This window comes from Mastigoproctus giganteus, chromosome 6 (assembly GCF_048544385.1).
Source record: "Mastigoproctus giganteus isolate SK-2022 chromosome 6, ASM4854438v1, whole genome shotgun sequence".
Taxonomy (NCBI): Eukaryota; Metazoa; Arthropoda; class Arachnida; order Uropygi; family Thelyphonidae; genus Mastigoproctus; species Mastigoproctus giganteus.
In genome coordinates, this window is record NC_143580.1 from 43,639,969 (window position 1) to 44,216,684 (window position 576,716).

General features: G+C 36.3%; 2 protein-coding genes, 1 long non-coding RNA gene, 2 other non-coding genes and 1 pseudogene across 6 annotated transcripts in view; 5 read left to right on the top strand and 1 right to left on the bottom strand.

The window, feature by feature from the left end:
* The first annotated feature begins 13,150 nt into the window (after window positions 1–13,150).
* LOC150084206 (uncharacterized) lies at window positions 13,151–38,783 on the top strand. Its single transcript, XR_016547055.1, has 3 exons — window positions 13,151–13,185; window positions 34,331–34,694; window positions 38,082–38,783. It is a non-coding gene; the product is annotated as an uncharacterized LOC150084206 (long non-coding RNA).
* A 7,143-nt stretch (window positions 38,784–45,926) lies between these two features.
* On the top strand, window positions 45,927–45,998 carry TRNAA-UGC (transfer RNA alanine (anticodon UGC)). The gene has a single exon. It is a non-coding gene; the product is annotated as a tRNA-Ala (tRNA).
* A 511-nt stretch (window positions 45,999–46,509) lies between these two features.
* Window positions 46,510–46,581, top strand: TRNAA-UGC (transfer RNA alanine (anticodon UGC)). Its single transcript has one exon. It is a non-coding gene; the product is annotated as a tRNA-Ala (tRNA).
* An 899-nt stretch (window positions 46,582–47,480) lies between these two features.
* On the bottom strand, window positions 47,481–48,237 carry LOC150084209 (uncharacterized; annotated as a pseudogene).
* Window positions 48,238–62,275: 14,038 nt separating this feature from the next.
* Window positions 62,276–369,093, top strand: MED14 (mediator complex subunit 14). Its single transcript, XM_090375928.1, has 36 exons — window positions 62,276–62,678; window positions 95,497–95,693; window positions 111,547–111,679; window positions 118,213–118,307; window positions 125,897–125,975; window positions 133,391–133,520; window positions 141,819–141,859; window positions 149,864–149,951; window positions 160,114–160,221; window positions 169,571–169,614; window positions 181,001–181,089; window positions 197,344–197,482; window positions 207,049–207,160; window positions 211,470–211,595; window positions 219,864–219,942; window positions 228,060–228,219; window positions 244,306–244,522; window positions 255,271–255,302; window positions 257,630–257,752; window positions 269,372–269,448; window positions 279,605–279,716; window positions 283,753–283,951; window positions 289,480–289,568; window positions 289,696–289,848; window positions 300,301–300,378; window positions 303,987–304,063; window positions 309,148–309,265; window positions 314,023–314,322; window positions 324,264–324,519; window positions 337,378–337,590; window positions 344,706–344,932; window positions 351,283–351,465; window positions 353,944–354,051; window positions 354,225–354,347; window positions 357,785–357,983; window positions 368,956–369,093. The coding sequence occupies exons 2-36, from the start codon at window positions 95,533–95,535 to the stop codon at window positions 369,015–369,017; spliced, it is 4,530 nt and encodes a 1,509-aa protein (XP_090232054.1). The 5' UTR covers window positions 62,276–62,678; window positions 95,497–95,532; the 3' UTR covers window positions 369,018–369,093.
* A 33,297-nt stretch (window positions 369,094–402,390) lies between these two features.
* LOC150084211 (serine/threonine-protein kinase 26-like) overlaps window positions 402,391–576,716 on the top strand; it is a 250,688-nt gene continuing 76,362 nt past the window's right edge. Inside the window, exons 1-5 of one of the 2 annotated variants that reach the window (XM_090375930.1) lie at window positions 402,391–402,467; window positions 431,824–431,942; window positions 561,929–562,153; window positions 565,688–565,853; window positions 574,447–574,604. In XM_090375930.1, coding sequence (XP_090232056.1) covers window positions 431,928–431,942; window positions 561,929–562,153; window positions 565,688–565,853; window positions 574,447–574,604 — 564 coding nt within the window. In that variant the 5' untranslated portion in view covers window positions 402,391–402,467; window positions 431,824–431,927. Of the gene's footprint in view, window positions 402,468–431,823; window positions 431,943–485,273; window positions 485,895–561,928; window positions 562,154–565,687; window positions 565,854–574,446; window positions 574,605–576,716 lie in introns of those variants that run through there. The other variant, XM_090375929.1, reaches the window with a different exon arrangement.

The window sequence follows — 576,716 nt, forward strand, 5'->3', positions numbered from 1 at the left end:
GTTACAAACCTGTACCATTCTCATTAGATATCATCAAAAGAATGGTAACTATTTTCAAACTCGCGATAGCACCGCCCTCCACATACCGTGTGGTAAAGGTATGAGTTCGAATTCCCTCGGTGTGCGAGGAATTTTTATGGGCTTTTTTCACAAGGTGACTGAGATGTCTCAGGCGAGTTGTTCGTTCAGTAAACAGGCAAATTGACCACAGAACACATGCAATTAGCAGAAAATGTCGCTGATGCGCCTAAAACCCTAAAACAACAACGTCACGTTGCAGTCGTTAAATCATGCTGCCATGGTTACTCTTCAGAAACCAGTCGTATCAGTATTCAGTGGAAAAATCCGACACCAAGGATGTCACAATCCATACGAAGTGTAGGCAAATAATGCTGACTTAACGGACTGTTGTTGATTTAGATTCTTCAGCATGGTGAGGCAGTCAACGATTAAAAGTTACTGCTGCGCATTGACACATTCACGACAAACTGTTAAGACCCAGCTGTCATGCCTTTTGACTAAGCAGCTTGCCCTTTAATTAACTAAATTTAAAAACGTTCAGATATGAATGTTTCACAATTAGGCTTTAAAAACATTGGCATAAGCTATAAATATCTCGATCATTAGCTCTTAGATGCCTGGCTTCCAAAGTTGGTATCTTAATAGGGAATTCTTTTGTAAGCGTATCCTTTGCTTCCATAACAATTTCGTTGCTCTCGGAATTTTCATGGTAGGCAGGTATGGGACAATCTACGTTATGATGGCCAGTGTCAGTTTATTAAAAAGCATAAAGCAATGTAGAAAGTAACGTTATCTAAAATTCAGGGGCAAAAGTCGCTCCCCCTGTTCTGAAACCCATATTCACATCCTTCCTGAAACATAATGTTTCCATACCTGTATACACTATTCTAGATGGTCTGACAACAGCATGAAATCAAGTTCTCAAAGTGTGGGTCGCAATAATCCACAAAATAAACTTTTCCTAGAAATTAAATTGCTGGTAGGAAGAAGACAGATACAAGAGCGGAGAGGGGCGCGTTGGACAAGTGGGGGGAATGAACAGAACGAAAAAGTTTGAGAAGACTTAACACAATAGAGTTACTGCTCTTTGAAGAACTGACAAAGATTTCGTATATTATTCATTGAATCTCTGTATATGCTGTCGTGGCAGATATTCATACCGCTGGAACTATCATATCAGATTTTCTCATTATCTCTAAATCTTTCACCCTCAATTGCCTTTAACTATTTTCAGTTTTTTGCTTCTTAGGTATTACTGTAATTAGAACTACTGTTACCCAAATGAAAGACCTTACATTCATGAGTATTAAGCCACTCTTCAGACCACATGAATATTTTTTATAGGCCTTCTCAATATCTTGAAGCTAACTATCGTCATTTCATCAAGGACAAAAACTACAGGAAATGCTTCCTCTTACAGCAGATAGAAATCCAGTAAGGGCTGTGTGAAGATAAAGTCACAATATACTGTCTCTCGAGACTCTTCACCAGAGTCATTTTGTGCAAAGAACTTTATTTGCAGAAACAGTACAGCACAGTATACCGTGAGAGGTCTGCTAGACGGACTAAACTCTATCTCTACAGGGAGATAAGTCCTTACAAGGGAATGCAATTTATATAATCAGACATAACAAGTGATCAGCTTTCCCGCACAAAAACTTATAACGAAATAGTATTAGCGTGTTAAATATAAACTAGTACAGTACAGTACATTCAATTTAACAAGGCTAAACAGTTTGTCGAATACGAATATCTGGACAGGAAAAAAAGAAATTCTATTTATTGGACATAAATAATAAGAATCGGTTTAAAAAATACATCCTATAATGGAGAACATTTTTTAAATCTTCAAATCTGGTCAACTTAATTCTGTTAATAGCAGTAGTTAAGAAAAATTTGAACCTCTTTATAACACTGCCGTGAAAGGCAATTAAATTATGGTGTCTGCGAAATCTGTTCACTTTAAATACCTGTGCAACCTATTTACTAAGGTTACGTCACTGAATGCAATTCTGAGGAGCAGAACCAGTTATGGAACTGCTTAAAGTTTAAGCGTTTTTGTGATGTAGCATTCTGCGAAATTCGGCAGAAATTTAACGAAGACGTGAAAAAATTAATTTCCATTAATTTTTTTCTTTTTTTATTTTTTGCTGCTTCTCAGAAACGCAAGGGGTCACTGCAGCAAATTTAAACGTTTCGTAACTATAAAGTTTCGTATTTCTACAATAATCTTTTTTTTTTTTTTTTAAGTTATTTCATAAAAAAAAGCCTGTGCAACGACCCTATTCATATTTAGGTATGCATGTATGTCAATTACTCACTGAAAAATTATTACAAAATTGAAAAATACGTTTAACTTGTATTTTCTGTGTTCGTTTATTAAGAAACTTTTAAAATTTGATCACTGATAAACTAGAGTAATTTCTCATTATAGCTGGAAGGCGCATTATTAGTGAATGAGTGGGCAAACTGAAACACCACTCTTGGTTTAAGTTATTCATACGTATCGTGGAAGGCTAACGTTGTTTAGAATTGTTTATTCAGAGTGGAACTCTTTTACACATGGGAACGCCTAGCTAATAAACTGCATAAAAAATAATGTTTGTACGAACGTGAATCTTCACAACAGCGTGCGTACGTAATTATTAATAAGGATGCTGTAATGTTAAAGGAACTGTAATGTTAAAATTGCATACAATCACATAATAATCAATTGAATGCAGTATTTTTATTTTCTGGGTAATGTTTGAGTTGTTGTGAAGCATCATGTTAACAGCTCCATGTTTTCGACTTTTACTCGTGTTAAAAAAAATCGATATATTTACACTATCTTACCAAACGTCATGGGGCACTGTAGTTATGAACAAAACATGTATTTATCTACAGAAATTAATAATGATCATCTTCAGTCGTAATGGCTGCTTCAATGCGTGGAAGGCTTTCTACTGATTTCTGGGTTCTCCCCGACTGTATGGTAGTTTCGCCACTTGTCACTCATTTGGAGATGTCTGGGTTCGAGTCCTGTCCTTTTATAGACTGGAGAATTTCTAAAGTCGTCTTAAATAGAGGATGTAGTTAACCGATCTTAGGCCGAGGGAGTAGGCTTTTTCCCTTGAGTTATCCCTGGTTTTGCAGCCTGCACAACATGCATATTGGTCCATGAACACACCCACACATTTGCACGATGACATTACACGATGGTGCAATATTGTCTAAGTCGCCGATGCACCTGAAAAACCAACATCAGCAAACCAAATGATTTCTGATGGAAAGCTGTTTTCATTGTGTTTTACTTTACCTTTTTTGTCAACTTTTAAAGCATTAGGGAAGTCGACTAACGAAGAGACCGTTTAGGTGTTGCTCTAATTTTGCTTCCTAATTCATTCCAAATATATTCAATCGTGTTGAAGTCGTCGCTCTGCGTTGGCCACTATTCGAACACTGTCCAGTGTTCCGAAGTTATGTTTTTCAAAGGACATGTTCGCGATACGTGCCTTGTGAAATGGAGTGTGTTGAAAGATGTAAGGGCTACTTCCATAAAATTACGACAATGTAGGCACAGAACATTGCTCAGGATATTAACATAGGACGCAATATTCATTGTTTCATGCACTACGATCAGTGAATCTAGTCCATACCACTAGAAATAACCCCAGACTATGACACGACCCTCCTCTCAAATTTACAGCTGGGATAATAAATTCGGGTAAATTCAGTCTAATTTATATCTAGCATCCCAACATGCATTTTTCTTTTCTGCCAAATGTTTCATTAGTTCTGACATCCATTTAGGTCTAAGGCTTGGTATGAAAAGCTTAGTAGCTTCTGCGAATTACTTCCCTGAATGCTTCCCATTTAGAATTTGCTGTTGATAAAATCATCAGTTATTCCCACTACACAGATTTTAAAAACTGTCTGAGACCAGTGTAGTCGCCCTTACGAAAGCAAAGGCCTACCCTTTATCCTCTACAGTAGTTATCTTTAAGTAAATACCACGTCAGCACACTGTGATCACTGCCAGCCAGTGGGTCTTTTACGTGATAATTCTTAATGCACTTTACCTGCAGATTCTTGATCTGATAATCAGAACTGCTGCAGAAAAGTCATCCAAAAAACCCACAAAAGTCTTGCTGGTGTGTGAATGACTAACCCACAAGTTCCAGTCAATATCTGGAAAGTTAAAATCTCCCATTATAAGATATTGATTTACTGGCTCACTCTGTTTCTCTGTATAGGCTTTCGTTATGCTCATCACAGTTATTTGGTCTATAACACACTCCTATTCTCATTTTCGCTTGCCCAGTGCTTATGTCATATCAGGCTGACTCAGCATTAGCATTGGCCACCCATGTCGACTGGCTGCGCTGCCTTCGATTTAATATGCATCTTAACTAAGAGCATAACCCTTCCACGCTCTTGTTCTGTCTGCCCTTTCTGTACACATTGTATTCTTCATAATCAAATTCTGCACCCCTTATGCCTGAGTAACACAATGTCTCCGATATCACTACAATATCTACATTTGATGACTCAATAAATACTTCAAATTCATCTAATTTGTTAACTATGCTCCTATCATTAGTGTGCATGCAAGTATTCATGCACCGGACTTTACTCTAAGTTATCCTAACACGGCTCAGATATGTACTTGTTCGATGATGACTGGAGCAGGGCTTGAAATTCCCGACACCTTGCTTTTCAGGATGTTGCATCTTCCGCAAGAATCACTTTCACGTCAGAAAACCTATTTCTTGATTTTAAAATTGATAGTTGAGAACCATTTCCACGTCAATATTGCTTTTCAAATCGCAAGAAATATTTTCTTAAATAAAAGTACTGTTTTTTTTTTTTTTTTTTAAATAAAAAAAAAAATCTGTAAGGGTACAGTCCTCTTCTACTGCAAGGTAAACGCAGTAGCACTGGTGATACCCTTTTCAATTCTATCTTGTCTGGGTTTGAGACTATCAGAGACCGGAGGAATTTTTAAAGACCTTTTCAATCGGGATTATATCTGATCTTAGGTGGAGGGAGTGATATTTTTCTGAGAGTTATTACAAGTTTTTTTCTTTGTCCTGCCTTTGTGTGTAGCACACTTGGTGGTGATCGCCATTCGCCCCAAACCGGATGAAAAAGAGTTCGAGTCCCATCGATGACAAAAGGAATTTTTATGGGCCCTTTTCACAACGTGTCTCAGTTAGACGGTCTTAGGCGAGGGGTGCTTGGTTTTTTCTCCACGAAATTCGGATTTTTCGTCCAGCAAAACAGAAAATCGATCTCAGAACACGCAATTTACACACATTACACACGGATATCAGACAATAGACACGGAGCAATATGATCTTAGTCGCTGATGCTCCTAAATCCTACAACAACATCACTCTGCAGAACATGAAAATCGGTCTTTGAACACACACTTGTATTGACGTAATATACGACAAACCACATGAACTGCCGCATTATGACCAACGTGATCGATGCGGAGAAGAATTCCAACAGCAACACAATATAGTTGAAATCTTGCAAATACAATTCCTTGTTGCTCTGTTAAGTGTGCTTTAATAACGTATATTGTCACTACACTTGTATACTATCACTACATTTTTTCTTTAAAATATTTCTGATTAATGAGATGTACGTTTTAAATTCTTAATTTTAATGTTACTAAGTGCAAGTTTGTTCGAACTGCAAATTCAAGGATCTACTTTACCTCCGTTGGGTGGGGAGGAGTTAATGAGTTTGAGATGCTATAGAACAGAAATAAAACTGTTTAAGGAAAATTAGATCTGGTCCGTTCATAAACAATTTTCATTCACAAACTTCTTGATAGTTTCATATCATAACCCCAGGGGCTCACATCTGGTGAATATGGGCATGGCATACCCAGGGTCCTGAGCTGGATATCATCATTCTTCTCTTTCTTGGAGGTTCCCTTCTACTTCTGACTCTTGTTCTCTCTCTCTCTGTCTCTCTCTCTTAGGGTAATTCAGAAATTTTTTTTTGGCTGGTGCAGCACAAGCCCCAGACTTCCTTGCACTATATGGCTAATAATAATAATAATATGAAACATATGTTTAATGCACACATATGTAACTGAAATAAAACGACCAAGAAGTCCGTGAATGTAAATTTATTTATTAAAAATATGAAATAATGCTACTAAGTAGCATTATTTTATTTAAAATTATATAATATTTTATATAATAAATAATTATAAATTTATAAATTATAAATATTTATATTATATAATATCATTATAAATAAAATTATAATATAAATTTATATATAAGTTTTTATAAAATATTTTATAAATTATTAATAATTTATTATATATATTATTTTTATTTTTATAAAAATTAATTGTATATAAATTTAATAAAAAATTACATAAAAATTTATAAAATTAATTTTTTTAAAAATTATATATTTTATAAATGAAAAGATCAAGAAGTAATATTACAATTTGTAATATATGTAAATTTGTTTATTAAAAATATAAAATAATGCTACGAAGTAGCCAACATCATAATTTATTTTACATTTTATTAAATCGTGTTTTGTGATGGTATGGTAATTGTTTTTATTGCAAAAAGTGTTATGTTATTTATTTGTTTATTTTGGCACATTTTTTCGTTTGTATAATGCATCAAGGAGAGAGTGAATGCTTGAATCTAGGAGATTATTATTATTATTAATATTATCACCAAGAAAGATGTGATATCCAGCTCAGGACCCTGGGTGAGCCAAGCCCATACTCACCAGATGTGAGCTCCTGGGGATATAAGTTATAACCACCGATCTCCCTTACTGAATTAGCCACTGTTGTCACTTTAATTTTCATTTAAAATTAAAATAATAATAATAATAATAATAATAAAGAAAATTGATAGTGCCTTGGAAATGCATCTGAAGCGGAAGACACGCTTCTGACTGAAATGATTGAATAGTTTTTTCCGTGTCTCTTCGTACTATTGCATTACTGTTGACGTCATCACAATAAACTTTATGACAATAACAAGTACATTACTTATCAGTTTTATATATGCTACAGTCTTCCTGCGTGTTTTAGTTAATCATGTCTGACTTTCAGTATACTGTATAGTGGAGAGTATATTCCCTGGCAGTGAGATGCTGAAACGGTGTCCGCTTTAAAATGTCCTTGATCTTTTGACTTAAAGACTTAACTGTAGTACTATCAACATTATCTCTAGTACTATCAACAACCCAACACCTGCTATTTAACCGGGTGTGAGCAATTAGATGATTTATGTGAGAATATCTGCGGCAAATACGTAATTACTGAAAAGAGACGCTAATTGTGACTGACGGGGAAATATTTTATTTATTTATTTTTTGGACGGCACGATAAACTAGTTTATTGAAAGACCAACTACAGCAGAAATTTAGTAGTTTGGAGTAGCTACTTATTGGTGACATCTAGCGGCAGTTATGTAAACCATAACTTGTAACGACCAATATAGTAAGCAATATAAGTATTTTAGGGACGATTTATAATCGGACCAGATCTAATTTTTTTTTTTTAAATATAGTTGTACTTCCGTTGAAAAGCATCTCTAGCTGATTACTCCTCCCAGCCCGAAGATAAAGTAGATAACGTAGCTTCTTGGGTTTGCAGTTTCTATCAGTAAGTGCTCACTATTTATAGCTTGCATCCCATTACCCAATAAACTATCCGTTACCATAGCTACCCCCTCAAATATCTGAATTAGTAACAGCTGGAAAGTAAGTATTCCTTCTCCTCCCTTCCCAACCCTCCACAAATGACGTGCTCTACCTCTTTACTCCGACTGTCGTATCTAAGTGACACGTTTCATAGCAAAAATATTCAAACTGAATTCTTTTACCCTAGCTATTTTCATACATGCTGGAACTGATGAGCATGTACAGTATGATATATATATATATATACAGTATATATATTTGATTGTTTTAGGGGTCCGAAACAATCTGAGACATTTCTTTTATCCTTTTAACCACCGCCGTTTCCCCAAATCTATAAAGGAAAATATAAAAATAATGTATCGACAAATATGAAAAAATACTGTTCATGATCAAGAGTACTTCTTGACCTTAATTACTGAACTGAGGCAAGTTATTTTCAGTCATCGTAATCGGATACTTCTTTCTGATAATTTTCTGAAAATGACAGCATCCAAAAATTTCTTTCATTTTTCTTGTTTTCTTTCCTATGCAGTAGCCAAAGAATCCATCATACTTTTCAAACATTGACAGATAAGGAAATGAACACTTGAAATTATAACGAATTCTTTCGCCGTGACTTTTACGCTGTATAGAAAGGCTACTTTGTATTCAGATCACGAAATAGGGACACCAGAAGCTAATGTACAGTGATACACTGGATATGTGATAATGTTGCTTACTTATCACTGAGTTGTAAAGCACTATGGGATTGAGGAGTTAAATGTGACTATTCTACGTAGACGTGGGGGGGGGAGGGAAAGCTACAGTTTCTCGCAAATTATTTGAATGTCGCGAATAAAAAAAAAAACAAATTTCCGCACATCTATCCCGCAACCCTCCTTTTTCAATTTGAGTTTATGTCCCCTTACGTTGTGCATCGTCCGAGAAAGAGTAAGGATGCCACCAGCATTTAGCCATTTAGTTTACTCAACCAATTTAAAACCTTAAACACTTCAATCTGGTCCTTTTGCAGATGTCTAGTTTTCATACGCTTGCAAAACTCAGACTTTTATTAGTAAGAGTATCCCTTTGTGTCCCAGACTAATCTTGTCGCGCTTCTCTGCGCTTTCCAATAGATCTACATTCTTCCTAAACTGAGTCTTCCAAACCTATATGTATATATAGTGCTTAAGATTCAGCTTAACCGTTGCCTTGTCTTATACAACGGTTAGGCTACATCTTCGACACGCACCCCTTTATACGAATCTACTGTGTAAAAAGCATTAAAAAAATTTAAGCTCTTTACTCCATGATGCAGTTTTAAATTATTTATTGATTCTCTGAAATATAAATTAAATAAAAGACAAAACTGTTTCCTACCAAAAGTCAAGCTTAATATTCTATAAAATTTTGCATTCTTGTCGACTTTTCGGATTCAACTTTAGGTATTCGTTATGAAATGAAGACAAAGTACAGCAGGTAACAGGTCTCCTCCAAGTTTTCTTTTATGCCGCTTTCTCTGTGTCATCACAGAAAGACTAAAGATGCCTTAAGCATTTCCATTACTCAAATCATCTCAAGTCTCAAACACTTCAATCTGTTCTCTTCACGGGTGCCTAGTTTCCGGGACTGAAATTTGCAAAACTTGAGTAAAACTGAAGCAGCGCATAAGATGATTCATCACTCCAGACAATACATTGCCACTCCTCCAATGTGCAGGTTTTGAGAACACGCAGTTACTGAGCACTGACTTTTACAATTATGGGTGCCCAGCTAGTCCATGAAAACCATCTCAATGTAGTCCTGCGTATGGTAATCACCACTCAGGAAGTACATTCATGGATCGTCTCAGTGATTTTGCTGCTGCTGTAGCGCGGGAGAAGGGAAGAGAGAAGCCCACCTGTTGACTGCACCTCGGACTCCTGCAGACTAAATCCATTCTTGGATCCGAGGCCTTTTTTTTTTTGTCTGTTAAAATACGCGGCAACCGTTTCATGATTCAGCTTCTGTATATCCTTTCGTCTTCCACCTCCTTACGATATTCTATATACAGAAGTCATCATATACAGAGGCTCTTCAGAGCCTCTGCAATTAGCTAACTACTGAATCTTACAATGTGTAGGATTAAAAAAAGATCTAGAAATACGAGGTGTCTACATAGAAATGAAACAACTTTGAAGTCTTCTAAATTTTTATTGAAGAATGCAAAAAGATGCATATTCACACAGATCATAGTCAGTATGCTCGAGTTTCATATGATATATGCGAACATAACATCTGGGTAAAACATGATACGTAATGTGATGTCTGTGATGTTAAACCATAACAGACATGCTTCAGTCGTTTTCACCACAATTAGAAGACCGCCTACCTATCCTCATATGCAGCAGGATGGGGCTTCTCCTCCTCCTCCTCCTCTTGGTCTTGTGATGTCCGCTCTTTCCTTGATGCATAGGTAGATAGACCCATGGATGGTTGAGGCTGACAGCTTGAGCATATTCAAAGCTCAGCCGGATAGTTATTTACATGACGAGGTGTGAAATAGGTGGTTTATTTATTTATTTTAATTTAATTATTATTATTTTATTTTATTTTATTTTTTTTTTTTGGCCAGCACAGCAAAAGCCCAGGGCCTTCTTAGACCATACCTCTAATGCTAATACTAAATACTATTTCATGTCGAACAAGCCACGATCTGCTTAGTATACGTAAACCCGGCTGGCGTTTCATGTTGGCCATCCAAAATTTCTCTTCAACATATTGTGGACCAGCAGTTTCCAATTTTTTTTGACTCGCGAACCCCTTTCACCATAATATTTTTTATCGAGAATCACTAAGCCTATATTCTTTGAAATATAAATTCTGAATTTTTAATATAAAATATTTTCAGCACTGCGTTTTTAGAAAAAGGGCCGAGAAAAATCGTTCTGCCCGGTGCGCAGGAATATCTCGATCTGGCACTGATATACACCTACAAATTTGTATGTAAACCTAAGCAGGTGCCATTACAGAATTTTCAGTGCGAATCCCCAGGTTGGGAACCGTTGCTGTGGACTGACAAGTCGGCATTCACACGCTATGGGTGTTTAACATGACCAGTCTGAATTTTTGGAAAATAGAGAATCTGCATACTGTCAAGAAAGCAGATTCCAGGTGCAATTCAGTGTTAATGTGTGGAACAACATTGTGGAAGACCAGCGCCACCTTTATATGGTAGTAGGGCTCCCGGAACTTCGAATCCTTTGAACTACTTTTTAATAATGTTGGTACAGGAAAAAAAAAATCTCCTTTTTCAGGCTCTTTACTATCCGGGGCTCTCGGAACGTGTTAGGTGGGCCCATGGTGTAAGACGGCACAGTGGAAGACTCATCGGACCACATAACTTGCGGTGCATTTGAATATTGAACAGTACCTTGATTTTTTTGTGGGTATCGTCGTCTACAAAACGGCAGAGATATTTCATAAGAAAAATTCCTGCTGTTTTCGTTTCGTAATGATTTTTTTTTAAATAATTGTATTCGCGATTAATTGTATTGTGTGAGATGTACGAACACAGGGAACTTTCTGTTTCCTCGAAAGATCGACGCCAAGAACTCGACTAGGGCTTGGACTTATGCCTAACGTAGAAATACCATTATTAACGTTTCGGCCAAAGTTACAAATATCTTTTGTTACCTGAACAGGCGAATCGGCTATACATTCAAAAAGCTGAGGAACCGCCAGGACAGCTGTTTCGAAGCTTACTGGCTTCTCATCAGCTGTCGGGTGGCCACTATTACCAAACATATCGAACTGTATGATTGATGTATTTTAGGTGAAAAGGCCTACGCGCTCTGGGTTCATTATGCTATTTTCTGAAAATAGTATAATGATAAAAGTATATGATAAACGTATATTAATAGCATATTGATGTACTGTATTTTGGTTAAGTGAGCAGCCAACTGGTGTATGGAAGAAGAACATACATTTAAACACATAAAAACTGTTATATGTGCAAATCACCCCCTCCCTCAGAACTGAACTCTAGCCCTGTGCAATATTTTTTTATTATTGTTTTTGTTAATGTTGTTCTTAAGTTAGCTGGTTCATTATTCCAGCGCTTGTCAGAGATGATAGAATCGCCGTCCTCCCCACACTGCGTGGAAGAGACTTGAGTTCGAGTCCCGTCGATGAAATGAAGAATTTTTATTGGTCTTTTTCGCAACGTGGCTGAGTTAGTCGGTCTCAGGCAAGGATAGCATGGTTTTTTTCCCTGGAAACTCAGATTATTCGTCCAGCAAACAGAAAATCGACCACAGAATACACGCAATTTATAGACAATATACTTGGAGGAAAATGGCGTTAATACTCCTAAAAACCGAACAACATCATTATTCCAATAAGAATGTATAACGGTGTGAGTTTCCATACTTAGAAAAAGCTTTTCTTATTCTTTAACTAATATAATTGCAGCATATCAATAAATTGGAAATTTGACCTATACGCGTGAGCTAAAAAAATAAAAAAGTAACAGCAAAAGTTAATAAATTTATTTTTTCTCTGCGAACAAGAATAAGCCGTCACTGAATAAGTTTAATATTGACTTTTGAACAGGTTTGTATTTGCATATCTGACGAATTTTTAACCATCCGTGGTTATTTGTACAAGTTGATTACATTTCCTTTTGTAAGTAATTCCTGGTACTGTTGAAACACTTCACATGACATACAAAACATCCGGAGCTTTGATAAAAACTAAAATGTGACGCATTTCCGTTTCCTTGGGCAATAATTCCACTTATTTGTCGAATAAGATGAAGATAACGTTGATTATATCCAGACTTAAGGAATGAACTCAAAGAATGAATTTAATATTTGACTTTCACTGGTACTATTTAGAAAACAGACGTCTTTGACATCTGTTTTCTGAACATTTGGTGCTGTCTCGTAAAACGGATGTATTGGTGTGTGGGCCTACGTTGTGTGCTATTGATAAAATTTATCTCAGTGTTTGACAGTCCTTTCATCCTTATCTTTAGTGTCATGTCAAGCCCCCACATATGTATTTATCAGATAACTGTGTTACGCAATTATATTAACTTACTTAAGATCCCGCTTCCAAAGATGTTTCAAAAAAGAAGCATCTTATAAACTAAACATTTTCGAAATGGGGAAGGAAGCTATGAAGTGGAAGACCATGCACCAATAATGAAAGAAGTTCTGTAATTAAAATATTAACACCATAAAATTTCACTGGATATTGGCTAAACTATTGAATAAGAATTTTAATATAATACAAAAATTATTAAATATAAATTAAAATAATTTAGACACAACGTAGGTATACAATTTTAAAAAAAAATGTAAATAAAATTATAAGGAAGAAAATAGGCAAGAAAACCATTTTTAATAGTGGCGCTGCGCTTCTGGTATTCCCATGATCCTCTTGTGTTTTTCTTTCCATTGCCATAACAATCGTTATTGAGTTTGGTAAAGCAAAGTAGCATACGCCAATGGAAGCTACCATGTTTGTATATTTTGTGTCTGTTTTATGTTATTTATATTATGTTTATTTTATTCATACAAAATGTTATAATTGTATTGTGTTTTAATGTATTTGGGCAATTTGTATTTAAAAATAGAAACAATTGTCAAATATAGATAGGCAAGAGAGCCGTTTATTAATATCAAAAGTAAGAAATTTTAAGATTCTTTTGGTTAAAATTTTATTATTGATGTATTACTTAATATAACCATTTTTAAGTTTAGCATAATCATGGGATAGATATCAGAAGGAATGAGAAATTTCTTGAAGGATGCAAAATGTTTTATGTTTATACTTAAATCGCTTAGCAAGTTTAGGCGTCCAGCATGTTTTTTTTAAATTAAGAATTAGAAACAGACTTAGAGGCCGCCGTTTTAGCAGTGTAAGCCAACTATGTGGAAAAATTGGGCGTAACCTAAATTCAATGGACATTCAATAAGACTGTCCCAAAGGAAGTAGGCTAGAAGGTCGGGCACCAAATGTAGAGTTAGGGTATTTTATATCATACTTGTTTAATAGACACATGGAAAATTAGGCAGTTTGAAACTGCTGAGTAATCGGATTTAAACTTAAGAAGTCAGAGGCAAGGCATTGGTAAAATTTGATTAAGAATATCAGAACAACGAGTAGGGCAGGATAACTGTTGTTTTAAGAGATAATATATATTAATTTGATGAATTATTTGATCAAGAAGAGTAGCTTTCGATACAGTACATGGGTTAAAGTCGCCGCTAATTATCATGGAATTCAGAACCAATAATACCAGTTGTGCGGGAATTACCTTTTTTCTCTAACATGATAAGTTTCAAAGTTTAGACAGGTGGGAATTTTCTTGAATAACGGGGAGAACATTTTACAGTATACTAAGAAAAGGGGACGTTACCTCAACGCAGGTTATAATGCAAAAAAACCGGTTGAAACTGTGTAGTCGGTTCCTACCTGCCCAGGCACTCCCCAAAATTCAGGCACTGCTCCGTCTTGGAGTCGACCTTCAGAAATTAGCTACCGACTACAAATACCGTCACATGCTCCTCGAGTGGATTCCATCTGTGGAACTAGGATAATTTCCTCCATATGACGTTTAGTCCTCATTTTTCATTATTATAATTTACATGTTTGTAACTCATAATTTCCATGTAACGGTATTTTTTTTTTTCCTGTTTGCCAATTAATTTCATTTATAATGTAAAACTCTTGGCCATGTCGCCGTGTTGAGTATTATTGTCTCTAGTACATGTCCTGTACTTATTAGCAATAAAGAATTTATTTATTTATTTATTTATTTAAAATTTGAAATAGAAATAGCCTAATCAATAATGCTTCTCTACGTTGAGAACACTTTTAATAAAGATGGTTATACCACCTTCACGTTTTCCCTTGTTGAAGAGGGATGCACTAATATCCAGCATTAGCAGGTGCAGTTGCAAACAATTGTAGAACGGTTGAAAAATTTTTCAAAAAAAGTTATCCTATGATTCAGGGAAGACAAGAACATCATATAAGTGAAAGATAGTCTGATGAGTTCGAGATCCAAGATCTTGTCTGATAATGTTTTGTATATAAATGTCGAGATTAGAGATTATTAATTGGCGGAGTAATGGTTATGTTTCTGTCTTTTCGAATATCTGATTGACATTTCTGTTCACCTAACTAAAACGGATCTGCCCTTTACCTATCCTTCAAACACCCAACTTTTCTAATCTCGCATACGCGTTCCTGAAATGGATCTTCCTTTTTCTTTATCTTTGCTTCAAATATCACAGAAAACTCTGCGAAGAGATTGAAATACTGTATTTAAACCATGGCTTTTCAACTAACGACCCACTAGAAGAGACGTCTAGGGTGAAGGGACAGAGGATCAGCATCTCCGAGTTCAGACATTGTGTAGGAGGCCCGAATCACTGTTATAAAAGTTATAAAAAGTGGAAGAGGCGGTCTAAGTGACGCTATTTATCCCGGGATTTGTGTTGCTCTCTCGACCTACCCATCAGATAATCATGAGTGGTATGGGAGAATTCCTAGAAATATGATTTTAATACTGTGTCCCGTGGATGAGTATATCTAAGTTACATGTTGTTAGCCCATTTCCCTAAAATCAGAAGTTGGGGAATCCTAATTAAACCACAGATTCTAGCCTTCCTGTAGTAGCAACATGACCTACCTTGTAAAGTGATAGGGAGCTCTATTTTATTTTAATTGTTTTTTGTTTTATTATTATTTTTTTCATCTGGGTGAAGTTTCGTTTGGTTTTTGAATTTTTTTTAAATGGCTTACACCATTTCACGTAGGAACAAGCCACGACCCACCTTGTGTCCAGGTCCTCATAAGTAGCACAGTTGGTATCGTTACCGTTCTTCCAACTCCTAGCTGGAAAAGACCTGAATTCCAATCCCGCCAATGGGCGAGGAATTTTTATGGACCTTTTTCACAAAGTGGCTGAGTTAATTGGTTTGTTTTTTTCTCCCGGAAAATCGGATTTTCGTCCAGCAAATCAATCGCATACAGTGCAATATGGCCTAAGTTGCTGATGCGCCTAAAAACCTTACAACAACAACCTTGTATCCACGTACGCCCGAGGTTGAGAACCCAATAGATTAAACTATTGACCATATTTGTTTCAAAGCTATTTTATATGACCCTGTGGTTATTACTAGGGTGACCAACTCTTGATCAACCAATTTCGAGGACCAATGAAAAAAATCGGAATTTTTTCATTGGCATCAGATTACAAAATACCTTGTAATATTAACGTACGTACATATTCCTTCTTGGTCCCTAAACTGACTGGCTGACTGCTTTTGTTTCAATTCAACCCCTTCACTCGCAAGCTATCCCCGGACCCCCGCGTTATCTATACATGCCAACGAACATGTTTCACATATACATGTATTACGATGTGGCAGCACACACACGCGCACCAATCCGAAGCTTGGATTTTGTTCGTGTCTGGGAATGAAAGACAAATAAACATCGAAGATGTAAATGGAGATTTATTTTATTTAAACTTTCTATACACATTCACGTTATACTAGTTAATGAATTTTAGTACAATCTATTATTATATTTTATATTATTTATTTTACGTTATGTGATAAATCGGGACAAATGACGTCCCGCCTAGGGTTCTTTCGGGACGCCTCTATAGACAGCCGAAAATCGGGACGTCCCGCAAAATTCGAGACGGTTGGTTACCCTAGTTATTACAATTGAGACACCATGTTAATGGTGCCTCAACTTGGGCATGTTAATTATCCTAGATTTCAATGTTTTATAGACAAAATGGAGCCGGCATTAGTTATAATATATGCAAATAGATTTTCTTCACACGTTTTATAGCTACACAGATTGAACTGATTTAACCAGAGATTAAACCGACTTAAAGATCTGGTAACGATATTCGGTATTTACCCGCTCACAAATTTTTATCTTATGGTTAACATAGCAGGAAAATTGCTATGTTATTTACTGAAATAATATTATTTTTAATATTTCTAAAATACTTTGGGAATTTTTAGAAATTATAATTATATAAATCGTTAGAATTAGTAGAAATTGTAATATATAAAATTAGTGAAGGGATAATGCAGAATAACAAATAAAGAAATAAGTAATTAGAATAACAAACAAATAAACGAATACTAATTTTCCCGATTTAAATTTGTTCACATCATTATGAATTACCAAAACCGTTGTACTAAGGCAATAGTAATGTTGATATGGGGTTCAAAACTCGAAATTGCACCTAGGACCCTCCACAACGGTTCATTAGTGACGGAACCTGTTTTAACGTCTGTAGTAAACAACTACTACTATCAGACGACCGAAAAATAAATACACTATCCGTAATGTCAAGGTGACCTGTCGCTCTTACCACAATCCTCTACGCTGAAATTTTCTATACCCTCCTGCAGCGTTTTGACAGCGACACGTTATCGTTACTGCAGATGGATGACATGCAGTCTGTGGTCTTTAGTGTGGCAACAATGCTATACAGGTAATGACCTGAAAACTTTGGCACCCACCTTCTCCTTCCACTTCCCCTATTTGAGATAGTTATTAGGGAGTTTCCGTTCCATGCACAGTTCAGCGAACCACCTCGCTCCACTGACTGAAGGATAATAAATCATTCAGGTGATATCGATAAACAGACTATCATTCCTTGAAGACCTGTACAGATGGACTTTTGATTACATATTTTATGGGGATAACATAAGTGCAGAGGGGACGACGCCCATGATTAAACAGAGAAGAAATGGCTGAAGAGTACAAGTGATAAAATAAATAAAAAGATAACATGTGCAGTTAAACATATGGGTGATCGAAAGTGAACAAATTCGTAGAAAAGGGGTGCCATTTCTCGTGTAGAAAAACAATATTTATTGGTGTTTAAAACCACTTTGTAAGAATAGTATGGTTTTACTTCCTGGTTTTTGCAACATGGTAATCCTCTTTGAAGTTTAACTTTAATTCTGAATGCGTTATCACTTTGTTAGACGTGATGGTGAATTTTTAACCTTATCATCTCACTCAGGCAATGAAGCTGCTTTGAATTTTAAAAGTGATGCCAACCGAAAATAATTGCACTAAATACACAGTCAAGAATTCTATCAGCAGCTCCAACTGTTAGACTGTTGATCCAGGTCACCCACTAGTAGACAGGACTTTGAACGAGATACGACCCTGAGTGACCTCATTTTCAATCGCAGCTACCGATCTATGTAGCAAGAGGGCTTTTTGTATGTGTTGTTGGAACTCATTCCATCTGAAATGCATAGCTTGGATGCCTGAGGGCGTGGGACAGCTCTGAAATGAGCTGTTTTAATTACTTCAGTTTCAGAGAGTGTAATTTGAATCTTTTCAATGAAATTTTAGTTATTAGCAATCTATTTACACATTATCAAAATCTTTCTCGAATATATGTTTGTTAATGATATTAGACTTGAGTTTTGCATCTACAAAGATAAATTATATATCATTCGAAAAGTTACAACCAGGAATCGATTTTGTTATATTAACCAGAAAATCACAATATTATAAACACTGTAATACTTTAAGTCGTGGTTTAATGGATAAAGAGATGCATTTCACGTGTGCTTTTATTACTTTTGCTATACATGATGAAATATTTTTTTCTAACTATTCCTTGATTCATTTGACAGAAAAACTGAACAAAGTGATATAAATAAAAAAAAAATAAAAAAACATCACCGGAAAGGCAATTTACTGGTTAAATAAACTAATCACTGAACGTTAAACTTATTTTTGACCTTTATAACCAACCTCCACGGCATTCTGAGATTCACTAGTATCACAACCAAACAAGTTGATCTCAGATCCGTCATACCATAATATACCTACAGATAAAGCAAAATGACTACTTTTTCATATTGCTCTAGACATATACTAGATGTGTAATTATACTAAAACTCTTAATATTCCTATATTATGGATTCTCAAACAGTTTTGAATATTTTAGAATTTTTAAAAATGTTCAGTACCAGATTATATCATCACAAGGTAGTGTTGCTTGGAGTAATAGTGAAGAAATTATGGAATACCAAATGTATTATATTACAGAAATTCAATAAAAAATAGAGAATATTCTAAAATCTTCTATTACATCAGGTATTTTTCAATTCTTTATTGGATTTCTGTAATATAGCACATCTGATATTCCATAATTTCTTCAATATCACTTCAAGCAACACTACCTACTGTAATACCAGAATCCCTACTAAAGGGACGGACAGTTACGCACCCGGTAAATCCGAAGTATCTCTATAATATGCTTTTTTTTTTTTTTTTTTTTTCGCTTTTGCTGTATGCTTGCTAACCTAAATTATATACCTCAAAATCTATTAGAGCAATTCGAGGGAAATTGAAATTACTCCTCTTCCTCTTTGCCTTAAATCGGCAAAAGCCTTTCCTATTCACTACATAATCATTTTTCTCTAGTAAATAAACCTATAAGAAAATTATTAGTTGGCACTCGCTTTCATTATTTTTGATTCACTGCTACCTGTCGGGCTAGCTGTTATTCTGCCAGTTTGCTGCTAAATTTAACATTAATTGCATCTATAATTTTAGAGTATTTGAATCTATAATTTTGGATATTTGCACCTAGACAACCTGACAAATAGCAAACAGAAACAGATAGCTTTAGCCAATTATTGATAGGATGTATTAAGTGGTGCTAGCCCTAGAAAACGTACAATCTAATGTATTTTTTTTATCAGTAATTAGCTTCATCATCATTTTATTATTTTTTTAATATTATTTTATTGTATTTTATGTATATATTATGTATTTAATTATAGGATATAACAATGAAGTCCAACTTAGGTTACCTTACGACTTAGGTTACTTGGCCTTATAACTCTATAGGTATACTTTTACTCTGAATACCTATATTCCATATTCTTATTAAATTTCATTTGTCATTTGATTCCCTGGATATACTGTTCAATAAATACTGCAATATAAGTTTTACAGACTTATGTAATGTTTAATCAATATCTATTATTGATGGCATTAATCTGATCTGACACTCTTTTTCTAATTCTTATTTTTCGTTATCGTACAGATCAAGGCCAACCAGTGTTGATTTGCAAGGTTTCTCCATCAGTTAAGTGAACGTAACCGGGAAATACTCATGATTCCAAGCATTTTCTTTAAAACTCCCTTTTTCCTTTTATTTTCGACACTGTTTGTGCTGAATTTAAATCAAGGCATTACGCCACCTTGGAAAATCGGATCACCAGTCAGTATCTTAAGGAACTCTGGATGTTTATATACTCAAGAGAAAACAGAAATTCGATAAGCTTTCAGATTTTTTTTTTTTAAAGGACTCTTTTTGCCTGATATAATGTTTGAAAGACTTCCTGTTAAGCCTTTCATTTATTTATGAGTGTAGTTTTAAAGTCCTCAGTCTGGATAACTGTCATAAGGAGCTTATCAGAGAAGTGTATAGATTGCCCGACTATTTATAGGCTTTTCCTATTGAAACCTCTGCAAAAACTGAAACACAAACTCTTTTCGACAACATTGGTAATCAAATAACGGGAGCGAAAACTTTTTAAATACCCATCCGTTAGGTGTTATTATAGAGTAACTTTATATCATATTATTTATTTAATTAATTATAATTAAAGATGAAAATTTATTAAATAAATAAATTGTTAACAAATGTGCTTTACATTTATAATAGACGTTTAATAAATTCATTTTAAATATATTTTTCTATATTATAAAGTAGAAAGGTATTGAGTGATCCATATTTTTGCATACTATTGTATATAAGGTGGGGGGGGGGTGAAGAAAGATTTGTATTTACCCAGGAGTAGTTGTGATAGGAAGATGAATTTTTTTTTTTTTTTTTTTGTTTCATACCTTGAAATCTTTATATCAACCACAAAATTTTGGTTTCGATCTGACAATCCTTTTTTTTTCTTCTTTTTTTTTTTCCTTTGAAGCGTTGAATGAAGTGAAGTGTCACAAGGGAATGCAGATCAGTGATTCGGTTCCTCTTTCTGCAAGGGAAAATACCCAAAACAATACATGAAGAAATGGTAGCTGTTTATGGAGCCTGCCCGGGTTACAGTATTGCTGAACTTTGGTATAAACAATTCCAATGTGAAAGAACCTCAGTGCATAATGAAAAAATCCCGGGATGCCCAGCAACTGCTGTAACAGAAAAGAGTATTGCAAAACTTGAGGAATTAATCCTGGAAGATCGCGGTATTAGCGTAAAAGAACCAGCTGCAGAACTTCAAATTAATGTAGGGTCTGTGGAGAACATCATTCATCAACAGTTGCATATGCGTAAGTGTCTGCTAGATGGGTTCTCAGACTTCTGACCCCTTACCAGAAGAAGGAAAGGGCACAATGTGCACACGAAATGTTGTCGATGTGCCAGAAAAATCAGGAAGATTTTTTTTCCATGGCTAGTCACCATGGATGAAACTTGGATCCATCACTATGATCCTGAAATTAAACAAATGTGAAAACAATGGAAGCATGCAGAATCACCACCAGGTGCTGGCAAGGTGATGCTGTCAGATTTTTTTTGGGATTAGCATGGTGTAATACTAACAGATTACCTTCAAAAGGGCTGTGCTGTGACGACGACGTATTATTCCATCTCATAAAGCTAGTGCTGCTATAAAAGAAAAACGATGGGGAAAGCTGTCAAAAAAAGTGCGCCTGCTCCATCAGGTGGGTCCAACCAGAAGCATCAGTCACCTGGACAGAATCATCTGTCCAGGTGACTGATGCTTCTGGGTAGTCAAGTGGCCAAACAGAACACACACACAAACCTACGTCATTCACATATCTGGCCCATTTGTATTGATACTGTTCTTCACATATATGAGGCGGAGATGAGCTGACGTTCAAGGAGCCGCCCTTTACAAAAACACATGTCCATGATTATGCTCCAGCGCATTTCTCGCATCCTGCAGTGAGAACACTTGTTCCCACGAATGTGTTTTGAAATATTGCCGCATCTTGCTTATTTACCCGACCCAACACCCTTGCATTTCTTCTTCTTTCCTGCCCTGGCGTCCTTTCTTCGTGGAAAATACTTTGCTGCTGATGATGAGGGATTTCTGATGTCGAGTCGTGGATTGAAGAACAGTCAGAGGACTTCTACAAAACTGATCTGCGGAAATGTGTTAAGAAGTGGCAAAAATGTATAATTTTGTCTGGTGACTATGTTGAAACAGTGTAATACATGGTTTTTGGTTCAAGCGTCTATCACAACTACTTCTGGGTGAATAAAAATCTTTGAATCGCCCCCCCAGGAAAACCAAACGTTTTCCGAAATTTTAAACGTAATAGTTTACCCATCGGTTTCATCATTTACATTTACAAAAATTCGTTATCAATCTCAAATTAGATCTACCAAATATGACGTTGTGTGAGACATTCACATTCCTGTACTGAGAAAGCCATTTATGCGCGTAAGGTTCACCCAGAGCTGACTATAACAGCTGTGCGTATCTTTATAAGCGGTTGTCTCCATTTATGTTATTTATTTTCGTACATGTTAACCTTGAAGCTTGTGGCCGTAATTGGAAATTGTGCTGTATAACTGCATCACAATAAAGATTTATTTGGTGGTGCAAATTTTGATTTCCCCCCCTGCTGTGCTCTCCCAGAGCACCTTCCTGTTTAATAAAAGGCATGATTTCACGTGGACAGAGAACAAATAATTTGCCTCCTTACAGTCGTCTTTGATCTTGGTTAAGGATATGATATTAGTTTCAGTACTAGTTCGTCAAACTTTTTTTCATTTTCAGAATTTCGTTCTTTAGATGTAACGCATGACAAGTTATTGACACATTCAAAAACTCGCTGGTTAAGTTTATATCATGCGATCGACCGAATATTAAATATTTTCGGATTATTGAAGGCATGAAAGCTGCTGAAATTTATTCTAAAACCTTTTGAATTATCATTAAATGAAGTGTATTCAATAATCCGAAAATATTTAATATTCGGTCGATATTATATTCTGGCACATAATTGGAATGAAATCTTGAAAGAATATTTTTTGAAATTCAAGAATCATTATTCAAAATTATTTAATTGGGCATACTTCAGCTTTTAGAAAAATCTATAATTGATTTAACAGATTTTGTTTTAGATGACTGATCGATTATAGACTACTGTCAATCATTGTCAAAAATTTATAGTTTTAACACACCACAATGATTGAAGTAAATGTTTAGAATGTTACCTCATCCTGTCAATGTTCATTGGTCAGATGAACGAGACCGCCTAGATGTAAAAATCGTTAATGCCATTATATTATATATGCTAACTTACATTATATTGTGTTATATTTAACACATTTAACGTGTAAAATTTTTTTTAATCAAAATATGATTAGGATAGAAAGAAATTCAATAAAATATGATTGCATAAAGCCTTTGGCCACTGATTTATATTATTGCAATACTTCTCAATTCATCATCATCATCAAGTTATCAGGTAGTGGGCCTAGCGGCCTATTACGGTCTCCAGCCATCTCTTGATTTGCCTTCCTGGAATTCTTCTAGGGATGTATCGGAGAATCTGACGAGGTATTTTGGATTTATCCATTCTTACATATGGTAGCCATTTCTGTCTGTAATGTTGGAAGTATTCTGTTAAGGGTGTCATTTATACTCTACCTTGTATGTCCTTGTTTTTTATGTGATCTAGTAACGTAAATCCTGCAGTTTTCTCATAAATATCATTTCAGCTGAAGTGATTCGTATATGAGCATTGGTTTGCCTAGTGTCTTGTATATTTTTTTTTCTGGTATGTCTTTGAATTTTTGTTGGATTAAAAACTTGATTAATAATTCTATATTGTTCTATATGCTCTGTTATAGTGTTGAATTATGTTATTTCAGGTTGTAGCCAAGATATTTAACACAATTTACTTGTTTAAGAATTGTGTTGCCAATACAAATTTTGCTTCGGACGGGTTCTTTTTCTTGAAAAGCCATGTTTTTTGTTTTTGCAGTTGATATTTCCATGTTAATTTTTTTTTTTTTTTTTTCTTTTGCCCTAAGATTTACTCTACCTGGTGTATTAACTCGTCTTCGTTATTGGAAAAGATTACTTGGTCATATTGTTCGATTATACTTCAAATAAAATACCTGGTGGTAATTGAGTAGTCAGAAATGAAGTTTTCTGAGCAATGCAAATAGGCTGCCAGGACAACTCATGGAATTTTGTCAATGATATAGAGAAATTTTGCTGGTAAGGATTTGGAGGTGATTATTTCATTGTACAAAACAATTGTCAGGCCACACTTTGAGTACTGCATTTAAGTCTGGAGGCTTCATTTTAGGAAGGATGTAGGAACGAGTACAGAGGCATCATTTGTCACTGCTAATGCTAAATATATTAAAACATTTGTGATTTTTTAAAAATATTTCCGTTTCATTTTTAGAGCACATGTTACCTAAATAGGAAGTTCTCATTGCCCTGATTTTTTTTTTTTTTTTATGTAGTTCCTCATTTTAAAGTAGTCTTAAAACTCTTTTTTCCGGTTGTAGCTGTCAGTATCTGGTCACCCTATATTATATGGATAATTTCAGTACATGAAACGCATTAATTTTTTTTATATTTACATACGATGGACAGTGTCTAAAGTAATAATTTTCATATCATGTAGCAGTGCTTGAACTTTAGGGATCATGTGATCTGACCCATCGAACTGAACTGCATTGTCATTGCCATACCTATACTGATTACAACAGTACTTGTTATCTATGGGATTTGAGAATTGCAGGACCAATGCTGCTTGTCATGTGTTCTTAAAATGCAAAAAAAAACAAACAAACATTTTTTTTGCTATCGAGTATTATTGCATTTCAGCAAATTTTCTTTTGGAATCACAAAGAGGACTTTGTATCCAAGAGACCAGTCAGATTTGCAAAAAAAATTTCGTATCTTGTAGTGTTCGTACGCTAATTACACACCATGCAAACACTAATGTAGGTCGTTTCCATTCTGGTGATGGTTTATGCTATACCTGTTGCATCATTATCATATAGGCCATATCAGCTATTGGAATATCCTAGTCATGATGACGCACTTCGTGAGTAGATGTAGAATGTATAAACTACTTTCGAATCGATTATATTGAGATTTTTGGCATTTTGCCAATATGTCTTTGCGCGTGGTCTTTAGATTTATATCAGTATAGTTTTTTATATTAAATATATTGGAAAAACTTTCTTCTACCTTATCCAGACAGATTAGTATTCAACTGTGGGTGATCTTAGGGATTCCAGATCACGGTCCAAACTTGAGAATGAAGGGAGGGGGTTGTAATAATAAATCATAATCATGTTAGTTTAATTACGTATGTGTTAGTTGGCTTAACTGGATTAGCTCTGGGTTAAATTTCTCTAATTACACCAGTGCTCTCAAAGAGGCGATGTATTTGCACTTTATGGATCTCGTGTAAAGTGGAGAGTATGAGAGGGAAGTTTGTCTTCTAATTTTTAGCTCTCTCTTGGCTAGAGCTTCAAAATAAGCCAACAGAACGCAATTTATGGCACAGAAATTTCGATCCTAAGAAATTTGTCTCCAGAAATTTTTCTGGTGGGGCGCAAAGCGGTGGCATAGCTACGAGTACAAGGGCCTCACAAAATTTTAGTGCTTTCCCCTGCCCCCAATGGATATAGTTAGACTTTGGAGCCTCAGGATCTGTTGCATTTTACCGCCCTATTATCGCCACTAATACAGAGGTATTTGTTGGAGGACAGCAGGGTATTACATTATGAAAGACAATGCTGTATATGTTTATTTAACAGTCTGGTAAAAATGGGTAAATAATGCAAAAAGCAGATTGGACGATTGTTCCGGAGCGACGATGGATCGGGATGCCTCTCAGGATTAGCGACATTCAAGAAAGCTTCTTGACTGGGGCGTTATTCCGGGGGAGGTAGCGTCGGCTCTTTCAAAAATTAACGTTCTCTAGAATGTTTTAGAGAATGTTTTATTCTCTAAAACAATGTTTTCCAAGGTGTAAGCAGTGGAGAATTCTGATCCCCTCCCTCCAGATTGCCGAATGTCCCCACGTGATCTTTAACAACTAAACCAATTCAACCGTTGGGCTATCTGACTTCTCGCACCCTTACCGCTGGCATTATTGTTTCTACTGGGTGTAAGTGACAGGAAGAGAAGGAAAAGAACATCAAAAGGAGATAATAGAAGAAAATAGAGCTAAGATGTCGCTTATAAAAAGTGTAGATAGGCCGATGTTGTTTTATTTTTTCTCGAAAACAGCTAATACCATAAGGGGGCCAATATTTGTACCCATGAACTGCGTGCATTGTATTTTAAATTTGTCTGTTTACTGGATGAAAAACAAACCCAAGTTTCGGGTAAAAAAATCACAGACATTGCCCGATACCGACTAACTCGACCACAAGGTGAAAAGTGCTCATAGAAGTTCATCCGTCTTGACGGGATACCAATCCGGGAGTTTTCTACACAGTATGGAAGGACAACGATGAAATGCACACAATACACCGATGCCTCATAGCCTTAGCTTGCATTAGCGCTAAAGCAAAAATACACCAATCAGTCTGGATAAAAATTCAGTTTTTTTCAGTAATGTCCTTTTCAGAAATTACTGAAAAACCAATTAAAGACAACCAACCTCTTCTGCGTGTATATTTATGTAATATCAACACAAAAGTGATCTAAAAGCTGTGTTAATAATTGCTTGACGCTGCGCTACACTTAAAACAGGTGTCGCTACTGTAGGAAACTTGGAAGTAGCAGAAGCTTCGTGTGGGGGGGGAACTAAATTAAAAAATCTGTTTTATATTTGTCATCTTAACATAAAAGTTAATTATTAATTAAAATTCATTTAATATTTTCATATTTTTTAATTATAGAAATATATTTAAAATATTTTAATGCTTATTTAATGATCACGAAGAAAATTATCAAGAATGCTCATTGGTCTACTTTAGGTTCGTAATGGCGGCTGGCATGACCTTTGTATTACACTCTCACTCCCTCCCTACTCATTTAAAGTCATTAGCTCAAAGTCATCGCCAAAAATAATTTAAAATAATAAAGCAGTTGAGTCTCAATTTGATTACTTTAATTGTAATTAATTTTCATTTCTCTAACTCATTAAAAAACTGATATTTTATTGGGGTGAGAAAGTTTCTGCGACTCTTCGTTGGTTAAGGAACGGCTTAGTAAATGTAAACAGAAAGTAGATAAGCTGGAATGAATGAAGGTGTTATTAAAATCATCTATAGTGTGCTAAGGGAAATACATTTGCTATTTACTGATAGAATTCCAGTATCAATCTCCTAGCAACGAATTAACGAGTGTTGTTAGTCGCTTTTATATCACAGCTAAAGTAATCAAGGTTTAGTGTAGTACCGTCCTAATACTAGAAGTGTGACATTAATGTTGCACAACTTGAGCAACCTTCAGGATTTGGTCCATAAATAAAAGATACCATTACGATACAACAGCAGATAAACTGTAATAAAATACATAATGAATTTTCGACTTGTTTGTAGATTATTATCTAATCATATTCTGTAATTAATTCATTTACGATAAAGACACTTGAAAGGAATGCGAAACAGATCGTTTAAAACATTTAACAGTCAATTTTACATTTTTATTTCTTCTATGCATTCCATCAGAAAAGGCAAACTGAACAGACATAACGCTTTATTTTCTGTAATCTAAGCTTCTGAATATTTCATCAATTTCGCTTATTTATTTTTACTTTTTTTTTTTTTTTTTTTTTTTTTCAAAATTAACTCGATTATTACGCTATAGTACATTAGAGAAACCGTTAGACAAATAGTAGAGCCTACAAGCATCTCTACTGAACAGATGCAAAACATTCTGTCAGGTGAATGAGGTATGACAAACATTTCTGCATGATGATCCTTCGCCTTTTGATACCCGATCAAAAATGTCTTAGACTCAAAACATCCAAATAACTTTTTGCTCGTTATCATGGAGATCTTGAAATTTTTTTTCGCCAGATACACAATGAATCAATTGGAAAACGAGACTGATTCTAGAAAAAATAATGATTCATGTATGAGTAAACTAACCTTGGTTTATTCAAAGTAACTTCCTCCCTCGTTCACATGTAACAATCACGAAGCAACTGGAACGCTGGAACGAGTAGTGGAAGGCCGTGACTGGTATACTGTTCAATGGTCTCGTCACAGCTCTTTGAATGGTGTCGACTTCATCAAAATAATAGCCTTTCAGTGATGCCTTGAGCTACGGGAACAAAAAGAAGTCGCACGGAGATAAGTCTGATGAATACGGGTGCGACAGTACGCAGAATTTTTTGCTAGCCAAAAACTCCCGAACAGTGAGAGCTTCGTATCTTGATGCGTTGTCGTGCAAGAGGACCCAACGGCCGTCTTCTCCATGCTGAGGTCGCACACAACGGATTCGTTGGGAAAGACACTTTGGCTATTGGGCACGAACTCTATGTGCCCCTTCAGAATCTGGCGCGAGTGTACGTGCACATTTTGCATACTGTTTAGAGCGACCCTGTTTATGCCACAATTGCTGTAAACACACGAATTCCTTTTTGTCCTGGAAAAAGCTCATTAAAGTGCGCATGCACCAGTTCTGACTTTCATTTATATGGTAAAAATCACCATATATAAAATGTTCCCTAAATGTCACGGGAAGCAGTCATACAATTTGTATTGTATTGCCTGTTATTCATAGGGCAACAGATTGTATTGTACCCTATGAATAACAGGCAATTTTCTAAGACCAGAGAGATAGTTTTATTGCCAATCCAGTTTCTCTAATAGTTTTTCTTTTCTTTCTTTTTCTTTTTTTTTTTTTTTTAATCTGAGTAACAGAACACATTCAAATGAAATGCACATTTTTCGGCTAAGTGGTCCCTCAAAACACTTGTCCTTCGGATAATTGCTAGACTGGTTAATTGTCAACCGCAATTTATATTTTCGGGATCTCAGTTGGGACTGCCTACAATCGGGTACTCCGTGAAAAGGCTGGGAAGGCTCATTCAGAAAGACAACTCTGCTGCCACTATTCGTTCTGACGCTCACTGAGCTTAATTAATTAATTACCCTAATCATAGTGATGTGCTAGGGTTGCCAAAATTCTTTACAATGCATCCCTAAATCATTGAAGCCGAAATACCAAGTGACTATTAAAACAATCTGTTAAACATCCGGTATATAAACTCGCTAGCAAATTTTTGATATTAACTGTTTGTGCAGCTTTCAAGGCTTATTAAAAGGTGTTTGTAACTCAATAAAATTATACCATTTCATGTCCAAACAGTCAGAAGTAGTAATAACCAATAATTATTTAAATATGTACTAAATTTCGAAATCGTTTTGAAAACATTCAAATACAGATGGCAGCACATTACAGCCACATAGATACTACCACTTGTTTCTTGAATATAAATATTAATTTTACAAAGTGTACACCTGAATAATACTAACATTATGTATCTTTTTCTTTTCGGTTCTAGTAAAATAACTAAAGTCACTATAGGTACTGGTTTCATCGGAACAGTATATTGTTCAAAAAGCCAGTCCCAGCACAAAACAGGCGCCTTGGCGCCTGTTTTGTGCTGGGAAAAAGCAGAATAATATGATTGATTTTTAAGAGCAATAGCAACTAAGGCCATATTGCTCCGTATATATTATCTGTAAATTGAGTGTGTTCTGTGGTCGCTTTTCTGTTTGCTGGCTGAAAAACCATGCTATCTACGACTAACTCAGCCACGTTGTGAAAAAGGTCCATAAAAATTCCTAACTTCATCGACGGGACTGGAACTTAGTCTTTTCCGCCCTATGTGGGGAGGACAGCGATTCTATCAACTGTGCTACCCACGAAGAAGCACAGTTGGTAGAATTGCTAAATAAGTAACATTAGAGTTAGTGTTAAACTTCATTGTCAATTAAATTGTACTTTTTAACTAAATACATATAATGACTTAGATTTTACAAACGTAACATAATTAAATAATACATAACTTGACACGGAAGTTATATAAACGGAACTCGTAGATAATACTTGATACTAAAAAATATATATAGCATTATAACTGTGTTGGGATACAAGTTTAGGGTTATAATTTTGTACTGAAATTTTATTGAAATTAAATCGAAATCATGACTCAGACCAGAGCAGCAAAGCAAAAGGCTCAAGCTAATGGGAGTGCTGCGGCTCAGGGGAAGAACTGAGAGGGGCAGTTGCCCTCTGAATCACAGCCTTTTAAAATGCACTGCTTGCTTGATGTTTGTGGAGCATTCGGGTACGGGACATGATATTGCCATGGGGGATGTCTTTGTGTGTGCGCGATGTAAGGAAATCAAGCGACAACTCAGCGTTGTTATGAGCCTATATGAGAGCTTGAAGGACAGGGTGGATGCCCTCGAAGGATCTAAATTGAAGGGCCCATCAAGCTCTCAGCTGCCCACATCAATGCCAGAGCTTGCACTTGGTCATCACGCAACACAGCGGCAACCCCCAAGGCAGAATGCGCTGGTCCCACAGGAACTAGTAGTTGTTGGTGACCCTATTGTCAGTGAAACGGGGAACATGGTATGTAAAAAGGATAGGTGGAACAGGACCAGGGTATGTCTGCCAGGGGCAAAGGTTGATGACGTTGTAGAGCGGATATCATTTTTTAAGGGCACAAAAGGTGATACAGTTATACACGTTGGCACTAATGATATTAAGAGTAGGAGACCGGTAGAATTACTTAACAAGTACAGGTCACTGTTGAAAAAAACCCGTGAATTAGAGTTGAATTTGAAAGTGTCTGCAACTCTGCCCAGACACGATAGGAGAGAGTATATGATGAGAGCCTTGTCGACCAATTTCGGCCCTGAAAAGATTGTGCAAGGCTCAAGGGGTAGAATTTTTTTCAGCCTGGTCTATACTTGTTAACAGAAGAGACTGCGTCTACAGGGATGGGATACTCTTAAATAGAAAGGGCGGAAGAATATTTGCTGATGCTATCGAGGCAGTGTTAGGTGGGTCGGAAAACTGCTAGCTTGGGGGGGGGCATACAAGGACTAACAGTAGCCACTGGCAGAGGTGAAACTGATTCTTGCACTGCTTCTATTGGAATGAGCAGCAGCCTGGAGAACAAGAGGCAGGATATTTCAGAAACTGCTGGGAGTCATTGCGGTACAAGTAAACACATGGGTTGTGTTAGGGTAGCTAAGAATAGGAACAGGCGCATGTATACACCAATGCTAGGAGTTTGGTAAATGAATTTGAAGTATTGCTCAAAACACCAAAGGCAGTATTGTTGGGATATCAGAGACGTGGTGTCACACAGATATAAGGAATGCAGAACTTTACAACGTCTACAGAAAGGATAGACAGGATAGGAAGGGAGGAGGGGTTATGCTATTAGTTAAGAAACACATAAAATCCAAGGCAGTGAAGCCAGTCGACATCGCTGGACAGTGCAGTGTCGAGTCAGTTTTGTGTGACAAAAGCACTGGGAGATCAAAATTGAGAGTAGGAGTGTGCTATATGCCTAATGACTCTGATGATTTTAATAAGAAACTGTACAGGGAAATTAGAGTGGGCCAGTAAATCAGAGAGTCTTATAATGGAGGATTTTAATTTCCCAGATATTGACTGGAATTTGTGGATTGGTCACTCACACACTTGCAAGGTTTTAGTAGATTTACTGGAAGATTGTTTTCTACATCAGCATGTTCGGGAGGCAACTAGAGGGAGTAATACTCTTGATCTGATTATCGGTAGTGATTCTTCATGCATTAAGAATCTGCAGATAAAGGAAGCACTAGGTGGCAGTGATCACAGTGTGCTGAAGTGGAATTTACTCAAAGAGGTAACTACCATCAGGGGTAAAGGGAAGATGGTCTGAGACAGTATTTAAATTCTATACAGTGGGACCAACTGATGATGTTATCAACAGCAAATTCAAAATGGGAAGCATTCAAAGAACTTATCTTGGAAGCTACTAGGCTTTACATATCAACTAAGAAATATTGTTCAAGGTTTTGGCCTAAATGGATGTCAGATGAACTAACATTGGCCTAAATGGATGTCAGATGAACAGATGACATATGGAAGAGAAGAAAAATGCATGGGATACATATAAATTAATGGGTGACATGGAAGCCTATGATTGATATAAGCTGGTCTGTAACCAAGTCACAAAGGAGATTAGGCTGGCAAAGGCAGATTATGAGAAATCCTTGGCAAAGGATGAAAAGAAAAAAAAGAAAAGAGTTCTTTATTTATATAAACTCTAGAAGGAAAGGGATGAATCAGATTGATCCACTTGATATCGATGGGTCAACTGTTGATGATCCTGTTCAGGTGGCTAACAAACTAAACGAGTATTTTGCATCTACATTCACACATGAGGAGTTATTCAGGAAGAGGAATGCCAGAGGTGAAGTAAACTCTGGCAGTGAGCTAGATGATTTTGTAATAACTGAGAGGAAAGTGGAGGAGAAATTGTTGAGGATCAATATAAAAAAGGCACCCGGGGTGGATGGGATCTATCCAGTTATATTAAAGGAGGCAACAAAGAAGTAAGAAAACTCTTAGCCATAATTATGAGAGCTTCTTTGGACTCAGTGGAGGTACCCATAGACTGGAGATGTGCAAATGTGACCCCAATTCACAAAGGAGGATCAAAGGCTGATACAAATAATTATAGACCTGTGAGTTTAACTTCTGTTACAGGAAACATTAATGGTGGCACTGGTTAAAGAAGCACTGCAGGATCATCTAGAGAAGACTTCAGTTATAGCTCGGACACTGCATGGTTTTGTTAAGGGAAAGTCTTGCCTGACCAATTTGATTGGATACTATGATGTAATCACAAAAGAACTGGACGCAGGGAATAACTTTGATATTATATACTTGGATCTTAGAGGGGCTTTTGATACTGTTGCGCACGGAAGACTGCAGCACAAATTGGAGCAGTGTGGCATTGGAGGCAAATTGCTGCTATGGATAAAGGGATGGTTGAGGGGGAGAAGACAGAGAGTGGTAATCAATGGACACTGCTCATCGTGGACTAATGTTAATAGTGGAGTCCCTCAGGGTTCAATGTTGGGTCCACTGTTGTTTTCTGTATTTATAAATGATATTGATGATGGTATATCAAGCTTAATGTCCAAGTTTGCAGACGATACAAAGGTTGGCAGGGTTATTAAGGACACTACTGATGCTATGCTGCTGCTACAACAGGATCTGGAAAGGTTGAGCAGATGGGCTGAGAGGTGGCAAATTAAGTTTAACATTGACACATGTAAAGTACTACATATGGGAAACAGTAACGCCAGAGCAACGTATCAACTCTGGTTCTGCACTGACAGTGGTAGAGAATGAAAAGGACCTGGGGGTAATTGTGCAGGCAGATAGGAAGTTTTCTGAGCAGTGCAGACGGTCTGCAAGAGTAGCTCATGGTGTCTTGTCAATGATATACAGTAATGTTTCTAGCAGGGATAAGAAGGTGATTATTCCCTTGTATGAGGCAATGGTGAGGCCACACCTTGAGTATTATATACAGGTCTGGAGGTCTCATTTTAAAAAGGATGAAGAGCTGCTGGAACGAGTACAGAGAAGGGCAACAAGATTAGTGAATGGAACAAAGAGTTGCTCTTACAAAGAAAGGCTTAAGTTTTGCAAATTACAGTGTCTGGAGACTAGGCACTGGCGAGGTGATCTGATAGAGGTGTATAAAGCCTTGAATGGTTTGAGTATGCTCAATGCCGATGGGATTCTTCCTCTTGCTCAGAATAATCACCTGAGAAGGCATAAATTCAAATTGAGGAAAGACAGATGTGGGATAGATATGAGGAAATTTGCCTTTAGCCAGCGGGTAGTTGGTTGGTGGAAGACTTCTATCTCTTGTTGTGGAAGATGATAACCTAAATTACGTTTAAGGCTGAGCTAGACAGGTATTTCGAACGAACAGAGGGGTGAAGTGGAAGTGGTTTTTTTTTTTTTTTTTTTTTTTTTTGACTGGTGCTGCATAAGCTTGCTTTCTTGCATCATATGCCCCTACTAATGCTAATGTTAGAGTTCTCTACTGACGAAGCTTTGCTTATTTGAGGTAGTGCAGTGCCACTAGTTGTGAAGGCATTTACAATATGCCATTTTACCTACTTCGGTGATTTTCTACGAACTAAAATTATGCTTTGCACTAACTTGTCTAGTAAATTTCCCATAGTCTGAAGCTTTCAGCTCTGAGCCCTTTACTTGTTTACTTTACTATTTTTACTTGTTCCACGAAGTTCTCTGAAGATTTTTTAATCATAAAGGTTTGTGAAATCATTTAAGTGTCAAGAAAATACCATAGAACTTCTTTAAATAAGTTCTTTATTTATTTATTTTTATTGTTTAACAAAAGATCATTATTGCTTCACAATAAACCAGAGGAGGTGTGTTGTTTCTAAAGTAGAATTTTAGAAACGACACACCGTTAAGTTCAGTTTTTTTTTTTTTTTGGATGCTGCTGCATGTTGTGTTTATGGCATTTCTCCCAGTACATTCTAATCTTCTGTCCAAAATGTGACGTCACCATCCTTGCGTCTGAAACTTCCTATTTCCGCCACGTTTAGGTTCTGTAGAAATTCGGAACAGTTTATGTCTCAACATATCCAAGAAGGCTGCGTACAAAGAATTTTCATCAACTGGCGCAGGATATTTCTTCCAGTTACGACCTAGTCCAATATTGGCATATTTTGCAGTTACTGAATGTGGCACCATCTGGTGAGACGTTGAGAATTTAAAGCCCTGAGTATTTTCTCTACATTGTACTGGAGGAAGCCTGCTTAGAAGATGAGGATAAAAGTAACATGTTTCATTTTGAGGAATGGCCAGTGTCATTACCATCACAACTAAATAAGTACAAACAACTCTCATTTTACAGTTTATGGCCTTCAAGCTTCAGGAACTGCTGCAAAATATCTGTAGACAAAAAAGGTAATAATTAATGCTTATTTCATTTATTATTTTTAAAATTTAACTTCAACGTTAAAAAGTATGTTACATTTTAAAAGCTGTTTATATAACATTTATTTATTTAATAAATTTATCCACAAATGCATCTTATATGTACAGTATGTGATATATACTGAGTGATCACTGAATTGTGACCACCTACCTAATATTTCGTAGGTCCTCCTTTTGCCCTCAGTATAGCAGCTATTTGACGTGGCATTGGTTCAACAAGACGTCGGAAGCGTTCGGGAAGTATGGCCAACCAAGCTGTGTGTAATGCGGTCAGCAATGCCGGTATGGAGGTGATTGATGTATCCAGACGCCTGATATGCCTTTCCATAGTGTCCCACAAATGCTCTATGGGATTGATATTGGGGGAGTTCGAAGGCCAATCGATATGCTGGAAGTCAGAACTGTGTTCTTCCAACCATTCCTGCACAAGTGTCCAGTATGTGACCATTCCTGCACAAGTGTCCAATGGCTCGGTGCATTGTCATCTTGGAAGACACCATTGCCATTCGGGAAACAGTGTAACATAGCGGGGTGTACACCGTCAGCAAGCAGTATGGTATGCGGCATGTTTCATTGGCAGGAACTTTGACCCTAGTGCATGTGGAACAACGTATCAGTGGTCTCCGCTATTGTCAACTGCTTGCTGACGTTAAAAAGTATCTGACAATCCCACAACCGCCTCCACCGGCCTGCAGTTTTGATACCATGCATGATGGATCAAGAGCCTCATGTTGTTGATGCCAAATCCGTACACTACCATCCACGATGTGGAGTAAATAACGTGACTCATCCGACCAGCACACCTTCTTCCAGTCTTCTAACGTCCAACTTGCATGCTCTTTGCACCAGGCCAGTCTTTTATGCCGATGAACCTTGGTTAGAAGAGGATGCCGTAGGGGTTGTCTGCTGGTATAGCCCATATGTGCGAGCGTGTGACGCATGGTCATGTCAGATATTGTTCCGGGTTGGCCCATGTTGTATTGGGTAGTCAACTGTTCAACAGTGCTGCGCCTGTTCGCCTGTACCCGGCGCTCACTTCTAACATCAACCTTTCCACCAATTCAGCTGTTTGGGAAATCGAGGCACCAGCTTGACGAGCAACCACAATCTGCTCTTTATCAAAGTCCCATAAATCCTTCCTTTTACCAGTAGGAATTTTACTACCTACTGAACCACTGAGACCTATCTATGCTACGTAGTCGATTAACTCCGCACTCTCGTACTTCACGTGGTCAGCGGGTCGCATTCAATTTTCATAGGGGTGGTCATAATTCAGTGATCACTCAGTGTATATGAAAAAAAAAAAAAAAAAAAAAAGTAATACTGATTGCCGGATTCCCATCGAGCCGATTGTATTGAAATTATTTGGGATGGTTCAGCAATCTTTTTAAAAGACACAAATGTAAAATTTTATGGAAGTCCATATATTAGTTGAAAATATCTGTTGAAATTACATGAGGACAGACGGACATGGTGAAGACAATAGGCGCTTTTCGCATATATGCTAACTCGCCTAACAAGATAATTAGCTAACCAATAAATAAAAAAGTAATTTTCACTTGACTGCACATACTTCACAACGTAACACAACTTTATGTAATACTTTACCGATTTCCTCCTGTAAATAATAAAAATTAAAATGTAACAAGCATTTTAAGGATCTGAGTTTTAATAAAATGAACAAATGGCAACACGTACATCAGATCGTAGCATGCAGTCAACATTTTTGTAATGTACTTTACTTCTTTCGCTTGGATTTTAATGACAGTTGAAATATAACACGTGTTTGACGTTTCTCATTGATTAATATACTGTAATAATGGACAAGTAATAATTCATAATTTATACAAGTTCATAAAAATATAATCTATGCGTTCAGGATCGATTCAGGATCTGTATTCAATTTCGAACGTTTACAGAGCTATGCAGCCTTTCAGTAGTGAAAAATAAATAAAATAAAATAACTAAAAAATAGTTTATTCATACTAACATGTTTATTATTATTTACTTTTTATTGTTTTTATTATTTTTTACCACTGAAAACGCCTTAACCTGTCTTTTAAAATTCAAACAGCCATAGCTCAGTAACCATTCAGAATCGAACACGTGTAAATAAACTTTTATCATTGTTTTCAGTCCTCTGAGACTGTGGGTCACAACAGCTCGTGGGATGGCAAGCAACTTTCCGTGGAACCGGGTTTTAAATTTAATTGTTTTATTTGTTTATTTCTAATAAAAAAAGTTTTATTTAAAAATGCAAAGTTTTGTTATTGTTCAATTGATATATAGGTTAAAATTCAGTTATTGAAAATAAGTGGTATATTTATTTCTTGTCCAACTCTATCTAACCCAGATGAAATCATTAGTTTAATTCATGGTGATAGTTGTGGTGGGTGGGGGTCACACAAATTAATTTATCATTTTAAGGAGACGCAATGTCTCAAAGTTTGAGAAACGCCGATGTAAACTATTGATGAGTGGTCACGTGTCAGTATATTTTCCTATTCGGGCGAGATATTACTCATTTCCTGAAAATATTTGATTGTACCTTTTAAATACCATTATATGTATTGCTTGAATTTTAGTTTAGGATATTAGCAATATTTTTGTCTAGAATGCATTACTTTATAAAACCTCTTGGCAGACTATATTTTCCGTGTAGTCTTTCCTTGATGTGTCTGCGTCCCAGACGCATTATATCATGTGATACTAATATATTGCGCAATATTATTGATCGCTCTTTGGGGTCACTTAATAGAGACATGAAAGGATGTTCGGTCATAGCACTTCGTTTTCACCTTGATCGGCGACATCTGCAGCAGTTGTTCCACACAAATAATAGTTGTGGTTTAAACAGATTTTGTTCAAGCCATGAAATACTTTATTTCGACAACGCATTCGAAAATGGAATTTTCCAGGATACTTAACAAATTCAGCAGCACTGATTTTAACAGCTTTACTTCTAAATGATGAATAATATTTACTTGAATGAATGTTATAAATGTTGAGAGTTAGAATTATGATTATGAATTTAATGTGCTTCTACACAAAGATTCTGTGATTGACTCGTCTGCGATGTTTTTGATCCAAATGGATCACAAATATCGCAAACATGATCCTGTAATGCCTGATCACAATCCTGCTGGTGCCACGATACTGTATAAGCAGAACCCAGTTCTACTGCTGAGAGGTAAAAACTGTTTTACTGATTAATATATGTTGTTTCTTTGTAACTTTGTAAATACTCTATAAATAGCTATTTTTATTGTAAATAACTGTTCTTTTCTAATTGCGTGTTAAATCCCTAGTTTCATTGGTATGGTATTGTAATAATAATAATAATAATATTACTTCCAGAAAAACACAGCAGCACTCTACCAGGCCATAAGGAAGATTGATAAGCGACATACCCCCACTCAATCTAAACGAGGAGTCCCCTCTCGTCCAAACGGAACAAACGAAACTAGAAAGAAGGGCAAAGAAGGCACGCCATGGTAGACACTACAATGACCTCCATGAAGACCACATAGATTAAAACGGCTTCCAATGCATGGCTCACGAGCGGACTCTCTTCCCAGAGACTGAAGGATTCATGCTCGCCATACAATACCAGTTAATCAACACCAGGAACTATAGAAAATAGATCGCAAAGGAGCCCGGAGTGTCAAATAATACATGCAGACGATGCACCTGCCATCAGAAACGACCAAACACATCACTGCAGGATGCAAGTTAATCACCCTGACAGACTCGTACGACCAGGTAGCCAGGCTAATACATCAGAAGCTAGCAAGGAAATACAGTTGATCAAAGAAAGTGTACTGTATTACAAGTACATACCCCAGGCCGTACTAGACACCTCAACCCACAAGCTGTACTGAGACTGCGCCATAATAACGGACAAGATAATCCCTCACAACAGACCGAACATAATCCTTGTCGACAAGAAGGAAAAGGGACTACCCATCTGACTGATATAGCAGTGAAAACACTATGTCACTATGATCGATATCTAATCAGGAAATGACCTATGCAATTATTTACCTGTTTATTTGTAGTGCGCGGAATTCTCAAGGTGGAATAAATATCACAATGTAATTATTTACCCGAAACAAAGGCCTTTTGTTTCGGGTTTCATAATGCATGAGGAATATTGTTGCATCCCAAAGAGCAGGACTAAAATATTTACAGACTATACAAATATTTAAAATATTTACAAACTATGCAAATATTTAAAATATTTACAAAATACTAAATTACTGTACTGTATTTACAAATATACAATATTCATTAATATAAAAAAAAACGTTGCAATGGAACATAAAATGATAGACAGTGAAGCACATGCACGAGGTTAGTGAACGTTATGGAGGCAGTTGTCAATAATTAATTGCATTTGTTGTGACATAATTGCTCGCCTTCTTCTCTAATTGGCTTGAATAAATATCACTAGGAGGAAAACTTTTTTTAATGTATAGAGAGATAATAAGAATAATAAGAAGCTAGTACAAAAATACCAGCTGATCAAAGAAAGTTTATCGTATTACAAGTACGAGCTTGAGGCCGTGCTAGAGACGACTGTATTGGAACCGTGCTATAGTAACGGACAAGACAATCCCGCACGTGACCCTCATCTACAAGAAGGAAATGGCTACATACCTGATCGACATACCTGATACCAGACCTGATCATACCTGACCGGTGCCAACACTAGCAACCTCCAGAAAACATACCAGGAAAAGATCAGAAAATACTCAGTCCTAAGACAGGAAGTCAAAGATATGTGACATATGGAACAAGTGATCGGAATGACCATCCCGATCACCGTGTCAACCACTGGCATGGTGCCAAAGAGCGTCCAAAAGAACCTAGAAGCAGTAGGCCTCCCAGAGAACACTTATTTGGAACTCCAGGAAATCGCGATTCTGAACACATGTAGGACAGTAAGAGAGTTCCTCGACCAACAGTAATAATAGTAACTGGACACAAACAACCATCCCATCCCCTTGGTACCAGTACCCATCAGGGGGTGGGAAAAAAATCCCATAAAGGAAGTTATTTTTTTATAATAATAATATAGTAATAATTGAAGTAATTAGTATTATTTAACAATATAGATAGTGCTTAGCCATGGAAAAGGATCACGTTTGTCCTGTCATTCTGTTGGCATCAGCGAACAACAACTAATCACAGATGGTTAGAAATGGGAGATAACTGAAGTAATGGAGAGAGATGGATTAATTGAGGTGGGCATCTGCGATTACAATTTCCGTGATAATGCAGTAAGTATGGGAAATGCTGTTAATAGTCTGGCTTTTCCAAGTTTCATAAATAAAACTATGAAAATCTTTTTGGATTTTATTGTTGACTTCATATTCGAATTTCAAATTTTGTACTTAAAATTTAACTCCTTGAATTTTCGTTAGTATCGTAAACTCGATAAGTAGTCTTCCTGTTAAGACTTTACAAATGATTTATCTTTGTCGATGCAAACTCAGTTGAAAAAAAATTAGGCGAATATCGTGAAGAACGGTTCTGATTATGCATAACAGATTTCTATAATACCTCAAAAGGCCTTCCTCAATATGCATGAATTAACTAGAACACCTTTCACTTATTTTAACTATAAAACAAGGATTAGTTAATATTATTAACGGTGCTTACCTATGACTTTTTGCCTTTTTGGAAACTCTTGAAGACACTAAACTCCTGAGGTCCTCTGAGATTTTTATGATACATAAGCCGAACAGGATGCTCGTATCACCAGAAAATTTGTAGTGTGTTCAGAATAATTTTATACGAATTTCAGTAACACAGATGAACAGAGATGGAGTGCTATTGGATGGTCGATAATTACTTTCGGGCACGCGCACTCGACAGCACGTAGTTTTCTACATAATTGAAAGAATGATATTGAGTCTGCGTGCAGGCATGGTGAACTTCTGCTTTTCATTTGATCTTTTCAACACTGAAATATGGACTTTGTATAAAATGATTGGAATGGTCTTCATGTTAAGAATATTTAGTAATGCAGAGATTTTCGTAATATTCCTTGCTTCTTATTGGCAAATTCATTAGACAATACAAAAATAAACAATAAATTGCTAAAATATAATTTTGTTTTTTTAATCAGCCAGCCTTTATGAACGTCCTATAAGGTACAATCGTTGCTGATTAGCATCGTTATTAGGGTGCAATATCTTGTTCTAGAAGGTGTTTGAAAAGTTTTAGGACTACATTCATGAAAATATCAAAATCTCAAGGAAAATAATACAGCCTTCGTAATCTGATACGTCTTTGCACGGTCATACTGCGTCTGGATAGCTCTGTGGAACCCTGTTTAACTCCCTCTTCATGGCTGGTTTGGATAATTAGTCGTTGACAATAATTAAGAGCTAACGATTGTAATATACAAATTATACAAAAATAATCTTAAGTGTTAAGTTATGATTATGTATATTTAACAATATACATAAAATCATTTTAGTGCGAGGGCATGGGAAAGGGTAAAGTCATTCGGCTAGCAAACAAATCAATAGATGAATAGAGATGAGGAAATAGCTGAAAAAATGGAAAGACGGATTAACTGAAGTAGTCATCTATGATTATATTATCTGTGATTGTTATAAGTGTAGGAAATACTGTCTGCTGTTTCCAAGTTTTATAGATAAAACATGAAAATGTCTTTGTATTCGACTGGTGACTTGATAGTTTGAAACTTAATAAAACTGTTTCTATTCGGATGACTTTACTGTGCTCTGTGGGCGGTTGGCTTGTTGTGTGCGGGCTGCTTGCTCGTTTGTATGTTGTGCAGCTGAAAATTAGAACTTTAAAACTCAAACTAAAGGAGTACCGTATTTTCTCGAATACCCCCCCCCCCCTGAATAAGCCATCCACCTCAATTTTTTTTAAGACACGAAAAAGAAAAAAACAAAACTTATGTGAATTTATTGAAGTCTTAAAATATACATAATAGATAAGTATACATACAAGTGATAAATAGTGTCACGTTCTCAAATCAAATAACGCTATCAATATCGAAACAAAGTATACCGGTGTAGTTACTCTTTTCCACTCTCCTAATGTGTCTCATGTGGTTGGAATCACTGTCCGTTAAGTAGTCGTCCTCGCTACCATCAAGCTTATTAGATATTTCACATTGATTAAACCTTTTTTCAACAACGTGGGCAAAATGCGTGTCCACGCATTTTTTATTCACAGCAAAACTGCTTAATTTCTGGCCCCTTCATTTTCCCCCATTGATGTGAACTTTTCTACCCGGTAGCTACCCATTAGCTTATATTGTTTTATCCGCGCAGTTTTAAATGGCCGATTTAGACAAACATCCAGCGATTTCAGCATCGTTGTTAGTCCTCCCTAGAAGGTTGATAACGATTACTGGACTGTGATTTAATATCACAGTCCAGTAATCGTTACTGGACTGTGATATCCCCGGTTCTTCGGTTCTCTTCCCTACCACTGCGGGGAAGGGGACCGAGGAGTCTGGGGGCAGGGTCCTCGAATTCGGCACCAAAGTCGGGGGGGGGGGGATACTCTTTTGCGGTATAGTACCTCTATGAATCGATATCTGTGAAGAAACAAGAGTGGGTCCGGTTTCTTTGACTACTTTATTGATTACGAGAACCTATATTCTATGTAATTTTTTTCTTTTTTCAGTTTTCCATTTAAAATTTTTTAATCATAAAATAATTAGAATTAATACCAAGAATTAATCCTAATAATTGGAACCTGTTGTCAATATCTGAAAGAATTAGAAAATACTGTATTTTTATTTATGAGTAACTCCAGCAATTAATGGTTTCTGTTTATTCTCCTGGACAGTTGTATGGCAAGAATGTTAGCATTTAATCATTACGACAGCCACATGCAGTGCTCAGGTAGCAATAAACCGTGTATTTTTGTACTGTGCAGTATGAACGTACGCGCTACAACATGTCTCAACTAGTCTCCGCAGAATGAGCTATATCTGTATCAAAATTTTATTTCAGAAATTTTGTGACGGATACTGTTAAGAATTGTATTTACACTAAACACATAACATTTACTGATTTCTGAAATACCCATTCATGTTTTCGTAACTAACAATATTATATCTCTAAATAATTTACTCTGAAAACATAATCTGCTTCCAAAGACATTTCGAAACTAGCCTGATGAATGATGTAGTGATTTTTACGTGGTATCACCGAAGAAAGTATCTGACACACCCAATTCTGTATTTTCTCTTGATAGAATTTCATGGTTCAAAATAGCCATGCGATGCTAAGCAACCTATCATTTTCTTCTGGAACCAGAAATATAATTATTGGATGGACTTGGCAAATTACAGGGGCGTTGGTTTAGGTCTATGTAAGCTCGCTTATTTATCCTCAAAGTAGCTTACTTTAGGCAATCAATCCTTTCTCTTCTCACATAATTAGCATGCACCTAACATTAAATATGATGTCCCATCTGAAATTACTATTCATTCAAACAACCATTAAGCAGTGACATCTGTATTAGAACTAAATATAATGGAATCTTAAGGTGTTTTTGAAGAGAGGAAGCATTTAAGTTTCTTAAACGAGAAAACAAGGATGGAGAGAACTAATGAACAGTGGAGCCTCCCTCCCAGGGTTAAAATCTCAATACTAAAATCCAGGGCTGTAGCCGTTTTAATTTGTTGATATTAAAGTCGCAATTAATGTTGCTGTAAAATACTAGTACCAGTGAACATTTTAAGTTTAAATTAACACGGAATACTCTCGACTATGTTGGGTTGTAAGACTTGCTAACTGCTTTTCCTAAATCTCTCTCTTTTGCTCTGAAGACAATGTACCCAAAATCACTTGATGTATGGGCAGCATCATAAGTTAGTATGTTGGCTAAGATGCAAGTTGTGAATTTTGTCCTCTCCTGTAAAATTCTATACTAGCATAACTTTTTTTAAATAAATAAGAATGGTACCATTATACACAGGGAGATGTTATTAATTTGTGTTATTAATGTTATTAGCCATCATTAAAGGCACTGTGGATTTTATATAATGGCCGAAGTAAATGCATGTCATTTATTTTGGCCATGCTTGTAATTTCACGAAATTTCAGAAATTCACACATCCACAACAATTTCTTCAGCAAGGTAATTATTTATTTTTTATGTATCTGTCCAGTTCTTCCTCTTTTTTTAAAATTTAATTTAATGTATCAGTTGCACCTAGATTCGTTAAACTGGTTGTTTAATTCATCACTGTACAAAGCCAGTTTTTTTATGGCCAACAAGATTTAATAACATAAAGGAAATGAACGAAATGAACTGTGTAAATGAATTCTGTTATGGTTATTTGACTCTGCACACAAAAATTTTGTAACAAATCACAGTTGAGAGAGAGAGAGAGAGAGAGAGAGAGAGAGAGAGAGAGAGAGAGAGAGAGAACAATAACTGATTTTCATAACGACACTGTTATACTGTGTGAGATTTAAGATGTTTTCCTCAGTGTTATCACACCTGTCTACAGTTTAGCAACGTGTTCTACGAAGAAGTCATAGAGAAAGCGAAGATGGAACTATAATTGAAAAACAGGTCCAGCACATCCTAGGAACAAGACGCTCCGGTCCAAGATGACTATGCTCTATTATAACAGTTAGTTTCTAAGCATTTGTGCTGCATAAGCTCTGATCTAATATTAAGTTCCACCATAGGTTGGTCTCTGAAGATTTACTTCCACGCGAAGATTACGTTAAACAGGATGTTAACATGGCAATTTAATCTTAACTTGATCTTTAATTTAATTCAGTCCATAGCATTACAATGTTAATAATCCACCGACATTGGTCAGGTATCGTAGGACTCAAGGTGATCTGCCCTTTCGTAGGCCTCCTTAATTAATTATTGTAAGTACCAATCACATAAACTTTTAATCTTACTTTCTCACTCAAGCTATATCTTATCTCGGGTGAGGCACCTTGCCTCTCCCCAAAAAATCTTTCCCCCTTTACTCTGGCTGCGAATACTCAAGGTTTCCCATTGGTTCAGCCTACACATCTGACCAAGTATAAAAATGGGTTGAATTCCATTCATCCTTAGTGGTCAGTTCCACTAAAGGCAGCTCATATCTGTTTCGATAAGTCTTTCTATTTTCGCCCTTAATATAAACCAGTTTTAGCCTTAAAGTATTGTGCCATCTCCTGTCTAACCCTTTTTTTAATCAGGCAAAGTCTCAAGCTTCTATGAATTTATTTCAGTACTGTATACCGAATTTTTATTGGTCTTCATTCAATAATCTTATTTATAAATTTTCACTGTTTATTTTATTACTGCCCTAGCCCTACCGCAGTGGTTATAATTTGATTCTTTTGCTGTTCCTACTCCGCTGTAGAGGCCTGAAGACGGGGGTTCAGGAAAACCTTGAAACGTAGCCAAACTATATTAAGTAGAGTGATGTGGTAACACTTCTTAAAACAAAGTCTCACGTGATGTGTCTTTAATTCATTTAATTTCTAACGTTTAGAAAATAAACATCGTTTGCCGTGTAGGCGAAACAGAGTTGTATTCTTTAAAATAATAAAAATATTAATAATTTATGTTTTCTAGAAGCAGTAAAAAACAATAAAAAATCCAAATGTTACTTTTGAAGCCGTTCGCGCGTGGAGGTCTTCCTACTTCTGTGCCACCAGATAACTGTAAAAGGTTTCATTCTTGAGGTAATAAGAAAGCCTAAATGTAAGATCCAAGTTACTTTCTATAGAGTTGCAAAGAATCAGTCCAAATTGAACAAAATTAATTCGTGACTAATATCTGATTTAAATCTATCAAAGCAATTGGAAGAACGTTTACAATCAAGTCTGTAAGAATGGAATTTACTAGCTTATGAGACAAGAATTTCTATTTATAAAGATTAAAAAAAAATTGTGGGTGTGCCGAGCACGCATAGCGGAAGTTAAGTGAAACTTCTTTAGAATCTTTTGAACCGTTTATACCACCTCCTTTGTACTCAATGGAGCTGGTCGCATTGCACGTATACGTGCTCTGTACGCCTTACAACGCTCACTATTAGTCTTCGGCATGTTGAATTAGATTTTTTTCGTCGAAAATTTTTAAGAAATGCTGTAGAGAATGGCGAAAGAAATATATATATATATTTTTTAAATTTTGAAATCGGACTGCTAGAAGCTGAGATATAGGGAGTGAAGATGTGGAGGGGGGGGTTTAGCTCAGTGGGAGAGCGTTCGCTTTGCATGTGAAAGGCCCCGGGTTCGATCCCCGGCACCTCCATCTGCCTTTTTTCCACTCAATTTTTACTCAGTGGAGTTGGTTTCGTTGGTCGCATTGCACTTATACGTGTTCTATACGCCTTACAACGCTCACTATAATTTTTACTTTTTTCGTAGAAATTTTTTAAGAAATGCTGTAGAGAATGGCGAAAGAAATACTTTTGTTTTTTAAAATTTTGAAATCGGACTGCTAAAAGTTGAGATATAGCGACTTAAGATATGGAGTGGGGGTGTAGCTCAGTGGTAGAGCGTTCGCTTTGCATGTGAAAGGCCCCGGCACCTCCATCTGCCTTTTTTCCACCCAATTTTTACTCAATGGAGGTGGTTTCGGTGGTCGCATTGCACTTATACGTGTTCTATACGCCTTACAATGCTCACTATAATTTTTATTTTTTTCGTAGAAATTTTTTTATGAAATACGCCAGAGAATGAAACGAGAAAAATATTTTGGTTTTTAAATTTTTAAAATCGGACTGCTAGAAGCTGAGATATAGCGACTTAAGATTTGGAGTGGGGGTGTAGCTCAGTGGTAGAGCGTTCGCTTTGCATGTGAAAGGCCCCAGGTTCGATCCCCGGCACCTCCATCTGCCTTTTTTCCACCCAATTTTTACTCAATGGAGGTGGTTTCGGTGGTCGCATTGCACTTATACGTGTTCTATACGCCTTACAATGCTCACTATAATTTTTATTTTTTTCGTAGAAATATTTTTATGAAATACGCCAGAGAATGAAACGAGAAAAATATTTTGGTTTTTAAATTTTTAAAATCGGACTGCTAGAAGCTGAGATATAGCGATTTAAATTGAAAACGGGACACACGTGCGAGTTACACCGTGGCAGCGCTGTAGGATAGAGGCGTAAGTAGGGTTGATGATGCCTAGGGCAAATAAAAAATGGCGCTCCTTGTAAACAGTTCTTTAAAATTCTGGCTTAATTCTTATATTGGTTCTCAAACTGGTTACTAAAACTGGTTATAAAATGTCTGCACGGTTGCACAGTGGTACGTCACCCTCCTCCCCACACCGGTGGAAAAGGCCCGGATTCGAATCCCATCGATGACGCGAGGAACTTTAATGGACATTTTTAATGGGCTGAGTTCGTCGGTCTCAGGCGTAGATAGCAAAGCCGCACCCACAGAAACTGGGACTTTTTCGTCCAGCAAAACAGGCAATTCGATCAGAGAACACACGCAATTTACAGACATAATATACTGTTTATGGATATATGTAAGAAATACGGGTGGCCCTAATATAATAGTTTGAGTTTTTACTCTTTATAATACGGGTTACAAAATAATAAAAATACGCTTTTATTGTTAAAAAAAAAAACGAAACTTATTAAACTAACGTATTTTGATAACTATAACCACGTACTTATTTCTCACTTTGTCAATGCCATTTCATTTTAGAAATTGCATAAACTACTAGTGCATATATAAAAAAAATGTTACTGGTATTTGGAAAAAATGATTTGGAACTTCACATTAAAAATGGATTTTTCTAACTTTAGCTGATGCAAACTGATCAATAATGTCATCAAAATTTATTTCAGTTTCCTCACGTTCAATGCCGATCAAGGCTAAAGTAGAAAGTCTCTCTTGTCCCACTGAAGCTCTCAAATATGATAAGATCAATTTTAACTTGCTAAAAGATTGCTCACAACTGGAAATTGAAATTGCAATAGTGAGCAACTCTTAAGTTTGGAAAAACATTTTCGTCTCCATACTGAACAATAAACTCCTCAGCTTTTGAAACCTGAACATTTGCGCGACTTTTCAGAAGCATCTTACAATCCAGGATTTCTTCATAAAGCTGAAAACTATCAATATCATTGCTATAAAACTGTCCAAGGTTACGACAACTTTTCTTCAAGATATTTAAGCCATGATTGCTGCTGCTTTCATTTGAGTTTAGCAATAATCCTTTAACATCTAAAATAAATCCAAATTTTGAATCCAAGTCCTTTGACTCCTAGACGGACAAATCTTCCTTCCATTTCATTGTGGAGGCGATCACTTGTTTTTTTTTTTTTCATTATTCTCGTCATTTCTTCTTTTGCAGCAAGCCCTATATCCTTGGCTTTTTCACCGGGCATTTGTTTCTTCTTTCTGGAGCATCTTTCTACTTGAATATCCCATTAATCACACAGTTTCAGCCATGCTTCAAGTGATTCGTTGTCCAATGATTCTCGATTTGCTCAAAAAATAGTCTTGAAGGGCAAACAGCATCATGGAAGTTCATGGTATGATCTTGCAGTCGTTTTTGAACACGATCAATCCGAACAAGAATTTTGTGCCAAAATCCAAGCAAAGCCAAAAAATCAAAAGTCCAAATTAAATTCAGCACCTGCTCTGCATCACCTCTTGTATCAGAAATCTCATTTTGATCATCATCATGCTTTGCAAGACTTTCGCTATAATATCAAAATATTCATGAACTGGCTTCACAGCCTCTGTTCTGTGTTAGACCACACTTGGAATACTGTGTTCAAGTATGGAGACCGCACCTAAAGAAAGACATTGTGCTTCTTGAAAGGGTCCAATGACGGGTAACTCGCCTGGTGAGATCTGCAAAAGGGCACCCATATGAGGAAAAACTTCAAATATGTGGGTTGCAGAGCATGGAAACTAGGCACCTTAGCGGAGACTTGATTGAAGTGTTTCTGGAACTAGGGGCCATAATTTGAAGTTACGTGGTGGGGGGGGGGGGAGATGTTTAGACTGGATTGGAGGAAGTTTTATTTTAGCCAGCGAGTTATAAATTACTGGAATCAGTTACCTACATGTGTGGTAAAGGCTGACAGTTTGGGGAAATTCAAAGATCAGCTGGATAGTTACCTACAGGAGGAGGGAAACACATAGGTTGTCTATTTCCTTTTCTCTTATTAATGATTTATTATTTTTTAAAATTTTCTTCTTATTATTATTTTATTTTTTTAATTAAATAATTTATTTATTTTATTATTATTATTATTATTATTATTATTAGTTTATTTATTTATTTATTTTTTGGCTAGTGCAGCATAAGCCATAGGCCTTCTTGCACCATGTAGCCATTGCTAAATTATTCCATCATGTTTAAAACTCAGATTTGACAAAAATAGTTAAATCTGACAACGAAAAGAATGAATAAAGTGACTCAATTGCGCCAAAAAAAGCCACCATCAGTACATCATGGGAGGCAGCATGCACTCCAGACTGAGAGAATGTTATCACAGTTCACAAAAATAGCTTTGCTATATTTTTAATACTCCTCTGTTGAACACCACTTTTATAATCAGCCATAACTTCAGTATTATCATAGCACTGAGACCGACAGTCTTCAAATGGCATTTTGTCTTTTTCCAGTTGTTCCAAAATCACTTTTACAAAGCTTTCAGCATCCTTTTGTTTTAATTGGATAAATCCAAGGAAAGACTCTTTTATATGAATTGTTTTCTTCTGAAAATCAATATCAACATAGCGAACTGTTTATGCCATTTGCCCTCGATGTACCTGATTGGAGTAGAATCAAACAAGATATTTGGCCTTATGGATTATCTGTAACAATTTCTGGCGAACAATAGAAGCATCAGCTGAATAAATTCATTCTGCACTAAAGAAGATAAATATGATGTTGTTCCAGGGCGCTTTTTTACATTACTGAGATGGTCTTTTATGTCAGGATCAAAGTTTGCCAACAACTTTAGTAACCCAAGGAAATTTCCCATACTGCTTTCCGCTTCCTGTCTAAGGGATTCCTGGTGGCCACGTAATGCAAGGTTCTGAGTTGCTATAAATTTTATGCAATGGAGAATTCTGTGGAGAACATCTTGCCATCTTCGTTTTTCTGTGCAATTTGAACGAAAGAAAGCTCTACGTCAATGATTCCTCTGTTCTCTAAAAGATTTCTTTACATTTCCTTTCATCGAGTGAAACAGTATCGATGATTTTTTGCATTTTCATGGGTGCTAAACCTTTCTGGTGCTTTCCAGTAATTGGACCCATTTTCAACTTTCTTTTAAACCATCTTTTATTCATTGATCGATTTTGTGTTGGAATAAAAGGCTCTTCACTATTTTGGAAATACTTCGAACCCAATCTGATCATTTCTGTCCTCAGTGCGTCTGATAAAATTACTTTCTTTGATGTCTTATCAAGCACCAAGAAGCCTACATCGTGATACTGAATCGCATCTGGTATTGACTGTGCTTTTTTTCCTGCTCTTCACTGCTTAAAAGTTTCAGTATCTTCTGGCCTCTTGAAAGACACTTCTGATTCTTGAAAGATATTTAATTCCTCTTCTGATATACTGGTGGGTTGGTCAACACTCATATCTGGTGCAGATAGTGGTGATGAAGCTTCTTGCTTTTCAAAAAATTACATCATAAAGCCACTTGACTTTTTAGCTTCTTGCATTTTCCTTTTCTTCCAGCCTTCTGCTCCACTTGGCTTCTTTTTTGGTAATATTTGTTTCATGGTAAGACTTTCTAGAATAGAAGAAAATATATATTGTGATAAGACCGTAACAGTAACACAACTATGAGCCACAAAATAAAGACATGCTGGAATCATAAATTAGGGAAATGCAAGAGCAAGGTAAGACGTCAATACAACAATACCACGACACACACAGAACTGGAATTTTTGCATTTTTTAACCATAAAAATGGCGCCCCCAAATTTTGCGCCCAGGGCACCCGCCCCATCTCCCTCACCCCAGTTACGCCACTGCTGTAGAGATACAGATTGCATCATGCGTCGCTGATACGTCATTTCATGTCGCATTTTCGTGGCGATTTTTGCCAATCCACGGACCCATATGAAAACTGCCTGGGGCGCGCCTGAAGTTTCATTTCAAAAAAATTGTCGACATTTAATGTTGTACCGGATTCCTTTGTGTGCGTGTATGCGCGCCTAGATATAAATGAACTAATGGAATAATTTGAATTCGAACACCAAGTTAACCAATGACTGCTATTCATTGATACCTTTTAAGTAAATTTAACGGCGGTTTTAAAATATAACAGAACCACAAAGCCTTCAATTCTTATAGCAAATTCTGTTAGAATGAAAGAAACTCATGAGAGTTTGACCCAAATATCAAATAGGTTTAAATACAGTGCAATTCAAAATTCCCGTAACACTAAATGATGAAGCTAATTCTCTCATATTGTTAACCATACTTAATTCTTACAAAACCACATCGGTATGCCGAACAGTGGTTGTTGAGTTACAGTTAAAACTCATACATCGGTTTGTTTCTGAAAAACCCATTATACCTTCCCTGCCTGAACATGATATTTTTTTTATTTATTTATGAAAACACCAAACGCGAAAAGGTACAGGTGCTTATAGTGGAACAATACAGGCAACACAGAGGCAGTCCCCTAGGTAGAATGCGCTGGTCCCACAGGAACTAGTTTTTTTTTTTTGGTAGTTGTTGGCGCATAGACTTCTGTGGCCATAATGCACCTCCCAAGGTTTTTGCAGTACTTTGATCCAAGCCCGGGGCGGGAATCGAACCCGCGACCTTTGGGTTGCCAGGCAGGCACTTTGCCTACCCGGCTAGCCCGGTCGGCAGGAACTAGTAGTTGTTGGTGACTCTATTGTCAGAGAAACGGGGAACATGCTTTGTAAAAAGGATAGGTGGAATAGGACCAGGGGCAAAGGTTGATGACGTTGTAGAGCGGATATCATCTTTTAAGGGCACAAAAGGTGATATAGTTGTACACGTTGGCACTAATGATATTAAGAGTAGGAGACCGGCGGAATTACTTAGCAAGTACAGGTCACTGTTGAAAAAAAGCCGTGAATTAGGGTTGAATTTGAAAGTGTCTGCAATTCTGCCCAGACACGATAGGAGGGAGTATATGATGAGAGCCTTGTCTATCAATTCGGCCCTGGAGGGATTGTACAAGGCTCAAGGGGTAGAATTTTTTTCAGCCTGGACTGTACTTGTTAACAGGAGAGATTGCTTCTACAGGGATGGGATACACTTAAATAGAAAGAGTGCAAGAATTTTTGCTGATGCTGTCGAGGCAATGTTAGGTGGGTCGGAAAACTGCTAGTTGGGGGGGATACAAGGACTAATAGATTAACAGTAGCCACTGGCAGAGGTGGAAGTGATTCTTGCACTGCTTCTATTGAAATGAGCAGAAGCCTGAAAAACAAGATGCAGGATATATCAGAGACTGCTGGGAGTCATTGCGGTACAAGTAAACACATGGGTTGTGTTAGGGTAGCTAAGAATAGAAACAGGTGCATGTATACCTGCGTGTACACCAATGCTAGGAGTTTGGTAAATAAATTTGATGAATTTGAGGTATTGCTCAAAACATCAAAGGCAGATATTGTTGGGATATCAGAGACGTGGTGTCACACAGATGTAAGTAATGCGGAACTGGAATTTGGGGAATACAATGTGTATAGAAAGGATAGACAGGACAGGAGGGGAGGAGGGGTTATGCTATTAGTTAAGAAACACATAAAGTCCAAGGAAGTGAAGCCAGTCGACATCGATGGACAGGGCAGTGTCGAGTCAGTTTGGTGTGACATAAGCATAGGGAAATCAAAATTGAGAGTAGGAGTGTGCTATAGGCCTAATGACTCTGATGAGTATAATAAGATATTGTGCAGGGAAATAGTGGGCCAGTAAATCAGAGAGTCTTATAATGGGGGATTTTAATTTCCCAGATATTGACTGGAATTTGTGGGTTGGTCACTCGCACACTAGCAAGGCTTTTGTGAATTTATTGGATGATTGTTTTCTTCATCAGCATGTTCGTGAGGCAACAAGAGGGAGCAATACTCTTGATCTGATTATCAGTAGTGATTCTTCATGCATTAAGAATCTGCAGATAAATGAACCACTAGGTGGCAGTGATCACAGTGTGTTGAAGTGGGATTTACTCAAGGAGGTAACTACCATCAGAGATAAAGGGAAGGGTTTTTGTTTTCGTAAAGGCGACTATGATGGTCTGAGACAGTATTTAAATTCTATACAGTGGGACCAACTGATGATGTTACCAACAGCAAACTCAAAATGGGAAGCATTCAAGGAACTAATCTTGGAGGCTACCAGGCTTTACATACCAACTAAGAAATATTGTTCAAGGTTTAGGCCTAAATGGTTGTCAGATGAACTAATGAGACATGTGGCAGAGAAGAAAAATGCATGGGATACATACAAATTAATGGGTGACATGGAAGCCTATGATAGATATAAGTTGGTCTGTAACCAAGTCACAAAGGAGATTAGGCAGACTACGAAAAATCCTTGGCAAAGGATGCAAAGAAAAACAGAAAAGAGTTCTTTACATATTTAAACTCAAGAAGGAAAGGGATGAATCAGATTGGTCCACTGGATATTGATGGTTCAACAGTTGAGGATCCTGCTCAGGTGGCTAACAATCTAAACGAGTATTTTGCATCTACATTCACGCATAAGGAGTTATTCAGGAAGGAGAATGATGTAGGTAAAGTAAACATTGGCAGTGAGCTGGATGATTTTGCAATAACTGAGAGGAAAGTGGAGGAGAGATTGTTGAGGATAAACATAAAAAAGGGACCTGGGGTGGATGGGATCTATCCAGTTATATTAAAGGAGGCAGCAAAGGAAGTAAGCAAACCCCTAGCCATAATTATGAGAGCTTCTTTGGACTCAGGGGAGGTGCCCATAGACTGGAGATGTGCAAATGTAACCCCAATTCACAAAGGAGGATCAAAGGCTGACACAAGTAATTATAGACCTGTTAGTTTAACTTCTGTTCCAGGTAAATTAATGGAGGCACTGGTTAAAGAAGCACTGCAGGATCATCTAGACAAGAATTCAGTTATAGCTCAGACGCAGCATGGTTTTGTTAAGGGCAGGTCTTGCCTGACCAATTTGATTGGATACTATGATGTAGTCACAAAAGAACTGGATGCAGGGAATAACTTTGATATTATATATTTGGATCTTAGAAAGGCTTTTGATACTGTTGCACATGGAAGACTGCTGCACAAATTGGAGCAGTGTGGCATTGGAGGCAAATTGCTGCTATGGATAAAGGGATGGTTGAGTGGCTGAAGACAGAGAGTGGTAATCAATGGACACTGCTCAACGTGGACTAATGTTATTAGTGGAGTTCCTCAGGGTTCAGTGTTGGGTCCGTTGTTGTTTTCGGTGTTTATGAATGATATTGATGATGGGATATCAAGTTTAATGTCCAAATTTGCAGATGATACAAAGGTTGGCAGGGTTGTTAAGGACACTACTGATTCTATGCTGCTGCAACAGGATCTGGAAAGGTTGAACAGATGGGCTGAGAGGTGGCAAATGAAGTTTAACATTGACAAATGTAAAGTACTACATATGGGAAACAGTAACCCCAGAGCAACGTATCAACTCTGCGGTACTACACTGACAGTGGTGGAGAATGAAAAGGACCTGGGGGTAATTGTGCAGGCAGATATGAAGTTCTCTGAGCAGTGCAGACGAGCTGCAAGAGTAGCCCATGGTGTCTTGTCAATGATATACAGGAATTTTTCCAGCAGGGATAAGGAGGTGATTATTCCCTTGTATAAGGCAATGGTTAGGCCACATCTTGAGTACTGTATACAGGTCTGGAGGCCTCATTTCAAGAAGGATGTAGAGCTGCTGGAACGGGTACAGAGAAGGGCAACAAGATTAGTGAATGGAACAAAGGGTTGCTCTTACGAAGAAAGGCTTCAGTTTTGCAAATTACAGAGTCTGGAGACTAGGCGCCGGCGAGGTGATCTGATAGAGGTGTATAAGGCTTTGAATGGTTTGAGCATGCTGAATGCCAATGGGATTCTTCATCTTGCTCAGAATAATCACCTCAGAGGGCATAAATTCAAATTGAGGAAGGACGGATGTCGGATAGATGTGCGGAAATTTGCCTTTGGCCAGCGGGTGGTTGGTTGGTGGAACCGACTTCTATCACTTGTTGTTGAAGTTGATAGCCTAAACAAGTTTAAAGCTCAACTGGACAGGTATTTCGAACGAACGGATGGGTGAAATGGGAGTGGTGTTTTTTTTTTTTTTTTTTTTTTTTGGCTGATGCTGAATAAGCTTGCTTTCTTGCATCATATGCCTCTACTAATGCTAATGCTAATACTTTTGTCCAATATCTTAAGTGATTGGCTGAGCGCAATTTAGAGAAAAATATCACAATGGACTAGTAACAAATCAATAGTTTCACAATTAGTAACCGATTTTCGTGAAAAGTCCTTGAATAAAAATAAGAAAATAAAGATCTTGTCGCCCTTTATAAATATATTAAAACTCGAAGATGTAGTAGTAGTAGTGGTAGGTGATGCGAGAAAGCAAGTGAATGAGCTTATGCGGCATCAGCCAAAAAAAAAATCACACCATTCCCTTGCCTGTCCAGTTCCTCCTTAAATTTATTTAACCTATCAACTTCCACAACGACAGATGGAAGTTTGTTCCAGCAATTAACCACCCTCTGGCTAAAGGCAAATTTCCGCACATCTATTCTACATCTTCTTTTCTTAATTTGAATTTATGCCCTCTTAGGTTCGTAATCTGAACAAGTGGAAGGATCCCATCAGAATTCAGCGTGCTCAACCCATTCAAGGCCTTATATATACCTCAATCAGATCACTGCGCAATCGCCTAGTCTCCAGCCACTGCAATTTGCAGAACTTAAGCCTCTCTTGGTAAGAGGATCCCTTCATTCCCCTCATCAATCTTGTTACCCTTCTCTGTACACGCTCAAGTAAATCTACATCCTTCCTAAAATGAGGCCTCCAGACCTGTACGCAGTACTCAAGGCGTGGCCTGACCATTGCCTTATACTGAGGGATAATCACCTCCTTTTCCCTGCTAGCAAAATTCCTATATATCATTGACAAAACCCCATGACCTGCCCTGGCAGCCTGTCTGCATTGCTCAGAAAACTTCATATCTGCCTGCACAATTACTCCCAGGTCTTTTTCATTTTCTACCACCTTAAGTGTAGTACCACACAGTTGGTACGTTTCTCTGGGGTTACTTCTACCCATATGCAGTACTTTGCATTTGTCAAAGTTAAACTTCAGTTGCTACTTCTTAGCCCATCTGCCCAAATTATCTAGCTCCTGCTGCAGTAGCACACTGCCATTACTGTCATTAACAACCCTGCCAACCTTCGTATCATCTGCAAACTTCGACACTAAGCCTGATATACTTTCATCAATATCATTGATAAATATACAAAACAACAGAGGACCCAACACCGAACCCTGTGGAACTCCACTAATAATATTGGTCCACGAAGAGCAGCACTCATTAATTACCACCCTCTGTCTTCTCCCACTCAACATTTCTTTTATCCATTGTAGCAGCTTACCCTTAATACCATTCTGCTCCAATTTGTACAATAGTCTTCCATGCGCAACAGTGTCAAAAGCTTTCCTGAAATACAAATATATGATATCAAAATTATTTTTGCATCCAGTTCCTTTGTAACCACATCATAATATCCTATCAAATTTGTAAGACAAGACTTTCCCTTAACAAACCCATGCTGTGTCTGAATTATTGCTGCAGTCTTGTCTGGATGATCCTGCCATGCATCTTTAACCAGTGACTCCATTATTTTACCCGGAACAGAAGTTAAACTAACTGGTCTGTAATTACTCGTGTCACCCTTCGATCCCCCTTCATCTAACAGTAGTAAGATGTTAATCTTATTACTGTTAAGCTTTTTTGCTGTCCCCCAAAGAACCACTGACAAGGCTTGCATCTAAAATGGATCTGTCTTGTTCAAGTACACAAAGCACTGTTAAAAAGTTAGCCCTCCATTGCTATCGTATTCAGGTAATGCATAAACTTAACTTGATAAATTAAAATGCTGGTTTCACGCCTTTATTGATTTGAATGGAATTGGCATTGTGGAACGAGTTTCCTTTAGTGACGAAGCTGCGTTCCTCTTGAGTGGTTACATCAACAACCAAAACAGCGGATATGGAGTAAAGAAAATGCTCATGTTTTCCATGAAATGAATCCAACGCATCCCATATCATACGCGATTCGTTGGATCCCAAAGTTTGATACCGTCTGGAAAGGTATCAAAATCCTAACAAAGGGTTCTTCTACAGTCCTGGAAAGGAACGCTGGTTGGGCAAAATTTTAATTCCTGCAGCCAGCCGAACTGCCCTTGTGGGTAGCACAGTAGGTAGAATCGTCGTCCTCCCTATGTCGCGTGGCAAAGACCCCAGTTCGAATCCCATCGATGATATGAGGAATTTTACTGGTTTTTTTTCACAACGTAGTTGAGTTAGTTGGTCTCAGGCTAGAGTAACATGGTTTTTTCTTGCTGAAACTCGGGTTTTTCATCCAAGAAACAGAAAATGGACTAAAAAAATACACAATTTACAGACAGTATACACAGAACAATATGGTCTTAGTCGCCGATGCTCCTAAAATCCTACAACAACAACTCATTGAACTTTACGATTTGTCCTGAAGAAACACCGTTACGTTCTCAAAAAATTGCGGTGCGCTGTTGGATATCGCCAAGTGATCTGATCTTTCTTTGGGAACACACTGAATTCAAATATACCAAATTTAATATACTCGTTTATTGCACTACGTGACAATGGCGAAAATTATTGTTGGTTTCATCAAGAGCAATTTGTCAAACCTCCAATGAAACATCATTCTGTGACTGGCATTGCCTCCAGAGCCATCATCATTATCATTGTTACTAACGTACACTACTTGTGCAATGCGCTACTTGAGCAATAGCTCATCCGCGCTTAAATGTTTAATCTATAATTTCATCCTTAATTGATCCTTCGTTCTTTTTTTTTTTTTTTTTCTCTTTCCCTTTCCTTTTATCCAATGAAATATTATAAAAAAAAAAAAAAAAGGCCCTCGTGGGTATCACAGTGGAAAGAATCTCCGTCCTCTTCACACCGGGTGGAAAAGACCGGAGTTCGAGTCCCGTCGATAACGGGAAGAATTTTTATGGGCTTTTTTCACAACGTGGCTGAGTTAGTCGGTCTCATGCGAGGGTAGCATGATTTTAGCTCCCGGAAATAAATGGGTTTTTTTTGTCCAGCAAACAGAAAATCGACCACAGAACACATGCAATTTACAGACAGCATATACGGAGCAATATGGCTTTGGTCGCTAATGCTCCTAAAACCCAACTACAACAAGAAAAGATGTCATCGAATATGATGAAAAGAGGCTATTTTCAGCGTTTATTATAATTTCTTATTACCATAGTTTTTTACTTACTTCATTGCTTAATCATCTCTGATGAAATTCTAAGCCAGCCTTTTTCACACTGGTGAGGGACGGCAATGACTATAACCACTGCGCTGCTAACAAAGATCTGCTTGTGAGGTAAAAAAAAACAACCCTGTCACATTAGTGCTACACTGGAAGCATCTTTGTTGGACAAAAAACCAGAGTTTCGGAAGAAAACCTTGCTGTCCTCGCCTGAGATCGATTAACTCAGCCACAAAGTAAAAAACAAAAAAAAAAAGATCATAAAAATCCCTCGCATCATTGAAGGTATTTGAACCGGGGAAATCCCAGCCAGTGTTAAGTGGTTATAATTACTCTGCTACCGCACAGACATACCGTATTTCCCCATGTATAAGACGCACCTTAATTTTGGAGCCCGAAATTTGAAAAAAAATGTATTACATAAAGTTATTGAACTCAAGTTTTATTCATCATAAAATTCATACAACTGATCACTGTCAAAACTCCCATCCATTAACTTGTCCTCATCTGTGTCTGATGACGAATCACTGTCTTCATATATTGCCTCATCCTCAGTTCCATCTATGGCATTTGAAATGCCACACTTCTTAAATGACTTGACAACGATCTCAATCTTGATATTATCCCAGGATCTTTTCACCCAGGTACAAACTTCTCCTATAGTTGGTCTGTTCACTCTTCCTGCTGGTGTCAAATTGTCTCCAGAAGACTTCATCCATTTGTTCCATTCGTCTCTCATGGCAGCTTTGAAGGGTTTGTTAATGCTGGTATCAAGTGGTTGTAGCTGGGATGTCAAGCCTCCAGGTATGACGGCAAGTTTTGTTTTTGCTCTGCAGCAATCTTCTTTGTATTTTTTGTTGTGTTCCCTGAACTGATCAAGCACCAATAGGGCAGGGCAGGTTTGCGTAAGAGCCCACCTGGTCTCCTGCTCCAAACTTTCTCAAACCAGATCTTCATCCCATCCTGATCCATCCAACCCTTGTTATTAACGTGGGCAATCACTCCTCGAGGAATGTCTTCTTTTGGCATTGTTTTGCGTTTGAAAATCAGCATAGGAGGCAGCTTGGTTCCGTCGGCACAACAAGCTAGAACAATTGTATAATGGCTCTTTTCATGTCCACTTGTCTTCGCAGTTACAGTTTTCATCCCCTTCTTATCAACAGTTCTGTTACTTGTAACATCAAATTGAAGGAAGACTTTGTCCATATTTGGTGGTTGAATGATCAAGGAATGGATTTCTATAATCAGGCAATCAAATGTTGGAAAGGCAGTGCAAAGTATGTGCTTTCTATTGCATAATGTTACATACCTCAATAAATGTCTCTTAGGCTACAATGGTCAAGTATAACTTATTTTTTGAATTACCCTCGTACTTTGAAAAGATCTTATTGTGGTTGCATGTTTAGCAGGAGCCCGGATTCAAGTAACGAAATACATAACTGGTTTCTCAAATGCTTAAACCTCACAGGATTTTAATGACTGGAAAGCAAGCAGTTCTACATCACAAAGCCGTAAATGTGGTTGAAAAAACAATACTTCAAGAACGACGCCGTCATACTCTAAGAAGGACTGTATGAAAAATTAGGACATCCAGCGTGCATGCAACAACTGAATTTAACAAAGCCCAGAACTTCCCTATTTCAATCCTATTTCTTAAATTTGCTGCATACCATGCACAAGGAATTGAAGAAATTGGGTATTGGCAGTTGCCTGCCCATTCGAAAGCCACTTGTTTCAGAAAAAAATGAAATGTCCTCTTACGGTGGTGACCAGAACGTTGTGATTAGATAGTGGAACAATGGAGGAAAATCATGTAGTCAGACGAATCACGATACATTTTGTTTTGCACTGATGGCTGGCGGAGAAGTTTGTATTTTTTTTTTTTTTTTGACCAGCGTGTATAATCACCGTCTTCTCCAAACAGGGTGGAAAATACTTGAGTTCGAATCTCGTTAATGAGGCTAGGAATTTTTATGGGCCTTTTTCATAAGTGGCTCAGTTAATCGGTCTCAGGCGAGACGTAGCACGGTTTCTTCTCCTGGAAACTGATGATTTTGTCCAGCAAAGAGCATATCGATCACAGAACGCACACAATTAACAGACATTATATGCAGTGCGATATGGTCTAAGTTTCTGATGCTCCAAAAACCCAACAATAACAACAACCTACGCAACGGTCGCCTGTTCATCTGAGAAGAGGGACATATTGATTGCGTTCTGAGCCGATGTTCTGGTTTATCCAAAGGGGTTTGATCGCATGGAGTCCGGACCTTTGGCCAACTCTTGAGTTGTGGCTTGCTTTTCCTCAAACCAGGCGTTCACATGTTCGCTAGTTGCAATAGAGTATTATCATAGAGAAATATTGAGAGTCCATTTCCATGGAACTGCCAAGGTGTGTGTGGTCGTCAATGTTCGACTCATTATTGATGGGTTTGATACTATAACCAACATTTAAACTATAATAAACAGCCAATCACCATTAGCTTCGTCCTCTTACTTTTATTCTAGGCACATTACAATGTGGTAGGTGATTCCTTTCAGACTATCGCAACTCATTGCTCCAGAGAACCGTTCCATGGCCCAAGAACGAGGGACTGGGCCACTGCAAACGACATTTGGAACTGGTTGTGATGTGGTTAGTGCACTAGTTCTGCCATGAAAACTCATGTTATGCAGCTCCCCAGTACCTTGGACACACTTACAGAGACTCTCTTAGATATCTGGTCTTTAATGTAACATTTGGCTCACCTTCACTATTTTCTTTCGGGTCGGTTATTTCTCTCCGTGATCTTTTTTTCGCTTATTTGACAGTTTATCCACACCAATATCGCTATCGTTCTTTTTGATTTTATTGTATTGACTACAGCTGATTTTCCAAGATTGAGACGTGTGTTTGGCACACTCAGTGACAAATTATTAATATAGAACCTGACAAGTAAGGCTCTTTGTTACATCTCAAGTGATTTTCAACAAATTTTGCATTTTTGTCATATTTCTACTGCTATCTGCAGATTTTGAAGCCTGTTCTTGCTTTGATTAATGATTACATTTTGTTCCACTCTTCATATCGTTAGGAGAGGGGAGTGTCCGAGTACCTTCCGTTGGGTAGTGTGGTCGACCATTCGGTGAATTTCAGAAACAGAGTACTGTCAATAACAGTATGTGGGCATGTCCTTTTAGCAGGGTGTTAATTCGTGCAGCCAGTGGTGGTAACCTTGCTTGTAAAAAATGTTTCGATTTGATCATTCTTTTAGACATGCAACAATGTTTTATCAAATTTCAGAAACTGGTTCTACCGAATTGATGCGAACAAGTTGGATGATAGCAGTTATCATCCAACTTGTTCACACTGATAAAAATATAAATGTTGCAGTATAAAAATATTTGTAGTTTGTACGTTTTAATTCCCTGTTTGTATGTTGTATGACCTGTGCGGTGCTCCTGGACACGCCTCCAGATAGAACAGTGGTTATAGTTCCATCTTTTCTACATCGCTGGAAAAGGCATTAGTTCGAATCTCGCCTAAATGAGAATTTTTAAGCACATTTTTCACACCGCGGCCGAGTTAATGAGTCACGCAAAGAGTGCATTTTTTCTCCCGGAAACTTGGCTTTTTCTTGTAGAGAGATATTGAAAACGACCAGAGGTATACGGCATTATGAATCGAAGCCCCATAGACTTAGCTGACTCGGCGTTAATCCCAAGCAAGCTAACGTGGAGAACTCATATTTAGTCGACCCTACGAACCCTACATACCCTACGAACGAAGCGATGCCATAGAAAAAATTAGAGCTTCATTCACAAGAATCTGAAAATATGGAACGTTACTGAGTGATAAGCATTGGCTCTTAATTTTTTTTTTTTGTTAGCACAGTGCCAACTTTTATACAGAATATTTGCTTTCTTTCATAAATATGAATAGAAATAATAAACTTGTCTATAAACTCACTCAAGAGGGCGATAGCGCCCATGTTGAAGACCACTCTTCAATATTCCATAGAGCTTACTAGATACGACATCTAGTGTTAATCGCAATAAGTATTAGCAAATGGTTGCGTTGTTAAGATGTGTATGATAGAGTGTGCAGAAAAATTTGGTTTTGATTTTGTAATGGTACTCTGTTTGAGATTTCTGATACTGTTTATGGATACGTAACTTAAATGTACAATAGCTTATCACATGTCGCCGTGTAAAAATATTTGTGGTTTGCGCGTTTTAATTCCCTATGTGCATGTTGCACGACGTTTGTGTGGTATCAAAGTTCATATCAATGTATAGAACAATTCAGTGGCATATGTTTTGTTTTTCCAGAAAAGAAATGCTGTAGTAGTGGCACGTTATATACAATTAATATTTATAACTTATTAACTTCGTCTGCTTTTAAATAATGAAGATAGCGTGATATCGAGCTAGACTATAATGTCTGGCATGCTTGAACAGCTGCTTGAATATACATAGGTAAGCTTTGACTTTTATTCAGCATTAATATATTTTTTAATTAATTGAGTCAAAGTTTTGGAGAAAATAGAAGAACATTTCTGTATTATTTTTTTCTATGTAGACAGGAGACTAAAAATTTCATGCATTGTTGTTGCCTAGTGATGTGATTATAGTTGCTGCCTCTTCGGGTTTAAGTACCCTGTTCGGGGTCTAGGTTTGGTGGTAATTTCTCCAGGTCGTAGAATGATAGAACAAAAATAAAATTTCGATTCCATTTTGAGGTGAATTTGATATTAGTGTATATTGTTGTATGCATTTTTAGAATATGTACAACCTACGAAGCATCATGTATGGAGTTATCATACATACCGGTTTGATTGGGACAGTACTGGTTCCATGGCCCGAAAGGCATTACATTTGTACCCATTTTGCCCTGTGCAACAATTCAGAATAATATGGTACTTACGGCATTTATATGGATTTATAAAAGTATTGCCTGTAAGCAAGGCTGGTACCAGAATTAGTTTGGTCCACTCGGTACTCAATGCTGGTATCGAGGGGGTTTTTGGGCCTATTTTAATCGTGGGGATGGGTTTAATAATAAATTCCGTTAATTAGCCATTAGTCAGGAGTCCATACAATACAGAGAGGCAACACAAAGACAAACAGGATTAAAGTTAGATAAATTTAACCATGCTGTTGCTGAGGGGAGGCCCCTTGCAGGGCCGTATTAAGGATGAAATAGACCTACGGGCATATTTAAATTCGAGGTCCCTTTAATATATGTATATGTGTGTACAGTATATGTATATTACACACTTACATATAAATACAAATACTACATAGGTTTTTATATTTATATTGTGAATAATAATTCCCTTACAAAAATGTTAACTGAGGTCAAAAATGTTTTGCTTTTTGACTTGAAAAATAAAGTAATAATAAAAACAATTTTAATAGAAACTTTTAACTTATTTGTTATATAATAAAAAGGTATAAGAATAAAATTTAAACACATATATTTAAATGTTAAGTTTAGTTTAGTTTAGTTTAAGTATGCTTTTATATTATGCATTTTCTTGGTTTACACTTAAAATGAGGCCCCCTCTTCGTGTGAGGCCTCTGAACATGGTCGGTTTGACCATAGCATTAATGCAGCCCTGAGTCCAGTTAGGATTTTATGCCCAGTCCAGGACCCAGGTGTATTGCACTATTCCAATACCCAAGGCCTTGCCTATAAGTATATTTTAAAGTGCAGTTTTGCAATTTTAATAATTTAAATAGAAGGAAAGTAAACTGATAAAAGAAGAAAAGAAAGCTGACAAATTCATTGGTACATTACCAATGAATTTGTCAGCTACTGTGTGCCACAGTGCGGGGTTCTCTCTGCTCATGCTCAATAGCCACTAGTCAATTGGCTGAGTTTCTTTAATTAATGAGAGTGAGGTTATAAATAATTTTAAAATAATTTAAATTAAATCATTATCGATTTTTGGTTTTATTCTAAAAATAAGATTTAAAGATGAACATGAAGTGTAATGTGGTATTTGTAGTAGGGAACTTTCTAATGCACATGGCAGTTGATCTGATGTTACTGATCAAGCAACTTCTGCCTACTATCAAGAGCACTTGCAACTTCATCTACTCTTCAAATATATTAATTATTTTTTCAGTTACTCATAAGGTGTAGTTTTCAGTAACGATAAACAGTTCTGCCTACCCTCCCCCCAAATAGGTTGTAAGGTAAACAAGTATCTTATGAGTAAATGATTTATACATTTGGTATACAGCTTTAGTTTTTAATATCAATAAACAGTGTTGCAAGGTGTGTTTTTTTTTTTTATTTTTAACTATTTTTGCTTTTATGGGCACTCATATTCACTATTGAAAGATGATATTCCATTTTAACATTGCTCTTTTGGATTATTACAGGAACTCTGGTCACTTTCATCATGTATCACAGCGTTTTGAGTTGCTTTGAAAATAATCATGTGCCACTCTGTTTGAGCTACTTTAAAAATAATTGTGTCACTCCGTTTATCAGCTACTGTAAAAATAATTACATACCACAATGTTCATGAGCTACTTTAAAGAAAGGCCATGAAATTGACCTATCACAGTTTTTTAAAAGTGTATCTTTATTTTATGTTATATGTGCTAGTCGTTGAATTAGTATTTTTTATTATAAAAAAAAAACACATTACATAAGTAGGTACATAAATATCAGTCAGTGAGATATCTGGCATTGGTGTTTTTCAGAAATTCTGTTATATGTAATCAATGTGTTTGTTTTCATGATATTGTCCTTGAGTTTTGCATCTTTAAAGATAAATCATATATCATTTGAAAAGTCTCAACCAGAAATAGTTTATACTAACCAGAATTTAATGAGTTAAGTTTTAAATATGTAATTAAGTAATTGTTGCATTTTTTGGGTGATTACTGATTTGTAAGTCAAGATATAAGCTCAACAGTAACAGTTTAACCAGTAGTGCAATGGATCAAAAGTGTTGTTTTCGTTTTTTTTGTTACTTTGGTATATGCGATTGAATCCAGATATAGTTTCTCCCACCAAATATTCTTTGATTCTTTTGGCAGAAAAATTGAACAAAGTAATATAAATAAAAAGCATATCATCAGGAAGGAAATTTACTGATTAAATAAACTAACCACTTATTGTTAAGCTGGAACCTTATTTTTGATCTTTATAAATAACTTCCACAATCCATTTGGATCACAAATATCATAGAATCCGGCATACCTCTGCGTAAAATAAAAAATGACTGCTTTGCATACATGCTGTCAAAGTATACCAGAAGTGTAAATTATAGTACTACTTTTTAACATTTATAATACACATTCTCAAATATCTTTTAATACAGTTGATTTTTTAAAAACATTTATTGCAAAATTAAATAATCTTTTTCATTAAGCTTTTTCACTTGGCATCAGCAAGGTCCTAAACTGGAAACTAGAAATCTGTACAAGTAAATTATTTTTCCCAAAAATCCTAAATCCTTTAATACTTTTTCCTAATAAATAACATTTAACAATTTTTTTTTTTAGTTGGAAAGTAACTTTAAAAAATGTGCACAGTATAGGCTCAATCCAAACTCAGAACACGTGATCCTACTCTGTAAGATTAACCCTCTGATTGGTATTTATGTTTGTGGCTTATATATAACTATATATAAATATGCCTGTGGTCTGTTTTCTGATGGCAATGGAGATGCATGGGAGGATAAAGGAAGGACTGGAAAGAAGAATGATAGTCATATCAAATGTGCAGTATCGGCTTTTCATTTGACAAATAAGCATTCCATGCTTAAACTAAATGCTGCTTATGAATTAATAAAGACGATAGTGTCTTTTGCTTTCACATACAAGGCACTGAAGCAGATGTGGCAGTTCTTATTGTCCCAACCTACTAATAAAACTAAAGATCCTTCACATCTCTTTAGTTTTACTGGTTGCTTTGAGTAATAAATATTGCTCTAAATAAACATCTTTTAGTCTAAACATAGCCTTCCTTAAAGCACAATCTTTATGAGGATTGACTTGTCCTGACTATTTAAGATTTATGTGCATTCATTTTATGCAAATAAAATTTATGTACAGGCTTATAGGATTTTGCCTAGTTTTACTTTAGTACAATAATTTTCTATAGGGGGAACCCCATCTTACAAATTCTCAACTATGTGGAGGTACTAGGATGATAATCCTCATGTGCTTTGAGACCTCTACTGAATTTTGAAAAGATGGCAACTGTAGGTATGAGTAGAGAATGTGTTATAAATATCCTCCAAATGTTTATTATTGAGAATTCTCATTGTTCTTTACAGACAAGGGTCAGCTCAAGTGAATGATTTTTTAAATGGTTGAACTTATGAATGGCTGACTGTTGAAAAGGGCTGTTAGGCCCAACGTAGCCAAGTGGTCAGAAGTGAGAGTGCAGTAGCATGCGCTCTTTGAGAGACTGGGGTTCAAGCCCATGACTGCTAAATACGATTAACGTTTGTATTGATAATTTATTGTAAATTGCTCTGAACTGGTGGTTGTGCTGGAGTATAAACAAGAACATTTTTTTTTTTTAATTAGGAGTGGAGCCTTTCCCCATAAGGTTTTTAGAAATTCTTCAGAATGCTTAAATATATGTTAAAATGTATCCACTCCTTTCAGAAATGCTGAATGCTTTAGTGCTGGGAAATGTTTTAGAAAAACATAAGCCTGTCTAACCCATGTGCTGTGTGGGCCCACTTCAAGATGCATCACACTGTCATTCAGGTAGCAAAATATCTGGACTCACCAGTTGGAACAAAAGCAATGGTAGAGGATTGAGTTCATCCCCAGCATCCTAATATCTTTTGGTGAAAATTGAAAAAAAAATATTTTTTGTTGTTGCATTAAACACCAGAAAATTTGTGCATTCATATTTTAACTGTACATTTAGTCCACATTCTGTGGTAAAAAAAAAAATAAAAATAAACATAGAAACTGAACCTCATTCAATCTTAGTGAGTTAAGGATTTATTCAGTTTTGAGGCTGTGGCTGTATGCTCAGTGTTGAGGGCATTCTTCCTCTTGAGGAAGAATGCCCTGCACATGTGAGGGGGCATAAATTCAAATTGAGGAAGGATGGTTGCAAGATATATGTGTGGAAATTTGCCTTCAGCCGGTGGGTGGTTGATCGTTGGAACAAATTTCTATCTGTTGTGAAAATGGGTAGTTTGAATAAATTCAGGGGAAGAATTAGTCAAATTCTTGGAGGAGATGAATGGGTGAGGTGGGTTGGTGGTTTTTTTTTTTTTTTTTTTTGGCTGATCTATAAACTTGCTTCCTTGCATATCAGTTACCACTGTTAATACTAGTGCTTATTTGATTCAGAATATAGAATACTGAATTCATTAGTGACCTTGAGTTCATTCTTGTGGCAGTATGACTAGTGCTCCTGATTGGCTTCTTTGTCTGCTTTTTTTGATATCACAGAACATCTAAGGAAGAGGAAAATAAAATTTCCTCTTCCTTCATGGATAAAATCAGTTACAATCATTCTGGTAGTAAAATTATTAATATTATTTGAGACTTCAACTTAGGTGAAGTTAATTTCTGACAGTCCTGATTTTCATAAACTGGTGTCAGTCAGCAAATATCTGGATGGCATCAAGCTGTTTCTTCCATCTGGCATTGTAAAGTCTCCATTATTGACATCTCATCTTGTACAATATTGCCCAGGCACTTTTTTTTTGTTGATAGTTCTTTGCCTAGCAAAAGACAACTTCTTGTATGTGGTGTTTTATTGCAGTGTATTATTGTTAAAATGATTATTTTTGTAAGAATATTTAACCTTTAATTGCAAAAATATACTAAGTTATTAATGCATATTTTGGTATTCTGTATATATTTAAACTCCTCTTTAGAGTGTAGCTGTATACATAAATCTGTTTTTTTTTGTTTTTTTTTATTGCCTATAAATCTCTATCCCCGTACTCCCTCTTCCTTACAAGAATGGCATCTCACTGTGCAAAAAAAAAAAATTTAACGAAGAGTATAAGCTAAATACGTTTTAAGGCTAAATACGTTTTAAAGCAGAGCACCCAGTTGATGTGGGTGGCCAGTGTAACGTTGAGTCAGTTTGGTGTGACATAAGCTCTGGGAAAACGAAAATCAGAGTAGGAATCTCTTATGGTCCAAATGACTGTGATGAGTATAATGAAAAAATACTAAGGTAAATAGAATAGGACAGTAAATCAGAATGTCTTGTAATGGAGATTTTAATTTAGTAACAAATTTTCTGGATTTTGTGGATGACTGATTCCTACAGCAGCATGTCAGAGAAGCAACAAAAGAAAGCAATACTCTTGATGTTATTAAGAATCTCCAGATAAAAAGGAATCATTTACTAGGTGGCAGTGATCATAATGTTGATGTTGGATATAGATCTGCTTAAAGATATGATGTCAAGGGTAAAGAGAACAATTTTGCTTTTGTAAAGGCTGCCACAGTGACCATAGACAGTTTTTAAATTCTTTTCAGTGTGACCAACTGGTCATATTACCAACTTATCATATTACCAACTGGAACTTTCAAATGGGAAGCATTCAGAAGTAATCACAGAAGGCACTAACTTTTTTCCACTAAGGGAGATTGAAGTTTAAACCTAAATGGACATCGGCTAAATTGCTAAGACTAGTGAAAAAAAGAAGAAAAGTGCATTGTTTGATTATAAATTAGCAGGAGACACACACTTACAATAAGTAAAACTAGTTATTTGTTATTGTTATTTGGTTTTTAGGAGCATTAGCAACTAAGGCCATATTGCTCAGGGAATATGCGGTGGTCATTTCCTGACTTTTCCGCATCCTCCATATTTGGTGGTGATGGGCTCGAACCCTGGTCTAATCAAGAAGTGTGTGCTACGCACTGCTCCTCCTTCCCACCTGGCTATGGAGGCGCCCATAAAAGTTATGATGGGTATTTGTTTGGACGTTTTTTTTTTTTTTTTTTTTGTTGGGTAAAACTAGCCTGCAGTCAAGTCACTAAGGGGGGTTAGGCAAGCTAAGGCAGATTGTGATGAAAGGTCTTTTGCTAAGAATGCAATGAAAAATATTAAAGAATTCTTTGATTATGTTAACACTAGAAGGAAAGGGATGAACGACTTTATCTCACTAGAATGGCATAATTGTTGATGATCCTGTTCAGGTTGCTGACAAACTGAATAAATATTTTGCGCCTACATTCACCTGAAAAAAGGTTTTTAAGGATTGGAATATGAGAAGTACACCAAGTTATAACTTGGATCTAAATTATTTTGTGATAACTGGGAAGAAAGTGGAAGAGAGATTGTTGAAACTAAATGTAAACAAGGCCCTTTAGCTGATGGATTCTATTCAATTATATTAAAAGAAGTAACAAAAGAAATAAGCAGGCCATTAGGCATAATTATGACTGGATCCTTAGGTCTATACTAGACGAGCGCTTGAAGCGTAGCATTGGCAATGCCTTCAAACGCCCAGTTTTACAGGAAACAGAGGGTAAAGGCATGTAATCTAGATGGGTGCTTCGAACGCCGTGTTAGACGACGTTAGCTAGCGTTGAACGCCTGCCACCATGTTGGAGACGTTGCAAGCGCAAATGCCTTGGTGTTTGTATAGCCTGAGGAGACATTCTCCCCGTGCATGGGGTGGTTGGCCTTAATTTGTTTGTTTATTTGTGAGGTGGAAATGAGGCCTCCCTTGTACAACATATCATTAAAAGACTACTCCAACAAAGAAATATTGAAATTGGAAAAGAAATGTTTCTGAATTGGGATGAACTATGTAATGATGAGAAGAATCAGAAAGCTCAGTTCTGACCTTTTATTTATTCTAAATATGAATTTATTTTGGTACTGTTTCATTAGTTAACGAAATACAAGTTTGTTCATTTGCAGAGACAGTTTATTGGTAGATTCCTCTGGTTATCTGTGTATGGAATCATGAATGTATATAATTTAAGTTAATAAAGAACCTTATTATTATTAAATAAGATCAAAACAGTAATCGGAAAACTACTGAAGAATATCCGCTGCAACAGCACAACTAATGTCAGTATGCGGGCTTTGTCTTTTTCCAAAATGAATTTTGAACCTTTCATTTCAAACATAACTTCAGCATCTTTCTTTTTTTGAAAAGTATTATGAAAGTACGCAGTAAGCCGCAAAGTAGAGTCATTGCCAGCGTGATATAGGGGGAAAAAATGCACGTAACCATTTCTTGGCATAAAAAATATGACTGAAAGATTTTGCAACGGATTGTTTTCGAAAAATGAAAAGATCGTACTTCATTTCTTCAATGTGTATTGCATCTATAAGAAATAGCTTAACGTATATATATCTTGAACTGATAGCGAAGGTATAAAGTAAAACTAGATAGCGTAATACGAAACACTGTATTTGTTAGCTTATTATAGTATTATCAATTAATAAAAAATGTTATTAATCTTATTAAATTTCATTCTTAATTAAATTGTATTTAAATGGAAATCATGACCCAGACTAGAGCTGCGAAGTAAAGATCACTGACTAGCGAGAGTGCTGTGGCTCGGGGGAGAAACGAAGGGGGCGATTCTCCAACGTATCACAGTCTCAAAAAATATGCGAAATGTGTGCCGACCTTTCTAAAACAGGACATGATCTGGCCAAGGAAGATGTCTTTGTGTGTGCTAGGTGTCTGGAGTGTCAAGAAATTAGGTGCCGACTCAGCATTCTGATGGGCGTATATGAGAGCTTGAGATGTACGGTAAATGCCCTCGAAGAAATTAATACGAGGGGTCCATCAGGCTCTCAGCTGCCCAGCTCAATGATAGAACTCATTCCTGTGCATCAGGCAACACAGAGGCAATCTCCAAGGCAGAATGCGCTGGTCCCAAAGGAACTAGTTATTGTTGGTGACTATTGTCAGGGAGATGGGGAATATACTACGGTATGTAAGAAGGATAGATGGAACCAGGGTGTGTGTGCCAGAGGCAAATGTTGATGTTGTTGTAGAGCAGATATCATCTTTTCAGGGCACAAAAGGTGATATTGTTGTACACGGAACTAATGACATTAAGAGTAAGAGATCTGCAGATTTACTCAACAAGTACAGGTCAATGTCGAAAAAAAGTCACGAGTTAGGGTTGAATGTGAAAGTGCCTGCAATTCTGCCCAGACACGATAGGAGGAAGTATATGATAGCCTTGTCAATCAATTCAGCCCTGGAGAGATTGTGCAAAGCTCAAGGGGTAGAATTTTTTTCAGCCTGGTCTGTGCTTGTTGACAGGAGAGACTCCTTCTACAGGGATGGGATACACTTAAATAGAAAGGGTGCAAGAATATTTGCTGATGCTATCGAGGCAGTGTTAGGTGGATTGGAAAACTGTTAGCATGGGGGATACACAGACTAAAAGGTTAATAGTGGCCGCAGGCAGAGGCAAAAGTGATTCTTGCACTGCTTCTATTAGAATGGGCAGCAGACTGGAAAGCAAGGTAATGGAGATTTCCAGGAGTGCTGGGAGTCAGGGGAATAAGTAAATACATGGGCTGTGTTAGGATGGCTAGTAGCAGGAAGAGGTGCATGTATACTTGCATGTACACTAATGCTAGGAGTACAGTTAATAAATTTGATGAGCTTGAAGTGCTAGTCAAGACATCAAAGGCAGATATTGTTGGGATATCAGAGATGTGGTGTCACACAGATATAGGCAGTGCACAGTTGGAATTTGAGGAGTATAATGTGTATAGGAAGGATAGACAGGATAGGAAGGGAGGAGGGGTTATGCTGTTAGTTAAGAAACATAAAATCTAAGAAAGTGCATCCAATTGATGCTGGTGGATAATGCAGTGTTGAGTCTGTTTGGTGTGAAATAAGCACTGGGAAAGGAAAAACGAGAGTAGGTGTGTGTTATAGGCCTAATGAATCTGATGAGTATAATGAGCAGTTTTGCAGAGAAATAGTGGGCCAGTAAATCAGAATGTCTTATAATGGGAGATTTTAACTTTCCAGATATTGACTGGAACTTGCGATTGGTCACTCGCACACTAACAAGACTTGTGGATTTATTGGATGACTGTTTTCTACAGCAATATGTTCGAGAAGCAACCAGAGGGAGTAATACTCTTGATCTGATTATCAGTAGTGATTCTTCATGCATTAAGAATCTGCAGATAAAGGAACCACTGGGCGACAATGATCACAATATATTGATGTGGGAATTATTTAAAAATGCAACTACCATCAAGGCTAAAGGGAAGGGCTTTTGCTTTCGTAAAGGTGGCTACAGAGGTCTCAAGACAGTTTTTAAATTCTGTACAGTGGGATCAACTGATGATTGTTACCAACAGTGAATTCTAAATGGGAAACCTTCAAGGACTTAATTTTGGAGGCTACTAGGCTTTTCATTCCAACTAAGAAATACTGTTTAAGGTTTAGGTCTAAGTATATGTCAGATGAATTAATGAGGCTAGTGGCAGAGAAGAAGAATGTATGGGATGCATATAAAGTGTCAGGCGACACAGAAGCCTATGGCAGGTATAAGTTAGTTTGTAATCAAGTTGCAAAGGAGGTTAGGCAGGCGAGGGCAGATTATGAGAAATCTCTGGCAAAGGATGCAAAGAAAAACAGCAAGCAGTTCTTTACTTATGTAAACTCTAGAAGGAAAGAGATGAATCAGATTGGGCCACTTAACATAGATGGGTTGATTATTGATGATCATGCTCAGGTAGCTGATAAACTGAATGTGTATTTTGCGTCTACATTCACACATGAGGAGTTATTCAATGAGGGGGAGTGCCAGAAGTTTATCAAACGTGGAGGAGAAATTGTTGAAGTTAAACATAAGAAAGGCACCTGGGTTGGATGGGATCTATCCAGTTATATTAAAGGAGACAGCAAAGGAAGTAAGCAGGCCCTTGGCCATAATTATGAGAGCTTCCTTGGGCTCAGGGGAGGTCCCCATCAACTGGAGGTGTGCAAATGTATCACCAATTCACAATGGAGGTTCAAAAGGTGACACAAGTAACTACAGACCTGTTTGTTTAACTTGTGTTCCAGGGAAAATAATGGAATCACTGGTTAAAGAAGCATTGCAAGATCATCTAGACAAGACTGCAGTAATAGTTAAGACACAGCATGGGTTTGTCAAAGGGAGGTCTTGTCTGACCAATTTGATTGGTTACTATGATGTGGTCACAAAGGAACTGAATGCCAAAGAAAATTTTGATATCATATACTTGGATTTCAGGAAAGCTTTTGATACTGTTGCACATGGAAGACTGCTATACAAATTGGAGAGGTGTGGCATCAAGGGTAAGCTGCTACAATGGATAAAGGGATGGTTGAGTGGGAGATGACAGAGAGTGGTAATCAATGGACACTGCTCCTCGTGGACAAATGTTATTAGTGGAGTTCCCCAAGGTATTCGGTATTGGGCCCATTGTTGTTTTGCATATTTATCAGTGATATTGATGAAGGTATATCAGGTTTAATGTCCAAGTTTGCAGATGATACAAAGGTTGGCAGGGATGTTAGCGACAGTAATAACAGTATGCTACTCCAACTGGATCTAGATAAGTTGGGAAAATGGGCTGAGAAGTGGCAGCTGAAGTTTAACATTGACAAATGCAAAGAACTGCATATGGGTAGCAATAACCGAAGAGAAATGTACCAACTGGGTGGTACTACACTCAGGGAAGTGGAAAGTGAAAAAGACCTGGGGGTAATTGTGCAGCCAAATATGAAGTTCGCTGGCCATGGAGCCTTATCAATGATATATAGGAATTTTGTTAGCAGGGACAGGGAGGTGATAATTCCGTTATACAAGGCAATGATCAGGCCACACCTAGAGTACTGTGTACAGGTCTGGAGGCCTCATTTTAGGAAGGATGTAGAGTTGCTAGAACGAGTACAAAGAAGGGCAACAAGATTGGTGAGGGGAACAAAGGGGTGCTCTTATCAAGAAAGGCTTAAGTTCTGCAAATTGCAGTGCTTGGAGAGTAGGCACCTGCGAGGTGATCTGATTGAGGTGTATAAGGCCTTGAATTAGTTGAGCAAGCTGAATGCTGATGGGATTCTTCGTCTTGCTCAGACTAAGAACCTGAGGGGGCACAGTTTCAAATTGAGGAAAGATAGTTGTAGAATAGATGTGCGGAAATTTGCCTTTAGCCAGCGGGTAGTTGATCGGTGGAACAGGCTTCCATCTTTTGTTGTGGAAGCTAATAGCCTAAATAAATTTAAGGCTGAGCTGGACAGGCATTTGGAATGAATGGAGGGATGAAATGAGAGGGTTGTTGTTTTTTTGTTTTTTTTTGGCTGATGTTACATAAGCTTGCTTTCTTACATCATATGCCTCTACTAATGCTAATGCATCTACTAACACAGAATCAAGGAAATTCATCTATTAGAAGCCACACTGGAAATGGGATAAACTGGTGTAAAACTGATAATACTGCAATGTGCATTTGATAAAAAAAAAAGGGAAAAAAAATTTTGCTTTATTGTAATTGTTTTTAGGGAACAATATGGTACAGCACGTTTTCTGGATGTATATTTGACATTTTAACAAAATTTCAAGAAAACATTTCTAAAATTCGAAAACTGGTGTCTTCTCATGAACATTCGTAAAATCAAACAATACTAGTCCTTTATTGCACAGAAAGTAATCCGATACAGTGTGGGTAGTGGAGAATATTTTCTGCTTCAAATGGATGGAAAGTACTTCTCATTATTCCATCTGGAAATAGTGTTGAGTGGTGGGAAGACAGTAACATAAGCGTTTTATTCTGAGAGGTTCTGTGCGGTAAAATCAAATAGGAAGTTACCCTTTATGTTACCAAAAGTAATTCTGTAAGACGCCAAGTCTTGCAAATACCTTAATCTCTGAATAAGAATAGTGGGTAGAATTAAAATTTTTCAAACAAAGAAAACAACATTTCAGAAATATTTCAGTTAGTGGGAGTTGCCTGTCGGTACAGCACATAAGGCATAGATGCACATATCGCTATTGATTTCTGCATCACAGTACCAAACTTTGCATTTTTCTCATTAGTTAACATTAGAAGTTCATCAAAACTCTGTATCAACATTCTGTGAAATAAAAAAAAAACTTCCCAGGAGACTTCCTGTGTGTTTCAAACATAATATAAAACTATCCTCTTTTTAACCTATTTGAATTTTCTGGATGAAGCCACCATCGTAGTTTTCTCTTTCTACTCGCAATCAACACTACTGTATATAGAAATGTGCATATGATATCGGTGTTTAGATACACCATAGATAACTCTTAAGAAACTACAAAGTAGTTGTTGGCGGCATCATTTGCTCTTTCTCATATTGTGCTCTGCCTTCACGACTAGTTGCCATGATATTGCACTACCTCGAATAAGTAACGCTTCACTGATAGAGAAGACTATTGTTACTTATTCTCAGTTGAGTACCACCACCCAGACAGCACTGTTTCATGGCTATTGGCCAATCATCAGTGGGTGGGCAGATACCCTGGTATTGCAGACATGACGACCCAGTTGTGAAGTTAATCACACAATATGAGAGATGCCAATAGGTGTAGATGTCAATATTTAAAATAAATAAATGCACAAGGCATAATACTTTAAGAGTTTGGTATCTATATATGATATCGGTGTTTAGATACACCATAGATAACTCTTAAGAAACTACAAAGTAGTTGTTGGCGGCATCATTTGCTCTTTCTCATATTGTGCTCTGCCTTCACGACGAGTTGCCATGATATGATGAGAATAAGTAACAATAGTCTTCTCTATCAGTGAAGCGTTACTTATTCGAGGTAGTGCAATATCATGGCAACTCGTCGTGAAGGCAGAGCACAATATGAGAAAGAGCAAATGATGCCGCCAACAACTACTTTGTAGTTTCTTAAGAGTTATCTATGGTGTATCTAAACACCGATATCATATATAGATACCAAACTCTTAAAGTATTATGCCTTGTGCATTTATTTATTTTAAATAGAAATGTGCAGCACATCCAACTTCCATCTTGAAACTGGGAATAGAAAAAGTGAGTCACTGATGACACAGAGTAGTAAGATACTACTCTGTGGCTGGTGATATCCAGTGAAACATTAGAAGCACTCCGTCTAGTTTGAAATGATCTGACGTTAGGGGTGCTACAAGTAGTTGGCTGTTTTGGAGGTGTTCACGATGCCAGCTGATGCTTGCACTTAAAGCACTTTTCTTGTACAGCCCTTAGACTTAGAGAATCCCTGTAGATTGGAATGTCTCTCCCCTATTCACAGAGGAGAATCAAAGAGCAAAGTGATTAATACTGAAATGTAAACTTGATTTCTGTTCCAGGGAAAATAATGGAGTCAGTGCTTAAAGAAGTATTGTGGGATCATCTTGATGTTAATGAATGCAGTTATTAGGAAATCACAGCATGGATTTGTTAAGGGGAGATTTTGTCTGAACAATTTCATTAGCTACTATGACACACTAACAAAGGAATTGGGCGGAAAAATAATTTTGACATCATATTTGGATTTCAATAAATCTTTTAACACTATTCCACATATAGAACTGCTGAACAATGGAGCAGTATGGCATTATGGGCAAATTACTGCTATGGATAAAGGAATGGTTCAGTGGGAGAAGACAGAATGGTTATTAATGGACACTGCTCTTTGTGGGCTAATGTTATTAGTGGAACACTTCAGGGTTCAATGCCGGGCCTCACTGTTTTCAATATTTATTAATGATATTGATAAAGGCATATCAAGCCTGTTGTCAGATGATACAAAAGTTGGCAGGGTGGTTAATGGCTGCAATCATGGCATACTGCTGCAACAAGATCTAGAAAAAATTAAGTTGATGGACTGAGAAATGGCAGTTGATATTTAACATTGCAAGGTGCAGCAATATGGGTAGTAGTAATCACTGAATAACATACCAATTAGATGGCACCATACTCAAGGTGATGATGGATTACAAAATAGATCTGGAAGTATTTGTAGGACAGATTTATAGTCCACTATAGTTTTCTGAGACTGCAGACATGCTACTAGGGACAGCTCATGTGGTTTTGTCAAGTGATATACAGGAACTTTGCCAGAAGGGAAAAGGTGATTATCCCATTATATAAGGGACTGCAGTGGTTGGACTGCACCTTGAGTACTGCATACGTCTGGAAGCCTCATTTTAAAAAAGATGCAGTTCTCTTAGAATGGGTGCAGAGAAGAGTATCCAGATTAATCAGGGTTAGAAAAGGGTACTGTTATCACAAAAATTTCGGTTCAGCAAATTGCAGCAAATGGAAATTAGGCACTTGTTTTAGACCTTGCAGTGGTGGCACTACACTTGTGAAGTCCATTTTTGAAAATAAGGAGCCAGTGTTAATTATTGGGGATAAAAATCTGCGATTATCTATACCTTCCTAAATATAGACACATTTTTACTGGGTATGTCTTTTGAAATTTTTTTTTTTTTTTTTTTGATAATTTTCCCAGAGTTATAGCATGATTGCACCCAGCAGGTACAATGCCACCGTAGTTTTTGCTGTTTTTCACTGGCAGTGGTGTATCTTACTAGTTATGCTATAAAATATTTCACAAATAGCCATTGCTGGCTCTGTTGATGTTTACATAAAATAATGATTTCACAACAAGTGATTTACTCTCGATGCAGTTTTTGTGCAAAAGTTTTTATAACATAACTTTCTCTTTCACTGAATGTTGGATGTTTAACCTTTTTTATTTCAGTTTCATGTTCGCTTTAGTTATTTCTATTCAGATAGCTAGATATTTATCTAATGTACACCGAAAGGACAGAATTCATGGGATACCTGGTTCCTGGGCAATGTGATGCATCACTCCTCTTGCTAGTGGACAAACCCACTGCTTGGCAGGTGTATAGGCACACTGCATTCACATAGATGGTAATTCGATGTCAGTAGGGATAAATGTTGTGAATTAACTGAGTATTTCATACTCAGTTAATTCAAAACATTTATCCCTGCTGTCCCTACTATCCCTGCTGTCCCTAATAGGGATGATAACATGTGCCCAACGCATAGATCACTCTATCGTGGAGGTGGTACAGAAATTGCACTATTCCCGTTGAGTAGTATCGAGTGTATCGGGAATACGCCATTTTCGGAATAACATCTCATCGTGGACAGCACTGTGAGTGGAGAAAGGTGGTAGATGAGCTTGAGTATGTCTTGCATTGTTTCAGCCAACCGGAGAGCTACAGTCGCATAAATCGTCACCGACTTCCGAATTCTATAATTCCTGCTCTCTCTTTTAAAGCATTCCGAACATGTGCTGCCACCAGCCAATATCCATTTACTGTCTAACTTCAAGCTCACAGAACCAACTTTTCTTCGTCCGTTTATTCATTCACCTGCCGTTTTCTGGAACAACCTTCCTTCATACATATTTCCTGAAAATTACAGTCTACAGAAGTTCAAGTCTAATGTCAACAGATAATCTTATTTTGTCTTCTCAACCTCCAACCCAAGCATGGTACTAAGTACTATAGGTTCTAATACCTCATGTTTGGGGTTTTCATAAAAATAAAATAAATAAAAAAAATTCATCAAATAATCCTATTATCTTAGGACCTCTACAAACATTCCAAGCAGTCATGGTACTTTATTGCATTCAGTATCTTGTGCATACTTTTACATTTCTTTCAAGCCAACAGCATAAATTAGAGAACCTGATGCATTTCCATTGCAACAAAACTCCTTTTAAACGTAATATAAATATACACTATTCCTTAGGATTGTGTTCATTGCTTAGTTTGCTCAGAAGACCACTAACATCTTAACACAGCAGACTATTTTGAAAACACTTGATTTTTTTCAATAGACTGTAATTTTAGTTCCTGCTTCAAGGAACTTCCACTGTTGTAACTTAGACCCAAGGCATTCTTCTTGCTCTTTAGATAAGTTTAAATCAAAAAGTAAAAGAGATGATATTACCAGATCACTTTCTTACTTATGAATACCATACTTGCATCTACCATGCATGCAAAGTAGTAAGTAGTTCATGGTGTCTTGTCAATGATATACAGGAATATTGCTAGCAGGGATAAGGAAGTAATTGTCCCCTTGTATGGGGCAATGGTCAGGCCACACCTTGAGTACTGCATACAGGTCTGGAGGCCTCATTTTAGGAAGGACGTAGAGCTGCTGGAATGAGTACAGAGTAGGGCAGCGAGATTGGTGAATGGAACAAAGGGTTGTTCTTTGAAGAAAGCAAATTGCAATGGCTGGAGACGAGGCACCTGTGATTGATTGACGTGTATAAGGCCCTGAATGGGTTGAGCATGGTGAATTCTAATGGGATTCTTCCTCTTGCTCAGATTACAAACCCGAGGGGGCATGAATTCAAATCGAGGAAAGACAATTGTAGAATAGATGTTCGGAAATTTGGGTTTAGTCAGCAGGTGGTTAATTGCTGGAACAAACTTCCATCTGTCGTTGTGGAAGTTAATAGCTTAAATAAATTTAAGGAGGAACTGAATAAACTTTTAGAGGGAATGGATGTGTGAAATTTTTTTTTTTTTTTTTTTTCTGCTGATGCTACATAAGCTTATATGCTTGCTTTCTTGCATCACATGCCTCCATTACTATTACTGCTACTACAATAACGACAGTTTTGAAACCAGAAAGCCAAAAATCTATAAAAAATTTCAAAAATGCACAACTATAAATACCGGATAAGATGTAAAGAAACAGCACAGTCAATCAAAGATCAGAGTTCTCCCCATCTACCATCTAAGCCAATCAGGGATGTGGTGGCCAGAGATAAGAGGAGAGGAACACTTAGTTCTCTTATTGGTGTACTATTGTTGGGCCACTATTCTACAGTGTCCATTTGTGAGTTTTAATTAAAGATTGTTGATTAAATTAATAAAATAAGAGCCGCCATTTGTAGTAAGAGAAGTGCAGTAAAGCCAAGTGAATGTGAAAATATTGCTAAAAAGGCATGTAGACTTCTCACAGAGAAAAAGATGGAGGTAATTCGTAGAATGGAAGATGGTCAGCCATGTCCTAGTTTGTTTAGAAGTATGGAACTGCCTCCATTGACTGTGAGTACCATAATGAAAAATGCAGTTGGAATAAAACAGTCACTGCAACATGCTGTTGATAGTAAGTGTGATGCAAGTGAGTTATAGCAGAAGTAAACTTTTAAAAAAGTGGAGAAACTGTCATTGTGGGTGGACGTAAATCAAAAAAACATTCCATTGACTCAAGCTGTTATTACTGATAAGGCAAAGTTAATTTTTAAAGATCTTAAGAAAAAAGAGGGTGTAATGAGACATTTTTAGGTAGCAAGGGGTGCTTCATGCAATTTAAATCTCAAGTGTCGCTATATGAAATTAAGCAGCAAGTGCAGATGCTGAGGCAGCTGCAGAGTTTCAAGCCATTGTAGAGGAGGGTAATTATCCTCCTGATCTCATTTTTAATGTTGAGACCTAGCTTCATTGGAATTAATAATGTCACAAACCTTCATTGTCCATGAACTGCAGTCTGCCCCTAGTTTCAAGGTTGTAAAAGACAGACTAACACTGGGTGAAAATGTCTCTGGCACTTTAAAATTAAAACTAGTGTTGGTGTACCATTGACAGACACTACATGCTCTCAAGGGCCTAAACAAAGCCATGTTGCCAGTTTACTGGAAGTGGAATAGGAGGGTTGGGTGACAAGAAATCTCCTTGGATTGGTACACAAACTATTTTTGTCCTAGTGTGCTCTGTTTGTGTCAAGAGAATGAGTTACCAGCCAAGGCTCTTCTTTTCTTGGACAATGCCCTTGGCCATCCTGCAAACCTTGCTAAAGTCTGAACATCTCTGGATGTCAATGCTGTTTATATGCCACCAAACACCACTTCAGTTTTGCAACCAATTGACCATGGGGTAATAGCAACCTTTAAAGCCTATTACTTCTGTCAAACCTTCATGGAAATGGTGAGAGTTTTGGACAGGTCAGACAAAACCATTAAAGATTATTGGCACTCATTCGACATTTTGAAGGGAATTAAGTTTGCAGACAGTGTAAAACTAGCCGAACTGAACCTGAAAATGTTTCAGTGGATCAGCCTGGATGATTTTGAGATGTGCAATTGATTGATTTTCAGAGCAGCTCAATTAGGAGGTAAAAATTTATCGATCTCAGAGCCGATTTAGAAAATAAGAGTACATAGGACTTGCAGATGAAGCTAGTGCTGCATGTATAGCTCTAAAAGTTACAAAGTATAAGCCTGATATAAAGTATCTGTCATCAGTGGTGCAGCAACTCTTTTTTATTTATAATATGAGAGGTTTATCATTTTATATTAAATTTGTTCTGTAAGTTAAAAGTTACATTTTTGTTATGAAGGATTTTATTTTAATACCTTTATTAAAGCATCTTTGATAGGTGCCTCCGTAGCCAGGTGGGCAGGAACAGCAGTGCGTTGCCCATGCTTCTTGATTAGACCGGGGTTCGAGCCTGTGGCCACCAAATACGGAGGATGCGGAAAGGTCAGGGAATGACCACTGCATATCCCTGGAGCAATATGGCCTTTAGTTGCTAATGCTCCTAAAAACCAAATAACAAACAAAGCATATTTGATATGACTTTTATTTTAATCTTTTTTTGGTTATGATTTTGCCAAGTAAAAAGTGTATGAGAAAAGTAACACTATAGTAGAATGTCGATTATTTGAACTAATTGAGACCAAGGTTGGTTCAGTTAATCAAATATTTCGGATAATCAAACATGCACGAGAATACCCAGTTTATACGAAACAAAGTGTAATTAGGCCTACAATTAAATTATTGTATGCAAGCTATTTTGAAATATGAAGTATTATAAAAATTAATTGATTTAGGAAATGGTTTGTAAATAACAAAAACGTTTTGAAGAAACAATATATATTATACTTATTTTGAACTTACTTAATTGGTTTTACATAGTTTCAACTATAAACCACACTTTTTTTTTTTTTAATATATATAAACAGAAATAAATAAACACAAGTAAATTGCACACAAATAAGAGAATAATGAATCTTTGGAAGGTTTATTTTTTAAAATATATAATCTTGAATTTTTCTTTCAACCATGCGAGATTGCCTTTTTTTTTTTGTGGCGAGTCTCTCATTCTCTTTAATAGCAGTATCTCAGTAGAACTGCATTCAGCCTGTTACTCACACCATGCCATTACAATTTCTAGCACAGTGAAGGTCTCCACGTGAGTAGTCCTTCAAACACATTAAGCAGGAGTAATATTTCAGCATAACGACCAGTGCACTAAAAGTAGATACTGTAATTTTTTGTGGAGGAAGGCAACAGTGGTTCGGATAATTTACATTCTACTGTACTTTGCAAAATTCTTAGTGACACACAAGGGTAGTTTTTTTAAAAGATTTAGCCAATTTTGGCACACACCCTTAAAAAAGGTTTGCCACCCCTATTCTAGAGCTTAAAATATAATATTATATTACTTATGTCAATTTTGAGAGGGGTCTGGAATGTAATTCATTGACTTGCATTATATAATGTTCATTTTACCCCATTTTTTTGCGGAAATTCCTTCAGACAGAACCCCGTCGTAAACGGAGGGTTACCTGTATGTGTGTGTGTGTATGTCCCTGATGAAATACCTGATCATGTATCAATAATTATTTCTGCTGATATTGATCATGCATATTTGCATTACCTATATTCGACCATTTTCTAAATATGTTCTAACCGTATCTGATGATAGCTATAACATTTTTATTTGCATTATATTATTATTTTGATGTACTAATTTTCATTTACAGTTCCCCCACTTTATATTGGCTTGGTAATTCAGCCCATAATTTTTCCTAATTTATCATAACCTCTAGGATTTTAACATTCTTTCACCTTTCATAAATCTACTATGCTTCTTTTTCTACTTTCCTCACCCTGCTAGTTGCTGGCCCTTTGTATAACTATCACATCCATTTATGCAATTTATTAATACAACTTTTTAATACCACTTATATATACACACACATACTGTGTGTATATATATATATATATATATATATATTAAAGGGCCTCAAATATAAATATGGCCAGGGGCCTCTTTCATCCATAATCTGACCCTGGTTGTATAATTTATAAGTTCTTATTGTTATAGTTACATACCTGGTTATCATTGATTTCAAGGTTCTTGCACATCTGTTGCTGCTTTGTTGCCGACCGTGCTAGCTGGGTCGGTAAAGTGCCTGCTTGGCAACCCAAAGGTCGCAGGTTCGAATCCCGCCTCGGGCTTGGATCAAAGTACTGCAAAAACCTTGGGAGGTGCATTATGGCCACAGAAGCCGATGCGCCAACAACTACCAAAAAAAAAAAAAAAGCTGCTTTGTTCTTTTGAACTAATTTTTATTCTGAGATGGCTATCCAATGTAATATTGTATTAGCAGTTCATTTGGTAAATAGATCCCCTTGTGTTCAATGGTTTTGTTAAAATTGCTTTAGAAGAATGCTCTAATGTTAGCATAAGATGCCAAAAAACATCACATGTTGATGTGTGGGAGCATCTATGGTTGCAATCTCCTGATGGTTGATTTGTTGTGGTCTCTTTTTTGGATTCTGGAATTTTTTTTTTTTAACCATTTTTCTGTTGGTTTTACCAATAGAGAGTTACTAATAGGCTTGGTTGGTTGGACTATCTAGCAGCTGGCTTGAACTCAGTTTTAAAGCTGTACCCTCAAATTGTAAGATTAGATCTTGCCACAATGTCCATCATTACCTCAAAAGAGATCAGTCATAATGCATGATAGCAGAGATGGTGGGGGGGGGGTTCCTGGAACTTTGCTCTCGAGACTAAACATGGGTTCCACTTCAAGCCTCCAATAATCCAAAGTGGTGATATTTCACTGTTTGAGGAGTCATCTACCATCTAGTATTGCCTGGTAACACAGAGGAGCGGCATCCCTCCGTGTGGTGTGGGCACCACACCTCGACCCCTGCTTATGTTGGTTTGCACATGGGTGGTCACCTCCAGTCTGCTAGGTGCCATATTTTAGGACTTGCATATGGGGCTTATACCAAGGATTACTAACAGTACAACAATTGTGAAGGTGCAAGCAGAGGATTTGGCTGTCGCAGATTGACTGGACTTTTCCAAAATTAGGTCCATTTGACTTGAGTGTCACCCAAATATCAGTTCCATCAGCATTTTAGACTTTCAAGTAGCATGCATAGCTTGGCATGTCTGAGAGAATGTCTGCAACAGCCTCAAGGACAAACTAATCTAATGGTTTATGGAGTTAGAAATGAGAGTTGTTGATTTCAATCTTTTAAATGAGCTGTTGGGATTGAAAAGTTTAGAAACTGGTGAAATGCTTTTGGTTATTCTCCCCCTGATTTCAAAGCATGAAAATGTCATCTACGTGGCAGACTTAGATGATTGGTTTGAGATTTGATTATTGAAGAGCTTGATTGTTAACTTTGACATGAAAAGATCTGCATGGATGGCTGATAGTTGTCATTTTAAGGCCTGCTTTCTGCAGGAAACAATTCACAACAGTTAACAACCAACCCTCATTTCTTGATGCCCTTCTCATCACCGAGAGGATCACAGGGTCCAACTATTGGCTCAGAATGGTTGTTAAGGAGCACATGAAGGGATTGTTCATGTATTTTGTGGTGGGGCAGAATTTGTAGTTTTGCCTCTGTGGCACTCACTTCTTAAGTTATATGACCTCAAACTTTTTTGATATTATTTTTATTCAGGTAGACAACCAATAAATGCAACATAAAGATAATAAATGAAATAATAAACATCAGTTAGAACTTCAACGTTAATGAAGTACATAAATACCTGTACCATTCTATGCAATTAAAAACATCCTGTAATGTGCAGTGCTATTCACAGAAATTGTCTGAAGTAACATCTATCAGTTTGATTGCATACTTTAACATGCAGCAGGGGAGAGAGGGAGATAGAATATATGGATGCAGCTAAAATTGTTCTGAGAGGTGATGCACAATTGGGCAACATTTTAAAACACCCCTGAACATGTTTCAAAATGCTGTCCCTGGTCAACTTCTGAACACCAGCTGTTTCATACACCCTGATGAAAAAACATCACATTTAAATTAGATGAATGCTAGCAGAACCCATTGCAAAAATTTCGCAATTGGTAGCAGAGTTCTTCTCTAGTTGTCCTAAAGAAATGTAGTCTGTGTTTTGTTGGACCCGCAACATTGCTACATACAATTGGCCGTGACTAAATACAGGGTTAGTAAGCGAAATTCCTATAAAACGTTTGCCCTTTACTTATATTTATAGCCAGCCAAATAGGAAACTGCCGTCTTTTAAATGAGAATGGCAAAGTCGAATCAGATGGAGTCAAATCTAGATGTGGTAAGGGTGCCTACCTTAGTGCATTTGGTAAAATTTTGCAGTTGGTAGCACAGTTTTTATTGCCTGATATTTTCCCAAAAATATTTGGACAAATTCATTGTCATCTGTATAAAATACTACTGAAAAGGGGAGAATATTAAAAAGTACACTAAAATCTCGCCTTTCACTTTAAAAACTCTGTCAAACTTTTATTATTAGTGTTTCGTTTATTTCATTTTCTTGCAGATGCTTCTACTGTACAGTACCTCTTCAGTATCCAGCAAATATCAGCCATGATGTTGACATTTCAACCTCCTCCTGGTACCTCATCTCCATGCGTTTAATGTCCTCTTTAAACCTCTCACCCTGTTCTTCACTTACACTTCCAAATGTGAAAGTGTAAAAATGTACTGTGACAATCATGTTGCGGCCCAACTTCTTGAAGTTTGCCAACATATTTCAATTCTGGTCTGGTAGTTCGGATTTTTATTGTTCTCTAAAAAATTCTCAACCACATACCTGAAACTAATGCATACCTGAATTTCTCTTTTAAATTTTGTTCCCTGATTAGTATGCGAATTTAAAGTTTTCTCTAGCTGTTCTAAAGAAATGTAGTGTGTTTTGTCATAAACAAGTAAGCCATTATGTTGTAAGCCGGTACACGTCAAATCCTTTGTCATTTCTTGTATCTGAGGAAACTTATACATTTTCGTTGATTTCACCATTTCAGACCGATCCTGAATACATTTGCAGAAACACAAAAAAAGCATGTATCTTCTTTGCCGCAAGGTACATTCAACACGACCAATCATAGTAGCATGGCAGCAGGCACATCTTCCTGACTGACATAATTCTAAATCCTTAAATTATTACTCACCTTAAAAAAACAAACTCGAAGTTGATAACGATAAAATGACTTCTAAACGTTTTAAACATATTAAACGTAATGAATGGCAATGAGTGTATGAGCTCGCGTGCGCAATGTGGAGACATAGTTAGCGAGCAGTGCAATGGAATCCTAATGATTAGTTCTTTCTTTTAAGATAGGCAATTTCACAGTATGTAGCAGTTTTATTATTTATTATTATTTTTTTCCTAAACAAAGGACAGGACTGTGCGAATGTGCAAATTGTTAATCATTTAAATAGTTAAAGTGAAAATTGTTAATCAGAAAAAAATGCCTTATCAACTTAGACAACTGTTTGTTTAACAGTTAACATCTTCCATCTATGAAACGAATGTTTAACTATTCTCATTTGTACTACAAAACTGGCCCATTCCTTAAAATAAAGCTATTCAGAATTTTTAAATTTTAACAACTTTGTGCACACCCAGGAAAAAATAGCTTCAATTTAATGACAACTTCCAGACCGATCAGTTAAGCCTATTGTTCACAATGACTGTTGAAAGAAAATGCCTTTCATATTAAATATATAGATGATGGCTCAATGATTGGTCTTCCATGGTTTACCTGAACTGCTGTTAATAAAATGGTATCATCCAAGTTTGAAGTCATATAACTTGGTAACAATTCTCTGACCCGACAGTTGCTTTATAGGCTCATATCAGAAATATCTATCACATGTTATTCGCAAATTTGAGATTGGTGACTTCTTTTGTCTACTTGGCTAAATATATACAAAGTTTTACTTGAGTAGTTTTGGAAGTAATTGTTTGTCCAGAGTTAAGCAAAATTGGTAAAATAGAACATAGTATATATGTGATTGTGTTAGTTTGAATTTTTTGCACTTTTAAGTTTTATGAATTTGGAAAAGGAATGACTAATAGTTTCATGCTTATTTATTTTTTATGTATATAGGGTTCAACCAACATTATTAATAAACATTTTGATTTTTTTTTGCAAATGTACACTGAAAGGACAGAGTTTATGGGATACCTGGTTCCTGGGCAACATGATGCTGTCATCCCTCTTGCTAGTGGACGAACCCACTGCTTGGCAGGTATATAGGTTCACTGCATTCACGTATATGGTAATTCAATGTCAGTATGGATAAATGTCTATTGCAGAGGTGGTACAGAATTGCACTATTCCTGTTTGACGTTATCAAGAGTGTATCGGGAATACGCCATTTCCGGAATAACATCTCATCATGGACAGCGCTGTGGCCAGAGAAAAGTGGTGGATGAACATGGCTGTCAACAGTGGCACAAATCACAGCCGACTTCAACAAGAGAGGTGCCAGAAGCACCTGCACCAAGACCATCAGGGAATTATTAGCTGCAATAGCTAATAATTCCCTGATGAATTATTATGGGAGCTGCTAACCCACCAGAGTCCCATTGCTAACACCATGACACAGGACTCTATGCCTCAACTGAGCGAAAGGACATTGGCACTGGACCTTGGATAATTGGACATGGGTCTCCTGGTTATTTCGAGTGGACAGGAGGATGTGTATCTGCTGGAAACTGCACGAAGTTATGCACCCGTAATGTCAACAAGGAAGGTGGTTCAGGCAGGTGGATGTTGGTAATGGTCTGGATGTGTTCAACTGGCACACATTGGGACCTCTGGTACATCTAGATGCATCTCTAAACGGTCCAGGTTACATATCCATCCTTGCAGATCATCTGCATCCCTTCATGGTCATTATGCACCCACAGAGCAATGGACTCTTCCAGCAGGACAGTGCGCCTCTCAACAGAGCCGTGGTGACTAGAATGTGGAGGCGCCTCCGTAGCCAGGTGGGAAGGAGCAGCAGTGCGTAGCACACGCTTCTTGATTAGACCGGGGTTCGAGCCCGTCACCACCAAATACGGAGGATGCGGAAAGGTCAGGGAATGACCACCGTATATTCCCGGAGCAATATGGCCTTAGTTGCTAATGCTCCTAAAAACCAAACAACAACAACAACAACTAGAATGTGGTTTGAAAAGCATTCTGCAGATTTTACCACCATGGAATGGCCTCACCGGATCCGCATGAACCCTGTGGAGCATCATTGTGATGCTGTGGAAAGGTCTGTTTGAGCTTTGAATCCACCACCCAGGAATGTGAAGGAATTATGGACAGTGGTGTAGCAAGCATGGATGGAAATAACTGTGGAACATTTTCATGAACTAATGGACTCAATGCCTCACCATGTGAGGCGCCTCCGTAGCCAGGTGGGAAGGAGCAGCAGTGCGTAGCACACGCTTCTTGATTAGACCGGGGTTCGAGCCCGTCACCACCAAATACGGAGGATGCGGAAAGGTCAGGGAATGACCACCGCATATCCCGGAGCAATATGGCCTTAGTTGCTAATGCTCCTAAAAACCAAAATAACAAACAAACAACAAGCCTCACCATGTGACTGCCCTTTATCTGAGCAAAAGGTGGGCCTACCCGTTACTAGGTAGTATCCCATGATTTATGTCCACTCAGTGTATAAATAAACTATTTTTTAATTAAAGTTTTTCATTAAAAATAAATAACTATATTTAATAAGTATTTTTATTTACTGCAAGCAGAATTTTAAAAAAACAAAGTTTTTTAGAAATAAAAAAGCAATAGGTGGCATCATATGTATGTATGTTTGATGCAGCACTGCTGCTGGTTAATCAAAAAATGCCTCTAGAGTTTATTTTTTTCTTAAATATTTTTATTTGGAGCCTTATTCAATAAGCTCACTTACTGTAGTAAATGAAGCTATACCTGTACCAGGGTTTGAAGGTAAATTTTACAAAGCGGAATGCTTGTTAATAAAATATCTTATCTTTAATAATGAAATATGTACATGACAGTATTGACGTGTGTGATGATCCGGAATGGTGTTCTGCTACACTCTAATCAGTCCAGAGCCCTGTAGCTTACCCACTTTTATGCCGACCGGGCTAGCCGAGTGGGTAAAGTACCTGCCTGGCAACCCAAAGGTCGCGGGTTCGATTCCCACCTCGGGCTTGGATCAAAGTACTGCAAAAACCTTGGGAGGTGCAATATGGCCACAGAAGCCGATGCGCCAACAACTACCAAATCAAATCAATCTTACCCACTTTTATAATAATCTGCAACATGTTCTCATTGTCTGATATCATCTATAATAAATGTATAAAGATTTCTGTAAGAGGTTTTCTTACACTTAGATAGCAACAAGTGAGATGTGTTGTACCTGTGACAATACAAGCCCATCACAAAATTCTGTGCATTGCTTGTGATTATAGAAAAAGATATCTTGTGCGTTATAACCACCTGAATTCTGTCTAGCCCTTGCTTATTGACTTTCTAAGAGGTCACTTGTCAAAGCTGTGTACAACCAATATGCTTATCTGAGATGCACTAGTAGACAAACCAAATTGATCAAGTACACATCAGTGTTTCATTAGTATTTGATGCAGTGAGCATAATATTTATGAAAATCTAAAATAAGCAATAGGCAAGTGCAGGATTAAAATGTGTACGGGATTATTTCATTTTTATATTCTAAGCTCGAGAAAAAGATATATTTATCATGGTTTTATTTCTTCCATAAGAATAAAATAAATAAATAGATATCAATTTATTTGTTGTGCCAGATGATTACATAATTGACTGGAGACAACATACCCATTATAGCCTTAGGCATAATGGACATGTTGCAATCTGTGTAAACCTTTCCATAATGAAAGGTTTACGTATCTCATATTCAACTGTTTGTAACCTGATGTATCTAGTATTCATGTATCTTTGTAATTTGATGTAAACCCTTCCATAATGGAAGGGTTGATGTCAAATTTATTTACATCAAGAATCAAAACAGGTTTGAAGATAGGATGACATCAACAGTGTTCTTGCAATATTGGTGGTCTACAGAGAATGGGAATATATAAATATTGAGAGGTTGATATATTTCCATTTATATAAGTTTGAGTTGAGGGATAAGGAAAGAAAATATTGAGAGAAAAGATTTGATTGAATAGATGGATTAATGATGACTTTTGTCTAGTAGTATTCCTGGGGAAATGTGTGAGCTAACCTTATCCCAAATAGAAGGGGCCTGCCATGCCTTTGAGAAAAATTTGGAAAGTGCATATAAAGGTTTAATGTGAAACAACTTCTTGAGTGGAACCCAACTTAGTTATAATTATCAGTTTTTTAGACCACAACACAGCTGTCCACCATGCAAAAGTTGAATGGTTTGAGGAACATTCCCAAGACTTCCAACATCTGCCCTGCCTGGCTAATTCTGCTAATCTGAATCCAGTTGAGAATGTCTGGGATATGTTGGAAAGCACAGTTCAGCTTTATAGTTCTAACCAACCACACTATAGCAACTTACAAATATCCTGATGTAAAAATGGTCCAATCTGGATCTAGACTCCCTCTGACACTTAGTGAAATTCCATGCGGTGATGTGTATGGGCTGTACATAATTTGGATAAAAGGTGGACCTACTATATATAGAATAAAGGTTTATAATTTTTTGTCCAAAGAGTGTAAGTGTATGTACATTTGAGGTTCATTGCATGTTTTTTTAACTGTTTATCTTTATATTCAGTTTTCTGACACACTTGTTATAGAGAAATGAAATGACTGGTGATGGTGGTGTGAATTCACTGGATGTTTTTTTTTTCATTCCTACTGGCATGATATTTGGACAGTTAACACCAAATTCATAGCATAGTGTTGGTTTATAACAGCAGTGGTTAAATGAGCTTATTATCTCTACTTTGGATGCCTTTTGGAGGATCGAGACACAGGTTAGGTACATTTCACATGTGTTGCAAATCATTTTGTGTTACCATCATTGAATGGATGCAAGTAAAGAAGGTTGCACGTTTTGCTGTTGCCATGATGTTTAGCATGCAACAGCAAAGCATTTTCAAAAATAAAATAGAATCTCTAAATGTTACTTCTGTAAATGGAGGGTTCCTCTCCACCAAATAATTGAATCTATATAACATTCCACAGAGTAGCAAAGAACCACACATAAATTGAATAAAGTGAGCTTAGTAACTTAGTATATTATTTAAATACTGTATATTAAATTAATGGAAAGATGGAACTTTTTGGATCAAGACTGCAATAATGAAAATTTCTACCTTTGTACAATTTTCTACTTTTCTATATTTAGAAAGAGAGAGAGAAAAGAAAATTTTGGCATTTTAAGGTGTAGGGCTCCCTTTCCATGTGCCTAGATATAAATGGACTGATGTAATTGGGATTAGCATATAAAGACAAAGAATGGCAGCTATTCATTGATTCATCTTAAGTAAGTTTAAAGGCAGGTCTGTTACATAATGGAAATGCCAAGCTTTAAGTACCTCTAGCCCTTTCTGTTCGAATGAAAGAAACTTATGAAAACATATCCCAAAAATTGAACTCGCCCAAATATAAGGAACAGGGCCTATCTTAGGCCTAGGCATGTGCTTAGGACCCCATACTTTGAGGGGGACTCTTAAATGTCAATGGACACAGCCAAGATCAATGATATCCATATGCGTTGTGTATTATATTCTTAATTTTTACCCTTAGAGATACAGTATATACAAATATATTTGCTTTATATTTTTATATTGACTGTAATACTAATTTTGGATTATACTGTTCATTTTTTTAATTATTAAAGTAGGTTGTAGGCCCTCCAATGTTTTGTCTAGGGCCCAAATATAGGCCCTGATAAGGAACGTTTCTGGCAGTTGTTTTAAGGTCATTACACTTTTACTTGGATTGCAAGGTGGATTTATCAGGTATTGCTGTTTCCTTTGCTTATTATACAGATAAACAATGGAAGAGCTTCATGTTTTCAATGATTGGCCAGTGCAAGAAATGTTAGTTCCTGGTTAAATTAATGCCAAATATGTTCCATTTGGGCAATCTTGTTTGGGACTTCTTCCTCTGTAACATAAAGCTGGGCTCAATGAAAATTTTTAAGATGTTTTTTGACAAAGAAAATGATGGTTTTATTTAAAGAGATGTTATTCCGTCTTTAGAAAATTAACATTTTTATTTTATATCATACAAACTGGAAGAGCTTGCCCAATAAATGGTAAATAAAATTTCTTGAATGGAATTGAGCCCCACGGGCTGATGTCATGAAAATAATTCAGTTTTTTTATTTTTTATTATGGGTTATAAATTTGGTTATATTGCTAAAGCTATTGAATTGGAATTGAGAAAACGTAACACCATTAATTTGCTGTATCTCTTTATTGGTTCAAATGCTTCCTAATTCTAATTCCATTCAGTTTATATTTTATCAGAAATTAATATACTGTAGTTTATTAACTTTAATCCTACTTAAATATTCAAATATACAGTAAGACCCCCGTATCCGCGGGGGATACGTTCCAAGACCTACCGTGGATGGCTGAAACCGCGGATATAAGCGAACACCTGCTGACCCCATATATAACGTGATTTTCTTGTACATACATACGTGTAATAAAGTTTAATTGATAAATGAAACACACAGTTAAGACATTACCAACATTAAATACGGTAATAATAAAGTACAGCAGACTCGATTAGATTAACCAAGACACTTCAAATAAAAAAAAATAATAATAAATAAATCAACCAGAAATCATAAAATTCAAGTAATAACTAGAATAGGTGGTGCCCCCAAAACCTCTCTCAGGCTTCTTGATTCCATTCAGAAGAGGGCAGTTAGGTTAATTAATGATTCATCTCTAACAGAGTCTCTCCACTCGCGTTCTCATAGACGTACTGTTTCTGCTGCATGCCTCTTCTACAGATACTTCCATGGGCACTGTTCTTCTGAGCTGGCTTCTATAATTCCCGCTCTCTCTTTCAAAACAGTCTGAACACGTGCTGCCACCAGCCAACATCCATTTACTGTCCAACTTCAAACCCACAGAACCAGCTTTTCATCTTCCTCATTTATTCATTCAACTGCCGTTTTCTGGAACAATCTTCCTTCATACGTATTTCCTGAAAATTACAAGCTACAGAAGTTCAAGTCCAATGTCAACAAATATCTTCTTTCGTCTTCTCAACCTCCAACCCAAGCACGGTACTAAGTACTATAGGTTCTAATACCTCTCGTGTTTGGGGTTCACATAAAAAAAAAAAAAAAAAAAGTATAAATAGATCTTTTGCAAGTCGCAAATAAGCGACAAGAGCCGGCGTTATAGGTCGTCATTGGGAGATTAGTGTACTATTACCTTGCAACCCCCGCTGTCTTCACACCTACCGCTCAAAACAAAAAAAAAAAAAAAACAGACACCAAATGTTTAGTTTGATTTAGTGCGTCGCGTCGATTGTTGGGTTCCGTCGCACCGCAAAAGGAAAAATTGTTTATGTCAGGGATGTACGAAATTTTTTTTTTTTTGCTTAGAAATCGCGAAAACGATGGGCAAACGCAAGAGTTGTGCTTTAAAATTAAACAAAAACTTGAAATTATTCAAAAGTTTGATAACGGTGCATCCGTTAAATCTTGGTGACTAAACCATACGCGAAATTGTAAAAAATAAAGGGAAGCTATTCGATTTAAAATCGACATCGTAAAAAATAAAGGGAAGCACCGTACTGGACACGCGAGTGGTACGTGTTAAGTGTTTACGTTTTTTTTTTCGTGGTTAACCGCGGGTAACAGAATCAGCGGATACGGGGGCCACAACTGTATACAGTAAATCCCCGCTATTCGCGGGGGTTACGTTCCTGAGAAATGCCGCGAATACTGAGTTATGGCTCCCATAGTAATAAAGAGGTTCCGTTCCAAAGTACGAAATATATAAGAAAAACTAGTCTAAAATTTTGTCTACATATGTATTATATGTACCTTCATAATATGACTATGTACATAGTGAAATGCAAGCATATGGCATCGAAATGAAAATAAGAAACAATTTAATATTAAATGTAATATTTATTAGAAATTTCAAACAAATCTTTGAAACCAGCGCTTTTGCTAGCTAAAAAACTTATCCCGCCAGTGCTATCACCAGTTTCGCTAAAGTGTTGATAAAGGTGTTTTGCCTTTTCACGAATGATGAGTGAACTTAACGGAATTTTATTTTGAGTTCGGTCTTCTATCCACAGATTTAAAGCCTTTTCCATTTTTTCTAATTTAACATCACGAGTTACAGAGCAAATTTTTGAAGCAATTAGCGCGTTTTCACCGACACTACGGCGGATTTTTTCTTCCGATTTTTTGATTGATTGTACCGTTGACTCATTGATTTTATGTTTTGCCACTGAGGAGACACTTTCACCATTAGAAATTGTCTAATAACTCAATTTTATTCGCTAATGTCATCACCTTCTTTGATCTTTTCACATTTTCCTTGTTATTCGTAGCCATATTTTTGTATGGGTTAGAAAGAACTTGTCCACAAGAAAGTCACTTTCTTCCGCTAACAAACTCGAAAAAGACTGTTTTACACTGCAAAACGGTAGATTTATCACTTTTGTAAGCATATCAATTTATAAATTGATAAATTTATTCAATTTATAAGCATACAAATTAAAAGCAAACATCGAAACCTTCATGACAAGCGCATAACACATACTGAACAAGGATTAGCGAGAAACATCCACGCTCGCGATTTTGTCACCCCTCTCCCCCCACCCACTGAGAACTGTTTTGACCGGGAAAGATAATTTTAACCACGCCCACGTTTTTTTATGGCGGAAATAGTTCACGGCGCTTTAAAATTCAAATTTTTTTAGGTTTCATTTTATATTAAATCAGCGACCGCGAATAGCGGGGGTTTACTGTATATATTTTAAATGGAATGTCATATGAAATGTGATTTAGAATTTTGCGGTTATAATGTTAATGAGATAAATAATAAAAGCAGCCCATTATGCTTCTTTCAACAATAAATATTTGCTTTCCTAAAGTTCAGGTGTCAAGATATTGATAATGCTTATTTTAAATATTAATTATATAGTTTAACATTTTCTTCAGTTAATTTGAATGGAAGGAATATGAAGTTAGAAAATATTTTTTTAAGGAAAATAAAATTGAAATTAAGATAGTTCTCTCTACTTTCCTTTTTGTAAGTAATGATTTTTTTTTTCCCTCTTCCAGCATTATTTTGATGATGCTAACAAATAAGTTGGCATTATGGTACCTAGTCCTGTTGAAGGGCCACATATTTCATTTGTAGGAATGCAGGCAGCACAAATATCATCTGCTCCTTCGGGAGGAGGGACAATATCACTAAGCAGGTTGATTGACTTCATCCTACAACGGACGTATCATGAATTAACTGTGTTAGCAGAGCTGTAAGTATATGTGGGTTTGCATATTTATATTTGCATATTTATTCAAACACTTTTGGTTTGTAATTTTTAATTTTGCATACAGAGATTAATTGTACGCGCTCTCTCTCTCTCTCTCTCTCTCTCTCTCTGCCTAAGAATTTTTGAATATATTTTTGACTGCAATACAGTATATAGTTTGGCTTATTGGATTAACACTAAAATAAAAGAAAATCTAACAAGTTCTAGTATCTGTAGTTTTCAAGTCTGCATTGTTTTTGTTATCAGTTTTTGAAAGAGTTGTGATATACTGATGAACCTTATCAAAGGATGAAAATATTTTAATATAGTATTCAGGTGTTTTGTAAATTGCTAATCAGGACCTCAGACATATGACCCAAGGCTGCTTGCAGCCTGTTGATTAGTTTTGTGCAGCCCATAGTCCCTTTTAGATTAAAAGAGAGAAGAGGGAATAAAAAGCTATTTCATGATAACATGATAAGAGACTATAGCTATGATTGTTTTTCTTGTAAGAAGGTACTATTAACTGCACATCATGCGAAAAATTAATTATAGTAGCAAATTTAATTTTACACTATAGTCTCTACCTGTAAAAGTATTGCACAAAGTTCTTTCAGGGTATTAAAAATAATACAACACAGCCATCTACTTCAAAAAAGTGAAACACTTTTGAAGCCATCTACTTCAAAAAAGTGAAAAATAATGTAAGTACACTGTTAGATGGACAAATGATTTTTTTTCATTTTATTCAAAGGAAAAAAGCCATTTACCTTCATCACATGAAAAAGTAATCTGCTTTTTCTCCCTTTTATGTTTATCAAAAAGGGAAAGCTTTTGATTATGATTTTTTTAATTTAAATTACAAGAGTTTTTCAGTGATTTCTCTAAGATGTGCACTGATTATTGTATACCTATATCAAAGCATAACACCTTACATTAAATTTTCTTAATTTGGTGATTAGGCTAATATCCCTATTTCCATTTCAAAGTGCAGCATTTGCCACACATTTTCATTTTGTGATGAATGCATTTATTTGCTGATTACAGAGTTATCCCACATCATCTGAGAACACCTTAATAATTTTCATGAAAAACATCAGGAAGAAATTGTTCATCAGTAACATATGAGGGAGGAAAAATTATCGAGCATCAGTTAACATTAACAGTAAGGAATACAAATTAGACTATTACACTACATTGTTAAAAAGTAACAATTTAATTATCACTGACAGTTTTGGAAATAGTTGCATATTTCTATCACTCGGATGAATGAAGGATATTCAGGGTTGCAACCTGTCTTTATATTGTTAATCCAGTGAGAGTGACATCACAATTCCACCTAAGAAACATTATACTGAACACTAAGAATTCAGTATAAATAAAGTGTATTTTTAGAGACACTGTAAAAAAACAAACTTAAATAATTTCCAGTATGTTTTGCATTTGTGATCAGTCTAGCTGTTATTTCTCTCTCTCTCTCTCTCTCTCTCTCTCTCTCTCTCTCTCTCTCTCTCTCTCTCTCAATCATAAAATCTCTGCAATTGTTGCAGTTTAGTTTAGTATAGTATATGCTAAGTTGCATCTAAAGTTTTAATTTTTAATCTACACTAAGCATGAAATGGAAAACCAGTGCAATCTCCAAACATGTTTTATTTGTTGGTGAAACAAATTGTTTTTATTTTATCTTCTGAATCTTCCAAATATCTGATTTGTTAGTTTTAGTGTAGGATAGGGAAATTTTCTGAATTTATTCATAAGTTATATATTAGAGAAACAGGTAGTATTTATTTTTACTGGGAAACCAAAGCTACTTATGCAGGTAGCGGTTGGGTTTTTTTTTGCTGAGCAGATATCTTTTCCATTATCTGCTCATTGGCCACCTCGATGCAACTTGCCTTTCAATTAATTGTTTTGATATGTAATTTCATGCCATGGGTTCTTCTGCTCATCCACACATACATGTGTGGCTATTCAGAGAATGTGTGCATGGCCAGCCATAATTCATTTGCCTGCATAGCAAGTAGTAGTAGTGGCATGTGATGCAAGAAAGCATGTGTATGAGCTTATGCAGCATCAGCCAAAAAAAAAAAAAAATCACACCATTCCCTCCAAATGTCTGTCCAGTTCCTAAATAAATTTATTCAACCTATCAACTTCCACAACGACAGATGGAAGTTTGTTTCAGCAATTAACCACCTGCTGGCTAAAGGCAAATTTCCGCACATCTATTCTACATCTGTCTTTTCTTAATTTGAATTTATGCCCCCTTAGGTTCGTAATCTGAACAGGTGGAAGGATCCCATCAGAATTCAGCGTGCTCAACCCATTCAAGGCCTTATATACATCAATCAGATTGCCGCGCAGGTGCCTAGTCTCCAGCCACTGCAATTTGCAGAACTTAAGCCTCTCTTGGTAAGAGGATCCCTTCATTCCCCTCACCAATCTTGTTGCCCTTCTCTGTACACGCTCAAGTAAATCTACATCCTTCCTAAAATGAGGCCTCCAGACCTGTACGCAGTACTCAAGGCGTGGCCTGACCATTGCCTTATACTGAGGGATAATCACCTCCTTTTCCCTGCTAGCAAAATTCCTATATACCATTGACAAAACCCCATGACCTGCCCTGGCAGCCTGTCTGCATTGCTCAGAAAACTTCATATCTGACTGCACAATTACTCCCAGGTCTTTTTCATTTTCTACCACCTTAAGTGTAGTACCATACAGTTGGTACATTTCTCTGGGGTTACTTCTACCCATATGCAGTACTTTGCATTTGTCAAGGTTAAACTTCAGTTGCCACTTCTCAACCCATCTGTCCAAATTTTCTAGATCCTGTTGCAGTAGCACACTGCCATTACTGTCATTAACAAACCCTGCCAACCTTTGTATCATCTGCAAACTTCGGCACTAAGCCTGATATACCTTCATCAATATCATTGATAAATATACAAAACAATAGTGGGCTCAACACCGGACCCTGTGGAACTTCGCTAATAACATTAGTCCACGAAGAGCAGCACCCATTGATTACCACCCTCTGTCTTCTCCCATGTAACCATCCTTTTATCCATTGTAGCAACTTACCCTTAATACCATTCTGCTCCAATTTGTACAATAGTCTTTCATGCGCAACAGTGTCAAAAGCTTTCCTGAAATCCAAATATATGATATCAAAATTATTTTTTGCATCCAGTTGCTTTGTAACCACATCATAATATCCTATCAAATTTGTCAGACAAGACTTTCCCTTAACAAACCCATGCTGTGTCTGAATTATTGCTGCAGTCTTGTCTAGATGATCCTGCAATGCATCTTTAACCAGTGACTCCATTATTTTACCCGGAACAGAAGTTAAACTAACTGGTCTGTAATTACTCGTGTCACTCTTCGATCCCCCTTTGTGAATTGGGGATACATTTGCACATCTCCCGTCCTTGGGAACCTCCCCTGAGTCCAAGGATTCTCTCATAATTATGGCCAAGGGTTTGCTTAGTTGCTTTGCCGCTTCCTTTAATATAACTGGATAGATCCCATCCACCCCAGATGCTTTTCTTATGTTTAACTTCAACAATTTCTCCTCCACTTTGCTCTCAATTATTACAAAATCATTAAGTAACCTGCTACAATTTCATAATCTTCTGCCATTTGCAAAACTTAATAACTCCTCATGTGTGAATGTAGATGCAAAATACTCATTCAGTTTGTTTGCTATCTGGGCAGGATCATCAACAGTCGATCCATCGATATCAAGTGGACCAATCAGATTCATCTCCTTCCTGTTAGAGTTTATATAAGTAAAGAAATCCTTGCTGTTTTTCTTACCATCTTTTGCCAAGGATTTCTTGTAATCTGCCTTCACCTGCCTAACCACCTTTGTGACCTGATTACAGACCAGCTTATATCTGCCATAGGCTTCTGAGTCACTTGATAATTTATATGCATCCGATGCATTTTTCTTCTCTGTTACGAGTCTCATTAGTTCATTTGATAACCATTTAGGCCTAAACCTTGAACAATATTTCTTAATAGGTGTATGAAACTTTTAGTAGCTTCCATGATTAATTCCTTGAATGTTTCCCACTTAGAATTTACTGTTGGTAACATCGTCGGTTTATCCCACTGTACAGAATTTAAAAACTTTCTGAGACCACTGTACTCACCTTTATGGAAGCAAAAACCCTTTCCTTTACCCCTGATGGTAATTATATCTTTAAGTAAATCCCACATCAGTACACTGTGATCACTGCCACCTAGTGGTTCCTTTATCTGAAAATTCTTAATACACGAGTGAACACTGCTGATAACCAGATTAAGAGTATTACTCTCTCTGGTTGCTCTTGAACATGCTGCTGCAGAAAACAATCATCCAATAAATCCACAAAAGTCTGACTAGTGTGTGAGTGACCAAGCCACAAGTTCCAGTCAATATCTGGGAAGTTAAAATCCCCCATTATAAGACATTCTGATTTACTGGCCCACTCTATTTCTCTGTATAATAGTTCATTGTACTCATTCGAGTCATTAGGCCTATAACACACTCCTACTCTAATTTTTGCTTTCGCAGTGCTTATGTCACACCAAACTGACTCAACAGTGCACTGTTCATCTATATCAACTGGGTGCACTTCTTTTGATTTTATGTTTTTCTTAATTAACCTCCTCCCTTTCTATCCTGTCTGTCCTTTCTGTACACATTGTACTCCCCAAATTCCAGTTCTGCATTCCTTATATCTGTGTGACACCGTCTCTGCTATCCCAACAATATCCGCCTTTGATGTCTTGACCAACATTTCAAATTCATCAAATTTATTTACTATACTTCTAGCATTGGTATACATGCTCCTATTCCTATTCCTAGTTACCCTAACACATCCCATATACCCACCTATTTCAGGATGACTGCCACCTGTCCCTGAAACCCCCAACACCCCCCTCGCTCCAGGTCGCTACTTATTCTAATAGAAGTTGTGCAAGAATCACCTTCACTTCTGCCTATGGCTACTGTTAAACTATTAGTCCTTGTATCCTCCCCCCCCCAAGCTATCAGTTTTCCGACCCACCTAACACTGCCTCGATAGCATCAGCAAATATTCTTGCACCCTTTCTATTTAAGTGTATCCCATCCCTGTAGAAGCAGTCTCTCCTGTTAACAAGTACAGACGAGGCTGAAAAAAATTCTATCCCTTGAGCCTTGCACAATCTTTCCAGGGCCGAATTGTTCGACAAGGCTCTCATCATATACTCCGTCCCATCGTGTCTGGGCAGAATTGCAGACATTTCCTGCATAAATGATACCAGAAAGCCAACCTGCAGAATTGCAAGTTGGCATTTCTGGTATTATCATTTATAAAAATTACCGAACTTTATCCAGTTTGGTTAGTGTTCAAGACCTGTAACAATGATAAAATTATAGATATGAGATTTTAGTTATGATTTTATTTATTCTTGTGTATTAATTTTTCTATAACATAAAGCCGTTGTAACAATGTTAACAGAACATGCATGCTAGAGTTTCTGTTAATTTATATAATTTAAAATTAGTAATAAAATAGTTTAAAACAATAAAATAAAAACAAATTAAAAGGAAACAATGTGCTTTTAAGACAAAAGTAGAACAATTTTTTGAGTTTAGAGAAATTAAAAGGGCCTCCAACCAAAGGACTCTTCACTTGGAAGTCCTTTGACAGTTCATTCTATAGCTTGAAGAGGGCTCAGTGTTGGGTCCATTATTGTTTTCTGTATTTATAAATGATATTGATGATGGTATATCAAGCTTAATGTCCAAGTTTGCAGATGATACAAAGGTTGGCAGGGTTGTCAAGGACACTACTGACACTATGCTGCTGCAACAGGATCTGGAAAGGTTGGGCAGATGGGCTGAGAGGTGGCAAATGAAGTTTAACATTGACAAATGTAAAGTACTACACATGGGAAAAAGCAACCCCAGAGCAACGTATCAACTCTGTGGTACTACACTGACAGTGGTAGAGAATGAAAGGGACTTGGGGGTGATTGTGCAGGCAGATATGAAGTTCTCTGAGCAGTGCAGACGGGCTGCAAGAGTAGCTCATGGAGTATTGTCAATGATATACAGGAATTTTTCCAGCAGGGATAAGGAGGTGATTATTCCATTGTATAAGGCAATGGTCAGGCCACACCTAGAGTACTGTATACAGGTCTGGAGGCCTCATTTCAAGAAGGATGTAGAGCTGCTGGAACGAGTACAGAGAAGGGCAACAAGATTAGTGAATGGAACAAAGGGGTGCTCTTACGAAGAAAGGCTTAAGTTTTGCAAATTACAGTGTCTGGAGACTAGGCACCAGCGAGGTGATCTGATAGAGGTGTATAAAGCCTTGAATGGTTTAAGCATGCTCAATGCTGATGGGATTCTTCCTCTAGCTCAGAAAAATCACCTGAGAGGGCATAAATTCAAATTGAGGAAAGACAGATGTAGGATAGACGTGCGGAAATTTGCCTTTAGCCAGCGGGTGGTTGGTTGGTGGAACAGACTGCCATCCCTTGTGGTGGAGGTTGATAGCCTTAATAAGTTTAAGGCTCAGCTGGACAGGTATTTTGAACGAACAGAGGGGTGAAGTGGAAGTGGGTTTTTTTTTTTTTGGCTGATGCTGCATAAGCTTGCTTTCTTGCATCAAATGCCTCTACTAATGCTAATGCTAAAGAAGATCAAAACGATACAAAGAACAAGAAGCTATCTTTAATTACTATAGGTTAAATGTTGCCATATACCTGCTAAGTAGTCTTGAATAATGTGCTGGAAAATATGTTCACATTAAGAGAACAGTATTTAAAAGTATTACTTTACTACAGTGTCGAACACAGAGTAAAATCTAGGGTATATCTGACTCACCTCATATAGTAGAGCTCTCATGTTTTATTCTTGCACAGTTGATGAGAGTTTCATTTATAAATTTTACTGTTTCTTGGCTGATCGAGCTAGCCAGGTGGGTAAAGTGCCTGCCTGGCAACCCAAAGGTCGCGGATTCGATTCCTGCCTCAGGCTTGGATATTACGATGGTGCCGTACTCTCTGGTTGGACCTCACTGCCACGATACACAAAGGAAGCCGGGAAAAACTGGTTCCTTCGTGTATTGCTCACATCATACGATTAAAAAAGAAAACTGTTTCTTGGGAACATATCTTGTAATTTAATATTGCGGAGCTTGTACCTGAGGGGAGTCCTGTTTGCTTGCCTTCCTTATGGTTTCTCTTCCCCGAGTAAAAGACCAGAGTGCTGATAAGTGGAGCATCCATAATGGTGTAATAAGTCTTGTGGACATGATATTTAGTTCTTTGGTAATTATTCCCTGGGTTTTTTTAGTCATGATTATCACATATAAGGTTACCCTTGAGGCTGTTGGTGGATTCCCCAGAGATCTTATTAAACTTTTTTGGTATCTGGTATTCCAAATTGAGATATTTCTTAAGGTGGGTCATGGGGCAGACAACTGAATCTAAATGACATTTTTGTCAACCAGTTTTGGTATATAATTCTTTAGGACCATGAGAATTATAGATATCAAGGATATTATAGATATACATTCTTTCACCAGCTTGACATCCCTGAGTTCAATTAGTTCTTGTAAGTGCAGAATGTTTGGAGAAGATGAGTTGCTTATTCCAGATAATTCCCAGATCTTTGTGGAACTTCACCCTTTTGATGGCTAAGCCATTTAGGGTGAAATTAAGTTAATACTTCTGGGTTTTTTTTTTTTTTTTTTAGAGATGGTTGACTGTAAAATTTGACAAGACTAGTCTGAGATGCTGGAGATATAAAGTCAGCTTGGCCAGTGGCTGACAAATGCATTGAACCTAGTAGGAATTCTCCTTGGAATTATCGGCGCCTCCGTAGCCAGGTGGGCAGGAGCAGCAGTGCGTAGCACACGCTTCTTGATTAGACCGGGGTTCGAGCCCGTGACCACCAAATACGGAGGATGTGGAAAGGTCAGGGAATGACCACTGCATATCCCCCGGAGCAATATGGCCTTAGTTGCTATTCCTCCTAAAAAAACCAAATAGCCTTGGAATTATTGGAATGGACAAACATCTTCACATCATCTGCATAGGAAATAATATTCCTGTTTGCTGCTAAGAAGGGTGTAGAGCTGCTACAAAAAGTATTGTCAAAAGAACCTTGCCTAGGGGCATTTGTTTGCTTATGAATAATTCCATGCTGTACTCTCAAGGTGTGATAGGATGGTGCTATCATTTAGCTGCTTCCCCAAAATAAGCAAGACATTTGTAGAAATTCCCTAGTGCCTCTCAAGGATGGTGATTGGTGGCTTGATTTGGATGTGATCATAAGCATGGCTCATATCTGGAAAGTTAACTCCAGCTGTTCCTTATTATTAAGGATTGCTTATATCCTGGCTAAAGTGTCCAAGTTTGTGACTGCAGACCATTGTTGCCTTATGGGATGCAGATTTGCTGGTCAGTGACTAACATATTGCTCTGTTCAGTAAAACCTCTTAATTTTTAGCAGACCACATCTGATGGAGATGGGCCTGTAGTCATTCCATTTTGATTTCCCTATCACCAGTAAAATCAAATTGCCAATTTTGCTTTGACTTTACCAGCCTTCCTTGCTTGGCCATCATGGCAGATAATTTATTCTAGTGATCTACAATACTGCCCAAAGAGATTGTTTTCTTGTTTGTGCTAATAGTGAGAATATACCTCCCTCTTTCATTTTACTGAATCTCCTTTGGGGTTTTATGCACTTAAATTAGGTCCCCTTCCCTCAAAATGGGTAGTTTGCACCTTCTGTGGAATCTTCAAATGGATGTCAATCCTTGCCAACCAATCTGGTGACCCTTTCTTTGAATCCTCTAGAGCTGTGTCTTCTGACAGAGCTATAGAGAGGTGCATCTTCCAGACCTGAATAAATGTGGCCTCACTATTGCCTTATACAAATGGACAATGATATCATTCTTATTTTTTAGTCCTGAATCATTTTAAGCTCCTCTTTCCTCATGCTCATTAGTAAATCCTGGGAGATCTTTCCCCAGGTGTGTGAAACCTTATATTTAGAAGGATTAAACTGTAGTTGCCATTTTCAGACCATATGTGCAACTAATGAGCATAATTTTGAATCAACACAGCCTGGTTCTGTTCATTAACCTCCCTTTGTCTTCATGTCAGCAAACTTTAAGACTCCCCTTCCCCTGTACTCTGTCAATATCATTAAGGAAGATTAGAAGCAGGAAGGGGGGACTACATCAATGATTTCTGAAGAATTTTAATTGTTACACAAGTCCACCTTGAAGATTTTGACTATCCTCTGCTTCCCATCTTTTATTACTATCACTTGTCTCCTATCTTTTAGCCAGCCCTTGATCCAGGGATCTTACCAGTAATCCAAATATGGTCCAGTTTATGTAACAGTAATTTGTCAGCTTTTTATGTGAAACTATATCAAAACTTTACTGAATTTAAGGTAAATAATATCAAAGTTGGTTGAAGTTGTTCTCAAATAACTGAGTTATGACTTTATTATAATAATTAACCAGATTTGTCAGTCAAAACTTCCCCTTCACAAACACAATCAGTAATCCTTTAAGGCTAACACGCCTGTTGAGATGCTTTTGTATAATATGGTAGAAATTGGAGTCCCCCCCCCTAAACTTTTCAAAAAAAATTTAATTATGCTTAATTCTGAATATCAACTAAACTTTTTTTAGGTAATGCCACATTACATGTGCATTACTGGGAGGCATGCCTACCTAGGGAGGTGCAGACTAGTGCAAAAGGAGGCAGAAAAGTTTAACAGAAATGTAATTTTCATAACATATATAAATAAAAAAATATATACATAACTTTCAGAACATAACATTAAATTTTATAACCTATTTTTTAAAGCATTTACCACCACCTATCTCACTCTAAATGTTTATCTCATGTTCGATATAAACATGAGATAAACATTTATTTGGAAAAAAAATATATTTTGCTGAAATGGATTGATGAATTATGATTGATATGATGTAATGTAATATAATATATATAATTTAGTGTGTACAATGTATGACATATATAGGTAGATTACATAGTATAGCATTAGCTGCATGGTTGAAAATATGGTTTTTGTAACTACAGTAAAGATTCATTTTTTTTTTTTTTTTTTTTTATTGGAAACCCGTTGTTTCGGAAATTGGACGACATCACTGGTTTGCAGTTTGCAAGTGCATAGTTTATAAAATGGCCACTAGAACTGCTAGTCGCAGTAACCATCAAAACAATAACCTCAAATTCAAATGTCACTCGTAGCTAAAGTGTCAACAGAAGCGTTTCAGCGGTGTGCGATTGTGTTTTTTATTGTTTTTGGTGTGATTACTTACTGATAATAATCGTTAGTAATTTAGAAGTTGTATTTTTTAAGAATATAAATTTAATCCTAATATTTTTAGACGAATGGATAAATTTTTGACTGGTTACAAGAGTAAATCCACTAATAATGAAGATACTGATGCTGATACAAGTAAAGGTAGTGGAAATACAAGCAACAGGGGACAAGGAGGTAGAACTCCCAAGACAAGAAAATAAGATTCATCCTATTTATCATTAGGATTCACAAGTGTTATTATAGATGGCTGCGGAAAACCAATGTGTTTGTTTTGTGCGAAAGTTTTGGCTTCAGATAGTATGAGACCAGGCAAATTAAAACGGCACCATAAAACTATGCATTCTGAATACGTTGGTAAGCCCATAGAATTTTTTCAAAGAAAATTAGATGAGTTTAATAAACAAAAGCAAACATTAAAAAAAATAGTTTCTGTTCCATCAAATGCACTGCTAGCATCGTACCCAGAATTGCGAAAAGTAAAAAAACCACACACGATAGGAGAAACTCTAGTTTTGCCAGTAGCTATTGATATGGTTAAAATAATGTTCGGCGAATCATATGCAAAATGGTTGCGACAAATACCGCTTGCTGATAATACAATTGGCAGAAGAATCGATGATATATCTGAAGATCAGTTAGTTTCTTGACTACATACTTCGAAATTTGCCATACAAGTAGATGAGGCAACTGATGTAGCTAAAGATGCTCATTTAATTGCATATGTTCAATATGTTGCAGAAACTAATATAATAGAAGATATATATTATTTTGCAACCCCATTCCTGGAAAGGTCACATCCAATGAAATTTTTAATATAATTGACATTTTTTTTGATGAGAACCACATAAAGTGGAATAACTGCATTGGACTCTATACTGATGGAGCACAGTCAATGTCAGGACACAAAGCAGGTCTTCAAGCATTAGTTAAAAAGAAAGCACCCGAAGTTATCTGGATGTACTGCTTCACAGAGCAGCTCTTGTGTCAAAAAATATGAGCGAGGAACTTAACATTTTTACGAAAGTTATAAACTACATAAAAAACAGTCCTTTAAAAGTTAGGTTGTTTGCAAAATGTGAAGATATGGAAACTAATTATACCTCACTTCTATACTATTGTGAAGTGTGCTGGCTATCTCGTGCAAAAGTGATTCAAAGGGTGTTTGAACTCAAAGAAGAGATTGCAATTTTTCTTGATGAAAATCATAAAGAAGAGGCAAATTTTTTTAGGAATGATAACTTTATTGCCTATTTGGTTGAAATTTTTGGAAAATTGAGTGTTTTGAATAAATCAATGCAAGACAAATGCATTCACTGATTCAAAAAGACAAAGTGAAAACATTCATAAAAAAATTGGAGCTATGGAAATCAAATTTACAAAAAAATAAGTTCGACATGTTTCCACTTTTAAATGATTTCTGTGCCAGAGTTAATATTGAAGCAAACAAAAATCTGTTTACTGAACACTTGGATGGTTTGCTAATGCACTTTTCACATTATTTCGAAGATCTTGATTTTACAAAGTTTGTGTGGATACAGAATCCATTTGTTGATGAACAAGATGATGAATTTGGATTGACAACTATTTAAAAGGAAAAATTGATAGAATTATCATGCGATACTTCATTGAAACAAAAGTTTCAGAGTGAAACCTTTGTTCAATTTTGGTTGAATCGAAGTGAAGAATATAATACTTTGCCAAGCAAAGCAATGCAAGTACTGCTGCCATTTGTAACATCATATTTATGCGAAACGTGATTTTTCTGCATTAGCTGCAATGAAATCCAAATATCGAGCCCGTTTAGTAGTAGAAAAGAGCTACGAGTAGCACTCTCCACAATGACACCTAGATTTGATAAACTTTTTGCTAATAAACAAGCACATCCATCGCATTAAAAACAAATTAATTTAAAAATGAATATATATATATATATAGTAAAACCTTGTTATTATTCTGTCAATTATGTTTTTTCATTTTTTGTATTAATACATTTTTTGCCATTTAAAAATTTGTCTGTATTATTTTATGAAGTAAGGGTGGGGAGGCACCAAGATTAGATTTTTTAAAAAGGGGGTGTAGTAACATAGTTTAGAAACCACTGACTTAACCTCTCACACCAGAATTTAGTTCTTTTTCAGTTTTTTCTCAGTGCTCTTGTAAGTGCCTGTAGATAAGTGGGACAAAACAAGGCAGAAATCTAAATAGAAAGCAATGTGTTTGCAAAGCCAGATAATTTAGTCTAAAGTGTTGGATATTTTGTTTTGATTGCTTGAAAAATTGCAAATATGGAAATAAATGAGCTATCTTTCAAATGAGTTATCCTTGGTCACTATTTTAGTTAAAAGCAAGTTAAGTTTAATTTATAATCTAGTTTATATTTAATTTATAATCTAATTTATAAATTAAATTAGTTTAATTTTCTGATGTTTAAAGGGAAGCAAAGACATTATTGTTCTCTCAATAATGTCTTTTTTGCATTTTATATGTATGAAACTTTTTGATTGGGGATCTATAAACAAAGTAAGACATAACATTGAGATTTGAACTGAAGATGAGGTGAAATTTTTTAAGTGGAGGAGAAATTTTTTAAAATAATGCCAGTGTCTGTCAATAGAATTACCAAAATAAAGAGTGTAAGACAGAGATTTTTCTCATGTTATTTCAGTTTGAATATATAGAAATAAGATTACAGTAGTGACAACATGAATTAAAACTTGTGTGTTTCAGAAACTAAATGATATTGCATGTTTTACTTAATGTTTGATTGGTTTTAGAACTTAGAACACAAGGTAAATACCAGGAATAACTGCATTAAAAATTAACAAATCAGATGATAATCTTTATTTACTTTAATCAGTGACAAAATACTTGACAAAATACAAAATACTTTAATCAGTGACAAAATACAGTGGCAAACACCTATGAACACACTGAAGAAATGATTGCAATTTAATGATAAACAAAACGAAGTGATGAGAATCAGAGTGTAAGTCAAATTTATGCTCTTTCAAGTATTTTAGTGTTTTTAATAGGTGAAAGGAATAGTGGGTGGAAGTCATTCACAGAAAAATCAAGAAATGTGATGAAATCTCTTAGTACTCCCATTGTCATAGTAAAAGAGTTGAAATAATAAAATATTACTAAAATTAAAAACACTGAAAAAATAGTGTTTTCTGAATGGAAAAAATGACTTGCACTGCTATCATATTTAAGGGTTTATTAATCTTAAATATAATAGTGGTGTAAGTCATATTTGTCATTTGTAAAACACTTTTTTCCCCGAATGTTTTTTAATTTTGATAATCTGTAATATAACTGATAGTTATTAAGTAATTTCATCATGTTTCCTGATTTTTCTGTGATGAGGTATTATCCTTTTCTAAAGAAGAAAGAAGGATAGTACATCATCATAGAAAAATCAAAAAAACATGATGAAATTTTTTAGTAACTATGATTGTTATAATAAAAGAGTTGAAATATCATAGAAAATTACTAAAATTAAAACATTGGATTGAAAAACATGCTCAACTTCTTTAAGCAATGACTCCGTTATTTTCCCTGGAACAGAAGTCAGGCTAACATGGCTATAATTACTCATGTCACCTTTGATCCCCTTTTTGAATTGGGGATACATTCACACTTCTCCAGTCCATAGGGAGCTCGCTTGAATCAAAGGATACCCTCATAATTATAACTAACGGTTTGCATATCTCTTTTACTGCCTCCCTTAATATAATTAGATAGATCCCTAAAATCCCTAAAAAAATTTCTCATATGTAAATGTTGATGTAAAATATCTATTAAGTTAATCTATCTATTAAGATGATCCTGCTCAGCAATCTGAGCTGGATCATCAATGATTAACCCATTCATGTCTGACAGACCAAGTGATTCGTCCACTTCCTTCTAGTGTTTGCATAAGTAAGGAAGTCTTCTGCTTTTGTTTGTCACCCTTTGCTAAAGATCTCATAATCTATCTTAGCTTGCCTAACCTCCTTTGTGACTTGCTTATAGACTAGTTTATATATATGCTGTAGGCATCTGTATTGCGTGATAATTTATTTGCAACCGATGTATTTTTATTTTCTATTATGAGTCTCATCAGTTCATCTAACATCCAGTTAGGTCTAAGCTTTGAACAGTATCTCTTAATTGGTATAAAATGTCTAGTAGCTTCTGTGATTACTACCATGAATGCTTCCCATTTAGAATTTGTTGGTTGTGCCATTAGTCTGTCCCACTGAATAGAAAACTGTCTGAGACCAATGTAGTCACCATTTTTGCCCTTAACTGTAGGGAAGACGTTTCAGTTTCTGATTCATCCATTTTCTATAGATAGTTCCATAGACTCTGCTCTTTGCAATTACCATCTGTTCTTCTGCCTCCTTCCAAACCACACCAAATATGTGCATCTAATCAACATCCATTCACATATTTTTTTCAAAGTAACTTTTTCTACTTCTGTACTTTTTAAAAATTTTCTTATTTCCTGAAAATTACAGTCTACATAAATTTAAATTTGACATCAACAAGCTTCTGCATTTTCAGCCCTCATCAGAGTACTAGAGTACTATATATTACAGTGCCTTTTGTGTTTTCAGTTACTATTGTTGTTGGTTGTGCCATTAGTCTGTCCCACTGAATAGAAAACTGTCTGAGACCAATGTAGTCATCACCTTTGCAAAAGCAAAAACCATTTTTGCCCTTAACTGTAGGGAAGACGTTTCAGTTTCTTATTCATCCATTTTCTATAGATAGTTCCATAGACTCTGCTCTTTGCAATTACCATCTGTTCTTCTGCCTCCTTCCAAACCACTCCAAATATGTGCATCTAATCAACATCCATTCACATATTTTTTTCAAAGTAACTTTTTCTACTTCTGTACTTTTTAAAAACTTTCTTATTTCCTGAAAATTACAGTCTACATAAATTTAAATTTGACATCAACAAGCTTCTGCATTTTCAGCCCTCATCAGAGTACTAGAGTACTGTATATTACAGTGCCTTTTGTGTTTTCAGGTACTTAAAAAAGACAAAAAAAAAAAAAAAAAAAACCTGCATTAAATCCTTTGCCTTACCCTTGGGATTCTTTTCTCAGTGAGTGTTAAACATCAATTTATGTGCAGTTTGATAATTGATACAGTCACATTTCAGTATCTCATTGCACAAAAAGAGCACATGTCACACATTTTATTATGAGAATTGTATTTCTTGTCTCTCTTGGTACTTTTAATTAATAATTCACAAATTCATGTTGATTATTTTTATTTTGTATACAAATCAAATGGTTTTATGAATAAAAAATTGTCATTTATTAATTTGTATCTTGTTAAATGTTGATATTTCATTGCATTCACAATGTGACATAAGTAGCATGAAGTAATGTCAAATTTGAAAGTGACTTAACACAGTTATGCAGGTTGAACTATGTTGCTATTTTAGATTAAACATACTTTTTGTTAAGTTTTTATTAATATTGAAATTTCTATAAACAGCTTACCTCGGAAAACAGATATGGAAAGAAAAATTGAAATTGTGCAATTTGCTAGTCGTACAAGACAGTTGTTTGTGAGATTGTTAGCTCTTGTAAAATGGGCTGCAAGTGCATCTAAGGTTGAAAAATGTGCTGTAAGTTTACTTTGTTTAATATAATTATGTGATTAATTCTTTTAAGATTAAATTTGTATGCCAAATTATTAGTGAGAAAAAGAATTCAAGTTTAATTTTTTTTTATTGTGAAATGTGATGATTGTCTACTTATTTACAGTATCACTCAAAATATTGTTTGATGCCAGTTTGAAGTTAAGTCACTAATTGTTATGTAAACATTTTACAAGAAAGAAGCTTATTTCCTTTAATAAAATATTTTGTGATTTAATTCGAGGGAGTGGACAACCTTTACTGAATGCAGTATACATCAGAAAATAAATATCATTTTACTGTTCATTGTGTAATTCTTAAAGAGGAATTCTTCAAGATCACTTTGTTAGGGACTGTAGTTAGTTGATCTGCATTGTATGGGGCTCCCTCTTTCTAAGTTATTCCTGATTTTTTAGCCTGTGAACATATTTCTCTGTAGTAGATCACACAGCATATATTACACAACAAAATAAAACAATACTGAATAATGTTTGCAGAACTTATTCACAAGAAGGCAAGTAAAGCCAGTAGGAGTATCTCACCATTTGCAAAAAACTAATTGGAGTGTGAGCCACTAGGAATATAGAGTAAAATCTCATCCCAAAATTTTTTATCAAGAAATTTGAATGGGTCATTGTTATGAGCCCTCATAAGCCCAATTGATAGATATGGGAAAAATCTATCAAGGGCTTAGTATGTTTACAAGTGTAATGAGAGAAGCCATTAATCTGGTGATGCATGTCTTTCCAGTTTCTTTTCAGATGGCAGGGGCAGCCCAACAGCAACAATATACAGCTTGCAAAAAACAGCCAAAGACTTGCCTTGGATTGTCTTTAGTAATAGTAGTAGTGGCAAATGAAGCAAGAAAGCAAGCTTATAGCATCAGCCAAAAAAAACAACTACACACTTTACCCATCCATACCCTCCAAGAATTTGTCTAGTTCTTTCTTGAATTTATTTAATCCACCCACTTCCACAACAGAAACTGATGGAAGCCTGTTCCAGCAATCAACCACCCACTGGCTGAAGGTAAACTTTTGCATATCTATCCTGCAACCATCATTCCTCAACTTGAATTTGTGCCCTGTTGTGTCTAAACAAGAGGAGGAATGCCATTAACATTTAGCTTACTCATCATTAATGATCAGTGCCCATTTAAGATTTTCTTGTATTGAAGAGACCTTGTGTGCTGTAAAATGCATTTGAGATTGGCCCACATAAGAAAATATTCAGCAGAATATTTTCTTATGTGGAAGAGAGAAGGCAAACTGCAATGTATTTTATCAGAATGCCCCTATCTGAAATGTGGATGGGATGTTGGCAGAGAAGCCACAATTTTATAAAAGATAGACTTTAGGTTTTCTAATTTTTAGATAATCTGAATAGAAGTTTTGAATTTAAATGTATGCCAAGATCCTTATACACTGACTTTTTACCCAATGATGTCTGTCAATAAATATGTGATTTTGAGATATTAATATGGAGGCCTAAAGAAACACAGCAGTTTTTATAACTTTAGAATTATTAAGATAGTAGTTGACTGCCTCACCTGATGGTCTAGAACTTTCCATATCTTTAAATCATCAACGTAGGAAATCAGAAGCATGTTTTTTTTTTTTTTTTTTTTCCAGTGACAGTAATTGGTTTCACAAATTACTGCTTTTTTAAAGAGGTTTGAAAGTTTAAAAGCTTATTAGAGACTGGAGGAATTCTTAAAGGCCTCTTAGTTGGGACTGTGGGTATCTGATCTCCTACAGAAGTGTGGTTTTTCCTGAGTTTTTCAGTCCATACCTCATGAGATTGGCCTGTGAACAAACACATTGTACAGACATACACTGTGCTGCCACTTTATTTGGTACATCTACCTAGTAGTGTTTTGAGCCTCCTTTAGCCTTCAAAACAGCCTGAATTCATCTAGACATGGATTGAACAAGATGCTGAAAATGTGCAGGAATGGAGTACCGTGCAGACACGAGTGTGTCACGCAGTTCCTTGAGATTCGATGGAGGTGTAGGCCTGCAGCGAACAGCCCTTTCCAGCTCATCCCAAAGATGTTCAATAGGATTGAGATATGTGAGATCCACTGCAGCAAAGAAAAGTCATTGTCATGTTCCTGGAACCATTTGATAGTGATTCAGGCTTTGATCACTGGCGCATTATCCTGCTGGGAGTAACCATGACTGAGGATAAACTGTCAACATGAACGGATGCACTTGTTCAGCAACGATGTTTAGGTACGATGTGGCATGCAGATGTGAATCTATGGGTATCAATGGACCCAGCGTGTGCCAAGAAAACATTCCCCACACCATAACACTGCCCCCACCACCTTGCACAGTAGTTGTCAGACATGATGGGTCCATGGATCCATGTTGTTTTTGCCAAATTCTGAGCCTTCCATCAACATGATGCACCAGGAACTTCGACTTGTCAGACAAAGCAACTGTTTTCCAATCCTCGATAGTCCAGTGCTGATGTTGCTGTGCCCACAGGAGGTGTGCTCTCTTGTTTTTCATTGATAACAAAGGTACGTGATTTGGCTGTTGTAGCCCATTCGCGACAAAGTGCGACTAGTGTTCCGTTGCGATACCTTGTTCTGCGCACCAAGGTTGTATTCTGACGTGATGTGCGACATTTTGGCCTGTCTGTTTGCTTGCACAATTCTAGCCATCCTCCTCTGACCTCTCTCATCAACAATCGATTTTCTTCCACAGGAGTGCCGTTGAGAGGATGTTTTCTGTTCATTGCACCATTCTCACCCTTGAAACTGTGGTGCATGAAAAGTTCAGGAGAACTGCCGTTTCAGAGATGCTTTGTCCAGCACGTCTTGCACCTACTACCATGCCACGTTCCAAGTCCATTAGATCACTCCTTTTCCCCATTCTTCCTACGGTTTTTACGCTTAACTGATACTAGAAAAGCTGTTCTGCTGCATTTTTATCCACAACTGTGGTCATGTGACTTGCAACATTGTGGGACAAACCATGTGTGTGCACACAGCAGGGGCGTATCTAATAAAGTGGCAGTGTATTACATATGGTGCAGAATGGCCCGAGATGTTAATGTGATGTATAAATAAAAACAACAGTAATAACCAAATTGTCTACATAGAATTATCTTACATCAAATTGACATGGCACCATTAGTCATATACAAAGTGGGCAGACTTTTCAATACAGCTGAAACCTGTTAAAATGCAATTCTGCCTATAACGCAATGCAAGCATGGCTCCTAATTTTTGTCATTTGAAACATGTTTTTAATCACAAAAGATCAGCATTTTGGATTTCTTGTGAACGCATGGCGATATTTTCAGTTTAACGCAAATCCGCGATACACATTATCCTTTGATTTTCATATATAAACAACTTGTAACTGTACTTGTTGACTTGTATTGCAGAGGTGCTTGCTGGTTGAAAACTGGACTTAAATTTCTTGAAACAGAAAAGGTAGATTCTCTTTCAATTTTACAGTTAAAATGCCTTATTGAAATTGTTAACAAGAAACAGAGATGTCATGAAACAGTTTGATACAGTTTTTTTTAAAATATGAAAGACTAAAAGTAAAGACTAAAATGTGCAATGTTTGTTCACTAATATCTGCTTAGTTGGAACAACATGCACTGCATTAAGTTTTTCTTTTTCTCCTTAATTTTCAACTGTTTGTTAATTTCAAAATACGAACATAACAGTCAATACAACCATGTAGTAAAGCAGTTTTTGTGAGTATTCATTTGTTTTTGTGACAAAAAGTGTTTATTGTGTTTATTGTGTTTTGTTATGTGAATATTTACACATGAATATGTATATTTACAAAATGAATATCGTTTTTTTTAAATACTTTATTGTACAGTGCATCAATAAAAGATTGAAACAGTGCAAAATTGCATATTATTTCTGTTATTTTTTTGTGTGATTTTTCTTAGGTGTAGTCTTTTTTTCGTGCAATTATTGCACAAAAAAAGAAACGAGCAACAGTGATAGTACATATGAAGTGTGAATGCTGAAAAATGGCTAGAATTTTCTAACATGATTCCACATATCGCAGTGTGATTCTTTGGACCCTGAACATTGCGTTATAACTGGTTTCACCTGTACTTACTTTCTGAAATATGTTTACATCAACCGACTATAGACTTCAAAAGTTGAAAAATAAAAGGAAATGCAAATGCCATTTTGTGAGTGCACATAAACCTTCCACATAAGTTAAATTATTAATTGAATTCTTGTTTTCTTTTGAAACAAAATGAATTCATGGAAAAACTTTAATTTTAAGGAGAGAAGTGCAGTTTTTGTATGCTTGTTTTCTGAATATCCAAGGAAAATATTTACAAAATATTAAATTTTATTGCAAATGGTGGACTACTTGACACAGTGTTGGTGAAATGTTCTCTTGTACATATAAAGTTAATTTTTGATAATAAAAGAATGCTTTATATGGAAGTTTGGGGATGAAGTTAAGACTTTATTTAAAGGAATTTTTATAAACATGGTTGGGACACATCTAAAAACCAGTGTGGCATTAGTTTCCATATATATTTACTCATCAGTTAATAGGTAGTGATATACTTATCATACAAGAGATACTGTAACTACATACAAAAGGTGTACAAGGTCCATGCAGAAAGTATCTGGATTATACTCGCTGTTTAAAGTTGATACAACAGATGCAACAAAGCATAATTTGTTTAGACATCTCGTCTTTACCAGCAGTAAGCTGTTCATTTGCTTGTGACATCTGTTATTGTCAGCTGATAAAGAAGACATGTTTTCGTATCTCATCGTATTGAACATGTGCATGCCCTAAATTTTGCTTTAAAATTAGGAAAAACTGCAAGTGAAACATTTGATCTTAAAATACATATGACTGCGATAAGCCATTTATAAGTTTTTTGAATGGCACAATCATTTCAAAGGGCACAGGGAAGGGAAGTCTGTTGAATGTGATACACAATCTGGATGACTCTCAACTTCAACAAATGATAAAATTATGTTTTAAGCATGAACTTTGGTATGAAATAACAGAACATTAACTGCGAAATCACTGAAGAAACTTGTATCTTCATCAGATTGGGTCATTCCGTTTTAACAAAAACATTGAAATGAATTGTGTTTCTGCATAGTTTGTGTTGTGGTATTTATTTATCTAGCATAGGAGCAGTGTGAACACTGTCAGCAAGTTGCTTCCAATTTGCTTGAACATGCAGCTAATGTTTGAGATGTTTTTGAAATGTACCCTAACTGGAGATGAAACATTGGTTTACTAAATATGAGATATCTAAACATCAGTTACACCACTGGAAGCTCCCCAGACCCAAAAATTATGGCAGGTACACAGCAAAATAAAGGAATTTTTTGACTGTGAGGGCTTTTTTCACCAGAGATAGGCTCCAGAGGGGCAAACAGTTAATAAAGAGTTCTATATTGAAGTTCTGAGATGGCTTCATAATGTAGTTATGAGAAAAAAAAAAAAGACTGTTAAAAGTGGACTCCAAAGACTGGTTCCTTCACAGTGATAATGTGCTTTTGCATTCATCACTACTTTTGCAGTATTTTGGCCAAACATGGAATCTCTCAAGTCTAGAACATTTGATTCATTAGATATGGCTCCATGTACTTTTTTTTTTTTTTTTTTTTAATTTCCTAAATTGAAAAACCATGAAAGGACATTGATCTGATGATATACAAATAGTAAAGAGTAACATGCTTGGTAAGCTTTCAGTGATTTAAAAATTGGCTCTCCAGACGTTCTTCCAAGAGTGGGTAAATATTGGGCTAACCATTGCATTACCTCAGAAGGAACTATTTCAAAGGGAATGAAGTCACCCACCCTATAAGTATGCTTATTTTCAGTATCATAGCAGTTTGATACTTTTTTGAACAGACCTTGTATTGCTATATAAAGTATCATGTGTAATTTATGAAATTAAGAATCTCTTGAGGTACTGGTGAACTAGCCACCTTCCTACTACACATAAAGCAGGGGGTCTCAATCTTTGTGATTCTGCAACCCATACAAAATGACGATGCGTAACCCCATTCCCCAATGAAATAAAATTAACGATTTAATTTGGGCTAGAGTTGGGCAAGAAATAAATGTACAACTTACTTTTAATAATTAAATTTCAGTCTATATATCAAATAAAACAGTGATAGAATCTTACAATTTTATAAAATAAAATTGTTTCATTGGAAATAAACAAATTTTAACTTTAATTTAAATTTAAAGATAACATTTAAAAAAATCTCATCTCTCCCCTCTCATCCCCTTGGGGAGATTGCAACCCAGTCTAAGAATGTCTAAAACAAAAATAAATTTAATATGGGTTATTTGGGTTGGTTAAAAATTGTTATCAAAAAGAATCTTGTAATTAGCAACTTCTTTATGACTGGTGCATAATGGTTTTGTCTGTTGTTCAGATTTGAAACACTTTTCAAAGATTTTTTTTTATTTGTGTGAAATTTTTCCCATCTTCACAAATCAGTGTTTATTCTGATATGTATTTTTTCTGCCCATATCTAGGCTATTATGGCTTTCTTGGACAAGCAATCTATGTTTTTTGTTGAAATGGCTGATGTATTAGCCATGATGTCCCGTGAAACGCTTGTTCATGCCAGGTAAGAATATTTTCATATAATGACTAATTTAGTTGTATTAGTAGTTTTCTGAGCACTTATTGAAAATTAAACATTTATTTATAAAATTAATTACTTTACAAACAGAAATATTTTCAAATGCAACATAATTTAACTGTGCATAATAATTTATACAAGGTATTAATTATTAAATATGTATGTGAAAGTAGATATGTTCTTCAGGTAGTGATTGCACAAAATTCTTAAAACAACTTTCATATCAATAAGATTTAAAAATACAATGTCTTCTCAAAGATATCATGCTTTTCAAAATAAGCTTTCTTTTCACATAATGCTATAGGTGATTTTGTCCTATATAACATTCCTCTTCGTTCTGTTTATTTTTCTTTATGATTATCTGAAAATGTCAAAAATGTTAGAAAGAAAGCTCATTTTGAAAAGCATGATGTCTTTGAGGAGACATTGTATTTTTTAATCTTATTGTTACGAAAGTTATTTCTTTGAGCTAGAAAGTAATATAAAGTTAAATCATTGAAAACATTCAGAATTTCCACTTCTAGATATGAAAAGTTTGCACATTCCACAAACAACTAGATGTATTGTGCACAATGAATTTTAGAAATGAGGCAAATGACAGAAATATCTATAACTGTGCATTAATAAATTTCTTCATGGTATTAATTATTAAATGTATATATGAAAGTAGTTATACTCATCAAGTAGTGCACACTTGTCCTTGCTTATCATATACTTGAAGAAACCTGCATTGAGCAAGAGTTGTACCAAAATTTTGTAAGATCTCCACTCAGTTCTTGTAGCACATTACCTGAATGTAAAAAATTGGTTTCTTATGAAGGAAATTTTTCTTTTTCTGTGGATGTGTCATTATATGGCTGAATGAATGACGCTAGTCTCTGCCAATTTTTTTTCTATTATTATGTATAATAAAATAAAGTAAAATAGTAAATGCTATTCTGAATTAGGTTTTACTGTTAACTGTGAGGGGACATTGTTGTTGCCTCAGTGATGATGACGAGGCTTAAGCTCTAGAAGTGAGTACTTTTTTCCACGTAGTTAACCAAAAGTAGCTAATACTTCTTTTAATCAGATAACATCACCCAGTAATTGTATCCATTAAAAATTCAAGGCACTACCGTGACTTTTTGAAATTATTTGGTTCTGCCATCAAACATCAGATAGTCTGTGTTAGTAACCTTTGAACAGTGAAATAAAGTCTTTTATTACGAATTTTAGAACAAATGCATTGAATATAAACAAGCAGCCAAGCAGTAGAAAACTTCAAAGTGAAAGCTTGGCTGCTCATTTAGATTCAGTGCATTCATTCACTGCATGACACGTTTGCTAATACAGCCTACTGATCACAGCAGTGCTTTGAATTTTTAATAGATAACTGATTCATCTACTGGGTGATATTATCAGATTAAAAGTGATATTAGTTACTTTTGGTTAATTACATGGACAGAAGTAGTCATTTCTAAAGAATCTAAGCCCAAGCACCCTCACTGGAGGATAACAGTGTCCCCAGATGGTCAACTGTAAAACCTAATGCAGAATAGTGTTATAGAACTATTTCAATTTATCAATAAACTATGTTGAAATAGTACCCCACCTGTTAATTACTTCATAAATCAGGAAGCACTTTATTTTAAAAAAGTGTAAAGAAATCACACTATTATTTAAAAAATTATTAAAAAGACAATTAATTCTTTTTTTAGTCAATTTGTCTCCCTATCTAAAAGTCCTGAAATGCTTTTACTGTTTGACAGTCCATTCCTGTTGGCAGTTTGTGAACTTTAACAATGTTTCTTTTCATGTTGGATATGGCGCCTCCGTAGCCAGGTGGGCAGGAGTGGCAGTGCGTAGCACACGCTTCTTGATTAGACCGGGGTTAGAGCCTGTGACCACCAAATACGGAGGATGTGGAAAGGTCAGGGAATGACCACCGCATATCCCCGGAGCAATATGGCCTTAGTTGCTAATGTTCCTAAAAACCAAATAACAAACATAACAAACATTTGGATATCTTTGAACTGCACCTGGGTTTTTAATTGCTGCTCAATTAAAATGAGACTGAACACAAGGAAGCAAAGCTCACTTAGCATTTGCCATCAGAAAAAAAAAAATAATAAAAAATTTACTGGCTAAGAGAGCACAGAATGGGAACAAGGAGTTTTCCACTTATGTATTTACAAAGAAGGAAAAAGTTAATCAGATCAGACCATTGTGGAATGCATATGGGAAAGTTGAATTGAACAGCTACTTCACATTATAGAATGGATAATGGAAAGTTGCATGCAGATAATCCAGCTGATGCTGCAGATGAAAGACCTTTCATGGCAGGGATAAACTGCAAATGAAGTTAAACAGTATGAAATTAGTCATATTGAAATTAGATGATTGTCTGTTAGAAAAAATTTAAAACTTAAAAGGCCAGTAAGGTTTCTGGAGTTGATGGCATATACCTAATAATTATGAAGGAGGCAGTGAGGAACATTTAGGTTAATTATGAGGACATCACTGGACTCGGGAAAAGATTTGTTGTTGTTGTTATTTGGTTTTTAGGAGCATTAGCAACTAAGGCCATATTGCTCCGGGGATATGCGGTGGTCATTCCCTGACCTTTCCACATCCTTCGTATTTGGTGGTCATGGGCTTGAACCCCGGTCTAATCAAGAAGCGTGTGCTATGCACTGCTGCTCCTGCCCACCTGGCTACTGAGGCGCCAGAAGATTTGTCTGGGTGAGGAAATGCCAATGTATTGCGAGTAACTGCAGACCATTCAGTCTGACTTCAGTGGTAGTAAAAATCACAGAGACTTTACAAATGCAATATAGGGGCATCTAGACAGAAATGATATTTTGACGAAAACAGCATGGTTTTTATAAAAGGAAAATTTTGTTTAACTGATCTAGTTATCTACTTTTGAAGTGTTACTCATGAGTTTGATATAGAAAATAATTTGAATAAAATTCATCAAAAACTTGCCCTGCTCTTAAATGCAGCTGTCTTCAATAGCCTTTTGAAATTGGTTCTTCAATAGAATCAGAAATTGCATTTGTTCTGTCTGAGGTCCAAAGCAAAAGTATTCCCTCCCACTTAAATCTTATAATTGGTAATTTGAAATGTCATACATAGTTGTCTATATTTGATGTCTATATTTTTTTATTTTTTTTAGAGCTTGTTTAAAGATTACTTGGACTCTGTAAAACAAAGTTCTAATAATACCTTGTTTAATGATTGTTTAAATATAAGATTGATATCATACCTTTATTGTAGGAAATCTTGACCCGATGCCCACATCAAACTAATCCGATTAATGTAATATAAAATCTTTAAAACCGTGATCATATCCCTATTGAAGGATTATTGAATTATATGATATTATATAAAAAACTAAACTTGTCTTCAATTCACATAGTCTGCCCGCCACCACCAAGGAAGAGCCAAGCACAGCCAATGTACATCCACTTACCCCAGACTAAACCCATTAGCATTGGTAGACCAGAAAGAGAAGACAATTGTCAAAATGTGTTAAAACTTTATTCAATTAAAACCGTATTAAAATATTCTAAGGTTGAACTTCTTAATATATGACCATGTATTTCAGTCGTAAACCGTGCTCACAAGAAGTAACGAGTTAAAAACAATATCCACTCTCTTATATTTTAAAAATAGGTGCATCACGACAAGACTTCCGTTAACCAATGTGAATCATGCTATTCACACATGTGCATGAAGGTCCACGTGTCCAAAATAGTATATGGTCTCCGTACATTTATAGAACAACAGTTTAATTTCATTTCAAGTGATGAAGCAGTTGTTTCAACTATTAACAGTTTTATGTATTCTTTCTGTGAATTAATTACTTTAGCTTCATTAAACAGAAAAATGTGGTTCTCCTGAATGGCGTGAAAGGAAAGTTCAGATGCACCTGTCCTTTTCGCCCTCACAGATGCCTTGTATTGTTGTAAACGCATCGAAAGATAATTTTGGGTAGAACCGATGTAAAAGGAATTGCACTTCTAAAGAATGTAGAACAGTTCAATGTGGTAGAACAGTTCAAATCATTCTTTCGTGTAGAACAGTTCAATGTGGTAAGCAATTGTTAACTACTGACTTATTTCTTGGTCATTCTAAATTATCTATTCTTTATTTTATTATTTGTTCGGTATAGAACATATACCATTTTGTGTAATGGGATAATTTATGATAAATCAGCTAGTAATTGGGTATTAGGAATTAGCCATTCCTCTAATTTTCTATATTATTCTATATTTCATCATTATCTTTATCTATTTAACACCATAAGGTGTCTTCTTATAGACATACCAGGATCCCTTACTTAAAGGGTTGGGTAGTTACGCTTCCGGTTAAATCCCATGTACAATTATATAAATGCTTTTTTCTTTACTTTTCATTTTTTAATATCTAATCCTAATTTTTCATACCTCAAGATCTATTAGAGTAATTTGAGGGAAATTGAGGTACTATTACTATACTTATCCTCACTTCCTTTCTCCTAATGTTAGCTATAGCCTGCTTTTGTATAAATAAAAAATAATACCACAACAGAAATTGAAAATTATAGTTGGCCTTCTTTTTTCTTATTTCCTTTTTCTATATATTCGTTTCGAAGGTATCTGTCGGGCTAAATGTTATCTTGCCTGTTTGCTACTAAATTATAACAAAATTAAGTTTAAGATTTGGACACTGATAAACAGGCAGATAGTAATCAGAAACAGATAGCTCCGTTAATTATTGGTAGGATATATTGAGAGGGTTAGCCTTGAAAAAGTCCCTTTCAATGTATCTCTACATCAATAGTTAACTACATACTCATCATTGTATTATATATTTATATTTTATTACTAATTATATGTTTATTTCCAGGGTTTGGCCTTATGGTCTACTGTAAGTTGTATATTGTTGTGTTCATATACATGTTCAGTCTCTATATAGTACTTATTGTGCTTTTACTATAATAACTATATATAAATATATATATATTGATTTTTTTTTTTTTTAGCTTTCATTTGGGCCATATGCACAGATAAATTTCTTTGCATATGACACTAACTACTATCTTAAATTTTATCCACATGCCTCTACTTATAATATTGCTTCCCAGCCAATTAAACTTTCTTTTACCAGTTCTAAAACTATTGTTACTCCTTCATTGCATTGAATTTTACTTCCAGAATAAATTAATTTATAATTGTTGTATTCTTGTTTTTATCCTCTTGGCCACCATTTAAGTTCTAAATTTTGATGGTGAAAATTCTAATGCTTTGAAAATATGCTGAATTTTGCTGAATATCAGCTTTAGGTATTTGTACTTTATAACTTATTTTATAATTGACAGTGTTCATTTATAAATTATTAATATTTTTACCTTTTCTTATTTAGATCTTTTTACATTATACTGAATGTCTTTTTCTTGTCTTAAGAGTGTGTGCGTGCATATGAGTGAGTGCGCATGTGCAGTAAACTCTGGTTATAGGATCACTGGTTATTAGAATTAGCTGCTTTATAGAATCAAATTTCAAAGAACAGATTCAAATTAGTAAAATGCACTACACCTTCATCATTTATTAGAATCACACCTTCGGTTATAAGAATCAAGTTTGAATGCCTCTGTGATATTTTTCTAAAGCACATTTCTAGAGGTCACAACCATAAAACAATAAAATCAATTTGCAGTTTTTTGTTTGTACAGTCTGTTACAAATGGTTAGTAAACTCAATCTTATTGTATTTGTGATAATATCGTTAGCTGGAATTCTGTGTGTTTTTATTTTATTATGGTGAAATGTGTTTTCCCTTCACTGAAATCTTCAATCATATAAAAAACAAATAAATTTTTAGAATGTACTCCTCATTCCTGTATCTAAACTTTTTACTCTGTATCTCACTTGCACATGTCATGTTAGTTCAGATATGTGCATGCCGTGTGCTTTGTTATTGATTGATGCTTATCTTTTTTACTGTGTTTTAAATTTTACCCACCCCTAAATGTCAGTGAACAGAAAGAGAGTGAATTTGAGTGTAAAAGATAAGTTACGAATTATGGAAACATGCAAAAAATTAAACTTAAGCAATGTATCTCAAAGGGAAGCAATAGTAAAATTAGTAGTGCACCAGTCATCTTTATCAAAATTATTAAAATCACATCACACATTAAACACTAATGTGATTAGGGAAACCAGAAAAAGGAAGTGCGAAGGGAAAGGCTAAACAGTAGATGAAGCTCTGTTGGTTTGGTTCAAACAGGCCAGCTCATTTAATGCATCAATCAATCATAGCATTCTCCTTCAAAAAGCTAATGATTTTGCTATAAAACTACACAATGTTTAAGGCGACGGACAGATGGCTGACAAGATAGAAGGAGAGGCATGATATTGTTTACAAAAAACTTCATGGAGAAAAACAGTATTCTGATGGTTATGCAGCTGACAACTGGTTGAAAATCTCTTGGTAAACTGTGTTAAGCACTTATAATCCTGAAGACATTTTTAATACAGATGAAACAGGGTTGTACTACAGGACTACCCAAGACCATTGCATGATTTTTAAAAATTCCTCTGCATCTGCAGGAAAGAAGATTACAGTTCTTTTAACATGCAATATGACAGGAACAAGTAAGATGAAGCCATTAGTTATATGCAAGACTAAATCACCTAGATGTTTTAAAGGAATAAAACAGCTGCCTGTTAAAATGCCAATAATGCCAGCGCTTGGATGACAGCTTCTTTATTTGAAGATTATCTTTGTAAATGGGATTTGCAATTGGATAAGAAAAAAAAAAAAAAAAATTTCATTGTTATGGACAACTACCCAAATCATCCAGAGTTGACTTTCAAAAATATTGAATTAGCTTTTCTACCTTCGAATACACATCACTGATTCAACCTCTCGACCAGGAAATCATAAAAACCTTTAAGACCTTTTATAGATCGGATATGAGGCAAAGAATCATCTAGTCTATAGATGATGGTTTGGGAATGTCATCTGATGTCACAAAGCAGATAACTGTTCTAGATGCACTTCATATGACAATGAGTGGCCTGGAATGAAGTTTCCAAAACCTGCATTTTCAACTGTTTCAAAAAATGTGGATTAATTATTCATGATTAATTATTCACGATGGTGAATGTACTGTTATACAATATTGAAAAATCTATACATACTTTGCAGTGATAATTTAAAACAATCTCAAATAAATGACTTTTAAATTATAACCATATTGCAAAGTATTATGTTTAATTAAAATGTATATTAATTAGGCTATGTATAAATTTATTTTTATTTTGCTAACCTGTGGATAATATTCTTCCAATTTTAACTTAACATTAAATTGGTAATAAAGTGTAAATTTGTGCTTTATCTTTATTTTTATATAGTCTGTGGATAATATTCGTTGATTTTCACTTATTAGAATCAAAATGAAATTTGCAAATGTGAACACTATAATCAGTGCTTACTGTGTGTGTGTGTACATATATATATATATATATATATATATATATATATATATATATATATACATACATACATACATACATACATACATATATTTTTTTTTCCCTTCAGATTGCCAAGCTTTCATCTTCCATGTGCAGTAGAAGTATTAACTTTAGGTACATATTCAAGGTTACCAACATGCATTAGGGTAAGCACATTTTAATTTCAATTGCTGATTATTTTTAGGGCATTCTATTTAATAAGCTACAGAAGCATAAAGGTTGGTCAAATGAGCCAAAGCATTATGACCACCATGTCTCCATAAGTGGATGCATCCCACAGCACCTAGGATTGATGTCACCCACTGAAGAAGCATATAGGGTGACAGAACAGGCGATGTTTATATGTTCATTACTATGAAATGCAATGGGGAACGGGATGGATCTGATGGAGTTTGAATGGCTGTGGTACTAGGAAGCTGGGGACCAGCATCTCAGTAAGCATTGTTAGCTGTTCAAGTGCTGCCACAGTGGAGGTGGGACCTGGTATGAAGAGGGACACGCAACCACCTAACATGCTAGGATGGGGAGATCATCCTAGCATGCTCAGTCCCTCATGTGAAGTTACTGTATAAGATTGAACAGGTTAGGATTACTGGTAAGATTCTAAGACTGGGTGGCTTCAGGACAGAAGGCAGAGGGTTGTGATTAATGGATATTCTTCAGATTGGTGTAATGTTAGGAGTTAGAACCTCAAGAATTGGTTCTTGGACCACTGTTGTTTCTTATTTTCACAAATGACATTGACGAAGGGATAGAAGGGATGATGTCAAAATTTGCAGATGCCGTAAAGATTGGCAGTCATTAATGATCAGTGCCCAGCAGCGCTCCTTCAGGATTACTTGAACAGACTTCAGAGATGGTCAGGGAAGTGGCAACTATGTTTTAATGCTGCTAAATGCAAGGTCTTACACTTGGTGGGATAGAATTAAAAACAGTGGAGAGGGAAAGGGATCTGGGAGTTACAATATAGGCAGATATGATGTTTTTTGAACATTGTAAACAGGTAGCCAGGAAAACCCATTTTGTCCCATTGATGATTTATTGAATGTTATCCTGTAGAAATAAGAGAGATCATAATCTCACAGTATAAGGCAAGTGTAAGACCACATTTGGAATACTGTGTTTAGGTATGGAGACCGCATCTGAGAAAAGACATTGAACTTCTTGAAAGGGTCCAAAGATGGGCAACTCAAATGGTGAGATCGGCAGAAGGGCGACTGTATGAGGGAAAACTCCAATTATGTGGGCTGAACTTGGCAACCAGGTACCTTAGACGTGACCTGATTGAGGTTTATAAGGTTCTGAGAGGGATTAGTAAAATGAATCAAGGTGGAATTTTTACTGTTATAAAGAATTCTGGAATTAGGGGCCATAAATTCAAATTACAGGGCTTGAGGTTTAAATTAGATTGTAGGAAATTTTCTTTTAGCCAGCGAGTCATTGATAGCTGGAACAAGTTGCCCTCATAGGTAGTTGAGGCTGACAGTTTGAATAAATTCAAAGGCCTAGTGGATACTTACCTGTGTGAGAAGGGAAGCATATGATTTGTGTTTTCTTATCTACTTGGTTGGTTTTTTTTTGCCAGTGCAGCAAGAGCCTGTGGCTTCCTTGCACTATATGGCAAATACTATTACTATCACCACTGGTTGAGAGTTGAGGTGAATGGTGGTTAGCACGTGCTGTCCAGGACAGCAGATATCATGGTTTCTCAATTAATGGCAGGCTATGACCATGCCGCACAGAAACATTTTTGAGCATACCATCCACCGGATTCTCTTTCAGATAGGCTTGTGGAGTATGCGACCTGTTCACATGCCCATTTTGACTGAAACACCTCTCTGCATGCATGAGCATTGGGAGCACTGTTCCTGGACATGAGTTGGCTGGAAATGAGTCTCCTTTTCTGATGAATCAAGGTTTCAGCTTCATCTTGCTTATGGATGGGTGCATATTTGATGGCAAGCAGGTAAACACCTGCAATCAGGCTGCATGAATGATTGGATGAAAACAGGCTGGCAGCATTGTGGTTTGGGGATGTTTTCATAGATATCACTGGGGTCCTCTCATTCCCACTGAACACACTCTCACCACCAGATCCTATTCTACCTTGACATTGTTTTGGATCATGTTTTGCCCTACATGGTGACTGTGTATCCAGATGGCACTATTGGATTCTTTCAACAAGACTGCCCCATGTCATAGGACCTACATTGTTCAGGATTGTTTGAGAATCATGTCCAAGCATTTCATGTGCTGCCCTGGCTGCCAAATTCTCCCAATATCAATCCAATTGAACATTTGTGGGATGCAGTGGAAAGCAGCAAAAGACAGCCCAACACATAATTAGGTAGGTGGTCCTAATGTTTTGGCTCATGAATGCATAGCAGATTAAAAGTTGTACTCTGTGTGTTAGAAGTAATATTAAACCATTCTCTCTCTCTCTTTTTTTTTTTTTTATGTGTGAAGCTAAATTTGATTTAATGATGTTTTTTGGTATGATGCCAAAGAAATACAATCTATTGTTTAAAATATATACATGAGAATTTCTATGTATTGTAAAATCTGGAAAATGTAAAGTGCTTGCTTTGTGTATTTTTTTTTTTTTTTTTGTGAACAACAAACACAAAAGGGATTAGAACCTATAGTACTTAGTACCGTGCTTGGGTTGGAGGTTGAGAAGACGAAAGAAGATATTTGTTGACATTGGACTTGAACTTCTGTAGATTGTAATTTTCAGGAAATACGTATGAAGGAAGGTTGTTCCAGAAAATGGCAGTTGAATGAATAAATGAGGAAGATGAAAAGTTGGTTCTGTGGGTGTGAAGTTGGACAGTAAATGGATGTTGGCTGGTGGCAGCACGTGTTCGGACTGTTTTGAAAGAGAGAGCGGGAATTATAGAAGCCAGTTCAGAAGAACAGTGCCCATGGATGTATCTGTAGAAGAGGCATGCAGCAGAAAGATTACGTCTATGAGAAAGCGAGTGGAGAGACTCTGTTAGAGATGAATCATTAATTAACCTAACTGCCCTCTTCTGAATGGAATCAAGAAGCCTGAGAGAGGTTTTGGGGGCACCACCCCAGATGTGGGAACAATATTCCATGGCAGGGCGGATTTGCGATTTATACAGAGTGAGCAGCTGTTTGGAAGAAAAGTAATGCCGAGAGCGAAAGAGAAAACCAAGTTTTTTTAGATGCAGAGGAAGCAATATTTGTAATGTGCTTGTGCCAAGAGAGATTAGAAGTCAGGGTAATCCCCCAAAAGAGATATACCATTTTGCCTAGAAATCGAAGTGTCACTAAAGATAAGCATAGGAGCAGAAGAATCCTTTTTGTGAGATATAAGACAAGACTTAGTTTTAGAAGGGTTGAAATCAACTAAGTTGTCTTTGCCCCACTGGAGAATTACCTGAAGATCGGCATTTAAGGAATTGGTAGCAGATTTTCGAGAAGTTGAAGCTGATTGAGCAGGACAAGGTTTCTCAAAATGGAAAGTGGAATGCAATGTGCTATCATCGGCAAAACTATGGATAGGATTTCCAGTCAATGGAAGAAGGTCATTAATATACAAGAGGAAAAGAGTGGGGGAAAGAACTGAACCTTGGGGGACACCGGCATTAGTGGAGAAGTTAGAAGATAGAGAGCAGAGCCATCTACCATCACCCTCAGTGAGCGATCAGAGAGAAAACTGGATAACCAATTACTAAAAACAGTTGGCAAACCATAAGATGGAAGCTTGTTTAGAAGACCTTTATGCCAAAGACGATCAAAAGCCTTTGAGATGTCAAGAGCAACTACTTGTGTTTCACCGAACCTTTCCATTGAATTAGTCCATAAATGGGTAACATAAACCAGAATATGACCAGTGGATCGACACAGACGGAATCCATACTGGCGATCGTTGATCAGACAGAAGGTTTCTAGGTAGTTTAAGAGTTGGTGGTTAATTGATTTCTCCATTACTTTAGAAAGAGTAGAAGTAATTGCAATGGGACGATAATTGGATGGGAGGGATTTATCACCCTTTTTAGGAACTGGCTGGATATGAGCAAATTTCCAAGCAGAAGGAAAAACCCCTTTGGAATAAGAAAGTGAAAAAAGGCGGCAAAGAATAGGAGTAAGTTCAGCAGCACAGGTTTTGAGAACAAGTGGAGAAATACCATCAGGACCTGATCTGACATGATCTCAGCAAACATTGACATCAGAAGTTTTGAAACAGTAATCCGACCATGGAAAAGAAGAAAAGAAGTCTCGTAGGTCATCCCATTTTGCATTCTTGTAATGCCAAACAACACGAGGTTGGGAATAGCCATGAGATAAAGGTTCCATTGGAGAAGAGACGATCACCAAGTTGTGATCTGAAGTGCCTAAAGGACCTCTCACTTTGACCGTGTACTTAGAAGGGTTGTTTGTGAGAAAAAGATCAAGCGTATTGGCTGTATGATTAGGATTGTCCGGTATTCTTGTAGGTAAATGAACCATCTGTGCTAGGTCATTAATAATTGCAAAAGCCTCAGCATCTCGTCTCGACCTGCTGGGTCGGTGTGACTAGAAAACGGAAGCCAGCTGGAGTTGTGAACATTAAAATCACCAAGGAAAATTACCTCACTGTTAGGAAAGTTGGACTGGAGAAAGTCAATTTTCAAAGAGAGGAAGTCAAAGAGCTCCAAGTGATTAGTGGAGTTGGGAGAACGGTAGAGACAACAGATGAATTTGACACAATGAGGTAGAGAGATTTTAAGCCAGAGAAGATCAAAGAGAGGAGATTCCAAATTGCCAAGTCTCTGACAGGGAATATCAGAATGGACATATGCACATGTACCACCTTTGAGGCGAAAGGGATCATACAGCGAATAATTTGGGCATCTGGGATGAGCAATAGTTGAATCAACTGATAACTGAGATTCTGTCAGAAAAAGTACATTGGGTTTGGCAGACTGCAAGTGGAAATGGACATCGTTGAGATTGGAATTGAGACCACGTATATTTGTGAAATGAATTAGGAAGTGCTTGAGAGGTTTAGATCTTTTCGCAGATAAGCTTGCTCTATTAGTTTGACAATTCATGGTGTATTCAATAATAAGAAAAAGTGAGTGGGACATCCTGTATGAAGTAATGAAATTTTTGGATATGGCATACACGTGGTAAGAATATACCCAGATCCTTGACATAACGTGGCCTCGACAATGCTCTCCGCATACACACTACATGGACTCCCTCCAGTCACTATCTGGCAGAGTGGAGGTAGCAAGATTATACACTAGCTGATCCGGAAGCCTCCTAGAGAGTTACCAATAAGTTCGGTCTTGGTGTACTAACTAGCGGCCGGCCTGCGAACACCGTTTTAGAGCTGTACCCTCGAAATGTAAGGATTTCTGTACTGTATGTAGATGTGATTTGCAGTTTCAAGTGGTAGGATGAAATGCAGTGTTATTAGATATTTGGACATCACAAGAATAATGTGTAGTGCAAATGTTTAAAAAAAAAAAAAATGGAATCAAAGTGAAGATGACAGTTTCCACTACTGTTTTTGTAAAAAAATTGATTCTGGAAAACTAACATGAAGGAAGAAAGAACAAATTGATGTACAGTTGTCCTTGGTTGAGCAACTAACAAGTGTAGAAGTAAACTTGAAATAAATTAATTATTTGAAGTTGTATTTGGCATTTTAACAATTCCTCATATTATTTCTGAGCGTGAGGGGGATATACAGCTAGGTAAAAAAAAATTATATTAGATTTAGAGAACGGAGCAGTCTACAAGTTAATCCTACAATTCATTAATAGCAGTGCTTCATGCTAAGATAAATGCATTTCCTCATCTTAAGGAAATGTACACTAATGAGCCAAAACACATTTATGACCAGTGAGTCATTATGCAAATCAAAGCAACTGCAGGTGAACTATGGTGCATGCGCAGATCAGGAAAAGGTATAAAAACACCTGATACTGAGCTTTGTTAATCAGTGTTGTTACTCTTGTTCTTCAGATGGGGAAGGCAGCAGACTTAAGTGAATTTGACAAAGGCCAAATTGTAATGGCCTGATGACTTGGTCAGAGCATATCCGAAATGGCACGGCTGGTGGGGTGCTCATGGTCAGCCGTGGTTAGTGTCTACCAAAAGTGGTCCGAGGAGGGGGAACCCATGAACTGCTGGCGAGGTGTTGGACGACCACGGCTCATTGATGCTCAGGGTGAACCAAGGCTCTCCCGGATAGTACGTGGCAAAAGAAGGGCGAATGTGGTGCAACTTGCCTATAATTGGAATGCTAGTGACAAATAATTTCACTGACAAGGAGTAATGTGTCAGAACACACAGTACATTGAACCCTGCTGAAAATTGGGCTGCTCTGAGTGCCCATGCTAACCATGGTTCACCAGTGGCAGTGCCTACAATGGGCATGCGAGCATCAAAACTGGACCTTGAGTGATTGGAAGAAGGTCATCTGGTCCGATGAATCACGTTTCCTGTTGCACCATATGGATAGCCGGGTACATGTGCATTGTTTACCTGGAGAAGTGACTTGATGCACCGTGGGACAAAAACAATCTGGTGGCAGCGGTGTCATGCTTTGGGTGATGTTCTGCTGGAATACCCTGGATGTTCTCCTCTGGTGGGCCGACTTTCAGCAGGATTATGTGCCATGCCACACCACCCAAATTTTTCGAGATTGGTTCGCAGAACATGAGGTAGACTTCCAGATATTGCCCTAGCCTCCAAATTCTGCTGACATCAATCACACGAGCATCTGTGGTTTGTGTTGGAACAGCAACTCTCATCTGCGGCGTCTCAACCATGGACCTTACAGGAGTGAAAGGATCTGTTGATTACGTGTTGGTACCAGATACCACAAGACACATTTAGAAATCTTGTAGCATCCATGCCTCGCCAGGTACGAGCTGTTTTGGCTGCACGTGGAGGACCAACATCATATTAGGTAGGTGGTCATAATGTTTTGGCACATCAGTGTATTTATCTCAGCATGAAGCAAAATGCATAATTAAGGAAATTTTATTATTTTATGAACCAAGAATGGCTTTGTTAGAATGAGCTTGCCAAAACAAATTATTACGATGAACTTAAATTGCACACAAAGACATTAAGACAGCCAGCCAGCTGCGAATTTTACTGCAGACTGATAGAAATGACACGTGACTTGGACAACCTCAGTATTAATACAGTTTCAGTTTCACCTTAGGTACTAAAAAGGGTGCCAGAAGATAACTCATTAGAACAGTTGAAAAAGATATAAATTAATTTTGTTTTACTCCGAGAAGTTTACAGGACAGTAGAAGAATATTACTATACTTTGTCACGTCACTCATTTTCAGAGGGTTGGGTTTAAACCTTTTCAAATAAGCAGAAACCTAATTGAGAGAGAGAGAGAGAGAGAGAGAGAGAGAGAGAGAGAGAGAGAGAGAGAGAGAGAGAGAGAGAGAGAGAGAGCAAGAATCACTAAATGTTCTGTTAATCTTCTCTTTTTTCTCACTCTTCTTTTCTCACTTTGTAGGATGGATATTAATTCTGATTAGTCATATTTGGTATTTTGATTTTGTACATATAGGATAAGATAGTTCCACCAGACCCTATTACTCCCTCAGAAAAGAAAGTTACTCTTCTGCGTCTTAATCAAATCATCCAGTACCGTCTAGTTTCATCTGAATTGCCTCCACAGATGAGAAGCTTAAGAATTGGTAAGTTGCATCTAGTATTTTATTATTTTTATGCTTTCTTGTGACAATAAAATTTATCCCAGATTATCTTCAAAAATATTTTTTTCTTATAATTTAATGTTTGCTACCTGTTAATTTTTTTTTCTGAAGAACTCCGATGAATGGTAAAATCGAATCCGTAAACAGTTGGGTAAAAATTAGAAAACTAAAGTTGAATAAATATGTCAGCTGAGTGGAAAACACAAGATTAAAAAAAAAAGAAAAAGGGGACTGGACAAAAAAAAGAAAAAGGGGGCTAGGAACTAGGAAGACCCAAATTTAGATGGAAGGATGCAATCAGGTTGGAAAACTGAATGAGGGCAACAAGTTGCAAGGAGAAGTGGCTCGCTTTCTTCTCCTCTTGAACACATTCATTGCATTTTAATTTTATTTTGATTGAAAATTACTCAACTCACTTAATTCACTGAAAATGAAACTTTCTTTGCTGCTGAAGTGTTGGAACAGCAAAAAACAAAACTGAGCTAAAACCTGATGGATAACTAAGTGTTAACAACGAAAGTCGCTGTATCCAATGAGTGTGTTGTGGTTACAGAACTTACTGTAATGTTCATCTGCATCACATACACAGTGTGCCAATTAAATAACGAGATTGACACTACTACAAAAAAAAAAAAAAAAATAACACTAATGTTAAGTAAGGTTATGTATTTTCAAAGTAATCACCTCCGATGTGTACACACTGTTCACATCTGTTATACAAGTTTTGAAAACACTTCTGGAACTTCTCTTCCGGTACCGCTTTCAGCTGTAGTCACTGCAGCCTGGATGTCTTCTATCGTCCTGTATCACGTGCCTTTCATGGCTGTTTTCATTTTGAGGAACAAAAGGTAATCTGCGGGAGCCAAATTTGGAGAATTGGGGGGTTTGATGACTAGAATCGATTTTTTTGCCAAAAACACCCAACTTTCTTTTCTCATTGCTTGAAACTCAATGAATGTGGTACAAAATAAGAACAAATTTTTTTCTTACCCAAATCTCTTAGAATTTCTTGTACAGATTCCTTATTGCTACCAATCATCTCAGCAAGCAACCTTGTTGAAATTGATCTGTCTTCAGTCACAATTTTTCTAACCTTTGTGACAATTCCTGTGTTTCAACAGAGATCGGTTGGCCAGGTTGGGGATCATCCTCTAATGACTCACTTCCTTTATGAAAACGAGAAACCATTCAAACAGCCTTGGTTGAGACAAACATTCATCAGCATAAACTTTTTTTTAAATCGTCAAGTTTCCGTAGCACTTTTTCCCAATTTACAATAAAATTTGATAATTGCCCTTTGCTCCATTTTATATTTTCTGATGACGTGCACAAAACTATTATTACTCTTTCCGTCATAAATCACAAACTACTGACCGCACAAGTTTCAACTTGCATTTGTTGAAAAGAGCACACTCTAGCAGATCTAATCATGTACTATTTTGGCCTCTTACATTAATACTAAATGCAGAGTGCATACAATCTCATTATTTAATTGGTGCACTGTGTATACATATGGATTTTGTAAAAAGGATTGTCACCTACTACCATATTCAAATTGAACAGTTCTGACATCCTGGTTTTTTTTTTTTTTTTTTTTTTTGTTTTTTTTCGTTAATTCTTTCTGAATTGTTTTCAGTAATTCAGAAAGAATTTTTAAAAAAATTTATACATTTAATGTTTTCATTTTCAATTTCTATGCTGGGACTTTGAGAAATTAAATTTGCTATTTGGAACTGCTTGCATGTTGAATACAGATCAATTTGTAGCTATCATAGGCTTCAGTACTTTTCATCTCTCTGTAATTGTTCCAGCCATATTTTTCTGTTCTGTTGTATTCATTCATCTCAGCACCCTCCTCCTGTTGTGTTTTCTTAATGGTGTGTATATACGTATGTAAAGCAATACCCCGCTTAGCACGGCTTCAAACGGCACGGGTTTCACTATAACACAGTTTTCAATTAAATTTAGGTTGAAAATTTACTGTGCATATTAAAACTCATTCAATAGCCTACACACGTACTCTACATATATGCTGTGTTGTCGTAGCCTAGGTATGGGTACATATATGCTGCACATATGACAGTAGTCCCTCAGGCAGTCAGTGGCAACAGTGTCCACTTTTCTTAATTCCATCCTGACGAGATGACACGATATCTTTTCATTTCACAATTTATTTTTTCCCCTCTAAATACGATCAAAAATATATCTGCATCTTGGTTAGAAATCATTGCCAACAACATGCGATATGTTTGGCAGCATGTTTTGCCCCATTTGGAAAATGATTTCATTGGTTTTGAATCGCAAGTTCAGACAATTGCTGAAGACATTGTTAAGATCGGAAAAGACTTGGGATTCGAAACTTTGGACACTGCCAATATACATGACTGCATTGACTCATGTAAATAACTTAGATGATGCAACTCTCCTTGAAATTGATAAGAAAATTGCATATGAAGAAGAGGAAAACAATTCTGAAGTGGATAACACCGAAGTGGCACCAAAAGAATTTTCAACAGAAGAATTGAAGAAAGTTTTTAGGGGCTTGACATTGCCTGCAAGGCAATTATGAATGGAGATCCAAATGTTGGATGTAGCATCCAGATAGGGCAAATTTTATAAGATGGGATTCAATGCTACAAAGACTTGTATAGCGAGAAAAAGAAGAGATGACTTCACCAAACTTCATTTTTGAAATACTCAAATAAACAAAGCTTTTTTCTGATCTCTCATGATGTTACCTTTTCATTAATAAAATTTTTGCAGTATTTTTTATTTCAAATCCACTGACTAATAATAATATTAATAAATGGCTATCAAGCGCAAATTGTTTATAGATTTATTATAATTTGTTTATAGACTGTTTCTCTGGTACGCATTCATTTAAAACATATTATAATTATACCTCAATCAGCATGGTTTCACATAACACGGAACAGTTTCGGTACCAATTATCAGTGCTATGCGGGGTATTGCTGTATATTCATTCATAATTTCTGTGACTATTGCTTTAAGGATATTCATTAATTGTAATGCATTGACCTTCCCCCTGTATCTGCCCAGTTGATAGAACCATGCAGTATCTTAAACTGATGTAATTTCATTCCATTTCTGAAATTATGTCCATGCCTTTACCTTTACCTTTAACAACTGAAACCTCTTTCTCCACCTTCTAAGGACTGCATGATCACTTCATTCTAATGATTCTTGTACTATAAGCCCTGTGATGTCATCTGGTTTATGGGTAATAATCAGGTATAAAATATTCTTACCTCTATTTTTTCTCTAAAATGCAGATTCAAATAAATAATTTAGTTTATTTTAAAATTTTTTTTTCTCCCATGGTGAGTTCCCCCTTCCACTTGCTCCAATCAATAAAGGGAAACTTGAAATCACCCATAATAAGTTATTTATACTTGCTTGCCCATTTAATCTGTTGAGGTGCTTGTCATATGCTTCACAATCTTCTAGTTGATAGCATACCCCACTCTCATTTTACCTTTGCATCCAACTACTTCATACTGCACAAATTCTTCTAGCTGACATGCATAAGTTCTGAATCTAGGAAAGCTGTAGTCATGCTCTTGCCATGTTTGATTATAAGCATGACCCCCCCCCCCTGCCTTGTCTATCCTTCCTGAAGACATTGTACATACCATAGTGAAAGTTATCCTCTGTTTTCAGGTGACACCACATTTCCATTATCCCTATTATGTTAGTGTTAATTGTTCGAATCCACTAATTTTATTGACGATGCTCCCGACATTACAGTAGACACTATTAAAAGGCTAAATCATCTTGATGCATTCTCTGTTGATCAGCGGCTGCACCTAAGCAACAATACAATACTCTACTGTACAGCATAGCACAGCAATGTCAATAAGAAGTAGAAAGCTTTAAAAAAAATGGAATTTGAAGCAGCTGTCAGTGGAAGCAAGGACAATAGTTGTTTTATGTTGTGTATTCTTTATTTGGTTGATTTGCAGTCATAATTATGCTGATAAATGCTGACAGAAATGTTATCTGTGAAATAAGAATAATTTTCCTTCCTTTAACAATTTACTGTAAAAAATTAAGTGACTCATAAAGGCTTAAAAGAAATATTTTTTTATATGCATATTGTGTATACTCATAAAATTAATGTGGAATAATTTGCTTAATATTAAGGAAATGGATGAGAAAAGGTACTTTACAGTAGTTCTGTATATTGGAAATATTACCAGAGAGATACTTTATAAAAATTTTGCACAATATAGCAGCTAAAAATAAGCAAGGTTTTTTGTTATTCAAACTGAGAAATTATGCACATTGCCTGAAGGATAAATTTGGATTGCTAGTTTTATGGTGAGTTGTATGTTGAAGCTTATGTTTTGTAATCTTATTGAGTTTTTCAAATATAATTATTTCATTTATGTGGTTGTTTTTAATGTCTCACAGAAGTGTGCAGATAAAAACAAAATATGATACAATTATAGGATAAGAATGATTTATTATTATTATTAACCATATGGTGCAAGGAAGCCTGAGGCCTATGCTGCACCAGCCAAAAAAAAAAAAAAAATTCTGAATTACCCTGTGTGAGAGAGAGAGAGAGAGAGAGAGAGAGAGAGAGAGAGAGAGAGAGAGAGAGAGAGAGAGAGAGAGAGTAAAAGATACTATTTAACTGATCCGAGAAACAAATAATCTAATTTATTTTTATCCATTCTTATTTGCAAGGTGGCACCACACTTTAGTTAAAATACCTTGGTATATCTAAGATTAGAGAAACTAATTTACTTGGAGCTTAAAAATGCAGTTGGCCAAATTTACTGAAAAAAAGACTAGCTGTGCACCATCCTCTATATTTTAAACGTATCAGAGATGAAAGTCATCTACACATCCTTATGTAGCTGCCAATTCTCCAGATTTACAACAGAAATTCTTTTTTACTCTATTCTTTTCCATTTCACTGTCATAGCATACTTGGTGACATAGTTTCTCTGTCTCTTTGTAAAAACTTAGTTTTTCTCCATCTTTTTCTTTTCACAAAAAATAAAAATAAAACTGTTAAAATTGGAATTTTTTAAAAATTTTGCAAATATCTGCTTATTAATGAATTGGCCATCAGGTGTGCTGTGGTAGTCTACATCTCTGTTATATGCAGGCATTTCATAGTTTATATAGTACACACCTAATTAACAATTTGTTTAATAAGATTCAAAAGAAATGTGACATAATTTCAGAAGACACACGCAAGGTATTCCATGTATTGTAAAACTGAAAAAAAGTAACACATTTACCTTTCTTAACTGTATGTAGATGTGATTTAACAATTTCAAGTGGCAGGAAACAATGTAATCAGACATTTGCAAAAAAACAAATATGCATAATGACAATGTGCAGTGCATAGAAAGAAATGCAAAGATAGATGTTGCATTTCATGGTGACAGCAATGGCATACATGCCGAATGCTGATTTGCATCTTTTGTCACACTTTCTCTAACTTTTGCTGATCTTGTATGCACTTTGTTTACAAATTTGTTTCCCAATAGTGACATAGCAAAAAAAAAAAAATATATGGTTGTGGAAGAACAAAAACAATAGGCATTATTAGTGAAATTTCACAGATAGAGAAAGAAGAGGTAGTGATGCCTCTGAAAAATGTGCCATTTTGATTGCTGCAACTAGCAGTAATCAAAGTGATTTCATTCTAGATCCCACTGTGGTGATCCTTTGTAATAAAATATGATCAAATCAAAAGCAGTTTGCTCTCAGTGCCTGCATTGAAAGGTAACTCTACTTGCTACAACATTGGATATCTTGAACAACCTTAAAAGCATGTGGGATTCCTTCAGAGAAATTGTCTGGTACTTGTTGTTAATTTACCTGTTATGATATGCATAAAAATTGAAGTAACAAAGGTATTAAAAAGAGGAGATTGAGCACTTGGTGGCTGTCCTTGCATCTTTTATTTTCATTTTATTAATTTGTGTGCTGAAAAGGGAACTGAATGCCTTCCTATGAAAGTAGATGAATACTTTTTGGAAATTTATTACTATCTAGAAAGAAGTGCCAAAAGGAGACATAGATTTAAACAGGTTCAACTGATGCATGCCACTGAAGTGAAAAAAAGATTTTGCAGTATGTGTGTACATACATTGGCTATCTTTGGTCAAATGTATATCTAGATCAGTAGAATAATGGCAACCTTTAATGAGTCTGTTTAAAGAAGAGGTTAGTAATGTGGGGAAAGCAGTATTAGCACCTCTCAGAGTTACCTAATTGAAATGTACAACAAGCAATCACTAGTGAATGGCATTGACTCTTGTTCACGATCCAAAAGTTTCAAAAGGCAGATTGATGAACTTAAGACAAAGAACTTCTGCATTGCAAACTTCTAGTAAAAGCAGATCTAAACAGGCCAAGGGAGCTGATAATTTTAGGCATGTTATCTTCATTTGTGCAAAAAGTCTGTTCATATTTCTTTCTTCTGACTTGAATAAAGTAATTTGCTTGTTTCTTTTAAATGTTATACCATCTGAAAAGTTGAACATTCTCTCAGCCCAGCATACCTCACTTCCTCTACTTCAGCCCAGCATACCTCACTTCCTCTACTTCAGCCTAGCATACCTCACTTCCTCTACTTCAGCCCAGTATGCCTCACTTCAATGTACTGAGGTCATTACTCCTAGATATGTTGAAGAAAGTTACATGCCATGCAAATTTACTTTATTGAGTTTTCAAACCTTCCAATTCCATTTTGTAAATTGGTTACCGTAGCAGACTAAACCAGAAGAATGATTCTGATTTAGTCAGAGGCATTTGTATTATCAAGGTTTTGGAGAGCCTAAAACAATAGAAGATTCTATTCTTTTGTTCATTGAGGAACTACTTTATGGCTGAATTGTGACTACACAGTGCACAAGTTCCCATTGAAGATGTTCTTATAAATCCTGAGGTAACACAAATTTTATCAATTGGTAGTGCATCATCTGCTACCTCCTGGGCTAAGAGACTTGAAACAAATGACACAATCCAATCTATCCTGAAACTGCCTTTACACACACACACACACACACACACACACACACACACACACACACACACACACACACACACACACACACACACACACACACACACACACAGTGCATCATTTTGAAATTCTCTGGACAAGTTTCCAGTTCTTGGTGTCATTAAAGTTAATGAAATATGTGAATCAGTAGATGTTTTGCATCATTTCTGCTGGTTTCAGTGTGATAAGACACTTATGAAAGAAAGAAAACTGATGTACAGTGGTTGTTTGTGGGGGAACTGACAAGTGCACAAGGAAGTTTGAAATATAACAAATAATCAAGTCATGCTTTGGATTTTAACAATTCCCCATAGCAGTGCTGAATGTGAGAGAATATTCAGCCATGTTAGTAAAGCAAAAACTGAGTTCAGATCCCTTCTGGTGAAGCTTTGGAAATGCCCCTGACAGACAAATATAGACAGCAGGACCATTGTCATGAACCAAAATTTGTTACCAATACTCTTGCGTACTGGTAAACAATCTTATAGTTGTATTTTAAAATATAATGCATATTTGTCAATTGAAAGTTAATTTTTAGTTTGGTGTGGATGTTAAAAAATCTCCCACTTTTTACTTTTTTTTTTTTTTTTTTTTTTGCCTATTTTGGCCAAAAAACCTGTTGTCTGCTTACAAATGCTGATCTCCAACTTAACTTTTTGAAAGTCAAAAGTTAGCAGCTATGTTTTTAAAATAGACATGCCCTGATAACAGGAGGATTAAATGTCATTGAAATTGACAAGTCATTTGTAGAGAGTAATTCATGTTTGCAAATTATGATCTATTAACCAGGTATACATGATTTATATTTACGGATAGCTATAATGAATACAGTATTAAAAATTGCCACTTTTCAATTTATTTTTATTTATAATTTGAGAGAAAAGGACCCTCCATTTTCCTTCAGAGACTTGCATTTAATTTCCTCATCTTCTATACATATTTGACTAGAAAGTGGGTGGGGTGAAAAATCCATAATGAATTTTTAAGCTACTAAAGTTGTCAAATAGAAAATTTTATGACTACCTTACGCATTGAAAAGCAGCTATTTAGAGAACTAGTTCAGGACCAAATCAAAATGGATAGATTTGGGACTAAAAATCTAGTGATCAGATTTTAGTGGGATATTTTAATTTTTGGGAATTTGTACTTGTATTTTAATAGGCTCTTGTATCTTTTTAATAAATGTATACAAGTAATGATTATTGAAAAATTTATATATTAAATTTCAGAAAACGGAAGGGTAACGTTTCATGTAGAGCATGAATTCGAAGTAAGTTCCATTTTGTGCTTTGTCCTTTAGATTTATTTATTTTTTAAAGTAAATATTACATATTATGCTTTTTTATTAATATATTATTATTATTTTTTAAATATTTACAGTTGGTACATGCCACATGCTAGATAAGAGAGGTATTTGCTCATTAGAGATAAAGTCACATACAAAATAAGCGCTTTCAGTTTAAATCTGAATCATATGTGTAATGTAACAAATCTATTGACTCAAATTATAATTTGAGTCAATAGATTTGAGTCAATATTAAAAAAAAAAACTAAACACAAACAAACTTTAAAAGACTGAAAATTGATTAACAAACTTGATTATATTTGGGGTAACCATATTGAGGAACATGAAGGGAGAATATAAGAAAATGAGGGATGATGTGCTATCTGTATCAGATAGCACATCATCCCTCATCATCTGTATCAGTTCACTAAATGGTAAATTAAATCTTATGTCTTATGTAATAAAATAATGATTTACAAAATTAAACACTATTACCGTATTTCCTCATGTATAAGACGCACCTTAATTTTGGGGCCCGAAATTAGAAAAAAAATGTATTACATAAAAAAAATTGTCAAACGATTAAATTCAAGGACCTTCTGCTTATAGCTTTCAGGTATCTTTTGGACAAGTCTGGTGCATGTACGCGTGCTTAGTCCATTCTGTTTCATGAACCTGAAGCACCAATTGTGTCCTCCTTTGAGATCAGTAACTTCTTTTTCATCAGCAATTCTTCTTGCCTCATGCTGAACCATCTTTGTGGACACAGGATTTCCAATTGCCCTTTGCTCTTCAATCCATATCTTCAACTCCCTCTCTAAATCAGGCCATTTTGCTGACTTGCCTCTCATTGCCTTCTTCTGCCGTGGCGTTTTCAGTAGGGTTTCTTCTTTCTGTAGCAAGTCTCGGATTGTTTTCTCAGTTGGAGGAGGACCAAACTTACGTTCAGCAGCACGATTTCCATTCACTTTTGCAAACTGGATCACTTTTAACTTGAATTCAGCACTATCGATGATCTATCGGACTTTTGCAAGTAGAGATAGGGACGTGATATCCCATTATATGAGGCTTATGTTAGACCACACTTGGAATACTGTGTTCAAGTATGGAGACCGCACCTAAAGAAAGACATCGAGCTTCTTGAAAGGGTGCAAAGAAGGGTAACTCGCCTGGTGAGATCAGCAAAAGGGCGTCCTTATGAAGAAAGACTTCGAATATGTGGGTTGCAGAGTTTGGAAACTAGACACCTTAGAGGAGATTTGATTGAGGTGTTTAAGGCTCTGAGAGGCATCAGTAAAATGAATGAGGACAAAATTTTCAAGATTATAAATGATGCTAGAACTAGGGAACATAAATTCAAGTTACGGGGGGGAAATGTTTAGATTGGACTGCAGGAAGTTTTATTTTAGCCAGCGAGTTATAAATTACTGGAATAAGTTGCCTTCATGGGTGGTAGAGGCCGACAGTTTGGGGAAATTCAAAGGTCATCTGGATAGTACTTTCGGGTAAGGGAAGCGCATAGGATGATAGGTTTAATTTCATTTTTATTTATTTTTTATTTTATTTTTTTTATTTATTAATTATTATTATTTAGTTATTTATTTATTTATTTTTTGTTTTTATCATTGTTTTGCTCGGATTTTTTTTTGGCTGGTGCAGCATAAGCCATAGGCTTTCTTGCACCATGCGGCCGTTACTAATACTAATACTAATACTATACGAAAATCTTTTCTGAGCCATTTCTGGGCAGAACGTGGCAAAACGTAACCTAATGTACTGGAACAAGTGCGAAACAATGAGTGCAAAGACAACAAGCCCGAAAAGGCGGGAAATGCAAGTAAAAAAATCTACAACTACTGTATAAGACGCACCCAGTTTTCAGACCCCAAATTTTTCGAAAAAGGGTGTGTCTTATACATGGGGAAATACGGTATATCATGTTAAGAAATTGATGCAAACATAAAAGGTAATGCTGAAGAGGTGCCAACTGCCACCTTCAATAAAGCAAAAATTAAAAATCAAACTACCAAACAAAATTAATAAATTAAAATATAGAGTGAATAAGCAGGAGCCTACACTCACCCAGGCAAGCATTGAGGCCCCTCAATGTGGACACCTGTACATTGTGAGGGGACCTCCCTGTGATGCTGCTGGGCATCCAGATTATCATCACTGGGATCCAACACCCACAGCCTAGGTTCCAGGCTATCGTCAGTGGAATTTGGCATGTTTCTGTGCACTGCAACCTGTGGAAATTCGAAAGGGGGATCCTGGTGGTTGAGGGGGCCCAGCTTCAACATACCACTTTGGCCCCTGTTTCAACAAGACGGGTGGTCCTGGATGGCCTGGCTAGGATCAATCGGCTAGTGGGTTTGCCTGCAAGGGTCAACGTTGTCAATGCCATGCCCCTACCCTCATGGTCTGGGTAGCCCTGGCATCCCACTCCGGAATGCATTTATTGCTTGCTGGGTAGTGGGCATCCCTTTGGGCTCCATAGTGAGTGGGGACTAGACACTGAACTAATTAAAAAAAAAAAAAAAAAACACTATGAATCCTGATAAACTCATTTCTTCACAGTCCTTATCTGAAAAATACACAGTGAAACAGAAAATGTTAATGCGGCTAAGACTTCGAACTGAAGTACCATCAGGGAATATCCCAAGATTTCTAATTATTCATTCCAACATAGAGAAACCTATTGGGAAAATGTCACCCTTTTTTATACAGAAGGGTTTAGATGGGTTAGCAGGTTCCTCTAAATCAGTTAAGAGGCTTTATTCTGGAGATATCTTAATTGAAACTGAAATTAACAGGCACTCTGGCAGCTACTCCAAGCTACATCCATTGGAGGAATGCCAGTAACCATGAAACCTCACAGAACACTTCATCTAGAGGTGTCATTTCAGAGTGGGACCTTCTCGAAGTTACTGAGGAAGAAATCTGCTCTGAATTAAAACCACAGAGAGTGATTGCGGTTAAAAGAATATCTGGACATAGAGATGGGAAACTTGTTCCCACTAGAAACACCTTGACACTCAGCCTACTCACAAGTGTACCAGTGGTGGAAAGGAGAAAAAGAAATTCAATGGCTTAAAGTAGAGCTGAACATATCATATCAGGAGGCAAGAAAAGCAGTGAAACCTATAAATATGAACAAACCTACATATGTGCAAAAAGTAACAGGGGATGTTCTGTCAGAACACAAACTGAAATGACCATCCCCCCCAAAAGAGTCATTCACTCCTTTTGCACTCCCCTCTTAAGCTCACAAAAACCTGCATATATAAAGATCAGTTAACTGCCACTCCCATATCAATACCTCCAAATGATCTGTCAGTAACAAAAGCAAGTTCCGGAAAAAAGAATAAAAAGCCTGAAGTATCTCCTAAATCGCAAGAAAATATGGATGTTGAAGAGAAGGAGGTACAAGATGATCCAGTCTTGGAACTCTTTGCAGAGGAAGAAATGGACACACAACAGCATCTGTACTTCCCCAAAACAGATAAATCCAAGACTGATAAAAGTAAGCCCTCAGCACCTGGGCAGCTGCCTGATGGACCCACAAAGCCAAAATAATGGCTAAATTCCTACAGTGGAATTGCCACGGATTCTGGCGAAATACTGACACGGGAAGTATCAGTATTTTGACACTCCCTGTGTCAGTATCAAGGCCCTCCTGCAAAAGCATGAGCCAGTTTGCGTCTGCTTGTAGGAAACATAATTGAAGGCAAATGAAAGCCCATCATTTAATAATATTACAATCATATGTAAGGATAGAATTGGGGATGGACTTGCCCACGGAGGAGTTGCAATCCTTGTGGGCAACCGGACTCCATTCCAACATGTGCCACTTTCCACTAACTTAGAAGTAGTAGCAGTTCGCCTTACGGTTGGGTTTTTATTAACAGTCTGTTCAATTTATTTGCCACCTGGGGTTGACATTTCCCAGAGAGATCTTGATGATCTCATTGTGCATCTGCTTTCCCCTATCCTAATTCTTTGAGACTTCAATGGACATAACACCCTGTAGGGGTAGTGCTAACATTAGTGGAAGAGGAAGAGTCGTAGAGCATATGCTCATGGACAATGACCTCTCTCTTCTGAATGTGGGAACTAACACCTTCTTCCACATGCCTACCTGTATGTTTTCTGCCATTGATCTTTCTATCTGATCCCCTTCTCTCCTCCCTTCATTTACCTGAGAGGTAGAAGATCACTTCCCCATGATAACCTGCTTACATAGTGGGAGACCTTGTTTTCCTTTTAGGTTACCAAGATGGAAAATTGATCAGGCTGACTGGAATGCCTTTCAACATCTGGCAAATTTTGACATCAGCAGTCAGTCAGGAGCCCATCAGTGATGCAATTACATACATCACAGAAAGTATCGTCCATGCTGCTGCACTTCTACCCAGTTTCCACCATTTCCCAAACCGTGGTGGAATTCAGAATGCACAGTGCAAAAAAAGGTGCAAAACAAAACCTGGAGGGATATTCCTACGCTATACCACCACAGCTAATCTTATAGCTTTTAAATGCACACGCACTAATGCATGTTTTACCCAATGTCAGAGTCAAAATCTGTACACTTGTGAGACAGCTAATCACCCATTTAGTATTTGTATTCAAGGTCTATTCAGAAATTTCGACATCACGGTAAACAATATTGTCCCATTACCTAGGCAATCCCTTCCACCCTGGCATGCTTGTATTCCCACCTGCGGCACCTCCGTAGCCAGGTGGGCAGGAGCAGCAGTGCGTAGCACACACTTCTTGATTAGACCGGGATTCGAGTCCATGACCACCAAATACAGAGGATGCGGAAAGGTCAGGGAATGACCACCGCATATCCCCAGAGCAATATGCTAAAAAAAAAAAAAAAATCAAACCAATTCCCACCTGCAACTTCTCTCTTACCAACTGGGGGAAGGATGGTACTCCATCTGCTGTCTACCTGCAGCTCTTCTCAACACAGCAATCTGAGCATTAACTTCTTGCCAGTCTTTACAGGTGGTTTTAAGTCAGTGGTATCTGTTGGATCTGCAGCTATCTTCCCAGATGCTACTACATCTGAGCAGATCCCTGCCGAATGCAGCATTCTCATTGCCCGAGCTGCATGCGCTTGAACTAGCCTTGGATCACATACAAACACACAACTGGCAAAAATGCATTATATATACTGATTCTCTCAGTTCACTGCAGGCTTTGTCATCAATGAGGTGCATTCTTCATCCAGTCCTGTCCCGGGTACAGCAGAGGATACATTTCCTTTCTGAATTGGAATTTGATATTCACTTCTGCTGGATCTCCAGACACATTGGGATCATGGGAAATGATTTGGCAGGCTCTGCAGCTAAATCAGTGACCTGTTCTAACTCTTGTCTGTTAGTCCACTATACAAACTACAGGCAAGTAATACAAAAGAAACTGGTTTCCCAATGGCAACACTCTTGGCATGGCCAGGCTGAAAATAAGTTATACAAAATTAAGTCTGTAATCGAACATTGGCCATCTAGTCTGCACAGGGACCGTAAAGAGGAAGTTGTTCTAGCTTGGCTCCACATAGGACACAGTCATCTGATGCATGCTTTTCTGCTGAGGGCTGGTGACTGTCTTATGTGTGAGTATTGTGACACCATTTTAACATTAAAACATGTAATTATTGACTGTCCTAAATTTTTAAATGCACAGCGTTTATGTTTTAGCACTTTTAACCATCTGATGAGCCTTATACACTTAGTCAGATTTTAACCGACAAAGACAATATGTCTGCAATTTTTAACTTTTTAAAAACTACAAATCTTTATACATGTATATAAATGTTTTTTAATAAGCATCATGCCTATTTCTTTTATCAGATTTTATTTTTATTTAAATTTACTTGCCTTTTAACCATTTTTTCATATTGATATATTGTTTATTTAACTTGTCTTATTTAAATATTGGACTTGGTGCATCATGGCCTTAGTCGCCCATGCACCATAAAAACTGAAACCAAACAAGGCATTGAGGCATGGTCTCCTGCTTAAAGAATGGTGCAGCTGGTACTAGAAACAACCAAGAATCAAATCCTGTTGTGCCAAACCCAATGGGTGAAAACAGACATCCACTTAAGAAGAAAAACGCTGACCGGGCTAGCGGGGTGGGTAAAGTGCCTGCCTGACAACCCAAAGGTCGTGGGTTCGATTCCCGCCTCGGGCTTGGATCAAAGTACTGCAAAAACCTTACGAGGTGCATTATGGCCGTAGAAGTCATCAACTACCAAAAAAAAAAAAACTTACATTTTAGTTAATGCCATTATCTGCAACTATAATAAGAAGGAAAACAAAAGGTGTTCAGAGTCACTCTTTTTTTTTTTCCCTCATTCCATGCTAATGCAGTGGGAGATGGAGATAAATGGGTGACCTTGAGCCACCTATTGTAGCGAATTTTCCATAATATTCTACAAATAGCAAAAACACCTTCCGCATAATTTGCACCATATATTTTAGGATATCCCTTCAATAATTCTGTAATCGGCATGGCAGAGAATGGAACATCTGTTACCTTTCTGGTTTTGTTTTTAGTTCTTTAGACTTTGCCTTGTATGAGAAGTGTACAATTAAAACCCTTTTAACATTTTTAAAGGCTTTTCTGGTTTTATCTTTTACTCTGTATTTGTCCTTATAAAATTTTTATATAAGTGAAAACCTATTAAAAAGTATCAAAAATGTTCAGTTAAGTTTTCTCTTATTATATTGGATTTTTTGTTTTAAGATGTCTTATTTCATAACATTAGTTTTCTTTCACAGTATTGTTTTTAAAAAAATCATATATTAAGGAAATTAGAGCATGAAAAAGGGAAGAAATATTCTGCCATTGTGTACAATGTAAGTGCATGTGTACAGAGAAGGCTAATTGTTGGGTTGTATTGGGTTAAAGGTTTTAGATGACTGCTGTATTCACAACTGTAAGCTTTTATACAAGATGAAAACTTGAAACAAAACAAGCTAAAAAGTAAATAAATAACATTTTTATTTTAGTCAAATATCATAAACAGTGATGTCCGATCTTCCTCTTGAAGAACTTTAGTATTAGAAATGGCAACCGATACAATAAAATATGTATGTATAGCATCAGCCCAAAAAAAAAAAAAAAAAAAAACTCATATCACTTGTCCATCCCTTTCAGTAGCTTGTCTAATTCTTCCTTGAATTTATTCAAACCACCTGCTTCTACAACATCATATGGAAGTTTATTCTAACAATCAACTCCTCACTGGCTGAAAGCCAATTTCAGCACATCTATCCTGCAGCCATCCTTCCTCAGTTTGAATTTATGTCCCCTTGTGTGTATTCTGAGCAAGAGGAAAGATGCCATCAGCATTGAGCTTACTCAATCCATGACCAATTTTGGTCATGTGTATTTTGCAGTCTACTTCCTATCCCATAGATAGGATGATTACAGAACTAGTGAATGGACTTTGTCTGAAGGGTGCTTAAAAAAAATTCTAATTATGATTGGCCATACCATTAAAGAGTAAAGTAAGTTTTTTTTTGTGTTTTTTAATGATATCAAGCACTGGACTTAGCTGCACAGTTTAAAGTCGCTGATTTTAAATAGAATTTAATGCTGCTGGCTTATCTTTCAGAATGACCCCCGAAGGATGCTCAGGGTTACAGCAATCCTGGGATTTTTTTCCCCTTTCCCTTTCCCAGTAAACTGTTTTTGTAGGGGCAGGGTGAAAATCACCTGTGTATGGTCACTGATTGGTTTAAAGAACATTTTAACTAGGAATCTTTAGCAGGTATTTTAGTAATTGCATATTTTTTGTAATAAGTCTATAATACATTGTGATTGCTGTCAGATGCTTAATTTCAGGAGCTCTTCTTTTTTGTTTCAAACATTGTTAGAAGCACAGTTATCTGTTTAATATTAGATTTCATATTTTTATGCTTGATATAGGCACAAAGTTTCTTGACTTGAATGTGCATTTTTAATAAAACACAGGTTTCTCTTACATTAATGGGAGATGGATCACACATTTCTTGGAGGTTATTAGATATAGACATTCTGGTAGAAGACAAAGAGACTGGAGGTATGTAACTGCATAATAATAATAATAGTTTGTACAGTTTCAGAATACATATAATGGAATTTGTACAGTAGTTTTATGTTTTATTTTGTTATATAAGGTTAAATTTCAAAACAAAATACATCCCTTTGATTTATTACTGAAAATCATTTTATTACATATCTTACATTTAAACACTTTTGGTTTTTGACTATTAGGTAATTTATATTTATTAAATGCTTGTCATGGAGAGCTGAAAAGTTACTGTACTCCTTAACCATGAAGCTACTATCTGTGTGATTACCACTGTGTGTTCCAAACATTGGTTGAATGTTCACCAGGTCCTTTGCAACACCTTGGGGTAAAACATGAAAGCTTCTTCCACAGCAACTTGTAAATTATCATTGGTGTTATACTAGTGTGCAGAAATTCATTCTCTTAATGAATTCCCACAAGGTGTATTAGGTGTGATGAAGTCAGAACTGTGTGATAGCAAACTTAGTGGTGACAGAAATACCAGTGAACTAATGACCATTAGTTAACCATCTTGCCAGTCCATTGGCCTGACAAGATGTGATTCATGTAATTATGCACAGTTAATGTGAAATGTGCTATCATGCTACACATCAGCATAGAGACTACAGAGTAGTCTCTATGCTGATCATTTGGGGTATTATAACATCTTCCCATATGTTTCAGTGTATCAGTGTTTCTGTTGCCCAGATCTCATCTATTCCGAAGGGCAGTTGAGTTGTGATCAGCAGAGTGGTGGATTGTGTTCTGTTACAAGAATATTATGTGGATTTCATTTCTGTAGTGTGTTTCATTTCAGGGACAGAGGGCTTCAATGTACGGTACGTTAATCAGAGAAAATGACCATTCTGTAGTACATAGGTAAATTGGTTTTTGACAAAGTACACCATGTGATGACAGTGTATAGCTTTATTGGTTAGCTTGTTGATGAGTTAATAAGGCTTACATTTTGTGTTGAGAAGACATGTTCACAAGAATATTTTGAGATCTTCCTACAGAAAAGGTATGTAAGATTATATGGTGATATTCTGTATAAAAAATATTCTCCCTCCCCCCTCTCTATCTCTTAAAACAAGCATGTACATAATAAACAACATAATTTTTGTTTTAAAATACAGCTCATATACATAGTTTCATAACAATAAAAATTGCTGTCACGAAACGACGTATTTTGGCAGCAAAAACAAAACTCACATACTTTCTTGCTCTTGCACATACTTTTTGTACGTGCAAGAATTTGAAAAGATTTGTCATACTTCAATGTGAATTTATTAAGAATAGTAAATTTTTTTTTAAATCTGTGCATTCAAAAATACTTTTTCTGAAGCACATTCACAGTGCGCTCTCTCTCTCTCTCTCTCTCTCTCTCTCTCTCTCTCTCTCTCTCTCTCTCTCTCTCTCTCTCTCTCTCTCTCTCTCTCTCATATTGAGCATGTACATGTAGTGATTTAAAAGATGTACAATATCTACACTGGGACAGTCGTACATTTTGTATTGTTAGCAAGCATTGTATTGTGGCTTCAGTAGTTTTGATGAAATGGATTATATGTACATGTGTCCATAATGTTAGAAGTATGTGAATTTCTTGTGATTCCATACACAGTTCATGGGGAAGCAGGATAGAAATGTAAAACTTATAAAGTTGATGTATACACTAAGTCAGTAACAATATTGCATACTGAACAGTAGGAAATTTTTGTTATAGCCCAATTCAATTTCATTATAATGATATTTGACTATAGATGTTTCAGTACTCTTTTTCAGTTAGAGAAGCTATTCACAAGTTGCAGGGTTCTCCACTTCAAATTTCACTGTAAATGTATTTAAAATTATGCATATTGAAATGCATATAAAACCCTATATTGTTAATCAGGGAATGGTAGCAACTTAAAAAAAAAAATAATAATAAATTTTGAGTAATTTGATATCAAATTAACTCTCATATGTACTGTATATCCTCTTTATCAAAATATCTACAGTATACATCTTATATTGGCCATGTACAGATTTTACTTTGGCTTTGAAAGGAAAAAAATATAAAACAGCCATCCATATAGATGGCTCTTTTTTGTTTTTCTTAATGCTATACACACAGTATGCAGTAACACACCTGCTGAGGGTAACCATTGCAATGAACAGCTATCCTTACTAAGAAATGGATCAGAGAAATCATCTTACATGGGTGAAACAGTAGGGAGGCATTTACTTTAAATAAATATAGCAAATACAGTATCATATCATTAATGTTTGCTGGGAGAATAAACTTGAATGCCTTCAAGTTCTCTGGTAAAGTTATAATCTTAATTAAGGCTGACACAGAATTGAGAATTCGAGAAATGTGGGGGAAGTTGACTGGGCTTAAATGTGGTGATGTGTTTGATCCAGAAGTCAATCTAGATCAGTGTTTCTCAACCTTTTTTTAGTTATCGCCCCCCAAAAGAGCTTTTTTCGACAGTTTTTTTCTTTTTCCTAATTGCCCCCCTTGAAATTTTAAAGAAGAAAATACTTTATACTTACTCTTTTTATTCAATGGGATCCATGAGCCTGATGCTTCTTAGCTAAAAGTTCAATGTTCGGTATGATGTTAGTAAGTTTAATTCTAATGTCTGCTCTTGAACATATATGAATTCTGTTTCTTTTCTTTGTTAATATTTTATTTACTGATGATATTTTAAGGAGTCCTTATGTGCTGTGATGTAATGACTAGATCGTAGATATAGCTTAGCTTAATTTTAAGAAAATTAAGCTAAGCTATATCTACGATCTAGCTATTTTATTTACTGTACTAAAACCACTTTCAACCATATAAGATGGAAAACAAAGAAGTACTTTGGCTATTTCAGACAACATTGTTGGATAAAGAAGTTTAGTTGTTTTTGATCCTCACAACTCGACCATTCCACCTTTTTTGAATTTATGTTTGCATTTTTTGTTACATTTTAATTCAGTGAGTTCTTGAATTTCTTCACTAGCAGATCCAAAATCACATCTAATTGGATGTAACATTCATGGTTTCACTTCAAAAGAAAATAAATCTGAAAATCTGTTTTTCATTTCACCCTTTAAAGAACACAAATGATCTGAATAATTCTTAAGATCATTCTCAGTGAGAGATTCATTGATTTCAGCTAACTCTTGCATACCATGAAATTGTTTTCTCATTAAATTGCTTTCAAATATTTCCAGTTTTTCAGTGAAAGCTTTTAATACTCGTTTGCAGTCTATCACTGTAATTAATTTCCCTTGAAGTTGAAGTGATATTTCATTAAGTTTTCAAAAGATCCAAACCATATAGTATATGTTGTTTTTGTGTTTTCTGATCTCTTTTGTCTAAATCTGTGTCTCCTTCGCTTTCTAATTATCATATCAAAAAGGTTTATAAATTTGTTAGATAGTTTCCTTTAGAAAGCCATCTGACTTCTGTATGTAAAAGAAGCCTCGCATACTATTCTTCATTATCAACACAGAATTTTCTGAAAAGGCAATCATATTTGCTATGTGACTTTATTTTATTGATGGTTTTAATAACTATATTGAGAGATTGATAAAGAACTGGACTAATTTTTTGCAACCAGATTGATGTCAGTGCACAGTGCAGTGTATTGCAAGAACTTCGGGACATACTTCCTTTAGGTAGGCTATAAAACCTTTGTCTTGCAACCATGGAGGTAGCACCATCAGTGGAACAGGATACCAAATTTTCCAATGGTACTTGTTTTTCATCAAACCATGTTTTTACAGCAGCAAAAATGGATGCTCCAGTACAGTCAGTTTCTATAGATTTTACAAACATCTCTTCTTGCAATTTACAGTCATTAAAATAACAAACTTATGTCATTAGAAGGGCCTTATTGTCAGTAACTGTGGATTCATAAATCTGAATAAAAATTCTCTTGTTTTTAATTTGTCAGTTAGCCGCTGTTGTTCAGCGTTAACTGACATCTCATCAATTAGTCTTTGAATTGAATCGTTGCTCAATGGCAATGCTTTTAAAATACTGGAAGGATTTTAATGCATCACTGTTGAAATTACAGTCTCTAATGCAGATTGTATAATAGTCTCAGCAACTGTATGAGCACTTAGTTTTTGCAATGATTTCTGCAATTTTATAAGACATGATCATTCCATCATCATTTCTTTGCGTGTTCTTCTTAAACAAGGAAGCATTAGCAAAGGCACATGATGCAAGAAAGCAAGCTTATATAGCATCAGCCAAAAAAAATACAACCCTTATTTCACCCATCCACTTACTCCAAATGTTTGTCAAATTCTACCTTGAATCTATTTAAGCTATCAACATCTACAACGACAGATGGAAGTTTGTTCCAGCAATCAACCACCCTCTGGCTAGAGGCAAACTTCCGCACATCTACCCTACAACCGTCTTTCTTCAATTTGAATTTATGCCCTCTCAGGCGATTATAGCATCAGCCGAAAAAAAAAAAAAAGTAACAGTGTTATGTTGCTCAAAATTCTGTTTTAAATTTTTAAAATATTTGATATGTTTACCAACTTAATCAGGATGTTTCCTTTTTAAGTGATCTAAAAGTCTTGATGGTTTCATAGCCTCATTTGAAAAAAAAAAACTATTGCACATAAGACACAGGCTGTCTTGAGTTGAATGGTCATTCAATAAAATGATAAGCTAGATATTCATCCAGATACTGTCAACACTTTTTCTTTCCAGCCCTTGACATGATTGATGATGGGTTGAATAACTACAAAGAATTAAATAATAAAATATAAACTATTTTTATTTTTAACTTGCATAGCCTATGTCATTCACAAAAGCACTGTGAATCAAAAATAAACAATTTCCACAAGGAAACAATAAATCAATACTAATTGTTGCTTAGAAAGTAGAAACAATGGACTGAAACATTTCCTCATCCCATCCATGCCTCATATATTGACCAATGAAACAAAAGAATAAGTAAATAAACCACACCCACCATGCCGCCACCAAGGTAGCAGCTGTAGGAAAGGTGCAAATGGCAAATAATTGCAGAGACATTACCTCTGAAAGCATTTAGGCAATTAATGCGTATGAAAAGCAAAGGTGGTTGAATTAAATCACACCCATTATCTTCCTTTTATCAAAATTTCTCACTCACTCCTAATATAATATACTGTACCTGTATGTCTCAGGGGAAAAGAAAACCTAATGAGAGAAATTAAATATTAAGGAATAAGATGTTGCTGGTAGGGTTAAACTTGAGGGCCACAAAACCATCCTAATACTCATGGTTTCTTGCCCCCCTCCCCAAAAAAAACAATTTTTGCCCCCTTGGGAGCAATATCACCCCCGTTGAGAGAATTCTTGATCTAGATTACTGAAAATGTAATTGTTTATCCTGTGTTACTACCTTGTACTTCTGAAATGCAAAATTGCTGATATAAAGTGTTTGATTTTTTAGCATTGTTTCTGGAGTTTATGAACTCCAAACAATATTGCTGTTCCTGTTCTAATAGCTTCTCTATTGGCCCTTTGCATTATCTTATATAACTAGATCTGATTCCACAAGAATTTGGATAGGTTGTCCTTTCCAATTATTTGTGATATTGCGAGTTATGAACAGTGAATTCACTTGGTGAGTAGTGTCAGGTCCAGTATGCAAGAACCATGCATCTTCCATGGAGGGAATTTTCAGCAAGTTCAGAAATTATAACAAAGTTTGTGCACATAAGAGCCTTCACATATCTAAAATTAACAGTGAGAATTTCTATGGAACAAATTTTTAACATCACAAAATTTGTTTTTAATTCAAATTGATTTGTATTCAACATAAAAAAATAATTATAATTAACTTAATTCTCTTTTTCATACCAGTATATTCTTTTCCTCTGAATTTTAATAAATATCACAATTAAACATGTTTTTAAAGGTTTCATTTTATTAATAAAAATTATATCCAGAAAAAAAACATTTAAGTATTTCAGTTTAAAAAAATTTAAGTATTCAATTTTATATCCTTTGCTGTAGTGAAGTTCCTTCATTGCATCTACCAGTTTATCAGAATTGGGTACAAAAGTACAAATGTTTAAAAGAGCATTGGTCACTTGTGTCATATACAGTCGATTCCGGTTGATTGGGACACATCGGGACTGGTGCATTTTGGCCCGATTAAGCGGCTGCCCCAATTATCCGAAGTTTCACGTAAATAGTTAAAAAATACAATGTACCCCCCCTTTACAATTAGTTCACTCTACAATCAAATCTCATTACGATGGACTTGCCATAGTAAAGTACCGTTCACTATACGATGCGTAGTAGGCGCCTGTCATTGTGATCACGTTTGTGAATTGAATTTTAATTCTATTAAACAGCGATTCTAATGAGCGAAAATAGGAGAAATATTATCCACAGGCTGTAAAAGTAAAGATAAATTAAAAAGCACAAATTTACCCTTTATTACCTTACCAATTAAAAAAATAAATGATACATGAAATTCGGAAGAATATACATGATAATCGGAATAATTAATACGTACGGTAATATGTACATACTATCTAAACTAGTTGACATTTCTGTTCACTGACATTTGTGGGTGGGGGTTAAAATTTAAAACAGTAAAAAGATAAGCAATCAATAACAAAGAACACGGCACACACACATTGCAAGTAACACAATACGCGCAAGTGGGAACGGAGTAACGAGTTACAAAGCTTTAAAAATAGGAATGAAGAGAAGATTCTGAAAATTATTTTTTTTTATATGATTGGAGATTCCATGGAAGTGTAAACACATTTTACCATAATAACCCACAGAATTCCAGCTGTCAGTATTATCGCAAATTCAATAAGATCGAGTTTACTATCCGTTTATGATAGATTGCACTAACAGAAAAGCCCAATAAACAGATCACTGCTAATTGTTTTTATGGTTGTGACCTCCAGAAATCCGACCGAACTACGTGGTACGGTCGGAGACAATCGTAGGGTAATCTCCAGTGCTGTGGTCTCCTGCCCTGATTAAACGGCATTTTGTCGCAATTAAGGGAAGTAAACCTTGGCTATTTTCTCGATTGGGTTCTGGTTTTTAAGATTTTTCCCAAATAAACGGCTGCCCCGATTAACCGGTGGCCCAAATAACCGGAATCCACTATTTATTTTAAATTATTTTAATTGAATAAGAGTGTTTCATACAGATATTTGCCTTTTTAATTAACAACACAAAACTAATGTTTCCATATTAGTGGAAACTGTTGAAAACACATTGAAATAATAATTTTGATATTTTTATTACTGGGACCTCTTTATTTATTTATTTTTTTTTTTTTCATAAAAAGTAAATGAAATATTCATGTTAGTCTTCATTAATTGAACTATAATAACAAATTTAAGCCATATCAATATTCATAAAGATTTGCAACATCTCACTTAACCAATCAGTTGCACATGACTTAAACAAAAAATATTACAAACAGAACTGCTTTATCTTTTAAATAAATTTTTGTTACACTCAAAATGAAGTACTTGTTTGAAAGAGAAAGAACATGAAAAAAAAAAAAAAAAAAACCCACACACACACATGCACGCACGCTCATTTGGACATATAAGTTAGTGCAAATGCCTCATGTCTCTATACTCAGTATATTAACTAAAGTTATTATAGTGGTATCATTTTATTACATCTCATATTGTGAATGCCTTCAGCATTCACAATATGAGATGTCTGTTCAGTTATACTTTGAATAAGTAATGCTTCCCCAATAGAGAAGACTATTGTTAGTTATTCTCAGTGGATACCACCACCCCAAACAGCCATTTCAGGACTATTTGGCCCTTCATCGGTGGGTGAGTCGGGTGGGTAGGCACCCTTATGATATAACAGCTGACAACCCAATTGTGAAATTAAATACACAGTATGAGAAATGCCAAATGGTGTTTAGTATTTTAATACTTAATAAAAATTCAGGGCAATACCTCAAACTGTGAGAAAATTTACAGATATATAAATTAATGCAAATGCACCATGTCTATACAAAGTAAATTAACCAAAGTTATTATATTGGTATCGCCTCGTTACATCTCATATTGTGAATGCCTTCACAACGAGTTTCATGTTTGGTTATACTTCAAATAAGTAATGCTTTTACAATAGAAAAGACTGTTGTTACTTATTCTCAGTGGATACCACCACCCAGGCCATTACAGGGCTATTTGACCCTTCATCAGTTTTTGGCTAGGTATCCTGATGGTATAACAACTGACAGTTGCACTAACTTATGTCTGTAAATTTTCCCATAGCCTGACACTTTGCCCTGAATTTTTATTAAGTATTACACAGTATTTAGTTATAGAAAATACAATTGTTTATGTATTTATATTTGTGGGTGTGCATTATTTTATGTGCAAATACATATAAAATAAATTTTTTTTCCAGATCAGATTATTATTTGCACTTTCATGTACAAACTGTACCATGGAAGTGCAAATAATAATGAAAGAAGAATAGAATATCATTCTATTCTCTTGTAATTTGAAGGCCATGGGATTTAAGTACACCTGGATTTAATGAGTTTGAAGTATCCATATAAGTTCAGAAGATGTCAGTATTAATTAATACAGAGAAATTTTTAGTCAGACACTCTTATTAACACTTTACAGAACTTATGAAATTCTTATTTACAATATTAATAATATTCTAGTTTTGTTGTTTTAGACAATGAATATATGATTAATGTCTTAATTTAGTCAAAATGAGAAAGATAACAATTTTGTGCTGTGGAGGAATTCCGTATTCTCACACATGACAACAAGATTGCTAAGTTTCTTTTTTTTTTTTTCCACCATAAAGGTCATACAGTTCAGTGTATATGAGTTGTACATAAAAACAAGCGCTATGTTGTTTATTATGTATAATCATATGTACCTTCTAAAGAGAGTTTATCCATGTTTTGGGATATTTTTTGCTCTTTAATGCTTATAATCCAGGAAAAGAGAGTGACATTTCTTTTTTTTTTTTTCTTTTTATTTTATTTATTTATTTTTCATTATTGCTTTCAGCAACCTTCAAAACTAAGCATAAAGTGCTCTTACTATGTGAGTCAGTAACCAATTTGATGTTACTTGTTGCTTTGGAACGTCTGAAAGTAGCACCAAATGGAAAATTGCCAAATGTATGAGGACAACTGAAAAAAAATGTTTGTTTAAAGTTGCATAAACTTGATTAATTTTTTCCTTTTATGGAAGTTATTAACCATTAGAACTGTTCAATTTGAATGCAGAGGTTGTTTATATCCTCTCCTGTGTCTTGACATTAATTATAGCCCAATGGCAGCTAGTTACTGTGTCTTTCTAATCTTTGGTGCACTATAGCCTTAGATGCTGATGCACCATAAAAATCCTAATAACCAACCAACCTTTCTAATCTAATATTAAACATAGCAAAGCCTTCTTTTTAAGTAACTCACCTCACTATTTGTTGGGTCAATTGATCATAAAAAAAATATAGATGGAAGAATTTTAACTCATGAAATGTAATTTTGTTTACAAAACTGATCTTAATCTGAAATCTATTCCAGTTGAAGTGTGCCTGTTTTTTAAAGCTAAATAAAACATTATATTAACTTAATTTGCTTAACAATTAAATTTAGAAAGTGTTATTTCTTTCCAAGCATTAATTCATTTCAATTTCTATTTATGGAAAAAGAGAGAGTGGGTTTAGTGAGTCTGTAGTTAGATAATGTAACAATCCTAATAATGAATAATAAACTGCATGATGAGAATTCATTAAATGCCAGACCACCTACAGATTTTGAAAAGATATGGAAGTTAGACAAATCAAGTTTTCTTCTCTTCCTGTCCTCACTTAACTGAATAGCATAGTCCAAAAACCCATGACTGCTCTGTAGCATACAAACTACCATTCTGTTGTTTCCTCCAGATCACAGTGTGTTAGGTTATGTCTGTAAATCTCAGATACTATTGATATTTGTGTGTGCACTTCTGACACTTTTATAGCTGCTTTTACTCTGCACACAGCTGGTCAGACATGTATCAGAGAGGCATCTGAAAACTTTTGAGAGAATAGAATTTAGATAGAATATTGAATAACTGAAATATTATATTCATAAAAATTAATAATATTGTTCAATTTCAGTTGTTTTCTGAAACCTAAAATCATTTTTTATTCTTCTGTTGTGCTTAGATGGCAAAGCTCTTGTTCACACTTTACAAGTACAATATATTCATCAGTTGATCCAGTCAAGACTGATTGACAATCCTCGCCCTCTCCATGATCTCTACAATTGTTTACGTATCCTTATATTCCAAAACATTTTTTAGAAGTACTACATAACAGAAAATAGTATTTAAAAAAAAAAGTTATGTTGCTAATAAATATAAATACCAGAGGCTCTTTTAATTGCAAGCAATAATTAAAATCTATTAATCTAATTTAAGTTTCACACTGATGTTAAACTTGTTTTTTTAAAAGAAGAATCTAAGAAATTTTTAGTTTCATGCTAATGTTAAACTTATTTTTTGAAAGTTTTGTTTCAGATGTTATTAACAGTAAAAATCCATTACATTGAACTGAACTTCATTTAATGGATTGTTATAAAAATAACAAGTGGGAAATTTATAAGACATTACATTATAATGTTAAAAAAATTTCTTTTCGTAAATTTTGTTTCCTTTTTGTGTTTAAAATGTATATTACAGGGTTTTTCTATCATTAGCTTTCATCACTTATTCTTCTGAAGAAAAAGAATTCACAAATAATTAAGAAATTCTGACTGACTTAATCTGTGAAATATTTCTTCATCTGTGTTGCAGTGGAATTTGTTTCTGATGTATAGTGTTAAAATTCATTGTTTAATAAGTCAAAAAATTTTGCTTTAAAAAAAAAAAAAAAAAAAATTCCCCCAACTTACCCAAGAATGCCATTAGTATGTTTGATGGGATATATCTTGAAATTTAACTAGATACTACAACAAATGCACTTGCAAACGGTTGCCAAAGGGAAAAAACAAGAGAAAAACAGTAAAGATCAGGAACAATACTAAAGATCAAGAACAAGATAAAATTTTGTAGTTCATCAGTGAAAAACTAAATATGGCACTATTGAAACCTTCAACAATATATATAACAAAGTAATCATTATATAAAATTAATTGTCAATGCAGTAAAAGTTCCATTGGCCGGTCCAAAAGATATCTATAAAGGTGTTGCTGATGTCATATACAGCTGTACTTAATACCACTCAACAGGATATTAAGGTTTCACAACATGTGTATTAAGAAATGGACTTTATATACTTCAGAAATGTAGAAATACATGAATAAGATAAAAAATAAAAGTAAGGAGATAAAAGAATATTTCATTTACAGATTTGCATACAATCAAATTACTAAAAACTATTCTTAGTAATGAGCTGAAGATAAGGTCAAATCCTGTGCCATATTCCTTGAAAGCTTTTTGGAGTAGTGGATAATGCACTTTGAATAGATGAGAGAACTTTGAGCTATTGGAACATGGCATAGGCCATGCTGCATCATATACACTTGCTGCCAACAAAAAGAAGTTTTTTGCAGTTAGTGTCAGCACATAATTAAATGTACAGTATGAAATGCAGTTTGTCACATCACATAGTATGGTCGCAAGTTCCTTGGTATCAGGTAAATACTGTACACTTTTCTGGGACTTAGTCAATCTGGTTATGAGAGAGAAGACGACGTAATCTTTCTGATTTTCAGGTTTTTTTGTTCGAGCATGTTTAGCAAGAACCAAAATTCAGAAAACAGGGAGATCACTTGTGTGTATGGAAAGCAACCATCTCAAAGTATACAGTGAGTGGAAGATAAAGGAGAATGCAGCTTTTAAGAAGAAGAAATGCAGCAGGAAGTCATTACTCCAAGAACAAGGCCACTAGAATTTAAAGTGAATTGCACATCAGAATAGAAGGCCCAGTGTGCAGAAAATGACTGAAAAATTTAGTTTAGGCAAATAAAGATCTATTCCAACTGCATCATGCAGCTGGAGTTGGAGAATCTGGGATTTGGTAGTCATGCGCCTGTGCGAAAGCTGTTTTTTTTTTTTTTTTTAAATTGAAAGATTTGGCTGGAGTACTACTAAGACTAGTCTGTGGAACAGCCTAGTTTTAGCATTGAAGAAAAAGATTCATTAAAGAAGTGATCTTTTTCATTAAAGAAAAAGATCATTTGGTCTAAGTCTGAATTTACACTTTTTTTTGCATCAATGGTAAGATGAAAGTATGATGTGAACCTCATGAAACCATGCATCCAGACTGTCTTATGTCTACCACCTCAAGCAGCTGCAGATGATATCATGGTATGGAGTATGTTCTGTTGGTACAGACTGGGTCTATTCATTGTTAGAAAGCTGTTTACTTCAATGAATATGAGTGTTTTTATGTTGTATTGGACCAACTTCACCCTGCAGTGCTTCATTTTCATCCAGATCATGATGGATTCTTTCAAATTGACAACACAACTATCCACCATGCAAAAATTTTTTGAGGAATATTCTCAAGATTTCTAACATCTACCCTGCCTGCCTTATTCTGCTGATCTGAATCAAATTGGGAATGTGTAATTTGTCAAAAAGGGCATTTTGGCTTTACAGTTCTCTGCCTACCACAGTACAACAGCTAACAAATATCCTGATGGAAGAATAATCAAATTTGGATTTAAATTCCCTCAGACACGTGGAATCTATGTCACAACATGTACAAGCTGTAATTTGTATAAAAGGTGGCCCTACTAGACCTTCAGTGAAGGTTTCAAGCTTTTTTTTTTTTTTTTTTTTTGCCAGTAAATTATAAAGTAATGCCAGTTGTTTAATTGCAACTCATTCTCACCACTGTGTGTGTGTGTTTATATATATACATATGAACACACACAATGGACTTCCTCTTGATTGAACTTCTCTCTGATGAAATTCTCTTTATAATAAAATTTTCTGCAGTTTTGAAGTAATTTACTTGTAATTCTACCTCCATGTAATGAAAGGATATGTTTTTAACAAAGTTTCTGGCCAGAGCCTTGTTTAATATTTTATTATCATGCAACAGTATGTTAAGTAAAAAAAAAAAAAAAAAAAGTGCATGCTACTCCATTGGATATTGTGCTTTGTTGGCACGAGTCACAATAAAACTCAGCATCTAAAATATGGCCTTCAAAATGCTGATTTATCCTAATGAAGATATAGTTCACTTTCAGTTATTGTTTCTCAACCTTTTATTATTCAGAACACCCTTATACTTGGAAAACATAACATCATAGCATCCTCACAAGTGATTAATCTTAATGGGTTTGATTTTATCATTGCAGTATACATTAGAAAAGCCAATGGAAGTTTATTAATTAAGAATCTTCTGTGTAGATGGCTGTGAATTATCACTGCTATACTATTAACCTTAGCAGAGAAAACACTCCTACAGATTGTTTTGCTCATTGTGCCAATGTTGAAAAAAACATAATGCAGTTTGATTGACAGCTACCAATCAACATGAGCAGTTGCCAAGTTTTCTCTGTTGACATCAGCTGTTTAGTGGTAGCTACTGTATGAGTGAGCTGCTGGAGTGTTCTTCAAGGTTGTTAGTCCCCTGTGTAAATTGAATCTTGTATTCAGTCCCATGGTTGATATGCCATTACTACCACATCAGCATCATCTGAAAAGGAAATGCTTGAGCATTAGCAACAAATTAAAAGTGATAGAAAAAGTTGTTTAAGTGTTCAAGAAGACAGATATTGCTGCAGAATTTGGTATTCCACAGCTGTGGATATCATCATTCTTCTTTCTTGGTGATTCCCTTCTACTCCCCCCCCCTCTCTCTCTCTCTCGCTTAGGGTAACTTGGGAATTTTTTTTTTGGCTGGTGCAGCATAAGCCTCAGGCTTCCTGCACCATATAGCTAATAATAATAATAATAATAAAGCAATTCATTAACAGTTTTAAAAAACAGAAATCTGATTCAGAACAAGCAGATGCAACTTTGCATCTATGCAGATGGTGACAGATCAGTTGTAAAATGGATTGAAATAATTTTAAATAGATTAAAATAATTGTGGACTTAAATTAGAGAAAAGCCTTTGCAGAGAGACAGTTAGAGCAACCAGGATTTCAAGCCAGTTCAAGTTAGTTACATTGATTTAAAAATAGATACGAGGTTTTTTATTGAAATCAATTTCTTGTGAAAGTGCAAGTGTTAAAGATGAAGAATGCAAAATTTGGAAAGAGAATGTCTTAATGAGTTATTGGAAGAATATTGTCTAAAAGACATATTTAATACATATGAAATTACTTATTTTTATAAATGCCTGGCCAACAAAATTTAACTCTCAAAAATGATAAATGTTTTGGGGAAAGTATAGCAAAGTACAGGGGGGGGGCAGTGTGTTGGAAACTGAGAAGTTTCCACTTTTTCTAATTATTAAGAATAAAAACCCAAGACATTTCAAAGGTATCAAATCTTTAGGACTTGATTATAATTTTAATAAAAAAGCCTGGATGACTAGTGAATTTTGAAAAGGATACAAAAACTTGACAAAGATGTAACAAAATGACAGCACAGAATTATATTAGTAGTTGATAACTGTTCTAATTTGTTAACTCATTTATTTAGTATAAGAATTAATCTGAAAAGCATAAAGCTGGTGTTTCTACCACTGAATAAACTTCAAAGCTTTAACTTATGGATCAAGGTATATTTAAGAATCTCAACTTCATTACAGATGCTCAAAAAAAAAAAAAAAAAGCAATATCAGCAGTTAGTAAGAATCATCCTTTGATGATAATGTTATGGAATTGTGTCACCAAAATAAGCAAAGCATACTCTAAGATGTAAACTACAAACAAACAGCTACTGAAAATCATTTTTAGAAATCAGAAGCTGAACTTGCTTTTGTTGAGAAACCTAAAGACGAATTTGGAGTTGACTGGGAAGAGGAAGATGACTTTCTATTATAAAAGATGGGATACATTACTAAGTAGTGGGAATGTGGAAAATGGCTTACAACTATTTGATTTTATTCATTTACTGACAGACATGCTTAACAATGTAAGAAAACTGATGATTTGGATGTAGAGGATGAAGAAAGAATTGAAACACTTTCCAAAACCATCAGTGTTTCAAGAATTTAATATTATTGTAAGTGGACTGTAGTCTTTATAAAATTTACTGGAAGATATTTTCTGCATCTTAAATAAATGGGAAACATTTTTAAAAAAGAGGATAGTTTCTGTCATACCACCTAACAAAAAAAATGAGTATATTTTATCTGTGTTCTTTACCTGTACAGTAATTTCATACATTAATTCCATAAAAAAAATATTGTAGTATAAAATGGATTGTATGTATACTAGTGTTACTTAACAGAAGTGTCACAGTTGCACCCAAGTGGGCAGCATGCAGTTACAGAAGTATGCACATTTGAATTTGCTATGGTTTTGTTTATGCTTTGGAAATGTCATATAGGATCAGCTGTTTTTAGAATAAGTGATTTACAAGAATTTACCATATTTTGTGTATCATGTGTGGACTCAGACATATAATGTGGATAACTTTTACCTTTATGCTAACACTAATCCATGATAATATACTAGCGGACCATCAACTCCTGCTTAACGTCTGGAAAAGTCACTTACAGCTGGGAGAGTTCTAAATTCCTGAGCCATTTTGACCTTCAAGAGTGGCTAGATGTCATTAGATTTAAAGATCTCAAAATGAACAACCTAACTAGCTATGCCTATCCCATGACATTTTCAATATGATAATCTTCCCCAAAGACAACAGCTTATTACAGCAACCAACTTGTTGCCAACTTCTGTAATGGCAGGATCATGTAACATCCCACAGCCTATGCTTAAGTGTTTAAAGCCCTTATGTACTACAAATCCTCCAATTTGATAAAATGAGTCGTCCTATCTGTATGGAACAGCTATTTAGTCAGATAACTTGCAAAACTGCTGTACCCAACAGAGACTAAACGTTTTCTGCCAACCTGTAATACATCATGCCTCTTTAAACTTTTTGAGGAAATACTGCTTCCCATACTGACTAATTGCCTGCTACCAAATAAGGTAGCAGGTGTGACATATTTTAAATCCATTATGCACTACCAAACCACTCCACAACCACCAACCCACTTGCAAAAACAAGTAGCATTTTGTCTGTCTTGGACTGTGGAGAGGAGCTTGGAATCACCTGCGTAGAGGTTGAGGAATTAGATGCAGTCAGATATGTGCACTCCTGAGTCTCACTATGACATTTCTGGAGACTGCCTGTCTTTCTTCTCTGCTCTCCTTTGCAATAGAATTAATCAGCTTAATGCAAACAGAAAAGCCTTTACTAGGACCATTGTTATTGAGTCCTTCTGGGTTGTTACTCATGACATTCATTGCACTACTGATTCGGAATAGCCAAAATCTAATTTTTTTACTGATTATTTAAAGATTCTCACTCCAACATGGATCTTGCCCAGACAACTACTATAAATCCAGGCTCATAAAAATTATCTTACCTCAGTTGGTTTGGCTTTTGTGTTAGCCTATTGAAATAAGAAGTTTGTCCTCTCTCTCTCTCTCTCTCTCTCTCTCTCTCTCTCTCTCTCTCTCATGTCATCCCCATCAGTTGTTGCTCTAAGCATAGGCAACCCTTTGATTCCTACTGTTACAGCTCATATGGATCTCAGAGTAACATTTGATCCAAAGCTTCAGTTCCATCAACATCACAAGTAAGTCTTAGGTGGATGGTGAAGCTGCACCTCCTATATATAAGGATCCCACAAATGTCAGAAGATACCTCAGAATCATAATAATTTCTCCACCTCTTCTCTATGCAGTGGAAATCTGGGCATCTGCAGCTCTTTCTACAATTAAGTCCTTTGTTGTTGCAGTTCTAGCTGCTCAAATAAGCCAGTTAGAAATCTTGGTCCCCACCACAGAACCAAACCACGTCACTGGTTTTTTGCCCCTGAGAATTCATCTTCCTGTTCTAATTGAGGCTAAGCAATTTATCACTGTAAAGCTCTTGACTTGAATGATCCACAAATATAGGACGTGTTGCTGAAGAGTACTCCCGTGCTGCATTGTGGAATACCCCAACATTAGCCCCCTTATTATTTCCATCTCAGATTAGTGGATAGATTCCTTCCATCCAAATGCTGTTGTTAATCAGGTGTTGATATAAATTTTAACAAATTTGCAGTTTATTTCTCCTACAAGAACACATATGACATCAATCCAATGCAGGTCAGACACTAATTTAGAATGACCTATAAGTTCTACATCTACAATGGCACTGATAATTCACAGAAGAGAAAGATCCCCTGAATCAGGAACAGTGTGATGATAGTGTATCTTTCACTACTCGAATGACTTCTGAACTAAATATTATCTTCTTGTGTGTTGACTTGATCAAAACAGTTATTGTTTGTTAAATGAAAGTTCTCCAGACTGTTTACTGAGTAATGTAAATAATGAATAATGTTATATTTTCTATCTACCTATGTAAATTCTCTAAATGTATAAATGTAGCTTTTCTTGTTTGCACCAGTACTGTACTGATTATAATATTATGGCTTGATTGTTTGGATAATGACAAGTATTATCATTATGTTATCATAATGCACATATTTTTCTCCTCTCTGACTTATGTATTGGCTCTTAGAGAGGCTAATTTGTATTGGTTAATCATATTACCCCTAGTAAGCCTCTATTTCTGTCATAATATGGCAAGCAGTCTTATAAATCAAATGTTTGAAGTTTTTATCTTATTTATACATTAACCCCTAGTATTCTCTTGATATAAACCCCTGTTCTTGTGACTGTGATGGGCATTTGCAACACATCAACTGTGTATACCCTCTTTCTGTTGCAATAAATATTCTCTCTCTCGTTTATAATGGGGAAAAGCTGTCAAAATTTCACAGGTGTCCTGTAAAATTTTATTGCCACACCTCATACAATGGGATAATCATCTCCTTATCTCTTCTGGCAGAATTCCAGTATACCATTAACATATCCCCATGGTCTGCCCTAGCAGCCTGGCTGTGCTGCTCAGAGAACATATCTGACTGCACCCCAGGTCCTTTTCATTATCCACTACCATGAGTGAGAATGGTACCACACAGTTGGTATATTATTGTGGGATGCTGTTACCCATATGCAGTTTCTTGCATTTGTCAATGTTAAACTTCCATCTTCCCAATTTCTCTAGAACTTGTTGCAGTAGCATACCCTACCAACCTTCATATCATCAACAACACATTAAGCCTGATAAGCCTTCATCAGTATCATTAATAAACAGAAAACAAAAATGGGGCATAGAAGCGAATCCTGGGGAACTCCACTAATAACAGCAGTCCTCAAAGAACCCATCGACTACTGCTCTTCTTTTTTTTTTTACTTCTATTTTAAGCTATATGCTAATGTGCTCAAAAATGAAAGTGATTGATGCTCAATCAAAAATATGAACTGTTATTCATATATTTTACTATGTGACACAGAGCAGAACGGAAATAAAAATAACAAGTTACAGTTAAAATAGGTTTAATGTCAAAATACGTACAGTAAACAGTAATACAAAAGAGCTTTCAGGCAGTATGTTGCCCTTCATCAGTTTTAACGGTTAATCTAAATGTTTAGGAATACAGAACCTCTGTGCGTACGATGGCAGCCATGTATGGTGAACTGTGTGTAGCAACACGCAGCTCTGCATCGCAGAGTAAAATATATGAATAATAATGAATCCAGAGCATGTAGGCCTTTTCAATTAAATATGAACTGTACCATAATCACTAAAAAGTTTGCATGTTCAGTCTTGCTCTGTCATACACTGAATTTGTTCATGAAATTCACTGAATCGTCATACTCACCAAATTGTCATAGCCACCAATTGTTTCAGCAAATTGTCTTGCATACTGAACACTGAACTGTTGTTTTGGTTGTTTGTTATTTAGTTTTTAGGAGCATTAGCAACTAAGGCCATATTGTTCCGGGAATATGCGGTGGTCATTTCCTGACCTTTCCGCATCCTCCGTATTTTGGTGGTCACGGGCTCGAACCCCGGTCTAATCAAGAAGCGTGTGCTAAGCACTGCTGCTCCTGCCCACCTGGCTACAGAGGTGCATTGAATTGTCACATAAAGCAAATTGCCATGCACCAAACTGTCCTACAATGAATTATCTTGCACTGAATTGATGTGGATCCAAAAAATAGCAATAGTACACTATATGCACTATATGCTCCTGGTTGAATTCTTTTGGTGATCCCATCTGAGTGAGTAGAAAATAGTTTATTTGTAGCAAAATATCTGTAGTGAAATTTTAGATCAGCTATATTTTTATACTTCATGCTTATTTAATGGTTGCTTTTTTTTATCTGAAGAAGAGGATAGTTGATGGCATGATCAGTTCATAAATAAACATAAATGAATTTATTTATTGATGAATATTCATGTATAATAAATTTTCTTCTTAAAAAAGTTTACTAGTTTTACTTTATTTTGTTGTCATTTTCAAAATTGTGTATGTATATAATTTTGAAATATAACATTTGTGTGTGTGTGTGTGTGTGTGCGTGTGCGTGCATGCGTGCGCGCGCACACACACAAGTATTGTAATGTTTCTTAACTTCATTTAGATTCGTTTTGTTTGAGTCTTCAGTTAGAAGTTTTACATTCCCAGGTAAGATATTAGAATTTATTCTCATTGTAACTGCTGCTCCAGGTGGAATAAATTTTTGAATATACAGTCCATTCTGGTTATTTGGGATACACATCGGGACTAGTGCATTTTGGTTCAATTAAGTGGCTGCCCCAATTATCCGAAGTTTCATGTAAATAGTTAAAAATACAATGTACTCTCCTTTACAATTAGTTCACTGTACAATCAAATCACGTTACAACGAACTCACCATAGTAAAGTACCGTTCACTATACGATGTGTAGTTACCGCCGGTCATTGTGATCACGTTTGTGAATTGAATTTTAATTCTATTAAACAGCGATTCTAATTAGAGAAAATAGGAGGAATATAATCTATAGGCTATAAAAGTAAAGATATATTAAGCACAAATTTACCCTTTATTACCTTACAAATTAAAAAATTAAATGATACGCGAAAATCGGAAGAATATACGTGATAATTGGAATAATTAATACGTACTGTAATATGTACATACGAACTAGTTGACATTTCTGTTCACTGACATTTGTGGGTGGGGGTTAAAATTTAAAACAGTAAAAAGATAAGCAATCAATAACAAAGAACACAGCACACACAAATTACAAGTAACATGATACGTGCAAGTGAGAACGGAGTAACAAGTTACAAAGCTTTAAAAATAGGAATGAAGAGAAGATCTAAAAATTAATTTTTTTATATGATTGAAGATTTCATGGAAGTGTAAACACACTCACCATAATAACCCACAGAATTCCAGCTGTCGCTATTATCGCAAATCCAGTAAGATCGAGTTTACTGTCTGTTTATGATAGATTTCACTAACAGAAAAGCCCAATAAACAGGTGACTGCTAATTGTTTTTATTGTTTTACGGTTAATCGACAGAATTTCAACTGAACCACGTGGTACCATCAGAAACAATCGTAGGGTAATCTCCAGTGCTGCGGTCTCCGGCCCCGATTAAATGCCATGCTGTCCCAATTAAGCAAAGTAAACCCCTGGCTATTTTCTCGCTTGGTTTCTGTTTTTTAAGATTTGCCCCAAATAAACGGCTGCCCCGATTAACCGGTGGCCCAAATAACTGGAATCCACTGTATATATATTTTTTAAATATTCAAGGTTGTGAATATAATTTTGTTGACGTGTCTACACTAATTTTATCGGCTTAAAGATGATGGTGAATGTAGTACCCAATATTTGGGTACTAAATTTGCCAAATATGTTAGAAATTTTATTCCTGTGAAATATTAGCCTAATTCATTATATCCATATTCATATTTTACTATTATATAATGCTGTGAGTGTCTAATTCTTTAAATATTAAAATTTCTTTGTAATTTTTATTACTATAGAAAGTTAGAAAAAAGTTTCATTGTAAAGAAGTTAATTTTTTATGTTATCCATAATTGAATTTGATCTTAAAGCAGAATTCCAATAAAATTCATAAACAATTTCAAAAAAAGCACATTGGGTGAAATTTATATATGAGAGATAAAGATGTAGGGGGTTTAATGATTTACATAGGCATATTCTTTTTCCACTGATGAACTTTAAATACATCAGACTTTTATTGTTAACTGCTCTCATTTTTAAATAGTCTAGCTATGCACAGCAGGCATTGATCTCACCACCCACAAACACCATTTCATTATATGTTCTTCATGAGTATATTTGATATGTCAGAACAGTGGTTTTAAAAGTGCATTACTGCAGTCAGCAAAGGGCTGGTTAACTGGTAGAGATTAGATTTATTATAAATAGCTATTGTCCTATATGAATTCATGTCAGTAGGATTATTCATGTTCTGGATTGTTTATTGTATCTCCTATGTTTGAACAATATTGATGATGGCATTACAAGTTTTGTGTGATAGTTTGCCTCTGACACTAAGGCAGGGATATTTAGTAACAATAATCAAGGCATACTGCTCTAACACAAACAAGATTCAAGTAGTTTAAAAAAATAGGCAGCTAAAGCTTGGTAAATGTAAGGTCTTGAATTTTGCTAACAGTAATGCTAATAACTTATTATCCAGAAGTAACAAAAGGTAAGGTGTAGTTACGACCTGAGCAACCTTCCTTTGCCAAGGATAGTAGATAAGTTTTCACTAATTACCATGATTTCTGTTAAGTTTTAAGATTAGGCATTGAAAAGTTGTCTTTGATAAAGAGAGGTTGGCTTAGAGGGATTCTATTGTAATTGCCTTACTATATGTATATTCTTTCTTATTGTGTAAACCATTCTGGTTTCTGATGTAGCCAGTATGTTTCTTGTGGGGAATTCTATTTTAATTTCTAATATCACTGAACATGGCATCTGAAATAATAAATTTATAATTATTTATTTATTTGTTTATTTATATGGTTATCTCTGCATGAAAGGAGACTGACCTCCCTTCATGCAGTATAGAGTAGCTATACTGCATGAAGGGAGGTCTATCCAAAGGAATGGAACTATCCATATACCAAATTTCTAATAATTTTTAAGCCATTTTTTATGTGGGTTTATGATTTATTTATTACTTATGGTATTTATTGTGCAACTTTAGTTGCAATAAAAAGAGTAGCACATACAGTGATTTTAAAAAGGTTTTATTAAACAAAATACAAGGTTATTTTAAACAAAAAACAATTTAATAAAACATTTCTAAAGTGTTTTATTAGATTGAGAGGTTAGATGATTGCATTGAAATAATTTATTTAATATATTGTTAAGTGCATTTTGAGTTTTTTTTTTTCTGTGATAGTTTGTAAATTTAATTTTTACAATATTATAAATATAATTTTTACTTTCTGTGATATTTAGTAAATTTAACAATGGTTGTGACAAGATCCACCTTGAACACTTTGCCAGAGGTATCATGACTCATACAGAAATAGCTTCTGGCAATTTCCTGACGAATCATTATTTTATCATTTGCAGAACCTATGGCATGTATTCTAAGATCGACCTAGTGGATAATCATAGCTCACCTGGTGATTCATTGTATGGAGTGTACCAATCTAAAGTTGAAATTTTATGAATGCTAGAAGAATTTGAGTCACTGAAAAAACAGGTTCTTGCCCAAGAGAATAATGTAACTGGGAGCTCGTCAGGGACTCAAGACTAGTAACCTACCAAGTGATGCACTCCCAATTCGGGCCCCACAGCAGAATAACCAAGTGCAAACTGCTCTGGTTCAGGACTTAGTTCAATTAGGAGACTCCATTGTCAGGGAAACGGGAAATATTTTTTGTAATAAAGAAAGATGGACTAGAAGCAGGGTATGTCTGCCGGGAGTAACAATTAATGATATCACCAACAGATTGTCAGATTTTAAGAGGGATAAAGAGAATATTATTATTCACGTGGGGACTAATGATATTAAGCACACACAATCTGATGATCTGTTTAACAAATATTGGACCATGCTGAAGAAATGCTGTGAGTTAGCTCAGAATGTCTGTTTGCAATTCTGCCCAGGCACAATAGGAGGGATTATATGCTTGAAAGGCTTGTGGATTAAATCAAGACTTGAAGGACTCTGCAAGGCTATTGGGGGAAATTTTTATCAGCTTGGCCCACACTAGTAGGTAGAAGGAATCTGTTTTGTAGAGACGGGATACATTTAAACAAAGGTGGTGCAAGGTTTTTGCCAGTATTATTGAGGATACCTTAAAGGTTCAGGGAAATTGCTAGTTTGAGGGGTGACAAGGGTAATATAAATATGCGTTTATCTGATAATATTGGTCAAAGTAACGCTTGCACATACTGTAACAGATCATATTAGCAAGATGTTCCTGAGGGCAGAAACATTTTAAATGACAGGGAAGCAAGCTTAAATAACTTCAAGGGGTGTGCCAGGGTAGTTAACTGTACAAGAACACCAAGTCTTAATTGTTTATACAGAAGTGTCATCAGTAAAATAAATGAATTCGAACTGCTGGTTAGGACAAGTAATGCTGACATAATATGGCTTACTGAAACATAGTGCCATCCGGTATTAGGGGATGATGAGTTTCAGTACAGTATGTACAATGATTTTGGAACGGTAGGCAAACAGAAGGGATGATGCGGTCATGCTTCTTATCAAAAGCAGCCTGAGCGCAATGAAAGCTTTCCCAGATTCAGACATTTTGTGTGGTGCCTCCATAGCCAGGTGGGAAGGAGCAGCAGCAGTGCATAGCACACGCTTCTTGATTAGACCGGGGTTCGAGCCCATCACCACCAAATATGGAGGATGCGGAAAGGTCAGGAATGACCACCGCATATTCATGGAGCAATATGGCCTTAGTTGCTAATGCTCCTAAAAACCAAATAACAACAACAACAGACATTTTGCATAATTGTATAGAATCTGCAAGGTGTGAAATAGTTGGAAGCAAAAGTATAAATGAGAGTAGGAATAATCTATAGGCCAGGTGATCATTAAGATTATGATGGCAGCCTCTACATGCAAATGAAATGGGCAAGTAAGCATAAATATCTTATTATGGGTTATTTTGATTTGCTTCTAATTGATTGGAGCAAATGTGAAGGAAACTCGACATGGGGGACAAAAATTTTAAGTCAACTAGATGATTGTTATTTGTATCAACATGTCAGGGAAAGTACTAGGGAAAAGAATATTGTAGACCTGATCATCACCCATGAACCAGATGACATAATAGGGCTGACAGTATAGGAACCAGTAGAAGGAAGTAATCACAGAGTTCTATGGTGGACAATGAAGAGAGAGAGAGAGAGAGAGAGAGAGAGGTAGCAATAGTTAAAGCCAAAGGAATGGGTTCTAATTTCAAGAAAGGAAATTACGATGGCTTAAGGTGCTACATAGCCTTTATTAACTGGGTAGATATCTCACAGAGAGCGAATACAATTGAATTATGGTATACATTTAAAACATTAATTACAGAAGCCTTGAATACGTATATACCAGTAAAAATTACTAAAGAGTTACCTCAATATTTCTTCATAGGGTTGACTTCTATGCTCAACTCTCCAGCACTGATTTTAAAAAGATTTAAAATACATAAAAAATTTCTTTAAAATTATTAAATGTGTTCACTCCTCTTAGTACATGAATGATCTAATGCCCCGGGATCATAGTTGAAAGTCCCAACCCAACCCCAGATCCATCAAACCCTCCACGAAACCTTGGGTGACTGAAGACATTATGTCAGATATTTAAAAATAGACTCTGATAAAATATATCACTTAATAAACTGCTACATAAAAAATGCGATGATGAAAATAAATTATGATGAAACAATTTCCAAAACTTTCCTTTCTTAAGGGGACCAAGCGTTTTGACTTCCATCACGTTCATAGGTCAGAATACTAATGCGCGATATGTGTGCGTTCCCCACAATATTTATGGGAGATTACTCGTTTACACGCATGCATATGCATGCGTGTAAAAGCCCATGAATCCCAAGATAAGAAATGGAGGTCTTATGTTAATTGAGTTATTTTGTATTCTCATTTCTGCAATTAGTAATTTTGTATAATTGTGTTGTATGTTTAAAACCTCAGCCTCATTGAACAGAAAAGTGTGATTCTCATTTATGGCAAGGAAAGACAGTTCTGATACCGTGGCTCGTAATGCTCTAACTGACACAACATGTTTAAGACGTGTGTCCAAAATACACCTTGTCGATCTCACATAAGAGGAATTACAATCTCCACATGAGATACTATATACTATGCCATGCATTTCTATGGGAGTAGAAGGAAGGACGGAATGATTTTTTTAGTATGGAGTGAAGTTTCTGTGTTGGTTTTGCTATTACTTTGAATTCTGCATCTTTGAGAAGGATATTAAGTTGCCTGTACCATTGTTCAATGTATGGATTTGTAATAAAATGTTTATTGTGTTTAATGTTTATTTATTGTAGTCTAATCTAATACTATTAATGGTAGTAAGAGGATATCCCCTGTTTAAAAATCTGTTTGTTAGTTCTTTGATTTCTGTATTTAATGCAGTCTGTGTAGTGTATTTATAAGCATTAGTAAACTGATTAAATATAATGGAACATTTGTAGGTAAACAGATGGTAACTTGTATGATGCAAAAACATTCCTGTATTTGTTGGTTTACAGTAGATTTTGAACTGTAATCTGTTCTCCTCTCTTGTAAATGTAAAATTTTAAAAATTAATTATTCTAGTCTGTACATTCTCATTCTCCAATGTAAATTTCAACCTTGTGTGTATGCTGTTGAAAGTCCATAAAACATTGTTAGTTGTCTGCTCATCCGTTATGAAAAGGATGTCATTTAAATACCTCCCATAAAATGTAATCCTAGATAAAAATGGTGTCAAGTATATTTGTTCAATTTTATCTAAATAAATCTTGGCGATTAGGCAGCTTTGACTTAGCCCCATAGGTAAACCAAATATTTGTCTATAGATTTTATCTTGAAAGGAGATGTACTTTGCTTGGACTAAACGAAGTACATAAAATTTATTTTTTCGGAAACTTCGTCTGATTTATACTAATTGTGTTATCATTGAAAAGGTCCAATATTGTGTCCAATGCATATTCTATGTTAATGTTAGTATATAATGATACAACATCCAATGAAGTTTGTCCCCATCTCCCATTCTACGATCCTTTAAAATTACAAATAACGTGTCATAGTATTATGCCAATATCTGACATAATGTCTTCAGTCACTCAAGGTTTCATGGAGGATTTAATGGATCCAGGGTTGGGTTGGGGCTTTCGACTATGATCCCGGGGCATGACTGATCCCGATCAGTCATGTACTAAGAGGATTGAACACATTTAATAATTTAAAAGAAATTTTTTATGTATTTTAAATCTTTTTAAAATTGGTGCTGGAGAGTTAAGCATAGAAGTCAACCTCAATAAATATTGAGTTAACTCTTTTGTAATTTTCAAATATGAATAAAACATAGGATATATTGAGTCATAGATTTATAATAATATACCATTAAAAAATACTCCATAAGGAGGATTCCAAGTTGGATGAATAATGAAGTTGCCAGATTACTTGAGCAGGAAAAATAGCATAGGAAACTTAAAGCAATAAAAAGTACTGAAGCCTATAACAGCTTCAGTACTTTTTATGGGAGTAGAAGGAAGGACGGAATGATTTTTTAGTATGGAGTGAAGTTTTGATCTGTAATAATGCTACAGAAAAGGTTAGGCTGGCAAAGGCATATTGAGAAATCGTTGGCATAGAGATCAAAGTGTGTGTAATAGGATTTCTTCACACAGATCGGACCCTTATGTTATGGATGGGTTAGATACCCCGGCTGATGTTGCAGATGAACTCAACAGTTACTTTGCATTGATATTTACAGAAGAAAAATCTACTAAAATTAAAATTGCAGTTGCTCAGAGCGAAACGGATACAGAATATAGATTGTAACAGGTTTAATAGGAAACATACATATATTGGATAGATACATAAAGCTTTCGGTTATCTAGTTAACCTTCTTCAGTTGATATGAAATGACAGTTAGAATGGAGGCGTGTACTGCCAATCTGGTACGTGAAGTATGTGGCTAATTGTTTGAGGTTGAAGCCTGTGGCTGTGATGCATGTGGACGTGGCCAGCGCTTGTCAATAGACAGGATCGTTGCTTCGGTGATAGGGTGGACTTGACAACCACTGTTCCTGTTCACTGAGGTATTGGAGCATTTGATGTTTAACGATTCCAACCAGGTGCGGCGCAGATAATGGCGGGACTTATCCACAATCACGACATCACGGTGTGGGTCAATGTCATGGTGGGTTGCCCAGACGTGCTCGGCAATAGCTGAGTGCTCCACATCCGCTAAGCGGATCACTCTTTTGTGTTCGGAAAGGCGTTTTTCGAGCCATCTCCCAGTTTCCCTGAAGTAGCAGCTAGTGCAGTCACGGCAAGAGATGCGGTAGACCAATCCGCTTTGTAGTAGGGTGGAGACAGGTGTTTTCACTCTGGAGACGAGGGATCGTAACTTCCTGCCTGGGAGTTGCATGCACTATATCCCATGTGATTTTAAGATTCTACAGACCTGTTGTGACAGGTTTGGGTAGTATGGGATAAAGGCGCTCGTGGTTCAGTCACCACCTTGGATGTTTCTGTTGGTCTCTACGTGGTCGCGTGCCTGTAGGTCACACCTGTCAAGGGTATCCCATCAATACCCTTGACAGGTGTGACCTACAGGCACGCGACCACGTAGAGACCAACAGAAACATCCAAGGTGGTGACTGAACCACGAGCGCCTTTATCCCATACTACCCAAACCTGTCACAACAGGTCTGTAGAATCTTAAAATCACATGGGATAAAGTGTATGCAACAATCCTGTCTATTGACAAGCGCTGGCCACGTCCACATGCATCACAGCCACCGGCTTCAACCTCAAACAATTAACACGTGCTTCACGTACCAGATTGGCAGTACACACCTCCATTCTAACTGTCATTTCATATCAACTGAAGAAGGTTAACTAGATAACCGAAAGCTTTATGTATCTATCCAATATATGTATGTTTCCTATTAAACCTGTTACAATTACTACTAAAATTAAAATACCTGTTACATTACTACTAAAATTAAAATTGCAGTTGCTCTGAGCAACTGCAATTTTAATTTTAGTAGTAATGAATTCGGAGCGCATAGGCCTCTTTAATCATATAGAAGAAAAATCATTTACATTAATGAGAAATTATGGGAGTGAAGTTGAAAAATATGTAATTAATGATATTGAAATTTCACATGATTATTAAATGAAAAAACTTTCAAACCTACAGGCAAGTAATTCTCCTGGGATTGGCATATACCCTGTAATTTTAAGGGAGGCGACAAGTGAGTGCATTGAACCATTAAGGCTAATTATGAGAGCATGACTGGACTCGGGGAGAAATTTCATTGGATTGAAACTGTGTTGCCAACACATAAAGGCAGTTCTAAGAGTGTAGTGGGAAATTATCAACCGGTCAGTCTAGCTTCAGTAGTAGGGAAAATCATGGTGGCAATAAACAAGGGTGGAATTGAGGATCATTTAGATAGAAATGGAATTCTGAAGGATACACAACATGGTTTTGTAAAGGGAAAAATCATGTTTAACAAATCTTGTTAGATATTTTGACAAGATCACTCATGAGCTGGATTTAGGGAATAATTTCGACATTGTTTATTTAGATTTCAGCAAAGCATTTGACTCAGTCTCACATGAATGGTTACTTTATAAACAGGAATAGGTTGGAATCACAGGGAGATTCCTTAGATGGATAAGCAGGATGGCAGCAGGCAGAGGGTTGTGATAAATGATTATTCCTCAGATTGGGTTAATGTAAGAAGTGGGGTTCCCCAATGATCGGTATTGGGATCACTATTGTTTTTGATTTCTTTAAATGATACCAATGAAGGGATAGAGGGCATGATATCTAAATTTGCAGATGATGTAAAGATTGGTGGAGTAGTTAATGATCATCACTAAGCAGAGCTTCTTCAGAGTACCCTAGATAGACTTCAGGGATGGTCAGAAAAGTGGCAGCTATGCTTTAATCCAGCAAAGTGCAAGGTGTTACACCTGGGGAACAGTAACCCCAAAATACCTTATGCACTTTGTGGAGTTGAACTAAAGTCAGTAGCAGAAGAAGGGACTTGGGAGTTATGATATGATCAGACATGAAGTTCTATGGTTATTGTAGTCAGGGATGGCAAGGAAGCCCCCAAGAGTCCTATCGATGATTTAGCGAACATTTGCTAGTAGAAATAAGGATGTCATAATCCCATTATATAAGTCTCTTGTTAGAGCAGTGGTTTTCAACCGGGATGCCACAACAGCATTCCAGGGGTGCCACGTAATTTGGGTTTAAGTTATTTAAACTTTTTTTAAAAATTTATATGTTTATTTCATTATAAAAAGGTGTACAGTATCTTTTTAATTTTGTGGTGATCTATAATTGATGTTTACTTAGTACCTCTATATAAAGAATAAAATTATTATATACTGTATATATATAATTTGTATTATGAAATGTAATTTTACAGGCAGAAAATTGAGTAGGGGTGCCATTATTAAACAAAGGTTGAAAACCACTGTGTTAGACCATACTTGGAATACTGTGTTCAAGTGTGGAGACCACACCTAACAACAAGACATCAAGCTTCTTGAAAGAGTCCAGTGACAAGTAACTCACCTGGTGAGATCAGAATAAGGATGTCCTTATGAGAAAAGTCTTTGAATATATGGGTTGCACAGCTTGGAAACTAGGCACCTTAGAGGCAACTTGATTGGGGTGTTTAAGGCTCTGAGAGGCAATAGTAAAATGAATGAGGAGGAAATTTTCACAGTTATAAATGATTCTAGAACTAGGGACCATAAATTCAAGTTACGGGGATAGATGTTTAGACCGGATTGCAGGAAGTTTTATTTTAGCCAGTGAGTTATAAATTACTGGAATAAGTTACCTACGTGGATGGTAGAAGCTGCCAGTTTGGGGAAATTCAAAGGGAGGAGGGAAAATCTATGGTTTGTCTATTTCTTTTTCTTTTATTATTATTTAATAATTTTTTATTTATTTTTGGCTGGTGCAGCATAAGCCTTAGGCTTCCTTCCACCATATTACTATTTCTAGTACTAAAACCATTTAAAAATGTACCAGTTAATATCTACTTGATAAACTTGCTTTGTTATTATTTTATTTTTTTTAATTAAACACAAAGCAATTTTTTTTTTTTTTTTGGAAGTTACCTTTCAAAAAAAAAAAAAATTTTTCACTGTTAAAGATGATTGCAGGTTTGAATACATTTGTAATTAATGATAGCATCTGAATAACAAAAGCAGTTAAAGATTATGTATATTCATGTCATCTCTTCTCATTGGATAAACTGTTTTAAAAAAAAATAAATAAAAAAATAATCCTGTTTTATTGCTGAATATTAGTTTTCTGGTGGTTAAATATTTTCCAGTTTGAGTACTGATTGAGTGTGGCATTACTCATTGGCTCACACTCAACTGCATAAACAATTATAAGACAGCTGCTATTTAGTGATGTGAAATCTCTGTCTCTCTTAAAATTACATTTTTGGTAGTGCAACTCATCTAAATTTTGAAAAATTTTTCAGTCCTATAAATCATATATCCACATACAGGTACTCTTGGGAAAAAAATTTCTGTGCATTTAATCATTAAAAAATATATAAAAATTTTTTTTCTGTCCTAACCTGCTAGTTGAAAAATATTGGCTTTGTTAAAGAGTTACAGATATTGAACTATATAAATAGTACTGCTGTTTAGAAAGAAGCATAGTAATGAGTTAATCTACTTGTAGATCTTTTAAATATTAGTACTTCTGTTTAGAAAGATAGCATAGTGATGCATGGTATGCTTGTAGCCCAATGTATTATTTTTGGTTTTTCAAATTCTTTCTTAATTCATTTATTTAGGTTCTTCAGTTATGCAGAGAAAGGTTAGGAGACTTTATTCATATTGAGGATTATGCAGCAGGAAGTCGTTTGGTAATTTCTTATTGGAGGTATTTTATATTACTGTTACATTATTATTTTTTTTTTTTTTACCCTGTAAATTATTTTATAGAAGTTTTTATCATTAACATTAAATGAATGTGTTCAGAAATAGAAACACAAAAGTCCACCAGAACTTGAGAAAATATAAAAAAACTTTCAGATAACACAGGTGGCTTTGATTTGATTATGATTGCTTTATTAATTTTTGTATGCTGAAATTTTATTTTTCATTAATATTTTAATATATTTCATTAATATGCCTTTATTTTTCTATTGCATGCAGATTTTTCATAAAATGTCATATATATATATTTTTATTTTTTCATATTTTTGAATAAAATATGCAAAAATGCTTTTGTTTTTCATTATTTCAGGGTTGCGACCACTGGTTACAAATATTTTAGCATGATTGTGAACAGAGAACTTTCCAGAATTTGTTGACAATGCCTAGTACAAGATAGTATTTGTACATAAGACTGCCAGGATGCTTAATTTTCTGTGTGCTGTTTAAGTTCATACAGAACCATCCAATTAAAACTTTATTTCTTTTCTTGAAGGGCAATATGACGACAAGATACAAAATGACGGAAAACTATTATGTTTATTGTGCATAATTTGGGATCTATATAATATCGGTGTTTAGATACACCATAGATAACTCTTAATAAACTACAAAGTAGTTGTTGTAGGCATCATTTGCTGTTTCTCATATTGTGCTCTGCCTTCACGACGAGTTGCCATGATATTGCACTACTTCAAATAAGTAACTCTTCACTAATAGAGAAGACTATTGTTACTTATTCTCAGTTGAGTACCACCATCCAGACAGCACTGTTTCACGGCTATTGGCCGATCATCAGTGGGTGGGCAGGTACCCTGGTAATGCAGACATGACGACCCAGTTGTGAAGTTAATCACACAATATGAGAGATGCCAAGAGGTGTAGATGTCAATATTTAAAATAAATAAATGCACAAGGCATAATACTTTAAGAGTTTGGTATCTATATAATATCGGTGTTTAGATACACCATAGATAACTCTTAATAAACTACAAAGTAGTTGTTGTAGGCATCATTTGCTGTTTCTCATATTGTGCTCTGCCTTCACGACGAGTTGCCATGATATTGCACTACTTCAAATAAGTAACTCTTCACTAATAGAGAAGACTATTGTTACTTATTCTCAGTTGAGTACCACCACCCAGACAGCACTGTTTCACGGCTATTGGCCGATCATCAGTGGGTGGGCAGGTACCCTGGTAATGCAGACATGACGACCCAGTTGTGAAGTTAATCACACAATATGAGAGATGCCAAGAGGTGTAGAGCCAAGAGCTGTCTTTTCTTAATTTGAATTTATGCCCCCTTAGGTTCGTAATCTGAACAAGTGGAAGGATCCCATCAGAATTCAGCGTGCTCAACCCATTCAAGGCCTTATATACCTCAATCAGATCACCGCGCAGGTGCCTAGTCTCCAGCCACTGCAATTTGCAGAACTTAAGCCTCTCTTGGTAAGAGGATCCCTTCATTCCCCTCACCAATCTTGTTGCCCTTCTCTGTACACGCTCAAGTAAATCTACATCCTTCCTAAAATGAGTCCTCCAGACCTGTACGCAGTACTCAAGGCGTGGCCAGACCATTGCCTTATACAGAGGGATAATCACCTCCTTTTCCCTGCTAGCAAAATTCCTATATATCATTGATAAAACCACTGATGATCGGCCAATAGCCGTGAAACAGTGCTGTCTGGGTGGTGGTACTCAACTGAGAATAAGTAACAATAGTCTTCTCTATTAGTGAAGAGTTACTTATTTGAAGTAGTGCAATATCATGGCAACTCGTCGTGAAGGCAGAGCACAATATGAGAAACAGCAAATGATGCCTACAACAACTACTTTGTAGTTTATTAAGAGTTATCTATGGTGTATCTAAACACCGATATTATATAGATACCAAACTCTTAAAGTATTATGCCTTGTGCATTTATTTATTTTAAATATTGACATCTACACCTCTTGGCATCTCTCATATTGTGTGATTAACTTCACAACTGGGTCGTCATGTCTGCATTACCAGGGTACCTGCCCACCCACTGATGATCGGCCAATAGCCGTGAAACAGTGCTGACTGGGTGGTGGTACTCAACTGAGAATAAGTAACAATAGTCTTCTCTATTAGTGAAGAGTTACTTATTTGAAGTAGTGCAATATCATGGCAACTCGTCGTGAAGGCAGAGCACAATATGAGAAACAGCAAATGATGCCTACAACAACTACTTTGTAGTTTATTAAGAGTTATCTATGGTGTATCTAAACACCGATATTATATAGATACCAAACTCTTAAAGTATTATGCCTTGTGCATTTATTTATTTTAAATAATTTGGGATGAAACTAGTGATCAAGATAAACCATTTTTGGATTAGACAACAAAACTATGCCATTACTGCTCTTCACAAGCACCTGGCATTGCACTTTTATAAACATTAACAAAATGTTCATGTAAGTGCAATAGTTACAATGTCTAAGATAAACCATGTACTCCACATAAAATTTGCAACATTTGTCTTGGATAATTAGGAAAATGGAGTCGGGATATGAAAAAGTTTGTTGTTTGCTGTTTCCATGGCTTTGAATTTTGCATGAACTGAAAACCTTGAAGGTGATTGCTATTTTTGTTTATCTGAAGTGCAAGTCTGTTATAGCCTTTCACTTTAGATAAACAAAATAAAAACTCAAAATAAATAGGATATTTTGTATACGAATCAACCACCAGCTGTAACATTTCACATAAAATGAACTAAATTTTTAGCACACTGTGTGCAAAATGTGGGCAGCTAATACCAGGGAAGTGAGCTTAAATAACTTTAAGGGGTGTGTCAGGGTAGTTAACTATACAAGAACACTAAGTCTTAATTGTTTGTTACAGTAATGTCAGAAGTGTCGTCAATAAAATGAGTGAATTCGAACTGCTCGTTGTGACAAGTAACGCTGACATAATAGGGCTTACGAAACCATGGTGCCACCCAGAGATAGGGGATGACGAGTTACAGTACAATATGTATAATGTATTTAGTAGGGCTTACAGTACCGGTCAAAATCTTAATACCGATATTTCGGTATTTTTAATTTATGAAACCAGGATACCGGTATTCCAAAAACAAATGTTTTTCTCAATAAATTTTGATGACAATTAGGTGCAATAAAGTAATAAAAAAAACAAGTACAGTACTGTAATTACTTGAATTCATGTTTTAATTAAACTTTTAGTGCAATAATAAATATTCTGGAAAAAATCATTAAAATACAGTTATTCTAAAAACAAAAAAAAATTCATTGTTACTGCAAAGTTTAGTTATGTAGTAGTAGTAGTGGCATGTGAGGCAAGAAAGCAAATGTATGAGCTTATGCAGCATCAGCCAAAAAAAAAAAAAAAAAAAAAAAATCACACCATTCCCTCCAAATGCCTGTCCAGTTCCTCCTTAAATTTATTCAACCTATCGACTTCCACAACGACAGATGGAAGTTTGTTCCAGCAATTAACCACCCGCTGGCTAAAGGCAAATTTCCGCACATCTATTCTACATCTGTCTTTTCTTAATTTGAATTTATGCCCCCTTAGGTTCGTAATCTGAACAAGTGGAAGGATCCCATCAGAATTCAGCGTGCTCAACCCATTCAAGGCCTTATATACCTCAATCAGATCACCGCGCAGGTGCCTAGTCTCCAGCCACTGCAATTTGCAGAACTTAAGCCTCTCTTGGTAAGAGGATCCCTTCATTCCCCTCACCAATCTTGTTGCCCTTCTCTGTACACGCTCAAGTAAATCTACATCCTTCCTAAAATGAGTCCTCCAGACCTGTACGCAGTACTCAAGGCGTGGCCAGACCATTGCCTTATACAGAGGGATAATCACCTCCTTTTCCCTGCTAGCAAAATTCCTATATATCATTGATAAAACCCCATGACCTGCCCTGGCAGTGTGGATGTTTAAGCATCCACACTACCTGTTCAAATAAAGTTTGTCTTCCATGGTTGAATTATGTTCATTTTCTGAAGGAGAAAGATGTTTATTCAGCAAAGTATAATTTTCACTATAGTATCTCTACCGAGTCTGGGAGAGAGCAAAGAGTGGGGATAAGGAATAAAGAAGAGAGAAAAGAGTGCAGTTAAGGAATTCTTCATATATAAATGCAAAGAACAGAAGGATAAATCAGATTGGACCCTTATGTAATGGATGTGGGATAGTATTAGCTACCTTAGCTGAAGTTGCAGATGAACTCAGCAGTTACTTTGCATCCATATTTACATTAAAAAAAACCCTTTGTGTCAACGAGATATTATGGAAGTGAAGTTGAAAAAAATGTAATTAATGATGTTGAAATTTCAAATGATTATTTAATGAGAACTTTGCCTATAGTCGAGTAAGGCTCCTGTAGTTGATAGCATATACCATATAATCTTAAAGGAGGCAGCAAGTGAGTGCATTGAACCATTAAGGCTAGTTATGAGAGCATCACTGGACAGGAGAGATTCTGTTGGATTGGTGTAAATTGGAACATAAAGGCAGTTCTAGGAGAGTAACGGGAAATTACCGACCGGCCAGTCTAACTTCAGTAGTTGGGGAAAATCGTGGAGGCAATGATCAAGGGTGGAATTCAGGATCATTTAGATGGAAATGGAATTCTGTAGGATACACAGCATGGTTCTGTAAAGGAAAAATCGTGTTTAACAAATCTGGTTAGCCATTTTGACAGGTCACTCGTGAGCTGGATTTAGGAAATAATTTCGACATTGTTTATTTGGATTTCAGCAAAGCATTTGACTCAGTCCCACACGAGTGGTTACTTTATAAGTTGGAGCAGGCTGGAATCCTAGGGAGATGGATAAGCAGGATGGCTTCAGGGCACCAGGCAGAGGGTTGTGATAAATGGTTATTCCTCAGATTCGGTTAATGTAAGTAGTGAGGTCCCCCAAGGATCAGTATTGGGACCACTGTTGTTTTAGATTATCTTAAATGACATCTATGAAGGGATGGAGGGCATGAGGAATTCATACTGGTGATCATTGATCAGATGGAAGGTTTCTAGATAGTCTGTAGTTGGCAGTTAATTGATTTCTCCATTACTTTCGAAAGAGTAGGAGTAATTTCAGTTGGATGGGAGGGATTTCTCACCCTTTTTAGGAACTGGCTGGATATGAACAAATTTCCAAACAGAAGGAAAAACACCTTTGGAATAAGAAAGTGAAAAAAGGTGGCAAAGAACAAGAGTAAGTTCAGGAACACAGGTTTTGAGAACAAGTGGAGTAGTACCATCAGGACCTGGAGCTTTCTTAGTATCAAGGTTCATCAAGATCCTTCTGACATCTTTTTGATGGAAGACCACAGGAGGCATTAAATGGAGTGTGTTAGGAATGGTGGGAGGTGTTTTACCAAGATCATTAATACATGAGTTGGAAGAAAAATGGGATGCTGGCAGTTCAGCTTTATCTGTGGCTGAAGTGACAACAGAACCATCTGGTTTAGACAGAGGTGGGAGCAGAGATAGTCAACAGTTACGGCCAATAGCTTTCGCAAGAGACCAGAATGTTTGGCTACCATTAGGGCAAGAAGCAAGTTTTTTACTCTTAGCCTGTTCAAAATCTAGTTTGAACTGATTAATAACTGCTTTACAATTGTTGCGAGCTTTGGTGAAGGCAGAAAATGAAACTGAAGATTTAGAAACAAGCCAATTACGATATGCAACATTCTTCTCTTGAACAGCCTTAGCACATTTATTGGAAAACCAAGGTTTAATTAAAGGACAAGATTTTAAAGTGGAGTGTGGAATAAAGGATTCCATTCCTACAAGAATAATTTCACTAGCACGATCTGACCAAACATTGACATCAGAAGTTTTGAAACAGTAATGCGACCAAAGAAAAGAAGAAAAGAAATCTTGCCGATCATCCCATTTTGTATTCTTGTAATGCCAAACAATACGAGGTTGGGAATAGCCATGAGATAAAGCTCCATTGGAGAAGAGACAATCACCAGGCTGTGATCTGAGATGCCTAAAGGACCATTCACTTCGACCATGTACTTAGAAGGGTTGTTTGTGAGAAAAAGATCAAGCATGTTGGCTGTATGGTTAGGATTGTCTGGATTCTTGTAGGTAAATGAACAATCTGTGCTAGGTTATTAGTAATTGCAAAAGCCTCAGCATCTTGACCTGCTGGGTCGGTGTGACTAGAAAATGGAAGCTAGCTGGAATTGTGAACATTAAAATCACAAGAAAAATTACCTCACCGTTAGGAAAGTTGGAGTGGAGAAAGACAAGTTGCAAAGAGAGGAAGTCAAAGAGCTCCAAGTGATTAGTGGAGTTGGGAGAACAGTAGAGATAACAAATGAATTTGACAGACTGAGGTAGAGAGATTTTAAGCCAGAGAAGTTCGAAAAGAGGAGATTCCAAATTACCAAGTCTCTGACAGTGAATATTGGAACGGACATATGCACAAGTACCACCTTTGAGGCAAAAGGAATCATATAGCAAATAATTTGGGCAACTGAGATGAGCAGTAGTTGAGTCAACCAATAACTGAGATTCTGTCAGAAAAAGGACATGTGGGTTGGCAGACTGCAAGTGGAAATGGACATCATTGAGATTAGAATTGAGACCACACATATTTGTGAAATGAACTAGGAAGTGTTTGGGAGATTTAGATCTTTTCACAGATAAGCTTACTCTATTAGTTTGACAATTCATGGTGTATTCAATAGTAAGGAAAAGTGAGGTGGGGGGACATGCTGTATGAAGTAATGAAATTTTTGGATATGGCATACACATGTTAAGAATATACCCAGATCCTTGACATAAAGTGGCCTCGACAATGCTCCCCCACATTCATACTACTCGGACTCCCTCCAGTCACTATCTGGCAGAGTAGAGTTAGCAAGATTATACACTAGCTGATCCGGAAGCCTCCTAAAGAGTTACTAATAGGTTCGGTCCAGTGTACTAACTAGTGGTCGGCCTGCAAAACCGTTTTAGAATTGTACCCTTGAAATGTAAGGAAGATTGGATCTCGCCATGATGTTCATCATAACCTCAAAAAGTCATCAGTCATACTGCATGATGGAAGAGATGGGAAGGGTTGACTGACCTTAGCTCTGGAGTCCAAACATGGGTTTCTCCACTTCTGACTCAGTCCCACATGGGTGGTTACTTTATAAGCTTGGATGGCTTTGGGGCAGGAGGCAGAGGGTTGTGATAAATGGCTATTCCTCAGATTGGGTTGATGTAAGAAGTGGGGTTCCCCAAGGATCAGTATTATGACCACTGTTGTTTTTTGATTTTCATAACTGACATTGATGAAGGGATAGAGGGTGTAATGTCTGAATTTGCAGATGATGTAAAGATTCGTAGAGTAGTTAATGATCACCGCCAAGCAGAGTTTCTTCAGAATGACCTAGTAGACTTCAGGGATGGTCAGAAAAATGAGGCTGGATTAAAGCATGGCTTTAGTCTAGCCTCATTTCAAATCTGCTCTGGTTGCAGAGCTTGGAAATTAGGCACCTTAGAAGAGACTTGATTGAGGTGTTTAAGGCTCTGGGAGGCATAAGCAAAATGAATGAGGACGAAATTTTCACGGTTATAAATTATTCTAGAACTAGAGGCCATAATTTCAAGTTACGGGAGGAGATGTTTAGACTGGATTGCAGGAAGTTTTATTTTAGCCAGCAAGTTATAAATTACTGGAATAAGTTACCTACATGGGTAGGTAACTTCCTGATTTTTTCCCCATGGGTTTTCTGCAGGTTGCCAGTGTTGGGTACCGCTATGTCAGTCAGGTAGGTAGTCTTTTCCTTCTTTGTCCACAAGTGTTATGTCCGGTCTGTTGTGTGAGGTTGTTCTATCCGTTATTATGGCACGGTCCCAGTACAGCTTGTGGATTGGGGGTCTCTAGTACTGCCTGTGGTTCATACTTGTAATATGGTACACTTTCTTTGGTCAACTGGTATTTCCTTGCTAGCTTCTGATGTATTATCTTCTGATATATCCTTGCTATCTGGTCGTGTCTATGAGTGTACTCAGTCTGGGTGATCACCTTGCACCCCGTGGTGATGTGTTGGATCGTTTCTGACGCCAGGTGGCATCGTTGACCTGTATCATCGGACACTCCAGGCTCCTTGGCGATGTATTTTCTATAATTTCTGGTGTTGATTACCTGGTCTTGGGTGGCGAGCATGAATCCTTCAGTCTCGGGGAAGAACGTCCTTCTCGTGAGCCATGCATTGGAAGCAGTTTTATCTATGTGATCTTGATGGAGATCATTGTAGTGTCTGCCCTGGAGTGTCTTCTCTGCCCATCTTTCTAGCTTCGTTTGTGCCTCCTGGTTGGGAGTGGGACTCCTCGCTTAGGTTGAGTGGCATATACCGCTTGTCTATCTTCCTTATGGCCTGGTGGAGTGCTGCTGTGTTTCTGGAAGTAATCCTTCAGGTTAATTGTTGCTGTCTTCTGTTGCCCAATGAGGTCTATCAGGCTCCTTCCTCCTTCTTCCCAGGCAATTGTCAGTCTCTCCACGGCAGATCTCGGGTGGTGTTGGTGGCTCTTGTTTATCATTGTTCTTGTCCTTCTCATGATATCCTCCAGCTCAATGTTAGTCCAATTTATGACCCCGAAGGAGTATGTTAGTACTGGGACTGCATAGGTGTTTATGGCTTTAACTGTGTTCCCTCCATTCAGCTTTGCTTTCAGCAGGTTTCTGAGCCTCTGATGTTTATTTTTCGGTCAGACAGGCTTTAATTTCCATATGCTGTAACTGCTGAGCCTGCATCATCCCCAAGTATTTGTAGGCCTCTCCCTCTGCCATGGCTTCGATCTCTTTACCAGTCTGCAGCTGGTAGTTTCGCTTCACTAATTTTCCCTATTGCAATCCGTGGGTCTTGCATTTGTCTAGACCAAATTCCATCCTAATATCATTTCTGAATTCTTCGGTGATCTGGAGTAGTTGCTGGAGGTGCTTCTCGGTTCATGCATATTGTACATGGATCCCCTGATGTCATCCATGTACATTAGGTGGGTGAAGGTGTACAGATTCTTCCTTCCTTCTTTGAGGTTATATCTGTACTTGCTACTGTTGAGAATGGTGGATAGTGGTTTAAGTGCTAGACAGAACCACAATGGGTTCAGGGCATCTCCCTGAATGATTCCTCTCCTGATGGGGATTGGCCTGGTTGTGATATTTTTGACCTTAATGGTGGTACTCCATTTTGCCATCGTTTCTCCTAGGAAGTTTGTCAGTATCAGATTGAATTTGTAGATCTTCAGCGCCTCTATTAGCCAGCTATGAGGCACGGAGTCGAAGGCCTTGCGGTAATCAATGTAGGCTGCGTACATGTTGCGACGCTTCTTGTAGGCTTGCTCCATAACCGCAGCATCCATGGTTAATTGCTCCTTACATCCTTTCTGCTGTTCGGCCATTATGTTCTGGCTGTCCAAGTGGTCTGATATCTTCCTGGTTATGCAGCTGGTCAGGATCTTGTACATCGTTGGGAGGCAAGTGAATTGGCCTATATTTTGCCGGGTTTCTTGTATCTTCGTCTTTAGGCTTCAGATATGTGATTCCTTGAGTGAGAAACTTCGGGATTGTCTCTGGGTGTCTTATCATTCGGGTGAATTGCTCTGCCAGGTGTGTGCGTGCGTGTGTGCGTGCGCAAGTGAGCTTCTTGTACCAGATGCTATGTATTCCTGGAGTTCGCCAGTTGTGAGAGTTCTTGATCGTCTGTTTTACATCATCTTCCAGAATCTCCCATCCTCTCATTTATTGTACGTTCTTGGTTTTCTTGCATTCTAGTTCTATCCAGGTGGCTTGGCTGTTATGTTTTACTTCCCTGCTCCATACGTTTCCCCAGAAATCCTCATTCGTCTTCTTCTCGGGTGGTCTGTTTCCCGTCGTCTCCGAGATTCCTGTAGAAGCCTCTTTCAACCTTATCGAAGATCCGGTTGTTTATTTTTCTCTGGGAGCTCTCTTTGTATCGGTGTAGTCTCTTGCTGAGTGCAAGGAGGTTCTGCTTCAATGTGTCCAAGTACTCTCGATTCTTTGTCTCATGTTTTCTGTGGATGCTGTGTCTTCTGAGGATGCTCTTCACTTTTTCAATTTATTTCTTACTCCTGTTGCCCCGTTGGTACTGGGTCAATTGGCCTATCTGGACTCTTAATTCTTATATCTTCTGCTGAAGTCTTCTTTCCCAAGCTGGTCGTTCCTTGTGTTTTTGGTTCTTCTGCTGCTGGTCTCTCGCTTCTCTTCCATTAATCCTCATGGCTGCTACCGCAGTACAATACACGGCTGTGTGGATGTCATCCAGGATGGCCTCCAGTGTTGCACCATTGCTGTCGAGGTAATGCGGTATTATGTGCCGATTCAGGTGGTCTGACTCTTCACAAGGTTCTATTCGGCCTCTGCTTCAGTATCACATGAGTCTTTGTAGGGTCCATTCCTTCGAATTCTGTTAGGGTCTTCTTCCACTCGTCCTCTATTCTGGATATCACAACCTTGTCTGTTTCCACTTTAGTTGCTGCGGGTTGTATTTCCTCTTGCTCTTCCTACTCTGGTTCCATATTCTTTATCTTTTGTAGTTGATCGCTCACGTCCTGCTTGATTTTTTCCAAGATTGCAGGATCTATTAGGTTCTTCGTGACGATGGCCCTTTTCTGGTCTGCTATTCGCTGCTCCATGACCCGAATATCCAGGAATCATTACAGCCACTTGGTATGTAGTCTCGCCCTGTAAGTTGTCATATTGGTCTCCAGCTTCGTTATTTCGTAGTATGCTTGCATGCTGTATGTATTCATTTCGATGCTCCACTTCATGCATTGGCGACTTCTCCCTTCCTGGGTGGTCATTAGTGCAGTTGTGCAGGAAGCACTTCCAGTTGGTGGGGCTGGATGGTCTTGCCCTTCTTATTATTATTATAATTATTATTATTGTTATTATTATTATTTTTTTGTTTTCTGGCTGCTGCAGCATAAGCCATAGGCTTTCTTGCACCATGTGGCCATTACTAATACTAAATTAAAAATAAAAACATTCTACTCATAACAGGTTTTTTTTTTTGCAAATTGCCATACCTATGGCAATTTTCAAAAAAAAAATAGTTCTTGGATGTGTATTTGATCTGGCAACAGAACTTCATGGAATATTATCCATATTGTACTCCTGTTATAAACCATCAGAAAAAGTCTTATAAAGTTCATAACTATTTTACGTTGCATACAAAGAAAGATATTATTTCAGAAAAGGAAAATTTCTCGGAAGTTTCTTTGATCTGGTAACAAAATTTCGTGGAAAATTATCTGTTTGCAAACACAATATAAAACTGTGATAAAAAAAAAAAATTCATATCAAATAGAAAAGTTTGCATCTGTATTACATGAATGCAAAAGTTAAAAAAGCATGTATGCCACTCATAAAGACTGCTTTTTTGAAATATATGTGACCTAATTAACAAAATTTCACTGAAAATTATCCACTGGCAGCTGCATTATAAACTTATGAAAATTAGAGCCAAATAGAAATCAGAAATCTTTGTACCACTTTTGTTTAGTTCAAGGAAAATAGAACTATCATAATGGATTGTTTTTTGAAAAGCATTATTATACACTCTTTGTTTACTTGATGTGCTGTAGTAACAAAATTTCAAAAAAAATTATCTACTGGTAGCTATGTTATAAAAACTGGTCAAATGGAATATTTCACATCTACCTTACAGTGCATACCAAAGTAAAATGGTGTGCGTGTGCATATTACTCATAACAAATTGTTTTTGAAAACCATATTATTATAGCATATACCATCTATGCTATAGTAGCATGAAATTAAACTTGAATGGAATTAGCATTAGCTATAGTAAAGATGTATGATGCAAGCTTATACAGTGTCATCCAAAAAAAAAAAAAAAAAAACACCTCTCACTTCCCCCATCCCATCACTTCAAAATTGCTGCACACCTATTCTACAACTGTCTTTCCTCAATTTGAATTTATGTTCCCTCAGTTGCATAATCTGGGCAGTGGGAAGAATTCCATCAGCATTGTGCTTGCTCAAACCATTCAAGGCTTTATACACCTCATTCAGATCACCTCACAGATGCTGCAACTTGCAGAACTTAATGCCTTTCTTGGTAAGAATAATCCTTTGTTCCCCTCACCAATCTTGCTGCCCTTTTTCTGTACTCATTCTAGTAGGTAAACATCTTTCCTAAAATGAGGTCTCCAGACCTGTATGCAGTACTCAAAGCATGGCATCACAACTGCATTATACAAGGGGATTATCACCTCCTTATTCCTGTGGTTACTTCTACCCATTTGCAATACTTTGCATTTGTCAATGTTAAACTTCAGTTGCCACCTCTCAGCCCATCTGCTTAACTTTTCTAGATCCTGTTGCAGAAACATACTGTCATTAACAACCCTGCCAACCTTCGTATCGTCTGCAAACATGCACATTAAGCCTGATATACCTTCATCAATATCATTGATAAATATAGAAAACAACAATGTACCCTCCGGGACTCCACTAATAACATTGGTCCACAAAGAGCAATGTCCATTAATTACCACTCTCTCTGTCTTTTCCCACTCATCCATCCCTTTATCCATAACAGCAACTTGCCCTTAATACAATCCTGCTCCACTTTGTACAGCAGCCATCTGGGTGCAATATTATCAAAAGGTCTCCTGAAATCCAAGTATATGATATCAAAATTATTTTTTGCAACCAGTTCCTTTGTGACCACATCATAATATCCAATCGAATTGGTCGGACAAGACTTCCCCTTAACACAATCGTGCTGCACCTGAATTGTAACTGTGGTCTTGTCTAGATGATCCTGCAATGCCTCTTTAACCAGTGACTCCATTATTTTCCACAGAACAGAAGTTACACAAACAGGTCTGTAATGCTCGTTTCACCCTTTGATCCCCCTTTGTGAACTGGGGATACATTTGCACATCTCCAGTCTGTGGGGACCTCCCCTGAGTCCAAGGATGCTCTCGTAATTATGGCTAAGGGTTTGATTACTTCTTTTGCTGCCTACTTTAATATAACTGGATAGATCCAATCCTCCCCAGGTGCCTTTTTTATATTTAACTTCAAAAATTTCTCCTCCACTTTGCTCTCAGTTATTACAAAATCATTTAGCTCCCTGTTAGAGTTTGATAAGCTTCTGGCCTACACCCCCCCCCTACAGAATTCCTCATGTGTGACTGTAGATGCAAAAATACTCATTTAGTTTGTCAGCTACCTGAGCAGGATCATCGATATCAAGTGGATCAATCTGATTCATCTCCTTTGTAGAATTTACATAAGTAACAAAGTAAGTTTTTGCTATTTTTCTTTGCATCTTTTCCAAAGATTTGTCATAATCTGCCTTTGCTTGCCTAACCTCCTTTGTGACTTGATTACAGACTAGTTTAGGCTAGTTTGCAGATGATACAAAAGTTGGTAGGGTTGCTAATGACAGTAAGGACAGTACACTATTGCAACAGGATCTAGAAAAGTTAAGCAGATGGGTTGAGAGGTGGGAACTGACATTTAACATTGACAAATACAAAGTACTACGTATGAGTAGCAGTATTCCCATAGTAATATATTGAGGGTGGTGAAGAAGAAAAAGATCTGGGAGTAATTGTGCAGTCAGATATGAAATTTTCTGAGCAGTGCAAAAAAGCTGCAAAAGTAGCTCTTGGGGTCTTGTCAATGATATATAGGAATTTTGCTAGCAGGAATAAGGAGGTGATAATTCCTTTGTATAATGCAGTTGTGATGCCATGCTTTGAGTACAGCATACAGGTCTGTAGGCCTCATTTTAGGAAAGATGTTTACCTACTAGAACGAGTACAGAAAAGGGCAGGAAGATTGGTGAAGGAAACAAAGGATTATTCTTACTGAGAAAGGCATAAGTTCTGCAAATTGCAGCATCTGGAGACTGGGCATCCGTGAGGTGATCTGAATGAGGTGTATAATGCCTTGAATGGTTTGAGCAAGCTCAATGCTGATGGAATTCTTTCTCTTGCCCAAATTAACCTCTGAGGCGACATAAATTCAAATTGAGGAAAGACAATTGTAGAATAGATGTGAGGAAATTTGCATTTAACCAGTAGGTGGCTGATTACTGGAACAAACTTCCATCTGTCATTGTGGAAGTTGACAGCTTAAATAAATTCAAGGCTGAACTAGACAAACTTTTGGAGTGAATGGATGGGTGAAATGGGAAAGCTTTTTTTTTTTTTTTTGTCTGATCCTATATAAGCTTGCTTTCTTGCATCATATGCTTCTAATAATGCTAATGCTAATATCTCCTGATAATTTATATGAATCCCACACATTTTTCTTCTTTGCAGCGAGTTTCAATTGTTCATCTGACATCCATTTAAGCCTAATCTTGGAACAGTATTTCTTAGTTGGTGTGAAAAGCGTAGTAGTAGCTTACAAGATTAATTCCTTGAATGCTTCCCATTTCGAATTTGCTCTTGGTAACACATCAGTTGTTCACACTGTATAGAATTTAAAAACTGTAGGAATAAATGTGTTTACCCGCTATAAAGGGGTTGAAGGAACTAATGAGCAGGGTGAAAAAAATTATTTAGACATGAAATTTTCATAAAAGTCCACCACCATTGAATTTTTAAAAATTGTGGTTTCTTTAACAGTGTACAAAAAGACTTGTAATAACATGCAAGACATAACTAACATTTTTCTCAATTCTATTTTTAAGTCTTGCATTTGAAGGGAAACTTGAGAGAGGGTTTGTTTACTCATTGCCATGCTGTGGCAGTGAGAATAATATGGGGAGCCTGGTTATTATGGAAGGCACTTTGATTGTTTGACATTATGTTAGTACCATCTTGTGATCCATGCTTCTACAATTAATGTGCTCCACTCCAGATACCATATTCCAGCAAGACAATGCCTATCCATATACCATACAAACATCTTGAGAATGTATTCTGATGAGGTTACCTGCTCCTTAAAGTCACTTTTTTTTATCTCTCATAAAATATTTCTGAGATGTGCTTGGATGTACAGTTACCTCTGTACCAAAGTCACTACCGACTATTTTCCAGTTTATCCTTTGAGGATCAAAAGAAACAAAAGGTAAGAGCACAGGAGGAAACATTGCCAGCACTAAAAAGTAAAACAGCTCTTGACAAAAAAGGATGTCTGAAGCCTTCAGTCTGTTCAGAAAAGGATGGCCATTCTTGTTGAAGATGTGACGTGTATGGAAAGGAGCAGGTTTGTTTGAGGATTGAGTGATCTTAATGCTGATAAATTGAACTGTATTAAAAGAAGCAAACTCTGTACTTCTGCCTTTGGCTTCTTAAAAATGAATAACTGGATATGATTAATACAGTATCTAAATAATAAATGTTTGTGTGCAGTACAAAGTATATGTCTGTTTTTATTGCCCTCCCATTTTAATATTGATCTGTTTTCAGTCAGTAGTTAAGCGAAACTTAAATTACGTTGGCAAATCCAAAAATTTGAGCACAGGAATTCATCTCCTTTTTATAACATATAAATATGTAAAAATATGTCTATGATTTTTGTTGTTCAATATTAATATAAATGAACTTAAAAATTAAATTATTGATTAGAGTGATTCAGTTTTGGCATTCCACCAGTATTTTTTTTATTTTTGACTATCATTGATTGTGTAACAATTTGAACACTATGGACAGACAAATCAAATCACAAGTGCATACTAACCTTCGGCATACTTTGACTCTACTCTTGTTAGTTGTTTTCATGTTTGTGAACCTAATGTATTTCAGCTTGAAAATGCATTTACTCAAAAACAATTACTTGAGTGCGTGTGCACACACTCAACTTTATGCAAAGTATCCACAGGTGCAATTAATTTGTATAGAATACTTTATTTAAAAATGTGTTTGAAATAAAAAAGTTATTCTTAGTTGTGTGCATTATGTATAAAAATAAAGAAAATTGTTACAAAGTGCACAATTTTAAACTGTTTCTTGCCCATTCCAAAAGTACTGAATGGCATTATATGTAGGCATGCTAGGTGGTATTGTTTTTGGGCATACACACCTGTAGAGAAGTTTTATTATAACTGATTTAATTTTATACTTGTATGCAACGACTTTAATGAAGTTTTTGGGTAATACATTATTTTGTTGATGATTTTAGACATTATATACAATTAAGATTAATAAAATTTTATTTCATGTTAAAATTACGTTCTTACTATGTGCTGGTAGGGACCATACAGCAAGAGATAATCAAGGCTTTCGCCTGTGTGTTCAGATGGACCCAAATGATCCTAGTAAGCCACTGCAGGTCTCTCATATACCACAGCTGAGTATCAAAGATTCATTACAAGCTGATCAAGCTATAAAAGTAAGTAATTTTAATTTTCATATGGAAAGAGCAAATTATTTCTTATTACGTTGAGTGAAGTTGTAATAATTTTACATTGTTCTAAAAATAAATTAATAAAATTACTTTTATTAAAAAATGCTATTAAAGGCACGAAGGATAGTTTTTAATTGATTTTGGCCACATTTTCAGGCCTGCCACTACCACTGTGGAAACTATCTTTTGTTTCCTAGTCATAAACATATGTAACTTTGTTCTGAAAACATATTTAACATATCCTCCCCTCCCCCAAATAGTAATAAAAAATCGGAGAATTACAGCACATGAACAATACCCAAGGTATTGTGTTATGTCTAGTCCAGTTTCCTAGAAAATGCTGATTAAGCCAGTCATTCACAACAGAAGTCCAGTGTAGTAGTGCAATGTCTAACTGGAATCAAATATGCAGTTGCAATTCCTACATTTGTAGCAATGCAAATTGTCCTAACATAATCAGATAATTAAAGTAACTAATTTTTCAGCAGAAGATAAAAAAAGACCAATGATACAATAGCCCACAGCAAAGTGTGTCCTTTGCATGGGTTTTATTAGATTTCATGATATGAAATCTAATAAAACCCAGGGAGATGTTTGAAACTCATTTGCATGTTATAGATGTTGACTTTTCCTAAAAGACAAAAATTGGCATTCATTCATGAAAAGAATGCCTTTTCATTCAAATGGTGCAACATATCCACAAGGAAGTTCTGTTTTGGTCTATCATCAGACTTTACACTTGTAAATCTGTACCTTATAAACAAGCAAACTAAACCTTATGGGCAAGGTTGTATAGAGGTGGAAGATGTTTACAACTGCTGTGACTCTGCATTAATTGATTTGCATGGTTACACTGAAAGACAGCTTGGCTAAAGACCCCACATTTATGCACATTACTAGTCTTTTGTCCACATTTACCTTTTTCATGCAGTTCACATTTGTTCTCCATAAATGTATTGTTCCACAGTCTTGATAACTTTGATAACAGCTGATATGTTTTTCACAATGGAAATTTCACTGTATCTTCATATCCATCTTATCTGTGTACCACCCAATAATCTGCATCTCACTGGATTACTGTTTGGTGGATGCCACTTAGTTAAGGAAATGAAAAAAATCCTAAATTTTAGGTGCTAACCTGTTGACTGCAACACTGGTGCATTCTGAATGCATTGGTTTTCACATTATTAATGAATAAAGGCATTACCTTCTCTCTGGAACACGCTTAATTTTTTTTTTTTTTTCCAGATATCACCATATCTGTTTGCGGAAAATAGACAAATACCTATTTATGCCAAATAACTATTTCAAATTGAGTCAAATACATATCCAAAATGTAGGACTATGCATGAAGAATCTGCTCTTCCTCCTCACAGTGGATATTTTCATTGAAGTTTTTGAGGAACAACACATGTTGGCACTCGCCCTCAAAACCCTTTTGATTAGGTGCATGAATGATATGTTTTTGACATGGTAATATGAGGAAGAGAAATTGTAAAATATTTAATTAGCATTAGCATTAGCATTAGTAGAGGCATTTGATGCAAGAAAGCAAGCTTATGCAGCATCAGCCAAAAAAAAAAAAAAAAACCCCACTTCCACTTCACCCCTCTGTTCGTTCAAAATACCTGTCCAGCTGAGCCTTAAACTTATTTAGGCTATCAACCTCCACCACAAGGGATGGAAGTCTGTTCCACCAACCAACCACCCGCTGGCTAAAGGCAAATTTCCGCACATCTATCCTACATCTGTCTTTCCTCAATTTGAATTTATGCCCTCTCAGGTGATTTTTCTGAGCTAGAGGAAGAATCCCATCAGCATTGAGCATGCTTAAACCATTCAAGGCTTTATACACCTCTATCAGATCACCTCGCTGGTGCCTAGTCTCCAGACACTGTAATTTGCAAGACTTAAGCCTTTCTTCTTAAGAGCACCCCTTTGTTCCATTCACTAATCTTGTTGCCCTTCTCTGTACTCGTTCCAGCAGCTCTACATCCTTCTTGAAATGAGGCCTCCAGACCTGTATACAGTACCCTAGGTGTGGCCTGACCATTGCCTTATACAAGGGAATAATGAGCTACTCTTGCAGCCTGTCTGCTCTGCTCAGAGAACTTCATATCTGCCTGCACAACCACCCCCAGGTCCCTTTCATTCTCTACCACTGTCAGTGTAGTACCACAGAGTTGATATGTTGCTCTGGGGGTGCTGTTTCCCATGTGCAGTACTTTACATTTGTCAATGTTAAACTTCATTTGCCACCTCTCAGCCCATCTGCTCAACCTTTCCAGATCCTGTTGCAGCAGCATAGTGTCAGTAGTGTCCTTGACAACCCTGCCAACCTTTGTACCATCTGCAAACTTGGACATTAAGCTTGATATACCATCATCAATATCATTTATAAATACAGAAAACAATAATGGACCCAACACTGAGCCCTGAGGGACTCCACTAATAACATTAGTCCACGATGAGCAGTGTCCATTGATTACCACTCTGTCTTCTCCCCCTCAACCACCCCTTTATCCATAGCAGCAGTTTGCCTCCAATGTCACACTGCTCCAATTTGTGTAGGCAGTCTTCCATGTGCAACAGTATCAAAAGCCTTTCTAAGATCCAAGTATATAATATCAAAGTTATTCCCTGCATCCAGTTCTTTTGTGACTGCATCATAGTATCCAATCAAGTTGGTCAGGCACGACTTCCCCTTAACAAAACCATGCTGTGTCTGAGCTATAACTGAAGTCTTGTCTAAATGATCCTGCAGTGCTTCTTTAACCAGTGCCTCCATTAATTTTCCTGGAACAGAAGTTAAGCTCACAGGTCTATAATTACTTGTGTCAGCCTTTGATCCTCCTTTGTGAATTGGGGTCACATTTGCACATTTCCAGTCTATGGGTACCTCCCCTAAGTCCAAGGAAGCTCTCATAATTATGGCTAAGGGTTTGCTTACTTCCTTTGCTGCCTCCTTTAATATAACTGGATAGATTCCATCCACCCCGGGTGCTTTTCTTGTGTTTATCTTCAACAGTTTCTCCTCCACTTTACTCCCAGTTATTTCAAGATTCTGTAGCTTACTGCTAGAGTTGAATACACCTCTGGCATTCCCCTTGCTGAATAACTCCTCATGTGTGAATGTCGATGCAAAATATTCATTTAGTTTGTTAGCTACCTGAGCAGGATCATCAACAGTTGACCCATCAATATCAAGTGGACCAATCTGATTCATCCCCTTCCTTCTAGAGTTTACATAAGTAAAGAACTCTTTGCTGTTTTTCTTTGCATCCCTTGCCAAGGATTTCTCGTAATCTGCCTTCGCCTGCCTAACCTCCTTTGTAACTTGGTTGCATATCAACTTGTATCTATCATAGGCTTCTGTGTCATGTGTTAATTTGTAAGTATCCCATGCATTTTTCTTCTCTGCCATAAGCCTCATTAGTTCATCTGACATCCATTTTGGCCTAAACCTTGAACAATATTTCTTAGTTGGTATGTAAAGCCTAGTAGCTTCCAAGATAAGTTCTTTGAATGCTTCCTATTTTGAATTTGCTGTTGGTAACATCATCAGTTGGTCCCACTGTATAGAATTTAAATACTGTTTCAGTCCATCGTGGTCGCCTTTACGGAAGCAATAACCTTTCCCTTTACCCCTAATGGTAGTTACCTCTTTGAGTAAATCCCACTTCAGCACACTGTGATCACTGCCACCTAGTGGTTTATTTATCTGCAGATTCTTAATGCATGAAGAATCACTGCTGATAATCAAATCAAGAGTATTACTCCCTCTAGTTGCCTCCCGAACATGCTGATGTAGAAAACAATCATCCAATAAATCCACAAAAGCCCTGCTAGTGTGTGAGTAACCAGCCCCCAAATTCCAGTCAATATCTGGGAAATTAAAATCTCCCATTATAAGATTCTCTGATTTACTGGCCCACTCTATTTCCCTGTACAGTTCCTTATTATACTCATCAGAGTCATTAGGCCTATAGCACACTCCTACTCTCAATTTTGATCTCCCAATGCTTATGTCACACCAAACTGACTCAACACTGCACTGTCCGGCGATGTCGACTGGCTTCACTTCCTTGGTTTTTATGTGTTTCTTAACTAATAGCATAACCCCTCCCCCCTTCCTATCCTTTCTGTAGACGTTGTACTCCCCAAATTGCAGTTCTGCATCCCTTATATCTGTGTGACACCACGTCTCTGATATCCCAACAATATCTGCCTTTGATGTTTTGAGCAATACCTCAAATTCATCAAATTTATTTACTAAACTCCTAGCATTGGTGTACACACAAGTATACCTGCACCTGTTTCTATTCTGAGCTACCCTAACACAACCCATGTGTTTACTTGTACCGCAATGGCTCCCAGCAGTCTCTGAAATACCACGCATCTTGTTTTTCAGGCTTCTGCTCATTCTAATAGAAGCAGTGCAAGAATCTCTTTCACCTCTGCCAGTGGCTACTGTCAATCTATTGGTCTTTGTCTCCCCCCAAGCTAGCAGTTTTCCGACCCACCTAACACTGCCTCGATAGCATCAGCAAATATTCTTACACCCTTTCTATTTAAGTGTATCCCATCCCTGTAGAAGCAATCTCTCCTGTTAACAAGTACAGTCCAGGCTGAAAAAAATTCTACTCCTTGAGCCTTGCACAATCTTTCCAGGGCCGAATTGATCGACAAGGCTCTCATCATATACTCCCTCCTATCGTGTCTGGGCAGAATTGCAGACACTTTTAAATTCAACCCTAATTCTCGGCTTTTGTTCAACAGTGACCTGTACTTGTTAAGTAATTCTGCCGGTCTCCTACTCTTAATATTATTAGTGCCAACGTGTACAACTATATCACCTTTTGTGCCCTTAAAAGATGATATTCGCTCCACAACGTCATCAACCTTTGCCCCTGGCAGACATACCCTGGTCCTGTTCCACCTATCTTTTTTACAAAGCATGTTCCCCGTTTCCCTGAAAATAGTCACCAACAACTACTAGTTCCTTTGGGACCAGCGCATTCTGCCTTGGGGGTTGTCTCTGTGTCACGTGATGCCCAAGTGCAAGCTCTGGCGTTGATGTGGGCAGCTGAGAGCTTGATGGGCCCCTCAATTTAGTTTCTTCAAGGGCATCCACCCTGTCCTTCAAGCTCTCATATAGGCCCACAAGAACGCCGAGTTGTTGCCTGATATCGATACACTCCTTGCATCGCGCACACACAAAGACATCCCCCTTGGCAGTATCATGTCCCGTACCCGATTGCTCTGCAAACATCAAGCAAACAGTGCATTTTATAAGGCTGTGAGTCAGAGGACAACTGCCCCCCTCAGTTCTGCTCCGAGCCACAGCACTTCCATTAGCTTGAGGCTTTTGCTTTGCTGCTCTGGTCTGAGTCATCATTCTATTAATTTATTAATTAATTATATTACGTTTGTAATCTAAGTCGTTATATGTATTTATTTAAACGTACAATTTAACTGCTAATGAAGTTCAACTAACGCTATCTAGTACGGTATATAACTATCGTATCACAAAGGCGGGAAAATTACAAACGGTAGCGGAGTTGAAACACGTGGAAACCTTTACCGATACTTTTATGCAATTACAAGGCCGAGTAAAGAATAAATACACCAAATTAATCAGAAAATTACGAAATAATGTTATACTACTAAATTTAAATCAAAAGTTTTAGAAAAACTATAATTTCAAATCAATAAATAAGAAAAATCCACTTAGCGGCTTTGAACACGACCGTCTCTAGTAGCCTCGGCAGCAGACCGTGTTATAATTATTATAATAATATACATAATGTCAAGTTTAAGGTAGAAATCAAAGAAGGCTGCTTACCATTATTAGATGTGAAGGTCAGCAAAGAACAGAAGGTCCCTAATCAAGGATATGGGGTGGGGAAGGTTCCAATTATGTTGGACCACCTCTCAAATATAAAAAACAGCATAATATAAACTTTTAACATGCTAGTTCATTAATATATGTGATTCAAATAAGTTATAAGATGAAATACAGAACCACTAAATTATTCATCAATAACAATTAGCACCATGCATGGGCTGAAGAAATAATAGATGGGTACAGTGAGGGGAAAAACACAATCTGGCTAATTCAAGAGCCAATAGAGAGTGACAACAAAAATTTCTTATTCCAGAAAGCAGTTACAATTCCATGAATTAAAGATATTGGAGAGAAAATGAAAAGAATATGCAATAGATGTGGTGAGGTAGTCTTTAAACTAAAATAATATAGGGGACATTCTCAAATAACTGATATTGCACACACACCCACGCATGGTGTTAAGTACTATCTGTAGGTTCTAATATATTTTGTGTTTGGGCTTTTCGTTAAAAAAAAAAAAAAAAAAAAAAAGGTATAACAAGACGTAAATAGGCAGACAACTACAATTGAAAATAAAATAATATTTAAAATACATGTAAAAAGAGAATACAAAGTTCAGACTAGCAGAATATGCATACAAATGTGAAGTAAGACTATAAAACAATTTTAAGATGGTTGGAGGAACATTAGGAAAAAATAAAAATTAAAGAGACTATGTAAGTAAGAAAATTAAGCAATAGAACACTAAATAGAAATTTAGTCAAAGATATACAAGTATTTGGGTTGACGTACAGCCTATATGTATATTATCATGCTTTACACACCCTTTTCAAAAAATAGGATTACTTAGTTCCTGCATCTAATGAAGTCATCACAATGAATAACATATATTGGAGATTCTTTATTACCATATTTAGTTATTTTGTAGACATTCAAGAAACCAGTATAAGTTCTGGAACAATATACTTTTGAATAATGTAGTTTGTTGTGGGGTACTTGTGAAATTATTTAAAGTTAATTCATAAGGGATGGAATTTGTTTAGAATGGTTATATATAGTTTGGCTTTGCTTTTTCATCTGGATACAATAATTACATTAATATAACTAAATTACTGAAATCATTGAGTTACTCTTGTAGGGGAAAAGGTGAGAAGATGGGTAACAAAAAAGAAGTAAAGTCAGTCCTCGTATAACACGCGTTTACACTACATGAATTCGATCATACATGATTTATAAATAGGGGAATGATATCTTATATAACACGAACTGAATTCGCTTATGCATGATTTGCCTTTGTGTTTACAAGAAATGGCAATCAAACGCAGAATCACCCCAACCGAACGCAACACGATAGGAATGAAGAGAAGATTCTGAAAATGTATTTGTTTTTTATATCAGTGAAGGGGAAACACATTTCACCATAATAACGTAAAAACCCACACAATTTCAGCTATCGGTATTATTGCAAATGCAATTAGATCGAGTTTACTACTAGTTTATAACAGATTCCACTAACAGAAACGCAACTGGAAATTGTTTTTATTGTTTTATGGTAGTAACCCCTAGAAATGTGCTTTAGTAAAATGTGAGGTATTAATAGTGTATCCCTGCCTTTATGGTGTTGTTTATTCGGTTGCTACACGCACGCAGCTTTGTTTGTGTGTATCAAACGTGACTCCTCATTTTGTAATTGTGCTTTATTCCCTCTATTTACTCATTGGAAATATGAGTAAAATATTTAAAAGGTATGAAAAGGAAGCGTCCTGGTGAAGACACAGCTGATTCAGAGAGAGAGAGAGAGAAAAAAAAAAAAGAAGCAATATCGATAAACAGAGACGGACTGGGTCAAAAATTCTTACCCGGGAAAATTTATAGTGGCCTCATACTATAGTTTATGGCCAAAATCACACCGGCCTCTGTCCCACTGGGGTTTCCCCGGTAAAGCTTATGGCCAGTCCGCCTCTGTCAATAGAGAAAAAATATGAAATTGTGAAACATTTTGAGCGAAATGAAAGACTATGTGATTAAATGAGGTAACGCCGAGAATTAGAAAGAATGCAGAGAAAATAAAAACAACTTTCATAGCAGGAACAACTCAGTGTAATTAAAATCCATTAGATCAAGACACAAAGAATTGGAAGAGATGGAATGGCTGTCATCTGTTTGGATAGAAAATCAAACAAAAAACAAGTTTGCTTACGATAGAAGCAAAAGCATTAGCAATATTTTATTATGTAATAGTCGTAATAAAATACGTAAGTATTTTATTACGATTATTTATTGTGTTTGGTAATGTTTTGGTTACAAATGTGTGTTCAATCTTGGGTGGTCAGCACCTAACCCTATATTTCCTATAGGGCCTGTTGTTTATATTGCACAATTTTGCATTGCACGAGGGTTTCTAGGAACACAACTATCGTGCTATGCGAGGACTGACTGTAACCTTCATTTGACCACTAACTATATTATACTTGCAAGAACTGGGAAGTTTGGATTGAGGTGCTTGTGCTTTCAGTTATTACCAGAATTTCAGAGACGGAATTGCAGTGACTAACTACAGAACAAAGGCAATTAACGGTGATGAAGGTACAGGTAATAACCTCAAGAAAGTACAGAAAATAATTACTAAAAACTGCAAATTACAGTGAAGAAAGTAAGTTAATAACTGCAAGAAATATCAGAAAATGGAAAAGGCTTATCTATTAGAATGTCTCCTGGATTGGCTTATAAAGCTTAGAAAGCTACTGAGGAAGCCAGTGGGTATGCAGATGCTCCTAAGAACAAGGGTATTGGTAAAACAGGAAGGATGTACTACTTAATGCTACCAATGTGATTAAATCAGAGATCCTTGATCAGTTACTCTAGAGTCGGATTTAATCACATTGGCTGCTTTAAGTAAGACCTTCATGTTTTGCCAATAACCTTATTCTTGGGGATCATTTGCATATCTTCCCATTGGCTGCTTCAGTAAGTAGCTTCCTATGTTTTATAAGCCCAGTATTTCTATACTCACCCCAATTCCAGTAATTTTCATTCTTCATCAGTCTGGGAGTAGTCATTTTAATAGTTAAGTCTTCTCCATTTTTCTGATGTTTTGTGAGGTTATTAATTGTATTTTCTTTACTGCAAATCGCCTTTGTTCTGTAGTTATTTACTGCATTTCTGTCCTGTAATTTTTGTAGAAATGAGAGTATCTCATTCCAGTCCAAGTTCTCACAATTATAATATAATTAGTGCTTAGATCTACGTTATTTTCTTTTTTTACGCCCACCTTCTCCACCTTTCCTCTTCACTCATAAGAATAACTCAATGATTTCAGTACTTAGTGTTAGTATTAGCTGTGTGGTGCAAGGATTCGAAGGGCTTTTTTTCCTTCATTTATATCTGCACATCGTGCCAATTAAAGAATTTATTATGGCATGATTTTTTATCAGCAAAAGAATTGGATTGCCTTTTAATGTAGTATCTATGGATGGTAAAAATTCTAGTTATTAATATCTATAAATTGTAATTGTAAACTCTCTTATCCATGCAGATGGAATTGTTAAGAATGTAACATTTTCATAATGTTAAATAATTTTTTTCACTCTGAGCTAATTTTTATATTTTAAAATTGTTTTCAATATAGTATATGTAGTACTAAAATTTTCTAATTTTGGATTATTAATGTTTGTAAATTAAGCCATTTTATTTTATTTTTCAGTCTGATTATCTGTCCATAGAAAAATTATTAGTTCATACTGTTCATATAAGGACAAAGCACAAATTAGCAGATCTGCGAGATGCTATCCTACCTCAGTTGGGCATTTCAGACAGTGAGTATATTTTCTCTCATCTAATCATTTAATTTTGCAGTTAAAGCAGTTACCATTCTTGGATGCTAAAATGAAAATGCTGTCAGAATATTTTTTGTGAATAAAAAATGCCATTTTGCATGAAAATGTGTTAATAGAAGAAGCTATTTGTGAAATATCAAACCCATCATTTTCTATATACTTTGCAGTTTCTTAAACTTATTACAATTTCGCATTACTTTATTATAAAAGTTTTTATTAGTTATTTTTATAAATGTTCACACGTTTACATACAGGCTGATTATTTATAAAAAAGCTTTGAATGCTGAGTGGCTGTATTATAACCATTGTGGTAGTAGATTTTGGAATTAGGATTGAGTACATTCATGACTGAATCCATGATGCATTCTATGAGGGGGGGTGATTATTTAATTCATGAACTGGTGCAAGATTTTGTGTTTACTGTGTGAACTTTCCATAACTGCTGCTAGAGATGCTCTCCCTGATCGCTACTGAATAGACTGTGTGCATGCCAGTACCTGTCGAGCAAGTGTTGTGTTTTTTAGCCACGTGTCACTGACGATTGTTTTGAAGCAAGTATCATGTTGGACATACAGATTGAACAGCTATATGTGATTTTTCATTGTGTCAGACTGGGCTTAAATGCATCGGAAACAGGTAAAGAGATGCATGAAGTGTGTGGTGAGTATCTTGGTAGGATGGCCTTATTTAAATAGCACAAGTCATTCAGTGAAGGCTGTGAGTCTGTTGCAGATGACCCAAGGCCTGGTTAGCCTTCCTCCTCAACAACTCCTGAGTAAGTCACAAAAGCCCAGAAAATATTGGATGAAGACAGGCAAATTACTCTTCATGAATTACCTGTTAGAATGTCCATTTCATATGGTAGTGTTCACAATAATGTGAAAGATCACTTGAAAATGTCATGAATCTGTGCCTGCTGGATTCCACACATTTTGACTCCAGAACAAAAACAGCAAAGAGTAGATAAAGAAATGCTTGATCATTTTGAAAAACAGGGTATAAATTAATAAACTTTTTAAGTTTATTAATTTATACCCTCTTTTTCAATTTAATTTTTATTAATTTATTTGAATAGTGACTTGTGATGAAATTTGGATTTTTCACTATGATCCAGAGATAAAACAACAGTCTAGTTGTTTTAGTGGAAGCTTTCTGATTCACCAAGACCTAAGAAATTTCGAGCTTCTCGTCCAGTTGATAAATAAATGGTTGTTGTGTTTTTTGACAGAAAAGGCATATTGTTATGCATTTTTGCCTTGTGGAACAAATATAAATAAGGAAGCATACTGTGAGGTTCTCAGAGTCAAACTTCACTGTGCCATTCGCGAGAAACATCAAGAACTTTCTGGTGTGAAATGGTTTCTCCATCAAGACAATGCCAGGCCCCATACGGCTAATATTATACAGCCAGTTATCACTACTATTGGTGCTGAGGTTCTGCCAATTCCCCTTATTCCTCGGATATAGCCTCATGTGATTTCTTCCTGTTTCCTTGTCTGAAGAAAGCTCTGAAAGGCAAGCGTTTTAAGTCCAACAACAATGCTTTCTGACCCACAATGGAAGCACTTCACAGCCTTTCGAAAAATTGCTTACAAGAAGCATTTAATGAATGGGTACAACGGTGATTAAAATGTGTAAAGTTCAAGGGAGAGTATTTCGAGAAAGTGAAATCCACAGAAAATTCAGATGATGACAATTAAGATAAGGTCTTGCACCAGCCTGCGAATTAAATTATCATCCCTTGTATATATGTTGAGTGATGACATTAGTATTAGTCATATGGTGCATGGAAAACCCAGGCTTTTTCTGCACTAGCCAAAAAAATAAAATAAAAATAGCCATTTGTTTCATTCCTCATATAGGTACCAATCCAGCTCACCTTTAAATTTCTCTAAGCTGCCAGCCCCCATGGAAATAACTTATTCAAGTAATTAACAATCCATTGGTTAAAAGAAAACTGCAATGTAATCTCTACCTCTTTCACCATAAATTAAATTCATATGTCCCTAGTTCTAATATCATTTATAACCATGAAAAACTCTTCATTTCACTATCCCCCTCACAGACCCCAGTTAGTTGTCCTCTAAGGTACCCAGGCGCCTCCGTAGCCAGGTGGGCAGGAGCAGCAGTGCGTACCACACGCTTCTTGATTAGACTGGGATTCGAGCCCATGACTACCAAATACAGAGGACGTGGAAAGGTCAGGGAATGACCACTGCATATCCCCGGAGCAATATGGCCTTAGTTGCTAAAGCTCCTAAAAACCAAATAACAAACAAACAACAAACATATTCAAAATCTTTATTCATATTGTTGCCTTTTGCCAATTTCATCAGGTGAAGTCCCCATTATTGAACTTTTTCTAGATGTTCATTGCCTTTTTTTTTAATGTGTGTGGTCTTTGTACTTTATTATTATTTAGACAGTAGGATTATTATGCACATGCACACACACAATTTTACATGGTTTTGTAAAGGAGAAAAGAGTGTTTTTACTTTACAAAACCATGCTCCCTGTTTCTCCGGTATGCTATTTTTTATCTGTATGAACCTGTATTGCATTCTTAACCATTGCTACCATAATTTTCCTTATGACTGAAATCAGACTGGTTGACTAGTCTGTAGTTGTCCACTTTGCCCTTAGAACCATTTTATCTGTTGTTAATATATTGCCACTTTTCCAATGTGAATAAATTTTCCTTGGGTCCACTGATATTCTCATTATTAATCTTACTTGTTTGATGGACTCTCTTACACTGCTTCTTTCATAATTAATGCTTATATGCCATTAACTTCAGAGGCCTTACCTGCTTTTAGTTACAAAAGTTTTTTCTAAAAGACAGTTCCCCCCCCCCCCATTTCAGTTTTGCTAAAGTCATATTGTGCAGGTTAACTCATATAGCTTCCCCTTGTTTTGAAGGAATGTCTGTAAAAATAAACATGAAGTATCCATTCAGTTCATCAGCTGGGTTATTTGAAAATTTTCAGAATCCATAAATTAATGGTTCAACCTGGTTTTTTTTTTTTTTTTTTTTTTTGCATTTATTACATATGAAAAAGTCCTTGTTTATATTCTTTGTTCTTTTATAGTGAGTTCCCATAATCACAATTTGTGAACCTAACTATAATTGCTTTACACTGTATAAATAAATGAAACAAGTCCCACCTTATTACCTGTGAGTTAAATTTGCTTTGCTGAGAAAATATTTTAACTTTTTAAAATCTTTTTCCCTGAAATGACTACATTCACTGGGTCCTATGCAGATGAAAAGTCCACCTCATTAGATGCTGTCCATTATTTCAGAAGCTCTCAAATCAAGGTTCGTAAATCTCAAGGGCACGCTCTACCTGATTACTATTTTAGCAATAGTATCCTCAAACCTTTTGAATTGCACAGGAGCATGCCAAGGTAGAGTCCCCAAAGATAACTCCAAAACACTGTAATCTGCTGGCATAATTTTAGGCAACTGTGAGTATCTGTTTATCGAGAAGTTCTTAGATATGATTTTGCTTCAGAAATGCTCCCATAGGCAACTATCACTTCTTCATAACATGAGTTGGTAAACTGTTGTTTGAGGACAGGAGAACATTTCCAGTAGTACTGTTCATATGAATAAACTTGTTCTCCTGAAGGAGACCTGACTTGATGTCTGGCCACCAAATAGTTTTCATTCATCAAGAAGTTCCTAGAAATGATTCCTCTGTGAAAATATTCCCATAGCACCTAACTTCTTATGAGCACTATTATAAACATCGTTTTATGAATGAAGTGTTTCATAGAACTTCATATACACAGTAAGATGTATAATGGCCCTTAATTATTTTTACTGTGGTACAAATGTTACTATCTGTTGCGGTACTAACATAGCCCGGTCAGTATACATTATGAATGTTTGATCATTGAGGGCTTACTGCTATGTATAATCCCAAAACTAACCAAATGTTAGAACAATAGCATTACTTATTTTTTGTGTTCCTTGTACATGACATCCTAAAATAGGACAATTAATTTGAACATAGAGGTTGCACTATGAAGTGCATACCGCATTCTATTAAGTTAAAAGCTTGACAGAAGTTAATCAAATGTTGATTTATATATGTAGTTTAGGAAGCTTAAGGTTCAAAAATATGTTTAACAGTCAAAATGAACTTAGTGGCTTTATTGTACTTTTAATTTTATATTGTCTTCTGTGTCTGTAAAAATGCATTAAATTAAAAACAGTTTTATCTTTTAGGTTAGTGATTATATATAAGGTAATATATATATAAAATGTGTTTACATTTTATAGGCCCAATTTCTGGATATCCAGCTATGATGCATGTTCCTGTTTTGTTACCATGTATGCAGTCAGAAGAAATGATTGTTACAGTGGACACACATACAGGATATTATCTGGCACATGTGCCACAGTTTGGTGAGAGTTATTTTATTGGCTTGTTTTAGTTGTTCATTAGTCTTTGATTTTACCAAAAGCAAATGCAAAAATGTATTCATCCTTGCCTCTTTTTTTTGGCTAGTTTTCTGTTTTTTTCCCCTTTACTTGCCTAACTGGCTTTTTTTTTTTTTTTTTTTTTTTTTGAGCTTTATATATATGTTCTTCAGTATTGAAGTATCATGTATGTTCTTCAGTATTGAAGTATCATGTATGTTCTTCAGTATTGAAGTATCATGTATGTTCTTCAGTATTGAAGTATCATGTATGTTCTTCAGTATGAAGAAAATACATGTCATTTAGGTTTACAAAATATGATTAATTATGATTGTTAAAAAGTTAGAGAATAGCAATACCAAACATTAAAAGCAAATAAATTAATATTTATATCACTTCTTAAGCAACTAAGATATTTACAATATATCATAATACAAGCACTCTCCGACTTATGTAAGGGTTGTGTTCCACGGAACTTTACATAAGTCGGAATTTCCTTAAAGGCTTATGGAGCACTTGCAACTATGTGCACTGAATTTGACCGAAGCAAAAAAGAAATTTCAACGAACATGTAAATAGAATTATGTATTCAATTTTTTTTTTTTTTTTTTTATCTCATACGTAGGTAAAATTACAAAAGTGTGCAATTTCAAAATTATAAAATTACAAAAAAAAGGAGGGGACAGGCATATAACATCAGCAAGTTTTACCTGCTGCAAGTGTGCTACTGCAACAGGATCTAGATAATTTGGGCAGATGGGCTAAGAAGTGGCAACTGAAGTTTAACCTTGACAAATGCAAAGTGCTGCATATGGGTAGAAGTAACCCCAGAGAAACGTACCAACTGTGTGGTACTACACTTAAGGTGGTAGAAAATGAAAAAGACTTGGGAGTACAGTGGTACCTTGGTTTGCGAGCATAATTCGTTCCGGAAACGTGCTCGTAATCCAAAGCACTCGTATATCAAAGCGAATTTCCCCATAAGAAATAATGGAAACCCAGATGATTTGTTCCAAAACTCAAAAATATTCATATACTGTAAAATGATTAATACAAAATACATACCTTTTTATATTTTTAATATTTAAATTTAATATACATAAAGCAATCGAATTTATTAATTATTGGGTAGGACGACTTTCACTGTCTCTAACGGAATCACTGCTATCTGTTGATTTTTTCTTTTTGTGCGACTTTAACAAGGAATCTTTCCAATGACACTTGCTTTTGCCTCCTTTTCAGGATTTCACGGAAATCAGATTCATCGCTCGCACTATTACAAAACGACGAGGCACGCTTGATACACATAAACAAAGCTGCACGCGTGTAGCCCGGTAGGCCGGAGGCCGGTGTGATTTTGGCCATAAACCGTAGTATGAGGCCACTATAAATTTTCCCGGGTAAGAATTTTTGACCCAGTCCGCCTCTGTTTATCGATATTGTTTTTTTTTTTTCCTCTCTGAATCTGCAGTGTCTTCGCCAGGATGCTTCCTTTTCACACCTTTTAATTATTTTACTCATTTTTAGGGAATAAAGCACAATTACAAAACGAGGAGGCACGCTTGATACACATAAACAAAGCTGCGCGTGTAGCAACTGAATAAACAACACCGTAAAGGCAGAGACAACTCTATTAACACCTCACATTTTACTAAAGCACATTTCTAGGGGTTACTACCATAAAACAATAAAAACAATTTCTAGTTTCTTGCGAGTGGAATCTGTTATAAACTGGTAGTAAACTCGATCTAATTGCATTTGCGATTATACCGATAGCTGGAATTGTGTTGGTTTTTACGTTATTATGGTGAAATGTGTTTCCCCTTCACTGATATAAAAAACCATAAATACATTTTCAAAATCTTCTCTTCATTCCTATCGGGTTGCGTTCGGTTGGGGTGATTCTGCGTTCGACTGCCATTTCTTGTAAACACAAAGGCGCTTCGTGCATAAGCGAATTCGGTTCGTGTTATATAAGATATCGTTCCTCTATTTATAAATCGTGTATGATCGAATTCGTGTAGTGTAAACACGTGTTATACGAGGACTGACTGTACTCGTATTGCAAGACCTCGCTCGTTTATCAAGTTAAAATTTATTAAAAATTTTTGCTCGTCTTGCAAAACACTCGCATACCAAGTTACTCGTAATCCAAGGTACCACTGTAATTGCGCAGTCAGATATGAAGTTTTCTGAGCAATGCAGACAGGCTGCCAGGGCAGGTCATGGGGTTTTGTCAATGATATATAGGAATTTTGCTAGCAGGGAAAAGGAGGTGATTATCGCTCTGTATAAGGCAATGGTCCAGCCACGCCTTGAGTACTGCATACAGGTCTGGAGGCCTCATTTTAGGAAGGATGTAGATTTACTTGAGCGTGTACAGAGAAGGGCAACAAGATTGGTGAGGGGAATGAAGGGATCCTCTTATCAAGAGAGGCTTAAGTTCTGCAAATTGCAGTGGCTGGAGACTAGGCACCTGCACGGTGATCTGATTGAGGTGTATAAGGCCTTGAATGGTTTCAGCACGCTGAATTCTAATGGGATCCTTCCACTTGTTCAGATTACGAACCTAAGGGGGCATAAATTCAAATTAAGAAAAGACAGATGTAGAATAGATGTGCGGAAATTTGCCTTTAGCCAGCGGATGGTTAATTGCTGGAACAAACTTCCATCTGTCGTTGTGGAAGTTGATAGGTTGAATGAATTTAAGGAGGAACTGGACAGGCATTTGGAGGGATTGGTGTGATTTTTTTTTTTTTTTTTTTGGCTGATGCTGCATAAGCTCATACATTTGCTTTCTTGCATCACATGCCACTACTACTACTACCTTTCGAGCATCGTTGCCAGAATCAATGTCTCCAGCTTATAAGTACTCCGCTGCAGAGGTTGAGTGCTGTGGAAATTTAGAAGGGGTTTTTTCGAGCACATCACAAAATTTCTCTGCTGCTGCAGAATCGGCACTGGCAACTTCATTGTATTGTGGAAACCAGCGCAATGCTTGAACCTATAAAACCACCTGTTGCTTGCCACGAACTTGACTTGGGGTTCGCCATACTTATCCTTAATATCTTCATAAATGCTTCTTGCTTTTGCCTGAATGGCCTTTAGACTCAGAGGCACTTGCTTCTGAATCTGATTTTTCTTCCATATTATTAATAGCTTTTCCATCTTCGATATAGCACCTGAATGCTGTTTTGTGATCACTGTTGATCACAAAATGATCAACATGCCTTGATCCTTTAATATGTTCTTTTACACGCGCACTGTCATTTAAAATAGCATTCACTGTTGAAGAAGTGCGACCCAATTCCCGTGCAATAGATGACAAACTTTGTCCTGCTTCGTACTTCATCTTCATTTCAAACTTTGTCCTGCTTCGTACTTCATTTTCATTTCAAACTCTGTCCCGCTTCATTTTCATCTTCATTTCTAAATCAATTTTGTTTCATTTCCTAGCACTGCCGTCACTTGCACTTTCCGTTGGTCACTTTCCGTTCATCATTGTAATAAGTAAATAGGAATGAAGAGAAGGTTCTGAAATTTATTTATATGATTAAAGATTTCAGTGAGGGGAACACATTTCACCATAATAAATTAAAAACCCCACACAATTCCAGTTATCGATTTTATCGCAAATGCAATAAGATCGAGTTACTACCCATTTATAATAGCTTGCACTAACACAAAAGCTCAATAATCTGGAAAGTGCAAATTGTTTTTATTGTTTTATGGTCGTGACCTCCAGAAATGTTCTTTAGAAAAATATCAACAAAAGTGTTCAGAATTGATTCTTATAATGGAACATATGATAATGATGAAAGGGTAGCGCAAGTTTGCACCGACTGGCAAAAACTTGCGTAAAGTCGAATTTATGGACTTTGTTACGTAAGGTGGGAAGTGCCTGTATATAAAATATTTCTACTAGAGGCATTATATATAGTACAGGAATTGACAGCCCTAGGCACATTTACCTGCAGGTACATGTGCTTTAGGTAGGTTTTATGTGGCACCCTAGTGATGTGGAACATATTCAAATTGTCTGCAAAAGTGACACATGAAATTTTTATAGTTGTAACAAAAAAACTACAATCACAAGAAAAAAAAGGTTGCTGACCCTTGATAGAGTATATTGAGGTATTCATTGAGTTTTATTTCATTTTTACGTTAACAAGTATGATTTTTTTTATTTACTTAAGGGCAGGAAAGTCTTAATTTGAAGTCGTTTCAGGAAAAGTGATTATATATCATCATGAAGAGTTTTACCTATACCTGGAAGTCCTTGTTTCATTAGTTTTTAACTTACTTGATCCACTTTGTTCCAGTTAGATAGGGCTTCCACAGTAACTCTCCATCTAAATCAACTGTTCGTTGCTTTATTTCTCCCAAAGACTGTTTCTGTATCACCATTTATTTTTCTCGTGTTCTCCAAATCATTCCAGAATGACCCATCCCTTTTATGCTTGCATTTTGGTTTTTATTCCATTGCTGTCTTTGTTCCCCTTTCTGGGTTTCTTAACACAATGCGTTGAATTCAGTCCATTTCCATTTTCTCCCATGACTTTTATTACTGATTTTGTCTAGTCTTTGTATCCCTACTATTCTTCTCATGCATTTGTTTATGAACACATGTAATTTGTTAGGATTTCTTTTGGTCATTATCTGTGTTTCTGATATGTACAGCAGTATTGACTTTACTGCTGTAAAGGGATAAGTATTTTTAATTTTTACCATATTCTTCGTTAATTAACATACTACATTGTGTTTTACAGAGATATTAAATAGGTTTAGTAGTGTTCATTAGCTTCTTATTTTGAATTTAAATGGCGATTTTTGGAAGTTACAACTGGTGTTGGCGCCAGTATTGTTAAACTAGTCGCCATATTGTAGGCTATAAGAAATAGCATAACATATATATATATATCATGAACTGATAGCGTAAGGTATAAAGTAAAACTAGATAGTGTAATATGAAGCACTCAATTAGGAATCTGTTAGCTTATTATATAGTATTATCAATTAATCAAAAATATTTTTAATCTTATTAAATTTCATTGTTAATTAAATTGTATTTAAATGGAAATCATGACCCAGACTAGAGCTGCGAAGCAAAGATCACAGACTAGCGAGAGTGCTGTGACTTGGGAGAAACGAAGAGGACGATTCTCCAACACATCAGTCTCAAAAAATGTACGAAATGTGAAATGTTTGCTGAACCTTCTGAAACAGAACATGATCCAGCTAAGAAGGATGTCTTTGTGTGTGCTAGATGCCTAGAGTATCAAGAAATTAGGTGTCATTTCAGCATTCTGATAGGCGTCTATGAGAGCTTGAGGTGCGGGGTAAATGCCCTCAAAGAAATTAATATGAGGGGCCCATCAAGCTCTGAGCTGCCTAGCTCAATGGCTGAGTTCATTCCTGTTCATCAGGCAACATGGAGGCAATCTCCAAGGCAGAATGCACTGGTCCCAAAGGAACTAATTATTGTTGGTGACTCTATTGTCAGGAAGGTGGGGAATATACTATGCAAGAAGGATAGGTGGAACAGGACCAGGGTATGTCTGCCAGGGACAAAGGTTGATGATGTTGTAGAGCAGATATCATCTTTTAAGGGCACAAAAGGTGATATTGTTGTACGCGTTGGCACTAATGATATTAAGAGTAGGAGACCGGCAGAATTACTTAACAAGTACAGGTCACTGTTGAAAAAAGGCCGTGAATTAGGGTTGAATTTGAAAGTGTCTCCAATTCTGCCCAGACACGATAGGAGGGAGTATATGATGAGAGCCTTGTCGATCAATTCGGCCCTGGAAAGATTGTGCAAGGCTCAAGGGGTAGAATTTTTTTCAGCCTGGTCTGTGCTTGTTGACAGGAGAGACTGCTTCTGCAGGGATGGGGTACACTTAAATAGAAAGGATGCGAGAATATTTGCCGATGCTATCGGGGCAGTGTTAGGTGGGTCGGAAAACTGCTAGCTTGGGGGAGATACACAGACTAAAAGGTTAACAGTGGTTGCAGGCAGAGGCAAAAGTGATTCTTGCACTGCTTCTATTAAAATGAGCAGCAGCCTAGAGAGCAAGTTTCTGGGGACTTCAAGAGTTGCTGGGGGTCATCATGGAACAAATAAATAACCTTAGTTACCCTGTGTTAGGGTAACTAACACAGGATATCAAAGGCAGATGTTGTTGGGATGTCAGAGACATGGTGTCATACAGATATAAGCAGTGCAGAATTGGAATTTGGGGAGTACAATGTGTATAGAAAGGACAGACAGGATAGGAAGGGAGGAGAGGTTATTCTGTTAGTTAAGAAACACATAAAATTTAAGTAAGTGCATCCAATTGATGTTAGAGGACAATGCAATGTTGAATATGTTTGGTGTGACATAAGCAGTGGGAAAGGAAAAATGAGAGTAGGTGTTTATTATAGGCTTAACGAATCTGATGAGTATAATGAGCAGTTGTGCAAAGAAATAGTGGGCTAGTAAATCAGAATGTCTTATAATGGGGGATTTTAACTTTCCAGATATCGACTGGAACTTGTGGATTGGTCACTCGCACACTAGCAAAATTTTTGTGGATTTATTGGATGACTGTTTTCTACAGCAACATGTTCGAGAGGCAACCAGCGGGAGTAATACTCTTGATCTAATTATCAGCAGTGATTATTCATGCATTAAGAATTTGCAGATAAAGGAACCACTAGGTGGCAGTGATCTCAGTGTGCTGAAGTGGGAATTACTTAAAGATGTAACTACCATCAAGGCTAAAGGAAGGGCTGCTGCTTTCGTAAAGGTGACTACGACAGTTTTTAAATTCTGTATAGTGGGATCAACTGATGTTGTTGCCAACGTTGAATTCTAAATGAGAAGCCTCCAGGGACTTAATTTTGGAGGCTACTAGGCTTTTGATTCCAACTAGTAAATACTGTTCAGGGTTTAGGCCTTAAAGGATGTCAGATGAACTAATGAGGCTCGTGGCAGAGAAGAAAAATGTATGAGATGCATATAAAGTATCAGGTGACATAGAAGCCTATGCCAAATATAAACTACTCTGTAATCAAGTCACAAAGGGAGGTTAGGCAAGTGAAGGCACATTATGAGAAATCCTTGGCAAAGGATGCAAAGAAAAACAGTAAAGAATTCTTTACTTATGTAAACTCTAGAGGGAAAGGGATGAATCAGATTGGACTGCTTAACATAGATGGGTTGACTGTTGATGATCATGCTCAGGTAGCTGATAAACTGAATGAGTATTTTGCATCTACATTTACACACAAGGAGTTATTCAATGAGGGGAGTGCCAGAAGTTTATCAAACTCTAACAGGGAGCTAAGTGATTTTGTAATAACTGAGAGCAAAGTGGAGGAGAAATTGTTGAAGTTAAACATAAAAAAAGCATCTGGGGTGGATGGGATCTATCCAGTTATATTAAAGGAGGAAGGAAAGGAAGTAAGCAAATCCTTAGCCATAATTATGAGTGCTTCCTTGGACTCAGGGGAGGTCCCCATGGACTGGAGGTGTGCAAATGTGTCACCAATTCACAAAGGGTGTTCAAAAGGTGACACAAGTAACTATAGACCTGTTAGTTTAACTTGTGTTCTGGGGAAAATAATGGAATCACTGATCTAGTGATCCTGCAATGCTTAAAGAAGCAGGAGATGTTTTCACATAAAACATCTTTTGTGCATATAGAGTACATGCTTTTTTTTTCGCCCCCTTAAATGATGCTGTACGAGCTTGCTTACTTGCATCATTTGCTAATGATAATGCTATTGCTGCTGAAGGCAAACAGGAATATTTATAACAAAAATTTTGAGCGTTCAAAGTAATTTGGTTAGGAAGTTCACTTCTTGGGCTAGGCATCATACAAAGATTATACTTGTATCATCTGTTACTTTTAAAAAGCTATTCTACTTGTTTTTTTTCTGATATAAGTTCTAAAAGCTGAATAGAGCTAAGTATGCGTATTTCCAGTTAAATTTGTCCACTTGGTCTTGATCCATATTCCATTCTCACCCCTGGCTTTCTGTCCATGTTAATTTTTCTCATTGTACAATAAAGAGTATTTATTTATTTACTTTATATATTTCAAATTTATGTTTCTCATCTCCCCCAATTAATGATATTATTTTTATCTATGTAGGCTTGCATTTTCTGAAAATATGGGGGAGGGGAAAGCTTGAATTATACCATCATTATTGGCAAATTCTAAATTTTGCAGTTTTTTTTTTAATTATAAATAACTCTATTTCTAGAACCACCAATGATGGATGATATTCAGGACTGTCTCAACAAGGATCTGAACAAATTGGAAAGTTATATCACCGAACTGAGGTATGTGTAAATATTTCCTTTTTTTTTTTTCATTTTTAATAGTACAAATTAAATACATCAAAAGAAGTATTTGATTGATTATATAAAACTACAGGCATATCCCGCTTTACGAGTTCCTAGGTTTACAAGTTTTTTTTTTTTTTTTTTTTTTTTTCAGGTATCAAGTATCAACAAAATCAAAAATATGAACATTAATTGCAAAAAAAAAAACGAATGTTAAACATTTGTAAATACCGCTTTGAAACCACGCGTGTAGCTGCACAATACAGTATACCCCGCTTTACAATATTAATCGTTCCAGAGACACCATCATATCATGACAATATCGTAATGTGAACCCAATAACACATTGTTTTTTGGTAATTAGTTCCACGACCTCGGAAGTTAATTTTTGCTATATAACTCTGAAAGTTCGTTTTTATAGTGTAAATTGTATTATTTACCAATTCAAATCATTAAAATGCACGATACTTTCATCGTTATCATATTTTCTGTTATAAGAGCTAATTTTGAACGGCTTTGTGATATTTTTCTAAAGCACATTTCTGGAGGTCACGACCATAAAACAATAAAAACAATTTGAACTTTCCGGTTTATTGGTTTTTTTCTGTTAGTGCAATCAATTATGAACGGATAAACTCAATCTCATTGCATTTGTGATAATCCTGATAACTGGAATTGTGTGGGTTTTTAAATTATTATGGTGAAATGTGTTTCCCCTTGATTGAAATCTTTAATCGTTTAAAAAACAAATGAATTTTCATAATCTTCTCTTCATTCTTTTTTTTTTTTTTTTTTTAAGGAATGAAGATTCCTCTTAAAATTAAAAAAAAAAAAAAAAAAGGAAGATTCCTTGCAAATCTTGTTATTTGCAATTTGTGCATGCCGTTAAAACATGCTTATGCATGCTATCGAAATTTATAAAGAAAAGAAATGATTATCTTCAAAACAAATGCCTCTTGAAGCATTTCTGAAGAAGATGACTCCTTGTGCAACAAACCAATGAGTGCCGAGCCAATAATGAGTGATTAACAAGTGTGCATTTAGTCCCAAAGGTCGTGGGTTCGATTCCCGCCTCGGGCTTGGATCAGTGTACTGCAAAAACCTTGGGAGGTGCATTATGGCCACAGAAGCCTATGCGCCAACAACTACAAAAAAAAAAAAAAAAAAATGTGCATTTAGTCTGATGATGATGAATAAACATTCTTTAACATTTGCAAGTTATATAAAATTTCTTTGTTATAATTTGCTTGATTTTACAGGCTGCGTTTTGATTTTCTTTGGATAAATCAATCATTCTTTAAACATAAACTAATTAGCTAACTAATTTCATTGTTGACCCCTATTTTTAACATTGTCTATGGGAAATAAATTCCTGCTTTCCGAGTTTTCACTTTATGAACATGTGGGAGGAACGAATTTACTCGTAAAGTTGGGAACTACCTGTATGTAATTAACACTAAATTTTAAAAATTAATGATGATCAAATTATATGTGGAAACAATTGGTCATGTTCTTATGACTTGTGTATGTAGTCATCAAAAATTATTGATTGAAAGCTAGCAATGAATTAGCCATTTTGCGTTTCGATATGGAAGGTTTTAGAAAAAAAGTCAGAGGCAATTCCTTATAAGTTACTGTTTCAAGGAAGATGTCTGGGAGGGGGGGAGTTCACTTGCGATTTCGTAGATTGCATTTTGAACGTTGGAAACCTGCCAAACACTTTGTGGCACTTTCCATAGATACAGATGTTAGTAGTCACAGTATCAGAATATGGAGCTCTGATCCCACTCCCACCACCCCTTCCTGACATGCATGCATGTCCACACACATAATTGTTCATTACATGTATGATAGTCCCAAGGTAATTCCAGTTACCTCTTTTTTTCTGTAAAGAAAAAAGAAGCAACTGGAATTTTCTATTTTGACATGTTGGAAATGTGGTTAATCACTCATCCTGAGGATGATTTTTATGAAGTAGACTCATGTATGGTCTATTAATCTAACTTTTAAAAGCCTCAAATGAGGCCTTCAAGTTTGTTGCAAGAAGCCTAACCAGTTCTTTACTCTTAAAGTTTGTTTCTTGCTTCATGTGCCTCACTTGGAAAGACTATACCCTTGATTTCAGTTTCCATCTGTTAATGTTAGTTTGGTTCATCGGCCAGAAAACCCATATTTGTATATCCATTTCCTCTGTCTCCTTTTTCAAATGTGAAATTATGAATTTAATCAATAACCTTTAATTTATCCTTTAACTAACGTAGTGGGCCCTGATTTAATTCCTTATTTTGTATTAAACCCTTCTGTACTAAAACACATCCGACACACTTAATTTCTTCCTCTATTCTTAAATTGCTCTAAAGGAGTACTGCAGAACCCACTGCGAAAACAGATTCTTCCATGGAATTTCCAACATAAGCATTATAGATAAATGGGTTTTCCATTGTACCAACCTTTTGAAGACTTCTTTTCTTTCTACAGAAGAATTAAAGGAATTAATTTAACCAAAATGCCCAATTGTATTTAGTGTTTTAAGATCTTGCTTCTGTCTTTGCTTTATAAATCCCTATGTACTCTGTTCCTTACTAAAGTCCTTTAGTAGTTGGAGGAATTGCCTTAGTTTTATTCTTTTGTCACTGTTAAATAGAGACTTATCCTTAGACTGTTGAGGTGCTCTTTTAAGTCTGTTTTAGTGGAAGTTCCTCAGGATGATACCCTGACTCTCGTGCTTTTCTCTACTATCATTCCTCCACTTAGTTAAAAAAAAAAAAAAAAAAAAAACCCCTCTTACTGCATATGCTGATGACCTCAAGATGTGATTGACTTCACAGAACCTTGTGAAACCCATTAATAATACCAATCCAGTTAACTTGATCCTTTCTCTTGTTAAAAATAAATTATCCAAACCTGTCCCCCCCTCTTCCTGGAAATAGTAATAATCTCAAGTATGTAACAAGCATTAAATTTTACTATCAAAATTTTATTTTAGGAGTGCAATCAGTCCTCGTATAACATGTATTTACACTACACAAATTCAATCATGCACGACTTATAAATAGGGGAACAATGTCACATATAACACAGACTGAATTTGTTTATGCATGATTTGCCTTTGCGTTTACAAGAAATGGTAGTTGATTGTGGCAAAATCACCCCAGCTGAATGCAACACTTGCTGCACTGTTTTATCAGTTGCTACATGCATGGCTTTTTTTGTGTGTATCAAGCCTGCCTCCTCATTTTTGTTCTTTTTATATTGTAATTTTGCTTTGTTCCCTAAAAATGAGTAAAATACTTGAAAAAAGTGTGTAAAGGAAGCATGCTGGCGAAAATACTGCAGATTCAGAGAGAAAATGAAAAACAATATCAATTGAGGAAAAATACACAATTGTGAAATGCATTGAGCCGAATAAAAGAACATGATAATGTGCATGTTACAGGCCTAAATGAGGCAACGCTGAGAACAATCAGAAAGAATGCTGACAAAATAAAAGCAACTTTTATAGCAGGAACAACTCAAAGTGTAAAAAAATCCATTAGATCAAGACAAAGAATTGGAAGAGATGGAACATCTGTTATGTTTGGATAGAAGATAAAAAAAAAATAATAATAAAAAAAAGAGATCAGGAACAAGTTTGCTTATGATAAAAGCAAAAGTATTAGCAATATTTGAAGACCTCAGAAATAAAGCTGAAACCCTCAAGAAGTGCCTCTCTTTACTGCCAGTAGTGGCAGGTTTAATAATTTCAGGAAACATCATGCTTACCATAATCTGAAATTATAAAGTGAAGCTGCAAGTCCAGATGAAGAAGCAGCAAAGGCATTTCTGCCGATGCTGAAAAAACTAGTTAAGGAAGAGGGGGGCCCTATACATTGGACCAAATTTTACAATTTTGATGAAACAGGACTATATCGGAAAAAATTCCATCATGAACATAGCTCAAGAGAGGAAGCACGAGCTCCAGGATTAAGGCTGCTAAGAGTAGATTGACTGTTATGTTAGGAGCAAATGCAAGTGGCAGCTTGAAACTGAAGGCTGTTGTTTGTTTATCATGCAGCCAATTTACGAGTACAGTCAGTCCTCGTATAGCATGATAGTTGTGTTCCTAGAAACCCTCGGGCAATGCAAAATCGTGCAATATCAACAACAGGCCCTATGGGAAAAATAGGGTTAGGTGCCGACCACCCAAGATTGAACACTCATTTGTAACCAAAACATTACCAAACACAATAAATAATCGTAATAAAATACGTAAGTATTTTATTACGACTGTTATGTAATAAAATATTGCTAATGCTTTTGCTTCTATCGTAAGCAGACTTGTTTTTTGTTTGATTTTCTATCCAAACAGATGACAGCCGTTCCATCTCTTCCAATTCTTTGTGTCTTAATCTAATGGATTTTAATTACACTTTGAGTTGTTCCTGCTATAAAAGTTGTTTTTATTTTCTCTGCATTCTTTGTAATTCTTGGCATTGCCTCATTTACGTCTGTAGCATGTGCAATATCACGTGGTCTTTCATTTCGCCCAAAGCATTTCACAATTTCACATCTTTTCTCTATCGACAGAGGCGGACTGGCCATAAGCCTTACCAAGGAAACCCCGGCGGCCGGTGTGATTTTGGCCATAAACCATAATATGAGGCCACTATAAATTTTCCCTGGTAAGAATTTTTGACCCAGTCCGCTCTGTTTATCGATATTGATTTCCTCTTTCTCTCTGAATCAGCAGTGTCTTCACCAGGACGCTTCCTTTTCACACCTAAGTATTTTACTCATTTTTAGGGAATAAAGCACAATTACAAAACGAGGAGGCACGCTTGATACACATAAACAAAGCTGCGTGCTTGTAGCAACCGAATAAACAACACCGTAAAGGCAGGGATACATTATTAATACCTCACATTTTACTAAAGCACACTTCTAGGGGTTACTACCATAAAACAATAAAAACAATTTCCAGTTGCGTTTCTGCTAGTGGAATCTGTTATAAACTGGTAGTAAACTCGATCTAATTGCATTTGCGATTATACCGATAGCTGGAATCGTGTTGGTTTTTACGTTATTATGGTGAAATGTGTTTCCCCTTCACTGATATAAAAAACATAAATACATTTTCAGAATCTTCTCTTCGTTCCTATCATGTTGCGGTTGGGGTGATTCTGTGTTCGACTGCCATTTCTTGTAAACACAAAGGCGAATTGTGCATAAGCGAATTCGGTTCGTGTTATATAAGATATCGTTCCCCTATTTATAAATCGTGTATGATCGAATTCGTGTAGTGTAAACATGTGTTATACGAGGACTGACTGTATTAAAAGGGATCGTGAGGTCTACCTTATGGATGTTTATTTTAGGAGTAGCAGCAGAGGATGGGTGACAGGGCAGATCTTCACTGATATTCTACTAGATGTGTTTCGAAGCTACTGCAAAAAGAAAAAAATTGGATTGTGAGGTTTTAATTGTTTTGGACAATGCATCAAATCACCCTCCAACCCTTGCTGAACTGTCATGAAACATCAAAATCCTGTTTTTATCCCCTAACACAACATCTCTTATCCAGCCCCTTGACCGAGGAATAATTGCTGATTTTAAGCACTATTATACAAGATGCTCATTTAAGATGCTGATAGCAGCAACAGAAAATAAAAATGCAACAACAGTTATGGACTTCTTAGAAGCAATTCAACATAAAGAATGCAATTGACATAATTGTGGAGGCTTGGAACGAAGTGACAAATGACTGTTTGTATGGTATTAGTTGGCCTCTTTTACCAGATTTTATTCGTGATTAAAGGTTTTGATCTTGTAATGGAGCTTCCTAAATTAAAAGCACATTGTGTTGCCCCTCACAAAGCAGGTTGACTTTGAGGAATTGGAGGAAGAAGACTGAAAAGAGTTACTTTAGTCCCATGAAGAAGAACTTTCAAGTGAAGAACTCAAACTACTTGTTGCTAAAGGGCAGGTGGAAGGTGCAGAAGAAGCCTGCAAGCCACCATAAAACAGCTTTCTACTTCAAAATTATCTTCAGTTTTGAATTCATTTGAGAAAAGTATGCAGTGGCTAGAAGATAACAGTTACAATGCAGAAAGAAGCAGAATAGCACTTCATACAATTCAATCTGCTTTGGAGCCATATAAGCAGCTGCTTTATGAAAGGAGGAAGATGGCAAAACAACAAACTAAATGTCTTTTTTGTGAAAACGCCCCAAGAAAGAGACAGAAAATGAGCAATAGCCCTGTAGTTCTGGGTGACCGCATTTCATCCAAAGCCCTCATCTGCATCTCCTCCACCTCCCAGTTCCAATAATGTTGACAACCTGCCGCTACTTCAGCCCTTTCTCATGCCCTTTCCCTCAAGCTGTCTTCATTTATTTTTAAGGTAAGAACCTAAATTTAAATGATTAAGTTATGAATTTAATATTTTTAAACTGCGTTTGGTAAGGTTTTTATTGTTTGGTAATGCTTTGTTTACAAATGTGTGTTCGATCTTGGGTGGTTGGCACCTAATCCTATATTTTTCCCATATAAGGCCTGCTATTTATATTGCATGATTTTGCATTGCATGAGGGTTTCTGGGAACACAACTATCATATTATACGAGGACTGATTGTATTGTGCTTATTACAAGATTTTAAACTGGCTATTGCAGATGGAGATTATCATGGCATTAGTCGAAACTTGGCTAATGAAATAGTACTAGTAAATTATTAGTTTAGAGCTGATAGAAATAAAAGGAGAAGAGGTACAGTCATTGTTTTACATCAGAGTATAACAAGTTTAGAAAGTAATACTTTTCAGGGTATTGAAGCCCCTATGTTTAAAAAGTAAAATTAAAAAAAAAAAAAAAAAAAAAAAAAAAGTAATAATAGTGATTTATTTTCCCCCTTTCATAACAAAATATTTTTTAATAATCTTTCTTTTTATGAAGCTATTATTATTGGAGACTTTAACTTGCCTTAACAAACTTTGTGATAATCAAGATGATCTGTGGCTTAACAATGATTCTTTAAAAATTTAATATAAACATGACAATGCATGCATTTTTGACTTATCCAACAATGTAGAATTTCAACTCATGGTCATTAGTAGCTGTGTGGTTAGAACCTAACTACTTATCTGGTTTCTCCCAAATTTCAGTATTCACCAAATTCTGTATTCTTCAATTTGCACCAAAATCTATACTTCAATTCACTATAGATTTCGGTGTAAATATACATTCTGTTAATTACCTTAGAAATGCTAATTGGACAAATATTAGAAAAGCACTTTCTGATTTAAATTAACGTAATTTCAACGTGAATTATTTCTAGAAAGGCCTTATAGTACCAACTATTTTTGTCATTAAGCTTTTAGCAAGAGCTTATATTTTTTACAGTACTCACCCCTGAATCTGTATGGTTTGAAGATGTGAATTTTAAAAAGTGAAAGTTAAGTTAAAAAGCCCCAAGGAAAAAGGAGTGTACTTCTCTTTACTTAGATTGTCATACATAATTAAAACCGAAGTGCACTCCTTTTGCTTGGGGCATTTTAAACGTTAATTTCACTTTTTAAAATTCACATCTTCGAGCGGTCAGTACCATAAAAAAATATAAGCTCTTGCTAAAAACTTAATGATTAATATAATTTTTATGCAACCAATAACAGAGGAAATAGCTAATCAATTATATGTAAATATTAATACTAATATAAATAATGAATTACCTTTTTAACAACAATCTTTCAAGCTTGTATAGCTTTCCAGTAGGATTTTTGTATAGTTAGTTTTGTCACAAAACTGAAAGCTCACAGCTGAAAAAAAATGTTCTTATTATTTTTATTTAATGTTCTCTGCTCAGCACAGTTCCTAACTGTTCAAATTTTAATTCTGATTATAAAATTACAAGACTGCACACCTAATTATGTGTATTATCTCCACAAATAAAAGAGTTAATTCTGAACCATTTTCATAAATGTAGTAATTCAATGTATTTAAAATCTGCATTTTTGATCTTTTGTATTTGGTTATGATTATTAAGGTTTTCATGTAATAACATTATTTAAGATGGAATTCATCTTGTATAATAAAACTTTTCTTTAGTAATTTTGTGTTTTGTTTTTTTTTTCATTGATTGTTAGGTTTTGGATTACTTTACGAAGATGTGAGAAAACAATTCAACATTTGCCTGCATTAGCTAGTGAACAGCTCCCTCTTATTGTGCCTTCAGAACATCCTCTATCAAAATTTAGCAAACATAAATTATTTATCAAATTATGCAAACATCAGTATTATTATGTGGTAAGTAAATTTGAATATGTCAAATGATCTAATTTTATTTACCATAGATACTTGAGTACAAGTCATCCTCTAATTTTGGCTCTCGGGAAGTCAGAAAATATATCAACCTGTGTACATGTTGATATTAGAAAATATGCTTTGAGAGCATAGTTGGTGCTACCTGATTTTTTTTTTTTATATTTCAGCGTAATGAAATGGGTGGAGTATGCAAAACTATTTTGATCCAACCCCCCCCCCCCTTTTTTTTATACAGTAAATGAATGGAATATTCAGTTGTGAATACACAATTATTTGTGGCCTCTGCAAGATTAACTACTTTCAATTTAAAGCTAACTTCATGATACTTATTTGCAACTTATTTCAGCCATACTTGCACTTTTTCTGAAAGAATTAATAAAACCGTTTTATGTAATTATCACATTCTGATTAAAACAAAGGCTCTCTGATATCAGTTTTGAATTACTGCTTAACAACAAAATGTAAGTGCTATAAAAGTTGAGAAATGCAAGGCTGTCACCTGATTCTACAACAAAATCTATTAGTATTAGTAATGGCCGCATGGTGCAAGAAAGCCTATGGCTTATGCTGCACCAGCCAAAAAAAAAAAAAAAAAAAAAACGAACAGAACAATGATTAAAAATAAATAAATAAATAAATATATAAATAATAATAATTAATAAAAGAAAAGGAAATTAAACCTATCATCCTATGCGCTTCCCTGACCTAAAGGTACTATCCAGATGACCTTTGAATTTCCCCAAACTGTCAGCCTCTACCACCCATGCAGGCAACTTATTCCAATAATTTATAACTCGCTGGGTAAAATAAAACTTCCTGCAGTCCAACCTAAACATTTCCCCCCGTAACTTGAATTTATGTCCGCTAGTTCTAGCATCATTTATAATCTTGAAAATTTCGTCCTCATTCATTTTACTGATGCCTCTCAGAGCCTTAAACACCTCAATCAAATCTCCTCTAAGGTATCTAGTTTCCAAATTCTGCAACCCACATATTCGAAGTCTTTCTTCATAAGGACACCCTTTTGCCGATCTCACCAGGTGAGTTACCCTTCTTTGCACCCTTTCAAGAAGCTCGATGTCTTTCTTTAGGTGCAGTCTCCATACTTGAACACAGTATTCCAAGTGTGGTCTAACAAAAGCCTTATATAATGGGATTATCACGTCCCTATCTCTACTTGCAAAAGTTCAATAGATCATCGATAGGATACCACGGGCCTTCCTTGCAACTTGTTTACAATGCTCAGAGAATTTCATGTCTGACCGTATCGTAACACCCAAGTCCCTTTCCTCCAGTACTGGGTTTAGTTGAACTCCACACCAAGTGAATAAGTTATTTTGGGATTACTGTTTCCCAGGTGTAATACCTTACACTTTGTTGGATTAAAGCATAGCTACCATTTTTCTGACCATTCCTGAAGTCTATCTGGGTCTCTCTGAAGCTCAGCTTGACAGTGATCATTAACTACTCTACCAATTTTAACATCATCTGCAAATTTAGACATCACGTCCTCTATCCCTTCATCAATGTCGTTTATGAAAATTAAAAACAACAGTGGTCCTAATACTGATCCTAGGGGAACTCCACTTCTTACATCAACCCAATCTGAGGAATAGCCATTTATGACAGCCCTCTGCCTCCTGCCCTGAAGCCATCCTGCTATCCATCTAAGGATTTTCCCATTGATTCCAACCTGTTCCAGCTAATAAAGCAACTGCTCATGTGAGACTGAGTCAAAAGCTTTGCTGAAATCTAAATAAACAATGCCGAAATTATTCCCTAAATCCAGCTCGTGAGTGACCCTTTCAAAATAGCGAACCAGATTTGTTAAACATGATTTTTCCTTTACAAAACCATGCTGAATATCCTTGAGAATTTCAATTCAATCCAAATGATCCTGAATTCCACAATGATCCACCCTTGATCATTGCCTCCATAATTTTCTACCACTGAAGTCAGACTGACAGGTTGATAATTTCCCACTTAGAGCCATCCTTATGTATGGGAGATACATTGGAACTTTTCCAATCCAAGGGAATCTCCCCCAGAGTCTAGTGATGCTCGCATAATTAGCCTCAATGGTTCAATGCACTCACTTGCCGCCTCCCTTAAGGTATATTCCATCAAATCCAGGAGCCTTTCTGGCCTGTAGGCTCAAGTTTTTTCATTAAATAATCTTGCGAAATTTCAGTATCATTAATTACATATTTTTCAACTTCGCTCCCACAATTTCCCATTGCCACAAAAGGTTTTTCATTTGTAAATATCGATGCAAAATATCTGTTGAGTTCATTTGCAACGGCAGCTGGATATTTAATACTATCCCCTTTGTCCTGCTCTTCTTGGCATTTATATATGTGAAGAATTCCTTACAGCCCCCCCCCCCCCCCTGCTCTGTTTGCTAGTGATTTCTCATAAACTGCCTTTGCCTGTCGAACATTTTCTGTGGCTCTATTACAGATCATCTTGTAGCTGTTATAGGCCTCAGTACTTTTTATTGCTCTGTAACCTTTCCATGCCACCTTTTTCTGCTCAAGTAATGTGGCAACTTCACTATTCATCCAACTTGGAACCCTCCTCGTGGATTATTTTTTTAATGATAAATATGCATTCAAGGCATCTGTGATTAATGTTTTAAAAGCATAGCACAGTTCAAAATGTATTCATTCTCTGTGCAATATCTACCCAGTTAATAGAGGCCATGTAGTACCTTAAGGCATCATAATTTCCTTTTCTGAAATTAAAACCCATTCTTTTGCCTTTTACTACTGCTACTTCTCTCATCATCATCCACTGTAGAACTCCGTGATCACTTCCTGCTACTGGTTCCTCTACTGTCAGCCCTGTTATGTCATCTGATTCATGGGTGATGATGAGGTCTAGGATATTCTTTTCCCTAGTACTTTCCCTGACATGTTGATACAAATAACAGTCATCTAGTTGATTTAAAAATTTTGTTCCCCATGTCTAGCTTCCTTCTCATTTACTCCAATCAATTAGAGGCAAATTGAAATCACCTATAATAAGACATTGACGCTTACTTGCCCATTCCATTTGCATGTAGAGGCTTTTGTCATAATCTTCACAATCACCTGGTCTGTAGATTACTCCTACTAGCATTATACCTTTGTTTCCAACTATCTCACACCATACAGATTCTATACTAGCATGTGAAACATCTGAATCCGGGTAAACTGTTGTCGTACTCAGGCTGCTTTTGATAAGAAGCATTACCCCACCACCCCTTCTATCTACCCTATCCTTCCTAAATACATTATACAAGCCGTACTGAAACTCATCATCCCCAATTTCCCGGTGGCACCACGTCTCTAAGCCCTATTATGTCTGCCTTACTTGTTTTAACCAGCAGTTCGAATTCGCTCATTTTATTGACGACACTTCTAACATTACTATATAAACAATTAAGACTTACTGTTCTTGTATATTTAACAACCCTAACACAACCCTTGAAGTTTTTTAGGCCCTCTTCCCTGGCATTAGCTACCCGCTCACTTGAAACGTTTCTGCCCCCAGAACATCTAGATAATATGTCCAGTTGGGGTAACAGATAAGAACTTTTGAGGTATGTGCAAGAGTTACTTTGACTAAATTGTCAAAGTAACTCTTGCACATATCTCAAGATTTTTGCATATTTAGTCACTAGATATTTGATCTAGTGACAAAAATTTGTGTATCGCACTCATTCTCAAGAATAAGATGAATTTTTCTTAGTAACATTAAAAAATTATTTTAAGCTATTAACATAAATTTCTCTCTCTCTCTCTCTCTATATATATATATATATATATATATATATATATATATATATATATATATATATATAGAAGCTTGACATGACCTATGTATAAATTGACCCATTACATTTTGATTTTTGAAAATGTCTAATTTTTCAACTTATACTCAAGTATCTGTGGTATATAAAAATTGTATGTAATTTGAATTCTGTTTTCTCATGATATGCAAAATAGAAACCACTAAATTATTTAGCAATAGGTTATCATTGCAGTACTCACCTGTCTATTGCTAAATAATTTAATGAAACATTTACAGTACTTCAAACTCTAGCTAAACTAATACAGTTGTCAATAGAAACCATTTTAATGACATAAATCTGTCACTGGTAGCACATAGAAATTTTTCAGTCTATGTACTGTTTTGTGGAATTTATCTGCCTATAAAAATGGATATGAACTTTTTATAATTATAGTGCAAATTGCCTTTTACACTTAAGTTTTGGTGGAATTATAGATCTGCTGGTTTCTGCTAAACAGATCTATAATTCCATATGTGTTTATCTGAATATTAATTTAGAATAAATTTTTAATCAATTGTATTCTTACAAGGTTGATTGTAAAGATATTTTTGGTAACTTCTTAATAAAATATCTCAACATCAGTTTGATTTTGAGATATTCTATCCATTGCTGGAACAGAACTCATTTTCTTACAGTTCCTGCATCATCTGACACCAGTTCTCTGCACCAGGATAGGCAATTGCATGTATTTCTGGGAGATAGGTTTGACTTATGAGCAGCTGTACAGCCATATTGCCTCGTTTTGAACTGTATTTTGATGGTGATTCGTCTACACTTATCTCAGTTCTGTTAACTGAGATAATTAGTCAGCTCATTTAGTGTGTTTTTGCAATTCCCTCTCACTGTCTCTTTCAGTGATTCCCATTCATATAAATAGTGGTCTACCTGGTTAAATAGTCACATTTTTGTCTTTCGTTAGCATAACATTGTTTCTGACACTTGAATTTGTCACACTTGTTCTGTTGAATTTGTCACACTTGTGACAAGGTGTGATGTAGCCGGAGTGGTTAGGAGCTGGAGTGCACTAGCATGCTCTCTTTGAGTTAACCCCGGTTCAAGCTCATGACTGTTAAATATGATTTGTAAACTCCTCTGACCTGATGGTTGTGCTGGACTATGAACAAGAACCTGTTCTTGTAAAAGGATCTAGGTCCTTTTCTTCTCTGATTCTGTTCCATCCACCTACGATTGCGTGTGCATGCTTTTGCATCTCATTTTTTACCGATACTGCCATTTACCCATCATGTGACCTCTGAAATTAACACTATTACAGTAAAATCTAAGTAATTTAGACTTATCAGTATCTTATGCTGAATAAGTAAGTATCTTTTGTATCTTTTGCTTATGCTGAATAAGTGAGCTTATTCAGCATAAGCAAAAAAAAAAAAAAAAAACCATACACTTCCTATTTCACTTGTCCATCCTCCCCTAACACTTTACCTAGTTCTTACCTGAATTTATTCAAAGTACCCACCTCTACAACACCAGTTGAGAGTGTGTTCTAACAATCAACCACCCTCTAGCTGAAGGCAAATTTCTGCACTTCCAATCTGCAACCTTTTCTCAGTCCCCCCCCCCCCGTGTGTGTGTGTGTGTGTGTGTGTGTGTGTGTGTGTGTGTGTGTGTGTGTGTGTGTGTGTGTGTGTGTGTGTGTGTGTGTAGTAGAGCAGAGTAGTCTGATAAAGAGGAAAGATTTCATCAGCATTGAGCTTACTCAATCCATTCAAAGCCTTAAACCTCTCAATCAGATTGCCTCACAGGTGCCTAGTATACAGATGCTGCAATTTTCTTTGAAAATTGCAGCATCTGGAGACTAGGCACCTGTGAGGCAATCTCATTAATAAGTACAGAATTCAACAGTGGGTCTAGCACTGAACCCTGGGGGAGTCTGCTAATAACATCAGTCCAAGAAGAGCCGTGCCCATTGATTATTTATTTAACCTGTGACTCCATTAATTTCCCTGGAACAGAATCAAGCTTACAGGTTTATGATTATTTGTGTTTCCCTTTAAAACCTTGAATTGAGGATTTGTACATCTCCAATCCATAAGGACCTCCCTTGAATGCTCTCATAATCATAATTAAAGGTTTTCTTATCTCTTTTGCTGCTTCCTTTAATATAACTGGATAAATCCCTATTATCCCAGGTGCCTTTTTTATGTTTAGCTTCAACAGTTTCTCCTTTACTTTCCTCTCAGCTATAACAAAATCATTTAGCTCCCCTCCAGAATTTGATTCACTTCTGGAATCCCTATCCTAAAAAATTTCTCATGTGGGAAAGAAAGTAGATGCAAAATATCCATTGTTTATGAGCAACCTGAGCAGGTCATCAACAGTTAATTCATTCATATTTAGTGAACCAGTGGATTCAATTCCTTCCTTCTGTTTACGTAAGTAAAGAAGTCTTTTTTTTTTGCTGAAAAGCAAAAAGAAGTTTGCTTTTTTTTTTTGCATTCTTTGCTAGAGACTTTTTGTAATCTGCCATAGCTTGTCTAACCTCCTTTGTGATTTGATTGCAGATTAAATTTATTGTAGGCATCTATATTACCTGATTATATATATGCATTCCATTTTTATTTTTTTCCACGAGTGTAATCAGTTGTTCTGACATCCATTTAGTCTGTGCCTTGAACTGTTTCTCTTAGTCGGTATAAAAAGTCTAGTAGTTTCTATGATAATATCCCTAAAAGCTTCCTATTTAGAATTTGCTGTGTGTGTAACTTCATCAGATCAATTGGTCCCACTGCATAAAATTTAAAAACTGTCTGGAATCACTGAGTCACCTCTATGAAAACAAAGCCCTTTCTCTTGCCTTTAGGAGTAGCTACATCTTTAAGTAAATCCCACATTAATACAATACAGGTAGTTCCCAGCTTTACTAGTTAATTTGTTCCTAGCACATGCTCGTAAAGTGGAAATTTATTTCCCATAGACCTAATGTTAAAAATAGGGATTATGTTCTCAACAATGAAATTAGTTAGCTAATTAGTTTGTTTAAACAATGATAAATTTATCCAAAGAAATGAAAACGTAGCCTGTAAAATCAAGCAAATTATAATAAAGAAATTATTTATGACTTACAAATGTTAAAGAATGTTTATTCTTCATCAACTAAATGCACACTCGTTGATCACTCATTATTGGCTTGGCACTCATTGGTTTGTTGCACAAGGAGTCATCTTCAGAAATTCTTCTTCTTCAAGAGGCATTTATTTCCAAGATAATCTTCTCTTTTCTTTTTAAATTTCAATAGCATGCATAAGCAATTTTTAACGGAATGCACAAATTGCAACTAACACGATTTACGCGGAGTAACAAGTGTACGAAGCTTAAAAAAAAAAGAATGAAGAGATGATTCTGAAAATTTATTTGTTTTTTATCCGACTGAACATTTCAGTAAAGGGGAAACACATTTCACCATAATAATGTAAAAAACCACACAATTCCAGCTATCAGTATTTTTGCAAATGCAATAACATGGAGTTTACTACCTGTTTATGATTGCTTGTATTAGCAGAAAAGCCTTGATCGTGACCTCCAGAAATGTGCTTTAGAAAAATATCACAAAGGCGTTCAAAATTGGTTCTTATAACAGACCATATGATAATGATAAAAGTGTAGTGCATTTTAATGATTTGAATTGGTAACTAATACAATTTACATTATAAAAAAAAAAAACAACATTTTAGAGTTATAGTGAAAATTTCAACTTCCGAGGTCATTTTTTTTCATTGCCACCTAGTGGTTCTTTTATCTGCAGATTCTTAATCCATTAAGGGTTGCTGATGATAATCAGATCAAATAACAAAAAACAATGTGTTATTGGGTTCACATTACGATATTTTCACGATACAATAGTGTCTCTGGAACAGAATAATATCGTAAAGGGGGTACATTGTATTGTATAGTTACTCGCATGGTTTTAAATGCGGTATTATGAATGCTTAACATTCATTGTTTGCATTTAATGTTCATATTTTTGATTGTGTTGATACTTGATACTTGGGGGGGGGGGAGGAAACTCGTAAAGCGGGTTTTTTTTTCATTGCCACCTAGTGGTTCTTTTATCTGCAGATTCTTAATCCATGAAAGGTTGCTGATGATAATCAGATCAAGAGTGTTGCTTTATTTTGTTGCCTCTATAACATGCTGATGTAGGAAACAGTCATCCAATAAATCCACAAAGGTCTTGCTACTAACAAACCAAGAAGGTCCACTCAATATCTGGAAAGCTAAATTCCCTCATTATAAGATATTCTGATTTATTTGTGTGTGTGTGGGGGTTCATTATACTCATCACAGTCATTTGGCCTATAACACACTGATACTCTTTTTTTTTTTTTTGTTTTCCTGGTGATTTTCCCATCACACTGAACTGTCTCCTGCCTCAACATTACACTGGTCACTACACTGAATCAATAGGAAGTTCCATTCAGCTAATTAAATGGTTTGAGAATTCATAACAAGCAAATGAGTTGGCAAAATATGCTTTGTTAATGGTGACTGCCACAATATATTTTAAATATCTTGTATCTGTTATCAGAGACAATTATGTGTAAACAGAAAACTGTAATTTCAAGCAAGGTCTGCCTTCAGGTATTGTAAGTACAACCTTACACAATCATCTTGTGGAATTTCTAGTATGTTTGTACCAAACAGTGTACTGTTGTTTCTTCAGGTGAAGATTTTCTTTTGAAACTCCCATATCCAATGATACCTGTGGCGAAGAATATCAATTTAAACTCCATAGAAAACTGCTGGCACATTATGGGACAGAAAATTGCTGCAAATAAACTGTCAAGCAGGAGTTCATTATTTTAAAATAAAATAAATGTGATAATATTACATTACATTTATATACATTTAACCCAATTTTTACAGTAATATTTTACATATTATTATTATTTTAAGGTTCATAAAAGGCTCTATCATTTTATCCAAAAGAATCTATCCAAAAGAAGCAATCCATGAGAATATGGTGGCAACATAACATGATGAGCACTCATCATTCAGTATCATTAAGAACTGTATTGAATTCAAAAGGGATCATAAAATCATCAGAAGTAAACTCAGGTTTGGATGACCCACAACTGTCAACTACAGAAAACATTCCTTTTGCTGTCCTTTGCCTTATTTTAAAAGACTGTTGGATTAAGGTAAAATATGTATCAGGGACTCCAAACATATCCAATGAATGGTTGAGGCCCAGTTATGTTGTCCCCAAATACTTGCATATGGGAAAAATTTCAGGGATGGATACCAAAATATATGAATGCAGACAAGAAGGTGTAAAGAGTGAGTTGTGCAGAGACATGGCTTACAAATTTGCCCAGAATTCAAATAAGTTTATCAGCCAATTGGATGACACTTGGATTCGTTACTACATTACAGAGACCGCACAACAGCCCATCTATTGGCATCACATAGCATCTCCTTGCCACAAGAAATTTTGGCAGAAACCATCAGTTGCAAAGGCAGTGACAACAGTTTTTTTCAATTACAGAAGAGGTATTATTGGGACAAATAATAATGTTATGAAGTCGAGGTGAGGTTAGACTACCAAGACAGTGGGTTCTATGTAAGAGGTCTAGAAAATTTGAGACAATGTTGCATCAAATGTTTAGCCCTTAGAGGTGACCACATAGTGTTTAGGTTGAAGCAGTACTGTGATTGGTTCCTACAACTCCACGATAGTTCTCTTGTGTTGAATACAGTACCCTGTAAAGGCCAGATACCATGAGTGATATGTGGTTTATGTAGTGTAGTATAGGGGTTACGTTTTTCATCTGGCCTCTTAGCCTTTGACTTGGTGTATTATAGCCTTAGATGCTAATGCACCATAAAATCCTAAAACAACCAACTAGCTTCTTAGCCTAGGAGCTTGTGGAGCATTGCTGACCTCTATTTACCAGGCCAGGTAGAAAGGAACAAGTTCTCTCTGGCTGGGCAAACCCTGGCTTTGCCTGAGCTTACAAGGGAGGGCCCTAAAGGGGAGAAGGGTTTTGAGAGTGCAAGGGTGACAGCTTAAAATGTTATGTGCAATAGATGGTGAAGAAGACACAGTAGAAAGGCTTCCACCATGAAATTGGAAGATAAAGGGACAGAGAGGAACTCCTGTGGAAGCAACCTGCCCTCCATCCTGGGGAGAGGGGGGGGGGACTGTTAAGGACAGTAAGTAAACAGCAACCTCCACTCCTACATAGTGCCATAAGTGGGAGTGGAGGTTGCTGGCCAGAACAGCTGAAGCCAGTGTTTGCAAATTCCTTGCCATGCAAACTAGGATGAGGATGGCATCAGCACAGGCAGTGTGGTGGGGGAACAACTAGTTTGGGTGAATCCCCCAACCACAGTCCTCTTTTGGGGAGTGCTATAAACTGGGCACATACATACTGGGCACTTCAGTCATACACCTATTATTAGACAAGTTCACAGGACTTTTTTTTTTTTTTTTTTTTTTTTTTTTTGTACATATATTCAGGTATGCAACAAAAATGACAAAGGCACAGCATTCATTCTTACATCTGCCTTGTTTGACAGAACTATTTTCATACTGATGGACACTGAATATGAACAGGAAGGACACACACATCCCCCCTTCTAGAACACGAGCAGTAATTTTGCCATCACACAGTTATTTATATATATACAAAGGGTACTAGGAAAGTTTTGCAGCACAGCTTTGTTTATTTAATTTTTTCAAAGTAATTTCCTCTACATTCAATACACCTCTCCGTCCTCCGAAACCAATCTTTAAACCAGTTCTGCTAAGTTTCACTAGGGAGTAAAGCACACTCGTTGTCCCAAGCCCGTAGAAGGTCCTCATCACTGGAAAACCGCCTCCCTTTTAGCTTCATTTTCACATGCGGGAACAGTGCAAAGTCGTAAGGAGCAAGGTCTGGACTGTAGGGAGGGTGCTCGAGAAGTTTCAGTCCTCTCGTGGTCAAATATTCTGTGCAGGCTTTGGCGCGGTGAGCTGCAGCATTATCGTGACGGAGGTACCAGGTGTCCATTCTTGACTTTGGCCGCAGGTTCTTCATAGATCCAATGACTTTAAGCAGGCATTGTTCAGTATACCACTTAGCTGTGACTGTCTTCTGCGTGTCCAAAACGACACGTTCCACAATTCCACTCGATTTGAAAAATACAGCTATCATTTTCTTCTTTACAGATCGGGATTTTCTGACAATTATGGGTATGTCGTCATCATCAAAGACCCAAACTTTGTTTTGAGCCTTGGTCGGCAGATCGTAATAGTACAGCCAAGTCTCGTCACCTATCACGATGTTGTTCACATACCGAGATTGTCCCTTATCAAACTTTTTTAACATCTCTCGGCACCAAGTCACATGTCGTGTCATCTGCTCTTCAGTCAGTTGATGCGGCACCCAGAGAGAACAAAGTTTCTTCACGTGCAAATGATCTTGCAGAATCGAACGAATTGCTGGTGCATTTAGGTCCAAAGTATCCTCTATCTGTTGGTAGGTCACTCGCCTGTTTTCGTCAAGCATTTTCCTCACAGCAGTAACGTTTTCCTCCGTAACTGACGTTCGTGGCCTTCCCGGCCTCTCAGAATCCTCCAGAGTGAAATTTCCCCTTTGGAATTCTCTATACCACCTGAATATCGTTGTACGATGTGGACAATCATCATCTAGTGCAAGAGTCATTTCTTCTAAGCACTGGTCTATGGTTAAACCACGCACGAAATTATACCGCAAAACTGTCCTTATCTCATTTCGTGACCACGATGCCATCGCAAGCACTTTACACTCTCACTACTAATGAATAACTGAGCCCATCGACTTGGCGCGGCGGCTACTATGCACGTATGAACATGTCTCAACATGCAGCAACAAGCAGCTTCCTGTGATTCATTGTTGCGTCATATTGCAAAACTTTCCTAGTACGCTTTGTATATATATATATATATATATTTTTTTTTTTTTTTTAAATAAATAAATATACACACATATTCAGTGTGTAACAGTAAAAACAAATAGTTATGTTCTCACACAACACATATTCACTCATTACAGTACTCTAAATATAGACAACACAATTTTTTTTTTTTTTTTTTTTTTTGCAGGTTAGGAACACCATTTACTATCACACTGGGGAGGGGTCTCACAGAGTGGAGGAGTCCTTGCCTGTGCAAAACCCCTTTCACACAAAATCAATAACTCGTGCACGGTTTCTTGTCCTGTACAAGCATATCTGGCTAGTCACAGGCACCAAGGTCTTGATCAGTAAGTCACATTCAATAATTTGTTACTGCCACATCTGGGGAGGGGTCTGTGCCATTCAAGTTCATGTTGTAGGGTCATTTACTATTGTGGTGGTGGTGCTTAGGCCATGATGCAGGATTTTCCTACCAGCTTCAAAGACTGCCTGAGAATACTCAGCGAGTGTTTTGTAATATGGCTCTTCAGTTATGAAGAGATGTTCATGATTTCTGGCCAACTGGCCGCCAATTTTAGTGATAAGCCTGTTTCTGTACTCATCATAGAAGGAGCAGTCATAAAGGATATGGCTCCAGTCCTCATCTGATCCTCATTGCAAATGCAGAATAGATGAAGGCGAAGTCATTCCAGTCAAAATAAAGGAAGAATACATTCCTGGTGCAAACCAGGGCTTGGGATCCAAGGGATAAACCTTTTGGTTTTCTCCTCCTTTCATTTCAACACGTTGACAATTGTCAACGTGTTGAAATGAAAGTCAAAATATAATGCTGATAAATAGACATTCTGTATAATCCAGTAAAGTTTTAATGATGAACGATAAATGACATGTAGCTTTCAGGGTTAAATGGATCCCTTCTTCAACAAAATTCTAATGCGATAAAGACCATAGAGACAAATTTAACAGATAGAGTTCTGCATGCAGTGATGCGTGCATGAGACTACTAGGATGCTGCTCATTTAACTACTAGGATGTTGCTCATTGTTGTTTCATGGACATGTGTGGATTTGCTGCCAGTGTTTATCCAGTTTCAAGATAGTTGCCTCTAAGATAGGGTGTAGCCATGTGTCCTTGCAGCGGTTCATCTTCTTCTTCTTCTTTACTGCTGCCGAATGGCGTTTGCGACTTCGTTTTGATATTGTTCTCTGTCTAGCGCTGCGTGTAGAATTTGTGCTGTTGTCATGTGAAGCCAGGTGTTGATGTTATCTAGCCATGCCATTTTCGGTCTGCCTGGGCGTTTCTTGCCTTCGATCTTTCCCTCCAGGATGAGTGGTAGTAGGTGATATTTTTGTTGGTTCCTAGCGATGTGACCTAGGTATTTGCATTTCCTGCTGATGATGGTTTTGAGCAGGTCCCGTTCCGTGTGCATGTCCTGCAGGACCTGTGCGTTGGTTATCTTGGCTGTCCACGGAATTTTCAGCATTCTTCGGTAGAGCCACATTTCGAAGGTCTGGAGCTTTATTGTAGTGGCTGATGTTAGAGTCCAGGTTTCTACACCGTAGAGCAGTATTGGCCAGATGTAGCATTTCAATGTGCGTAATCTATCATTGAAGTTTTCAAGGGAAGGATAATCCAAGTAGTTTCCCGTTGCTTTCTTGGATCACAATTTAGTTGAAAAGGTCGTGTGTGGACCTTTTGAAACGGGTTTCGTCTGACGTCTCCACTGAAACCTTTCCGCCATGGGAGGCCCTTCTGGGAGCATATATCTTTCGGTGCTTTAGTAGTTTAACCAATTAAACTACTAAACCTGCCGCAGCCATATAAATGGAGTAGCTCTTATTCAGTGATGAAGCTGCCTCGTGATGTCATAATTTTACGCAATTTATGCCGAATTTCTAGTCACCACTGACCAAGCAGGTGGCACTGCTGTAGTTTTATCTCCTGGAAACATCTAATGGCTGACTCGGTAAAATTACTGTGACCTTGAAAATACCAATAATGTATAACTCAGCAAAACGTGAGTATTTTTAAATACAATTTGGTATCCTAAAACAATACAATTTGGTAAGATAGGTAAATACAATTAGGTAAATACAATTTGGTAAGATAGGGTGTAGCCATGTGTCCTTGCAGCGGTTCATAGTTCTTGAATTGCACGAGATGTTAAGCGATTCTAGGCAGTGGCGAAAGTGTCGGGATTGGTCAATCACTTCGTAGTTGCACTTGGAATTAAGGTCGTGGTGGGTCGACCAGAAGTGTTCTGCAATTGCAGATTGTTCAGTCTCACCAAGGCGAATTGACGTGTGCTTTGCAAGGCGGTCTTGAAGGCGCTCTCCCCCTATGTAGCAACTGCCACAATCTTTGCAAGTTATGCGGTATATCACACCGCAGCGTAAAAGAGGGGCGATCGGAGTCTTCATGTTAGAAACAGAAAAGGCAAGCTCTACTGGGTAGTTGCACGCATTTTATGCAGTATTCCCAGAAGATTTTTGAAATCTGGCCTGACATGCCCAGATAGTAGGAAATGTAGGCGGTAGGTATATTGTCATGAGTTGATTATGGTCTTGGGTGGATCGGGAGCTCCTGTGCTTGCAATAAGCACTTGTCCCATATGTGGGTTGGATAGCCACAATTGACCAGGTCCGTTCTCACTTTGGAAATCTCGGTATGCCTAGCTTCATCTGAGCTGGAATGGCTCGAAGCACAGGAGAATACAGTGCTGTTGAGGTGGCTGGGGGTGTGGCCCGATCTGTAGTTGGTAAACTGCCCGCACCACATTGGCTTACAGTATACCGAAGTTTCCAGGTCTGGGCCCACACGTTTTACAAGGACATCTAAGAATGGAAGGGACCCATCAACTTCCAACTCTAAAGTGAACTGGATGAACACTGACAATGAATTGAGGTACTTCAATAATGTTGCTTCAGAACCACGTGGGATGACAGTGAAGATGTCATCAATGTATCTGCACTATGATGTAATAGACATTGGCAGGTTGAGGAATATCTGTTCTTCCAATTCCTCCATGGCGATGTTGGCCATGACGGAGCTAATGGGAGCACCCATGGCAGTACCGTGCACCTGCTTGTATCAGGAATCCCTGAAAGTGATGGCACTACTTGATAAGCATAGGTTGAGGGTGGTACAGAAGTCCTTAGCAGCAGATTTCAGTCATTCTCCAGAAGCCTCTCTTGGTGCAGTTTACGGCCTGTTGGACTGGAATTGATGTAAACAGGGACACTGCATCGAATGACACCATAACCTCACTGTCAGAGATTGAGAGCTCTTTAATAAGGTGAATGAACTCTCTGCTTAGTGACAGTGTGGGCAGTATTTCCCACAAAAGGTGTAAGGAGTCATGCAATATACTTAGATAATTCATATGTAGGTGCATTGCAACAGGACACAGTGGGCTGGAGAGGAATGCCTGGCTTATGAATCTTAGATAGGCCATAAAACTGAGTCAGTTGGCAGTCTGTGGCATGCAGAAGCCACCGACCCGAAGCAGAAATTTTCCCTGATTTAAACCATGCATAGTCTAGTTTGTTAACGCTTGACTCCAGACGTCCCAAGACTTTGATAGGCAGATCTGTCGTAGGTTTATAGACATTGGGGTCTTGTAGCAAGACGAGGGCTTTCTCTAGATAATCTGGCCGGTCTAATATGACGATGTGGCATCTCTTGTTTGCAGGAAGCATGACGATGGTGTTGTCTCTTCTTATGGAGGAAAGAGCAGCGTGCTATCGGTGGTTAAGGTTGGGGCGGGTGGGCCGTGTGCATTGGAGGACTGAGGCCGTTTTGAAGCAGATTTCATTAGCAGCTTCTCCAGGGAGGTTAGTAATGCTTGCTTGAGATGGCTGGTCACCATTGATTTGATTTTCCATCAGATCATTTTAGAGCATCTGAAAACCTGTAAGTGTTCCACCATTCACTGATATCTGCTGCATGTCATTAATTTTCACAGAAGAGCTGCTTTCCCCCAAGCCTTGGATAACAAAAACAAATTCACACCATAAATTGGCATGATGAAACCTGGACTGAATTGATGAAAATCAGTCCTGTGGAGCAATTAATCACACTACACTATCAATCTGATGGACATGTGTCATATTTCTAAACCTAAATGTCCACTTCATTTTTGTTTAGCATTATGAAATAAATGTGCAGCATATTTTTTTATTTTATTTACATGACAAGTTTTCTGTGCTTTTCACTTTTATAAATTTATTATCACAAGGTTCCAGATGTTATCTGTGTGGGGGTAGTTGTTTTCTTATGGGGAATGATTTAATGGACACAAAGAATATATTTAAACCTGTTGTTTTTATTTCATCTAGGTAGTACATCTGGAAGAGAAACCTGGCAGTCCTTGTGAGATAGAACAAGCATATTACTTAATGACTGTACAGCCGCAACAGTTGGAAGATGATATAATGGACCAAAAAGAAGAAACCTCCCTTGATGCAGAGCTTCCTAAGTCTTATTTAAAGGTTATCACTTTCCTTCGATTAGACACTTTTGCTATCACTCATGGACCATGCACCAAACTAGATGGTAATGATTTTAGCTTTTTTAAATAAAAATTTTAAACAATAATAATATAATGAATTTGAATTTGTCAGATAGAATTTTGATGTTGAATGGATTGACATTCAGTAGTTAAACATCAGCACAATCTTAGAGTCTGTGATAATGGTGGATGGATAAAGTTTTGAAATGTAGGGAACCTCTGAAGTTTGCCATCCTCTGAGCCCATTTCCATGTGACATGTTGGTTGAAAATGACACCTCTCTGCAGCCTCCTTTATATCACAGTGCTACCACAACACTATGCAATTTTTATTACCAACAAAAAAATTTGCTTCAAGTTTGTTTGTTTTTCTAATAGTCTATTTTGGTAACATAGTTATACACACTAGTCTAATTATGTTTCCAAAAGTATTGGGACAATAACAAATAAACATGCTTGAAGCAAATTATTGGCAATACAAATGCTGTACGGAATACAAACATTGCATTAGCACAGATGGACAAATAAAATTGAAAAAGATGAATTGTCATTTGCAATCAGCATGTCACGTGGAAATGGATTCATATGATGCCATAGGATCTGACTGATGTAAAAAATATCAGTTTCACGACATTCCAAAAACCTTTTTTCTGGAACATTGTATGCAAGCAAAGGCAGTTGGCATGAGAGAGAGAGAGAGAGAGAGAGAGAGAGAGAGAGAGAGAGAGAGAGAGAGAGAGATAATAAAGACTCTCTAAACAGTTGGTCATGTTATCCAGGAAAACCTTATTCAGAATTGACAAAGAATCAATGCAAGAGTTTCTGTGAATGAGTTGATACCTGTAACTCTTTTATTGTTTAATGCTTAGCAATGGGTGAAGTGGTATTGGGCTCTGAGAAATTCGCATCCCTTATCTGAGATATACCATGTCTCTGATACCCTAACAATTCCTGCATTTGATGTCTTGACTAGTACTTGAAATTTGTTAAATTTATTTGCTCCCTTGCCTATATTTATGTTCATGCACCTGTTCTTACTTTTATTTATCCTAACATAGCCTATGTATATACTTGTTCCATGATGACTCCCAGGGTCACCCATCCTTCTTCCAGGATCATCCACCCAAATTAAAAGGAAAAAACAGCAAATTCATTGTTTTTTCCTTTCAATTTGAGTGGAAGAAGTTACCCAAAATATACTCATACAAAGATTAGTTTTTATATATTATCCTTTGTGTATATATAACATACTTCAGAGCTGTGATCTCCAGACCTTTGGGAAAAAAGTGGGAAAGCCAAGGTAAATGTTTTATATTTACTATCATAATAGGAAGGGTGTAAACATAATACAAACAGGGTGATGAATGATGAAAACAAAAAAAGTATTATTTTGAAGAAAGAAATTAGGATCGTCCTTTCACATAAAACAATCTATTTTGGTTTTAAATTTTAAAATATGGGGCTTGGTTATGAACAGACTTTTAGTGTAGAGTTGCCAAAATGGTGAAGAGAGAGAGAGAGAGGGGGGGGGGCTGCCGCTATTATTTTAATGCATATCTCTCCAAAGTGGATATTCATCATCATCAGCAGCCTGGAAAGCAAGGCACTGGGAATTTCCAGGACTGCTGGGAGTCATAGTGGAACAAGTAAATACATGGGCTGTGTTAGGGTAACTAAGAGTAGACAACAGGTGCATGTATACCTTGCATGTACACCAATGCTAGGAGTTATAGTTAATAAATTCAATGAGCTTGAAGAATGCTAGTCAAGACATCAAAGGCAGATATTGTTGGGATATCAGAGACATGGTGTAACACAGACATAAACAGTGCAGAACTGAAATTTGGGGAGTACAATGTGTACAGAAAGGATAGACAGGACAGGAAGGGAGGAGGGGTTATGCCATTAGCTAAGGAAACGCATAAAATCTAAGGAAGTGCATCCAATTTGATGTGGGTTGACAATGCAATGTTAAGTCTGTTTGGTGTGACATAAGCACTGTTATTTGTGGTTTTTTTTTTTTTTTTGTTTTTTTTTTTAGGAGCATTAGCAACTAAGGGCCATATTGCTCCGGGGATATGCGGTGGTCATTCCCTGACCTTTCCGCATCTGTATTCGGTGGTCATGGGCTCGAACCCCGGTCTAATCAAGAAACGTGTCCTGCCCACCTGGCTACGGAGGTGCCCATAAGCACTGGGAAAGGAAAAAAATGAGAGTAGGTGTGTTTCATAGGCCTAATGAATCTGATTGAGTATAATTAGCAATTGTTCAGGGAAATAGTGGGCCAGTAAATTAGAGTGTCTTATAAGGGGTGGATTTTAATTTCCCGGATATTGACTGGAATTTTTGGGTTGGTCACTCACCACACTAGGAAGGCTTTTGGGGATTTATTGGATGATTATTTTCTACAGCAGCATGTTCGGAGGCAACTAGAGGGAGTAATACTCTTGATCTAATTATCAATAGTGGATTCTTCATGCATCAAGAATCTGCAGATAAAGGAACCACTAGTTGGCAGTGATCAGTGTGCTGAAGTGGGATTTACTCAAAGGGGTAACTACCTCAAGGATAAAGGGAAGGGTTTTTGCTTTCATAAAGGTGACTACAGTGGTCTGAGACAGTATTTAAATTCTATACGGTGGAAACCAACTGATGATGTTACCAACAGCAAATTCAAAATGCGAAGCATTCAGAGAATTAATCTTGGAAGCTACTAGGCTTTTCATACCAACAAAGAAATATTGTTCAAGGTTTAGGCCTAAATGGATGTCAGATGAACTAATTAGACATGTGACAGAGAAGAAAAATGCATGGGATACATATAAATTAATATGTGACACAGAAGCCTATGATAGATATAAGTTGATCTGTAACCAAATTACAAAGGAGGTTAAGCAGGCGAAGGCAGATTACAAGAAATATTGTGGCAAAGGATGCAAAGAAAAACATCAAAGATTTCTTTACCTATGTAAACTCTAGAAGGAAAACAATGAATCAGATTGGTCCACTGGATATTGATGGTTCAACTGTTGATAATCCTGCTCAGATGGCTAACAAACTAAATGAGATTTTGCATCTACATTCACACATGAGGAGTTATTCAGGGAGGAGAATGCCAGAGGTAAATTAAACTCTGGCAGAGAGCTAGATGATTTTGTAATAACTGAGAGGAAAGTGGAGGAGAAATTGTTGAAGATAAACATAAAAAAAGGCACCTTGGGTGGATGGGATCTATCCAGTTATATTAAAGGAGGCAGCAAAGGAAGTAAGCAAACCTTAGCCATAATCATGAAGTAAGCAAACCCTTAGCCATAATCATGACAGCTTCCTTGGACTCAGGGGAGGTAACCATGGCCTGGAGATGTGCAAATGTGCCCCAATTCACAAAGGAGGATCAAAGGGCAACACAAGTAATTATAGACCGATTAGTTTAACTTCTGTTCCCCAAGAAATTAATGGAGGCACTGGTTAAAGAAGCACTGCAGGATCATCTAGATAAGACTTCAGTTATAGCTCGGACACAGCATGGGTTTGTTAAGGGGAAGCCTTGTCTGACTAATTTGATTGGATACTGGATGTAAAGAATAACTTTGATATCATATATTTGGATCTTAGAAAAGCCTTTGATACTGTTGCGCATGGAAGAATGCTGCGTAAATTGGAGCAATGTGGCATTGGAGGCAAATTGCTGCTTTGGGAGAAGACAGAGTGGTAATCAGTGAACACTGCTCTTCATGGACTAATGTTATTAGTGGAGTCCCTCAGGGTTTAGTGTTGGGTACATTGTTGTTTTCTGTATTTATAAATGATATTGATGGTATATCAGGCTTAATGTCCAAGTTTGCAGACGATACGAAGGTTGGAAGGGTTGTTAATGACACTAATGACAGTACACTGGTGCAACAGGATCTAGAAAAGTTGAGCAGATGGGCTGCTCAGTGCTGATGGGATTCTTCCTCTTGCTCAGAATAATCACCTGAGAGGGCATAAATTCAAATTGAGGAAAGACAGTTGTAGGATAAATGTGCGGAAGTTTGCCTTTAGCCAGCGGGTGGTTGATTGGTGGAACAAACTTCCATCTGTTGTAGAAGTTGATAGCTTAAATAGAATCAAGGCAGAACTTGACAAACATTTGGAGCAAGTGGATGGGTGAAATAAGGGTTTTTTTTTTTTTTTTTTTTTTTGGCTAATGCTATATAAACTGGCTTTCTTGCATCACGTGCCTTTGCTGATGTCTGAAAGGGTGTTGCCAAACTTTGGCATTATATTGTTTTACTGTGATATCCTTTGACTACATATGCTTTTATTGTTGTAGCTGATTGATTAAAATACAGTTGTTGAGTAGTACATTAAAAAATTTATTTCTTCATGTTATTCATACTTGACAGTTGTTGAATTCTGGATGGAAATATTCTTTCTCTCTGGAAAGTGAATAACTGATTTCAGATGGCCTTTGTTAAGATTGTGTTTAGTACTGCACCCCCCCCTCTCTCTCTCTCTCTCTCTCTCTCTCTCTCTCACACACACACACACACACACACACACACACTTGTTTATATGTATCTCACTCAAAACAAAGGGAGTCATGGATCAATCATTGCATTTGGTAGCATCTTGAAGAGAAGAAACAAAAAAAAGGGGGAAGGGTTATAATTATTAAATTCTGATTTTGTTGAATTTAGAAAGAATTGCCTTAACTTTTTTCATCAAGGACAGTATCTGCAAACATCTATTTTGTATATGCTTTGACAAATAAACATTATGCCATAATTCTTATCTTTTCATATTAATGTAAGTGACATTAATTAATCATTTTGATGTGTTTATATATATATATATATATATATATATATAACACATCTAACGTATAAAAGTATATATATATATATACTTTTTTTTCCCTAACTTGAAAACTGGTCCTGGAATTCAAAAATTTTCAGTTAGCTAAAGCTTTGTCACATAATATTAAGAGTACCTAAGAGGCCACTCCCCGACTTATGTAAAGGTTGCGTTCTGCAGAACTCTATGTAAGTCAGAATTTCCCTAAATGCTTATGCAGCACTTCCAAATTTGAGTGAAGCAAGAAAGAAATGTTCAACGAACATGTAAATAGAATTATTTATTCAATATTTTTATCTCATTACAAAAGTGTACAAAATTACAAAAATTTCAAAATTATAAAATTACAAAAAGCGACGAGACATGCATAATGTCAGCAACTTTTACCTTTCAAGCATCGTTGTCAGAATTAAAATTAACTCTTCAGCTGATAAGCACGCCGCTGTGAAAGTTGAGGGCTGTGAAGATTTAGAAAGGTTTTTTTTCCCAAAACATCACAAAATTTCTCTGTAGCTGCAGAATCAGCACTGGCTACTTCACCGCATGCTTTAATGTTTTGGAAACCAGTGCGATGCTAGAACCTATTAAACTATCCGTTGCTTGCCACGAATTGGCTTGGGGTTCGCCGTACTTATCCTTAATATCTTCAAATACTTCTTGCTTTTGCCTGAATGGCCATTGGACTCAGGGGCACTTGCTTCTGAATCTGATTTTCCATTCATATTATTAATAGATTTTCTATCTTCGATATAGCACCTAAATGCTGTTTTGTGATCACCTTGATCTTAAGTGCATTGATCCTTTAACATGTTCTTTTATATGTGCACTGTCCCTTAAAATAGTATTCACTATTGAAGCAGCAAGACCTAATTCCATGCAATAGATGAAAAACTTTGTCCTGCTTCATACTTCTTAATCATTTTCATCTTCATTTCTAAATCGATTTTGTTTCGTTTCCTAGCTCTGCCCTAGCACTTGCACTTTCCATTGGTCCCTTTCCCTTCACCATTGTAATAAGTGAATAGGAAGAGAAGATTCTGAAAATTTATTTGTTTTTTATATGATTCTAGATTTCAGTGAAGAGGAACTCATCTCACCTTAATACCGTAATGTAAAAAACCCACAGAATTCTAGTTATGGGCATTATTGCAAATGCAATAAGATAGAATTTACTGCCTGTTTATAATAGATTGCACTAACAGAAAAGCCCAATAAACTGGAAGGCGCAAATTGCTTTTATTGTTTTATGGTCGTGACCTCCAAAAACGTGCTTTAGAAAAATATCACGAAGGTGTTCAAAATTGATTCTTATAACGGGAACATATGAAAACGATGAAAGGGTAGTGCAATTTCCACTATAAATATGACCTTTTAGAGAGATAAATAGATTAGTAATATAGCAAAATTTTCGACTTCCAAGGATTGGAATGAATTTTATAAAAAAAAAAAAATGTGTTATTGGGTTCACATTACGATATTTTCACGATACCTGCATTTATTCCTACAGGATACAAAATACGTTTCCACATTTTTTTTAAGTTTGCACCAGCTGGCAAAAACTTACGTAAAGTCAAATTTCCATAAGGCGAGTATTACGTAAGCCAGGGAGTGGCTGTATACTGTATATGTATACCCTATATATATATACTGTCTTATGGGCTTAGAGGGGAACAGGCATTCTGTGTGTTATGAGACAGTCTAAAACACTGATGGATCCAATAATTTTCTATTTTAGAAGATTTAAGAGAAGTCTGGTTGGCCTGCCTCCCTAAAATCCACTCATGCACACCTTCTCATTAGTAATCCCTGTTATATCGCTTTGGTGGCAACGAATGTGTAGAGTGGTTCTCTTCAAGATGCCTGGTCACTTTGAAGAGGAAAAGACCAAACCCTCCAGCACTTAATTAAATATGACAACACAATGAAACAAATGGCTTCCCAGCAGATTTCACTCTCCCTGTTATGGCGGCAAGAGGATCAGAGTGGAAGCAGAGGGTGCAAAGAATCTCTGGGTATGACCAGGATGACATGTATGAAAAATGAACTTGTCCTGATACAATGTAAGAATGCTCATCTGTGAAGATAGGATATTATAGCTAGAAAAGGAATTAGAAAATGTGAATTGGAATATCATCGGCTTGGCTGAAAAAAGAAGAAGAAATGAATCACAAGTTTATCAATTGGAAATTTCCTGTACACCAATGGAAACAGTGAAAAGAGAGAAGGTGGAATTGACTTTCTGGTCCATAAATATATTAAAAACAAAATTTTGGAATTCAAAAGTACATCAAATACATCTAAGAGGTACAAACTAAAGGTTATAATGATATGTGCACCAACATCAACCCATGATGATGAGAAGGTTGAAGAAATGTGCATGGAAATTGAGAGACTTCTAAGTGAACAGAAAACTCACTACACCATCATTATGGGGGGGACTTTAATGCTAAGGCTGGAAAGAGACAAAACAGCACAGAAATGGAAACTATAGGATATTTTGGAATTGGTGAAAAATGAAAGAGGTGAAAGACTTGTGGAATTTGCAGAATCTCAAGGAATGTCAGTAATGAACACTTTTTTCAAGAAAAAGGCGAACAGAAAGTGTACATGGAAGAACCCAAATGGATTAACACCTAATAAAAATTTAATTCATCCTCACTAACAGAAGATATATTGCGAACGATGTTACCATCCTGAACAAGGTAAATGTTGGAAGTGATCACAGAATGGTAAGATGCACACTTGAGATGTGAGAAAAGAAAGGAAAAAAACTGACTTGAGTAAATAATACGAATGTCTTTGAGATAACAGAAGAGGAGAAAAAGGAGTATATACTGGAACTTGGGAACAAGTTTGAGCTTCTGCAGACCTCGCAGGACCAAGATATCAGAAGAATACTACAACTTTCTGAAAGTGATGAAGTCCAAGAAACCTATAGGTAAAAAGAAATCCAAAGAAGCAAAAATTAGTCAAGAAACAATTCATGATGAACCGAAGATGACAAATGAAGAGAAAGATAAACACTGACAAGGACCAAATTGAGTATACTGAATTATGCAAAGTCATTAGAGATTCAGAGGATATAAGAAGATTTAACACAAGAAAAGTAGAACAAGCATTATGGGAAAACAAAGGACTTAAATCAGCAGCAACGAGCAGTAATACAGAAAGACAAATGATGCTGAATCTGAAGAATGGTGATGGTGTACTTATAAATAGCAGAGAAGGCATAATTCAAATAGCAGAAGACTACTATAAAGTATTATATAAGGAGCAAGGGAATGATGCCAGCAGTGGGGAAGATGTATCACAAATTAGTAACATGTATGACATACCTGATATCCTTCTTGATAAGGTAGAACATGTATCAAGGAAAATGAAGAATCAAAAAGCCCCAGGTGAAGATGAAGGTACTGTAGCGTTTTAAAATTAGGAGGAAGACATAACACAGAAACTGGCAAGACTCTTCACAAAATACATTAGGAAAGGCATGATGCCTAAGGAGTGGAATAATGTAATTGTAATTTTGCTGCATAAGAAAGGAGATAAATCAGAAATAGGAAATTATAGACCAATTAGCTTGTTATCCCACATCTACAAGTTGTTCACAAGGGTGACTAACAGATCAGAAAGAATACTTGATGAGAATCAACTGAAAGCAAGCTGGCTTTAGGACAGGATCCTCAACTATGGATCACCTTCACATAATATCACAGCTAATGGAAAAAGCAAATGAATATAAAATGCCATTATGCCTGGCATTTGTGGATTATGAAAAGACGTTTCACTCCATACAACATAAGGCAACGTTTCGGGCACTGGAAAGACAAGGCATAGGCATCCCATACATTATGATTTTGAAGAAAATATATGAGAATGTTACCTCTTTTATTAGACTAAAAAAAGACAGTAGCAAATTTAAAATTGAGAAAGAATTTTGACAAGGAGACAATATCTCCCAAGTTAATTACTGCTGCCCTTGAAGAAGCTTTCAGAAGATTGGACTTGTCGCAGAAAAGAGTCAATGTGAATAGAGAGTACCTAAATCATTTACGATTTGCAGAATGGAAGAGAAGCTGAAAACTACACAGTGAAGAATAGAACGAATTATATTAGGAATCAGATTGTTGGATAAGAAGAGAAACATAGATTAGGCAGCAAACTCAGGTAAAGGACATTCTTATCAAAACTGAAGAACTGAAATGGACTTGGGCAGGACACACAGCTCAAAGACATGGTGACAGATGGACTAAGAAAATAACAGAATGGTACCCCAAAGAAGCTAAAAGAAAACCTGGAAGACAACAATGGAGATGGACAGATGAAATTCAGGTATTCGTGGGCAGTAAATGAATGGCCATTGCACAAAACAGAAGGAATTGGAAAGTTGCTGGAGAGGCCTTCATCCTGCAGTGGATTAAAAATGACTGATGATTGTCACATAATTGCACTTGAACTGGCTGAATATATCTGTAAATTAAAACCCTGCACATAAAATAATTTAAAATGTATTATATAAAGTTGGTGCAGGTTATAATACAATATAAAATTATGTACAGTTGTGCCCCCTGTATCCACTGATTCAGTTACCCGCAGTTAAACATGGGGGAGAAAAAAACGAAAAAACTTAACATGCACTACTTGTGTGTGATGCTTCCCTTTATTTAGAGATTTAACAGATGCACCGTTTTCAAACTTGAATAATTTGAAAGCACAACTCTTGCGTTTGCCCATCATTTTCGCAATTTTTAAACAAAAAAAAAAAAAAAAATTTAGTTACTATAAATTCTGACATCCCTGACATAAATAGCGAAGCAAAAATTGTCCTTTTGCGGTGCGACGGAACACAACACTTGATGCAATACACTAAATCAAACTAAACGTTTGGTCTTGAAGTGTCCCAGTTAATCCAATCCCAGTAAATAAATTGAGAGTCGGCTATACTTTATTATTATTACCATATTTAATGTTGGTAATGTCTTACTGTGTGTTTAATTTATCAATTAAACTTTATTATTTATTATATGTATGTATGTACAAGAAAATCACGTTATATATGGGATCAGCAGGTGTTCACTCGCATCCTCAGTTTCGGCCATCCACGGTAAGTCTTGGAACGTATCCCCCGTGGATATGGGGTCGGGGTCTTACTGTATAGTATTGATTCAGCAACATTCTCTATAGAGAAAGGGAATATTGCTGAATGAAGCAAGGAAATTTCTTTTATCAAAATAAACATTTATAGTTGAGATAACAAAAGCACACCACATCAAAATTCGTGTCCAGTGATCTGGTGAGACACACGCTTTCCCCAAAGTTACATAGATAGCAAGGTTACACAGTTCCAGTACAAGTAACTAGCAGTATTAAAATTACAGAGGATTATAGGTCATATTGCTCGCCATAGATACTATACCACTTGCTGCTGCAGTGGAATGAATATGTGAAAAGCAGAAGAGAAAGATTAATGTCTGAAATGTTTTAAGAACCAATGTAACACTGGCAGTAAGAATTTTATCGCAATAGCAGTAACAAAGAAATTAATAAAATCTAAAGGAAAGATAAATGGATCAAAGAGAATTACACATTTCAGAAAAATTTGTTGCACGTTAGGATGAAATTCTAGCAGAATGTACACTGTCATCTTTCCAAGCAAATTTTCTCTGATACATTGAATTTAATATTCAAAAAATAATGTAAAATTTGGTAAATAAATTGAAACTCTCATTTGTGTACTTGTGCTCACACATAAAGAATGACATTTCCTGTATTTTCTTTATTCTTTTTGAATTATATATCTAAAAAAAAGTGACAACTACACTCTGTAATAATCATTCAGTGTTACACAAAAAACTGCATTTTTCGTTCTGACCCAAAAATTTAGTCTCTGTTTTTTTGAAAAGCAAAATGTCGTATAACATGTATTGAAATTTACCTGTTTTGCTTTCTTTTAGTTTGTGAACAAAACATGGGAGGCAAAAGAAAAGTAAGTGTATTGTTTCTTTAGAAACTTATAAACTAGAACAACAAAAAAATATATTTTACTAGCACTATGAATATTATTTTTAGTCTCAGCAGTTTATAAAGTCACTTATATTTAATCTTCTTCTTCTTCTTTGTCCTTCCCTTCTTCCCACGTTCATATGGGGTCGGCATCACATCTACTTTCCATCAATTATCTTTTGTTTTGGCATAGTTTTTACGACCAGATGCCCTTCCTGACGTCAACCCTCACCATTTATCCGGGCTAGGGATTTAAGCTGCCGATCTGCCAAGCCTTATGCAGCTATATAGAAGTGGTAGCTCTTATACAATGGTGATGTCGCAGTTTAATAATTTTACGCAATTTATGCTGAATTTCTAATCCCACTGAACAAGCAGGTGGCACTGCTGTAGTTCTTTTATCTCATGAAAATGGCTGACTCGGTAGAATGGCTGTGACCTTGAAAATAACAGTAATAAATAACTCAGCAACACGTGAGTATTTTTACATTTATATTTAATATTGTTCATAATTTATTTCTGATATCCTTAGTGGGATTTTAGCATTCGGTTAAACCCACTTAGAAATTCTGTTGCTTTCTCTCACACCAGTTCTGCTTATTTATCATAATTCCATTAATACTACAAAAAAAAAATACACTGTAATGAATAAAAGCTGTAACATAGCTTTGGACACTATTAGCCCTTTAAGTGCTGAGTCACTTTCTAAGCTATTACCCTAGGGATGGCCTGAGTTATTTTTTCAAAAAAGCTGACATTTTCTAAAAACGTAAAAAAAAATTCTATAAGAATAGATATTATATATGAAGCATATGTGTAAAATTTTATTAACTTCAGAAATATATATATTTTTTTTGGAAAAAATTCAGAATTACTTTATATATCTCTTGGCATCTCAGAGAAAGGATTTTAGAGACAGTACCTTATTATGCACCATGAGAAAGCAATAAAACAGTACATTAAAGTTTATTTTCACTGTCCTAATAAGTGTGAAATTTCATTTGAATTTTCACTGGTGCAAAAAGTTTAAAAGAAAGTATAGATGTAAGCATATTGAAGTAACCTATTTAAAATAATGCAATAATAATCTTCAAATAATAGTATATAAAAAGAAAAAAATACACTGCAAATAACAATAGTTAACCAAAAGAATACATCGAAATTAAATTAAAAGTAATGGTATTAATGTAGCTGGTGGAGAAATTTATTAGCTAGAAATAAAAGGTTGAAATAGAAGGCCAAAATAGATAAGAAGTCTGTTGAGAAAATGTAATGTTGAAAGATGTATGGAAAATTATTCTGTAGTTTTCTCTACATCTTATTATAAACAAATTATAGAATCAAGTTATGGTAAGAGATTATGAATATAGAAGTGCTACAGACATCTGCAAAATAATGAGGATAATGGGCAGTCACCTGCTAACAGTAGTTATTATTTGGCTGAGCTAAGAGTGTGTAAAAGACAACCTCTAAATTGACAGCCCTAGCTAATAAGAATTTTGTTAAGTAGAAAAAGGAAGGTAATTATATAAAAGAGTTATTATATGTTAAATGGTATGGAAATATCTTTAAGAACAAGGGAGGTTAAAAGATGTTGAATGTCAGAAGGAGCAAATTTTGGGGGAGATTTTTTTTAGCATGGTTAATGGAGGAATTTTTTTTTACAGGGATGGGACACTTAAATAGAACGAGTGCAAGGTTATTTGCTGATGGTATATTGGCAGTGTTAGGTGGGTCAGAAAACTGCTAGCTAGGATACCCAGATTAATAGATTAACAGCAGCTGCAAGCAAAGGTGTAAGTGATTAATGCACAGTTTCTGTTGGAACATATAGCAGCCTGGAAAATGAGGTGTTAGAGAACTTCCTGTATATAAAATAGATTTTCTGTTTATACTTCAGAATGGTTACATTGGGTCAGAGGTATAGAGAATACAAGAGCATTACCTGTTTATTTGGCCTGTGTCATTATGCCCTGCATTTTTCTGTATCATTTTGTCCTATTTTTAAAAGTAAGGTTAGGAGAAGCAGTTACTATATCTTAATAACGTATCAGTTTAAATTTTGAAAAATAACTAAAAATTATCAATTTTTCAACTGGAAACTGAATAGGAATACTTCATGGATAATTAAACTGTTAACAGTAAGTATTTATTTCTTTGATTAAAAGTTACAGGAAAAATGCATTTATTTCATATATTAGATTACTTCTCTGATTACAACAGCTGATATTTGTTTTAAATATTTATTTTAAATATTCAAAGATTTATCTTATGTTATATAATTGATTTTATATGAAATTTTATTTTTAGTTGCTTTCCCATTCTGACAGTCCTGCAAAACGAATGAAACATACAGGTTACTTCATTGCAGAACTTGCTCATGTTATGGCTATGTGTGATGAACGGATTCCATTTGCCACTCTCACACAAGAGGTAAAAAACTTGATTTTAATAGACAGTTTTTTAACTTAATAAAGATATCTCATTATGTGAGTAGTTCCCTGTTGTATCTCTTAGCTTATAAAAGCAGTTGAGTAAAAAATAATAAGTGATATGTCAGTCATTATATCAGTTTTGATTTTTAACTTAGCAGAGACTTAGTGAAACTGCATAATAGACTTGAGTTGGGAATATGTGTAAACTGAGCCTGGCTGATGCTATGAGATGCATCATGGGGAGTTTGAAAATAGATTTCATACACTGATGAGAATGAAAAGTTCTATTATGGAAATAGATTTATTCATATTACTTATGAGCATTATTGGAAGTCCAAACTATATAAAACAGATCCTTACCACCACATTACCACCACCAAATTTCATTGGTGGTCTAATACAGTCTGAATGAAACTGTTCTTTGGTCATATGTTGCACTTGGATGCATCCATCTGTTGCTTTGACTGTGATATGGTGTGATTTATTACTCCACATGTTTTGCTACTGCATCAATGTCCAGTGCTTTCATTCTCTGCTCCAAGATAGGCAGTGGCTTATAAGCAGCTGTATGACCATAGAACCCGTTCTGTCATCTATTAATTTTAATTTTTTAGGTATATTATTAACAATTGTTGGTGTTGCACTTGTCTCGCTCCTGTCAATTTTCTCTTGAGTCATCTCATAAAGAATAAGATGACTTGAGAGATTCTTTACTACCATCCTTTGCGATTTCCTGTTGCAATATGTTTCAACTGTCAGCATACTATCAAGTTATTAATAGTGGTCTACCTGGCTTGGGATGAATGACATGCAGTGTTCAGCACACACACACACCAGTATGTGACAACCCTTTCACACCTCTTGTGAAGTAATCTAGGTTATTTTCTTGTTCCATTCAGTTCTGTCTACCTGTGATCAACTGTGCATGCTTTTTATGTGCTGCTTTAACTGGTACTGCCATTCACCTGTAATGTGACATCTGGAATTAACCATTGCTTCTCAAGGATTAAACATTTGTAGGATTATGTGTATGCACATGTGTACGAATGTGTAAAAGAAATGCATATGACTTTTCTGGGTTGTATACTCTAAGCTCCTTGACCTGTATTCATTAGTTTAGGTTGAGCTATATCTTGAAAACTGAATTTTGCTGCAGTACAGACAGCTACAGTGCTGCAACAGTCTTTTTTTTTTTTTTTTTTTTTTTTTTTTCCCCGTGTTTCCTGCATATAATGTTCTATATTTCCTATAATTTTTAAATTTTGATCACTGTAATATGATGTTAATTTAGATACACTATAAAGTATTTGCCTGTTAGGTGACCTTTTTTAAACACCCATCTGACCTGTGTACATTATTTCCTGTATTTTTTATATTTTTTTGGTTTGAAATTTCCTGTAACATTAGACACTACACCCAATATTTCTGCAATGGTTTACCTTATATTTGGGAAATGAAGCTTATCAGAACTAGGCTATTGGGTGAATCTCCTTTAAAGTAGTGTCTTGCTTAACATAACTATAACTGATTCCAGTGCTCCTGCAACTTCTGGAAGCATTCCCTATAAGTTTCTTTTGAAATTGCTAATAGTTCCAATGTATTCTGAATAATTTCCTCATTTGTTATAAATCTGTTATCTTTCATAGGGGCCTTTAGCCTTGAAGAAGGGATTAAAAACATGGCTAAATCTGGTGACTATGGAAAATGGGAAACCACGGTGGCGGAATGCTTCACAAAAAATTTTTGAATGGAAAGCATTGAGTGTATATAAGCACTGTCATGATGCAAGTACTAATTCTCTGCAGCGTGATTTGCCATTTTCTCTGAAAACAGCAATGTGAGCTTCAGGGAATATGGAGAGTTTAGTGAGTGAAGTATCACTAATTAATCCAGCTGCTTCCTAATTAACAAGTATGAACAGCAGTGCTATTGTTAAAAGCAAAACTTGGACTCAGCAGTTCTGAAGGGTTATATGGTACAGCAGTGTTTCCCAACATGTGATCCACAGACCACTTTTGGTCTGTAATTTATGAAAGTGGTCTGCACTGCAGAACTTGGCAATTAACACAGCTTTTGTAAGGTAGGCAACAATCCCATTAACAATGATGGGCAATACAGGTATGCCTCTAACAACCCAACATACTACATAAGAGTTCATATCATTGTATTTTAAAAAAATAGTTATTAATACAGGGTGTCCATGTAGTCCCTGTGCACTTTAAAACTGTAATAAATTAGGTTCTATATGAGATAAAGACAATCTGTAAAAAGCATTAGAAAAGTAATTTATTTTACAAGGTCTGGTAAATAAATAATGCACTATAAGCTGTAACATTATTATTATCTGAGATATTGTAACCATAATTCACATACATAAAATCTTTCAACTTTGTGAAAATATTCAATATAAAAACCACCACACTCACTGTATTTTTTCCATGTTCTTTCCAGGTAGTGAATGCACTTTGGTAAAATCAGCAGGCTGAAGTTTACACCAATTTAATGGCAGAAATGAGTTCCATATCATCCTCAAACACCTTCAGTCTACCAAATAAAAAAAAAAAAGCCTAATTGGGTGAGGTCAGGGCTTATAGGGTTGGTGAGATATTATGTTCCATCCCAGCTTAGCTATCTTTGACAGTGTCATCTGTTCTGTGTGCAGCCTTGTGTTATCCTGATAAAACTTGATGTCCTGCCAATTCAGTTCAGACTTTTTGATTTTTCGGAGCTCGATTAAGCTTTTCCAGGGAAAATCAGTATCTTTCTTTGTTGATGGTTATTCCACTTTCCAAGAAATCAATAAAAATGATGCCATTTTCATCCCAGCAGAAAGTGACCATAAGTTTTAAATATCAATAATTTGGAAAGTTTTTTGTTTACAGGTGATATCAGGTGTGCCAATTTCATGGATTGTCATTTGGTTTCTGAGTCATAATAGAAGAACCATGTTTCACCACGTGATGATTTCTTTAAAGCACTTAGGACTGCTAGCACCAAACCTTTCCAAAAGATCTTTACTGATCTCTTTCCTCGCGGCCATTATCTCTCTCATGCGAGCAGCTTAGGCACCCACCAAGAACAGATTTTTTTGTATGTACCACAATGTGTTGATGGCGATCAAAACACGGTTAATCTTTACTATATGATTCCCCTTCCCATGGATCATTGTGAAAAATAGTTGTAGACAGGCCTAGCTCCTCCTACTTGTTGCTTTTCTTGCAGTGATTAGAAGCTCTAACCTGTTTCAGTTAGTGTGTTTATTCCATTTCTCAGGTTAATATTTTGTATATGGTACCTTCCCCTTGCTGCTGGATTAAAATTGTATAATACTTTTCCCATTTTAATCCATCAATTTGTGTATGTGGGGGAATTCACTCTAATGGAAACTAGTTTCTTTTTTGCTTTCCCCCTCTCCCATCACTGGATTAAAATTGGAAATTACTTTTCCGATTTTAATCTAGTGGCAAGGTTGAAAGGTACCAAAATTGAAAGTCTATAGATTAGGTTTGTCAGCCTGTATATCGCATTTCTGGAAATTTTACTTGTTTGAAAAATGGCATTCTCTCTGATGCAAACTAGCAGCAATTAGCAGCCTATCAAGGTAGTGGGTGGGAGGAGTAGTGTGTATGTGGGAGGGCATTGTGGAGGCCACGTTATTTCAAGGATCTGGGTATATTCTTACCATGTGTATGCCATATCCAAAAATTTCATTACTTCATACAGCATGTCCCCCCCCCCCACTTTTTATTACTATTGAATTGTCAAAAATCTGTGAAAAGGTGTAAATCTCCCAAACACTTCCTAGTTCTTTTCACAAATATATGTGATCTCATTTCTAACCTCAACGATGTCCATTTCCACTTGCAGTCTACCAAACCCCATGTATTCTTTCTGACAGAAACTCAGCTATCGGTCGATTCAACTACTGCTCATCTCAGATGCCCAAATTATTCGCTCTATGATTCCTTTTGCCTCAAAGGTGGTACTTGTGCATATGTCCGTTCCAATATTCCCTGTCAGAGACTTGGTAATTTGGAATCTCCTCTTTTCGATCTTCTCTGGCTTAAAATCTCTCTACCTCGTTGTGTCAAATTCATCTGTTGTCTCTACTGTTCTCCCAACTCCACTAATCACTTGGAGCTCTTTGACTTCCTCTCTTTGCAACTTGACTTTCTCCAATCCAACTTTCCTTACAGTGTGGTAATTTCCTTGGTGGTATTAATGTTCACAACTCCAGCTGGCTTCAATTTTCTAGTCACATCGACCCAGCTGGTCGAGTTGCTGAAGCTTTGCTATTACTAATGACCTTGCACAGATTGTTCATTTACCTACAAGAATACCGGACAATCCTAACCATACAGCCAACACGCTTGATCTTTTTCTCACAAACAACACTTTTGAGTACACGGTCAAAGTGAGTGGTCCTTTAGCACCTCAGATCATAAACTTGATGATTGTCTCTTTTCCAATGGAGCCTTTATCTCAATGCTATTCCCAACCTTGTGTTGTTTGGCATTACAAGAATGCAAAATAGGATGACTTGTGAGATTTCTTTTCTTCTTTTACTTGGTCGGATTACTGTTTCAAAACTTCTGATATCAACGTTTGCTCAGATCGTGTCAGTAAAATTATTCTTGTAGGAATGGAATCCTTTATCCCACACTCCACTTTAAAATCATGTCCTTTATCTAAACATTGGTTTTCCAATAAATGTGCTAAGGCTGTTCAGGAGAAGAATGTTGCATATTGTAATTGGCTTGTTTCCAATTCTTCAGTTTCATTTTCTTCCTACAACAAAGTTCGCAACAATTGTAAAGCAGTTATTAATTAGTCCAAACTAGATTTTGAACAGGCTAAGAGTAGAAAATTTGCTTCTTGCCCGAATTGTAAACGAGCATTCTGGTCCCTTGCCAAAGCTATTGGCTGCAACTTTTGCCCATCTCTGCTCCCACCTCTGTCAAAACCAGATGGTTCAGTTGTCACTTCAGCCAGGGATAAAGCTGACTTGCTAGCATCCCATTTTTCTTCCAACTCATGTCTTAATGATCTTTGTATAACACCTCCCACCATTCCCAACATGAGGCGCCTCCATAGCCAGGTGGGAAGGAGCAGCAGTGCATAGCACACGCTTCTTGATTAGACAGGGGTTCGAACCAGTCACCACCAAAATACAGAGGATGCGGAAAGGTCAGGGAATGACCACCGCATATTCCCGGAGCAATATGGCCTTAGTTGCTAATGTTCCTAAAAACCAAATAACTAACTAACTATTCCCAACATGCTCCGTTCAATGCCTCCTGTGGTCTTCTGTCAAAAGGATGTCAGAAGGATTTTGATGAATCTTGGTGCTAAGAAAGCTCCAGGTCCTGATGGTATTTCTCCACTTGTTGTCCAAACCTAGAAACAACCTAGAAACCTTCCGTCTGATGAACAATCACCAGTATGGATTCCAGCAGTGTTAATCCACTGGTGATAATCTGACTTATGTTACCCATTTATGGACAAATTCAATGGAGAGGAGAAGTTTGGTGAAACACAAGCAGTTGCTCTAGACGTCTCAAAGGCTTTTGATCATGTTTAGCATAAAGGTGTTCTAAACAAGCTTCCATCTTATGTTTGCCAACTGTTTTTGTAATTGGTTATTCAGTTTTCTCTCTGATCGCTCACTGAGGTTGATGGTAGATGCCCCTCCTGTCTTCTAACTTCTCCACTAATGCTGGTGTCTCCCAAGGTTCGATTCTTTCCCCACACTCTTTTCCTCTTGTATGTTAATGACCTCCTTCCATTGACTTGAAATCCTATCCATAGTTTTGCCATTGATAGCATATTGTATTCCACTTTCCATTTTGAGAAAACTTGCACTGCTCAATCAGCTTCAACTTCTCAAATATCCGCTACCAATTCCTTAAATGCCGATCTCCAGGTAATTCTCCAGTGGGGCAAGGACAACTTAGTTGATTTCAATCCTTCTAAAACTCAGTCTTTTCTTATATCTCACAAAAAGGATTCTTCTGCTCCTATGCTTATCTTTGGTGACACTACAATTTCTAGGCAAGTTGATATATCTCTTTTGCGGATTACCCTGATTTCAAATCTCTCTTGGCACAAGCACACTACAAATATTGCTTCCACTGCATCTAAAAAACTTGGTTTTCTCTTTCGCTCTCGGCGTTACTTTTCTTCCAAACAGCTGTTCACTCTGTACAAATCACAAATCCACTCTGCCATGGAATATTGTTCCCACTTCTGGGGCAGTGCACCTGAAACCTCACTCAGGTTTCTAGATTCCATTCACAAGAGGGCAGTTAGGTTAATTAATGACTCCATCTCTAACAGAGTTTCTCCACTCGCTGTCTCATAGACGTACTGTTTCTGCTGCATGCCTTTTCTACAGATACTTCCATGGGCACTGTTCTTCTGAACTGGCTTCTATAATTCCCACTTTCTCTTTCAAATCAGTCCGAACACATCCAGCCAACATCCATTTACTGTCCAACTTCAAACTCACAGAACCAATTTTTCATCTTCCTCGTTTATTCATTCAACTGCCATTTTCTGGAACAACCTTCCTTCATATGTCTTTCCTGAAAATTAGTCTACAGAAGTTCAAGTCTAATATCAACAAATATCTTCTCTCGTCTTCTCAACCCTCAACTCCGAGGATGGTACTAAGTACTATAGGTTCTAATACTCTCGTGTTTGGGGTTTTCATAAAAAAAAAAAAAAAAATCTCTATCCAGATAACAAGTATGAACAGCAGCATTTGATAATACAGTCGAATCTCGTTATTACAAAGTTCAAAGGACCAAAATTTTCACGTTTTGTAATAGCGAGGTTTGTAGTAACAAGGTACCCAAAATTGTACCAGATTTTTTTTTTGGTACATATTATATATCTAAGACTAAGACAAAATTAAATTAATAAAATAAAAACAAAAGCCTCATCTAATAATACAATAATAGGAATAACATATTTTTTAACAATTTTATTTTATGTGTAGGATAAAATAAAAAAAAGCAATTAACAGAAATGAATATATTGTACAGTATAAATTTTGATATATACAATATTTCAGTATAAGAGTAGAAAGAATTACAATCTTAATATAAAAGGAGACATACAAACCATTAACTTTTTAATAAATTAATCTAATTTAAAGAAAGAATCCAAGGTTGTTTGCACAGTTTTTGTCCTATATGCATTTTTAACTACAGCACAGACATTATCAAATGCAATAGTTGTTTCTTTATCAATGTTACTGCAGGCCAACACATTCTCTATTATGTTCGATACATCTTAGGCAACTTTTGTAGGCACCTCTCTAGCCAGGTGGGAAGGAGCAGCAGCGCATAGCACACGCTTCTTGATTAGACCGGGGTTCGAGCCCGTGAGCCACCAAATACGGAGGATACGGAAAGGTCAGGGAATGACCATCGCATATCCCTGAGCAATATGGCCTTAGTTGCTAATGCTCCTAAAAACCAAATAACAAAACAAAGCAACTTTTTTAGATGGTAGTGTGAGCTCTTCTTCACTTTCACTGTCACTGGTAACAAAAACATCATCGTTTCGTTTGGTGCTCAGCAGCTATTCTGGCGTTGACATTGCAGTAGTAGCAACTTCATCATCCACCTTCACAAACCTCTTCAAATTCGCCAACAAAATCCATATGCTGCTCCAAATTCCTCCATTCCTCGATGTTGCTATCACATTCATCTGCTGGACCATGTTTTTCAATGATATTCTCTCCAAAGCCACTCTTTCTGAAGCAGTTAATTATTACACTTGGTGCAATACTGTCCCAAGCAGTAACAAGATTATGGATAGCATCCAAGACATTCCAGTTTGGCTGCAAATTGTTTCCTCCTATGTTGCGGATCAAGTACCTTATCAGGCAGGCTCTATATGCTCTCTGAGGTTATAAATAATGCCTTAATCCAATGGTTACATTAAACTGGTAGTACTGGGGGATAAAAACAACAGCCCCATATTTGTCAACTTAAGTATCTTGGCAGAATGTGCTGTACAACGATCTAGAATCATCAAAATGTTCCTTTTTTTCTGAAGCCATTCTTCTGTCCACTTGATAACCAAGACTGAAAAATTTTGAGTTTAAGCCAAGCACTTCTATTGGCCTCATAATTACAGGGAAGTTGGTTAACTGCTTTAAAACATCTTGGCTTGAAAAACTTAGCAATCACAAGTGGGTGTAGTTTTTTACTACCATCTGAATTGTAGCATAACAGAACAGTGAGTCTTTTTTACTAAATTTTCCACCACGACAAGACTCTCCTCGAACAGCAAATTATGAAATAGACCTGTCTCGTCGAGATTAAAAATATCCTTTGCCTCATATTTTTCGAGAATGGACTGTACAGCACACAACCAGTATGCAGCCTTTTCTTTGTCGCCTAATCCAGCCTCACCACAAACATTTCACTAAACCAAGTTATTCCTGTCTTTAAATCTTTGGAGCCAGCCACTGCTGCATTTGAAGTCACTAATTCCTTGTTGCTGAGCTAAATTTATTTTCTTGCAAAATCGAACCTGATATTGGCAAAATAGATGCAAGCATTTGTTGGTACCACTCAAAAAGTTTTGTTTCAAGCTCCTCATGTTTTGCACCACAAATTCGTTTCCTGTTTCTCATCGCTGCTCCTCATGTTTTGCACCACAAATTCGTTTTCTGTTTCTCATCGCTGCTCCTCATGTTTTGCACCACAAATTCGTTTTCTGTTTCTCATCGCTGCTCCAGTGTCACGCACTTCAAGTCTTTTTCAGTTTTTCAGTATTGTTAATAAAGTAGGTAATGTATTCCTTTGCAATGTCCGTTTTGCTTCTTTCCATCCTATCAGTCTCTTATATAATTTTTAGTTTAATTTCCAGGTTTAATTCCATCAGTTTACATTTTGTCACCATAACACTGCTAGATAAGATTTAATATAAACAAATTTTAAATTAATTTAAAGACAAATTCCAAAAAAGACCATCAGCTCAGATAAAATGACACAAAAATTAGATTGCTGTATACAGTAGCAAAAGAGTTTGAACTGGGGTAACGATTGCAACTGACCTTATTCCCTTGGAGGGCAAGGGAGTGCATGTAACCAACTTAGAAAAACTTTTTATTCCTCTGTTAATTTAACAACATCATCCTTCAGAAAGATGTTTTTCAGAGTGCACTTGATGTTGTAGCTACCATAGACTGCTTTTGATTACACAAAACTAATTTCTAACAAGTCAGTGCCATCCTTAGGGAAGTAGGGAGCTGGGTGGCCAGAGGCAATAATAGGAGCGATAATTGGACAGCTCTGTCAAGATTTGTATTAAACGTACAAAATGACAATATTTATTTCTCACGGGGTGAAAAAGAACTTTGTAATACATATTAACCGAATTTTGCAATAAAATAATATATTTACATAGAAAAGCCTATCCTTTTGCGGGGGAATGGTATGCACCTCGTGCAAAATGTACTTTGTATAAAATGAGTATGTATTAACGAGATTCTATTGTAATCCAAATACTAGTTCTGCTCTACTACTAGATTTTAATGTACAGCATTTATTATTGGGTTCTTCCCAAATGGCTTAAAGTGGAATTCTAATTGACTCCTTACTTGACCTGCATCACTTACTGTCTTAAATGCTGGCTTCCACACCTGTTTACCTTCCCCTATATACCTCTGCTGTGACTGCTTAATTCACTCTCTCTCTTTCCAAGTATAGAGTAATTAGCAATGACTCGCACATGATATTCTCAGAATTAAATCATTTTTGAGCAACATTCATTTAGAATGGATTTTGGTACAACAGAATGAGTCATGATTCCTCTGAGGTCATGTAATGAAATTTTGTTTATTTTAAATTTAAATTATTACAAAAATGGTATGTCAGAAACTTCAAATAATCCTAATTTATATTTCTTAATTTCTGATATATTTTATTTTTGTCTTAAGTGAGTTGGTATACATTCTTATACAGGATGATTCACTACCAGTGCGACAAACTTGCAGGAGGTGTAGGGGACACAAAGATGAATCGGAATCACATAGCATTGCAGGGTCCGAAATGCCTTCGTCATGCGGTAGAGGACGTTGAACGGGAGGTCGCGTGAACAGCGATCCCGCTGGAAGTCAGCATTTGCGAACCGTTTCTGTTGAAGAAACCAAGTAGCAAAAGTCCTCCGGAGTGGATAATCCGCAGGCTCCAATGATTGGACGCGTTGCAGATGGTATGAACTCATTTGGTTTGTTGACAGTATCCTCCATACAGTGGATTGGGAAATACCCAATCGTTGGCCTATCGCTCGAGTACTCGTACTCGGATTGCCTTCTGCAAGACGTAGGACATTCTCCTCATTGTCTGGCGTCCTCGTCGTTCGCTCTCAATTCATGGTACCTCTCGTGAAACAACCAGTCTCACGTAACCTTCTCATCATACGATTAAAATCATATGATGAGGAGCACGCCTGTGCGGGAAACGTTCCTGGTACAAGCGCAGAGCGGCGCGCCTGTTACAGTCCGCAGCTCCATACGCAAGGTGCATGTCGGCCAGTTCAATGTTTGAATACTCGTCCATCCTACTGCCTCGGGAACCGGTTCACAAATGCTGACTTCCAGTGGGATCGCTGTTCATGCGACCTCCCATTCAACGTCCTCTACCGCATGACGAAGGCATTTCGGACCCTGCAATGCTATGTCATTCCGACTTTGTGCACCCTACACCTCCTGCAAGTTTGTCGCACTGGTAGTGAATCACCCTGTATAATTTGCAGAATATCTGAGTTAGAAGAAGCAGGGGAAAAGAACAAACAAGAACATTTCAGAAGGCATTTTTTGCTTCTAGACCTGCAGCTAGAGATAAAAAAAAAACTGAAACTCAGTTAAACTGACAGTTATAAAACCAAATGCACCATGACAGTGTTGTAAAGGCAACTAAGGGTCACCACACTCTGTTCCACCATATCTATGATCTCATTGTTTTTGATGATGTCTTTATTTATGCACAGCTTTCAAAGGTTGCTATCCTTGCATATTATGAAATTTCACCCTACCCATTCACTTAAATCTAAAATACAGTGGATGCCAACTATTTTACAAGGTATCATTCTTTTATGATTAGAGTCCCCCCCCCCCCATTCCATGTTTTTTTTTTTTTTTTTTTTTCATGGGCACAGTCAAACTACCTTGGAACACACAGGTGAGGAAGGCATTTAGAAATCACTAGACATAATTTATATAAATCCCCAGGATTAAGGACCTGGTTTCAGATTGAATACCAGCCACCATTAATGAACAACTATTCTAGCTGACTTCTTTTCCAATTTTATTAAAGTACCTGCCTAGCAACCCAATGGTCGCGGGTTCGAATCCCACCTTGGGCTTGGATCAAAAGTACTGCAAAAACCTTGGGAGGTGCATTATGGCCACAGAAGCCGATGTGCCAACAACTACCAAAAAAAAAAAAAAAAAAAAAAAAAATTATTAACTTTCATTATAATGGCCTTTTACTGTATTTATTAACATTATTCAGATGAGCTATTTAAATTATTATTATTTTTTTCTATGTTTTTAACATATTCCATAAATTTCTGTCATAAATATTTTTCTTTCAAGCTGAACAAGAAAGGAATATGTCATCAAGGAATGCAAGTTGAATCTAATGGAACAAATTATGTTGTGAAAATTGTCAAGTAAGTGTTCTTGACTTTTAAACAAAATTTCTTTTAGGTTATTTAACATATAATAAAAGATTACTAATTTGTGGGGAAATTTGGTACCTTGGACCCTGATGCTCGTCACAGACATTCTTTCACATGACAGGCTAGGGCTTGCTACCTGGGGGTCTAAAATGCTGATGTAACTGATCATTGCCGTGCAAAAGTACTTGGGTGTGGGATGCAAAAGGGGCCTCATTTATTTATGTTGAGACTGATGGTGCCCTTGATTGGGGCCCCCTAGATCAGGGGCTCTGGTGTGGCGCATCCAATGCACCCTCCATTTGCACAGCCCTGTAACTGATATTCATGTGCCACTTGTGAATCAAGTAGACCTAATTTTGGCGAAGTCCCTTCATTCTGTGACACTCATTTTCTGCTTGCACCTTCATGATGGTGGGTCTGTTAGTAACCTTGGGTATACCCACCACCCCCATTTTCAAGACCTGAAATCACTGCATCTAGCATATTCAAGGTAACAAACTGTGTGACCAACCTAAGCAGGGGTCGAAGTGTTGCATCCAATATCACACAGAGGACCCCTGGCTTAGTGCCTTATTGTAAAGTCTGGGTACCTGCATGTACTTTTGCACCTTACAATAAAGATCATATTTATTTAATACTAGGTACTAGATGAAATAGTGAAACCCACATTTATTCTCCAGCTAGTGTATAATCTCTCTGTAAAAACAGAGTGCCAAGTGAATCAGCGCTAAGCGAGTGCCATATTCCCATAAGGTAACATATGTATTTGTGAGTTGCAGTTGGTGCCATAGGATATTTCCTAATCAATAATAAATGGTAGTGAAAAGATGCACAAATGTCGTTCAAAATATTTAATATTCAAATATTTGTACATATAAAGTATTCTGCATTACATACGTATATAATTATGTGGTAACTACTTACGTATCAAAATTAAACTTAAAATTCTAATTAAAATCATGAATTTCATTGATGTAAATTGATTTAATTTAATTAATGAATTTAATCATGAAAAATGTGTCAATTTCGGGTTGAACTTTGGCTCTCTTCCAAATAAACTAAAAGTTATATTAATTTTAAAACCCCCTGCAGCGTTACTACCCAACAATAAAGTCAACCAATCTTTCGCCGCTTTGAAATCCGGCATGTTTTTTCTTCTTTCAATATGAAACTTCTTTTAGGCATTCGTTTCCACAAAAGTCCTGCTTCATCTATGTTAAAAATTTATTGAGAAGTATAACACATAATACCCATATTCAATAATTTTAACAAGTTCTTTTTTGAAAGTTTCAGCTCCTTCTGCACTTGTGGCTTCTCCCTGGATTTTAAATCTATTCAGCCAGCCCTTACTAGTTTTAAATGGTTCCACATTTTTTTTTTTTTTTTTTTGGTGAGTTTTCTTCAGATCATCATATTGGCTAATCTCTCTCTCTCTCTTTTTTTTTTTTTTTAATAATATTTAACTTAACTGAATTCTGCATTGGATATTATCTTCAATAAAATTAGTTAAAGTCTTTCCATTTCAATCCTAATAGCCAGCCTAGCCCTAGTTGCTTGCAGTGGAACAGCTATCTTCCCCGCTGCTAAAATTAATTCTTTATTTTTTTTTATAATTGTTCTTACAGTCAAACTTGCAAGTCCTAAATTATGGCACACATCCGCTTGTCTTTGACCAGAATCGATTCGCTTCAAAACGTTTAATTTGATTTTCAAATTCAGTCTTTTTCTTACATTTATAGTCTTCGTACTGCGCTCAGACGTTGCTTTTTCATTCTTATTGGCCATTATTAACTCTTCGAAAATGTAACTGCATTGGTTGCATTAATTGTGATACAATGTTCAAGTAAACTGTCCATTTCGCACGATGTCTAATACGGTTCTGAGTGATGACTAGACTTCGAATAAATGCATATAACACAAATATTACAAGCAATATACTTGATCATTTTTTAAAATGTTGATCTCGGAACTACGTAACAAGTCATTGTACTGCAATTAAATTAGCGTGCGAGAAAATTTCACTGATCGTGGGAAAATTTCTGAAGTCGGCATGGGAAACGTTTTAATTCTGTTTTGCTATTCATTTTCAAGCTACTGACTCCATCAAATGAAATGATTTCATTAAATATGCCAAAAATGCAATCTGTAAAAGAGCATTATGGTGATTTGTGATAGCGTTATAGTCAGATACGGGTTATAATATAAGAACAGCATTATAGCGAATCAGCATAAAGCAAACTGCGTTATAACGGGGACCTGCTGTATTCCTTATCAGACTTCCTAATTGGAATCACCTCTTTTTAATTACCTTTGTCTTAAAATCTCTCCATCCTATTTTGTCATATTATCTGTTAGCTCTGTCGCTCTCCCAACTCCATTAATAATTTGGAACTCCTTGACTTGCTTTCTTTGAACCTCTACTTTCTCCAGTTTAACTTTCCTAATGGTAAGGTAATTTTTTGATGATTTTAATGTTCACAACACTAGTTGGCTTTGGTTTTCTAGTTACTTATCCTTTTGCAATTAATAATGGCCTCACAGAGCATGTGTTTACATATGACAGGGTTAGTGAACCCATGGCATGCGTACACATTTTTTAGCACACAGAGGCAAACTTTGAAACAAAATCACTCCAGGAATGCGCCTTGTTTAAATATTTCCCAAACCTACAAGGATACAGCACTGATCTTGAAACTGATGACAAAACAAACCGTCAGAGCCTTCAAATGAACATTATTCAGTCTGAACATTATTCAGTCAACTCTTGAACAATTTTCTTCAAGATTTGTTAAGTTTAAAGAATTGGAAGAAACAGCAAAATTCATTAATTTTGCAGGCAGTGTAAAACTAGCTGAACTGAACCTGAAAATGTTTCAGTGGATTGACCTGGATGATTTTGAGATGCAATTGATTGATTTTCAGAGCAGCTCAGTTTGGAGGCAAAAATTTATCGACCTCAGAGCTGATTTAGAAAATATTGAAAGGAAATGATTAGTGATGGTATTAGCAAAGAAAACTGCAGAAAATGAGGTATTAAAAGTTTGGAATTCCATTCCTGGAACTTTTGTCTGTTTAAAAAATCTCGCAACAGCATTACTAACAGTTTTCTCATCAACATATTCTTGAGTCATTCTCAGTGATGAACTTTAAATCTAGTCATAGGGGTAGTCTTACAGATGAAACTAGTGCTGCATGCATAGCTCTTAAAAAGTTACAAAGTATAAACTTGATGTAAAGTATGTCATCAATAATGCAACGGAATGTTCAATATACTTACTTTCTACTTTCCTTTTCTTTAGTTTTGATGTCATATATTTATAATATATGAGAAGTTTATCAATTTATATTAAATTTGTTCTGTAAGCTAAAAGTTACATTTTTTATGAATTATTTTATTTTAATGCCTTTATTAAAACATCTTTGAAATAATGCCTTTTATTTCATTCTTTTGTTGTTGTTGCGCTTTTGTCAAGTGAAACATGTGTGTGAAAAATAATGATATATTATGCAAAATTCCAAGGGGCATTCAAAGGTAGTTTTTTAAAAGGATTTAGCCAATTTTGGCATGCACCCTTAAAAAGGTTTGCGACTCCTGACCTATGAGAATACCAGGCGCTCTTATCATAAGCCCGACACTATTGATTTATTTTCTCACAAGCAACTCTTCAGAGTACATGGTCAGCTGTAGGGATCCCATAGGCACCTAAGATCACAAATTGCTAATGGTCTCTTCTCCAGTGGAGCCCCCTCTCCCTCTCTCTCATGGTCATTCTCAGCCTCGTGTCATTTGGAATTACAAGAATGTGAAATGGAGTGATCTTGTGAGCTTTCTGTCCTTCTTCTCTTGGTTATATTACTGTTTTAAATCTTTTGATTCCACCCAGTGTTTGCTCAGATCACATCAGTGATATTATTCTTGCAGGTATGAAATCCTTTATTTTACTTTTTTCAGTGATATTATTCTTGTAGGTATGAAATCCTTTATTTTACTTTATTATAGAATTTTACTTTATTACATTCCTGTTTTCCAATAAATGTGTAAAGGCTGTTCAAGATAAGATTGTTGCATATTGCCATTGGCTTGCATTCAGATATACAGTTTTTTTCTGGCTACAATGAAGCTCACAACAGTTGTAAAACATTAATCAATCTAAACTTGATTCCAGGGTTGGGTGGATTTGCAATTTGTACAGAGTGAACAGCAGTTTGGAAGGAAAGTAACACCAAGAGCAAAGGAGAAAACCCAGTTTTTTAGATGCAGAGGAAGCAATATTTGTGATGTGCTTAAGCCAAGTGAGATTAGAAGTCAAGGTAATCTCTAATAGAGCTATGTGACCTTGTCTAGAAGTCTTAGTGTGATAAAAGAAAAGCATAGGAGCAGAAGAATCCTTTTGCAAGATATAAGACAGAACTAAGTGTTAGAAGGATTAAAGTCAACCAAATTATCTTTGCCTCACATGAATTACCTGGAGATCAGCCTTCAAGGAATTGATAGTGGATATTCAAGAAGTTGAAGCTGTTTGTGCAGGGCAAGTTTTCTCAAACTGGAAGATGTTGAATGCAATATGTTTTTATCAGCAAAACTGTGGATAGAATCTTTGGTCAATTAATATTAATATACAAGAGGAAGAGAGTGGGAGAAACTTCTGTCATCTGCAGTGAGTGGTTAGAGAGAAAACTGGATACCCAATTACAAAAACAGTTTGCAAACCATAAGATAGAAGCTTATTTAGAAGACCTTTATGCCAAACGTGATCAAAAGCTTTCAAAATGTCAAGATCAACTGCTTGAGTTTCACCAAACTTTTCCATTGAATTTGTCCATGGATGGGTAACATAAGGCCAGTGGGACAACACTGATGGAATCCTGGAAATCGTTGATCAGGTGGAATTTCTAGATATTTTAAGAGTTGGCAGTTAATTGATTTCTTGATTACTTTAGAAAGAATAGAAGTGCAATGGGATGATAATTGGATGGGAGGGATTTGCCACCAGTTTTTAGGAACTGGCTGGATATGAGCAAATTTCCAAGCAAAAGGGAAAACATCTGTGGAATAAGAAAGTGAGAAAAGGCAACACAGAACTGGAGCAAGCAGAGGAGCACATGTTTTGAGAACAAGTGGAGAAATACCATTAGGACCTGGAGCTTTTTTAGCATAAAAATAAACCTTTCTGACATCCTTTCACAGAAAGCCACAGGAAGCATGGAATGGAGTATACTGGAAATGGAAAAAAGTAATTTACCAAGATCATCAATGCACAAGTTAGAAGAAAAGTAGAATGTTAGCTGGTGAGCTTTTATCTTTTGGGTGAAGTGGCAATGGATCTATCTGGTTTTGACAGATGTGGTAATAGAGATAGGCAAAAGTTGCTACCAGTAGCTTAGGCAAGTGTCCAGAATGGTTGACTACCATTTGGACAAAAAGCAAGTTTTCTACTGTTAGCCTATTCGAAATATATTTTGGACTGATTAATAACTGCTTTATAATTGTTGCGGGCTTTTTTATAGGCAGAAAATGAGCCTGGAGATTTGGACACAAGCCAAATATGATATGCGACATTCTTCTCTTGAACAGCCTTAGCACATTTATTGGAAAACCAAAGTTTAGATAAAGGACAAGATTTTATGTGAAATGTGGAATAAAGGATTTCATCCCTACAAGAATGACACAACTAAGCAAATGCTGACATCAGGAGATTTGAAACAGTAATCCGACCAAGGAAAAGAAGAAAAGAAATCTTGCAGATCATCCCATGGAATAGCCACAAGGGAAAGGCTCCATTGGAGAAGAGATAATCACCAAGTTGTGATCTGAGGTCCCAGAGGACCACTCACCTCTTCTGTGTACGTAGAAGAGTCGTTTGTGAGAAAAAACAACCCAGATTTGGATTGTCTGATATTCAGGTAGGTAAATCAACAATCTGTGCAAAATCATTAGTACAGTTGAGCATCAGTTATCCTGAATAATTAATGTCAGACCTCTTCCGGATAGCAAAATTTTCCGGATAATTTAATGTAAGGTAAAATTAAATAAATTCTTTTATTATTATTAATGTATTAAGGTAAAAGAAAAAGAATTTAATTGGTGTGGGAAAAAAAACAAATTTATTTAATTAAAAAATAATAATAATAACTTATACATAAAAATTTGCACATTTACTTGTGTATAGAAATTTCAATATGTATTTTACTGCAAATTTTATGTGGAAAAAATTTAAATAATTATTTAAAATAATGTTCAATCGTTTTTATTTTGTTGTGACCTATTTTTTGCTGCTAAATCTCTCAAGTTCTTTAATGATATCAATTTGATTATATTGCATTCTTCCTGGTTTTCAGCCCATTTCAGTGCTGTTTCTTTTCATTGACATTTTAGAGTAAAAAAAAATAATTAAAAAATAATAAATCACACAGTTTTGGGCCGATGTTATTCTTACCGAATCTGGAGCTAAACTAAAAATAATATGAAATGAAGAGAACAAATATGTCATGGAAAATTGGGTTCACGAAAGCGAATGACTAAACCCTATTATCCATGGTTTCCGAGAAAACCGATCAGTTCTAATCCAACACTTCACCAGATATTTCGTCCCGGAGTATAAACAGAAAAAAAAAATATAATATATATATATATAAAGTAAAAAAAAAAAAAAAAAAAAAACAGACAGAAATACTCTTGTAGCATAATAAAAATTTGTCTCAAATACTATCTCAAATATTAATAAAAAAAGAATAAGAAAAATCAACCTTTCAAATTATTCCGAATAACCGACGCTCTAATGTAATTTCAAAAGCTTCAGCATGTTGATCAGTTGGGTCGTGACTAGAAAATGGAATTCAGCTGGAGTTGTGAACATTAAAATCAGAAGGGAAAATTACATCACTGTTAGGAAAATTGGATTGGAGAAAGTCAAGTTTCAGAGAGAGGAAGTCAAAGAGTTCCGAGTGATTAGTGGAGTTGGGAGAATGATAGCGGCAACAGATGAATTTGACAGAATGGGGTAGAGAGAATTTAAGCCAGAGGAGATTCCAAATTACTAGGTCTTTGAGAGGGAATATCAGAGTGGACACATGCACGAGTACTGCCTTTGAAGTGAAAGGAATAATACAGTGGATAATTCAGACATCTGAGATGAGGATTGGTTGAATCAACTGATAGCTGGGATTCTGTCAAAAAAAAGCATGTGCGTTTGGCAGACAGTAAGTGAAAACGGACATCATTGAGGTTGGAACTGAGACCACTTATTTTTGTGAAATGAATGAGGAAGTATTTGTGAGGTTTAGATCTTTTTGCAGTTTGTTCTGTTAGTTTGGCAATTCACAATGTATTCAGTAGTAAGAAAAGGTGGGGAGGACATGCTATTTGAAGTAATGAAATTTTTGGATATGGCATACACACAGCAAGAATATATCCAGCTCCTTCACATAGCATGGCCTCAGCATTTTCCTCTGCATACACACTACTCAGACTTCCTCCAGTTACTATGTGGCAGAGTAGAGGTAGTGAAATTGTACACTAGCTGATCTGGAATCCTCCTAGAGAGTTACCAAGAAGTTACGTACAGAGGACTATCTAGCAGCCAGACTGCAAATGCTGTTTTAGAGCTGTGCCCTTGAAATGTAAAATCTCGCTGTGCTGTCCATTATAACCACAAAAGACATTAATTATACTGCATGATGGAAGAGCTGGGGGGCTGCTGGAGTTTTGCTCTGGAGACTAAACATAGGTTCCACCACTTCAAGCCTACATCTAGGAAAGTGATGGTATTGCACCAGTTAATGAGAGTCATCTACAACCTTGTATTGCCTGGTAGCAGCATTCCTCTGCAATGTGTGGTCACCTCCAGTATACTATGTGCTGTATTTCAGGACTTGCACATGGGGTGTTATACCCAGGGTTACTAACAGTCCCACCATCATGAAGGTGCAAGCAGAGGATTTGGCTGTCACGGACTTTGCCAAAATTAGATCCACTTGCCTTGAATGTCACCCGAATATCAGTTCTATCAGTGTTTTAGACTTCCGGGTGACAAGCCCAGCTTGACATACTTGAGAATGTCTGTGGCAGCCTCAAGGATCGGAAATTTGCCCATACAAGGCAGTTACTAAATAGGGCAAAAAATCTCACCCTTCCATTTATCACCCTATTGCACTTACATCTACTCTTTCCCAACTAATGCAGAAAGTTGTCAACATCTAAATCTTAAATATCTCAAAATCCTCTGATCAATGATTGCTAGTGTTGATTCACCCGTGTTACATTGACTTATTACCATTCTTTGTCAGATTCAATGGAAAAGTTTTCTGAAAATCAATCATTTGGTTGCTCTTGACATTTCTAAGGCTTTTGATCATGTTTGGCATAAAGATCTTTTAAACAAGCTTCCATCATATGGATTTCCAACTGTGTTTTGCAATTAGATATGCAATTTTCTCTCTGACTGTTCACTGTGAGTAATGCTAAATTGCTTTCTGTCTTCAACTCCTCCACTAATGCTGATGTTCCCCCTAATAGTGACTATTCTCCACTGAGTGGAAATCCTATCTATAGTTTTGCTGATACAAAATAGCTACTGCTCCTGTGCTCACCTTTTATGACACTTGGATTTCTAGACAAAATCACATATCTCAACTCGAGGTTATCCTAACTTCTAATATCCTTTAGCATAAATGCATCATCCTGTGCACAAGAAAAACTGGATTTTCTTTCTTTGCTCTGAGCATTTCATCTAAACAACTACTCGCCCTTTACAGATCTCAAATCTGCACTACATGGCATATTGTTTCCACATCTGAGGTATTACCTCCACAACCTCTCTGAAGCTTTTAGACTCCATTTTCAAAAGACAGCAGCCAGGTGAATTAATGACCCATCTCTCTCTCTCTCTCTCTCTCTCTCTCTCTCTCTCTCACATAGTCATTTAGTTTCTGCTTCATGCCTTTTCTATAAATACTTCCATGAGCATTATTATTCTGAATTGGCATCTGTAATTAATCCCACTCTTCAAAAATATATTGGAATATGGGGTGTGCTAGTCCACATCCATTCACTATCCAACTCAAAATCCACAGAACCAATTTTTCCTCTTCATTTATCCATTCAAATTTTGTTCTTTGGAACAACCTTCCATCATATGTATTTCTCAAATTACAATGTACAAAAAAAAGTTTGTGAACAAGTATCTTCCGTCTTCTCAATCTTTAACCCATACATAGTTCTAATACGTTCATATTATGGGGTTTCATAAAAAAAAAAAGAAAAAAAACAATTGTAGGTTTTCTCAGTATTTTAATTTGTGTTGCCACTTGCTTACCCAGTTGGTTTTGTGCACTCAAGGCATAATCGTATTGGCTCTGTTTTCCAGTTGCACCATTAAACGATGTGCTGGGATCAAATTTTTGAGATCACAAGGGGGTCAGAAGCTCCCAGATTCACAGAAAAATATTAGCAAGACATGGAGAAAAATTATTAATCAAAGAAAGGGGTACACATGTGTATAAAGGTTTAGAAATGGTAGAACCGGAAAAAGCATTATACAGGTGTTGATTTTCAAATGATGGCAAAATCAGAAAAAGATCACAGGTGGCTTCACTGAAAATCAAAAATATTTTTTCTCAGATGGCATTAAGCTTTTGGTCCTATGTGAGAAGTCTTTAGAGAAACAGGGGGAAATTTTTGCATATTTTTGTTTTCTTGATTTAATGAAAAAAAACAAACTGCCTTTACTTTTGTGATTTTAAATGAATCCCTCAAAATATACCCTTTTAAATTAATCATATTTTCCCTAATTGGATTCATCATTGGAAACTGCATACAGAAGGAAGGTAGAATAACATTGAAAAGTGGTTCTTTCCTTTTGCATACATGTATTGGAAAGGGGGGGGAAGAAAAGTGCCATTATATTTCATATGAGCATGCCTAAAAAAACATCAAGAAAACTTAATTTTATAACATTATCGATTGAGGCCAAAGAGGGAATTTTTTATTGCAATGTATGAGGAAATTAAAACAGGGTACTTTCTCGAAACAGCAAGAAACTTTGAATAATTGCAATTGGTAATTTGATATAGTGATTGTAAGTTAAGACTTGTATTAGGATTATAATATTCAGTATTAGAAATATTAAGTTCCTTTTTGTTAAAATAGAATGCCTCACCACGATGGTTGTGATCAGGAAACTAGCTCAGCACTCCGTTCAGCACTTCTTAGCTGCACAATCCGGCTTCAAGGAAAAGGTACTCGAGCCTGGCTTGTAGAGGTAAGTTTATTTTAATTTTAGGTATAGGGAAATATGTAATGTGGTCATTTTGTTCACAAATGCTTAACATTTATGAATAAAGAGAGAACACAGAATTTTTTTACTCTTTTTTGATGATAGTGTTATATTTGATTACTTCATTAATCTATTTTCAGCCATTTGGAGGTAATTTTAATTTTTCTTTTGTCTGTTTGAAACCATTCTGGTTATTAAGGAATAACTCACAGTGCAAGATAATTTACCACAATTTCTTTATTAAAATTCAAAGGATCTCTGTTGAATAGGGTAAAAATGGCCTTCAAAGTTTGTAATATCTTACCTAATTTTTGAACATCCCATTTCAACTAGTGAACTGTTTGATTGATAGGCTGGACTTCAATGGTTAAAGAATCTAGTCCATGCTGTGAAAGTACTGGGATTAGCATACTGCCATTATGAGGAATTGATCTAATCATTATATCCAGGTTGGAATAAACAATCTTGTGCTTATCCTTTGCTTGAGAATCCAATTACATTCATATTACAAAGGTAAGTCATCATTGTGGTCCATTGGCGCCCATATATAAAAAAAAAAAAAAAAAAACAGGAAAAGTCTATTCTCGTTTATGTATGGCAAACGAGAATAGACTTTTCCGTTTTTTTTTTTTTTTTTTTTTTTTCTCTTCAACCACTGATGTTAATTCATTCAAACAAGCAGTACAAATAATATGTAGTGCCCATGCTTTATTCTGGTCATCCAGAGGACAGCCAAACTGATATATATTCAGAATATATCAATATAAGTTGATTGGCTGCCCCACACAATTACATAAATAGGAAATATAAGCAATAAATAATAATTATATTCATTGGCTGAATAGGTATGTGAGTGTTACGATTGGTCTCATCATGTTCATGTAATCGGTCTCATCCCAAAAAATAGATGATTGTGCTAGAGGAAAACTGTAAACAGATTTGGAGTCATTCAAAGATCTGTCTAGTCCACTCTTCCCCTATGTAAAATACTTGCCCTGTGCAGTTTGTCATACTGAATTTTTTAGAACAAATTTTGTTGAAACAAGATTTAAAGCATTAATAATGAGGGAAGTCATTTGAATTATTAACTATGTATTGTTTTAGAATTAGGAGATTGTTTAAATTAGCACATTACGTCAAAAACAGAGTGAAAGGATATAGAATGTTTTTACAGGTGAGCTTGGCAGGCTGTCAAAGTAACTCAGCTGCAATTCTTAAAAAATCTCTCTTATTTTCTCCTTTTCCAGTTCAGTTACTTTTATAAGCTGAAAGGTTATAAATTTTTGTGTACCATTGGGGAAAAGAAACTAATTTTTGCCTAAAACTAGTAAATAGTTTTAATTGATATTATAAAAAAGTCACAGTGCAGGAAAGTTTCTAAATGAAAACTTTGTTGCTGCATAATTTTTCACACAATTATACTTATTGTTTACATTACTGGATGTGGCTGATGGGCCATAAAAGAAATTTATTTTCAAATAAAAAGTACTTTTTTTATAGTATAAACTATTTATGGCTGGTCATGTGTATATTTTTATATGTTTTCCCCTTGTGTCACATAGGTTCTCTTCTTCACTACATGTGTTAACTTTGAGAAATCTGAATCAACATAATCTTTATATAAAAGTGCCTTTATACCATTGATGATGTAGCAAAACATAAAAAATGCAAATAACTTTATTAAAAAACAAAGAATCCTCCCTCCCATATCATGTGATCTGCATTAAATAATTATTATTGATTTGGAACAAAGAATCCATATGGCTGTTGAATGCATTCAAAATTTTGCATGTAAAAATAATTTGCACTTTTGTGTAAAGGTTATGTTGATTCAGATTTCTCAAAGTTGACACATGTAGTGAACAGAGTTTAAAACTTGCAAATGGATTTCATTGAAGTTATGTATATTTGTGAAGTGAATTTGTCAGATTGGACATTTTTCCACATGAGCAAGAGCTTGTTTTGTTAATAATGACTACGTTTAGTAGTCCTCGGTTTAACTTATTGATCGTTGAGGGGATTTTTTTAGCTACTTGTTCTATTCTATTTTAATTAAACATATATTTTATATATAAAACTTCACAAAAACATTACACTTTAAATAAAATAAATGTTTAAGTCAACTGAAGTTAATTATATGGCATTTTATTTACACCTCATATTGTGAATGCCTTCATGAGTTGCCTATTGTTACTTATTCTCAAGGGATACCACTGGACAGTGTCACCACTTCCTATTCTCAGTGACATCCACTGAGAATAAGTAACAATAGTTTTCTCTATTAGTACCTATCTATCTAATAGACAGTAGCATCTCCTTTAGTCCCTCGAACAGCCTCAAGTCACTGAGACGAGGATGGGAACCTATACAAACTGTCTCATTCCACAGTTGCCTCATATTGAACAGCAGTAAATCCTTACCATGAATAGTTCATTCCAACTGATAAATGCTAAATTGGACTCAGATCTGGCAAAAGAGAAGATTTATCCCTGTACTCCTGGAACTATTCTCAAATGATTGGTGCTTTGTGGCATGGTACATTATCTCACTGGAAGTAACTGCTAAAAAGTGGATAAACCTGATGGCCATTACTTCCATCACACTTGAAGGGATGTACGTGGTTGGCAACAGCTTTCAAGTAGGCTATGGCATTCAGGTATTGAGCAGCTGGTGTCAGGGAACATAATGTATGCCACCACTGCCAGCAGTTTGACACCTGGTATAATGGGTTACACACTATCCCTCAGTATATGACCACCTTCTGTGTATATATCTTTGTACAAGCATAATGTTGCTATCTCCAATGAGCAATTAATTCCTTGGATGATGGGAGGAATTATTCATGCAGTGATCCTGTCATGAGCATATGCATAAGAATTGTGGGTCAGCAGACTAAGCAAATTTTTTTTTTTTTTTTTTTCACTCTTCAAATGTCTAGCATCAGTGTTTGTGTCTTTTATATATGTAGCTGCTTGTTTTTAACTGACAGATGGAATCTGGTGAAGTCATCTGCTTATACATGTATAATCTGTCTTTGACTAGGTCTGATGCATTGTACATTCCAATGCAGTGGGGCCCTGCTTCTCAGCGTTCTGCTAATGCAGCGGTTTTCAATTATATCCGTGTTCATTATGTTTGCTGCTTGTTCCACTTTTTCAGCATGACACACTCAGCAGCTGAGTCCAAGAAGGGTGTCATTTTATTGTTGGTGATTCAGTCTGTTTACAGCATATGATAGTGTAAATATGTTATTAGGCTTTTATATGCATTTCCAAGTGAAAAAAAAGCCATGTTCCACTTTTCAGTGGGAGTCTGGAACCTAACCTGCCTTATGAGTGGGCCCCACTATATACACTTTTGCATACCATTGCCATCTGTCATTTGAACAGTTGTGGCTTGTCTGTTCTGCGCAGTTCTTTTTACCCTCTATTGGCCTCTCACATAAAGTTTTCTCCAACCACAGGAATGCCAGTGGAAGGATGCCTCCTGCTTGTTGGACTACTCTCAGTTCACTTTAAATACTTTTCTGCATCCAAACCCTAGCAAAGCAACAGTGTCTGTAATATTTGCACCAGAACATCTGGCCCTGTCATACTGAGTTCAGCATCATCAGGGTCACACTATGAGCAGTTTCTCTTTTGCTGAATTGCACATACACTATCCTTCAATATATGACTACATATATTTATATATAGTCTTGTATTTTGTTGTGTCTTAGGAGGATGATGATGATATTATCCTCATCAACCTTGGGTGATTATGATATACTAATAAACTGATTGGTTTATATAGCCATTGTAAACTCCATAAAATTTTATTTTATATAAACATCAATTTTGTAAATTTATAAATTTTTTTATATAAAAAAAATTTATGTAAACTCCATAAAATTTTTATTTGATTAAAAAAGTTTAATTTTGAATTTTATTTAATTTTTATATTTTATATACTCCTTAATCAACCTTAGAACGTTCTAAATCAACTTCCTTTATTTATTTACTATTTTTTCCCCCTCCTATAGTTTGTTTTCTGTAATTGTCCTCTTATCAGTCAATCAGTGAAGGAACAGGGTCCACGTAGGCCAGTATATTTTATGTATGATTTTGCTGCTGGAACAGCACGTCAGGTGGCCCAAATGGTTGATGATATGCTCCAGGATTGGATTACTATGGGACATTTGTATAGTGTTGTTCTTCGGTTTTCCGACATTCTTAAATATGGTAAGGAACTGTTGGTACCTTGTAAGTATATATATTATTTTACACAAATGATTAGAAAGTATTGCACAAATGATAAGAAAGAATAAAAAAAAAAAAATTTCTTGTTTATACTCCAGCATGACCACCAGGTCAGTGGAGTTTACAATAAATCATCAATACAAATGTTAATTGTATTTAGCAATCACGAGCTTGAACCCTGGTCCACTCAAAGAGCATGTGCTACTGCACTCATGCTCCTGACCACTTGGCTATGTCAGGCCAATATAACTATGCAGTAAGGTTTCATATTTGTATGGTTATATTTATTACAGAGCACTTGAAAAGTAAATGGTGTGTACTACTTGGGCATATTTTAGACTTGCTTAGCTGCCCTCTTTCTCCCAGTAGTTCTAAAATAATAATAGCAAAATAATTTAAAATCAGGTTAAAAGTGCCTTTTAGATCTGTATCTTGGTGAGTTAGTCTTTTTGGGCAACATAAATTGCTGTTTGGGAATTTTGTTTGTCGACATGAGACCAACTGTAGTAATCATTTTGGGCAATATTTTGTGAGCAGATAAGATAGTGGATAATTTCCACTCCATAATTTCCTTTTGACATATTCTCTTTTTTGTTTAGTATGAAGTTTTTGTTATTATCATGACAAAATTACATTTGTTGTGAAAAAATCTAATATTTTCAGGGCTTATTTCCACTGCCTTCATAACGTCCATGTTATTACTCATTCACAAGGATGTTATTCTTAAAGAATATATCATATATTCTTATTTTCTGATCATCCTATACATATAAAATCAAGCACATCTCTAGTATGGTTTGTTTACAAATTATTTCTGTACCATTATATCTATTTCTATAAAAACTGAAAAACTTGTAGAAGCCTTGTTTTGTCATATCATATGATTCAATGTCTAAGGTTAAACGATTCAGCAAAACTTCTTTATCCATATCTTACCTCTTTAATATCTGTTAACTTTAAATTAAATACATGAAGAATAAAATACAAAAAATAATAATGTTAAGACATCACCTAGCTAAGAAGTGCTTGTTCTTGCAATGATTGGCAGCTAAAAATTCTGGGAAGTGGTTTAGAATGGACATGGAAATTAAAGAGGAAGAAGAAACAGTCATAGTAAAATAGCAGTATAAGGATAGCATGGCAGAAAGAGAGTTTTATGTCGAGTTCATATTAAAAAATGTTTGTGTACTAAGAGAAATTATATCAGAACTTTGAAAATGAGGTAAAAAATCTTCAAACTTTGACCTATATGAGATACAAAAACCACTTTGATTTTGTACCTCATGTAAGTTAGTCAAGTATTGTGTTTTGGAAGCCTTACCAGGCACCACAGCCCAGACAAAGAAGGCAAAGTGGCCTTCAAAGCATCAGCTTTATCGCTTTTTATCTTAACTTGTTTACTTTACTTTGTTTTAACTTTAACCTTGTACTAAATTCCTATAATAAACTTTCTGATGTTATTATACACAGTGGCATATGTACTCACCTTTGCAAAAACAAAATTCCTTTTACCATTGACAATAGTATTTCTTTCAGTAAATCCCCACAATAAAGACATGATGAATCACTGCTAATAATCAGATTAAGACTATCATATTTTCTTGTTCCTCTTTAGCATGCTGATATAGAAAAGAGTCATCTAGTGTTGTTCTGCTACTGAGATGCCAACCCATGAGTTCTGATCAGTATCTGAAAAGTTAAAATCCCCATGATAAGGCATGCTGATTTACTGGCCCACTTTATTTATTTGTGTAGTTAGTTCATTATAGTCATCACAATCATTTGATCCATTATGTACTCTTTTAATTTTTAACCCCTCCCCCAATGTTTGTGTCACACCAGACTCATTCAGATTACGCTGTCAGCTCATATCTACTAGTTATATAGTTTTAGAATCTATATGCTTTTGAACTAAAAGCATAATTCCTCTCCTCCCCTCCCCTCCCCTCCTGCCTTTCTGTAATATCAGAATTTGATGACTTAGCCAGTAGTAGTAGTGGCATGTGATGCAAGAAAGAGAGTGTATGAGCTTATGCAACATCAGCCAAAAAAAAAATAATAATAATAAAATAAAAAAAATTTACACAACAATTCCCTCTAAATATTTGTCCAGTTCCTCCTTAAATTTATTTAACCTATCAACTCCTTAAATTTATTTAACCTATCAACTTCCAGCAATTAACCACCCGCTAGCTAAAGGCAAATTTCTGCACATCTATTCTACATCTATATTTCCTCAATTTGAATTTATGCCCCTTAGCTTCGTAATCTGAACAAGTGGAAGAATCCCATCAGAATTCAGTGCTCAACCCATTCAAGGCCTTATACACCTCAATCAGATCACTTCACAGGTGCCTAGTCTCCAACTGCTGCAAGTACATCAGGTTTATTTATTTGCTCTTAGTATTAATTAGATATGAGAAAATACAAGGCCTGATTAAAAAGTTCAGAAGGTTGCAAAAGATTAATTTTATTCAATGATAAATGTTTACATTGTTAATATTCTTCAATATACATAATCACTGCAACAAAACACTTGTTCCATTGTGCTTACCACTGATCAAAAATATTTTTGGAAGTCTTGCAAATGCTTTTTTTTTTTTTTTTTTTTTTTTTTAGGTGTAAAATTTAGCCAGTTAAATTTTTAAAATCCCTTTGTAAACACTGATCAAGCTAATTTTTTGATTTCAAAGATGGACAAGAATTCACATGCTTTAGAAAAATAAATGAAATAAATCAGTTTTTTTCAAGGTCTCACAAATATTATATTATTGCATGTTGTCTTCTTTAAGACTAAAAAAAGTGTTGGGATTCCCACTTTTTAAAATTGTGTACTAATGGCACACAATTTTAAAGCCTTAATTCTATTAATGATATAAAATCTGTCAAGGTGGTTTCTAAAATATTAATAAACTGTACAGAATGCATTTCAAAATGGAAGAAGTTTTCAATGGTTCCATCAGCAAGCTTTATGCTGGTGGAATTACTCTGCTTAACTTTTTTGCACAAAAAACCAGTTTTCATTTTCTTTTGTAATGCATAAACACAAAGCATTGTTCTGCAAACCACATGAATATCCCCCCCCCCTTTTTTTTTTCTGTGAAAAAGGGGAGAATATACTGATTGGCAATAGCATGTTGTATATTTCCATTCCAGTCTCAATGTCCAGTTTTTTCTTTCTCTATATACATGATATGGCAGTGCAAAGCTTTGGGTTGAAATTACCTGCAGTTTTACTTCTGTGCTGAAGTCACTTAGCTAATGGCATTTTGAAAGACAAGCATTGCTACTTATAACAAAAGATTCATCTTATCGAATTACGTATGTAACATAAATGAAGATAATATTTCAGTTTTCTTTTAACATTGTGAAGATTCCAGAAAGTAACATCATTTTTTGTAGTAAAAGACAAACAGTTTTTCTATAATAAGATTTTTGGCTAATCTGTTATGTAATCACTCCTTTTTAAGCAGTTCATCTTGAAATCAACTTTTCATTCCCCTCTTTTAAAAAAGAAGCTTTCTTTAACATGAAAAATTCTATGAATCACAATTTAGCCTCATCAATGGAGTTTTGCCATTTAAAAAATGTTTCAGAACAAATGGCACAACAGTGAGTGGGTAGGATGGATGGGATGGGATGAAACTTTTTTTTTTTTTTTTTTTTTTTTTGTTCATAGTCTAGTATGGCCATAATGGGTTAGAGGAGTTCAAAGATGAGAGAACACAAGAATAACACTATTTTCAACAGTCATGAAGGCTTGATTCATTGTTAACTCAAGTGTAGTGTACATTCTGACATATCCTCATGTTTGACCACTCAGCTACAACTTCCCAGCTTAGATACAGTTTGAATACAGTTTAATGTTACCATGCTGCAGAATGGACACTTGTGTTTTCCATTACTGGGTGTTTTTACATTTCAAGATCTGTTCTGACTTTCCACATCAGCTGACAACCTGATACAGTTCCAATACCTCAAAATGGACTATGTCTGTGGTATTCTACAAAAATGCATAACAAGACTTTGTGTGTGGGGGGGGGGGGTGAGTATGGCTCTAATTTTAGCATAGGAGCTGGACTTCTCTGACCTGGAGAGAGCCATTGGTTATTGCTTTCTTAACATAAAGAAGCTATTACTCATGTCTACTAGCTATAATCAATAAGACAGTTTCAGAAAAATATTGGCAGATGGTTGAACATTGGATCTGTTTTCAGCTGAAAATTTTGAGATTCAAATATCCTGTCCCTGTTGACTTTGGCGATTTAACAAGGAACTGCCTCAACAGTCTAGCACGGTAAGTTTTGAATACCTGGTTGAATCATAACATATAAGTTAGTGCTAGAGCATCATGTCTATACGTAGGCAACTACTAAGTAGTTGAGAAATAGCATTATTTAAGTATATCTCATATCGTGAATACCTTCAATATGAGTTACCATGATACTGCACTACCTCGAATAAGTAACGCTTCATCAATGGAGAAGACTACTGTTACTTATTCTCAGCAGATACCATCACCACCCAGAGACAGCACAGTTTTGGAGCTTGTTGGCTCCTCATTGGTGGGTGGGTGGGCAGGTACTGGTGTTGCAATGATGACAACCCAGTTGCGAAGTATAACTTCACAATATGAGAGATGCCTGATGGTGTACAAGTAATTAAGATTACAATACATTTAGGGCAATAGCTCTAATGGGTTAAGAAGCATTACTTATTCGAGGTGGTACCATGTCATGGTAATTCATTGTGAAGGTATTCACAATATGAGATATACTTAAATGATAACATTTCTCAAGTACTTAGTAGTGGGCTACATATAGCTCCATGATGCTCTAGCACTAACTTATATGCTAGTTAACTTCTACGTAACCTGAGGCTATTGCCCTAAATGTATTATGTAAGCTTATAATCATATAACCAACACTCGCTCTAATTCTAAAAATTCTTTTGATGTAGTTGACTTTTCAAAAATATTTTATGACCAAAATTGAAGACGAGTAATTATTTAATCCATAAACTCTGTTTGTAGTGATACGTTTTCTCATGTATATCTGTCATTTATATGACTTTCTTCTTTCATTCCAAAGAATCAAAAAAGTGTAAAAATAGGTTGGCTACACATAACAGAACCCATTATGTGTAACCAGCCTATTTATAAAACTTATTGAAGTCTGCTGCCACAAGAGACCTTGTCAATTAAGTTCATTATTCAATTACATAATTTTAATTTAAAAAATTAACATATTCAAATTCTGATTAATAACATTAATGATATTTCTCATCAAGACCTCAAATTTGGATAATTTGGTGGCTTTATAGATGCTAAACTCAAGGACAAAATTGCAGACAAATGTATATTCAAGAACAGTTTGATAGTGTATAATAGATTAAAAACCTACCTTCTGTCCATTTTATGCTAGCACTGTAAGGATTTTTTTTTTTTTTTTCATTAGTTGACTTTTTTTTTATAATTATTCCTTTTTTATTTATTTTTATTTTCTTGGCAGACCAACACTTTTACTCAACTGTTATGGATATTAAGTCTTTCACCTACAAAAAGCTTGTCTTAGGGTATGGACCAAACAAGGCTAGTACGGTAAGTCATTTAAATATTTATATATAATGAGCATAATTTGCATAGTAACTTAAAAGTTTCTGATGAAAATGATCCTTGAAAATATACTATTTAATAATTTAATAATACATATTTTCCAATTTGGTAGGTGACAATTTACTGGAGGCCTTCTGAGAAGCGGTTTCACTTAGCATTTGGAGTAGTTGGCCAGACTGCTTCAGCCAGCAATCCACACACAATTGTAGCTGCACAACTGCAGCATGAATTTAACCAACATCATTCCGTTGCAGCACTCATACAGGTATATAATTATAAATTGAAATGTTTCATATTTTTGTTTTTATTTGAAACTTTCTGAAATCCTTTGGCTTTACTAGTATATATATATATATAGTATACTGTACATATACCAAAAATAGCATTTTATAAATATCTAATCATTTATATTTTACTGAAATATCAAAAATCTATAATATATTGTATACAAGCTTCCCATTGGTACTTATTGCATTTCTAATTTGCAGTTACAATGATTTTTGTACATACTTAAACCTTCTTACATTCATCTTAGAAATATATTCAGGTGTGTGTGTGTGTGTGTGTGTGTGTGTGTGTGTGTGTGTGTGTGTGTGTGTGTGTGTGTGTGTGTGTGTGTGTGTCCCTCTTCCCCTGAAGTTCTAATCTGTATGTTTGCTATTTTTTCTTCTTTCCACATTTTAAATCTTTTTAAGTGTATCTTAAATTAAACCCTTCTTCTTTGAGGATTTGATTTTTTTTTATCAAATAACTTGTGTGTGAAACTTTGGACATTAAGTCTGATATACCTTCATCAATATTATTGATAAATATAGAAAACAACTAGCCCAACACCGAACCCTGGGGAACTACACTAATAACATCACAACTACCGGTACAAGATGTTCAGCTGCACACACAGGCACATAGCAAAGCAGTTCACCCAGACAATAGGGCACACTGACAAAATCCCAGATTCTCTAACTCAAGGAATTCTGTACTTGTGGGATTTACGACTTGGAAAAAGTTTTTGAAAAACTTCAATAAAATCTATGAAACATACTTTTGAACTTTTTTTTTTTTTTTTTTCATTTAAATCATCTGAACTCTAAAAGGATAGTGTTGTACTATGAATAGTTCATAGGTGAATTACTTGTCCACCTAGAGGGTTTCTGGGGTTTGATTTCAAGCCAACAGTTTTTCATTTTTACTGACTTCTGATGGGGTTTGAGTTAGGTTATTGAGGTGGAAATGTGAATTACAACTCTCAGATGTAATTTTTCATTTTTGATGTGAATTATATGAGTTATCATCATCATCAGCCATTTTCAATCCACTGTAGGATGAAGGCCTCTCCAGCAACTTTCCAGTTCCTTCTGTTTTATGCAATGGCCATCCATTTACTATCCACAAGCTCATGAATTTCATCTGTCCATCTCCGTTGTTGTCTTCCAGGTTTTCTTCTAGCTCCTCTTGGGTACCATTCTGTTATTTTCTTAGTCCATCTGTCATCATGTCTTCGAGCTATATGTCCTGCCCAAGACCATTTTAGTTCTTTAGTTTTGATAAGAATGTCCTTTACTTGAGTTTGCTGCCTAATCCATGTGTTTTTCTTCTTATCTAACAGTCTGATTCCCAATATAATTCTTTCCATTCTTCGCTGTGTAGTTCTCGACTTCTCTTCCATTCTTTTGGTGAGTGAGTGCCCAAGTTTCACTTCCATAAGTCATGGTGGGGGAGTATACATTGGTTCATAATTTTATTTCTGACAAATTGGGATATTGCTCGTCAGTATGTGACTATTTCCTGAATGCTATCCATCCAAAATTTATTCTTCTCTTGACTTCCAGCCATTTATCATTATTACAGCTAATTACTTGTCCCATATAAGTATATCACCCCAACTTTTCAATTACTGCTCCTTCAATTATTATATCCCTTTCTGTGGCATACTTGTTCATCATTACTTTTGTTTTAGCCATATTCATCTTTAGTCCAAAATCCTTACTAACTCTGCATAACTGATTAAGGTTTCCCTGTACTTCTTTGCGATCGTGGCTTATGACCAAAATGTCATCTGCAAATCGTAAATGGTTTAGGTACTACTCTCCATTTACATTGACTTCTTTCTGCGACCAGTCTAATCTTCTGAAAGCTTCCTCAAGGGCAGCAGTAAACAACTTCGGAGATAGTGTCTCCTTGTCGAACTCCTTTCTCAATTTTAAATTTGCTACTGTCTCTGTCTAGTCTAATAAAGGAGATAGCATTTTCATACAATGTACATGGACAATTGTACATAGAAATAGAATGGGCCATTAAATTAGAATGTGTTAAAATGGGAGATTTAAGCTTCCATGATATTGACTGGAACTTGTGGATTGGACACTCGCAAACTAGCAAGACTTTTATAGATTTATTGGATGATTGTTTTCTGCAGCAGCATGTTCGAGAGGGTAATACTCTTGATCTGGTTATCAGTAGTGATTCTTCATGCATTAAGAATCTTCAGATAAAGGAGCCACTAGGTGGCAGTGATCACAGTGTGCTGATGCGGGATTTACTCAGAGGTAACTACCATTAGAGCTAAAGGGAAGGGTTTTTGCTTTTGAAAAGGGACTACAGTGGTCACAGACAGTTTTAAATTCTGTACAGTGGGACCAACTGATGATGTTACCAACAGCAATTTCTAAGTGGAAAGCATTTAATGAATTAATCATGGAAGCTATTAGACTTTTCATACCGATTAAGAAATATCGTTCAAGTTTTAGACCTAAATTAATGTCAGATGAACTAATGAGACTCGTGGCAGAGAAGAAAAATGCATGGAATGCATATAAAATTATCAGGCAACACAGAAGCCTATGGCAGATATAAGCTAAGTCTTATATCTGCCATAGGCAGATATGGCCGATATAAGCTTAGTCTGTAATCAACACACAAAGGACATTAGGCAAGCGAAGGTAGATTACTAGAAATCTTTGGCAAAGGATGCTAAAAAAAAAAACAGCAAGGACTTCTTAAGGGAGGAAAATGCCAGGAGTTTATCAAACTGTAACAGGGAGTTAAATGATTTTGTAATAACTGAGAGCAAAGTGGAGGAGAAATTGTTGAAATTAAACATAAAAAAGGCACCTGGAGTTGATTGGATCTGTCCAGTTATATTGAAAGAGGTTGTAAATCAACTAAGCAAACCCTTAACCTAATTATGAGAGCATCCTTGGACTCAGGGGAGGTCCCCATGGACTGGAGATGTGCAAATGTATCTTCAATTCACAAAGGGAATCGAAGGGTGACATGAGTAATTACAGACCAGTTAGTTTAACTTCTGTTCCAGGTAAAATAATGGAGTCACTGGTTAAAGATGCATTGCAGGATCATCTAGACAAGACTGCAGCAATAATTCCGACACAGCATGGCTATGCTAAGGGAAAGTCTTGTCTGACAAATTTGATTGGATACTATGATGTTGGTTACAAAGGAACTAGATGCAAAAAATAATTTTGATATCATATACTTGGATTTCAGGAAAACTTTTGACACTGTTGTGCATGGAAGATTACTGTACAATTTGGAGCAGTATGGTATTAAGGGTACGTTGCTACAATGGATAAAAGGGTGGTTGAGTGGGAGAAGACAGAGTGGTAATCAATGGACGCTGCTCTTCGTGGACTAATGTTATTAGTGGAGTCCCACAGGGTTCGGTGTTGGGCCCACTGTTGTTTTGTATATTTATCAGTGATATTGATGAAGGTATATCAGGCTTAGTGTTGAAGTTTGCAGATGATACTAAGGTTGGCAGGGTTGTTAATGACACTAATGCAGTATGCTACTGCAACAGGATTTAGAAAATTTGAGCAGATGGGCTGAGAATGGGCAACTGAAATTTAACATTGACACATTGAAAGTACCGCATATGGGTAGAAGGAACCCCATCGGAACATACCAACTGTGTGGTACTACACACTTAAGGTGGTAGAAAATGAAAAAGACCTGGAGTGATTGTCCAGTCAGATATGAAGTTTTCTGAACAGTGCAGACAGGCTGGCAGAGCAGGTAACGGGGTATTGTCAATGATATACAGGAATTTTGCTAGCAGAGAAATGGAGGTGATTATCCCTTTGTATAAGGCAATGGTCAGGCCATGCCTTAAGTACTGCATACAGGCCTGAAGGCCTCATTTTAGGAAGGATGTAGAGTTGCTTAAGTGTGTACAGAGGGGGGGCAACAAGGTTGGTGAGGGGACTGATGGGGTCTTCTTACCAAGAAAGGCTTAAGTTCTGCAAATTGCAGTGGCTGGAGACTGGGCACCTGTGAAGTGATCTGATTGAGGTGTATAAGGCCTTGAATGGGTTGAGCATGCTGAATTATAATGGGATTCCTCCACTTGCTCAGATTATGAACCTGAGGGGACATAAATTCAAATTGACGAAAGACAGTTGTATAGAATAGATGTGCAGAAATTTGCCTTTTGCCTGCGGATGGTTAATTGTTGGAACAAACAAACTTCCATCTGTTGTTGCAGAAGTTGATAATTTAAATAAGTTCAAGGAGGAACTGGACAAATGTTTAGAGGGGAATGGTCGTGTGAAATTTTTTCCCCCTCTTTTGGCTGATGCTATATAAGCTCATTTTCTTGCATGCTGCTACTACTACTACTACACAATTTATTTATACAGTGAGTACATTAGCACACGCTCTTTGAGTAGATCGGGGTTCAAGCCCCTGCAGAATACGGTCGATCTGCCAACCTGCACTGGACCAGCGTGACAGATTATGGTCCATTTCCCTCAGCATGAATTGTTGAGGAGGCTTCCATCCTGCAGTGGGTTGATAATGGCTGCACTTTACCTTTTACATTAGCAAATGTTCTGTAAATTATTGATAGGACACCATTGCTCCTCCTTCCTTGCCATCTGTCTTACATGCATGCTGTCTACACTTTGACTCGGCATATTATGGCCTCAGCTGCCAGTGCACCATTAAGCTAACCAGAAATGAAATTCTACTGCTTGTAGAACTTGATTTCTTGTCAAATTCCTTTCTGTACTGTTTTTAAATCAACCGCACCAGGTGTGTGTTAGTTATTTTGAGGATTGCTCTTCCCCAAGTATAAGGTCTTGAATTTTGCTGCATTAAAACATAGCTGGCACTTTTCTGACCATCCATGTAGCCTATCCAAGTCAATGGATAGGTTTCAAGGATGTTTTTTCTACCTGAAGGGCTGCCTGGTGCTGATCATTAACCACTCTTCCAACATTTACATCATCTGCAAATTTTGGTATCATGCCCATTAACCCTTACATTTATGAAATGGATAGGAGGGCTTGATGCCATTTATGAAAATCATAAACAGTGATTCCAGAAACGATCCTTAGGGAACCTACTTCTAACATTAGACCAATTTTCAGATTGGTCTAACGTTAGAAGTGCATCTAGTAGGTGCATTGTAAAAAAGTAAATATGGTTCTTTAGCTATTTGCTTAGTTGGTAATAATTTGTGTTGTTAAAGTTGTTAAATTAAAACTTTTTTTTTTTTTTTTTTTTTAAGAATAGATTTTTAGTTGTGCCTTCCATCTCCCTTCACTTTCTATTAGCAAAAGAGAAAGAAACTTCTTTGAAACATTTGATGATGTTTAATTCCAGTAGGGCCAGATAATTTTTGACTTTATACCTAATTCTGGGCCACTCATGCATCAGTTTGCTTCTCTATCACTTCATTCAACCATTGATGCAAAATGTTTCATTCAGAATGTTGCATATACATTGGTGTTCAAAGAAAGTGCATCACCTAGGAATTTCACATTTCTAACCCTTTTTTGCAATGGTATGTTACATTAATGACCAGCATTACAAATAGAAATTAAACAAAAGATATTTATAAATAGTTAAGGCAAAGCTAAGTAATATTTGACAGGTGCTCTCAAAATATTCCAAAATGAGCATTTGCAACCTTTATACAACAGTTTTGGTAAACAAGACAATTATGGCTGAAATGTTATCAGAAGCTCTCAGTTTTCTTCAGTTTATCATTTTAATGGAAAACAAAATGAAAAGTTCACCAGGTGCAAACTAATATTTAGTTGAACCGCCTCTGGCCTTGATGACAGCAGCACACCATCGAGGCATTGACAAGATCAATTTCTGAAGATAATCAACCGATAGTTCATGGTTCCAAACCTGATGTAAGCTGAGTCACAGTCTTTACAAGAAATGCTATAAACAAGATCATGTGTTTGTTGAAAGGAAGAATTAATCGAACAATTCCTTAATAATGTACGTAATTTATTAGTGGGTCTAGCTATTACTTTCATATCCATGCCCTTACGCAAATAATTCAGTTTGTTATGCCAGTTTTCTACATATGGAACTGTAATAAAATGCTTTTTATCAATAGTTGTTTTCTGATTGTTATTAGTTCTCTTTTCCTGGGCAATCAATTTAACTTTATTAATAAAAGTGGTAGGATAATCTCTATCGAGCAATCTCCTTGTTAGTTCATTAATTTCTGCCTGTAACCCACTCTGTGTGGTGGAATATATAAAAGCATTTAAAAACTGGTTGAGCACGACCGATTTTTGTATGTATATAGCTATTGTAGTGTAATAACATATCCATAGTAGTGGGTTTCCTATAAATACTGAAATTTAGTTTTTCTCCTACCCTCTGTAATGTGAAATTAAGAAAGTTGATAGATTTAGTGTCCTCCTTCTCGATTTCTAATGTGAATTTTAGTCTAGTATGAATATTATTTAAGACTTGTAAAACAGAATTTATGGTAGTCTGATTGGTTATAATGAGAACATCATCTAAATATCTGCCGTAATATGAGATTTACAATATAAATGGATTCAGATATATATTCTCTATTTTATCCAGTTATAATTCTGCGATGAGTCCACTAATGCTAATGTACAGTGGTAAGACAAAGGACTGTCTGTATATTTTACTTTGAAATAAAATATAATTGGCAAAAACTAATTACTTGGTAAGTTCGTAAATCTTATCTTTGGGGAGCCTGGTATTATTGATATTGCTGTCATTAAGTAGGTCCCAAATAATGTCTAGTGCGTATGGATTGTTTACATTAGAGATCTACAGAGTATAATTTGGTATCTTTCTTGATTTTGTTGTCTTTTAATCTCATAAAAAGAGAGTCAATTTTTAATACAGACAACTCTCGGTTTACGAATGAGTTCCGTTCCAAGACTTTGTTTGTTATACGTTTTGTTCGTTATGTGTATCTTGCATTCGTGTACATATCATATACGTTAACAGCCATTTTAAAGTATTAAAATCATGTACTAAACATCGAATGGTCTATACTAGGGCTTACAATACCGCGATCCCGGTAATTTTTTTCCGGTATTGATACAAAAAATACCGGTTTTTTGGTACTAATTTTTTTTAAAAAAATAATTGTTATAATTTAATCACATAAAGGTTATAAAATCACCTTTATGCGATTATGACGTCGTTATCTCTTCTAGCAAATGTTCGATAAATCATCGATAAGACACCATGCAACATTGCAACCTGTCCACAATTCTTGGACAACTTCATATCTGACCATTTCGTAACTCCAAAGTTCCTCCACTATTGACTTTAGTTCAACTCCACCAAGTGTATAAGTTATTTTGGGGTTGCTGCTCTCCAGGTATAAGACCTTGCATTTTGCTGAATTAAAGCATAGCTGCCACTTTTCTGACCATCCCTGAAGTCTATCTAGGTCACTCTGAAGAAGCTCTGCTTGGCGGCAATCATTAAGTTCTCTACCGATCTTTACATCATCTGCAAGTTTAGATCTCCATCCCTTCATAGATGTCATTTAAGATAATCAAAAACATTAGTGGTCCCAATACTGATCCTTGGGGAACCCCACTTTTTACATTAACCCAATCTGAGGGATAACCATTTATCACAACCCTCTGCCTGGTGCCCTCAAGCCATTGTGCTATCCATCTAAGGATTTTCCCTATGATTCCAGCCTGCTCCGACTTATAAAGTAACCACTCATGTTTTAAATAAACTTTTATTGCAATAATAAATATTCTGAAAAAAATCACCGAATTAAATGCTTTGCTGATATCCAAATAAACAATTTCGAAATTATTCCCTAAATCCAGTTCACGCATGACCTGTAAAAATGGCTAACCAGATTTGTTAAACACGATTTTCCCTTTACAGAACCATGCTGTGTATCCTACAGAATTCCATTTCCATCTAAATGATCCTGAATTCCACCCTTGATCATTGCCTCCACGATTTTCCCCAACTACTGAAGTTAGACTGGCCGGTCGGTAATTTCCCGTTACTCTCCTAGAACCGCCTTTATGTTCCAATTTACACCAATCCAACAGAATCTCTCCTGTCCAGTGATGCTCTCATAACTAGCCTTAATGATTCAATGCACTCACTTGCCGCCTCCTTTAAGATTATATGGTATATGCTATCAACTACAGGAGCCTTACTCGACTATAGGCACGAAAGTTCTCATTAAATAATCATTTGAAATTTCAACATCATTAATTACATTTTTTTCAACTTCACTTCCATAATATCTCATTGACACAAAGGGTTTTTTTTAAATGTAAATATGCAAAGTAACTACTGAGTTCATCTGCAACTTCAGCTAAGGTAGCTAATACTATCCCACATCCATTACATAAGGGTCCAATCTGATTTATCCTTCTGTTCTTTGCATTTATATATGTGAAGAATTCCTTATCCCTACTCTTTGCTCCCTCCCAGACTTAGTAGAGATACTATAGTGAAAATTATACTTTGCTGAATAAAACGTCTTTCTCCTTCAGAAAATGATGAAGATAATTCAACCATGGAAGACCAACATGAAACAGAACACCAGTGTTTCGCAAATGCTTTCCAAAATAAAAAATTACCCAACACCAATGAGATTTTAAAAGATGAACTTGAGTCGGAAATTAATGAAATACTTTTAACTATTTTATGCTAAAAAAGTTCAAAACCTATAAAATATGGACGGAGATCGTCTACTATTATCTAGGTACAGTAGTACCAGAATAGAATCTGAAGGGGCGTTTTCTGCCACTAATCAAATATGTACCAAAATTCGATCCATTTTAAACAATAATACTATTGATTGCTTATGTTTCTTAAGAGCTCACTTTATTCGGATAGGTAGTGTTGATGCTTAAACATAACTAAACTTTGCAGTAAAAATATGTATTTTTTTGTTTTTAGAATAACTGTATTTTAATGATTTTTTTCAGAACATTTATTATTGCAATAAAAGTATATTTAAAACATGAATTCAAGTAATTACAGTACTTGTTTTTTCCTTACTTTATTGCACCTAACTGTCATCAAAATTTATTGAGAAAAACGTTTGTTTTTGGAATACCGGTATCCTGGTTTCATAAATTAAAAATACCGAAATACCGGTATTAAGATTTTGACCAGTATTGTAAGCCCTAGTCTATACAATACATTTTGTTATAATGTATGTATGCATTATGGTTTATTGTATACAGTACGTAGCATAAAATAAAATAAGAAAAGAATAAAAAAACAAGATGTCGTACTTTTTAATTTTAATTAAAAACAGAGTTACGAAATAGAAATAAATAAAATGAGTACTAATATAATATATGTACTGTACATACATATGTATTCAACATTTACTTGTCAGTATCTCCATCAGAGTTTGATATTTTCCACATAAGTGACACTAGAGGTACAGATGAGGTGGATGGAAGGGCACCTGATAATGAACAAACAGCTGGGTTTTCCACTTTTTTAAAATATGCTTTTATAGAAGATTGCATTTTTTTTTTTTTTTTTTTTTTTTTGAAATCTCACCGTAGCATGCTAGACATTCAGAAATGCCTCTTTTCACTTTTGCAATTCTTTGGATATTTTCATCTTCTTCAAAGATTGCCAACTGCTCAGAAATTGATTTAAAAGCTGGCCATTTTCTGTCTTGTAAATGTTCTTGGGAGGCTGTGCAATATCAGGTTCTTCTGCTACTTCAGAATTTAGATGCGTCTCTATTTCAGTTATTTCATCGGTTGTTAATTCCTCAAAATGCGAGTACAAAAGCTCTCTCACATCAAGATCGAGGTCCATTTTATTGTCCAGTTCAACAATTTCTTCAGTCACGGGTTCTACTGACTCCTCAGAATCACTTAAATTGTTCACAAACTGTGGACACAAGTTTTTCCACACACCACTTAAGTTTGTTTCCTTCACATCCTCCCAGGCACCAGCAATGTTTTTCGATGCATTATAAATGTTGTTTGCCTTAGTTTTATTAACCAAGAACAGTTCAGTATAATTTTCTGATAATTATTGTAATAAATACATTTTTTAAAAGTTTATTTATTTAAATCTTACAATTATGTTCACTATACGTTTGGCATTTCATTTTATAAGAAACTCTACCTATTTGCATTTTAAGAAATTTTGAATGAATTGTCACATTTTTATAGTGATTTCTTGTAAATTGAACATTCGTAAACAGAATATAAGAGATATTGAGCATATAATAGCTCTTATTACACTAAAGCATATATACCATGTATAGTAATTATTATTTTCTGGGTATTTTTTTTCCATTTTGTAAAAATGTACATGTTGTGATTATGGTATTAATTAGTTATGTATGTTGTATTGAATTATTACTTTGAATAATGCTAACTTCAATAAATGTATTTAAAAATTATTAGTGATCCTTTATTTTTGCATTTATTATTTGGTTTAGGATCTTCATGATACATATGCTCCACTTCTATCAATCAGTAAACTTCCTTCAACACCTCAGTTGGGAGTAATCAACAGTGTGAGTTATCATTCTGTTTTTTTTTAATGTTTTCTTAACATTTTACTGCTTTATTTCTTAATTTAAAATTTTTAGTAATGTGTTTATTCATTTCTGACCATAAATATATAATTACCTTCTCACTCCACCCTGAGTTTAGTACCTGTCAGAAATTTTTGAATAATGTAATATAATTTTGAATCTTAAGCTACACTTTCTTTCTAAACTTTTTGCTGCTTTAACATAAAAAAAATCTCTGTAATGTGTTTCCTGCCCATAAATATATAATTATTCTTCCACCCCACTACACCCCACTACACTTGGGGTGTAGTGGGGTGGGATACTTGTCAGAATTTTTTAAGAAACTGCTAACCTAAAATGAGCTTTCATAGCTTTATGCATATTCCCATTATTTGATTACATCTCATTTTTGAATCCCGATTGCTTATGCACATATGAATTGTTCACTCTGGAATAGGTGGAATTGGAACTTTCGGATTTCAGAACCATGTATATTTATTTTTATACAGTTTATTGACAGTTTATTTTTGTTATAATTTTTTATATCATTATTTATAAACTATTTGATTTTGATATTTCAGCATACTAAAATTTTATTGGAATAATGGAAAAAGATCTGTTTTGGAAGGAGTGTACATAGTGAAGCTGTATGTAAAACTGAAAGTATAAAAATATCTGACACTGATCCACAAGGGTTAGAACTGTATGACCATGGAAAATGGTCTCTTTCTCAAGAAATGCACTGAATAATAATTTTTATTTAAAGCATTAACACACAATTGCATATTAAAATTGAAGAGATCCTTCACATATTTAGGGACTTGTGGGCACTTTAGTAATGAAAGATACTCATGGTAATGTAGGGGAGGAGTTACATTCCTCCTCGTTAGGAGTTACGTTCCATTTCCTAAATATAGGAAAGTAATTTTTAAAGGATAGAAATGGGATGAAATAATAATTATCTTATATGCATAAAAATGTGTTCTTTAATTCAGCAGTAATTCATATTAGATATCACAAACTGCATCCCCAATTTTATCTTCAGCTTTTTTATGTAATGGATAGTTGATTTATTAACATATCCTTACATGCAGTTGAGGAATCGCTACTTCATAGTTGTGTGATCTTTATTTCAAAATACCACAGCTTTATACTGTCAGGAGGAGAACCACATTTATTACTTTTTTATTCTTTAATGTAGTTTAAGTTTTTTCCCCCAGGCAGAAAGAACATTAATAACAGTGACACAATGCAACTGCACTGAGCCCAGTGCTCTCTAAAATATGCTGTTTGCATATTTTTAATTTTGACAAAATTGCTATGCAAGAGTTCAGGTGAACTCTGCCTGGTACTTCGTATCAACAAGTCTATCTTTCGATTTCTCTACATTCCACTGCTTAGTTTTCTCAGTCTTTCCTCTTGCTAATAGTGCTATTTTATACTTCGGTCTGGCTCCCACTAGAAAATGATCAGAATCAGAACTGGCGCCCCCCGAAAAGAACGGACATTTTCAATTGCAGTAGCCCACCTCTTAGAGACCAGTGCATGATCAATCTGATTAGCCTGATTTATACCAGGGATTTTCCATGTACCTTTATGAATATTCCTTCTTGGAAACCAGGTACTCGTGACCTTAAAGTTGTTGGCAGCAGCAAATTGGGCTACTCTAAGACCATTTTTGTTTGTTTCTTCGTGGAGGCTGTCTCCCAAATAGACCTATGAAAACTTCTTCCCTGTCTAATTTAGTGTTGAAGTCACTGAAGATTATAATAGCATCATGTCTTTGAATTCTTTCACACAGCCTGGAGTTCATCATAAAATTCATCTGCATCATCATTATTTGCACCTTCAGTTGGAGCAGACACATTAATGAAGGTCACATTATGGAATTTTCCTTTCATTCTGAGGCTTCAAATTCTTCTAGACACTGGTGTGAAGGCAAGTACTGATCTGTACATTCTCTTATAAATCAGAAATCCTACACCCTGTTCTCCCTGTCTGTCATCAATTCTAGAGTAATACAATTGTAAATTTTGACTTATTAATCACACCTTTACCCTTCCATCTAACTTCTTGGAGAGCAACAATATCCATCTTAAACTTTTCAACTTCCTCTGCTATGCTGCAACAGGGTACGCATGTTCCCCCCAAATTGAGTAGTAATTTCATTTTTGTTTTAAAAGTGGGGACTGTTCATGGTGTTTTACTTTTTCAGACAAAGGGGACTTCAGTTTGTGACAAAAATAGAAACCATCTGTTTAAAACCTCTAAACAGATGGTTTCTTGGTAGATTCATGATGCTGAATGATTTAAAGTTACATATACTGCCCTACTATTAATATCTGGATACACTTCTGTAGATAGTTAGTCACATCCTATCAGAGCAGCATGTATCAGACAACTGTGCAGGCCTTTGAGGATACATTAGTGTAATGGTGAACTACAATTTATGGAGTTAACAGACTTCCAGTGTGGAATGATAATAGGGTGCCACATGAGCAATCGATCTAAGATTTCAATGGCACCGAAGAGTACTAGTTTGACAATTTTCCTTTAGCCAGCAATTCAATTTGTGAACACTACTGCATGGTAGACAAAATATGACTATTGTGACCTGTTTGCCAAAAGTTTCATTTAAAAAAAAAAAAAAAAAAAACTTCTGCACATCAGTCATATGATAAAGAACTCTGCAAAGTATGAGCTTGTACATTACCAAGGTGTCTCTCAACTTGAGCGTAACCCATTTTTGGATCAATCCTATATTCAACACCTAAAGTAGTATGCAGTTCTCTACCTATCATTTAAATATTCGAAATAACTGGAAATGGGACTCATTGGACCAGGAGACCCATATCCAAGATCAAGTGCCCACATTCTTTTGCCCAGTTGAGGCATAGAGTCCTGTGTCGTGGTGTTAGCAATGGGACTCTGGTGGGTCGGTGGCTCCCTTAATCTATTGAGGCTAATGATCACCTGATAGCCTTGGTGGAGACATTTCTGACAGCTCCCTCATTAAAGTCGGCGGTGATTTGTGGCACTGCCACTCTCCGGTTGGCTGAAACAATGCGAGACAGATGTCGACAGCCATGTTCATCCACCACCTTTTTTCACCCACAGCACTGTCCAGGATGAGATGTTATTCCGGAAAGGTGTATTCCTGATATATTCTTGATACTGTCAAATGGGGACAGCGCAATTTCTGTACCACATCCACAATAGCGTGACCTGTGTGTTGGGCACCCGCTATCATTCCTCTTTCGAAGTCAGTTTCAAAGCAGGGTGACAACGTCGCATTGCCCAGGAACCAGGTATCCCAAGAATTCTGTCCTTTCATTGTACATACTGGCACAGTGTTTTAATCTATTTGGTTATCTGAATTTCTCTTGGGTTCAATATATTATGCCTTGGATAATCAAACTGTTTAAACTCAGAAAGCAATAAAATAAATTTAGTTCTCTTGCATCACATGATTCAGAGAAATTTTTGTTCAGTTTGGCCATTTCTTAAACCTATTGAGAATAATTGTTACATGTATTTTAAGTTAAGTATACTTCACTTATTTTTACATAAATTGAAGGGTTTATATTTGTTATTCTTCAATTTTATAGCGTCCTCAGGTGCCAATACAAACCTTTGCTATTCTTCCTCAGTCATCTACGCATATACGAATTGTATATAGAACTATGTATCCTTTTGAAAATATTACTATGTATCTTATTGAAAAAATGTGAAATAACTTTATTTTTGCATTAAAACTTTTATACTAAGTTAAGCATATTTTTTTAACTGTTTAAATGTTGAAAAATGAAATATACCTGCATTTAAAAAAAATTTTTTTTTAGATAGGTTAATTGCATGTTAGTGTTGCAGTGATTCCTATTTTGTGTGTGTGACAGTAATGCCTCTTGGGGTTTTCAAGTGTCAGTATTATTTTATTTTTTTCACCTGTAATAGTTATCATTTAATATTGGAATACTGTATATAAACTAATTTGCCCATAAAAGCCATAGTTGAAAATTATGATTTCTGTTGAAACTGTTACTTCTTAATTGCTATAAGAAACCATGAGCCTTGTGTTACGATTGCTTTGTTCCAAGAGTGATTCTGCCATCATCTCTATCCTGCAGTGAAGATTTACTTTTGCAAGAAAGGAGTAATTGTTTACCTTTGCTTAGTTGAAAAGGCATTGGTGATCATCAATATTGTGAGAGGTGCACAATATGATTTCATATTGGTTACCCTAGTATTAAATTGATCTTACAGATCCATGGATCAGAATGTGATTGCTAATTCATGCAATTCTACCATATGATCACATTCACTAAATTCTTGGTGGTCACTGTAGAAGATTGGCCAGTTTAAAGGAATGTTAGAAATACCTCAATGTCAAGAATGCAATAAATAGCATTACAATAATCTGTGATGAAATCAGTTCCTACTGAAAGAATACTAATGAAGGAAGCTATGGCCTGAATGTCTTGCAGATATTCCTGGATTCCAAGAGGACACACACTTGAAAAAATGCAGAAAAGGATTGTTCAGTTTGCTGTCTTGTGATATTGATGAACTCTTGGTAGCACACGCACTGAGAAGCTCAATGTTCAAGGCCTGGTTCAATTGAGTGAATTCAAGTCCTTAGAAGAGATACCTGATGAAGAGATGGTAAAGAAGAAACTAAGATGTTAATTGGTTTATTCAAGAATGGGAGGGAAAGAGAGAGCTTTTGGTGTGCATCTTTATGCAAAGAGAGAGTGAGTCCTTCCTTGTTGCAGAAAAGAAGATTGATTTCTACCAGTTTTCTTTACTATAAGGAAGTCTTAATGAGAGGGAGAAGGCTAGGATAATGTAATCAACTGTAGATTCATTTTGGAAGGAGAATGATGGTTCTTGATTCTAAATTCCTGGTATGTAGATTAAGGATGACTCACCCTTCAAGGAGTAAATTGATATATTAAAACATGCAATTGTATATTTTAATCAGTAGAGTTATCATTAACCTGCAGTGGTGGGTCACCTGACAGATGACTCTCAAATAACATTCCTGCATTTAACTGTTAATCAATGATTGAAAATCTGAAATTTTTTTCTCCATTCCTAAATATTGGGCAAACTTTTACTGCAATAGTTTCTTAAGTGCATTTCTTACAATTTTCTTTCTGAAATTTTACAAATGAGAACCTCTTGGATGACCTGACACTGTCAGTATTTTCAACCATTTGGCTTTTTGCTTGAGTGGGGTGGTACTGGACAAGTGCTGATGCTGTGTTCATAGTTTTCAGGTTACTTGTGTTTCTTCTCCACTAGTTTAATAAACATCTGTAGCCTTGCCCTAGTTATTTTTGAAAGATTTATTATTGTTTTCATATAGTTAAGATGAGAAAACAAAACCTGATGCTCTCTGAAGATGTCAGCTACACTGTGGGAAGCAAGATGTATAGTTTCAAATTTTGTGTGCTGTGCTGTGCAGCACACCAAATATAAAATAAATTTTAAAATAAACTTGAAAAGTGAAGTAACTAATAGTTTTGAATATATACATATAATTTTTTAAAATTTATTAATATTTGCATAATAACTAGAAATGGATGCATCCGCAAAATTAATGGTCTTTCATACTGTAAAATGCAAGAGAATAAGATATGTTTATTTTGTTTTTAATTTTTTGCAATTAATCTCTCTCTCTCTCTCTAATAACAAAAGGTGTAAAGCACATATCATTGTTAATCACTGCTGCCAAGTTAACAATTGACTGAATGTGGACAAAGTTCCATGTAGATAGAAAAACACATCAGTGAATGAGCATAATGAATATCATAGAAGTCTGTAATGGAAAAAGAGAGTATAAAAAAGCAACGCAAAATGAGAGTTAATTCTGGAGTATAGGGATAACTGGAAGAATACATCAGTATCTAGAGAATTTGATAATATCAATGATAAGTATAGGTTAGTTCAATGGCATCAGTTTAAATTCCTAGCCATTTACCAAAGTACAGTCAGTTCTGCTATAATGTGCAATTTTACAATGCAAATTTGCTCCAATGCGACTGATATATTAGGGAACAATATGAGTATAACACGATTTTCGCATTGGCTCATGTGCAATTTCGTCTGCAAGTAACACCGGGTGAATGTAAAACCTGGCACCAAGCTAAACATAGCGACCTGTGCAGCAATATATACAAGTTTACAAAGCTTAAAAAATGTCAAAAATCAAATGTGTGAGAACAATATTTCCCATTTACTGTCGTTATGTTGGTCGGAGACACTGTTGTCATTCGCTGTATTCACAAAATAACACGTGATATTGTAGGTCAACTCATGTTTTCAGCAGCTCACATTTTTCTGTTCGAACATAAATTTCGCGAGACATGATAGCGTGAGCAGCGAAGCACATTTCTGGAGGTCACTACCATAAAACAAAAACAATTTGCAGTTCCCAGTTTATTGGGCTTTTCAGTTAGCAAAATCTAATTATAAACGGGTAGTAAACTCAGTCTTACTGCATTTGCGATAATACCGATAGCTGGAATTCTGTGAGTTTTTATATCATTATGGTGAAATGTGTTTCGCTTTCCATGAAATCTTCAATCATATAAAAAAAACAAAAATTTCAGAAACTTCTCTTCATTCCTATTTTTTAAGCTTTGTAAACTTGTCTCACTTATGCAATTTGTGCTTGCCATGTTCATTATTATTGATTGCTTATCTTTTTTACTGTTTTAAATTTTACTATCAAAAAAAAAAAAAAAAAAAAAAAAGTCAGTGAAAAGAAATATCAATCAAGCAAACTTCATATTTTGTCAAGGTAAAGAGCTATATTTACTGTAGTATTTATTTATTTATTTATTAGAAATTTAAGATGTTTTAACCTGTGTTAGCAATTTTATTGGGTTTCTAACTTTTTTGGTGCTTAATTACCAGACTGAACATTTTTTTGGAGTGCTCTGCTTCATCCTTATTTTTTCCATAAGCCCTGTTGTTTTTAATTTGCGAAATACCATAACACGGAGATTTTTAGGAACACATGTACCACTTTATAGCAGAATTGATTATAGTTAAATTGGCATCGTTTTAATTATATCTCATGTTGTGTATACCTTCACGAGTTGCCATGGTATTGCACTACCTCGAATAAGTAATGCTTCACCAGTGGAGACAACTAATGTTACTTATTCTCGATAGATACCACCACCCAAATGGCACCGTTTTGAAGCTTATTAGCCTTTCATCGATGGGTGGGCGCAGGTACCCTAGTGTTGTAATAGTGGCAACCCAATTATAAAGTATAACTCCACAAAATATGAGAGATGTCTGATTGTATGCAGTAGTATAGACTATAAAGTATTTTAGGGCAAGAGCCACATGCTACGTGGTAGAATGACTAACGCATAGGTTAGTGCAATAGCATCAGTAGCATTTGTAGCAATAGCATTTGTAGCCATCTACCAAAGTTGCGGTATCTGTCGAGAATAAGTAACATTAGCCTTCTCCACTGGTGGTAGTAGTAGCGGCATGTGATGCAAGAAAGCAGTGTATGAGCTTAAGCAGCATCAGCCAAAAAAAAAAAAATTCACACAACCATTCCCTCTAAATGTTTGTCCAGTTCCTCCTTGAATTTATTTAACCTATCAACTTCCACAACAACAGATGGAAGTTTGTTCCACACAATTAACCACCCGCTGGCTAAAGGAAAATTTCTGCACATCTGTCTTTCCTTAATTTGAATTTATGCCCCCTTAGGTTCGTAATCTGAACAAGTGGAGGGATCCCATCAGAATTCAGCATGCTCAACCCATTCAAGGCCTATACACCTCAATCAGATCACTTCGCAAGTGCCTAGTCTCCAGCCTTTGCAATTTGCAGACCTTAAACCTCTCTTGGTAAGAGGATCCCTTCATTCCCCTCACCAATCTTGTTGCCCTTCTCTGTACACGCTCAAGCAAATCTACATCCTTCCTAAAATGAGGCCTCCAGACCTGTACGCAGTACTCAAGGCGTGGCCTGACCATTGCCTTATACAGAGGGATAATCACCTCCTTTTCCCTGCTAGCAAAATTCCTATATATCATTGACAACACCCCATGACCTGCCCTGGCAGCCTGTCTGCATTGCTCAAAAAACTTCATATCTGACTACACAATTACTCCCAGGTCTTTTTCATTTTCTACCACCTTAAGTGTAAAAAATGAAAAGGGTTACTTATTTGATATAGTGCAATACCATGGCAACTTGTTTTGAAGGTATTCACAATATGAGATATAATTAAAACAATGCCAATTTAACTACTTTGGTAGATGGCTACGAATTAAACTGTCATTGCACTAACCTATACGTTAGTTATTGTACCACGTAGCCTGAGGCTCTTGCCCTAAAATACTTTATAGTCTATACAGTGATGTAAAGGTAATTCCTTTTTTTTTTTTCAAAAAAAAAAAAAAAAAACTGTATGGAGGAGGAGCTATTATAGCTCTTTGGATTATGCAATAAGATATACAATGTATGATAGGAGGAAATGTACAATTGATAGTAGGTTAATCTTTAGACAAAGATGCAATAGAGTTCTGATGAAGATAAGGATGGGAGAAGTTACTGCCAAATGCTTCAGCAAGCAGTCCAGCTTTAGTGTAAGTAGAAGATGGTATAAGGTTATGGTTATCAATTTATCACTAATATTTGGTAAGTAGCTATAATTTTCATAATTTTTTTTATGATTTAAATTACATAATACACATAGTCATGTCCCAAAAGAAGTAACTTAACTGTATATAGGTATTGTCTTGACGTGCAGTGTCGCCCTGAAGGATTATTAGCAATTAGAGATGGAGCATATAGTGTTTTTGACAAAGGAAAAGCAGTTGAAGAATTTACCCTTGTACAGGGTTTGAAGGTGAGTAAAAAATATCATATATAATTTTTAGTAATTCATATATTCTAAGAGTTTAGTGGTGTGGGAAATTCAATTGAAAATGTTCTAATAATTGTTTTGCTTCACGTGGAAATTTATTCACTGTAAATCAGAGAACCAAATCGGTACAGAATGTATTAATTGATTTGCTACATTCTGGATTGACTTTGAAATCCTGTCTTCAGGAAAGAAAAATATTTAGGAACTATACTTAAACTACAATTGTCATTTATTCCTCTAACAGTGATATCAGAAAAACATATGCATGTCATATATACATACACACACACACTTTGTATAACATTCAATATATCTTCTTGAAATAAAAGCAAGAATAAAACAATCTGAAATAAAATTAGTTGTAGGCTCTGTAATGTTATTCGTTATTTTTACACTGATTTAAATAATTTCTTTTTTCTGATTAAAATTGATTGTCTCAAAACCATGTTACACGCAGTGGACACAAAACATATAGTAGTGAGAGATCTGATTTTTTTTTATGGCTATACCTTCTTTAGTTCAAATGCTATCAATAATGCAGATCAAGAGTCAAAACCACCTTTTTTTTTTAGCTTTCTTTATACTTCAGTGCACCCATTCCAGATTAAAAATCAAATTACTTGCAAATATTTGGGACTATATCTTGGACTGTATACAGTGGGGGAAAAAAAAAAAAAAAACATTCATTAAGCAACTTCATCTTGCACCTACAAAATACAAATGAATTAACTCATTAAGCCCTGGCAATTTGAGATTTTATCATTCTTCTTATTTGTTGTTTCCCAGGTTGTCATTGAAAATGTCCCTTACGCTCCTCTGATTTTCTTGGTGAGCAGCATCTTTCGACTGATTCTGAATGACATGGATAATATCCTCTTTCTAGTTGTCATTAATGTGGGCAGTATGCTTGAACCTGCTAATATCATGCTTAGTTGCAGAGAAGTAGAAAATTAAGTGTGATATTATGAGTGGCATGGACAGTATGTTAATCCTTGACTAAATACACAGTGTGTTCTCAGCTAACCAAATGTATGCTAACCAAACATTAATTTCACATAGATAGTCCCAAATATTTGTAAGTACTTTGATTTTTAATGTGTATATTCTTCATCAATCCATATTTTCAAGTCTTTCTATTTCTTCCATTATGTACATGAGTGGAAATAATTGTCTGCTCAAACCCATTTTCACGTTTCATAATTTTCTCTTTATCATTCACTATTGTACTTATTGTTGAGTGAACTAATCCTCACTTGTGGCCAATAGATGCCATATGTTCACCACTTTCAGCTCTTATTCTTTTATTTTTCAACCCACCAGTTCCAGGAGCACCCTCACTTTGTTTTCTCTTTTCACTCATCTCAGCCACAAGTTAAAAAGCACATATGCAAGTTACTTTTAGGCTAAAGCTATGAAAACTGAGAATGCATAAACACAACAGCCATACTTGAGATTGCTAAAATGATATGGAATGTGAAACCAAAATCATTGGTTTAACTTTGCTTTCAAATTTATAAGGCACATTTGCTTCTAATCTCATAAATAAATAAATTTTCTGTTTATACTCCATGATGATAGCAGAGATCAGAGAAGTCTGCAATTAACTGTAACCATTTCAAGGATAATGTGTGTCAAAATAACAAGTGTGTCAAAAGTGTGAAACTACATAACTGCAGATATATGTACTTATATCAGGCAAAGGGTATCAATATGGAAGTATGTATTATCATCGGATGCATGTTAACTGGGTATAAGGTGTATTGAATCAGTTTTAAGAGGTATAGGCTGGTTAGAACTGGTTCTGAGTGGCATGGCCACTGTCCTCAGACTAGTCATGTTGCTGTAGATAATGTAAGAGTGTCTCATGAATTTACTGATAGATGGATGGAATATGTGTAGTTGACTAAGTTGCTGTTTACTGTGGAGGAATTTCTGGGAGCTTTATTGTACTGAAATTTGAATTGAAGAAACTAGAAGAAACCTGCCCCCCCCCACTCTGCTTGATATGAAACAATTCAGAGAAGCTCTGGAAGGGTTTTTCTGCTAAGTTGGCAGCTTGCAGAATAGATAACTTGTCAGTTTAAAGGATGGTGTCTTTAAAGAGCATATCCTCTTCAGATTAAATTTTTTCACAAACATTTTATAAAATGGGCTTCTTCAAATGCCCTTCAGTCATGTGAAGGATTAGTTTAAGTGGGGGGAGATTACAGCTTAGAAATCTCAGTTGCTGCTAATAATTTGGAACAAGGTTGACCAAGGCATTACATGGTTAACTATCTTTCAGATTAATAATTATGAAATAAACACTCAGTGACTAAAATGCTACATTTCATCATTCAGGCAATACTCCCTTACTGCTGCTGGAGATCACTTATTGAGACATTCTATCTCAGTTAATAGTTAATCTCTGGCACCTTTTAGCTTTGCATTTGTAAGGCCTGATGATAGTGATAAAATGTGTAGTAAGCAAACTCTTCATTTAATGGACCTCTGCTTAACGGACTTCTGAAAAAACATTCAGCATCCAACAAATCAGGCTTTCCATCTGTACAGAGCCCAGTGATGTAACTGCCTCAGTCGAATTTTATTTACAGTTAACATTTTAATTCACAGTAAAGCAAAATTAACTCACAGCAAATGAAGAGGATGGTCCTGCTTTCATTTGTTATTATACTATTAGTAATAAGATAGAAAAACTGAAATACTATGTGAAATAATATTAAGGCTATTTACAGTTATTTAAACTTATCTTTATTTCCAGAATTAGTAGAATGTTTCAGTTTATTGTTTCTGCTACCATTTATTATTACAGATGTGAAACCATTTATCTGACTCCCTGAAAACTTATGTTTTTGAAAATGATTAAATTCCAGATCTACTGAAAGTCATAATCTGAAATTGGCACACATTTGTGATTCTTCTGGTCACCACTATAGATGCTTGCCTAACACTAAACAAATACAGGGCAAAGAATGTCTTGCTCAAGGTATGAAGCAGAATGAGTGTAAGGAATATGCAAATGATTAGACCATCCCTTTCATAAATGCCTTGATTTAAAAACAAAACTTAATCTAAGGAGGGTGCTCATTAGCATGTGCATTTGACATTTGGGTGCTTTTGTGAACCTCTGATATGGTATTAGTCAGATTTTGATGAAGTCTGCATCTATTTGCAGAATTCCAAAACGGGCTACTTTGGAGTTATATTAGCAAGATTTTCCTGGTAATAACCAAGCTATTTTTCTCTAGCAAGACCCATTTGTAGTATTTTTAAGAAGCAGAAATTGTATATGAACACTGCCATAATGACATGTATGCATAAACATGGTAAAATTGCCACAAATGTGTGGCTGATCAATAGTTCATCTATCACAATGTGTCTGCCTTCATTTGTTCTCACTGGTGTGTAATAATTGTGATTGACAGCAAAGATGGTACTTACTAATTATTGACAGGGAAGGATAGTGTTTTGGCTTGTATCACTACACTACTGATTGTCAGCAACATGGAAACTCCAGAATGGCCACAAAGAGTTAGAATTGGTATCCTGTACATTTTCTTTGAAAATAAATCTTTATTGCTTTCTGAATTGAGGGCAGGTATTATCCCTCAGTGTCCATTGCATTTGGAAATGAAAAATTGTCAGAACAAAGTTTGTTTGTTTGGCTAACTGTGAACAGTCATAGAAAGCCTTTCCCACATGTTTATACAGCTATATTCATTACTTTTGCCTTTTTAATTGTATATTTAATTGCTGTTTAATATTTTAATAAGTAAAGGTATCTGAACGCAGCTGTTGAAAACTTTGTCTCCAAATGCTGATTCATAGCATTAAATTGTGCAGTTAGCCTGTGATGTACTATAGAGTATGCATACCCCAAGCTTAAAAGATAAATGATTTGATACCTGAAGTAGCTAAAATTCCTTTCATTTTGTAATGCATAAGCTTCATTTAAGATGTGCTATATTTAAAAATAAAAAAAATCTCATTTATACTCTGGCACAACTACCAGGTCAGAGAGTTTACAGTAATCATGAATATAATTTAATTGTATTTAGCAATCACGGGATTGAACCTTGTAGCAATTTTTTGAAAGAGAGAGTGTAATACAGAAATTTTCTATGCCTATGTAAGGAATCAAAATTGTGTCATTTTTATTTGTAAAGAAACTCTCTCAGTTTTCATAATTTTCAATAGGCCAAAATAACATTAGCTGCCCTATCCTTTCAAGGTTCTTACTTCATGCACTGCATTTCAGCTTATATTAAACAACATCATTACTGCTGTTTGTCAGAGAATTTGTCACTGTATATAGCCACTATCTAAAAAGGAACCAGAAAGTCCCATGTGAGATGATACATTCTTGTGATAGCAGAGTATCATCCCATATAAATCACAGTTTCTTTTGACAATATCATTAATTTAAAACTGGTCCATTACCAAAGCAACTCATGGTGAACAAATTTTATTGTGTTGAGTGTTAAGACCATTGCATTTACTGTACAGGTTGGAATTCTTCAAAAACATAAGGATGAGTAATTGCTCCTACTTTAATTTTTGAAAGGCCAAAATAGTTTAGCTATTTCATAATTTCAAAGTTTTAATTATTTTTGCTTTATTTTGTGAATTTTAAATATTGTTTTTTAGTTTCTGAATTATATTAATAATATGTAATTCAGGAACTTAAAAATATATTTTCTATCATGTAATTAAAATTATTTCTTTTAAATATGTTTCAGGCTTTCTTAAGCAAATTTGTTGATGACTCTGCTAGCCATCATCGAAGAAGATCCCAATCAGAAGATGACAATCCTCTCTCTCCTGTTACAACTTTGGAGTCATTAGATACATTTCTGACATCCAGTGGTCAGCTGAAACCAGGTTCCCCAGCACAACGGGGCAGTCAGGAAGGAGCAACTTCTTCTGGTGGAACATCAGGAGTTGGTTCTGGGGGACTTCGTTTCCATCTTCCCATGACACCACCATCAGGGTCCAATCCTCATACTCCTGCATCACCACATACTTCAGTTTTGTCCCAGGTATATTTTCACCAGCAAAGTTGGTATTTTTATTTTATTTTTTAAGTATTAGGATCAGATTTAAAACAATAGTACAACCAAGGAAAATGTGGAGTAGCAGTCATACAGATAATCTCATTTGCCATTGTTGTAATGCCAAACAACACAAGACTGAGAATGGCCAAAGTTGTAATCTGAGATACCTGGAGAACAACAGACGTGAACTGTGTATTTTGCAGAGTTGTTAGTGAGGAAGAATTCTAGAGTATTTGGATTATCTGGTATTCTGGTAAATAAATAAACGAATAAATTGTGTAAGGTTATTAGTAAAGGGCAGATTATGCAATGCAGATTTCATTTTTAAAATCATTATTTGAACAAAAATACATAACTCGGTGTATTTTTCAAACAGCATATTTCTTCTTTGATTACAAAGGGAGACAAATGATTCTCTGCAAACACCTTTAGAGGGATAGGTCAAATTTAAATATCAATGCTGATTTATACGTATATCACTACCTTCCAAAAACAAAATGAAAACTGCTGCTTTAGTTTCATTTTGACAATTTAATTTACTACTCCAAGACAGTTGCTTCTTTGGAGTGTTGAACCTGTTTGGCAAAATATTTTATCCTTTTTTTTTTTTATTGTCAAATCATATCTGAAGAAGATAGTATCCCTTCTTTTCTCTTTTAGGGTAATGGGCAAGAGGAAAGAGTGACTTTATAAAAGGTGGATGAGTAATATTTTGAGGTTTATTCAAAAGAATTGAACTCTAATTTAAAAAATTCCAGTTGAATCAAAAAATCTTAAGAAATAGCTGCTCACACAACTTCAGGTGAATAAAAATAGAATGTTTCATTATCTGTTGTCTCATATTAAGCCTGTCTTTCCTAAATCTTTGTAATCTGTGTTGAGCTCTGATTTTTAGTAACATTCCATTGAAAAAACTGTAATCTGTCTTTCTGTTCATTCTTATATTGATACTATGTTAATCAGTCAATTGTTGATAAATACATCCTCCACAAAATTTGCATAGGTTTTCTGTATAACACAACAATGTAATCAGTTTGCCAAGGCATAACTGATGATTTTGAATGGCTAGCAGTAATCTAAACTATGCAGGTAGCAAACATGATTGTAGAGAGAATTGTGTGCTGCAGGAGTGTATAAGCCTCTTCTCTTCCTCCTCCCCCCCCCTGCTAAATGATGGAATGAGCAGCATAATGCAACATTCATTTGATTAGTGACTATTGATTCTCCTAAACTTTTATGGCCTAATATTGGAGTTGTGGAAAAAGTGCTGATGATCACAACTGTTGCCACTCCATGCATGGCGAATGCAGCAAAAGCACTGGAACTGAATTCTGAATTTGATTTACATAAAAGTTGTTTAGCACATACTCTGCATTGCTGAGGAGATAAGATGTGTGAACTGTATGAATAATTTGATATTGTTTATCGAAATAATTTTCCTACAGTCTTCTGCATGCAGAAAAGAATAAAACTTTACCCTGGAATTCTTTCTAGGTCTGTCCAGATGGAGTACTTGGCTTGAAGTTACTTCATTAGCACTTTATGTAAAAGTGATAGTTTTTCATTTTGATGTATATACATCTTGAAGGAAGTATCAAATTCAAATACACAATACAACTTCTTTCAACTGTTGGTAATTTATTTTTCCTGTTTAGTCAGTATCAAAACTCTTGAGACATCATTGCTTCTTGACATGATTCTTTACTTGCTATGGTCACAATAATAACCTACAGTCAAGAATCATTGCTTCTTGACATGATTCTTTACTTGCTATGGTCACAATAATAACCTACAGTCAAGATGAATGCAGAACTAAATTTCAAGAAAAGATGTAGAAAGTCATTTCCAGCAATCCTGGAGTGGTGGTGCCAGTCAGAATTACATCAATTCATTTCTTCCTTCTGGTGTTTCCCTATTATTAGTATCATGCTTCAAAGACTGTCCAGACTGTTTACTATTTATATTGATCTTTCCCTGCTTATGTATTAATTCTATCTAGGAAACTCTAGTATTGTCAAAGTGATGAAAGGAAGCAAAGCATATACAGCATCAGCAAAATAAAAATCTACTTGATTTTCCTATTCCTAATAATCTTCTACCCACTTCCACAACACTATGTGAAGGTTTGTTCCAATAACCATTAGAACAGTTAACTCTTTGGGTGAATGGCAAATTTTTGCACTTTACTTCTGCATGTATTTATGACGCTTTGTTATTATGCTTTGAAAAAGAGTGAAGATGCCATCAGCATTTAATTTATTTGACCCTTTAAAAACTTTATCCACTTCAGTTTAGTCACCACATAATTCGTAGTTTCCAGATGCCACAATTTACACTCCCCCCCCCATCTTTCTTGGTAAGAATATCTTGCATTTCCCCCAACTAATTTTGTTCTTCTTTGCATACTTTCTAACAGTTTTATGTCCTACCTAAAATAAGGTTTCCAAACTTGTGTGTAGTATTCCAGATGTCACCAAACCATTACTTTATGCCATATGATAATCACATCTTTATCCCTGCTGACAAAGTTCTTGCATATCATTGATAGAACCCAGTGAGCTGTCTTTGCACTATCTATACTGCTCAGAGAACCTTGGACTGTAGATTCCCCCCACCCTCAATCAACTAGTCTGAGTATGGGGCTATCCAGATGCAGTACATCGCATTTTCCAGTGTTGAATCGCAATTTCTATTTTTCAGCCATTCTTGATGTAGCATACTCTGATTAATGTCATTAACCACCCTGCCACACTTCAGCAAACTAGACATCAAACTTGAAATACCTACATGAATATTATTAAGAGAAATTTGAACTCCTTTTTAAACAGTAAGGGGACCAAATTCCAAACTCTGTGATACTCACTCGTAACATTAGTCCATGAAGGGCAGTGGCTATTTATAACCACTCTTTGTCGACTAGCATGCAACCGTTCCTATATAAAGGGATTCCTTTCCATCCCACTTAACCGTCCCTTTATAAATACTCCAATTGTTTATGAGAAGACCTATACATAGTTCTTATCATGGCTGTAAAGTCAGGGGTTAATAAATGTTCTCTTTATACTTTAGCAAAACCACATTGGTCAAAGGAGTTTACAGCTGATTATTTTTGACAAGAATACAATCAACAACTGTATTTAGCAGTCACATGGGTTAAAAACGTGGACAGCTGAAATGTTTGTGTGCGCTGTCATGCATGTTGATCACTCAGCGCGCTGTAATACTCACATGTTGATCAGGCCCACTTGGCTATGTCAAGCCTTTAACCACAATAGTAACTTGTCTCTAATGCCACATTACTCCGATTTATACAACAACCATTCCTTTGGAACAATTATCAAAGGCTTTATTGAAATATAAGTATATGATGTCTAGATTATTCTTTCATTCACTTCCTTTTGGATGACCTCATAATAGCTAATCAGATTAGTCAGGTATGAACTTCCTTGAACAAATCCTTATTGTGGTTGCCTTTTAGCCCCACTCCTATCAAAAATGATCTTGAATTACTTTAACCATTGACTCCATTATTTTCCCTGGCACAGAAATCAAACTTAGAGGTCTGTTGTTGTCACACACTTAATCCTTAAACATCTTCATCTGTAGAGACTAAATCAAAGAATGTTCTCAGTATTATACCCCTTTGACTACCTCTTTTGCTTTCGTTTTTAATATAATTAGATAGATTCCATCAACCCCAGGTACTTGGTTTATTTCTGTCTGCAGCAGTTTCTCTTCCAGCTTCCTTTCGGTTATCACAAAATCATTTACTCATGTTAAATACTCTGTCAGTATTAGATGTGAATGTGAATAAACTAATTACTCAATTTGCCAGCAGCAACCTGTAAAGTATCATTAATAGTTATGCTTTTCTTCATATCAAGTGGACAAATGTGATTCATCCCTTTCTTTCTAGTAACATAAGCAAAGAATTCCTTGCTACTTTCTTTTTTTTTTTTTTTTTTTCTCTCTCTCACTGTTAGCTGAAGGCTTCTCATCTACCTTAGCATGCCTAACTCTGCTGAGTAACTTGATTACAGACTAATTTATAATTGCTTTAGCATTCTATGTTCACTGACAATTTATAATTAATACACATGTTTTTATTCTCTGCCACTATATTCATCAGTTCATCCGTTGCAAACAAATAAGCAAAAGAATAATATGCAGTGCGTGTAAGAAGAAATGTGAAAGTAGATGTAACATTTCTACAGGGATGGGATACCCTTAAATAGAAAAGGTGCAAGAATATTTGCTGATGCTATCGAGGCAGTGTCATGTGGGTCGGAAAACTGCTAGCTTGGGAGGAATTCACAGACTAAAAGGTTAAAAGTAGCCACAGGCAGAGGTGAAGGTGATTCTTGCACAACTTCTATTAGAATAAGTAGCGACCTGGTGCGAGGGTGTGCTGGGGGTTTTAAGGACTGATGGCAGTCATCGTGAAACAGGTGGGTTGAATAGGAATAGGTGCATGTATGCTTGCATGTATACCAATGCTAGAAGTATAGTAAATAAATTTGATGAATTTGAAGTGTTGGTCAAGACATCAAATACGGATATTGTTGGGATATCAGAGACGTGGTGTCACACAGCTATAGGCAGTGCAGAGTTGGAAATTGGGGAGTATAATGTGTATAGGAAGGGAGGAGGGGTTATGCTGTTAGTTAAGAAACATAAAATCTAAGGAAGTGCATCCAGTTGATGCTGGTGGACAATGCAGTGTTGAGTCTGTTTGGTGTGAAATAAGCACTGGGAAAGGAAAAATTAGAGTAGGTGTATGTTATAGGCCTAATGACTCGAATGAGTACAATGAACAATTGTACAGAGAAATAGAGTGGGCTAGTAAATCGGAATGTCTTATAATGGGGGATTTTAACTTCCCAGATATTGACTGGAACTTGTGGATTGGTCACTCACACACTAGTCAGACTTTTGTGGATTTATTGGATGATTGTTTTCTGCAGCAGCATGTTCGAGAGGCAACCAGAGAAAGTAATACTCTTGATCTGGTTATCAGCAGTGATCATTCTTGTATTAAGAATTTGCAGATAAAGGAACCACTAGGTGGCAGTGATCACAGTGTACTGATGTGGGATTTACTTAAAGATTTAATTACCATCAGGGGTAAAGGAAAGAGTTTTTGCTTCCGTAAAGGTGAGTACAGTGGTCTCAGACAGTTTTTAAATTCTGTATAGTGGAATCAACTGACGATGTGACCAACAGTAAACTCTAAGTGGGAAGCATTCAAGGAATTAATCATGGAAGCTACTAAAATTTTTATACCTATTAAGAAATATTGTTCAAGGTTTAGGCCTAAATGGTTATCAAATGAACTAATAAGACTCGTAACAGAGAAGAAAAATGCATGGGATGCATATAAATTATCAAGCGACTCAGAAGCCTGTGGCAGTTATAAGCTAGTCTGTAATCAGGTCACAAAGGAGGTTAGGCAGGCAAAGGCAGATTACAAGAAATCTTTGGCAAAGGATGCTAAGAAAAACAGCAAGGATTTCTTTATTTATATAAACTCTAAAAGGAAGGGAATGAATCTGATCGGTTCGACTGTTGATGATCCTGCTAAGATAGCAAACAAACTGAATGAGTATTTTGCATCTACATTCACACATGAGGAGTTATTAAGGTTTGAAAATGGCAGAAGGTTATCAAATTGTAGCAGGGTGCTTAATGATTTTGTAATAACTGAGAGCAAAGTGGAAGAGAAATTTTTGAAGTTAAATATAAGAAAGGCACCTGGGGTGGATGGGATCTATCCAGTTATATTAAAGGAGGCAGCAAAGCAATTAAGAAAACCCTTAGCCATAATTATGGGAGCATCCTTGGACTCAGAGGAGGTCCCCACGGACTGGAGATGTGCAAATGTATCCCCAATTCACAAAGGGGGATCGAAGGGTGACACAAGTAATTATAGACCAGTTGGTTTAACTTCTGTTCCGGGTAAAATAATGGAATCACTGGTTAAAGATGCATTGCAGGATCATCTAGACAAGACTGCAGCAATAATTCAGACACAGCATGGGTTTGTTAAGGGAAAGTCTTGTCTGAAATTTGATAGGATATTATGATGTAGTTACAAAGGAACTGGATGCAAAAAATAATTTTGATATCATATATTTGGATTTCAGGAAAGCTTTTGACACTGTTGTGCATGGAAGACTATTGTACAAATTGGAGCAGAATGGTATTAAGGGTAAGTTGCTACAATGGATAAAAGGATGGTTCAGTGGGAGAAGACAGAGGGTGGTAATCAATGGGTGGTGTTCTTCATGGACTAATGTTATTAGTGGAGTCCCACAGGGTTCAGTGTTGGGTCCACTGTTGTTTTGTATATTTATCAATGATATTGATGAAGGTATATCAACCTTAGTATTGAAGTTTGCAGATGATACAAAGGTTGGCAGGGTTGTTAATGACAGTAATGGCAGTGTGTTACTGCAACAGGATCTAGAAAATTTCGGCAGATGGGCAGATAAGTGGCAACTGAAGTTTAACCTTGACAAATGCAAAGTACTGCATATGGGTAGAAGTAACCCCAAGAGAAACATACCAACTGTGTGGTACTACACTTAAGGTGGTAGAAAATGAAAAAGACCTGGGAGTAATTGTGCAGTCAGATATGAAGTTTTCTGAGCAATGCAGACAGGCTGCCAGGGCAGGTCATGGGGTTTTGTCAATGATATATAGGAATTTTGCTAGCAGGGAAAAGGAGGTGATTGTCCCTCTGTATAAGGCAATGGTCAGCCCATGCCTTGAGTACTGCATACAAGTCTGGAGGCCTCATTTTAGGAAGGATCTAGATTTACTTGAGCGTGTACAGAGAAGGGCAAGAAGATTGGTGAGGGGAATGAAGGGATCCTCTTACCAAGAGAGGCTTACGTTCTGCAAATTGCAGTGGCTGGAGAACAGGCACCTGCACGGTGATCTGATTGAGGTGTATAAGGCCTTGAATGGGTTGAGCACGCTGAATTCTGATTGGATCCTTCCACTTGTTCAGATTACGAACCTAAAGGGGCATAAATTCAAATTAAGAAAAGACAGATGTAAAATAGATGTGCGGAAATTTGCCTTTAGCCAGCGGGTGGTTAATTGCTGGAGCAAACTTCCATCTGTCGTTGTGGAAGTTGATAGGTTAAATAAAATTAAGGAGTAACTGGACAGGCATTTGGAGGGAATGGTGTGTTTTTTTTTTTTTTTTTTTTTGGCTGATGCTGCATAAGCTCATACACTTGCTTTCTTGCATCACATGCCACTACTACTATTTCAAAATTGCTTTTTTAAAAACAAGTTTAGTTAATGTACAGTTTTGCGTATATTTGTTAGCAAATATTAATAATTGTGTGTGTGTGTGTAAACAAGCAACAAACATAATACCCTTCAACTATGCTATACAGCAGCGTTTCCCAAACCTTTTTAGTCGTGGCACACTTTTCATCTCACAACATATTTACGGAACGCTTACGAAACACAAGTGTAGCAAGAGCCAAAGAAGTGTTGTTAATATTTTATTACATATGGCACACTGTGCATCAGGAGCATCTTTATTTCCAACACATGTAAAGCCGAAATTCAAATAACCGTCATTATACTTTCGTTTTGGTCTTTTATTAGTTGGTTCCTGTTTTTTTCACTTTGGATTTCTGGGGAACAAAATGCTGCAATTGTTCTTTCTTACTTTGAAGTGTAACAATACTATGTTCATTTTCATCGACCACAGTTGCACTACTAGACGTACTTTGCTTCTCATTTTAAAGTTCCTTTTTTCAACCACCAATCCACGATCACATATTTTAATAATAATAATTCAAAATACTAATAATTATCAAAAAAATTTATACAATTAAGTGAGTTTAGTTATGATATCGGTTCGCTTCCTCCCCTCCTTCAACCCATGTACTCCAGGCTAAATTGCATACAAATGGCATACTAGATCACCACATTGCTACTTTTTTTGTAGGTCTCATTCATTACCTCTATGCAAAGCCTGCCAAAATAAAGTGTTCCACGGATCTATTCGATTATTAGTCTGTCAGTATATTAATAACTGAAAAAAATTATGTTAAATATTATAATGATACAAAAGTGGTGTATGCTACAAATATGCAACATTTATTTATTTTATTATTATTATTTTTTTTAAATTATTAATTACAATTTTTTGCCGAACACTTGTTGACATCTCACAGAAGACTAGTGTTCTGTGGAACACAGTTTGAGAAATGCTGCTATACGGTATGTGAATAGTGATATGCATGAAAAAAGAAAAGAAATAATAATTGCCAGATTTCTATTGGTCCAATTTTAATGAAATTTGGGACGGCTCAATAAATCATTCCAAATGAACCAAATATAAACTTCCATGAAAATTCATCCACTAAGAGTTGAATTAATACATGCAAATGGAATGGGTGGACAAAGAAATAATAATTGCTGAATTTCTATTGGTCTGATTTTAATGAAATTTGGAATTACCTTACATGTCTGTCTAGTAGAACTAAGTATAAATTTGAATAAAATCCATTCGCTGGGGGTGGATTTATTACATGCAGATAGACTGACGTGACAGAGAAATGATAATTGCCAGTTTTATATTGGTCCAATTTTAATGAAACTGAGATAGCTTGACAAACTTTTCTAAAATGCCAATTATAAAATTTTATAAAAATCCATCTGTTAGGAGTTGAGTTATTACGTGTGGACAGATGGATAGACATGGTGCAGACAATAGGAACATTATGCATATATGCTAATGAGCCTAATAATTCATGATTTATAACAAAAAAATAAATAAAAATGATCAGGAAGCAAACAACTGTTATATATGAAAGAAAATTATTTTGTCATCCACCATATTCCCATTAATTCCTCCATTCAGCACATGGTAAAATACATAGTATCCATAGTTTCAGCTACAGTTATATGATATATGTATAGCCTGTATAATATGCATATAAAAGAGAGAGGAAAAAAAAAAAAAAAAAGAAGAAGAAGAAATACCAATTGCTGGATTTCTATTGGTTCAGTTTTAATGAAATTTGGAAAAAATCTCAATAAATTATTCTAAACAGCCAAACATAATTTCATGAAAATCTATTCACTGAGAGTTGTTATTACATGCAGGCAGATAGACATACAAAGAAATAATGACTGCCAGATTTCTGTTGGCTTGATTTTAATAAAATTTGGGATTGCTCAAAAAATCTTTCTGCAAGAGCCAAACAAAATTTTATAAAAAATCTCATTAGAGTTGTGGAGTTATGTGCAGATGAATGGATGTGGTGAAGACACTTGGCACATTACTGTATATGTTGACACACCTGAAGGGGGCTACAAAAGTATGCTATCAGTCAGTCTCCATTTATCTTATAATTCAAACTGATATCTGTTATGCATGTAGTGTGACCATTGAGCTGTTAATACTAATTGAAAAAAAAATAATAAAAAAGCTCTATTCACAGCTGCACTATAATTTTCTAAAAATGAGTTTTCTGATAAATAAAAGTGTCCAATTAGATTAAAATTTAAAGGGAAAAAATTCTTAAAAACTTATTTTACCCCCCCCCCCAAAAAAAAAGACAACTTGCCAAATTTCTAATTGGATTCCAAATCATTATTAATTTGGAAGAAACATTTCAGATTACTAGGCTGGGAACTGTAGCAAATGATAGGTCTCTGTTATAAAAGTGTTGCAGATTCTGATATCTAAAAGTTTGCATGTATATAATGCTCCTTTCACTCATTCATTTCCTTACACATTTCTAGTGGCATAGCCCAAATTCACAATGTAAATTCAAAAATATTGATTCTAACATTATGTTACAACTTAATTATAACTTTATTTGGAATGTTTAAATAGTTTAGAAGTTTAAGTTTTAAAAATTTATTCTTCAACATTTCTTTGTAATTTATAGGGTTATGGAGCTTCTCCCAATCCATCATTTTCTTTGGCATCTCCTCCCTCACTTGGTTCTCAATCTCAGTCACATGTAAGTCCCTCTCCTTCTATGTTACCAATGCAAGCCCCATCACCAGGCAATATATTTGCTACTAATTCTCCGGTGAACCCACTTCATGCTCCATCTCCATCATTTCTTCCTGCACCTTCCCCTTCTTCATCAACTTCTCAGGTGACAATGCAGTCACCAGCAAGCTTTATGGGACAACAAGGTAAAAAATTTAATAATTTTTACATATCTTTTATATATTTGTATTTTTTTCATTTACATGCCTCAATTACAATTCTTTTGACACTTAGATAGTATACGAGGGGTATTCCATAAGCTCCAAGACTCTTTAATATAGTCTCCTTGTAAAAAACTTCAGCACTGCTGGTCCAAGTGTGTAAAGTTACAAGAATACTATATTGAAAAGTAAACTAGAACTGATTCTCCAGCTGCATAGAATGTTTTGTTTTATTCATGGGTTTGAATCCTGCCTCGGGCATGGATCAGAGTAGTACAAAAACATTGGGAGGTGTATTATGGCCACAGAAGCTGATGCGCCAACAACTAACAAAGAAAAAGAAAAAAAAAAAAAAAATGTTTTGTCAAGGCTATTAGAATATTCACCCAGCAACCATAACCATGCTGGTTGTCCTCTCTCTCTCTCTCTCTCTCTCTCTCTCTCTCTAAAGTTAAGAAACATGGAAGTTAGAAACAGTAGATCAGGTAAATATAGAGAAAGCTTAAGTAACTTAAATATTATGCAATGGTGGATGTATTACCATTCTATTGAAAGAGTTTTCAGACAGTATGCAAGCTACCTCAAGTGAGTTTTTAAAGAAATTTGAAAGTTTTAAAAGAAAAATTGGCAAACTGTATACAAAAATCTTTTTAAATATTAAATTTTTCCTCAATTTTGACTTGATAGCCAAGCATTGCAGTGAAATTGTCAAAAAAAAAAATATATATATACAAATATAAAAATGAAGTATTTTTTATATTCTTGTGTGTGTGTGTGTGTGTGTGTGTGTGTGTGTGTGTGTGTGTGTGTGTGTGTGTGTGTGTGCTATAATATCCTCCACTGATAATTGTTCTGATGAAAGTGCATCCAATTTTGTCAGTTTCCTGCATTTCTTTTTCTTTATTTCATTACTAACTTGTTTCAAAAGTTAGAACAAGTTATTAGAAGCAGTATGTGATGCAATCAGACTTCATCACTCTTAATGTAGAACAGTGATACATCATCAAATTTCTGTTAAATGGAAAGCGAATAAAACTGACTGAAATTCTCCACAGGTTAAGTGCACAGTGCAGCGATTTTATTTTATTTTTTTTATTTTGACTTTATAGCAAATAAAGGCCATGTTTTTGTTTTGTTATTTGGTTTTTAGGAGCATTAGCAACTAAGGCCATATTGCTCCGGGATATGCGGTGGTCATTCCCTGACCTTTCTGCATCCTCAGTATTTGGTGGTGACGGGCTCGAACCCCGGTCTAATCAAGAAGCGTGTGCTACGCACTGCTGCTGCTTCCCACCTGGCTACGGAGGCGCTAAAGGCCATGAGGCCACATATCAAGGAGCTGGGTATATTCTTGCCATGTGTATGCTATATCCAAAATTTTCATTACTTCAAAGGGCATGCCCCCCCCCTTCTTACTACTAAACACACCATGAATTGTCAAACAAATAGATCAAAATTTATCTGTGAAAAGATCTAAACCTCTCAAACACATCCTCATTCATTTCAAAAATATATGTGGTCTCGGTTCTAATCTCAATGATGTTCTTTTCCACTTAGAGTCTGCCAAACCCCATGTATTTTTCTGACAGAATTCCAGTTATCGATTGATTCAACCACTGCTCTTCTCAGTTGTGGGAATTATTCACTGAATGATTCCTTTTGCTTCAAAGGTGGTACTTGTGATATTACTATGTCTATCATGGGATAGACGTAGTAATTTGGAATCTCCTCTTTTCAATCTTCTCTGGCTTAAAATCTCTCTACCACATTATATCAAATTCATCTGTTGCCTCTATCATTCTCCCAACTCCACTAATCACTTGGAACTGTTTGACTTTCTCTCTTTGAAACTTTACTTTCTCCAGTCGAACTTTCCAAACAGTGAGGTAATTTTCCTTTGTGATTTTAATGTTCACAACTCAAGCTAGCTTTCATGTTCTATTCACATGGACCCAGCTGGTCGAGATACTGAGGCTTTTGCAGTTACTAATGACCTCACACAGATTGTTCATTTACCTACTAGAATACCAGGCAATCCTGACCATGCAGCCAACGTGCTTTATCTTTTACTCTAAACAACCTGTCTAAGTACACGGTTGAGGTGTATATTCCTTTAGGCACCTCAGATCAGAACTTGGTGACAGTCTCTTCTTTCATGGCCATTCTTGACCTCGAGTTGTTTGGCATTACAAGAATGCAAAATAGAATGATCTACAACATTTCTTATCTTCTTTTCCTTGGTTGCATTATTGTTTCAAATCTTCTGATGTCAATATTTGTTCAGATCATGTCAGTGAAATTATTCTTGTAGGGATGAAATCGTTTATTCAGTGCTCCACCTTAAAATCTTATCCTTTATCCAAACATTGGTTTTCCAATAAATGTGCTAAAGATGTTCAAGAGAAGAATATTGCATGTCGTAATTGGCTTGTATCCAAATCTCTGGGTTGATTTTTTGCCTACACCAGAGCTAGCAACAATTAAACCATTCCAAACTAGATTTTGAACAGGCTAACGATAGAAAACTTGCTTCTTGTCCAAATGGTAGTTGATCATTCTTGTCTCTTGCCAAAGCTATTGGCTGCAACTTTTGCCCATCTCTGTCAAAACCAGATGGTTCTATTGCCACTTTAGCCAAAGATAAAGCTGACCTGCTGGCATCCTACTTTTCTTCCAACTTGTGTATATATCTCAGTAAACCTCCTCCTACCATTTTCCAGTACACTGCATTCAATGCCTCCTGTGGTCTTCTGTCAAAAGGATGTCAGAAGGATTTTGAACAATTTTGATGCTAAGAAAGCTCCATATCCTGATGGTATGTCTCCACTTGTTCTCAAAACCTGTGCTCCTGAACTTACTCCTAGTCTGAACTTACTCCTCACCTTTTTTCACTTTCTTATTCCAATGGTGCTAAGAAACTTTGAACAACAAAGTTTCCCTTCTGCTTGTAAATTTTCTCATATCCAACCAGTCCCTAAAAAGGGTTACAAATCACTCCCATCCAATTATCATCCCATTACACTTACTTATATTCTTTCTAAAATAGAGGAGAAATCAATTAACCACCAAATTTTAAAACTATCTAGAAACCTTACCTCTGATCAACCATTGCCAGCATGGATTCCATCAGTGTTGATCCACTGGTGATATTCTGTCTTATGTTACCCCTCTATGGACAAATTCAATGCAAAAATCTGGTGAAACTCAAGCATTTGCTCTTGACATTTCAAAAGCTTTTGATTGTGTTTGGCATAAAGGTCTTCCAAATAAGCTTCCATCTTATGGTTTGCCAACCATCTTGTGTAATTGGGTATCCAGTTTTCTCTCTGACTGCTCACTGCAGGTGATGGTAGATGGCTCTCTCTTCTGACTTCACTAATGCTGGTGTTCCCCAAAGTTCAGTTCTTTCTCTCACTCTTTTCCTCTTGTATATTAATGATCTGCTTCCATTGACCGAAATCCTATCCATAGTTTTGCTGATGATAGTACATTGCATTCCACCTTCCAGTTTAAGAAACCTTGCCCTGCACAAACAGATTCATATTCTCGAATATCTGCTACCAATTCCTTAAATTCTAATTTTCTGGTAATTCTTCAGTAGGGCAAAGATAACTTACTTGATTTCAGTCCTACTAAAACTCAGTCTTGTCTTATATCTCTAAAAAGAATTCCTCTACTCCTATATTTATCTTCGATGACGGTCTCATTTCTAGGCAAAATCATATATCTCTATTGGAGTTTATCCTGACTTCTAATCTTGGCATAAGCATATTACAAATATTGCTTACTCTGCATCTAAAAAACTCTTTTTAACAATAGTAATTTGTACAGCTGTTTGGAAGTAAACAGCTGTACAAATTGCAAATACACCCTACCATGGAATATATTTTTCACATCTGGGATGGTGCCCCCAAAATCTTTTTCAGGTTCTTATATTCCATTCAAAATAGGTCAGTTGGATTAGTTAATGACGCATCTGTAACAGAATCTCTCCACTCTGTCTCATAGACGCTCTGTTTCTGCTGCATGCCTTTTCTATAGATACTTTCACGGGCACTACTCTTCAGTGAATTGGCTTCTATAATTCCCGCTCTTCCTTCCAAAGCAGTCCGAACACATACCACAACCTGTCAACATCCTTTTACTGTCCAGCTGCAAATTCGCTGAACTAACTTTTCTTCTTCCTCATTTATTCGTTCAACTTCCGTTTTCTGAAACAGCCTTCCCTCGCATGTATTTCCTAAAAATTGCAATCTACAGAAATTCAAGTTTAATGTAAACAAGTGTCTTCTCAACCTTGAACACATGCATGGTACTAAATACTATAGGTTTAATACCTCTCGTGTTTGAAACTTTCATTTAAAAAAATAAATAAAAAATTATAATGAGATTGTTGAAAAAAATCAAGATGAAATGTCAAAAAAAAAAGTTTAAAAATAATCAAATATAAACCAAAGTAGTTATTTTTTATGCCATAATAACCTCTCCATTTATATGTGTATTGTTTAATTGAGTTTCAGCAAATTATTGTTCTGAATTCTAGAGAATTTCTTAAATGTCAGCTTGTGTAAGCTTACATCAACTCAACCTTTCTGAAGGGTTGTGATACCCCATAGCAGTTTACCAAACTATCGTAAATATAGAAACTGCTACTATTACAGCTTATTTACTTACCTCCCAGGATATTAGACAATTCTAACCATACACATTTCTATGCACAAATACATATCTGCTGGCCAAAAATATATGAACCTTTTGTATTAAGACAGTCATGGACAGAAGAAATGCAAATAGATACACAAAGAAAATTGTGAGTGGAGTGATAACATGTTGCCTCGTTGAGTATAAAGACTGCACAGGCTGTTGAACTGTAGTAACCTGAAGACATCATTGGGAAAGCATGTGATATATCTGAATAAGGTCTTATGGTGTGGTGCATTATAATAATAATTAGGAAAAAGATTTTCCTAATTATTATTTTTAAATAACTTTTGTTGAATTTCTTTTGTTTTTTAAAAATAACTACTCATGCCTTTAATTTGGTAATAAATATTTTGAAAATTTGCTTTTATAGAAAAATATTTGAGAATATGTGCTGGCACACATTCTCAAATATTTAAAAGTTAATACTATAGTTCATACGTTTAATATTATTTTTAAAATATCTGTATGCAAGGCAGTACTGTAAATCTTGTCCAGTAGTATACCATGATAAGTAAATTTGTTTGGATAAAATTTTGATTGGTTTATGCAAGCACAATATGCTGTGGGGGGGGGGACATGTTGGTTGAGTTCCATTTTCAAATAAATACTGTAAGTGCACATACTGGAGAAAAAATACAAACCTTTGTATTAAAACAGTCAGAGTCAGTAAATTGCAATGGGGGTTGTAACCTCCAATAGAAATTTACCGAACTGTCATAAATATAGAAACTGCTACTGTTACAGCTTATTTACTTATTTCCCAGGATACTATACAATTCTAACCTTATGCACACACTGGCCAAAAAAATATGAACCTTTTGTATTAAGACAGTCACAGACAGAAGAAATGCAAATAGATGCAAAGAAAATTGAATGGAGTGATAACATGTTGCCCTGTTGAGTATAAAGACGGCACAGGCTGTTCAACTGCAGTAACCTGAAGACAGCATTGGGAAAACGTGTGATATACCTGACATTGAATACGGTCTTATGGTGTGGTGAATTGTGGGTAAATGTTTAGCAGGAGGCATAATTCAAGAAACAAAGCATATATAACTGGTTCTCAAAGGCATTCATCTCAAAGGTTTTAATGACTGAAAACAATTGATTCTTCCACATTACAAAGATGTAGATGTGGCAATAAAACAATACTTCAAGGGTGAAGCTGTCATACTCTAAGGAAGACTATATGAAAAAATAGGACATCCAGTGTGTGCAGCAAATAACATATGAATTCAACCAGTCTAGAACTACCCTATTTCAACATGTACCATGTGCAGGGAATTGAAGAAATTGGGTATTGACAATCAACTGCCATTCAGAAGCCACTTTTTTCAGAGAAAAACAGAAAAATTCACTTGTGCTGAGAATATCATAATTGGACAGTGGAAGAGAGGAGGAAATCATGTGGGCAGATGAAGCACAGTATACTGTTTTGCACTGTTGGTAGGCAGAGAGTGTGGTGAGAACCTCATGGAGCGATGTACCCACTTTGCATTGTTAGGACAACATAAGCATCTGGAGGCAGTATCATGGTATGGGAATTTTTTTTTTTTTTTACGAAAACCCCAAACACAAGAGGTATTAGAACTTATAGTACTTAGTACTGTGCTTGAGTTGGAGGTTGAGAAGACAAAAGAAAATATTTGTTGACATTAGACTTCAACTTCTGTAGACTAATTTTCAGGAAATACATATGAAGGAAGGTTGTTTCAGAAAACGGCAGTTGAATAAATAAACAAGAAAGATGAAAATTGGTTCAGTGAGTTTGAAGTTCGAAGTAAGTGGATGTTGGCTGGTGGCGGCACGTGTTCGGACTGTTTTGAAAGAGAGAGCGGGAATTATTGAAGCCAACTCAGAAGAACGGTCCCCATCAAAATATCTGTAGAAAAGGCATGCAGCAGAAAAAGTATGTCTATGAGACAGTGAGTGGAGAGACTTAATTAATGACTTCTCTGTTAGAGAGGAGTCGTTAATTAACCTAACTTCCCTCTTCTGAATGGAATATAGAAGCCTGAGAGAGGTTTTGGTGGCACCGCCCCAGATGTTGGAATAATATTCCATGGTGGGGCGGATTTGGGATTTGTACAGAGTGAACAGCTGTTTGGAAGAAAAGTTACGCCAAGAGCAAAAGAGAAAACCAAGTTTTTTAGATGCAGAGGAAGCAATATTTGTAATATGCTCGTGCTAAGAGAGATTAGAAGTCAGGGTAATCCCCAAAAGAGATATCATTTTGCCTAGAAATTGGAGTGTCACCAAAGATAAGCATAGGAGCAGAAGAATCCTTTTTGCAAGATATAAGACAAGACTGAGTTTTAGAAGGATTGAAATCAACTAAGTTGTCTTTGCCCCACTGGAGAATTATCTGGAGATTGGCATTTAAAGAATTGGTAGCGGATATTCGAGAAGTTGAAACTGATTGAGCAGGGCGAGGTTTCTCAAACTGGAAAGTGGAATGCAATGTGCTATCATCAGCAGAACTATGATAGGATTTCCAGTCAATGGAAGAAGTTCATTAATATATAAGAGGAAAAGAGTGGGGGAAAGAAGTGAACCTTGGCGTACACCAGCATTAGTGAAGAAGATAGAAGACAGAGAGCCATCTACCATCACCCTCAGTGAGCGATCAGAGAGAAAACTGGATAACCAGTTACAAAAGGCAGTTGGCAAACCATAAGATGGGAGCTTGTTTAGAAGACCTCTATGCCAAAAACGATCGAAAGCCTTTGAGATGTCAAGAGCAACTGCTTGTGTTTCACCGAACTTCTCCATTGAATTTGTCCATAAATGGGTAACATAAGCCAGAATATCACCAGTGGATCAACACTGACGGAATCCATACTGGTGATTGTTCATCAGACTAGGTAGTTTTAAGAGTTGACGGTTAATTGATTTCTCCATTACTTTAGAAAGAGTAGAAGTAATTGCAATGGGACGATAATTGGATGGGAGGGATATGTCACCCTTTTTAGGAACTGGCTGGATATAAGCAAATTTCCAACCAGAAGGAAAAACACTTTTGGAATAAGAAAGTAAAAAAAGGTGGCAAAGAACAGGGGTAAATTCAGGAGCACAGGTTTGGAGAACAAGTGGAGAAATACCATCAGGACCTGGAGCTTTCTTAGCATCAAGATTTGTCAAAATCCTTCTGACATCGTTTTGACAGAAGACCACAGGAGGCATTGAATTTAGCGTGCTGGGAATGGTGGGAGGTGTTTTACCAAGATCATGAATACATGGGTTGTAAGAAAAATGGGATGCTAGCAGGTCAGCTTTATCTTTGGCTGAAGTGACAACAGAACCATCTGGTTTTGACAGGTGGGAGCAGAGATGGGAAAAAGTTGTGGCCAATAGTTTTGGCAAGAGACCAGAATGCTCGGCTACTATTAGGGCAAGAAGCAAGTTTTCTACTCTTAGCCTGTTCAAAATCTAGGTTCCGTTGATACCGGTGGATGGTTGAATGCCATCCAGGCATTCTACCTTCCACCGGTATCAACTTCTGCACCCTTCAATGTTACTGTTTTATTCCAAAGGTGATGGTCACTTTATGGAAGACAATGCGACAGCATATCATTTTAGAATTTTGCCCATGTTCATCTGTATTCTCACCTCATGCAAGAAGTATTTAAAGAACATGGCACGGATATCCATCATCTTCCCTGGCCACCCACATTCACCTGATCTCCATCTTATTGAGAATGTGTGGGTAATGGTGAGAGCTATTCAGCACTGGAGTCCATTATTGCTATTCTCAGCTTTGTGTCATTTGACATTACAAGAATACAAAATGGGATGATCTGCAAGATAATACTTATAATCCATGCAAAAATGGATAAAATATTTGCGTGGATTATAATGAGAATTCCAATTTTATGTTATCTCTCTCCGTAAACTTTGTTACTATGCACAAACTGTTCTTATTAATTACAGTAAGTGAGTCAACAACTATGTTGATGTCACTTTAAAAAAGCAGAGAGCGGTAGACAGACCCCTTTGTTGTGAGTACAACTGTGGGGGAGTTTGATACAACTGCAAAATTTAATCTTGATTTTGTGAAATTAAATCTGTTTTTGCATTTGTGTGCATCCATAAGTTGCTATTTACAGAAAAAGATTAACCGTGGGAGCTTCTTGAAAGGAAAATATTAACAAGCTGTATACTAAAATAAATAATTACATAATATTGGTGTAAATACACCACAGTTTACCCATAAGTTTAACTACATAAGTAGTGTTGAGGCATCTTTAGATTTTATCTCGTATTGCAGCTACCTTCACAACGAGATACCAAGGTATTGGTACTACTTCAAATAAACAACACTTCTCTAATAGAAGAGGCTACTGTTATTTATTCTCAGTGGGCACCTAATGATGTCTTAACACTACTTATGTAGTTAAACTTATGGGTAACCTATGGTGTATTTACACCAATATTATATAGTTAATTTCAACCCATGACATATTATGCATTGTGCATTTATTCTTCTAAAATAAATAATGTATAAATGAAAAGACTTATAGGATGAATAAAATTTTTGGTATAATTCAAACTTGTGGTGCTGCTAAATACTGTATTAAAGCAAGTTCAGTTCTCACTATTTTTTGACTTGGTGACTTTTTGATGTTGTGCCCACCTGTCCATCAGTTTTGTAGCTTGGAATTTTATTTTTGCTATTCTTGCTATTTTATCAGCAAAGAAGTTTCATTTTCAGTGAATTGAGTGAGTTCAGAAATTTTCAGCTTGTGTGAATAAAAATTAATTTTATTAAATTTTAATTTATTTAAAAATGTAAAGAGTGTTCAAAAGAAAAGGTGAAAAAAGTGATTATCTTATTTTCTGTTTGTTTGCTTTTCAGTTATCAGGGTGGATGGTGTGTGTTCTACTTAATGCTTAAGAAAGTTTCCATAAAGCAAAATTCAAAATCCAGTGACATTTGCTTTCTTAAAACGTTTAAGGACAAAACCTCTACTGTTTTCCCTTTTAACTTAAAAGCTTTAAGAAGAGGTATTTCTTATAAATAACTTTGTCCGGGTATACAGTCTTGTTAAAAAACAAACTAATGTGATTGTATTTTCTTCATAGACAGTTTGTACATAAATGAAATACATAAATGACTTTAACCAAGGTGCTTGGAATCTAAAGTCATTATTATGGCACAACAGTTTAAATATTTTTAAAACTTAACTGTAGAAGATTTGGTGGCCACCTGTTTAATTCTAAAAACACATCTTTAATGTTTAATTCAGTATTTTTGACATTTTAAAACTTTAAAAAATGACATTTATTAACATGCAGTTTCTTTAAGAGCACTACTGTTAATGAAACAAACATTAGTATTAGTAGTGGAAAATTATACAAGGAAGCAGTCTTAATCAGCATTGATCTAATGCACATTACAATTTCATGGATTCTCTGTGATTCTGCACATAATTCTTGGAGAAGATGTAAAATTTAAAGGCTCCAGAAACCGTATAATAATGCTAAATGTAGCACACCAGCAAATTTTTGCTATAGCTCCATTCAGTTTATACCAAAGAGAACAAATACAGAATGGCTAACTGAATTTTAAGAACACTGCACTCTGCATTTGCAAATCTTTGGCAGTGCTGAAAATTTTTGGCACCTTTGTATAAGTGATATCGTAGTATAAAGAAAGATTCCTGTTAGTTGCTCCCTCTTTCCTCCAATATGCGAGTTATTGACAGTTCACATAATTTCCTCCATAGACATTGGCTTGAGGCTTTCCATTTTGAGATTAGCCACCGCAACATGTCATGACCAACCAGAGCATATAGGAGCCTGAAATTAGGTTCCTATTAGTGGTCCTCACCTGTTCAAGGCACTTCATTCTGATATTCAATCAAATTCTTTTTCTTTTTATATATATTTTAGATTATATTTATGTATTAATCATAAACCTTCCTAGTGCTATTTTTTTGCTTTTGCTATCTTAACATTAACTTAGTTTTTTGTTAGAATGTATTATACAGGTGACCCCTGCTTAACGCTGATAATTCGTTCCGGAAAAACAGAGCACTAAGTGAATCCAAAGTTAAGCGAGTGCCACGTTCCCATAAGGTAACATGTATATTTGTGAGTTGCGGTTGGTGCCATAGGATATTTCCTAATAAACAGTAGTGAAAAGATGCACAAATGTCGGTCAAAATATTTAATATTCAAATATTTGTACCTATAAAATATTCTCCATTACATATGTATGTAATTATGTGGTAACTACTTGCATATCAAAATTAAACTTAAAATTCCAATTAAAATCATGAATTTAATTGAATTTAATTGAAATTTAATCATGAAAAATGTGTCAGTTTTGGGTTGTACTTTGGCCCTCTTCCTGGTAAACTAAAAGGGGTTTTAATTTTAAATCCCCCACAGCATTACCACCCAACAATAAAGTCAACCAATCCTTCGCCGCTTTGAAACGTGGCATGTTTTTTTCTTCTTTCAATATGAAACTTCTTTTAGGCATTCGTTTCCAAAAAAGTTCTGCTTCATCTATGTTAAAAACTTGAGAAGTATAACACATAATACCCGTCTTCAATAATTTTAACAAGTTCTTTTTTGAAAGTTTCGGCTCCTTGATCTGCACTTGCAGCCTCTCACTGGATTTTAAATCTGTTGAATCAGCCCTTACTAGTTTTAAATAGTTCCACATTTTTTTAAATTTTTTTAGGTGAGTTTTCTTCAGATCATCATATAGGCTAATCTCTCTCACTCTTTTTTTTTTTTTTTTTTTTTTTATAATATTTAACTTAACTGAATTCTGCATTGGATATTGTCTTCAATAAAATTAGTCTCTCCATTTCAATCCTAACAGCTGTCTTTCCCGCTGCTAAAATTAATTCTTTATTTTTTATAATTGTTCTTACAGTTAAACTTGCCAGTCCTAAATTATGGTACACATCCACTTGTCATTGATCGGAATTGATTCACTTCAAAACATCTAATTTAATTTTCAAATTCAGTCTTTCTCTTACATTTATAGTCTTTGTACTGCATTCAGACGTTGCTTTTCATTCTTATCTGCCATTATTAACTCTTCAAAAATGTAACTGCTTTGATTGCGTTAATTATGATACAATGTTTGAATAAACTGTCCATTATGCACAATGTCTAATACTGTACTGAGTGCTGACCAGGCTAGCCGGGTGAGTAAAGTGCCTGCCCTGGCAACCCAAAGGTTGCGGGTTTGAATCCCGCCTCGGGCTTGGATTAGAGTAGAAAATGCAAAAAAAAACCTTCGGAGGTGCAATATGGCCGCAGAAGCTGATGCGCCAACAACTAACAAAAAAAAAAAAAAAAAAACCTGTACTGAGTGATGACTAGACTTCGGATAAATGCATATAACACAAATATTACAAGCAATATACTTGATAATTTTTTTAAAATGTTGATCTCGGAACTACATAAGTCACTGTACTGCAATTAAATTAGCGTGTGAGAAAATTTCACTGAGTGTGGGAAAATTTCTCAAGTTGGCATGGGAAACATTTTAATGCTGTTTTGCTATTCATTTTCAAGCTATCGACTCCATCAAATGAAACGATTTCGTTAAATATGCCAAAAATTCAATCTGTAAAAGAGCCTTATAGCCAGATACAGGTTATAATATAAGATCGGCATAAAGCGAATCGCGTTATAACGAGGGCTTGCTGTAATATAATATTCCTTAGTGTTCTTTTTTTAGATATCTGATAACACATACACTTGTTATAAGTTGTATAAATTATCTTATGTGTGAACTATTAGTGGAAGAATGGCTATGGAATATTTTATTGCAATCATAATGCATGCTGTATAATATTTTAGCTACTTTTGCTAGTCCCATCGTCTAGTATCAACTGTGTATGATGTTTTCCTATATGTCGAGCAGCCATTATAATGGTTGTTGTTGCGAGTTGATAAAGAATGCTGCCGACATTAAAAAGCATTATTTATAATTTCTTCTTCTTTCAACAGTTGGGAACCCTTGTTTTCTGGATGTTATAAAATGGTTTTATTCAAATTTGGTTGGTACTCATTTGAGTGTGGTGGTTCAGAAAAAATAATAGTTATCTACTAAGATTTGAACAGCAGTTTTTGTAATACAAATTACATTTTTATTTGTGTTATTTGTATTAGGTCATGGAGAAGGTGGATCTCCTTTTCCTACTCCAGGTTCTACAGGAAATTTATCAATGTCATCCCCTGCAACAGGAACATGGCCAGGCAGCCCTTCTGTACCCCGTCCATCTCCTCGTTCTCTGGGCACAGCTCAAAGCCCAGGCAGTAGTAGTCACCCTGCATTACATAGTCCTCAAGCTGGAACATCAGGGGATCATGCTAAACCACCAGGTAATATACTAAATATTACTTTAATTGGAGATTGTTCAAAATGAGATGTTACTCATTTTGTTATTGCAGAACTTTTCTGCAGTGACAAAAGCTCTATTTTGGAAAACTATACCTGTACTTTCTTGTCTACCAGAAGTTTGATATACAAGTTTTAATCAAGAGGTTCTAAGGCTATTTTTCTAAAAAAAAAAAAAAAAGTAGAGTACATCAACATTTTTTTATAAGAAGTCCCCTTAAAAATAGGCCCCCTTTCCCCACTAGTGATATACAAATGTTTAAGTGTTACTACCAGTTCTGAAAGAATCATTGGAAATCTTCATCAATGAGCCAGTAGCATTGCATTGTTAACTTGTTAGATGGTTCGAATGTCTTTTGGGAAAGAGAAAATTGTGTGGGGAAAGGTAAGATGAGTAAGGAGGGTGAGGAACTATAGAATTATTTTATTTTTATTTTATTTATTTATTATTATTTTTTTAAGTCAAAAATCCTTGAATGGGGAATGTAGTGAATACAGGAGCATTGTAATAGTGGAGAAAAACCAACCACTGTTTTTAAAAAGCTGATATCAATTTCTCCTAACAATATTATTCTTCAATCAATGAGAACCTGTATGAAAGTTCGACCATTTTGAATAAACTTATAATGAACAATAATACCCTTATTGTGTGGGGATAGGCAGTATTATTTGTCTAAGCCTCTTTTTTTTTGAATGGGGACAAACTTCTGATGTGAAAACTGTTTCAGCCTTCTAGAAACTATATCTTCTAAATGTGGTTTTCTAGAGACCCATAACCTGTGGGCTTCTCACTGCTTCTTTAGAAAGAACAGGTCAACTTTAGATCTAACAATAAAAGCAGGAAACAACTATGTATTTTTCTCTAATAATGACTGAAAGACTGATTTAAAATAATTTTATTAAAATTAAAAATACATAAAATATAAGTTAAAATTGATATAAAACTGATATAAATGAAAGCGTTAAAATACAAGCAAAAATGGATATAAAATAAAATATATAGAGAAGCTTTTGGGGCGAAGTGTCTCTTCAGCTAAACAGTGAATGGGGTGTGTGTGTGTTTTAAATAAATGAAATAATGGGAGTTGACTGGGCACGATCATGTGTCCAGTGCCGATAATGCAAAATTACGCACACATGACGAATGCCAGCGCTCATCGCACTGAAGAATGGTAGACTCTATAATGGGATATACACACACCCTTATTGCAAAATTCCTACACATTATTGATAAAATACCATGTGCTGTTCTAGCAGCCTGTCTGCACTGCTATTACTAATTTCATGTAGTAATCAAAGTTTCTTAGTAGTAAGAAACTTTGATTACTATTACCAAAATGTAGAACTACATTTCAGTTAATAATAATTGTATTGTACTCATTTTCAATATTATCCCTTACAACTGATCTAGATTTTGTTGAAGCAGCTTACCTTGGATATTATCATTTATGACTCTGATATCAAGCCTATTACAACTTCATTAATGACTTCTTCATCAGAAACAAAAAAAGAACCCAATAAAAACTTCTATGAATCATGGCTTAACAAAATGTGCAACTTGTGCAATATTTGCTGGCTTTCTGGAACAGGACATGATACAGCTAAGGGGGATCTCTCTCTCTCTCTCTCTCTCTCTCTCTCTCTCTCTCTCTCTCTCTCTCTCTCTCTCTCTCTCTCTCTCTCTCTCTCTCTGTGAGTGTGAGAGAGAGAGATCAGGGCAGAGAGTGTGAATAAATTAGGCCCCAACTCAGCATTCTAATGGGGTTTATGAGAGCTTGAAGAGTAGGGTGGGTGCCCTCGAAGGAATTAAAATGGGGGGAGGCATCGAGCTCTCATCTGCCCATCTCAATACCAGAGCTCACACTACTGCACCAGGCAATACAGCAACAATCCTCAAGGCAGAATACACTGGTCCTGCAAGAGGTAGTTATTGTTGGTGACTCTGTTGTCAGGGAAATGAGAAATATATTGTGAAAGGATAGGTGGAATAGGACCAACGACAAAAGTAGATGACATTGTAGAGCACATATCATATTTTAAGGGCATAAAAGGTGATATTGTTATACACGTAGGCATTAACGATGTTAAGAAAGAGTACGATCTCCAGGGACTTACTTAGCAAGTACAGGGAAGTGTTGGGGAAAAAGTCATGAGTTAGGATTGAATTTGAAAGCGTTTGCAATTCTGCCCAGACACAATAGGAGGAAGTACATGTTGAAGAGCCTTTTCAAACAATTTGACCCTAGAAAGGATGTACAAGATCATGAGGTAAAATTTTTCTCAGTGTGGTTTGTACTTTTTAACAGGAGAGACTGTTTTACAGGGATGAGATACACTTAAAAAGAAAGAGTACAAGAATATTTGCTGATGATATCAAGGCAGTAATAGGCAGATCGAAAAACTGCTAGCTTGGAGGGGGGGGATACACAGACTAATAGATTAACTAGAGCTGCAATCATGGGTGAAAGTGATTCTTGTACTACTTCTTTTGGAATGTGCAGCAGCCTGCGAAGCAAGGTGTTTGAAATTAAGGCCTGCTTGAGTTATCATGGAACAAGGAAATACATGGGCTGCATTAGGATAACTAAGAGTAAGAACATGTGCATGTATGCTAATGCTAGGAGCATTGAATATTAATTTGATGAATTTGAAGTACTGATTAAGTCATCAAATGCAGTTATTGTAGGGATAGTGAAGAAATGGTGTCACTCAGACATAAACAATGCCGAATTTGAATATGGGGAGTACAATATATACAAGGACAGGAGGGATGGAGAGTTGTGCTCCTAGTTAAGAAGCATATTAAATATAAGGCAGTTCATCCAGTCAGTTTATAAATTCTGTGTAGTGGGACCAACTAATTGTTACCAATAGCAAATTTATAAATGGCAAGCATTAAGGGAGCAATCATAGAAGCTACTAGACTTTCCTACCAACAAAGAAGTACTTTAAGGCATAGATGTAAATGGATGTGAGATGAACTGATGAGACTTGTGGCAGAGAAAAAAAAAAAATGCAAAGGATACATATAAAGTATTAGGCGATACAGAAGCCTATGGTAGACAAAAAGTAGTCTGTGATCAAATCACAAATGAGGTTAGCCAAGCTAAGGCAGATTATGAGAAGTCTCTGACAAAGAAAGCAGCAAAGATTTCTTTGCTTATTGAAGGGAACAAAACGGTGCTCTTACAAAGGCTGCAGATTGCAGTGTTGGGAGACTAGGCACCTGTAGAGAGATCTGATTAAGGCCTTGAGTGGATTGAACAAACTAAATTTTGATGGCATTCTTCCTCTTACTTGAGAAAACTGGACCTTATCAAGGGTACACATGAACAGACAAAGTTTTTATGGCTCCAGCTAATAGAAAAGTTTTCTTATACTACTTCTTTTGGAATGTGCAGCAGCCTGAGAAGCAAGATGTTTGAAATTTTAAGGCCTGCTCTGAGTTATCATGGAACAAGAAAATACATTGGCTGCATTAGGATAACTAATGCAGCCCATGTTATAATCTTAGTTATTAAAATTGGCATATTAATTTATTTTCGAGAGTTGCTTTATATTCATAATAATACTTTAGTTTAATTTGAACTTAGATAGAGATTTTGTAGGTTATTACTTAGTATCGGTAAGGGTATCTAATCCATGTGTTGGACAAGTTTTACAGCTCCTGCGAATGCAGAGTTTTTAATTATATTTAGCTGGTTTATTGACTTAATTGTTAGATTAAATTATCTATGGACACGAGGTAATTAATACCTCGTGTCCATAGATTTATCATTCATAACTTGCCACCATTGTTATACAATACAACGTGTACCCCGAACTAGATAGCATAAGATTTAACGGAAAACTAGATAGCGAGTATAGTAGTATCAGTTAATCAGTAAAATTTACTAATCTTATTAAATTTCATTGTCAATTAAATTGTACTTTTTTAACTAAATACATATAACTACTTAGTTTTTACAAACATAACATTATAAATTAATACATATAACTTGACAGGAGATAAAATCATATAACGTAACTCGGAGATAATATTCGATACTGAAATACATATATATAGTGTTATAACTGCATTGGGATATGTTTAGGGTTATATTTTGTATTGGAATTTTATTTGAAATTGAATAGAAATCATGACTCAGACCAGAGCAGCAAAGCAAAAGGCTAAAACTAATGGAAGTGCTGTGGCTCAGGGGAGAACTGAGGAAGGCGGTTGTCCTCTGAATCACAGCCTTTTGAAATGCACTGCTTGTTTGATGTTTGTGGAACATCAGGAACGGGACATGATATTGCCAAGGGGGATGTTTTTGTGTGTGCACGATGTAAGGAGTGGAATAGGATATCAGGCACCAATTCAGTGAAATTAGGACAGGGTGGATGCTCTCGAAGGATTTAAATTGAGGACCCATCAAGCTCTCAGCTGCCCACATCAATGCCAGAACTTGCACTTGAGCATCATGCAACACAGTGGCAAACCCCCAAGACAGAATGTGCTGGTCCCAAAGGAACTAGTTGTTGTCGGCGACTCTATTGTCAGGGAAACTGAAAACATATTGTGCAAAAAGGATAGGTGGAACAGGACCAGGGTATGTCTGCCAGGGGCAAAGGTTGATGACATTGTAGAGCAGATATCTTTTAAGGGCACAAAGGGTGATATTGTTGTATACGTTGGTACTAATGATATTAAAAGTAGGAGACCGGCAGAATTACTTAACAAGTACAGGTCAGTGTTGAAAAAAAGCCATGAGTTAGGGTTGGATTTGAAAGTGTCTGCGATTCCGTCCAGACACGATAGGAGGGAGTATATGATGAGAGCCTTGTCGATCAATTCGGCCGTGGACAGATTGTGCAAGGATCAAGGGTAGAATTTTTTTCAGCCTGGTCTGTGCTTGTTAACAGGAGAGACTACTTCTACAGGAATAGGATACAGTTAAATAGAAAGGGTGCAAGAATATTTGCTGATGCTATCAAGGCAGAGTTGGGTGGGTCGGAAACTACTAGCTTGGGGGGAATACACAGACTAATAGATTAACAGTAGCCGCTGACAGAGGTGAAAGTGATTCTTGCACTGCTTCTATTGAAATCTAATTGAGCAGCAGCATGGAAAGCAAGGCACCAGGACTGCTGAGAGTCATAGTGGAACAAGTAAATAGATGGGCTGTGTTAGGGTAACTAAGAGTAGAAACAGGTGCATGTATACTTGATGTACACCAATGCTAGTAATATAGTTAATAAATTTGATGAGCTTGAAGTGCTAGTCAAGACATTAAAAGGCAGATATTGTTGGGATATCAGAGACGTGGTGTCACACAGACATAAGTAATGCAGAATTGGAATTTGGGGAGGACAATGTGTACAGAAAGGATAAACAGAACAGGAAGGGAGGAGGGGTTATGCTGTTAGTTAAGAAACACAAAATCTAAGGAAGTGCATCCAATTGATGTTGGTGGACAATGCAATGTTGAGTCTGTTTGGTGTGACATAAGCACTGGGAAAGGAAAAATGAGAGTAGGTGTGTGTTATAGGCCTAATGAATCTAATGAGTATAATGAGCAGTTGTGCAGAGAAATAGAGTGGGCCAGTAAATCAGAGTGTCTTATAATGGGGGATTTTAATTTTCCAAAGATTGACTGGAATTTGTGGGTAGGTCACTCACACACTAGCAAGGCTTTTGTGGCTTTATTGGTTGATTGTTTTCTAGAGCAGCATGTTCGGGAGGCAACTAGAGGTAGGAATACTCTTGATCTGATTATCAGTAGTGATTCTTCATGCATTAAGAATCTGCAGATAGAGGAACCACTAGGTGGCAGTGATCTCAGTGTGCTGAAGTGGGATATACTCAAAGAGGTAACTACCATCAGGAGTAAAGGGAGAGTTTTTGCTTTTATAAAGGTGACTACAGTGGTCTGAGACAGTATTTAAATTCTATACGGTGGGACCAACTGGTGATGTTACCAACAGCAAATTCAAAATGGGAAGCATTGAAAGAAATAATCTTGGAAGCTACTAGAATTTTCATACCAACTAAGAAATATTGTTCAAGAGATATTTTGTTTCTCTCAAGAAAACATCAGCTGAAGGGTATGAAATGTGAAAAGAGGCTTATGGTGAATCTAGGTTTCCACATAGCACAGCTCGCAGATGGTTTTAAATGTTTAAAGATGGACATAATTCAATCGCAAAAATCGGCATTTCTGGAGTTCCAACCACTCCTATATCACCACAGAAACCATATAGACTGCTTCTGTGATTGTGAGAGAAAAACATATATCAGTGAGGCAACTGGCAGAGATATTGAGAATGTCAGTAGGAAGCACACACTGTTTCTCCATAACTATTTTCACATAACGTGTTTGTGCACACTGGGTTACAAGGCCACACCTGAGCAACAAGTTTGCATGGAGTTTTGTTAGGAGCTACAACAGATGGTTACTGAAGATGAAGTTCTGTACAAGGTGATAATAGCAGATGAGACATGGTTTTGTCATTTCGACCCAGAGTGTGAGCAACAAAACTCTGGAAGTCTACATCATTGGCAACACCCAAAAAAAAAAAAAAAAAAAAAATGTGGCCGCTGCAAAAAAGGTTATGGTCATCTCTCTTTTTTTCTTTTTTTTTTTTTACATTCAAGGAATGGTTCCCCAGCATATTGTACTACATCCTATGACTGTTATGGGGTCTTACCATGGAACTGTACCACACACTTTGAGGATCACATTCACTGCAAATGACCACAATATATGCAGGTGGGTGGATGCCGCATCATGACACTGCGAGATCTCATACTGTCATAAAGTACTTAGCAGCATTAACATCAGATGTGTTCCTCATCTGCCCTACAGCTGTGATCTTGAACCCTTTTTTATTATTTCCAAAATTAAAGAAGGAAAATGTTTCCATTACCATATTTGTGCTTCAGTTCTTAATTTATACTTTATATTCTTCTTTAGGTACTTTGCACTCGAAGATGTATTTCATATCTCATTTCTACATATATCTATCTCCATCAGCATTGTTAGTATATTAATACAGTTTCACCTATTCCTTTATGATATATGTGTGTGTGTGTATATATCTCTTTTTATGTCTGTAGCTTCAACATCACGAGTTCTTCCTCAGCGTTCCTGGGCAGCAGCCAGCCCAACTCTGTTGTCTCACAAAGCCTTTGATTTGTTGTGTTCTCCTAGTCCAGTGCCTGTATCCCAACCAGGAGTAACTCCACAAACTCAAGGTCCATTTCATTACTCACCACTTGAGAGATTTCTTGGATGTGTGTTTATGCGAAAAAACCTACAGAGAGTTATTCAGAATGATGATAGTGTAAGTTTTGTTTGTATTTTTTATAGTCACTAATTATTTCACATATCTTAGCATATTGTGCTTCTATATTACCATAAAACTAACATACATAAATATGTTCAATGCTTATATTAATGACATTTGGCCATTTTACACCACGATGAACTTAATGAATTAAGTTATATAAATTTCACATATTCCAGGATGCTTCTCAATCTAATAACTGACTTTTTTTAAATTAATATATACGCACACACTGGCCAAAAAAAGCAAATATTTTTATTCAGTATCAAATCAGGCCACCTTTGTTTTGAATGACAAGTGTATGGTGCAGTGTGGATTCATTAAGGTGTTTTAGTGCATTTTTGTCTAATTGTGACCATTCTTCCAGCGAAATATCACATGTGGGGCCAAGGAAGATGATGGAAATCTGTCATGTTCTTTGAACCATTTTTGCATGATGCGCTATTGCATTGTCATCCATAAAGTGGCCATAACCCTCAGAATAAAAATGTAACATTGCAGGTGTTCATCTTTCAGTAGATCTGATACAAAATTCAGGTACTCCCTGAATGACATTTGACCTTCCAGCAGTATCAACAAACCCAATCCATGCCAAAACATTCCCCATACCACGATACCTCCAGTTGCTTGGATTATCTTAACAATGTAAAGTGGGTCCATCACTTCATGAGTTTCTTGCCACACTCTCTGTCTACCATCAGTGCAAAACAAAGTGTATCATGATTCATCTGACAACTTGACTTTCTTCCTCTGTTCCACTGTCCAATCATAACATTCTCAGCACCATTGCAAGTGGAATTTTCTGTTTTTCTCTTAAAAAAGTGGCTTCCAAATAGGCAGGTGACTGCCAGTACCCAATTTTTTTCAATTCCCTGTGCATGATGCAGGTTGAAATAGGACAGTTCTAAGCTTGGTTGAATTCAAATGTTATTTGCTGCATACTGGATACCTTATTTTTCCATACAGTCCTCCTTAGAGTACAACAGCTTTGCCTTTGAAGTATTGTTTTTCTGCCACATTTATGCCTTTGAGATGTGGAAGAACCACTTGCTTTCCAGTCATTAAAAATGTTTGAGATGGATACTTTTGAGAAACCAGTTATGTCTTCTTTTCTTAATTTGGATCGTGGCTCCTTGTATTCTGGCTTATTGTAGCTGAACAGATTATTGTAGTTGAACAGCTTGCGCAGTCTTTATGCTCTACAAGACAACACATCATCACCCCACATCACAGTTTTCTTTATATATATTTGCATATCTTCTCTTTGTGATTGTCTTAATATTTTTTCATATTTTTTTTATGTTCATATTTTTTGGTGTGTGTGTTTAGGATTTTCTGGTACCCTGGAGGTAAATAAAAAAGTTGTAATGGTAGCAGTTATGACAGTTTGGTAAATATCCATGGGGGGTTACAATCCCCGTAGCAATCCCCAAGACAGCCTCTGTGACTGTCTTAATACAAAGGGTTGTGTTTTTTCTCCAGTGTGTGTACTGATAGTAGTTATTTGAGAGAGTGGAGCTCAACCAACATATCCCCCTCTCCCCAAAATATTGTGCTTGCATGAACCAATCAAAAATTTTATCCAAACAAATTGACCTATTGTGGCATGCTGCTTTACAATATTTAAAGTAATTAAAATTGCCTTTTGTGCAGATATTTTAAAAATAATATTAAATGTATGAAATATAGTACTAACTTTTAACATTTGCCAGCACACATTCAAAAATATTTTTCCATAAAAGAAAAATGGTTATTTAAAAATAATAATTAGGAAAAACTTTTATTTAAAATGCTTAAATTTAGTTTAGTCTGGTTAACAATATTTTGTGCTATACTTTGCACAGCATCGTGAGTCAGTGTTGAGTCTATGGGAGCATCCTATTTACCTAGTTCCAAATGTATTAATGCACACGGAAGCCTATTTCTGCAACAAAGGGTAGACTATTCAGACCTGTTTAATTGGATTTTTCAAATAGAAGTACATTTACAGAGGCATATATAAATTTATTTATGTATAGTGTGTATAAATTAATATATTTAAATGTCAGTGAGTTTATCGACATTAACTTTTAAATAAACGTTTTTGATAATTTGCTTGATGCGATAATTTAGCACCTTTAATGAAAACTTTGAACACTGATTTGAAGAACCAATCACCATGTTAAAAATACGCAGACGGTTGTTATGCATTGATCATTTCTATAATTTTTACTCATGCTGTATGCAAAACTTTTCTTATGATTTGGTATGTGTAAAAGTTTTACCTGATCAAATATATATGAATGTGGTATTGTTTATTCCAAAATGCTTCAGCAGATATGAAAGTTCTACTAACTATATTGTCTTGTGCAATGACACAACTGAAATAACATTGACTCACAATGCTGTCATGAAATATAGAATATGTTACTTCATAAAACCTTTTGATAGATTATTTTTGGTGCAGATTTCCTTGATGGAGGTTTGAGTCTACTTTTAATACATATTTGGCATTCAAAGCCTACTCTGAAAAAGCAGTTTGGGCCTTATAGTGAAAGATGATTTAATTTAATAACGAATGTTTTTGATTTAAAGATTTAAGAATATATGTTATAAATGTTTAGAATTAATAGTATGATTACATATTTAGTATATGTATACAATGCATTTGCAAAGTAATGATTTTACTTTGTTTGGAGGAACGTCAGATTCTGTGATGGATTTCTGTTATTTGCACTTGATAAGTTCTGTGGAGGTTGGTTATAAAGATCAAAAACATTAAGTGGATCTCTCATTTATATTAGTTCTTTCAATTTTTTGCCAAACAAGGATTAGTTGTAGGGGGGACTTGCGTCTGTATTTGATTATACATGAAACTCCTTATATCATATTCAACTCATACTCTTATTCAACTTTTAGAATCATGCATATAATGTCCTGATTAACAATGTCATTCTGGTTAATATCATCAACTCAGTTCCTGATTGAGACTTTTCACATGATATACAATTTATTTTTGCATTTTGAAGCCAAATATTATGAACAAACATGTAGTCAAGAATGGTTTTGATAATTATAATAGATTACACTTAAATGAGGCTTAACTGATATATACTTGCGATTGCAGAAAACACTATCACAATATAAAACTAAACAGTGTAAATAAAATTCAAATTGCCAACATCTTAGAAAAATTTTAACCAGGCAGTGGTCATGACCTCTATCATAACAAAAGTGGCCATGCTGCATCTGAAAAGTGCAGAGCTTTCTTTTTTTATTTGTGGAAAGAGTTTTTTTATTTATTTTATTTTATTTTTTATTCTGCTTGGATATATTGATGCTTAGCCTTTACTAATTTATTGCATTATTATATGTAACTTTTTATATTTTTAAAGAAATATATATATATTTTTACATATTTGTTTTAAAAAAAAAAACGGCTAATTCTGTGCAGAATAAAAAAGAAAACATTATAAACATGAAACTAATAATTCATTACATTTTCCAGTTTATAAAACTAAGGGTAAAAATTTTAAGCACATAGTTTATATATTTTGCGTGTTGCTGTTAGTCACTTCTATTTTTAAATTTCTCATATCATTAAACAACAAAATTTTCAAAATTATGCACTTGGACATATATCTTGGATATATCTGTTAAAAATATATTTTGTTCTTATTATTATTTTATATATGTATATGTATTTTCCCCCCTTTACGGAAATACTTATGAACTGCAGTGTAATCACTGAACAAAAATAGATGCATGAATTCTTATAATTCTGAAGTTCATGTGCTTTCAGCATTACTTAGTGAAATTTTATAGGGTTTACAAAAACTCTAAAATTTTAGTTTTATTAGGAAGAGAAAATTTTAGTCATTAACTCTGAATCATCAATTTTACACAAAGATTGTTTTGTCCTACACTTATTAGGTTTAGCATGACACTGCCATGTTAAAATAAACAAAATCTGTAAATAGAAAAAAATTCTTAAACCCATAAATTATAGAGAAGAGATGCAAATGTTATGCAATTTAAACTTAAAACCCAAGACAGTTCCAAGCAAATTTTAATATATATTTATCCTATTAAAATGTTAAAATTTTAATCATTTTGTAAATTAAGGATGAATTAAGCTTTTTATAGTTGCATCTTCAAGAAAGTGGAACGTAAGCAATCAGGAGTGCATTAATCTTATAGCGGAGGAATAGATGCAGGAAGAAATAAGAAATATAATGTAGGAGTATTCACTGGAAGATGAAACTTTACAGATAACCGAAGTAGATATTGATTATCTACTATGTTATTGTTATTTTAATCCTATTATGCATCTTGAAGTTGTTTTAAGTGAATGCTTTACTTTTACAGGGTATTGTAGGTTACTCTTGCCATGAAGTATTGTTGGTTCTATATTTCTTATAATTGGTTCTATACTTCTTATAAAGTTTGTGTTAAAAAAAAAAAAAAAAAAACCATTTAATTTCTTACTTGGATATCTGGAAGTTATTTGTTAGCAATATTACTATATGTTCCGTTTCCAACCTGTTTCCCTCCCTTCCCCAACCACCACCACCACCACCACCATAATGATTCAACCTGTAGTTACAAGATTAATCCACGTCTGTCATGCCCATGTTTTGATATCTGTAAAGGTGCAACTGCGAACATTTCCATTGTACCAAACTTAGGAAATAATGACATTTTCCTATAAAAATATAGCAAAAAAACAGATACAAATTCCTATTGCAATAATGTATAAAATGTAATGTTATTGAAAAAAAAAAAACTAATGTTAAAATGATAGTAACCTCACAATGCTACAACTAATAATACAAGATTATGGCTATTAACTAACAAGACTGTTGCAATAAAATAAATATAATGAAATATTTCTTTCTTTACAAGTTATCCTCTTTAAAATAATTGAACTTACATACACCATTCCATACATTTCTTCCAAGCACAGAAACATTTCTGGAAGTCATCTTCTGTAAGCCTTTTTAATACTTCAGTCATTTTTTTTTTCTCACTATCTTCACTGGACTGAAAATGGGTTCCCTTAAGACACCTTTCAGTTTAGGGAGGAGAAAAAAGTCAAGGGGCTAGCCTAGTAAGTAGGGTGCATGCTCATGACAGAATGCATTGTGTGCTGGAGCATTGTCTTGATGGAGCTCCTTCAGACCACCAGAACTCCTTCCACAGTTCTGGTGGTCTCTTCCTTTGAATTTCTTCAAGCAGTCTTGTCAGAACTTCAATTTGGTGGGACATATTCAGTAATATTAATTCCATTAATATCAAAGAAAACAAGAAGCATTGTTTTCATTTTTAATTTTGACTTTTTTTTGGGGGGAGGACTGTTTTGTCTTCCATCACGTTCTTTTGGTTTCTGGATCATACTAGAACAGCCAACTTTCATTGCAAGTAATTACAGTACTCAGAAAGTCCAGATCTTCAGTTTTTTTCAATACATCTTCACAAACTTGGAGTCTTTTCATTATTTGACCTTCCATCAAAATTTTTGGTGCTCTCTTGGCATGCACTTTTCTCATGCCTAAATTTTCAGTTAAAATTTGTCTAACTGTTTCTTGGTCCATATTGAGTTCTGTTGCAAACATTCTAATTTCCTAAATGATGCCCACTTCTAATCAATGCCCTTGCCTGGTCCACATTTTCATCAGTTTTCGTGGATACTGGATGATTTAGTCATTCATCATATGCCACATTTCTGTCTTCCTTCTAAAAATCTTTTATGCCCTTCAAACACAGGAGCTCTTAACATAATATCTTCCCCATAAACTTGATGTAACAACTCATAACTGTTAGTTACTGTTTTCTTTAGTTTTGTTAAAAATTTGAGGATGATTCGTTGTTTGATTCTTTTGTCTGTCATTTTTCTGGCAAACTGAAAAAATGCAAGGTAATGAAACCTGTCTCACTGCATAGTGAATGAGCATGTTGGAATATGATGTAGCAAACAACTTATTTAATAGCCACACCTCATATCATTCAAAATTAAAAAATACTCTTAATTAATATCCAAATACAAAATAACTGTACAATCCAATGATCTCTGTATTTCTGTTTAGTGTACAGCTGAAAAAAATTAATGGTCAATCACTATATAAAAACATATTGAAAAGTACCAAAATATAATTGAGCAAAAATATATTATAAACTGGGAACTTAACACCCACTCCAGTTGGTCCTTATCCTCTCCATGCAAACAATGAGGTACTGGTTTAATGTTGTGGTGACTATTATTGCAACAGAAGTCACCACCACAACACAGTACTAAACAGTGTGAATAAAATGCTTTCTACTAAATTTAATATTTTATCATTTAATTAATAATATTTAAAACATTGCAGATGATATATATGCTAGCAGAGCCTGGAGTAATGCAGTTCAAAGTGGAGAGTCTGCAGTGTAGAGTTACACTCAACACAACAACACTCCAGTCCCTCCATCTGAAGCTGACTCCTAATCCAGATTTTAAGGAACAGTGGGGTACTGAAGAGCTTCAAATACTTGAAAGGTTTTTTGACACAAAAGTGAGTTGTTTATTTTTACATATTTATATATATATATATATTTATATATACAGTAAACCCCCGCTATTCGCGGTTTCATGTATTCGCTGTCGCTGATTTAATATTAAATGAAACCTAAAAAAAATGTGAATTTTAAAGCACCGTGAACATTTCCCGCCATAAAAAAACATGGGCGTGGCTTAAATAATCTTTATTAGAAATTTGAAATTTCTAATAAATATTACATTTAACATTAAATTGTTTCTTATTTTCATTTCGATGCCATATGCTTGCATTTCACTATGTACTGTCTATGTACATAGTCATATTATGATGGTACATATAATACATACCTAGACAAAATTTTAGACTAGTTTTTCTTACATATTTCATACTGTGGAACGGAACCCCTTTATTACTATGGGAGCAATAACTCAGTATTCGCGACATTTCTCAGGAATGTAACCCCCGTGAATAGTAATAGTAGTAGTGGCATGTGATGCAAGAAAGCAAATGTATGAGCTTATGCAGCATCGGCCAAAAAAAAAAAAAAAAAAAATCACACCATTCCCTCCAAATGCCTGTCCAGTTCCTCCTTAAATTTATTCAACCTATCAACTTCCACAATGACAGATGGAAGTTTGTTCCAGCAATTAACCACCCGCTGGCTAAAGGCAAATTTCCGCACATCTAATCTACATCTGTCTTTTCTTAATTTGAATTTATGCCCCCTTAGGTTCGGGGGTTTACTGTATTTAGATATATAAATACACAGCCAGGCCTCACATAACGTGAGTTTGATTAATGCATGTTTCAGTTACTGCTATTTGAAAAAATTATTACCACTTTTCACTTTACAAGATGCAAATTTCCAGTTAACGCGATCTTTTTTTTTTATGCGATAGTTGAAAAGGTTTGAATCGTGCGTTAACCTTACGGCGTGTCAGACGGGCAATAAACAAATGTTTGCCTGCTGCCTGCCTCGGTGTGTTCCATCAACCATTGGAAGAAGACATGTTACTTGTTTGTCTCCCGCTAATAAAATCAATGCAGACTTGCATTTAACAATTCAAATTTTTAAATGAGCCAGATGAAAATGTTACCACGAAGGAGATAACGGTAAAAGAACTTGATGAAATCTTTCGTATTGCAGAGAACCTCAAACCAAAGGTTTGAGGGTCTCTGCGATATTTATTTCGCCAGGGCCCAGAGAAGATTGTCAGCTAACGGAAATTGATTGATAAAAAGAGAAAGTCTATGCTGTTCAAATATTTCCGCAACGGTCATTTCTTCATTGTGTATTTTATGTCAGAGGTTCCCAAACTTTCTTGGTTCAGGGCGCCCTTAGTAATTTTTTCACGGCGCACCCAGACCAAAAGAAATACCTAACAGTTCCGTTTAGTAGTTCGGTCCAAACAACTTAATAAGAAATGTTGAAACTGTGAACTACCTCCAGCTAGTAGTTCGCGCAGTGTCCGACAGATGTTGAGTATCGCTGTGTTTCCCTCGAACATTTAAAATATTCCGCGGCGCAGTTTGGGAACCACTGTTTTATGCAATAAACATTTAATTCCATAATTATTTTCATTATATTTTACATTGTATTCAGTTAAAAAATTATTTAAAAGGTATTTTTAAAATTCTTTATAGACATTCCAGAAGGTCAAAGACCAATTATAATTTTTCCTATTGACTATTATATTCGATTAATGCGTTTCCATTTTGTGCGATGTGCTTGTGGGACCAATTAATCATGTTAATTGAAGCCAGCCTGTATATATATATATATATATATATTTTTTTTTTTTTTTTTGTAAAGAAACTTGAAATAAATTTTCACCCAAGAGATAAATAACATTAATTTTCCACAAGAACTAAAGTTTTATTCAAAAAAATACAGTAATAACAAACATATATATGGCATGTATACGTGTATATAAGTATATGGCCTGTGGCTTTAGTTTCTTTTAATATAAGTTATGAAGTTTATTTCATATTATTTGAATTGTAGACACTGCCATGCGTTAGTGTATCGTGTACTTTCTGGCCTTCTATAATGTAGGAAAGTAGATTCTCTCCTAAAGTTATTTTAAATTTAGGTATATGTTACAGAAAGGAAAAATTCTATTATTATTATTATTATTATTATTATTTCTCCCTGATGGGGAGTTTCTATCCTGTGACAGGTACTGGTACCAAGTGCACAGGGTTTATTATTATTAATTATTATAATCAATGTATTTATGAGTAAAATATGCACAAGACACTTTTTTGACAAAAAAAAAAAAAAATGAGGAGGGAAAAAAAAAGAAGAAAAAAAAAGCAGCATTCGGGTTGGTTAACCTCTGATGATTCTGTATTTAACATACTTTTGATAAACAGTTGTATTAATTCCCAGATGTTCAATATTGATTAAATGTAATTATATTTCAAAAATAATTGTGCTGAATTTCTGAATTTTACTACATCTTTTACAAAACTATATTTTTTCTCTTTTAGGTAGTCAGTGCACCATATAAACCAAATGCCTTTTTAGCATTTGGAAGAATCTTAAATGCGCCTTTACGAATGCTAAAGGATTGCATCCATATTATGCGTTTGGAAATGGTAAAATTTATATTTATTCATTATTTAAATTTTTTTATAAATATAATATTTTAAAAATGTTTAATTGAAGATAATAGTAACCTTTACACACAAATTTTGAAGGTTTTATTTTTAGTACTTAATGCATAACATTAATTATTACTGGTAATAATTTGTTTTTGTGCATTATCTAGTTTCCTGACAGGCCGTTGAAGTGGGCTGTACATTGGTGTTTAACATTTCCTCCAGCTGCACCATCATATGCTCCTCCAGGCATGTCAGCCGTTGTGATGATAAAGAGTAAAATGTTGTTCTTCGTAAGTATCCTTAGGAATCTTGCAATCACCTTTTAAAATAATTGTAAATACCATATTTTCGAGACTGTACCTCTCCCTCCCCCAAAAACAAGTTGGCTAAAAGTGCCTAAGATCTTATGATCCAAAAGTAAGGCTAGGTGCATGAAATGAAATTTTTATTTCTAACCGCAACTAGAGACAATAGTCAAAATGTCCAAGTATTCTAAAGAAAGCTAGAAGCTCTTTTGTGTGATCATTTTTAATCACAGTAACAGATGCCACAAAAAGGACTATGGACTGTTTCTGAAGGAAATACAGCTGTAATTTCAGGAAGCATTAGCCCACTGCAGTCATTGAACATCTCAGTTACCAAACCCTTTATTATTCATGTGTGAGGAGTGAACTAAATGGATGGAGGCGCCAAATCATGACAAATCGTGGTTGGTCAAAACCATTTCCCTCTGAAGTATTTCTTGTTTCAGCTGCAATAGTTTTTCATAAGAATGTTTGTTTTTAGACATCATGAGTTTATCACATAATGTTTAATTCATTTTTTGAGTGAATTTTTAATTTTCTCTTTTTTAGTGTATCCAGTATACTAGGGTGCCCACTAGAGGATTAATGTTAGAAATAAACATAATTTTAAGAAAATTATAAATATTTAAATTTTTTTTTTTATTTTTAAACTCCCAAATATATCACCTTTCCTTATTTGTATCTTTCTATTTCTGTTTTTATTTTGTCAAATCCATTTGCTCACTAGCAAAAAAATTAACCTATTTAACAATAAAAAAAAATTCAAATGAAGTCAGTTAATAAAAATGCCTGTGATAGAATTGTTTTAAAATATTAAATACCTTTCATCTTTTTTTAAAATATTATGATTTCTAATTGCAAGTTTATATTTCCAGCACCAAAAAAAAATCCAGAAATGATTTTTTGTTCAATTTATGAAAAATTTTTAAACTGCTTGAAAGTTGCAGAGTGGATGTGGGTAGGTAAAGCACACATGAGCTTACTTCTATGAGATACTAAAAGTATTTCATCAGTATTAGACATGTGGAAAAAATGCTTCAAATTCAGGAACACTTGCAGGAAAACTACCATTATCATCACACAGGTTACCAGATCTTCTTTTGGAGGTTTTTGAAGAGGAAAGTGATCAGAAATAAGTCTCATGCCTTACTGGGTCCGAAGGATGTTTTATGTCCTTCAGACCCAGTAAGGCACGAGACTTATTTAATTGACGTGATCATGCTTAAGATTTTCCAGAATTTGGCATTGCATTTGAAAATGGATTTGAATGTTGCATTCTTTCATCACATCCTATTAATTTGATTTGTTTCACATAGTCTGTTCAATATATCCATTGCACACCCTGTATTTGGTTAACTTTGTGTAAGTTATATTAATTGTTCTTTGCTAGCCATTGATAATTTGGTGAGTCCAAATAAATTGGAAATTGGTCATATGCATACCTGATAAAGCTTAGTTTTCTTTTGATATTTATTCACATTTGTGTTATTTTTCCAGTGCATGAATGTGTTAATTTATTTTTAAATTGCCCAACGTAAAATATTGTGTGCATTAATTAGTTATTAATTTGAAAGAAAAGTTTTGGAAATGCTGTTTAGATTGTGCTGTAGTTGAACCCAAACAAGAATGGTATTAGAACCTGGTGCTAGCACACGCTTCTAGAGCATTGGTTGGCAACCTATGACCCACTGATCAGAAGGTGACCCGCCAGCATGATTTGATTGACCCACAGCTACACATTTCAATTCATTTAAAAAAAATTAAAAATCTGCAGCACAATTTCAAATTGAGCATCTTGCAAGCATAGTCATAGTATGCAGTGGCATGTTGCATTCCTAATTGTTGATATATTGATATGCGTGCATGTAATTAATGCCTGTTGTTAGTTCAGTCACCATTCTATCTTCCTATATGAGTGAGCAAATATTTTCTCAAATGAAATATGTGTTAAATCCATTACGAAGTAATCTAACAAGAGACAATTCAAAATATGTGCAGTTAAAAGTTACAAAATACCAGCCAGATTTAGTAAATTTGGCATCAAGGAAGCCATTAAAATTTCTTACACTTCATTACTAAAAATTATATTTAAAAATGTATCATTAAATAAATAAATGTCTTTAGAATAAAAGATTCATGAATAATTTTTTTTATTATTAATTACATTCTACATAATCCACATTACATACTTTTCATTACCAATTGACTCTTATGACCCATCAAAAAAATTCGAAGAGCAGGATGTGACCTTCTGTAGAAAAAGGTTGCTGACCACTGTTTTAGATCATTCTTGTCAAAGCAAAATCTGTATTAAAAATGTTTTTGATTTCAAAAAGTTGAAAGTATACACATGAATTTTTTTATGAAGTTAGAAACTTGTGTTGTGATTCTCTTAGTATAAAATATTCTAAGAGTTATGGTAATGAAATGTGGCATTTTTTATGGTTCTAATAATCGCACTGCCTCTGAGTGATTAATTGCTGATGCTTTTCTTTTTACCTAGTGTAGTACTTTTTCCAAATGTTTTCCTCAAACAGTTATCATGCATGCAGAAATATGTCTTATCTTACATGTTTGCATAATATAAAGAAGAAAAATCTGAGTACAATTTGTGTTGCAATCACAAATCTGTATGCCGTTTTTTTTTATTGTAACATGTGTCAGTATTTGATGCCAATTTTATGACTATTATTTAAATTTCTTATTGAAGCCAGAAAATTAAAGCTTTCAGTGCTGAGAGTTTCATTTTTTCCTCTAGATTTTTTTTTTTTAATTATGGAAGCATTACTGTTTGTAAAACTCTTGCAGTAATAACATGATTTCAAAATTTTCTTGTCCATTTCAAATGGCACTAAAATTGTAATTGTAGGCTTACTACAGTAAAATGGGGTGCATTAAAGTATGAAGTAAAAACAACAGGGCAACTCATGTGCACTATTAATGTGAAAGAGAAACCAGTGACCGCCTAGAGCTGCCTATTGTTTTTCTTCCTGTTATACTCAGTATCAGTGGCATTGCTTCTCTAATGTGTATTGGTTGTTTGAGATACCTCCCATAAGATGGCAGCTTTTTTGCACACCATAGAAACTTCTTGGAAATGGCTTCAATATTCCTTTGAAAATGTTGGTGTGTCCTTAATGGATATAACATATACAGGGTGTTTCAATAAAAAATCATGTAAGTTTTTTCCGCTGCCACATATATATATATCATTTTTATTATATAAATTAAGAGATAAATTAATCTTGTCTTTAAAATACCTCATAAAATAAGGCATTATACTTCAGCATAACCTATTTATAAACTTTGTTTTAATACCCAGGAGAAGAAACTATTTAATATATTTATTATTATTTATTTATTTATTAAAGTAGCATTTAAACTCCAGTGATGGTAAAAACTATCCTCATTGTTCTTAATAGCTCCAGTTAACTAGAGTGGGACTGAATGTACCTACAGGTGCTGAGCCTCAAACTGTAGTGGTTCCCATTGTGTATGATATGAATACAAACACGACATTACTTGCTGATCGAAAAGATACTGCCACTATGTCCCCCACAGATCCATTTTTCATCATTGGAAATGCATTGAAGAGGTTCGCAGATTACAATCCTCAGCTGGGTTAGTTCACTAATGTTTGTTTTTCGTGATTATTTTTTCAGCACATAGAATGTTTTACATATATATATCATTTACATACAGTGTAATCTCAAATTTGCATTCAAAAATCTGGAACTTTCTAAAAATTTTAAAAAAATAGCTGTAATTTTATGCTTTTTGTTTCAGCATCTCACAAATGCATGTAACCATAGGAACTTTGTTGTAACATCCCAAAGCAGCATGTTTCCTGATATCGGTATCAAACTTGTGCTGTTAGTTGGTTCATTAATGATCAAACTCTCTGTAGAATGTGATGCCACAGGTTATTTCAGCAGTGTGTGTGCTTGATTATGAGCTTTGCAATTATTGCTTGCCATTAGTTTCCTGAGCATCACATGCAGTTTGAATTATAGTATCAGTCATATGACATTGGAAACAGTCAATGAGAGATATATATCATAGTTATTATTAATGAATTTCACAATCATATCACAGTGTGAGGTGATTGATATCTAAGGCAGTCTCCATTGGCCATAATATAATTTACAGTTGCCACTGCTTTTTTTTTTTTTTATGACATAATCCTAATATCTAGTACTCCTATAGTGAATATGGTCCTTGTGACTGTCACAGACATTCTCTCAGATATGCCAGATAAGTGGTGCTTGCTACCTGGGAGTCTAAAACGCTGATGGAACTGATATTCAGGTGACAACCAAGTAAAGTTGACCCCAATTTCTGTGAAGTCCAGACGGTCTGTGACAGCTAAATCCTCTGCTTGCACCTTCATGATGGTGGGACTGTTAGTAATCCTGGGTATAACCCCATGTGCAAGAATACTGCGGGTGACCACCCAGGTGTGAACCAACAGAAGCAGGGGTCGAGGTGTGGCACCCACACCACATGGAGGAATGCTGCCCCTCTGTGTTACCAGGCAATACTAGGGGGTAGATGACTCTCATCAACCGGTGCAATACTACCACTTTGCTTATTGGAGGCTTGAAGTGGTGGAACCCATTGTTTAGTCTCCAGAGCTACGTTCTGATTAGCCCTCCGCCATCTCTCCCCTCATGCAGTATGATTGATGTCTTTTGAGGTTATGATGAACACCATGTGAGATCCAAACTTCCTTACATTTTGAGGGTACAGCTGTAAAACTGTGTTCGCAGGCTGGCTGCAAGTTAGTTCACCAGACCGAACCTATTGGTAACTCTTTAGGAGGCTTCCTGATCAGCTAGTGTATAATCTTGCTGCCTCTACTCTGCCAGATAGTAACTGGAAGGAGGGTGTGTGTGTGGGGGGGAAAGCATTGTCAAGGCCACGTTATGTCAAGGATCTGGGTATATTCTTACCATGTACGGCATATCCAAAAATTTCATTACTTCATACAGCATGTCTCCCCCCTCCCCCACACACACACTTTTTCTTACTATTGAATACACCATGAATTGTCAAACTAATAGAGCAAACTTTTCTGCAAAAATATCTAAGCCTCCCAAACACTTCCTAGTTCATTTCGCAAATATATGTGGTCTCATTTCTAATCTCAATGATGTCCGTTTCCACTTACCCTCTGCCAAACCCCAATGTACTTTTTCTGACAGAATCTCAGTTATCGGTTGATTCAACCACTGCTCATCTCAGTTGCCCAAATTATTTGCTGTATGATTCCTTTGAGGTGGCACAAGTACCACCTCAAAGGTGGTACTTGTGCAAATGTCTGTTCCGATATTCCCTATCAGCGACTTGGTAATTTGGAATTGCCTCTTTTCAATCTTCTCTGGCTTAAAATTTCTCTACCTCATTCTGTCAAATTCATCTGTTGTGTCTACCATTCTCCCAACTCCACTAATCACTTGGAACTCTTTGACTTCCTCTCTTTGCAACTTGACTTTCTCCAGTCCAACTTTCTTAACAGTGAGGTAATTTTTCCTGGTGATTTTAATGTTCACAACTCCAGCTGGCTTCCGTTTTCTAGTCACACAGATCCAGCTGGTCGAAATGCTGAGGCTTTTGTAATTAATAATGACCTTGCACAGGTTTTTCATTTACCTACCAGAATACCCGACAATCGTAACCATACAGCCAACATGCTTGATCTTTTTCTCAAAAAGATCAAGCGCATTTCTTCGACCGTGTACTTAGAAACGACCGTTCTAAGTACACTGTCGAAGTGAGTAGTCCTTTAGACACCTCAGATCACAACTTGGTGATTGTCTCTTCTCCAATGGAAGCTTTATCTCATGGCTATTCCCAACCTCATGTTGTTTGGCATTACAAGAATACAAAATGGGATGCCTGCGAAATTTCTTTTCTTTTTGTTGGCCGGATTACTGTTCAAAAACTTCTGATGTCAACGTTTGCTCAGATCAAGTCAGTGAAGTTATTCTTGTAGGAATGGAATCCTTTATCCACACTCCACCTTAAAATCTCGTCCATTATTCAAACATTGGTTTTCCAATAAATAGGCTGTTCAAAAGAAGAATGTTGGATATCGTGATTGGCTTGTGGCGCTTTTGTAGCCAGGTGGGAAGGAGCAGCAGTGCATAGCACACGCTTCTTAATTAGACCAGGGTTCGAGCCCGTCACCACCAAATACAGAGGATGCGGAATGGTCAGGGAATGACTACCGTATATCCTGGAGCAATATGGACTTAGTTGCTAATGCTCCTAAAAACCAAATAACAAACAAACAAAGAAGTAATTTGCTTGTTTCCAATTCTTCAGTTTCATTTTCTGCCTACACCAAGGTTCACAACAATTGTAAAGCAGTTATTAATCAGTTCAAACTAGATTTTGAACAGGCTGAGAGTAGAAAACTTGCTTCTTGCCCTAATGATTGCCGAGCATTCTGGTCTCTTGCCAAAGCTATTGCCTGCAACTTTTGCCCATCTCTGCTCCCACCTCTGTTAAAACCAGATGGTTCTATTGTCGCTTCAGCCAAGGATAAAACTGACCTGCTAGCATGTCATTTTTCTTCCAACTCATGTATTAATGATCTTAGTTAAATCCCTCCCACCATTCCCAACATGCTCCATTCAGTGTCTTCTGTAGTCTTCCGTCAAAAGGATATCAGAAGGATTTTGATGAATCTTGATGCTAAGAAAGCTCCAAGTCCTGATATTTCTCCACTTGTTCTCAAAACCTGTGCTCCTGAATTTACTCCTGTTCTTTGCTGCCTTTTTTCACTTTCTTATTCCAAAGGTGTTTTTCCTTCTGCTTGGAAATTTGCTCATATCCAGCAAGTTCCTAAAAAAGGGTGACAAATCCCTCCCATCCAATTATTGTCCCATTGCAATTACTTCTATTCTTTCTAAAGTAATGGAGAAATCAATTAACCGCCAACTACAGACTATCTAGAAACCTTCCATCTGATCAACGATCGCCAGTATGGATTCCGTCAGTGTTGATCCACTGGTGATATTTTGGATTATGTTACCCATTTATGGACAATTTGAATGGAAAAGTTCGATGAAACATAAGCAGTTGCTCTTGACAACTCAAAGGCTTTCAATCATGTTTGTCATGAAGGTCTTCTAAACAAGCTTTTATCTTATGGTTTGCCAACTGTTTTTTATAATTGGTTATCCAGTTTTCTCTCTGACCACTCACTGAGGATGGTGGTAGATGGTTCTGTCTTCTAACTTCTCCACCAATGCTGGTGTCCCACAATGTTCAGTTCTTTTCCCCACTCTTTTCCTCTTGTGTATTAATGACCTTCTTCCATTGACCAGAAATCCTATCCATAGTTTTGCTAATGATAGCACATTGCATTCCAATTTCTAGTTTGAGAAACCTCTCCCTGCTCAATCAGCTTCAACTTCTTGAATATCCCATGCCAATTCTTTGAATGCCGATCTCAAGGTAATTCTCCGGTTTGGCAATAACAACTTAGTTTATTTCAATCCTTCTAAAACTCAGTTCTGTCTTATATCTCGCAAAAAGGATTCTTCGGCTCCTATGCTTATCTTTGGTGATACACCAATTTCTGGGCAAGATGATATATCTCTTTTGGGAATTACTCTGACTTCTAATCTCTCTCTAGGCACAAGCACATCACAAATATTGCTTCCTCTGTATCTAAAAAACTGGGTTTACTCTTTCGCTATTGGTGTTACTTTTCTTCCAAACAGCTGTTCACTCTGTACAAATTGCAAATTTGCCATGGAATACTGCTCCCACATCTGGTGTGGTGCCCCCAAAACCTCTCTCAGGCTTCTAGATTCCATTCAGTAGAGGGCAGTTAGGTTAATTAATGACCCATCTCTAACAGAGTCTCTCCACTCGCTGTCCCATAGATGTACTGTTTCTGCTGCATGCCTTTTCTGCAGATACTTCCATGGGCACTGTTCTTCTGAATTGGCTTCTATAATTCCTGCTCTCTCTTTCAAAACAGTCTGAACATGTGCTGCCAACATCCATTTACTGTCCAACTTCAAACTTACTGAACAAACTTTTCATCTTCCTCGTTTATTCATTCAACTACTGTTTTCTGGAACAATCTTCCTTCATACGTATTTCATGAAAATTACAATCTACAGAAGTTCAAGTCGGATGTCAACAGATATCTCCTTTCGTCTTCTCAACCTCCAATCCAAGCACGGTACTAAGTACTGTAGATTCTAAATTCTCATGTCTGGAGTTTTCATAAAAAAATAAAAATAAATAGATAAATACAAGTATATATATATACTGATAGCGAGATATTCTGTAGTGTCTACAAAGGTCCAAAATCTTTGACCACTTTTACAAAATAATGTTTGGCTTTATTTAGTGATATTTTTATTTATTTCTCAGGAAAGTGAGGTACGCAATACACTATAATAGTCATAGCAGCAGCGTATTTCACATTTCCATCAAAACATCTTCCATCATAATTTACCAGCTCTCCTCTATAATATTAGGTTTCAAAAATATTTAGCAAGGACTTAGTCCTTATTTGCCAGATTTGAGGTTCAGTTGTACTATTAAATATTTCCATTTTAAGAATATTTCTGCTTTTGCTCTTTGTAACAAGAGAGTATATAACTTGATAATAAGCACTGCTTATCATCAAGTTATACTCTCTCTCTATGTTACAGACTCTCTCTCTATGTTACTTAATATAAAAATTTCACCTGAAAAAATGGTATGGAACTCAGGTAAGTACGAAAGCATATTTTGTTTAGTTGGTTCATTATTTCTCTATTTTTGGGGCATATCAGTCTACCCTTTGACATTAACTATTCATTGCTATAAATTTTCTCAAAAATCAAGCATTGTAATTGAAATAATTGCCCTGTAGCCTCAAATTTGATATACAGTGATGTAAAATGATTACACATTTTACTGATGAGAATGTGAATCAAAGAAAAACTATTTAGATATATTTATATACAAATAATAACAGAAATTACAGTGTGGACCATACGAATGCCTTTTTTCATTTGAAACTGAAATTAATAAAATTGAAAAAAAAATAATAATAATAATAAAATTGGAAAAAAAAAAAAAAAAAGTATGGTTGTTGATACTACCATTTGGTCTTCTCTAATGGATATTAGTATTTTGTTGGCCTGCCACAAGCTTTAATACCATTTTACACCTCTCTGGAATGAAATGTATCAGATTCTTGATATAATTATTGCTTAGTTCATGGTGCCAGACATTGAATGTCTGGCACCATGAACTTGCAATATTATCTTGATTTATAGCTTTTTTTAGCAGCAAAATTGATTCAAATTAGGACTATTTCCTGGTCATGATTTGGATTGGATATTGCAATCTTCCATGAACATCCTCACCTAAAGATAAAAAAAAGTTGATGAAACCATCGAAATATTTTTTAAATCTTTTTTTAAAAAAATCCTAACTTCAAAACAAATATCTACGAACACTTGAAAATAAAGACATACAGAATGATGATACTACCTACTCTAACCTATGGATGTGAAACCTGGCCATTCACAAAACAATCAGAGGACAGGTTACAGTCATTCAAAAATAGAATTCTAAGAATAATCTTCTGACTAAAACAAAATGAAATCACTCTAGAATGGAGAAGGCTACATAACATTGAACTAAAAGAGAAATATAGAAGTGAGAAGTATAATTCAAAATCATAAAGAAAAGAAAATTAAGATGTGCTGCACATTCTATCCATACTGGTGACTGAAGACACATCCATCAAATCCTCACAGGAATCCCAACTGGGAAAAGGAAGGCTGGCAGAATTCTGGAATTTAGCTATTAAGGTGGTCAAGAACCCTTGTGGCCGAAGCACCATGGAGTGAGTGCATAAGTAAATAAGTAAGCACTAACCTTAAGTGCAGTGTGGCAAAGCACAGAGTCATGTTGAAAAACGCAATACAAAGTTTTCGGTTGCTTGAAAGGGGGTCTCTGATGATAGGCAGAAGAGTCTCCTTTAAAACTTTTGTAGTTAAAAAAAAAAATTAACAGTACCATTTAAAAAATGTATTCTGCCCATTCCTTTGTTCATTATGTATCTTCAAACCATATGATTCAATGGAAATGTTACTGTTAATTGAACATAGTCAGGGTGATAAGCTTTAACATGTGGAAAGAGAATCAGCTCTGATGGCAAGAAATTTGCACAATAATCCCTAGAAGTACACTACAGGAGGTCACTGAGGGAAATACAGCCATAGCATAGGTTCTGATAGCAGATAAACAATTTCATTTGTAAATTTACATGTTTGCCGTAACACCTTTAGTAACTAGAAGAAATGTATTAACACCTTTAGCAAATAGAAAGAAATGTCATTTATGGAATAGACATACCAGCGTATAAAATATTCCGCATGACAAAATAATTATTGTGAATCAACTATGATCTGAACAATAGATGGGTGCAGCAACTTGTTGGAGAGAATCACTAGTGATTCTTTCCAACAAGCAAGTAACTTGCTGATGCATTTAACAGGTTTCACTTATTCAGATATTACCATCATTCATAGACAGAGAACCATCCTGATACAGGCATAAGTAAATAAGTGTTCCATCCATTTTTTCCAGATTATGAAAGAAGGAAGAATTATTTGGGGTTGGGGAGAGATAGCCTTACATTTTGAGACACTGGCAAGATCAAGCAATGTCTTGTGACATTGCTTGATCTTGCCTTTCATTGTGAAAGTGAAAAGTGCAACTATAACATAAGGTTGAGACAGTTCATTTTTACATATAAACTGAATTTCTAACATATGAACATGTGGTGGTGGGAATTCTGTCTTTATTAATAGTGTTGATGATGAGTTCAATCGATGGTAAGTCTTCATGCTACTTAGCAAGTGAGCAAGCTAGTACTTGTGGAGTGAACATGTGACACACTTCTTAATCCATTGTTATCTTTTAGTGTATTATATTCTGCAGGACTGGCCTCCATGGCCAAGTGGTCAGGAGCGGGAGTGCACTAGCACAAGCTCTTTCAGTAGACCAGGGTTCGAGCCCCTGACTGCTAAATACAGTCGATCTGTCACCCCACACTCGACCAGCATGGCAGATTATGATCCATTTCCCTCAACTTGAATTGTTGAGGAGGCTTCCATTCTGCAGTGGGTTCATAATGACTGCAGTTTACCTTTACCTGTAATCAAGTCAAAAAGGAGAATTAGGCAAGCGAAGGCAGATTACTAGAAATCTTTAGCAAAGGATTCTAAGAAAAACAGCAAGGACTTCTTTACTTATATAAACTCTAAAAGGAAGGGGGTAAATCAGATTGGTCCACTTGATATCGATGGTTCGACTGTTGATGATCCTGCTCAGATAACTGACAAACTGAATGAGTATTTTGCATCTACATTCACACAGGAATTATTAAGGGAGGAAAATGCCAGAAGTTTATCAAACTGTAACAAGTTGCTTAATGGTTTTGTAATAACTGAGAGAAGAGAAGTTAAACATAAGAAAGGCACCTGGGTTGATTGGATCTATCCAGTTATATTAAAGTAGGCAGCAAAGGAACTAAGCAAACCCTTAGCCATAATTATGAGAGCATCCTTGGATTCAGGGGAAGTATCCACAGACTGGAGATGTGCAAATGTATCCACAATTCACAAAGGGCGATCTGAGGCTGACACGAGTAATTACAGACCAGTTAGTTTAACTTCTGTTCCGGGTAAAATAATGGAGTCACTGGTTAAAGATGCATTGTAGGATCATCTAGACAAGACTGCAGCAATAATTCAGACACAGCATGGCTTTGTTAAAGGAAAGTCTTGTCTGACAAATTTGATTGGATGCTGTGATGTGGTTACAAAAGGAACTAGATGCGAAAAATAATTTTGATATCATATATTTGGATTTCAGGAAAGCTTTTGACACTGTTGTGCATAGAAGATTACTGTACAAATTGGAGCAGTATGGTATTAAGGGTACATTGGTACAATGGATAAAAGGGTGGTTGAGTGGGAAAAGACAAGAGTGGTAATCAATGGAAGCTGCTCTTTGTGGACTAATTAAAGTGGAGTCCCACAGAGTTTGGTGTTGGGCCCACTCTTGTTTTGTATATTTATCAGTGATATTGATGAAGGTATATCAAGCTTAGTGTCGAAGTTTGCAGATGATACAAAAGTTGGCAGGGTTGTTAATAACAGTAATGGCAGATGGGCTGAGAAGTGGCAACTGAAGTTTAACATTAACAAATGCAAAGTACTGCATATGGGTAGAAGTAACCCCAGAGGAATGTACCAACTGTGTGGTACTACACTTAGGGTGGTAGAAAATGAAAAAGACCTGGGAGTGATTGTCCAGTCAGATATGAATTTTTCTGAGCAGTGCAGACAGGCTGCCAGAGCAGGTCATGGAGTATTGTCAATGATATACAGGAATTTTGCTAGCAGGTAAAAGGAGGTGATTATCCCTTTGTATCAGGCAATGGTCTGGCCACGCCTTGAGTACTGCAGACAGGTCTGGAGGCCTCATTTTTGAAAGGATGTAGAGTTGCTTGTTCACATACAGAGAAGGGGAACAAAGGGGTCCTCTTACCAAGAAAGGCTTAAGTTCTGCAAATTTCAGCCACAGGTGACTTAGACACCTGCGAGGTGATCTGATTGAGGTGTATAAGGCCTTGAATGGGTTGAGCACACCGAATTATGATGGTATCCTTCCACTTGCTCAGATTATGAACCTGTGGGGGGGGGGGCATAAATTCAAATTGAGGAAAGACAGTTGTAAAATGGATGTGCAGAAATTTGCCTTTAGTCAGCCAGCAGCTGGAGCAAACTTCCATCTGTCATTGTGGAAGTCGATAGCTTAAATAAATTCAAGTAGGAACTGGACAAACCTTTAGAGGGAATGGTTGTGTGAAATTGGGGTGGTAGTTTTTTTTTTTTTTTGGCTAATGCTACATAAGCTCGAACACTTGCTTTCTTACATCACATGCCTCTATTACCACTACTACTACCTTATATTCTCCTGAAAAACCTGACTCTGTTATAGCCAGCTGTTTTAAATTGTGTTGAATTTTAACCATTGTAAACGCCTACAGGGTCGGGTCGCTCACGTGAATGGTTATTCTCTCATTTCTAACAAACTTGCTCTTTTACTGTTTTCCTCTTTGTGTTTCTTCCTGTGTGTCTTATACAGGGTCCCAGCCTTTTGCTCATGGTGTATTTGTGGAAAATCTAGTATAATGTTGACTGCTTTTCAGGGCATTTAATGCTGTAAATTTGAAATTCATTCTAGGTAGACAAGTAAAAAAAAAAAGGTGTAAATATAATAATTAATAAACACTCCACTTGAAGTGGTTAGAATAATCTATACAGATTATTCTAACCACTACATATTTCCAAAAACAAATGTTTTTGGAAAATTCATGAACTGCTCTAAGATCAAAAAATATCAAAATTCAAATTCTGAAAGATTAACAGATTTCTTAATTACCCTCTAGTTTTTTTTTTTTTTTTTTTCCCCAATCAGATATTTCCATCCTGTATTACTCTTTTGTATATAAAGTGCATAAAACAAATATGAAATTTAAAATATTTTTAGGAAGTGTTCAGAAAGCAAGGTACAAAACACTTAACAGGTAAAGATGTATTTAGTAGAACATGTTATTTCTTTTCATGATAAGAAAGCAGTAGTAGGTACAATGTGATATCAGAACAGATATAGTATCAGTGATAGCAACACGAATAGATGAAGGTTCAAAGTATCATTTGGACTGCAAATGCTACCTCATGCTGGATAAATATGTAATCCATCAAAGACCAGGAGGCTTTGCAGCCTTATTGGTATTATTGAAGTCTGGTTTGCAATTTTGCAACCTTGTATCTTACTTTATGGACATCCTTCATATATTAAAGGAAATTGCACCGGGTAAACTCTATAGTGAAAAGAATATACCTTGTCATAATTAATATTAATTTATTCTGCCCAGGAAGAACTGCACAAAATTAGGATACAAGAATTGTGTTATTAATCAAATTATTTGGAATAAAAGAAATGCGTTACTGTGTGTGCCCTCTTCATGGTGTGGGTACAGAGAAATGGGTATTTAAAATGCAGTAGTTATAGGCAGTGTTTAAGCTTGTTAAGTCTACATTAAATATTCAAGCCGTACACCTATGACTATGATCAAGGCTTTTAAGTGTTTGTCTATAAATAAACAAAAATGCTGTTCCTCTCACCACAGCAGACAAAAAAAAAAAAAAAAAAAAAGGCTCCAGTGATACTTTTCATAGCAAATTTGTGGCTGTCTCAAGAATGTCAAGGGTTTTGGATGTTGCTCTGCAGTATCCAAAACCCTTCAAAGATTGCATGTCCTGTGTAGATATCTTGTGTTAATTTTAATTCATGTGATCTCTATTCATATTAATATAACATTTTTATTTCAAATGACTCTAGCCCCAATTTTGTGCTCTTTCTTGAATGACACTGTATATTATTTCTATCTGAAAAAGTATCTTTAAAGTAGTGATTTACAGATATATTGAGATTTCACATTTTTTGCATCTTTCTGATTGGTGTTTATATATTTGTTTTATTTTATTTTCAGCCGAATGCAGCATTTACCCTGCCATTAGAGAACTGTTGACCAACCTGGTCATTCCTATTTAAAATATCATGACACTCAAACAGATCTACTTTTGTACAACTTTCTGCATATCATTTCATAAGTACATAGAATTGAAGATCATGGAACATCCTTTCATCTCTCACATTCATTTGTGAAAGATGTTCATCTGTAAAATGTGAATCTTTTTAAAAAAAAAACTTGTAATATAATGTGTTGCATATTTCTTGTAAGAGATACAATACTTCAAAAACAAGAATATTGCAAAAAATAGGATTCTGTCATAATCAACTATTTGTCGGAGGTATGGTCTTTTTTTTTTAATGAAGCGTGCCTAATATTTATTTTATGCAGTCAATATGAACACACGAGTAATACATTTTATTTCATGAAATATCTCTGTCATAAGATTTACACCTATATTCGTATGCATGTCCGCTCACACTTCACAAACTTTGTAGGAATATGTTGGTAATTTATTCTAGTCCATTTATCTGCAATTCACAAACTGTATTTCATTGTATGCAATAACAGCAATCTTAGATCATTATTTTTTTATTCTGTAGTTTTTAATAAATAAACATATCTTTATTTTTCACATTCATACTTTAATTATATTATAGGTGTTAATAAAGTGCTGTTGGGTTGGGAGCATGATTTTATTAATAACAAAATGAAATGAAAATTACTACAAATATTGAGAATTGATTGATAAAAGATCCCCCGAACATTATCTCAGCTTACCTTTCTTTGGAAGGATTCTAAGCTGTTTAAAAATAATGCATACTCTTGTGTTAAATCAATATTAAGAATTTAGGGAGGGGATCAGTTTTCAAATATCTTTAATTTTGAAAGCACTAAAATAAATAAATACTGGCTATGTCCTAATAGCATATTTTCTATTAAAACATTAACCTTTCATTTTATTGAGCCACCTGTATTTGGATTATTTTTCTGACATCTTGCCATTGAGTCTTTCAGCTTTTTAAAGCCGTTAGGAGGAATACTGTATCAGGTAGTCAGCAAAATTTCTTGTGATAGTTGAAAGATTTAGGTGTGTTGAAAATGACATTCCAGTCTATTCCATAAATGTTCATTTGGATTTCATATCATTCATATAATGTTATCACTTTTATGAAGCCCCAAACAAGCATTTGCTAATATATGGAAAAAAATGACATTTCTGTAATCAGCATTTTGGTTAATGTTATCACTTTTTTACCTTATTGTGGTTTATGCATGTGCAGTAGAAGCAGTTACATTACATCCTGATTTGTTCTTGTACTTCAACATGTTGCATGTCTAGTTACTTCTGTTGCTTCGTACAACTCGTGGAACAGACTTCCATCCCTTGTCATGGAAGTTGATAGCCTAAATAAGTTTAAGGCTCAGCTGGACAGGTATTTCGAACGAACAGGGGGGTGAAGTGGAAGTGGTTATTTATTTATTTATTTTTTTTTTTATTTATTTATTTATTTTTTTTTTATTTATTTATTTATTTATTATTTTTTTTTTTTTTTTGGTTGATGCTGCATAAGCTTGCTTTCTTGCATCAAATGCCTCTACTAATGCTAAGTCATCTGGTTATTGGTGTCGTTACTCCATGAAAGAAAGTACTGTATCTGTATTCCTATCAGTTTGACTGTTTTTGCATAGAGTTTTTATATGGATTTTCAAAAACATTGACAATTTTATTTTTATTGGTGACTTTCTCAAAGAAATAGTGAACAGTCAAATTAAAGTATTTTATACTGCTTGATTTTAATGTTTGTTCTTATCCACTCCCACTTTTTGTGTACACATTTCTGCTCTTCATTAGTAAACAGCACTAAACAACTGCATTCTTGTTTCATCAGCTATTGTTATTAATTAAGTTATGTTCCAAAGTGATCACAATAAATGACATTCACTATATTAGCACTCACAATATATAGAGAACCTTGCAGAAAATGGACTGGAGTCCACTTTACTAACTGCTGATATTGGAAGTGAACTGGATGGAAGAGAAAGTTGCAGTGACGTCGAGTGAAAGGAGTGGACTCAGTATGAATAGAGAAAGTCACATGGTCTTATGAACCTCACTTGACACATGCGTTCTGTAGCCATAATAAGTCATGATGATCACAAAAAGTTCTCCTCCCATGCTACATCCCTGAAGGATAGGGGGGGGGAAAGGAGAAGAACCATCATAAAGAATGGGTGAAATAGTAACAGCCACATAAATTGTGCTCTAAACTTTTTTCTTAAAACAAGCATTAGAACTTGAATAATTTACTACTATAGATTTTGTGTGTGAAAGGCATGATGTGAGCATAACTTTAAAGCAATAAAACACAACTCCAAGTAATAAATACAGAATTGTAGTTTACTGATTCCCGTGTATATTAAAATTACTATGAAATAAGTTCCAGATAATCATGCCCAAAATCCTATGATGTTTTGGAACCTCTGAGTTACATTATGAAGTCAGAGAAATAACTAAAATCTATTCAATTATGCACTGGAGGCAAGTGGTACATTTTTTGTTGGCATTTTCACTCTACAAAATACATTGATAGTGTTACTGAAGAATTGCATTACACGATGCTGAGTTTAAATAAAAATAGTGCCTGTTACTTTAATTATTTTTATTATTATTTTCTTAATATAAATAATTATAAATTATCTATATATAATTATATAAATGAACAATTATATTATTTATTAATATACAGCAGAATGTCACTCATCCGAACGTCCATTGTCCGAACCACCATTATCCCCCTCCCCAAATTACAGCTATTTACTTTTAGTGTGCTGGTTGTTATGCTGAAATATTACTCCTTCCTGCTGCTTAATGCATTCGTTTCTGATTATTTATTTGAAGATGTATGCAGTATAGCATAGAATAATGCTATACCTCATACATTGCAGGAGTTAAAAAGCTTTGTCTTTTCTGAAAATGACGGAGGAAGAAAGTTTTTCCAAGGTTGACGTTTACAATGCAGGTGAAACTGGTCTTAATTGGAAGTCAGTCCTTCTTAAATCACTTGCATCGCAACGCAAAATGGCTGCTCCTGGTTTCAAAGTTAACAAACAGTGTGTTTCAGTTATGGTGTGTGCAAATGCAAGTAGACAGCATGTTTTACCATTGTTGGTGAATTGGAAAATGCAAGAATCCAAGCAAGATGCTTTAAAGGTGTAACTTGTCTATCAGTACAATATAAAGTACAGAAAAATGCTTGGATGAATTCCAACATTTTTTTTGGATCGTTTAGCCAAGATTTTATTCCAAGTGTGAAGAGGCATCGAGAAAATGAAGGTAAAGCTGGTATTGTTTTGCTATATTGTCGATAATGCACCATCCCACCCTCCTCTTGAAAAACTGAATTCATTATCAGGTTTTTACTGCCAAATGTTACAGACCTGCTGCAGCCAATGGATCAAGGTGTTATAGAAAAACTAAAAAAAATGTACAAAAAACAAGGCTTGCTGCTACCAGAGGGAGATGAAGAGAGCGTGGTTGAGTTTTCAAAGAAGCTCAACATTAAGGATTGTTGTTACTTGTTAGCAGATGCCTGGAACATGTTGTCAGAGGGTCTGAAAAAGGCATGGCATAAACTTTGGGGTTCTGCCAAAGAGACGGTTACACATGTGCAAGATTTGAATGAAGACGAAGAGATTGTAATGTTATTTCAAGGGATTCCCGAGTTTTCTGAGTTTGGGCAAGTGGTGCAGAGACATGGTTAAACAACAATGCTGATGATCCTGGTTGTCATATTTTAACCAAAGAAGAAATTGCTGCATTAGGTCCAGGATGAAGAACGTGCTGACTTTTAGGGCTATACTAGACAAGCGCGGCATCGGCGATGCCCCCAACGCCCAGTTTTACAGGAAGTAGAGGGTAAAGGCATGCAAACTATACTGGCACTTTGAACGGCATGTAGGACGATGTAAGCTGGCATAAAACGCCTTCGGGGCACGTTACAAGCACGTACACTTTGGCGTTTGCATAGCCTGAGGAAACATCCTCCCCGTGCATGGGGTGGTTGGCCTTAATTGTTTGTTTATTATACTTTGGGGAAGACAAAGTTTGACACAGGAGTTTATTTGTGAGGTGGAAAGAAGGCCTCCTTTGTACAACCCTTCATTAAAAGACTCGTCCAACAAAGAAATAAAGGTAAAGTGTTGTATTGAAATTGGAAAATAAATGCTTTTGAACTGGGACAAACTATGTAATGATGAGAAGAATCAGAAAGCTCAGTTCTGAACCTTATATTTATTGTAAATATTACTTCTATTTTAGTACTGTTTCATACTTGACTTGGTGCATTATAGCCTTAGATGCTAATGCGCCATAAAACTCTAAAACAAACAAACAAACTGTTTCATTAGTTAACGAAATACAAGTTTGTTTACTTGCAGAGACAATTTATTGGTAGATTCTGGGTTATCTGTGTCCCATAATTTAATGTATTATATACATTCACAATTCCATACGAGTTGTGAATGAATATAATTTAAGTTAATAAAGAACCTTATTATTAAAATAAGATCAAAACAGTAACCAGAAAACTGCTGAAGAATATCCACTGCAACAGTACAACTAATGTCGGCATTAACAAATGAGAATCATGTGCGCTCTATCTTTCTTTTTTGAAAAGTATTGTGAAAGCAATGAAAGCATGCAGTAAGCCACAAAGTTGCCAGCGTGATACGGGGGGGGGGGGGGGAATAATAATAAAAAAATAATGCACGCAACTGTTTCTTGGCATAAAAAACATGACCAAAAGAATTGCAACGGATTGTCTTTGAAAAACGAAAAGATTGTACTTCCTTTTTTAAGTGTATTGCATCTACTAACACAAAATCGAGGAAATTCATATATTGGAAACCACACTGGAAACGGGAAAAATGGTGTAAAACTGATAACACTGCAATGCACATTTGATAAAAAAAATGTTTCCTTTATTGTAATTGTTTTTAGCGATCAATATCAGTACAGCACCTTTTCTGGATGTATATGTGATCTAACAAAATTTCAAGAAAATATTTCTATTGATAGCTGCGTTACAAACTTCGAAAACTAGTGTCTTCTCATGAACATTCGTAAAATCAAATAACACTAATCCTTTATTGTACAAAAAGTACTCCATTACAGTGTGGGTAGTGGAGAATGTTTTCTGCTTCAAATGAATGGAAAGTACCCGTCAATATTCCATCTGGAAATAATGTCAAGTGGTGGGAAAATGGGAACATAGGTATTTTATTCTGAGAAGTTCCGTACAGTAAAATCAAACAGGAAGTTACCCTTTATGTTACTGAAAAGTAATTCTGTAAGACACCAAGTCTTACAAATACCTTAATCTCCAAATAAGAATATATCGTGGAAATAAAATTTTTCAAACAAAGAAAACAACATTTCAGAAATATTTCAATTAGTGGGGGTTGTCTGTCGGTACAGCACATAAAGCATAGATGCAAACATCAGTATCAAATTTCTGCATTTTTTTCCCCCCACTAATTAACAGTAGAAGTTGATCAAAACTGTATTGACATTCTGTAAATTTAAAAAAAAAAAAAATTCTCGGGAGACTTCCTGTGTTTCAAACATAATACAGGTCAACCATCACTAATCCGGTTCCACTGCTAATTCGGACATAAATTCAAATTTCCCGAGTCGGTGCACCGACCTATCGCTACTGTTTTGGTGGCGTTAGTTGCAGCATCAGCTGTTGTCACGAACTCATCGGCACAAAAACACTGGAAAGCCATTCCCACTCGTTTTTCTGCATTTATTATTATAAGCTGCTCACATTTAGCCCCAGCCCATGGTTCCAATGCATGAAGGGCCTCTCGTGGTGGAAAGTGCAAACACCGTACGTTGTCCATAATAGATAAAGTTAAACTTCTGAAAAAACTCGACAGCAGTGTGTCTGTGATATGTTTAACTCTGCTTAACTGCAAATTCCAGCAATTTCTCTCAGTTCCTTTTATTTTAGTAATTTTCTTTTAGCCATTCCTTTTTAGATTTTTTTTTTTTTTTTTTTTTACAACACACTTGTACAAGTGTGTTGTAAAAACACTTGTACACTTGTACAACACACTTGTACAAACTTGCAGAAGAAGACAACACAGTATGATGGCTAATGCAGCGCCCTAACAAACTTGTTTTCACAAAATCTCTAACTATACTGACAAACTTATTGCGATGTTTTGAGAATTTATTTTATCATAATTAGTTTTATTCCAGCGCTCGCCGCACGTGCAGTAAACTAATCATAAATTACCTCCGTGTGTATGCCGTAAAAGTGTCACACGTACGTAGCCGACACAGCTTCTCAAGAAATAAAGTAACCAACATATGTGACCACGTTGGCCACATATATTGCGACATAAAAAAAAATACTTTTTTTTTTTTTTTTAATATTTTAAGTGAAAAAACGACAACACTGACATTACAATATTTATTTTAGAATTACTAATCAAATTATTTGCTAAATATTTTTCGGCCCCTGGGGAATTTTAAACTAGCTTGGCAGTCAACGTGTTAAAGGTAGGAGGAGGTGGTTAGATGTTGGGTAAACTGTATGTGCTAAAATAACCACCGGTTATCAGGCAAACTCACTAATCCGGCACCCCCAGGTCCCAACGCTGCCAGATTAGTGATGGTCGACCTGTATAAAACTTTTTTTTAAAATCTATTTGAATTTGCTGGATGAATCCACCATCGTTGTTTTCTCTTTCTACTCACAAGCAACACTACATAAATACGCAATACATCCAACTTGAACAACATCCATCTTGAAACTGGGAATAGAAAAAGTGAGTCACTAGTGATATCCAGTGAAATGTTAGAAGCACCCTATCTAGTTTGAAACGATCTGACATTAGGAGTGCTACAAGTAGTTTGCTGTTTTGGTGGCATTCACAAAAGTAAATGCCACCAAAGTGTCATCAAAATCACCTTGGGTGATTTTGATGACAAAGAGGAAGCTGGGAGCAGACCCACTCACATGGAGACCTTCACTGCACTAGAAATTGCAATGGCATGGTCTGAGCAACGGTCTGAATGCAGTTCTATGGAGACATTGCTATTAGAGAGGTTGAGAGACCTTGCCACGAAAAAAAATCACGCGTGGTTCACAGAAAATTTCAAAATTACTTATTTTAAAAAATAAACCTTGCCAAGATTCATTATACTCTTATTTCTGTGCAATTACTTGAGTTTGTTTATTTCTGTTTATGTAAAAAAAGTGTGATTTATAGTTGAAACCATGAAAAACAATTAGGTAAGTTCAAAATAAATATAATATGCATTGTTTCTTCAAAATATTTTGGTTATTTACAAATCATTTCCTAAATCAGTTATTTTTTATGATAGTTCATATTTCAAAATACAATATTAACCATGTGTACAGTAATTTAATTGTAGGTCTAATTACACTTTGTTTCGTATAAACTGAGTATTCTCGTGTATGTTTGATTATTCAAACTATTTGATTAACTAAACCAACCTTGGTACCAATTGGTTCAGATAATGGAAGTTCTACTATAATCAGCTCTAATGTACTACTGCATACACCCAAAGAAATTCTAGTTCACGAACTGAAGTTGCTCACTTCAACTTTTAATGTTTTCCTTGAGTTCTATGTAATAATTGATTCTATATAAACTTTACTTTAAATAACTCCACAAAAATTAACAGGAAGTAATGTGTATAGAATTAGAAAACCATAAATTGGAGGGATTGGTGGTAGCATAATCTTTCTCAAAATGTCCATAGAATTTTTTCTTTTTTTCCGTTATTTCTATAAGAAATATCTTTCAAAGTTTATTGTCTCTGTAAAGAACACTGGCCTGATAATACCTTGCACTCAATGCATGCATGCATGCACGCACAAACATACCAAACCCCCACTTGCTTACTAATTATAAAATAGTATGCATTTCTCAGATCCAGTATCTGTTATTTTGTCTGTTTGCTTATCCATTGAAATAAAAGCCATTCATCATCATCCAAAAAAAATTAAAAATTCTGGACCGATTTCTCTTCTGTGAACTGAATCATTGTGAACCATTAGAAAAATTGATCCTGGCTACAGGATCTTGTAGTGACCTACACAACTGCAACCAAACAGAACAACTGTGAAAGGCTGCAGTTCTCACTGTACTCACAGAGATGTGTACTGGACTTGCAAAGTGAATATTGCATATGAGCACCAATGTCCATTTTCTAAATTCCTTCTTGACAGAATTATGCAATGCATAATAGTGGTTGCAACACCTCTATTATGCAACACGTAATAGAACACACTGCTGTAAATGAAGTTATGCATGGCTAACACTTTGAAAATCCTGTGTGGCCTCTTATCACTAACCCATTAAGTGAAAAGGCAGATGAGCAATATGCCACTTGCTGCCAGCATATAGTCATCCCTTTGTGTGGTCCTCAAAAGACCTCCCTATGTTTAGATATATTTATTTAGAAAAAGTCACAGAAATACACTGCAGGCCACAAATACACCTTTCCATCTTTATCAGTGTTCCAAGTTAATATTAACTTGAGGATAAAAAAAGAACGGGGGAAAAAAAAAAAAAAAAAAAAAAACGGTGATACCAGTTAAACATAAGGTTGTGGCATGTAAGACTTTTATAATTTTGGTGGTCTGCCTGGAACTCTACTTTGCACCTGTCTGGTATGGAATATATAAGATTCGTTGTGCAATCATTGTCCAGATAGAAATAATGATTTCTTGCAACACTATCTTCCTTCATGGCTTAAAAGGTTTCTGCATGATTAAATCTGGATATTGTCGGTCATGATAGACTACACTGTTAATTACAAATTAATCATTAACATATGATGAACCTCGGAAGTAATAGTGCAATGATGCCTACATTGTGATGTAGCAAGGATCAGAGTGATGGAAGACAACAGTTTTCTCTTTCTTGAAAGTGGTTTCTCATAACAAACAAAAGCATCCCTTTTAAAATATTTTTGTAATAGTCACCATTAAAAATGCCATTTACAAAGGTTATTCCGCTCACTTCTTGCTTGTTATGCATCTGGAAACCATCTGGCTCATTAGCCATTTCGCCGTCAATTTAATGTATGGGGGCCGGGGAGATATAAGCTTCATGTGATCTATGCTGAACAATGTGATTCCCATCCAATCCAGTTTAGTACAGTAGTCTAATTACCACGTTTTTTAGTCCAAGTTAAGTAATTTTTCCCCCTCATGGATTTAGATAATAAGGACTTCTTATGACATTGATCTGCTTTTAGACCATTCATGACAATTCTTGGACAGTTCTTCCAATTTGTGTTTACAGCAGTATAGCCTTCTCACGTGCCTTTTAAGTCTGTGGAGTTAGCATGATGATGATCACAGTGGCTTACATATTTTAAAAGTCTGTCATGTGCTGAAGTACTAATTTGCTTCAGCCCTGTTCCCCATTTTCTTTTAACATTTCTTGTCTTAGTTATTTTAAGAATTCTTGACACACAAGACTGATGAAAGCCAACCTTTTTTGGAAATACAGGGTCATCGAAAAAGGAGTCAGTGGTTTCCCTTTTAATTATCTTCGAAAATTGATCGATTGCTGTGATCGTAGCAGCAAACAGTGCAGTGACTCCCTAAGTTTTATTTGACACCTCAACAATGAACTTGGCTGTGTGGTGTGTGCAGAATGACTCTTACATGCACCACATCAGTCAGTGTCAGTAAGATGGCTGTGCAACAGAAAGTGCCGTGTGTGTTGACGTTGCACTGTTGACAGATTTAAATTCAGCATACCACAACACACACACACACACACTGCTTTCTGTTGCACGGCCATCTTACTGACACTGACTGAGGTGGTGTGCATTGGAGCCATTCTGCACACACTCACTGCAATTTGTGCATTGCAGTGAGTGTGTGAGAGCCAAGGTCATTGTTGAGGTGTAAAATAAAACTTAATGAGTTACCACACTGTTTGCTGCTGCGATCACAGCAATTGATCAAATATTTCTGAAAATAATTAAGAGCAATCACAGACACTTTTTTTCAATGACCCTGTATGTTAACTGGAAAAGCCCTCCCTGTGAGCAATAATTACTTTTCTTTCTAATAGTTAACTGCTTGCTGAATGGAAACTAATGCCATGTGCTAGCAGATGGATGCCTTTATATACAGGATTATGCATCATGTGACATAATTTCACCTAATTTTCTATCCATAGTTTTGCTGATAGCATATTGCATTCCACCTTCCAGTTTAAGAAACTTCGTCCTGCAAAATGCAGCTTCAACTTCTCAAATATTCAATTTCTCATATCGAACATATCAATTTCTTAAATGCTGATCTCCTGGTAATTCTCCATTGGGATAACTTAATTGATTTTAATCCTAAAACTCAGTTCTGTGTTATATCTTGCAGAAAAGATACTTCTGCTCACATGCTTATCTTTGATGACACTAAAATTTCTAGATGATCACGTATCTCTGTTAGGAATTACCCTGACTTCTAATCTCTCTCTTGGCACAAGCACATTACAACTATTGCTTCCTCTGCATCTAAAAAACTGAGTTTTCTCTTTCGCTCTCCTTTTCTTCCAAACAGCTGTTCACTCTGTACAAATCGCAAATCTGCCCTACCATGAAATACTGTTCCCACATCTGGGGTGGTATCCGCAAAACCTCTCTCAGGCTTCTAAATTCCATTCAGAAGAGGGAAGTTAGCTTAATGAGACAGAGAGTGGACAGACTAACAGTCTGTCCACTCTCTGTCTCATAGACGTTCTGTTTCTGCTGCATGCCTTTTCTACAGATACTTCCATGGGCACTGGTCTTCTGAATTGGCTTCTATAATTCCCGCTCTCTCTCTTCCAAACCAATCCGAACATGTACTACAACCAGTTAGCATCCCTTTACTGTCAAACTTCAAACTCACAAAACCAATTATTCTTCTTCCTCATTTATTCCAACTTTCATTTTCTGGAAAAACCTCCCTTCATACATATTTCCTGAAAATTACAATCTACAGAAATTCAAGTCTAATATCAACAAGTATCTGCTTTTATCTTCTCAACCTTCAACTCATACATGGTACTAAGTATTATAGGTTCTAATACCTCTCGTGCTTGGGATTTACATAAAAAAAAAATAAATAAATAAAAAATTTCACCTGTACATAAAGTCACCTGTGAAATAATAAACTTTAAGGTGATGGTACAATTTTTGTAGCTACTACTGTAACTTCTATTTGGACCAGTGGTCATTGAAAAAATAAATTCCTTTCTATCCATCTAAGATCAGTAACTTACTCTGTGAACAGAAAATATCAGTCACTACAAAAAATTGACATGTGATTCTTGCTATATTTACAAAATAAAATTTTCTGGAGCATAAAATGCACCAGATTATAATATGCAAGAAATATTTTGCATATTGTGGTCTGGATTCAAATATATATTGCATATATTTGAAACAAAAGTTGACAGCTGCTTACTTACTAGACAAGACAGCATAAAATAAAGCTTTTGCCCATCATATAATGCTAATAATGCATCATTACTACTACTGTACTTGTCATTAGTGACAAGTACAGTAGTAGTAATGAAAGAGTGCATAATTTTCATTAAGAGCATTGTTGATTCCATATTTCTTGAAAAACATGAAAACTGTCTCATTTCACTAACATCTACTAATTTTTCATCCATATGCACATGTGTAAATTGTCAAATCATGATTTAGTGTCTCCATACATTTGGTCTGTTCCTTACACATGAATACTTTAGTGCATTTGTTAATTAAGATGTCCAGTGTCTGCAATTGGCTAAAGTTGCCTAGAATTACAGCTAACTTCATGTCTAATTCAGCAAGTATCCTTTCCGTTGCCTGTTACATGTGATCTGAGATGGCTGATGCTGCATAAGCTTGCTTTCTTGCATCAAATGCCTATGCTAATGCTAAGAATCCTGAACAATCCTGAAGTACTATGGTAACAATGAATGGAATGTTTTTGTTGGTTTATTGGTTCTTTAACAATTATGGTTATAGATTGATTTGCATCTAGACAGGAATGCAGTTATACTGCAGTCAGCATGGATTTGTTATGGGGTGATCTAGTCTGACCAGTCTAATTGATACTATGACACAGTAACACAGTTTTTAATGGCAATTGGCAGCTGAGGCCATCGTAGTAACAAAGAAACTAAATGCAAAAATTAATTTTGACATCATATACTAGAATTTCAGAAAAGCTTTTGATACTGTTGCACATATGAGACTGCTATACAAATGGAGCAGTGTGGCATTGAGGGCAAGTTGTTGCTATGGATAAAAGGACAGTTGAGTGTGAAAAGAGAGTGGTTATCAATGGGCACTGCTCTTTTCGGATTAATGTAATTAATGGAGTCTCCAGGGGATTTGGTGCTGAGACCATTGTCATTTTCTGTATTTATTGAATATTGAAGACATTGGGCTTAATATCTAAGTTTGCAGATTATATGAAGGTCAGCAGGGTAGAAAATCGCAATAATCAGGGTTTACTATTGCAATAAGATCTTGACAAATGCAAGGTACAGTACTTCATGTAAGTGATGATATCTTAGCTTAACATACCAGCCGTGTGGTACCACACTCAGAGTAATGGAGAGTGAAGACAAACTGGGGGTAATTGTGCAGTGAGATATGAAGTTCTCTGAGCAGTGCAGACAGGCTGCCAGAATAGTTTGTCAGTGATAGACAGGAATTTTGCCAGTGGGGAAAAGTGATTATCCCATTGTATAAGACAATGTTAAGGCCACATCTTGAATACTGCAAACAATCTTGATGTCTAAGCCTTATTTGCAGAAGGATATGAATCTATTGGAGTGTGGTCAGAGAAGAGCAGTACGATTAATGAGGGGAACAAAAGGGTGCTCTTACCTGTTAAGGCTTCAGTTCTGCAAATTGCAGCATCTTTTGCTTGCAGACTAGACACCTGTAAGGAGATCTGATTGAAGTTTAAAGCTCTGAATGGATAGTAAGCTCAATGCTCATAAAATCCTTGCTGCAACTGCACATGAGGGGACATAAATTCAAATTGAATTTATGTCCCATTGTGTAGTTCATTGCTGGAAGAAACTTCAATCTGGTGTTAGAGGTGGATAACTGGAATACATTAAAGGAAGAGCTAGATACTAATAGAGAAGGTTGGATAAATGATGTGAGTAGCATTGGCTTTTTTTTTTTTTTTTTTTTGGCTGATGCTGTATAAGCTTGCTTTCTTGGACATTTATCTCTACTAATATATCAGTTTGGTAGGAGTTGATTTATCAAGCTTATCAATGTAAGTATTTTTAGGAAATGAATGTCATTTTTTATCTTAAGATTTCAAACCATTCGTTTGTATCAGAGATGGAATTTGCTGCCGTGTGATTTGGCCTATAACCAGAAAGCTTGAATTCCATTTGGATAAAGTTTTCTACTCAACTTGCTCAATTCAAGTGTGGATTGCTTCATAACTTTTATAGCTGTTGTATGATTTAATGTAGGAATTAAAATTTGGATACAAGTGAATAAATAGCCTTATGATCTTATCTTGTACAGGTTTACCACACTCATTGGCAAATCATTTTCCAAGGTTTCAGTAGAAGAGGGTTTATGGTGGAATGTGAGATAACAGATTTTACCTCTACAAGAATAATTTTCCTCGTGATCTGAGAAATGGGTCCAGAAGAGTAATCCAACCTTGGAAATATGGAAAGTAAATCTGTTTGCAGATTAGTTTTATTGGAATTCTCTATTGTCAGGGAAACTAGTAACATTTTTTGTAATAAAGATAGGTGGACCATAACCAGGGTGTGTTTGCCAGGACCAACAATTGATGTTACCAACAGATTGTCAGATTTTAAGGGAGGGGGGGGAATAAAGAGAGTATTATTATTCATGCGGGGATTAATAATATTAGATGAACAAGACCTGACCATTTATTAGATAAAAAGAAGACAATGCTGAAAAAATACCCCAAGTTAGAAATTTTTTAGGGGGAAAATTTTTAACATTGTGAGCAGCACGTGTAGGTAGAAGGAATCTATTTTGTAGAGGTGGTATTTGTTTTAACAAAGGAGGGGCAAGGATTTTTGCCAGTATCATTGAGGATACCTAAGGGTTCAGGAAACTGCTAGTTAGGGGGAGAAGAGTAATATAGATCCATGTTTATCTCATGATATGGGTCAAAGTAATGTGCTCACCTCACAACTTGTTTTTTGCTGCAGCAGCCAATGCTGGCAAAATGTACTGAGGGTAGCAACATTTCAAATGAGTGGGAAGATAATGGTAGGGAAACATTCTTAAACAACTTCAAGCGGCATGTTAGAGCAGTAAACTATAGAAAAATACTTAGTCAGCTGTGTCTACAATAACATCAGGAGAGTATTGTCAATAAAATTAGGACAAGTAATGCTGACATTACAGGGCTAACAGAAACGTTCCACCCAGAAATTGAGGATGACAAGTTCTTCTATAGTATGTATAGTGTATTTAAGAAAAGGAGGAAAGATAGAAGAGATAGAGGTGCTGTGCTTCGTATCAAGAGTAGCCTGAGTGTGAAAAGAGCTTTTGCTCAGTCAGAAGTTGTCTGCCCACATAATCTGTGGTGCAAGGTCATTAGAAGCAGTGGTATAATGAGAGTGGGAGTAATCTACAGATTGGAAGATTATGAAGCAGATAGAACAGGCAAGCAAGCATGAATGTCTTGTTATGGGTGACTCCAATCTGCCCCTATTAATTGGAATAAGTGGGAGGGAAACTCAGCATGGGGAACAAAATTTTTAAATTAGATGATTAAAATTTTTACAAGCATAGAGAAATACTAGGTTTATCCTCATCATTACGAATCAGATGACATCACTGGCTTAAAGCACAGGACCTATTGGCATGTGATCATGCAATCTTTAACTACTGCAAAGATGTTGCGGTAGTTAAAGTTAAAGTTTTTAATTTCCGAACAGGGAACTCTGAGAGTTTAAGCACTCTATTGCATCTAATAATCTGGCAGATCAGAGGGAGGGCAAATACATTCGAATTATGGAATTTCTTAAAGCCATAATTGTGGATACCATGAATGCACAAATACCATAAGAAAATATGACAGCAGAACGATGCCGAAATGGATGAATATGGAGCTGGCTAGTATAATAGATCCGAGAAAGTGTATGGGAAAGTTAGAGAGCAATGAAAAGTTGTAGTAGAGTTTTAGGAGTATTGGTGACAGGCCATATTAAATTGCATGTGTTCTGAGGTTGATTTTCTGTTTGCTGGGTGAAACTGAGTTTCCAGGAGGAAAATTACTAAGTCAGCCATGTGAAAAAGGCCCATAAATATTTCTGTCATTGATGGGGCATGAACTCTACTTTTTTTCCATCCAGTATGGTTAGGACAGAAATCCTTCCAACTGTGCTACCCACGAGGGCAATGAAAAGTACTGAAGCCTACAAAAACTACACATTGATCTGTAACAGTACCACAAATAAGGGTGGGAAGGCAAAGGCTGAGTATGAGAAATCACTGGCTAAGAGAGTAAAGAATGGGACAAAATTTTTCATGTGTGAACAAAAAAGAAAACGAATCAGATCAGAACCTTGTGTGTACTGGGCATGGGAAAGTCTTAGCTAACCCAACATGCCGATGAATGAATAGTTTACCTTGCATCAGAATTTACTGATGAAAACCATGCTGAAAAGAGGCTGTGCAAGTGAAACTGATCAACAAGAAATCAGCGATTTCAGAATTACTAATGGAAATTAGAAAATTAGGGAAACCTTTCGAGCATGAAGGCAAATCAAGCTCATGGAGTTGATGGCTTATCAACTCATGATAATTTTGAAGGGGATGGCTCAAGCGCATAGAACCAGTGAGGTTAATTATGAGAGCATAATTGGATTCAGGAGAGATTCCTGTGGATTGGACAAGTGCCAATGTATCGCCAATTCAGAAAGGTTCTAAAAGTGAATTCAGTAAATACCAACTGGTTAGCCTGACTTTTGGTGGGGAAAGTTTGAGGCAATGAGGGACATTTTTGTATCAATATTAGCAATGGCCACATGGTGAGGAAGCCTACGACTTATGCTGCACCAGCCAAAAAAAAAAAAATAATAATAATAATTATAAGCAGAAAATTAAAATGATAATAATGATGAATAAGATTAAAAAAAATAGACAACCTATGCATTTCCCTCCCATAGGTAATTATCCAGCTAACCTTTGAATTTCCCCAAACTGTCAGTCTCCACCATCCAGGAACTGAAGACAGTTTGTGTGTAGGCACCTCCGTAGCCACGTGGGAAGGAGCAGCAGTGCGCCTCACACACTTCTTGATTAGACTCGGGTTCGAGCCCATCACCACCAAATACGGAGGATGCAGAAAGGTCAGGGAATGACCACCGCATATCCCCGAGCAATATGGCCTTAGTTGCTAATGCTCCTAAAAACCAAATAACAATAACAAGACAGGTTGTAAACCGTGTACCCACATGTTGGGCTAAAATGTCTAAGAAAGAAAGAATAGTATTTGTTTCCAGCTCAACAGTAAATTCAATGAAGAGAATTGAGATATTGAAGGAGTCAAGTTTCTGATCCCCAAAGGGACAACAGCAATGATTTCTCACTATCTCTCACCTTTCATTCAATTTACTATTGAGCTGGAAACAAATAATATTCTTCCTTTCTTAGACGTCTTAGTCCATGTGGATACACACTTTACAACCTGCCTTCGGGAAACGTACACTGTGCTGCCATTTCATTAGGTACACCTACTTACATGGATTGAACAAGATACTGAAAATGTGCAGGAATGGAGTACCATGCAGACATGCGTGTCACACAGTTCCTTGAGATTCAAAAGAGATGTGCCTGCAGCAAACAGCCCTTTCCAGCTCATCCCAAAGATGTTCAATTGGATTGAGATGTGGACTGAGCAGGCCACTGCAGCAAAGAAAAGTCATTGTCGTGTTCCTGGAACCATTCCATAGTGATTCAGGCTTTGTGCACCAGTGCATTACTTCTGCTGGAAGTTACCATTTGATTGAAGATAAACTCAACATGAACGGATGCACTTGGTCAACAACGATGTTTAGGTATATGGAATTCAGATGTGAATCTATGGGTTGATACCCAATGTGTGCCAAGAAAACATTACCCACACCATAACACTGCCCCCACCACCTTGCTCAGCAGTCGTCAGATATGACGGCTCCATGAATTCATGTTATTTTTGCCAAATTCTGAGCCATCAACATGATGCACCAGGAACTTCAACTTGTCAGACCAAGCAACTGTTTTCTAATCCTCAATTGTCCAGGGCTGGTGTTGCTCTGATCTCTTGTTCTTCATTGATAACAAAGGCACGTGAAGTGGCCATCAGCTGTTGTAGCCCATTCGCGACGAAGTGAGATTAGTGGTCCATTGCGATATTTTGTTCTGCGCACTAAGGTTGTATTCTAATGTGATGTGAGACATTGTGGCCCGTCTGTTTGCTTGCACAATTCTAGCCATCCTCTGACCTCTCTCATCAACAAGCGATTTTCTTCCACAGGAGTGCTGTTGAGAGGATGCTTTCTCTTCGTTGCACCCTTGAAACTGGTGCGTGAAAAGGTCAGGAGAACTGCTGTTTCAGAGATGCTTTGTCCAGCACGTCTTGCACCACCTACTACCATGCCACGTTCGAAGTCCGGTAGAGTACTCCTTTTCCCCATTCTTGCCAAGGTTTGTATGCTTAACTGATACTAGAAAGGTTCTGCTGCATTTATAACCAACTGTGGTCATGTGAGTTGCAACGTTATGGGACTGACCATTTGTGTGCACAGCAGGTGTGTACCTAATAAAGTGGCAGCACAATGTATATAACTTATTAAATTACTGGAATAAGGTAACTTCTTCCACTAATTTATAACTCTGCAAAAATAAAACTTCCTACAATCCAGTCTATACATCTCCCCCTGTAACTTGAAATTATGGCCCCTAGTTCTAGAATCATTTAAAAATAAATGGCATTCTGAACATGCAACATAATTTTGTTAAGGGAAAATTATGTTTAACTAACCTAGTAAACTATACATTAGAAAATTAATATATAATTAATTAATACATTAGAAAAAAGGCTTTGAGCTTCATGCTGCATATCACTATACTTTCTAGTAACAACAAACTGGTTTAAGTTAAATTTTATTTAAATAAATAAATATAAAACGTCAAATAGTAAAGCATAAAATAAAAGCATTAAAATATACAAGTAAAAATCAATAAAATAAAGTAGCATTCGGGAAAAGGAGTCCCTTCATCAACAAATTCAAATTATTATATTAGGCCACCCGTAGTTTCTTACATCTACCCATATATTTATTTGTCTGTAAATTGCGTGTGTTCTCTGGTCGGTTTGTCTGTTTGCTGGACGAAAAAACCCCAATTTCTTGGGTGGTGAAAAAACTTGCTGTCTACGCCTGAGACCGACTAACAGCCATGGAGAGGAAAAAAGCCCATTAAAGTTCCTTGCGTCATCGACAGGATGCGAACCTGGGCCTTTTCTACCTCGTGCGGGGAGGACGGTGACTATACCGCTGTGCTACACTCGCAGGCTCTTCATCGGCAGTCAGTGAATGGTGCACTGAGTATATGTACTTTAGGTAAATAACAAGCAGACTGGGCATTATCATGAATCACACACCTCCGGCAACACAGTATTACACATGTAATACTGTTTTATAGTTACTGATTTATAGTACTGTTATAGCTGAACATGTGCAGTGCTTTGAGCCATGAGTGCTAGTGGTAGTCACATGAATAGGCAATGGTTCCAATGTCATGTCAGGGGTCAAGGTCATGTTCCTCGACCCAAAAATGTTCAGTAACACGATCTTTTAACTTCCTGGCAGTCTCACCAACAATAACATCCCGCAATCGGTCACATAATGCGGTAATTAGAACTGCTCTGTAAAAAGGAGGGATAGGTGTTTCCACCCTAGAAATAATGGAATGTAATTTCCTACCAGGGAGTTGCAACACACCATATGTGGCAAGAGTAAAATTCTAGTGAGACGCTCCAATGTGCCCAGATAATAGGGGATGTAAAATAGAGATACACTCATTGTGGGGTGGATTTAATTGAGTGACAAAATCGCCAGCTTGCAACTCACACCTATCCAGAACATCGTGGGATAACCACAATTAGAAAGCTCCATTCTTACTTTAGAAATCTCCAATTGCCTATCACTAATGGAACTGGAATGTGTCCATGCGCAGATAAAAAAAAGTACGAGTAGTGCTACATAGCCGGGAGCATATGCAGATCCATAATTAGTAAATTGGCCTGCTCACATGTTTCCTGAAGACGAGGGTGGTAAAGCGTGTGCCCACCCATTAGATTAAGACGTCTAAGAAAAAGTATTTGTTTCCAGTTCAATAGTAAATTGAAGGGTGAAAGGGAATCGAGATATTGGAGTCTAGTTTCTAATCCCCGACAGACAACAGCAAAGATTTCTCAATATCTCAATTCCCTTTCACTCATTCAATTTACTATTGAGCAGGAAGCAAATAATACTCGTCCTTTCTTAGATATCTTAGTCCAACGTGTGGGTACACGCTTTACAACCTCCGTCTTCAGGAAACCTGTGCAGGCTAATTTACTAATTATGGGTCTGCATATGCTCCTGGACTATGTAGCACTGGTCGTACTTTAATTACCTGAAAATGGACGCATTCCAGTTCCATTCATGATAGGCAATTGAAGATTTATCAAGTAAGAACGGAGTGTTTTAATTGCGGAAGTCCCCCCGATATTCTGGATAGGTGTGAGTTGCAAGCTCGCGATTTTGTCATTCGATGAAATCCTCCCCACAATAATGAGTGTATCCATATTGTCTCCATCCCTTATTACCTGGGCACATTGGAGCGTCTTCCTACAATTTTACTCTCTTACCGTATGTGGTGTGTGAAACTCAAAGCGGTTCCATTTACTGCATTATGTGTCCGAATTGTGGGATATGTTATGTTGGTGAGACTGCCAGGAGATTAAAAGATTTCAGATTATGAGGTGGCTCTCCACACTGCTAACTTTAAACGTTCCAAAAAAAAAACCAAACTATTATATTAGGCCACCCGAATATTTAAATTCATATGCCGTGCTGGCATATGTTCTATGGTCGATTTGTCTGTTTTGCTGTACGAAAATCCCCAGTTTCTGTGGAGAAACCTTGCTAGCTACGCCTGAGACCGACTAACTCAGCAACGGAGTAAAAAAAGCCCCTTAAAGTTCCTCCCATAATCGACAGGATTCGAAACCAGGTATTTTCCACCCACTGTGAGGCGACTGGTGATGATACCACTGTGCTACCCAAGCAGAATGATTTTGAACGCTCCGCTGTTGCTGAACATTATTGGGTCAAGCAACATACATAACCTTCATCGCTATGCATCACTGAAACCGTTGACAATTCATGTGACGACCGCCAGTGCTCATGCACATAACTGTAACAGTACTATGAATCGTAGTAGAGGAGTGTACATGCACCCTATAATGGAGTCCGCCCTATTGCGGTGCGATGAGTGCTGTTGTTCCTTACACATACGTAATACTGCATTACCGGCACCTGTGATTAATGATCATGCCCAGTCTGCTTCTGTTATTTTACCCAATTTATAAACACTGATGAGCCTAAACATTATGACCAGCGAGTTGTTATGCAAATTGAAACAACTGCAGGTGAACTACAGCGCAAGTCGCGATACAGTAAAAAAAACACCTGATACTGAGCTCCGTTAATCAGTGTTACTCTTGTTCTTCAGATGGGAAAGGCAGTGGACTTAATCGAGTTTGACAAAGGCCAAACTGTAATGGCCATACAACTGGATCAGAGCATATCTGAAAGCTGGTGGGATGCCCACGGTCAGCCGTGGTTAGTACCTACCGAAAGTGAACCGAGGAAGGAAAACCCACGAACCTCCGGCGAGATGTTGGATGACCACAGCTCATCGATGCTCGAGGTGAGCGAAGGCTCTCCAGGATGGTACGTGGCAACAGAAGGTGGACTGGCTCAACTCGTCATTAATTGGAATGTGACTGACAGGCGTAATGTGTCACAACACAGTACATCGAACCGAGCTGAAAATGGGACTGCATAACAGCAGGCTACTCCGAGTGCCCATGCTAACCGTGGTTCACTGGCGACTGTAAGATGAAAAATCTTACACGTTTAATATTTTAGAAAAGAGAGATTTATTTAAAATAAAGATTAGGAAATGGCAATATGGGGCAGCGGAACAGTACTGGTCACAAATACTAATTAGATAATGGGTCACAGGCAAGGGGATTAAATGTAGACAAGGTAACAAGTAAAGGTTAGCGTGGGAGACTACAGGCCGAACGTGGCTATGGCTACTGGCGAGGAGGTGCGAACAATTTAGGCTAGGACAGAACAATACGAGAAGGACACAATCGGTCGGACATTCCTTTTGATCGGGGACACCTGGAGACCAGCCAGGTGGTAAATAGGGGTCAAATGCTCAAGTGACATTTTAAAATTGGCGTCCGACTGTCGGCGATCGCAGGTTTAGAAGATAGTGTAAAACAAATTCGTTAAAAGCACAAACAAAGTAGCCGCGCGCTTCAAAGGAACAGACAATCTGGGAAAATTATAATTTATTAAAATAAGAGGTTGAATTGTACATTGTAAAATTAGCTTGAGAAAAGTCGAAGGACGAATAGGGCAAAAAGAAAGTTGATAAAAAGGAGAAGATTGGTTATAGAAAAAAAAAGGGAGCACACCTGACATACTAGGGCGGTACGTGATTGAGATGACAAAAAGGAGTGAACAAGTGAGACAGGCAGAGAACCCCGAGTTGAGTATGTGGGGATGTGTGTAGAAATAAGTTAGGGGAGACGCAGTTGAAGTTTTTTTTTCGTGTTAGAAAATGTGAGAAGAGAGAACCCCGAGTTGAGTATGTGGGGGTGTGTAGAAATGAGTTAGGGGGAGACAAAGTTTAGATTCTTGGCGGCGTTTGGGAAATTGAGTTAAGACTGAGAGTTGAGTTTTTTGTCGTGTTATAAAATGTGAGTAGGAAGGAGATACCTGAGTTGAGCTATGTGTGTGGGAGCCTTCTTGTGGTGGTTGGTAAAAATGTGAGTTAGAGACAGAATGGAGTGATGTGAGTATTTGTGGAAATGGGTTAATGTTATACTAAGTTGAGTTTTCTGTCGTGTTTGATAGTTGGGTGAGATAGTTTGGACACAACACACTGAGTGAGTTTTGTGGTGGTTTTAAGGAAATTGAAATAGTCAGCGGACACAGCAGTTAAGATTTTCGTCAGTGTAAGTGAAAGAAGTTAGTAACAGTTAATAGTGGAGGATATCGTCGTTGTAGAAATTATGTGTTAGCAGCAGTTGAGTTTTTTGGGGAGTTAAGAAGATTAAGCCGGTCCGTCATTAGAAGGCAAGAGCAGTGGCCGTTTTTGAGAGTCAATCCGTCATGGATAGTGACCGTATGCTAACGAGCACTGTCCAATAATTCTTATTTTAATAAGAAGTTTGTGAAAGGTGGAGTAAAGAAGGGTAGCGCCCTGTGAAGTCTTCTTCTTGAAAGGGTTTTTTATTAGGTGGAGCGAGGGTAGCCCCTGTGAGCTCTCTTCTTGTGGATAAGATAGCCGTATAAGGCGGAAAAAGGCCTCAGGATGAAGATAGCAGTCCCCATATCGACGGAGTATGATAGTATGCAACGTGCCAGCCCAGTTCAGGTGTACAGTGAGTCCATCAGAATACCAGAATTGTGATCCTCACTAGAAAATTCGCTAGGAGTTCTAGAATGAATGCCCTGATATACGATGATGACATTTCCAACTAAGAGCGGGAGGATCCAAAACAGCGAAGCCAGACTAAGAAGAAATTAAGTAAGTGATTAACATAGTATTCTCGTTACCTTAAAGGACTTTAGGACCCTGGTAACAGATTAGTGGAGATTTGAGATACTGAGAGATATACAGGGTGTTTCAGTTAAACGTTTCAGAACTTCTAAGAGGGGTAGGGTACATCCTGACAACTCGAAATCATATAGCAATGTGGGGTCGGAAATGCTTTCCTGAAGCGGTGTTGTACACAGAAGCACCATAAAGAAAAGAGACCGTAAGTAAGAAATCGTTTTAATAATACATGAAAAGAAGCAAAAGGTACATGGATTAAAGTAAGTGTTCGAAGTTTCTTCCACGGGCTACAATTCACGCCTCACATCTCCGACGCATGGACATCCGAACATTCTGGAATACTCCAGGCGAATTTCGAATTTCTTGAACAAGAACGCCAAGTTAGTAGGATGGATGATTACACGAACGCAGAGTTAGCCGATATGCATTTGGCGTACGGGGCTGCAAATTGTAGTGGGCCAGCCGCACAGCGTTTGTACGCGGAACGATATCCGACGAGGCCTATTCCCAGTCATAATTTCTTTGCAAGGCTGCACCAGAGGTTAGCTGAGAAAGGTTCATTTGAAAGAGCTGACAGGGACAGGGTAAGAACAGCACGGACTCCAGCCGTCGAACAGAATGTGCTGCAGCATGTACAGGGGAATCCAAGAACGAGTACACGAAGTCTAGCAAACGCAGTCGGGGTTTCCCATTGCAGCGTCTGGAGGATTCTCCAAGAACAAGACATGCATCCGTTTCACGTGCAGCGTGTCCAGACGCAGCAACCGGAGGATTATGCACCTCGTATTGCTTTCGCACAGTGGTACCTTGGAAAATGTGCTACAAATCCCCTTTTTCCTGCTGAAGTGTTGTTTTCCGATGAGGCATCCTTCACAAGGGAAGGAATTTTCAACACGCATAACGACCATATCTGGGCGGTCGAGAACCCGCATGCAATACGACGTCGTGCAGCACAGATTCGATTTTCGGTCAATGTATGGGCCGGTATTATGGGAGATCACCTCATCGGACCTTACCTTACCTGTTACCGTGTCGTCTAACCGGACCTATCTACTTGATCTTTCTGCAGCAAGTATTGCCACAACTTTTGAGAGATGAACAGATTTCTGCATCGACGCAACAGACAATGTGGTTCCAACACGATGGAGCCCCTGCCCATTATAGCGGAGATGTTCGTAACTACCTGGATGTCACATTTGGTCAACAGTGGATCGGACGTGGTGGTCCCGTGCGTTGGACTGCTCGGTCACCCGACCTATCATGTCTTGATTTTTATTTCTGGGGTCATATGAAATCGCTAGTTTATGACACCCCTGTTGACAATGCTGAGGAGCTGGTTGCAAGAATCGCAGTAGCTGCCGAAGAAATTCGAAATTCGCCTGGAGTATTCCAGAATGTTCGGATGTCCATGCGTCGGAGATGTGAGGCGTGCATTGTAGCCCGTGGAAGAAACTTCGAACACTTACATTAATCCATGTACCTTTTGCTTCTTTTCATGTATTATTAAAACGATTTCTCACTTACGGTCTCTTTTCTTTATGGTGCTTCTGTGTACAACACCGCTTCAGGAAAGCATTTCCGACCCCACATTGCTATATGATTTCGAGTTGTCAAGATGTACCCTACCCCTCTTAGAAGATCTGAAACGTTTAACAGAAACACCCTGTATACATGTATAAAATTATATACATAAGGTAGAGAGAGATAAGTTAGGTAATAATAATAGAAATTTGACAGGTATAATTTTGTAATTAGAGAAAGGAAGTAAAGAAGAAGAAAAGGGTGTTAACGATAGTAGTGGCTTTGATTAATAATCAAACATATGTTATGTTATAAGCAAAGGAGAGAAAGGGGATATTTGTCATAAGTTGTTTCCTGGAAAATGTAGATATGATTAGCATTTTGGAAGGGGAGGGTAAAGTCCTAAACCAGTGTATAAGGTAAGAATTATGGAGCATGTAAGGAAATTTATGGATCAAGTGCAAGGAAGAAACTATAACAGTTTGCTATACTAATATAGTTTGTGTTGTAAAGGAAAGGATAACATTAATAGAGTATAACCAATGTACGTAATTATATATATATATAACTAATACTAAGTAGACAAAGTTGAATATTAATAGTACATGCCTCAGTTTGTTCATTTTTTTATGTAATATATATATGTAAATAAACTATGTTATATTATATATTTGTGTGTGTAGTTTGTCATCCTGGAACACCCAGCTTTTCCGAAGGGAATTATAATTAATCGAGAAGTTCCCTTGAATTTGGAATTCTTCTGTGAAGCAAGGTCAGATACGTAAGTGGGGGAATTAAGAATAAAGTGGACAAACACATAATAGGGAACAAACAAAACGAAATAAATAAATAAAAATAAGAACAATAAAAATAACTAAAAATATATAAACATTCATCTTTGTTTTCCACCCCCCCCCCACAGACAGCACCTACAATGTCCACAATGTTCATCGAAACTGGACCTTGAGTGATTGGGAGGTCATCTGGTCCAATGAATCATGTTTCCTGTTGCACCATGTGGCTCGGCGCTGTTGTTGCTATTTGTATGTCCTTATGTTTGTGAGCTCCTCAATAATTGGATTATGTTCATGATCTAGACCACCCCCCGTGAACGAATTATTGCATAACTTCCATAAATTCTTGCTGGCTCTCCGGTAAGGGCAACCTGGGAGCGGGATTGCAGGCACTCGCCAGTATTGCACTCCCTCTGGCGGGTGCGAGATTTTCGGTGGTAATAACACCGGTATAGAAGGACTGTTAACCCAGGCCCGGTGCTAGGGATGGGCACCAGGCAGCAGCTGCCCATACGTTAGCTGCACCCTGGTGGCATAATAGCCTGTCACAAACAAAACAACACACATACACTGACACTTTTCAGGCCCATTATGCAGAGTTTCTGCACCATAACAGAGCACAAAGGTGGAGATGGGCTAAGGCCTAGGAGCCACCCCGATATAAGAACACACATGCAAACACACACACAATACCTTGATTACCATTATATAGAATGGATATATATATATGATAATGTCCATAAAACTGTATATAATCTTGTATATAAATTGTTTATATCATGAGAATGTACATAAAATTGTGTGTGTGTAAATAAATGGGAAAAAAATGGAATGTTGCACCATGTGGACGGCCGGGTATGCGTGCGTCGTTTACCTGGGGAAGTGATGGTGCCTGGATGCACTGTGGGACGAACACAAGCCGGTGGTGATGGTGTCATCCTTTGGACGACGTCCTGCTGGAATACCCTAGGTCCAGTCATCCATGTGCTGGGCACTCTGATGTCTTTCACCTACCTAAATATCAGTCTGCACACGTAGCACAGTGGTATTGTCACCGTCCTTCCCACACTGAGCGGAAAATACCCGGGTTCGAATCTTGTAGATGACGCGAGGAACTTTAATGGGCTTTTTTCACTCCGTGGCTGAGTTAATGGGTCTCAGGCATAGATAGCAAAGTTTCTCCCCTGACAAATTGACCATAGAACACACACAATTAACAGACATAAGACACACACACACAGCATGGCAAATGAATTTAAATATTCAGGTGGCCTAATATAATAGTTTATCTAAACATCATTGCTGATGAGGTATACCCTTTCATGGCAACGGTCTTCCCCACTGGCGATGCCGTCTTTCAGCAGGATAATGTGCCATGCCACACTGCCCGGATTGTTCAAGACTAGTTCGCTGAACATGAGGAAGACTTCCAGGTATTGCCCTGGCCTCCAAATTCCCAGACATTAATCCCATCGAGCATCTGTGGTTTGTGTTTGATCAGCAACTCCGATCTGCCGGGTCTCAACCACAGACCTTACAGGAGTTAAAGAATCTTTTGGCTAACGTGGAGGTCCAACACCATATTAGGTAGCTGGTCATAATGTTTTGGCTCATCGGTGTATATACTCAGTACACTATTCACCAACTGCTGATGAAGGGACACCTCTCCCCGAAAGCTACTCTGTTTTATTGCCTTTGTACTTATATATTTTACACTTTTAATGAATTTATGGCTATTAACGCTTTTATATTTTATCTCTTTTAGTATTTTATGTATATATCTGTTTATTTATTTTAATAAAGTTTAACTTAAACTAGTTGGTCGGTCGTTACTAGAAAGTATATACGTAGTGATATTTTGATACATTCACTAATGATCTGGATGTAGGGAACAATTTCAAACAGTTTATTCGAATTTTAGCAAAGCATTTGACTCAGTTTGTCGTGAAAGGTTACTCTATAAGCTGGAACATGTTGGGATTACTGGCAAGAATCTCAGATGAATTGCTGAGTAGCTGCAGGACAGAAGGCAGAAGGTTGTGATAAACCGATATTCTTCAGATTGGCATAACGTCAGAAGTAGTCTCCCAAGGTTCTTGGACTACTCTCTGATTTACATAAACAACATTGACAAAGGAATACAAGGTGTGATGTCAAAATTTGCAGACGATGTAAAGATTGGAAGTGTCGTTAAAGTTCACTACAAAAACTACACATTTATCTGTAACGATACCACAAATAATGGTGGGAAGCAAAGGTTGTGTATGAGAAAGTACTAGCTAAGAGAGCAAAGAATGGGTACAACAAAAAAAATCCTCCTCTTGCAGAATGACTTCAACAGGGTTCAAGAATGTTCAGAAAAGTGGGAGCCATATCATACGGCCGCAAAATGCATGGTTTTATTTTTGGGGAATAGTATGCCGAAAATAAATTAAACACTTGTTGCGGTTGAATTACAAACCATAGAGGGAAAAAAAGATTTGGAAGTTACAATACTGCAGATATGAGGTTAGTTAAACAACGAAAACAAGCAGCCAGGAATGTCCATGTCGTCTTGTCGATGATTTATCGAATCATCCCCAAGTATTTGTATACCTCTACCTCTACCATGGCTTCGATCTCTTTACCAGTCTGCAGCTGGTAGTTTCGGTTGAATAATTTTCACTGGTGCAATCCGTGGGTCATGCATTTGTCTAGACCAAATTCCATTCTAATATCATTGATGAATTCTTTGGTGATCCGGAGTAGTTGCTGGAGTTGCTTCTCGCTTGAGCTTGATGCCATCCATGTACATCAGGTGGGTGAGGGTGTACAGGTTCTTCCTTCCTTCTTTGAGGTTATATCCATACTTGCTGCGTTTGAGCATGGTGAAGATAGCGGACAAAGTGCAGGATAGAACCACAGTGGGCTCAGGCATCTCCCTGAAAGGTTCCTCTCCTGATGGGGATTGGCTATTGGTTCTGATGTTCTCGACCTTAATGGTGGTACTCCATTTCACCATCGTTTCTCCTAGGAAGTTTGTCACTATTTGATTGAATTTGTAGATGTTCAGCGCCTCTATTAGCCAGCTATAAGGCACGGAGTCGAAGGCCTTGCGGTAATAGATGTAGGATGTATACATGTTGCAGCGCTTCTTGCAGATTTGCTCTATAACTGCGACATCTATGGTTAATTGCTCCTTGCTGCTGTTGAGCCATTATGTTCTGGCTCTCCAAGTGGTCTGGTTATGCAGCTGGTCAGGATCTTGTACATTGTTGGGAGGCAGGTAATCGGCCTGTGTTTCGCCGGATTTCTTGTATCTTCATCATTCTATAGCTACATCATCCATCTATGGAGGTGGACCTGTTTAACTTCGGCTTATGTCCAGTGGTAATTCTTGGAAATTACACCAGATGGCGCTACAATCTGCCTTAGCCGTCACTCCGAGTTTGGGGTAGGTATGTCCATTGGAGCAACTTACCTTGGGGTAGTCCATTGGAGCAACTTTCATGATTTAAAATTTCTTTTACTATTAATTTTATTTATTATTATTACTCTAATTTATTACTATTATTACACCGGCCTCCCAGCGTGTTGGAACCGCGTTCGCTTCCACCAAGGCGGGACTCGAACCCGGGTTCTTCAGGCTAGTAGTCCCGTGTCGTTGCCACTGAGCTATCGCACCCTTTATTATTATTATTATTAGCCACATAGTGCAATGAAGCCTGAGGCTTTTGCTGCACTAGCCAAAAAAAATTTCCGCGTTACCCTCAGAGAGAAGTAGAAGGGAATCACCCAGAACGAGAAGAATGACGATATCCAGCTCAGGACCCTGGGTGTGCCAAGCCCATACTCCCCGGATGTGAGCCCCTGCAGGTAATGATTACATAATTCTGCACTTTTCTTGTCGATAATGGCACAAGCACAACAAAAAACAAGTCAGGTTTTTGTTGATCTCCATGCTGACTTGGCAAGTCTGCCTGCAAACAGGTTAGATAGGGTCTAATCTGTGTCTGCCTGTAACACCAGCTACAGCAACGCGCGAGATCGAAGAATTACCTTATTGCGTGCATTATGTCGGCACATTTGTTTGTGTGTAAGAGGAAAACATATTGCTTTATATTAGATTATAGTAGGGTACTGAGTAATTAATATAATTTGTAATGTATACAGTATATCAACTTTGCATGATTAAAAAAGAAGTGGGAGTTTCTCAAACCTGCAGTCTGAATACAAGTTACCACTGCTGACCACGTTGCTTCTACTGGAGAAGTTTTAACCAGCAAGTACTTAAATAAATAAAATATTTATATTCTAAGGGAAAGACGACTTTGCAACTATAGCAATTATTACATAAGGGAACCCGAATCCAGGCTTCTCCAAAGAAGTAACAAATCATGAAACCACTATACTATCACGGCGGATTTGATCCCTTGCATCATGTTGCAAATAATAATATTAAATCACAATACTAATAACATATAAGATAAAATTCGCCTGCAGGGCCTTGCTAATTCTATAGATTAGGGGAAAAGTAGCCAATGAATTTAAGAGTTTCCAAGACATGAACCAACAGAAAATATTTCTTGCCTATAGTCAGCCCTAGCAAGTAGCCTAGTAATTATAATTATCAAAGTGTCACACCAGATGGAAAGGCCTGAGTTACAATCCAGTGACTGATGCAAGAAACATTTTATGAACTTTTTTTTTTCATGTTGTTGAATTCCTCGAACTTAGGCGAGGGTTGCATGGTTTTTCTCCTGGAAACTCAGTTTTTTTTTTTTTTTTTTGTTCAGCCAACACAAACTAACTGATGAGTACATGTAATTACAAGGCACAATACACTGACGTGTCAGGGTTTAGGTGCTTTAATGCTTAATAACGTTTAACCTAACCTAATCTGAGTCAGACTAGCTATCGAAATTGAACCCAGACATTTTCTACACAGCGTGAGAGAGGAGTCAAGTAGGGGTTGACCCAAGAAAATGGTTTGATTAAGCCGTCCCAAAGTGACTTGATGAAAACAAACAAAAAAAAAAAAAAAAGAAAAGAAAAAGAAAGAAAGAAAAATTAAGTAATTTTCTTTATATCAAAGGAGTACTGTGAATCTCAGGCCACCTACAAGAAAAATCCTGGGCTTCTGCTGATTCACATTGTCCATATGTAGCTATAAGAGTGATATCTAAAATGTTATTTACAGAGCTGTGTTTCTCTCCCACTCTGTAAGTTTGGTTTACTGCTGTGCTGAAACTCTGGTAATTATGAATTTTATCATAATTTTTTGGAGGGGAGGACAGTGGTGGTGTTGGCTATGATATGAAAACAAGTCTGTTTTGTATGTTTCTCAGTCCAGTAAAAGACATACAGGGTGTTTCAAAAATACATGGCATAACTTCAGGAATGAGTTCCTCGTATGGAGACAATAAAAATATTTTATATCAACGTAGTTCCTAAAATGCTTGGTTCCCGAGTTATTAACCGGAATGTCTTATCTCCCACAGGTGATTTCCTTCATCACAAGGTACTGACATAATCTAGTGGTTTTCCATTCCGACTATGTACTCAAATCAGGAGCAAGTAGATATACACTTTATGTACGATTTAAAGGACGGCAATGCTCTGGAGGCTCGTCGTTTGTACCACGAAAGGTTTCCAGAACGAAGATATCCAGGCAGGAAAACGTTTTGTGGTATCCATTGCCGCCTTTGTGAACATGAGACCTTTACACCTCGTGCTGCCGACAGAGGACGACCAAGGTCTACGACTTCTGAAGTAGAGGAGAAGATTTTCGACGTTATGCATGCCACTCCTGGAATCAGTACACGCAGAATAGCAATGCAACTGGCTGTTCAACTTTCGACTATTTGGAGAGTGTTGCGAGAACACCAACTGTATCCTTACCATCTGCAACGCGTACAGGCCTTGTCACCAACAGATTACACTGCGCGAGTAATGTTTTGCCAGTGGTTCTTGCAGCATTGTGGTACAACTCCTCACTTTCCTGCCTTAGTGATATTCACAGATGAAGCACAGTTCAAACAAGACAGAATCCAAAACTTTCACAATCAGCTCGTATGGGCTGAGGAAAACCCACATGCAATTTCTTCCATCACATCTTGCAACAGCGGTTCAGCCTCAACATCTGGGTGGGTGTTTTTGGTGATAAATTATTTGGACCCCCACGTACTTCCAAATAAACTCATAGGGTAAGCGTACAGAAACTTTCTGAAAAACAACATGCCTGATTTCTTGGACGACACCCCACTGATCATTCGTCAACAAGCATACTTCATGCACGATGGCGCTTCCGCACATTTCGGCCACCTAGCCCGCAATTACCTGAATCGAAGGTTTCCTGGTTGGTGGATAGGTAGAGGTGGACCAACTGCCTGGCCTCCACGCTCAACTGATTTAAACCCACTAGATTTCTTCTTGTGGGGCCATTTAAAGTCATTGGTGTATTTGACTCCGGTAGCTGATGTGGAAACTCTCCGCAATCGAATTGTGGCAGGTTGTGAGACAATACGAAACATGCCAGGAATTTGGCATCGTCTTCGCGAGTCCATGAGACGTCGATGTGAGGCCTGTATTCAGGCAGAAGGTAGACATTTTGAACAATTACTATAAGATGATGTTAGCAGTTAAATGTCATACACAGACCTTCAAAACTCGGAAACCAAGCATTTCCGGAATTATGTTGATATAAAATATTTTTATTGTCTACATATGAGGAACTCATTCCTGAAGTTATGCCGTGTATTTTTGAGACACCCTGTATACAGCAGTGTTATCCAAAATATAAGTAACGGTTTCTTCCTTTCTTATTACCTTCTAGCGAACCTCTTGCGAACCTCTCCTCCTCCCCAATTATTAAGCATTTTTCTTTTTGCAGAGGTTTATCACCACTGCAAAAAGAAACTGGACAATTCTGCGACAAATCCACATAAAATTGTCTAATTGTGAGTCTGGTTCTAAAAGAAATATTTAAAAAAATAAATAAATAATAATAAAGGAAAAACAGGCCACCATTCAATAAGGTCAGAAATTCTAAACAAATTTTGGTGACCATAAATGTGTTGTCATATTAGTTTAACTTTCCTTTTAAGTGGTCTTAATTCCTGTATTTATAATTCAATATATTTTTATTAAACTGTTATCTGTATAGTTTAATAAAAGTATATTCAACTGTTTAAAAATTCGAAACAATTCTGGGCAGTATTAGTACAGTTCTCAGTTTAATAAAAGTACATTAAGGTGGAAATACTGGGCAAAATATTTCCAATATGTGTGTGTGTGGGTGCCAGGTTTTGTTGCTATTTCTCCAGCTCATAGAATGACAGCGAAAAAATAATAATAAAATTTCGATTCCATTTTGAGATAAATATGATATTATTGTATATTACTTTATTTCTTTTATTTTCTTTATTTATGTATCTCACAAAGTATTTAATTCTTGTGTCAGCCCGCCGTAGCCAAGTAGTCAGACTCAAGGGTACATAAGTACATGTGCTTTGAGTGACCAGGGTTCAAGTCTGTGACTACTAAATACGGTGATATTTCTTGCGTTCTCAGTATATCGTGAACTCTTCTGACCGTGTGGTTTCCACCGAGTATAAACATAAATTTATTTATCCCAATTCTGAACTATAGCTTCACAAAATAAGTCCTTGTAGTAATATTTTATTCCTAATGAATAACAATTAATAAATTAATTTTTAGTTACAAATTAATATAAAAGAATGGGTATATCCCGTCGTATAATGTGTATTTTCCTAATAAGTAACCTTACTTTTTTTTTACAAAGGAAACGTATATTTATTCTCGGAAAAAATCTGTATTTCTTTCATTATCATCATTTGGAAACTTAGATTTGCCTGTCCAGCAAACAGACCAAGTATACACACTAATATAGGCAAAACATATTGATGCCTCATAGCCTTAATTACTTTGTCGCTTAGTGTATACACTAACCAACCGTACAATCTGCAATACATCTCAATACTTTTATATGAATGCGTTATCTGTTCTCAGAGATCATTCTTTAATTTTTTTTAGAATATATCTGTTTTGACATATTAAATTTCCCGCGGGAATGAAAATCTCAAAACCAGTATAATTAACCTGTGGTTAGTTTTTAGCAAGTTTGGATTCTTCCATTTATTACTGGTAAACGTGAAAGATATTGAAGCAAACTGTATTCTTCCGCAGTACACAGCGTCAGTGCAACATGGCGGTTTATAGTGTGCAGTTTGTTATGAAAATGTTAAGACGCTTCGACCAGCGCGGTAAGTTTTGGATATTTTTAGAATCAATGGGCATCATTCAGGGTGCGGAAGTGGTTTTACTGTTTTATATCAATTGGTTGCGGAATTATATAAATATGTATCAGTATGTATATATGGACGCACACTGTGTGCGTGTGAAGATGAAACAGAATAATCACTTATTTCTGGTTTCAATTTTACAAATGTTTTTCAGCGGTACTCACTGAAACTACCTTTGCACATAAATCATTCATTTTCGAGTAGCGGTTACTGTTTATTTTTACTGTTAAGTTTGCTTTTATGCATTGTTTTGTTTAACAAAACATAATAAAAAAAAATAGAAGTCGTGTCGTTTCTGCTAGCGATTATTTTAATAAAAATATATCTACTAATTAACAAGTGGTGAGTAGTTTAAGCCACCTTATTATTGCTCACAAACAGGCAACAGGTGTAAATTGGTCATTTACTTGGAATTGAAACAATGATGAAACAAAATGATGCAAAACATCTTTTGACCACAACCAGTCCAGTTGGACGGCATACCTGTTTCATCAGTGGCAAAGAGGCGCGCGCATTCGTTCTGTATCTCACAAACACACACAAGCACGCACACACGCTTGCGCTTATACTCAATGGGAAATTGTTAAAGTGTTTTTCACCGATTTTCCCATTGATCCATTATGAATTCAGTATTATGACTAGAACGTTTTTCTGTATTAGCAGACTTCGTTTTTTTCGTGCTGTTCAGTTGTGAGGAAGTTGAACATTGCCGTAAACTTTCATGAAGTGACATAAGTGTTTTAATTTAAAACATGCCATTTAATGAATAATTATGAAATATAGTCATATCTTTCAAGCTTATTTATATTCCAGGCTGTTTATAGATGTATTTTGTCATTTGGAAATATATGTAGGCCAGTGGTAAAACTAAATTTTGAGTTCCGCCTGTGTGCTTTAAAATCCATGTTAACCACCCGATCGGCCCCATGAGTCTGGAGGACCTGGTATAGACTGATATAGTCTATTGGTAGTCACGGTTAGAGGTTAACTGTAATATTGCTTATTTATTTATTATTATTATTTTTTTATTCTTACAAGAGTATGCTTGTTAGACTATGACTATGTAATGCAGAAAGTTTTTAAATACCTCAATTTTAAATATTATTTTAATAAAATATTAAAAACTGAAATTAGCAATAAGAAATATAGTAATAATGTAATACCAGCATAAAAATTTGTATAGTGATTTATTTTCTCAGTTAAAGTTGCAAAAATGTTTTAGGCCTGTATAATTGGGGGCAGGGAAAAATAGTTTTTATGTGTAATGTAGTTTAAAAAAAAAATGCAACCAATTCAGTTTTATATAGCTGAAACAGATTTGCGAGCTGGCCAAAAAAAAAAAAAAAAATATTGATTCTTTACAACATTAGTTTGATTATACATTACATACATTATTACACAGTTAATTTGATTATGCATTTCTTATTTGTTAAGGTTTAGTCTTGAATTATCTTGTCTTGCTTGTGAAATTAACTTTCGACTGCTTTAAATTATTTTAAATCATTTTACAAAAATTGAAAAACTTAATTCTTTAACTGATGGTTGCAAATAGCTATTTTTTTAACTAATTCAAGACTAAACTTTAACCTTAACAAATAAGAAACGTATAATCAAATTAATGGGTAATGATGTGTAATCTGAATTAGCAACTTTATGTAAATCATATCACCATAATTTACAGTGCTGTCTTTATAGTCTCTGAAGAAGTGATACAGGAAGTACCACAAAACATCTGAGAATAATATGTAATTCTTTAAGAAATTAAAGGCAGATTACACTCCATACAGGTTTAAGCGCTCATTATTTCACCACTTTCCAGTTCAATGTACATAGTTATTCTTGTTTATACTCCGGGATAACCACCAGGTCAGTGGAGGTTACAATAAATCATCAATATAAATGTTAATCGTATTTAGCAGTCGAGAGCTTGAACCCCGGTCCGCTCAAAGAGCGCCTGCTACTGCACTGTTGCTCCTGACCACTTGGTTACATCAGGCAGCTCATAGGTGAAGGCTTTGAGAGACCAAAGATATACTATATATGAAATTTTCATGGTTGTATTGAAAGTACACAATATATTTGATTTGAGAATAGTTGTTGAATTTTTCATAAACCATATTTTAGTTGGATTTCTGCTGGATATCTAACTATAACACTGCTATCAGCTGCATCAAAGCTATACTTTAATATACTAAAAAATAAACTTAATAAATATAGTGAACAATTTTTAGAAGAAGAACAATGTGGGTTCAGAAAAGGAAAAAGTACAATAGATGCCATTTTTTCATTACATCAAATTTTGGAGAAAAGAAGAGAATTTAACCTACTAACATTTCTTCTATTTATTTATTATGAAAAAGCATATAACAGTGTAAAATGGGAAAAACTTTGGCAGATTTTACATGAAGAATATATCTCAACCAAACTCTGGAAAGCAATACAAAGCCTATATCAAAACTCAAAAGTTTGCATAAAAATTCTAATGGCCAACTATCAGACCTAATTAACACCAATAAAGGAATCGAACAAGGATGTGGACTACCACTAAATTTATTTAATGTTTATATCAATAAAATTAAAGAATGGAAACAAACGGTTAACAACGGAATACAGTTGAATAACAGGAATTAAATCCAAGCTATGTTATATGCTGACAATCAGGTTATAATTGCAAAATTGGAAGATGAACTACAGATAGCAGTTATTGAACTGAATAAAATAGGCAAAAAATATGAGATGAAGAACACCTCAAAAACAAAATCATTGGAATTACGTGGTAAAAGCATACAGAGTCAAAATTGTTATTGATGACAAAATAATAGAAGAAATATCCAATTTCACTTATTTGGGAAATTTATTATCAAATGAATGGAAAGACATCCACATTAAACTACTAAAATATAATAAAATGAACAGAATGATTAAATGTCACTTTGTAAAACAAATGATGACAACTGAAACAAAATTACAATTACACAATGTTACTTCAAAATCAGCTCCCTTTTACAGTTGTGAGACTTGAGTAATAAATAAGAAAGATGCACAAAAACTAGAAGCAGCAGAAATGAGATTTTTAAGACTATTATTGGGCTAGACCACCAAAGAAATTCAGATATTCATGAGAAATTAAAAGTAGATAATATAGTAGATGACATAAAATGGTATCAGAAAAAAATGAATCTGTCACATAGAAAGAATGACCCAAATCACATCCCAAAATTAGCATTTAACTACATGCAAGAGAGATGTGGGCCGAGCGAAACAGCAATGGTGAGATCAAGAGCAACAATAGTACAGGTCTTAAAAGACCTAAGTTGGATCATGTTCGTGATGATGATGATTTTAATACACTTCGTACATATTTAAATGTAGTAGAACGTACACAATGTTTTATATATGGCTGCTATGGATACTATTGTTTTATTTCTGAATTGTTATTTCGTGATCTTATTGTGTTATAAATATTTAATATTAATAATATTTATTATTAATTACATAAATTTTACTTTAAATTGAATATTAATATTAAATATTGTGACTGTAGAATATATCTAGTATCAAAAAATATATATCAACCAGGCTGTACCCTTATAATGCACAGGGTTCTTTATAAGCGACCAGTGGATGACTGTAAAGAAGTGTTTAGTTTGATGGGATTTGGGTGCCACTGACTTCTGTTCTCCTCCAGGTTAGCAGTTACAAATGAACTAAATATGGCTTTCAGGATTTCTGAATAAGACTGGGCTCATTGAACAGCATACATTATATTTTGTGTTGCAAGTAAATTTTTTCTTCACTTAATACACTACCTTACCAAAATATTAGGGAATGTATCCATTTACACATGGTTCCAATTTTAGTAACAGTGGTATTCCCTTTTGGCATGGATTTGGCTAGGTGTGCTGGGTATCCTTAGTGATGTTATTCCATTCCCATTTGAAAGTGACCTTTATATCCATCTGATTTTTTTTTTTTCCTTTGGTTGTTGTGGCATATCCTAACCATAAATCTCAATTTAATTCATATTTGGCAGATGCCATGTATTGTCGAAATACTCTTTGTACTACCATTTATGCATAACTTGTGCCCTGTTAGATGTAGGATTTTCTTGGCATGGCCTGTCATTTTCTGGTACATCAGCATAATGTAATGAATCTGGTCTGAAAGAATATTCAGATACAACTTCTGGAAAAATGAGAGATGGCTGCACCAGGAAAACAAGTCCCCTACATGAGAACATCGCTGCCGCCGCCGCTGCCGCCGCCGCCGCCACCACCACCACCACCAGGCTGCAAGATACATTCATGGTCAGTTGCTTTGTATGACTTCCTCCATTTGTCCAGTTAGTGCCAAATTGTAATCTGTTTAACCGGATTATGTTTCCCATGCTTCCCTGACTGTTTCTGCCATTTCTGATATTATTTTGAATATTTTATTCCAGCCAGACATTAATATAGGAGGAGAAAATATCCACTATATTCCTGCTGTATAATCTCCTGCTGTATAATATATTCAGATATATTCCTGCTGCATAAACAACTACTGTAATATAGCTCTGCATTTGGCTGTGGAAGGAGGTTTGCAGATATTGGAACAGTGTAATTAGTAGAGTAATATGTATAATTTGGAAAGTTTTTGTCTGTCTGTTCTTAATCTCCTCAGATCTCATTGGAAACCAGAATCTGTTTTAATCAAAATTTTGACTACCATGCTAATTTATCTACCACCTCCAAGATATTGGATAATCTCTCTCTCACATATAAAAATCGAATTGTTTGAATGCAGATTTAAATAATTTGATTTTGTAAATTCATATAAATACTGTACAAAATCATAACTTATTTTGGAATATTGAAAGAGAAGAATACTGTTTTCACTTAAATCTTGCTTTATTTCTAATATTATGCAATTGAACTATTATATGGTTGATATTTGTTTATGTTATGATTACTACTGTGATACATATTCGTAATAGTGTAATGAGAGAAGTATATCATAACTTTCTGCAGTTTTTTTTATGGTTTCATTATGTAAAATAATTTTAAAACCATCTTCAGTTTTGATGGATTTTTTTTTCTATAATTTTTCACATTGAGTAGCCTCTTCATATTATAATTTTTACTAAATGAGAAACATGTACAGGAAAATAGTGCCTCCCCTTTTTGCTGAAAGAATTACATTTAAATAGACATGTTCCACAGGAAATACAGTGGTATTATAGAGGTATTGTATTAGATGTGGCAAGCACTTAAACCATTACAGTACATATGTTAACTCATATAAAATGCATGTTTTTAGGTAACTTTAAGGGAACAGTTTTAGTGTTCTATTCTAATCTTATGTTCACTTATGTATTATGCTTATTATTTCTTTCAAATTGCACAAAATCTTTAATTTAAGACCAAAATAATGGTTTTAATAATATTGTGAGCTGTGTACCCTCATGCAAAAGAATGGTAATTATATAGTAATTATTGTATATGAAAAACAAGGTTTTAATCTCAATTTATTCACATTACTGTGTATTGTGAATGCCTAAATAGCCTTATTCCCTATCTTTCTTATGGTTTGCAGCATTTATTGGAAATACCAATTAAAATATTTAGCCATGTTGTATATTTGAAGTATAATTCTAAATTTAATGGAAGTAAAATTTTTTTTTTGTTGTATTGCTATTTTCTTCATAATAATATACAGGACATTCTCTGTACAAGTGTTTTACACCTTATTTAATTCAGAAATCTTCGAGCTTAAATTATAAATTATTTCTTCAGTAATTACTAGAAAGGTTTTTTTTTAGTGATTGAATAAAATGAACTATGGATTTGTGTTTTTTTTTTTTTTTTTTTGTTTTTTTTATTTAGTTGTTGGCGCATCGGCTTCTGTGGCCATAATGCACCTCCCAAGGTTTTTGCAGTACTGTGATCCAAGCCCGAGGCGGGATTCGAACCCGCGACCTTTGGGTTGCCAGGCAGGCACTTTACCCACCCGGCTAGCCCGGTTGGCTTTATGGATCTGTTATATCAAAGAAGTTTTCAGGCTGATTATAGCTTTGGGATGTATGGTAAAACTAATATCGAACCCTTTTTTTATTATTTATATTCTTACATTATACTAAAAACATTCATCAGTGAGATTCCTCATGGCTATCACAGCAACTACAGTAGCAAAACAAACAAATGAAAAAAATATACATACAGTTTTGGACAAAATATAATGATACTTTGTGGCATTAAAGGTGGACCAAGGTCACTCACTTGGCTTCACACTCCATTCTAACACTGTGGAAGAATAGGCTTACTGTGTGACCTTGACCCACCTTTTGTTTTTATCCCTGCTATAGCTGTCTAGTGCTTAATATAAAGTAGTGTCTCCGAGATGGTGTTTGCTGATATTAAGGGGTTCACAAAAAAATTTGGTAATAGCAATTTTTCAATTTATTGGTTCTTTAGTTCTTACTATTATTTTAATATATCCTGAAATAGTTTTGAAAGGGAACAGGAACTGTTTACATTTTATAAGAAAAACAAAGTGCCATTCCCATCAAAATTTGAATTGTGCACTTAGCCTGAACAATCAACTGTTTCATCTTATATTTGAGCTTGTGGATATTATAGTCATGCAATCTACAATTATTCATTGCTCAAGCAAATAAATTTTTCTGTTTATACTCCAGGGCAACCAAATGGTTAGAGTTGTTCACAAGATATATAAGAAATAGCATAGCAAACAATGAGGAAAAAAAAGACCTATAAACTGTTCCTTACAAACTAAAGACCTACATCTACATATAAAATATAAAAAGCTTCGAGCAGAAGTCAGAAAACTAACCAGAAGAATCCGACGAGATGACTGGGATAAATTTGTTAAATCTTTAGAAAGTGATATCACGGGCCCACAGAGAAGAGGTTTTAAAATTTTTAAGAAATTACAACTAGACACAAATGATCAAATAAAAACCAACTCCATCTCCCAAGCAGAATGGAAGCAACACTATTCCAAACTATGGTATAACCCATGCACTAGGGAATTGGAAGATGAATATGTGATAACCAAAGATGAAGAAAATATAACAATGGAAGAACTAGAGTTAATATTACAAAAAACTGAAAAAGCCGAGGCATAGACATTTGAATGTAGAACTATTTAAATATGGGGACACCTTACTAAAAAACGCACTACTAAAATTATTTAACATCATATGGCATAAGCAACAGATACCCAAAGATTGGAAAACAGGAATAGTAATCAATTTACACAAAAAAGGCTCCAGAAATAACTCTAACACTACAGAATAACACTGCTGTCAACTGCTGCAAATACTCTAATTTACTAAAGAATAAACTTAATAAATACAGTGAACAATTCTTAGAAGAAGAACAATGTGGGTTCAGGAAAGGGATAAGCACAATAGATGCCATTTTCTCACTACAACAAATTGTGGAGAAAAGAAGAGAAATCAATCTACCAACATTTCTGCTTTTTTATTGATTATGAAAAAGCATATGACAATGTAAACTGGGAAAAACTTTGGCAGATTCTACGTGAAGAAAATATCCCAACCCAACTCCAGAAAGCGATCCAAAGCCTATATAAAAACTCAAAAGTCTGTATAAAATATTCTAATGGCCAACTATCAGACCCAGTTAACACCAATCAAGGAGTGAAACAAGGATGTGGACTATCACCAAATTTATTTAATATCTACATCAATAAAATTCTTAAAGAATGGAAACAAACAATTAACAACGGAATACAGTTGAACAACAGGAATAATATCCAAACTATATTATATGCTGATGATCAAGTTATAATTGCAAAATCCGAAGATGAACTACAGATAGCAGCAAATGAACTTAATAAAATAGGTAAAAAGTACAAGATTAAAATCTCCACCTCAAAAACAAAATCAATGGGATTATGTGGAAAAAACATACAAAGAGTCAAAATTGTCATTGATGATAAAATAATAGAACAAATATCTGACTTCACCTATTTGGGAAATTTAATATCAAATGAAGGGAAAGACATCCACATTAAATTACAAAAATATAATAAAATGAATGGAACGATTAAACGCCACTTCGGAAAACAAATTACGACTGCACAACATCACTTCAAAGCCAGCCCTCTTCTACAACTGTGAGACTTAGGTCCTAAATAAGAATTATGCACACAAACTAGAAGCAGCAAGACTTGACCACCAAAGAAATTTAGATATTCGCGAGAAATTAAAAGTAGATAACATCGTAAATGACATAAAATGGTATCAGGAAAAATGGATCAGCCACATAGAAAGAATGAATCCAGACCGGATCCCAAAATTAGCCTTTAACTACAAACCTACAGGCAAGAGAGATGTTGGTCAACCAAGACAATGATGGCGAGATCAAGACCATCTCCAAGAGCTACAACGGAACAGGTCTTAAAAGACCTAACCCGGACCAAGTTCATGATGATGATGATGATAATATTTTTTTATGTAATGTAATACAATAAAATATTATACAATATGTAATGTAATACAATAAAATATTATACAGTATGTAATGTAATACAATATATTACAATAATTCTATTTATAATTAAAAAGAAAGTGAATTTATAAATAAAGTAGAAAAATGGGGAAATACAGCAGGCCCCCGTTATAACGCGGTTCACTTTACGCTGATTCGCTATAACGCTGTTCTTATGTTATAACCAGTATCTGACTATAATGCTGTCACAGATCACTATAACGCTCTTTTATAGATTGAATTTTTGGCATATTTAACAAAATCATTTCATTTGATGGAGTTGATAGCTCAGAAATGAATGTCAAAACAGCATTTAAACGTTTCCCATGCCGACTTGAGAAATTTTCTCGCACACTAATTTAATTGCAGTACAGTGACTTGTTACGTAGTTCCGAGATCAACATTTTAAAAAATGATCAAGTATATTGCTTGTAATATTTGCGTTATATGCATTTATCTGAAGTCTAGTCATCACTCATTACCGTATTAGGCATCGTGTGAAACAGACAGTTTACTTGAACATTGTATCATAATTAATGCAACCAACGCAGTTACATTTTCGAAGAGTTAATAATGGCCGATAAGAATGAAAAAGCAACGTCTGAGCGCAGTACGAAGACTATAAATGTAAGAAAAAGACTGAATTTGAAAATCAAATTAAACGTTTTGAAGCAAATCGATTCTGGTCAAAGACAAGCGGATGTGTGCCATAATTTAGTGCCGGCAAGTTTAACTGTAAGAACAATTATAAAAAAATAAAGAATTAATTTTAGCAGCAGGAAAGATAGCTGTTCCACTGTAAGCAACTAGGGCTAGGCCGGCTATTAGGATTGAAATGGAAAGACGTTAACTAATTTTATTGAAGATAATATCCAATGCAGAATTCGGTTAAGTTAAATATTATTTAAAAAAAAAAGAGAGAGAGAGAAAGAGATCAGCCAATATGATTATCTGAAGAAAACTCACTTAAAAAAAAAAAAAAAGTGTGGAACCATTTAAAACTGGTAAGGGCTGGTTGAATAGATTTAAAATCCAGGGAGAAGCCGCAAATGCAGATCAAGGAGCCGAAACTTTCAAAAAAGAACTTGTAAAAATTATTGCAAAGGGGTATTATGTGTTATACTTCTCAAAAAGTTTTTAACCTAGATGAAGCAGGACTTTTGTGGAAACGAATGCCTAAAAGAAGTTTCATATTGAAAGAAGAAAAAAACATGCCAGGTTTCAAAGCGGCGAAGGATCGGTTGACTTTATTGTTGGGTGGTAACGCTGAGGGGGATTTAAAATTAATACCCTTTTAGTTTATTTGGAAGAAGGCCAAAGTTCAACCCAAAATCGACACATTTTTCATGATTAAATTCATCAATTAAATTAAATCAATTTAGATCAATTAAATTCATGATTTTAACTGGAATTTTAAATTTAATTTTGATACGTAAATAGTTACCACATTATTATATACGTATGTAATAAAGAATATTTTATATGTACAAATATTTGAATATTAAATTTTTTGACCGACATTTGTGCATCTTTTCACTACCGTTTATTATTGATCATGAAATATCCTATGGCACTGACCGCAACTCACAAATACATATGTTATCTTATGGGAATGCAGCGCTCCCTTAGCGCGGATTCACTTAGTGCTCTGTTTTTCCGGAACGAATTATCAGCGTTAAGCGGGGGTTACCTGTAGTGTAGTGCACTCCACGGACAGTAAAGTGATAAGGAGAGAGGAATAAAAGAACAGTAAAAAAAAAAAAGAGAGAGGAATAAAAGAACAGTAAAAAAAAAAGAGAGAGAGGAATAAAAGAATAAAGTTAAAAAAAGTGAGAGGTGAGAAAGTTAAAAAAAGACAGAACAAAGCTAACTAATAAAATATGCATAATAAAAATACATAATTATCTAAAAATTAATCAAATGAGGATGTTGCCACACAACTTACAAAATCAGCCTCTCATCAGGTACCAGTGGCTGTAATTGCAAACAAAATAGCAACATCATTTCTTCCATTCTGATGGAAACCACGAGCCAATGGGTAAAAAGCATAAACATAAATAAAAATCAGAATAAAATTTAGTTACCAATATAATGGAAGATGAAAATAGAAATTACTAGAATTAAAAGTGGTTTTTTAGAAATGGCTTGTGAAGTTTACAGTTGACAAATGAAGATGCAAAATTAAAACTGGAAATAATAACTGAAAATTTCTAGAAACATATAACATTTTAGCTTAATACTAATTAAAGAGATTTGAAAACATAATTAAAAGTGAGTAGCCTACAAAAACAAAAGAATGAGGGAGTTCCAAAAAGTAAGGTAACACTTTTTTTTTTCTTAATAATGGTGAAAGGGAATGAAATGTGGTGGACGGACAGACCCATTAATAATGTTCAAAAAGACCACCAGTGCAGTGTTGCGGTACTGTTGCCTCACAGCCGATCCAGTTGCAAAATGGCGGCTACCGTGCGAGTGTGGTCCAAAACTGGTGATTGTGAAGTTATTCAGTTTTTGCAAGCAAAAGGGTCTGCACCAAGTGACATTCACCGTGAACTGGTTGCTGTGTATGACAAAAAGGTGATGACAAACAAGCAAATGTGTTTTTGGTGCAATGAATTTAAAGCTGGTTGTGTTGACATTGAAGATCGACATCGGGCGGGCAGGCCTTCATCGAGCAAGACAGAAGAAACATTTCGTGCATTAAGGGCGTCGTTCATGAAAACAGGCGAGAGTGAAACTTTTTTTTTTTTTTTTATGTGAACCCCAAACACGAGAGGTATTAGAACCTATAGTACTTAGTACCGTGCTTGGGTTACTAAGGAAACCTGGTTGGGTTACTTGGGAAACTGTATGAAATTGCACAAATAGTGAATGTAAGGAAGTCGACTGTTCATGAAATTGTTTACGATATCCTTGGCTTTCGAAAGGTGTGCTGCTGCTGGGTGTCCCGACAATTGTCAGAGGAGGACAAAGCAAAACGCATGGGGATGTGTCTGGAGAATGGAGAACTTGTTGCGATACAGTGATGAAGGAGAGGATTTTCTCGATCGCATAGTCACAGCAGACGACACATGGGTTCATCACTTTACCCCGGAGAGCAAACAAGACTCCACGACCTGCAAACATCCACAATCTCCTGTGCACAAAAAATTCAAAACTGTTCCCAGTGTCTGAAAAGTCATGGCCACAGTGTTCTGTTATTGCCAAGGCGTTCTGTTGGTGGATTTCTTGCTGAAGGGAGGAACAATTAATGCACAGCTTTACTATGCAACGTTGAAAAAACTGAAAGCCAACATTTGACGCAAATGACCAGGACTCCTGACAAGCAGTATGATTGTGTTGCACGACAGTGCAATTCCACACACTGCCCACACCACTCGTGAGTGGTTGTGCCATAATCGTTGGGAAACTGTCACATCCCCCCCCCCCTACAGCCCAGACTTAACGCCTTCAGACTTCCATTTGCTCAGCCATCCGAAAAAACACCTTTCAGGAAAGCATTTCACCATGGATGAGTAAGTTCATCTGGCAGTGCAATGTTGGTTACTGCACGTGGGCATGGACTTCTTCAGTACTGGTATTGATAAAGTGATCCATCATTGGGACAAGTGCATCAATAAAACTGGAGACTTTGTGGAGAAGTAGTGCATGTTCACTTATTTCTTGGTGTGTAATTTCAACTTCTTATTATTAAACATCATCGAGAGAAAAAATATGTTACCTCACTTTTCGGAAATCCCTCGTATAAAGGGATATGGAAGCAATGATTTGAATATATAAAAATATTAGAAATATAGCAATGTAGACTAATAATTACTGAAAAAGAAATTTTGACTAATGAGATGCAAAGGCAAAGTTGTAAACAACAGCTTGAAGTAAAAACAAAATAAAATGAAATATAAAAATAAATAATAGCAGCACCTGGAAATAAATTTTTTTACCAGAATCTAGAAATTTTTAAGAGTAAATAACATGTTATGTAGACATGTTATTCTATTATTTTTCAATAGCCTAATGACAAATAAAGTAATGAGATATGAAACTTTAAGTGAGGGGGGGGGGGGAAATAACAGTGATGTTAAATATCTAGGCTATAACATGGAGTCAAAAAATATAAATGGAAATAATATCTGAAATTTTATCAGAAAATACATATAGCAATGAGAGTTAAAGCAAACAACAATATTACATATAGGGGTTTAAGGCAGAAGAATATATATATATATTACAATAAAATACATGATTATAAATGGTGGTTATAAAATAAGTTTCCCTATTCAGGAGACCCTAGTGTCAAAACAGTTAGAGTTAGCTCTGTGAAAATCGGTAGGTATGTCATTTAGGGTATGGGGAAGTGATTTGTAGAAGAAAAAAAAATTAGTTCAAATTTCTATCACGGGGGAAAAACTGTGCTGCACATATGTAAAAGTTGTCATTTATTTCAAGACATGCTGCTTATGCAAATGACATCCTATTAGATAAAAGTAGAGAGGCCAACGCCACCGTCAATAACCATTATGGGTCTTACAAAAAAGGAACATGCTCTTTTAGTAAAACTGTTTTACCAGAATAATAGTAACGCTAATGTGAATATCGGAAACTTAAAGTTTTGCATAAAGGACCTTTGACGTCAGTGGGGCTTTGAAAACTAAATAAAGAAATTTGAAGTGACTTGGGAGTTCGGTGTGATTCCAGGCAGGGGACGACCATGTATCGGAATGGAGGTAGTGAATGAAGTGGCAGTTGCAATGGCCGCCTCCAGGTCAGAATGCGAAACATTACCAGTCGGTAGTGCCAGAGGTGTGTCAAGAGACTTGAACCTTTGGTGTACTGTACTTAAAGTGCTTTGAATAATTTTACGCTGCTTCCCGTACAAGATTCACATAGTGCAAGAACTAGTCTTGTGATCAGCAACAACGAATAGACTTTGCTCTATGATTTCTGACTCATATGGAACTTGATGATACATGGGTTTGAATGATGTTGTGGTCTGATGAGGCACATTTCATTCTTCATGGGGCTGTAAATGCACAAAACTGCCGAACATTCTCGTGCATCTGCTGTGCATGAAAGACCACTACAAAGTCCATGTGTTACAGTATGATGTGGATTCACAGCAGAGTTTATAATCGGACCATTTTTCTTTGAAGTGTCTACATCTCATGGCCCAGTAAGGTGTATGGTAACTAGTGCACGGTATACTGCACTCTTCTAAGAGATCACATTATTCCTGCTCTGCAAGAAAGGCAATGCTTGCATGAACACTACGGAGACCGTAATGTTTATGCAAGATGGTACCCCTCCCCATGTCGGTCGACAAGTGAAGGAACTGCATTCAACATTCGGAAATGATTGCATAATTTCTAGAGACTTTCCGCAGTTCTGGCCAGCCCAATCAGCAGATCTCAATCCTTGTGATTTCTGGCTATAGGGATACCTGAAACAGTTTACCATGGTGGTATACAGATGCTTGTCGATTTGAAAGCAAGCATTAAACAGCATGTAGCCAGCATCCCCAATGAGATGCTGTGTGAAACTTGCATACAGCCTTCCGTTTTCAGAATGTCATCTCAAGTGAAGGAAAGCACATAGAACATATCTGTATATTTCTGAGTTCTGATATTAAAATCTAATCCTAAGTTAAGTGTTCTATTTCATGTGTACAGTGCCAATTTCTCCCCTGGTGGCAGAAATTTGAACTATTTTTTTCTTCTTCTACAAATCACTTCCCCATATCCTAAATGACATACCCACCGATTTTCACAGTGATATCTCTAATCGTTTTTATACTGGGGGGGGGAGTCTCCTGATTAGGGAAACTTATTTTATAACCACCTGGTATATACAGGGTTATTCAAATGATTCATTCGATTTCAAATTACTATATTTTTGAAGTCTACAAATACAGAGTGATTAGTGGTATATCAATCAAAAGAAAAACTGTCCTAGTTTTGTCTCTCACCTTATAAGTGCTCTATGTGACTTCCCATTATACAAGCAATGTTGAGACGATATTCAAATTCCTCCCATACTCGCTCCAGCACGTCCTTTATCACTGACTCCACAGCAGTAACAATGCAATTTTTGAGCTCATCCAGAGTTGTGGGCAATGCTAGCATGTGCACAGCATTATTAACGTACACCCAAAAGAAGAAGTTGCATGGCATAAGATCTGGTAACCTAGGGGGCCAGCTGTAGAGCACCAAGTCATGGGGTGCACTGCGACCAATCCACAGTCTGTCGTGGAGCCACAGTGTAAGTGCAGCCGTCTCTTGGTGACCTTCTAAAACAGGGGTGGGCCACATCCGGCCCCGCGACGATGCTGAATCCGTCCCCCTCGGTAAATGCATAAATATAGAAAATCCATACCTGACTACACTCGCCGTAAACGTTCGGCTTAATTCGGTTCAATTGGGAATCGCGGCCAGTACAACAGTAACCAAGTGATTCTACGCAGCGTCAAAGAGTTATTTCCTAATTATTATTGTAGCATCGATCGAACGAAGTTCCTTTGGGTTTGACTTCTTATTGAAAAAAATAATATTGGTGCGAGATATTTTATGTTTTATGCCTTTTCTAATTATTACAATTTTTAATTTAATATAATTTATAGCCCATAAAATGAGCCAATTAAAAAAAAAAAGAAAAATTGATGCCGAATGCCGCATTTTCAATGATAATTGGACATTCAGATATATTTTTTAAAAATACATTAATAATTTGGTAATTCAAGTAATATAACATTTTTTAGGTTCTGATTTTTTTTATTAAATCGTTCAATCTATTCCGGCCCGCATCATGATGCGAAAATTTCATTCGGCCCGCATCAAGATACGAAAATTTCATTCGGCCCGCTGACGAAAAAAGTTACCCACCCCTGTTCTAAAACTTGTAGATTTCCTTTTTCATTTGGTGTATGCCAAGTTAATGGCGATTTTTTTTTTTTTTTTTTTTTTTTTTTTTAATGAAAACCCCAAACATGAGAGGTATTAGAACCTATAGCACTTAGTACCAAGCTTTGGTTGGAGGTTGAGAAGACGAAAGAAGATATTTGTTGACATTTGACTTAAACTTCTGTAGACTGTAATTTTCGGGAAATATGTACGAAGGAAAGTTGTTCCAGAAAATGGCAGTTGAATGAATAAACGAGGAAGATGAAAAGTTGGTTCTGTGAGTTTGAAGTTGGACAGTAAATGGATGTTGGCTGGTGGCAGCACATGTTCAGACTGTTTTGAAAGAGAGAGTGGGAATTATAGAAGCCAAATCAGAAGAACAGTTTCCATGGAAGTATCTATAAAAAAGGCATGCAGTAGAAACAGTACATCTATGAGACAGTGAGTAGAGAGACTGTTAGAGATGAGACCTTAATTAATCTACCTGCCCTTTTTTTGAATGGAATCTAGAAGCCTGAGAGAGGTTTTGGGGGCACCGCGTCAGATGTGGGATCAATATTCCATGGTTGGGTGGATTTGTCGTATGTACAGAGTGAACAGCTGTTTGGAAGAAAAGTAATGCCAAGAGAGCGAAAGAGAAAACCAAATTTTTTCGATGCAGAGGAAGCAATATTTGTAATGTGCTTGTGCCAGGAGAGATTAGAAGTCAGGGTAATCCTTAAAGGAGATATATAATTTTGCCTAGAAATCAGAGTGTCACCAAAAATAAAAAAACATAAAATAAAAAATATAAAAATATAAAATAAAATAAAATTTAAAAAAATAATAAAAAAAAAAAAAAAAACATAAAAAAAAAAATAAATAAAAAATAAAAAAAACAGTGTGTCACCAAAATTTAGGAGGAGAAGAATCCTTTTTTGCGAGATGCAAGACAAGACTGATTAGAAGGATTGAAATCAACTAAGTTGTCTTTGCCCCACTGGAGAATTACATGGAGATCGGCATTTAAGGAATTGGTAGCGGATATTCCAGAAATTGAAGCTGATTGAGCGGGGCAAGGTTTCTCAAAATGGAAAGTGGAATGCAATGTGCTATCATTGGCAAAACTATGGATAGGATTTCCAGTCAATGGAAGAAGGTCATTAATATACAAGAGAAAAAGAGTGGGAGAGAGAGAGAACTGAACCTTGGGGTACACCAGCATTAGTGGAGAAGTTAGAAGTCAGAGAGCCATCTACCGTCACCCTCAGTGAACAATCAGAGAGAAAACTGGATAATCACTTACAAAAAACAGTTGGCAAACCATAAGATGGAAGCTTGTTTAGAAGACCTCTATGCCAAAAACGATCGAAAGCCTTTGAGATGTGAAGCGCAACTGTTTGTTGACTTCAGCAAATGATTTCTCCATTACTTTGAAAAGAGTAGAAGTAATTGCAATGGGACAATAATTGGATGTGAGAGATTTGTCACCCTTTTTAGGAACTGCCTGGATATGAGCAAATTTCCAAGTAGAAGAAAAAAACACCTTTGGAATAAGAAAGTGAAAAAAGGCGGCAATGAAAAGGAATAAGTTCAGGAGCACAGGTTTTGAAAACAAGTGGAGAAATACCATCGGGACCTGGAACTTTCTTAGCATCAAGATTCGTCTAAATCCTTCTGAAATCCTTTTGACGGAAGACCACAGGAGGCATTGAATGGAGCGTGTTTGGAAAGATGGGAGGTGTTTTACCAAGATCATTAATACATGAGTTGGAAGAAAAATGGGATGCTAGCATGTCAACTTTATTCCTGGCTGAAGTGACAACAGAACCATCTGGTTTTGACAGAGGTGGGAGCAGAGATGGGAAAAGTTGCGGCCAATAGTTTTGGCAAGAGACCAGAATGCTCAGCTACCATTAAGGCAAGAAGCAAGTTTTCTACTCTTAGCCTGTTCAAAATCTAATTTTGCAAGCTTTGGTGTAGGCAAAAAATGAAACCGAGGAATTGGAAACAAGCCAATTACGATATGCAATGTTCTTCTCTTGAACAGCCTTAGCACATTTATTGGAAAACCAAGGTTTAAATAAAGTACGAGATTTTAGAGTGGAGTGTGGAATAAGGGATTCCATTCCTACGAAAATAATTTCACTGACACGATCTGAGCAAACATTAACAATCGGAAGTTTTGAAACAGTAGTCCAACCAAGGAAAAGAAGAAAAGAAATCTCGCAGGTCATCCCATTTTGCATTCTTGTAATGCCAAACAACACGAGGTTGGGAATAGCCATGAGATAAAGGCTCCATTGGAGAAGAGACAGTCGCCAAGTTGTGATCTGAGGTACCTAAAGGACCACTCACTTTGACTGTGTACTTAGAAGGGTTGTTTGTGAGAAAAATATAGATCAAGCATGTTGGCTGTATGGTTAGGATTGTCCGGTATTCTTGTAGGTAAATGAACAATCTATGCAAGGTCATTAGAAATTGCAAAAGCCTCAGCATCTCGACCAGCTGGGTCGGTGTGACTAGAAAACGGAAGCCAGCTGGAGTTGTGAACATTAAAATCACCAAGGAAAATTACCTCACTGTTAGGAAAGTTGGACTGGAGAAAGTCAAGTTGCAAAGAGAGGAAGTCAAAGAACTCCAAGTATTTAGTGGAGTTGGGAGAACGGTAGAGACAACACATGGATTTGACAGAATGAGGTAAAGAGATTTCAAACCAGAGAATATCGAAAAGAGGAGATTCCAAATTACCAAGTCTCTGACAGGGAATATTGGAACGGACATATGCACAAGTACCACCTTTGAGGCCAAAGGAATCATACAGCAAATAATTTGGGCAACTGAGATGAGCAGTAGTTGAATCAACTGATAACTGAGATTCTGTCAGAAAAATTACATGGGATTTGGCAGACTGCAAGTGGAAATGGACATCGTTGAGATTAGAATTGAGACCACGTATATTTGTGAAATGAACTCGGAAGCGTTTGGGAGATTTAGATCTTTTTGCAGATAAGCTTACTCTATTAGAGTGACAATTCATGGTGTATTCAATAGTAAGAAAAAAGTGGGAGGACATGCTGTATGAAGTAATGAAATTTTTGGATATGGCATACAGATGGTAAGAATATACCCAGTTGCTTGACATAACATGGCCTTGGTTGATAGGTGCAAAATTATGCTCATTTGATATTGGATGAATCATTTAGAATAACCATGTATGTTGTCCCAAACAGTACCAGTAAACCATTACTGATACTGTTTGGGACTGCTTTCTAGTTTTTTGTTTTTTAGAATTAAAATAATATTTTTTTCTTATGTTTAAGTAAAAATAGTTTACTTTTGTATTTGCTTTGGATTGTTGGTTGAAAACTGGGTGGTTAGGAAGCCTGATGGAATGATCTATCACCAAATTCTCATTTTATATGTTGAAATATAAAATGAGAATTTGGTGAGTATATCATTTCAATATGATCCTAATTAAACATGAATGTAATTAAATATGAATGTAATTAAATGAAATAGTTCTATAAAATAATGCTACTCTGCATTAAGTTTTAATGTCAACCATCTGGGGAAGCTGTTGTTCCTCTAGTGATAGTGACAGCACTTTATCTTAGGCTCTTTAGAAAGGACGACAACATTTGTTCACATAGTGAACAAATGTCGTCGTCCTTCTAAAGAAACTAATATTGTTTTTAATCATACGACATCTGGCATCTGTTATCGATTAAAAACACACGGAATTGCTGTGACTGGTGTCAGAACTATTTAGTTCCATAATCATAACAGATAGCTGTCTGATGCAAACTGCAATTGCCCATATTTATCAGTTCTACAAATTGCAGCGTCTGGAAACTAGGCATCTGCAAGGAAATCTGATTAATATGTTTAAGGCCTTGAATGGATTGAGTAAGCTAAATGTTGCTGGCGTTCTTCCTATTGTTGTGACTACACGCATGAAGTCACATAAATTTAAATTGAGAAAGGATGTTGCAGGATAGATGTGTGGAAGTTTGTCTTCAGCCAGCAGGTGGTTGATTGTTGGAACAAACTTCCATCTGTTGTGGAAGTGGCTGGCTTGAATAAATCAAGGAATAACTAGACAGATTCTTATTGTTTAGTTTTATTTACTGGAAATAAAGGGCATACACAGCTGCAGTCTATTGTTTGTGGAGAAGTACTTGCAAACCGAAGTGTAAGCCATTCCTTCCATCTTGTTATGTAGAAACCTCAGGGGCTCACATCTTGTGAGTATGGGCTTGGCACACCCAGGGTCCTGAGCTGGATATCATCATTCTTCTTTTTCTTGGTGATTCCTTTCTCTCTCTCTCTCTCTCTCTCTCTCTCTCTCTCTCTCCCCACCCCCCCTCTCTCTCTCTCTCTCTCTCTCTCTCTCTCTCTCTCTCTGGTAAATTCAGAAAATTTTTTTTTTTTTTGGATAGTGCAGCATAAGCCTCAGGCTTTCTTGCACCATATGGCTAATAATAATAATAAAAATATTCTGATAGCTAATCAACTGACTTTAATATAAAAAAAAATAATATGATAGCTATTTCAGCTGATTTTAGGTTGAAAATTACATTCAATACTAAATCTCTACTGAGCTTTTAGGTTTAATTTACTGAAATGTATTTTCAACTTGTACTTTAGTAAATATTCTGACAAGTTTAATGCATGGTCACATTTGAAACTTATTTCTCTTCTGTTGAGTCAATATTTAAAACACTGTGTTCTTGAAAACAAGCTCAGAAGCTTCATTAACTTAGATGATTTTGTTTTAATTTTTTTTAAATTATGTTTCACTGACAGGCTATAATATAATTTGTGAAACAATTTAAAAAATTAAAACAAAATCATTTAAGTTAATGAAGCTTCTGAGATTGTTTTCAAGAACACAGCGTTTTAAATATTGACTCAACAGAAGAGAAATAAGTTTCAAATGTGACCATGCATTAATCTTGTCAGAATATTTACTAAAGTACAAGTTGAAAATACATTTCAGTAAATTAAACCTAAAAGCTCAGTAGAAATTTAGTATTGAATGTAATTTTCAACCTAAAATCAGCTGAAATAGCTATCATATTATTTTTTTTATATTAAAGTCAGTTGATTAGCTATCAGAATATTTTTATTATTATTATTAGCCATATGGTGCAAGAAAGCCTGAGGCTTATGCTGCACTAGCCAAAAAAAAAAAATTTTTCTGAATTTACCCCAAGAGGAGACAGAGAGAGAAAGAGAGAGAGAGAGAGAGAGGGGCGGGTGGAGAGAAAGAGGGGGAGAGAGAGAGAGAGGGGCGGGTGGAGAGAAAGAGGGGGAGAGAGAGAAAGGAATCACCAAGAAAAAGTAACCTGAAACTATAAAAAAACACATAATATGAAAACTCTTTGGAAGGTCATCTGACAGGTGACCTGCCCCTACTAATGTGGCAAAAGGTGGCAAGTCACCTGACAGGTTCTTGTGCTTAGCTATTCTATGAAAACAAAAAAAAAGAAAAAAGAAGAAGAAATGTCACTTAAGAGACAATTTCAGTAAACGTTTGTCTATACTTAGGAAGGTAGAAAAATTTTCAATCTTTAATCACTAATTAACAAATAAATTACAGTCTCGCATTATGCATGATTGTTATTTCAAGGATCACCTGTCAGACAACCTACCGCAACTGCCAGGTTAATTAATCTACTGTCATTTGCTTACGCATTCAGCATGTTATATGCTGTTATTTTTCACATAAATTTATTTTTTCCCTCTGCTGCTTAAACATATTGAAATAGTTGTACAATATGTTTTTGGTAATTTTATTGAAATATTCTTCACTTGAATGTAGAATATTATTATTTTATTTTATATTTTTCACTTGATATTGAGCACAGAGTGGTTTAATCTGGCTTATATTTATGCTTATTATTTTTTAGGATGGTTAATCACAATTTCTTTAGTTTTGTTTTAGTATCATTTAGTTCAATAATTTAATATGTTTTAATGATTTGTTTAATTTGCTAGTTGTTTAGATTCAGTCAATTGCTTGGTGTCAGCATACAAATTTCATTTTTAAGTTTATTTGTTTCTGCTATAGAAAACATTACTTTACCTGTCTTAACCTTATTACAGTTCTCGTCTTTTCTTTCACTTCATTTCTGCAGAAATGAAGTGAAAGAAAAGACACAATATTTTTATTGCATAGGTTCTGATTTTATAGCAGTTTTTAGGAACACACAGTGGTAGATGTTTACCTGATGACACTGTTAATTGGTGATGGGCATAACTGAGAGGTCACAATCAATTATTTTGATTATTCCAAATCGTTTGATTATTTTGATTGCAGAATCAAAATGATTCGGATTTTGCACAGTTATAAGTTTTATTCGTATAACCTCCAAGGAGTACAATGCCTCATACTGTGAGATCATGCCAGCCATGTACAAGTAAGTGAATAGTTGTTGCAAGCATGGCTGAAATTTTGCATGATTTCTGTTCATGGATGAGACTCAATCAATTTGATTGTATTAGCAACACAGCAATTCTCACTCTTGTGCCTGAGTAAGGGTAAAAGAAAAATCCAAGAGTAAAAATTGGCAAAATCCACATGAAGTAGCAAAATATAATATTCCACATAGATTTTTCAATAAATGTGTGGTGTATTCAGCGAATACCCACTTCACCTGCATTTTATCAAGGGATGTTTAACAGCTGTATATTACAGGAATTTTCTGGAAAATGAATTATCCTTGAATAAAAATTATCAAGAAGATGAATTGATTGGTGTGGCCAGCTTATTCACCATTAGATTTCTTCTTCTTCTAGCATTGCATAAAGCCTATGCCACATCTTAGTGGTAAGTCGGAATTAAGGCAGCAGTTTGTAAAGGCTATAAACGAGGCCGCTCTTGGTACCAGAAACAAACTGGGTTTCTTACTGTGTGGACATTCAGTATAGCAACCCCTCTCAGCTACAATGCAGTCACAAAGTGGTCATTTAAAAACTCAGTTTGTTGTGTGTAAACTTTAAGTTGACAATAATAAACTGAAGGTTAAGTTAAACTCTAGTGTACTTGTAAATGTTTAATAAAGGCGTATTCTATATTCATTGCTATGTTTCCTGTTGCACTTAACTTGATATGAAATTGACCTATAGTTTATAGGGCAGTTTTTGCTCCTATAAACCAAAGGAGTATGTATATTTGAATAATGACATAGTTAGAAAATTCTGAAAATAAATTAAAATAAATAAGAAAATAAAGCTATCATTAGAGGCAGCAAAATACACATTCCTCCACATGATGCCCATTGCATAACCGATGTTGAGTATAAAAGTAAAATCAAAATTAAAACATATGCCAGTAGTATGGCAAAACTGTTGAGCAAAAATTTAGACATAACAGTTGAATTAACATAAAGGTTAAACGGGGAGGGTAAAGTAAAGGTAATAAGACTAAGATTGTAGCTGAAAGTCTCCAAATAATTTAGAAATTCAATATAAATCCAATTAAAATAATTCCATTTAAAATATAAAGCCAATTATATCAAATTTGGCATCACCCCCCCCCCCTCCCCGTAAGGTGCCAGTTCCAAAAAACATGAAATATCACCAATAGAGACTAAACAAACTATAGAAATAAAACAAAGTAACAAAATAATAGACTGAGACCATTATGCCCCATATCGACAGAGAGCCACAAGGCCAATAATGGTCATGGGATCGCTGCATTTCAATTGCTAGACAAATCGTCGCAAAGGTGACCGGTTGAAGGACAAGACCACCCCTCCATCCTCCAATCGAACAACCAATGCAGAGGATCTATTCAAATCTATTCAAAACCCCCATTTTTGTCAGCCTTGTGTGTTTCTGAATAGTATATTTCGTGTTTTCAAATTTTTACCAACAGCCTGAAGGGGTACTCATATTTTTATATGGTATCAGGTTTGAATTACACTGGCTTTCAGTTTTCATTAGCAGCACCGATAATGATATTCATCTACTCCATAGTGTATCACTTGCATTAGGACTAATGAGATTCACATCATGAAGTTTATTAGTTTGATATACAGTCACATCATGAGTTTGATTGACATTCAGAAGATGCATTGCTTCAGGAAGTTATGGTTCACATTTAGTTCCATTATTTTAGAATTTCACTGACACTTTTCTCCAGCTTCACACAAAACTTGATGTTGATCTGTTGTTCTGTTCTTTGTTTTCTGACAGTACAAAATAAAAATATCTTTGCAGCAAAAAAAAAAAAACACTTAACTGTCATTTTGAATGAATAAGTATTAAATCACCTGTTAATGTTTAGTAATTTTTTTATTGAAAAGTCACAAGTGGAATATAAAGTAATCACAGGACTAACTTAAAACATCACATCTAACGGTGGCTTTAGGCACAATGCACAAAGAATCTATACAAAAAAAGCAGCAATTTAAAGCCAACTGGTTTGGGTTGGCGGGACTGCCAAGGTCACACTTCTGTGCTTCTCTTGCACACACTCTCCCACAGCATTAGATGTTTTTTATTTTAATTCAGTCCTACTACTTTTTTGTCACACTATGTACCTTATACAGTCATTGTTTAGAAAATTGAATTTCCTTATCCAAATCACATGCCAGTTCTCCAACTCCTTGCTCTGTCTTGTAAATAGAAAGAAATCATATGGTGTATGATTTGGAGAAAGGGGGAAAGTCGAGGCCAGTGCAGTCTAGCATTGACATAATGCAATAACCATTTCTAAATTAACCATCAGAAACCATTTCAAAAATCAATTTTTTTTAATTACATTTGCTAACTTTTTTTTTTTTCTTCTTAGAACCTCATTGTAACATGACATAAATGCAAAATGAAAATATCTTTGCAGCCAAAAACCACAATTATCATTTTGAATGAATAACTGTTAAATTACCTGTTTTATTGAAAGGTTACAAGTGGACCAATTTTTTTTTTTTTTTTTTTTGGTAGTTGTTGGCGCATCGGCTTCTGTGGCCATAGTGCACCTCCCAAGGTTTTTGCAGTACTTTGATCCAAGCCCGAGGCGGGATTCGAACCCGCGACCTTTGGGTTGCCAGGCAGGCACTTTACCCACCTGACTAGCCCGGTCGGCTTCAAGTGGACCAATACAGTTCTAACTAAAAACATATAAAGATACATTTCAAGATTCTCCTGGATTTCAGGTGTGGAAAACATTGTGATGTTACCGGTTTGTCTTTGTTTCTCCATCCCATGAATCGGTTGCATTCAGTGTTCTTTGGGTCTGATGATAAAATCCAGGAGAAACTACTGACATTAAAATATTGACTTATATTCTTTAAATATTAGTATTGTGCTGGTTACCCTGTGTACTCCTTGTAACTGTCTTAATAAAAAAATATTTAATGCCTTTCTTCAGCTTACTTTATTCATAACAAATAAATATGAAATGTCCTTTGTTTGACAAACAAGGTGGGATTTGTTTTATTATTATTATTACTACTAGCCATATAGTGCAAGGAAGCCTGAGGCTTATGCTGCACCAGCTAAAAAAAATTCCGAGTTACCCAGAGAGATAGATAGAGAGAGAGAGAAGTAGAAGGGAATCACCAAGAAAGAGAATGATGATGATATCCAGCTCAGGACCCTGGGTGTGCCAAGCCCATACTCACCAGATGTGAGCCCCCTGGGGTTATTGTAGCAGAACAGATTAAAAATTTGTGAGAGGGATAAATTTGAATGTTTCTGCTCACTTGACTGCTTCCTGGTTTCTGGATCAAATGATAAATCCATGTTTTATTACTAGTGGCTATGTGACCAAGAAATCTTTGACTTCTCTTTGCTCATGTTATGTTAGCATATCTTCATACACCTCAACACATTTCTGTTTTTGTTCATGTGTCAAATGATATAGACTACAGTAAACACAGGTTTCAGAAGTTCTGATCATTTTTAGGTATTCTATCACAGTTGCAATAATTCTCGCAATGCAATATTTTTGCTTAGTTGATGGATTGTGATTGACTTATCTTCATCTGCAATATAACCTGTTCTCATATATTTGGCTCTGGCAATGATAAAATCCTAAAGCTGTGTAAGTTACCAACTGTAGACTCTTATTATTCTTCCTTCAATGTGTGAGGTTTTGCAGTAAAGTTCCTGGACTAGTGTTGTTGCAGTCATGTTTGATGGGTTTGAAAATAAATGAAAGTGGTATATTGTAGTTCAGACTTCCAACAGATGGTGGTATAGACATTGTCTAGTAGGCTGACAGGTTGCAAGTAACAACCAGTTTCATTAGTAGTATTAATGTTCCATGTCACAATTTTGCAATGGAGAGAACAAATGAATATCAAATTTTGCTTTGAACTGGGAAAATCTGCAATAGATTTTCTCAGTTCAAAATCTGTAAACAGTTCTAAACATATAAGCTGTACCATTGTGTTTGAATGGTATAAGCAGTTCAAACATAGATGTGAGGATGTTCGTGATGATCCAAGAAGTGTGTCTGTCAACCTCTCGAAATGAGGAAAGAGTTTCAAAAGTTCAAGAAATTGTGGCAAGACATCATTGTTTGACACCCAGAATGATGACTGAGGAGTTGGATATGAATAAGGAGACAATTTGTTAAATTCTGCATGAAGATATAAGGAAATAGAAGGTGTGTGCAAAATTTGTGCCGTACAGCCTCAAAGGTGAGCAGAGGCTTTATCCAGACATGCCAAGACAATCCTTATTTCCTTGACTGCATTTTCTCTGGAGATGAGTGTTGGGTGTTTTAGTACAATTCAGAGATGAAGCATCAGAGCAGGCGGTGAACTTCAAAATCATCACCAAGGCCCAAAAATTTTAATTTATAGAAGTCCAGGATCAAGATGATGTTGATCATGTTTTTTGACAAACAGAGTGTGATTCACAAGGAGAAAGAGAGTTCCAGAGAAGTAGAGTCAATGCTGCATTCTATGTACAGGTGCTTCAAAGTCTATTTAAGTGCATCCAGGTGAGGCTGCAATTTTGAGAGAAGGGCATCTGGTTCTTATTGTATGACAATGCCATCCCAGATTTGATATTTATTTACCAGGAGTTTCAGCTGTATTTGAATGCCTAAATGATGGAAGTATGATTTTGAAAGAAGAAAGTACAAAAAAGTTTTAATTAAAAAGGTAAATTTCCAATCACTTATTCATCATTGCCAAAAGCGATTATCCAATTCTGCCTTGGCCACTTTGAAGGTAATATATTTCAGTAATCATCAGTGCACGTCCCAAAGGTAAACTTCATGAGATTTGATTTTCTGTTACACCCTAAGTTTTATATTTGTGTTCCCTGATTCTTGTCTCTCTTCTACCTAGGAATGCAATACAGTCTTTATTCATTCATTTTATTGATTTCTTTCACAACCTTATAAGTTAGGATCCAAGATGTCTAGTTGCCATACTTTGCATACCATACTTTCTAAGTCTTCATGTGGACAGAAATTATTGGACTTCATTAATCTTGTTTACTCCTCTCTGAACCATCTCTAGAAGCACTATGCCTTTTTTTTTTAGGTGTGGCTTCCTGGAGTGAATATAATATCTGAAAATGGCATCACCATTGTCTAGTAGAGAGAAACATTGACATTATTTACCCTACTTGCATGGGTTCTCTAAATCAGGTGGGCATGCTTTCCTAGCCTTAAACGTATTATAAATTTTATGTTTGTATCATAACACCCTCTTCCCCTCCCAACACACAGAAATCACAGCAAACTTTGACAATTTTGCCTGAACTCTCTCTCATCAGTTTCATTAAGGAAAGTGAGATACAGTAGTGGCTCCCACACTGATCCATGAGGAACCCCACTTGCTACACTGTTCCAATCTGAAAAGTCTCCATTTATGGAGACTTTTCAGATTGTCTCATCTTTTAGCCAGCCCCTGATCCAGCAAAGAATCTTACCAGTAATCCCAATTTGTTCAAGTTTATCAAGTAACATTTCACAAGGAACTGCATAAAAAAACTCTACTGAAGTCATGATAAATAACGTTAATAATTTCTTGCATCCAACTGTTTTATTGCTTTTTCCTAATAATTGGTATCCTATCCTATCCTTAACCACATCTGTGGTCTTAACCTCCACTAAAGCCAAACTTGCCAATTTAGTTGCCCATTACTCTTTTGTATTTCCTTTCTAAATTGGGGAGATATTGCCATTTCTCCATTCCCTGGAGGACTATACCACTCTAATGATTATCTTATTGACATTCCCAGTGGACTGATGTACTCATATGCAGCCTTTATTAGTATAACAGGATGTATGCGATCCACCATATGACTCTCCTAATCCTCTCCTTCAAAAATTAACAGTTCCCTGCATCCCTAAGGATTCAGGGCCTTCTCAAGGACATTAGTGAAAAAGATACTTGAATGAAATCAAGTGATGATACTTTTATTTCTTTAATTTTTTAATGGTCGATACTAAATAAACCTGGCTTCCTGGTGTTATTTTTCATTTATTAATACTAATCTAAACTGGCTATCAGGGCAGTGATACTTTCTTTAACATATACACTCATGGCCCATCTCCATCAGTGGACACATCCCACAGCACCTTGGTGTGATGTCACTGATCAGTGCAGCATATAGTGACATCATAGGTAGTACCTGTCAGTACGAAGCCTGTGCAATGCAAATAGGGAAGGACCTTATGCAAGACAGAATGATTTGCGGTGCTGAAGGTGGGGGGGGGTCAGCACCTCAGCAACCACAAGCATCGTTGGCTGTTCAACAGCCACTATAATGGTGTGGTGGGAATGGTCTAAAGCAGAACACAATCACCCAATGTGCTGGTACAGGGAGACCATCACTGGTTGGCAGTTGAAGTGAATGGTGATTGGCATATGCCGTCTACCATGATCCTTCAATTAATGACAGACTAACCCACCACACAGAGAAACATTTCTGAGCACACCATCCAGTATCTTGCAGATAGGCCTATGGAGTCGGCAACTTATGTGCCCATGTTGATTAACCATTATTGACACCTTCCCTGCAGTGTGCATGGGAGCTCCGTTCCTGGACATTAGATGACTGGAAAAGAGTTGCTGATCTGCTTAATTAAGGTTCCAACTCCATCATGCCAATAGTTAGGTGCATATCCGACAGCGATCAAGTGAATATCTACAACCAAACTGCACAGTTGGGCAAGAACAGGTCAGCAGCGGTGGTATTATGGTTTGGGGGATGTTTTCAGAGACATCACTGGGTCCCCTCAGCCCCATCGAACACACCCTCCCAGCAAGAGATTTTACTCTGTATGGTGACCATATATTCAGATGGCACTGGACCCTTTCAACAAGATGATGCCCCATGTCACAAGGCCTTCATTGTGTGGAAATGATTTGAGGATCATGTCCAAGCATTTAGTGCACTTTTCTGGCTGCCAAATTCCCCTGACAACAATCCCATTGAATATTTGTGGAATGCAGTATTTGTCACTAGTGTCTTGCTCTCTTGCTGAACTCTAGGATGTCCTTCTGTCCGGCTGGTCTAGGATACCTGAAAACACCTTCCATGGTGTTGTGCGGTTGATGCCACACTGGTGCAAGCGATTATCACAGTGAAAGGCAGCCCAACATGCTGTTAGGTAGTGGTCATGATGTTTTTGCTCATGAATGTACAACAGAATTCTTTTGGGAATTGCTATTTATTTGAAAGTAGTGATAACTGGACAACTTGTTAATTGAAGTTCACACTGAGTGAGAGAACTGTGATTGTGTTAAAAGTACTTTATTTGGAGACTAGAATAGAAATGTTCCTTCTGTTTTGCATATTTCTATAATACTTAATGAATTTTCTATGTTATGATTTTAATTCTTTGCTGCTGATCTTCATTCAAACTTTTAGTTTGCTTTAAAGTTATATATTATTTAAGATTAGTTTTGTTTTTATTGTCATAATTAGTTATTCTGATATTTTTATTTGCAGGCTGACTTGAGAAAATTAGATGTATCAAAAGTTAATAGTTTCAAAAAAAAAAAAGCCATATTTACAAATGAACCTTTGAAAGAACTACTTGGAAAAGTATAAATATGGCATTTAATGAGGTAAATTAATTTTAAAGAATTCAAATGGTATTGTTTCAAAAGATTTTTTATTGTTTACATGAGAGCGGTGTTCTTTTATTCTAAGTACATTTATAGAACAGAATAATAATAATACTCGTCATATTGGTACCTATGTATTAATCTGTATCTAAAAGGTTGCTCTGCTATGCCAGCATTTAATAAACCAAGGTTACAACACTCTTATTCAACAAATAATATAGATTTTTTTTTTTTTTTTTTTTTGCTTTATCTGTACAATTTGATGATTTTTATAAATTTTTAAATACTGATTTCAAAAATGACCACCAAATTGATGAGAACAGAATTTTTGAGAAATAGGAAAATTAATTTTAATAACTTTCCTCTGGTATGTCTGCAGAAAAAACTAATTGATTATAGTCATTCAGTGTGGCAGTCATTCAATTGGCTTACTAACAGGAGGGGATAAAAGAATCTCAAATGACCACAAAACCAGCAATTATCAAGGTTCCAAGGCATGTTTTTAGTTGGTACAACTTGCACTCCAAAATTAAGATGTGTTTTCACTTGCTTTTTACGCTCTTAATAAACTGGTTTGTGTTTCTATTCTTTCTTCTCTTTCTCCCCTCACCAAATTTTCTCATTCTTTATAGAAAAATATGCACATACAGCCAGTCCTTTCAAACCAGTCAGAAATAATAAAACTTCACCATAGTAATCCACTCACAAATATTTGTCATTACATTATTATACATTTGTATTATTGCCTTATTTCACTTCTTTCTAAAGTAATGGAGAAATCAATTAGTTTTGAGTGCTTGCATTATCTTATTATTATATAAAACTTTTTCTCCTTTTTGGGATACTCCCTCCCCATGACAAGTTCTGGTACCAAGCACATGGGGTGGTTGGTTGTGTCTGGTTACTATTTTTATTATTATTACCTTGGTTGAGGACCTCTCTTACTATCCTACAGGTGTTCAGGATTACTGCTTTGTGGAGTTTCATGTGTTCTCTGGGAGGCTTATTGCTGCTAGGTTCTTTTGGAGGCTTTTGTTGGCATCGTGCTGGTGGTTGATACTGTGATTGAATAGTCTTTACATGTTCCATATGCCACATATTTAACTTTCTGTCTTAAGTCGGAGTAATTTCTGATCTTTTTCTTGTATCTTTTCTAGAAATTATTATTATTATTATTATTATTATTATTATTAGCCATATGGTGCAAGGAAGCCTGAGGCTTATGCTGCACCAGGCAAGAAAAAAAAAAAAAATTTCTGAATTTACCCAGAGAGAGAGAAAGAGAGAAAAGTAGAAGGGAATCACCAAGAAAGATAAGAATGGTGATATCCAGCTACAGGACTCTGGGTGTGCCAGGCCCATACTCACCAGATGTGAGCCCCCAGGGGTAATTGCTAGTGTTGGGCACTGTTATGTCGATCGGGTAGGTTGCCATTTCCTTCTTGTTAATGAAGGTTATGTCTCTCCCCTGTAGTGTGGGATTGTCCTCTCTGTTATTATGACATATTCCCAGTGTAGTCTGCGAGTAGAGGTCTCTAGTACGGCCTGAGGCTCATACTTGTAATATGGGAAACTTTCTTTGATCAGCTGGTATTTTTGCACTAGCTTCTGATGTATTATCCTGCCACCTGGTCATGTCTGTGAGTGTACTCCATCTCCAGCACATCCTGTGGTGATGTGCTGGATTGTTTCTGCGATCAGGTGGCATCATCGACATCTGTTACTCCAGGTCCTTGGCAGTGTATTTCCTGTAGTTCCTGGTGTTGATTACCTGGTCTAGGATGGCAAGTATAATCCTGCAGTCACAGGGAAGAGCCTTCCGTTCGTGAGCCAAGCATTGGAAGTTGGCTTATCTATATAGTCTTGATGGAAGTCATTGTAGTGTCTTCCTTGCCCATCTTTCTGTCTTTGCAATTGTGGTCCCCTTTTTGAGGTTGAGTGTTGTATGCTGTTTGTCTATCTTTCTTATATCTTGGTAGGTTGATGATGTGTTTTTATGAAGTAATTCTGTGAATTCTTAATCGCCTTCTTGTCTTGTTCAGTGAAGTCAATCAATCCCCTCTCTCCATCTTTATGGGCTATGGTCAGTGTCTCGATGGCAGACTTCGGGTGGTGTTGGTGATTCTTGGTCATCATTATCCTGGTCGATCTCATAATCTCCTGCAGCTCAGTATTGGTCCAATCAGTGATCCCAGAGGTGTATGGGATCATTGATTGGACCAATAAGTGATCCCAGAGGTGTATGTTAGTACTGGGACTGCATAAATGTTTATGGCTGTGACCATGTTAGCACCATTCAGCTTTGATTTTATCAGGCTTTGCTGATGGTATTTCTCAGTCAGGTGGGCCTTGATCTTCTTGTATTCTAGTTGGTGGGCTTGCATCATCCCCAGATATTTGTATGTTTCTCCCTCTATCATGGCTTCAATCTCTTCACTTGTCTTCAGCTGGTAGTTTCGTCTGACTGGATGTCCTTGATGCAGTCCATGGGTCTTGCATTTGTCTAGACCAAATTTGATCCCGATATCAGTGCTGAACTGTTCGGTGATCCAGAGTAACTGTTGGAGTTGATTCTTGGTTGCAACATAGAGTTTGATGTCATCCATGTACATCAGGTGAGAGAGGGCTTACAGGTTCTTTCTCCCTTTTAGGTATATCCATGTGCATGCTCTTATTGAGCATGGTGGGTTGAGTGCTAGACGAACCATAGTGGGCTCAGTGCATCTCCCTGGAAGATTTTTCTTCTGATAGGATCAGTCTAGTCATGATCTTGACTTTGGTGGTGGTCTTTCATTTTGCCATGGTTGCTTCTAGGAAGTTTGTTAGTATCAGGTTGACTTTATAGATCTTCAGTGTCTATATCAGTCAGCTATGGGACACGGAGGTGAAGGTCTTGTGGAAGGAGCAATGCAAGGAGCAATGGTCAATTGCTCCTTGCATCCTTTGCTGATCTGCCTACATCCCTTCTGCTGCTTGGCCATGATGTTACTGGCTCTTCAAGTGGTTGATATCCTCTTAGTTATGCAGCTGGTCGGGACCTTGTACATTGCTGGGAGATGTGATTTGTCTGTACTTCACTGAGTTTATGGTATCTTTGTCCTTAGTCTTCAGGTCCCTAATTCTAGGTGAGTCCTTGAATTAGGGACTCTAGGATTGTGTCGGGGTGCCGTATTATCTGGGTGAACTGTTCTGCTATGTGCTTGTGTGTGCAGCTGTGTACCAGTAGTCTTGGATGTTATCTATTCCCAAGGTTTTCCAGTTGTGGGACTTCCTGATCAATTGTACTTCTTCCTCCTGAATCTCCTATCCCATCAACTCTTGTATATCCTTGGTTTTCTTCCCTTCTAGGTCTATCCAGGGGCACAGCCACTATGGCTAACTTTGCTGCTTCACAGGTTACCCTGAACTCCTCAAGAGCCTTCTGGTCAGCGGATCCATTGCCCTCCTTCTCCTGTTGTTTAATATTCCTGTAAAAGGCGCTCTGTTTTTTATATCAAATATCCGGTTGTCTGTATTCCTCTGAGCAAACTCCCTATATCGGCGAAGTCTCTTACTGAGGGCAAGGACGTTCCATGTGATAGTGTCCAGATATTCTTTGAATCTCTGTGATTATAGGTCTGATGTTTTCTGTGGATGTTATCTTTCTCGAGGATGGTCTTTACTTTTTTGATCAGCTTCTTACTTCTGTTACCACTGGTGCTGAGTCAGTTGGCCTATCTTCACTCTTAGCTCTTCTATCTTGTGCTGTAGCCTCCTTTCTCCAGCCAGGTGGCATTTTGCTTCCTGTTGATCTCTCATTTTTCTCTCTCTCTCTCTCTCTGTTCATCCTGGTGACTGGCACAGTAAATGGCTGTGCAGAGTGTATCTAGTGTTACTTTGTTGTTGTTGAAGTAATCTGGTATTATTCACCAATTGAAATGGTCTGTGATTTTCCACAGGATTCTGTTGGGTCTGCTCAGTATGGTGTGGGTTCCATGTCCTTGGAATTCTGCTAAGCCTTTCTTTCGCTCTTCTTCTATTTTGTATATTGTGACTTTGTCTCTTTCCACTTCGGCTCTGAGTTGTAGTTCTTGTACTTGATGATCCTCCTCCAGTTCTGGTTCAGTTGTGTTCATATTCCTTGTTCTTTATAGTGAGTTGCTCATATCCTGTTTGATTTTTTTTCCAAGATTGTAGGAGCTATCAGGTTCTTTGTGACGATGATTTATCTCTGGTGTGCTATTTGCTGTTCAATGATCTGAACAGTCAGTAATGGTTCAACCACTCAGTGTGTGGTTTTGTCCTGTATATTGTCACGTCAGTCTCTAGCTTTGTTACTTTGTAATATGCTCACGATGAATGTATTCATTTCAATGCTCCACTTCATGCACTGTCTTTTTCTTCCTTTCTGGGTGGTCACTAGTGCAGTTGTGCTGGAAGCACTTCCAGTTAGTTTGGCTAACTGGTTTTGCCCTTTCCTTGTGGTAGCCATATGGGTGATAGCACCACCTGCTCCAATGTCTTCTGCAGGAGACTGTCTCTGACTTTTTGATATGACCCCTCTTCCTAACTCCTGAATGTGGGTGACTTTATCCTGGCCCACACTCAGTGCAGTATGATCGGTATTTCTAGTTCTTATGTTCATTCAGCTATGTTCGTGGAGGTTGACTTGTTTAGCTTTGGCTTTTTGTATCCAGTGGTGGGTGGTAGTTATTGGGAGTAACATCACACAGTGCTACTCTTTGTCTCAGCCATCACTTTTAGCTTGGTGGAAGTAGTTCTAGCTCCTTTTTATTTTCTCTCACAAATTTGATTTGAACTGTGATATTGCTGGTCCAGTGTAGTAACCACTGGGCTAATCATGTCTCCTTTTTTATTATTACAAAAAAATTTTTCTCCTTTATGGTTTTTTTTCCCTCCCCTTGACAGATATTGCTACTAAGTGCATGGGGTGGTTGGTTGTGTCTGGTTACTATTATTATTACTGTTGTTGTCATAACAACCACCATTTTTACTTGGTAGCAATACCCATCACAGGGTGGAACCCCCCGGTCAGGGAGAAATAATAATAATTATTATTATCATTATTGTTGTTGTTGGTCAAGAAACTCTTACTATCCTACAAGTGAAATTATTCTTGCAGGAATGGAATCCTTTATCCCACACTCCACTTTAAAATCTCGTCCTTTATCTAAACCTTGGTTTTCCAATAAATGTGCTAAGGCTGTTCAAGAGAAGAATGTTGCATATCGTAATTGGCTTGTTTCTAATTCTCTAGTTTCATTTTTTGCCTACACCAAAGCTTGCAACAATTGTAAAGCAGTTATTAATCAGTCCAAACTAGAGTTTGAACAGGCTAAGAGTAGAAAACTTGCTTCTTTCCCTAATGGTAGCAGAGCATTCTGGTCTCTTGCCAAAGCTATTGGCCGCAACTTTTGCCCATCTCTGCTCCCACCTCTGTCCAAACCAGATGGTTTGGACAGAGGTGTCACTTCAGCCAAGGATAAAGCTGACCTACTAGCATCCCATTTTTCTTCCAACTCATGTATTAATGATCTTGATAAAACACCTCCCACCATTCCCAACATGCTCCATTCAATGCCTCCTGTGGTCTTCCGTCAAAAGGATGTCAGAAGGATTTTGAAGAATCTTGATGTTAAGAAAGCTCCAGGTCCCGATGGTATTTCTCCACTTGTTCTCAAAACTTGTGCTCCTGAACTTACTCCTATTTTTGCCACCTTTTTTCACTTTCTTATTCCAAAGGTGTTTTTCCTTCTGCTTGGAAATTTGCTCATATCCAGACAGTTCCTAAAAAGGGTGACAAATCCCTCCCATCCAATTATCGTCCCATTGCAATTACTTCTACTCTTTCTAAAGTAATGGAGAAATCAATTAACCTCCAACTCTTAAACCACCTAGAAACCTTCCATCTGATCAACAATTTCCAGGATTCCGTCAGTGTCGATCCACTGGTGATATTCTGGCTTATGTTACCCATTTATGGACTAATTCAATAGAAAGGTTCGGTGAAACACAAGTAGTTGCTCTTGACATCTCAAAGGCTTTCAATCATGTTTGGCATAAAGGTCTTCTAAACAAGCTTCCATCTTATGGTTTGCCAACTGTTTTTAGTAATTGGTTATCCAGTTTTCTCTCTGATCGCTCACTGAGGGTGATGGTAGATGGCTCTCTGTCTTCTAACTTCTCCACTAATTCCGGTGTCCCCCCAAGGTTCAGTTCTTTCCCCCACTCTTTTCCTCTTGTATATTAATGACCTTCTTCCATTGACTGGAAATCCTATCCATAGTTTTGCCGATGATAGCACATGCATTCCACTTTTCATTTTGAGAAACCTTGTCCTGCTCAATCAGCTTCAATTTCTCGAAAATCTGCTACCAATTCCTTAAACGCCGATCTTCAGGTAATTCTCCAGTGGGGCAAAGACAACTTAGTTGATTTCAACCCTTCTAAAACTCAGTCTTGTCTTATATCTTGCAAAAAGGATTCTTCTGCTCCTATGCTTATCTTTAGTGACACTCCGATTTCTAGGCAAAATGATATATCTCTTTTGGGAATTACCCTGACTTCTAATCTCTCTTGGCACAAACACATTACAAATATTGCTTCCTCTGCATCTAAAAAACTTGGTTTTCTCTTTCGCTCTCGGCGTTACTTTTCTTCCAAACAGCTGCTTGCTCTGTATAAATCGCAAATCCGCCCTGCCATGGAATATTGTTCCCACATCTGGGGGTGGTGCCCCCAAAGACTCTCTCAGGCTTCTTGATTCCATTCAGAAGAGGGCAGTTAGGTTAATTAATGATTCATCTTTAACAAAGTCTCTCCACTCACTGTCTCATAGACGTACTGTTTCTGCTGCATGCCTCTTCTGCAGATACTTCCATGGGCGCTGTTCTTCTGAATTGTCTTCTATAATTCCCGCTCTCTCTTTCGAAACAGTCCAAACACGTGCCGCCACCAGCCGACATCCATTTACTGTCCAACTTCAAACTCACAGAACCAACTTTTCATCTTCCTCGTTTATTCATTCAACTGCCGTTTTCTGGAACAACCATCCTTCATACTTATTTCCTGAAAATTACAGTCTACAGAAGTTCAAGTCCAGTGTCAACAAATATCTTCTTTCACCTTCTCAACCTCCACCCAAGCACGGTACTAAGTACTATAGGTTCTGATACCTCTCGTGTTTGGGGTTTACATAAAAAAAAAAAAAAAAAAAAAAGTGTTCAGGTTCGCAGCTTTCTAGAGTTACATGTAAGTGTTCTCTGGGATGTCTATTGCTGCAATGGTTCTTATGGAGGCTCTTGGCTCCATGGTTGTGGTTGACATGGTGATCGAGTTGGTCATTAGTTCCACATATCTTTGACTTCCTGTTTTAGGTCTTAGTATTTTCTGATCTTTTCCTCATATGTTTTCTGGAAGTTGCTGGTGTTGGGCACTGCTATATTGATCGTTGAAGTTGCCATTTCCTTCTTTTTAATGAGGATTATGTCTGGTCTATTGCATGGGGTCATCTTGTCTGTTATTGTGGCACAGTCCCAGTATAGTCTGTGAGTAGAGATCTCTAATATGGCCTGGTTCTCGTACTTGTAATACAGGAAACTTTCTTTGATCAGCTGGTATTTTTGCACTAGCTTCTGATGCATTATCCTGCCACCTGCAAAGATACTACATCAGGTGATCATCCTGCAGTAATGTGCTGGATTGTTTCTGGAGCCAGGTGGCATCATCGACATGTATGATCTGTTACTCCAGGGTCCTTGGCAGTGTATTTCTTGTAGTTCCTGGTGTTGATTACCTGGTCTTGAATGGCAAGCATGAATCCTTCAGTCACGGGGAAGAGCCTTCCATTTGTGAACCAAGCATTAGAAGTCAGCGGCTTATCTTAATGTAGTCTTGATGGAGGTCGTGGTGTCTGCCATGGAGTGTCTTCTTTGCTCATCTTTCTATTTTTGTTTCTTCTGTCTGTGAGAGCCTAGTCCCCTTGTTGAGGTTGAGTGTTGTATGCTGTTTGTATATCTTTCTTATGGCTTGATATGGTGCTGTGTTTTCCTGAAGTAATCCTGCAGGTTCCTTAATCGCCTTCTTGTCTTGTTCAGTGAGGTCAATAAATCTCCTCCCTCCTTTATGGGCTATGGTCAGTCTCTCAATGGCCAACTTCAGGTGGTGTTGGTGGCTCCTGTTAGTCATTATCCTGGTCGATCTCATAATCTCCTGCAGCTCGGTATTGGTCCAAACAGTGATCCCAAAGGAGTACGTTAGTACTGGGAACTGCATAAGTGTTTTTGGCTGTGACCATGTTCCCTCCATTAAGCTTTGATTTTATCAGGTTTCGCAGTCGCTGTTGGTATTTCTCAGTGGTGGACCTTGATCTCTTTGTGTTCTAACTGGTAGGCCTGCATCATTCCCAGATATTTGTATGTTTCTCCCTCTGTCATTGCTTCAATCTCTTCACTGGTCTTCAGCTGGTAGTTTCGTCCGACTGGATGTCCTTGATGCAATCCATGGGTCTTGCATTTGTTTAGACAAATTGCATCCTGATGTCAGTACTGAACTGTTCGGTATCTGGGCTAGCTGTTGGAGTTGATTCTCGGTTGCAATATAGAGTTTGATGTCATCCATGTACATCAGATGGGAGAAGGTATACAGGTTCTTCCTCCATTCTTTTAGGGTATATCCATACTTACTGTTATTGAGTATAATGGGCAGGCATCGTGGGTTCAGTGCTAGATAAAACCATAGTGGGCTCAGGGCATCTCCCTGAAAGATTCTTCTTCAGATTGGTACTGGTCTGGTTGTGATGTTCTTAACCTTGATGGTGGTCCTCAATTTTTCCATGGTTACCTCTAGGAAGTGTTATTATTATTATTTATTTTTATTATTATTAGTAGTAGCAGTAGTTGTAGTGCAAAGTGATACAAGAAAGCAAGCTTATACAGCATCAGTCAAAAAAAAATAAATAAATAATTAACCCTTCTCATTTCATCCTTTCCTTCTAACTGTTTATCTAGTTCTTCCTTGAATTTATTTAAATTACCTACCTCCACAACACAAGAAGGATGTTTGTTTCAACAATTAAAATCCCCCTGGCTGAAAGCAAATTTCCACACAATCTGACCTGAAACCATCCTTTCTCTTTAATTTATGCCTTCCGACATGTGTAGTCTGAGGAAGAATTCCATCAGAATTCAGCTTACTCAATGTATTCAAGATCTGAAAAATTTTGGTTGTAAGCCATGCACTTCTATTGGCCCATAATTGCAGGGAAGTTGACTAACTTCTTTAAAACATTTTGACTTGGAAAACTTACCAATCGCCAGTGAGCGTTTTGTATTGCCATTTGAATTGCAGCATAACAGAATAATGAGTCTGTTTACTTAATTTTCCACCGTGACAAGACTCTCCTCAAACAGCAAATGTTTTGTTTGGCAGCAAATTATAAAATAAACCTGTCTCATCAAGATTAAAAATATCCTTTGCCTTATATTTTTCAAGAATGGCCTGTACAGAACACAACAAATCTGTAGTCTTTTCCTTGTCGACTAATCCAGACTTGCCGCAAACATTTCTCGAAACCAAGTTATTCCTATCTTTAAATCTTTGGAGCCAGCCATTGCTGAGCCAGATAATTTGCCTTTTCTTGCAAAATTGGACCTGATATTGGCAAATTAGATGCATGCATTTGTTGGTACAACTCAAAACGTTTTATTTCAAGTTCCTCGTGTTTTGAACCAGGAATTTGTTTCCTGTTTTTTTATCACTGCTCCAGTGTTACACAGTTCCTCAAGTTTTTTTCGGTTTTTCAGTATTGTAGATGAAGTAGGTAAAGGGATGTATTCCTTTGCAATTGTCCATTTTGCTAAGTTCAGTTCTATCAGCCTCTTGTATAAATTTCAGTTTAATTTCCAGGCTCAATTCCATCAGTTTACGTTTTGTGACCATAAGACTACTAGATGAGATTTAATATAAACAAACTTTAAATTGATTTAAAGACACAAGTTCCAAAAAAGACATCAGCTCAGATAAAATGGCATAAAAAATAGATTACTGTATACTGTAGCAAAAGATTCTTTGAACTGGTGTAACAATTGCAACTGACCTTAATCCCATGGAGAATGAAGGAGTCTATATAAACAACTTAGAAAAAAACTGTTTTTATTCTTTTGTTAATTTAGCATGATATTTTTCAGAATGCACTTATGTTGTAGCTACTATAAACTGGTTTTGTTTACACAAGAATAATTTCTAACAAGTCGGTGCCATCCTTTGGGAAGCAGGGAACTTGGTAGCCAGAGGGGCAATAATAGCGGCAATATTTGGAGTGTTGTGCTGAAATTTGTATTAAACGTATAAAATAACAATATTTATTTCTCATGGGGTGAAAACGAACTTTGTAATACATATTGTATCATCTGCAAACTTGACATTAAGCCTGATATGAATTTATCATTATCATTAGTAAATAAAGTATTAGTAGTGGCATATGATGCAAGAAATCAAGTTTATAAAACAATAGTCTGAGGATAATTGTAGCCAGTAGCCAAAAAATAATAATAAAAATAAAAAAATTCTCACATCACCTGTCCATCCTTTCCAATCATTTTTCTATTTCTTCCTTGAATTTATTCAAACTGCCCACTTCCACAACAGCAGATTAAAGTTTGTTCCAATAAGTTCTGCAACTATCCTTCCTTTCTGTAGCCTTGTTTCAAAACTACACAAATTCAAACCAAAATCATTTAGGTTTGAATTTGTGTAGTTTCAGAAAGTGGAAGAATGCTATCAGCATTGGTCTGCTCAATCCATTCAAAACTTAAACACCTCAGCCACATCACCTTGTAGGTGCTTAGTCTCCAGGTGCAGCCATTTGCAAAACTGAAGACTTTCTTGGTAAGACTACCCTTTCATTCCCTTCACCAATATCATTGCTCTTTTCTGCACCCTTTCCAGCAGATCTACATCCTCCCTAAAATGAAGCCCCAGGCCTGTATATAGTATTCAAGATTGGCCTAACCATTGCCTTATACCAGTGGTTCCCTATCTTTTGTCACTCAAGTCACACCTGAAGTTAAAAGATGCATATTCACGGCACACCTAAATAGTAATTGCCACTGAACTCAATGGTGTTTTTCCTAATCTTGCGGCACACTTGAAAAGGGCCATGGAACATCAATTTGCCAGAACACACAGGTTGAGAAACATTGCCTTATACAATGAGATAATCGCCTCCTTATCCCTGCTAGCAAAGTTCCTGAATATCTTTGACAAAACCTATTGAGCTGTCATGGCAGCCTGTCTGCACTACTTAAGTCCATTACTGAAGTCACTTTTTGGAGAACTTCATATCTGACTGCACAATTACCCTCAGGTCTTTTTCATTTTACCCATCTCATACGATAAACTGGGATTACTGTTATCCATATGCTCCACCTTGTATTTGTCAATGTAAAACTTCAACTGCCATTTTCCAGCCCATCTGCCTAATTTTTCTAGATCTTGTAGTAGCATACTGCAATTACTGTTATTAACCACCCTGCTAACCTTTATATCCTCTGCAAATTTAGATATTAAGCTTGATATACCTTCATCAGTATCATTAATAAATATGGAAAACAGCAGTGTACTCAGCACTAAACCCTGGGGAACTACACTAAACATTATTCCATGATGAGCAATGTACCTTAATAACCACTCTGCCTTCACCCACTGAACTGTCCTTTAACCCATAGCAGTAACTTGCCCTTAATGCCACACTGCTCCGGTTTATACAGCAGTCTTGTGTGCAACAGTTTCAAAACTTTTCTGAAATCCAAGCATATAATACGAGAATTATTTTTTGCAACTACTTCCTTTGTTACTGCATCATAGTATCCAATCAGATTGGTCAGACAAGATCACCCCTTAAGAAATCTATGCTGTGACTGCATTATAATTGCATCCCTGTTTAGATGGTCTTGCATTACTTCTTTAACCAGTGACTCCATTATTTTCCTAGGAACAGACATTAAGCTAACAGGTCTATAATTACTCATGCCACTTTTTGTGATCCCCCTTTATGAATTGGGGATATATTTGCACACCTCCAGTCCATAGAGGCCTACCCTGAATCCAAAGATGCTTTCATAATTATGGCTGATGGTTTGCTTACCTCCTTTGCTGCCTCCATTAATAAATTGGATAGCTCCCATCCACCCTAACCACCGTTTTTTTGTTTAGCTTCAACAGTTTCTGTTTCACTTTCCTCTCAGTTATCACAAAATCATTTAGCTCCCTGGTAAAATTGAATAAATTTCTACAATACCATTCTCTAAAGACTTCTTTATATGTGAATGTACACTGAGTGGACAGAAATCATGGAATACCTACCTATTAACGGGCCAACCTTTCACCCAGATAAGGGCAGTCACGTGGTGAGGCATTGCGTCTACTAGTTCACGAAAGCATTCCACAGGTATTTTCCATCTATGCTTGCTGCACTGCTGTCCATAATTCCATTGGATTCTCAGGTGGAGGATCCAAAGTTCGAATGGACCTTTCCACAGCATCCCAAAGATGCTCCACAGGGTTCATGTCCGGTGAATGTGGAGGCCATTCCATGGTGGTAAAATCTGCGAAATGCTCTTCGAACCATGTTCTAGTCACCGGGGGGGGGGCCACATTGTCCTCCTGCAAGAATCCATTGTCCTGTGGGTGCACAATGACAATGAAGAGATGCAGATGGACTGCAAGGATGGACATGTAACCTGGACCATTCAGAGATGTATTGAGATGTACCAGAGGTCCTAACGTGTACCAGTTGAACACTCCCCAGATCATTACCTACTATCCATCTGCCTGAACAGTTGCTTGTTGACATGACTGGTGTATAGCTTCATGCTGTTTCCACCAGATATGCTCCCTCCCGTCCGCTTGAAATAACTGAAACAAGACTCATTAGACCAGGAGACCCATCTCCAATCATCCAAGATCTAGTGCCGATGTTCTTTCACCCAGTTGAGGTGTAGTCCTGTGTAGGGGTGTTAGTAATGGGACTCTGGTGGGTCGGCGGCTCCATATAACCTATTGCAGCTAATGATCACCTGATGGTTTTAGTGGAGATGTTTCTGGCACCTCCCTTGTTGAAGTCGGCGGTGATTTGTGCCACTGTCGCCCTCTGGTTGGCTGAAACAATGCAAGACAGATGTTGACAGCCACGTTCATCCACCATCGTTCTCCACCCACAGCGCTGTCCACGATGAGATGTTATTCCAGAAATAGCCTATTCCTGATACACTCTTGATACTGTCGAATGGGGTTAGTGCAATTTCTATACCACCTCCACAGTAGAGTGACCCATGGGCATCCACTATCATCCCTCTTTCATACTGACATCGAATTACCGTCTATGTGAATGCAGTGATGTAGTGCACCTATATACCTGCCAAGCGGTGGGTTTGTCCACTAGCAAGAGGGATGACAGTGTGCACTGCCCAGGAACCAAGTATCCCATGAATTCTGTCTTTTCAGTGTAGATGCAAAATACTTATAAATTTTTTCAGCAACCTTAGCAGGATCACCAACATTTAATCCATTGACATCAAGTAGCCCACTGTGAGTCAACTCCTCCCTTCTACTGTTAATATAAGCAAAGAAGTCTTTACTGCTTTTCTCTGCATTATTTTCCAGAGACTTTTTGTAATCTGCCTTAGCTTGCCTAACCTCATTTGTGATTTGATTGCAGACTAGTTTATGTCTACCATAGGCTTTTGTATCACCTGATACCTTACAACTCTTGCATTTTTCTTCTCTGCCACAAGTCTCAGTTCATCCCACATCCATTTATGTCAGCCTTGAATAGTATTTCTTTGTTGGTATGAAAGCCTAGTAGCATCTATGGTTACTTCCTTGAATGCTTCACATTTAAATTTGCTGTTGTAACGTCATCAGTTGATCCCATGGCATAGAATTTTAAAACTGTGAGACCACCGTAGTTATCCTTGCAAAAGCCCTTCGCTATTTTAATTAAAGGCAGTAGTTATGCCTTTAATTAAAATCCACATTAGAACACTGTGATAAGTGCCCCCCAGTGGGTTCTTTTCCTGCAGATTCATAATTCATGAAGAATCGCTTGTGCTAATCAGATGAATATTGCTCTCTCTTTTTCCCTCTCTAACATACTGCTTTATAAAACTCAGTCATCCAATAAATCCACAAATGTCATGCAAGTTTGTTTTTTTTTGTGGATGCTATATAAATAAACTTGCTTTCCTGCATCACTTGCCATTACTACTACTACTTGCCTTCTCTATATCTCTATACTGCTGTTATATGCATCATAAGCCTGTAACATACTCCTACTCTCATTTTCCCAGTACTTATGTCACACTATACATTGCACTGGCCAATCATGTTAATTCAAAGTACTGCCTTAGATTTAGCATGCTTCTTAACTAAGAACATAACTCCTTCCCCCTCCATCCTGCCCTGTTCTGTCCTTTTTGTACAGATTATACTACCCATGTTTAAACTTGTCATCCCTTATGTCTGAGTGACACCATGTTTCCAACATCCCTGCAACGTCTCCATTTGATTATTTGATCAGTAATTCAAATTCATCAAATTTATTTACAATGCTCCTAGCATTAGTTTAATGCACATGTACATGTTCCTGTTCCTGTTCTTAGTTACCCTAATAAAGTCCATGTATTTACCTATTCCACGATCACCCACAGCAGCACTCGAAATCCCCGAAACCTTGTTTTCCAGGCTGCTGCATGTTCCAATAAAAGTAATGCAAGAATCACTTTCACCTCTATCTGAGCTTTAGTTAATATATTAGTAGGTGTTAACCCCTGTGCTAGCAGTTTCCAGCCCACCTAACACTTCCTCAATAGCATCAGCAGATATCCTTGCACCCCTTCTATTCTTGTATCCCATCCCTGTAAAAACTACCTCTCCTATTAACGAGCACAAACCATGATGAGAAAAATTCTACTCCATGAGTCATGCACTTTCAAATTTAATCTTCACTTGCAACTTTTTCTCAACACTCCCCAGTACTTGTTAAATAAGTCCTCAGATCTACTCTTAATATCATTAGTGCCAACACGTGCAACAATATCACCATTCTTGCCCTTAAATGATATCTGCTCTCTGCAACTTCATCTGTATTTGCCCCTGGCAGACATACTCTGCTCCTATTCCGCTTATCCTTTTTTCAAAATATATTTCCCATTTCCCTGACAATAGTGTCACTACAGTGACATCATTTGATGACTTAATCAGTACTGCAAATTCATTGGATTTATTTACAGTGTGCCTAGCGTTAGTGTACATGCAAATGTTCTTACTTTTAGTTATTACTCTAACACAGCCTATGTATTTACTTGTTCCATGATGAACCACAGCAGGGTTCCTCATAGAACAAGACTTTAAATCCTGACACCTTGCTTTCCAGGCTGCTGCATCTTCCAATAGAAACAGTGCAAGAATCACTTTTACTTCTGCCTGCAGCTCTAGTTTATCTTTAAGTTTGTATATCTTCCCCCCAATCTAGTTTCTGACCCACCTATCGCTGCCTCGATAACATCAGTAAATATTCTTGCACCCATTCTATTTATTTTATCCCATTCCTGTAAAAACAATCTCTCCTGTTAACAAGCGCAGACCACGCTGAGAAAAATTCTACCCCATGAGCTTTGCACATTCTCTCCAGGGCTGAATTCATTGAAGGCTATCACTGTGTACTCCCTCCTATAGTGTCTGGGCACAATTTTAGACACTCAAACTCAGTCCTAATTCGCGACTTTTCTCACAACATTGCCCTTACTTGTTTATTTTGCATCTACATTCACATGAGAAACTCTTTAGGAGAGGGGATGCCAGAATTTTATCAGATTCTAATATGGAGCTAAATGACTTTATGATAACTGAAAGGAAAGTGGAAGAGAAATTATTGAAGTGGAGCATAAAAAAAAAAGGTGCCTGGAGTGGATGGAATCTATCCAATTATATTAAGGGAAGCATCAAAAGAGGTAAGTAAACCCTTAGCCATAATTATGAAAGCATCCTTGGACACAGGGGAGGTCACTTCACACTGGAGGTGTGTAAATGTATCCCCATTTCATAAAGGGGAATCAAAAGGTGATATGAGTAATTACAGATTAGAGGTGTGTAAATGTATTCCTAATTCATAAAGGGGAATCAAAAGATGACATGAGTAATTACAGAACTCTTAGCTCCACATCTGTTCCAGGGAAATTAATGGAGTCATTGGTAAAAGAAGGATCATCTGGACAGGAATACAATTATACTGCAGTCACAGCATGAATTTGTTAAGGAAAGGTGTCTAACCAATCTGAGAGGTTACTATGATGCAAGGAACTGGAAGCAAAACAGAATTTTGATATCATATACTCGGATTTCAGGAAGGCTTTTGATACTGTTGTATATAAAAGACTGCTGTACAAACTGGAGCAATGTGGCATTAAGGGCAAGTTACTGCTGTGGATAAAGGGATGGTTAAGTGGAAGAAGACAGAAAGTGATCATCAACAGGCACTGCTCTTTGTGGACTAATGTTATTAGTGGAGTCTGGTTTCGGTGCTGGACCCATTGTTGTTTTCAATATTTATTAATGATATTGACGAAGGTACATCAAGCTTAATGTCAACGTCTGCAGATGATACAAAGATTGGCTGGATGGTTAATGACAGTAATGATGGTATGCTACTGCAAACAAGTACGAGAGAAATTTAATTGATGGGCTTAGAAATGGTAGTTGAAATTTATCATTGACCAATGCAAGTTACTGCATCCCAGAGTAATTTGTCAATTCTGTGGTACTAAACTCAGTGTAGTGAAAAATGAAAAAGACCTGGGGTAATTGTACAAGGCCATGGTTAGGCTGCATTTTGAGTAATGTAAGCAGGCCTGGCTGTACTGTAGCTAGAGCTTTTACCGCCTGGGGCAGTCCCTGAGTTTGCCGCCCCTCTCAATACACATCAAAAATACTACAAAAAGTGAAAACGACATATAGGGAAATAAATTAAAACACTGTTTATTTTTGAAGTAAAACTTCAACATTCTAAAATGTTATTTCTAATCTCTCTCTCTCTCTCTCTCTTTTTTATAATATTTAACTTAACTGAATTCTGCATTGGATATTATCTTTAATAAAATTAGCAAGTTTTTCCATTTCAAACCTAATAGCTGGCCTAGCCCTAGTTGCTTGCAATGGAACAGCTATCTTTTCCGCTGCTAAAACTAATTCTTTATTTTTTTATAATTGTTCTTACAGTTAAACTTGCAAGTCCTAAATTATGTCACACATCTGCTTGTCGTTGACCGGAATCGATTCGCTTCAAAACGTCTAATTTCATTTTCAAATTCAGTCTTTTTCTTACATTTATAGTCTTCGTACTGCGCCCAAATTGCTTTTTCATTCTTATCAGCCATTATTAACTCTTCGAAAATGTAACTGCGTTGGTTGCATTAATTACGATACAAGTTTGAGTAAACTGTCCGTTATGCACGATGTCTAATACTGTTCTGAGTGATGACTAGACTTCGGATAAATGCATATAACGCAAATATTACAAGCAATATACTTGATATTTTTTTAAAATGTTGATCTCGGAACTACGTAACAAGTCACTGTATTGCATTAAATTAGCGTGCGAGAAAATTTCACTGAGCGTGGGAAAATTTCTCAAGTCTGCGTGGGAAACGTTTTAATGCTGTTTTGCTATTCATTTTCAAACTATCGACTCCATCAAATGAAACGATATGCCAAAAATACAATCTGTAAAAGAGCATTATAGTGATCTGTGACAGCGTTATAGTCAGATACGGGTTATAATATAAGAACAGCGTTATAGCGAATCAGCATAAAGCGAACTGCGATATAACGGGGACCTGCTGTATTCATAAAGAAGAGGAATCAAAGAGAGACATGAGAAATTACAGACCTGTTAGCTTTTAATTCTGTTCTAGGAAAAATAATGAAGTTACTGGTTAAAGAAGTAATGCAGGACAGTAACAAAGGAAATCAATGCCAAAAATAATTTTGACATCATATACTTAGATTTGGAAAACTTTTCATACTGTTGCACTTATAAAGACTGCTATACAAATTGGAGCAGTGTGGCATTAAGGGCAAGTTGCTGATATGGATAAAGGGATGGTTGAGTGGAAGAAGACAAAATTGTTATCAATGGGCACTTTTCTTCTTGGACTAAGGTTGTAGTGGAGTCCCCCAAGGTTCAGTGCCAGGCAAGGCATGAATATCATATCATATAATTAGTACTGTAGTGCGCGGTAATGGAATTTGCAGGGTTTTAATTGTGGTAAATAAGTAGCCCGTATGTTCTAATCACATAGGTTTTCATTTTTTTTTTTGTTTTTATCAAAGAAATTCTATTTCTAGTAAGGCAAAACTAATTTAAAACTCTACAAACATAATGATATATCATAATACATACAATGTAAACTTGATAGCATAATATGTATTATTGCATTTGAGTATCTATTAGTTTAGTGTAGTATTCTCAAATTAAATTAAATTTAAATGGAAATCATGGTTCAGACTAAAGCATCAAGGCAACAGGCTCAGAGCAGTGAGTGTGTTACAGCTCGGGAGAGAACTGAAGGGCATGATTCCTCTGCAAATCACAGCTTTACAAAATGTGCTGCTTATGCAATTTTTGTGGATCTATCTGGAACGGGACATAATACAGCTAAGGGCAATGTCTTTGTGTGTGTTCGGTGCAAAGAGTATAGAGGAAATTAGGTGTGAACTCAGCATTCTGATGGGCATTTATGAGAGCTTGAAGAATAGGGTGGATGTCCTTGAAGGAATTAAAATGCAGGACCCATCAAGCTCTCAGCTGCCCAACTCAACAGAAGAGCTTACAGCCATGCATTAGAAACACAGCAGCAATCCCCAAAGTAGAATGTGCTGGTTCCACAGGAGGTAGTTACCGTCAATAGTGTCAGTGATACTATTGTCAGGGAAATATATTTAGCAAAAATAATAGAAAGAACAGGAGCAGGGCATTTCTGTTGTATAGAGCGAATATCATTTTTTAAGGGCAATAAAAGTTGATATAGTTGTACATGTTGGCACTAATAACATTAAGAGTAGGAGATCTCAGGACTTATTTACCAAGCACAGGGAAATGTTGGGAAAAAGTTGCAAGTTAGGATTAAATTTGGAAGTCCTGCAATTCTGCCCAGACACTATAGGAAGATTTACATAAGGGCCCTGTCAATCAGTTTGGTCCTGGAGAGGCTGTGCAAGACTCGTGGGGTAGAATTTTTCTCATCGTGGTTTGTACTTGTTAATAGGAGAGAGAGTTTTTACAGGGATGGGATACACTTAAATAGAAGGTGTGCAACGTTATCTGCGGTTTCTATCGAGGCAGTGTTAAGGTGGTTTGGAAAACTGCTAGCATAAGGGGTTACACAGACTGATACATTAACTAGAGCTGCAGGCAGAGGTGAAAGTGATTCTTGCATTGATTTGAGCAGAACCATAGATAATGGTATTTGTCTCTAAGTTGAAGATAAGTCCAAGCTATAAAGCTAAAAACTGAACCTTCTGTCCTCAGTGAGGGAAACAAGATCAGTATTATTGAATTCCAGAAATGTGATTATTTGATTTTACCTGCTGCATTGAAATAACCCCCTGCAGTCTTATAGTATTGTATTCTCATTTTTTTCTCCTTCATTCTAGGGAGAGAATGCCTTCAGCATAAAGATTGGAGAATATAGATATATTATTCTGTATTAATTAATTAGTAGTTTTAATAATATTAAATAAATTATAAAATAATATGATTGCTAAATTATTATCTGCAGCATTTTATATAAATGCTACAGACTTTTATAATAATTGATTTAGATAATTAAACTTGTAAACATTTTAAAAATAAATCATAAATTCAGTTATTCTGAATATAGTCTTTCAATTCCATTCACTACCTGTGACGGCGCCTCCGTACCCAGGTGGGCAGGAGCAGCAGTGCGTAGCACACGCTTCTTGATTAGACTGGGGTTCGAGCCCGTGACCACCAAATATGGAGGATGCGGAAAGGTCAGGGAATGACCACCGCATATTCCCAGAGCAATATGGCCTTAGTTGCTAATGCTCCTAAAAACCAAATAACAAAAAAAAAATAAAAAATAACAAAAACTACCTGTGACAGTGGAAGCATTTGACATACCTTGCTTATGCCACTGATTTCATACTAATGGAGCCATAGTAGTAGTAAGCAAATGTCATCACTGAATTACCGCACCATCAAGGGACTTTTTTTTGCTAATGATCAGAGAACAGGCTAGGATGGATCACATATCTGCTTGTGATTGAACTACTACAGTGTCATGACATAGCTCCTTCTGCTGTGTCACGACACAGCCCCTCTTGATGCTGGCCAACTTGAACTACTGCACCAATATAGTTGGCTTCAGGAAGCTGTACTTCCAATCAACTTTTGGATTACTCAGTTCTGTAAAAAGAAAGAAAGTTATTGGCTCTGTAACTCTTTTTCTGTGTATAAAGAGAGGTAAATGTGTCCAGTAGCAATAACTTTTTTTTTTTAATTTTTTTTTATGTAAACTCCAAATATGAGAGGTATTAGAACCTATAGTACTTAGTACCGTGCTTGGGTTGGAGGTTGAGAAGACGAAAGAAGATATTTGTTGACATTGGACTTGAACTTCTGTAGACTGTAATTTTCAGGAAATACGTATGAAGGAAGGTTGTTCCTGAAAACGGCAGTTGAATGAATAAATGAGGAAGATGAAAAGTTGGTTCTGTGAGTTTGAAGTTGAACAGTAAATGGATGTTGGCTGGTGGCGGCACATGTTCGGACTGTTTTGAAAGAGAGAGCGGGAATTATAGAAGACAATTCAGAAGAACAGTGCCCTTGGAAGTATCTGTAGAAGAGGCATGCAGCAGAAACAGTACGTCTATGAGAGAGTGAGTGGAGAGACTCTGTTAGAGATGAATCATTAATTAACCTAACTTCCCTCTTCTGAATGGAATCAAGAAGCCTGAGAGAGGTTTTGGGGTCACCACCCCAGATGTGGGAACAATATTCCATGGCAGGGCAGATTTGTGATTTATACAGAGTGAGCAGCTGTTTGGAAGAAAAGTAATGCCGAGAGCGAAAGAGAAAACCAAGTTTTTTAGATGGTTTTTAGATTACAAATCAATATTTGTAATGTGCTTGTGCCAAGAGAGATTAGAAGTCAGAGTAATCCCCAAAAAAGATATATCATTTTGCCTAGAAATCGGAGTGTCACTAAAGATAAGCATAGGAGCAGAAGAATCCTTTTTGCGAGATATAAGACAAGACTGAGTTTTAGAAGGGTTGAAATCATCTAAGTTGTCTTTGCCCCACTGGAGAATTACCTGAAGATCGGCATTTAAGGAATTGGTAGCAGATTTTCGAGAAATTGATGCTGATTGAGCAGGACAAGGTTTCTCAAAATGGAAAGTGGAATGCAATGTGCTATCATCAGCAAAACTATGGATAGGATTTCCAGTCAATGGAAGAAGGTCAATAATATACAAGAGGAAAAGAGTGGGGGAAAGAACTGAACCTTGGGGGACACCGGCATTAGTGGAGAAGTTAGAAGACAGAGAGCCATCTACCATCACCCTCAGTGAGCGAACAGAGAGAAAACTGGATAACCAGTTACTAAAAGCAGTTGGCAAACTATAAGATGGAAGCCTGTTTAGAAGACCTTTATGCCAAACATGATCGAAAGCCTTTGAGATGTCAAGAGCAACTACTTATGTTTCCCCGAACCTTTCCATTGAAATAGTCAATAAATGGGTAACATAAGCCAGAATATCACCAGTGGATCGACACTGACGGAATCCTGGCAATTGTTGATCAGATGGAAGGTTTCTAGGTAGTTTAAGAGTTGGCGGTTAATTGATTTCTCCATTACTTTAGAAAGAGTAGAAGTAATTGCAATGGGACGATAATTGGATGGGAGGGATTTGTCACCCTTTTTAGGAACTGGCTGGATATGAGCAAATTTCCAAGCAGAAAGAAAAACACCTTTGGAATAAGAAAGTGAAAAAAGACTGCAAAGAATAGGAGTAAGTTCAGGAGCACAAGTTTTGAGAACAAGTGGAGAAATACCATCGGGACCTGGAGCTTTCTTAACATCAAGATTCTTCAAAATCCTTCTGACATCCTTTTGACGGAAGACCACAGGAGGCATTGAATGGAGCGTGTTGGGAATGGTTGGAAGTGTTTTACCAAGATCATTAATACATGAGTTGGAAGAAAAATGGGATGCTAGCAGGTCGGCTTTATCTTTGGCTCTAGTGACAACTGAACTATCTGGTTTGGACAGAGGTGGGAGCAGAGATGGGTAAAAGTTGCGGCCAATAGCTTTGGCAAGAGACCAGAATGCTCGGCTGCCATTAGGCAAGAAGCAAGTTTTCTACTCTTAGCCTGTTCAAACTCTAGTTTGGACTGATTAATAACTGCTTTACAATTGTTGCGAGCTTTGGTGTAGGCAGAAAATGAAACTGAAGAATTAGAAACAAGCCAATTACAATATGCAAAATTCTTCTCTTGTGAACAGCCTTAACACATTTATTGGAAAACCAAGGTTTAGATAAAGGACGAGATTTTAAAGTGGAGTTTGGGATAAAGGATTCCACTTGTGCAAGAATAATTTCACTGACACGATCTGAGCAAACGTTGACATCAGAAGTTTTGAAACAGTAATCCAACCAAGAAAAAGAAGAAAAGAAGTCTCGCAGGTCATCCCATTTTGCATTCTTGTAATGCGAAACAACACGAGGTTGGGAATACCCATGAGATAAAGGTTCCATTGGAGAAGAGACAATCACCAAGTTGTGATCTGAAGTGCCTAAAAGACCTCACTTCAACCATGTACTTAGAAGGGTTGTTTGTGAGAAAAAGATCAAGTGTGTTGGCTGTATGGTTAGGATTGTCTGGTATTCTTGTAGGTAAATGAACAATCTGTGCAAGGTCATTAATAATTGCAAATGCCTCAGCATCTCGACCAGCTGGGTCGGTGTGACTAGAAAACGGAAGCCATCTGGAGTTGTGAACATTAAAATCACCAAGGAAAATTACCTCACTGTTGGGAAAGTTGGACTGGAGAAAGTCAACTTGAAAAGAGAGGAAGTCAAAGAGCTCCAAGGGATTAGTGGAATTTGGAGAACGGTAGAGACGACAGATGAATTTGACACAATGAGGTAGAGAGATTTTAAGCCAGAGAAGATCAAAGAGAGGTGATTCCAAATTGGCAAGTCTCTGACAGGGAATATCAGAACGGACATATGCACAAGTACCACCTTTGAGGCGAAAGGAATTATACAGCAAATAATTTGGGCATCTGAGATGAGCAGTAGCTGAATCAACTGATAACTGAGATTCTGTCAGAAAAAGTACATGGGGATTTGGCAGACTGCAAGTGGAAATGGACATCATTGAGATTAGAATTGAGACCACGTATATTTGTGAAATGAATTATGAAGTGCTTGGGAGGTTTAGATCTTTTTGCAGATAAGCTTGCTCTATTAGTTTGACAATTCATGGTGTATTCAATAGTAAGAAAAAGTGGGTGGGACATGCTGTATGAAGTAATGAAATTTTTGGATATGGCGTACATATGCTAAGAATATACCCAGATCCTTGACATGATGTGGCCTCGACAATGCTCCCCGTATACACACTACTTGGACTCCCTCCAGTCACTACTGTCTGGCAGAGTAGCAAGATTATACATTAGCTAATCCGGAAGCCTCCTAGAGAGTTACCAATAGGTTCGGTCCGGTGTACTAACTAGCGGCCGGCCTGCGAACACCGTTTTAGAGCTGTACCCTCGAAATGTAAGGAATAATTCATCTCGCCACGATGTTCATCATAACCTCAAAAGTCATCAATCATACTGCATGATGGAAGAGATAGGGAAGGGTTGACCGGAACATAGCTCTAGAGGCTAAACATGGGTTCCACCACTTTAAGCCTCCAATAAGCAAAGTGGTGGTATTGCACCTGTTGATGAGAGTCATCTACCACCTAGTACTGCCTGGTAACATAGAGGGGCGGCATTCCTCCATGTGGTGTGGGCGCCACACCTCGACCCCTGCTTACGTTGGTTCACACCTGGTTGGTCACCCACCATGTACTTGTGCAGGGTGGTTATACTCAGGATTACTAACAGTCCCACAATCGTGAAGGTGCGAGCAGAGGATTTGGCTGTCACAGACCGTCCGGACTTCGCCAAAATTGGGTCCACTTGACTTGAGTGTCACCTGAATATCAGTTCCATCAGCGTTTTAGACTCCCAGGTAGCAAGTACAGCTTGTCTGGCATATCTGAGAGAATGTCTGTGACAACCTCAAGGACCATAACTGATGATACTATTAGCATTGGTATTAGTAGATGATGCTTGCTATCTTGCATATGATGCAAGATAGCAAGCTTATACAGCATCAGCCAAAAGAAAAAAAAAAAAAAAAAAAATCACTTCCCATTTCACACGTCCATTCTCAGTTCTGTCAAAAGAAAGAAAGTGATTGGCTAGGTGTAAATGTGTCCAGTAGCAATAACTGATGATACTATTAGCATTAGTTATAATTACTTTAATTGTAACTAATGCTAATTTAATTACATTAGTTACAATATTGTCACACTTCAAAGTGAGGATGAATGATCTCAACCTTTTGTTCCCCAAAAATCTGAAGTGAAAAATCAGGAACAAACTAATAAAAGATCAAAATGAAAGTATCATGACAGTTATTTGAATTTCGGCTTTACATGTGTTGAAAATAAAGATGCTCCTGATGCACAGTGCATCGTATGTAATAAAATATTAGCAAACAGATCTTTGGCTTATGCTAAACTTGTGTTTTGTAAAGGTTTCGTAAATATATAAGTGTTCCATGAATATATTGTGATTAAAAGTGTTCCGTGACAAAAAAATTTGGGAAGCACTGGTTTACATACAGCACAGATGTCTTGCAGTGCCGAAGATAGAAAACGGCAGGTCACATGATTACTGTATTGATTTATGTGCGCCATTTTGAAAGTAAATTCTGTACTGATATCACAAATTATACCGCTGTTTTACATTTATTTTCAATTAAAAACTCCTCACTATGGCCCCTAAAGTTAATAAACCTCATACAGAGAAGAAAATAACAACATTAAAGCTTAGTGACAAACTTGATATAATCCAAACTATTACATTAGGGTCAACTATAAAGTTAATTCATATACCCATGTGTCTGTAAATTGCCATCTATTCTCTGGTTGATTTGCCTGTTTTTCTGGGGGGGGGAGGATAAACCGTGCTATCTATGCCTGACACCGAATATCTCAGCAATGGAGTAAAAAAAAAAGCCCATAGATGTTCCACATGTCATCGACGGGATTCGAACCCAGGCCTTTTATACCCGGTGTGGGTAGGTGATGATACCACTGTGCTAGCCGAACAGATTAAACTTGATATAATAAAGAAAATAGAATGGGGCATAAGCAGAAGTGTATTAATAGCAGAATATAACATTGGATTGTCAACATGTTTGTCTTTTATGTGCAGTTAATAAAATTGCATTCTTAATCTCTCTATTTCTTATTTATCCTCATTATTTTTGTATTAAATATATTAAAAATAAAACTTTCTAGATAATGGAAAAATCTAAATAATAGCACTTTGAATCCCGGAAGGTGCCGTTATTCTGAAAGTCTACTGAATAAGTAAAGAAGTCTTCATCCTTTGCCAAAGATTTCTTGTAATCTGCCTTCACTTGCCTAACCTCCTTTATGCCTAGCTTATATCTACTATAGGCTTCTGTGTCACATCTGATAATTTATATGCATCCCATGCATTTTTCTTCTCTGCCACGAGTCTCATTAGTTCAGCTGACATCCATTTAGGCCTAAATTAATCCCTCTTTGTATGATATTATCTGTACAATGTTGTAAATAGGTGACAGAGTTTCCAAACAATTTGCAAAGCTATCACCTATTTACTGCCTAGTGTAATAAATATGACCATTTCAAGGGAGAACTCATGATGTGTGGAGAATATTTTCTTGGAAAGAGATTAGTCTGAAGCATGTGATGATTTGTATTTCTTGTAATATTTCCAGAAACAGTCAGTCTAAATATCACGGACATTCTGGAGACAATTTCAGGGAGATATGCCGCCCGGATATCAGGGAGATATTCGGGTGACATTCAAGTCAAGTAGACCCAATTTTGGCGAATTCCGGACGGTCCGTAACAGCCAAATCCTCTTCTTGCACCTTCACAATGGTGGGACTGTTAGTAATACTGTGTAAAACCTCCATGAACAAGCACACTGTGGGTGACCATCCAGGTATGAACCAACGTAGGCAGGGGTCGAGGTGTGGCACCCACACGACATGGAGGAATGCCATCCCTCTGTGTTACCAGGCAATACTAGGTGGTAGATGACTCATCAACCGGTACAATACCACCACTTTGCTTATTGGAGGCTTGAAGTGGTGAACCCATGTTTAGTCTCCAGAGCTAAGTTCCGATCAACCCTTCCCCATCTCTTCTATCATGCAGTATGACCAAAGACTTTTGAAGTTATGATGAAAATCGTGACGAGATCCAATCTTCCTTACATTTCTAGGGTAGAGCTCTAAAACGGTGTTCCCAGGCTGGCCGCTAGTTAGGACACCGGACCGAACCTATTGGTAACTCTTTAGGAGGCTTCCTGATCAGCTAATGTATAATCTTGCTACCTCTACTCTGCCAGATAGTGACTGGAGGGAGTCCAAATGCATGTATGCAGGGGCCTTTGTTGAGGCCACAATATATCAAGGATCTGGGTATATTCTTACCATGTGTACGCCATATCCAAAAATTTCATTACTTCATACAGCATGTCCTCCTCTTTTTCTTACTATTGAATACACCATTAATTGTCAAACTAATAGAGTAAGCTTATCTCCAAAAAGATCTAAACCTCCCAAACACTTCCTAGTTCATTTCACAAATATACGTGGTCTCGTTTCTAATCTCAACGATGTCCATTTCCCCTTGCAGTCTGCCAAACCCCATGTACTTTTTCTGACAGAATCTCAGTTATTGGTTAATTCAACTACCGCTCATCTCAGTTGCCCAAATTATTCACTATATGATTCCTTTTGCCTCAAAGGTGGTACTTGTGCATACGTCCGTTCTGATATTCCCTGTCAGAGAATTGGTAATTTGGAATCTCCTCTCTTCAATCTTCTCTGGCTTAAAATCTCTCTACCCTCACTGTGTCAAATTCATCTGTTGTCTCTACCATTCTCCCAACTCCACTAACACTTGGTGCTCTTTGACTTCCTCTCTTTGAAAATTGACTTTCTCCAGTCCAACTTTCCTAACAGTGAGGTAATTTTCCTTGGTGATTTTAATGTTAAACAACTCCAGCTGGATTCCGTTTTCTAGTCACACCGACCCAGCTGGTTGAATTGCTGAGGCTTTTGCAATTTCTAATGACCTTGCACAGATTGTTCATTTACCTACAAGAATACCGGACAATCCTAACCATACAGCCAACACGCTTGATCTTTTTCTCACAAACAACCCTTCTAAGTACATGGTCAAAGTAAGTGGTCCTTTAGGCACCTCAGATCACAACTTGGTGACTGTCTCTTCTCCAGTGGAGCTTTATCTCATGGCTATTCCCAACATCGTGTTGTTTGGCATTACAAGAATGCAAAATAGGATGACCTGCGAGATTTCTTTTCTTCCTTTCCTTGGTTGGACTACTGTAAAACTTCTGATGTCAATGTTTGCTCAGATCGTGTCAGTGAAATTATTCTTGTAGGAATGGAATCCCTTATTCCCACTCCACTCTAAAATCTCGTACTTTCTTTAAACCTTGGTTTTCCAGTAAATGTGGTAAGGCTGTTCAAGACAAGAACTTTGCATATCGTAATTGGCTTGTTTCCAATTCTTCAGTTTCATTTTCTGCCTACACTAAAGCTCGCAACAATTGTAAAGCAGTCATTAATCAGCCACAACTAGATTTTGAACATGCTAAGAGTAGAAAACTTGCTTCTTGTCCTAATGGTAGCCAAGCATTCTGGTCCCTTGCCAAAGCTATTGGCCACAACTTTTCCCATCTCTGCTGCCACCTTTGTCAAAACCAGATGGTTCTGTTGTCACTTCAGCCAAGGATAAAACTGACCTACTAGGTTCCCATTTCTCTTCCAACTCATGTATTAATGATCTTGGTAAAACACCTCCCACCATTCCCAACACACTCCATTCAATGCCTCCTGTGGTCTTCCGTCAAAAGGATGTCAGAAGGATTTTGACGAATCTCGATGATAAGAAAGCTCCAGGTCCTGATGGTATTTCTCCACTTGTTCTCAAAACCTGTGCTCCTGAACTTACCCCTGTTCTTTGCCGCCTTTTTTTCACTTTATTATTCCAAAGGTGTTTTTCCTTCTGCTTGGAAATTTGCCCATATCCAGCCAGTTCCTAAAAAGGGTGATAAGTCCCTCCCATCCAATTATCATCCCATTGCAGTTACTTCTACTCTTTCTAAAGTAATGGAGAAATCAATTAACCGCCAACTCCTAAACTACCTATAAACCTTCCATCTGATCAACGATCGCCAGTATGGATTCCGTCAGTGTCGATCCACTGGTGATATTCTGACTTATGTTACCCATTTATGGACAAATTCAATGGAAAAGTTTGGTGAAACACAAGCAATTGCTCTTGACATCTCAAAGGCTTTCGATCGTGTTTGGCATAAAGGTCTTATAAACAAGCTTCCGTTTTATGGTTTGCCAACTGTTTTTTGTAATTGGTTATCCAGTTATCTCTCTGATCACTCACTGAGTGAGGGTGATGGTAGATGGCTCTCTGTCTTTTAACTTCTCCACTAATGCTGGTTACCCCCAAGGTTCAGTTCTTTCCCCCACTCTTTTCCTCTTGTATATTAATGACATTCTTCCATTGACTGGAAATCCTATCCATAGTTTTGCAGATGATAGCACATTGCATTCCACTTTTCAATTTGAGAAACCTTGTCCTGCTCAATCAGTTTCAACTTCTCAAATATCCGATACAAATTCCTTAAATGCCGATCTCCAGGTAATTCTCCAGTGGGGCAAAGACCACTTAGTTGGTTTTAATCCTTCTATAACTCAGTCTTGTCTTATATCTTGCAAAAAGGATTCTTCTTCTCCTATGCTTACCTTTGGTGACACTATGATTTTTAGGAAAAATTATATATCTCTTTTGGGGATTACCCTGACTTCTAATCTCTCTTGGCACAAGTACATTACAAATATTGCTTCCTCTGCATCTAAGAAACTTGATTTTCTCTTTCACTCTCGGCATTAATTTTCTTCCAAACGCTGTTCACTCTGTACAAATTGCAAATCCACCCTACCATGGAATATTGTTCCCCAGATCTGGGCGGTGCCCCCAAAACCTCTCTCAGGCTGCTATATTCCATTCAGAAGAGGGCAGTTAGGTTAATTAATGATTCATCTCTAACAGTCTCTCCACTCTCTGTCTCATAGACGTACTGTTTCTGCTGTATGCCTTTTCTTCAGATACTTCCACTGGCACTGTTCTTCTGAATTGGCTTCTATAATACCCACTCTCTCTTTCAAAACAGTCCGAACCTGTGCCGCCAACATCCATTTACTGCCCAACTTCAAACTCACAGAAAACTTTTCATCTTCATTTATTCATTCGATTGCTGTTTTCTGGACAACCTTCCTTCATACGTATTTCCTGAAAATTACAGTCTACAGAAGTTCAAGTCTAATGTCAACAAATATCTTTTTTTGTCTTCTCAACCTCCAACCCAAGCACGGTACTAATACTATAGGTTCTAATACCTCTGGTGTTTGGGGTTTTCATAAAAAAAATAAAAAAAAAAGAATGCCCAGTAATCTTAGTCTTCATGGCAAATTTCTGACCAATTTTTGAAAAGTGGCACTGATAATATTTCGCTTACTCATGTAGGAAATTTTTTAACATAATTTGAGAAGTTGGTCCCTATGATTCAGTTTATGCATCTCTCTAGTTTATCTAACTGATATTCAAGAGGGGTTAAAATTCTGGGCCCAATGCTCAGAATTTTAACCTCCACTGAGTATTTGTCAGATAAACCCTTCCAGTGGTAGGTCATTATCTTCAAATTAGATCATCGTGCACTGTGTTTTTTGGCAGGAAAAATTATCTTGCTGAAATTTTTATTACCATTCACTGCAAGAAGGGAATCCTTGCGCTGCTTAGAATGCCATAATAAGAAAATCCATTCATTGTACTGTCTACAAAAATCAGTGGCCCAGTGTCATGCCATGATAAGTATCCTCACATTGCAGGCCATATGAAAGTATTTTCTCAGCTGTTACCAGATACAGTTTGCTGTCATATTCAAAAAGTATATAACCATGAATAATCACCTCAGAGAAAGTATTTCTAATCCTTCAATCTAGTTTCTGCAGCAGTGCACCATTTCAACCTGTAATCACAAAAGTTACTATTGCCAGACATTGGCTTTTGTGGTCATGGGTTTGTGCACTCATCTTGTCCATGAAAACAATTTTGATATAATGTCTTGCATATGGGAACCACGATGACAGGCTTTTCTGTATTCACCTGGACCTCCTGAATTATTTTTGTTGTAGCTGCTGTGAAGATTTTATGTGGTTTGGCAATATGTTTGACTGTTCAGAGACCTTTAGGAAGTGACAGTTAAATCTACAAAGATATATTAGGAAAATTTAAAGAGAAAGATAAGCTTAACAATAATAATTTTTTGGTTGCAACACAATCCACTCATAGAATTATTTTCTCCCCTCCTTCCACTTCACTTTGTGCAATAGTTAGATCCAGTCAGTTCAGAACTACTACTCTCTAATCACTGTTATAATCATTATGATCATACACCAGCAATGTACCTCTTCCCCCCCCCCCCCAATTCTCTCTCTTTGTGCAATAGCTAGACCCTGTCAGTCTGGAACTACTCCTATCCAATCAGTTAAAATCATTATGATTATGCACTAGCACTGGTGCATGTGCTGAACATTAGCAGTCTTTCCTTGCATGGTGCAGCAAATGGTAGAATCAGTATAAAAAAGCAGTGGAAATTTATTCAGTGGATTGGCAAATCTCACTGGGTGTGGAGAATGCCTGGAAACGTCTGCTGCCAGAGTGCATTACACCAGCTGAAATTACACCAGCATCATAGGGGCACAATTTTGTGCCTCTATGATGTGATGCTTCTTTGATATAGACCTGTGTTTGTTTCAACAGGATAATTCCTCTTGCTATACTGCCAGTGCTGCTCAAGAATTGTTCATGCATTTGAATATAAAAGTTAGAATGGTCAGCAGAGAGTTGCAATTTTATTTACCTGTGGGATGAACTGGAATGTAAGGTAAGGACCAGACCAATTTATCGTACATTTGTCACTCAAATGCTCTCTGTTCTACTAGAGGAATAAAGGACTTTACCCACTTCTGCAGTCTAACATTCATTGGTGGAAAATCTGTACAGGAGGTTGGAGTGTATTAAAGTGGCCAAGAGGTGGTAAAGTGACATTCAATTGAAATGAGTCACAGTGATGTCAGTTTGAATCTGGCAATTGTCCAGATAGTTTTTGGAGGGTAGTGCTGGTACAGTAGTTTGAACTACAGTTAACTGTCGAAAGAACTGAACATTCGAGCTAATGGTACATTGAGATTGGATGTTTACGTGTAGCACAGATGACTTGCAGTGCCAAAAAAAGAAAACAGAAAGTCATATGATTACTGTATTTGTTTAAGTTCTCCATTTTCAAAATGAATTCTGTACTGATATCATGAATTTTACTGCTGTTTTACATTTATTTTAAATTTAAAAAAAAAATCACTATGGCTCCTAAAGTTAATAAACCTCATACAGAGAAGAAAATAAGAACATTAAAGCTTAGTGACAAACTTGATATAATAATAGAAAATGGAACGGGTGTAAGTAGGAGTGTATTTATGGCAGAATATACATTGGATCGTCAACGTTTGTTTTTTATGTGCAGTCAATAAAATTGCATTCTTAATCTCTCTATTTCTTTTCATTTCTATTCAATATCATTTTGCTACTTTATGTAAGCAAGCAGAGCCTCTTTATTGATAAGCAGTGTAGGGGGGGGGGGGGAGGTTAGCACCTTAGGTAACTAAAATACAAGATTTATTGCAAAGCAACTGTGAGAGTTTAAAAAAAATAAATAAAATAAAATAAAATAAAATAAAATAAAATAGGGCTAGCCGGGTGGGTAAAGTGCCTGCTTGGCAACCCAAAGGTCGCGGGTTCGATTCCCGCCTCGGGCTTGGATCAAAGTACTACAAAAACCTTGGGCAGTGCATTATGGCCACAGAAGCCTATGCACCAACAACTACCAAAAAAAAAAAAAAAAATATATATATATATATATATAAAATAGTAGCAAAGTTACCATTCCACCAGATCTGCCATTGAAGGGATCCAGAATAGTTAGAAAACTCCATTAGATGGTATTGTAAGTTTTTTTAAAAAATGAGCATGCAAGTGTGGGAGGGATTTGCAAATCATATGGGGAGTCCTGAATTTTTAGTTAAAATTCAGGACTCAAGTTAAAATAAAGCAGTGCAGTTGTGGACAATGCAAGTAATGGTGCAATGAAGTGTCACCCAGTCCTAAGCACCCTTCCAACAGGCCATATAATTCTTAGTAGACATTACAGTATTCTTTTTTCTTTTTGGTTATGCATGTATTCAACCAACTGCACAATATAATATTAAGTCTTTGCTGATATATTTTTGTAATCAGTTCTCCCTATTGGATTATTTGCTGATATCTTATTTTGCTTAAAATACAATAATTTCTCAACATACCATACATTATCCATGAAAATAATTCACATAATAAAAAAAAAAAAAAAAAAACACTAAAAAATTTTAGCTGTGTAGTGATTGATTACTAATTGAATAGGGTAAGGCAGTCCAACTAGCCTTTAATAAAAGTAATACATCTAAAAGAGAGAGATCCCCAGTAACTCTATCTCAGAATATAAAGAGAAATTTCATCTATGTTGAAATTGAACCCCAGGGGCTCACATCTGGTGAGTATGGGCTTGGCATACCTAGGGTCCTGAGCTGGATATCATCATCATTCCCTTTCTTGGTAGATTTCTTTCTACTTTTGACACACACACACACACTCTCTCTCTCTCTCTCTCTCTCTCTCTCTCTCTCTCTCTCTCTCTCTCTCTCTCTCTCTGTCTGTCTGTCTGTCTCTCTCTCTCTCTCTCAGGGTAACTTGGGGATTTTTTTTTTTTGTGGCTAGTGCAGCATAAGCCTCAGGCTTCCTTGCACCATGTAGCTAATAATAATAACTATTTGAAAATAGCAAATTGTTAATAGTTATTAACTGTAGCATTAATAGAAATTAATGCTATAGTTAATTCATAACACAGTGTTTGCCTATTTGTATATACAATATATAATGTGAAGTGTGACTATGGATTCAAATAGCTAATAGTAAACTGTTGCATTGTAGCTGTTGGTTGCAGTACAACAGTTAGGACGAACTGGAACCTGAATATTAAAGCATCTTTGGTTCCCAAGTCCATATGTATAAATACAGGCCTGACTGAATTCTATGAATGCATCTAATGTTGACTGGCCCTATGATCCCTACTGTTTTAGATAATGAAAATTTTCTCTGACATCAAAAAATTACTCTGAGGTTCTATTCATTTTTAGCAGCAGCAGCTTTGCACACTTGCTATTATTTATGTAATTTTTTTTGCTAATCTCCCGGTTATTTTCTGCAAGGTGTACTGTATTGTATGCAGAGTGACCCAAAAATACATGCCATAACTTCAGGAATGAGTTCCTCATATGTAGACGATAAAAATATTTTATATCAACATAGTTCCGGAAATGCTTAGTTTCCGAGTTTTGAAGGTCTGTCTATGACACTTAACTATTCATATCACCTTATAGTAATTGTTCAAAATGTCCACTTTCTGCCTGAATACAGGCCTCACATCAACATCTCGTGGACTTGCGAAGGTGATGTCAAATTCCCGTTGGCATTGTCGTACCCTAGATGGTAAGGATACAGTTGGTGTTCTCGCAACACTCTCCAAATAGTCGAACAGCCAGTTGCATTGCTATTCTGTGTGTGCTGATTCCAGGAGTGGCATGCACAACATCCAAAATCTCCTCCTCTACTTCAGGAGTCGTAGATCTTGGTCGTCCTCTGTCGGCAACACGAGGTATAAAGGTCCTGTGTTCACAAAGGCGGTGATGGATACCTTCAAACGTTTTCCTGTCTGGACATCTTCATTCTGGGAACCTTTCGTGGTACAAACGACGAGCCTCCAGAGCATTGTCGTCTGCCAAACCGTACATAAAGTGCTTATCCGCTTGCTCCTGATTTGAGTACATGGTCGGAATGGAAAATCACCAGATTCTGTCATTACTTTATGATGAAGGAAATCACCTGCAGGAGATAAGACATTCGGGTTAATTACTCGGGAACCAAGCATTTCCGTAATTATGTTGATATAAAATATTTTTATTGTCTACATATGAGGACCTCATTCCTGAAGTTATGCCGTGTATTTTTGAGACACCCTGTATAATGGCACCAACTCACATCTGGTGAATATGGGCTTGACAAACCCAGAGTCCTGAGCTAGATATCATCATTCTTCTCTTTCTTGGTGGTTCCTTTCTACTTCTCTCTCTCTCTCTCTCTCTCTCAGGGTAACTCGGGGAATTTTTTTTTTTTTTTTGGCTGGTGCAGCATAAGCCTCAGGCTTCCTTGTACCATGTGGCTAATAATAATAATAATAAAGCTTGGAGCCAATTGTTTGTCCGCAAAAAAAAACCTGGTATGTTTACAAAATGTTCTGTCGGATCCCGCTAGATGGCAGCACAAAACACCCATAATTTCCTTTCCACTTGTGCTTTAAATTCTGAACATCATAATAAATTTTTGAACAATGTCTGTTATTACGACGGTTACGGAATGATTTTACTCAAAATATTTTTTTAATTATCTCCAAAATATAAAACAAAAGAAATATTCGATTATTTTTGAATTTTATTTGTAACCGGCACTCTCTGTAGTAGAGATTTTTGGAATAATGGGAAATCAAACAGATGTTTGCACTCGAACATGGACATTGGAGGGGGGGGGGGACATAAATTCAGGCTCAGAAAATATTACCGTAATTTATATGCTCAGTCCTACGTCTCTTTAAGAATCGTATTGTAAGTCTGAAGTAAATGTTTTATAATTTAACCATATAGCGAAGCAGTTCATTGCTTTTCAAATAGGTAGTTCAGAAATTTTTGCCGCTATTATCTTCCACAATTTTTTATTCGTGTTTATACTCCGGAACGGCCACATGGGTTTAGAGGAGTTTAGAAGAAAGTCAGGAGCAGTGGCGGATTCAGGGTAGAGGCACCGGGGAAAGTGCCCCCCCCCCCTGTCGTGTTTCGGAGAATATACACCAATCGTTTAAATTCCCTTTAGCTACAAAAAAAAAAATTTTTTTTCCATTGTTAACATAGGATTTTATCTATTTTTGCATTGTGGCTCAGCTATTTTCAACTGACTACAGTTGACAAAACTTTGAAGCTTTTTGATACCGTGAAAGCCATTCTTTCGAATCTACTATTATTTTACGCATTGGTGATCTTACTCGGGTGTGAAATGGCGCTGCAGTGACCAGGGTTGGCGCCGAACTTCTTACAACGGTATAACTGTTGCCATGAAGGTATACCTTTGTAAGAAGTTTCTGGAAGACTTGTTTCTATTTGTTTTACTTTATTTCATCTCCTGCTGTAGTTTGATTACTTTCCAGCATGAATCTTTTCCAGTCTCAGTCTTAATAAAGAGATGCAGCTACTTTAACAGGGCCGGCTTTAGGATAAGGTCAAGTAGACACTGGCCTAGGGGTGTCAAGATTTAGTCAGCGCCAACGCCACCCCCTCCTCCCAAAAACAAAGCCCGCAAGAAAAATTTTGTGTATTTCATGTGTTAACATGACCAGTTTGTAACCGGTGGTGTCTTATGGCGTTATTAATTAGTCGAAATTTGTTTTCTCAGACCATCCCATCCATGCTTAACGGGATTCGGGTTTCCAGATTTTCATCCCGTATAACATTAAAGGGATTTATTGTCCTTTATGAGGAACTAAGAACCTGCTGCACCACAAAACCTACTCATGATCAAGCCCATAAACATCAGGAAAAAGAACTGCTATAGAGGTGATGATCTGAGCAGACATAATGCGAAAGTGCACATATGGACCTTGAATGGGTTGAATTCTGATGGGATCCTTCCACTTGTTCAGATTACGAACCTAATGGGGCATAAATTCAAATTAAGAAAAGACAGATGTAGAATAGATGTGCGGAAATTTGCCTTTAGCCAGCGGGTGGTTAATTGCTGGAACAAACTTCCATCTGTCGTTGTGGAAGTTGATAGGTTGAATAAATTTAAGGAGAACTAGACAGGCATTTGGAGGGAATGGTGTGATTTTTTTTTTTTTTTTTTTTTTTTTGGCTGATGCTGCATAAGCTCATACACTTGCTTTCTTGCATCAAATGCCACTACTACTACTACGTCTTCGAGCGAGGAACTGTGGATCAACCTGCATAAAATAGACCATTCTAGTTTACGAGATAATAGTTCAGCTGGGGATGTTCCGTTCTGAGGCAAGTGATGTGCTGTCATCTCTGAATGTTGTCTGAATTGGTTATCTGCAGGTAACAATATTTGGCTCTATTTATAAACCAATGTTTGGCCCGCAAACTCGCCTAGGCCTAAACTTTTGTTCACCACTATATAAAGACGGAAGTGTGAATTACAAGAAGACGCTGATATATAAGTGGACAAAAGCACATCGTTTTTCCTTGAAGGAATCATGTTTGATAATTCCGAAGAACTACTTTATTGCAAATACAGTATATAACCTTTATGAGGAAGCAGGTCACAGCCGCCACTAAAAGCGAGTTATTTGGGTTATTTACTTATAAAGGATACAGTTGTATGTTATGTTCCTCTGAACTGAGTGCATATAAGGTGCTCGAGTTAAGCATATTTAATACTACTTAGCAAACATACTTAGGATTATTTAATTTCTTGGAATATGTATAAAATTTCTTTTAATTCTAGAATGGGATAAGATTGGATTTTAATTATGTTAATTTGCTGCTAATCGTGTTTTTATAATTTGGTATATTACGTTTGATTATAACGATTTTTAAATGTTTTTAGTATAACAGTATAGGCATCATTTAATGTTTTTTAAAAAGTTTATTATTTTGTGTATGTGGGCTTGCTTGTGTGGGTGTATTAAAAAAAGTAATGTTATAAAACAATCAACAACTGAAATTCATCAAAAGTCAGAATAAAAACATGGAAAACTGCTTTTCTGCTATATAATAACAGTAGTTGTGCGGATGGCAAACGCCGTGTAAGAAAGAATAAATTTGATTAGAGGTCTTTCTCTAGGGTCTTTGGAACTGAATTCTGCGATAAGGGCTTTGGGCTGGCAATTAGTATTCTCAAAATCTTTTTTGTATTAAAAATAATAATAATCAATTAATTAATAATAGATGTTTTGGTATCATTGCAGGATCCAATAATATTTAGTACAATTATAAACATTAGATTTATTTTCAAAACATAAAATACAATTCTTTTAGGAGTCCCAAATTAAAGTAAGCTTAATTTAATATGAACAGGAGTTTAATCAAAAAGAAGTAAATCAGGCACAATTGCAAACAACACGAAAATGCTTCATGAATGAGACTTTGTTTTGAGGCACCAACATAAAACAAACTTGGGCTCCTAGCACACCTCTTGTCCATACAGAGCCAACTGCTGAACTGGACTTAAAGTCAAGAAGGAATAATATTGAAAAAATATCTAGGAAATTGTTTCGCGTATTACGTTCAGCAGTAAGAGTTAATGGTCCTCTGTGAGTAGTTGGACAGTTCTGACCCATTTTCTATTCCTGGCTTAACACCTCAGGTTTCAGTTGGGGGGGGGGGGAGACACAACCCAGACTTTTTACACACATCTATATCGGGCTTTAATGCTAGTGATGGTCATAACAGAATGATTTTCCATAATCGAATGAATGATATTAATATAAGCAACTTGAGCGGGGAGCATCTCTTTTTTTTTTTTCTTTCCACTCAAAAGTATTTTTTTAATTTCTTTTTATTTCTAATACAACGGTTTGTTTTATAAAGTTGTAAGGTTATATCATTGTTTTGTTTGATATATAGATTAAAATTAACTATTAAAATAAATAGTTAATTAAAATTAACTATTTATTTTAATAAATTTTAAATTAACTGTTAAAGCAGTCTCTGGTAGGTGCGGGATTTTGTACGTTTCAGCACTACAGGTGATGGTGGACCCAAGCCAGCACATTAGGCTGATATACACGAGCGCCGCGCCAACACTTTTTCGAGCCCGCTCTGCAGAGGTTCTTCACCAACACAGATGAACAAGGTGATGGGCAAATGCCTAGGAGCCACCAGCGATACCACACACACACACAAGTCCCAACATACCTCTGCTCCAAGGCTGGTTCCTCGTGATGATACAATGTGAGTGCCAAAGCCATCAGAAACTTATGGACTTGACTCTGATTCAGGACTGGAAAAGGAGTCTCCAGAAGTTATAGAACCCAGAATGAGTACAGATCCAGACTTTTCAACTCTCGATACTGCAAAGCCACATCTAATCACTCAGGCTGAATTGAACAGTTTGGTCAGAGATTTGGACCTCTCCAAAACCAAAGCTTAGTTACTAGGATCACGGCTTCAACAGTGGAATCTTCTTGAAAAGTGCGTCAAGGTGTGTTTTTATAGGAAGAGGCAATCTAACATAACGATCTATTACTCCATGGATGGCGGTTTTGGTTTATTGTAAAAATGTTCAGGAATTAATGAAAGAGTTACATCTGGAGGCTTTTTATTGATTCAGCCATTACAGGTTAAAAAAAAAAGAAATGGCCAGACCGTTCAGAAACTACACCAGCCAGAAAAATGTAGCACATCCTCCTTTGGTGGATAAGTCAAAAATCTATTTACCTCCATTGCACATCAAGCTAGATTTGGTAAAAAATATTTGTGAAAGTGATGGGGTGGGGGAAAGGATTTTCCTGTTTGAGGAAAAAGTTTCCTCGAATCAGTGAGACCAAGATAAAAGAGGGAATTTTTGTGGGTACTCGAATCAAACTGCTATTCCAAGCTAAGGAATTCACTAAAAAATTATTAATACAGAAATAAGAGGAAAAGCGTTCGAAAACGTCTGCAGGAACTTTTTAGGCGGGCGCCTCCGTAGCTAGGTGGGCAGGAGCGGCAGTGCGTAGCACACGCTTCTTGATTAGACCGGGGTTCGAGCCCGTGACCACCAAATACGGAGGATGCAGAAAGGTCAGAGGAATGACCACCTCATACCCTCGGAGCAATAACGCCTTAGTTGCTAATGCTGCTAAAAACCAAATAACAACAACAACTTTTTAAGCAACGAGAAATCACAAAATTACAATGAAATTGTAGATGAGCTAATTTTAGCGTACGTAGAGTTAGGGTGAAGCATGTGATTAAAGCTTCATTTCCTACATTCCCATTTAGACTTTTTTCCTGAAAACTTTGGCGCGGATAAAGCTTTATTTCAGAAAAGATATCGATTTGCCTGAAAAGGTGTGAAGGATGGCAGTTGTTGTGGATGCAGAGATATTCTTATAGGAAGAGACTTCAGTTTTGCATGCGACAAAGTTTGGAAACTAGGCTTCTGCGTGAAATCTGATTGAGGTAATTAATGCCTTAAACGAGTCGATCAGAATTATTGGTGAGAACATATTTTCCCTTTTTTGGAATGACAAAAAAAAAAAAAGGGACATATTCAAAATTAAGGAAGGATAATTGCGAGCTGAATGTAAGAAATTTTCTCTTTATCAAAGATTAACCATTGTTGAATTTTCATCTGTAGAGTCAGAGAGGAATTTGACAAATATTTGAAATTGGTGAAAAAATAAAGATTTTGTTTAGACTTCGGGACAGCCACATCGGATCAGAGAAGTTAGATCTTGGGGCGATACGTACATGGACGCTTTCGACGCGCACAAATGTCCACGATACCACGAAAAGTGCACGGCCCATTGTTAGCAGTTGCTCTGGTAAAACGGCTCTAATAAAAGTTACAGCGAAATTGCGAACTCTCCTGGTGCCCGACCATGCAGAGTATAAACGGAAATTTATTTAAAAGTTGAAGAAAAACAACGAGAATATTTCCGTACTTTGTAGTTCTCGTGTAAATTGGGTCGGAAAACTGCTAGTTGGGGGGGATACAAGGACTAATAGATTAACAGTAGCCACTGGCAGAGGTGGAAGTGATTCTTGCACTGCTTCTATTGAAATGAGCAGAAGTCTGAAAAACAAGATGCAGGATATTTCAGAGACTGCTGGTAGTCATTGCGTTACAAGTAAACACATGGGTTGTGTTAGGGTAGCTAAGAATAGAAACAGGTGCATGTATACCTGCGTGTACACCAATGCTAGGAGTTTGGTAAATAAATTTGATGAATTTGAGGTATTGCTCAAAACATCAAAGGCAGATATTGTTGGGATATCAGAGACGTGGTGTCACACAGATATAAGTAATGCGGAACTGGAATTTGGGGAATACAATGTGTATAGAAAGGATAGACAGGACAGGAGGGGAGGAGGGGTTATGCTATTAATTAAGAAACACATAAAGTCCAAGGAAGTGAAGCCAGTCGACATCGATGGACAGGGCAGTGCCGAATCAGTTTGGTGTGACATAAGCATAGGGAAATCAAAATTGAGAGTAGGAGTGTGCTATAGGCCTAATGACTCTGATGAGTATAATAAGATATTGTACAGGGAAATAGAGTGGGCCAGTAAATCAGAGAGTCTTATAATGGGGGATTTTAATTTCCCAGATATTGACTGGAATTTGTGGGTTGGTCACTCGCACACTAGCAAGGCTTTTGTGGATTTATTGGATGATTGTTTTCTACACCAGCATGTTCGTGAGGCAACAAGAGGGAGCAATACTCTTGATCTGATTATCAGTAGTGACTCTTCATGCATTAAGAACCTGCAGATAAATGAACCACTAGGTGGCAGTGATCACAGTGTGTTGAAGTGGGATTTACTCAAGGAGGTAACTACCATCAGAGGTAAAGGGAAGGGTTTTTGTTTTCTTAAAGGCGACTATGATGGTCTGAGACAGTATTTAAATTCTATACAGTGGGACCAACTGATGATGTTACCAACAGCAAACTCAAAATGGGAAGCATTCAAGGAACTAATCTTGGAGGCTACCAGGCTTTACATACCAACTAAGAAATATTGTTCAAGGTTTAGGCCTAAATGGTTGTCAGATGAACTAATGAGACATGTGGCAGAGAAGAAAAATGCATGGGATACATATAAATTAATGGGTGACATGGAAGCCTATGATAGATATAAGTTGGTCTGTAACCAAGTCACAAAGGAGATTAGGCAGGCAAAGGCAGACTAGGAAAAATCCTTGGCAAAGGATGCAAAGAAAAACAGAAAAGAGTTCTTTACATACTTGAACTCGAGAAGGAAAGGGATGAATCAGATTGGTCCACTGGATATTGATGGTTCAACAGTTGAGGATCCTGCTCAGGTGGCTAACAATCTAAACGAGTATTTTGCATCTACATTCACGCATGAGGAGTTATTCAGGAAGGAGAATGATGTAGGTAAAGTAAACATTGGCAGTGAGCTGGATGATTTTGTAATAACTGAGAGGAAAGTGGAGGAGAGATTGTTGAGGATAAACATAAAAAAGGCACCTGGGGTGGATGGGATCTATCCAGTTATATTAAAGGAGGCAGCAAAGGAAGTATGCAAACCCCTAGCCATAATTATGAGAGCTTCTTTGGACTCAGGGGAGGTACCCATAGACTGGAGATGTGCAAATGTAACCCCAATTCACAAAGGAGGATCAAAGGCTGACAGAAGTAATTATAGACCTGTTAGTTTAACTTCTGTTCCAGGTAAATTAATGGAGGCACTGGTTAAAGAAGCACTGCAGGATCATCTAGACAAGAATTCAGTTATAGCTTAGACGCAGCATGGTTTTGTTAAGGGCAGGTCTTGCCTGACCAATTTGATTGGATACTATGATGTAGTCACAAAAGAACTGGATGCAGGGAATAACTTTGATATTATATATTTGGATCTTAGAAAGGCTTTTGATACTGTTGCACATGGAAGACTGCTGCACAAATTGGAGCAGTGTGGCATCGGAGGCAAATTGCTGCTATGGATAAGGGGATGGTTGAGTGGCAGAAGACAGAGAGTGGTAATCAATGGACACTGCTCAACGTGGACTAATGTTATTAGTGGAGTTCCTCAAGGTTCAGTGTTGGGTCCGTTGTTGTTTTCGGTGTTTATGAATGATATTGATGATGGGATATCAAGTTTAATGTCCAAGTTTGCAGATGATACAAAGGTTGGCAGGGTCGTCAAGGACACTACTGACGCTATGCTGCTGCAACAGGATCTGGAAAGGTTGAACAGATGAGCTGAGAGGTGGCAAATGAAGTTTAACATTGACAAATGTAAAGTACTGCATATGGGAAACAGTAACCCCAGAGCAACGTATCAACTCTGCGGTACCACACTGACAGTGGTGGAGAATGAAAAGGACCTGGGGGTAATTGTGCAGGGAGATATGAAGTTCTCTGAGCAGTGCAGACGAGCTGCAAGAGTAGCTCATGGTGTCTTGTCAATGATATACAGGAATTTTTCTAGCAGGGATAAGGAGGTGATTATTCCCTTGTATAAGGCAATGGTTAGGCCACATCTTGAGTACTGTATACAGGTCTGGAGGCCTCATTTCAAGAAGGATGTAGAGCTGCTGGAACGGGTACAGAGAAGGGCAACAAGATTAGTAAATGGAACAAAGGGTTGCTCTTACGAAGAAAGGCTTAAGTTTTGCAAATTACAGAGTCTGGAGACTAGGCACCGGCGAGGTGATCTGATAGAGGTGTATAAGGCCTTGAATGGTTTGAGCATGCTCAATGCCAATGGGATTCTTCATCTTTCTCAGAATAATCACCTCAGAGGGCATAAATTCAAATTGAGGAAGGACGGATGTCGGATAGATGTGCGGAAATTTGCCTTTGGCCAGCGGGTGGTTGGTTGGTGGAACCGACTTCCATCACTTGTTGTTGAAGTTGATAGCCTAAACAAATTTAAAGCTCAACTGGACAGGTATTTCGAACGAACGGAGGGGTGAAATGGGAGAGGGTTTTTTTTTTTTTTTTTTTTTTGGGCTGATGCTGAATAAGCTTGCTTTCTTGCATCGTATGCCTCTACTAATGATAATGATAATGATAATGATAAATTTGTAAAACGAAGCACATGGTATATAACTCCATACTTTGATCTGAATACTTGGCTACGTTTCTTTACCAGGGGCTCACATCTGGTGATTATGGGCTTGGCACACCCAGGGTCCTGAGTTGGATATCATCATTCTTCTCTTTCTTGGTGATTTCCTTCTACTTTTGTCTCTTTCTCTCTCTCTCTCAGGGTAACTCGGGAATTTTTTTTTTTTTTTTTGGCTAGTGCAGCATAAGCCTCGGGCTTCCTTGCACCGTATAGCTAATAATAATAATAATAACTTCTGCATATAAAACTGATGTGTTGGTTTTTTTTTTTTTTTGTTGTTTTTTCCCCCAATAAGATGCTGTATAAGGTGATCTGTATTTAAGCATAAGCAGTGGCTTGGGGCATCTTCGTTTCCTTTTGTGAAGATAAAAATGCATAATTAAATATTTTAGCGTTTCTTGACATGCTTCGTCATGGGGTCCCATCACGTTTAAATCAGAATAAATGTATATAAGCGTTGCTTCCTTGCACCATCCTGCTATTTTACCGTTGTTTACTATAAATCTCTATTGGGATAAAAAAATGTATTTTATTTTTTTTCTATTTTTCCCATCCAGATACACTATTAGCAATTTGAAATGAAGCCTCATAAAAGTGTGGATTTAATTCTAGTGAGGGGAAAAAAAAAAAGTTGATCTGTTTTCCGACACGATATGCTTTCCTTTTAGTGCCCAAAAGTAGGCTAGTGATAGCAGTTGCCCACGCGCGCACACATCATTTGAAGATTGGAAAATGTGCTTACCATTCAAGGGATATTGCACCTATGTCACGATTGGTTCGCCCACACGTTTGAAGATGCTTTAGCTAGGAATCATCGTACGAGACAAAACGAGTTTGACGTGTTCCTTTTTTTTTTTTTTTTTTCCTTTCTTTCTCTTTCTTTCTTCTTTTTTTTTTTTTTGTTTGTTAATTTTTTTGTTATTCCTTACTGTCACGAAAACGAGTTTCTCTCTGTTCTGCATATATCTGATGGGCCCATGGTTTTCTGTAGAACAGGTTTTACACTGGCTGGAACCCCAGCCGAGTTTCATTTTGGTATAAAGCTTTAATACTTTACGGACAAAACCATTCATGTAAAGATTGACTGAAAATGATTTAACTCTTGTGTTACACGAAACTATTAGTACCTTCCAATTAGGTTTGCTTGTCGGGGAGGCGGGAGGAGGAATAGCCTCTTGATACATAAGAAACATGGATGATTTTCCATTTGTGCAAACGAATCAACTGGCAAAAAGTATTTCTTTCAGTTAGTAAATTAATGAGAAGTATCCTACTGTGTCTAATTAGTACACTTATTAAGCAAATAAGAAATATGAGAGAACAATAATGAATGCTAATAATAATTAGAGGATTTTCAAAATCAATAAGTCGAAGCTGATTTTAGAATCAATTTCAGCTTTACATTTTTAATAGGACTTTGTTGTCGTCCACTGTGAAAAGCGTGGACTTTAGTTTTATCACAAATTACAAAATAAAATAATAATAAATAATTAATACATATTTGGTCGCTCCGGGAGTCAGACAAAATTTATAATATTGGCCGAAACGCTAAAATTGACATTGATGCGACGGGGTTGAGGTAGAGAACGTGTTATGACTTTGATAGTTACACTTATGTCAGATATGAAGTTTTCTGAGCAGTGCAGACAGGCTGCTAGGGCGGGTCATGGGGTGTTGTCAATGATATATAGGAATTTTGCTAGCAGGGAAAAGGAGGTGATTGTTCCTCTGTATAAGGCAATGGTCAGGCCACGCCTTGAGTACTGCGTACAGGTCTGGAGGCCTCATTTTAGGAAGGATGTAGATTTGCTTGAGCGTGTACAGAGAAGAGCAACACGATTGGTGAGGGGAATGAAGGGATTCTCTTACCAAGAGAGGCTTAAGTTCTGCAAATTGCAGTGGCTGGAGACTAGGCACCTGCGCGGTGATCTGATTGAGGTCTATAAGGCCTTGAATGGGTTGAGCACGCTGAATTCTGATGGGATCCTTCCACTTGTTCAGATTACCAACCTACGGGGACATAAATTCAAATTAAGAAAAGACAGATGTAAAATAGATGTGCGGAAATTTGCCTTTAGCCAGCGGGTGGTTAATTGCTGGAACAAACTTCCATCTGTCGTTGTGGAAGTTGATAGGTTAAATAAATTTAAGGAGGAACTGGACAGGCATTTGGAGGGAATGGTGTGATTTTTTTTTTTTTTTTTTGGCTGATGCTGCATAAGCTCCTACACTTGCTTTCTTGCATCATGTGCCACTACTACTACTACTACTTCTTTTGTATTATTTTCGCGAGTCACGTTCCTAAATCTCTGCAAGCATATGAGAGAAGCGGGATTAATTTTAGGCGCGTTAGCATATACTGTATTAGTGGATGGACTTTAATGAAATTTTTTATTTGAACCTTTTAAAACTATTTGTCAAAGCATCTCTTATTTCAATTAAATCGGACAGTTATTTCTTTGTCCGTCCGCATGTAATGAAACTGAAAATTATTTAACTCTTGTGTCACACGAAACTATTAATAAATAACAGCACGACAACCAAGTCAGTAGAATTTACAATAAATCGTCAATACAAATATTTATCGTATTTAGTAGTCATGGGCTTGAACCCCGGTCCACTCAAGGAACGCGTGCTATGCACGCTCGCTCCTGACCACTGGGCTACGTCAGGCCTTTTTAGTACCTTTCAGTTAGGTTTCCAATAACTCGACTCCCAATGAATGGAATTTTTTATTTGGCTCTTTTAGATAGATTTTTCGAGCCATCCAAAATTTTATTAAAATCGAACCAATAGAAATCTGATAAGTATTATGGTGTTGTTGTTCCCCCCCCCCCATACGTACCACATAGGCTATTCATTTATCTTATATTGTTTTGTTTCCTTTGCTGATTGGAAGAATGAATGAGCAGTATGTCGGATACACAGAAAATAAATGTTCTTGACTGCGCATAAGCCTTTTCTAGTTTATTTTTTATTTTTTTTAAATTATGAATCATGAATTATTACTATTTGATAAAGCGCCTGAAATGTAACACCCTGCGTACATTAGTTTCGCGAACATTTTTGACCTGTACTTTTTATATTCCACAGTGTTTCACTTAGCCCGTTCGTTGAGCTATGGATTCAATTGGTTCTTTCTCAAAAGGGCCGTTTGGTGTAAACTGAAGGTGTTCCTGTTTTACATTCCCTCTCTCAAAACGTTGAGATGGCCACGAGGATTTCGAAGTTCGAGCACATTCGTAATCAGTTGAGTATCATCCTGTGGTGATGAAGATGCAGGCCCTGAGCTCACGGAGGAACAAAAAGAAAAGAGAAAAATGAAAGTTAAATAAAAAAATAATTGCGCCTAATCCTTAGCTCGTGATGCTACATTACTGTTCGCAGTTAATCGTGATGCACGAATCTCAAAATATGAAAGATGGTATATAATGTGTTTGCATGCGTTGGATGACCTTTTGACAAAAAAAAAATGTTGTTTTTAATATTTTTTATTTTTATTTTATTTTATTTTATTAATAAAAAGATACACAACAGGTAACCATTAACAGTGTATCTGAGATCAGATCAATAAACATAATAACAATAATGTGAAATCCTACAGGACGATAAACATTGATACAAATTCAAACAAAGCATATGTACAAAAGAGGATTGTATTAAGTTAAGTTACCGGTAAAACAAGTAATAATTAATCCGTTAGAGAATAGAAAAATAATATAACAAATAATAAGCTACAATAATTAGATGTGAGCTAGTCACTTTGCAGTTTAAGTGAAGAGGCAAACTTGTGGATGGAGTTCATCAGTGATTGGGAGTTGTCAAAGAAGTCAATGCGAGAGTCATTTGCTGATTTGCTGATTCTGTTCAGTGGACTGAACTTCATTAAGTCCGTGTTGGCAGAGTCAAGGCGAAACGGTGTAAGGTTCCTGACTTGTCTACAGGGAGCATTGAAGTTTATTTTACTCAGGATATCAGATGCTTCATAAATTCCAGTGATTACTTTGGCTAGGAGGGCGATGTCAGCAGTAACTCTTCTAGTGCACAGAGGCCTTAGATGAAAGTAATCACACAGCGATTCATAATACACTGAGTGATAGAATAGAGGATTGCGGTACGTAAGGTAACGGATAAAGTTTTTTTGGACTGCTTCAATTTTGTTAGTTAAAGTCTTTGTGTGAGGATTCCAGATGGGTGAACTGAATTCAAGGATTGGCAGTACAATAGTTTTATAAAGGATAACCGCATATCTGTAGTTTTTGAACTTGTATGTGTTCCGTTTGATGAATCCCAGTGTTTTGAATGCTTTGCTGGTGATTTTAAGGACATGGGCATCGAATTTAGCACTGCTGGAAAAGAGAATCCCTAAGTCGTTAACTTGGTCACACCTTTCGATGATCACAGAGTTAATACTATACTCCGTATTCATTAGTTGTGGAGATCTGCAAGATGAGAAAGAGATAACTTTGCACTTCGAGGGGTTAGCAGACAAGCCATTCAGAGATAGCCACAGAGAGAATTTATTGAGAGCACATTGAAGTTGTTGAGAATCGGTAGTCTCCTTCACTGCTGAGTAGATCTTAAGATCATCTGCATAGAGAGCAACTTGAACATTGGAGGTGTAGATGAAAGAAGGAAGATCATTTACGAAAACAATGAAGAGAAGAGGACCTAAGGGAGAGCCTTGTGGTACTCCGCTTAGTGGTATAAAACAGTCTGAGTTCACTTGATCGATGATAACGCTCAAGGAACGATGCGTAATATAGCTGCGTAGCCATGAGAGCAAAGGGTCACGGATGCCATACAGCTTAAGTTTTTCCAGAAGTTGTTCGTGCGGGACTTTATCAAATGCCTTAGATATGTCTGTGTAGACTGCATCAACTTGTAGGTGGTTATCAAGAGCTTCAGAGGTGTATTGCCAGAAAGGAAGTAAATATTGCAATTTGTAAATGAATATGGCATTAAAAAGTAACTTGTTGATAAGATAGATATCCTGAACCGGTTTTATTCAGTGTTCGAATTTGAGCACTGTGTGAAGGCATTCTGCTATGCGAACTTTTATCTTTTATTTGTTTTGATGTTGACAGCTCCTGTAGAGTTGCTTGGTGAAATTAAACATCTGTTGCAAAGGTTGACATTGTTATATTCATACATGTAAAATTTAATTTGTTTCAGCTACTTGTTACTTTTTGTTGTGATTTTTTTGAACGATTTTCCCTGTCGAAGTTTTGTTAGTAAGCAGCCAATTGCAGAAACATTTCCTTTTTATTTTCTTTCGAAGAATGCTCAACATTCTTAGTTGCTCAACATGACATCCGGAGAGCATATTCAAACGATAATAGATGTACACACACGAATCTTTTTGGTCATACAATTCATTATATTCGAAGATATGATGGACATTAAAAAAAGTTTTAAAATATTTTTTTCTTTAATACAATGACCTTGTACTTAACGTTCTTATTCCATTTTTCCTTCAGGCATTGAAATACCTGTTAAATAAAATTCTGACACTTGCTCCTCTAAAAGCCATTAACAGATGCTTGGTTGCATTATCATCTGAAAATTTGTTTTCACGAAGGTTAAATTTAAGATATTTTAAGATAATACTCACTGGGGGACTAAATCTAATTGAAGAATGGGGGGGGGGGGTTAGCCTCACAATGACATTCGCTTGATGAACAACTCTACCCTTGTGAAACTGTGCATTTTCAAGAAGCAAGATATCTTTTGTCACTTTTTCTCGCCGTTTATATTTCATAGAATCCATTTGATTATGCATGGTAATCGCCGTTAATGTTTGGTACCTTTTGTTAAATATAATTAGTTAATAATATTTCTTCGCAAAATATTGGCCATAATCCTGAATACAAAATTTTTTTAGAGGTTAGTGACGCCGTCTGCTTACATTATTTTAATTGAATTTTTTTGTCTTAAGATTTCCACGGTATTTTGTGGGGGCCATCATCTTGCAACCACTTTGGACATGTGTAGATGCTCTTCAGTTTCTTTTCAAAGATACAAAAAAACTATATGCACCTGTCTAACAGTCTCTGAAACCTTTATAAGTCAGTCATTCACGACTGATTTTCGTACAGCCTCAATGTATTAATCAGCATCAGATCGTCTTCCATCTTAAATCATTATCAGGAGATTTCTGAACATTGTTAAATTCATTGCACAATCCAGTTGATATGTTATAATGAGAGATACTTTCCTCCTTTTAAACTTTCGTTCACGAATTTGCGAAAAATACTAAGGTAAATAAAGGGCAAAGAACCAACTGAAAATGATAGTAAATATGAAAGACAGTGAAGGAACAGATAATACAAATTAAAAAAAAAAAAACTCCAAAATTATGTGGCAATCAACCTTGAGACTTCACAGAAAAAGTCGCAATTTTTTAGCTTGTTTCATAAGCTTCTGTCACACCACTCGTATGTTATGAAATTCAAGTTAAAATGGTGATCTTTTAATGACCATGACGCCTCAGAAAGTGTTCCCTTGATAATTGTCAAAGCCTGCTTTATAACAAAGGTGGCGCGAGCTCTATCCGGACCTTCCCAATTTAATTATTTCTAAACATGGCATATATAATGATCGCTCGGCTGTAACACTGTAGTTGTTGGTGTTAATTCTTCACCGGGTCCAGCTTTAGTTAATTTTGCGGTTCGCGGGTTGGGTGAGGTTTTAGTTTTCGAATGCAAATAATTTAATACAATAACAACAAACATTCACATATAGAAAGTAACTCTTTTTATTTATTATTATTTATTTTTTTTTTTCAAAGTAACATTATTTTCTGAATTATCACGTGTGTGTGCGCGTGCAATTTGAATTACGTACAACGTTACACTACTGATATGTTTATAAATTGCATACATTAGCCTAGAACAGTAGTTCCCAACCTGTGCTCCGCTTCGTACACTTCCCAGGGGCTCCGCGTCCGCTCCAGGAAAATAAAATAGCTAAAAATTGAATGAAATTAAAGAATTAGAAACATAAATTAGAAAACTAGAAATCACATTCTGAATAAAAATTTGCCAAGTTGAATTTTTCGCATTCTCTAGCAGACGACGTTCAATCATTTTGCTGCCATTAGTTTCAAAATTATTGTAGTACGAGACGGACAGACGACGAGGCAAAGCAGAGCACATAGTGGCTCCGGCACAGGGGCTCCTCCATAGAAATTGATTCTAAAAAGGGCTCCGCGGGTCAAAAAGGTTGGGAATCGCTGGCCTAGAAGGTACGATTACTTTTTTAGATTCAAAACTATTCTCCCCCCCCTCCTATGGAGTTTGTGCTCAGTCTCCAGAATTAGAAATGGAATCAACACTAAAAATGAAATATTAAATTTAGTACAAGACACCGTTAAAAGTTTCCAGCAGCAGTTTAAAAAGAACACTAAAGTTTTCAGGAGCATTCGTTCTTCTATCTTATAGAAGAATCTTATATCTTATAGTAGCTGATCGTCATATGTACAAAATCGTTTGCATTTTCATTTTTTACTATTAAAATTATTTTTAAAAAGTATATATTATTCATATAATAAAATAAAAGTACTGTATTTAGATTTTGAAATTGGTACTGGAATTTGGGGGGTGGGGGGAGACGAGATGAACGCAGCCCCATCTCCAGTTCCAAAGCTGTTGTGAACCACCATAGTCCGAGTCAAGAAGTTAAAGTTGGTGAAATAGTAAGCACTTCAACCTGCATGGAGTGTAATCTGTCTTAATAATAATTCTTAAAGAATTACATATTTAAATATTTCTTAAAGAATTACAGATTCGTGGTACCTTTATGCCACTTCTTCAGTGATGGTAAAGAGAGCAGAACTGATAAATTATGGTGACTTCATTTACATGTAATTGTTAATTTCATTACACATTTCTTACTTGTTAATATTTAGTCGTTAGTAATTATATGCATAACACCAGTAAATCCTAAATTAGTCAACCGATAGCTATTAGTAACCATCAGGTAAGATTAATTTTAGCAGTTTTAAATAATTTTTAAAATTTTGTTGGTAATTTAGTTAATTAGATTAAATTTAATAAAATTAAACTTAAGCAAATAGATAGCCATGACTACTTACATTCTTGTAATGCTGTACTTACCATCATAGCCTCACATACATACCAAGACAGTGAAGTCACCATAATTTTACTAGTTATGCTGTATACAGTCACTGAAGAAGTGGTACAGTAAGTACCACAAAACGTCTGAGAATAATCTGTAATTCGCTAAGAAATTAAAAGCAGATTACATTCCACGCATGTTGAAGTGCTCGTTATTTCGCATTTCTTGATATACCCGCACACAATGCTGCTAAAAGAATATTTAAGATCGAGTCAAGATGGCAAGTGACATTTTAGGTAGGGTATATAGTTTCGCCTGACCTTCATCGACTACATTCCCTCCCCCTCCTCCTCTACTATGGGAGAACAGGAGGTATTTAATTCTTGCCATTCCTACTAACAACGCAGTAAGCGAAAGAGTTTTGTATAACTGGATTTCTTATCCAAGAAAAAGTACAATTGAACCCGATGCTCTTTGCTTTATTGAAACACTTATTTATTTACAAAAAAAAAAAAAAGTAAAATTATTTACATTATGAATATATTTTTCTTTTCTTTTTTTTTTCAATGATTTTTTAAAAATTTTTGTGTTTAAAATACAATAAAATATTAATACAGCATTGTTGATTGATTTATTTTAATTTAAAACTAACTGCATTGCTGATATTTTCTTAATACGTCATTGTCTGCCCCCCGGGTAAAAACAATGTGGGTTGGATTCGGATGTGGCTCCAGTTACTGCAGGTATATGTTGGGTGCGAGTCTAATACAATGATCACTAGTGGTGTTATAAGTTTAGATGCATTATTTAATTATTTTTTACTTAATTTTATTGTAATTTTCGTGTAAAATATCAAAATAATCTTAGGGTTAATGGCATAACATATTTGTTATTATTGCAGAAGTAATAGAATTATTTTTCTAAGAGCAAGCAGGCAATGGTAGCATATGAAGGAACGAGTGCTCCAGGGCTCGAGCCAGAATGACAGATCATATATATGAAATGGTGGAGTAGGATTTTTTCTCCTCCTTCACATTGAGCGCCTCCTTCCCTGTTATTGGGTCCGTCGAGGTTGCTTCATCTTAGTTGCTAACCCAATGAAGAAAATGGTTGGTAATCAAGGCCCAAATGCTTACCTCGTACCGGTGCTCATATATTCATGATTGGTTACTACTACTTTTGTAGATCGTGCCAATAATGAAGCTAAAAAGCCTTAAAAACTTTTACCGGTTTTTTTTTTTTTAATTACTGATTTATTCAGCATGTTTTCAGTTTTATACTTTTAATTATTCGTTTGCTCTTTTATTTGCTGTTCATGGAATTTCACGGTTTACTGATTGCTGTTGAGTGGCAGGTTAAAAAAAAAAAAAAGCAAACATGCGTTCTCGAGTAGTTTAATCTGTTTTTAATCTTTAATTTTACATGCTTTATTTCTCTTCCTCCCGCTCGTACTTAGTACACTTATACCATGGCAGTGCAAGAACAGGTTCTTAGTGTGGGTATGACCGCTTTGATTTAGATAAGCCACCACGTTAGTCAAATAACCTGTCCATGCTGCCAGCTTGCCGAATGGCTTCCTGTCTGGGAAGAATGCTGCCCGAGGGACGAAGTACGTAAGGATGCAGCATTCGCCCCCCCCCCCCCTTTCGTACCTGTACCTCGATCAGTTTTCTCTCCGCTTGGTAGCGACCCTTGCAGCATTTCCGAATGCCATGAGAAAAGAGGTTGTTGTGATCAAGGCTGTTGAGAAGGACGATAGTTTCAGTGCAGGTTGCATGTACCACGCCTCCTTGTAACAGGATTGGTGTTTCTGTTCCTCATTCTGCCAAACGGATAGTCGACATACGTGACTGGTTAGACCCGACTCGGTTTCAGACCGGATTACTTTAACAGGAGATTGGGAGTCTGTTGTCGTTTGTTTACTCACACAGCTGATGTTTTGTACTCTGGCGTTCGCAAAACTGTGGCGTCATCGCTCGCGCGACACCTATAGAAATTACACTCACTCTGCCGTGTCTTGAAAGTGGTGGCGTGCGTCGGGTTTGGCCACTTGTGACATAGCAGGGTGTACGTTGGCTGAATGTGCTACTCCCGCATTTGGTGGAGCTCGGTTTAATGCTGCATGGGATGAGTTGCTTCTTCCACGGTGTGCAGACTCCGCCGGTTGCGTTATTCTCCTCTCCATACGTTTTCTAAGGATTAGGAAATATGTTTCGCTGCATCTTTTGATCGGTGTTCTCGTCATATATGAATATGCCAACGAAATTCGAGGTGCCAAACCGGAGTTTACCAGTTTCGGCTCCTGTATGGGGTTATCATCACCCGCAATTTTTAAAGTGGAAAACATGGGCTCAACCGGCACGTCCGTTCCACACACTGGTGAGTACATTTTGGCATCGTCTTTAACATTTAAATCAGGGGTGGGCAACTTTTTTCGTCAGCGGGCCGAATGAAATTTTCGCATCATGATGCGGGCCGGATTAGATTGAACGATTTAATAAAAAAAATCAGAACCTAAAAAATGTTATATTACTTGAATTACCAAATTATTAATGTATTTTTAAAAAAATATCTGAATGTCCAATTATCATTGAAAATGCGGCATTCGGCATCAATTTTTCTTTTTTTTTTAATTGGCTCATTTTATGGGCTATAAATTATATTAAATTAAAAATTGTAATAATTAGAAAAGGCATAAAACATAAAATATCTCGCACCAATATTATTTTTTTCAATAAGAAGTCAAACCCAGAGGAACTTCGTTCGATCGATGCTACAATAATAATTAGGAAATAACTCTTTGACGCTGCGTAGAATCACTTGGTTACTGTTGTACTGGCCGCGATTCTCGATTGAACCGAATTAAGCCAAACGTTTACGGCGAGTGTAGTCAGTTATGGATTTTCTATATTTATGCATTTACCGAGGGGGCCAGATTCAACATCGTCGCGAGCCGGCTGTTGCCCACCCCTGATTTAAATGATTAGCAGTGCTGCTGAAGACGGGCTCATCTGGACATAGATATTTAGGATTAAGATTAGCGGCTAAACTTGTGCCAGTGAGTAACTGATAAAGGTGATTTTGCTAGTATTCGTGATTGAGGTGTTGTCGATAAAATTATAAGAATGGGTGTATTGAAATTGTGGTTGAATGGAAGTTTAGAACTTTGCTTGTGTTGTTAATACGATTTAAAAGTGATATTTACCTCCGTGTCAGATGAAAGTAGTGGAACTTGCTATAGCTGAAATTAGTGGTGATAAGAATGGCGAAAGATGTTTTCGTAGGCAATTTAGATCAGTACGTAATCATTGTATACGTTGTCATTATATAATCATCTGTTTTATTCTAAAATCCTGAAGCCAGTTAACAATTCAAATTGAATTCAAGTATTAATCATCACTAGGAGGTTGATCTTAGAAGAATGAGTTTTATTAATTATTGCTGGCGAGTGCAAATATGCTGTCAGTAACCCTTGCACTTTATAACTGTGCATAATAAAAGTACGTTGAAGATTACTTTGAGTTCATGTAGAAATTTAAAGTTTAATCTAAATTCTTAAGAGGTCTTAGAATTATTGAATATGTTAAATTCCACAAATGGCAGATGAAAGTCAAGTATTTGGAGGTTCACAGTGCTTAATTAGAATTGACCATTAAACATTATTTTATTTATGTTTTTTTTTTTTTTGTTTATAGCATTTGAATTTGCAAACCTAAAACGATATATAATTTCGAAAACTTAAATTCCACGTCAAAATTCATTTTCGATTTGCGTTTTATGTAGTAAAATTACCTTCTCTCAATAGCCATGTTTTCACTTTTCATCACCAGCTTTGGAGACTACAAACCTTGATGTGAGGCTTTCTAGCAGGCATTGATATTATTTTTAGCTTTCAGGCTACCAGATGTGCCATGAGGAGTTTCCGATGCACTTTCTATACATATTTAAAAATTTCTGTAGAGATCTTATATGGATTAAAGTGTAAAACATTTATAAATGCGGGGCCACACACCTATCTCTGGCAAATTTTTGTTGTCACTACGTATGCAATACTTTGCACGACTACTTTGTTTCGTTGAAACAATATTATTACCGAAAACACTTATTTTATCTTTATTACTTATTTTTATTAATTATTTTTTTTTGTTTAAACAACAGTGTGGTAAAAGAAAGAAAAAGCGATATTCAAGCAACACATTTTACGCTGCCTTGTAATATAGCAGTTATAAATAATACATAACGTAATTGGTATTTCCTGATTCGATAGTACATAACGTAATCGGTATTTCCTATTGCGTAGAATGTGGCTTTAAACAAAGTTTATTTTTTTATTTTTCCAAAATTCAATTTTATGACCGTGCATTTCATTTACAATTTTGGAAGCTAGAATAAGAGAGGTGAGGTAGCAAGGAGAAAAACTGGGAAGAAAATGACTGCAGAAGAAGGGTTAAGAACCTCTTCTCGAAGCCCTAGAATAGTTGAAAAGCAAATTTATGGACACTAGAAAAAGTAACTACAGTACTGTACTTCATTATGGAGTATGGCAATCAGTGTTAGGGAGTGATGAGCTTGTAGGTGCAGTATGTTCTCTTGCGTATTTAACTATATTAATCGTCCATATTTTTTGGGCTAAATTATAAAATAAATACATTTTGTAACTATTGCATATTATGTATTAAATGTAAAATTACCTCTCAATACAGCTTGTTTTCACTTTTCATCACCAGCTTTGGTGACTAAACCTTGATGTGAGGCCTCCCAGCAGGCTTTGATATTAATTTCAGTATCAGGATAACTAGCTAGTTAGTAATGGATAAATCTATTTTATAACTCCACCCAAAAAAAAAATATTAAAGATTAATTTAATTATCCATTTATAATATTGAGGTTTTAAAATCGTTTTTAAAAATTGCAGCATTGATTAGTGATCAAATTTTTGACAAAATAAGGAAATATTCATTAAGTCAGTGCTTTCCAAACTTTTATGATACCAACAGACAATACGTGTGCCAAAAATAGAGTAATTCAACATTCCGCCCAGAATTTTGTAAATATTCGAGATCCAGCTCATTATTAGCTTTCAAGAGAAAGGACGTAACCAGGGCTTCCTGGCCGCCGAATATGAAGCACGTGAAGAAGTAAATGTAACTTTTTAATGTATTAATTCCTAACAAGAAACCCAAATTTTATCTTCTATTCTGATGATTTGACTTCATTATATCAAAAGACCCCAGAATTTATACAGTGTTCTTTATTGATTGATTTAGATTCATCGGCTAATGACTACAGATAGCTGGCCACCAATTAAACAGTGCCAACTGTGCCTGTATGATAATCACGAAGAGGAAATTCAGGATTCGGAAAGTTTCATTCCCATATAAACATAGGGCTAACGTGGGATGAACACGTAAATTTCAATGAACCCTTCCTAAAAACCAAAAAGAAAACCCATGCTGCATTCAGGGCCAAGAGCTCGTGGGCTGCCATAATATGGTCAGTATATTGAGAGATGCCTTTCACGTATACGTTTAATATGCCTACGAAATCTGATCCTCGGCACCTGCCTCTCATCGTAACAATAACTGTTTGGAAAGGAACCCGTTCACCATCTCTAAATCTATTCTTTTAGTCAATTTTTGGCGTGACTCTGGAACTTCACTGTTCTCACTAAAAACCTTCCCACACTTGGGCAGGTTTTTAGCTGCTAACTTGTCAGATTGATGTCCCATCCGTAGAAGATATTATCCCACTCTCAAAAACAAGAAATAGAAACTAGTAGAATCAGCACTTCCCACTCAGGATGACTCACCAGTCTGAACTCAATTAAGAGGGATGTTCCCAAGCAATGCTATCCAGCATTTTGACACTTTATTCATTGACCGAAAGTTCGATGACAATAGATCTTAGAGACTCTAAATTATAGTGTATAATATAATAATATGACGTAATATAAATTATTTTAATATATGTGAATTGTAATAACATAAATGCGTAATGCGAATTTCTGGAGAAACTGATATGTATGTTAATCTTTCTATATTTCGAATTCCCTGTATTTAATATTATTAATATAACATTTTATTCTGTAAATAATGAAGTATTTGTACACTTTTCTAGTCCATTGCGCTTTACAGGGAGTGAACTTATAGTGAATAAGAGATAGCGATAGTAACTACATTTTAATTAATCAGTTACATTAATATATGTAATTGATTAAATAAAATGTAAATGAAAGTAAATCAGAGTAAAGCCAATGTTGATATGGTGCCAAAATTTGAGACACGATGCCATACCAACTTTGGAAAGCTCTACTTTAAACTACAGTATTTCCAAGATTAAGCAAACTGTAAAATGGGAAATTTTGCTTCGTAGCTCATCAGTTACGGATGCGTTCGATCTGGACGACTTGTAGATGCAGCAACTTAACTCATTAAAAAAAAAAAAAAAAAAAAAAATATCGAAGAGCGAGTTATCTGAGCTCATGATCATTTGACATGAGTAAAAGTAGTTTTGACATTGGGTTTCTCAATTGTGCTCAGAAGCAACCCTAACATGGTTTGCCACGGAAGGATATACAGAATTTGGGCAAATCCTATCAAAACTTGTGGCAGAGAGAAACGTGGTTTACTGCTTAAACGCCGGGACTGAGAGAAAATACGATGCAGAAGCAAAAGGATTTTAGCTCCTGAGAAAATGTTCACTAGTATAAATGAAAAATCATAGCACCTGTTCATAGAGACAGCAAGGAAGTTCCAAAGAACTTTTTAGCTCCCAAAACTACCACATGATGCTTACAGCACCAACAAGATATTCCATGTAATCCATCAAAGAATGCCGATAAGCACTTTCTCTCCTTTTTGTATGATAACGCTTCAGTTCACAATTCAAGGAATCGTATCACCCTATACGTAGTTAACTTAAAGATAGCTAACTGTTTACAAGTATAATTTCGATTATCCATGCTTATGCTAACCGAGATCTCCGTTTTACCTGGCAAGCCAACCAGTTCCCCACGAAATGTATTATACAGTATTGCTATTTAAAGCGAAAATTTCCAAGAGTCGCCATGGATGATAATTGGGGATGAAGCTTCTTAAACTGGGATTTATCAACCAATTGGCATTTCTCATTGCAGATAAAAGAATCACAGTTTTTTTGTTATGCGCTTCACTGATCAAGAAATTCATTATTAAAATACTTCATTATGACAGAGAAATGATTTTTATATGTATTGTAGTCGAAACAACTGCCATTTTTAATTATTTTATGAATACCACTAATGGAAAAAGGTCATCCTCATGCGTAAAATTTAGTGAAAAAAAAAAAAAAAAAAACCTTTTTTAGAAGCGCTTACGTTTAGGAACTGCGGTGGTTATTTTTCCTCTTAAATTGAAGTATCTCCGCATGAGACCCACACAACCTGGGGAGGAATGCAACCTGAATCAATATATGCACATTGAAGGGAGGGGGAGAGAGAGAGAGAGAGAGAGTACTTGGTTTGGAATGCGATTTGCCAACGTCAGTTAATTAGATGGTCTGACGTAAAGTTAGGGTCAATGATACATGGATATGCAACTCTGCCCTTAGTAATATTGAATTGAGTTTGCTAAGGAAAGTGATTTTGTTTTCGTCACACGTCAAGCATTCAGTCATGTTCAATTAAAGGTTAATTGAAATGACAAGTAATTTGCACGTTATGTGCGTGTTTATATACATTATATATGTCTCAATTCTCTATTTCTCTTTCATTCCATTACTTTTATCACTAAACTATTTATATGAAGAATAAATTTTGAATCAAATAAATAAAAAAGAATTAATAAAAGTAAAAATACAAAATAGACAGTAAGAAAGACATCGATGGCTGCAAAGCATTATGTGCTATGTTGTATCTCTAAACTCAAATAGAACGCAAATATATAAATGCAAATATAATACAAATAGAAAGTGTAAATTAAAGAATTTGTCAGTAGAATGGCAAGCTAAGTAAGAAGCGAACGGAAAGAAAAACAGTAAACAAAAAAAGGGGGGGGGGATTAAACTGAAAATAAAGGCATTTCATTTCAAATGTTAAATAATCACTGCATTGCAAACAGATAATAGATCTGACAGATAAGACAGATTAGCATCTCAGCCCGCTGTTACTACCACATTAAATGTTGTCATTTATTCTCAGTTACACTGGTGTGCAAAACTTAAGGACCAACACTATTTATAAAGGTTACAACCACAAAATCTTTACTTAAGGTACTCTTTAATTGATGAGAGTAGATTCAGTCTCAGCAGCGATTCTGGACGTCAGCTAATCTGGCGTGAGGTTGGCACACTGTATCACCCCGCAAACATCACTGAAAGGGATCGATATGGCGGTCGAGGTGTTCTCCTCTGGGGAGGCGTTATCTTGGATGGTCGTACACAACTCCAGATACTGAAAGGCGGTACTGTAACCGGTGCATGCTACTGTACTGAGGTAATCCTTCTCCATGTGCGTCTGTTCCGAGGTGCCATTGTTCCCGAGTTCGCGTTTATGGATGATAACGCCAAATCCCATCGCACTGCAGCAGTGATATACTTTTGGAAAGTGAGGACATTGTTCGTATGGATTGGCCTGCCCGTTTCCGACGATCTAAATCCCATCGAACACACAAGGGACGCTCTGGGAGACGCCTAATGGAACGTCCACACCCACCAGAAAATGTTCACCAGCTGAAGAGGGCGCTGACAGAGGAATAGACGATGTTACCTCAAGAATTTATCAACAACATTGTTCTAAGTATGGACAGGCGGTGCAAAGCCTGCATCGACATTAGGGGTGGCCAAATCTCCTACTGAGGACTATCTCTTCCCTTTGTTCCATCTTTGGCAGTGATGCATCTGTATCATGGCAGCCAGTGCTATATTGCCATTTTTGAATAAAGTCCCTCTGTACCGTTTAGTTTCCGTTGTTGTGTCGGTGTTGTTTCCTTCATCATTTCTGTACCTCACGATGTTCCTTTGGTATGCTTTTCCCATATCCAAGCCACTCCTATGAGAAGCTACAGGTGAAAACCTGACTGGTCCTTTAATTTTGCACAGAAGTGTATTTTCAGAACGTATTCTTCCTACAGTATCCTTATTCTCAATTTATTCTCTCTTTCTCCTTTCGTTGCTATTTAATAGTTTTATTTCTATTTACTTTATTTCTATATACTATATTTATAAAACGCAAATTTTTCTTCACGACGCCTCGCAGAACTGTAAATTGTCGACCTATTCGTAGGTACAATGCTATTACTTAGTATTAGGCTTAGTATCGAAGTTTGCAGATGATACAAAGGTTGGCAGGGTTGTTAATGACAGTGTGTTACTGCAACAGGATCTAGAAAATTTGGGCAGATGGGCTGAGAAGTGGCAACTGAAGTTTAACCTTGAAAAATGCAAAGTACTGCATATGGGTAGAAGTAATCCCAGAGAAACGTACCAACTGTGTGGTACTATTAAGGTGGTAGAAAATGAAAAAGACCTGGGAGTAATTGTGCAGTCAGATATGAAGTTTTCTGAGCAATGCAGACAGGCTGCCAGGGCAGGTCATGGGGTGTTGTCAATGATATACAGGAATTTTGCTAGCAGGGTAAAGGAGGTGATTGTCCCTCTGTATAAGGCAATGGTTCAGGCCACGCCTTGAGTACTGCGTACAGGTCTGGAGGCCTCATTTTAGGAAGGATGTAGATTTGCTTGAGCGTGTACAGAGAAGGGCAACAAGATTGGTGAGGGGAATGAAGGGATCCTCTTACCAAGAGAGGCTTAAGTTCTGCAAATTGCAAAGGCTGGAGACTAGGCACTTGCGAGGTGATCTGATTGAGGTGTATAGGCCTTGAATGGGTTGAGCACGCTGAATTCTGATGGGATTCTACCACTTGTTCAGATTACTAACCTAGGGGCCATAAATTGAAATTGAGGAAGGACAGATGTACGGAAATTTGCCTTTAGCCAGCGGGTGGTTAATTTCTGGAACGAACTTCCATCTGTCGTTGTGGAAGTTGATAGGTTAAATAAATTTAAGAAGAAACTAGGGGATTGTTTTGTAAATTTTTTTTTTTTTTTTTTTTTTGGCTGATGCTGCATAAGCTTGCTTTCTTACATCACATGCCACGACTACTTACCACTGACAAGAATAGAAACAGTTTCCTTTAAGTCTGAAGACAGTCATATTCATTTTTGTTTTAACTTAATAACAGAATCCCAAAATGGTTTTCAGAAACATCGTTTGCAAATAAGCAACTAGTTTAGTGTACTGAATGTTCTGTATGTAGATTTTCTCAACGTTATAGAATTAATAAACAAATTGTTGCTTTAGTTAATTTTAAAAGTAGTAGTCCTATAAGACTTTGTTAATTGACATTGTATCTCCCACATCAAAAGCGCTTTGAATATTCAGAAAAGCAGTAATTCAGAAAATCCATAAGAAAAAATTGATTATGGATTTTTGATAATCAGTTAGGTATAATCTGAAATGTGACTGATGCACGGGAAATACAGACAGAGAGAGCATGAAGCACTTAAGCTTTAGTTTTGGAGTCATAATTCGTTCACTGTCATTTTTTTTCTTTCTTTTAGATCGTTAGAACTTTTTTAATTTCATAGTTGATTATGGAAATTATTCGATTATGTCCATCATTACTATCAACTATTCTTTTGCACTTGGAACGTTACTGATTTTGAAAGCGGTCATAAAAGCATTTGTATATTATGAAAATCTAATGCAAAACACAAACAAGCACCTGGATTTGCATCGAGTAAAGCATGTAAATTTATATTGAATAGCGACACTGTTATGGTCCGTTTTTACTATTTTAAATCTAGGAAAAATTTGAAATAAGCAGCACTCCCAACAGAGTGGGCATGGTATCCGAAAAATATGGAGAATTTTGCATATTCTAGTTTAAATTAAAATCCTCTGGTAATTAAGATGATTAGAAATAGTCCACATATTTTGTTCCATTACTTCCCAGCTCACGAAAGTACTGTATATTTATTTGAAAGATTTTTTTTTTTTTTTTTTTTTTATGAAAACCCCAAACATGAGAATTATTAGAACCTATAGTACTTAGTACCGTGCTTGGGTTGGAGATTGAGAAGACGAGAGAAGATATTTGTTGACATTACACTTGAATTTCTGTAGACTGTAATTTTCAGGAAATACGTATGAAGGAAAGTTGTTCCGGAAAACGACAGTTGAATGAATAAACGAGGAAGATGAAAAGTTGGTTCTGTGAGTTTGAAGTTGGACAGTAAATGGATGTTGGCGACACGTGTTCGGACTGTTTTGAAAGAAAGCGGGTATTATAGAAGCCAATTCAGAAGAACAGTGCCCATGGAAGTATCTGTAGAAAAAGGCATGCAGCAGAAACAGTACGTCTATGAGACAGCGAGTGGAGAGACTCTGTTAGAGATGAGTCATTAATTAACCTAACTACCCTCTTCTGAATGAAATCTAGAAGCCCGAGAGAGGTTTTGGGGACATCGCCCCAATGTGGGAACAATATTCCATGGCAGGGCGGATTTGCGATTTGTACAGAATGAACAACTGTTTGGAAGAAAAATAACACCGAGAGCGAAAGAGAAAACCAAGTTTTTTAGATGCAGAGGAAGCAATTTGTGTAATATGCTTGTGCCAAGAGAGATTAGAAGTCGGGGTGTCACCAAAGATAAGCATAGGAGCAGAAGAATCCTTTTTGCGAGATAGTAATAGAGGCATGTGATGCAAGAAAGCGAGCGTATGTAGCATCAGCCAAAAAAAAAAAAAAAAAAAAAAAAAAATCACGCAACCATTCCCTCTAAATGTTTGTCCAGTTTCTCCTTGAATTTATTTAAGCTATTAAATTCCACAACGACAGATGGAAGTTTGTTTCAGCAATTAAACACCCGCTGGCTAAAGGCAAATTTCCACACATCTATTCTACAGTTGTCTTTCCTCAGTTTGAATTTATGCTCCCTTAAGTTCGTAATCTGAGCAAGTGGAAGAATTCCATTCAGCGTGCTCAACCCATTCAAAGCCTTATACCTCAATCAGATCACCTTTCAGGTGCCTAGTCTCCAGCCGCTGCAATTTGAAGAACTTAAGCCTCTCTTGGTAAGAGGATCCCTTCATTCCCCTCACCAATCTTTTTGCCATTCTCTGTACACGCTCACGCAAATCTACATCATTCCTAAAATGAGGCCTTCAGACATGTACGCAGTACTCAAGGTGTGGCTGACCATTGCCTTATACAAAGGGATAACACCTCCTTTTCCCTGCTAGCAAAAATTACCTGCTTTTGCTGCCTGTCTGCATTGCTCAGAAAACTTCTTATCTGACTGCACAGTTACTCCCAAGTCTTTTTCATTTTCTACCACTCTAAGTGTAGTATCACACAGTTGGTACGTTCCTTTGGGGTTATTTCTACCCATATGCAGTACTTTGCATTTGTCAATATTAAACTTCAGTTGTCGCTTCTCAGCCCATCTGCCCAACTTTTCTATGGTAGGGCGGATTTGCGACAGATCATGTTGTAGTAGCATACTATCATTAACAACCCTGCCAACTTCCACGCTATGAGACACCATGTATTGCTCGAGATTTCATTCTTACCTAGCTTAATTACGCTTTTTATAATTTGTAGGGCTACCGCAGCCAGTAGAGTGTACCATGCAGTGTTTTTTTTTTTTTTTTTTTTCTTTATGTCTACTTACGGGCCAGGACTTTTTTTTTCTATGGGATGAGGGAGAGAAATATAACGACAATAATGATTTATGTAATTGACAATAACTGAAAATTAAAGTCGAATTAGCTTGAATTTGTCAAAATTTTCAACTAGTCTTTACATATCATACATACAACACGAATAATTGCCATGCAGAAACTTAATATCATAAAACACAAGAGTACATTTATTTGTTCCAATTTACCTGGATTCTGGGGAGGGACGACGTCCCCTACTGGATCCGCCACTGGTATAGGCTCGATCGCTCAACGCCACTGAGCGATCAAGATGTGATCAAAAAGTTTGGATTATGTTCTGCTCTGTGACCTGATTTTCGCGCATTAAAGCCTCCGTTACTAATGCTCCAATCAAACCCAAACCAAAAAGTTCTGAGAAATAATTTGTATCTTTAAATTTAAAAGTAGAAAATCTGACTAGTTGCCATTTGTCCCATCATGTTCTGTGACTCATCTTAACACATTAACGCATGAATCACTCATTTATCCAATACAGTTGGTATTAGTCATTTAATCATGTGTTGAATGGAAGGTGTATGCGTTTCTTAGAATTTTAAAATGAGTGTGATTTTACTAAGCAGCGCCGACCGGGCTAGCCCAGGGGGTAAAGTACCTGCCCGGCAACCCAAAGGTCGCGGGTTCGATTCCTGCCTCGGGCTTGGATCAAAGTACTGCAAAAACCTTGGGAGGTGCAATATGGCCACAGAAGCCGATGCGCCAACAACTACCAAATCAAAAAAAAAAAAAAAACTAAGCAGCGATTTTGCATCAAATTTTATTTCAAATTAGGAAAAAATTCAACAGAAACCCACGAATTATTAAAAATAACTTTCGGAGTAGTGCTATGTGTCTTTCGAAGGCTTTAGTTGCTCGCCAAGTTTAAAGATGGGCCACGCTTCAGCTTCAGAAACCAATTACTCAATCGCTTGTTCGTGATTTGATCAGAAGTGACCGATGTTCAGCTATTCGCGAAATTTCTATTGAAATTGATATTCTTATGGCACATGTCAATCAATTTTAACACAAGATTTGGGAATTCGACTTGTTTCAGAAGTTTGTCTCTAATTCTCACTGATCACACACACACACATTGGCGGATTCTCACACCTTCAACATGCTGCTGCTGGGGCACAACATATTGATGAAGTTTGTTTCTTTCATCATTGAGGGTGACATTGGTTGCAATGCTATGATCTGGAAACAAAGGCCCATTCCTCTCAATGGAAAACTGTCTTTTCCAAGGCCAGAAAAGCAGTACATTCTCGATAAAATGTGTATTATCTTCTGCGAAGATCATATTTATCGCAATTTTTTGATTTTGATATGAATTTGTCATTTTTTGTCAAATAGTGATATAGGAAAAGAGCAAAACAGTTCTACGACAATTTCGCAATGAGAAAACGGCTGGAAAAGTGGCCTTCAGTGGGTATTGGCGCTTGCATCATGATAATGCCCCTATATATTCGGCGCTTTTCAATCAAGAATTTCTTATGAAGCGCTGAACTGTAGTCCCTCATCCTCCATATTCACTTGATTTAGTTCCCTGTGATATATAATTTTTGCTTACCAATAAAGTCCTCTTGAAAAGTCACAGATTTAAAACAACTGAGAAAATTATTTGGAACGCGACGCAAGAACTATTAGCAATTCCAAAAGAAACCTATTACGAATTTTTTGGAATCGGTCTATACAGCGTTAAGTCTGCTTGAAAAAGATTTATCCGAATAGCCTTAAGCTTAATAATTTCCCAAATATTAGTTCAATTCCCGAAATTTTTGATCACACTTAGTTGGGGGGAATTGCCAGACTCGCTGTTATCCCCCCAATTTCACACTTAGCTCAATTTAAGGTAAGATGAGCTAAGTGGAAGTGAAAGATAGAATACTGGAACATTTTGTGCCTTGGGAAAGACAAGGCTTTTTTTTATCTTTGTTTTAGCTTTCTCACAAGTAACTTTTGATTATTGTTTGAAACTTTTTAAGATTAAAAATATTCGATAGCGATGAAATATGAAGTATTAGGTCCGTATTTGCACAAGTATATTATTATTCCTAATATTTTACATAATTTTTATATCATGAAGCTTTTATGCCATTTATTAAATTAATTAGTATGTAGTTGTTTTGAAAAATTAAGTTGCGTGACGATTCCAGGACCTTCAGCTTCACAGTCCAAATATATTTTATATCTTGATAAAGCCACCGAAAATTCTCAAGCTACCAGCGCTCCAGGTTTCTTGCTATGAAAAACGATGTCATAAAACGAAAACCATTACCGCACTTGGTTTCAGCTTCCTTCAAAATTTCTCAGCTCTTAAGAAACTACTAGTAGTTTCTACTTCTACTTTTACTACTTCTAGTTTCTACTTCTAGTTTCTACTTCTGGTAGGTGCAGGATTTGTGCATTACAGCACACATAGAGAATGGTGGATCCAGGTGTTAGTTAATCCCTGGTGGCAAAATGGCCTGACATAATGCTCTTTTTTTCAGGCCTGTCTTGCAGACGTTCTGAGCTTTCTCAGGAGTAAAAGGTGGAGATGGGCTTGTGTCTAGGAGCCACCCTTCATATCAGGACACACACAATCAAAAAATCAGCTCTTAAGAAAGTTGCATTTCTATCATTGTTTTTCTGCATTCTGAACTAGCTACTGTTGCGAGCAGTTATTTGTCTTGTTCTTGTTTTCTTAATCATGTTCACAGTCAGTTGACTGTAGAAAATTCGCAAGTTTGCCTTCTTATTCAAATTACCAACTCAGTCAGAACTTTATTGTGAACTAGCTTAAAAAGTGGAAGGGCATTTGGAATGACGTCATTAAATTACATGTCTTCGGCTCCCTTAAAACAGTATAAAAAATATAAGTTGTTGTTTCGTAATTTATGTATAATTCTGTATTCTCTGATTGTGCATATAATTTTTTATTCGTGTTTTAGTGGTAAAATGTAAGTTTTATTGTTTTAGAAATCAGGATATTTTAGATAGCTGTTACTGGTTTATATTTCACTCTTTCAGGATAAGTTTATGCTCCATAATACGCACACGTACAAATATACGAGGTCTGATTAAAAAGTTCAAAGACTATTTTTCAAAAATAAAAAATAAATAAACAAAAAAAATACATACATATATATACAAAGGGTACTAGGAAAGTTTTGCAATACAGCTTTGTTTATTTAATTTTTTCAAAGTAATTTCCTCTACATTCAATACACCTCTCCATCCTCTGAAACCAATCTTTAAACCAGTTCTGCCAAGTTTCACTAGGGAGTAAAGCACACTCGTTGTCCCAAGCCCGTAGAAGGTCCTCATCACTGGAAAACCGCCTCCCTTTTAGCTTCATTTTCACATGCGGGAACAGTGCAAGGTCTGGACTGTAGGGAGGGTGCTCGAGAAGTTTCAGTCCTGTCGTGGTCAAATATTCGGTGCAGGCTTTGGCGGGGTGAGCTGCAGCATTATCGTGATGGAGGTACCAGGTGTCCATTCTTGACTTTGGCCGCAGGTTCTTCATAGATCCAATGACTTTAGGCAGGCATTGTTCAGTATACCACTTAGCTGTGACTGTCTTCTGCGTGTCCAAAACGTCACGTTCCACAATTCCACTCGATTTGAAAAATACAGCTATCATTTTCTTCTTTACAGATCGGGATTTTCTGACAATTACGGGTGTGTCGTCATCATCAAAGACCCAAACTTTGTTTTGAGCCTTGGTCGGCAGATCGTAATAGTACAGCCAAGTCTCGTCACCTGTCACGATGTTGTTCACATACCGAGATTGTCCCTTATCAAACTTTTTTAACATCTCCCGGCACCAAGTCACACGTCGTGTCATCTGCTCTTCAGTCAGTTGATGCGGCACCCAGAGAGAACAAAGTTTCTTCACGTGCAAATGATCTTGCAGAATCGAACGAATTGCTGGTGCATTTAGGCCCAAAGTATCCTCTATCTGTTGGTAGGTCACTCGCCTGTTTTCGTCAAGCATTTTCCTCACAGCAGTAACGTTTTCCTCCGTAACTGACGTTCGTGGCCTTCCCGGCCTCTCAGAATCCTGCAGAGTGAAATTTCCCCTTTGGAATTCTCTATACCACCTGAATATCGTTGTACGATGTGGACAATCATCATCTAGTGCAAGAGTAATTTCTTCTAAGCACTGGTCTATGGTTAAACCACGCACGAAATTATACCGCAAAACTGTCCTTATCTCATTTCGTGACCACGATGCCATCGCAAGCAGTTTACACTCTCACTACTAATGAATAACTGAGCCCATCGACTTGGCGCGGCGGCTACTATGCACGTATGAACATGTCTCAACATGCAGCAACAAGCAGCTTCCTGTGATTCATTGTTGCGCCATATTGCAAAACTTTCCTAGTACCCTTTGTATATAGGATACAGGTGCGTTTGAGTTTACTCGTGTTCTTGCACACGTAACTGCAAAATACGGTAATGTTCATGTATTCTCTCTTTTGTAAACTTCCCTGGCCGCCCCTAAGTATAAACAAATTTTATTTACATATTTATTTTAATAAGCATCCCTCCTCAAAGTAATTCACCGTGATGATGATGCTTCCATATTTAGAATTCATTTGGTTGTTTTAAGCAGTCTTTTGCCACGGAAGGAGGAGAGTGATATTAAAAAGGTATTTTTCCCATATCCAGTTGTACTGAAGTGAACCTAAGGAAAAAATAAAATAAAATAAAATAAAATAAATAAATCTGGACGTACTCCTATTCACTTTGCGCCAGTGCGAGCCAAAGCTAATGTCGTTTTTTGTAATCCTAGCTAAAGAGGTTTTCAACTATAAGTGACTAAACTATAAATTCAAATGTATTCCTCTCACAATATCTAGGAGAGGGAGAACTATAGTAGTAGAGAGAATATAGGCAGGTCAAGGTCATTGAGTAGTTATTCCACGGCGCATTCACGTTAAAATTCGATCCCTTATTATCAACAAACGCTTGATTTAACCGCTAATTATGTGGGTGAAAAGTATGCGGAATGAGACACAAGGTAGCTAGCGAATTACTTTCAATCGGGTATTTAATTTTAATCCGCTATAATCAAGCTGTAAGCGATCCGCTTTTTCTTATAAATGTATTATAGTCGAGAGAAATTCTATAGATGGTTCAAAGTCACTCGGTAACGTCACTCTTTCTTTCACCAATATAATTTGTTATGCCGGCTTCTGAAAGAAACCATTGTTGTCTGTTGAAATTTTAACACGAATAAGACAAAGTGAATTTTTAATGAGAAGGGCTGCTATAGGAGTACGTTGTAGCATGAGTGCAGAAGCTAGCGAGTGACCTGGAACTGCCTGTAGAATTTCTCTCGACAACGGTATTGTTTAGATCTGCTGATCATTAGGGCTGGATTTTTCATTATGCAAAAATTGCATAATGAAATTATTTGCATTGGCGCCGGCTTAACAAAGGAATTTTTGTTCTTTAAAATCATCTGTAGCGGGGGGGGGGAGTGCTGAAGCACGTGTGCTACATAAAATGTAAATGCGGTTCCGCTCATGCCGACCACACCACTATCTGCCGAAAGTATTTCAAAGGGGAATCATTTAGTAACAGAGTGGCGCCTCCGTAGCCAGGTGGGAAGGAGCAGCAGTGCGTAGCACAGGCTTCTTGATTAGACCGGGGTTCGAGCCCGTCACCACCAAATACGGAGGATGAGGAAAGGTCAGGAAATGACCACTGCATATCCCGGAGCAATATGGCCTTAGTTGCTAATGCTCCTGAAAACCAAATAACAAACAAACAAGTAACAGAGTTTTGTTTCTGCGCCAAAGCAGCTAAGATTGTGAGGCATCATTGTATTGTGTTCGTAAGTATACTATGGTCAGTTTTCTGGATGAACAACACCCCAGTTTCCTGAGGATGATAAAGTATAAAACTACATTTTCTTGAAGAGATAGCTGTCTAGAAATAACAATAAATTAACAGATGATGTGAAAGCTTTCAGTAATTTTGTAAAATCTTCAAGTCTACAGAATTTTTCCATAAAGGTTGTATTAAAGCGTGAATATAGGGACGCCTTTGCTTAGAAATCCTTAAATCAATAATCGACCTGACACTGAAACTTTAAGGAAATTTTAGATCCGCGCAGGTTTTCCGAAACAGGTTTTTTTTTTTTTTTTTTTTGCTTGAGGAATTTTTATAACTACTCATTTGAGGCATTCAAATAACGTTAGAAACATCAAAAATATTTTTATAAGTGAACATTCTGTGTAGAATTGCATGTGATCGACCACGTTTCCACAGGGTAAATCGCATCCGCCAGTGTTCGGATTAGTTTTGTTTTAGATTATGTGCTTATTAGAGATTAGGGCCATGTGCCCCAATATACCATGTCTCTAAGCTGCGTGTGCGAGGGTTGATCAGAAAGTTATCAGCTGAGAACGGAGTATAAAAGGCATAGGTACAATTTATTTTATTTTTTTTTCTGTGTGCTCACCCTGAAGATCAATACACTTGTATTTAATGTGTAAAGAGTTCAACCCTATTAAAAAAAAAATCTTTAGATCGTATGTCAAACTAGGCTTCCACAACTACTCTTCAGCTCTTTATTTATCTTTAAAATGAGTTCCACAAAGATGATATAAGATTTGTTTAAAAATTTGTTTATGAACGTTTCTCGGGATTAGATCTGACCTGCAATTGGGGGGGGGGGTTAATTGTTTAAATGCACACATTCTTTAATTTTATTCTATGAAACCTGGGCTTTGAGATGGAGAAATTAAACCCCCGATTACCCAACTTGCATTATCCAGAATTGCAGCTTTTAATTTGGCATAGTATTTCCCTGTTATTATGGTTTTAGGTGCAAGGTAACCAATTAAAAGCAATTCTTGCGTCCCAGAAAATCGAGGCCAACACTTTTCCAGTTGATGGTTGATTTGAAACTCTTTTGGGGGTTGGAGATCCCTCGTGCTTCCATTTCATGCTTTCTAATTTGGTTTCAGGATCATAAAAATGTAGCCAAGTTTCATCACCAGTTACCAAACAGGATAAAAATATCTCTAGATTAGCAAGAATTAATTTTAAATTCTCTTTTGATGACTCCGCCCCCTGAGTTTGCTATGAATGGAAAGGTTTCTGTAAATCCATCTTGTGCAGATTGTGGATATTCCCAGATGCTCATGTATTATCGTTAAAATGCTTCCATGAAAAATGTTACGTATTTTTCTTAGTTCAGACACTAATTCTTCTGTTTCTAGAATTCTTTTCTTCAACGATGAAAGTTGTTTCAAAATAGATAACTTCAGATGGCCGACTAGACCTTGGATTATCCTCGACTGACTGCCATTCTCCTTTGAATTCTGTCCACCACTTTGCAACAGTAACATAACTGGGCGATACTTCCTCAACCACAAACATTCTTTCATGGATTTCGTTAACATTTCTGCCCTCTTTGGTCAAAAATATGATTACTGAATAGTGCTCACGATTTGCTAGGTATTCATTCTTCTCCCACCTATCAACATAGATTAAATTTTAAAAGTTGCTTAAGACATTAACATCATGTTATTTTATAAGAAAGTTTTTTCATGTTATTTTATAAGAAATTAAGCTATCAAAATAACCTATTCCCAAATTTATTAATACATTTTGTATACCCATTCCCAGAACTTTTTTGATCACCCCCTTGTTATTATCTGTTAGTTTGATGACAGTTGTGAAAGGCATCGATTGTCAGTGGCTACGAATAGTGGCCCAGTACAGCCTACAATGCAAACAGTAAAAAAAAAAAAAAAAAAAATTAATTATATATACAGAAATAGCTAAAACATCTAGGTTTTATCCAATACATTGCAAAAGCATAAGTACGAGTTGTGCACACTGAGTTCTGGCATTCTGCAGTCAACTGAAATACAGAAAAAGAAACATCTTTGTTAAAATAGTGAAATTTAACTTTCTCTATTGCCCTTTGAGTTAAGAATATTTTTCAGATACTGTATAATGCTTTTGTGTCTTTTTACTCGTTTCATGTCAACAGTAAGCACGCCATCGTTTCAATTTTTAACAGTTTTACAGACGTACCTTAAAACATCTATTGAAATAGGCCCTGTTGCCTAGATCTGCGTAGAGGTAGACACACACCGCTTGTCGGATGATTCTTGCGAAGATGACGCAGCATCTGTAAGTTCAGTGACTGGAAATATTGTGTTCAGAGACACGAGAGTTTAATGGTGTATAGTTAGCCGAGAATTAGAAGTAATGTTGGTAGACAGGTAATTCCACGGTTCGATGAAACGGAGAATAAAGGAACGCCAGTTGGAGGCAGCCTTAACCTTGAAACAAGGTCGTCTGCAGTTTCGAAAAGAACACAAGTGACGTTAAGAATCGGATTGCTTTATTTGATTCTTTTGTTGTACCCGTTTTATGTATTCGCAAGCGTAAAACGTCTACATAATTGGAAGTTACAGAAAGGAGAGAAAGTTAAGTAAACATCATTATTAGGTGAAGTTTATATCACATTTAAAGGGTATGGCAGCCTTGGTGCATAAGAATTATGAAAGCTGTTTGGATACATTTTAGAATTCTGCAAACGGTATAATGCATACCGGAACTAAGTCCTTTGCTAGGAAAGGACTTAGTTCGAGTATGCGTTATACCGGGAAAGCGTATTCGAAGCTCTGCGTGCTCTTAAGTGTTCGATGCAGCTTTATCAGGTCATCCGGAATTACTTCAGCGACAGGTTTATCCAAGTATCATCTAAAAATCAGACAAATAGTATGTCTCTCTCTCGCGTGGATGCCCCCAAGGATCTGTTCTGGAACCTCTGTTTTGGAACATTGTTTTAAATTGATGGCTTATCAGGAAATTTGGGTTCACCTACCCAATTGCCTACGCAGACGACTTAGTTCTTATTGTTTTTGGATGTTCAAGAACTCAGCTTGAAACCAGGGCGTCTGCAGTTCTTCTGGACCTAATTGCTTGGACTAAACAAACAAGCTTATGTTTCAGGCGAAAACCAACACGATGTCATTCAACCATTTTGTTTGCCATCAGACTGATGGCAAACAAATACCCTACGTCCGGAATTTGAAGTATGTTGATGTCGTTCTAGATGATTGACTGGACTTCACCCTACACTTGAACAATCTTCTTGAGAAGGTCAAGAAATTTACTATGGCCATAGTGAGAATCTCTAAATCTGACTGGGGTCTTGGCAGGAAGACGCTCTTGCTCTAATACTAAGCTGTGTTTCTTCCAATTATCGCTTATGGTTCTCCTATGTGGTTTGAGCGTGTTAAAACTGTGAAGTTTCGACTTAAACTGTACTCTCTTCAGCGCTCAATGCTGCTTTGTATGCTACGTGTCTGCAGGACAGTTTCTACGGATACTCTACAAGTAAGCGCGCGGGTACATGAGTACACGTGCCCAGTGACCGGGGTTCAAGCCTCTGACTGCTAAATACGGTCGATCTGTCAACCTGTACTGGACCAGCGTGGCAGATTATGGTCCATTTCCTTCAACCTGAATTGTTTAAGGATGCTTCCATACTGCAGTGGATTGATAATGGCTGCAGTTTACCATTATGTCATCATATCCTTGGCAAAGGATGCAAAGAAAAACAGAAAGGAGTTCTTTACATACTTGAACTCGAGAAGGAAAGGGATGAATCAGATTGGTCCACTGGATATTGATGGTTCAACAGTTGAGGATCCTGCTCAGGTGGCTAACAATCTAAACGAGTATTTTGCATCTACAAGCCGACCGGGCTAGCCGAGTGGGTAAAGTACCTGCCCGGCAACCTAAAGGTCGCGGGTTCGATTCCCGCCTCGGGCTTGGATCAAAGTACTGCAAAAACCTTGGGAGGTGCAATATGGCCACAGAAGCCGATGCGCCAACAACTATCAAAAAAAAAAAAAAAAAGCATCTACATTCACGCATGAGGAGTTATTCAGGAAGGAGAATGATGTAGGTAAAGTAAACATTGGCAGTGAGCTGGATGATTTTGTAATAACTGAGAGGAAAGTGGAGGAGAGTTTGTTGAGGATAAACATAAAAAAGGCACCTGGGGTGGATGGGATCTATCCAGTTATATTAAAGGAGGCAGCAAAGGAAGTATGCAAACCCCTAGCCATAATTATGAGAGCTTCTTTGGACTCAGGGGAGGTACCCATAGACTGGAGATGTGCAAATGTAACCCCAATTCACAAAGGAGGATCAAAGGCTGACAGAAGTAATTATAGACCTGTTAGTTTAACTTCTGTTCCAGGTAAATTAATGGAGGCACTGGTTAAAGAAGCACTGCAGGATCATCTAGACAAGAATTCAGTTATAGCTCAGACGCAGCATGGTTTTGTTAAGGGCAGGTCTTGCCTGACCAATTTGATTGGATACTATGATGTAGTCACAAAAGAACTGGATGCAGGGAATAACTTTGATATTATATATTTGGATCTTAGAAAGGCTTTTGATACTGTTGCACATGGAAGACTGCTGCACAAATTGGAGCAGTGTGGCATTGGAGGCAAATTGCTGCTATGGATAAGGGGATGGTTGAGTGGCAGAAGACAGAGAGTGGTAATCAATGGACACTGCTCAACGTGGACTAATGTTATTAGTGGAGTTCCTCAGGGTTCAGTGTTGGGTCCGTTGTTGTTTTCGGTGTTTATGAATGATATTGATGATGGTATATCAAGTTTAATGTCCAAGTTTGCAGATGATACAAAGGTTGGCAGGTTCGTTAAGGACACTACTGACGCTATGCTGCTGCAACAGGATCTGGAAAGGTTGAACAGATGGGCTGAGAGGTGGCAAATGAAGTTTAACATTGACAAATGTAAAGTACTACATATGGGTAACAGTAACCCCAGAGCAATGTATCAACTCTGCGGTACTACACTGACAGTGGTGGAGAATGAAAAGGACCTGGGGGTAATTGTGCAGGCAGATATGAAGTTCTCTGAGCAGTGCAGACGAGCTGCAAGAGTAGCTCATGGTGTCTTGTCAATGATATACAGGAATTTTTCTAGCAGGGATAAGGAGGTGATTATTCCCTTGTATAAGGCAATGGTTAGGCCACATCTTGAGTACTGTATACAGGTCTGGAGGCCTCATTTCAAGAAGGATGTAGAGCTTCTGGAACGGGTACAGAGAAGGGCAACAAGATTAGTAAATGGAACAAAGGGTTGCTCTTACGAAGAAAGGCTTAAGTTTTGCAAATTACAGAGTCTGGAGACTAGGCACCGGCGAGGTGATCTGATAGAGGTGTATAAGGCTTTGAATGGTTTGAGCATGCTCAATGCCAATGGGATTCTTCATCTTTCTCAGAATAATCACCTCAGAGGGCATAAATTCAAATTGAGGAAGGACGGATGTCGGATAGATGTGCGGAAATTTGCCTTTGGCCAGCGGGTGGTTGGTTGGTGGAACCGACTTCCATCACTTGTTGTTGAAGTTGATAGCCTGAACAAATTTAAAGCTCAACTGGACAGGTATTTCGAACGAACGGAGGGGTGAAATGGGAGAGGGTTTTTTTTTTTTTTTTTTGGCTGATGCTGAATAAGCTTGCTTTCTTGCATCATATGCCTCTACTAATGCTAATGCTAATATGCGTTGGCATTCGGTAAAGCATTGATGCTTTGTTATTTTCTTTTGAAATTACAAGCAAGACATTATATATAATGATATATAAATTGGGGAATTTTACAAGCAGCTGCTGTTTGTGAAGATCTGTTTTGCGTATTATGCGATTACGAGTAAGGTTTTTCTGATCAATTTCGAAAACATACCCTTCAAATAAGATAGTGTCAGAGTCAAAAAAAGTAAATCACTATGTACGTGATAAAAATAATTTGATGCCTCAACCAGAGTTTAATTTACCATCAATTCATTTTTAAGTTGATGGTAAATGCAACGGTATGCAACTTCCTTGGTTTCGAGCAAAAGCATGCAAAATACAGTCGAAAGGGGGAAGATATGAGGTATCAAGTTCAATTTTAATCAAGGCCATCTGAAATCGACTACTTAAGTTACAGCTTTCGGAGAGAAAGAACGTGTCCAGAGTTTGCCGGCCGACAAGTATGAAGCACGTGAAGACATACATGTAAATATTTTATACATTACTCAGTAATTATATTTTAATTAATCAGTTATTAGTATATGTAGTGAAAGAAAATAAGAGCAAAAACAATACTGATATGATGCCAAAGTGTAGCGACACCCTTTAGGATAGACACTACGCGAACCCACTGTGGAAAGCTCTGATAAAGATTTGACAAAATATTTATGTACATGGATTTGGATTTATGTGCCCGTGATCTATGCTGAGTCGTACATAACAATGTTTAAGAAATTGTTTGACAGTACAAAGCACAGTACGGATCACAGGTAATTAAATCTCAACAGTTTCTTTGTAGGTTTATAAATATTTACTCAAATCTTGGTGGTTCTTGTTTGAAGAGTGAGATTCGGAAAGTAATTAAAGAACCTTGCTCTTATGAAATAGAACTGCACATCTTTCTTAGTGGTTAGTCAAGAAGGGAGTAGCATTATCTGATGGAGGAATTGTTCTATAGCTTAAAGGCGAAAAACTTCACGGTGAAAGGCCCTCGTGGACAGCACAGTTGATAGAATCGCCGTCCTCCCCACACCGGGTGAAAAAGACCCGAATTCGAGTCCCATCAATGACGAGAGGAGTTTTTATTGGCAACGTGGCTGAGTACGTCGGTCTCTGGCGAGGATTGCATAATATTTTTTTTCTCCCGGAAACTCGAGTTTTTCGTCCATCACACAGAATCGACCACAGAACACACGCAATTTACAGACAGTATACATGGAGCAATATGTCCTTATTCGCCGACGCTCCTAAAACCCTACTATAACAGCAACACCACCACCGTCCAAAACCTGTATCGACTTTACCCTCTGTAAAAGTCTCTGGATAAATTTTATTAAATTTCATTTTAAAAAAAATGAACTCGTAGCAGGATTATTGACGAAACTGATGGACTAAGAATGCAGAGTTAGGTTCATTTTTCTTGATTTATAACGACAAGCAAATAGACTGTAAATGAGGACAACTCAACTTTCAAATGAAGAAGAATGGTATGTTAAACGTTATTTTTTATCATTCAGAGCTGAACCATGAATTTTCAGGTACAGAAGGTGTAGGATTCCTTCCAGCAAAATCTGCAAACCGGGTTGGGAACACACTTCAATAGACATAATAAAGATATGGTATCCGTTCGTTTAGTTGTTTAATTAAGTAAATGAAAAATAAATAAATACGTATTAGTTGACTCATTAAACTTTTCTGACGCTGGGGAGGTTCGTTCACACTTTGGTATTTGTGCTCCGTATTTCCGAGGGATTATGCCTCCGAAATATGGATTGCATCATAAAAGAATCGTGATAGAGCACATATCACGATGCTTTTATGATCCCCTTTCCAGAAATATTTCGATGGCAGTTCACTCATCAGTTTAGCTTGCATTAAAAATCATGTTTTTTTACTTATAGAACCTGCTTTCAAGAAGTGTTGGTTCATACTCGATAGCATTACGAAAATATTCTAGAAAAAAAAGTTACGTGTATTAAATTATCCTATTTCTTTGCTTTTCGCCCGGTAGAGTTGCATTACTTTTATACAAGCATCTTGACTATGTCAAATTTGAATATTCCGCCGTAGCCGAGTGTTCAAATGTGAGGGTACAGTAGTACATGCATTGGAGTTGACCGTGGTTCAAGCTCACACGACTGCTAAATACTGTGATGTTTCTCTATTTTGTGAACTCCTCTAACCCTACGCTTCTCGGAGTATAAACAGAAAATTTATTTATTCTGGTAATATAATTTGTCTGACTCGGGATTAAATGTGTGAAGTGGACGTTGTTTTTCTGAAATATGTTTTTGGACTCCTTTGTACCTCTGCTTTGGAATGACGGGTCTCTTCCACTGAAATTTTGCTGGCAATTGAGAAATCTGTTTTAAAAGGATTTCTACATCAAGGATTTTCAACATTTTAAAGCTGAGAACCGTGCTATGTTACTGGCTAGCTTTTGCTTTAATTAGGACTCAGAATGGACTGGATCGCACAGGAAGGCCGTTCCTGTTCGTTACAGTCATCGGTTTGATTTGATTTTGATTTTATTGGCGCAAAAACGATTGCGGTTATACTGCGCCACAATCATCGGTAATGCCATTTACATACTTGGTCATTAAAAAGAACGTTTTTTTTTTTTTTTTTTTTTGAGCGTTCCTTTTTGTAAAATTTTCCATTTTGATCCATGGTTTTAATGTACCTATAACAATTTAACAAATGTTCATGAATCCCCTTTTGTGTTACCATCCGGCAGTTTTGTATCCATTGCATCTCCCTTTTGCATGGACTAGCTAGCCTAAACTGTAATGTGGAATGGTTTCGTAAACAGCGAGTTAAAAATTTCTTGGTGTACGTTATTATTTATTTGTGTTTTTTTTTGGGGGGGGGGGAAGGATCGTCTCCAGGTTTTTATTACCTTTATATAAATTATTTTATATAAACTAGTTGGTAATTGAAGTTTAAAAATGCATGTATTATAGATGCTGATGGTGTTTTAGGCAATTGAGAAATCCTGTTTATTTAGCTAACATTTTTGTAAATATGAATTTGTCATGTAACCACCATTATAATCCCCTCCCCCTTTAGTCATCCTGATAGTATATGCACCAGGTATAAATCGTGCTGCAGTCTTCTAGTAGCAATCTCCTTCCCCCCCACCCCTGTTATCTTAAACATAACCTCATGTGGCAATTACAGAATATAATATATAAAGTTCGTCAGTCTACTGCTTTATATACAGGGTCTCATAGGAACCAACGCAACAAAAGAAGGAATGGCCTCTTCATTCATATAAAGGAAAAGTAAGGGCTATATTTGGATACATTTTGAGTGAACTACCTACGCGTTGGATCAGTACAGTAGTTTGTTAATTCAGCATTTCTTTTGTTCAGGTATTCATTGACGATATACGCGATGTGAACAAAAAGTTTGGGGGACTGACTTTATATCTTGAAATTGCAAGTTGCTGCAGCATCATCCAAAAAAAAAAAAAAACAAAAAAAAAAACGCTCCCATTTCACCCCTCCGTTCGTTCCAAATACCTGTCCAGCTCAGCCTTAAATATATTTAGGCTATCAACTTCCACAACGAAAGATGGAAGTCTGTTCCACCGATTAACTACCCGCTGGCTAAAGGCAAACTTCCGCACATCTATCCTACAACTGTCTCTCCTCATTTTGAATTTATGCCCTCTCAGGTGATTATTCTGAGCAAGAGGAAGAATCCCATCAGCATTGAGCATGCTCAAACGATTCAAGGCTTTATATACCTCAATCAACATGTTCGGTTGTTCATCTGTACAGTAATGCAAGAATCATCCCTCTATCTGCAGTAAGTCTGAATTAGCGCGCGTTGAATAAAGAGGTTATTTTAAAATGACTTATTTCACAGAGCAGCGAATTTGCATAAACTTTTACTTCAAATTAGAGAAAAGTGCATGAGAAATCCACAAAATATTGAAAACAGCTTTCTGAGAAGATGCTATGTGTCATTCGAAGACTTTTCAGTGGCTCGTAAAGTTTAAAGGGGGGGGGCACTTATCCATCGAAGACAACCCTCATCCTGGCTGCCCTTCAAAAACTTCATCTTCCAAAACCAGTGATTCAGTCGTCATCTCATCAGAAGTGATCGACGTTTAACTATTTGCTAATGAAATTAGCATTTCTTGTGAAACATGTCAATCAATTTTAACAAAGGTTTGAGAGTGTGACTCATTTCAGCCAAACGGCGAGTTCTCTAGTTTGAGTATCTACATAAACGTGCTACTGCTGACCCACACGTTGTTTCTTTCATCATTACTGGTGAAGAATCGTGGGTGTCTGGCTATTACTGGGAAACAAAGTCCAATCCTCCCAGTGGAAGACCGTCTTCCCCAAGGCCTAAAAAAAGCAAGACATCTCGAACAAATGTGAAAATCATGCTGAATACTACAAGGCAGCCGTACGGTGATTGCGTAAAAGTGGTCTTCAGGATATTGGAACTTGCATCATGACAACGCCCCTTCATACTCGGCACTTTCCATTCAAGAATTTCTTGAAAAGCGCTCCATCACTGTAGTGTTCCATCAGATTTAGCTCCATGTGATTTTTTTTAATTTATTATTATTTTTTTTAATTTAAAGCCTCATTGAAAAGGTACAGATTTGCAATGACTGAGGAAATTATTCAAAACATGACATAGGACCTATTAGCAATTTCAACCTATCGGGTATGCTTCCAGAAGTTGTAGGAGCGTTGGAATGGGCATATGCAGTGTCAAGAAGGGTGTTTCGAAAGAGAACCATCCGAATAGCCTATTTGCTATTTCCGAAACATTACCCAGAAGTTTCTGATCACACCTCGTATACATACTGTATATCAGAATTATAAGAAAACATTTTAACAAAAGTGTTTTAACTTCTAAATAATATAGAAACAATTAAACATTTATCAGGACTATTTTCAGTATGGGGTACCAAGGTATTATACTGAATATCTCCGAACAGTGTCTGGTATATTGACTACTAATTACGAATATATATCTTACATGGTCAATGAACCATATATCATTAATGAAAAGAAAAGAAAATGTGTAATATTTCGTCTTGTACTTTCTTTTGTATTATATTTCAGTATAAATGTTCAACTTCCATCTCCGCCGTAGTGGAAATGCAGTAAGTTAAATCACATTACTTTGCTGTGAAGCATGATCCATGATCGCAGATTAAAGTAATAATGTAATGGAACTGTTGGGGCATTCTGTCAGCAGGAGGCAGGCTTGTATGGATTTTGCAATTGTTGACCTTATTTTTTTAACACACAAGTGTGAACTGACAACCATATACATGTGATGTCTTAACTGCAGAACCCTCGCTCTTAGATTTGATCAGGAACTAAGTCTGATTTATTAGGAGACTTAGTTGCACCCTACATGCGCTCTTGATGGTTGCAAAAAAAAAAAAATTGCACGCGTGTCATTTAATTCCTTCAAAAAGAATTGCTTGCCGTTTTAACACCGCATTTAATATTATTATTTGATGAAGGCTTCTTTTACTACTTAGCATTTCCCAGTGTTCTAATGTTTCCTCCAGATAAACTGGTTTGGAATACATTCCTTCCTTGGTGGTGTAGCGTTCGTTCGTCTGATTATTACATTCTGCATCCGTACTTAATGTAGCCTACATAAAACCTGTTTTGTGTTGAACAAGACGGAGTGCAGGTGGTGGTGGCATAGGCTTCGAACTGCTTCGAAGCTATTTTTCTATGACAAATAATTTTCGACATGCGTTCTTTTGTTATGGTTGAGGGACTTAGCGACAGAAGGTTCACAACCACAGCATGGCATGTTCTTTTATGCGAATATGTTTCTAAATTGATCTTTTTATGTATATCACTCAAGGAAAACTCCTTCAAATTAAATCTATTCAAAGATTTAAAAAAAGAAGAGAAAATATGCTTGTAACAATAGCTTGATAGTCATTGCATTGCTGCATCCCTAGAGTGAATTAAAAGAATTAACTCTACCACAAAGGCAACTTTGGGATACTATTGAAATAATGATTTCAGATTTTGCTGCTGTTATTGTACTAAGCTGTGTAATTCTGTGTGGTTCTGGGCTCATGGATTATTACCAGCATAAAGAAAAAACTACAAAGGTGGGAGTAGTTATAATTAAAATGCTTTACTGCGATATAAAAGAATAGACCATGAATTGTGATAAATGCAAAGCACTGAAATGCTATCTCGAAGAAACTGCTCCGGTGTGCGAGACGAGCCAAGTCCAGACTTTTCCAAAATGGTGTCAGACGTTGTGCTGCCATAGGCGACTTCGAAGTTTTAACTTTGAAAACAATGCTAAAGTACAGAGGAACAGCATGGATTTATAACGTCTGGCGACCATATGTGTAGTCACTTTTCCTCTTCAAGAGCATCTCTCGTGGGATGCATGATGACTCTTCCTATGATTAAAGCTGGCCCCCTTTCAAAATCGGCCATGTGGTATGCAATGGCATACCACCACATTATATGATGCCACAGGGACCATAACAAAACCAACTCCAAAAACTGCTGTTAAAGGAAGACCTGCAACTAGGTGGAAGGATGGGATCAGTGAACTTTTGGACATGACATTTTGCGATGCCGCTCGTATAGCACATGATCGATGCAGTTAGAAGAAATTTGTTGGTGGCCACAACAGTTCCTCAAGGAACTATGTGACTGGAAGAAGAAGAGGTGACCATATATTTAAAATTGATTTTTATGTAAAATCTTTAAATTTTAGTTATGAAAGTGACTAAAGTTTGGCCACAGGAAAATATCATAATAAAATAAGAAAAAGAAAAGAAAGCTTCCTGTTTCCATCTAGAACAGTAAATGTGCTTTGAACTTTTAGAATATTTTCCTTTATCGTAGAAAATATTTTAAGATATGTTGATTTCCGTTCAAGTTCTTTGTGCTCTGCATTTTTATCTTGGGATAATTCGCCGTCTATACAAGACAAGAGCGAGGTTAACGAACGAGCCCCCCCCCCCTCGTGCGCTTTAATAACCATGCCAAACCAACCGTCTTGCCCCCACCTCGACCCTTTGCCCACCGCAGTGGCGAACTTGACGGTATGGTAGTTTCATCACTACCCGTAATCCAAGAAATCTCATACATTCTTATATGCATAACTGATAACAGCAAAATTTTAAAAAGTCTGTTGGCAGAATGATTCCACCTCCTCCACTGGTCACCAAACTAATATTTGTGTTCCACTAAATCGCAGTTTCTGAGTCGATCACTATGGAATTCCGAGGCTAATGCTCTTAGTAATATACCCACTTATTCCACCACACAAGACAGGTGCGTAAGTTATTTAAATCCACACCAGGAACCCCACGTAATTGGGCTACTTATCGGAAATTAACTTCATCCTTCCCACAAAAGTAATATGCATTATTCAGTGTGAAATTAGCTACATCCCAGGAAGGATATCTAGTTAAGGAACACTTCCAGAACAGGTTTAGCATTCGGAGAAATAAAAATTTGTTGCTTAGAATGTTAAAGTTCACGCAGTACAATGTAAAAATAATAGCAATTCTACTAGTAATAATACTCTTTCTTATTTTAAGGCAGAGGACTGTTTTTGCTTTCGCAATCTGCCCTCTTCTGTTTTTAATGCTAAACTTAAAAACCTCATGAATTTAATTTGAATATGCTCAATTCTGTGGATGAGATATACTGTATAGGTATTCTACCTTTACGGAGGGATGCTTTCTTAAAAAGTATAACTTAAATTGAAACAATTGGAATAAGCCGAGAATGCTGTTTGTTCTTATTTCACGTATTGTCGGTTTATTTTCACTATCTATACCCAATGTCGTAACGATTGTGAGGCATGGGTGGCAAGTGCCACAAGACCAAAGGATATTGAGCTTCCTCGTTGACTTTATATTTGTCTGGGCAGGGGTCCCCTCACTGAGATTTCAAACCGATCACAGGATACACACGGTTTACAGACATGATGCAGTGTGGACGAAAAGGTAATACAAGCTTGAATTTCTTATATTTTGTTTCATTTAGTTTATTTATTTGTTGTTGTATTCACTTCTTTGTTTGTTTGTTTGTTTGTTTCATTTCGGTGTCGTTGAGTCCTCATTTATCTTGTAATGAATGAAGTAAAAAATAAAAATTAAGTGTATACTAATTGCCTAGTTACCTCATTGCCTAGTTACCAGGAGATAGTCGACTACAAACTACGCCATCTTTGCCAGGTGGGTAGGAGCAGCAGTGCGTAGCACACGCTTCTTGATTAGACTGGGGTTCGAGCCCGTGACCACCAAATACGGAGGATGCGAAAACATCAGGGAATGACCACCGCATATCCCCGGAGCAATGGCCTTAGTTGCTAATGCTCCAAATAACAAAAAAAAAAAAACAAAAAAAAAGCCATCTTTGCTAGTATTTAGCCAGTTTACGGGGAGGGGGGCAGTGGTGGCATCTAGCCTTTAACCAATTAAATCCTAGTCCATGGGCTGTGATTGTGAAATAGATTCTCAAAGTTAACCGTCTATATAGATGTGTTATCCAGGATGAGCACGGCATTGTTCAAGCTTTTCTTCATACGATAATCCTTAAGGACCATGAAGAAATATGAAATTATCCAATTCTTGAAATAAGTCTTTCATTCTTGATTTTATACTTTTGGTTAGTATTGCTTTAATTTGCCACACTGCGGCAAATTCTTTAATTTTCTTAGCATTCGTACGAATCGTCGTCAATGGTTCGTGATAAGTTAAGTGCTTGATCTACGTCCGCCATGCGTTCCCTCGCATCCAGTTGTGTTAACACTTCTGATTTTGATCACAAAAGAGGTTATGTTATGTGATTTATTATTATTTCCACCATTAAGTACATGAAATCGCACTTGCTGGCCTCGCTCATTTGGAGAGTTTGAAGCGATTTGGTACAGTTTATATACTGTTACCATCACGATGTGTAACAGACTGACAGGAAATTGGAGCATGATTACTCATATGATGCTGTATAGCGATGCACCTCATTAGCATAAAAACAGTTTTGGCAGTCTGTTACACATCGTCATAAAAGAAAATCATAAATTAGAACTATCAGTATTTTCAAGAGGAACCAATTCTCTTCAGATTTTCTTCAAATATGAGAAAGACTTGCTTATAGAGGATGAAAATGACTTCACTGTTAAAAACAGATAAAAACGCTACCGGAAGTTTAAGAAACGATGAAATTATCGTCGAGATACGTCTGGCCCCTTGGTGGAAGGATTAGTGGTATTCGGTCATACAGTTTCAGATATGCAATGAAGTATGTATTGTTCTGAATCTGTACACATTATGTTCATTTAACGTGGTAATAATTGTTGACCTAAATAAAGTTTGTTATAATATCGTGGTGGTGCTAGTGTGAGTACTGGTACTTGACTTAATTCCATAATCATTGCCATGTCAGTCACCTACATACCTGTTAAAAATATAGGTAATTGATCTGGTAAACGTAGATAACTGTAGTAAAAAAAAAAAATCATTAGATCGTGTTTCTTTAAACAAAATTCAAATTCCATATTTTATAATAATAGGGTATCGTTAACACTTTTCTTATCATCAACATGTGTATTTGATTTCATGTAAGAAGATTGTAATCCCTTTGAAGTCGACCATAGAATATTCAATACGCCTACGTCTCATGGCCTTGGCAAAACAACAAACAGCAGTTCCTTTTAATACATTTATTTTACTACTATGTTTACGGATAAACTTCGTTGCAGACAGGACTCAACTACTAGAGGGGAAAGGAGGGCTGGAAGGGGGTTGTTTGGAAAAAAAAAAAAAATAATAATCATTGGAAACAAAACCCAACAGCAAGCAACCTTCGAACATATGTTGTAACTGGGTTCATAAATTTGTACCGGGACCCACCCATAAATTCGTGGTTGGGCTCTGATTAGAAATGTCTCTTTGCTTATATATATATATAAGCTAGTCATAAAATTATACAATCAGCTAGCGAGCTCCATAAAGATAACCACTTCTCCACTAAAATTCGAACTGTTAGTGTGCATTAGACAAGAAAATTTGCAAAATGCATTCCCATCACTCAATTTGAATCATTCAGTGAGCAGGTTAATATATGATCAGAATGACCTTCTAATGATAAACCCACGGCAAGCCTTAAAAATGCCTTCAAAAAATAAACATTAACGTACAGACCACGTATGCGCTCCAGTTCTATCTCTGAAAAAGTTGCCCAGCTACTTAGGCGTTTGGAATTCGTGTAATAACCGATTTGCTAAGGTGGACGTAGCCTGAAATCTGGTCAAGGTATGCGAGCTTTCGTGAACGAAGGAACCTGCTCAGTGCACATGTTTTGCCGACAGTTTTTTTAGCTTAAGGCTGGAAGGAAACAAAATAAAGTCGAAGTGCCTGAATTCAGTCACCCTGAACAAGTATTCTCACATCAAACTTGGGCATATTCCTGACTGCTGGTACTTTGGCCAAGAAAACATTTAGTGCTGTTTAAATAAAATACTGATCTACCCATGCGGAAATTTTAACTTTGTATTTTAATGTTATGAGAGTAAAAGAAGTAAAACGCTTTTTATCATCGTGTGTTTTGTAAACTTTGTCAATATATTTTTCAAGAAATAAAAACTTCAAGAATAAACCGAAGTTTTCACTTTACGAAACATCCGAAATTAGAAGATAATTATTAATTAATTCAATTATTTCTTTTCTGCTTTCCTGTAAGTTATAAAAAAAAATGTATAGCAACCAGTTAGAATTTGATATCCCCATTCCTAAAAAATTCCTCATGAGTGAATGTAGATGCAAAATATCCATTCAGTTTGTCAGTAACCCTGAGTAGCAATTTGGGCAGCAACAGTTATATCATTCATATCTAGTGAACCAATATGATTCATCCACTTCCATCTAATGTTTACATTTGTAAAGTTTTTACTACTTTTCTTTGCATTCTTTGAGAGATACTTTTCATAATCTGCCTTTGCCTGCCTAATTCCATTTGTGCAGAATAGATAAAAAAAGAAAAGGAAAAAAAGTCATGTAAATGTGTTCGATTCTGAACGGTTATAGAGCTATGGCTATTTTAATTAAAAAAAAAAAAAAAAAAGGCTGTCTGTCTATTTTTATTTATTTTTTTATTATTTTATACTATTCACCTGTTTATCAGTAGTCAATCTGAACTAGTGCGGGTTTCGTCGTGTTTTAAATGATTCAAAACTTTTGTTTCGAATAAAAAGTGTTAATATCTGGTACATCTGATGACAGCAGAGCAGCTCATTGTGCTACTAGTTTCTGTATAGGCGCCTCCGTATCCAGGTGGGCAGGAACAGCAATGTGTAGCACACGCTTCTTGATTAGACCGGGGTTCGAGCCCGTGCACACCAAATACGGAGGATGCGGAAAGGTCAGGGAATGACCACCGCATATCCTGGAGCAATATGGCCTTAGTTGCTAATGCTCCTAAAAACCAAATAACAAACAAACCGTGTTCTGCAGTCTTCTGTGGCGAAGTGGTGGCTCCATGTGCTGCTGGTTCCGGAAACCATGAAGCTTAACACATGTCTTCTGACATCCTGAATATTGTCTCCTTGGGCTTTATTTCTGTGTGGACGGTATTTTTTTTTTTTTTTTATGGAAACCCCAAACACGAAAGGTATCAAAAACCTATAGTACTTAGTAACGTGCATGGGTTGAAAGAGAAGTATGGAGGGAATGCCGGAAACTTTGCTCTAGAGACTAAACATGGGTTTCACCACTTCAAGCCTCCAATAAGCAAAGTGGTGGTATTGCACCGGTCGATGAGAGTCATCTACCACCTATAATATATATAAGATCAGGGCCGCTGCAACTCTATGTGCCGCCAGTAAGCGAAATCAAATTTGCCGCCCCGAAATATTTAGATTAAAAAATAAAATAAGGCGTAAATAATTATTATTCTTTTATTTAAAAAATGTAATATAATATAATGAAACAACGAACAAAAATAAAATCATTCTGAAATTCTGAAAATAAACTTTTAAATTCTAAATCACAGTAATCGTGCTCACACAGTAATCACAATAATAAAATAAAAGGAAAATTATAAAGTTAAAAAAATATATACAAATTTATGTTTTCTTTCTTTAAAAAATTGGAATTTATTAATTATTTCATGTATGTTTATTTGTTCTAAAAGATCATTTTCTGTCGAAATTATTGTCAAATTAGAGATTTGTTCTTGACACATTGTCGATCATAAATAATTTTTGATTAATTTTTAATTTTTAAAAACTCAGTTCAACTGAGGCAACTACAACTGGTAAAGTTAGAAAAATTCTTACAACTGCTACATTTGGAAAAGTATCTGTAAAATCGTTTTTAAAAATATATTGTTGCTTACCAAGTGCATCCGTTCATGTCATCTGTTCAGTCAGATGATTACTTCCAGCAGGATAATGCGCCGGTGCACAAAGCCCAAAATCACTATGGAATGGTTCCAGGAACATGACATTAACTTTTCTTTGCTGCAGTGGCCCGCTCAGTCCGTGGATCTCAATCCTATTGAACATCTTTAGGATGAGCTGGAAAGGGCTGTTCGCTGCAGGCCTACATCTCCGTCGAATCTCAAGGAACTGCGTGACACACTCATGTCTGCATGGTACTCCATTCCCGCACAACGTTTTCAGCATCTTGTTCAATCTATGCCTAGACGAATTCAGGCTGTTTTGAAGGCTAAAGGAGGCTCAACTCGCTATTAGGTAGGTGTACCTAATAAAGTTGCAGCATAGTGTATATTCAAATAATCCCTCTCTGGTAGAATCATGCGCAGGACAAAATCCAAGAAAATGTTCGCTTATTTCAACTTTCATAGTGGTTATGTCTCTAAATACAAATCTAAGTATCAGAGTCATCTGTCGAACGTTGTTATTAGCCATATGGTGCAAAGAAGCCTGAGGCTAATGCTGCACCAGCCAAAAAAAAAAAAAAAAAAAAAATTCTGAGTTACCCTGAGAGAGAGCGAGAAGTCAGAAGTAGAAGAGAATCACCAAAGAAGAGAAGAATGATGATACCCAGTTCAGGACCTTGGGTGTGCCAAGCCCATACTCACCAGATGTGAGCCCCTGGGGTATGACTTACATCGGACGTTGTATCCAAAATCATAGCAAAATTTCTAGTATTTTATCTATAATATTTTGTGAAATTATTTGAATAATTTCATTTCGTATTTGATCACCCAAATAATGCCGATATTTTTCGATTCAGATTTCTGAATATGGCGAATATATTCTGCCATAACTGAATCAAATTTAGCAATTGTTTCAGTAAGTTTTAAAAAGTTACCATTGTTATTTTCATATTAATCTTTTGGAGATCCCACGAACTCTATACACTGCCTTGCTAAAAATAGTATCATATATATTATTCTTTCAATTATTGAATACCCTTACCTTTTTTTTTCTATATCATCTAATGGCTGTTCTCTAGCGTCGATTGTACTGTTTGTCTTTAGTGACTGTGCCAGATCTAACCATTTTTTATGATTTTTAATATGTACTGCACTTGTTTCATTCTTACCTAAAATAGCCGTTAAATTTTTCCAGTTACTGAATCCAAATTGGTTACTTACTTGGTTTTCACAATCGCCAAAATATCTTGCAACAAAAGCAAAATACAGAATTTCGCGATAAAGAATAAAGTAACCTTCGACCTTTTTCTCCATTTTTTTTTAGAATTTTCATATAATAAACATCTGAAAATTTTCTTTCACTTTAATCGGAAGGATATTCTCTATTTTTAATTTTAGTAGGATAATTTTGAATCAAATAATCGCGTTGTTTCATTGTCAGGTTTTCTGGCCAATGACCTGGATCAGTAATGATCAATAATGATATATTGGGTCAATATTTATTAAATGTACCTCGCCTACCCACTTGCGGCGGCCTTGTATAAGATCTACCTAAGTTACAGTAACCTGGATATCAACTTCTTTGTTATTATGCGAATTTTATTATCAGTGATGAGATTGATGGTATTTGAATGAGAAATTCATTATAGTCCGAATGAGGATTTTTGTATACGGCTCAGATGTCATAAACTGTGCATGAGCATTATTCACTGCTTTCGTTATTGAGGTATGAATGCTCATTAGTCATATTATTTCTTAAGTCTACTTGACAGGCGCATCAGTAACTACTGTTCCTGTTCTTCCATATCATGTGGAAATGGCATGTGTTCGATTCCCATCTAGGTGAGAGAAACTTGTACGAATTTTTTTCGTCCAGTGGCGGAATTTGTCGATCTGTTGCCCACTCAACATTACAGGTGAATTAGGCACTGTAGAAAATTAAATCTTTTTAAAACACTGTAATCTGACGCCTCGCGTCCCTTGCTACTTTAGCAAGGGACGCGAGGCGTCAGATTACAGTGTTTTAAAAAGATTTAATTAGGCTCTTATTCTAAACAGTCACCTAGTCTGGTTAGTTCCATAATTGCGAGAAAAACTGAGCATTTCGTGAGCATACAAAACCAATGCGGTTACTTACAACTTAGGTGCCTCCGTAGCCAGGTGGGCAAGAGCAGCAGTGCGCTTCTTGATTAGACCGGGGTTCGAGCCCGTGACTATCAAATACGGAGGATGCGGAAAGGTCAGGAATGACCACCGCATATCCCCGGAGCAATATGGCCTTAGTTGCTAATGCTCCTAAAAACCAAATAACAAAACAAACAAACTTACAACTTGGTTTTCCAAAATGACATATGCAAATAGAAAATTAGTACCTAATACGTATGCAAGCAAGTACATACAGTAATTTTGGTAGGGAAAAGCGTGACTACAACCATAAAAAATTAAATCAAAAATATTTAAAATAAGTTTTTATAGAGAAAATTTTAATTTACTTATTACGTATTGAAATCGGTTAAAGATCGCGATAAGATGTCTTTAAAATGTGGTACTCATTTTCAAATAAAAAGGAAGTGTAGAAAACGATTCAGAATCTTGAAGCACCAGTTACCGATATCAAAATGTTATCTGATTGCGGCTACCACGGTAGATTTTTTTTTTTTTTTTTGCTTGAGAACCACTAATAATAGCAGATCACTAGGCAGTAGAGGTATTATATGGGAAGTCTTGTTTAACATCCATTGATGACATCTATCTAGGTGAGATTACCGTCTCGATCCCCCCCCCCCCCCCACCGCGTTCACCTGGTGACAGCTTTTGTGTAGCCTTTTTAGTAGACAATTAACTTAACTTATCCTAACCCTCACAGCCTTACGAAAGGTTTCTCTGACAAATGCAACATAATTTAGAAAGGTTACGTAACGGAACTGGCATTAGAAAGAAGCTGTCAGTTGGTAAACAGGTTCCAAAAGATGATATTCTCATCTAGCTTTTAATTACAGTAATCTCTCACTAATTCCGCGGGGTTGGCGTAGGATTTCTGAGAGGTCCAGGGAGCTTGCGTCGTTATTCAGCCTCCCTTCTTTCATATCATCTTCAAATTTCAATATTATACCCTTTATTCCCTAAAATTGAATGATATTGATCATTCAATTTTCTTGACTGATCGATATCATTCAAGAAAATTGCAACTAAGAGAGGCACTAGCACCGAACCTTGAGGGATCCCGCTTATAACTATTCCCACTGTGAAGAACGTGCATTTATAACAACCCTCTGGTGAAGAGGGTTATAAATGGTCAACTATTTCTCAAGCCGCCTCCGGGTCTTAACCTAATTCCAGTACTGTACATCTAAGCTATTACAACATTTCTCTCCAGTGGCGGATTCAGGGTAGGGGCACGTGGCTCCCCTGTCGTTTTTCGGAAAATATAATCCAATCGTTTAAATTCCCTTTAGCTACAAAAAAAAAAAGGGTTTTTTTTTTTTTTTTTTTCCAATTTTAACATAGGATTTTATAAATTTTTGTATTGTGTCTCAGTTATTTTCAACTGGCTACAGTTGGCAACACCGATGCTAATGTGATCACCATTCTAGTGCACAAAATGGTTCCCCTCCTGTCATTTTTTTCTGGATTCGCCACTGTTTCTTTCTATGTACAATGCTCGATGTTTTACTGAAATCTAAGTTAATAAAATCAAAACCAGTATGGTAGAGTTACAGAAACCAGAGGGTTATAAATGCTCGAGTTACCTTTTCAGAAAAATTGACAGTATGGACTAATAAACTTATTCTTTCTACCCAACCAATGCACATTATTTATTCTACCCAACCAATGCACATTATTGCTTCGTGGCTAGCAAGTGGTTAAGGTCACCGTTCTTCTACACCTTGTGAAAAAAAGGCCTGAGTTCTAATACTATAGAGATGGAAGGAATTTTTATTGGCTTTTTTCATACTGTGGCCGAGTCAGTCAGTCTCAGCGAGGATTGGATGGTTTCTTGTATGGGAAACCGATCAAAGAATGCACGCAAATACACAGAATGCTAAGTTGTAAACCGCCAAGATAAGCTTTAATAACAATATTTCTTATAAGGAGTTGTGTCATTGGACACTTTTCGCCCGGAGCATTGAGAATAGTAAGAATAGTTGATAACTGGAGTCGAAGTTTTCGTTTGTCGTAAATGCTGCACACAACTGTTACGGGGCACAGTTGCCGATCCATTAACATTGATTCTTTGATTGTCCCAAATAAATAAGTTGACTAATGACAACGTTTAACTTTGAGTACCAGCTACCACTTTACTTCACCAAGCTATCAGGTTAAGGACATCGAATAACTAGCTACAAACTTTTCTTTCAAAAAGTGCCTTCAAATTATACAGCAGACAGCCTTGTGTGTGAACTGGTATTTTCTTGTACTGCTAATCGCTGTTTGTTGAAAAATTAAATAACTTGTCTTTAATCTCCATCCCCTCCGTTTATATTTATCTGTATGCTGTGCTGTGTTAAATACATTTCATTATATTTGTTTATTATAGCTTTGGCAAATGCACATTGACATGGCAAGAAAATCTTGTGCGCTTATTTAGATTTGCTTGAGTGCATTAATCCTGGTTCACTTTAGGTGCAAACGTGCGAAAGTCAAATCAAACTACTGTATTTCGGATAGAACTGTATCCAAGAAAGATTTACGATTCAGTTAAGGAAAATCATATCTCGTGACAATTACATTAACACGCTAAGCAATTTGTGTTCTTTTTCTCTCTGTTTTTTTTTTTTTTTTTTTTTGTGGGGGGTGGGAAATACCTGGAGTCCCTAGGAAAAATCCAGATAAAGGAATTTTTTTTTTTTTTTTTGCATGTATCAGTACTAAATGGAAGGAATAATTGGTCCAGTATAAATAAAAAAATAAATAAAATTTCTGTTTATACTCCGGGAGGACCACATGGTCAGAGTAGTTCACAGAACAGAGAGAATATAGCAAACAGCACCGTATTTAGCAGTCACGGACTTGAACCCCGGTCACCTAAGGCACACTAATGCCTGACCACTCGGCTATAAACGTACAGCTGATGAGAGAAATTTTTTACATCGCTATTTATACGCGGGCTTTCTTTATCATAGTACTATCAAGCTTAAAAGCTTGACAGTAGTATAGCTTAGATGACAAGTATTGGGATCTAGACGGATTGTTAGAGAAATTATCGTTTTTGAATGCGGGGGGGGAGAAGCATAAGGAACTGATTGGATCCATGCTGTGATATTAAGGAAGCAGCAGGACCGATTGCCAAACCTCTGTTTATTTTAATGCTTTCACCTCTAGACGCTTTTGAAGTCAGATTGGAGAATGCAAATATCACCAATTTACAAAGGTTCCAAGGGCGAATTGTGTAATTTACTTATAAGTTCAACTTCTGTGATAGGGAAAATTATGGAATCAGTAATTAAGAATGTACTGCGTATCTTTCGGAGGAGAATGGAATTTTGCTTGAAGCAGTTTGGGTTTGTTAAAGAGAAATCACGTTTAACTAATCTGATTAACTGTTATGGTCACGAATTAACTGGATGCAAAAAATAATTTTGACATAGGCTTTTGATACCATCCCATATGCAAGCCTTTTTTTTATAAATTGTAAATAATATTGGTGGGAAAAGAATTTATAATAAAATGATGGGTTGAAATTATAGAATACTTTGTTTCCTATCATTTTAACTCCCCCCCTCCAACTATAGTTGAAAACTATTTTGGCTATATCATAGGAGACAAACGTTGATTATAAATGGCTATTGTTCTTAGCGGTATGTAGACCCCTATTTCTCATATTTGAATGAGTTGACATCGATGTCAACTCATTCAAATATCAGACGTGTTATGCCATTAACAGTTTTGATAAAAGCATTGCGGATAATTTATATGTGCACATAAATTATTCATAACGAATAATTTATCTATGCATAAGGCACAGATAAATTATTCGTTAGCCTGAAAAATCGCAGTTAAAGTACAATGTTGGGAATTCTTATTACTTGGGTAGCAAGCAAATGAACTTAAGATAATTAGTCATTGAGAAGGACTAGGAGTAATTGTGCAATCCAGTCCCAGCGGTATGGACAGTCTGGTTGTTTTATCTATGATATACAGGAATTTTGCTAGTAAAGACATAGATAATTATTTCATTATATAAAGCCTCGGTTGGGTCGGTCTTGAATATTGTATACAGGTTTGGAATCCCCATTTTAAGGAGGAATACTAATACTCGGCCGCCGTAGCCGAGTATTAGTAAGTGAGTGACCTGGGTTCAAGCCCGTGATCTGCTAAATACTGCGCTGTTTTTTGTATTCTCTCTATCTTTTGAACTCCTCTGATCATGTGGTCGGCCTGGATTGTAAACGGAAAATTTATTAATTTTGTACTAACACGATGTGGTCGGTGACTCTCGGCAACCAGTGCATCACTACCACTTTGCTTATTTTGAAGTCTTGAAGTGGTGAAAAACCCATGTTTAATCTCCACAGGAAAGTTTCCGGCATCCCTCCCCATCTCCTTCAACCCATGCACGTACTAAGTACTATATGTTTTGATAGCTTTCGTGTTTGGGATTTTCATTAGAGAGAGAGAGAGATAGAGTGAAACTGAAATTTTGCTTATTTGAAGGCTTGAAGTGGTGAAAAACCCCATGTTTAATCTCTAGAGGAAAGTTTCCGGCATCCCCTCCCTCCCCATCTCCTTCAACCCATGCATGCACTAAGTACTATAGGTTTTTGATAGCTTTCATGTTTGGGATTTTCATTAGAGAGAGAGAGAGAGATAGAGTGAAACTGAAATTTTATGGTCGCAAAGTATCGAGATAAAAAAAAAAAAAAAGAAAGAAAGAAAGAAAGAAAAAAAAAAAAGTTAATTAATTTTCTGTTTATACTCCGGAACAACCCCGGAAAGTTCACGAGAGAGAGAGAATACAAGAAACAGCACCGTATTTGAAAAATACGGATGCAATCGAGATCCGTAGCCTAGCGGTCAGGCGCGCGGGTGCATAAGTACACGTGCCTTGAGTGACTACTGAATACGGTGCTGTTTCTTGTATTCTATCTATCTTGCGAACTCCTCTGACCGTTCAGTCGTCCCGGAGTATAAACAGAAAATTTATTTATTTTATATTAATGCCTTCTTCGAAGGATACGAATACATAAATAATGGAGATTCGTTTTGTCTTTCGCATGTCTAATTTTTAATTGTTTCTGCTCTTTTTTAAAAGTTTACACTGTGACATGCTCTCGTGGGTGGTACAGTTAGTAGAATCGATGACATGGGGAATTTTTAGCGAATTTTGGGGAATTTTTTCACAAAGTGGCTGAGTTAGCAGTCTCAGGCGAGGGTAACATGGTTTTCTCTCGGAAACTCCAGCAAACAGAAAATCGACCACAGAACACATGCAATTTACAGACAGCATATACGGTGCAATATGTCCTTAGACGCCGATGTGTCTAAAATCCTGCAACAAACATTGTGACATTTTATTACAACGAACAGTAATCTATAAAGAAAGCGGTAAGCGTATACCATACTACCTGAATGTATACGGTGAAAAAACAAAACCTCCAGGCATAGGTGAGGATGTGACATCGTGTTTTTTAATGTAGCGAGACAGTGCAATACTCATAATAGACTTTCATGATGTTAATGAAAACCTTTTTTTCGTGAGAGCAGTTCGTAACTCAAGTTCCTGAGATTCAGGTTTAGAGGTCGTGGTAGCCACTTCATTCCAGAAATATCTTCACACTTGTTTTCATCCAATAGTCCTGCCCTAGTTGCACTGTGTGTGTGTGTGTGTGTGTGTGTGTGTGTGTGTGTGTGTGTGTGTGTGTGTGTGTGTGTGTGTGTGTGGAGGGAAGGGTATTATTCATCATAAGGAAGTGGAGGCCTGTGGAATTCCTAAATAGTTTGATATAGGACCATTACTAAACCTCGTAGAAGTCACAGTTACTTTATCAAAGACAGGCAGATGCGTACATGATTGCACATTACGCCTACTCATCCCACAGCCTCAACAGTGATCCTTTTCTCTGATGTCTACAGGTGGGTTCTGCATGTGGAGAGAAATGGCGAACTCCATCCCTTAAGCTAGGGAAAGTGGTCGCAGTGTTTTGTGTCCGGCAGGAAACCTTCGACCCTCGAGTGAAGACAGTTGCGTTGTCATATCCCTCTGCGGTCGGTCTGATGGTTAAGGACATAATCATCTACTGATGTTTTCATCCTACCGAACTTGTACAGCTCTTCGAGATGCTTCCATTGTCTCTGCCTGTGAATAGCCCATTTCCATTCTGCAAATCCAATCCCCACTGAAATAAATCACTCAATCACTCATGCATGGCGTTTACTCCATGCACAATCAAAGTGCGTGATGCAAGATCAGACTGCTCTATTTAAAAATAACTGTATTTGCGTGTCAGACGATATGCACATGTGCGGATTCGCAGTTACATGTTCTACATACAACCTTGGCGATATCATAAAATGTGGTCCATAATTGTATTTGTGTTTATGTATCAACGAAGTTCATTGTGACTAAAAGGTCGAAATTTTTGCAAAGATATAAAAAAAAAAAAAAAAAAAAAATTAATTTTCAAGTTCAGAGGCGACTACAATTGTATTTTAACTAAAATAAATAAATAAAAGACAAAACACTGCTAGGTCCCTTCATTTTCCTGTCTTATACGAAATTTTTTTCATTAAATGTTATTAGTCTGATATCCACTATCCTACCAAACATTCAGATACTCCTCCCAGTTTACCAAATAATGCGAATGAGATGCATGCAAAGCAGGACGAATTTTAAAAACGTGCAGTCAATATCACAAGTAAACAGGAGTGGTGGCAAAATGCTAACGGTATTTCACTGCGTGCGACAGACACGTTTGAATCCTCCAGAGAAAAGCGAAGCTGATGTTGTAAAGGCGAGTGATGAAGGTCGGGCCAAACAGCCAGGCAGGAAAGAAAAACATAGTAATATTTTTTTTATTGCTAACAACAATATACTTGTATATACACTGAGTTGGCTTTGTATTAGCAACACCGACTTAATACCTCGTAGGGCCACCCAGTGCTGTAATACAGCCCATACACGTCTTGGCGTGGACTCCACAAAGTGTTGCAGGATGTCCCGTAGTAGTGGCGCCCATGCGTTGCATATTGTGTCCAATAATGCCCGCACACTGTCAGGTGAATGGTCGTAGCATCGAATGTCCTTTACAGGAGGTCCCAAACATGCTTAATTTTGGACGCCCATGGAACAACGCAGAATTCACTGTCATGTTCCTGAAATCAGCTAGCAACATGCCAGACCTTGTGGCATGGCGCGTTGTCTTGTTGATAGGCGCCGGAGTTGTTTGGATACACTATCATCGTGAAGGGGCTGTACATGGTTGGCGAAGACAGAAAGGTAGGCATTCCCGTCGAACAGTTGATTAACGGTGATCACAGGACCCAGAGCATGCTACGTAAACAACCCCAAAACCATAACACCACCGTCTCTAGTCTGAAGAACACATGTGCATCCAAGTGCCATCGCATCGTGTTGCTTTCTCCCAAATACTAATACACTCATCAGCATGACAGATAGAGCAGAAGTAGGTGATTGGTTAGGCGAGGGGATGCAGAAGCATACGCGTTTTGAATAGATCGTGGTTCAAGCTCGTTTTACTACGCTAAATACGGTTAATGCTCGTATTGTCAAAATAATTAATGTAAACTTCTCGGACCTAGTGTTCATACCGAAGTATAAACAAGACTTGCTCATGCAAGGCGTAGTTTTTTGTGTCTCGCAGTGAGCATGGATACCCATGACGGCTGTCGACTGCTACAGTCTATATGAGCTAATGTCCAGCGTCCACGTGGGTATTGGTCTTGCTATTCCTACGTTGTACAGGGTGGTTAGCTGGCGACTGTGCCGCATCGCTGTTATGTTACTAGACGAGACGCTTACTGCGGTCGTCGACCACACATGACTGTCCCACGTGTGACCTTTGGCTGGTTGTTCGACCGTTGTTGAGCCAGTCACGGCAGACTCATGACACCATAGAACGGGCTGTTATCGAGATATACTGGTACCTGCACGTCCTTGCACCTACAATCATTCCACATTCAAAGTTGGAAAATCTCAACGCCGACTCATTCTTCCTCGCAGACACTGAAAAAATGATCGCCGCATGTTCAAACTTCAATCTTATATCAGCCTTTCCCAAAGTGGGCGTCACCAGCGTCACAGACCAGTCCATCCTTGCACAAGGGGATGGGGGAGTTGCTAATGTGAAGCCAACTACTCAGTGTAGAACAGGAATCGCTGATCCCTGAAGAGTGTTGAAAGCGAAGTGGGCGACGTCCTTGAAATACGTTGCGATGGAGCTTCAGATATTCATAGGATTCTTCGTCAGTTCGTTTACGAACCATATGAGCTGCACATCATGAAAAAAAAATTTCTGTTTATACTCCGGCTCGACAACCAAGTCAGTAGAGTTTACAATAAATCAATACAAATATTTATCATATTTAGTAGTCACGGGCTTGAACCCCGGTCCACTCAAGGAACGCATGCTAAGCACTCTCGCTCATAACCACTCGGCTACGTCAGGCCTGACTTTTAATGATAAAATGTTGCTTCTTACAATCCCTACACTACACCAGCGAACGCCAGACATCTGTTGCCATATTAGTATTTAGTATTAAAATGGTATAATCATCTAAGGACTTCCTCTAAATCTGACGTAAAAAAAGAACTCATTATTTCCATCGTACCAATGTGCTTATCTAATTCTCCTTTGAATGCTGCGAAACTCTCCTCCTCGGCGAAAGCAACTTATTCCAACGTTCCACAGCACGTGGCCCAAAGGTAAACTTCATAGGGTCTAGTCTACTGTTCTTCCCTAAGATTTTATAACTGTGCCCTCTGGTTCTTGTCGCACTCACCAGTGAGATGCGGACTTGGCGGCGCCTCCCTAGCCAGGTGGGAAGGAGCAGCAGTGCGTGTAGCACATGCTTCTTGATTAGACCGGGGTTCGAGCCCGTCACCACCAAATACGAAGGATGCGGAAAGGTCGGGGAATGACCACCGCATATCCCGGAGCAATATGGCCTTAGTTGCTAATGCTCCTAAAAACCAAATAATAATAACAACAACAACAGCGGACTTGGCGCGTCATGGCCTTAGTTGCCCATGCGCCATAAAAACCAAACCAGAGAGATGTTCCTCCTTCATTTATTTTACTAAACCCCACGGCCTTTATACATTTCAATCAAATACCCCGTGAGTTGTCTTTTTGCTACGCTCTGCGGACTACGTCTTCTAAGACGTTCGTAGGGATAATGCTTAGCGCTCTTCACCATTCCAGTGGCTCTTCTCCGGAAGTTCAGTTCTGTCATATATTTGTTATAGGTTATATAATATTTCTCTGTCATTGTCTACAGCAGAGATGGGCAACCGGATACATCCTTCTGCGACCTGCCGCAAAATTCGGTGTTAAGCCTTTATTTTTTCATCACGAAATAAAACTTAATTTTATAACTTGCGCTAGTGAATTCCCTTTAACGAGCTTTATAAATCATTATGATTTATAAAGCTCATTAATATCTAAGGCAATAATATGCCCTTTGTACAAGTGTGTGTTGTGCCGGCTGAAAAACTCGGAATAATTCATCAGAGGGGTTCTAGTCTCTTCGCTTGAGATCGGCTAACTACAACCCTGATTTGAAGAGCCTTTAAGAATTCCTCCATTCTCCGATGGGATTCGAACCCAAACATTTCCAAACGGGTGATAGGGAATAGGAAAGCTTGTGTCACTTCAGTACTCAGCTGTGGATCGTGAGAAAGTGTAAGTGAATTTCACGCATGTTTATATTCGGGTAGTGATTAAGTTTCTTGTATTACTAGGAAAGCTCCATATGAATGCCATAACCTGTTGAAGGAAAACGTTTAGGACTCATTCTCCATCTCTCATCTCATCACGGAAGAAGATTGTATGACTTAGTCATGCACTTTGAAGGTGATGCAGTTCATTTCTTAACTGTCAAGAATTTGTACTTGGTTGTCCGTGCCACCTGGTGCTGCTGTGATTTGTATTAATGCTATATTGTTACTGCTGCAATTGATTGTCTGCCTCACCAATGATAGAAATGCATCGACCTTGGTGTTGATTACGTATAGTAGGGAAGAATGCAGGTCGTTATGGCATATGATTTCAATCGACGTTTCCGCAGCGTATTAATGACACAGAGGAAAACAACCGAAATGACACTTATAGGAGAACACTAGATCTTATATAGTCATACGTCAATTCATAACTCAAGTGGTTACGTGAGCGGGAATTTCACACCCATAGGCGCATAGTAAAGGCGCATCAGCGCTTGGATGCAAACATGTAAATATTCTATATTCATTCTGTTGACCCAAATTTCAAACTTTGAAGGTTTGTTCATTTTGCCACTGCTGAGATGTGGCTGCTTCCATGTTAACGCAATTCTATATTTCTGAGTCTTGACTTTTTTCTTGCCTTTCTTTTTTTTCTAACCGATCAATACAATACTGTTTTATCTCTCCACGCTCCGCTGATTAACAATTCTAAGTCTACTTATCATACTTAGAGTCAGTAAAAAAAAAGTTTATTTGAACCTTATTATTCTAGCTATGTAAGAATAATAAAGATTACAGAATACAGTTCTACCCAAACAGCAATGATTACAAAATTTACTAAAACTCAAAAAAACCAACTACAATGAAAACTGAATATAACAAAATTTAAATTAACGTATACAATTATAATAAAGCTTACTCAGAAAATACCGGATACCTGGGATATTAGTACCTTGTAACGTGGCAGCGTATGAATGTTATTAGTTTTGTTCCTTATCAACAATTCTGTGAACATTATTGGAATTTTAAAAAAATTCCATATTTATTTTTTTATTCATTATTAATTTTAAAAATTATAGGTATCGTAAATTCAAATATCGTATTAATAATACAAGTAGTTGAGTTTAAAAATATGCATTTGAGTATTATTATTATTATTAGCTATATGGTGCAAGGAAACCTGCGGCTTATGCTGCACCAGCCAAAAAAAAAATTTCTGAATTACCCTGAGAGAGAGAGAGAGAGAGAGAGAGAGACGTAGAAGGGAGTCACCAAGAAAGGGAAGAATGATGATATCCAGCTCAGGACCCTGTGTGTGCCAAGCCCATACTCACCAGATATGATCCCCTGGGGTGATTTTTATAAATGTGGCCGCATATGAATGTTTCTCATTTTATTTATTATTATATTTTATTATAACATTTTTCATATTCCTGCGAATAAACACTGTAAAAGGAAAATCTTAGTCATTTAAGTTGATATACGAGGTGTGGCAGTTAAGATACCTGATTAGTGCTGTTGCGATCATGTGCAATGAGTTTGAAAATACAGCAGGCCCCCGTTATAACGCGGTTCGCTTTACGCTGTTCTTATATTATAACCCGTATCTGACTATAACGCTGTAACAGATCACTATAACGCTCTTTTACAGATTATTTTTGACATATTTAACGAAATCGTTTCATTTGATGGAGACGATAGCTTGAAAATGAATAGCAAAAGAGCATTAAAACGTTTCCCACGCCGACTTGAGCAATTTTCCCACGCTCAGTGAAATTTTCTCTCACGCTAATTTAAGTACAGTCACTTGTTACGTAGTTCCGAGATCAACATTTTAAAAAATGATCAAATATATTGCTTGTAATATTTGCGTTATATGCATTTATCCGAAGTCTAGTTAGTCATCACTCAGTACAGTATTAGACATCGTGCGTAACGGACAGTTTACTTGAACATTATATCATAATTAATTCAACCAACGCAGTTATATTTTCGAAGAGCTAATAATGACCGACAGGAATGAAAATGCAACGTCTGGGCGCAGTACGAAGACTATAAATGTAAGAAAAAGACTGAATTTGAAAATTAAATTAGACGTTTTGAAGCGAATCGATTCCGGTCAACGACAAGCGGATGTGTGCCATAATTTAGGACTCGCAAATTTAACTGTAAGAACAATTATGAAAAAATAAAGAATTAATTTTAGCAGCGAGAAAGATAGCTGTTCCACTGCAAGCAACTAGGACTAGTTGCTATCAACAATTCTGTGAACATTATTGGAATTTTAAAAAAATTCCATATTTATTTTTTTATTCATTATTAATTTTAAAAATTATAGGTATCGTAAATTCAAATATCGTATTAATAATACAAGTAGTTGAGTTTAAAAATATGCATTTGAGTGAAATGGAAAGACTAATTTTTTTGAAGATAATATTCCAATGCAGAATTCAGTTAAGTTAAATATTAAAAAGAGAGAGAGAGAGAGAGAGAGAGAGAGAGAGAGAGAGAGAGAGAGAGAGAGAGAGAAAGAAAGAAAGAGATTAGCCAATACGATGATCTGAAGAAAACTCGCCTAAAAAAAAAAAAAAAAAAAATGTGGAACCATTTAAAACTGGTAGAATAGATTTAAAATCCCGGGAGAAGCCGCTAGTGCAGATTAAGGAGCCGAAACTTTCAAAAAAGAACTTGTTAAAATTATTGAAGAGGGAGAGAGGTATTATGTGTTATACTTCTCAACAAGTTTTTAACATAGATGAAGCAGGACTTTTGTGGAAACGCCTAAAAGAAGGAATGCCTGTGGAATGCCTAAAAGAAGTTTCATATTGAAAGAACAAAAAACATGCCAAGTTTCAAAGCGGCGAAGGATCAGTTGACTTTATTGTCGGGTGGTAACGCTGCGGGCCATTTAAAATTAATACCCCTTTTAGTTTATTTGGAAGAGGGCCAAAGTTCAACTCAAAATCCACACATTTTTCATGATTAAATTCATCCATTAAATTAAATCAATTAAATTCATTATTTTAATTGGAATTCTGTTCACTTTTGAGACGCAAGTAGTTACCACATAATTATACGTATGTAATGCAGAATATTTTATATGTGCAAATATTTGAATATTAAATATTTTGACCGACATTTGTGCATCTTTTCATTACCGTTTATTATTGATTAGGAAATATCCTATGGCACCGACCGCAGCTCACAAATACATATGTTACCTTATGGAAAAGCGGCGCTCGCTTAGCGCGGATTCACTTAGCGCTCTGTTTTTCCGGAACGAATGATCAGCGTTAAGCGGGGGTCACCTGTAATTGTAAGTGGTGTGTTGTAGTTCAAACTTTCTCCAACAGATGGTGGTACAGAGATTGTGGCTGACAGGTTGGAAGAACAACCAGTTTCGTTAGTAGCGTTAACGTTCCTTGTCACGATTTTGCAATGGAGCAACGAACGAATATTACATTTTGCTTTAAACTGGGAAAATCTGCAAGGGAAGCGTATGAAATGTTAGGTGAACAGATAAATGCGCACATGAAAGAAGCCCACACAAAAATGCCGCACTGAAAAAACCCCACTGTCATAAATGCTCACAAGAAAAATACCCACACGGAAAAATTCTCACACTGAAGAATGCTCACATTATTTTTAGTTTACAAAAAACAAATTATTTCATATTTCAAAACGCAACATATTATTGAATTTATATATTTTATTTCTACTTATATACGATGTATTTTAATATACCTTTTGATATAAAACTTTTGATTTTAATATAAAATATAATATTTGGATGTAAATGTTTGTAAGGGAAATTACAGTAAATAAAATGCTCTGATTTTATTGCAACTAAAGCCTTTTATTTTATTTATAAAAATAAATTATTTTTTCAACACTTTTTTGTTTTTTTATCAACAAACAACTAATTCAGACACATTTCAGTGATTTATTTATTTGTCAAGGATTTGAATAGAATTTTCATTACTGTAAGTTAGAAAATCTCTGCAAGTATTTCAGTTTGTCTTCTACCTGCTCATATTCCAGCACAAAAGTGGCAACTAAGTCATGCAGTGCATCATATCTTCTCTTTTTCACCTCTATACGATCTGCCTGTGCATTAGCCAGTGTCAATCTGTGGCAAGCCAGGTCCCACTTAAGTCCATCAAACAAAAACCACACGCTGGGATGACTGCAGTGGAATAGGGAATTAAGTGCATTGTGAAACCCCTCACAGCAGTTTGCAGTTTTAGGCGACCGTTCAAGAGCTGCATCATGACGATTCCATATTCTTATTGGAAACTGGGGATCTCTACCTGCTGCATCCTCAGTTTATGTGGAAAAGAAGTACGTGAGCATCTCATTATAGCAATCTTCGTCTGGAAATGTGGCGGCAAGCTCATCAAAGACACTGCTCACATCATGAACTGGGACAAAGGTTAATGCAGCAAGAGACTTCAGCTTGAGTTTTATATTTATATCAGTTTCAAATTCAATCTTCAACCCAGCATTGCTGAGTTTCCTGATGCGACTCTGACACAGATGGAAATAGGACCCTTTGACCTCAGCGTGTGGTAAGGCAATCCTCACTGCATTCATGAAAGCCTTCTCAAAATCCACTAAAACCTTTTGAGGCACCGGATTTGGATGCCTCATGATTCAGCTTCATGATTTCAAACATTCTATTATAAGTATCCAAGTTATTTTTCTGTAACAAAATGTAAATACATGGCGGATATGAGTTACCCACCTTGGCATGCCACGTATACAGTTGGTAAAACATGTTTGGAACTTTATCAAAGGTGCCATCTCCATAGATTGTATCTTTGTTCAGTTCAACCAAGAGTTCTTTATCACCTAAAACTAGAATTCTGTCTGGATCATCCACACCTGAATCATGAAGTATCAGTTGACGGTACTTCTCAAGAATGTCAAAATTTATTGTTGTTGGATTAGGCAAATCAACGTCTTTTCTGTGATTGAGAAGATTTCTCGCAAGAGATGATTGTTTGGGCATATGAGCCAGTACATCGTTACTCGACTCTGACAACACATTCCCCGTCACATTGCGAGGAGTAGAACTAACTACTCTCATGTAATGCCTCATTTTGCTTCTGGCAACGTTGGCTTCTGCTTTTTGAGGACAGGAATCATGACAATGTTCGGTTGGTTGTTGTACTATATTGTCATCATTTGTCTTCATAAATGAATGACAATTGAGGGTGCAGCAGGTAGAGATCCCCAGTTTCCAATAAGAATATGGAATCATCACGATGCAGCTCTTGAACGGTCGCCTAAAACTACAAACTGCTGTGAGGGATTTCACAATGCACTTAATTCTCTATTCCACTGCAGTCATCCCAGCGTGTGGTTTTTGTTTGATGGACCGAAGAGGGACCTGACTTGCCACTGGCTAATGCACAGGTAGGTCGTATATAGGTGAAAAAGAGAAGATATGGTGCACTGCATGACTTGGTTGTCACTTTTGTGCAGGAATATGAGCAGATAGAAGACAATCTGAAATATTTGCAGAGATTGGCTAACTTACAGAAATGAAAATTCTGTTCAAATTCATGACAAATAAATCACTGAAATATGTTTGTTGATATATGAAATTTATCAACAAACGATTAGTTGTTTGTTGATAAAAAACCAAAAAGTGTTTGTAAGACAGAAAAAATAATTTATTTTTATAAATAAAATAAAAGGCTTTAGTTGCAATAAAACCAGAGCTTTTTATTTCCTGTAATTTGCCTTACAATCATTTACATCCAAATATTCTATTTTATATTAAAATACATCGTATAGAAGTAAAAATAAAATATATAAATTCAACATTTTGTTGCGTTTTGAAATATGAAATAATGTGTTTTTTGTAAACTGAAAATAATGTGAGCAATTTTCCGTGTGAGCATTTATGACGGTGAGGTTTTTTTTTCTGTGCGGAATTTTGTCAGGGAACCGAAATGTTAAAAACTGTTTGTGATGAAATGTTAAGGCTTACCAGTGTGCTTAAATGGTATAAGCAGTTCAAAGACAGACGTGAGGATGTTCGCGATGACCTGAGAGTTGTCCTCGAAATGAGGACGGAGTTGCAAAAATTCGGGAAATTGTAGCAGAGATCGTCCTTTGACCTTCAGAATGATGGCTGATGAGTTGGATATGAATGAACAAGCGATGCAGCATGTAATGAAAACATCAGTCACCATGTGCCGTAGCCGAGTGGTCAGCGCGAGGTGCATAAGTACACGTGCTTTAAGTGCGCAACTGCTAAATACGGTGCTGGGGGTAGGGTTTTTTGGCGCCACTAAGCAGAAGTGTATTTAGCACCTAGGGTTTTTTGGCGCCACTAAGCAGAAGTGTATTTAGCACCCTTGGGATTATTTTATTAAATATTATTATAATAAAAATTTTGAATTTCGGCGCCTCCAGACGTTTGCGCCCCTGTGCCCTTCTTTCCTGGCTTACCGTGTTCTGCCGCCTCTGTACGGTGCTGTTTCTTGTATTCTCTGTATCTTGTGAACTCCTCTGACCGTGTGGTTGTTTCGGACTATAAACAGAAAATTTATTTTTTCTATCATTACAAGCTTGGTCTCTGTTGCAACGTTTCTTTATTGGCCCTCAAGGTCATATTCCTTTTCTTTTTGGGATTCCTCCTGATGAGTTCAGGAGGAATCCCAAAAAGGCTTTTGTGATACTGCACTTCTGTATCACATTATGATACGCCACTGGTCATCATCTCGGCAGACGGAATTCAAGAATTTAAGCATCAGTACTCCTGATGCTTAAAATCTTGAATTTCAAGATCCTGGCCATCCATGCTTTACAAGGAACTGTGTTGTCCTGGACGTTTGATTCTTCAATTATGTGTGATTTTGCTACAGTTTGCAGGCTACCATAGCCAGGGATGGATTAAGGATGAAATAGGTCCGAGGCCATATTTAAATTTGAGGCACCTGTAATATATACATTGTGTATATATATATATATATATATATATATATAATCATATTCATATAATTATATGAATAATCATATTAATTTATATGCCTAGGCAGATCTATAGAAAACGCATGGGATAATATAATGCACAAAAGTTAGTATACAAAAGGATACTATACTGTACAAAACTTATCGTTGCTTACCCACAATCTGATTTCCACAAAGTGATTTCGTCTGGGGTCAACCACCCAAATTGAAAGTTAAACAGAAACAGAGAACCCCTTATCGCTGTTTTACTTTCAGTTTGGGTGGTTGACCCCAGACGAAGTCACGTAGGTTGTGAGTAAGTAACAATAGGTTTTGTATTTTATATATTATCCTTTTGTATACAGTAGAAGCAGCAGCAGCAGTGGAACACCTTGCTATGCATCCTAACACGTTCCCTTAATCTTGTGGAAAGTATTGAATGTGTAATACGGAGATCATCAATAGTAAGTTTTCTGTTATTCGTCTGGACCCACGTTCCCTGCCCATCAAGAGTAGATGTAAAGTGCATATTGGTTTAAAGGAAGATCATTCTCCTTTGGAAACTTTAGAAAACGGACTTACTTCATAATAATAATAAAAAATAATAATTTTATTAGCAACAAGAAATTTACATTCCGAACTGTAAGTACAGCGGATTAATGATACTTAAATACCCAGTAAAACAAGCAATAGCAATTGTACGCCATTGGCCTCTTTTCTGCATCACTTCAACAGATTCTTGAGTTGTTCATCCTCGATTCAAGCAAGCATCCTGGACGAAGCGGTCCTCATTCTAAACGTCCGTTTGAAAATCCGCCAATCAGCTGATGCCCGAAGGAAGAAAACAATCCGTAATTAGTGAACCGGATCCGTAGACGGGATTGCCCTTACGGAAGGACACCAGCACAAACAGATGAGTGCACCTCCTAACGGGGAAACGTCTGCTGCACTAGTGTGCCCCCACCCCATCGTCGGGATCCAGTTCATTTGTCTTGAATGAATAAGCCAACCCTCCGCCCTGTTCGTACAACGCAACAGTTTTTTTCGGTTTCTCTCCTTAACTACCCTCCCGATGAGCTCCTTTGATGGACGCATTGGGTTTCCACTACGCAGTACCCTGTGTAGGAATAATGAACGTGCCCTCCATCCTCCTCACTTGCATCATCCATACAGCAAGGTGCTGCTCAGTTGGAATCCATCACCCACCACATGTACACTCCCTAGACAAAAAAAAAAAAAAAAAAAACGCATACTTACGAACTAATATTACTATATTAGGAAAAGGTTCTAATTATCATAAGAGATAACAATAATTTTATGTAATAATTTTTTTTATTTTAATTACTAATTTTTAACTATTAGTTAATAGCTAACTATCAAAGACAACGGAAAAATAGTTGCACTAATACTAATGATTATGAATAATTTGTTTAAATTATTTTAAAATCAGTCTTAGTCCATGGGGAGATAATACAATCATCTCCCAGTTGAGTAAATATCCTCTGATGGATGGATGGTTGCAATATTACATTGCAGTCTTTGCTGTTTCCGACAGCAAAGCAGCGGTAACTTCCATCGGAGGATATTTGATGGGTTGCCCACTTCCTACTCCTCTTGGATAAGAAGGGACATCATGCTGATGATATCTCATAGACTGGGTCAGTGCTCCAAAGTTGTAGATCTGAAGATTTTTTAGGCAACTGGAAAACTAATCGAACCAGCTAAAGAGATGTCGATTACTCTGAGATACTTTAGTGGTGTTTACCAATACACATGGAGTTTTCATTACGATTTCACCTAAACTAGTTACAATTAGTGGATTGTCAAACGTTTCAGATTCCTTAAAAGAATGAAGAGAAACAGTCGAACACTTATAGTAACTTATATTGTTGGAAAATCAATGCCACGACGAAACTACAATGGAAGAATATTTTTAACTAAACATAGTTTTATCGATGGCTCCACGATAAATCAAGTGTGTAAATAAATAGCAGGGTGCATACGAGTACTTTATATTGTTTTAAGGGCTAACGTTGTTCAAATTTATTTAATTTAATGTGGAATTTTTCAAGCAAATTTCAGGAATTTAAATTTTGATCAACATTCCTACACTGCAGGAATGCAGTAATAGCAGTGTGCTATTGCAACAGGATCTAGATAATTTGGGCAGATGGGCTAAGAAGTGGCAACTGCAAAGTACTGCATATGGGCAGAAGTAACCCCAGAGAAACGTACCAACTGTGTGGTACTACACTTAAGGTGGTAGAAAATGAAAAAGGCTTGGGAGTAATTGTGCAGTCAGATATGAAGTTTTCTGAGCAAGCAATGCAGACAGGCTGCCAGGGCAGGTCATGGGGTTTTGTCAATGATATATAGGAATTTTGTTAGCAGAGAAAAGGAGGTGATTGTCCCTCTGTATAAGGCAATGGTCAGGCCACGCCTTGAGTACTGCGTACAGGTCTGGAGGCCTCATTTTAGGAAGGATGTAGATTTGCTTGAGCGTGTACAGAGAAGGGCAAGAAGATTGGTGAGGGGAATGAAGGGATCCTCTTACCAAGAGAGGCTTAAGTTCTGCAAATTGCATTTGCTGGAGACTAGGCACCTGCGTGGTGATCTGATTGAGGTGTATAAGGCCTTGAATGAGTTGAGCACGCTGAATTCTGATGGGATCCTTCCGCTTGTTCAGATTACGAACCTAAGGGAGCATAAATTCAAATTAAGAAAAGACAGATGTAGAATAAATGTGCGGAAATTTGCCTTTAGCCAGCGGGTGGTTAATTGCTGGAACAAACTTCCATCTGTCGTTGTGAAAGTTGATAGGTTAAATAAAATTAAGGAGGAACTGGACAGGCATTTGGAGGGAATGGTGTGATTTTTTTTTTTTTTTTTTTTTGGCTGATGCTGCATAAGCTCATACACTTGCTTTCTTGCATCACATGCCACTACTACTACTATTTTCTGTTGGTCAACATGTTTTATTATTATTATTTATTATTATTTTTTTAATCTTCTGTTCGGCAGATTCCAAATATTGATTACAAATATTCATGTAACTGATTACAAATATTCATGTACATCCAGCATGAATATTTGTAATCAGTGCAAACAGGCTGCTAAGTTAGGTCATTGGGTACTGTTAATGATATACTGGAATTTTTCCAGCAGGGACAAGGTGATTATCCTATTGTATGAGACGACAGTTAGGCTGCATTCGGAGCCTAACCATCGTCATCGGTAACTGCATTTCAAGAGAGGCATGCATCTATTGGAACGGGTGTAAAGACCAACGCGATTAGTAGGGACACAAATGGTATATGTTATCTTAAACAGTTTGATAAAATAGACTGCATATTTTGAACTTGACCATCCTTCAAGCATATAGGAGTCAATTGGATACTCCTTGAGGATCAAATGCTTTAAAAAATTGCTTGATACGGAGTGATGAAAGTAAGGCTGTTTCTTGAACCAATTGATTGATTACTTCAGTCTATGCGTTAAGCTGTAATTCAACTGGCAGACTATTCTCTTCTACTGTAGTACGGACGTACTGCCCTGCTGCTCTCCTAGAGAAAGCAGTGAAACCACCGTGCAAACCCAGAAGGAACCACGGCATCTTGAAATTTCACACAGACATTCCATTTATGCTGGTCATACTTTATTTTCTCTGACCAGTGCTTCACATTTTCGTAGTCTTTTTTTTTTTTTTTTTTTCATATGAACACAGTACGCAATCGATGGGCGTATATTCCATTGTGAAGCAAGCTTATATGTATATATATTGCACACATACATATAAATACAAATACTACATAGGTTTTTTTTTTTTAACTTGTTTTTAGAGAGTTTTATTCATCCATACATGTATGTATTCATCCATACATTGATACGTATTTTTCTGTCATCCGTAAAAACTATTATTATTAGAAATTTTTATCAACTACTTTAGAAAATATTTACACTGAAAATGAGGCCCCTCTTCTGGTGAGGTCCCCGGCCATGGCTGGTTTGGCTTTAGCGTTAATGCGTTCCTGGCCATAGCCATTAATTATAGGAATATTAATGTACAAGTTAGTGCATTTGCATAATTTCTGTACTTAGCAAACTACATAAGTAGTTATAAATTGGCATCATTAAGTATATTTCATATTGTGAATACCTTCCCAACGAGTTGCCATGATAATGCACTACCTCGAATAAGTAACGCTTCACCATAGGAGAAGACTATTATTACTTATTCTCAACGGATACCATCACCCATACAGCACCAGTTCGGAGCTTATTGGCTCCTCATCAGTAGGTGGACAGATACCCTGGTGTTGCAGTGATGACAACCCAGTTGCGAAGTATAAACTATACCGTAATCTAAATTCGTAATTTAGATTACGGTATAGTTTAGGGCTAAAGCCTCAGTTTTAATGCACAAATTTTCTTGTACAGTAGTTAAACTATTTACGTAACCTGGGGCTTTAGCCCTAAACTATACCGTTATGGGAATATATAATAAAATACTGTAAAGTATATTACCTGTTCTTCGACCCATAAGGATTGCTGTTGTAAAACTTCGCAAGGATCCTGAGTTGCCTGGCGACATGCCATCAGAAACAGGAGAATTGTGTCATTTTATTACATGGCCCAGCACGCTTTTATAATCATCCGTATGGTTTGGACTTAACGTTAGTAGTCATATGAAGCAAAGAAGTAAGATTATGCAGTATCAGAAAAAAAAGCTACCCAACATGCCCGCGAATTTTTTGGAAGACTGAAAAATGATATGCCAGTCAGAAAATTGTGCAGATATCAAAAGGTTTATATGCAGCATAAAAATCTGAAGATTTCTTTGAAAAATAAATTATCAATAATTAGTAAAAAATCAAATTTCGCTTTCCTTCGATTTATCCTCATAAATGGAAGTCTGAAAGATCAAACTTAAAAAAAAAAAAAAAAAAACCGTTGTGTAATTAAGAGAGTTTTTTTTTTGCTTATCAAAGTTTAAAAATTAACTTTCATTAAATTGTTCGCCACCACTAAATTATTAACTTAATATAAACAAACTACTATTTATCCCTTTGGATAAATAGTATTTTTTTTTTCATAGATTGTCAATAGTGGACTCTTACGAAAAATCCTTTTATCAACAGAAATTGCAGTAAATTACTTTTTTTTAAATAGATAAAAGTCACTGTTTTGATTTATTTTTACTTATATGATGGCTGTAGGCCTTGATCGCTGTTTCATCTACAGTGTAAAAGAAAATATTTTCTACATACCATACGTATAAAATATTTTTCAACGTGGCTGTATGTGAGGCAACCGTATTCAGGTGTAACATTTAGGAGAGCACATTTTTTCATGAAAAGAAAAGGTGCCAGCAAGCGGAAGGAGGCCAAATTAAAGATCTCTTTGATGTATCGCCGCTGCTCTGTTTATGGCCACATTGCTGGTAGACCTTGGCATTATGTTTACTACTTTTGTCTTACAGTTCTTATGTCTTGTTGCCCTGTTTTGGCCATATTATTGGTAGACCTTGGCATTATGTGTATTACTCTTTTCATGCATTTCTCATGTATTTTATAATCGCTTCTATACTTTAAGGTAAATGAAGAAGTTTGTAAGTATAACAATGCCGACTGGTCGTGGGATACCGTACGAGGACTGAATTTGCTCATTTGTAAGATCAAGGCCGTGCACTTTCACGAAAAATGTATGGCCCTTTGGATAACCACGGTGCAACATGTCATCCTGTGGTACAACTGCACCAGGGCCCTGAGCCTTGGTACACTTGTACAAGCTAGGGCTATATGGGACGCCTCCGTAGCCAGGTGGGAAGGAGCAACAGTGCGTAGCACACGTTTCTTGATTAGACCGGGGTTCGAGCCCCTCACCACCAAATACGGAGGATGCGGAAAGGTCAGGGAATGACCACCGCATATTCCCGGAGCAATATGGCCTTAGTTGCTAATGCTCCTAAAAACCAAATAATAACAACAACAACAACATAGGGCTATATGCTGCTGGACTAGCATACAGTATTTGACTGCCAAAGACGTTACAAATGACTGCAAAATTCTTTGGCCACTTTGGGGCTGTATCAGAGTCAGTTTTTTTGCAGTATTTTGTTGCTTAATTCTGCTGAATAGATTATTCACATCAATAGATTATATTTATTCATTTCATATCCATAGATACCTACTTTTAATTTTTAGCGGTTGGGAGGCGTACAGTCCGAAATATGTTTATAATTATTAGGCGGGGGGGGGGGCGTAATGATTATTTTATACCTCTTCTCCTATTTTGAAGGCCTTTCAATTTTTATGCCGTTCGCGTATTGGTACGTCACTAACTGTAGGAATTTTGCATATCGGTGTTTTGTATATATGTGTATCATAATAAACACGAAAGAATCTCGTTCTAGGAAGGAAACCTAGGCTATCCCGTAATTAGATTTGGTTTGTCAAAATAAAAATAATAATAAATAAATACAGTAAATAAAAAAATTCCCCGCCCCCCAATTCACTAAATAGACCCTGTATAATAATAATAGTTGCTAATAGTTGAGAAAACTAATGTGTTAATTTTTTTTTTTTTTAGGAGTATTAGCAACTAAATCCATATTGCTCCGCATGTGTTAAGTATTTCGCTCATATCCCTAAGCTGTCTTGAAAAGATTTTCCACTGTTATAATTCAAATCTTCTAAGTTACTACAGTTTATAATAAGTTCATAAATTTATTTTTGAAAATATAACTCTGACTAGATTTTTGTTATGTTTTAACAGATTTATGCATTTCAGAAGCAACCGAATTTTTTCATTATTTTTGCTCGACTTCCTGTTTGCAACATATTTCCAGTTTAAAGAGGTTATAGAAAGCATTTGGAACCTGTATAAGTTTGAGCCTGTCTTTTCACTTGCTCCATGCCCGATAATTGTCCTCTGTTAAGATTACGTGTCTTAGAAGTAGGTCAGCGCGAAGATCGAGAGATATAAAGCGAGGAAGGGAAACAAACGGCCTTCCTCACTTCCGTCATGTTCTGATAGTTATGATCAGCGGTATTATTTTAAAGGTATATGGTCTTGTTCAGAGGCTTTCACTCTCTTCCATTTCTTGTTCTCCGTGTTTCCAATTGTTTCCCCAGTTTTCTTCGTCTTACGTTAGCGATCGCAATGACGTAACCTCATCATAGGCTACTATTGCCTTTCATTTTAGTTTTTAAAAATTTATCTTAAAAGAGGCTTTCACTCTCTTCCATTTCTTGTTCTCCGTGTTTCCAATTGTTTCCCCAGTTTTTTTCGTCTTACGTTAGCGATCGCAATGACGTAACCTCATCTTGGGCTACTATTGCCTTTCATTGTAGTTTTTTAAAATTTATCTTAAAATAGTTTTCAGCATCTTAGGGCATAAATGTGCTTTAAAATTAAATACACATAGGTTTCCCTCGGAAAATGCGTGATTTGAATAGTTTTATTACAGTTTTAGTTGTAATTTAATAAGAAACCATACAAGACCCCCCCCCGTGTAATTTTGAAGTTTTGAGTAAAGCATAAGGATACGTTTTATTACCCCCCCCCCCCACTGTCACACATTGCAAAATATCAGATCATGTTACATCACAAATTAAAGATTCCTTCAGGTTTCCAGTCACAAAAATGTTGCTGAAACCCCAGGGGCTCGTATCTGGTGAGTATGGGCTTGGCACACCCAGGGTCCTGAGCTGGATATCATCATTCTTCTCTTTCTTGGCGATTTCCCCCCCCCCTCTCTCTCTCTCAGGTAATTCAGAAGTTTTTTTTGCAGCAAAAGCCTCAGGCTTCCTTGCACCATATGGCTAATAATGATAATGAAATGAGTACCAAAGGCATCTTTTTAAAAAAAAATAAATAAATAAAGCAGGGTTTGGTTGGTGTAGTTTAGTTTTCTATAGTACACCCATCAGGAATTATAAATTACTGTAAGAAACTACATGTTAGAATGACTTGCACAGGAAAAGGAAGAAATTTTTAATAATTAAAAGAAACTAAAAATTAATTTTTTCATCTTCCTCTTAGTATTATTATTTGTGTGTGCATGTGTGTGATTTTTTTAAATTTTATGTGTCATGAGAGGGAAAATTAAAAATAATGATGCCAGTTTAATATTTTATCTTAAATAAAAAAGAAAAAACACAAATGAAAATGAATTAATTGTACAAAAATTCCAAAAAATTTTTTTTTTTGCTAATTTTGAGATTTGAACCTAAGCTCCTATTTTTGTGAATAAAATGAAGTGCAAGAAATATGAGGATTTAGAAAAAAAATAACAATTAAGAAAAAAAAGAAACATACAGGACACATGATCTGGTCTGCTTAACAGATCAGACTTTTGCTTAAAAATAATTCTTATTCTTGATAGTAAAAAAAAAAAAAAAAAAAAAAAAAATTGTGTTAAAAATTCATACAAATTAATTGATATAAATATAATTCTGGCCTCAACCACTCAGAGTATAAATAAAAATGTATTATTTATTGATTATTAATTTCAACAAGTAAATATTAAGAGTTCTCAAAGTGTTCTCAGGAAGGGCTGGCCTCAAAGCATATGTTCAGGATGCAGCACACAAAAGGTACCACAAACAAAGGGGAACCTAATGGAATCATGACTTTTTCAATGGTCTCTCTCTCTCTCTCTCTCTCTCACACACACACACACACACACACACACACACACACACACACACACAGTCTATTAATGCTTATTGCTGGTGGCTATTCCTATTCAAATGCCTCTCAATGGCCATTATTCATATTGGAATTTTTGATAAGTTTTAATTCAAACTCAAATTCTAATATTTTGCAGATTGATAATTGTAATTCTTGTTAGGGCAGCCAAAGCGCTTTGGGAAATACAAATTAAAACCTAAAACATAATTAAGAAGTACAGTATCCCATTTGCTTTTTTTGAATGGGCATAATACCAGTGCTGCCATTACAGTATGATCTTATAATCAAAACATTGTCTCACTTTGAAAAAAATTCTTTTTTTTTTTTTTTTTTGACAAATATATTTTTTCTTTTACTCCAGGATGACTACATAAAGTCAGAGGATTCACAAAATAGAGAGCTAGAATACAAGAGTGTCACCATATTTACAGTCATATGGTCTTGAAAAACCATAACTGAAACAAGCGTACAAATGTGCCCTCATGTCTGACCACTTGGCTACAGCAGCTGTTGATTATTACATACAAACTGATTAGTGGAAGAAGCAGGGGTTGAAATGGATGTTAAATTTTATGAACCAGAATGTTCATTAATAAAATATCTTATTTTTAATAATCATGTATGTTGTTACTGATACATATAGTGAACCAAATGGCATTTTGTTACGTACTGGTCCATTCCAAGCTCTGTGTGAACACTGTATTAACTTCAAAGGTGTGTGTAGGTGTTTTTTTTTTTTTTTTTTGCATTAACCAGGAAAGTATATTAAAAATTTAAAAATACAGTAGTATTTTTAAATTCCTGATTCATTTGAGGTATATTTTTATGTGCATTAGCATATATGCACCTATTTTCTATGTCTATCAGTCCACATGTAACAACTCTACTCCCAGTGGTCGATTTTCATTAATTTTTTTCATTTAAAAATATAGGCTATCCAATATCTTATACTGTAGTCGAAGTATTGGATGTTATGTTTGTTGCCTTGCACTGATTGGAGGAATGAATCGACAAAACATGTAGAAATGAAATGTTCTTGGTTTGTGCATAAAAAGTAATCTTTTTGCTTGCTTGTTTTTTAGTTATAAGTGTACTAAGTACATAAATCATGAATCATTACTATTTGCTTATTATATTAATTACAGAAACATATTTAATGTTTTGCTATTATTAATATAATAAAATTCAGGAAGAAATATATAAAATGCATTGACAGTATATTACAATTGTTTAATTTATTAAATCACAAAGTCTGAAATTGCATTTCATTGTGTGGTGTTCATTATAACGTATTACAAAGTGGTTGGAGTAAATTGTGTGGTGTTCATTATAACGTATTACAAAGTGGTTGGAGTAAATTTTATGCCAGGTGGTATGTGCAGTGGAGTGAATATTACTTTGGGAGATGTACAGCAACTTAAAAACAATTACTTTTTTTTATATACAAGGGTGGGTTTGATAAGTAATGCATAATTACTCACACACATGTGTGCATAAGGAAGGAGGGGAATTTGATGTACTTATTGTGTAACCAATTACCCATGAACACACCTAATATCAATTTTCTGGCATTTTTAGATCTGAAGATATAGGTGGACAAGGTGACAGCCTTTTCTGGAAATGATGTGTGGTGATGTTCCCGGACAATTGAACAAAGTAATATCCAGAGGTGTCTCCAACAGTTTCGGGAAGGTGATTTATTTTAATATCAAGGACAAACCAAGAGCTGGAAGACCACTGTTTGTGTGTCACAAACAGTGAAAATGAAGAACTCATTTACCAGCTCATTCATAATTACAGGTGCATAACCACTAGACAAGTGATGGGTGCTGCAAAAATGTCAAAGGAACTTGTTTGACATGTCCCATTGACATTTAGGTGATGTTGCATAGCAGGTATGTGTTAACCATCATCAACAGACTGGGGTATAGAAAAATCTGTTCTCAGTGAGTACCTACTGCTTGCCCAGTAGATGATGGCTTTGAGGAAAGAGATCTGTGAAGATCTTCTGGGGAAGTTTAGTGCTGGTGTTCCTGAATGCTTTAAATGGGTTGTCACATGTTATAAAACATGGCTCTTCCATTATAACCCACAAACCAAACAATCCATGAAATGGTACCCCTGACATTACCTGTAAACATAAAGCCAGAACTTATCAAATTGTTAACAAAACTTATGGCAACCTTTTTTTGGGATCAAAATGGCATAATTTTTATCGATTTCATGGAAAGTGGAACAACCATCAACAAAGAAAGATACTGCTTGTCCCTGGAAAAGCTTAATCAAGCTCTGAAAGCAAAAAGACATGAACTGAATCGGCAGGATATCAAGTTTCATCAGGATAATCTGCTGACAAGACTATCTGGACTAGAAGCTTTTTCAGAGCCACTAAGTGGAACTCTATTGATTTAAAATTATTGTTTTTATAACTCTTAATTTAAAATTAGTAGTGTAGTAATTATTTGTAATTCCCTGATTAATTTGATGCATTTTGTTCTGTACTTGGTCCTTATAATTGCTTAAAATACCACAATTGACTTCTGCCACCATTGTTGTTTTCTATATATATTAATGATATTGACAAAAACTTAGACATCAGGCTTAATGTCTAAGTTTTCATGTGATACAGAGGTGGGCAAGGTGGTTAATGACAGTAATCAGGGTCAGTTGCTGCAACAAAATCTAAACAAATTAAGCCAGTGGGCTGAGAAATGGCAGTTGATGTTTAACATTGATAAATGCAAGGTACTGCATATGAGTAGCAGCAATCCCAGATTAATGTGGTACTACACTCAGGGCCATGGAAAATGAAAAGGACCTAGGGATCTTTTTCATTGTGCAGGCAGATATGAAATTCTTTGAAGGATGATAGGCTGTTAGGACAACTCATGGAGCTTTGTCTATGATATACAGGAACTTTGCTAGCAGGGACAAGGAATTGATTATCCGGTTGTATAATGGAATGGTTAGACCGCATCTTGAGTGCTGCATGCAGGTCTGGAGGCTTCATTTTAGGAAGGATGTAGATCTGCTGGAACAGGTGCAGAGAAGGGCATTAAGATTGATGAATGGAATGAAAGGGTAGTTCTTACTACGATAGGCTTCAATTCTGCAAATTGCAGCCTTGAGACTAGAAGCACCTTTGAGGTGATCTGATCAAGGTTTTTAAGTCTTTGAATGGTTTTAGCAGGCTCAATACTAACGGCATTCTTCCTCTTGCTCAGACTACACACATGCGAAGGATTCTATTCAAATTAAGGATGGTTGCATTATAGATACGAGGAGGTTTGCTTTCAGCCAATGGGTGGTTGACTGCTGGAACAAACTTCCATCTGGCATTGTGGAGGTGGGCAGTTTAAATCAATTCAAGGAAGAACTAGACAAATTATTGGATGGAATGGACAAGTGATGTGGGAAGGTTTTTATTTTATTTTTGGATAATGCTTTATAAGCATGCTTCCTTGCATTATATGCCACATAATAATAATAATGATGATGATAGGCTGCACACCGCACACACAGATGACACTGTCAATGATTGCCTAGCTGTGTTAGAGCATAATGCCTCACACACCCTATAGCCCTGACCTCACCTCATCATTGATTTTTTTTTTTTTTTTTGGTAAACCGAAGGCATACCTCCATGGTAAGGTGTTCGAGAGTAGTATGGAACTGATTTCTGACATTAAACATTGGTGTAAACATCAGCCTCCTGATTTTTATCAAAGTGCATTCGCTGCCTGGAAAGAATGCAGCGAATGTGGTGGTTCTTACATTGAGTGATATTTTCACAATGTTGAAAGATTGTATTTAATGTATGTGAAGTATTGTTATGGTTACAGTATCTCAGATAATAGAAATATCACAGCTTACAGTGTGTTACTTGTTGATATACCCTGTATATTATTAGTTAATCAATTAGTAATTAATTGGTAACAAGATAATTAGTTTACTTTTGCTTCTATTAATCACAGAAAATTAAAGAATCAGTTAATTTAAGAAATCAAAATCTGACACACCTAAAATGTAATGCCCTATGTACATTAACTAATTCGTACCTTATACGCTGGAGAAGCCCTATAAATAATGTATTATTTTTCCAGTCAAAGACCCATGGAAGTAATGGATTGTTTTCATCAATTTAGTGTATTTTTATTTAAAGTTTTGTCTATATTTTAGGTACACCATTTTGGAACCATCACATTAAATTGTACAAAAATTTTTATCCTTATTTTAGGTACTGTATAACATTTCGGTTCAAAAAAGTAACCTAAAGAGCAGTTATGAAATTTCTTTTTTGGCACATGCTGCACTGATATTTTTTTTCACAAATTTGTTTAAATTGCATATAGTTTCTTTTCTTCTCTTGTTTTTTCTTCCCCCACCTAAAATATAAGCTTCCATAATGCATAGCTTTTTGCTGACAAAAAGATTGATGTTATTTTATAAAAAAAATAAATTAATGTATAATGGTTTTTATGCTCTTAATAGAATGAAATATATAAATATAAAAACAAAAAATGAAAATTTTATAAACATTCATGCAATTGAAGCATATTTTAGACACATTTTATGTATACTTCCCACCATTACTTATGGAAGTGAAACTTGGGCACTCACCAGAATGGAAGAGAAGCTGAAAACTACACAGTGAAGAATGGAATGAATTATATTAGGAATCAGGCCGTTGGATAAGAAGAGAAACGCATGGATTAGGCAGCAAACTCAAGTAAAGGACATTCTTATCAAAACTAAAGAACTGAAATGGACTTGGGCAGGACACATAGCTCAAAAACATGATGACAGATGGACTAAGAAAATAGCAGAATGGTATCCAAGAGGAGCTAGAAGAAAACCTGGAAGACAAAGGCAGAGATGGATAGATGAAATTCAAGAGTTTGTGAGCAGTAAATGGATGGCCATTGCACAAAACAGAAGGAACTGGAAAGTCTTCATCCTGCAGTGGATTGAAAATATCTGATGATGAGTTAGGCTGTTTTTATTGGAGATAGTGGTGGTGTCAGACTGTATATCAGAGGTGGGGAGAGTAAGAGCAGTGTGAAATTTGTGATATTTGATTTTTAATTTTTTCTGAAGTAAATTTTCTTGTCCAGAAAAACCATTTCTTTCTTCAGATTTGTGGCACACAAATGTAGCACACAAAAAAAATCATATTATCTACAAAATCCTCATTAAATTGCACCTCAAATATGCCCCTTTTATCACTTAAGTCAAGGACCAATTTTTTAGGTGCATTCACATATGTGTAAAGCACTTATTGTTGCCTATCCGTATGTAACACCTTGACCTCCAGTGGGTAGATTTTTGTGAAATTTTATATTCAGCTCTTTTAGAAATATTTGTTGCCTTTTTTCAGAAAAATTTATTATATCAATCACAGCAGAAACCTGAAATGCATGTTGCATTTCAATTTTTATTAAAATCCAAGAAAATATAAGTACATCACAAAAATGTTGACTGAATATTATGATTTAAAATATATTGCTATTTAATTTAATAAAATTAAAAGATCTGAAAAATAAAATTTTATTAAAATGAGGAGGAACTACTTAGTATGTTGAGGTATGTGAAAAGAATTAATAATTGACCCTATATCTACCAGCCCTTGCCTAATGGACTATGTGGCAAATAGGGTCTTGTTCTTGACATTGGCAAAGTGATGTATGAATTAAAGTTCCTCATCCCACATTATCTCCAAATCATTTTTCTTTCTAAAGTTTATAATTGTCATTTGAGCTGATATAGTAGGATTAACCCTTAATCCTGCTAAATCAGCAGGATTAACAAAGGAGAAAGCTAATCAGATTGGACCCTTGTGCACTGGGTGTGGGAAAGTCTTAGATAACCCAGCTGATGTTGCGGATGAAATGAATAGGTACTTTGCAACGATCTTACTGACTAAAGACCCGTCATGCTGAGAAGAGGCTGTACGAGTGAGGCTGAGCCACATGAAATTAGTGATGTCGTAATTACAGATGCTTGTTTATTAGAAAATCTTTTGAGCATAAAGGCAAGTAAGGCTCCTGGAGATGACAGCATATACCCTGTAGTTTTGAAGAAGGGTGTGAGGGAGTGTATTGAACCATTGAGGTTAATTATGAGGGCATCTTTGGACTCGGGGGGGGGGGGATTCCTTTGGCTTAGAAAAGTGGCAATGTATCGGCAATACATAAAAGCAGTTCTAGGAGTGAAGTTGATAACCACAGACCTGTTGGTCTTTAGTTACCAACTTGTCAGGTTAAGTCTTATTTCAGTGGTAGGAAAAATCATAGAGGCAGTGATTAATAGTACAATCCAGGAACATTTAGACAGATATGGCATTCTGAAGGATGCACAACTTTGCTTTGATAAGGGAAAATCATGTTTAACTAACTAACTTAGTAAGCCATTTTGACACAGTTACTCATGAGCTAGATGTAGGGAACAATTTTAACATAGCTTATTTGGATTTTAGCAAAGAATTTGACTCAGTTCCTCATATGAGGTTACTGTATAAGCTTGAACTGGTTGGAATTATTGGTATGATTCTAAGATGGATTGTTGAGCGGCTGCAGGGCAGAAGGCAGAGGGTTGTGATTAATGGATATTCTTCAGATTGTGGTGTAATGTCAGGAGTGGGGTCCCTCAAGAATTAGTACTTGAACCACTGTTGTTTCTCATTTTCATAAATGACATCAAAGGGATGGAAAGCGTGATGTCAAAATTTGCAGATCACTTAAAGATTGGTAGAGTTGTTAATAATCAGTACCAAGCAGCACTCCTTCAGGATGACCTGAACAGACTTCAAAGATGGTCAGCATAAAAACACTTGGGGAATAGCAACCCCCAAATAAATTATACACGTGGTGAGATTGAATTAAAAACAGTGGAGGAAGAAAGGATCTGGGAGTTATGATATGGGCAGATATGAAGTTTTCTGAACAGTGTAAACAGACAGCCAGGAAAGCCCATGGAGTCCTGTTGATGATTTATCAAATGTTACTCTGCAGAGATAGGGGGACATCATAAGCCACTATATAAGGCACTTGTATGATCACATTTGGAATACTGTGTTCAATTATGGAGACGATAAAGGACATTGGGCTTCTTGAAAGGGTCCGAAGATGGGCAACTTGAATGGTGAGATCAGCAAAAGGACACCATATGAGGAAAGACTCCAATTATGTGAGCTGCAGAGCTTGGCAACCAGACACCTCAGAGGTGACCTGATTGAGGTTCAAAAGGCTCTGAGAGGGTGGAATTTATAAAATTTTTCCACCTTCATTCATAAAATGAATGAAGGTGGAATTTTCACTGTTATAAAGAATTCTAGAACCAGAGGCCATAAATTCAAATTTCAGGAGTGGGGTCTAGATTAGATTTTGTAGAAAGTTTTCTTTTAGCTAGCAAGTCATTGATTACTGGAACAAGTTGCCCTCACAGGTAGTTGAGGCTGACAGTTCAAATAAATTCAGAGGTCAACTGGATAGTTACCTGTGTGAGGAGGAAAGCATATAATTTGTGTTTTTTATTTACTTGGTGTTTTTTTTTTTTTTTTTTTTTTTTTTTTGTCAGTGCAGCAAAAACCTGTAGCTTTCTTGCACTATATGGCAAATATAGTGCAAGATAACCTATTACTATAATCCTGTCTGATTTAGGTATTATTTTATCTATTTAATTTGCTCGCTGAATGATTGCACATACTTGTTCCCCTGGAATTTAAACATAAAACAAAGTTTTATGTTGTCTGCATAGACACTGTATTTGTCTGGCAGTTCCTTATGTGACTTGAATGTGGTGGCAAACACGGGTCTTTCGTGACAGTATAGTTGTTTGATGCTTGTCACTTATTTGGAGAGGTCTGGATTCAGTTCCCGTTTGTTCCCCCCCCCCCCACCCCATGACTTATTCTAGTTTTTCAGCTTGCACAACATGAAAATTGAACTGCGAACACACATTTATACAAACATACTATACAGCAATGAAACCTAAAACCTTTACCACAATGAAAACAGGAGTCAGAGTCATGACCATTACTTTTACCTTGTGGAACTCCTTTGCTGTAGCTATACATGTGGATAAGATCTTGATATTTTACAGTGAAGGTTTGTTGTTGTTTGTTATTTGGTTTTTAGGAGCATTAGCAACTAAGGCCATATTGCTCCGGGCATATGCGGTGGTCATTCCCTGACCTTTCCGCATCCTCCGTATTTGGTGGTCACGGGTTCGAACGCCGGTCTAATCAAGAAGCATGTGATACGCACTGCTGCTCCTGCCCATCTGGCTACAGAGGCGCTACAGTGAAGGGTCCTTTGAAGCACAAAACTACTTGTGATGTGTAGATAGTGTCCTTTTATTTTAAAGGGACATATGGGAAACAGTAACCCCAGAGCAATGTATAAACTCTGTGGTACTACTGACAGTGGTAGAGAATGAAAAGGACCTGGGGGTAATTGTGCAGGCAGATATGAAGTTCTCTGAGCAGTGCAGACTGGCTCCAAGAGTAGCTCATGATGTCTTGTCAGTGATATACAGGAATTTTTTTTCTAGCAGGGATAAGGAGGTGATTATTCCCTTGTATAAGGCAATGGTCAGGCCACACCTTGAGTACTGTATACAGGTCTGGAGGCCTCATTTCAAGACGGATGTAGAGCTGCTGGAATGAGTACAGAGAATGGCAACAACATTAGTGAATGGAACAAAGGGTTGCTCTTACGAAGAAAGGCCTAAGTTTTGCAAATTACAGTGTCTGGAGACTAGGCACCGGCGAGGTGATCTGATAGAGGTGTATAAAGCCTTGAATGGTTTGAGCATGCTCAATGCCAATGGAATTCTTCCTCTTGCTCAGAATAATCACCTGAAAGGGCATAAATTCAAATTGAGGAAAGACAGATGTAGGATAGATGTGCGGAAATTTGCCTTTAGCCAGCGGGTAGTTGGTTGGTGGAACAGACTTCCATCCCTTGTTGTGGAAGTTGATAGCCTAAATAAATTTAAGGCTCAGCTGGACAGGTATTTCGAACAAACGGAGGGGTGAAATGGGAGTGGTTTTTTTTTTTTTTTTTTGGCTTATGCTGCATAAACTTGCTTTCTTGCATCATATGCCTCTACTAATGCTAAAAGTATCTTTCAAGAATAAGAAGTAGGGCCTCACATGATGGTGTGTCAAAGTCAATCTTTATGTCAAGAAATAAGATGTTCAGTTGTGCTTTGATTGTAATTTGAATCTTCTTAAGGATTCAAACTACAATCTGTTGTAGTTTGAATCCTACAATAGATTGTAGGTTTCAGTCTATTGGACATACTCCTAAATTATGTCCAATAGATTTGTTAGTTGACATGCTAAGGATCACAATGCAGGTATGTAAGTCTGTGGCTGAAGCATTGTGCCATGAGCATAGATAATAGAAGTTTCCCAAACAGCTTAAGCAAATCATATCCAGTATAGATGAGTGTTATCTTTGAATCTCTTTGGACTTTTACTTTTGGTATCAATTTGACCATGAGTATATACAAGCATTATGTTTTGGGAGGAGTTCCAGTGTGAAGGATATCATTATAAATGTATAAGAGTACAGCCATGATAAATACACTGTAGATCTTTATTATGAAAATTGCAGATCTTTATTTTGAAAATTGCAGATTTTTATCATGAAAATTGCTCCTTCATAAGGTGTTTATGTAATTACATCAGTTAAGTTTTCTTTGATGAGGGTGACAATTTAAGAATAGTGTAGAACTGTTGAATTGTGCTGCATCACACAAAGAGTGATGCAGCACAATTAATAGACAAAATAAATTATATGTAAAATCGATTCAATGTATTTTTTTTTTTTTTCTTGCCCCAAAGTGCAGTTGTAAGATTGCCTCTTGTATAGAACATATTCATCATTAAAAATAACTTTTATATGTTTTTGTATTGTGTGAAATACTGTCAATACTGTATTTGAAGCAGTGTGGCACATGCATCCTGTCTGTGATCCAGATTATTGTGACCCTGAATATTGAAAATTTAGAACATATTCCATAATATAATACTGATTTTACATGATTAATGGTCTGTCAAGCTTTTATCTTTTACATATTGGCCCCAGGGACTCACATCTGGTGAGTATTGGCTTGGCACACCCAGGGTCCTAAGCTGGATATCATCATTCTTCTCTTTCTTGGTGATTCCCTTCTATTTCTTTCTCTGTCTGGGGTAACTCAAACTTTTTTTTTTGGCTGGTGCAGCAAAAGCCTCAGACTTCCTTGCACCATAAGGCTAATAATAATAATAATAATAATATTTCATAAATATAATTCTCTTTTTTTCTTTTTCAAGAGTCCATTTTAGAAAAGTTTAGAACTGGTATTTTAAGACAGTTTTGTGTTTATTGGGTCATATAAGAATTTACACATTGGCTACTTTCTTTTTAAGTAGTTAATTGCTGCTGTCACTATTTCATTCACATTTGGAGTTAAAAGAACTAGTGAGCTTCTAATTGGTTGAAACAAGTCTTTGTGGACACCCCTCAGGCTGTTATACACCTTCTACCATATATTTGATTTGTCTCTTTGCTATGACTAGAACTGAATGAAAACAATCCATTCACAGGGAACCTTAAGTTGTGTTATCCCAGTTATTTCAGTGTCGAGTTGAAAGTTTTAACCTAATTTTAAAAGAAGGGTTTCGTAGCACCCAGCAGTTACATAGAAATTCACAGAAGTTAATGCAACTTCTGAATTTTTAAGAATTAAAAATATATAAAAATGTATTTTTCAGATTTTTTACAGGTTGTCACATACATTTTTAAGACTTTTAAGACTAAGCAGATAAGTGTCTAAGGCCACTCACCTGCTTTGTGCTATATTGGTAAGCAAGGAACTTCTGCTTCCTGCTGTCATTTTTCTGGGACATCCATTGTGTTCATAAAGTGGAACACTTACAAGAATGTAGTTTCCTCTTAAAGTAGTTTCTCTAGTATTGTTTTAAACCCCTGGGCATTTCTGTCAGCCACAGTAAAGTGTAAAAGAGAAATTTCCATTTTTTTACTCGTGTATTACTAACAAAATTTCTGTTTAAAATTTCATTTTGAAACATATGAAATCTGAATGAACAGTATTATTTTTACACTTTTATTTTTATGGACATACAGAAAGTGTGGGGGTTAAAATAAGGACTAATTTGGAACTCCTACTAGTGAACCAGGTAGATGCAGTTGTGGTCCTCTTTCAAGCTACCTCATGTTGAATGGATTAGTTCTGTATTAGAATTTTCAGCATGGAAAGTAAACAAAATTAATTGAATTCATTCATATTTGAATGTCTTAGTATTGACAAAATGATACAAGGAAACAAGCTTATATAGTGACAGGAAAAAAAAAACTTCATTTGTCCATCCCTTTACATTTATTCAAAAATAAATAATACAAATAAAACATTTATTTGTATTATTTCTTTAAATATTTCTTTAAAAAAAACCAAGCTTTCTTTAAATTTCTTCCAAAAATCAATTCTTTTTGGCTGAAAGCAAATTTCCACTGCTTATCTCATCCATCCTTCAATTTAAATGTGTGTGTGTGTTGTCTGAAAAAGAGCACAGTGTTAGATAATTAGGTCATCATGCAGATGTGGCATTTTCAGAACCCTAGTCTTTCTTGGTAAGAATCTTTTGTACCCAGTAACCTTGTTATTCTTCTCTGCACACTTTCCAACGGCCCTGTATATTTTTTCTAAAATGATGTTTCCAAATCTGTATGCAATATATAAGATTTAGCCTATTCATTGCTCTATACAATGAGACAATCACCTTTTTGCCTCTTACAGCAAAGTTCCAGTATATCATTGGCAAAACCACATAACATCCTGTGTGCACTGTTCAGAGAACTTCATGTTGTAGTGTACAGTACAAAAGGATCCTCTCCCATGTTAGTAGTCTCCAATATTTATGTGTAATGTATCACTGTCATTTCTCTGATTTATTTATCAGTCTATACTGATGGTTCAAAGTGTTATAGTTTTGTGGGATCCACAACGGTCTTCCCTGATGCAGCTATACCACATAGAGTTCTTACAATTGTAATTCTGCTATGTACACAGCAAAATTATTTTCAACATGCCTCACTTTAGAACATTTCCAGGAAAAAACAATTCCAGTAAAGTATGGTTTACACAGATTTCCTGAGTACATTACAAACTTTACCCCCACACCAAGAATTATAGTCATCCAGCGGTTTATCAAATTCAACTTACTCTGTGCTCACTATTTGAAAAAATATATATATATTCAGTTTTGTGGGATTCCAAGTCATGCCACAATAAAAGAGAATCAAAGAGCCAAAGCCAATAAAACAGCAAAATCAGTGGTGCCCCAAACTTTGAAAACTTCCTGAGTCACTCTACTCCATTGAGCTGTACATCACCTTTTGTCACACTGGTTTCCATAAAATGTGCTGATAAGTAGCAGTTTTAACTAGACTTTGGATTAACAATATGATACATTTTTACCTAATAAGAGTAGATGATTCTCATAGTGTAGAAATTACAGCACATTAACAATTTTTCATAATTAATCGAGTGTCTAGTCTCTTGACAGTGATCAACAATCATTCTTCTTGGGTCTTCACCAATCTACAGAACCTTATACATTCAAAAGACAGGTGAATATTTTGAACCAAATATTTTTTAGCTTCTTACTGAAAATAAACTTGTATCATGCCTTATAGATTATGTTTATACTTAAGTTTGATGCATTGTGGCCTTAGCAGCTGATGCATCATAAAATCCTAAAACAACCAACCAGTCTAGTATACACAAAAGCATCTCCTGTGGCATTAAGCCTAGCTGAAGTCACTGTTACATACTTACCACAAACATACATACAGCAATACCCCCATAGCACTGAGCACTGATAATTGGTGCCGAAACTTTTCCGTGTTATGTGAAACCATACTGATAATTATAATGGGTTTTAATTGAATATGTACCAGAGAAACAGTCTATAAACAAATTATAATAAATCTATAAACAATTTACACTTGATAGCCAATTAAAAGGATTTGAAATAAAAAAAATATTGCAAAAAAATCTTTAAAAAAGGCAGTTGTTTATTTAGGTATTTCAATAATGAAGTCTGGTGAAGTCGTCTTTTCTTTTTCTTGGCATTCATGTCTTTGTAGCATCAAATCCATCTTGTAAAATTTGCCGTATCTTGATACTGTGTTCAACATTTGGGTCTCCATTCATGATCACCTTGCAGGCCATGTCAACCCCCCGAAAAACTTTCTCCAATCTTCTGTCGAAAATACTTTTGGTGCCATTTCAGAATTGTTTTCCTCTTCTTCATATGCAGTTTTCTCATCAATTTCAAGGAGAGTTGCACCATCTAAGTTGCATGCGAGTCAATTCAGTCACATATATTGACAGTGTCCAAAGTTTCAAATCCCAAGTCTTTTCCGATCTTCGCAATGTCTTCGGCAGTTGTCTGAACTGCAATTCAAAACCAGTGAAATCATTTACCAAATGGGACAAAACATGCTGCCAAAAAAATGCATGTTGTTGGCAGTGATTTCTAGCCAAGATGCAGATATATATTCGATTGTATTTAAAGGGGTAAAAAAAATGTTAAATGAAAAGTTTGAAAAGCTGTCATGTCATCTCAAAAACAAGATGAAATTAAGAATACTGAACACTGTTGCATGTCGCAGCTGAATGCCTGAGGGGAGCTATTGTCACATGTGCATGTGAGACAATAGAGTTGGCACCACAGCATATTGTACCGTACCTAGGCTACGACAATGCAGAATATATATATAGAGTACGTGTCTAGGCTATTGAATGAGTTTTAATATGTACAGTAAATTTGACTTAAACTTAATTGAAAACCGTGTTATAGTGAAACCTGTGCTGTTTGAAGCCGTGCTAAGCAAGGTATTGCTGTACTTCAAAAAGTAAGACCATGATTCACTTGATTTACAGAAAGTGCCTTTTGCAAAAAAAAAAAAAAAAACAGTGATCCAAAGTTCTATCCAGCCTATAAACTGGTTGAGCAGTTCTCAAGTCAGTTGTAGCATTGGTGATCCAGCAGTATTTGCTATCATCACAAAAAAAAGTCAAGTTGTATATTATAATTTTAATAATTTGTAAATAAATTTATATTTGAACTAGATTTTTGTCTTTCAGAAGGTAGATCCAGAGTTGATCTTCACAAAACAGGAAAGAATTGGGAAAGGTTCATTTGGAGAGGTGTTCAAAGGAATTGATAATAGGACCCAGCAAGTTGTAGCAATAAAAATAATAGATTTAGAAGAAGCTGAGGATGAAATTGAAGACATTCAACAAGAAATCATGGTGCTATCACAGTGTGATAGTCCATTTGTAACCAAGTACTTTGGTTCCTACCTCAAGGTAATTTTTAGACTTTGCTCATTTATAACAGTGTGTTGAAATGTGTAGGTATATTGTAATTCAGCAGTTCCCAACCTTATTTGACTCGCAAATCCCTTTCAACATAATATTTTTATCACGAACCACTAAGCCTATATTCTTTGAAGTCGTATAATAGTTCTGAATTTTTATTATAAAATATTTCCAGTACTATGTTTTTATAAGTGATATTGCCCTCTGTGTAACCCGTGACCCAAACCACAACTAAATATAAATTTTGAACCGACCCGCATAAATTTATATTAAACTATTTTGTAGTTTACAAAAATATACCTATGTAAATCTCAGGGGTTTGCAAACCACCGGTTGGGAACCGCTGTTGTAATTGAACATTTTAGAGATTAGGCTTAATTTGCACTACTATGTTTTTATTAAACATATGTATTAATGACTTTAAAATTAATTTTCATTTTTGTATGACTCAGTATATTCTAAAGTAGATATAATTAGATCAGTTTCAAATATCCTGAAACATTAAAAAATGTTTTTTTTTTTTAATGTGTGTGTGTGTGTGCATGTATAATTTATAAAGCAGTGAAATGCATTTCAACCATTGTTACATAAAGGTTAATCTAAAATAATATACCTGCATCATAGCATAAATTACTGGTTTTCAACCTGCTCCATGAAACATTGAGATTCTACAAAGCAAACTCAGTTTTTGAAAATGTTCCATAATTTTATTATTAACTTCTTTTCTTCTCCTTATTGGTTTTTCCCCGCACCTTATATGGGTACTGGTACCAGGGGCATGAGGTGGCTATGCCCAGCTGCTATTATTAGTTGAGGAACTATCTGACTGGCCTACAGGTGTTCAGGATTGTGGCTTTCTGGAGTTTCTTGTGGGTCTTCTCTGGAAGACCTATTGCTGCTAGGTTCTTATGTAGGCTCTTTGGCATTCCAGTGGTTGATACAATAGTCAGGATGGTCGTTACTTGTTCCACATATCACATCTCATTGACTTCTTATATAAGGTCTGTATACTTCCTGATCTTTTCCTTGCAGGTTTTCTGGAGGTTGTTGGTGTTGGGCCCTGCTATGTTGATCAGGTAGGTAGTCTTCCTTCTTGTTGGTGAGGGTTATATCCAGTCTATTGTGCAGGATCATCTTGTCCATTCTTATGGCACAGTACCAATACAGCCTGTGGGTAGGGATCTCTAGTAATGGCTCAAGGTTAATACTTGTAATACTGTATGCTTTCTTTGATTGACTGGTATTTCTTTGTTGGCTTCTAATGTATTATTCTGGCAACCTGGTCGCCAGGTGATCGACACCAGGAACTATAGAAAATACATCACAAAAGACCCTGGAGTGCCAGACAACACATATCAACGATGCTATCTTGTCCTAGAAACAATCCAGCACATCACCATTGGGGGTGGGGTGGGCGGGCGGGCGATTTCCTGATATTAGATGATGAGCATGAATGCTTCAGTCTCAGGGAACAGCGCTCACTTGTGGATTCTGTCCATAGTTCCTTATCGTGAATGATTATTTTTGTCAAAATTTTGTCTGGTAAAATGCAAATTGATGTAATTGTTTATAAAAATATCTATCTGAAGTAGTAATTTTTTTGAGCTCTGTTTCCCAATATTTAGTTTTCTTAATGTTAATGTATGTGTATGAAAACTGTGGGAATTAAAAACTTTTCAGTTCTCTGTTGGTAATTATCAAACATCTGCTAATCTTGCATAAACCATGTTCATGAAACTTTAGGGTGGGGAAAAACACTGCAAACATGAAGCAGCTCTTATTGGGTGTTCATTCAAAATGGAGGATTTGAGGGAAGCCAGTAAAGGGTAAAACACTGTAGCATATTCATTTTTTATAATTGTTACCTAGTAAGTTCGAGAAAATAAAGTTGGTGGCTGCAATGAGTTTTATTTGTTTGACTTAATAGTGCATACTACTTTTAAAAATAGACACAAGGATGCACACATTAGCATTAGCAGATGATGCAAGAAAGCAAGCTTATACAGCATAAGTAAAAAAATAAAAAAAAAGGATGCCTCCCATTTCACCCATTCATTCCCTCCAATAGTTTGTCTAGTTCTTTCTTGAATTTATTTAAGCTATCAACTTTCACAACAGTAGATGGAAGTTTGTTCCAGCAACCAACCACCTGTTGGCTAAAGGCAAACTTCAGCACATCTGTTCTGCAACCATCCTTCCTCAATTTGAATTTGTGTCCCCTCATGTGTGGTGTGAGCAAGAGGAAGAATCCCATCAGCATTGAGCTGGCTCAATCCATTTAAAGCCTCAAACACCTCAATCAGATCACTTCGCATGTTCCTAGTCTCCAGATGCTTCAATTTGCAGAACTGAAGCCTTTCTTGGTAAGAGTGCCCCCTTTCCTCTCGCCAATCTTGTTGCTTTTCTTCGTACTTGTTCCAGCAGCCCAATCCCCACGTCCTAAAATGAGGCCTCTAGATCTGTGTGTCGTACTCAAGATGTGGCCTGACCATTGCCTTGTACAATGGGACAATCACCTCCTTATCCCTGCTAGCAAAATTCCTGTATATCATTGACAAACCCCATGAGCTGTCCTGGAAGCCTGTCTGCATTGCTCAGAGAACTTCATATCTGACTGTGTAATTACCGACTTGGTGCATTATAGCCTTAGATGCTAATGCGCCATAAAATCCTAAAACAAACAAGCATAATTATCCTCCAGTTATTTTTCATTTTCCACTACCCTGAGTGTATAAATACCCACAACTATGGACCTGACTAAGGCACCTGTCCTGCTGCCAAGTGACAACCACAAACAGGAAACTACACCTGGATTGGAAAAACTCGGACCCAATCAAGGACCTGACTCAAGCAGACATGCAGCTGCCAGACCATACGGCAACCTGTACTGGCTTCCTTGCCAGGTGCACTTTCCTCCCTCCTCTGGCAGAGGGGGAAGCAACAGCCTTCTTGTTGCCCCCCCTGCCATCCCACATATTTTTTTCTGATGGGGCATGGGTATGCCCCACTAGCATATGCTGGGATCGTCTACTCTATTGACCCCAGTCTTTCCTAGCAATTTCCCCCCTGCAGCCTTCAGTCTCCTCCCCCTCTCTATCTGTATGCCAGGCAAGGCATCAGCCATTATGTACTTTGAAAGAAAGTCATAATCACTACATTTTGGAAAGGAAATATAATTAAATTTTTAATGATGTGGTTCCTTCAAAATATATATTTCCCTTTCCATTATAAAGTGATTGTCTTTCAAACAATCAAATTAATTTTCTGTTGTCATAGGTGACAGTCATATATATCCAGCTGTAGGTTTAACACATAATGAAAACATTATATAGGTATTCATAAAAGAGCACTGTACTCTGGCTGTGGGGGGGATAAAGATGATGAAGACAGAGGTCAACTGCTTCATCCTCTTTAGCAGATGCTGCCCTATGTACTTTATTAAGCTTAGATGAAGGAAAGTGATTTTAATTTCTCTATGTGATAATGATTAATTCAGGTTGCTAATTATTTTCTTTCTTTAAGGGTACAAAATTATGGATAATCATGGAATATTTAGGTGGTGGTTCAGCTCTTGATTTAATGAAAGCTGGCCAATTTGAGGAAATGCACATAGCTATAATCTTAAGAGAAGTGTTAAAAGGCTTAGACTACCTCCATTCAGAACGAAAGTTACATCGGGATATCAAGGGTAAGATAACTTGTTTTATTTAAACTGTATTCAGTTTGAATATATAACGTGTGGATACAACTTACAAAAGAATAGAAATCTTAAAAGAATACACAAGATAGTATAGATATTCATGAGAACAGTTTTAATCAAGATACTATTTCAACGGAGATATCAAAATAATTTGAGAAATAATGCTTATGCTGTGCTCCATTTTTTTTTTCTGTCTGTACTGTCAGGGGACTGTGTTGCTCCTCTTGTGACAGTAACAGGGCTTTGGCTTAGGCTCTTTAGAAATGATTGTTATCATTTCTAAATGATAACAGAAGTTAACCTAAGGTAACAATATCATTTTTAATAAAATAACATGGCCAAATAGGTGAATCTATTATTCACTAAAAACTCAAAGACAGTGTTGTGATCATTCTTATAACTATTTGGTTACATCATTAGTGACATGTGCTGAGTGGTAAATAAGTGTATAAAATGTAAATGAGATTTGATACACTTATTCACCACTCAGCCAGGTAGTGTTCATAAAGAAAAGTAGACAGAAGAACAGTGTGAATGTTATTTCTCAAACTATTTCAATACTTGCATTGAAATAATATCCTGCTTCTTTACTTTATTAATGCATTGGGTCTATGCTGCCTAAGGCTAGGGGTTTTATTATCATTTAACAAATGTTACTTTTTCAAGTTAGTTCTTCTGAACACTACTTGACTGACTGCGTGTTTAGATTCAATACATTTATTCATCACTCATCCAAGACAGTATTGGTTGGTATTTTTTGTAAGAGTGAAAAAAGATAACAAATTAAATTTTGGAGAAATAATAATGACATTTCAAAAACTTCTAGTAATTTGATTTGTTGCTTGCATGCTTGTGTGCACCACACACACACACACACACGCACACAACAGAAGCTTTGGGCATGGGAGATTTGACATTAGCCATGACTGTTGCCATATATTGGGTTTTTCCAACCTTCCTGTACCAAATACCTATATCTACAGCAGAGAATTTTAAATAGTGTTTGGAGTAACTGAATCATTTGGTAGCTGAAAGGGCACTAAGATTACAAAGATAGAGAACCACTGGTCTGCAAGAAAATATTAGATGAAAAATTACAGAATTAAATATATCATTTTACCTAATTTGCATATGGCAGAGAACAAGACTTTTTTACCACCCGCCTCCTCTTCAGTCCTTATTTGGATTAATTTAGGAATAATGACCATGCAAGCATGGAAATGAGTAAGGGTTGAATTTCTGAAAATATGTTGTTAATGTGGCGATACCATGAACAGTAATAATTGTGTATTTTATTGTTAGTTATTCTAAAAGTTACCGAGGGACTATGTATTAGTAAGGCAAAATGATCCTCTAGGCCAGGAGATCTTAACTTAGTACTCATGAGCAACTCAGTGCTCTTCAGAAGGTATATTTTGCTCATTACCATCTCTTAAATCTTACTCATAAATCATACTTACTCTTAAAACTTACTCATCCTAATATTTTCTTCTAATTCTTTCAGTTTATTTATCTATTTTGTAATTTATTAAGTTATGCAGATGAAGGAAGGAAGGATGTGTTTTTATGGAGCTTAAACCCTCTTATTTTTCATTATTTATACGTTATACATAGTTCCTAACCCCTACATAAAACATGGACCTACTGTGCAGTATTGCCATATTGCTCCCTTTATTTATCTGGAATTTTGAAACTAAAACTCTGTTTATGTGGTAAAAAACACACACACTCACTCGCTCGCCTCGTCTCGTCAGAGTGAAAAAAAGATAAATTAAAAACTACCCAATACAACATGGGCCAACCCGGAACAATATCTGGCATGACCATGCGTCAAACACCTGCACATATGGGCTATCCCAGTAGATGACTCCCACGGCATCCTCTCCTAATCAAGGTTCACTGCCATAAAAGACTCACCTGGCGCAAAGAGCATGCAAGTTGGACATTAGAAGATTGGAAGAAGGCGTGCTGGTCAGATGAGTCATGTTATTTACTCCACACTGTGGATGGTCATGTACGGATTTGGCATCAACAACATGAGGCTCTTGATCCATCATGCATGGTTTGTTATTTGTTTTTTTTTTTAGGAGCATTAGCAACTAAGGCCATATTGCTCCGGGAATATGTGGTGGTCATTCCCTTGACCTTTCCGCATCCTCCATATTTGGTGGTGATGGGCTCGAACCCTGGTCTAATCAAGAAGTGTGTGCTACGCACTGCTGCTCCTTCCCACCTGGCTATGGAGATGCCCCATCATGCATGGTATCAAATGTGCAGGCCAGTGGAGGCAGTTGTATGGTGTGGAGCATGTTTCACTGGCAGGAACTTGGACCCCTGGTGCATGTGGAACAACGTATCAGTGATCTCCACTATCATCAACTGCTTGCTGACTGTGTACACCCTGCTATGTTTCACTTTTTCCCGAATGGCAATGGTGTCTTCCAAGATGACAATGCGCCAAGCTACCGGGCACTTGTGCAGGAATGGTTTGAGGAACACAGTTCTGACTTCCAGCATATTGATTGGCCTCCAAACTCCCCCAATGTCAATCCCATAGAGCACTTGTGGGACACTATGGAAAGGCATATTAGGCAACTGGATACACCAGTCATCTCCATACCTGACCATATTACACACAGCTTGGTTGGCCATACCTCCTGAACGCTTCTGACATCTTGTTGAATCAATGTCACATCGGATAGCTGCTGTACTGAGGGCAAAACGAGGACCTACGAAGTATTGGGTAGGTGGTCATAATTCAGTGATCACTCAGTGTGTGTGTGTGTGTGTCACAAAAAAGAGAGATAATTTATTTGATCTGGACATTTGGCAACACTGCCGGGTGGCACCTGGCAGTGTTGTGACTCACAATGTTCTGGCATGTTTATTGCATTTTAAGTATTGCATGCGTAATTATAGAAATTTACACTGATTTTGAGTTAAATAACTGTTTCTTAAAACCTCTCAAAATGGATAAGTTTTTTATATTTAAAATGTAAAGAAAGTAATGACAGTGTGCTGCTTTTAAAGAACAATCTTCTGATATAGGTACTTCGAAGGTAAAGAAACAAAAAGCCTATATGTTTCATTCCTCTTGAATATTTTGCTGTAGAAAACAATAATAGAACTGGTTTAATTTGCTTATTATTTGAAAGTGTTGTCTGGTTATCATACGTCAAATCGTGAACAATATTACCAAACATGTCATAGAAATTTTAGTGAGACTTTTCCAAGGTTTTCCGATGCTAGAAAAAATAAACTTCAACAAGAAAAAAAAAGAACTTTGAGAGCAAAAGGAGTAGAGTACATTAATAAGTCAACCCAATAATTCTAAAATACTAGCAAATGGAGTGTCATTTCATCTGTCAAATATTATTGCTAAAAATTCCATGCCCTACATCAGTGGTAAAGTAATAAAAGAGTATGTTGTATCTGCATTGGAAATTCTTGCTAGTGGCTTACCAGAAAAGCACATAACTTCATTGATCAGCTCTGCAAAAAAGTATCCTTATGAGTAATGATACTATAACAAATTGTGCTCATAAATTTTCTGATTTTATATTTAGAGAATTGTTACTTAAAATTAAGAACTGTATTTTTTTTTTCTCTGATATTGGATGAATTTTGATCAATGTTTTCTCCATATCACAACTTGTGTTTTCTGCATTTATACAACAAAATGGTAATTGTGAAGAAGAATTCTTGAGTGTATTACCTCTTACTGGTCAAACAACTGTGAAGGATATATATATGAAACTATTATGCAGTTTCTCACATTGCACAAAGTCAATCTCAACAAACTTGTGTCCATTTTTTTTCTGATGGTGCGCCATCCATGATAAGGAAAAACAAAGGAGTTGTTGCTTATCTTAGTAAAGGTGAAAGAGTACCTAATGATACTATATCATTTGCCCACTATCACTTAATCTGAAGGCTGCTAAATAAACGACTCTTAAGTTATTTTTGGAAGACCTGCAGGCACCCTATTCTGATCTTATTATCCATACAGAAGTTTGGTGGCTTAGTCCTGGGAAAGAACTTTCCAGAATCTGGGAGGTTTGTGAAGAGGTAACAGCTTTTCTGATACAGATCAAAAAGATAATCTTTTTCCTGAAAGTTTTACTGCTGACTTTAAGATAGCATTTTCAATCATGGGGGATTTTTTTCAGCCATTTGAATGACTTAAATCTGAAATTGCAAGGAAAAAAACAGTTCCATTCTTGTTTTATATGAGATTCCAGAAAAAGCTTCAGCTTTTTCTGGAATCTCATATAAAACAAGAATCAGGTTTTTTTTTTTTTTTTTTTTTTCAGAATCAGGTTTCTAAAGAAAATTTGCATCATTTTCCTGAACTTAAAAAATGCTTGGCTGAAACTGCTATTAGAAAATATCCATCACTCCTTGTGAAACACTTGAAAACCTCAGTAACCTGTTCAAAGAGAGTTCAAATACTTAAAAGAGCACCCGCCTAAATTTTCAATTGAAACCCAAAGTTCTGAAATTAGTGATCTCACACAAATATTCACATAAGATGAAATAGCAGCTGTAGAATTAGAACTTATTGATCTCCAGTCTTCATTAACAATAAAGCACCTATTTCAAGAAGAACATATTTCCACATCCTGGGGTTCTGATGACTGTAAGAAGTGCCCGTTGCTTCAAAGAGAAGCTTTTAAAGTACTTGCTGTGTTCAGAACAACATATACATGCAAAACGCCTTTTTGCTAAAGACAAATATTAAAAATAAAAAATGAACAAGACTGACTACATTGTATTTGGAAGAATGCTTGCAAATATCTCTTTATAAAGGACAAATAAATTTAAAACTCTTGGCATGTTCTCTTTAGAGTCAAGGATCTCGCTGAACAGGTAAGTACTAAGTATGTTTAAATAAGATAACTTTTAATTGGGCACTTAGAAGTTATAGTATGTCTTAAAGTACTGTTTTATTGGACTAAATTCAAAAAATAGCAAGGGCTTAATTTTTTAGTACTCACCTTGATCGATCTGCAATTCTATTTCTCCTTTCTTTCTATAAACCTCCCTTTCTATAAACACCTCCCTTTCTATAAACAATATTTTAGAACTCGCCTCTCTACTATTAGACGCTAGATCCAATACTAGATTGTTAGACGGCATTTCAGATTTCACAATCAGATCTTCCAACAAATATTCGGGTTACCCATGGGCTTGGGCAGCTCTGCTCCCCTTTCCGAAATTTACTTAGCCACAGTTGAAAATAAAATCCTGCAACCTTACCCTTTCGAGATAAAGTTATACATGCGATACGCCGATGATGTACTTTTAATAGGAAACAAAACTATAATTGATAATCTTTTTACAAAATTCAATTCAATTCACGACAGACATAAATACACACTCGAAATAGAAACCAATAAATAAATTAATTTTCTCAATCTCACCATATATAAAACAGGTACTAAACTAGGAACTAAGATCTATAGAAAACACACACACACACACACACACACACACACACACACACACACACACACACAGGGAAATTCCTACATTTCACATCACACCACCCTTTCAACATAAAAAAATCCATTCTCTATAACCAAATCTACAATGCCATTAAATTCAGCACCTCACAAGATGACCTATACAATGAGTTACAGTATCTCACAAAAAAATTCATAGCCAGAAATTACCCTCCAAAATTAATCCAACATACCATTTCCATCGCAAAAAATAATATCAATAAATAACCCCCATAAAACACATCATAAATAGTAAAACACGTCTTGCCCTTCCTTATCATAGTAATCTTGCAGGACAATTTCGGCAAATATTTGCAGGTACTGACATCACTTATTTTTTCCACTTATAACAAACTTGGATCACTTTTCAATAAATATAAAGAAACACATAAATATCCAACAAGTGAAATGAATAATATTATTTATTTAATAAATGTCAACACAATTGTAATGCCTGTTACATTGGTAATACCACAACAAAATTTGGTTCAACCCAATCATCCAATACCAGAGCATACTACCACTACAATAGCTTCAGAACTGGACAATCTAGCACTGAACTTACTTTACATGCCCACTCCAACAACCATACTCCCTTAGTTGACTCAGCTATTACCATATTAAAATTAAAAAACAGTTACAAAATTGTACAATTCGAAGCCCTCATTATAGAATGGTTTCGTCACCACTCCGATCTAAATATTATAAATGCAGAACTCCCCTTCAATCTTTCTCCGGTTTGGAATCTCACCAATCTGAGATTCCCGCAAGTAACAAAATGCATCACGGGATTACAAAATTCTTCTTAAATACAGTACGTGTTCCCTTTTCATTTAACTTGCCAACTGAAGATGTTTTTTAATGAAAGTCCCTCGTTATGACTTTTGGCTTATCCACTATTTAGAGATTCCCAATTTAATGACAACCAAGGGCGGAGTTAGTGCACTTCTACTTCCTTGTGCATATTTTAATCATAATTACTATTTACCCACCCCTTAATTTAAGAACCAATCACCTTAAAGCTAGTCACCTCTTGCCATTCAAACCATAACAATTGCAGATCGATCAAGGTGAGTATTGAAAAATTAAGCCCTTGCAATTTTTTGAACTTTTAATTGGTCTTAATGAAACTTGTATGCACTTAAAGAAAGGTTCAAATAGTTAAAAATATATCTAGTTTAAACTTTAACATGAAAGAAATTTGTTTTTTGAATTTTATTTATTTTATTTTATTTTTTATTTATTTATTTTTTTGTGCTCACCCTGGAATGTAATTGTCAAAATGGTGCTCACTTAGAAAAAAAGGTTAACACCTGCTGTAGGCATTAGAAACCCACATTATTAATACACTTTACAAAACTGTTTAATAAAGGTTATGAAACTTATACACTGAAAAGAAAAAGAAAAAGAAAAAAAAAAAGGACGAAAAAAATAAAAGCATTAATTATTGAAAATCATTCCCTTACTTCAGTTGCTATAAAACTGGTAACGTAGTGGTTCTAGTCTGCATTTCTCACTGTATCTATATCCATATAATTACGGACAGTTTATTCTATTGAAAATACTACTACAGTGGGTTTTTTTTTTATTGTGCCACATGTATAAAATCCTCTTCTGGGCATTATTAGCATTAGTAGAGGCATATGATACAAAAAATCAAGCTTATACAGCATCAGCCAAAACAAAAAAAATTTCCAATTTCACCCATCCATTTGCTCCAAATGTTTGTCTAGTTTTGCCTTGAATTTATTTGAGCTGTCAACTTCTACAACAGATGGAAGTTTGCTCCAGCAATCAACCACCCATTGGCTAAAGGCAAATTTCTGCACAATCTATGCTATATCTGATTCCAAGGAAGCTCTCATAATTATGGCTAAGGGTTTGCTTGCTTGCTTTGCTGCCTCCTTTAATATAACTGGATAGATCCCATCCACCCAGGTGCCTTTCTTATGTTTATTTTCAACAATTTCTGCTCCACTAAGCTCTCAGTTATTACAAAATCATTTAGCTCACTGCAAAATTTAATGCATTTCTGGCATTCCCCTCCCTGAATAACTCCTCATGTATAAATGTTGATGCAAAATACTCATTCAGTTTGTTAGCTACCTGAGCAGGATCATCAACAGTTAAACTATCGATATCAAGTGGACCAATCTGATTCATCCCCTTCCTTCTAGAATTTACATAAGTAAAGAACTGTTAGCTGTTTTATTTGCATTCTTTGCCAAAGGTTTCTCGTAATCTGCCTTTGCCTGTCTAACCTCATTTGTGACTTGATTACAGACCAGCTTATATCTACTATAGGCTTCTGTGTCACCTGTTAATTTATATGTATCCCATGCATTTTTCTTCTCTGCCACATGTCTCATTAGTTCATCTGACATTCATTTAGTCTTAAACCTTGGATAATATTTCTTAGTTGGTATGAAAAGCCTAGTAGCTTCCAAGATTAATTCTTTGAATGCATTTAGAATTTGCTTTTGGTGACATCATCTGTTGGTCCCGCTGTAGTAAATCCCACATCAGCACACTGTGATCACTGCCACCTAGTGGTTTTTTATCTGCAGATTCTTAATGCATGAAGAATCACTACAGATAATCAGATCAAGAGTGTTACTCCCTCTTGTCTCCCGAACAAGCTGCTGTAGAAATCATTGTAACTCAAAATTGATAACTTCTGGGTTTGCATCTCACTTTAATTATTTACTTTACTTTACTGTTTGTTAAAAATAAAAGTGCTGATTTTATTCTTAATAGAGCTGTTTGCACTCTTATTGATTAGAGGAGGTTACACCTAATCATATCTTCAAGAATAAAGTCATTAACGATATTTAGCGATCACATAGGCTGAAACCACAGTCAACTCAAACATGTGCACTGCTGCACTACAACACTGACCACTAGGCTATATCAACCTTCTTGAAGTGGCTATTTTTATTTTACTTATCCTATATTTGTAGCAAGCCATTAGGATGTTGAACCTTTACTAACCTTTTCAGAGACTATCTACCAGTATTGAACTTACTGATACTCTAATTATAAGTTTGATGTAAATATTTGTATTTTACTTTATACAGCTGCCAATGTGCTATTATCAGAAATGGGAGATGTTAAGCTTGCAGACTTTGGAGTAGCTGGACAACTTACCAACACCACAAGTAAACGCAACACTTTTGTTGGCACTCCATTTTGGATGGCACCCGAAGTTATTAAGCAGTCTGCTTATGATTCAAAAGTGAGTTTTTTTTTTGTTTTCAGGATTGTTTCATAAAAGTATTATCAGTCTACACTTTTCTGTGGTGTTTAATATTGTGTGAAAGCCATGTACGGTATCACTAAATAAATAAATGAAGTACATTAATTCACATAATTTTTGGCTAAATTTATTGAACCTTAAAGTGAAAATAAATTGCACCTAAGGCAGGACCCTAACCTAACTTAGGTATATCAGTATGCATTAGTAGTCCTGTTGTTACCAGCTTCCTTTCTTTGTCTCAAAAATGTGGTTCTAATATGTTAACTATCTCTATTCGGGTTTTATTGGTTTAATTTAGGCCTGCCTAGATGCAATTTATTTACATTTTAAGGTTCAGTAAGCTTAAATCAGTTAGCCAAAAATTGTGAGCTAGTACCTCATTTATCTATTAAGTGATTTTGGGGATTTCTTTTTTGAAAATAACAGAAATCACTTTAAGAAAATAATAAATTCAACATAATTCAAGAATTGTGCATATACTGTGTTTAACTTTAATAGTTTCTACTTAAAATCATTCCTTTTTAGTCTGAGTTAACAATCACAAGGTCAAAAATGAAAATGGCATACATGATGAAAGTGTATATGCCTATTGAGCAGAATAACTGATGAGATTGCAGGAAATTCAAGGAGATATTTTGTTTTTCTAAGTAAATTAGGATATAAGTTTTTAAGGTCATTACACAGCATCAGAGTAGGGCACATCTTTGACCTCTCCAATATACACAGCCTCACCACAGACGTATATTAGTATGAAAGGGAATATAAGGAAACACATCTGCTTAGTTAAATGTTTGACCTCTCTCTCTCTCTCTCTCTCGTCATTTTGCCATCTTTCTTTCATGGAACTTTTCACTAGAATGAATGTGTTTGTAGCTTCTGGAATAAATCCTTTGATTAGTTCCTATAACGAATTCTTATCCAACATTATCTTATTGTTCTTAGGATGAATTCTTATCAGAGGCAGACTGGCCACAAGACTTACCGGGGAAACCCCAGAGGCAGGAGGCTGATGAAAGCCAGTGTGATTTTCAGTATTACACTCCAACCGCCAGTACATTCTATTTGTTTTCCCTGGTAAGAATTTTTGACCCAGTTCGCATCTAATTCTTATCCAACAACTAGTTGTCTCTCCAGGTAATAGAGCCTAGTTGTGCATAATGACATTATGTCACAACTCACTATTGATCCCTGCATTGTCAAGTTTTTGATGCAGTTTGGATCCTTGGTGAGAACCACAGCGAGGAGGATGTTAGAGACCCTTGCACTTTTGCTGACATGCTAGAATAAATAGCAGTCATCCATGTGTATCAAAAAAAAAAAAAAAAAAAAACTTTCTGCATGATGTATTGCCAGTCCACAATCTCCAGTCTATAATAAGTGGATTAAGTCATCCATAATGAGGCAGTCACAGCTGTTTATCCATTCAGGTTGCATAAAGAGTACATTTCTGCATTCAACTCAAGAGACCACATTAGTCTCTGTCGCTGAGCAAACTAGAGGATTTGCTAGACAAAAACTGAATTCATTTCTGAATGCAGAAATGCAATAACCTTAGAATTGTGCATTATTGGATAGAGTTACAATATGCATTTCTGTATGTTTTTTCTATTGTGTCTTTGTGGTGAGTTTGAAACTAATACCCCTTCTCCTCTAAGCCTCTTCTACATTCTTTGAAATGTGTAGATTCAGATCTAAACCAGTGATAGTTTAATATACAGTCATGTTAATTGACCAACCTGTTCGGAAAAAAAATAAGAGTCCATAAGCAACAACGCATTGATGTCAAACAACCAGAAAACCACTGTCTTTAAACTTGCTTTTATCTTGTAATTTGTCAGCCTCTTTGAAACAATAAATTTTCAGTAGTTGTTTTATTGCAGAAAGGTTAAATAGATCTGTATACAGATGCATTGTCATATTAGCAAAATCCAACAAGCCCTCCCCATGAGCCTGTTTCTCTGGTCTTTTTCATCAGATTGTATCTGTTGAACCAAGATCTTCAGCATTTCAATACATCTTAAGCCACTTTGCAAATCATTGATGATATGCCCTTGAAATCATGAAAATGCACTTATATACTTGGCTGCTTTG

Bases quoted from the DNA above. Each gene is read 5' to 3' on its own strand.
- MED14 (XM_090375928.1), top strand. From the start codon at position 95,533: ATGGTACCTAGTCCTGTTGAAGGGCCACATATTTCATTTGTAGGAATG. The intron at 324,520-337,377 runs GTAAAAAATTTA...TATTTGTATTAG, and splicing joins AAGCTTTATGGGACAACAAG to GTCATGGAGAAGGTGGATCT. The intron at 351,466-353,943 runs GTGAGTTGTTTA...TTTCTCTTTTAG, and splicing joins AAAGGTTTTTTGACACAAAA to GTAGTCAGTGCACCATATAA.